Below are 454,775 nucleotides of genomic sequence, written 5' to 3'. Positions count from 1 at the left end.
ACCAATCCTCCGCATTGTTCCATAAGCACAGTGTCATGGGCCCCACCCCCAGAACATGTAGAGTGATACTTGGGTAAAGTGATCTGCAGCAGTGGCCAGGCGTGGTGGCTCACGCCTGTAATCTCAACATTCTGGGAGGCCAAAGCAGGCAGATTGCTTGAGCCCAGGAGTTCAAGACCAGCCTGGGCAACAGAGTGAGACCCCTATCTCTACAAAAAATAAAAATAAAAAAAATTGTTTTCATTATTCTGGCATGGTGGTGCACACCTGCAGTCCAGCTACTTGAGAGGCTGAGGCGGGAGGATTGCTTGAGCCCAGGAGGTTGAGGCTGCAGTGAGCATGGATAACCACTGCACTCCAGCCTGGGTGACAGAGTGACAGCCTGTCTCAAAACACAAACAAAAACAAAAAAAAGTAACCTGTGGTGTGTGGGGTACCGCTCGATTCCCACTGCTTGATGGCAATAATAATAGCAGCCCCGTGGACAGCCCCTCTGCTAAGGCAGTCTTACAGCTCCAAAGGACGGGAAAATGGAGTTATCCTTTTTCTGTTATAGGTGAAGAAGTTGAGGTTTAAGGAGGTGAAATTACAAGTCTGGGACTTCTTACTAATTTTTTTCCTAAGATAAAATTTTAATTTTTTTATTTTAATGAACATAATTGTATATGTTTATGGGGCAGAGTGTGATGTTTTGATCTGTGAATACATTCTGGAATGATAATATCAAGCTAATTAACATATCAATAACATCACAAGTGTATCATTTTTCTGTAGTGAGAACATTTGAAATCTACTTTTTGCTGGGTGCTGTGGCTTACACTTGTAATCCCAGCACTTTGGGAGGCTGAGGCGGGAAGATCACCTGAGGTCAGCAGTTTGAGACCAGCCTGGCCAACATGGTGAAAACCCATCTCTACTAAAAATATAAAAATTATCGGGGCATGACGGTGTGCACCTGTAGTCCCCAGCTACTCAGGAGGCTGAGGCAGGAGAATTGTTTGGACTTGGGAGGTGGAGGTTGCAGTGAGCTGAGATTGCACCACTGCACTCCAGCCTGGACAACAGAGCTACACTCCATCTCAAAAAAACAAAAAGAAGGCCAGGCACGGTGGCTTACGCCTGTAATCCCAGCACTTTGGGAGGCCGAGGCGGGTGGATCATGAGGTCAGGAGATCAAGACCATCCTGGCTAACACGGTGAAACCCCGTCTCTATTAAAAATACAAAAAAATTAGACGGGTGTTGTGGCGGGCGCCTGTAGTCCCAGCTACTCGGCAGGCTGAGGCAAGAGAATGGCGTGAACCCGAGAGGCGGAGCTTGCAGTGAGCCAAGATCGCACCACTACACTGCAGCCTGGGCGACAGAGCAAGACTCCGTCTCAAAAAACAAGCAAACAAAAAAAGAAAAATGTCGGATATGATCTGCATTTCTGAAAAAGGAACAGATCAGCAGGCTGATGAATAAGATCTAAGAGTCTATGAATAAGATCTACAGAAATAAGATGCCAAATGATTCCTAAGACCTCTTTGTGATATTTTAAAAATTCAGTAAAATATGTCTCTCTGAGTTGACCAAAAGGTACAACATTTCAGTTATATGGGAGGAGTGGGTTTTTGAGATGTATTGCACAGCAAGATTATTATTCATTAGGAATGATAGTTACTAATAATGTATATTTCAAAATTACTTCAAAAGTGTATTTTGGCCTGGACTGGTGGCTCACGCCTGAATCCCAGCTCTTTGAGAGGCTGAGGAGGGCAGATCACTTGAGGCCAGGAGTATGAGACCAGCCTGGCCAACATGACAAAGCCCTGTCTCTATAAAATATACAAAAGATAGGGCTGGGCACGGTGGTTCAAGCATGTAATCCCAGCACTTTGGGAGGCAGAGGTGGGCATACCATGAAGTCAGGAGTTCAAGACCAACCTGACCAACATGGTGAAACCTGATCTCTACTAAAAATACAAAAAAATTAGCTGGGCATAGTGGCACACACCTGTAATCCCAGCTACTCAGGAGGCTGAGGCAGGAGGATCGCTTGAACCAGGGAGGCAGAGGTTGCAGTGAGCCAAGATCTCGCCATTGCACTCCAGCCTGGGTGACAGAGCAACACTCCGTCTCAGAAGAAAAAAAAAAATAATACAAATTTGGCCAGTTGTGGTGGTGGATGTCTGTAGTCCCAGCTAGTTGGGAGGCTGAGGTGAGCGGATCACTTGAGCCTGGGAAGTTGAGGCTGCAGTGAGCTGTCATCGTGCCACTGCACTCCAACCTGGGCAAAAAAGCAAGACTCTGTCTCCAAAAAAAGTACATTTTATTTTATTTTTTATTTTGAATTTTGCATTGTTTTGAGATGGTGTCTTCCTCTGTCGCCCAGGCTGGAGTGCAATGGCATGATCTTGGTCACTGCAAACTCCGCCTGATGGGTTCAAGTGATTCCCCTGCCTCAGCCTCTCGAGTAGCTGGGATTACAGGTGCGCACCACCACACCTGGCCAGCTATCCAACATTTTTCTGATATCCTTGATTTTAGCTGTTGTGTTTTGCTGAATCAAAGCATCTGAATTTGGTAAACATTTGTAAATCAAAGAAAATTCCTGAGGTGTGTCTCAGTAATTTTTAGAGGTTATTTTGCCAATGTTGAGGATGCAGGCCAAAGAAAAAAGGAATGAAAATCACAGGAAACATTTGTGATGCATGCTTTTTTTCCAAAGAGGGTCTGGGGACTTCAATATTTAAAGGGAAAAAGAGGCCAGGTGCCATGGCTCACGCCCGTAATCCCAGCACATTGGGAGGTGGCAGCGGGCGGATCACCTGAGGTCAGGAGTTCGAGGCCAACCTGGCCAATAAGGTGAAACCCCGTCTTGGGCTCATACCTGTAATCCCAGCACTTTGGGAGGCCAAGGCGGGCGGATCACAAGGTCAGGAGATCGAGACCACCCTGGCTAACACGGTGAAACCCTGTCTCTACTAAAAAAAAAATACAAAAAATTAGCCGGGTGTGGTGGCAGGTGCCTATAGTCCCAGCTACTCGGGAGGCAGAGGCAGGAGAATGGCATGAACCTGGGAGGCGGAGCTTGCAGTGAGCCAAGATGGCTCAAAAAAAAAAAAAAAAAAAATTTTCCTTAGTGCCTTTGAAGCCCCAAATATGGCTGCTTTTCCATTTGATGAGAACTTTAATTTGTTCTCTGATTCCAATTAATATTTTTTTCTCATTATCTTTCTCTGCATGGTTTTGCATCCCTTTGATTTTTTACCACTGTTCTAGTGCAGATCTTTAGATCTCTTCCTAAAAGTCTTTAAGTCTTCACATGATCTCTCGTCTCATTTCTTTTTTTCTAAAACTATGCCTGTTTCCTTTTCCCTCCTCAACTCAGACTGTTTTCCTTTCTGTTTTTCTACTCTGAATAATCTTCTTGATAGTTTTGTGGGTGTGTGTGTGTGCCTGCCACCACGCCAGGCTATTTTTTTTTTTTTGTATTTTTAGTAGAGACGGGGTTTCACCGTGTTAGCCAGGATTGTCTTGATCTCCGGACCTCATGATCCGCCCGCCTTGGCCTTCCAATGTTTAATAAATTATTAAATATTAGTCCCTGAAACATTTTGACTTAGTCAATCTGTGCATTCCTGCAGATATAAGAAGCTTTTAGAAATTACAGAAAAAGGCCAGGTGTGGTGCCTCATGCCTGTAATCCCAGCACTTTGGGAGGCCGAGGTGGGTGGATCACGAGGTCAGGAGATCGAGACCATCTTGGCTAACACGGTGAAATACCATGTTACTAAATACCGTCTCTACTAAAAATACAAAAAATTAGAAGGGCGTTCTGGCGGGCGCCTGTAGTCCCAGCTACTCGAGAGGCTGAGGCAGGAAAATGGCTTGAACCTGGGAGGCAGAGCTTGCGGTGAGCCGAGATCGCGCCACTGCACTCCAGCCTGGGCACCCAGACAGAGCGAGACTCCGTCTCAAAAAAAAAAAAAAAAAAAAAAAAAGACCAGCCTGGCCAAGATGGTGAAAACCCGTCTCTACTAAAATTACAAAAATTAGCTGGACATGGTGGAACGTGCCTGTAATCCCAGCTACTCGGGAAGCTGAGGCAGGAGAATCACTTGAACCCAGGAAGCGGAGGTTGCTGTGAGTCGAAATGGCCACTACGCTCCAGCCTGGCGATGAGCAAGACTCCCTCTCAAAAAAAAAAAAGAAAAAAAGAAAAAAACTGGACACCTATTTTTCACCATATACAAAAATTTACGCAGGTTGGATTAAAGATTTAAATTTAAGACCTCAAACTACAATAATCCTGGAAGAAAAACTTCAGAAGTACCATTCTTGACATGGCCTATGGGAAATAATTCATGACTAAGTCTTTAAAAGAAATTGCAACAAAACTTGGCAAGTGAGACCTAGTTAAACTAAAGAGCTGCCACACAGCAAAGGAGACCATCAGCAGAGTAAGCAGACAACCTACAGGATGGGGGGAATTATTCACAAACTATGCGTACAACAAAGGTCTAATATCCAGAATCTATGAGGAACTTAATTCCACAAGCAAAAACAGCCCCATTTAAAAAGGGGCAAATAAACACTTCTCAAAAGAAGACATACATGCAGCCAACAAACGTGAAAAAATGCTTATCATCACTAATCATGAGAGAAATGCAAATCAAAACCACAATGAGATATTATCTCACACCAGTCAGAAAGACTATTTTTTTAAAAGTAAAAAAAAATAGCAGATACTGGCAAGGATAAGGAGAAAACGAAATGCTTATACACTGTTGGTGGGAATGTAAGTTAGTTCAGCCACTGTGGAAAGCAGTTTGGAGATTTCTCAAAGAACATAAAACAGAACTAACATTCAGCCCAGCAATCCCATTACTGAGTATGTATCCAAAAGAAAACAAATCATTCCACCAAAAAGACATACGCACTCGTATGTTTATTGCAACACTATTCACGATAGCAAAGACATGGGATCAACCTAGGTGCCCGTCAACAGTGGACTGGATAAAAATGTGGTACATATAGACCATGGAATACTATGCAGCTACAAAAGAATGAAATTATGTTCTTTGCGGGAAAATGGCTAGAGCTAGAAGCCACTAAGTGAACTAATGTAACAGAAAACAAACGCCTCATGTTCTTATAAGTAGGTGCTAAACGCTGAGTACCCATGGACACGAAGATGGTGACAATAGACACTAGGACTGCTAAGAGAGGGAGGGAGGAAGGAAAAGGTTGAAAAACTGCTGAGTACCATGTTCAGTACCTGGGTGTTGAGATCATTCATACCCCAAACCTCAGCACCACACAATATACCCAGGTAACTAACCTGCACGTGTACACCCTGAATCTAACATAAAAGTTGAAAAAGAAAAAAAAGAATGGAATCTCTGCTTGTTTTCAGAATAATCAGTTGTGCCCCTCTTCAATTTGAAATTCTCACTATTGGCTATATTTAGGGGTACCCTATTTCCCATCTCATAACTTATTTTAAGAAACACAGAATAATAATGTGTAGGCTTGGGATTCAGTTTTTGAAATAAAACACTTATCTTCAATGACCTTCCTGTACATGTAAAAGCACACCTGTCTGCATGGCAGCAGTTGGACCTCACAGTGTGGATTGTGCCTTCACCCGGGAATGTCTGTGATGCCCCATCACCGTGGTGATGGGATTAGGGATCTCCTGCCCTCAGTCTTAAGTGCCACTGTCTGTGCTGAGTTTTTCGAAGGTCAGAGCAGATTGAACCTTTGTGCTTTCATTTTTCCTGATTTTGATTTTTCTTATGGGGATCCACTTTTCCTGCATTCGAGGTATGTTCATACTGGCCTGTCAAATGCTGTCTTTTCAAATTACTAGTTAATACTTTCAAAATATGTTATTTAAAAAATTATCCTCTGTATTTTCCATATGCAGTTATAAATAAGTTTTGTGGTTATGTTTTATTCCTCATTTTATATATTTGATTCTTGTATCAAGCAGGGTGCTTTTGAACTTTTTCTTCATTTAAAAAATATGTATCATTTCCTTTTACATCCTGCACCCTTCAATGCTCCCGCCCCAAATTAAGTTATTCCCTTGAGGAGAATATGGCAAAGTCTATTTTAATGTAGTTTTTAACCTAATTAAGAACCTATGAAATCATTACTTTCAAAAAGTTTGGAGAAAAGCCACAGTAGTACAGATGGGTTTGAGGCTTTTCACACAATAAAATGTACCTATCTTTGTTTTTGACATGTTTTTCCTTCCTCTCTTCTTTTGTTGTGAAATGTGTATTTAGTTTAATAAATTTGTAGTAAGTCATGTCCATTCACATATCAATTTTAAATGTAATAAGAATGCGTATTGTCTGTGTGTGAAATAAAAAACATTTATTTTTATGCTTTGGGAGTTATCCAAAATCATAGAATTGTCAATTACAGTCAATCACCCAACCTACTCACCTTTCCAGAGTAGTCTTAGTCAAATTTTTTTTTTTTTTTGTTTCCCAATGAAATGCAGTATTTCAACACAGAAAGATAAATAGAATGAATTGGTAGAGACTGTTAACTAAGAACATACAGTTTTATTTATACTCAGAAACAAATAGATCATATACATATATATGAAGATAAAAATTAAAGGGATAATTGTGTAAGTTTGCATGTAGAAAGCTTTGAAAACCTGTTTACTTGTTAATGCTGTTTTGATGTATTGTGTGACTTAGTTCTCCCGACCCATCATCCAGAGCTCTCTCTAGGAGCTAAGTGCTCATCAGTTCTGTGAGTTGGAAACTAAGTTTAGAGGCACTTGTATTTGTTAGTAAATAAGGCAACATGATATTCTTTCACAGGTTTTAGTGCAGAAGACTGAATAGATAAGCTGCTCCACCCAGTACACTGGTGTTCATTTCATGGTCATCTCATATGTTGATCGTGGATATAAAACACTTATCTTCAATGACCTTCCTGTATATGTAAAAGCACGCCTGTCTACATGGCAGCAGTTGGACCTCACAATGTGGATTGTGCCTTCACCCTGAACTGTCTATGATGCCCTATCGTCATAGTGATGGGATTAGGGATCTCTTGCCCTTTGCTCTGCCCCTGTCTGTGCCAGCCAGGCCACTGGGTCGTTGTGGCAGATAGTGGTATCCTTTGTCAAGGGAGTTGCAACCAGGGTGATACATGAGACTAATGATTAGGTGGTATATTGTGTTCTTGTCTTGTCACCAGGTTGTGTAGCTCACAGACTTTTTTTTTTAACATTTCTATAGCTGTCATTTGAAGTTTGTAATGCCATCAAATATCAATAACGGTTCTTCCCATTATTTATCATGGAGGGCACTGAGTGTGCACTCAGGCAGACACAGCACTTTTGACAACTTTATCTGCTTCTTTCAAAACTGGGTCTGAATTATGATAAAGTGGTTGGGTTTAGGCCAAGCAGGTGTATTTCATAGAGCAATGGGTTGGGAGTTCAGAATCCTGGACTTGAATGAGTCTCTGAGCCTTATTAAGCTGTGAAATCTAAAGCAAGACATTTCACTGATAATTAAGCCTCATGAGCACTTATGCTGTATACTTTACCTACATCGAATCATTCAGCCATCACCACAGACATATGGCATGATTGATTTACTATCATCTTTTGCTGGGCAGAAAAAGACGGAGATGAATGTGCCCAAGCTTATGAGCCCCTAAGCAAAAGAGCCAAGATGGGAACCCAAGCATAGGGCCCCAATGCTGAGGCTCTGAACTACTGACCTGCCCTCAGCACTCAGCTGTGGGATCATGAGTCACTGTGCAAAGGACTTCCAACATCTGCATGTATGTCTGGAATGATCTGAGCCTGCAGAGTTCCTACACACTAGCCACATTATAGCATGGTGTCCATGGTCACATAGCTCAGGGCAGGTATTAGTACATGAATAACTTAGGTATGTCATAGTCTTTATGTGAAAGGCACATAAAAGTCCAAATGCTTTTGAACTGGTTGCGGATTTTGAGTTGGAGAACAGCACTTGGGACAACCGATCACATTCTTTCAGCGCTCGGCCACTCCTCAGCACATATCCCAAAGCTGATAAATAATGGGAAGACCCTTTATTGATATTTGATGGCATTATGAACTTCAAATGACCGCTAAAGAAATGTTAAAAAAAAGTCTGTGAGCTACACAACCTGGGGACAAGACAAGAACACAAAATACCACTTAATCATTAGTCTCATGTATCACCCTGGTTGCAACTCCCTTGACAGCTGGTTCGAAGAGCCTCAGTGCTCACCAGGGGCCATCTCCCCGCTCTGCCCTCTCTCCCTGTGGGTTGCCTGGGCTGAACATAGGTAGCTCCTCACATGATGACTGCAAACACAGGGCAAAGGAAGACTGAACGGAAAATGTACGGTTATAGTGGTTATTTTAAAATATAAGCATTTCAGTATTTTCTAATCTTTAATAATTGATTTTTTTGGGGGGGGGCTTTTTTTTTGGCAGAGTCTTGCTCTGTTGCCCAGGCTGGAGTGCACTGGCACAATCTCGGCTCACTGCAACCTCTGCTTCCTGGACTCAAGCAATTCTCCTCCCTCAGCCTCCCAAGTAGCTGGGACAACAGGCGCATGCCACCACGCCTGGCTAATTTTTTGTGTTTTTAGTAGAGACGGGATTTCACTGTGTTAGCCAGGATAGTCTTGATCTTCTGACCTCATGATCCGCCCACGTTGGCTTCCCAAAGTGCTGGGATTACAGGCGTGAGCCACTGCACCCTGCCGGTTTTTTTGTTTTGTTTTGTTTTTCTGATATGGAGTCTCACTCTGTTGCCCTGGCTGGAGTGCAGTGGCACGATCTCAGCTCACTATAGCCTCCGCCTCCAGGTTCGAGGGATTCTCCTGCTTCAGCCTCCTGAGTAGCTGGGATTACAGGCACATGCCACCATGCCTGGCTATTTTTTTTTTTTTTTTTAACTAGAGACAGGGTTCATTATGTTGGTCAGGCTGGTCTCAAACTCTTGACTTCAAATTATCCACCTACCTCAACCTCCCAAAGTGCTGGGATTACAGGTGTGAGCCACCACACCTGGCTGATTATTTTTATAACAAAGAAAATAAATAAATATAATTAATGCTGGTGCATGGAATTAAATCTAGTTTTTAAAAAATTCACACATAAAAAAGAGCAGAACCCCAGACCCTCGATGATAAATGCAGTAGCACTGTATGTGGGTCTGTGGAGGTTGAAAGGGACTTGGTAGATGTCAAGAAGAAGTGATAGTCCTGTGGGCTTTTAAAGCATCTGAAGAAGTGACAGGACGCTGTGGTTGAATCCTAGCATGTATTTTAGTATTTGTTCATTTGGAGTTTGTTTATTTCATGTTGCTTTCATTTGCCATTGCCTGGAAAGCCAAGGGCTCTACTCATTTCCTTCCTGCTCTTTCTTTGCCTTCCTTGGTCCATGAAGAGAATGGTCCAGAAGAAGCTCAATCCATGCTTGTTAACCAGGCACACCCCTAAGTTCTAGTCCCTGAGTCATTCATGAGTAGCACCACCAATGAACTGACAGCCATGCTGTGTCCTTCCACATCCCCTAGGTGACTTGAAGAAGCCTTCCAAAAAGCGTGTGAAAAGGGAGCCCTACTCTACTACCATGGTAAAGTAGCCTGTCTTTGCCTAAGATGTAAATGTTGTTTTCTTGGTTCCTTTATTTTTCAGTTGATATCAACTATGGGAAAATTATCCACTACACTATAGATGTTAGATAATGTTTCCTTGGCAATGGAGGAGGTGTATCTTACCAACTGACACCTGATTCCAGAGGACATACACAATTGGCAGTGTCAGATAGTACACTGCATGTTAAGGGATATTTTCTTCAGGAACAAGTTTTCCACTTTAGATAAGAATTCTGTAATTGCTACCCAAAAATTGTCTAGATAGAAACATCCTTCCAGAAAAGCTCCAGTGCTTTCCTAAGGAAACTCTACTCTAGAGTTGGGGCTTTTGACTTGAACATTCTTTCCCATCTTGGTTGCCCAGAGTTTCCAAGTGAACAAAAGACCTGTGCGAACCATCCATAGCATAGCCTGATTCTCAGAGTGTTTTCCTTCTCTAGTTACAGGTGACTTCATTGAGCCCAATCAATGGTACGTATTCTGGAATCACTCACTGGCTGTTAGAAAAAGATTCTGTAGGAAATCTGGAGCCTAACTGCTGGCTTTGGTCTGGAGAGCTTCCATGATCCAAGACACCTGGTGGGAATGAGGATGTGGGGTATAGTAAAAGAAACTGGTTTTCCAGGTGACAAACTCTTTTTACCTATGTATAGTTCCTGGAAACGTGTTCACATTAGGTGGTGTTCACATTAGGTCATGTGTGGGGGGTGTGTATTAAGGCAGGGGTGGGGTGGGGTGGTCTATATGCAAGTCTGCTTGATTTGCTTGTGAATGTGTGTCTATGTGTGTTGCCCCTAGGAAAAAAGTGTGTTTACCCAGCACAACTCTCAGGGCCATTTTTCTTAATTTAACAAATCAGACCACATACTTTACTTACATTAGTTCAAACCTCATCATGGCCATATGTTGTGAGCTTGTTTATTGAACCCCCACACCAGATGGAGAAACTAAGCCACAGAAATAAATGTGCCCCAGCTCACTTGCTATGAAGTGAGGAGCCAAGATGTTTACTCATACGGTCCCATTGTTGAAGGCCTGAACTACAACTTCTATTTATCAGCCAGTGAAGGGATCACTATTCACCATGCAAGGGAGTTCCAGCACCCTCTATGCCTGGAATTACCCACGCCTGCAGCGATCCCAAACGCCATCCCTCACATAAGAGAGGCTCAGTGATCTTATAATGTAGCTATGTAGGCATCTTCCTGCAGGTGTCACATAGTCCTTAGTGTGAAACCAACATAGAAAGCCCATGTTTCTGATCAAATCACAGGTTCTGAAACACTAAGGGAGGCACTAAGTAGGACAATGTGGTGCCTGCGTGTCATAGCTGGGTCTCCTCAAGACATGGCTTAAGTCCAGTAAGAATTGGGGAGATGCTTTAGAGTCTTGGCCACAGTTCACCACAAGCCCTCTGAGCTACGTACTTTAGGGATCATGATCATTGAGTACTCAAATTACCACTTGGTGGTTATCTGGGTGTCTGTTCATGGCAACTCTCTTGTGAAGCTGGCATGGAGAGCGTCAGTGCTGGAGCTGTGCCTCCCTTCTGAATGGATCCTCCCTGTGTTAGCAGGTGGGTGTAAGCATGGGGGTCAGCACGCTCAGTGGATTTACACACACAGCATTGAAGAGTAAGGCTGGGCTTCGTTATTTATACATTTTCAATAATTGATGATCTTCATAACGTAAAATCAATGATTTACTACACTAGAATACTGTCCCTAGTATTGAATCACATCTCTCAATAAAGGCTTGCTTAAAGTCACATGAGAGTTCCCATTCAACTGATGATACGTGCCGTAGCAGCAATTAAAGCAGTCATTTGAAAAGGCTTTTACTGTAAACTTATGCATGAGCCTGAAGTGGGGGATAAAAGAGGTGATTAGCTCCCCTGTGCAATGTTTCTATTATATGTGGGGTGGAGGACAATTACACAGGAAGGTGATGGAGAGAACAGAGCAAAGGATTGGACAGGTCCATTGAACCCATAAGACTATGGTGAGGTTAGTGAATGAGACTGGTCATTTTAGGTCAAATTTTACCTCGTGTGTTCTTTCCACGCTTTCTTCCAGTAGTTTCTTCTATTTCTTACTAACTAGGTCACTGTTGCTAAAATCCGTACTAAAAGAGGACAAAGCTTTGTAATAACATAAAAGCTAGTAAAACTGTGATAGCTCAAATTTTACAAAATACTGGGGGCTTTTGCCTGAGACCTGGATGACATAGTTGTGTAAGAATGGGGGGTTCCTCTGAAGACTATTGGACTTCTGAGAAGAAAGATCTAAGTTGTCTCTGTGTGATATGGAGTCAGCCTTCACTGCCCTCGAAGTCTGTCTGATAGAGGTGTTGAATGCTCAGTGAACTCCATGATCTTCCTGAAACCCAACTTTGATTCAGCGGGCTCTGCTTGGAAGCCTTTAAAGAGCGGGATCATAAGATTAAACTTGGAACACATGATCACTATTTTCTTCTGGTCTTCTGTCAGCAAGGTGTCAACAGTCCTCTCTATTGTAAATGCATTAACCAGCATCTTCTCTGATAGAAATTTTGAGAAGATACAGCCTGTACACCAACCAGCATTGGAGGCATCATGGCTTCTGGAGAAAGAAGATACAGCCACAAGAAGGTACTGTGGAAGTTCATTAATTAAGTTGATTCAATAATCGCAGTTGTGGGGAGTATTCAGTGTCCCATATGTAAGAGGAATCTATGAAGAGATTAAGCCATATTTTTTAATGTGTCAGAATTCTAATTTGCTTAGTCAGTAAGTATTGCTACAACCACAAAAGTAAATATCCACTTAAAAGTCAATTTTGGTTCATGTTTAAGGATGGACAATGTTTCAAGCCAATGTCTAGAACTTACCTGATGGTTAAACATTAGCATAGATCTCCCTGAAAGAGTGGTGCTATATTATTATTTTTAAATTAATATATTTCTTTAACTAGAGAGTTTTAAATTGACATAAAAACTGAGCATATGGCCAGGTGTGGTGGCTCATGCTTATAATCCCAACACTTTAGGAGCCCAAGGCGGGCAGATCACCTGAGGTCAGGAGTTGGAAACCAGCCTGGCCAACATGGTGAAACCCCATCTCTACTAAAAATACAAAAAAATAACAGAGTGTGGTGGCAGGCGCCTGTAATCCCAGCTACTCAGGAGGCTGAGGCAGGAGAATTGCTTGAACCCAGGAGGCGGATGTTGCAGTGAGCCGAGATGGCGCCATTGCACTCCACCCTGGGCAACAAAAGTGAAACTCCATCTCCAAAAAAAAAAAAAAAAAAAAAATTGAGCATATAATACACAAAGTTCCCATATCATTCTGTCCCCTCACCCTGACTTCCTAATTTCATCTATTATTAACATAACATCTTACATTAATGTGGTACATTTGCTAAAAGTAATGAGAAAATATTGACATTATTATCTGAAGTCTATCATTTGCATAATGTTCATTCTTTCTGTTACACATACATGTGAAGTTTGAAATATGTATAACATTATGTTCACCATTATGTTCTCATAAAGAATATGTTCACATTCCTAAAAATCTCCTCTTCTCGCTCATTAATCTCTGTCCTCTTTCTCCAGGAAGCTTGGCGACTATTAATATTTTCACTGTAGCTTCAGTTTTGCCTTTTCCAGAACGTCGTATAGTTGGAATCATATATTATGTAGCTTTTTCAGATAAATTTATTTCACTAAATTGATGTATATTTAAGCTTCCTTCATGTCTTTTTTATGCCTTAATGGCATAAAATGCACATTAAATCACCAAATAATATTGCATTGAGTGGATGTTTTTATTCACCTCTTGAAGAATTTGGTAGATTTCATGAGAGAAACCATCTGGGTCTGGTGCTTTCTTTTTCAGAATGCTCTTAATGTGAATTCAACCTATTTAACAGACCTAAGCTTATTCAAATGATCTAGGATTCTAGTTGACCTTGGGAAAATTGTCTTTCAAGGACTTAATACATTTCACTGAGGTTATCAAACTGCAGTCATAGAATTGTTCATGATATTCCTTGATTATCCTTTTAATGCTCAACAGTTCAGTAGAGACGGCTCTTCTTTTATTTCTGAAATTGGTCATTTGTGTTATCTTCTTTTTCTTGGTTAGCCTGCATAGAAGTTCATTCATTGTAATGAGCATGTCAAGGAACCAGCTTTAGGTTTTAATGATTTTCTGATGATTTCAGTGTTTTAATTTTATTGACTTCTGTGATGCTGTTTGTTACTTGTTCTACTTGCTTTACATTGCATTCCTTTATTTTCTACAGTTTCCTAATTGAAACATGATATTACTGATTTTAGATCTTGTGATTTTTAATATATTGAATCCAATGCTATAAATTTTCCTCTACAGACTGCTTTTGTTACATCTAGAAATCTTGTCAAGTCACATTTTCATTTAATGTAAAGGTATTTTTAACTTTCTATTAAGACTTCTTATTTAACCCATGAGTTATTTAAAAGTGCATTGCTAATGTGCAAATATTTGGAGATTTTCTGGCTCTCTTACAGTTGTTGATTTTTTGTTGTCAGGTATGTGTTGCAAAAGCAGTCATCCATCTCATCTTGCCACCACCCAAGATGGCCCAGGATGTGGGCTCTCCCTGAGTGAATCTTTGGCCATCTGCCAACCTGATGTGGTCAGCCTCCTTCTTTAGAAAGGGCCATTCTCAGTTCTGGCAGGGAGTTTTCCCAAAGTTGAGAAGGTGACATTCTTACTCCCCAGTGCAGCCTGCACCTCTGACCCGTGGTCAGCAGACAGGACAGACACGGGCAGGCTCTGTGTCCTAAAGCAGATGGAACTGTGCGACCATCCTGATTGGAAATTTGTGAGGATCACCGTGTTACTCAAGTAAGGTCTTTGGAAAGTGTCGTATTACTACTGTTTGTGAACTGCTTGTTGGTGGCCTGGCTGAGCCACACACTTTATGAAAACCAGGACCCCTCAGCTGGTGTGGGTGTCTATGCAGCCTGAGACCCTCATGTGAACAGCCTCGTGGCAGCTGTCTTTGCCCCTTGCCACCATCAGTGCCTCCTTGTTCCTGGGCACTGCTTTCTCTGATGGTGCTCCATTGTTTTCCTGCACCTCAGTGTCTACAGCTGGATGTCTCTTCCGCAATCTAGGCGAGGGGGCATCAATGGCAGTTCTGCTGTGGCACTGCCCTCCTTCTTAGCTTGTCTTGCTCTGTCTTAGGCTCCCTCAAAGATCCCACCCTTCAGGTTCTTCCACAAGTTTCTTATTGAAATCCGAGCACAAAACTATGACCAATATGACCAATCCTATACCCACTGAAGACATGAATGAAGAATTAAAACAATTCTCCATGGACTCTACCATATAGATCCCTAGAAGTAATTTCTTAAAAAAAAAAAAAAACAAGAAAGATGTAATAGTTTTCCATAAATTAGAATACCCTACATGTACAATTAAATGAAATGGCTAGTATAGTCTTGAAACCAAAACCAGATAAGGTAAATTAAATTCTGCGATATTTTAAAATACTGTGAATTCTGACTCATGTGCGTTAATCTCAAAATATGAAATGGTGGATTAACATTGAAAATGCGATAAATAAAATTAGCTAACTCAAAAGGTTAATGGAGAGAAAATGTGATTATTGCAATAGATTCAGGAAGTTCATGGATAACATTCGCTATATATTTACAGGACAACTATCTGATTAACTTTAAGTGACCTGTGACAACCATTTGAATTAATGCTGCTTTAACAGCATATCTCTTGGCTTGTTAAAAACCCAACCAGAATTGCCATAACATTAATTTATTTTTAACACCTATATTGGGTGTGAACCCACCCTAAAGTTTGCCCACTGAAAAGGTCTACAATTTGATGCTTTATTAAATTGATACTGTGTGCACCCATCGCCATGATCTAATTTAAAAATGTTTCCCTCACCCAAGTTCTTTCTTGCACACTGGCAGTTAATCCCCACTCCCATCTCCAGCCCTAAGCAATACTGCTATGATATTCCATCTCCATAAATTTCCTGCTTGTTTAATAGAAATGGACATATATATATATTTGGAATCTGACTTCCTTCATTTAGCATACTATGTTTGAAGTTAATTGACGCTTTAGCAGGTGCTGGTCATGTGTTTTCCTTCATAGTCTGCTGTGTTTATTCATACAGATAGTGTTTATTCATTTACCAGTTAATGGACATTTAATTATTTTTGTTTTTTTCTATGGTGAGTAGTGTAACTTTGAGCATCATACGCAGTCATGTAATGCATAATGACATTTTGGTCATTATTATTTTTTTTTTTTGAGGCCCAGGCTGGAGTGTAGTGGCACAATCTCGGCTCACTGGAACCTCCACCTCCCAGGTTTAAGCAGTTCTTGTGCCTCAACCTCCCGAGTAGCTGGGACAACCGGCACACGCCACCACACCTGGATACTTTTTGTATTTTCAGTAGAGACAGGGTTTTGCTGTGTTGGTCAGGCTGGTCTCAAACTCCTAGCCTCAGGTGATCCACCCACCTCTGCCTCCCTAAGTGCTGGGATTATAGGCATGAGCCACTGCGTCCGGCCTAATTTTTTTGAGAAACAAGAGAACTGTTTTCTAAATTAGCTTTGCCAATTTATATTCTTACCATGATGCATAGCACTAATTTCACTGTACAATGTATGGTAGGCCCCAACATGTAAGAAATGATGAAAGTAACACATAAAGATTAGTATAAAACAAATAAGATTATCATTGTTGCTATCATCTTTGTCAAGTTCTCAAAACAATCTAAGAGTATATTTTTATATAAATATGCTTGGCAACATAGCTGACAAAAGCATTATCAGTTACATTTATCAGTAACAAAGACATAAATCTGAAGGGGAAAAATACTTGTACTAACAGCACAATATCAGAATTAACATAAAAATTCTGCTGGTCACTTTGGACTATTTCATTGTCTGAGGCAGTGTTTTGTAGACAAAGGAGCATCTATGGAGCACCTGAAGTAGGGGATCAACAGAACTTGGGTTTCAAAAGTTATCTGGGTTTAGAGTGTGAAACTTTGTTGGAGGACACACACCTTGCGTGAGCGAGGTGCCTTGGTGTGTGTTGGAGGTACAGCATGATGGCCTAATCTTGAAGGCAAAGGAAGGCTGCTGGCAAGACTGGCATCTGGGCTTGGCTGTGTGTGTTTTCTATTGTGGGAAAATAAGTATAATAAAATATTTATCATTTGAACCTTTTAACCAAAGTGTGCACTCAGTGGCATTCAAAATATTCACAGTGTTGCATAACCAACACCACTATCTACACCCACAATTTTGATGATTTCTTACAAAACCTTGTCCACCGTAAGCAACATAGCACCTTCCCCCTATTTCCAGCCCATGGTGATTCCTATCCTATTTTCTCTTGTATGAATTTGACTATTCTAGGCACTTCATATAAGTACAATTAGACAATATATTCCTTTTGTGTCTGGCGTATTTCACTAAGCATAATGTTCTCAATGTCCACCCATGTTGTATCATCTATCAAAATTGTGCTCCTTTTTTACAGATGGATGATGTAGCATTGCATGCAGACCACCTTGCTTTTATTACATTCATTTGTTCACTGATGGTTGGATTATTTCCACCTTTTGGCTCCTGTGAAAAGTGATGCTACAAACATTAGTATACAAACATCTGTTTGATTTCTGTTCTCTATTCTTTAAGAGTAGAATTCCTGGGTCTAACGGGAGTTCTATATTGAACCTTCTAAGCCACTGCAGACTGGTTTCCACAGTGGCTGCAACTTTATCCATTTCTACCAGCAATGTATCGGGGTTACAATTTCTTTACATCCTTCTTCACACTTATTTTCCTTTAAATCATACTAGTATGTGTATATTGGTGTCTACTTGTGTTTTTCATTTGCATTTCCATAATGACTAATGATACTGAGCAGCTTTTCCTGTGCTACTATCTGTGGCTGTATCTTCTTTAGGGAAATATATGTTCGAGTCTTTTGCCCATTTTTAAAGAGTCATCTGATTTTTATTTAGTTAGTTTGTTGTAGATTTTTGGGGGGTTTAACATGTATTCTAAATTTTAGTTTCTTACATGATAAATGATTTGCAAATATTTCCCCCTTTGTGTAGAACTGTAGATTCACAAACTTCATTAATTTGTATGAAATCCTCAGCAGTTGACCCCAAAAGGATAAGACTGAAACAGTATTTTAGGAATAGTTGAAAGTATGATCACCACAAAACATAGGCGTAATCAAATCTCGCAAGCTACACATAAGGCACAATGATAAAGCAGCAAAGGGCCATCTGGTGATTAGTTCACCACACTTGTTGCAGCTGTTTGCGCTGCAGAGTTAAACCATACCAGCATTCAACCCATGTCTCCTCTCTTGAAGTAAACTGTCGTATGTTGGCTGGCCTGAACAAGCGTAGATATTCTCCATCCTCAATTAATTATGCATGCACGACAAAGAAAAGGAGGCCTGGATGAAAAAATATTGTGTGATTATAATTATGCTTTAATTAATTTTAAAGGATATAATTTCAGTATTTCTAATTCTCCCATTAGCAGTTATAACAAAGGATTAGTGAATAAATACAATAGACTGTTTTGCCTAGAATTGAATCCAATCTGTCTGTTAAACTTTGCTTTTGTTCAAGTGCAAAATGCTAAAACACATAATAACTGCAGTGACAGCCACTGTGGATCCACAGAGGTAAAAATGGTCTTGGGACATCAATCCTACAAGCTAATATTGTTTTATAGGGTTTAGAAAATCATTTAGCTGGGTTTCAAACCTTGCAGTGTGAGCGGTGGGACTGTCATCAAATTATAGCGTGTACTTCAGTGCCATTTGTAGACTGACTCATTGCCGTTGCCTTAAGTTGCCATCAGCAAAATGCCAGGGACTCCATTTCTTGCTCCTCGGCTCCTCGTTCTTGCCTGTCTTTCCACGAGGGAAGATTATCTAGCAGCAGCTCAAGCTGTGCTTTTAATGAAACACATCCACACACACTGTCCTGTTCTCCACATTAAGCAGAGCTCCCTGAATAACTCATGAACAAAAGCATCGATGACTAACCGTTGCTCTGTGTCCTCCTAGCCTCTGAGGAGCCTCCAGCTCACAAGGACAGAGGAGGTGGAGAGAGGCCAGTCAACGCGAGGGTAAGGTTGCCTTGCTTTCCCTGAAATAGAAATGTTCCTTTCTTGGCATCTTTCTTTTTCAACTGACTTTACATGTGAAAAAATGACAATGTCCATGACAGGTATTAAATGCAGTTTTCTGAGGGGGTGGAAGAAGTGACTCTTAGCAACTGATATGTAATCCAAAATGACATTTAGCTGTGATGGCTTCAGGTTGTAGATCGTGTCCTTGGGGTCCTTGTCCTTGGAAGCAATGTCTTCTCCTTGGATTCAGTATTTTGCACTTGCCAACCTATGTGGACCTGAGAGATCCACCATCCAGAAATTGATGTCTTTTACAGTGTGTATCCTACCCTTGTTTGGGGAGCCTTGAAGTTGACTACACTTTCTGATCAAGTTTTCAGTATTCATTGAGAGAAACAGAGCCTTGTGCAAACAATCCACAACACGACGTACCCCTCATAAAGTCTTGTTTCTGTATTGCAGGTGGTGCGGGTGGCCCCTCTGAGGCCTGGTTTTGGTAAGTATTCTGGAATTACTTGCCAAGAAAACAATCTGGATGCCAAGAAAAGTGTGGCATCTTTGCAGGTTTCAATGTGAAGAGCCACCCTGATCCTGGGATCGTGATAGAAATAAGCATAGGGGAAGTGTTTTTTTAAAAACCTGAATTCCCCAGGGAAAAGTTATGGCCAATTTTTGAGGAAGCAGCTGTGCTCCCTTTTGGGTGGTGCTGAGTTGGGTGCTTGAGGATTGGTGGTGTCTTGTGTGAGGCTGCATCGTGTGGTGTGAATGTGTGTGTTTCTGTACAGGTGAGGCTGTGTGTTTTCTCAGGAGAGATTTCCCATTTATACAGCCCAATCGCCAGTGTCCACTTCTAACAATGAAATCCACCCTCGCTCTACTCTTTCTGTACAGTGACTCCTCCACCCTCACCAGAGCCATTCCCGGGTCTGCCTTATTATCCCCACTGCTCAGGTGGAGAACCTGAAGGGCCAAGGGAGGGGCCCCAGCTCCGGAGTTCCTGAATGAAAAAGTGAAAACACGAACCCAGGAGTGTGGGCCAGTGCTGACGCTGACATGCACTTAGTCATGGGGTGTTCACCACCACACAGGGAGTCCAGCATTCATGTATAAGCCCTAAAGCACCGAGCCCAAAAGGCCCCAGACACTGCCCATCATCATAAAGTGGCCTCCGTGGTCACACAACCCAGGGCAGTTATAGGCTCATCTCCCCACGGACCGGCATAGTCATCAGTGCGTCAAAAGCACAAAGATCCCCAGGTGTTTGGGTCAGCTCACAGATCCTTTTTTTTTTTTTTAACTTTTATTTTAAGTTCAGGGGTACATGTGCAGGATGTGCAGGTTTGCTACATATGTAAATGTGTGTCATGAAGAGTTTGTTGTACAGATTTCGTCACCCATATATTAAGCCTAATATCAGCTATTTTCCCCAATCCTCCCCCTCCTCCAAACTTCCACCCTCCAGTAGGCCCCACGCTCACAAATTCTAAGAGGAGTGGGGGACCACAAAGGCCAGTGTGGCCCACTTCAGTTGTGAAGTTAATTTGCTCAGCAACTGGCCAAAGTCTATAAGGATGGGTGATGTATTTTAGTAGATTTAGTAATACTATCTTCCCAAGCCCTAAAATGCTCAAATCCTGCCAGCCAAAAATGGTGAGGAGGGACAGATAGGAACTCTGTGTGGCACTTGGTTATTAGCCTGGCTTCCATCCCTTAGTGGCAACTCTCTTGTATATGTGGGTTAAAGACCCTCAGCCTCAAGCCAAGCCTCCTCCATGAGGAGCCATCTCACTATTGACTGCCTAGTGCAGTGTATGGCCACCAGCCCAACTGAAACAAAATGTTGCTTTAAAACAAGTGTAAATCTCATACAACAAGCAAATGCAGAAGCAGTGTGGTCTTGCAAGTTGCAAAGAGCACAGTTACAGTTTCGCTGGACTTCAACCTGGGTAGAAGACATGAGGGAACTCTCACTGAATCACGGCAGAGTTCAAGGCCACTTGTAGACTATTGCATGTTATAGAAGGTGACCCTTAGCTAGTAAGCAAAGGCCTCTGTTTCTAATTTCTTCCCTGTTCATCTTCTTGGTCATCCTTCTTCTGCAAGGGAAAAGAGCCCGAGCAAAAGGCAGTTTCAATATTAATCTGATCAAGGTTTTGTGCAGTTTATTATCATCCAGGTAATCAGGTGCAACTCGGTCTGCCTACCAGCCCCCCACCCCTGCTCTGTGTTTTCATTTAATAAATATTTTGGTCTACTTACTATGTGCTAGATTTTCTGGAGACCGCAAAGTAAATGAGATAGAATCTTTATGTTGACAGCTAAGTTAGATTTAACATAACTGACAAAAATTAAAATTTCTGATTTCTTGCAAAAATATTTTGTATGTATGAATGCATACTGAATGTAAAGTGGTTAACAAAAAAAATCACACTTGCACTCATGGAAGGCTTTTCATGAATTTGTCAATTTCTATTTTTTTATATTTCCCCACTTCACTGGATAATGCATATCTGAACCTGGAAACTGATTCCCACTGCAGAAAGTGTTCTGAGTCATGTCCCTTAGCTTCACTAGTGCAGGTCCACCCGGGAGGATGGCCTAGCATCAGCTGGGCCCATGCTGTGATCAGCCACCTCCAGGCACCCACACCAAGCAAGCTCCCTGGGTGATTCACCACCAGGGCACTGACCTTTACTCTGTGTTCTCCTAGCTCTTTGTGGGTACGCTGTACAAGACATCTCTAAAGAAGACACTGTATATGACATCTGTAATGAGGATGCTGTAGACATCTCTGATGAGGACACTGTAGATATCTCTAATGAGGCTTCTGTACATGACATCTCTAATGAGGCTGCTGTATGTGACATCTCTAACGATGCCGTAAACATCTCTAATGAGGCTGCTGTACGTGACATCTCTAATGACGCTGTAGACATCTGTAATGAGGCTGCTGTACATGACATCTCTAATGAGGACACTATAGAAGACATTTCTTATGAGGACACTGTATACGACATCACTAATGAGGATGCTGTACGATACCTCTGTAAAAAAGATGCTACCAAGGTAAGACACTTTCCTTTGTCTTGAACAGAAATGTTGCTTTCCTGGCTTCTTTCCAATCAGATGTAGACATGAACATCTGCCAATGTGGACTATTTATGACATCTGCAATTCCCTTGGTGTGGTGCTACTGATTGGCAGCCTCTCATCAACCCATGCCGGGCACACTGGGGCGTGGTAGATGGCAGCATCCATGATCCACTGCAATGTAGAGGTGTTTCCCTCCACAGCAGTTTTCCCCTGTGGATTAAGAGTTATGAAACTGCCAATCTAAATACACTTTAAAGATAAATTCTGTGGGAAAAGGTGTTGTCTTTTCCACAGGTGTCCTCCGTGCTAGTTTTGGGGGACTTCGATCTCTGACTCAATCACTATACCCCTTCTAATTTTCTCAAGTTGTTGAGAGAATATCAGATCTGTGTGACGTGCATGGCAACATTTCACCCCCTAATGTTTTCTTTTCTATAATTGCAGGAGCCATTGACACTGGAGAATGGTACGTACCCTGAAATAACTCATTTCCTGAGGGAAAAACATTGCCTCTAGGGTACAGAAACCTGATTCTGGGCTCCTTTTGGGAAGGAGGATTTGGGGTCTGGTGAGAGCAAATGATTTTGCAAGTATAAAACCATGTCCAGAGAGGCTGTAGGGATATCTGTGAGCCCAGAGGAAACACCAGGGGATCCTGTGTGAAGCACCCGGGCTTCAGCTGGGGTGGGAGGAGTGGATGGGCCTCTCTCTAATGACTTATCCTGATGTTTGTGTTTCTAAAGATTTGATTGTGGAGAGCATGTCTGATGACGAGGATTTTGCAGGTAGGTAACTACTTTCCACGTAAGAGCCAATGGGAGAGAGTTCCCAGGGGCCTTCGGGGTATCCATGCTGCTTGGGAGGTTGAGGGAGGGGGCATGAAATCAAAACGAAACAGGAAATATGTGTCAAATTGGATTTGGTCTTTTCCAGGTTTATTGGCATAATAGTAAGAACTGTCTCTCTGGGCTATGAGAGTGCTGTGTTATTTGAAGGTGATCTTTCCCGGAACACCTGGCCTTTTCTTTTCTGCCTCTGCCAAACATCACAGCCTTTGGGTTGGATTAGTCAGCACCCCTTGGGATTGTGCAGAAGAGGTTTGGGGTTGCATTGAGTGTCACCTGTGGTGAACAGAATCTGAGGGACACAACTCTCTCACAGGCACTTACTTGATCCTGGAGACAAAGTTCTCCCGGTGTGTGCCCAGGGGTGCAGGAGAAATTGACAGTCGGCCTCTAAACTTTTAGGACTTTAAAAAGCACTCATGTTTCCATCCTTGCTGTTGACTCCTAGCTTAAAGGGAGCTCCCGGGGTGAGTGATGGAGGCGGGATCGGACCCTGGCAGTTTGACGGCAACACCTGTGTTCCTCTGCACTGGGCCGTGGATGACATTACACACCTTGGTGAGAATCAGGAATTGAGGCTAATCACATCTGAAATTGAGGTGGGCCTTGAGTCATATAAATAGTTTGGAAAAGATGCATTTTATTACCCTATTGAAAGAAACCATTTATGGCCAGGTGCGGAGACCTATAATCCCAGCACTTTGGGAGGCTGAGACAGGCAGATCACAAGGTCAGGAGATTGAGACCATCCTGGCTAACAGTTAAACCCCTTCTCCACTAAAAAAAAAAAAAAAAAAAAAAATTAGCCAGGCGTGGTGGCAGGTGCCTGTAGTCCCAGCTACTCAGGAGGGTGAGGCAGGAGAGTGGCATGAACCTGGGCGGCGGAACTTGCAGTGAGCCGAGATCATACCACTGCACTCCAGCCTGGGCAACAGAGCGAGACTCCATCTAAAAAAAAAAAAAAAAAAAAGAAAGAAACCATTTATTTCTCACTCCAGCAGGATAAATGGTTTTCAGTGTCCACTTAACTGCTCATTGACTCTTACTGTAGATGAGGAGGTGGCCAGCAGCCCCTGCCCTCCCCCAGTTGTAGGCCCAAGGTAACCAGCAATTGACTGGATATAATGGAAGAGTGGTGCATTCGGAGGTATCTGTATTAATGGGACCCACATGATATGGATGAGAGCTATTAGGGTGAGAAAAAGCCTGGGAGCACAATGAAATATTTAAATATTAAACAAAACATTGTTGAAATCTCCATTGTACTTTAGTAGTTGAAGTCATTCTTGTGGTCATCACTGCCTTTCCCAAGCATAACAAGCTACTTAATATCACATGGACCCGTGCCATGAGGAATGATGATCAGTTTGTAAAATGCCAATAAAACAATTGCCTGTATAAGCCACAATATTTCATCCATATATTTCAATTTCCATGTGTAAGTATAGTTCAAATGTCAGAAATTTATTATTATCTAATAGAATATTCATGGTATATCAATGAGCAATAATTATCATACTATTTCTATTAACAATTATTTGTATGATGAAAAAAGCAGACTCCCATTCTTGGATTTTTCTCAGTTTGCACACATTAGCACGACAGGACCATGTCCATATGATATGTGCCAGCAGGAGGCCAGGACCAGAGGCTTTTCTTGTTAGCTAAGATTTCTAAATGTATTACATATTCATGGTTAGAAATAACTCTAAATATCATAAAAGGTTAGCAAGGAAGTTTCCCTTCCACTCTGAACTTCCAAACACCAAGTCAACATTTTTGCTTGCATATCATTTCTACAATCTATGTGCAAATAGAAACATGCACCTGGAATGCATGCTGATGTGTGATTGTGTTTACACAAAGTCCTCTGCCCCTCTGCACATATCACTGGGCAATGCACCTTAGTTATCATTCCACATTTTCAAATGTAAATCCACTGTATTGTTTCAGAGCTATAAAGTACTGCACCCTATGACTATTCCCAAAATTACTTAAGCACTCATTATGGGTATCCATTTGTTCTGTTTCCAGTCTTGCTTTTACAACCAATGCTGTAGTGAATAGCACTATGTTGAGTAGAAGTGGTGAATGTGGGCATCTTTGTCTTGTTCCAGTCCTCAGGGGGAATGCTTTCCACTTTCCCCCATTCAGGATAATGTTGGCTGTGGGTTTGTCACAGATGGCTTTTATTACCTTAAGGTATGTCCCTTCTATGCCGATTTTGCTGAAGGATTTTAATCATAAAGAAATGCTGTATTTTCTCAAATGTTTTTTCTGAATCTATTCAGATTATCATATGAGTTTTTGTTTTTAATTTTATTTATGTGATGTATCACATTTATTGACTTGCATGTGTTAAACCATCCCTGCATCCCTGGTATGAAACCCACTTGATCATGGTGGATTATCTTTTTGATATGCTGTTGGATTCAGTTAGCTTGGTTGTAGCATTTCTTATTATTCCATCTGTGGAATGTATTGGTTTAAGTAATGAAAACATGTTCTATCTTCACTGCTTCACAACTTGTGTTTCTTTAACAGCCTTCCCAATAGGGCAGCATAAAAGCAGGAGCCTTGCTAGTCTCCCCTTAACCTGGAATCCCCCCTTCTCCACAGCTCGCTCACTGGACAGGATAGACTGGGCGCCCAGGCCTCAAGGTAAGGACACACTGTCACCTAGAGGTCCAGTGTCTGGGAAGGCCAACCTTGGAGGGGCGCTGCCAGCTTTACAGTGACAGAGGTGTTGGGAGGGACTGACCACCAATGCATAAGGCTGTGCTTTGTTGGTGACGTAAAGGATTATTTCTCAAATTTTTGGGGAGGGACAATCTCAAGGCCTCCCTTGGTCCTGGTGCTGGCTCTGCACAAAGGCAGTAAGACAGGGATGCTGGTAAGGCCTGACCTGTTGCGGTGCTGGGGAGGAAGGTGCTGGGCTGAAATTCAGGAGGCTGAGGATGCAGCAGTCCCATAGGAGGTACACGACCTTCAGGATACATTTTCTTCATTGATGATCAATGGAAATGAGAAATCACTGGCTATTTTTTCTATCCTTGGAATCTACTCTCTACTGCTCGTGCTGTTCCTGTCTTTTGGGGAAGATGGAGGATCAATCAGTGTGCACTGCACTGAGTGGAAGGAAGGAGAGCTGTGACAAAAATTAAGGGAGGATGAGAGACATGGGGGCCCTTCATCCAGGTGCTTGCAGAGTCTTCCTGAGGAGGAAAGCCCCGTGGCTCCCTGGGGAAGGAGCAGGGAGGGCTGCATGACTCCCACAATGAAGGGTGTGGTATGTCTGAGGACACCCAGGCTGGTCTGTTAAGAGTCAGTGGCAGAGTGAGAAGCAGCAAGGCCAGGAGGGTGGCTGGAGGCCAGGCTCTGGATCATTCTTCATGTGATGGAAACAGCCGGAGCCCAGTGGGCTGGGAGGTGCAGGTCGCGGTGGCTGATGACAGAACAATGTGGAGAAAAGTGTGATGTGTCAAATCCTTACTTTGTTCTGGGCATTGTGCTAAATGTGGCCCATCCCATTTAGGGGCCGAAAGTTGCAGAGGTTTAGGAAGCTCGCCCATGATACCGGAGCCCCCATCTCCTGCCCTAGGGCTGTCCCCCTTCTCACCCAGCCACCACCTGTTTCGGGGCAATACACAGAAGTGGTAACTTCTTACGGATAGGCAAGTAAATTCTGCTGTTTTTGTTATTCACAGAAAAAAACACTGGCTTATGTGGGTAGGGAAGGTGACATACCAGAAGCATTTCATCTGGTTATTTCTATTAACGTGAATCCTATAGTATTGAAATGCATAGGTTAGCATTTTTGGCCAATTTACTCAGCATTCTAGGTTAAAGGCTTTTATTTAATTAATTAATTTGTTTATTTTTGAGATGGAGTTTCACTCTTGTTGCCCAAGCTGGAGTGCAACAGTACTATCTCGGCTCACTGCAACCTCCACCTCCCAGGTTCAAGCGAGTCTCCTGCCCTCTGCCTCCTAAGTAGCTGTGATTATAGGCTCATGCCACCATACCTGGCTAATTTTTTGTATTTTTGGTAGAAATGAGGGTTCACCGTTTTGGTCAGGCTGGTCTCGAACTCCTGACCTCAGGTGATCCGCCCACCTTGGCCCACCAAAGTGCTGGGATTATGGGCATGAATCACCACGCCTGGCGTAAAGGCTTTTAAAACTCACTTGTATACGTTGACTTAGTTTTCTTTAACCTTGTAGAAAAATACAAAATGGCAATCTCTTTTATCACACAAATAATGTCTTTTTAATAGTGATTTTTTTCTAATTGATATATTATGTACTTTTCATTCACTAATTATTAATTGCTTACATTTGAAGTGTTTTATGAATTAATATTTACTTGCATAGATGAAGATGACTAGTCATAGGCATTTTTACTAACCAATACTCATTAAGCATAGCATGGACTCATGTGATGTCAAGGAGCTATTTTATTTGGTAAAAGGAAAAAGCCCAAGAATGAATGCAAGAACTGAAACAGTGGAGACACCTAGCATGACTTGTCTAAGATCTAAATCATTTTGTTGTCTTCCCAGTGTACTTATCCTGATCATTGTCATCAGCATTGATTTGGTCATTTTAGCACAGATTTCTCAAAATGGGTAACTCCATAACAGTTGGAAGCTTATGAATTCATATAATTTGTAAGAGCACAATTTGGGAGTACCTATTTTAAAATTCTAATAACCTGGTAATTTCATCCACGTCTAGAGTATTTTATGTAAAATATTTCCACAATTAGGAGAAATATGTGCATGGGGATTTTCTATGTAGCAGTGTTTTAATAGAATAGAAAATTGGGACAAACCAAATTTCCATCACAAAGGAAATAGTAATACACTGAATAGTAATACAGCAAATATTATGCAGGCTTTAAACATCAAAAAGGAGCTCAACTTCTGACTTCCGATGACGGTGTCGAAGTAGGTCACAGCTGGTTTACATTTGATTTTCATGTGGGAACTCTGGAAGTCTGCCTTAGTGATTTTACATGTAGCTAAATTTAGCGAATGAAAAGCTATTCGAAGTATGGCAAAATGGAACTTTAAAACAGTATCTTGTCAACAACCAAGAGGACCTGTTTCACATAAAGCCCACGCATTCATCTGCCTGTCCATCATTCTGTCTGTCCACACGGGCATCATTCGTTAGTGGAACTGAGTGCCCACTGTCGAGCTGACAAGCCCATAACCTCCCTGTTTCTAGTCACACATTAATTCTTCGACAAATCCCTTTTGATAGATTGTGATTAAGCTTAGCTGCTATTTCCAATTGCTTCCCCAAACGTACTTCTCACTGTTCTCCCATCACACCCTTCAGCCCATCCATGCAGGTTTCCTTTGCTTTTCTCACCTTACACCAAACTCCCTATTTTTACTCCCACTTTTACCTCCTCTCCAAGACAAAACAAACAAAACTAGCATTTTAAAACTTAGTTGTAATCTTTCTTCCTTCATGAAAATTTCTCCAACAGCCACTCCCATGGCCCTGTGTGTTCCGGATTTTTTTAAATATTGGCTATAAGGTTGAGCAAGTCAGGATATGCTTTTTTGGGGTGCACACTGTTTTGTTTGTATTGATTCTTCCTATTGGAGGCGTGGTCATTGCCTTCTCCTCTGGGGAGTTTATGCCAGTGCTCTTCAATAAGATTGGCAGGCAATTTTTCTTTTTGTACTTAATTTTTTGTATGGTATTGAGATAATATTCTCATCAGATTAATTGAAAGTAGCCCCCTTCATTAATTTTATGGAAATATTTTAATTGGATTAGAATGACAACTCCACTGTAATTTTGGATTTAGCCAATAATACTATTAGGGCTCTGTGTGTGAGAGAGAAAAAGAGAGAAAGGGAAAGAAAGAGACAAAGACCGATACTTCTTAACTACTGATTAAATTTACATAGAAGCTACTGAACTATTCAGGATTTTTATTTCTTCATGAGTTCATTTTAGAAAATTATACTTTCTAGGATTTTGTCTATTTTGTACACATTTTAAAATGTCTTGGCATGATATCCATATTCATATATGTTTACATACATAATGAATACATATGTAGATTTGAATACATATATTTATTCATAATATCCACTGATTGTTTTGTAATCTCTGCTACTTCTGTGGTTATGTCTTCCTATGAATTTCTGATATGAATTTTGATTATTTCCCTTTTTTCTTGATAAATCTCACTAATGACTTTTGTATTAGACTTTTCTGGAAAACAACTGTTGGCTTTGTTACTTCTCCCTAGTATTGTCCTTATTTTCTATTTCATCAATTTCTCTTCTCATCTGTTATCCTTCCATTACATTATCTGCATTTATTCTGATGCTACTTTTTTCTAACTTGAGTTGTATGCTTAATTAACTTTCAGCCTTTCTGAGTTTCCAGCGTAAACAACTAAGCTTATAGATTGCTCTCACATAATGCTCTTTGCTGCATCTCACAATTTTCAGTTTGCACACATTTTATTATTTATTCATAAGAATTATCTAATTGCATTATGATTTTTATTGACATTCAAGTTTAGAAGTATGCTCTACATTTTCTAATGTTGCAACCAATGGTCTTGTGCACCAGTCTTTTCAATTTTTGCCAGTCTCCTTCAGGATGGATTTTAAGATGTTGGATTGTAGGTCAAAGTGTTACTGCTTTGCAACTTTGCTAAATGTTGCCAAATTCCTCTCCACAAGTGCCTAATGGGGCTTTCTTAGCAACAATGTGTGTACAGCCACACTAACATAGTTACATGTGAAACTTCTAAAATTTTGTCTCTAAAGTGGTATTGAGGTGATTTTTAAAATTTTTTCAATGAGATTAAAAGCCATTTCTGTTTTTTCCTTTATATTGTTTGTTCACGTCTCTAACATGCTTACATGTGATTGTTGGTAGTCTTCTTCCCTATATTTAGAGACTTGTTACATTTTAAGTATATTAAAACCTTTGTGATATGCCTGGCCGTGTTTTTTTTTCCGGTTTACCATGTATCTTTTGCACTTTTTTAAATTGAACTTCATGTCACACTGAGGTTTTCTATTTTTATGTAATAAAACATTATAATTTCATTGTGTTCTCTGGGGTGGTTCTACCACTTTCAAGGCTGCTGTTGACTTTCTACAGTAATATGTGTGGCATTGATGTAGAGCAGCCAATGTCTCCCATGTTTTGTAATAATTGATCTTTCTTTGTTTCAGATAACCCTGAGAAATATATTGACTGACTGTCTCCACAGGGCTTATGATTTCTTCTCGGGTTTGAAACATGCCCCCAGATGAGCAAGACGGGGCTGCCACATTGACGGAGCAGCTGCGGGACACACCCAAGAAACCTCCTGGAGAACACAGGGGACATTCACGGCTGGAGGCTTCATCTATGGCCGGGGGCTTCATCCATGAGCTGGGGACTTCATCCATGGGCTGGGGACTTCATCCATGACTGGGGACCTCATCCACGTCTGGAGACTTCATCCGCGACTGGGGGCTTCATCCATGGGCTGGGGGATTCATCCACGGGCTGGGGGCTTCATCCATCACTGGGGGCTTCATCCACGGGCTGGGGGCTTCATCCATGACTGGGGGCTTCATCCACGGGCTGGGGGCTTCATCCATGGGCTGGGGGCTTCATCCATGACTGGGGGCTTCATCCACGGGCTGGGGGCTTCATCCATGACTGGGGACTTCATCCACGACTGGAGACTTCATCCATAGGCTGGGGGCTTCATCTACAGCTGGAGACTTCATCCACAGCAGGGGCTTCATCCTTGGTTGGTTTGCCTGATCTGTATCTGAGCCACAGATACAGATTATTAAACAGATAATAATTTTATTGACTTCCACTTTTATCTTTTTTTTACCGTTTTTGTTTCAAAAGTTGTTTGTTGATAATTTAATGAAATAACTAAACCAGAATTATCCCCTTTTAATTATTTCCTTGTGTCTATATAGAAAGAGTAGATTTAAGAAAACATTGAGATGCCCCTGTCTGTGTTTGTGAATGGGAGTGTTGGGTCTAAAGCCTTTCTCTGTTAGCTTTCCAGAAGATTGCCCCACCTTACACTTGCTTTCTGCGGGTTCCAGAGGCTTCCATTTGAAAGGAGCCTCTCTACCCACTCTGCCTCAGCCCACACCAGCTCTCCTGTAACCCACTGACTTTGTAAACGCTTTCTTCCACCTGCACCTCATTGAATTCAAGACTTTGGAAAATAGTCAAAAATTCTAAAAAGGTGGGAATGGGTGTGATCTGGAAATCCTGGCTGTAATATTTTTAATGGAATCTACTGGAAACTATTAGTTTATGTTTTAAATAAAACCATCCCTTAGCACTAGAATATCAAGCCATTCATTTTTTAGCAGAACTTTGAGATATAATTTAAATACCATAAATTTCACCCCCATACAGTGTACAATTCAATGGTTTCTAATATATTCACAGAGGTCTGCAAAAATTACAATTTAATTTTAGACATTAATATCATTTATTGACATCCTTATATGCATATAGATGTAGATATATGTAATTTTAATATCATCTTGAATATTATAGTATTTAACATTGTACTATGATAATATCTGTGTTTTTATATTGCTGTTTTATTTTGTTATTCTGAATGACAATGATCTCCAGGTACCTTTACACAGGTTTAAAATACACCTTTTTACAACTCGAGAAATTAAATTGTTTCTAGTAAATCACATAAGAAACACATATGCTATTGTTATAAAAATTCAAATACTGCTTAGGTCTATGGAATGTATTTCTATGGCCCTGGAGAGATGGGCACAGAGGGCAGTCTCTCCTCGATGCACCCTTATCTGTGAGGACAGTCCCCCCAGCCCCTGTGCCTCCATCCGGGTTCCATCAGCAAAGGGAAGCCCCAGAGCTGGGGCCCGGCCTTGAGGCAGAGCTGGAAGCTGCTACGCGGAGGGGCCTCAGCCCATGGTGGTGGGGGGGCACCCCAGCCACCCTTGGTCCCAGCTGCCACCTGTGCACTCCCTGAGCGGAAATGCCTGACTCACCCTAACGTTGTCCGGTCTGCAGATGGCGGCGGCTGCTGAGGGAGCTCCTTCCCCTCCTCCCGCCTACCCTGCTAGGGCTAGGCCACAGATACACAGGGCGAGTGGGAGTGTCTAGGGGAGAAGATTTTATTTCACAAGGTGAGGAGCCCGGGCTGGTGGCCGACGCCCACACACCAGGCTCCGGGACGCATGGGGTCTGCACGTGGGGAGGGTGCTGGCCGCCCCAGCAGGAAGCCCGACGTAGGTCCCAGCGTGTCTGTCAGTCATGCCGCTGCCCTGTGGAGCTGGAGAGGCAGGACGTGCACCCAGCCTGTGGCTGGCGGGGCAAGGGACCTGCAGGTCAGGCCAAGTAGAGTGGCTCTGGCTATGCCCCCGAGGCGCAGGCTACGCCACGGTCTGGAGGCTGAAGAGCTCGAGGGTGAGCGAGCTGAGGAAGGCAGGGATGCTGTCCTGGCGCCGCAGGTGCACCTCGATGAGCTCGCCCACGGTGTGCGAGAACTCTGTCTCCAGTAGCTGCATCTTGGAACCCGAGGGCCTGGTGGCCTGCGGGGCGGTCAAGAGACAAGACAGCGGTCAGCCCGACAGGCCTCTCCCTCTCCCCTCCCTCCCTACACAGCTCCTCCAGCCATGGGGGCTTCCCTCAGTCTGAGGACCTGGACAGGGGTAGATGCGTCCTCAACCCTGCCAGGCCTTATTCCAGGTCACCTAAAGGGACTGAATTAACCCAGGGCAAGGTCTCTGTTGTCTACACTGTCATCTACCCAGGCAGCTGGGGGTCCCAGGCACTGCAGGGTGTGCCCACCCGAGGGGCTGCCACCTTGCTCCTTCCTCCACCTGGGGGGCTCCAGCACCTGTGCCCCCACCTGTGACAGGCCCCAGTGCCACTCTTCACTGAGGCTGGAGGACCCCACACCCTGGGCAACTCCTGCAACGCCTTCCACACTGCCTGGGCCCCATGACCTAGTTTCCCCACTTGTGCAGGGGGGCGCTGGGGGCCCAGGGGGCGTCTGGCTCTGTGGATTCTGCAGCCCAGAGGGAGGCCTCCTGTAACTGGAGAACGGGCAAGGAGGAGCTTCCAGACAGCGCTGCAGGCCCCAGGGGACACAGGGCAGGAGGCACAGGGTTCAGGTCACACAGCAGGTCTGAGCAAGCTGCTGTGCCACAGTCCTGGGCTGTGTGGGGAGTGGACAGAGGCCCTTCTGAGCTGCCCCCGAGAGCCAGCCCCACCCCGGTCAGCACCCACACAGCCCCAGGTCAGGCAGGACACAAACCCAGCCCACCACAAAGCTCCCTCTCAAACCACGTCCCTGAAAAGTCCTGTACCCAGAATATGCCCAGAACTCCCACAACTCCACCATGAAGAGGAAAGGGCCGATTAAACAAGGGGCCTTTGAACATTTCTCCAGAGAAGAGCCACACACGGCCAGTGAGCTCATGCCAGGACGCCGGGCACCGGGGAAACGTGAACCTCAACTGAGCGAGACACGGACCCGCCTCGCGCCGACGGCCACTGAGAGCAAACACCATGAGCTGCTGGGTCGAGGGGAATCAGACCCTCCGCGTCGCTGGCGGGAGCGTGTGTGATGCGGCCACTGCAAACAGCCGGCGGCTCCTCAAAGAGCTGAACGCAGAGTCCATGGGCCCAGCACACGCCCGGGCGCGCAGCCAGGGGGTCTGAGCGCTGTCCACACACAGACCTCGGCACGGACGTCCACGGCAACACGATCCCATCACTAACAGATGGAACGCGGAACCAGCCCTCAACCGCCGGAGGGAGAGACAAAACCGGGTTTACCCGTCAACACCGCTTCGTACAGCCAAACTCTGAGACACGCTGCCCCGCGGGCAAACCCCGAAAACATGCCCAGCCAGTCACAGAGACCTGTCGACACAACTCCGTGCCCAGGGGATGTCGTGGAGGGGCACGCCAGGGCTCAGGGCCGGTGGAAAGGTGCCACGGTTAGACTGGTCGCGGCTGCGCACCGAATGTGCTGGGAAGAACGGAACGGTAGACTAATGGAACGCTAGACTTGGGGGTGAGCTGCATGTGTGTGCATCAGAGCTCAGGAAACCGTTTTGGAAAGGACTCCCTTCGCCCGGCAGCCCTCTGGGAACCCTCCCCAGGAGCCACAGGGCGGCCTGGCTCCATCCAGCTTGGTCCTGGCAGCTCCCCTGTCCACCGGAGCATGCCTGGGCTGGGCCCTGCCCTGATGGTGTCGCCCCTCCCCTCACCACCTTTGGAGCACGTGCTGCCCCCGAGGCCCTGCGGCCTGACCTGTTCCTCTGTTTCTCAGGAGCCGTCCCCGTGCCCTCCCCCTGCCCTCCCCCTGTTTCTGCTGCCTTAGTACATTTGGCCTTGTCATAGTTCAACACAAACCATTTTTAAACAAAAACAAGAGAAACCACTCTGACCTTTCACTGAGAAAATCCTTTCATTTCTGCCTTCTGCTCTTGATTCTGAATTTCTCCCCCTAAATGTCAGAGGGGCTGATTCTCCTGCAGCTGCTGGGCAGGGGTGGGGAGGCAGTGTGGGAAGAAGTCTCCTTAGCCGGCCCTTCGCCCTCCTCCCAACCCAGGGCTGGCAACCTGGCTGGGCCTGGGGCACTGTGGTGCAGACTCTGGCCAGGCTGGACCAAAGAATAGCTGTTCTCCAGGCACCCGCCTTCCCCGGCCCTCAGAGGCTGGCAGGCTTTGGGAGCCTGGCTGTTCATTTCTAAAACAATTTTTTTTTAGAGATGAGTCTCACTCTGTCACCCAGGCTGGAGTGCAGTGGCATGATGATGGGTCACTCAGCCTCGAGCTCCTGGGCTCAAGTGATCCACCTCAGCCTCCTGAGCAGTTGGAATGACAGGCATGTGCCAGCACACCTGGCTAATTTTTAAATTTTTTTGAGAGATAGATAGGCTTTAGCTATGTTGCCCAGGCTGGTCTCAAACTCCTGGCCTGACGTGATCCTCCTGCCTCAGCTGCTCATGACGTGAGGATTACAGGTGTGATCTCTGATCATTCTTTATTTGAAACAGGTGCACCCTGCCAGCATCAGCAAGACAGCTGCTCCCAATGGTAGGCCGGGCCGCCCACTCACGGCTCCTACAGCACTTCCTCTCTGCTGGCCTCAGGCGGCTCTGGAAGAATGACGCCCTAAGATACCGCACTGCCCTCCAGGTGGGGGTGGGGGTGGACGGAGACAGGCAGGAGTGACCAGTGCTACTCTCCCAGCTCAAACCCTACACGAAGGCAGACCCAGCGTTTGCAAAACACCAGCCCCCTGTGAACAAGTCGACCTGCCGTGCAGCCCACCTCTGACTCCGTTTCCCCCAGCATACCCGGCCGCATTGGGAGGCTCCACCTCGGTCCAACACTCCGGCATTAGCAGGACCTGCTGAATGAGTGGCACCGGGCCCATCCATCTCTGCCATCTCTGCTCAGCCCTCTGCCATGTTCAAATATCACACAGTCCCCAGGTACCTCGTAAATCACTGTAATTAGGGGCTGCTCACTTAAAATTAGAGCGCAATTTTTTAAAAAGCAAATTGTCAGTAAGACACGTTGGCTGTGGCTGGAAATATTTATGAGGCTGCCTGCGCGCAGGCTCTGGCTTCCTCTCCCTCTGTCTGGCCGGCCCGAGCTGCCACCTGTCTAGTCTGCACACATAGCGGCCATGTGGCTGGCGGGTGCCCTGGGGGAGACTGAGACACTCACTCTTAATGAAGACACTCGCGGCGTCCATTGTGGCCACTGCACTCCAGTCCAGACCCCGGCTGGCCTGGCCTGGCCTGGGGCTCACCTGCCCCTCTGGAAGCAGAGAGGGCCTGCCCTGGAGGGCCGGGGACCTCTGCAGCACGTCCGTGGAACACGTGGGCCAGGGAGTGTGTGCCCGGCCCCCATTCCAGCTCTGCCACGTGAGCAGTGCTCACACGGTGCCTAGGGCTGAGGGGTCTTACTAAGCGCTGGTCCCACCATCCCGAGCCGAGCCCCATGGTGTCCCAGCGGGCACGGACAAGAGGCACGGAGTGAGGGAGGGGTGGAGGCTGACAAAGTGCTTGGAGAGCAGAGACAGCGCCTCTCTCCACACACCACCAACTGCAGGATGTGGTGGGGCTCGGAGGCCAAGGGGGAAGTGTGAGGGATTCCTGTCAAGAACAAGACCCCCTGCTGCTGAGGGTCCAAGAGAAACTCCATGAACGGGGAAACTCAAGGGGAGGAAGCTAGAGATGGAATGAAGGAAGCCCTGAATCCTGGCTCAAACAAGCAAAGCTGAAATAATGCAGTAAAATGAGAAGACACGCAGGAAATGGAAACGATGCTACTTCGAGATACTGGGAAGTTATGTGAATGCTGTTCATCTGTGGGGTGGTGTGAAGAGGTGGAGGCCACACCAGTGGACATCAAAACCAGAAACCAGTCAGAGAAGGACAACAGGAAAACTGTAAGTGCCTGGAAATCAAACAGCACACTTCTAAGTAATCCACGAGTCAAATGGGATGCCTCGAAGGAAATAAAAAAGAGAACAGAATGGAAACAAGAATACAGCATAATGAAATTTGCCAGACGCACCCAAGGCAGTGCTTAGAGGGAAACAGACAGCACTCAATGCCAGTATCAGGAAAGGAGAAAGATCTCAAATTGCTTCTCTAAATTCCTACTTCAAGAAACGCAGGGAGAAACAAGCCCGAAGCAGGAGGAGGAAATAATAAAAGTAGGAATGAATAGGAAAACAAAAGACAGTTATTAAAACCAAAAACTGGTTCTTTAAAAAATAGCAATAAGGCCGGCCAGGAGCAGGGGCTCACACCTGTAATCTTTGCACTTTGGGAGGCCAAGGTGAGAGGATCACTTGAGCCCTGGAGTTTGAGACCAGCCTGGACAACACAGTGAGACCCCATCTCTATAATCAATCAGCCAGGTGTGGTGGCATATACCTGTAGCCCCAGGTATGTGGGATCACGTGGGCCTAGGAGTTTGAGGCTGTAGTGAGCTATGATCACACCACTGCACTCCAGCCTGGGCAACAGAGTGAAACCCTGTCTCAAAAATTTGTTAAAAAGACCAGCAACAATAAATTGATAAACCCCTCGCAAAACTGACAAAGATTAAAAAGGGGGAACGCCTGTAATCCCAGCACTTTGGGAGGCCAAGGCAGGGCATCACGAGGTCAGGAGATCGAGACCATCCTGGCTAACACAGTGAAACCCCATCTCTACTAAAAATACAAAAAATTAGCTGGGTGTGGTGGTGGGTGCCTGTAGTCCCAGCTCCTTGGGAGGCTGAGGCAGGAGAATGGCATGAACCCAGGAGGCAGAGCTTGCAGTGAGCCGAGATCATGCCACTGTACTCCAGCCTGAGCAACACAGCAAGACTTCATCTCAAAAAAAAGAAAGGGGGGAGAGTGAAATGACCAATATCAGAAATGAAATGGAAATATTATAATAGATCCAGAAGCTATTAAAATAACAATAAAAAATACTACAACAAAACTTGATGCTCATAACGAACTGGACGGATTCGTCGAAAACCACATACTACCAAAACGTGCCAAGATAAAATAGCCTCGGTAGTCCTATAACCATTAAATAAATCGAGTTTGTTGTAATTAAAATGCTACTCAAAATCTCCAGTCCCAGATGGTTTCACTAGAAAGTTTTACCGAACATTAAATATGAATTAATACCAATTTTACACAATCCTTTTTCAGTTAACAAAAGACAGGGAAACACCTTTCCACTATTAACCTTGTACTGAAACCAACAAGGATGGTGCGCACACACAGAAAAATAAGTATCAGTCTCTCATGAACTTAGATGCAAAAATACTCAACAAGTACTAACAAATGGAATCCAGCAATCTACGAAAAAGAGTATCACACCCTGACCAAGTGGGATTCAGTTTAGGTGTACAACGAAGGCTAGTTCAAATTTGAAAATCAATCAATGTTATTCACCCTATCAACAGGCTAAAGGAAAACAATGATATGATCCTATTGACACAGGCAAAGCATTTGACAAAATTTAATCTCCATTCCTGACAAGAACTCTTGCAAAGCAGGAATCAAGGGAAAGTCCTCCGACTTGGTAAAAAGCACCATGAAGAACCCTCAGCTCACGCTGCTTCACGGAGGAGTCTGGCCGCCTTCCCTCATTCGGTCAGCGGAGAGCTGGCTTTCCCCACTCATCCTCAACCCAGCATGGGAGCTCCTCACGCCAGGGCATGCAGGTAAGAAAAGGAAAGCAGCAGCATAGGGATTGGAAAAGAACAGAACTGTCCCTACTCGCAAATGACATGATGGCCCACGTGGAAAACCCTAAGCAATCTGCAGAAAACTCCTAGAATGACGTGACGGCCCACGTGGAAAACCCTAAGCAATCTGCAGAAAACTCCTAGAATGACGTGACAGCCCATGTAGAAAATCCTGAGCAATCTGCAGAAAACTCCTCGAACACTAAGTGAGTTCACGAAGGTTGCAGGAAATAAGATGAACATACAAAAATTAACCACATTTCTATAAAGCAATGGCAAACAAGTGAAAAACAAAATTAAAAGGCAATATAATTTACAGAACATCTTAAATACTTGGGTATAAATCTAACAAAAACTTGTATAGTGTCTGTTTGCAGAAAGTTAGGAAATACTGATGAAAGGAATCAAAAGAATGTTTGTATAAATAGATACAATGTTTATGAACTGGAAGACTTATAGTAAATCAATTTTTCCAAAATTGATCTTTGGTTTTAAGGTAATTGCTGTCTAAACCTCAGCATATATATATATATATATATATATATATATATTTTTTTTTTTTTTTTTTTTTTTTTTTTTTGGAAAGAGGGTCTTATTCTGTCACCCAGGCTGGAGTGCAGTGGTGTGGTCTTGGCTCACTGCAGCCTCAAGCAATCTTCCTGCCTCAACGTGCCAAGTAGCTGTAACTACAGGTGCGCACCACCACTCATGGCTGTGTTTTTTTCATAGAGATGGGGTCTCCCTGTGTTGCCCAGGCTGGTCTCCAACTCCTGGGCTCAAGCGATCCTTTTGCCTTGGCTTCCCCAAGTGTTGGGATTACCGGTGTGAGCCACCATGCCTGGCCAGCATCTTTTTTTTTTTTTTTTTTTTGGTAGAGAGACACAAGATTATTCTAAAATGTATATGGAAAGCCATTCCAAAAAAGAAGAGTAGGGGAATTGCCCTTCCTGATGTTGAGAACTGTACAGCTACAGCACAGCGTTATACAGCTCCTACATCAGACAGACATGGCTGGGGCAGCGCTGGAGGGGAGATGTGGAGACCAGCGGAACAGAACAGAGGAACTCGAAAGAGACCCACAGACGTGTCCAGGCCACTTTCTAACAGAGAATATTATGCCGTGACCAAGTGGGACTTAGTTTAGGTGTACGAGGCTAGCTTGGTATTTGAAAATCAATCAATGTAATCTGCTATATCAACAGGCTAAAGAATAAACAACATATGATCCTATTAATCGATACAGAAAAGTCACAAAAAAGTCACAAAGGTGCTTCAGTGGAGGAGGGGCAGTCTTGTCTTTGCTACAGCTGGAGCCGGAGCAGCTGGACACACTTAGTTAAAAAAAAATTTTTTTTTGACCGAAACCTCACATCTCATATAAAATTTAACTCAAACTGTATCATGAACTTACATGTAAAACACAGAATTATTTTAAAAAAGAAATCTTCAGGATCTGGATGAGGCAGAGCTCTGACACTCAACACCAAAGCACAATCCATAGAATAAAATTAAAATGGATAAATGGGCCTCGCCAAAATTTTAGGAAATTGCACAGTGGAAGAGCCTGTGAAGCAGACACAAGGACAAGCTACACAACAGGGCGCCAGCGTCTCCCTGCCCATCTCTCCTAGAACGCCACGGCCACAGAGGACCCCAGCACCTGGAGGGGCCAGTGCACAGAACCCGGAGGGGGGTGACTGCAGCGTCTTAACCCCAAGTGGGATTCCTGCCCGTGCCCTGGCCCCACAGGGCAAGGCCCACATCTGTCTTGCTTCTCTCTTTTCCCAGAACAGACTTCACCAGGCTGGAGAGTGGCCTGGGCACAGAGGCCGGGGCTGTGGCATCAGCAGCCATCGTGAGGGCAGAGCGCCCGGCGTTCTCAGACACACCCCTGCTCCCACTGGCCTTCCTGGGAGAAGCACCCCCTTGTTCCAGATGAGAAGCCGCAGCTGCTGGGCTGGGGGAGGCATGAATATTCCATGCTCAGATCTGCAAGCGCCATGCACCTAACTGGACACAGCTCCAGGCGCCTGCTTCCCTGAAGCCCAATCCTCCTGTCCTTGGTGTGCTGCAAGCGCCACTCCCGAGCAGGGCTGTGTGTGGGGAGAGGAGAGGAAAGGAGCCCTTGGGGGAAGTTATGCTGGGAGCCCATTTGTGGGGGGAGGGAGAGCGGGAAGCAAGGTGCATGAGGATGGGGTGTCCTGCAGCTGGGTCCTGACTGGGGGCTGCTCCCTCTCCTGGGCCTAGGCACTGCAGGAAAACGGCAGGTAGTTAGCCTGCCACCACCTCCCAGCCACCACCACACACCCTCGACGACCTTCCAGATAGACGGCTCGATCCTGACTTGAGCACTGCCGGCCCCAACACCTCCCCTCTTACACCACCTGCTTGTGTGGGCCTGGTGGCAGAGCTGCCGACGTCGGGGGCTTTCACACCCACCAGAACTAGCTTCTAACCTCGGCTTGGCCACCAGGAAGCTGCGTGACCCTGGGCACACCGACACACCTCTCTGAGCCTGGTCTGCATGCTGGGCATTGCCGAGAAGACTAACAAAGTCAGGTGCGTAAAATCACCGGGCTCAGGGGAGACACCGAGCACAGTGGGATGAGGAAACCCTGTGCCCACGTTACCCCGGGCCATGAGGACGGCAGCTGCCCCGTGCCCTGGTGCCATCGGATGGCCTCTACTGGGAAGTGAGCTGCTCCCGGCCTTGTCCCCACCTCGCTGCAGCAGGACTGGTTGTCTGCCAGGCCCCGGAGCCCCCAGGCTTCCCACAGAGGCTCCCCCACCAGGACCCGTGGGAGAGGAGATGGGCGTGCCTGGCTGGCATCTGCCGGGGCAGCCACAGGTCCCTGTGAACCTCGCTTGTAGAAGACACCTGCTCTCAAAGCCAGCGAAGGGGAGATTTTTTTTTGTCTTGAGGCTGTAAGGAAATCAGTGTTTTCAACTTCAAAAGACTCTCCGGGCTTCTCAAGTTGAGAATCTGACGCATTCCAGGCACTTTCATGCACACATGGGGCGAGCCGGGGAGAAGACTCAGCAGCGTCCGCCGAGAGTCAGCCTTGAACTTCAGGGGTGAGAAAACCCTTCAAGTTCACACTGCAGCACGACACACACTCTCACACCCACACTCACAGAGTGCAAAAGGACCCTTAGAAAATCTTCAAAATGTTAATGGCGGTTAACTCGGAGTGTTGGGATGGAAAGTGACTCATGGTTCTCTGCATTTTCCAGATTTTTTTATATGCTGCATATTTGTAATTAGGAAAAATGTATATCTAAATTATATCTGCAAGAGCGGAACAGCTTCGAGACAGGCCGCTGAGCACACGGGTTCCCCACTGCGGACACATGCAAGCCCCAATCCTTATCCACCTGGCCTGCAACCCTCAGGCGTCTTGCTCGTCTGCCCGTCTGCCTGGAGCGTCTCCAGACACTCTGTGGGAGGCCCCTCTGTGGGCTGCTGAGGCCGGTGCTGCCCACCCACCTGCCCCAGATGTCCTGGGCTTGGGGTGCCACGCTGGCGTCATGGCTGGCATCTTGGCTGGTGGCACCACAGACGCCAGGCGTGGGTCACAGCGTGAGCCCAGCCAGCTGGTTGGGGTGGGTGGCGCTGGTCAGGTGGCCACAGCAGAGTCCGCTGAGGCCACCTGTCATAGGGCTGCTGCTGAGGTGTGAGAGACACGGGCCCATGCCCCTCGGCACCCAGTGGCCAGGGCACCCAGGTTGGGCTTGTGCGAATCCCAGGTGGGGCACAGCTCTGTCTGTCCACGGGTCTTTGCGGTGCCCGTCTGAGCGCCTGTGAACAGTGCTGGGCAGTCTCACCATGCACACAACTCTGCACGAGCCTCCACGGCCAGGGCTGCCCTCCCTTCCCTAAAAAGTCTCAGGGGCTGAAGGCCTTGGACCATGGCATCAGGGTCCAGAGGTGATAAACCTGGGTAATGTGTGCCCTCATCCCAGCGGGTGCTGCTGGAGGTTAGAGGTTAGCAGAGTCCCAGCCCCGGGGTTAGAGGTCAGCACAGTCCCAGCCCCGGGGTTGGAGGTCAGCATAGTCCCAGCCCCAGGGTTGGCGGTCGGCACTGTCCCAGCCCCGGGCGGGGTTGGCGGCCGGCACAGTCCCAGCCCTGGGGTTAGCACAGTCCCAGCTTGGCTTCATGACCTCGGCAGCAGTGATCTGTATCCCAAAGTTCGGGCGTGATAACGTCAAGACCGTGCTGAGCCTGCTGGGTACAGCGTGAAAATGGCTGGTGCTACCGTGGTCTACACAACCTGTTAGACCGGGATACCGAGGACTCCTGGCAGCCTCACACCTCACAGCTGGGCTCTGCACAGGAGTCTCAGGTGCTGTGGGGCCAGCCTGCCTGCTGCACATCCAAGGCCCGAGGGTGATCCAGGAGCAGCAGCCACCGCCGAGCCCTGATAGTCACTGCCTGGCCTGTCCGCGCTCTGAGGAGGGAGAGAGCAAGCTTCTCGCCTCTGGTGTATTACCGCAGCCGAGGGACTCCTCCTCCAGGCTGGCCACAGGACTTGTTACAGCCTATGCCTGACTCCCCCGCTCATGGCCTCACTCCCTCATGGATGCCCATGGCCGGCCCAGCCCCACCCTGCACAGGCCCCCCAGCTCCAGGCCCAGCCCAGCTCAGCTCCTCGGAGCTCCTGGTCCAGAGGTCCAGGTTTGACCCCAGGACACCCTGCTGTGTGCACGACCCTCAGCTCCCACCCCTCTCTGCCGCACTGTCCCTCCAGCGTCCCTCGGGGGAGGCGACACAGCCGGGCCCAAAGGAGGCCTCGCAGATGCTGCCGCGTGAGCACCGTGCTGAGGGCCTGGTGGCAACTGGGTCAGGACAGCTTGGACAGAATGCCGAGAACAAATGTCCCGGCATGAAGTTCCAAAGAACGGAAGCTGGCAAAAAGTGTGTCCGGCATGGGGAAAATAGCTCAGCCAATTATTCCTGCCTAATTGTACCGAGGAAAGCATCTAAATACTGCCTGTGCTAATTATACCAGCGTTATTGGGGTTTATCTTCCCGGCGAGGGTGACCTTTCCTTCAAGAGTGACTGGCGGGGCGGGCAAGGCCAGGCACCCCAGCAGTCGCAGAAAAATCCCAAACCAACAATTATTATTATTATTATTCTATTTATACAGCTCCCCCTCGCACACGGGCGTTCTGCTTTACAGCCACACGCAGCTGCTCCTGCAGCCGCAGCCGGAGGGGAGCCGAGGGAGTGGGGGCGCCAGCTCGGGGTGGGGCGGCCTGAGCAGCCCCTGCTGTGAGTGGCATCCGCCACGGGCGGCTCCAAGGGCCGTGGAAGGGCATGGAGGCCACAGGGATGAGTTAGAGGAGGTGGCGGGGATGGAGAAGGAGGGAGAAGGGGCTGAGTGTGGGTTAAAAGACAGGGACTGGCCCCGAGGGCAGCAGGAGCGCAGAGCACATTGAAGGTTAAGGGAAGAAAGGGGACGCCGCGGGCAGGCAGGACAGGTGCTCAGCTCAGGCACGCAGGTGAGGAGGGAGGAGCTGCAGCACAGCCCTCGCCCAGTGGCTCCCTGAGCCCCGCCCAGGTGTGGGGTCCTCCCCTCCTGAGCCCGTCCCGGGTGTGGGGTCCTCCCCTCCTAAGCCCGGCCCGGGTGTGGGGTCCTCCCCTCCTGAGCCCCGCGTGGCTGTGGGGTCCTCCCCTCCTGAGCCCGGCCTGGCTGTGGGGTCCTCCCCTCCTGAGCCCCGCCTGGCTGTGGGGTCCTCCCCTCTTGGGCCCGGCCCGGGTGTGGGGTCCTCCCCTCCTGGGCCCCGCCTGGCTGTAGGATCCTCCCCTCCTGAGCCCGGCCCGGGTGTGGGGTCCTCCCCTCCCGGGCCCCGCCTGGCTGTGGAGTCCTCCCCTCCTGGGCCCCGCCTGGGTGTGGGGTCCTCCCCTCCTGGGCCCGGCCTGGGTGTGGGGTCCTCCCCTCCTGGGCCCCGCCTGGCTGTGGGGTCCTCCCCTCCTGGGCCCCGCCTGGCTGTGGGGTTCTCCCCTCCTGAGCCCCACCTGGCTGTGGGGTCCTCCCCTCCTGGGCCCCGCCTGGCTGTGGGGTCCTCCCCTCCTGGGCCCCGCCTGGCTGTGGGGTCCTCCCCTCCTGAGCCCGGCCCGGTTGTGGGGTTCTCCCCTTCTGAGCCCCACCTGGCTGTGGGGTCCTCCCCTCCTGAGCCCTGCCTGGCTGTGGGGTCCTCCCCTCCTGGGCCCAGGCTAGACAGCACCACCCTTTCCAGATGTAGCCGAATGAGAACAGGAGAGGACGTCAGCAGCCTCTGCGCCTTTTCACCTCCCACCCAGGCGAGGCCCATGCTGCTGGGGGTGACGTTTCGTGGAGCGCCACGCTTAGGGCAATGTGATGCTGGGGATGCGGGGTGAGGAGGGCCGGAGATGCAGGCCCGCCCTCCTGTGAGGCTGCCCCTCTTATCTGCTGTGGGCCCTGGGGCCCATCAGTTTGTCTCTCTGAGCTGAAGTTTCCTGAATGTAAAATGGAGACAAAATGCCTATTTTCCCACCTCAGAGGGCGGCCGGCAGCTTCCGGCCGAGACAGAGCCACAAGGACAGATGCACCTGCCATCTGAAACAGCCAGAATATGAGGCATCAAATGTGAAACAACAGTTTTCAGTCAGGAAGGGTGGTGGGCCTTGAGAGACGGGGCGAGCCTGGGGAGACGGTCACAGCCCAGGCAGGGCCTCGGGGGACCTGAGTTGAGGGACAGGGCTGGAGCTGGAGCCAGGGCGCAGAACAGAGTGCCAGAGAAGAGGGCTGAGTTCGCTGGAGTGCTTGGTGAGAGGCTGAGAAAACCTGGAGCATTAGAGAGAAAAACCCAGAAAACGGCGCCTGAAGCTCACACTGGGCTGGAGCAGTGCCTGTCTCCGGCAGCCTCGCGGGAAAGCCTGCGAACTAGGCGGCTCCAGGGCACAGCACTGAGATGGACACCCCTCAGCAAGGGGTGGTGTGAGCCCCAGACAGACGCTGCCCTGCTCCCACCTCACATTTCCTAAACCGAGACCCAGAGAACCAGGCTGTTTCCAAGTACCTGAACTGTGTCTCCGAACAGAGCTCACGAATATTTATAGGAACACACACACACACACGTGCATGCACAGGCACACGCACACATGCACACACAGCCTCGCAGCACTCAACAAAGAGAAAATCAGCTGAGTGAAACAAACCTAGGGCTGACCTGACGTCAGAAGCGGCAGATCACATTAAGTCACTGTAACTTTGCTCCATATGCCCAAAAAGTTGAGGACAGACATAAAAGGGACAAAAAAGAGCCAAATTGACCTTCTAAGGATGAAGACAACAAGTGCGGGGGACGGATCCATGCCAGATCAGACATTGCGGAAACAGGATCAGTGAAGCTGCAGATACAACCACGGAAACCGTCCGAGATGAAACAGATGAGAAAAAGAAAGAAAAGTGCATACAAACAAAAAGGAAAAAAACGGAAAGATAAATATAAAGGAGGCAGCACATCGGGCGTGGGCTGTGGGGTGACGTCACGTGGCCTGACACGTGGGGCAGGAGTCCCGGAGGCAGGCTGGTGGCACTTCTGAAATGGCTCCTGATGGTCCCCACCTCCAGGCATCACCCGCATCAGCGCCAGCCCTTCAGCGTGACTTACAGCTGATGCAAAGTGTGGCGCAAGTGCTGGCTTCCCCTCTGCAGTCACGTCACGGCAGCCGTGACTTCTGCGGCTCCCACCCTGGTTCTCAGAGCTCTGACACGCCAGCTGCCGTGCGTGAGCTGCCCACATGGCGAGGAGCTGCCATAGGAACCCAGCGCGGCAGCCCAACCACGGATGAGAAGCAGAATCCTTCTGACGGCCACATGGGTGTACCTGGACGTGGGACCTTCCCCAGCAGAGCCAAGAGGACCGTGGCTTGTGAGGTCTCTGAGCAGAGAGCCAGCTCAGCCACACTTGGATTCCTGACCCCAGAAGCCATGAGCCACTGAGTTCTGCAGCGATGTTATTCAAGGACTGGTCGCCAGTGGTGGGGACAGCAAAGAGTCTTGAAAAAGTAATGGCCCCAATTTTCTGAAATGTGTGGAAAAGTGTAAACTGAGAGATCTGAGAAGTTCAAAGAACCCTAACCACCCCCCCACCAAAAAAAAAAAAAAAAAAAAGGCAGGGGGAGGAAACAACATTAAAGTACACAAAGTACATCATAATCAAACTGGTCAAAACCAGTAGTACAGATGAAATCTTAAAAGCAGTCAGAGGAAGAAAAGACAATTTACTGACAGAGGAACAAAGATGAGGATGACAGCAGACTTCTCAGAGGAAATAATGGAATTAAGAAGACAGTGAGATCACCTCTGTAAAGTACAGAAAGACAAAGCCCAGAATTCTCCACCCAGTGGAAATATCTCCCCCCAAATAAAGACTTCTTCAGGTGTGCAAGAGCTTAAAATATCCCAAAAAGCAGCTGATTCACACTGCAAGAATATTAAAGGAAGCCCTTCAGACAGAAGGAAAATGAGGATGCAAACAGGGGCTTACACAACAGGCCAGGCCGGTGGCTCACGCCTGTAATCCCAGCACTGTGGGAGGCCGAGGTGGGAGGATCACCTGAGGTCAGGAGTTCAGGACCAGCCTGGCCAACATGGTGAAACCCTGTTTCTACTAAAAATACAAAAATTGGCCACGTGTTGTGGCACATCCCTGTAATCCCAGCTACTCGGGAGGCTGAGGCAGGAGAATCGCTTTAACCTGGGAGGCGGAGGTTGCAGTGAGCTGAGATCGCGCCACTGCACTCCAGCCTGGGTGACACAGTGAGACTCTGCCTCAAAAAAATAAATAAATAAATAAAAACAAACATGGGCCTACACAAGAAGAAGGAAGAACAGCCCTACTCCTTCCATGAATGAGGGGTGGGAGCTGCATATGCAGACATATACAACATTTACAATTATTATTTACATCTCTTTCAAAGATAGCTGACTAAACAGAAATAAAAACAAAGTATTGTGGGGTTTATCATGTGCATAAATAAAATATATTATAAGCAGACGACTAAGGCAGGAAGGAGAAGACTGGAAGTATGTGACTGTCAGGTTCTCACACTACACGTAAGGTGGTGTCGTATCATTCGAGGATGACTGTGTTAAGTTAAAGATCTACGTGCCCTAAATCCTAACACAACCTGTAAAAAATACAGTTAACAAATCAAAAAAGGAGGCACATGAACTTGTAAAAAATTCAATCCAAGAAAGGCAGAAAAAGAGGGAAGAAAAAAGAACAAAGGACAGACAGGACAAACAGAAAACAAATAACAAGATGATAGACTTATCTAATCAAAGTAGTAATCAATTTAAATGTAAATGGCCCAGTGAAAAGGCAGAGAATGTCAGATTTTATGCACATTTAAGACTCAGCTATATCCTGCTTTTAAGAAGCACATTTTAACTATGAAGACGCAGTAGATTAAAAGTAACGTGAAGCAGATACAGTGTGCTCACATTTCGCCGTGTTCACATGAGCACACCTTGCTTCATCCGTTGCCTGACTGTGCCTCACAGACACTGCATTTTTTACAAATTTAAGGTCTGTGTCTGGCAAGTCTATTGGCACTATTTTTCCAAAAGCGTGGATTCACTTCATGTCTGTGTCATATATATTTCCAACTTTTTCATTATTAGTATATCTTTTATGGTAGTCTGTCATCTGTGATCTTTGATGTCACCATTGTAATGGTCTCGGAGCTCCACAAACAGTGCCCATAAGATAGCAAACTTAACTGATAAATGTGTGTGTTCTGACTGCTCCACTGACCAGCCATCCCCCATCTCTCTCCTTCTCCTTAGGCCTCCCCATTCCCTGAGACACGACCATCACAACAATATTGAAACCAGGCCCATTAATAACCCTAGAATGGCTTCTAGGTGTTCAAGTGAAAGAAGACTCACATGTCTCTCACTTTAAATCAAAAGCTAGAGATAATTAAGTTTAGTGAGGAAGGCATGTTGAAAACTGAGGCCAAAAGCTAGGTCTCTTGCACCACACAGCTAGCCTGCAAAGGAGAAGTTCGTAAAGGAAATCACAAGGGCTATTCCAGCGAACACATGAATGTTAAGAAAGCAGAACAGGCTTACTGCTAATATGGAGATGGTAAATGAGCTCTTGGGGCCCTTAAGAATGATGCTAAGTCTTCTCTGTCTGTGCTCTATCAGTGGAACAACGAAGCCTGGATGACAGCACATCTGTTCAAACGTAGCACAGTGCACTGAATATTTTAAGCCCACTGTTGAGACCTCCTGCTCAGAAAACAAAATTCCTTTCAAAATATTATTGCTCACTGACAATGCAACTAGTTACTGGGCTCTGATGGAGATGAACGTTGTTTCTATGACTGCTAACACAGCATCCATCCTGTGGTCCCTAGATCAAGGGACAATTGACTTTCAAGTGTTATTATTTAAGAAATACATTTTGTAAGGCTATAGTTGTCACAGAGTGCTTCCTCTAATGAATCTGGGCAAAGACAACTGAAAACCTTCCGGAAAGGAGCTGTCATTCTAGATGCCATTAAGAACATCAGTGATTTATGAGAGGAGGTCAAAGTATCACCATTAACAGGAGTTTGCAGAAGTTGGTTCCAACCCTCCTGGATGACTTGGTTCAAGAAGAGGTCAGTGGAGGAAGATGGACAGATGTGGTGAAAATAGCAAGAGAATTAGAATTAGAAGCAGAGCCTGAAGATGTGACTAAATTGCTGCAATCTCATGATCAAGCTTGAATGGATGAGGAGCTGCTTCTTATGAATGAACAAAGAAAGTGGTTTCTTGAGATGGAATCTGCTCCTGGTGAAAATGCTGTGAACATTGTTGAAAAATGACAGCAAAGTACATCAACTTAGTTGATAAAGCAGTTTGAGGGGTTGAGAGGATTGGCTCCAAGATAGAAAGAAGTTCTACTGTAGGTAAAATGGTTTTAGAGAGCATTGCATGCTACAGAGAAATCTTTCATGAAAGGAAGAGTCAATCAATGTGGCCAGCTTCATTGCTGTTTTTTTTTTTTTTTTTTTTTTGGTGGGGGGATGGAGTCGTGCTCTGTTGCCCAGGCTGGAGTGCAGTGGCACGATCTCAGCTCACTGCAACCTCCACCTCCCAGGTTCAAGCGATTCTCGTGCCTCAGCCTCCCAAGTAGCTGGGATTACAGGTACGTGCCACCATGCCCGGCTAATTTTTGTGTTTGTAGTAGAGACAGGTTTTCACCATGTTGGCCAGGGTGGTCTCGAACTACTGGCCTCAAGTGATCCATTTGCCTCAGCCTCCCAAAGTGCTGGGATTACAGGCTTGAGCCACAGCACCCAGCCCATTGGTGTTTTTAAGAAACTGTCACAGCCACCCCAACCTTCAGCAACCACCACCCTGATCTGTCAGCAGCCATCACCATCAAAGCAAGAACCTCCACCAGCAAAGAGATTACAACTGGCTAAAGGTTTGGGTGATCGTTAGCATTTTTAAGCAATAAAGTATTTTTAAAATCAGGACATGTACATTGTTTTTTAAAGACATAATGCTATTGTACACTTGACAGACTATAGTATAGGATAAACATAACTTTTATATGCACTGGGAAACAAAATGCATGGGACTTGCTTTATTGTGATATTGGTTTAATCACAGTGATCTGGAACCAAATGCGCGATATACCCAAGGTTGCTTATTGACAGTGCAGCTCTGTATCAGACAAAGTAGATTTCAGAGCAAAGAATATTACTAGCAATAAAGGTCATTTCATAATGATAAAAGCGTCCATTTATATATGAAACAAAAACTGGAATGCAAGAAGGAATAGAGAAATCTGTAATTATAGTCAGAGATGTCAATATTCATCTATCAATAACTGATAGAACAGGAAGACAGAAAATTGGCAAGGATATAGAAGCTTTGCAAACATTATTAAAAATGTCAGCTACTTGACATCAATATAGCACATTCCAGTGGGATACAGGATACACACAGATTTTAAGTACACACACAACATTTACCAAGGCAGTAACATTCTGGATGGACCTTAAAACAAATTTCAAGAAATGTGACCAGATGCAGTGGCTCACGCCTGTAATCCCAGCACTTTGGGAGGCCGAGGCAGGTGGTTCACCTGAGCTCAGGAGTTCGAGACCAGCCTGGCCAACATGGTGAAACCCCATGGTGAAATCCCAGTTACTCGGGAGGCTGAGGTAGGAGGCAGGAGAATCACTTGAACCTGGAAGGCAGAGGTTGCAGTGAGCTGAGATCGTGCCATGCACTCCAGCCTGGGTGACAGAATGAGACTCTGTCTCCAAAAAAAAGTAGAAGGATTCAGACCGTTCCGAGAATGTTCTCTGACAATAATGAAATTAAATGAGAAATTAGTAACAGAACGGCATCTGGAGATTTTCAAAAAATGTGGAAACTAACACACTTCTAAATAACCCATATGTCAAAGAAGAAATCAAAAGGGAGGTTAGTAAGTGATTTGAACTGAATGAAGATAAAAACAAAATATCAGAATTTGTGGGATGCCACTAGAGCAGAAACTAGGGGGAAACTTATAGCACTGAATGTCCACATTAAAAAAAGAAGGTCTCAAATCAGAGACTTCAGCTTCGACCTTAAGGAACTAAAGAAGGGCAAATTAGACAAAGTAAGCAGAAGAAAGAAAATAAAGATCAAAGCAACAATGGTGAAAGAAAACAAAAAAGCAGTATAAATAATAAAACCCAAAGCTGTTTCTAGCCAGACTGACCTGGAATAAAAGAGAAGAGACAAGTTACTAACATCAGGAAGAAGAGGGATGATAGCACTACAGATCCTACAGATGTTAAAAGGGTAGTAAGAGAAATTATGAACAACTTTATGCCAATACCTTTGAAAACAGATAAAATGGACAAACTTCTGAAGATACAAACTACTAAAGCTCACCACAAAAGAAAAAGACAATGTGAATAACTCTATGTCTATCAAGACACTGATGTGTAGTTAAAACCTCAGGAAGAAAACTTCAAGGTTCAATGGGTTTACTGATGAATTGGATCAACTATTTAAAAAAGAAATAATATCAATTCTACATTAACTCTTTTCTTCCAGTTTGTTTTAATCAAGAATTCTACATGAACTCTTTAAGAAAACTGAAGAGGAGGAATGCTTTCCAACTCACTCTGTGAGACCAACATTACTATGATATACAAATCAGAAGACATTACAAGCCGCACCCCCCCAAAACTATGGAACAACCCTAAGGAATATTTATGCAAAAATTCAAAACAAAACGGTTAGCAATTCACATCCAATAACATATAAAAAGGATAATGTAGTATGACTAAGTGGGGTTTATCCTAAGAATACAAGGTTGGTTTAACCCTAGAAAATCAAAGTAATTCCACATATTAACAAAGTACAAAAGGAAAACCATATGATCAACTCAATAAATGCAGAAAAAGCATCTGATCATACCCAACAGGCATTCCTCAAAAAAAAAAAAAAATCTCAGCAAACTATGATTAGAAGAGAACTTCCTCAGCCTGAGAAAGGGTATCTATGAACGACGTACAGAGAATACCACACTTAATGGCTGAAGATTGGATGCTTCTCCCTCAGATCTGAAACAGGACAAGGATGTTCACTCTCACTGCTTGTATTCAGCATCATCCTGAAGGTTCTAGCTACTGAAATAACACAAGAACAAGGAACTTCACAAGCATCCAGTGTGGGTAAGTGGAACTGCAAGTGTACTTACAGATAATATCATTGTCTAAGGAGAAAATCCCATCAGATATACTAAGAAGCTACTGGAACTAACACATGAGTTTAGCGAAGTTGCAAAATAAAAAGATCAATATACAAATGAATTGTTTTTATATAGTAGCAACAGAAATTAAATGTAAAAACAAAACCCTTTTATAATAATATCAAAATCTAAAATACTTGGGATAAATCTGAAAAAGATGTGAAATACCTATGTTATCAGGAAGGGGTCTCAATCTAGACCCCAAAAGAGGGTTCTTGGATCTCACACAAGAAAGAATTTGAGGTGAGTCCATACAGTGAAGTGAAAGCAAGTTTATTAGGAAAGTAAAGAAACAGAAGAATGGCTACTCCATAGGCAGAGCAGTGACGTGGGCTGCTCGACTAACACTTATACTATATTTCTTGATTATATGCTAATGAAGGGGTGGATTATTCATGAGTTTTCCTGGAAAGGGGTAGGCAATTCCCAGAACTGAGGGTTCTTCCCCCTTTTAGACCATATAGGGGAACTTCCTAACATTGCCATGGCATTTGTAAGCTGTCATGGCACTGGTGGGAGTGTCGTGTCATATGCTAATGCATTATAATTACAGTATAATGAGCAGTGAGGATGACCAGAGGTCACTTTCTTTTTTCTTTCTTTAAGACGGAGTCTCACTCTGCTGCCCAGGCTGGAGTACAGTGGCGCAATCTCAGCTCACTACAACCTCTGCCTCCTGGGTTCAAGCAATTCTCCTGCCTCAGCCTCCTGAGTAGCTGGGATTACAGGCATGCACCACCATGCCCGGCTAATTTTTGTATTTTTAGTACAGATGGGGTTTTACCATGTTGGTCAGGCTGTTCTCGAACTCCTGATCTCATGATCTGCCTGCCTCAGCCTCCCAAAGTGCTGGGATTACAGGCATGAGCCACTGCGCCTGGCTGACCAGAGGTCATTTTCATGGCTGTCTTGGTTTTGGTGGGTTTGGGGCCAGCTTCTTTACTGCAACCTGTTTTATCAGCCAAGTCTTTGTGACTTGCATCTTGTGCGGACCTCCTATCTCATCTTGTGACTATGAACGCCTAACCTTCTGGGAAAGCAGTCCTGTAGGTCTCAGTCTTATTTCACCCAGTCCTTATTCAAAATGGAGTCACTCTGGTTCAAATGCCTCTGATACCCGCACATTGAAAATGAGAACACATTGCTGAGAGAAACTGTTCATAGATTAGAAGTTTCCATATCATTAAGATGTCAATTATCCCCAAAATGATCTATAGAGTCAGCATAATTCCAATTAAAATCCTAGCAGGCTGACAAAGATGCAAAAGGCTATTCAGTAAAAAAGAATGATCTTGATACTGGAGTAACTGGACGTTCATATGCAATAAAAAATGAAAAAGAGTCAATCCAGACCTTGCACCATATAAAAAAAAACTCAAAATGGATCATGAACACAAATGTAAAATTTAGAACTATAAAACTTCTAGAAGAAAAAAAATGGAGGCAGTCTTTGTGACCTTGGGTTAGGTAAAGATTTCTTAGATACGACAGCAAAAGCACACTCTATAAAATAAAAGACGGGTAAGTTAGACTTAATCAAAATTAAAAATGTCTGCTCTTCAAAAGACATTGTTAAGAGAATGAAAAAACATGTCATATATAAGGAGAGAACACCAGCAATGTACATATTTGATGAAGGATTTGCATCTGGAGTATACAAAGAACTCTCAAAACTCATTAAGGAAACATAGAACCCCATAAATAATTAGCAGAAGATGTGAACAGGCACTTCAGCGAAGACCAGCAAGTTGGCACAGGTACAGATGCTCAGTGTCATTCGTCATGAGGAAAATGCAAATTAAAACCACAATGAGACGCCATCAGTCACCTCTTAGAAGGACTGAAATTAAAAAGACTGATCATGTCAAGTACTGGTGACCGTGTGGAGAAACTACAAGTCTCCTATACTGCTGATAGGAATGGAAAATGGTGCAGGCACTTTGGAAAACAGCTTGGCAACTTCTTGTAAAGTTAAGCATGCACCGACCACACAATCAAGCAGTTCCACTCCGATTTAGCCAAGAGAAAAGAAATAAATGTCCGTGCAAAGCTTGCATGTGAATGTTCACTGTACACTTTATTTGCAACAGCCCCAAGCTGGAAGCCACCGGAATGCCCGTCAACATCTGGATGGATGAAGACACTGTGGTCTATCTGTATGACTGTAAAGGGATAAACTGTTGATACCACAGCAACATGGATAAATCTCAAACTAACTACGCTTAGTGGAAGAAGCCAGACGAGAAAGGCTAGATACTGCGTGATTCCACTTACAGAAACTCTAGAAAACATGGATGAACCCGTGGTGACAGGAAACACAGAAGGATCAGTGGCTGCTTGGGGTCGGGTTGCAGTGGGAGGGGCAAGGCAGGCTGCACAGGGCCTGGGATCTGGGGGCGAAGGGTCTGTTCACTGCCTTGACGGCCTCACGGGTGCGTGTATATAGACGATGACTCATCAATAACGCAGACTCAGCAAACAGGGAAGCCCTGGCAGGAGGAGGTGGTGGCATCGGGGCAGGTCCAGCTATCACAGGCCAGCCTGGTGAAACACGGCAGTGGGCTACTTCTCCAGACAAAACTGCTCCCTCTTGGGTGTCTAGAGGCGATTCCTGCGTAGCTCTGCCTGGACTGGGAAACATATTCCTAACCCCGTGCAGGGGCTGCAGTCCCTCTACCCGAAACCCACGCCAACACCCACTTCACATTTTGCATTTGAATCTCAGGAGGTTCACGGACCCTGTAACCCAGCGGCACCCGCAGCCCCTGGGATGGAAAAGCATCATAAAAGCAGACAGTGGCGCGTGTTGGGGAGGACGGGGAGAACCTGGGAGAAGAGGCAGCTCCTTACAAAGCTCAACGTTAAATTACCACGTGACCCCGGCACTTCCTCTTATGGGTGTACACCCGAGAGAAACAAAAATGCATTTCCACACACAAGCTTGTACACGAATGTTCACAGCGGCACTGTGTGTAATAGCCCTAAACGGAAGCAATTCAAATGTTCTATCAATGGATGAACGGATAAACAACATGGTCTATCCACACACTAGACTGTATGATTCATCAGTAACAAATGGAGCGTCAGCACGTGGTCCAATGTGAGCGAACCGTGAAAACCTTACGTTCAGTGAAAGACGCCAGACGCCAGAGACCACTCATCGCTGAGCCCATCTCCCTGCAACACTGCCGGTAGGGGAGTCTAGAGACAGAACACAGACAGTGGCTGCCGATGGCTGGGAGGGGATGGCTATGGGGCACGTTTCCTTCCAGGGTGATAAAGGCATTCATTCCAAGATAGACTGTGATGATGGCTGCACGCTCTGTAGATGACATCTCAATCAAGCTGCTTCATGAGAAAGGCCCAGCCACTGACCACGGGGTGAACGTCCTGCCGTCCACAGTCCCTGGCCGAGAAGAAAGTATGACTGACAGGTAAGACTACCTAAAGTCCCAGGCACACCCTGGGGCGGGGAGGAGGCTGGGGACAAGGACAGAGTGTGCAAAGACACGCCGGGCTCTGGGAGGTCAGCAGAGAGTCTGGACCCCAGATTTGAGGCAGCCAGGAACTGCCTGCCAGTCCCAGCTCATATGGCCTGAGCTTGGCCAACCGTGGCGGGTCCCACTCGCAGATGGCCAGCTGCCTCCGTGCCCTGGGGCAGGGATGTCCTGTTCCTGCTCTTTAGAGTGACAGGGAGGCCCTCCCTAACAGACTTCTCAGTCATTTAGGTTGGGGGCAAAAGGGGCTGGCCGCAGCTTCGTGTAGGTGGAGCAGGGCTTGGTGGGGGGGCAGGGCTAGGTGGGCTTGCCCGGGGTCGAGGTGGTGGTCACTGTCTAGTCCCCACCCAGGACAGACACTCGGGGTCCCAGGGAGGGCTCTGCCTCCTGCCTGGCAGGAAAGCGTCCTGCCCACCCGGTGCCATGGCCTGGGGAGTGCTTGGCTCTCAGGCCAGCTGCCCGCAGGAGAAGCTGGGACTGGGGCGGGGAACCAGCCTGTTCGCTTCCGAGTGGGGCTGACAAACCCCCAGCCTCTTCACAAAGCCTCCAAAAACGGAATGTCGTGGGGAACTGGACGCAGATCCACAGGGCCATAGAGAGCATTTCCGGCTTAGTCAAGGGAGTAACTTTTTAACAGTTTAAATGCGCGTGATGGGATGTGCAGGCTTGGGAGGCAGTGGACCAGATAAAACCATTGGCCAGAAGATACAGAAGGGCTCTAGGCCGCCCAGGCCCTTCAGTTAGAACATCCCCCACCCCTCCCCCCCGGCTCCCAGGGCAACGTCAGAGACCATCTGGATGGAGGATGGGGCTGGTCCTGGCTTCTCACAGTTTGGGAGGTGGGGCAGCTGGGCACCAGGTCAGCAAGCCACAGGTCCACCCACAGCCAAGGCCCAGGCTCCCCGCCTCCCCCCGTAACCACCTAGACACAGAGCACAGACCCTGCCTGGCCATCGGCCCTCCAATCCCTGCTGGAAGATGTGCCCAGGCGGAGCAGGACCCCCGCATTACTGCTGCGCGTCCAGCACCTGCAGCGGGGCCCAGCACGGTGGGCATTCCACATGGGCGAGGGCCAGACGAGTGAGCCACACCCCACCCTTTACTCAACCATCCCCCATGAGGACGACATCAGAGTCGTCCCCCAAGCCCAGGTCTGACACTCTCTTTCCCCAACTTTGGCCTGGAGCCCGAGGCCTACCCCTCTGCTCTCCCTGCACGCTGGGTGCCCTGGAGCCGGTGAGCATGAGCACGTGAGATCCTGAGGCCAGAAACATCTCCCCAACCCAGCCAGACAAACTCTAATTCACCTGTGAGCCCCAGCTCCAGGCCACCTCCTCCAGGCAGCCTTCCTTGACTGCAGTGCACCCTGGGGTATCTGGGAGACGCCTCTGCACAGTCTTTGAATCGGGCTGTACAAGTATCTGTCCTAGCGGCAGCAGAGCCGCGTCATAAACAGTAAAACAAGCCCGGCGCGGTGGCTCACACCTGTAATCCCAGCACTTTGGGAGGCCAAGGCAGATGGATCACCTGAGCTCAGGAGTTCGAGACCAGCCTGGCCAACATGGCAAAACCCCGTCTCTACTAAAAATACAAAAAAAGCCAGGCATGGTGTCGGGTGCCTGTAATCCCAGCTACTCGGGAGGCTGAGGCAGGAGAATCACTTGAGCCCGGGAGGCAGAGGTTGCAGTGAGCCAAGATCGCACCACTGCACTCCAGCCTGGGCAACAGAATGAGACTCCATCTGACAACAAAACAAAACAAAACAATAAAACAGCAACAGCAGCTCAGGGCTCCTGCAGTTCAAGGTTTTAGCGGCCTGGGCATGCGGTTTCTCTGCCTACTTGGACCTGAGCAGCCTCCCTCTGCCCAATGTCACTGCACACTCCCTGCATGCCCCAGCCCTGACTCGGGTGAGTGGACCATGCAGACGGCGAGAGGCCATGCAGGCCAAGCCAGGATAGAGCGAACCCTGGCGGGGCCAGGTGGTCCCCGTGTGTTTGCAGCCTGGATGTGATGCCCACATCTCTGGGCCAGGCACAGCTCTCCACTGTCGGCGGCTGGTGGGATTAGATGTGACCAAGGCCGCTCCCGGGCCGGCTCTACTCTGTGGGGGGCAGGTGCGGCTCTGGGGGTCCTGTTGGGCCTGAGCACGTCCCGATAACCTGGCTGCTGCCCACTGCCCAAGCGCCAGAGCACTCGGCCACCAATGAGAGCTGTGCTTCCCTGGTCCTGGGTTAAAAATATCCCCGTAAGTGACAAGACTTTGAGAATTTCGTCTCTCCAGTCACTCACATGGGGGGCGAGGACAGCTCTTGGCTCCGCGTCTCGCCCGGCTGCATCTGATGGCTCCCTGGGCTGAAGCTGCATCTCATGAAACAGACGAGAAGTCATTCACAGCCCGACAGCACAGGCACAGAAATTTGCTGTTTTATACCAAGTTGGGCGGCCTGTCATCTAGAAGCTTCTGTCCTGACCTCCTCAGCGAAGAGGAAGTCATGGAACCAGCTGCTGAGCCTCCTGACCTCGGCCTGGCCTCTCCTGGCAGCTGTGGGCCCCAGGATGAAAGCGGGCACCACGTCACTCACGAGACAGAAGCTGTCGTTCTCAGAGCCTCCCAGGTGAGTGGCCGGGCGCCTACCTGAAGCTGGACGAGCCCACAGTGGCTGAGGCCAGTGGGGACCCAAGGGGCCGGTCCGGCCTTCCCGGACCACCAAGGAAGGTGGGCGCTGCTTCCCTCGCAGTGCAGATGGTCTCGGCCGTCACTCTGCTGTCCCTCTCCTGGCTGTGAGCTCAGCTTCAGTGTCCCCACCTGTGAAATGGGGAGACCCCCAATCCTTCTGGGCGGGTGCCTTGCCTCTGCCCTCGCATGAGTCTCCCCTTTCTGAGCTGGGATTCCATCTCTCCTGGGAATCAGGTGCTGCCTGGCTGAGAACCCGGTAGCCAGGCACAATCACGCCGTCACCACCCCAGCCCTCAACCAGACCCTGCCTGCTCGCCGCGCTCGGCCGCCATCTTCCTGTGGACGCCACTTACCCTCCGGCGTCGCCATCGGCTGCAAATTGCCTTGTTTTTCATCTTTGGCAGGGCTCAAAATTTGATCATGAAAGGGAATTTTCTTTTTTCTTTCTTAATTAGTACTTGGTAATATCACCAAGCTGTGAGTTTATGGCTTTGTAGATCTTGTGTGTTTGACACTAATTACTCACAAAGGCTTTTAAAGCTGCATTTCAACTCTGCAACCACCATGCCAGTAATTAAGCTAGAGGAAGCGGCAACAGATTTCATTTTTCACAGACACCCTTCCCACCTGTGCTCCCGCTCCGTGTGGCCGCAGCCCCCGTGGCCCTGTGGAAACCCAGCAGCTCCTTGCGGCTCCGGCCCTGGAGGCCTGAGGTGGCCTTGCCTCCAGGAGCCCGGGCTCAGCCGTCACAGCCGGGCAGGTACAATCAGGACGAGCTCCCTGTGAGACTGGGGACCCAGGCCCAGTCCCAACCCAGGTGAAGGTCCCTTCCTTCTGCCCCAGAGACGACTAACGAGCAGCTCCCCTGGCTGCCCCAGAGCCCCCCACAGGGGCCGTGGCTTCTGACCCTTCAGACTCAGCTGTTCCCAGGGGCCCTGCTTCTGCCCCGCCCGCCCCCACGGCTGCACTCAAGCCTGCGCTGTGCACACCGAGGCCAGCTGAGTACCGGATAGGACCTGGGCTGAGGCTGCCCAGCTCACAGGGAAGCAGAAGCCGAGAGACCAAGAAGAAAACATCCCCCAACTGGCTGACAGTCGCCCTCCTCGACCCCAGATGCCACTAAGAACAACGCAAAGTTCTGGCGCGCAGGGAGGGAAGTCCGTGTTGACTTGGGGGCGGGTCTGCAGCAGGAAGGCTGGGCACACCCTCCACTGGCTGCTCACTAACTCCCCTGCTGGCAGAACCTTCCGCTGCACAAGCAGAGGAGAAAGGAAGGCGTGGAAGAGAGCAGGTGGCCCACGGGCTGGGAGGGGCAGGGAGAGGAAAGGCGGCAAGGTTCCCAGCAAAAGAGAAGACGCCACTCCGAGAACCCCGGGAGGTATAAGGGAACCCTGTTTAGTAACGCTGCATGTGCAACAGATAACACGTAGTTCACGTGCACAGATGTGTGCAAACATCTATGATGTAACCGAGCGGGGCTGTGCAGAGCAACTGTTACAGTCTGAACTGTGTCCCCCAAATTTAGATACTAACCTAATCCCCATGTGACTGTATTTGGAAATAGGACCTTTAAGGAGGGAAGTCAAGTCTGATGAAGGTCATAAGGGTGGGTCCTGATCCAGCAGGGGCACCAGAGCTCTCCAAGTGCACAGGAGAAAGGCCACACAGGAATACAAGGGGCGGCCGTCCACAAGCCGGGAGGAGAGTCCTCCCCAGGGGCCAACTCCGGTGACCCTTGATCTCAGATTTCAGCCTCCAGAACTGTGTGAGACACACATCTGCGGTCTCAGCCCCCGCTGTGGGGCTCTGTGACGGCAGCCCCAGCCAGACCAGCAGAGTGGTGGACACGGCCAGGTCTTATTTTGGTGAACTAGCCCCTTGGCTCCACAGATCTCTGTAACGTGCTTATGTGGGAGGATGGTAGGGGCACGGCAGCCCCACCTAGGAAGCAAGGTCTCCACAACCATGGGTCATGTTAAACCAGCTCCTTCTCTGGAGGCTAAGGGCCTCACGTGGTCAACTGCAGCCCAAGGTCCTGAGCCCCCTGTCTGGTCCAACACCAGGTGCTTTGTCTCTCTTCTCCTTCGCACAGGTGGTCACCCTGCTGGACGCTGCCCCTTTCCCCACTGTCCTCACCCACCGAGACCAGGTCCTACCACAATAAAAGGACTCTGGTTAGGGCTTTATGGAGTCACCAGCCTTTCAGAGACACATGCTACAATACTTGAATGATTGCAGCTAAATTGATTACGATACCTTGGATTTGCTTCAGAATAATCCAGGAAGGGGGAAGAGGGTGGGATGGGCTCACAGGGACTTCTCGATGCTGTTTTCCATATTTTTATATATATGCTTAAAACTTTCCATGGCAAAAAGTGAAAATAAACACAAACAGAAACCAAACCAAAAGCTAAAAGATGACAACTCATCCTAACCAGGCCAGGGTGACCTCCTCTCAAAACCCAGGCTCTGGAAGGACATCTCGCTCTTACCCCCAGAAGGTGACATCCTTGGCCCCAGAGCCCCTGCCAGGGCTGCCCGGTCTTTACCCCTCTGCCCAAGGCCACACGCACAGGATGTCAACAGTATTTGTAGAATTAGCGAGGCAGCATGGGAAGGTGCGGTTCCATCTCCAGGCCCCCCGCCCTGGTCCTCCTCCCACTGGGTCTTAACTCCCCGAGGGGCCACAACGCTTCAATGCGTGAGGTGCCGTGTGCCTCTCCACCCAGGAAAGTGTGCACAAGCACACTCCGTGCTGCCTATAATTCTGGGAACGACAGGGGTCTATGAAGCCCACCCAAGTTCCTGGAATACAGACCCCTGCCCTGAGCTCGCAGCGGAACCCCCATGCTGCTGCTCCTCCTCACATGTGGATCTGGGACGTCATGCTGGGCAACTGAGACCAGGTCTGCCTTCATGTTGTAAACAACTAGAAAAATGAACAAAATACACACAGTAACTGTTCACAGACACTGGGCTGTCTAAAGACAGAGAAACAAATGAAGTGAACCTCTGAACACCCCTTGCTCTACCCAGTGGTCTCTTCCAGGCTTGGCGCCGTGGGGTACAGCTCAAGCTCAGCATGATGGTCCTGCTGAGAGGAAGGGAGGATCTGTGGAGGGCGGAGCTGTGCACAGAAGGCTTCTGGCAACCTGGAGAAAGGTCTCGCTGAGCTGCTGAGTAATACACTCTACGCACACAGCATGCAACTCCACAAGGCTGAACCAAGCACATCGGGGAGCTGTCAGGGAACAACTCCAGAGGTCACGCAGGACCGGGGACAGGCACATGCCGACCAGCCAGAGCAAGTGTTCTTGCTGAGCACCCAGGTCATCTGCTAGGAACCTCAGAAGGGTCATGTCTTAGTAGCAGAGTTAAACTAGCCCTGGAATAAAAGCAAATCCATACAAGCCCCAAGAGAGTGTGAAAACAGTTCTTGAAAGGATCAAGCTGACCCCAAAATAACTTAACTGCTTGCCAGAAAAAGCCCAATACTCTTCAAAGAAAGAACAAGGAAATTTGCACCCTTTCATACACTTAACATAAAATTAACAATTACCATCATACAATCAAAAATTACTAAGCATGCAAAAAAAGGAAAATGTGTTCTATAGCTAGGAGAAAACTCAGCCAATAGAAATAAGTCCAGAAATGATGAAATCAGCAGACAAGGATTTTAAAACAGCAATTATAAATATGCTGCAGAATTTACAGGAAAACCTGAACACAGTGAAGGGGATGGCTGCTAGCTCCCAGGATGGCCCTGAGCGACCCTGCTTCCTGGCAGTCACACCCTGGTGCTGTCTCCTCCCACATCATACCAAGGTTGGCCTACATGATCAATTGAAAACGGCAGAGCCAGGCATGGTGGTGTGCACCTGTAGTCCCAGCTACTCAGGAGGCTGAGACGGGAGGATCACGAGCCCAGGAGTTCAAAGTTGCAGTGAGCTATAACAGTGCTGCTGCACTCCAGCCTGGGTGACAGAGCAAGACTCTGTCTCAAAAAAAAAAAAAAAAAAAAAAAAAAAAGGCAGATGTGATAGTAGATCAACTCCAAGATTATGTTATAAAATACACTGTAGCTTCCATCTTGGGCTGGCTCTGTCTGTCTCTTCCTAACTCATTCAACACTCACTCTGCGTTGAACGCTGCCATGTTGTGAGGACACTCAAGCAGACCTATGGAGAGGTCCATATGGAGAGAAAGTGAAGTCTCCTGCCAAGGGCCACCTAAATGAATTTGGGCACATCATCTGGCCCCTGTCAAGCCTTCAGCTTTGCAACCCAGGACAAAAGCCCCTAACTGCACCCTCTGACGAGAATCTGGGCCAAAACCATCCAGCTAAACTGCTCTGGGTTCCTGAATTTCAAAAACTTCACGAGACAACAAATGCCTGCTGTTTTAGGTGCTAACTTCTGGAGAAAGTTGTTACGTAGCAACAGACTACAAAAATGAAGGAGAAACCAAAGATATGAAAAAAATAACCAAATAGACCTTTTAGGCATGAAAAACAAATGAAATTTTAAAACTCCACTGAATGAAATCAAGGGCAGGTTAGATACTCCAGGATAAAAGGTCAGTGAACTTAAAGACAGGAACAGAAACTATCCAAATTAAAGCACAGAAAAAAGATTGAGAACCAAAAAACAAAAAGTACAAAGCTTCAGTAATTAGGATAATATTAGTGACTTAAAATATGTAAAACTGGAGTACTGGAAAAAGGGGAGGGGAACAGAAAAAATACTTAAAGAAACAATGGCCAAAATTTCCCAAATCTGACTAACTATAAATCCATAAATCCAAGGAGCTCAATGAACCATAAGCAGGATAAATACAAAGAAAATCAGCTGGGGGTGGGGTGTATATTATATACAAAGTACAAAGATAAGACTACTAGCAGACTTCTTGTCAGAACCCATGCAAGCCAGAAAACAACAAAACAAACGTTCTTAAGATGCTTAAAAAAAATGACTGTCGACACAGAATTCTATATCCAGTGAAAATATCCTTTAAAGATGAAGATGAAATAAAGACATTTTGAGACAAAGAAAAGCCGAGAAAATTTGTTAGTGGCAGGACAACAATATAAGAAATGTTAAGGAAGTGCTTCCTGCAAAAGAAAAAAAAAAGCCAGATGGAAATCTGGATCAACACAAAGGAAGGAACACTACTGCCAGAAGCAGTAAATACGTGAATACAGTTCATGTATTTAAATACGTGAATACACTTCAACAAGCATTTTTGAATCATTTTAATTTAGAAGATAATGTACTCTCTAAAGTGAAAACATAATTTCACAAAAAAAATTTTGTGCAAAAATTACATAAAAAGAAAAAATGGAAAAATACTTTTAAAATGCTCTATGTTAACTAGTGTAAGATTATTTGAAAATAGACTGACATAGAGCTGGGGTCATCAAACTCCAGCCCATGGGCCAATTCTGGCCCACCGCCCGCTTTTGTAATAAAGTTTTACTGGCACACATCTGAGCTCATTATGTAACAGTTCCTTCTGTGCTACAACAGCAGAGGTGTGACACAGACAGTATGGCTCCCAAAGCCTAAAATATTTGATACCTGTTTCTTTACAGGAAAGGTTTACTGACCCTTGCCCTAGAGCAATAACTAAACCAAAACAGAAGAAAACCAAAGAGGTATAATTAATAAGCCAATGTTGGAGAAAACATGGAATACCAAAAAACAGCCCAAAAGAGGCAAGAAAAATGAAAAAAAGAATATACGAGACAAAAAGAAAACAAATGACAAGATGGCAGATTTAAACTCAATGTCATAAAAATTATATTAAATATAAATGGCATAGATTATCAGTCTGAATAAAAAAGCAAGATTCAATTAGATGTTATCTTCAAAAAATCCATTTAAAATATACAGACACAGGTAGATTAAAAGATTAGAAATATAGATACGTATATATAAATATTAAAATTGTAAGAAAGCAGGAGTGGCTATATTAATATTACTCAAGTCAGACTTCAGAACAAGAATATTTAAGAGATGAAGACAGACATTGCATAATTATAATTACAATTGCAAGTGATCAAGAAGATATAACAATCTTAACTGCATATGTACCCCAAAATAGGGATTAAAAATATAGGAAGCAAAACCTGACAGATCTGAAAGGAGAGAGATAAAAAAATTGATAAAACTTAGAGTGATGAAGAAAAAAGCGGGGAAGATGGGGCTGTCTTCCCCATCAAACCCTGCACCACAAGCGGCCCCAGGATCCAGCTCCTTAACAACAAACCCTGCACCACAAATGGCCCCAGGAACCAGCTCCTTAACAACTAAAAATACAAATATTAGCTGGGCATGGTGGTGGGCTCCTGTAATCCCAGCTACTTGAGGCAGGAGAATCACTTGAACCCAGGAGACGGAGGTTGCAGTGAGTTGAGATTGTGCCACTGCACTCCAGCCTGGGCGACAGAGCGAGACAACATCTCAAAAAAAAAAAAAAAAGAAAAAAAAAGCTGAATTCATAGAAGTAGAAGGTAGAAGAATGATGGTTACCAGAGCTGGCAAGGTGGTAGAACAAGGGAATGGAGACTTCGTCTTCAAAAGGTACAAAGTTTCAGCCAAGCAGGAGAAAAAAGTTTTGAGGTCTATTGCACAGCAGGAGACTGTAGTCAATAATAACGAATATTTCAAAATAAGAGGAAATTTGGTGTATCACCATAAAAGAATGCCAAATAAGTGAGGTAACAGGTATGTTCATTAGCTTGACTTAATCACTCCATATTGTATTGTTAAGTTAAATTTGGTCTAAAACTGCCTCCACGATTCATATTAGCGCCAAACTGAAAAGTCCAGCCACAGAAGAGTAGATGAGCAAATTATGGTACATTTGTACAAGGGAATACTATTCCGCAGTAGAAAACAATGCAGCAACACCAACGAATCTCAAAAACATTAGCTACAAAAGAGTACATACTGCATGACTCCCTCTATATGAAATTCTGGAAAAGGCAAAACTAGCCTACAGTGACAGAGGGCAGATCAGGGGTTTCCTGGGGGTGGGTGGGGGAACTGCCAGCAAAGGGCTACAGGGATTTAAGTTTATGGAGATGTTTTGTATCACGATTGTAGAAGTGGTCATGCGGGTGCACACATTTCTGAAAATTCATCCAGTTGGACACTTAAAATGGGCATATTTTCTTGAATGTAAATTTTTCTCCATAAAGTTGATTTTATTTATTTATTTATTTATTTTTGAGATGGAGTCTCACTCTGTCACCCAGGCTGGAGTGCAGTGGTGCAATCTCAGCTCACTGCAACCTCTGCCTCCTGGGTTCAAGTGATTCTCCTGCCTCAGCCTCCCAAGTAGCTGGGACTATAGGTGCCCGCCACCACGCCTGGCTGTTCTTGTATTTTTGGTAGAGACAGGGTTTCACCATGTTGGTCAGGCTGGTCTCGAACTCCTGACCTCAGGTGATCCGCCCACCTTGGCCTTCCAAAGTGCTGAGATTATAGGCATGAGCCACTGCACCCGGCCCAGGTTTTCCTTCTTAAATTTCACTTCACTGATACCTTTAGGGGAAAAAAATCCACACATCTTTTTCTTTCTTTCTTTCTTTTTTTTGGAAGTGGAAGGACTTAAAGATACAATATCATTGTGCTTTTCTGATAACTAGATAGTGGATGATAGTTAACATTTATTGAGTGTTTATCTGCAGGAATCTGTGCTAGGTGCTGCATAGACATTACCTCATTTATTCCTCACAATAACACTCAAGGTAGAACTTATTATCCCCAGTTTTACAGATGACAAGGTTTTGTGAGGTCCTAGGTCAAGGGAGTGATAGTGACTGACAAAGCCTTAACTGAAAGCAGGGCTGGGCTCAATCCTGGGCTTTCTGATTCCAGAGTGTGTGCTCCTCCTAACCTGTGTGCTAACAGGCCTTAGGGATGACTAATGGGCAGGCCTGAGAGCCCCGATGCCTGCTGCTGCCACCACCCCAGGTCTGATGGGAGGTGGGGGTTGGACGGGCTTTATGTTCTATTGCAGTACAGTTTTCACACCCTGGTCTTTTCCTTTGCTAGAAGCATTTGTCTAGCCAGGTGGAGGGTCATTACTTTAGAAAAAATAATCAGAGCTGAGAAAACATCTGCATTTGCAGAGAATGAAGTATTTAATAAGACCAGATGGGCCGGGTGCAGTGGCTCATGCCTGTAATCCCAACACTTTGGGAGGTTGAGGTGGGCAGATTGCTTGAGCCCAGTAGTTTGAGAGCAGCCTGGGCAACATAGCTAAACCCCATCTCTACAAAAAGTACAAAAATTAGCTGGGTGTGGTGGTGTGCACCTGTGGTCCCAGCCACTCTGGAGGCTGAGGTGGGAGGATTGCCTGAGCTCAGGAGGCCAAGGTTGCAGTGAGCTGAGATCACACCACTGCACTTCAGCACTCCAGCCTGGGTGACAGAGCAAGACTCTGTCTCAAAAAAAAAAAAAAAAAGACTAGATGGGGAGATGAGGGACAGAGAGAATCAAAGAGAATCAAAGTGGTTTGTGGACAGAGGAAATGAGTGATACTCTGACCCAGAGGCCATCTTTAGTGTCCAGGCCATTTGCTTGAGCTGCTGGTGAAACTGTGAAACTGGAGGCATGGCACTTGGGCTAAAGTCTGTGCGGTGAATAAGGCCCTCAGTTTCTGCTTTAGGTGGCAGAGTTGAAGGTAAATAAGGCCCTCAGTTTCTGCTTTAGGTGGCAGAGTTGAAGGTAAATAAGGCCCTCAGTTTCTGCTTTAGGTGGCAGAGTTGAAGGTAAATAAGGCCCTCAGTTTCTGCTTTAGGTGGCAGAGTTGAAGGTGAATAAGGCCCTCAGTTTCTGCTTTAGGTGGCAGAGCTGAAAATCTGATTCCTTTTTGGTCTTTAGCTTCCAGTGTACTTCAATGCAGTACATTGTGGGCGTGGTGGGGATGTGGTTCAGAAATTTACCTAAACTCTGTGGACTTCCCCCTCTCTCCAGCCACGCACTCTGTCATCTTTGGTTCCACTCTTCAGAATTCAGCTCGGATCCCCTGGAGTTGGGGGGGTGATGGGTGGTGTCAGATACCCAAGTGGTTGGGTTGCTCCGGTGGAGAGAACAGCATCCTGCCCCCATGGGCCTCAGTTGTTTTCTTGCGGGTGGCCTTTAGCCATCTCTAGCTATAAAGACACCAAGAAACTGGGAGGAATGACCAGGAAACTGTCACCCCAAACCCTGCAGTTGATTACTTTTGTTTTGTTTTGTTTTGTTTTGTGACAGCATCTCACTCTGCCACCTAGGCTGGAGTGCAGTGGCGTGATCATGGTTCACTGCAACCTTGACCGCCTGAGTAGCTGAGACTACAGGCGTGCACCACCAAGCCTGGCTAATTTTTTACATTTTTTGTAGAGATGGAGTTTTGCCACATTGCCTAGGCTGGTCTTGAGCTCCTGGGCTCAAACAATTTGCCCGCCTCAGCCTCTCAAACTGCTGAGATTACAGGTGTGAGCCACCATGCCTGGCCCCATTGACTTTTTCTCATTGGCGAGTTCAACAGAGGAGAGATGGTTGCCACAGTTTTAAAAAAGAGGCCAGGTGTGGTGGCTCACGCCTGTAATCCCAGCACTTTGAGAGGCTGAGGCGGGCAGATCACCTGAGGTCAGGAGTTCCAGACTAGCCTGGCCAACATGGTGAAACCCTGTCTCTACAGAAAAATACAAAAATTAGCCGGGTGTGGGTGTTGCACATCTGTAGTCCCAGCTACTCAGGAGGATGAGGTAGGTGGATCATTTGAGCCTGGGAGGCCAAGGCTGCAGTGAGTGGAGATTGCACCACTGCATTCCAGCCTTGGTAACAGAGCAAGACCTTACTGTCTCAACAAAAAAAAAAAGTAAAAGAAAAGGCTGGGTGTAATGGCTCATGTCTGTAATCCCAGCACTTTGAGAGGCTAAGGTAGGAGTATTGCTTGAGGCCAGGTGAGACCAGCCTGGGCAACATAGTGAGACCCTGTCTCTACAAAAATTTTAAAAATTAGCCGGGCATGGTGGTATACACTCATAGTCCCAGCTGCTCAGAAGGCTGAGGCGGGGGGATCACTTGAGGCCAGGAGTTTGAGGCTGCAGTGAGCTATAATCATGCCGCTGCATTCCAGCCTGGGTGACAGAGTGAGATCCTGTCTCTTAAAAGAAAAAAGAAAGGGAAGACAGAAATCAGATTAAAGAAGAGAGAAGAAGTGAGACTGTTGGCTTATAACTTGATGAAAGGTGGAAGCGGAAGGGCAAGAGCTTCTGCTAAGTAGTGAGGACCTTGGCAAGGACAACAGTATCTTTTTCGTGTTCTGTTAGGCCGTGTCTCTCTAGCGCCCAGCTCAGAGTGCACGTGTGTTATGTGTGAGGGAATCTAGTGAGGAGTCTTCCTGCATTAGGCACATCTGCAGGTGTCTGTTGAATTGTATATCTGCTGAATAATTTAGTCTGGTTAACTCTGGCAGGAGATTCGCTCTGGTTAACTCTGGCAGGAGAGGGATGGACAGCACAGCCACGTGGTTAACTAGTAGCTTTTATTGACTTTTCCTATTTAAAGGCGAAATGAAACCTTAGTCCCAGCCTTCTCCTCTCTCCTGCCCATTCTTCTTTATTTATTTATTTATTTATTTTTGGAGACAGTGTCTTGCTCTGTGGCCTCCCGGCTAGAGTGGCATGATCTCGGCTCACTGCAACCTTGACCTCCCGGGCCCAGGCCATCTCCCCAACCTCAGCCACCTGAGTAGCTGAGACTACAGGCCCACACCACCACACCTGACTAATTTTTAAATTTTGTGTAGAGACAAACTCTCTCTGTGTTGCCCAGTCTGGTCTTGAACTGCTGGGCTCAAGTGATTCTCCAGCCTTAGCCTCCCAAAGTGCTGGGATTACAGGCAGCCCACTGCACCCAGCCCCCTGTCTTTTTTCTGTTGCCAATTGAAGTCTGGAGGTGGCATGGGTCCTGGGAAGCCAGTGCCAGTGTTGGAAGCTTGGGAAGAGAGGAGGAGCAGCTTGGTCAGGGGGAAGATGCAGAGTGCTCACTCCTGGCACCTGCAGCTCCCGGGGGTATGGCAGCTACCCTTTAGCGTGGACTGTCCCCAGCCTACAGAAAGTCAGCTTACAAAGGTTCTAGCCATATTCCTCCCTGCCTCCACTGCCAAAGCTCCTTGTGGCTGAGAATTGTCGGGCTGTGGTGGGACAGGGACAGGTGGGAGAGCAGCACCTGGCGCTGATGAGCACAGCAGTGATGGCAGCAGCAGAGACGCTTAGAGACCGTTGGCCATGCCACGCTCTGTCCTGAGTGCCCACGTGTCTTAACGCGCTGAGTCCTCACCACAGCGGACAGACTGGGTGCTGTTATGATCCCTGCTTTTCACACTAGGAAGTGGGGCACAGAGGGCTAAAACAAGTGGTGGCGTCAGGATTTAGATGAAGGCATTGGGTTTTGGACTTGTGGTGTCACAGACCAGTTGAGGGCAACTGACTTGGGCATATTCCACGGGGTTACCTCCGTCCTGGGGGGTCACCGCTTCCTGTCTTCAGACCCCTCCTCCATATTTCCCTCTCTTCACTCTTGAGTTCTCTCTCTGAAGTGCCAGGAGAGGTGCATTGAGGTTAATTGGCGTATTCATTGAAATATTCCTGGCCTGTTTCTCAGGGGGCAGAGTCAGGAGGTAGTTCTAAAGCACTGGGAGGAGGGTGTGGGCGCAGGGGGGCTTCCCGGGGGGCACTTAAGACACTGTGTGTTCAGGAACCTGGGGGCTGTGCCTTGGGAATCCAGAGAGTGCTGAGGGCAGCCCTGTTCCTGGGAAAGGTGAGGAAGTCCTTCCCTTCCTTCTGATTCCCAAGTTGTGGAACCCAAGCAGATCCATTATTGCGCCAGCTAAACTCCTTTATGGGTGATTCTTTTAAGAGAATGAGCTGGGCCAGGGGTGGAGGAAGGCAAGTGGAGGGAGAGCATTAGGACAAATACCTAATGCATGTGGGGCTTCAAACCTAGATGACAGGTTGACAGGTGCAGCAAACCACCATGGCACACGTATACCTATGTAACAAACCTGCACGTTCTGCACATGTATCCTGGAACTTAAAGTAAAATTTTAAAAAAAGAGAACGAGCCATCTGGGAATCCTAATCGCTGTGTGTAATTGGCACATGAACTTATGGAACAGAACCTTTTTCCCAGTTTGGCCATGACTAGTCAGTCATCCATTTCCCTGAGAAAAAGGAAAAAGGAAATATTTTAACTAGTGACATGGGCTTGGGTCAGTTTCTTTCCAAAACAGATAGGCTTTCTCAAAACCACCCTTGCCAGGGGTAGGAAAAACAAATAAACTTTCTGCTTTTGGTATTCTAAGTTCCTTTAGACAGTGGGGCCTGTGGAAAATTATATAAGCAAGTCATAACAGCGATCACTTCCCCTTACTGTGGCCAGACTGCGCACACATCATTTCTAGTCTTCAGGTAGGGTCCTTTCACCCCATTTTACAGCAGGGAAGTTGTTCCAGTGAGGTAAAGGGCCATAAACCCAATAATTTGCATAGCTAATGACTCCAAATCCCATGAGATTACATGTTCAGGGAGCAAAAGGAAGAGGAGTGGGGCAGAAAAAGACAGTATGAGGCAGGGAAGAAATTCACAGGTGGCAGCTTGAATGGGCCCTCCAGGTGTAGTGAGCACCGTGCTAGGCCCTAGCGTAGTAGGGTGGGGACACAAACAAGCCCCTGAGCCTCAACCACCCTCAGGGAGCAGGGGGGATTCCTACTTCAGGAATCCTTTACACACTGACTTTTTTCAGCACATTTATTGAGCACCTGTTGTATATCAGTGCCACGCGGTAAGACAGCCTGCGTCTGCAAGAGGTTGATATTTCTAAGAGGTTGGATGCATTGTCAGCCATGCAAGTGCAGTAACCTGGATTTAACTGGCCAGGAAGCCCTGGACATTGAGTGCTAAGCAAATTTATGCTAACTAGTAAAATATTCTTCTTGATTTGGTTTTGTTTATTTCTTGCACCTAAGACTGAGAATTTCTAGAACTTACCTACCCGCTGTGTCTGCTGTTTGTGGAATGTTTGTGTTTTGCAAACAGGATCATTTTGCAACTCCTTCCTGAGGACCAGCCCTGCACTTTGGCTGCAGGAAAGGCTGGGACCATTTCCCTTGCCTGCAGGCTGCCCTTGGGCCCGTCACCACTTTGGACCTGGTGCTCTCAATGTGCTTGTCCTTGCCCAGCTACTCATCGAGAGATACAGCTGCCCCCGGTGGACTGGGCAGCCCTTCCTAGAGGAGGGTTTTGCAGTCTGTGCCCTTTCCTAGGTGCTCTAGCAACGGTGGATGGGAGCAGTCCTGTGCATGGAGGCGCCTCATCCATGATTTGGGCATTAGATTGTCCATGCTGCTTCTGGGGCTCCTTTCTAACCGTAGGACCACGGTGCTGTGTCTACCACGGCCTCGGAGCTGGTTGGAGCCTTGTAATAATGTCATCAGCCAGCACGGTAGCAAGCCCCCCATTCCTCCATCTTCCTGAAGTATTTCTTTGTCATGTGCTGTATTTGGAAGCTGATGTATTGTGGGAAAAGGCCTAATAGGACTTCTTACTACTGGATATGATGAGTGAGATACCGTTTTGCTTGGGTTTTAACCTTTTATTTTCTAAGACCTTTGGATCCGTTTGATCAGGTCCATTCAAATAGAAATTACTTACATCTTCTAGAAATGAGTTAAACACCTGGCTTCTGCTCCCTGCTATATTAATGGAGCTGACTTGCTAACTTGAAGAACACTTTTTTTTTTTTTTTTTTTGAGACGGTGTCTCGCTCTGTCGCCCAGGCTGGAGTCCAGTGGCTAGATCTCGGCTCACTGCAACCTCCACCTGCCAGGTTCAAGCAATTCTTCTGCCTCAGCCTCCCAAGTACCTGGGACTACAGGCACGCACCACCATGCCCGGCTAATTTTTTGTATTTTCAGTAGAGACGGGGTTTCACTGTGTTGGCCAGGCTGGCCTCGAACTCCTGACCTTGTGATCTGCCCACCTCAACCTCCCAAAGTGCTGGGATTACAGGTGTGAGCCACTGCACCTGGCCCCGAAGGACACTTTTACATGCTGCTAGTGACAGGTTCCCTCTGTGCATGACCACCAGCCCAGGGGAAGGGTTCATGGCTTAAAGGTATCTCTTACCCTTCAAGCAAACTTGATGTATGGAAATGTGGATTTACCTTCAAGATAAACTAGTGTGTATCTGTACTTCTTGGCTTGAAATTAAATTCTTCACAGTAAAGGAATTTTGCAACAGAATTCCTTCTATAGGAATTTAAACAGTTACCTTGCTATAGACAACATTTTAGGCAGTCTGATATCCCACCATTGGTGGGAATGACTGCCTGTCACATTAACCTGCCTGCCCCTCTTTGTCCCCCTACAGCACTTATACTCATGCGGGCTCAGAGGCACAGGTGCTCCTGGCTCTGCCTACAGCCTCCTAGGCCTGTCATCTGGGCCTGTTGGTGCAGTACATGGATCTAGGTGCTGTCACGGACTGTCAGTTGTGGCGTGTCCTGGCAGGGCCTGGCTGGCCCGACCTCTGCTCATGCAGTATTCATCTGCACACCAGGAGCCGTCTGGGCCATCTCTGGTGTGCTGCCCCACTCAGTTCTGTGTGCAGTTGCTTTCCTTTCTTGCTTGTCTCCAGGCCATTTTTGTAAGTTTTTATGAGGTCCAAATGCTTAGGCATAGGCAGTAGGCAGGAAAATCCAGCAGGGCATGTAGATCATTCCTAGTAGTAAAAGAGGTCAAGGGGTTTGGCTAAAAACCTCACTTATATTGGGATATGGGAAAAGTGGGAGGGAACTGATTTCTCAGGAGTCCGCTTCATAATATGTGTCATGGCATGATTGCCTTCAATCCTCATGACAGTCTTAGAAAGTTACCCATATGAGGCCCACTTGAAAGATGAGGCGCAGTGAGGTTAGATGACTTGCCTGAGATCTCTCACCTGGTAAATGGCGGAGCTAAATCAGAGTAAGACACTCAAACTGCGTTGTGGTTAAGAGCTTGGACTCTGGAACCAGACTGTGCTGTACTATACCGGTTACTAGAGTGTGTGACCGGGAGTGTGTTCCTTATCCCCCCCGAGACTCAGTTTCCTCATCTGTGCAATGAAGGGCGTAACAGTCCTCCTAACCTTGTATGGTCGTAAGCATTTAGAATCTTCCCAGGCATGTGGTAAGCACCCAGTGAGCACCCCACACATCAGCTGGTACTGTCACTGACTAGTGCTCATGAAACTTGGAATGGAATTCTGAGGCTTGGGGCTTCCTGTCATCCAGAGACAGTCTTCAGGGGAGGATGCTGGGTCCAGACTGTCCAGTGAGTCAGCACAGGTTTCTTTGCAGTGTTTGGATGGGTGAGAATGAACAGTACCACCTCCAAGGGGGAGTTCTTTCCTATCTTGCTGGTCCCCTCCTCAACCCACTTGCTCCCGCTCTCTAACTGCCTTTGTCATCAGTATGAAAACATCTGCAAAAGCCTGCTCTCTAGCTCACTCCTGATCCCCTGGGGCTTTGCATTTTTTTTTATTAGCAATTCTTTAAACCTAAATAACCTGAAATAACTTATTTATTAAAGTTGTATCCTTTGGTCCCTTCCTCCACGTGTTGTGTTGTCCTGGGTTTTAGGGCAGGGGCGGCTTCATGGAAGTATACTACGACCGTGTCTCTGCTCATGACAAACCTGCCTCAGGAGAGCCAGGGTAATATACACAACAGTTACGGGGAAGAAAAGGGATGAAACACCCAGATGGCATAGACAGTGTGATTGGGGAAAACAAGTGTGCTGTTCTTAAAAATCTATTATATGCCAAGTGTCGGTTCAGAAGCTTTATATGCGTTGTCAGCCCTGCAAGTTAGGGGATACTGAGTCATTCCCTCTTTACGATGAGAACCCAGAGACAGAAGCATCTTGTGCAAGGGCACTCGGCACATGGGTGAGAGGAGCTGGGGGTTTGAACCTGCGACCCTATTGACTTCTGTGGGCCTAGGGAGGAAATGCAATTTGAACTGTGCCCAGGCCATGGTCGGATTGTCTTAAGTGAGATGTGGGGGTGCTGGGGTGAGCGCAGGCTCAGAGTTGAGCGTGAGCAGCATGTATTCAGGGGCAGCAAGGAGGCCAGCCTGGCCAGGCTGGGGTTGCGTTCAGTGTTGATGAGCTGTTGTACTGGGTTCTGTATGGGTGATGGGAGATAAGTAAGATGTGTTCCTTGCCCTCTGGGATCTTGCTGCAGCTGGCGAGACAGACGCACAAATAGATGATTTCAGTGCTGTGTGGTAAGAGCTGTGATGAGGGTAAGTATAGGGAGCTGTGGGAGCAGAGCAGAGGGAGCCGGGAGCATTCCCAGAGCCTTGCCCTGACTGCAAGGGCAAGGTAAGCAGCGGCAGGCTTAGCGGTGGAAGGCAGGAAGGGCTTCCTGACAGGCAGAGAACAGCATGAGCAAAGGCATGTCCTTGAGGGCTTTTCTTGTTTATTCTCCTGGTCGAATGGATGTCAGGGTACAGTGTGGGCTTTATGGGCATCAGGGAACCTGTCGGGGGTTTGAACACAGAGGGACGGTGGAAGTCGAGTTTTAGGTCAGTTAATCTTGTGGAGGTGGGAGAACTGAGTCAAGCAAGATCAGCTGGGGAGGAGTCAGCAAACTTTTTTCTGTAAAAGGCCAGAAGGTAAATGTTTTAGATTCTGCGGAGCTGTTTGGACTCCGTGGCTGCCCCCCTATGCCTGGCCAATTTTTCTTTTATTTTTAGTAGAGATGGGGTCTCTCTGTGTTGCCCAGGCTGGCCTCGAACTCCTAGTCTCAATGATTCTCCTGCCTCAGCCTCCCAAAGCATTGAAATTACAGATGTGAGCCACCACGCCCAGTTGAAAATGGTTCTTCCAGGATGGATTTTTTTGTATGCTTATTCTGGAAAATAAAATGGAATTAAATTGGTGTAATCTACTTTGGAAATAAATGGGAGGAAAGAGGTGTCCTACCATTTCTGATGTAGGACAAAAAGGCATTTTCTTTTGGCTACTTTGAAGACTGAAACTAGAAATAGGGAAGTGTCTGATGCATATTTCTTAATTCCTTATGAGTAGCCTGCATAGTTCAAGGGGAACTATGGGAAAGAAATCTGGGCATTCTGCGTGTGATGAGACAGGAGTAGAGGGATGCATTTTTCTCTGTGTGAAGTGGGTGACTCACTGCGTTTAGCTAAATTCTCTGTGACTTAAGTAAATGCTCAGTCTTTGCCTTAAGCCTACTTAGATGGGATTGGGACCCTGTACTGTTCGGTCATTACTTACCTTTTTTTTTTCTTTTTTCTTTTTCTTTTCTTTCTTTCTTTTTTTTTTTTTTTGAGACAGAGTCTCGCTCTGTTGCCCAGGTTTGAGTGCAGTGGCACCATCTTGTCTCACTGCAACCTCTGCCTCCCAGGTTCAAGCAATTCTCTTGCCTTAGCCTCCCCAGTAGCTGGGACTACAGGCGTGTGCCACCATGTCTGGCTAATTTTTGTATTTTTAGTAGAGACAGAATTTCACCATCTTGGCCAGGCTGGTCTTGAACTCCTGACCTCAGGTGATCTGCCTACCTTGGCCTCTCAAAGTGCTGGGATTACAGGCATGAGCCACCACGCCCAGCCCGGTCTTTACTCACCTCTTGAGAGTCATTCTTGAGGCTGGGCACGGTGCTCACGCCTGTAATCCCAGCACTTTGAGAGGCCGAGGTGGGTGGTTTTGCCATTTGTCAAGTAGGGTGGAATTGGCTGCCTGCCAGTTTAAAGGGTCCTACTGGGAATAAAATTTGAATATAGAATTGGGCAGGCATGCTTTGAAAATACAGAATACAAGTGCCCTTTACTTACTGCTGCTTCCCCGCCCCAGGCAGAGGCTACTGCTCACCACTAGTGTAGGAGGACCAGTGACAGAGGTGTCAGAAGCTTCCCTGGCAGGACCTGCTCATCCTCCTGGACCTTGTAGTTTTGTGGAATCCACAAGGCAAGGCAGACAGATCCAGCAAACATCAGCTTGAAAGTACCAGGGACAAGCAGAGGGAGTAGAGGTCATGGGCTCTGTTCTCTAAGTTCACTGTTCACTTTGGAAGTCAAGGTGAGTACTGAAAGAGCAGCACGGCCCACCAGGGAGGCAGGGAATTGGGCACGCAGCACGCTCGGGCATTCTGCTGCACAAAAGGCAGGGGCTGTCCCCTCCCTGGCCGGACCTTCCTCCCATGCTCCAGGCACACCCTGCCTCAGGACTGTGGGACAGACTCCCCCTCCCTGAAACACTCTTTCCTGCAATATTGCATGCAGACTCCCTCAACCCTTGCATTGCATGCCTTTGCTCAGATGTCAGCTCCTCTGGGAATCCTCATGCCTCCCAGTTTAAAATGTCAGTGTGTCTCCTTCCCTCCGTGCTCCGGATTCCCTTTACTCTGCTTTACTCTCCATTTTTCCGGGGCACTCACCCTCTAGCATGCTGTGTTGCTCACTCATGCTTACTGAGAGGTGGAGGGCCTGGGCTCTGGAGCCAGGCTGCCTGGGGTTGAGTTGTGGCTTCACCACTTGCTACTCGTGTGGCTTTGGGTGGATTGTTTAACCCCTTTGCCTTGGTTTCCTTATTTATATGAACAATACCTAACTCAGAATTTTCATGAGGATCAAATGAATTTGTATTTATAAAATGCGTAGCATAACACCTGCCATGGAGTCAGTGCTATGTTATGTAAGTGTTTAATAAATACAGCTTCTGTTGTCCGTCTTCTTCCACAAAAATGGAAGCTTCATGAAGTCAGAAACCCTGTTTGTTTTGTTCTCTGATGGATTCCTAAGCGTTTTGAGCAGGACCTGGGGCAAAGCAGGCCATCTTTGCTCACCAAGTGAGTGACTGGGTTGGAGGAGGGTGTGGTCTGGGACGGTGTCAGGGAGTAGTGAGGTGTGGGTCAGTGCTGTGGACGGGTCTTCTCTGGGTCAGCTGGCTGAAGAGGCCGAAGCTGCTGTGTGCCAGTGTGTTTGCATACAGTCCGGGGGAGTGGGAGGGATGGTGCTGGGCTGGGGCGGAGGGGCTGGCTGCATTTGGAGAGTGCTGGGCCGAGTCCTACTGCAAGAGGAGAGAGAGGGTCTGGCTGTCAAGAGCAGTAAGATGCCTACAGGGCCCCGTATTTCCAAGCGCTCTTCCGTCCACCTCCTATCCTGGCCTGACCCCGCTTCACTTGGGAGAGCAGAGGATACCTTGTGCGTTCAGTGGGGAGGGCACGTCCACAGAGGCCTTGGCGAGGCTGCCTGCGTTGGGGAGGAACCTGGGCCCAGGTGCTCCAGGCTGTGGCTGGAGCAGGTGGAGCACAGCCAGCCGGGCTACACAGACCAGTCCCTGCCCACGGGCCTTCCCCCTCCCACCTACGGGCCACCCGTCTGCCGCCTTGCATCTTGCACCCTCCTGCCATGGACAGTGAGCCAGCCTGGCAGTGCCCTGCTGTGCTAACCAGGACCAGGAGGCCCGGGCCATCCTCCCTGACCACCTCACGGGGTCAGAGGACTGCACAAGAAATGGGTGCAGAGGCCGGCGCGGTGGCTTCGCCTGTGGTCCCAGCTACGAGAACAAGAGATCCACCTCAGGTGGTGTTCTCGGCCCGGGGCGACGGAGGGCGTCCAGCACCCATAGCGGGTGTCAGCCTTGGAGTTCCCAGCGGCCACCGCCAGGCACGGTGCAACCCAGCAGGAGAAGGGGTACTTGGGACATTTTTACATGCAGTCCCTGCGACTTCCGTTCCTCACCAGGGACGGCTGCCAGGAAGGGGACCGACTCCCCTCGGGACTCCCGGTCTGTACCAGCAGGGCCCAAGCTCCAGAGGGGTGGGGACCTTTCCCAGGGGCGCGGAGGCCGGGGTGCCCCTCCAGGACCTCCTTGGGCTGCGCCAGCAGCTCCAGGGCTCCGAGCGGTGGTAGATCTGGAAAACAGACCACAAAAGGCGTTGCAGAAACATGGATGTGACACTTTTAATTCCATTTAATTCCTCCACTCCAAAGAATGCAGGTCTTTCTAAATCATAAAACAAAGCCCAGAAGCCATCAAAGAAATAGCCTGACCACATAAAGTTCAAACAATTTATCTTTGCCTACTGCATGACCGAGTCGAATGACAACAAACAGGTGTGGGGGCGCATTTGTGCAAATATATTTGTGATGAGAATATCGTTCTCAGGCAAGTGTGGTGGCTCCCACCTGTAACCCTAGTGCTTTAGGAGGAGGCAGAAGGATCGCTTGAGGCCAGGAGTTTTAGGCAACATACTGAGACTCCATCTCCACAAAAACACACACACAAAACAACAAAATGGATGTTGCATTACTTACTATAATAACAAAAAAGGAAGAAGAAACCATAGGCATTGAGAGGGGCCTAGTTCAATAAGTCCCAGTGCATCCAAACAATGAAATACCATGAATTTGTGGGTTTTTTAAAATAAGGTAAATGTTGATGACAAACTGTTCAATGAAATGCACTTCACCTCGCTCATACAAACATTAACTGAAAATGGGTCACTTGCATGTTAAACATAAAACTATAAAACTTTAGGGGAGAAATTCCAAGAGAAAAAATGGAGCCCTACAACTAGGTAGAGATTTGAGACTTGACACCAAAAGCATGACCCATACAAATATGGATACATCAGAATTCATCAACATTTAAAACCTAGGCTCCATGAAACACTTAGCTTAAGAGGATGAAATGAAAAAGTACAGACCAGGAGAAAAGACAGGCATTCCTGGGAGATATTGCGGGTTCAGTTCCAGACTCCCACAATCAAAGCAAATATGGAAGTAAACTCAGTTACACAATGTTTTTGTTTCCCAGTGCATATACATGTTATGTTTACACTACAGTGTAATCTATTAAGTGTGCAATAGCATTATGTCTAAAAACCATGCACATTCCTTAATTTAAAAATACTCTCTTGGGCGGGGTGTTGTGGCTCATGCCTGTAATGCCAGCACTTAGGGAGGCCAGGGCAGGTGGATGTCTTGAGCTCAGGAGTTCGAGACCCGCCTTGGCAATGTGGTCCACAAAAAGAAATAAAATTAGCTGGGTGTGGTGGTACATGTCCATAGACCCAGCTACTAGGGAAGATAAGATGGGAGGATCGCTTGAGCCTGAGACGTCGACGCTGCAGTGAACCATGTTTGTGCCGCTGCACTCCAGCTTGAGTGACAGCACAAGATCCTGTCTCAAAAAAAGAAAAAAAAAAAAAAAACAAGAATATTGGTTTGCTTAATGACTTGTGATACAGAAAAAACTTTGCTAAAAAATGCTAAGGATTATCTGAGCCTTTAGAGACCCCTACATAATCTTTTTGATCTTTTTGCTGGTGGAGTCATGCCGTGAAGCTGATTGGCTGCTGGCTGATGAGGATGGCGGTTGCTGAAGGGTTGTTGTGGGGGGGGTTGCTGTGGCAGTTTCTCAAAATAAGACAATAATGAAGTTTGCCACATCGATTGACTCTCACAAAAGATTGATCTGTAGCTTTGTAATGCTGTTTGATAGCATTTTACCTACAGGAGAACTCCTTTCAAAATTGAAGTCAGTACTCTCAGATCCTGGTGCGGCTTTATTAACTAAGTGTATGCACTATTCTAAATCCTCTGTTGTCATTTCAACAATGTTCACAGCATCTTCCCCAGGAGTAGATTCTATCTCAGGAAACCACTTTCTTTGCTCACCCCTAAGAAGCAACTCCTCATCTGTTCAAGTTTGATCATGAAATCACAGCAATTCAATTCCATCTCCAGGCTCCACTTCTAATTCTAATTCTCTTGCTATTTCCCCCACATCTGCAGTGACTTTCTCCACTAAGTCCCGAACCCCTCAAAGTCATCCATGAGGGTTGGAATCCACTTCTTCCAAATGCCTGTTAATGTGGCTAGTTTGACCTCATCCTATTTGATCACAGATGTTCTTAATGGCATCTAGAATGGTGAATCATTTTGAGAAGGTTTTCAATTTACTTTGCCCAGATCCATCAGAGGAATCACCATGTATTGCAGCTACAGCATTATGAAATGTATTTTTTAAATAACAAGGCTTGAAAGTCTTTGTTCCACAGGCTGCAGAATGGATGTTGTGTTAGCAGGTATGAAAACAACACTTGTCTCCTTGTACATCTCCAGCAGAGCTCTTGGGTGACCAGGTGCATTGTCAGTGAGCAGTAATCTTTTGAAAGGTATCCTTTTCTCTGAGCAGTGGGTCTCAGAGAGGGCTTACAGTAAACCATGCTGTAAACAGATATGCTGTCATCCAGGCTTTGTTGATTATTTATAGAGCACAGGCAGAGTGGATCTGGCACAATTCTTAAGGGCCCTAGAGTTTTGGGAATGATGGATAAGAATTGGCTTCCATTTAAAGTTACCAGCTGCATTCACCCCTAACAAGAGAATCAGCCTGTCCTTTGAAGCTTTGAAGCCAGGCATTGACTTTCCTTCTCTAGCTAGGAAAGTCCTAGATTGCATCTTCCTCCAATAAAAGGCTGTTTTGTCTACATTGAAAATCTGTTGTTCAGTGTCACCACCTTCATCAGTGAACTCAGCTAGATCTTTTGGGTAATTACTGCAGCTTCTACCTCAGCACTTGCTGCTTCATCTTGCATTTTTCTGTTAGGGAGATGGCTTCCTTCCTTCATCTCATGAGCCAACCTCCTCTGCTAGCTTCAAACAGTTCTGTAGCTTCCTCACCTCTCTCAGCCTTCATAGAATTGAAGATAGTTAATGCTTTGTTCTGGATTAGGCTTTGTCTTCAGGGAATGTTGTGGCTGGTTTGATCTTCTAACCAGACCACTAAAACAAAACTTTTTGCATATCAGAAATAAGCTGTTTCACTTTGTTACCATTTGTGTGTTCACTGGAGTAGGACTTTTCATTTCCTTCAAGAACTTTTCCTTTGCATTCATGACTTGGCTAGCTGTTTAGTGCAAAAGGCCTAGATTTTGGCCTATCTAAGCTTTCAACATACCTTGCTGGCTAAGCTTAATTATTTCTAGTTTTGGATTTGAAGTGAGGGATGCACAACTCTTCCTTTCACTTGAACACTTAGAGGCCACTGTAGGGTTATTGATTGGCCTGGTTTCAATATTGTGTGTCAGAGAATAGGGAGGCCCAAGGAGAGAGAGAGACCTGAGGGAACAGCTGGTTGGTGGAGCTTTCAGAGCACACACAATATTTATCAATTAGTTCACAGTCTTATATGAGTGCAGTTCATGGTGCCCCAGAACAATGACAATGACAATAGTGACGTCAAAGATCACAGATTATCACAATACATATCATAATAATGAAAAAGTTTGAAATGTTGTGAGAATTACCAAAATTTTGACACAGAGACCCAAAGTGAGCACATGCTGTTGGGATGATGGCTCCTGTAGGTTTCCTTGATGCAGGATTGCCACGACCTTCAATTTGTACAGCAAAGTACAATAAAGCAAAGCATAATAAGATGAAGTCTGCTTGCATTTGCAAATTTCAGGTCCAACCAAGTGCTAGTATCCAGAATGTGCCAAGAACTCTCAAAATGCAACAGCATTTTTTGAAAACCCAAATACAAAATAGACAAAAGACACTAATAGGCATTTCACCAAGAGTATATACAGATGTCAAGTAAGCACATGAAAAGATGTTCGCCATTTCCTGGCAAGGTATTGTTATGAACCGAATGTATATATCCCCCAGATTCATGCGTAGAAGCCCTAACCCCGTGTGGCTGAATTTGGAGTAAGAAATAAGGTTGAATGAGGTCATAAATTGGGATCCTGATAAGACAGGATTTGTGTCCTTGTTAGAGGAGACCCCAGGGAGTTGGCTCCCATTCTCTCCACCTACACACACCAAGGAAAGTCCACATGAGGACAGAGTGACAGGGGCCATCTATAAACCAGGAAGGGCCCTTGCCAGGAACTGATGCTGCCACACCTTGATCTGGGACTTCCAACCTGTAGAATGGTGAGAAAACGGTTTAAGGTGCTGAAGTCGCCCAGCCTGTGGTATTTTGTTACGGCAGCCGAAGCAGACTAATACACATGAAGATCATGGTGAGGCAGCATGACACATCCATCAACATGCCTTAAATACAGTGTAGAAACAGCACCACAAGCTGGTGAGGATGGGGAGAAACTGGGCAACTCACACATTGCTGGGTAAATGTAACGTGGTACAGCCACCCTGGAAAAGAGTGTGGCAATTCCCCCTCCCAATACAGCAAATACCACCACCAACAGCAAAACATGCCACTACGGAACAACCTGGCAACTCAGTCCCTGGGCATTTGCCCCAGAGAAATAAACATGTACGGTGTGGCAGAGAATTAATGCAGTTGGTCTGGGATGCTCAGAACCTGCTCATTCCAAGAGAATGTCTGGCCTTGCCTGGCTCCAGGGAGGAAGCCCAGAAACCACTGAAATACTCGCCTGATAAGAGTGTCTTTTCGTAGCTGGGGCTGTGGGCAGTTTATGCTGACGGCCTGATCTATGGTGGGGCCCTGGGCCAGGTGGTGTCCTTCAGGGAGTTGGGCTTCATGAAGTTCTTCGAGTCCTTTTAGGGAGTCGTCCAACTCAAGGATGTCTGGAGGACCTCACCCGACAACACTTATGTTCACACAAAATTCTGGACACGAGTGACCTTAGCAGGCTTGTTCCTCAAAGCCAAAACCTAAGAACAGCTCCTCAGAGGCCTTTCAAGGGCCAAGAGGTTAAGGGCTGGGAGTGGGTGTGGAAATAAAGAGGAGCGTTTGGAGATCCATATTAGAGGAGGAATGAACAGGACTGGGCCACAGGTTGTTTAGGACATAGGGACATACAGGATGAGGAAACTTTCCCAGAGTCCTAGACTAATACACAAATTAACATACACGGGCACAGGCCGGGGGCAGTGGCTCATGCCTGTAATCCCAGCACTTTGGGAGGCCAAGCTGGGAGGATTGCTTGAGCCCAGGAGGTTGAAGCTGCAGTGAGCTATGATCATGCCACTGTACTCCAGCCTGGGTGACAGAGGGAGACCCTGTCTCTAAAGGAATTTAAAAAAAAACACTGGTGCAATTTATTGACAGTCTGGGTCACAGCCAAATAGAAGAAGAAGAAGATTTGGGGGTTGGATTGTTTTTAATATGTAATGTCTGTGAAACAACCAAGCCAGAAAATCAACAGAGCAATTCTATATCTATGTAATTCTGAATGAAGATAAAACCTTGGGCTTATAAGCATGGAGATAATAATTAATGCCTTGGAAATGGATTGCATCACCCAGAGGTTATGTTTTTAAGTGTAGAGATAGAATAATAAGGCCATAACTGAACTGTGTTGCACTGGAGATTGTAAACTGAGGCAGAGGAGTCTCTGCTGGCAAAAGCTGCTGGGGAGGAGCATCCAGAGAGGGAGGAGCACGTTCTGATGTCAGGATCCAGAGAGGAGAGGGTCCTCAGAATCGCAGGTGAGCCCCTCACCCGGACTGCTGCCAGGATGTCCAGGAAGATGGGCAGTGGAAAGTGGCCATTAGGTTTTTCCCACAACAGTTCATCAGTGGCGAGAGAGAGAGGAGTTCTGGGACGATCTGGTGGGAGAGCAAAGAGTGTAGGAGAAATGAAGAGGGAACCTCCAGTGACCACGGTGAAAGGTGCTGTATGTTGACTTCACGGAAATTTAACTCTGAAGGGGCCCAGACACACTGGGCTCTTGAATAAGGTTGGCCAAGTGATGTTAAGGTTTTTTTTTTTTTTTGGCAGAATTTTGCTCTGTCACCCAGGCTGTAGTGCTGTAGCTTGATCATAGCTCATTGCAGCCTCAACCTCTCAGACTCAAGTGATCCTTCTACCTCAGCCATCACCGCTGTCTAGCTCTGGAATCCTTTTCATCTTGTGAAACAGAAACTTTGTGCCTACTGAACAGTATTCCCCATTCCCATCTCACCCCAGGCCCTGGCAACCACCATTCTACTTTCTGTCAATGATTGAGACTCCTCAGCGTATCTCATTTGAGTGGAATCATACTGTGGCTTTCACTCAGCATAATGTCCTTAAGGTTCGTCCATGTAGCAGCATGTGTTAGAATTTCCTGCCTTTCTAAGGCTGAATAACAGTCCATTGTATACATAGACCACATTTTGTGTATCCTTTCATCTGTGGATGAACACTTGGCTTGTTTCCATATTTTAGCTATTGTGAGTAATGCTGCTATGAAGATGGATGTACAGATATCTCTTTGAGAACCTGCTTTCAATTCTTTTGGGTATGTGAAAGGAAAATAAATCTAAGGACCCAAAAATCACTAAGCCAAAGGAAAAGTCAAGCTGGGAACTATGTCAGGCAAACCTGCCTCCCATTTTATTCCTAAATAAGATAGCTACAAAGATTAAAAACAGCGGCTGGGCGTGGTGGCTCACGCCTATAATCCCAGCACTTTGGGAGGCTGGGGTGGGCAGATCGCCTGAGGTCAGGAGTTCAAGACCAGCGTGGCTAACATGATGAAACCTCGTCTCTACTAAAAATACAAAATTAGCCGGGCATGATGGCATGCACCTGTCATTCCAGCTACTCGGGAGACTGAGGCAGGAGAATCACTTGAACCTGGGAGGCGGAGGTTGCAGTGAGCTGAGATCGCGCCATTGCACTCCAACCTGGGCAAAAAGAGTGAAACTCCATCTCAAACAAAACAAAACAGCTACATACCTCCCTCACAATTTGCCTACAAGGGAATTCCTCGTGGGCCTCAAGATCTTTACCCTAAAACAGTTCTGTTGAATTTCACCCTGGCAATATAAACTGATAGATGATCTTCAAATATGTAGGACAGAAAGTCATCCCTCTGCTCACCTGAGACAGATGCATATTGGATTGCTTCCTCTCTCTGCCTATTGTTTATGCAAAAATGCAAATTCACTGAGCCAGACCAAATTGTGTATTCAGTAAAAGGTTGATAAAAGACTCAGAAGAATACAACCGTTTGTCTCTTATCTACCTATGACCTGGAAGACCCTGCCTCTTCAAGTTGTTCCACCTTTCCAGACTGAACCAATGTACATCTTACACATATTGATTGATGTCTCATGTCTCCCTAAAATGTATAAAAGCGAGCTGAGCCCCAACCACCTTGGGCACATGTCATCAGGACCACCTGAAGCTGTGTCACAGGTGTGTCCTTAAACTTGGCAAAATGAACTTTCTATTAATAAACTGAGACCTGTCTCAGATATTTTGGGTTCACAGGTATATACCCAGAAGTGGAGTTGCTGAAGCATACAGCAATTCAATTTTTAATATTGTGAGGAACCATCATACTGTTTTCCACAGCTGCTGTACCATCATACAGCCCCACCAACAATGAAGAAGGGTTCTGACTTCTCCACATCCTCACCAACGCTTGTAATTTCTGTTGTTTTTTTTTAATGGTATTCATCCTAATGGGTGTGGGGTGGTGTCTCATTGCAGTTTTGCTTTGCATTTCCCTAATGATTCATGATGTTGAGCATCCTTTCAAGTGCTTGCTGGCCATTTGTATACCTTTAGAAAAATGTCTAGTTAAGTCCTTTGCTCTTTTTTTTTTTTTTTTTGGAGGGGGTGGACAGAGTCTCACTGTGTCACCCAGGCTGGAGGGCAGTGCTGTGATCTCGGCTCACTTCAGCCTCCGCCTCCTGGGTTCAAGTGATTCTCGTGCCTCAGCCTTCCGAGTAGCTGGGACTACAGTCATGCACCACCATGCCATGCTAATTTTTGTGTTTTTTGTAGAGACGGGGTTTTGCCATGGTGGCCAGGCTGGTCTTGAACTCCTGACCTCAAGTGACCCACCCTCCTCGGCCTCCCAAAGTACTGGGATTATAGATGTGAGCCACAGTGCCTGGCTGCTTTGCTCATTTTTTAAATTGGGTTGGTGGTTTTTTTGTTGTTGAGTTTTAGTAGTTCTCTATATATCCTGTTTATTAATCCTTTATCAGGTATATGATTTTAAAATATTTTCTTCCATTCTGTGTGTGGTCTTTTTACTCTGTTGATAGTGTATTTTGATGCACATAAAAATTTAATTTTCATGAAGTCTAATTTGTCTTTTTATTTTGCTATTAGTGCTTTTGGTGTCATATGCAAGAAATCATTGCCAAATCCAGTGTCATGAAGCTTTTCCTCTATGTTTTCCTCTAGGAGTTTTATTGTTTTAGTCTTACATTTATGTCTTTGTTCCATTTTGAGTTAATTTTTATATATGCTATTAGGTAAAGATCCAGCTTCATTCTTTTGTGTGTGGATGTTCAGTTTTCCCAGCACCAGTTGTCGAAAAGATTGTTCTTTCACCATTAAATGGTCTTGGCACCCTCATCAGAAATCATTTGACTATACATCTGGGCTCTCTATTCTATCAGTCTGTATGTCTATCTTTATGTCAGTACCACACTGTTTAGATTACTGTAGCTTTGTAGTAAGTTTTGAAATCAGAAAATGTGACTTATCCAGCTCTGTTCTTCTTTTTCAAGATTGCTTTAGCTATTCGGGGCCCTTTGATATTTCATATGAATTTAGGATAGGTTTTTCTATTTCTGCAAAAAAGTAATGGTATTTTGGTAGAGATTGCATTACATTTATAGATTGTTTTGGGTATTATTGATATCTTAACAATATAAAGTCTTCCAATCCATGAGCATGGAATATGTTTCCATTTATTTATGTCTAATTTTTCTCACTAATGTTTTGTACTTTTCATTGTACAAGTCTTTCACCTCCTTAGTTAATTCCTACTTTTTTTTTTTTTTTTTGAGATGGAGTTTCACTCTTGTTGCCCAGGCTGGACGGTCCCATGTTTGGAACAGAGTGGGGCCGGGGGCCATTCCAGAAGAGTACCCAGGAGAGAATGGGCTCTGAGCCGGCTGCCCAGCCCCCTCCTGCTGTATGCGGCTCTGTGGAGAGCGCATGGCCTGTTTGAGGGCTTCTCCCCTCCCCTCTCTGCTGCCTGGTCCGCTGGAGCTCTCCCTTCGCCACCATGGGGCTCAGTTAAAGAAAACACTGATCCGAGCAGATGAGGGGAGGAACAGCCCTGCTGGGGACAGAGGTGGGCGTGGGGGCATGTTGTCTCCCCTGATGTGCAGGCGGTGGCTGGGGGAGTGTCGGGCGGGGGGAGTGTGGATGAAAGCCCAGACTCCAGCCTGTGGGTCCCATCTCTAGACTTCCCGACTCCCAGGTTCCCCAAAAGGTCTGTAGTGTCCCGGGCACCCAGGCCCCGATCTCAGATGGAGGGGGCACAGTGTCTCCCACAAGCGGCTCAGCCCAGCCTCAGGGCTCCTCACGCACACCCAGGGCCTCTGGAGTGGGCAACTCCTGCATCCTCTGCTTCCCTCAGCTCAAAACCAGGGCAAGTTCGAAATGCGTGCTCGCCCTTCTTGACCCCTGCTCAGCCGAGCCCCAGGTTGGGGGTGGGTATTGGAGGTGAGGCAGCCTCTGGCCTCATTGGAGGGGGTTGGTGGGCTGAGCAAACTGGCAGAGGATGTGCCCTACAGGGTGGGTGTGAGGTGGGGAGCAACTGAGGCAGATGCCTGTGTGGCCCTGCTGACCTAGCCCAGGCAGGGTGTGACAGGTCTGTCCAGCCCTGAGGGCACAGCTGTCTCCAGTCTCCAGCTCATTCCTGATCCCCAGGGTCACGTGTCCAGAAAACCTGGGCACTCAGATCAGCTGGGCACAGATGGCCTGTCCTGCCTCTGCACCCCCATAACTCCCTGTCAGCGCTGGCCCACACCTAATCAGCCAGCCAGTACCGAGGAGTGGGCCCAGCTTCCAGCGGGGAGGGCGCTGGCCAAGGTGCTGACCAAGCTGGCAGACACAGGAAACCAGCCTGTCCCTCTGCGGGCCTCTGCCTTGCTCCCACTGCACAGACCTGTGGGGAAGTGGAGGCCCAGGCCCCAACCCAGAGCAACTGGGGACAGCTGGGCTTGGTGGCTGGAGAGGGTTCTGATACCAGAAGTCTCCAGGGCAGCCCTGGCTCCCCATTTCCTCCCATGCCCATCCCATGCCCCAGAATGGTCACTTCGGCTGCTCCAGGAGGGGTGGGAGGGGCATTAAACCTATGAGAGAGGGGGTGGGGTCACAATCTTCAGCTGTAGTGGGCCGCTCTGGGTCACTGATAATGGAAGTGACGCCTGCACAGTAAGCACAGAAGTGTCTCAAGGCCTCTCTGCAAGCACAGAGCAGCCCAAGACTGGAGCCTGGTCCACCCCAGTGCTGTCCTCAGACTGATGGCCAGTGCCACATGACTCATCTAGGGTCTGATACATCCCTGTGGCAAGAGCTCAGTTCCTAGTCTGAAGGCTGCTGTGTGCAGGGACCCTGGAGGAAGAATGCTTGTTTGGGGGTCAGGCCTCAGCCTCCCACTGGCTATGTGAGCTTCGCCTGAGGTTCTCCATCTGTGCAATGGATGACGACGTCTTGATGTGGCTCTGGGAGGACCCGTTGAGCCACCGCAAGGGCTGAGATGGTGGCACTTGGCAGCCAGTACCCCCTGGGGAGGTGGCAGTGTGTGCACAGCCCACCCCTTCAGGAGGCCAGGGGGCAGAGTGGCTGGGGGGTGTCTGGGCCCCACCTCACCTTCTGTGCGACTGGGAATGGCATGCACTCCACAATGCCCTGGTAAGCCTAGGCTGGGACAAGGGTGATAGGGATAAAGCAGGCCAAGGTGATGAGGGCTACAGAGTGGCAACCAGAGGTGTGTGGACAGTGCAGCCTCCACACCAGGCAGAGGGCCCGGCCCATCCAGTATGTCTCCGTCCCGCGAAACTGCCTGCCACTGGGCTGAGATGGGAGCACCAGGGCTCTGGTAGGTCCTCACTTCCTCTGGACAAAGCAGGCAGGCCACCAGCCTTGCACCCTGCTCATGTCCCTCAGGGCCACCTCCATGGCCAGGGGCAGGCAGAGAGCACAGGGCTGCCCAGTCACCAGGTCTCTCTGCTTCATGTCAGTGGACCTGGGCTCTAAGGAGGGCCATCAAGGCCTCAGGCTGGCCCACTCCATCCCTGAGTCAGGGTCCTACAGACTGACACCAGGTGGGCCTGCAAGACCCTCATCTGCATGGTCCTCTCATGCAGGGTGGGCCTGGGGAGGACCCAGCCCGGCTGAGCTGACTCCCAGCACTTCTCCAGGTGCAGGGGCAGCCTGGCAGTTGTCTCAAGACCCCGGGATACACTTAGGAGCACATCAGTGAGGCCCGGTGGGTGCCCCGAGCAGAAAGCAGAGAAGGGACACCTGCACCCCTGTGTGCAGGGGTGTCACTGGGTTCTTTGGCCCCATGCCCGTCCCCCCTCCCCCCTGCCCCATGAGAGCTGGCTTGGTAGAGTGGGGGATACTAAGGAGGTGGCCTCCGAGAGCGTCTTCTGGGTTTGGAGTCCCCATTCCGCAGGCGGGAAGAGGTGGGAGACCCCTGAAGGGTTACGGGTAACATCAGGCCTGGATCCCGTCCCTAGGGTGGTGCAGAGAGGGCCACAAAGGCCCAGGAGGGCCCCCAGAACTCTCTTAAGCCTAAGAAACAGTGCAGAGCCTGTTTCTTACTGAAAAATGGGGGCGACCGTGCTCCAGCAAGGGCTTCTGTGCAGGGGGCCGGCGGGGAGGGGTTCATGGGTTTCGTGAGGCCAGGAAGGGAGTGGGTAGGCAGAGGCCATGCCCAGGCCTCCGGACAAAGCCCTTGCCCGCTTGGGGAGCGGGCCAGCTTAGGCCGCCACACTCTCAGGCCTGGGGCCTGGCCCACTGCGGCCCGGGCCGCCATCCCCTCGGCCTCCTGCAGGGGCCGCCGCCTCTTTAGGAATACACCACCTTTGTCTGGGCCCGCGCGGCGCGGGTGCACTGCGCTGGCTGAGCGCCTCCTGCTGCCTGGCCTGCAGCGCGCCCCGGCCCGCTGCGCCGCCCAAGAACCCCCCTCCGCCCCCCTCGCGCCCGCGCTCCCGCCGGCCCGTGCTCCCCAGCCCCAGCCCGGGCCCGCGCCCGCGCCGGCGCCCAGGTGAGCGCCCCGCCCACCGCGAGGCCCAGCCCGGGTCCGCCCCCGGCCCGCCCTGGCCGGCCCAGGGGAACTGGGCGGATTCCTCGAGTGTCAAACCACCTGATTCCATAAGACATTCATCCTCCCGGAGGCCCGCGCCGCCCTCGCCCTGCACGCCTAGCGTTGTCCCGCGGCCAGGCCCGGCCGGAGCGGCGGCGCCTGGATGTGGACCTGGCTGCGGGGAGACGGGCGCCGGCCCCAAAGCGACTTTCGGTCCTCGACGCGCCCCGCCCCACCCCTGCGATGAAGAGGGCGTCTGCTGGAGGTGAGTGTCTGCGGTGCGGGCCTAAGCTGGCAGTCAGGCCCTTGGATGGGGAAACAGGCAAGTTAGGGGGGGCCTAAAAGAGGTGGATGGGGTAGGTGGAGCCGTAGACAGATTCTGGGGAGAGGACTAGCTTCCAGGTCGAATCCCTAGCGAAGCCTTGCCCATCATCCAAGCCCCACACACCACTGACCCCGCCCCCTCCCAGTCCAAGGGCAGCCTGGACCCGCTAGATAAGCCGCTGGACTTGGGGCCGGCGCTGCCCCCCCAAGATGGAGGCTGGCACGTTCAGCAGTGACCTGCAGACCCCACGCCCAGGCAGTGTTGGTGAGGTCGGGGCAGCCACACCTGGGGAGGGACATGGGTTGACCCCCATCTGACCTCAGTCTGACAGTGGTCTACATCCCCAGAGAGTGCCCTGTCGGTGCAGAGGACCAGCCTCCGCCACCCCCCGACGCCTGCCATGTACAAGTTTAGGCCGGCTCACGGGTCCTAAGGCACCTTCTGTGGATGAGGCGAGCAGGTAAAGAGGCGTGGCCTGCCCCCCACTCCTCCCCCGCCTTGCCCCCTGCCCCCTGCACGCCCAAGCCCTGTCCCCCCAGGCCTGCCTCCAGGAGCTCTCCCCACAGCTTTCACCCCGTGAAGGGCCCCCCCTGAGCCCTGCCTCTCCAGCAGAGGCCACATCCCCTGAGGCCACACCCCTCAGGGCTCTGCCTGGGTCACCAAGGGCCTTGTGTGACTGGTAGGACCCTGCCTGTGTGCACCCAGAGCTGGGACCCACGGAGAGGAGCAGGGTGTCCTGGAAGGGGCTGGCACGGGACGTCCAGGCTTGGCATCTGTCCCTTGGCCAGCGTTGTCCTAGGCCAGGTGGGCGGCTGGCTCCAGGAGCACTGGGTACCAGGATGCGTGGAATTCCACCATTAGTCACTCTGTAAGGCCTATGGGAAGACTTTGGAAGAATTTGAGACCTGCTGGAGAAAGCACATTTTTCTTCCCTGAGTTGCATGAGTGCTCTGTGGTCACTGGAATGGTGAGCAGCGCAGGGCGGTCTTTGCAGTGATCAGGAATGCTGAACAGCCCCAGGGCGCCGTCCCTCCTTCTGGGCCACCCGGAGAGGCAGGCCTGTGGCTGGGCCCGTGCACCCAGACCAGCCCCATCCCTGGGGACCTCTCCCCTCAGGATTGATGTCCTTCCTGGAGAGAGTCACATGGTGGAGCAGTGAGTCTAGGCTCCTTGTCAAGGGTCTGAGTCTGCAGGCATGCAGGGGCCATGCCTCTCAGGAGGCGGTAGCCCTGCTTGGAGATGAGGGCTCCGGGTATGTCATCTTCCTGGGACTCCTGGGTCCAGTGGGGGATTGGGTCTGGTTGGCCAAGTGCATTGAGCCTACATTGGCCCTGATCGCCTTCTGGCTTTGTGGTTCCTGAGGCTCTTGTCCCTAGCCCAAGCCCAAGCCCATGCCCACGTGCCCATCAAAGAGGCTAGACGAGGCCCCTCCTCCCTGTGGTTGCCCTGAGTGGTAGGCCCCTGGGACTGCGTAGCTCAAAAGGCTGAGCCCTGGGTGTCTGCAGTAGCCAGCTGTGGCCTCCCTCCCGCTGCAGAGCCCCTGCCCCTCAGCCATGGATGCTCAGGGACAGGGCCATGGGTCACTATGTGGCTCTTAACGGCTCCTTGAGGCCCAGTTCCTGAGGCCGCGGTGCCAGGTGTGGACCCCGTGGGTGCTGACTGGCAGCTGCAGGCAGGGTAGCAGGTGGGCAGTGGTGAGAATGCCTTCTCCCTACAGGTTCCAGGCCCCGATTCCCTTATCCTGGGGGACGACAGCATCCATAGCCTGGACTTTGTGTCGAGCCGAGCCTGGACTTCCCTGACTATGGGCCCGGGGGCCTGCACGCAGCCTACCTGCCATCCCCACCGCTCAGCGCCTCTGATGCCTTCTCATTGCTTTGTGCTCCCTGAGCCTCAAGGCCTCAAGCCGGCAGGGCGGGGACTACGTGGCCCTGCAGCCCCTGTGCTCCGAGGGTGGGCCTCCCATGCCCCACCGTAGCATCTTTGCCCCCCCATGCACTGCCCAACCACAATCGCAGCCTGTCCTACAATAATGTGCTCAACCCTGGCTCGCCTGGTGGCCACGCCTGCCTCGCCCATCCAGCAGTTGGCGTGGCCGGATACCACTCACCCTACCTGCACCCTGGGGCAACGGGCGACCCACCATGGCCCCTGCCCCACAGCTTCAGTCCCGTGCTGGGCCCCCGGCCCCAGGAGCCCTCGCCTGTGCTCTACGACATCCTGTCCAGGACCATCATGGCATCCATCCAGGAGCGCAAGGACAGGGAGGAGCGTGAGTGCCTGCTGCGCTCCCAGGCCGACTCACTCTTCGGCGACTCAGGCGTCTATGATGCTCCCAGCTCCTACAGCCTGCAGCAGGCCAGTGTGCTGTCTGAGGGCTTCCGAGGTCCTACGCTGTGCTACAGCTCTACAGATGACCTTGTGGCCAGGCCCGGCTTCGGCGGCGCCTGCAACCCTGTCCTGCAGACATCATTGTCCTCGCTTTCCAGCTCCGTGAGCCGTGCACTGCGGACGTCGTCCTCCTCCCTGCAGGCTGATCAGGTCAGCAGCAACGCCCCGGGGCCCCGGCCCAGTAGTGGCTCACACAGGTCGCCCGCACGCCAGGGCCTGCCCTCCCCGCCCGGCACTCCCCACTCACCATCCTACACAGGCCCCAAAGGTGTCACCTTCATCCAAATGGACCTCCTAGAGCCACCGCCCTCGCTGACCGTGCAGAGGTGGGTGCTGGGAGGTGCGGGTGGGCTTCCTGGCACAGGGCAGCTGTCCAGCCGTCTGCAGGGCCCCTCTTGGCTGGGCACTCATAGGTCATCCCAGGGGCCTGAGTTTTTCTCTGGGGACGGGACAGGGAGGATGCGCCTCACCCTGCATTGAAGGCTTTGGCTAGCCCGTGTGGCCCAGCTCTGAGGATGTCCTGGGCATGCTCTGGGGACAGGGTATGAGAATTTGTGTCCTGATCCCAATGACTTGTTCTTCCAGAGCTGGCACAGACCCAGCACGTAGGAGGCCATGGGGCTTTCTCTTTGGGGTCAGTATCATGTGGCAGCCTGGGCCTCCTTTAGGCTGTGGCTCTGGCATCCTGGGTCACAGTGGCCCTGTCTACCCGGTGCTCTCCCTGGGCCTGCTTTGCTGCATCTCTAGGAGGCTGGGGCTGAGGACATTACCTCGCAGCAGAATGTGCCTCCCTGGGTGGCCGGGCCCTGGCCCTCCCTGTGGGACATAGTTCTGGGAAGCAGGGGCTTCCCTGCTCGTAGTGGGGAAACTGAGGACTGGAGAAAGCAGGCTGGCTCCAGGCACCCAGCAGGTTGGTAACTGAGAGAGCGGGGTCAGCTGGCTTGTAGGCCCAGGCCCAGGTAGGAGAGCTGCACACCTGCTGGGGCCAGGACCCACGCCACGGACGCATGGTGTCCTCACGGCATCTGTCGTCTGTCACCCCGTCTGGGCCTGGAAACCTCAAGCACAGGCTCAGCTGTTTCCTGTCGTCAGATGCGGCCCCAGGGGGAGAGCCCAGCCCCGCCCAGCCCAGCCCAGGCCACTTGGCCACAAAGGGGCTGAGGGCACAGCAGTCCAGCCCTGAGGAGGCCTCCCCTACCCCACAGGGTAGGAGTCTGTTCAGCTTTTGTGGAGTTGGGGAGGAGGCTGCCACTGGGAGTGATGAGTGGGGAGCCCGAGACCTAGAAGTGGGCAGCATTGCAGCCAGGCAGGGATCGCAGCCCGGGGACAAAGGGCTCTCACCTTGAGAAGGTTTAAGCAGCAAGGATAGAGCTGCTGTTGGTCAGCGCTGGTGGGCAGGAGGGCAGCCCCTCGTTTTCCTGAGAGAGAGCAGGAATGAGGCCAGGCAGAGTGGCCGGGCTCCCAGTGCAGAGCAGGGCAGGGGCTCCATTCAGTGCCCACCTGACTGCCCCATGCTCTCTGTGGCCAGTGCTGCCTAGGGACCCAGGGACTTGGGAGGGTGGTGGCAGTTCTGACAACATCTGTCCTGTGATGGCACAGCCGCTCCCCAGGCAGGCTCTGCATCTCCCTCCTACTTTCTGGGTGAACCCTCCGAGCCTAGAGGGCAGGGACTGCCCAGGGCCCCACGACATGGCTACACCAGTCCACGTCTGTGTCGTCTCTGTCCTGTTGCCTCCTCCGTCCTCTGTCCCCGTGTTCGTGTGTTCACCGTGTGCATGCGTGTATGTGCTTGTTTTGATGCAGGGACCACCCTCAGCTGAAGACTCCCCCAGGTAAGCTTAATGGGCAGTCTCTGGGCCTGGCCCGGCTGGGACCTGCCACAGGCCCCCCAGGGCCCTCTGCCAGATCTATGTGGCACACGCTGGTTAAGAAGGTGTCTGGCGTGGGTGGGACCATGTACGAGATCCTGGTGTGAGGACTGACCACCACCCATCCGCCGTGGTGCCACGGGGACCAGGACCCCGCAGCACACCCCCGTTCCCCATCAACTTCTCTGCCCCAGGGACCCAAGGCCACCCCAGCCTGGTGTGGACCCATCGGCGGGAGAGAGTGCCACGCCTCCACAGCTTGCCGCAAGCGCTCTGCCTGCCTGTCCACTCATCTGCCCGTCCACTCATCTGCCCATGGGGAAGTTGGCTCACTGGGCCAAGGGCCACTGGGCTGGTCTGTGTCTGGGCCCATCCCATGGCTGGGGCAGTGAGGGGGCCCAGTCAGTCTCTTTGGGGCACGCTCTCTCAGCCAGGCTTGGCTCACTCCCATCACCCATGCACCCCAGGTCATTGCCAGGCCAGCCCCCAACGGTCCCCTTACGGATGGGTCCCAGAGATCGACAGAGGCACCCAGGGCCCCCGCCGTCCTTCCGACACAGCCTGTGGGTTCCCAGACCGAGTGTCCCCAGCCAGGCTACTCCTAACACGTTGCCTTTCATGGACCCCGCTGGAAGCTCGTAGCTTGGCAAGGCCAATGATGCTTCTGCTCTGATCTGCTCTGGGTAGTGGTGGATGGGTGGACAGATGGCCAGCCATGTGTCAGTGTTCCGGCCGCCGCCGTCCCTTTCACCAAAGCCTGAACCTTTTTTTATGCTCTTATGGGAGGCAACGGGGCAGGCGGGAGCAGGCACGGGGGTGATGCTGCCACGGGGCCTGTGACACCCAGAGCCTCCTCCCCAGCCCTCAGGCCCTCCCTGCCAAACTGGAGAACCCTGCCCCAAGGCATGCCACGTCCCCAGCCCCGGCCTGGCTGCGGTGCTCACGCCGTGGCAAAGCACACTGGGGAGGGGTCAGTGCTTCCCTTGGTGTCAGGGACCTGAGAGTAAGCACACAACAGCGTCCGCTTGCGTTGTTTCTGTTTTATGTTTTTATATCTACATCTATATATCTATAATTTTATTTTAAAAAAGTTATTTTGATTCTTTCCTCAGGCAAGGCCAGGGCTGTTGCTGCAGAACCCCCAGAGTTAGGGGAGGGCAGGGGCCAGGCCTCAGAAGAGGGGGTGGCTGCTGTCTGGTGTGCAGGGATCGGTGGGTTCCTTGGGGGCATTTCTGTGGACTTGGGCTGAGTCAGAGGCTTGGGAGGAGGGGGTGGCCGATGGTCTGTGGCTGGGAAGTGTGAGGGTCTCTCGCCTTGGGTCTGCATCAGTTCTGGCAGTGACAGGGTGTTTGGGGGAAAGACTTGGGTCTGCCACTACCCACAGGGGAATCCCAGGAACCCAAGAGCTTGGGGAGATGAAATAGGGGTGCATAGGGGCCACCTGCTGGCACAGGGCCCTGTAGGGGCTGCTGAACCTGCTGGAACTCTCCTGCCTGCCAAATGCCAGGGGCAGCGCTGAGGGAGTGTGAGGGGTGCACAGCTGTTCGGGGCTGAGACATCCTGGGCTGAGGCTATCTCAGTGCGGGAAGGGTGTGAGCTCTAGGGCCCTGAAGCTGGTGCCGTGTTGACCAACTTTCTGCTTCTCTCTCACGGATGCCACAGCCCACAGGGGGTGGATTGGCACCTGCACCTGTGGATGGGGGCAGTGTGGCCAGCCTTGGGTGCCTCCTGGGCTGCTCCTGTGCCACCTTGGCCACCCAGAGGACCACCCACCACTGCGGGCCCCCTGGAGCCTGGTCGCCAGGGCACCCCCATGCGGGGCCATGTGCTGCCTGCCCTTGGCTGCCTCCAGTCTTTTCCCCAGCCTTTCCGGGCCCTAGCAGGATGACAAGTAGGCGGGTCTGGGACAGCCCAGCTGGGGACCCAGGAGGTCAGACTGCCATGGACCCTGGGGCAGGGCTGGGGGTGGGCTGGGCTCTCTTCACCAGCCACAGCTTGACAGACTCCCAGCCTGCCAGCGCCTGAGACCCTGTGTCCACGTGACCTCAAGGAGTCCCCCACCTGCTGCAGGGGGTCCAGCACCCCACAGGGGGCAGCCCCAGAGCTGTGGGGACCAGCACAACCTTTGCCCGGCCTCCCTGCCCAACCAACCTCTTTAGACTAAGCCACTTCCTCCTCTGGGAGCCCAGGCCTCCGTGGAGTGGGCTGGGTGGGGGGGTCTCAGGTTGCCCCCAAAGGTTTCTGCACTCCTCCTTCCCTTCCCCTGACACATGAACAGATGACTTAACTTCCTGGAGCCGCTAGCCTGGTGAGCCATTGGCCCCTGCCTGCCACCAAGGTCCTGTGGTCATGGCCAGCTCTGCCTGGGCCCCGCTGGGGTTGCCTGCTCCCAAAGATGATGCCGCTGGGAGCTCAGAGGGCCCAAGGCCCAAGTCCTGTGTCCTCCAGCAGTGGTACAGCCTATGGCAGCGTGGCATCCCGGCCAGCCCTTCAGCACAGGGTCCCTGTCCCTGGTTTACCTTGGGCTGCGGCTCTATTTCTCCCATTTTGGGATGAGAAAGCCACAAAACCATTCTCTATTGTTCTTAAGGGTATCCCTGCTAATTAATTCCCCAGATAGAATTTTTGGTGTTGATCTCCACAGTTCTGTCTACCAGTGTGGCCCCCTGGACCGGACAGGGCCCTGGGTTGGGGAGGTGACAGGACCTGGGCAGGGAGGGTGGTGGCCAGGAAGGGAGGGGAGTTGCATGAGGGGCATGAGGTCAGTGGATCAGCAGGTTCAGTGCTGAAAACCTGACCTCTGAGGTCCCTGGGAGGGCCTGGCCCAGGGGGCAAGACCTGAGGACTCCCCAGTCCTTACTGCTGTTGCCTTTCAGTGGAGACCCTCCTAAGACGCCTTGGGTCAGAGCCCCGTGCAGAGGGGCTGCCTTCTGGAGGGCAGGTGGGATGTGGGGTGGGAAGCCGGCCCTGAGCTGGGGTCTCCACCCTGAGGGACCCTCGCTGCCGGATCGCCCCGGCGTCCCTTCCCCAATTTCCACAGAGACGTGCTCACCGGCTACATATGTCATGATTCTATGTCCAACCACAGGCCCAACCCTCAGGACAGACCCCGCCACCCCCCTTCTCTGCAGCTCCTGGCAGGGACGGTGCACAGTGGTGCCGTGTGCAGGGGGCCAGCGCAGCCACTGGGCATCTGGGGCAGCGCTGGTCGCCTGGCCACCTCCTTGCTGGGGCCGCTGGGCCTCCGGCCTAGAAGGACAGGAAGCCATCCACCTCAAGGCGCAGGAAGGGGTCCAGCAGGGCCCGGAGCTTCCAGATGGTGGCACGGCTCAGCAGGGGCGGCACCAGCCCCTCGAAGGGCCTGGGGTTCACCATGTACACGTAGGCGACCAGCAGGGTGCCCAGCAGCAGCCTCAGGATCAGCAGCCTACGGGCGGTGGCAGTCAGGGCCAGGGGCACGCAGGGGGCCTGGGGGCTGGGCTCTGCCACACAGTCACCTACCAGAGCTGGCCTGCCAGGCCCTTGGAGCTTTCCAACTTTGGTCTCCCTTTCTGATGGGGAGGGGAGCCCACTCCGAGGGTCCAGGCTGAGGGCGGGGATCCCTGGCTTTGGGAAACCCTCCTCAGACAGGGCTCCCCGCACCGCAGCCCTGGCCCCTTCCTCCTGGACAGGCTCCTGCAGCCACTTTTCAGATGCCCCCCACCCTGGACCTGCTCTGCTGGAGCTCATTTCTCCCCCTTGCCCAAGCAGGGTGCTGGGTGGGGGGCTGGTCTCCAGACCCAGAGTGGGGCGTGGGGGGCTCACTGCCATGCTCGCCATCTGCGGCTCCTTCTTGGCCTGAGTGTGGCACTGGGCCCGCTCCCTGCAGAGGCCTCACTGTCAAGACCCCACGCCCTCCACCCCCCAGCCTGGCACCCACCCCCGGCTCAGTGCTATGGAGGTAGGTGGGGAGGGTCAAGGATGTATCTGCCTTGTCCTGACCAGAACCCCTTCCGAGACCCTGCTCAGCTGGCCCAGCCCCTGCCCCTGTGTTACCTGAGAATCTCCAGCTGGATGTCCTCCATCTGGTCCAGCACGCCCCAGATGTCCTTCTTGAGGTTCTGGGGGCCAGAGGAGGTAAGCACATGAGGCCCCTGGCCCTGCCCTCCCCGGCCTCTTGCCCGCCGGGCCCCATCCTTCTGGGTGCTGCCTTGTGGGGACCTACCAGGAGCCCGGTGGCCTGGTTGTTCAGGGCCACGTGCATCTCAGCCACGTTGTCCCACGCCTGGGAGAAGGTGGGGTCACGCCTGAGGAGCAGGACCCACGGGGTGGCCCCCAGCACCCCTCCCCCTCAGCCAGGCGGGCACCTCTGTGATGACCATCTTCTTCCTCTCAAAGCACAGGCGGATCTGCTGCAGCTCGTTGAGGGTGGGGCCCAGGGTGGGCTTGGGCAGCATCAGCAGGGTGGCCGGTACCTCCCCGCCGGGCCCACTAGCCTACTGCACGAAGACCTCCCTCCCTAATGAACCCCTCAGGCCCACCTGGAGTGCTGTACGAAGCTTCCTCCCCCCACAGCCCCTCCCCCAGGCCCACCAGGGACGGCTGCACGAAAGCCTCTTGCCCCTGGGACAGCTCCCGCCGCAGCAGCTGCAGAGGTGCCCTGTTCCCCAAGGGCTGCGTGCCAGCCGGGTCGGGGGGCTGTGGGAGAGCCCCCAGATCAGCCCCAAGGCTGTGGGCTAGTGGGGCATTGGCTGCATGGGGTCCCTGGGCCCTGTACTTACCCAGGCCAGAGCAGTGCAGCTTGAGTGTTCGGGACACAGGGGCAGGAACTGCTGCCCCGGCCCCAGGAGGGCCCCCAGCTGCTCCCGAAGGTCCTGGTTCTGTCTTTTCTGGGGTGGGGAGCAGAGAGAGGGGACTGCTTGTCATGGCCGCTCCTGGGGCTGGGGCTGGGGCTGGGGCAGGGGCGCCAGGTGATGGGTGGGTGCTCACCAGGCTGTGGTTCTCCTGCTCCAGGAAGGACTGTTCTGCAGAGCCCAGAGGCCCACACTGAAGCTGGGACAGGGCTGCCTTGGGCAAGGCCAGGGCCCCTCCCTCTGATGACAGGGGTGGGCATGGGCAGGGTCTGACCCCGGAGCCAGTGAATCCCCCCTGCCTGGGAGCCCCCTGGTTCGACCCTGGGTGCAGGGGCCAGCCCCACCCGAGCCCTGACTCCAGGTCTCCTTGTCTCAGCCCTTCAGGGTTTCTCGCTCTCTGCTCCTCGCTGGACAGAAAAGATCCTGGCAGCCTCGCCCTCCACCCTGGATCCCCTCCCCACTACCCCCTGCCCCTGGGACTGGGTAAGGTCTCTGGGACTGCACTGAGTGAGCAGAGGAGATGGGGCCCAGGCAGGGTCACACTACAAATCCCTGGCAGTGCTAGTCCAGGCATCCTCCATGGCTGCTGGAGGCTGCGGCTGGGGGACACTGGGGTTGGGCGTGGCCGCAGGGGCCCAGGGTTTTCAGCCCCTCCATCCTTCCCTGCAACCCCTTCCTGACCCCAGGTCCAGGCTCTGGCCTGGCCCGACCTGCTGCCCTCTTATTGAGGGCTCTGGGTGACCCACTGGCTCCCAGTCACAAAGGCCTGGGTGCAGCCAGGGAGGTCACAGTGGGCCCCTTCCACCTGGTCCTGAAGCTGCCCCGCCTGATGACCTCACTGCCTCTGACCCACCAAGAGTTTTTTTTCTTTCTTTCTTTTTATGGGAAAGGGCCTTGCTCTGTCACCCAGGCTGGAGTGCAGTGGCACAATGATGTCTCATTGCGGCCTCCAATCCCTGTGCTCAGGCAATCCTCCCATCTGAGCCTCCCAAGTAGCTAGGACTACAGATTTATGCAACCATGCCCGGCTAATTTTTAAATTTTTTGCAGAGATGGGGGGGTCTCCCTGTGTTGCCCAGCTGGTCTCAAACTCCTGGCCTCAAGCGATCTCTTGCCTCAGCCTCTGAAAGTGTTGGGATTACAGACGTGAGCCACTGCACCCAGCCTGGTTATTTTTCTTAAGATGTAAAACCGATAATACACACACAGTGTGGATTCAAAAAATACCAAACAATAAAAATGGCGCCCAAGCCTTTCCCACTTCTATCTCCTGTCCCTGCAGCCAGGAGCCGCCTCTTTAAGCTCCTCCTGGAGGTGGGCTGCCGTCCTCTGCCCCTCGTCCCCACGGAAGAGGTCATTCTGTAGCCCAGCTTTTATTTTCGCCTAATGTATCTCTGAGGTTTTAAAACATTCTTTTCTAGCTATCTATTGAACATTTACTTTATGCCAGATCCAGTACATGCCATTGTTATCCTCTGTTTACAGGTGGGGAAGCTGAGGCAGGAAGCCCTTTAGTCACTTGCCGAAGGCCACGCTGTTACCCATGGGACCGGTTTTGGGCGGCCGAAGAGCACTCATGGGGCCGGATTCACGCCCCAGGCCCGTTCCCTCCTGCTCTCTGGTGCTCCTCACGCCATTGGCCCCACTGCCTCTCACTGCCCGTGAGTCCCTGTGCCCGTGTCCTCCTTCTTGAACCCCTCAGCCCTCAGTTAACCCTCAGAAAGCTGGCTCGGAGAAGTCCTTGTGTGGTATCTGGGAGGCAGAGTTTGCCGTGAGCCGAGATTGTGCCACTGCACGCACTCCAGCCTGGGCGACAGAGCGAGACCCCATCTCAAAAAAAAAAAAAAAAAGGCCTCACGGGACTAGAAGCGTCTTACCCTGACCTCACACCTGCTGGACATCAGGCTGGGGAGAGAATCGGGGAAGAGGGCATTTTCCAACAGGACTGGAAGGCCAGTCGTGGTCCTTGGTGGTGAGAGCTAGCCAGGCCGCCGGCCTTCTCCCTGGAAGCCTGCAGGGTCCCCTCTGATCCCTGCACCTCTGGGGGGTCACACCAACTGCGGGTGTTTCCTCACCACGCTGGGCGCTTGGTGAGCACGTTCTGCCTTGAGACCTGGCATTTCTTTGATAACATTTCTTCTCGTTTCCTGCTCATTCTGGAACTCCTGTCAGTCAGATGTTGGGCCTTTTGGATAGATTCTGTGAGTCCTTCTTTCTACCTTTGCTTGTAGATAAGATTTTCCTTGAATCCAAACACACACACTCTCTCTGCTTTTTAAAAAATTAGTTTTGGGGCTGGATGTAGTGGCTTACACCTGTAGTCCCAGGCACTTTGGGAGGCCGAGGCAGGCAGATCACTTGAGGTCAGGAGTTCCAGACCAGCCTGGCCAACATGGTGAAACCCCGTCTCTACTAAAAATACAAAAAGTAGCTGAATGTGGTGGTGTGCACCTGTAATCCCAGCTACTCAGGAGGCTGAGGCAGGAGACTGGCTTGAACCCGGGTGGCAGAGGTTGCAGTGAGCCGAAATCACACCACTGTACTCCAGCCTGGTGACAGAGCCAGACTGTTTTAAAATAAATAAAAATAAAAAATTGGTTTTGGATTTTAGCAGTCCTGTTTTTCATTTCCAAGACATCTCTATCATTCCCTGAGCTCCCCTCTTCTTGTTCCAGAGAATTCAGTTCTGCTCTTAGGCATAAAGTGGGTTTGGAGGAAGGCGAATCTTTTGCTTTCTGCATTTTCTCTCATGGTTCTTTTTTGTTTATTTAGTCTTGGAACTTCCCATGAGACTCAGTGCTCAAATGTCTGGCTTTTCTTTCTTTTTTTTCTTTTTTTTGAGATGGGGTCTTGCTCTGTCGCCCAGGCTGGAGTGCAGTGGCGCGATCTCGGCTCACTGCAAGCTCCGCCTCCCGGGTTCACGCCATTCTCCTGCCTCAGCCTCCTGAGCAGCCGGGACTACAGGCGCCCGCCACCGCGCCCGGCTAATTTTTTTGTATTTTTAGTAGAGATGGGGTTTCACCGCATTAGCCAGGATGGTCTCGATCTCCTGACCTCGTGATCTGCCTGCCTCTGCGTCTCAAAGTGCTGGGATTACAGGCGTGAGCCACTGTGCCCAGCCTTTTCTTTCTTTTTGATCCCTGTTTATAGGGGAGGCAGGCAGAGCTGCCCGGCACTCCTCTCTCCTTGTTAACTTGAGAAAGCCGGACACCCAGGTCTTGGAAGGGAGGCCTCCTGCCTCCAGGCAGCATCTTGGGCTGCAGGGCTGCAGTCTGGAGTGGGGACAGTCCCGGCTCCCACTCGTCTCGGGCTGCAGGGCTGCGGTCTGGAGTGGGGGCAGTACTGGCTCCCACTCGTCTCGGGCTGCAGGGCTGCGGTCTGGAGTGGGGGCAGTACCGGCTCCCACTCGTCTCGGGCTGCAGGGCTGCGGTCTGGAGTGGGGACAGTACCAGCTCCCGCTGCTGTCCTGCCATGCTTGTTTGCAGCACACGTCTCCTCATACCAGTGACGAGGCTACTGCTTGCCAGCTGCTTGCCTTCTTCCTGCCAGGGTGTCCTGCTATGTCAGCCTCTGCTCTCCACTTCAAGAAGTGTCTTGAAAGATCTTGTCTGCAGAAGACCTCTCTCCTGTTCTCAGTGCCACGTGGGGCCTCCCCAGCAGAGGCGGCTGGATACCTGGCCCTGGCTACTGGAGGCTGTCTGTTAGCTGCCAGAGGGCGGCGGCAGCCTTCAGGAACCTCCCCTGGCCTCTGCCCTGTTCATTCCTTGCTGGAATGTCATGGGTCTCCGGATTTGCTGAGCTCAGAGACCCCATGGGGCAACTTGGGATGGGGGCTAAGGAAGGCCTCTTGGAGGAACCCTGAGGTGAGGTGGCCCTGGGGTGGGGTGGAGGAGGCCTTGAGCAGCAGGGGAGGGGGCTGCCCCCTGCTCTCTGCATCCCTGAGTGAGTGGGGCGGGGCCTGCCCCCTGCTCTCTGTGTCCCTGAGTGAGTGGGGCGGGAGGATGAACCCTGCTCTCTGTCCCTGAGTGCATGGGGCGGGGCCTGCCCCCTGCTCTCTGCGTCCCTGAGTGAGAGGGGCGGGGGGCTGCACCCTGCTCTCTGCGTCCCTGAGTGAGTGGGGTGGGGGGCTGCACCCTGCTCTCTGTGTCCCTGAGTGAGTGGGGCGGGGGCTGGCCCCTGCTCTCTGCGTCCCTGAGTGAGTGGGGCGGGGGCTGGCCCCTGCTCTCTGCGTCCCTGAGTGAGTGGGGCGGGGGGCTGCACCCTGCTCTCTGTGTCCCTGAGTGAGTGGGGCGGGGGCTGCCTCCTGCTCTCTGTGTCCCTGAGTGGGGCGGGGCCTGCCCCCTGCTCTCTGTGTCCCTGAGTGAGTGGGGTGGGGGCTGCACCTGCTCTGTGTGTCCCCAGCCTGCTAGGTGCCCCACAGGGGCCAGGATGCTGAGGAGTGAGAGGTCCTCACAGAGACAGGTGGCTCCTGTAGCAAGGAAGACAACACTGGCTTCCTGGGCGAACAGCAGGGCGGGGTCCTTAGGTCCCACCGTAGGTGCCCAGGCCTAGATGAGCTTCCCCAGTGGCCCCGAGGGGGCGCCCAGGACCCCCTGAATGGCCCAGTGTCCTCCCGTCACCCTTGACCCTGGGCACCACCCTCCTTGGCCTGGAAACCCCAAGTTCCCTGATGCCCCCACTCCTCTCCCCGCCTGTGCCAGGGAAAGCTGCTGCTGTCTCACTCAGCCCTGAAGCCCCTCCTCCCCCAGCCCCTCTCACCCCTCCCTGTGATCCTTGCCAATCACCCTGAGCCCGAGAAGGTCGGGGGGACTCTTGGAGAGACGGGGCCCTGGATCCCCAGCCCTGGGGTTCCCCACTCACGGGGTCATATACGCTAACAAAGGCCAAGCGCCCTGCCAAGCGGTGTCCTGGATTGGGGTGGGCGTGGGGGTTCGCCTCAGGTCCAGGCTCCGGGATGTCGTGCAGGACAGGGCGCGGCTGCGGCGGGGGCACTGGCTGGAAGCCGGAACTCCCGGCCTCGAGGGCGAAAAGTGTGGCCAGAGCAGTGTGCTGGGGGGGCCGTGGCCCCGTTGCCAGGCCGGCGCCTCCCTGGACATCATTTGCAACGGAAGCCGCTTCCTGCCCATGTTGCCACAGTGTCCAGATGGCCTCGAGGAGCCTGGTTCAGAGGGTCTGCCCTGTGCCCTTGCCCCTCCTCTGCTGCCCAGGAATGGGTTGGGAGGGCAAAGAGGAGGAGAGGCTGGGGCGCCCAGCATGGAGACCCGAGTCCTTCCTGCTGGAGCCGGGCTGCAGCGCAGGGCAGGGGCCAGATGGGGCTGTTCTGCTGTCTGCACTGCCGCCTTGATGTTCCATGCCCTAAGCTCGTTTTATTTATTTTCTATTTTTATTTTTTAAAACAGGATCTCACTCTGTTGCCCAGGCTGGAGTGCAGTGGTTCGATCACAGCTCATTGAAGCCTCCAACTGGGCTTGAGGGATCCTCCCACCTCAGCCTCCTGTGTATTGGGGACCACAGGTATGCGCCACCATGCCCAGCTAATTCTTTATTATTTTATTTTTGTGGAGACTGGGTCTCGCTATGTTGCCCAGGCTGGTCTTAAACTCCTGGCTCAAGTGATCTGCCCACCTCAGCCTCTCAAAATGTTAGGATTACAGGTGTGAGCCACCTTGCCTGTGCTTGGCTGTTCCCAAGCTTATCTCAAAAGCCAGGGAACAGGCCCTGAGTGGATGGAACTCGGTGTCACTGGGCTAGCCACAGCCCTCAGAGGACCCTATCTCTGTGCCCCCTCCTAACCTGGGCTCTTGGCCCACACCCACCCAGGCTGCCTGTCAGGGTCTACTCCCTCTCCAGCCCTCAGAGCTGCCCTATGGGGAGGGTTGGGGGTCCCAGGAAACCTGGCCGAAATGGCCATGGGCCCTGGCATGGGCACTACCCTTCATGTCCTCCCAGGGCCTGGGCTGTGGCCTGAGGTGTGAGTGCTCCTTTGCCTCAGGAGGGGAAGAGGTGCGTGGTGGCCTTCGGTCAGGGCCCATGGGGCTCCAAGGGTGGTCTTGGGCCTCCCAGGTTCCCCTAGACTCACAGCCAGGAGGACGGGTCTGCGGGGGGCTGTGTGAGGGATGCGGTGGCCTGCAGAGTGCCCCACCCTGTCCAGGGCCAGGGTGGCGAGTGGACACATGCCCCGAGTGCCGGGCAGCCTCCCCTGCCTTCCCACCCTGTGGGGCACCCCCGAGGGGACAGAGAACAGATGAGGGCTGGGTCCTGGGAACAGGGTGTGGGGGAAGGGCAGAGTGCTGGGGATGCTGAGCCCATGACCTCCCTGTCCCTGGGGCCTTCCCATGTCAGAGGTGAGGCTCAGAGAGGTAAGGGCTCACCTTTTGTCTGCCCCGTCCCCAGCATGGCTAAGCCGCTCCCAGGGTGCGGGCCATAGCAGGCCATTTGTCTCCCTCCTGGGTGAGGCTCTGGACACGGCTTTTCACATTTTTTATTTAGGAATCAGAGAGAGATAAGAATGTCACCTCTCATGGACAATGTGGCCCCAGTAAATGACTGTCAGCCAGGGTGTCCAGGGCTCCAAGGCCCCAGGAGGTGGCCATGCTGGGGCTGCCAGGCCCCTGGCTCCAGGGTTGCCGGGGCTGAACTGAACGTGCCCACCCCTGCCCAGGCCCAGGCTCCTCCCTGTGAGGAGCCCACCGGCTTGGCCAGTCCACCTTCTTGGCACTTCCTGCCCACCTGTCCCTTCTAGTCGGAGCCTGGGGAGACAGTGGAGCCTGGGGAGACAGTGTGGCGAGTGCCTGATGGTCGGTGCCAAGGTCATCTCCCAGGTCCTTGCTGGGGCCAAGAGCCAGGACTCCTTACCCGTCCCCTTAGCTGCCCTGTGCCTGCCCAGCACCTGCTGGGACTAGGCTGCCTATTGGAGCAGGAAACACGGTGCTGGGCTGTGAGCTCCCAGGGCCTGTCTGTGTGTCCCAGTATCAGGCTCCTGGGTTGAGAGAGAGATGGGGGGTGGGTGGGGAGCAGGTGAGGAGCGGCAGGCCCCCTGGAATCCCTCCATGGCCACCCCTTGGTCTCCGGGACTTGTGTGCGGCAGGTACGGGCTGGAGCTGTGGTGCAGTTCCCAGTTTCACCACCAGATGGCACTACGCCCCTGCAGACGCAGTGCCCAGAGCAGGCCAAGTGGTTTGGGAGCTGCAGCTGGAGCATCCAGCAGGGGAAGCTCTGGGAGGTCAGGGGCAGTGCTGGGGGAGCCACCTCCCCACTTGGATCCGAAGTTCTCATGGAGGCCTAGGGCAGGGGCTGACCAGGTAGCCAGAAGTTCCCTTGCTGAGTCTAGGGTGTCTGTCCCACATTTCACATGGAGACGAATCATCCCAGACACCCCGGCACTGTCCCGGGGCAGTTTGCCACCCCTCCCAAGGGGCAGGGCTCCTGTCTTGGGGTCTTCCCAAGCATAGTAGCCTTCGGGCAGCCCCGGCCTGGCCCCAGGTTGTCCCACTTGTCAGTGGGCAGCTGGGGCTGGGGGAGGGGTCCCAGCTCCTGTCCAAGGTCATGACTGCCCCTGACCAGGGTGTGGCAGCCGCTGTGGCCTGGGTCAGTGAGGCCGTGGATGGAGGGTGGCCCGGGTGTAGGCGCTGCTCTCAGCTAAGAGAGACCTCATTTGGAGGAAGAACCAGGAACCAGAGGGATGGCCGGGTTCCCAGCGAGCAGGAGGCCAGCTTAGGGTCAGCAGGGGCACCCTGCAGGGACTCCAAGAGGCAAACCAAACCACATGAAGAGTCATCTGAGAGGGAATGACGGAGGCTGGGGAGGTGGAGCCCCCACCTCCAACTGCTGCCTCGGCCCCCACAGCAGGGGAGGGTGGGAGGCTGGTCCTGGCTCTGCCCTGGGAGATGCCACCTGGGCCTTGGTCTGGGGAGGAGGGCTGGCCGGGAGGCTGGATACGGCCACTGCTCTGGAGTGACCACACCATTTCCACCCTGCTTGCCTCATTCTTCTCATGGGGGCCTCAAGGGGACACACCAGAGGTTTACTGGGGACAGGGCAGGGGAGGGATCTCAGCGCTGGCCTTCTGGGGCCCTGCGTCCACTCTGCCCCTTTCTGACCTGGGCTGGGGCCTCTGCTCTCCTCCGGGCCTGGAGACAGAGCCCTTTTGGAGGCCCTCAGGCCCGACAAGCCTGTTCCTTGGAGCCAGGCTGTGGGCTGGGTGTATTCTGGTGGGATGGGGGATCTGGGGCATGGGGTGGGAGTGGGGCTGGGAGTAGGTTGAGGTTGGTGCCTCAGGCTCTGTGGAATGGGACTGGGATGGCTGCAGACCCTGGGCTTTGGGGTCTGAGCCCAGCCCTGTCCCCAGGCAGGCTGCCCCCTGCAGCCCTGGATTCCCATGTTGGTTGGAGTTGCGATGAGAGGTTCTGGGGCCTCCTTTGCTTCTGTCCAGGACACACAGCTGAGAAGTCACGGTCTGCTGCCTGACTGTGGGGGTTTCAAGCCCCACTGGAGCATCCAGGCAGGCCCTTGGGCGGCAGGGCCTCGTGGGGGCAGGAGGGGACCCTGGGAAGTCGGGAACCAGGCCAGGGAGGGAGAGAAGGCAGGAGCACAGTTGTGGGTGTAGGCACCCACCCCGTCCCGAACGATGTTCCTCCCGGCCCACCCCACTCCAGTCCTCTGGGCCGGCTGCCAGAGGGTGCTGCTTGAGGCCACTTGCTTCCTCAGAAGAAGGTCTCACCTTCAGAGCCAGCCTTTGAGCTCCTGGTGACCTCAGCCTGTTGCCCTTGACCCTGAGTTTGCCTAGATCAAGTGGGAGGCCACTCTTTGGGCCTCAGTTCTCCCGTTCCCAGGGAGCAGGTCCTCTGTCCCCTGACAGCACCCCTCCTCGCTGTGCAGCCACCACTGCCAGGTTTCTGACTAGGCAGTGTTCCCCAGGGGGTGGCTCTGGGCCCTCAGGCAAACAGCCACGCTGGGAGGGGCGGTGGTTTGCACGTGAATAGTGTCACTCGGGTCCTTTGCTTGAAGTTGGCTCTGCTGAGTGCAGCCTGCAGACATTTTCAGGAAACTCAGTCCACAGGCTGGAGGCTTCTGCTTCCCCACAACCCAAACGGCCTCCAGCCAGCCAGAGAGCCATGAGAATCCAGCCACTAGCAACTGCCAGCAGGAAACCCACTACCAGCTGCTCACAGATGGACAGCCCATCCCGGTAGCTGGCCCCACCTCCCCGCCCCTCTGCTGACCAACCCAGCAGCTCCTTGGGTGGGTGTGGCCACCCTGCTGCCCCCACCTGCTCCCGGACCCTGTGCCAGGCGGTGCCTTGCCTCAGCGGGGCCTCGCCTCCCCCAGAGCCGCTCTGCTGCCTGACCTTGTGATATCTTGGGTCCTCTGGGCACTGGCGCAATTGGGTGGGGTCAGCTTTGGCCAGCAAGTGGGGGGCAGGTGGGTAAATCCTCCCTCTCTGCCATCTCCACTTCCTTCCTCCTACCCGGCTTCCCTGCCTTTTCCCCACTCTGGCTCCAGGGTTGCACTTCTCAGAAAGCTGTCGCTGCCCGGCTGCGCACAGGCCTGATTTTCTTGGGAGTCTGGGCTAAGATTCTGACTGGCCCTCCCACTTACCACCCACACCACCACGCAGCTAGCCAGTAACAGGGCCAGGAGTGATCAGGAGGGGGCCCACCTGACCACCCGCCCGGCGCCTCCAGCTGGCCAACTCTGCCCGCTCAGGGCCATGAGCTGGAGGTGCCAGGAGCCTCCCGGGAGGCAGTGTGAGGCATTCTTCTTAGTAAGTCCCGCATCGATGATAAAGGGCAGTATCAGCCCCTCTCTGATGCGCAGTGAGCGGCTCACCATACAGGGGAGGCGTTTAATTTATCTCGGGAACTGGGCGCAAGTTATAAAAATGGTAATTTCTTGGAGATTCAATTACGTGTTTTCATTGTTACCCTCGGTAATCAAGGAAACAATTTTTTATAAAAGGCTGTTGGATGATACTGATCTCAGGAGAGGATCTGGGCCGGGTGGGGGCTTTGGGAATGAAGAGGAGGGCAGTGTCTGCTGGGGGCAGGCAGGGCAAGTGGAGCTGAGCCGTCCAGCCCACCAGCTGTTCCAGCCCTCCAATTCCTCCATTCCTCTCTGGCCTCAGTCTTCCCTTATGCCGATGGGGCCATCTCTGGTAGGGAGGGTCTGGCAGGAGCTGATGAAGTGAGGCATGGCTCCTGGGCCGTGAGGGTGGCTGTGAGGGTAGCTGCGTCCCTGCCCCTCCCTGCCTGGTGCCCGAGCAGTCTCGTCCATCTCCTGAGGCCTCTGCAGGGCATAGAGAGGGGTTCCTCATGGAGTGCGGACCTGATTTTTTTCCCCAAGTGATGTCTTGGCTCTAAATAACATCTCCAGGATTAATGGTGCCAGCCCCCAACAGCACCAGGTGATTGAAAAAATGGTTTTATGGCCCCGTGGGTGAAATTCAACTTGCATCTGAGGTGTATTTCCAAGATGGGATTTTCCTCCCTGGGAGAGGCGGCACATTCCACACTAATTATAATGGCAGCTCCTCGACATTCATCACCCATAGTGGGGGGGACACCTGTCTGGGGCACAGGGGCAGGGTGTCCCTGGGGTAACCTCCAGGTCTCCTAATCTCAGCAGACTCTGGGGGGCTGGTTCTAGGAGATGCGCCCTCACGCAGTGCAGGGCCAGGGGAGGGGGAGGCGGGAGCCCCCAGGAAATGAACAAACTCTAGCTGGGCTGCGCCAGGGAGGAGGCTGGAAGGAGGCCCCAGGCTGAGGGTAGGACCCGGCTAGTGCTTGCCCAGGGACCCACAGGCCCCTTGCTGAGCAGACTCCAGCGAGGGGCCTGGCCCATCTTGTTGCAAGAGGCTGGAGTCCTGGGCTGAGCTGGGCAGTTGACCTTGGATCTGACTGTCTCCCCTGAAATTCCTTTTACCCCAACTCAGGCTCCTGCAGTCCCGCACAGCGCCCAGCCAGGATGGGCAGGAGGAAGCCCTTCCTCCGACGGGCCCTCACCGCACCCTGCCTGAGGGGCCTTGAGCCCCAGGGCTCTTGTCTCAGCACTTGGCCGTGGAGATTCGGGAACTATGGGAGTTTGGGGGATCTCGGTGGCTGAGGGCTGTGCTCATGAAGGACTCCTTGAGTTTGGAAGATGAGGCTCACCTTCTGCACAGCCAATAGGTCATTGTCATGGGAACACTGACCACCAGCACCAACCTCCATCCCCCGCCGGGGGCACGTGCCTTTATCACCCATTTCCTAGGTGAGTACAGGGGCTCAAAAAGGGGCAGGGTTCCTGAGGTCACACAGCAGGTGAGCAACAGAGCCAGTGAGGGCCTGGGGGTGTCCTGCCAGGGGCTGAGGTGTGCCCACATGCAAGAATCCAGGGGTCCGTGGGCCAGGGCCCTGCCAAGAGTTGGGGGCTGAGGGAGGGAAGGGGGCATTGCCAACCCTGCAGCCCCTGCCGTGGGGGGTAGAAGAGAGATGCCCCTCTGGGGGCCCGAGGGCAGGGTGGGCCCATGCCGTTCCCTCCCACCTGCCACAGGTGAACCTGACAGGAGTGGGGATGGAGCCTGGCATCCCAAGGGAACCTCCTGGAGTAATCACTCCACATGCTTGCAGTAAATATTGGGCCCTTCTTCCCCTCCCAGTAAATGAACTTATTTACTTTTAACTAAGATTAAATGTTCTCTGTGAGTTCAAGATACTGACTGCCCTGTCAGGCTCAGTCCACGCTCTGCTCTTCCTGCCTCTGGGGGCCACCCCCAGGCAGGGAGGGACCAGGCAGCCCTGGGGAAGCAGAGAAGTTGTTTCTCCAGGAAACTCCAGGAGGAGAATCCATTTACATCATCACCACTGTCACCATGAGCACGGCCATAACCACCATCATGGCCAGCTCCACCAGCACCCCATCACCACCAGCACCGGCATCATCACCACCACCACCACCACCACCACCATCACTACCAGCACCATCACCTCCACCACAATCAACACCATCACTGTAACCACAACTTCCATCACCACCACCATTACCCTCACCATCCCCACCATCACCATCACCATCAGTACCACCACATAACCTCTATTTTGACCACCACCATCACCACCACCACCACCATCACCATGATCACCAGCATCACCACCACCACCATCACCATGACTACCATCATCACCACCACAGCCTCCATCACCTCCACCATCACCACCCCCATCACCGCTTCCACACCACCACCGCCAGTAACACCACCTCCATCACTACCTCCATCGCCACCACCATCACCATCACTATCACCATCACTACCTCCATCACCATCACCACACCTCCGTCACTATGGTCGCTGTGACTGAGCCCATCCTCACTACTGTCATCAGCACTGTCATAGTACCATGCTGACAAGCCCACAGTGGGTTTGAGGGCTGCCATTGCTTGGGACTAGTTCCTCAGGCACAGGAGGCTCCACGCTGGTCTGATTGCATTGGAGGGGTTGCCTGACAAAGGTCTTTATGGGGTGCGCATTGTAGAGTGGGGAGGGGGAGGTTAGGGCAGGTCTGGAGGACTTCATGCCATGGGCATTCTCCCTGGCCCCCTTCTGTCTCAGCAGCACCCCACGCTTCTTGACTGAGCTGGAGCAGAGGAAGCAGGCAAGGGTGGGAGGAGGGGCAGGGGCAGGAGGAGGGACAGGGGCAGCCACAACCATGTCCACCTAGGCTGGAGCACAGCCCCTGAGCCTCCCTAAAGTGAGGGGCCACCCAGAGGAGGCACCTAACCATTCTCTCCTCCAGACTCCACCCAGTGCTTGGATAGCCAGCGGGGTAGCTTGGGGTTGGGGCTGGGCACTCAGCCAAAGGGGCCTGAGAGCATGCCGTGTGCAGAGCCTGCTCCCATGAGGTGGTGAGAGCCTGCTGCACCGGTCTCCTGCCCCGAGCCTTGGCTTGCTCATCTATGAACGGGTGACATGGTGCCTGCTGCACAGCAGGCCACAAGAGCAGAGCGACAGGACACAGTGAGGGGCGGTAAGTTGCTGCCTGGTAAGAGAGCTGTGGGCTGGCCTCAAGGGGTAGCCTGTGTCCTCTCACTGAGAATAGTGGGAAGCGAGCTGCGAGCTTGGGCCCACAGTGGTGGTCTTAGGCTGCCGTGGTCACATAATGCCACCTCCCAGTGCCTGCGGCACCACCCCTGGGCTCCGCAGCCCCAGCCAGCCGTCCATGTGGCCCATCCTGTCCTCTCCAGGCCTGTCTGTGTGCACCCAGTGGAGGGTCTCCTGTCTCCTGTGGCTCCCTGAGGCTGCTGGTCACAGGGCTGATGAGGACACTGGAGACCGCTGCGGGGCTAGGCAGGGGCCCTGTGGGAGTGCAGCAGCCTGGAATCTGCAGCTGGGGCTGACCTAGCACAGCAGGCCACTGGTGCCACCTCTCACGTGGCAGGCGCTTTGCAGCCTCCCACTGCAATCCCAGCAGGCCTCGGTGCCAGGGCGGCCCCATCCTGGGGGCCATTGAGGACCTGCATAGGCCACAGGGCTCACGAGCATGGGCACACCAGGGCCCGGTGGGAGCAGCTGGAGGGAGGGTTCAGTCACCCAGGCCTGCCCAGAGCTCTGCCCAGGGCCCAGGATGAACTGATGGGGGCAGCCTGCAGGCGGTGCCAGCGAGAGTGGGCGGTCCCCACAACAGGGGGGCCCTAGCCAGCCTCACCCAGAGCAGGGAGGGCATGTGTGGAGATGCAGGAAACCTCTCCCATGTCCAGGAAATATTATTAACAAAAATTTTAAATCTTGGTGACATTCCCGATGGCCAGATAATTAATATAACAGCAGATAATAATTAATTATTAATAACTGCACTGAATAGTTTTCAAAGTAATTGTGATAAAGAGAATGTTAAATGAAAACTCATCAAAGTTGCTGATGCCCTGCACAGTGAGGGCACCTTGGTGCTGGGGGTGGCCACATCGACTGGGCCGAGACTGGCCCCCCCGGGCCCACTGTGTCCTGGTGCCACGTATTAGGGGTTGTTACCCATACTTGGAGTGTGAGGACCCCCCCACAACACACACGGGGTGAGGACCCTGCACGCACATGCAAAGGCAGGGGTGTTTCTTAGTACTGGGCCAGGTGGGCAGAGTCTGTGTCTCTTCCTGCCTCACTGGGATTGTGGATGGCCATGGGGTTGGCTCAAGAGTCTGCCCTGTGCCTGCAGGTGTTCTGGATATCTGGGCTAGTGGGTGGGGGTATTATCTGCCCCATGAGCCAGTCTCTGGTTCTTCTATTGCCCCAGACCCTCCAGGCCTTGGGTGAACCCCCTCCACCATCCAACTTGACCTGCCATGTTCCTGGGATCTAGCCCAGGACTACTTCATCCAGCAATTCTCACTAAAGTGTGAGTGGCTGCTCGGCACTACCGTAATCCTTGCCGCCTCATGTGTTTATTGGTGTGAAGCCTTCAGCTGCAGAGGGATGAAGAGGGTGGTCCCAGGCAGAGCAGGCCTGCTCCCTCCACCCTCAGGCTACTGACTCTGCAGCTCTGGACAGTGGCTGGGAGCTGCCAGGAGCCCAAGTAGGAGCAGGACCTGGGGATCTCCTCCCCACACATAAGCCGGTTTCTCTGATCCTGGTTCCTTGCCCTGTCTGGCCTGCCTTCCAACTGACACCACCATGTGGCTCCCTCACCTCATTGAGCAGGACTGTTGCGGTAAACTGAGGAACGGAGAGACCAGTATGAGAAACAGGAGGATTGTTTATTTTAGGTATGCGCCGGCTCAGTGGATTCATATCCAAGAAGCTGAGCATTAAACAAAGAGAGAGCGGGGGTTTTTATGAGCGGACTTACAATAAATAAAAGCAGTTACTCACGTGATAGGTCACATAATCTATAGCATAGCATAACTTGTGGCCTTGTAGCTGCATTGAAAGAAAAACAAGAACTGGCTAAATACAGACATTTATAAAACATAATCATGCATTTGGACCCATTCCACAGATGGAGAAGATGAAGCACAGGAATGGCATAAATGACTTCCTCCATGTTGTACATGCAGTAGGTGCTAGATTCTGGCACCAAAGCCAGTGCTTTGTCCTCTTCCCCTTTCCTCAGTGGCTTTCCTCTCTTTACCTGCCCCAAAGGCTGTAATCTCTAACATGACCCTAAGAAAGAGAATGGAACGGATTTCTTATTAAATATATAAATAGAGATAATGCCATCCGAATAACGTTTTATGTTCCCTGGTCCCAGTTTTTCTAATCAATAAAGTTTTTAACTCTTCCCTCCTTTTTTTTTTTTTTTTTTTTGATGCAGAGTCTCATCCTGTCACCCAGGCTGGAGTGCAGTGGTGCAACCTCAGCTCACTGCAACCTTCGCCACCCGGGCTCAAGTGATTCTTGTGCCTCAGCTTCCCAAGTAGCTGGGATAACAGATGCCTGCCACCATGCCCGGCAATTTTTTGTTTAGTAGAGACAGGGTTTCACCATATTGGCCCAGGGTGGTCTTGAATTCCTGAGGCTCAAGCAATCCACCCGCCTCAGACTCCCGAAGTGCTGGGATTACAGGCGTGAGCCACCGCTCCTGACCCTTCTTTCTCTTCCTTCTTCATCTTTCATCCTTTCTCCTCCTTCCCCTTCTCCCTTCCTCCTCCTCTTTCTTCTCCTCCTCCTCTTTTTCTCCACTTCTCCTCCCCTCACCCCCTCCATTCCCCTTTTCTCCCCTCTCCTCCCCTCCCTCTGAAGGTAGAGAGCTTTCCTCTGAAACACCTTGAGCTGTTTTTGCTTTTAGACATGGCTTACAACGGTTTCCATCTTCCTGTGGGTCACAGGTTCACTGATATTTAGTGAACAATTTCTGAGCACTTTGAAACTTGAAATATGCTAATGCTCACTGTTCTATGAGCTTTAGATATAGAATTTTGTTTAAACCTCATAAAACTTCGTGAGTGAGATAGTTTCCTTCTTCACATTTACAGATGGGAAAAATGAGCCTTAGGTTAAGTAAACTGCCCAAGGTCACACAGCTAGTCAGTGGCAGAGCTGGGAATCAAACCCAGGCACTCAGGTGCCAGAGCCTACATGCTTCACCCTGGGCCTTCAAAAGATGAAACATCACACCCTGCTTAGCAAGTGGGACATTTATATTTCATCTGAAGAACGTGTGCCCCAAACTGCATGGGGAGGGGAGGTGGTGCCTGGTGGGCTGATGGGACATTCCTGTCTCCTCCTCAGGTTTTGTTGTGGTTCCCAGGCGGTGCCTTCGAGACTGGCTCAGCCTCCATCTTCGATGGGTCCTCCCTGGCTGCCTATGAGGACATGCTGGTTGTGATCGTCCAGTACCGGCTGGGAATATTTGGCTTCTTCACGTGAGTCTCTTCAAATGATCGACATCCCAGATCCCCAAGGGGCAGCAGTGCAGTAGCCATAGACAGTGCCCAGCAACCTAAGAAGGAGTGAGCCTTCCAGGACATTGAACAAAACTGGCCCTAGTTCCTTAGGTAATTTTTGCTGCCGTAGCAGATAAATCCCCAAATTTTGGTGGCTTAACACAATAAAAATCTTTTTCTCACTTGAGTAAAGTTTAATTGAGCATCCCTGATCAGCAGATATTCTTCCCCATGGTCAGCCAGGGATCTGGCTCTTTACATCTTGAGCTCTGATGTGGATTCTCTAGGGCCCCGGATCTTCTGCATTTGGCAGGTGGGCGGAGAAAGCATGGAGGACCATGCAAGGGAGAGTCTCCTGGCCCAGCCTGCAGGTGGCACTCGTCACTTCTGTTCACTCACCATTGGCAGAACTCAGTCACATGGCCACATCCAGCTGCAAGCGAGCTGGGGCAATGTAGCCCCACTGCATGCCCTGGAAGACAGGACACTGTTTGTGTGAGCAGTTGGTAGCGTCTACCTGAGCCTCACCCCAAGGCTTCTCGAATGCTCACCTGAGAATCATCACTCCATCACAGTGGCTTCCCTCCTCCAATCATGCCTAACATGTATTGGGTTATCAATGAACCAGGCATGCATTATTTCAACTCATCCTCAAAATAATCCTTCAAGGAAGATTCTCTGTTGTTATCTTCATTTCACAGCTGGAAAATGGAGGCCCAGAGAGGCCAAGCAACTTCCCAGGGGTCACAAAACAGAGCTAGGTCTCTTGACCACTTCTATTATCCTGCCTAAAACATGGCAGGAGAAGTCCTGACCAGGGACCAATGTAAGCAAAGAGAAGTGAGAGGTGGGGCCAGGATTATGCTTGGGGGTCACTGTCACATACTATGGGAAAATCAGCAATGATTCAAAATATGAATCCTGCCCTACAGAGGCTCCTGACTATGGGGGACATAATGCAGGGACAAAAATTTCCACATTACCAAGAAGGACATGGTTAATTCTCCAAGAATGAGAGGCCATGGGGCTGCGGAAACAGAGGAATGAGTTGCAAGGGATTGGGGAGGCTTCGGAAGAGGGGTGGCATTGGAGTTGCACCTGAAGGATGTGGTTGGGTTTGAGGAGAAGGGGTTGAGAGAACGTGTGCTCGGCAAAGGGTGCTACCTGTGCAAAGGTTAGGAAGTTGGAAGGGAGGTAGCAACACATGAGGATGAAGCAATACTTTTGCAAACTGCACTGGGCCTGTAGGCCTGGAATGTGGCTCTGGGAGTGCTGTGCAGGCAGGACAGGCTGACGGGGTGCCCTGACCCGAGCAATTACACTTCTAGCTGCTCTATACATTAGGATTCTGCGTAAGATTCCTTTGATAGGAACGTTTTCAACAATTGTTTATCATATCTGGTTTGAGCATAGGTAGATGAAGCTACAGCAGGAGATGGATGCAGAAAGGCAAGGACAGGCCTGACAGGGAAAGACCTTGAATGCCAGGCCGTAAATGGAGTTTGGGCTTTATCCAATACAGATTGAGGGACCAGGAGTACCTTTCTCAGAGTAGTGTACCAGGAACCTCCAGAGCAGAACGGAGGCTGAGCCAGGGGTGCCCAGCTGCAGATACGGACCCCCAATGGGAGGCACCGTCTTGATGCGGGCCACGGGGTGGTTGAACCACAAAAGCAATAGCTAACATGTATATAACAGGTGTATATGACATGCTTATTGTCTGCCTGGCACCGTCAATCTTCACAACCATGTGGAGTGGGCACTATCCCCATTTTAGACATGAGAACCATTGAAGCACAGCAGGTTAAGTGACTTGCCCAAGGTCACCCAGATGATAAGTGGCCAGGCTGTGAATCCTGTGCTCGAGGCTGAGATAGTAACCACTAAGGTATAATGCTTCTCAGGATAAACAGATGGAGAAATGGGGACCAGGGTGGGAGCCACAGAAGAATGGAGGTAAAATTGGCAGGGCTTGACTCTTGACCAGATGCAGGGGACTGGGAGAGAGAAGGTGGAGGCAGAGCCAGCTCAGTGGTCATGGATAGAGGAGGGAACCCAGGGGAAGGAGCAGTCTGGGGAACTGGGGAATGGAGTGGAGTAGAATGTGCCCCAGGATGACTTGCACTGATGGTGTGCACTGCGTGCATGCTTTCGGTCTAGACATTTCTTTGGTTCTGTGGGATTTCCAGTTGTTTCATTTGTTCTCCCATTAATTCCATCCCAGGAAACATGCAATTGTGCAGGAGCAGCAGCATGGGGGCGTGGGATCCCAAATCTGCAGCTTTCTAGCTCTTGAGCCAGGGGGTTTAACCTCTCAGTGCCTGAATTAAAGAGTTTATGTATCCATTCATCATCCTGACAGCATGCTCACAGGTTTAGTGGAAGGGAGTTGGCATGAGCTGCTGCTGTGGAGAAAAGCAGCCTCTGCCCAAACACTTCCCAGCAGAGAGGGAGCACGGGGTGGTGGGATAAACATCCCAGTCTCTCTCTAGCCCACCCTCACAGCACACAGCTGAGGCCTGGGTGATGACATTCCTAGAGGTCAGCTTTTGGGGGACAGGGCAGAGAAGGGTGGAGAGGACCCAGAGAAGCAAAGGGAGAAAACCCAGCACCATCTACCTCATAGGTGTGAGGGTTGTAGGAGTATTAGCCTTAAAGCCCTTAGAACAGTGTCCGGTACCTGCTGCACCTGCTATTATTGTTATTATGATTATTATTAATTTAGTTTCATGGAAAATTCTGTGCTCAGAAAACCCTTGCTTTCTAGTACAGACCAACTCTCAGGAAAGGATTCATGGATTCCAGACCAGCCTGGGCAACACAGGATTCACGCACTGGGATTCATGGATTCTGAGGAGCCTATGAATACTTGAAATTGCACCTACAGTATTGTATGTGCGTTCTTCTCGGGTGCATAGCTTTCATCAAATTCTCAAATCCAAATCCCAGCAAAGTGTGAGAACTGAGCCCGGTTTCCCCAGCTCCTCCAGACCTCTGACTCTCAGTCCCCTCCCCACTGACATCTGCCCACAGCCTCTGCTGAGAACTTCCAGGGCTGTGGGAAACACGCCATGGCCAACTGAGAATTCTCACCCTGCCTCTTGTCCTCAGCACATGGGATCAGCACGCTCCCGGGAACTGGGCCTTCAAGGACCAGGTGGCTGCTCTATCCTGGGTCCAGAAGAACATCGAGTTCTTCGGTGGGGACCCCAGCTCTGTGACCATCTTTGGTGAGTCCGTGGGAGCCATAAGTGTTTCCAGCCTTGTAAGTTCTCTGCTTTGTGATTTGAATGAATCTCAGTGTGGGAGGTCCAAAAATGATGATGAGGAGTCACTAACATTTGATTGGTGCCTTCATGCACAACAGACACTTTAAGGCACATTGTCTTCTTCAAGCCTCACAAACACATCATGAGTTAGGAGCTCAGTCTGATTTCATGGACAAGATAGCCGTCACTGGGAAACTTTAAATAAATCACCCAAGATCACATAGTGAGTAATAATTTGAGGAAAACTCCTTTATATTTGTAGAGGAGAAACCCTAGTATTCAATTACCAGAGCGGTAATTACTTGTTTAATAGAAAACTCAGCTAAAGCATGAAATATCAAAAGATGCATATAAATATTAAATTTTAATTTTATTTTAACTTAATTTAAACCATAAAATGTACATTCCCTCACCAACAGTTTGATACAGGGCCTTATGTTTGCAGAGCTGGTCTGCTGACTGGAGTTCCAACATGGATTATCTTGCATAAACCACTGCAAATGTTGCTGTCCTCAAATTGCAGTTTCAGTTTCTTTACGGTGGGCACAAACTTAAAGATGCCTGAGCACATTTTGGAGTTTTATACTTTTCCTGCAAATATTCTACTTATTTCTTGCCCACACATAATTTGACAGCCATATATATATTATATATATATAAAATATCTAGTATATACACACACACATAGTGTATATACACTGCTATATATGGTATATATACTATATATAGTAGTGTATATACACTATACACTATATATACACTATATATACTATATATGTGTGTATATATACTAGATATTTATATATCTATATATACTAGATATTTATATATATTAGATATATATATAGCTGTCAAATTATGTGTGGACAAGAAATAAGTAGTATACAGTATATATATAGTATATATACATACACACGTATATAGTGTATATAGTGTATAGTGTATATACACTACTATATATAGTATATATAGTATATAGTATATATATACCATATATATTATATATATAATATCTAGTATATACACACACATAGTGTATATACACTACTATATATATAGTATATATACTATATATAGTAGTGTATATACACTATACACTATATACACTGTGTATATATACTAGATATTTATATATCTATATATACTAGATATTTATATATGTACTAGATATTTATATATATACTAGATAATATTTATATATATATAGCTGTCAAATTATGTGTGGACAAGAAATAAGTAGAATATATACATATATAGTGCATATAAGAATATATACATATATAGTGCATATATGCACTATATATACTGTGTATATACACACATGCACATATATTTATATACATATATATACATACACAGACATATAAGGCTTTTTTTGTTTGTTTTGAGACGGAGTTTCACTCTTGTTGCCCAGGCTGGAGTGCAGTGGTGCAATCTAGGCTCACCCCAACTTCTGCCTCCCAGGTTCAAGCTTTTCTCCTGCCTCAGCCTCCCGAGTAGCTGGGATTACAGGCATGTGCCACCATGCCCGACTAATTTTGTATTTTTAGTAGAGATGGGTTTTCTCCATGTTGGTCAGGCTGGTCTCGAACTGCCGACCTCAAGTGATCTGCCCGCCCTGGCCTCCCAAAGTGCTGGGATTACAGGCGTGAGCCACCGCGCCCAGCGACAGCAATATATTTTTTTGAGACAAGGTCTCACTCTGTTGCCCAGACTGGCATGCAGTGGGGTGATCATAGTTCATTGCAACCTGAACTCCTGGGCACAAGTAATCATCATGCCTCAGCCTCACAAGAAGCATGTGCCACCATGCCCAGCTAATTTTTATTTATTTATTCATTTTTTTAGAGATGGGGTCTAGCTATATTGCCCAGGATGGTCTTGAACTTCTGGGCTCAAGTGATCCTTTTGCTTTGGCTTCCAAAAGTGCTGGGATTATAGGCGTGAGCCACTATGCCTGGCCCGAGAGCAATATTTTTTAGCCATCCTTTATCAAGAATTTTTTTCCAGACATAATTTGATTTTCTTTTACACATACAGTTCATTTGTTCTCATGATATTTCATTGATTATGTAATTACAATAACAAGTGCAGTTGACAAAACAGGTTTGGAAGCAAACACACCTGATTCTTGGCAAGAAACTGATGAGAAGAGAAATGGACAGAGGTGCTAGAAAATGGTCCATTGGCTCAGTGTGGTCACCATTTCCTTGGCATCAGTTGGCAGGTTAATTGCAGAAATCAGTGACATGGTGTTAAGAGAGCTTCTGCTGACTAGCACTTAACAATATATGTGGTCTTTTTACATCTTCAAAATTACCTTCTAAAGTGGATTATATTAACCTAACTTTTCATATATTATAACAGCCATTATTTCATGAACGAAATTTGACCAGACCACCTGTGAAGACTTCTATGTTTGTCACTGCCCCTGCTCCTCCAATAATTTTGTGATACGGGCTCAATTTTTACTCCAGTTTTACAGGGGAGTGAACTGATACTTAGAAATATTAAGTAACTTGGCTGGGCGCAGCGGCTCACGCCTGTAATCCCAGCACTTTGGGAGGCCAAGGCGGGCGGATCACGAGATCAGGAGATTGAGACTATCCTGGCTAACACGGTGAAACCGTGTCTCTACTAAAAATACAAAAATTAGCTGGGCATGGTGGTGCGTGCCTGTAATCCTAGCTACTCCAGAGACTGAGGCAGGAGAATCACTTGAACCTGGGAGTTGGAGGTTGCAGTGAGCCGAGATCACGCCACTGCACTCCAGCCTGGCCACAGAGTGAGATTTCATCTCAAAAAAAAAAAAAGAAAAAAAAAAAGAAATATTAAGCAACTTGTCCGAGGTTACACAGCTAGGAAGTGAAGGAGCTAGAAATCACATGCCTGAACATTTGACATCAAAGTTCATGAAGAACCAGGGCTCAGAGAGGTTAAGTAACTTGCCCAAACCTTCACAGCTAGTCCTTTAACCCCCGCCAAAAAGGGTTTTTTTTCCCCTCTAAGTTTAGAGCTTTTATGGAGGCTTCCTGGGAAGGTTTCTTTGAAGAGGGATGAATGGTATTTGTGATCGGTGGGGAGTCCTCTGCGTAACCTTTCCTGGATCTTCTGTGTTCTCTCTCCAGATTCTGTCTCCCATGGCCGAAGGCTTATTCCACAAAGCCGTCATGGAGAGTGGGGTGGCCATCATCCTTTACCTGAAGGCCCATGATTATGAGAAGAGTGAGGACGTACGAATACTGTTAACACCTTGCTAGCTTCCTCTCCTCAGTTAGGGGAGAATGTGTTCAGGCACCTTCTCACCATGTGCCATCTATCCCACGATATTTGTCATCTGTCTCTTAATTATCTACTACAGAGTGAGGCCCTAGAGACCAGGATCTCTCTGTCCTTCAGGCCCCCAGCATAATAAGTGGTATATATCAGGCAGCTATAAATGTTCTGGATGAATGAGCTAATGAATGAGCTGTTTCATTCAATGCATATTAATTAAGCACTGGGCTGTGGAGCCATCTCTTGAGTATTAATGATTTTAGTGGTAAATTTTCTTAAACATTTTATAGAAAGTAACAGTATATAACCAAGAGCAGAAACATAGAGTTATGAAATTGTAAAAAAAAATACCCTCAATACGTGGAAACATTGATTTTGGTAACATTCTCCATAAAGCTGCTTTCAGTTTGGGCATATGTTTATTCATTTGACACATCACTGAATGCCCACTATTTTCCCTGCTCTGTTAGAACTTTGGGATTTATCAGTGGAGAAAGCATATCCAAACCTGAGGGCAATATAATCTTTTTATCACCTATCCATGGATAGGATTAAATCCTGGAATCCATGGATGGTTTGGGAAGTGGTCCCACAATTGTACCAGACTCCACATGCCTGCACATTTTCCCAGGGAGGGGGTTTGTAACTTTGATTGGATTCTCACAGTATCCACGACTCCCAGAAGGTTAAGAGCCACCACTTTCAGGGAGTGAGTTCTACAAATATGGAAGGTTCAGTGACAAGGAAAGCAGGTGTTCAGCAATGGGCCAGGCATGGAAGGTGGGGAACATCGAGCTTATAGGAGATTGGATGAGGAAGGCGTTTCTGGGGGCTGCAGTGCCCTGAAAGGACATTGTGGAGAGCAGGACTTGGGCTTTAAAGAATGAGAAGGATTGGTATACAGGCAGGAAAAAAGACAGGTAGGACATTCCAGGCTGTGAGTGGGCCTGGGGCTTGGGCAGGGCTGACAAGCTGAGAATCTGATCTGGAGCCCTGCCTCTACTGACACTGAAGGAGCTTGCAAAGCTGTTCCTCGCTCTTGGTGTTTCTGTCTTCATTTAGCACCTCAAGGTTGGGCTTCTAGACTCTGGAGGAGCCAAGTACCAATGCAGCCAAGTTCACAGGACTGATCTCTTTGTGACCAGGAATCTTGATTCCATTCCATATCCACAGACTGACAAACACCCATCCCCAGCTGTGGTGTTTTCTAAAGATGACAAGGCGAGCCAGGCAAGAGAGTGAGGGTGAGGCAGTGGCAACCTGTCTGCCACGTGCACCTTCCTTTATAGGGGCATGGGGCTAGGCAGGGGTAGCAGGATGGACTTATATATGGAGGACAAGCCTGTGGCTGATAGGAGGGCATTTTCCAGGTTTCATTTTCCTAGATGCTTTCAAAATCATGCTCTGACCTGGTCTTTCTCTGAAAATAGCTGCAGGTAGTTGCACAATTCTGTGGGTACAATGCATCAGACTCTGAGGCCCCACTGAGGTGCCTGAGGACAAAATCCTCCAAGGAGCTGCTGACCCTCAGCCAGGTGAGGACAGAGGGGGCAGTTTTGGGGACAGGGTTGCCCTTTGAATAGAGAGGTGAACAAATCCTACCCTTTTGTTATTTATTTGGATTTGGAACATGGAAAAGAGGAGGACTGGGGATACTTGGTAACAGCTGTAAAAAAAATAAGTAGGGGTATAGAACCCTTGTAGGTAATTTAAGAACATTGTTGGGGCAGGGGTGCAACTTAGCCTGGAGAAGATTCAGCAAAGTACAAGGCTTGTCTCTAAGTCCCTGAAGGCATCTCACTGGAGAGAGGGACCACACTTGTTATGCATGCTTCCAGAAGCTGAAGTCAAGATCACAAGCTAGAAGTTCTATTCAGAAGTCATTTTAGTTTTGTGTAACTGAAAACTTTTCAAGACCTCAGTTGTCTGGAAAAGGACTGGGCTCCTTTAGAAGGTGGTGAGATGCCCACCTCTCCAGGTATTCAAGCAAAATATAGCTGACCACTGACAGACTTTCAATCAGTGACAGTTAATTGAACCGGGTGATCTTTTATGTCCCTTCCAACCTTGAGAGCCTTTGATGACAGTCTTTGAATGAACAAGATCATTATCTTTCAGATTTCAACATTTGCTAGTTAGGTGCTGTGTACTGAATGTCCACTCTGAGCCATGCTAGCCTCAGTGAAATGGATAAGTCCTGGACCTGACGTTGTATTGAACTCTTCCATGTGCTCCTTTCTACCCAAATCCCAAAACAGAAACCTGAAGAAACCGTGATTAGAGCTGAGTGTTGCTTTCTGAGACCCCAGAAATATCCAGGCATTTCCCAGGCACTGTGTCTCAGGGAGACATCTGAGAAAGGTGTTCACACCAACCCCTACAGTCCTAGCTACTCCATCTACCACCATTTTTCCCTTTGTATTTGGCCAGTGGTTCTCAAACTTGAACATGCATCAGGATCACCTGGAGGACTGGTTATGTTGTATCCAGGTGAGTTAAGGGAACGCCACACTTTGAGAAGAATTAAGAGTCCTTTATTAAGCCGGCGGCCAGAGAGACAGCTAATGCTCAAAATTCTCTCTGCCACGAGGAAGGGGCTCAATTAACTTTTATACCTAGGTTTAGGAAGGGGAGGGGGACTCAAATGTAATAATTCTACAGAAGTAAAAACATGCAAGAATCAAAAGAAGCAAAATGGTTACAGAGTGATAAACAAAAGACAAATAGTTACAAGAAGAGCAACGGTATCAGGTGCAAGGTTCTAAATCTTTCATTATAATTAGATATAGAGTCTATGCAGGGCATGAACTCAAGGTTTTATGTTGTTATCTCTTGGAGAGAAATCCTGGGAACTTCATACATTGTTGGTGCTAGTACCTTATCAGTTAATTGGGCTCCTTTGAAATGCTGAGGATCTGTTTACACAGGCCAACTCCTTACGAAAGGGTGTTGGATGAGGAGCCCTCAGTGTCTTGTAAATTAAGGGATCAACTGGAGTTTGTCCAGCCTTCCTAGCTGGAGAGAGTCTTATTTACATGAGAAGCAAGGCTAGGTGATTAAAGAGACAAGCAGGATAAAATTCAAAGTAACGAGTTAAAGTAAAAACAAGGTTAGGCATTTCAGTTACAAGAAGGTTCCTGGGCTACACCCCGACCCTAGAGTTTCTTATTGAGGGCCTGAAGTGGACCTGAGAATGTGCATTTCTAACAAATTCCCAGATGATGCTGATGCTGCTGGTCTAGGAACCACACTTTGAGAATCTCTGTGCTAGGCTGTATTAGTCTCTTCTCACGCTGCTAATAAAGACATACCTGAGTCTAAGTAATTTATAAAGGAAAGAGGTTTAATAAACTCACAGTTCCACATGGCTGGGGAGGCCTCACATCATGGTGGAGGGTGAAGAAAGAGCAAAGGCACGTCTTATATGGCAGTGGGCAAAAAAAAAAGCTTGTGCAGGGGCGCTCCCCTTTATAAAAACCATCAGATCTCATGAGCTTTATTCACTATCATGCAAATAGCATGAATAAGACCTGCTCCCATGATTCAATTACCTCCCACCAGGTCCCTCCCACAATATGTGGGAATTATGGGAGCTATAATTTGAGATTTGGGTGGGGACATAGCCAAACCATATCCGAGGCCACTGTTTTTCTTAGGTAGATATTCCCGTTTAGCAGATAAGAAAATAAGGCACACACAAGTTTAGCCCCCTTGCCCAGGTACATGGCAGAGCTGCCAGGGACTGATATATTGAGCTGGGCCCATAGTGTTTGCTTTTACTTTTTAAGTGCATTTAAGCCAGTGCTAGACTGGGTTGGCTTTGCTTGGCCAGGATTTGGGACAGCAGATTTTGTGAACAGAAATAGCTGCTGGTTTTTTTTTCTTCCCTATTACAGAAAACAAAGGCTTTCACTCAAGTGGTTGATGGTGCTTTCTTTCCTAATGAGCCTCTAGATCTATTGTCTCAGAAAGCATTTAAAGCAATTCCTTCCATCATCGGAGTCAATAACCCCGAGTGTGGCTTCCCGCTGCCTATGGTAAGAATTGTGGCTGTCCATACTGCCACTCCCTCAAACTGTGATGCAGCTCTTGGCTTCAACAGCTGGGCATTTCCACAGGTGACATCCACTGTTGTAAGTGCTGGAGCCCACCAGCCAAGCACACAGTGATCACCTTTCCTCTCTCTGAAAGAGGATAAGCGAGGACCAGGCCAGGCCAGTCACAGCAAGTGTCTGCCTTGCTCCTCATGTGATGAGGTTTAGGGTGGAAGAAACAACTACATAAAAAGGAAAGAGGGGATGGGTCCATTTGGTCTTTGTTCAAAAAATACTATAAATTATTGTTTCCAAAAAATGCAGTTACTACTTCAGAGTTGACATTCAGATAGGTTTGAAAAACTTCAGTCCTTTAAACTTTTCATGTCCAGCCTTGGTTCTAGCATCTTGACATCCAAGAATGCTAAGGTTGTATAAGTTGCAAAATTGTTGAATCATTTTATTTATTCAACAAGTATGTGCTGAGTATTTATTACAGGCTTATAAAAACTGAGCAGTTGGCAGCGAGCGTGGTACCAGCTTTCTGAGCGCTTACACTCTAGTGGGGAGAGACAGAGGAGACACGAGGTTGAGAAGATGATTTCGGAGAGTGATAGATGCTATGAAGGGCACAAGTGGGGAGAGAAGTTATCTTTAGGGAGACAACAGGTGGTTAGGAAAGGCTCCTCTGGGGGAGAGATTGTTGAGCTGAGGCCTGGGTGCCGGGAAAAACCCATGATTTTTTGATTCCATGGTTTAGGAAGACTCTCTTCATTGGAAATAAACTTTTCATCTGTCCTCAGAAGAGTGGAGGCTTCAAATTCCTAATACTGTTGAAGCTCATTTATATAGACTGACCTCATTTTAAGCTGGGGGAAATGGGGTTAAGAAATAAAGAGGTTTGTCAAATTACAAAGCTAGTTGATGGCTGCTAGAACCAGAATCCCGAGTTCATTGGGTTGTGAAAGCATGTTGTACCATTATTAATTTGACCTCCAAGGCAATGTTTTCAAGTGGGACTAGGGATTTTTGTCCTCATGTTGCAGATGAGGCCAGTGAATCACAGTTGATGGCTTAGGTAAGGCCTTTCAGTGATTTCTGGGTGTGTATTAGAAAGAAGAAGGCAGTGCTAGTGATGACAACCACCACTGTAACTACTGTAACCAGTTCCCCAATGCCTTCTAGTGCCAAGCACAGGCAATCCAAGCAGGAACTTGAAAACAGGCATGATTATCCCTATTTTAAAGAAACTGAGGCTCAGAGCAGCTAAAGTGGCTTTCCAGCATCTCCTAGCTAGTAAGGAGACACTGGTGTGTAATTTTTATGCATTTAGGCTCTGTTTTTTATTTTATTTTATTTTATTTTTGAGTCAGAGTCTCACTCTGTTGCCCAGGCTGGAGTGTAGTAGCACAATCTTGGCTCACTGCAACCTCCATCTCCCGGGTTCAAGCGATTCTTCTGCCTCAGCCTCTAGAGTAGCTGGGATTACAGGTGCCTGCCACCACGACTAGCTAATTTTTTTTGTATTTTTAGCAGAGACAGGGTTTCACCATGTTGGCCAGGCTGGTTTTGAACTCCTGACCTCAAGTGATCCACCCACCTTGGCCCCCCAAAGTGCTGAGATTACAGACATGAGCCTGTGCCCAGACTAGGTTCTGCCTTTAAATGCCGAGTTCTCTGCTTACCTGCTGTGTGACATTAGGGAAGTTGCCTACCCTCTCTGAGTCTCCATTCCTTCATCTGTGAAATACGGCTATTCTTAGCACCTACCTCACAGCTATACATCAAACAGTCTGGCATATAGTCAGTCCTCAGTAAATGCTAGATATTGGAGTTATTCAACTGACAGAATTTGCAGAGCTCAAAAGCCTGTGTGGGTGCTGAAATTCCATGTGAATTTGCAGTTAAACCCATTGCTAGCTGTTAGAAACCACAGGAAATCCCCCAGAAACAAATCCCAGCTCCTTAATGTACAAGAAGGTTTTTAGTAGTTAGAATATGCTTGTAGGTAACATGAATGACTCTGAGGTTCCCCTGAGATTCCAGGAGACAGGTATGGCCCTAGTATTCATTTAAGTATTGGCCCTAGTGATTCATTACCCCAAGATTTTCAGCAGAAAACATACCAAGAAAATTTATTTGTCAGGTGGATAGTATTTCTGCTGCCTCACATTTTAAAGCTGTAATTTTGCCAGAAAATGGTAATTTCACAAATATTCACACAAAGCGCTTACTATATACCAAGTACCACTGTAAGAGCTTTACAAATATCAACTCTTTCAGTTCTCATCACCACCCTGGCAGGAGGTACCTGTTGCAAACTCCATCTTACAGATGAGGAGCCTGAGACAGGAAAAGTTGAGTCCCTTGCCAAGTTCTCAGCTGGTGGCCACCAGCCTCACTGCTACTGCCTGACCTCCCACTGTGGCTTCTCAGAGGCCCCACCCGCAAAGGTCGTTAGAAGGAGAACAGCAAATACCAGTTTTGAAATTTTCTGGCTTCTCTTTGAACTTGGTGTCAAAGCCAAGTTGGTGTCTCTTAGGCAGTCAGGGCTACCATAACAAAATACCACAGACTGGGAGGCTTAAATGACAGACATTCATGTTCTCATAGTTCTGGGGGCTGGACTTCTAAGATCAAGGTGCTAATATTGCTTTGTTTGTCTAAACGTTCCTTTCTCATAAGGACATTAGCCAGATTGGATTAGGGCCCACTCTAACGCCGCATTTTAACATAATCTCCCCTTTAAAAGTACTGTCTCCAAATAGTCGCACTCTGAAGTGAAGGGGGGTTAAGACTTCAATGTGTGAATTTTGAGGGGGCCACAACTTAGCTCATAATGGGAGCCTTCCCACAAGGTGGCCACTCGGGCCCCACAAGGCTGCAGGTGGAATGACAGGGAACAGCTGCCTTTTATCAAAAGTGAGAAGAAGAAATTAACTATCTGAGCAGCACACTGAGGCCACTTCCACACGTGGCTGCCTGGGCTGGAGGGCTCCTGCCCTTCCCAGCTTCCCCTGTGAAAGTCAGGTGCCCAGGCCCTCAGGGAGATGGGTTTAACCTTCTGATGACCAGATGGCTTATGGAGGGCACTGCTTCTCTCCACAGAAGGAGGCTCCTGAGATTCTCAGTGGCTCCAACAAGTCCCTTGCCCTCTGTCTGACACAAAACATCCTGGTGAATAGCTTGGGAGGCTGCAGTACTCTAGAGACACATGCACTTTCACAGATAGCCCTGGGTCACACTCAGCGGGAGCAGCCAGGGGCACAGACACTCCTCACTCACTCAGTCATTCAGTAGACCTTTACTAAGCATAGGTGTATTAGTCCACTCTTGCACTGCTATTAAGAAATACTGGAGACTGGGTAATTTATAAAGAAAAGAGGCTTAATTGGCTCATGGTGCTGCAGGCTATACAGGAAGCATGATGCTGGCATCTGTTCAGCTTCTGGGGAGGCCTCAGGAAACTTATAATCATGGTGGAAGGCGAAGGGGAAGAAGGCACGTCTTACGCGGCCAGAGCAGGAGGAAGAGAGAGAGGGAGGTGGTGCCACGCACTTTTAAACAACCAAATCTCATGGGAACTCTATGACGAGAACAGCACCAAAGGAATGGTGCTAACCATTCATGAGAAACCACTCCTATGATCCAATCACCTCCTACCAGGCCCCACCTCCAACATTAGGGATTACAATTCAACATGAGATTTGGTGGGGGACACAGGTCCAACCTATATCAATAGGCCCACAATCCCAATGCACAATCCCCAACCTGGAAGAGCTCCAAAAACTCAGAGGGTTTTTGTAACCCACCCAGCAGCCAAACCACACCTTGACTGATTTGTGGCTATCAGTCATTTTTGTTCTTACACATTCATTCATTCATTTTATTTATCCCAGTATTCAGATGTTTCTCTGTGGATGCATTAATGTGGGTGTTGGGGTGTTACCCCACCCCAAGCCTGTGTGATAACATGCAACATAGGTGCTGCATTGTCTACCTACAGTCTGAAAAACTCTGAATGCTAAAACACACATGGGACTGGGGACCTGTATTCACTACACACCAGCCAGGCATTGGGCCAGGTTCTGACAAGACCAGTTATTTACTCATTCATTCACTCATTTATTGTTCCATCACTAATTCATTCATTCACTGCACAAACTCAGCAGTATCTGGTCTTACTCTAGACAGTAGGATATAGAGATGGATTGCTTTCCTTCCTTTTCTCCTTTTCTCCTTTTTCCATCTTCCTCTTTTCCATAAACATTTATTCAGGGTGGACTCAGTGCTAATGTTCATTTTGCTCATTTGTCCATGGAACACATGTTTAGTGAGAGTCCACATGCCCCTGCATTGCCCTGGGCACTGGGGTGCAATGTGGGGTGGACAGAGATGACAAGACAGTTCAATACAGCACACATGAAGCAGGGGAGTGTCCAAGGCCCTGTGGTGCCCACAGAAGGGGACAGGTGCCTCTCTTGGGGAGAAGGGTTTGGAGGATTAATGGAGCTTGTCTGGTGATGGAAGGGGTGGGTGGAGAAACTGTGAAAAACCAAGAGTACCAACTGGGAGTAGAGGGGTGTGAAGAGATCAGCTGAGGGTTGGCTGCAGCAGGAGAGAATGCTTTCAGCTGTTGTAAGCTAGGTAATAATGAGCGTAGACTTCATCCTAAAGACTGAGAACAGAAGGAAGAAGGACATTATTTGATTTCTATTTTTAAAAAAAGTCCTCTGAAACTGGGCACAGTGGGTCACACCTGTAATCCCAACACTTTGGGAGGCCAAGGCAGGAGGATTGCTTGAACCCAGGAGTTCAAGACCAGCCTGGGCAACATAGGGAGACCTTGTCTCTACAAAAAATAAAAAAATTAGCCAGGCATGGTGGTGTGCATTTGTGGTGCCAGCTACTTGGGAGGCCAAGGCAGGAGGACTGTTGAGCCTGGGAGTTTGAGGCTGCAGGATCTTGCCACTGTACTCCAGCCTGGGCAACAGGGCAAGAGACTATCTCAAAAAAAAAAAAAAAAAAAAAAAAAAAGGAAAACAGAAACACTACAGGCAGAGATCCCTCAGGCCCCCCTTGGTGGAGGGATGTTTGATGAGTTGCAGCTGTCTGATGATGAACTGGGACTAAGGTTGAGAGATATTGATGATGTAAGTCATACAGTGGAATTCTCAGGTGGATTGGAGATGGCCTTATGGAGAAGGTGCTCGATGATCTGAGCCTTAGGGGAGGGGAACAAGTGAGCAGAAGGACATTTCAAGTAGAGTGGGAAGTAGATTGTGCAAGGAAGTGCAAGAGGAATGGAAGGGCATGTGTCTCTCCTGGGCGCAGTGGCATGCTAGGGGCTACTTTTCAAACAGTAAGTAGTTCTCTGATACAGAAGGCATAGCCTTGCTCCAGAACCCTAGGACTTTGCACTCTGACTGTCCTATGGGGGCTTACCTGAGACTCCACACAGCATGTGTACCCACCTTGGACACCTCCGGCACCATGGGGTCTGCTGGTTATATGGCCAAAGAGGCCAGGCCCTTACACCATAGACTGGACCTGCTGCAGAGGCCTCCCTTGCTCTGGCCTGATTAAAAACCATTAGCCTCCTGAGGACGCGATACACGAGTCTGAGCAGCATTCCCGAATGTTATGTACACTGCCTCGCCTCCAAATTCCAAAGAAACCCATCAAGGGCTGTGCTGCTGTCTTAGTGGTAGGGGTTTGAGCTGCAACACCTTTCCAGCATTTCCCAGAGCACCAGATCCCTGAATCTTCATAGAATTTACCATGCACTCTTTGCCATTTGTGCTTGGGGAAAGTTGAGAGGGAGAAGCCTGGGAGGCAGGCTGGTGCCAGGTCAGAGAAGCATCAGATGTCCTATTAAGGCACTCAGCAATGGGGCCTGGGTGAACCAACAGGACTGAAAACGTGCTCTGGGTCAAGCAGCATGCTTTTCTCTTCATATCTTCTATAATCCTCCACATCCCTAGAGATGAGGAAACTGAGGCTCCAAGAGACCAACTAGCTTAGGTAAGATAATAGCTAAGTGCAGGAAGCAGCGCTGGTACCGGAGCAGGACTGGTTTCATGGATGTTCTGCCTGTGTAGTCACAGAGGACCTTGTTGCTCAGAAGGGTCCTACATTTGGTTGAATGCTCTGCTGTCACCATCTTGAAATTCTTAATGATTTGTGAACGAGGAGCCTATGTCTTCACTTTGCACTGAGCTCCACAGATGATGCAGCCAGTAGTGGCTCATTCTGAGACACAAGAGAGAGGCCAGGAGCATGAGATTTGGATGCAAATACACTTTTGAAAGAATCATGGTTCTTCCAGGTGGGCCCAACGACTTCACCTCTCTAAGACTCAGTTTCTTAATCTGAGAAATGGGGCTAGTTTTGATACTTGCATCACAGGGTTGCTGTGTGGGTTAAATGAAGCAATGTGGGTAAAGCATTCAGAATCATACCTGCAGAGTTAACGTGTTGGCCATTGTGGTTGACCTGGATCTCCTATGACTATGATTTTTTTACAGCACATCCTGCCCAATTATTTGCACCTTGTGGCTGGTGAATACTTCCATGACAAGCACTCCCTGACTGAAATCCGAGACAGTCTTCTGGACTTGCTTGGAGATGTGTTCTTTGTGATCCCTAAGCTGATCACAGCTCAGTATCATAGAGGTGAGTCTCTGAGCACCCCGCTTCAGGACGACAGCCCAGCGAGGTTGATGGCCAAGGAGATCCATGTTGTCTACTGACTGGCTGCCTCCTCTGCCTCTGTTTCCTCATGGAGAGGGCATTCCCAGGTGTGTGTGGATGGAACTGTACCATGGTGAGCTGTGCCATTCACCTGCCTTTCAGAGTCTGGGAATGTTGATCAGTTGTTGTTTCCATTCCTGCCTGCTCTTCAGGACCAGGTAGAAAATTCCCATCTCCCTATAATTTTCTGGGGGCCGTCCCCCAGGATTTTTTCTTTCTGGAAATGTCTTCCCCAACATCTTAGCCATACGTAGTAATGGAACAAACATTTTAGCTGTAAGGAGTAATGGAACTCCTAAAGTAATAGACTTCAAATCAACTATTTTAAATGCAGCCGAATACTCCACCCTGTAATATCAGATTCTACATTCTTCTCAAGTGCACATGCAATATCCTCCAGAATAAACCATATGTTAGGCCACCAAACAAATCCCAATAAATATAAAAGGATGGAAATCATGCAGAGTATCTTCTTCAACCACAAGAGAATGAAATTAGAAATCAAGAACAAAAGGAAATCTGGAAAATTCACAAATATTTATAAATAAAATGGCATACTTTTTTAAATTTTAAAAATTGTGGTTAAATATGCTTAATAAAAAATTTACCATTTTAACCATTTTAAGTGTATAGTTCAATGGCATTAAATACATTCACATTGTTGTACAACCATCACCACTATACATCTTCAGAATGTTTTTATCATCCCAAACTGAAACTCAGTACCTATTAAAAATAACTCCTCACACCTCCTTCCCCCAGACCCCAATAACCACCATTCCACTTTCTGTCTCTGTGACTTTTTAGCTACTTTAGTGACTTTGGTTACCCAATGCAAATGGAATCATACAAATGTTTGTCCTTTTGGCTGGCTTATTTCACATAGCATAAGGTCTCAGGGTTCCTATATGCTATACTATACATCAGAATTTCCTTCTTTTTTAAGGCCGAATAATGTTCCATTGTATGTATATATTATGTTTTGTTTATCCATTTATTCATTAACGGACATTTGCATTGTTTCCACCTTTTGGCTATTGTGCAATGAACAATGGGCTATTGACTACAATTGGCTATTGGCTATAATGCTGCGATGAACATAGTTGTAGAAATATCTGTTCAAGTCCCTGTTTTCAGTTATTTGGGGTATATGCCAGAGGTAGAATTGCTAGATCATATGTAATTCTTTGTTTAATTTTTTGAAGAATTGTCATGTTGTTCTCCACTGTGTCTGCACCATTTTACATTCCTACCAGCGATGCACAAGGGTTGCAATTTCTCAATATCTTCACCAACATTTGTTATTTTCTGTTGCTGTTTTTTAAATAATGACTATTCTAATGGATTTGAAGTAGTATCACATTATGGTGTTTTTTCATTGTTTTGTTTTGTTTTGTTTTTGAGACAGAGTTTCACTCGTCACCCAAGCTAGAGTGCAATGGCGCAATCTTAGCTCACTGCAACCTCTGCCTTTGGGTTCAAGAGATTCTTCTGCCTCAGCTTCTTGAGTAGCTGGGACTACAGGCATGCACCACCACGCCCGGCTAATTTTTTGTATTTTTAGTAGAGACAGGGTTTCACCATGTTGGCCAGGCTGGTTTCAAACTCCTGACCTCATGATCCACCTGCCTCGGCCTCCCGAACTACTTTTCTAGCCATCCTGTAAAGGGGTCATTTACCCCTGAGTTGCTGGCTAACTCATTGGATAGAGCAGTCCGACCTTGCGATACCTTTGTTATACTTCCCTTAGGGGTGGTGGTGTTTGGGATGAAGGTGCAACATTGAGTTTTAATCATGACGCAAACCCCTCCCCTTTCTGCTAATATCATGTCTAAGGCTATTTTCCCAAGCCATCTGGTAGTAGCCCCTAATTGCTCAGCTATTCCTTTAACAGCATCTCTAGTGTAGTTAATAAGTCGCTGCTGGTTGTAATAGATGTAGTTTATCCAGTCTGCATTTTGGTTAATTGTCCACCCACCAAAATATTGACTCAAATCCTGCAGCTATTTGATTTCGGGCTTCAAACTGATCTGGTATTCCCCGTGGGACTCCAATTGCGCCTAATTAGACGTGAGAGTCGAAAGACTCATAAGGGACTTCTCTCGCTTTACGACGTCTTATTTTTCCTTCCTCTGGTTGATGAATTGCCAGGGTGAAAGGGATATCCAGCTGGACTAAAGCACAAGTGCCACTTCAGTTTTCCGGCAGAGTGTCCAGTAAAGGTCCACCACAATACCACCACACATCCGCAAGGCTAGTCTCACTCACTCAGCACAACACACACACGCACACACACGTGCCTGTTAACCATCCTGCCTGTTGCCCTAGCCAGCTGACCTTTGCAACCCGGGAAACGGCCCTGGCTCTTGGCCTATGAAGACTTTACGGTGCTGTGTTCGCAAAATATAAAAGGTAAGGATTAGTTCTTCTCTTGATCCACTGCTCGATCACATGCCCGCTTGTGACACTAGCCAATTCTGCAAACAGAGAATCTTTTGGCCACTCCTGGGTTTTGCCAGGGTCTGGCTGCAGCCTCTGAAGCCAATTTCTGGTTCGTGATGACTCTGCAGATTGTGATGGGTGAGGCTGGAGCATACCAAGCCTCACAATAGATCTCATTTTTGTTTAATACGTGTAACACCTCTGGCACCACTTCAGCTGTAAGCAGTATGTCTCTTGTTTAAGTGGCAGTTGGTTGGGGTTATTGCTTTTTTCTGGGGAACACCCTCTGGTTTCCCATGTGGAATTACATGATGTGCAGAGTAAAATCCTAGGAACTGGCCTTAACTTCTAAGCAGTTGGGTAGGACTTGGGAGAGTGGGCATATCTGGGGGCTTCAAATGAACTCCCCCAAACCTCTCCACCTCCATCAATTTACCCCAGCAGATATATGGAAAGCACATATTAGAGCAGGCATTGGGCCACAGCAAGCCCATGTCCTACTGGGCCCCTTACTCAGCTTTGTCTGTGAACCATGGGATTGATCAGGTGTAGATTTTGTGGTGGAGAACACTGAACTGGAAGACAGAAGTCTGAGAATCCACTGGGTGACATTTGGGGATTCCTTGTGGAAAGACGGGGTTGCTCTGGGGGAGGGGCTCTCTCAAGCACCCTTCACTGTGGCTCTGCACTCTATGAATCCAGGATTCTATGACATTCTCCACCGCAGCCTAGGCATATGCAGTGTTTCTGGAACCTCAGTTATTCTCATACTAATATCGTGGTTTTTTGCCTTATCAGCGTATCATCTGTACTTCTATGAGCAGTTTTCTTTAAATGAAGTAACTCTTTTTACTTCAACATGTTCACTCAAAAAGGAGACTTTATACCATTTCCATAAGTGCAAGACCTGTATAACCTGCAATAATTAGAGGTATGCATGGAAAATGTGTGAGTGCAGTTTTTTAAATTAAATTGATGGTAAAAATAAAAAGTACATAAAGAAATGACAGTAAAAACACTTCTAGTTTACAAAAGTATATAACTGAAAAAAAGTCACTTAATGGGAAAAGCGAACCATTGAAGGCAAGTTAGTTACATGAAAGCAGGGACACCCTTGATCGCCATCATGACCACCAGGTAGGTGACAAGGCATTGGCTCTGGCAAGGGTCATTGTCACCAAAGTCATTTCCTTGAGCTTCAGGGAACATCTTCCTGTTAACATTCAGTTCATTGGGCAGGAGTTGTATTATGTTTATACCTTCCCAGGCCCATGATGTTGTGTTATACTTAGGGGGTCAGACTCCCTGGAGTCAATCAGGTCCTAGGACTGACTGGTCAGAGCATCTAGAGGAAATTTTGGCCTGGTGGTGGGTCGTAGAGAAGAGACCTGTACTCCCGTGGGCATAACTAGTCAGCCTCATTGGCTCAAACAACTGGAAGTCGGGTCATGTACATTCATCAGGCAATCACCCTGAGACTGCTGAGCAAGACTTATTAGTGAGAGCAGGGTAGACTATGGTAGCAAATAGGCCCAGAATTTCAATGGCTTATTTTTCGCTTAGGTAAAGGACTAGAATGTTGTTCAGGTCAATAAGGTGGCTGTCCTCCATATGGTCATTCAGAGATTGAAATTAAGGTGTCAGCAAACTTTCCCTATAAAAGGGCCAGATAGTACGTACTTCGGGCTTTGCAGGCCATGGGCTGTCTGTGACAACTGCTGTGGTAGTGAAGGTAGCCCTTAAACAATACCTATGCAAACAGGCATGGCTGTTCTTCAATAAAACTTTATTTTTAAAAAGACAGTGGGCCAGATTTGGCCCTTAGGCTCTAGTTTACTCACTCCTAATCTAGACTACGGTGTCTTTGCCATCCTTAACTCATGGTTTCTAAAGTTGCCATAGGTGTCAATTCCCCATCACCTGGAACAGGCAGGAGCAGAAGTGTGACCATGGAGCATTTGTATGGGCCAGGCCTGGCTGTGGCACTCTTCACTCCCACTCAGAGTCCATTGGTGAGAACTTATTCACGTGGTCAATCTAATTGCAACCAAGGCTGGAAAATGTAATCTGGCCGTGTACCAAGGAAGGTGGGACAGATTTTAACAGATTGCCAGCAATCCTTGCCACAGGTAATATCCATTAAACCATGGACTCGATAGTAAGGTGTTTTTTTTTTCCTAATGCACAGCAAAATAAATACACATCCATTCTATAAGTGCTTTATAGTTTCTATGCCATCTAAAATGATCTCGCATAACTCCAGGAATAAGTGCACTACACTCTGATAAACACTAAGTTTTTGTGTTTCTTTGATTCAAATCACAAAAGCCTGATTATAAACCCAGATCCTATTTGTTAGCACTACTCTATTAACCCTTCCTTTAGCCTGTTAAGAATAAAATGGTAACAAAGATGATTCAGAAAGCAATGTAAAAATTTAGACTCAGAGAAGTTAAGATTGAATTATAATCTGGAAAGAGCCCTGTAAATTCAAACTATAGATTACATTGTAAGCATCCAGGTGAATAGAGTGGCCTCCATAGAGAGGCATGTGCTGTGTGTTTTCTTGCCCTGAGAACTGTCAGTGTTCATATATCTCAATGCCCAAAACTGTGATGTCTCTTGATGGTACCGGGTATTGAGACATGGGCAAAATTTGGAGAGGCAGAGAAGAAATTAACATTGGTACAAGGCAGATTCAGGGGCTTCTTGGGGAGGCCAGTTGGACTGGAAGGGTGAATGGAAGACAGAGAGCTTCAATGCCAAGCTAAGGAGAACAGACTTCATCCCTGGACAATGGGGAGGAGATGCTGAAAGTCTTTAATTCTGAGACTGACACGATGAAGGGCATTTCCAAAAGTAGAGCCTGGCAGAAGCAGCCAAGCCATCTGAAGGGACCAGTGGTTATTCTCAAAGGGAAACTCCTACACACTCTTCAGGAGGGTAGAAGGTAAACAACTCCTTTTTAAAGGTGCCTAAGTCCTATGCTTGCAAAAGCTTGGCTTTGGGGCTTACACAGGACTCAGCAAGCATAAATGACATTAAGCTTCTCCAAAAAGCTGGACTGTAGAAAGGTCTACCCAAATCCCAGGAGCTACTGATGCTGGCCCTATGTTCTCACTTTAGAAGGTCATGCAAGGGACTAAATCTCTAGAATCCTTTGTGGGCTGGGTCACAGCTGGGGTGGGGAAGTTGTAGCCCTTCTGAAACTTCCCACATAGCTGTCCTTCCATGGAGGCCAGGAGCACATCAGGGTGGGTACAGTCCACAGTCCTCTCCATCCCACCAGCCAGGCTCCAAGGGGTCTTCACATCCACAAAATACCATTTTCACAGATCAGTAGCATGCACACCAAGACACGCAAATTCAAACCAGATATCCAAATGGCACCTATTGAATTTGCAAGGATCTTTACCACTATTCTTTCAGTGGTAGTGCCTAGTGGCAAGAATATAGAAAACCAGGAACTTTCACCATTGATGTGAGAGATCAATTAGTTCAAGCTTTCTTGGGGGCAATTTGGCAAAATCTATCCTAACATTTCAAAGGGGCATCTCTTTTGCCCTAGCTATTTTTTACTAACCATGTTCTTTATTGTCTCCTTTCTGATACTTTAACATCCAGGGCTTTGCTGCTCCTGGAGGGTGCTCCTCCCAGGTTTAGCCAATTCCTAGAAATAAGCCACTTGTCTCTTAGTGTGCCTTTCATATACAAACTCACCAATCCAGAGCCCACATCCCCAACCACCTCCTTTATGGGGCTCTCCCACTCTGGACTAATAGCCTCACACCCTAATCACACCAGGGCTAGGTACCAGATGGAACAGCCCCGATGCCACAGAGCCCACTGAAATTGTTTGAACTAACCAATCCTGAACCTGCTCACCTTGCCTTACCTCTTCCTTCCTATGGAAACCACAGCAACACCTCTTGCAACATCCCCCATCCCCACCACCTTCTGACAGACTGCAGCATTCTCTGTGCAGCCTCTTGCTCCCATGGCATGGAGTGTCCCCTTGTCTTGGGATTTGCAAGTAACAAACTACTCTTTTCTTTTCTTTCTTCTTTCTTTTCTTTTCTTTTGTTTTAGATAGAGTTTCACTCTTCTTGCCCAGGCTGGAGTGCACTAGCACGATCTCAGCTCACTGCAACCTCCATCTCCCAGGTTCAAGCAATTCTCCTTTCTCAGCCTCCCAAGTAGCTGGGATTACAGGCACCCACCACCATGCCCAGCTATTTTTTTTGTATTTTTAGTAGAGACAGGGTTTCACCATGTTGGTCAGGCTGGTCTCAAACTCCTGACCTCAGGTAATCCATCCACCTCGGCCTCCCAAAGTGCTGGGATTACAGGCGTGAACCACCGTACCCGGCCCAAATTGCTTTTTCAATGGCTGACATCTGATCTGTTGGCCCTGCCATACCTAAATAATAATAAAACCTTTACTTTAAAGCACTATTCTCTAGGAATAATTCTGAATGAACCCAAAGATACATGTATCAGATGGTCACCTCAGTGAAGTTGACAATAGTATAAAATAGGAAATGATTTGAATGGCTAACAATAGTAGATGGTTAAATAATTTATTGAGTATTACACTATGGGAAGCAATGTAGCTGTCAAAAGGTAGAAAAAATTGTTTTTAAATGTTTGTGTAAATGAAAAATCGTTCACCACTTCCTGTGAAAGAAGAGGGATCCAAAATTTTTTATTTCCCCCCGCCAATTATCCTTAAAAAAAAAAAACCATGAAATAAAGTTTTTAAAGCTACAAACCCACATAGACAAACTGTGGAAGAAGAGATGACAGCATTTTGGACACTGGAAGGCCAGCTTTTTTGAGATGGAGTCTCGCTCTGTTACCAGGCTGCAGTGCAATGGCACAACCTCGGCTCACTGCAACCTCTGCCTCCTAGGTTCAAGCAATTCTCCTGCCTCAGCCTCCCAAGTAGCTGGGACTACAGGCACCCGCCACCATGCCCAGCTAATTTATTTTTAGTAGAGACAGGGTTTCACCATGTTAGCCAGGATGGTCTCGATCTCTTGACCTCGTGATCTGCCTGCCTCGGCCTCCCAAAGTGCTGGGATTACAGGCGTGAGCCACTGTGCCTGGCCGAGAACTAGTTTTAGAACCGAGAAAGTAAACGTTAACTAATGGAGAGAAAGACACCATCATGCACCTATGCAATCAGAATAGACAGAAAAGACTCCCTGGGTTTAGGGGTACTAGGTACCTGTGAAAGTTTGGGTATAGGTATCCCCCACTTATGCCCATGGGGAGTGCACCTCTCCCCTTTGAGCTCCACCCCAAGGCCAAAGTTTCCTTCAGGCTCTCTCCCTCTGCCAGTCCTAGAACTGGGCTAACTTCTGGAATGCATTGATTTTGGATCAGCAATTCCAAATCTGAGAAGCTATCTGTCAGAAATATGCTTAATTGCTCATAGTGATATAGGATCAGAGGCATTCATTATAACATTATTTATGGTGGGTAAACATTAGAAAAACCCAGGCTCTCTCTTGGTAGTGGTGCATGTTTTAAAATACAAACCAACAGAAGATAACACTTCCCAAGGGCACATTCTTACAGTGACTATGACCTAAAACTTGTAACATTCATCACTTCTAAAATATGTTGAGAATATTTAATATATAGTTCCATTGTGAACTCTTTAAATATTTTCATAATTATAAATAGAAAACATACGAAAATGAAATGTTACAATATAAACAAATATAACTGACATTTAATTCACTGCTCTGATTAGCTGTGCACTTATATATATTGGTAATTGAGTTTAAGACTATATGCATGCTTTTTTTCTTTGTCTCATTTTTATTTTTAAAATAAAATTGAATATATTTAAGTGGACAGCCTGTTTTGATTCATATATATGAAAATGTATATATGTGTTTGTGTGTGTACATATATATACACATAGTTAAATAATTACTACAAACTAATGAGCACATCTATCTTCTCATATAGTTAGATGACAGCACCTGAAATATAGTCTCTTCACAAATTTGCAGTATACAGTATTACTGACTATAATCACATAACTGCAACTTTGTACTCTTGGACTGACAGATCCCCTTTTCTCCCACCTCCCTGTCCCTGGTAAGCACAATTCTACCCTGCTTCCATGTATTAAACTTTTTAAGATTCCCGCCAGGCACAGTGGCTCACGCCTGTAATCCCAGCACTTTGGGAGGTCGAGGCGGGTGGATCACCTGAGGTCGGGAGTTCCAGACCAGCCTGACCAACATGGAGAAACCCAGTCTCTACTAAAAATACAAAAAATTAGCAGGGCGAGGTGGCACATGTCTGTAATCCCAGTTACTCGGGAGGCTGAGGCACGAGAGTCGCTTGAACCCGGGAGGTGCAGGTTGCAGTGAGCTGAGATTGTGCCATTGCACTCCAGCCTGGGCAACAAGAAAGAAACTCCATCTCAAAAAAATATTAATAATAATAGAGTACCTCCACACTCCACTATAATCAACACGCCACTATCGTCAATGGGCAGATCATCCAGACCACGAAAAAATCATTAGTTAAGCTGTACTCTATACCAAATGGACCGAACAGAAATGTACACAGCTTTGCACGACTCCACGACTGCACAATGCACATTCTACTCAGTAGCACATGGATTATTCTCAGGATAGGCTATGTGTTAGGCCGAAAAACAAGTAATGGCACATTTTTAAAAACTGAAATCATATCAAGTATCTTCTCTGAGCACAGTGGAATACTACTAGCAATCAGTAACAGCAGGAACTTTAAAAACTGTACAAATATATGAAAGTTAAAACATGCCCACAAACCACCAATAAATGAAAAAATTAAAAATTCATTGAAACGAATAAGGGAAATTAAAAATTAATTGAAAGAAATAAGAATAGAAACACAACATAACAAAACCTGTGGGATGCGGCAAAAGCAGTTAAGAGGCGAAGTGCATAGCTATAAATGCCTAATCAGAAAAGTAGAAAGATCTCAAATAGCCAATCTGACAGTACACTTTAAGTAATGAGAAAAGCAAGAAAAATCACATGCTAAAATTAGTAGAAAGAAATAAGTCATGAAGATTAGAGAAGAAATTTTAGAAATAGAAACTAAAAAAAAAATTACAAAAAGACAAAGGAACAAAGAGCTGGGGGCTTTTTGAAAAAAAAATTGACAAGCTATAATGAGACTAGGAAAAAGAGAAAGAAAACTGCAGTAAAATCATAGATGAAAAAGGAGACATTACAATTGATAACACAGAAACACAAAGGATCGTAAGAGATTACTAAAAACACCTATATACAAACAAATTGAAAAATCCAGGAGAAATGAATAAATGTCTGGAAGCATAGCAATTTCACAAGCTAGAATAATAAAAAAACCTGAACAGACTAATAATGAGTAATGCAATTAAGGCAGTAATAAAAATCTCCCATCAAAGAAAAACAGAAGAATTATGGTTTTACTGCTGAATTCTACCAGACATTTTTAAAAGAGGTAATACCAATTTTATTCAAAATATTCCCCGAAAAATGAAGAGGAAGGAGTACTTCCAAACTTGTTCTATGAGGTCAGCATTACCCTGCTAGAAAAAAAAAGTTCCCAGGACACAACACAGAAAGAAAACCACAGGCAAATAAATATCCCTGATGAACATAGATGTAAAAATCCTCAACAAAATATTTGGAGATTCATTGGAGGAATACGAGAATGATTCAATAAACACAAATAAATGTCATACATCACATTCAGCGAATCAAGAACAAAAACCATTTAATCATTTCAGTAGATGCTGAAAAAAAAATTCAACATTCTTTCATGATAAAAATTCAAAATGAGTACAAAAGAAACATAGCACAATAAAGGCCATATATGACAAACCCACAGCTAACATCGTAATCAATGGGGAAAAATTAAAAGCTCTTCCTCTAGGATCTTGTTAAAGTGTGGCTAATTTTACCACTTTTATTCATCGTGGTAATGGAAGTCCTAGCTAGAGCAATTAGACAGCAGAATGCAATAAAACCCATCCAAATTTGGGGGAAAAAAAGTCAAATTGCTTCTGTTTGCAAGTGACATGATCATATATACCTAGAGAGAGAACCCTAAAGATTCTACAAAAAAAACTACTAGAAATAATAAATTTAGTAAAGTTGCAAGATACAATATCAATATACAAAAATGAGTAGCACACACATGAACCAACAGTGAAACACATTAAAAAAAATCAAGAAAGCTGTTTAATTACAGTAGCTACCCACTCCCGCCCTCCAAAATAATGATACCTAGGGATAAACATAACCAAGAAAGATCCTACAATGAAAACTATAAAACATAGATCAAAGATATTAAAGCAGACACAAGTAAATGGAAAGATATCCCACGTCCATGCACTAGAAGAATATTGTTAAAATATCTCTATCACTCAATGTGATCTACAGAATCAGTGCAATCTATGTTAAACTACAAAGACATTTTTCATGGAAATAGAAAAAAAGATTCTAAAATTCACATGGAAATGCAAAACACCTCAAAGAGACAAAAGAATCTTGAATAAAAAGAAAAGCTGGAGGCATCACACTACCTGATTTCAAAATATTCTACAAAATATACTGTAAATCCATAGTAACTTCAGATCTATAGTATAATATCAAAACAGCATGGTACTGTCAAAAAAAGGGGCAGGAGAGAGAGACAGACAAATGACAGGCAGACATAAACAAATGAAAACAGAATAGAGAACTCAGAAATAAATTCACGCATTTACAGTCAACTCATTTTTAACCTAGGCACCAAGAACACACCCTCTGGAATAACAATCTCTTCAATAAACTGTGCTAGGAAATGCCCAACACCCACATGTAGAAGAATAAATCTAGACTGTTATCATATACAAAATTCAACTCAAAGATTTAAATGTAGATTTAAACCTGAAACTATGATACCATCTCACGCCATTCACAATTGCGATGATTAAAAAGTCAAGAAACAATAGATGCTGCCAAGGCTGTGGAGAAATAGGAATGTTTTTACACTGTTGGTGGAAATGTAGATTACTTCAACCATTGTGGAAGACAGTATGGTGATTCCTCAACGATCTAGAACCAGAAATAACCCAGCAATCCCATTAGTGGGTATATACTCAAAGGAATACAAATCCTTCTACTGTAAAGACACATGCATATGGTATGCTTATTTTATATACATATATATTTTTATTATACTTTAAGTTCTAGGGTACACGTGCACAACATGCAGGCTTGTTACATATGTATACACACACAGTATGTTTATTGCAGCACTGTTTACAATAGCAAAGACATGGAACCAACCCAAATGCCTGTCAATGATAGACTGGATGAAGAAAATGTGGTACATATACACCATGGAATACTATGCAGCCATAAAAAGGAATGAGATCATGTCCTCTGGAGGGACATGGATGAAGCTGGAAGCCATCATCCTCAGCAAACACAGGAACAGAAAACCAAACACTGCATGTTCTTACTCATAAGTGGAGTTGAACAATGAGAATACAAGGACACAGAGAAGGGAACAACACACACCAGGGCCTGTTGTGGGGTGGGGAACGAGGGGAGAGAACTTAGAGGATGGGTCAATAGGTGCAGCAAACCACCATGGCACATGTATACCTATGTAACAAACCTGCATGTTCTGCACATGTATCCTGTTTTTTTTTTTTTTTTTTTAATAAAGAACAAAAAACCAGGAAGGCCACAAAGGACCATGTATTATATGATTCCATTTATACAAATTATCTAGCAGAAACAAATCCATAGAGATAAAAAGAATATGAGTGATTGCCAGGGGTTGGGGTAGGGAGTATAGAGGCTGGCTACTAACGGATACAGGGTTTGTTTTTGGAGTGATGCAAAGTTCTAACATTAGATCACGGTGATAGTTGCACAATCCTGTGAATATATTGAAAACCACTAAATTTTACACTTTAAGTGCATTGTATGACATATAAATTACATATCAATAAAGCTAAAATTCAAAGACAAAAAACAAGCTAATGAACAACATCGAACAAACATTTCTGGAAAATATATCCCAACACTGTGAAAGACCTGATAAGAAGAAAGACTACGGTTTTGCAGAGGTCCAAGCGGAGAAAAGAAACACAGTCAAAGCTTTAAAGATGCTGAGATGCAGACTGCTCAAGGAGGCTGGCAGCTTGAGATCACTTAGACCGCCGGTTCTTAGCCATATCAGACCCAAATACCCCCTGCGCACCTTTTTTTTTTGAAACAGGGTCTTACTCTGTTACCCATGCTGAAGTCCAGTGGTGCAATCATGGCTCACTGTAGCCTTGACCTTCCAAGCTCATTGGATCCTCCCAATGAGCCTCCCGAGTAGCTGGGATTACAGGTGTGAACTATCATGCCTCATCCCCTTTCTTTAAAAACTATTGAAAATATACCTTTATTATCCTGAAATGAAATTCAGAAATAACTTATTTATTAGATATATCTTCCAAAAATATCTACTTAACACAGCAACTATAATATAAAAACCATTTTTAATAAATATAAATTTCAATATGTAAATTTTCAGGCAGAATGGTCAGAAATCCACATCTCTAAGTTGAATCACTGAATTTCACAGCTACAAACACTCTTCATTTGGGTATGTCATTTTGGCAACTCAGATACCACACTACCTATCATGAATGCTATCAATAATGTGATTGATTCTTCATTTACCTAAAAAGATGAATCACTCTTAGTGTGATGGTTAATTTATGTGTCTTCTGACTGCATCATGGGGTGCCCAGACTTTTGGTCAAATATCACTCTGGGTGTCTCTGTGAGGGTGTTTCTGGATGAAATTAACATTTTACTCAATGGACTGTCTAAAGCAGATTAACTTCCCTAATGTGGGAGGACCTCATCTCATCAACTGTAGACCTGAATAGAACAAAAAGGCTAAGTAAGAGGGAGCCCCTCCCACCTGACTGCTGAGCTGGGACATCTCTGCTTGCCGTCCGACTCAAACTGAAACAAACATTGGTTTTCCTTGGGTCTAAAGCCTGCTGGATTTCAGACAGAAACTTACATGGGTGGCACTCCAGGTTTTGAGGCCTTCAGAGCCAGACCAGAATGACACCATCAGCTCTCCTGGATCTCTAGCTGGCCAACTGCAGATCTTGGGACTTCTCAGCCTCCATAATTGCATGAGCCAATTCTTTTAATAAGGATCTTGTTATATATAGAATGCTTCCCCTTTATCCGAGGGGGATATGTTTCAAGAACCCCTACGGATGCCTAAAAATGCAGATATTGCCCAACTCCATATATACTGTGTTTTTGCCTATACATAAAGATGCTGCTCAACTTATGATGGAATAAAAATATCATTAAGTTGAAAATATCATGAGTCAAAAATGCATTTAATACACTTTACCTACTGAACGTCATAGCTTAGCCTAGCCTATCTTAAACATGCTCAGACCACTTACATTAACCTATAGGTGGACAAAAATCATCTAACATGAAGCCTATTTTATAATAAAGTATTGAACACCTCATGTAATTTATTGAATATTATACATTACATTAAAAATGTGACAGTTTCATGCCATCATAAAGTTGAAAAATCTTAGGTCGAACCACAGTAAGTTGGGGACCATGTATACATACCACCTATGATAAAGTTAAGTTGATAAATTAGGCACAGTAGGAGATTAACAACAATAACTAATAATAAAGTAAGCAATAATACAATATGCTAGCATCACTACTCCTGCACTGTGGGTCCATTATTAAGTGAAATAAGGGTTACAAGCACTGTGATACCAGACAGTTAATCTGATAACCAAGACTAAGGGACTAATGGGCAGGCAGCACACACAGCATGGCTACATCGGACAAAGTGAGGACTCATCTTCCAGGTGTGACAATGAGACCGCACAAGATTTCATCATGTCATTCAGAACAGTCCACAATTTAAAACTTACCAACTGTTTGTTTCAGGAATTTTTCCATTTAATATTTTCAGACCTTGGTTGACCATGAGGTACTCAAAGCATGGAAAGCAAAACCATAGATAAAGGGCAACTGGTGAATACTTGTATTTTCTCCAGAGAAACAGAACCAATAGGATGCACATGATACAATCATATATATTGGTTAAATATAGTTAAATATACTATATATATATAAACATATCTCACTCTTTCCTACTGGAGACATATATATATATATGCTATCGGTTCTGTTTCTTGAGAGAACCAAGACTAGTAATACACTTAGTAAAACCAAGAACAAAATGAGATAATTTCCCTTCAAAGTCTAGATTAATCCCATTTCCTGAAATTTCCATTTCTACTAAAATTACATTTAAAAAAACCCTTTATGTAAAATGGAATTCAGTTATAGGTTCGGCCTTAAACAGTTTTTTTCTATCTACATAAATTATTCATCAAGATATTCTAGGCCAGGCGCAGTGGCTCATGCTTGTAATCCCAGCACTTTGGGAGGCCGTGGATGGATCCCCTGAGGTCAGGAGTTCGAGAACAGCCTGGTCAACATGGTAAAACTCCGCCTCTACTAAAAATACAAAAATTAGCCGAGCGTGGTGGCACATCTCTTAATTCCAGCTACTTGGGAGGCTGAGGCAGGACAATCGCTTGAACCCGGGTTGCAGTGAGCTGGGATCACACCACTACACTCTGTCCTGGGTGACAGAGTAAGATTTGGTCTCAGAAAAAAAAAAAAAAAAAAAGGATATTCTAAAGCTGTGCAGATCATAGGAAAAGTTCTATTTTACAGAACTGTCACCACATTAAGCCTTGAATTCCATGGGCCCTACCTATTAAATAAATGCCTATAGCACCCACCAACCATTGAGACAATCACAAGTGCTTCCACAAATTCCTTAAATGACCCTCAGGCTCATAAAAAAACAAATTAGAATTCACCAGAAGATCCTGGGTCCCTACCTGGTCGAGACAGAGGAATCACTGGCTGACACTCCTCCCTAGAGCCCCTCTAGAGCCCCCCCAGGCAGAGATTACAGAGCGGAGGAGCGAAGGAGCACAGTTCACAGCACTTCCAGTGTCTTGGAGAAGGGGAGGTGGTGGAAATTACCACTCTCTCTTCTCCAACTTTGCTCAAGGGTGTCACATCAGCACACATCACTGAGACCTCTAGTCCAGGAAAGTCAAGGTTTGGGGGAACAAAAAGTAGCTCTCCTCATAAAAACATTGTGGATCCTGCCTCTGTGTTCTAAGAATAATCTGAAACAATAGTCCATGAAGTATGCCTCATGTATTTGTCAAACAGTGTTTCTTAAAAACATCAAAATAGATGCACTGCTCCCAAAATAACAGGGAAAGGCACTGAAGGCCTTCAGCCTCTCCCAGGCAGCAAGCACCATGTCCTGTGCGGTGCCTTGTACAGTTCACTGGATCCTCACATGATCCCAGGTGGGTATGTCTAGATGAAGGAACTAAGGATCAGAGATTGCAAGTAATTCTCTCCAGGTCAATTCATTCTTGAGGAACAACGGTCTGAATTCAAACCCCACTTCACTTCTGCCACTCCATATGGCCTCCAACATACACATAACACAAGTTAGGAATGCCAGATTTTGATCTCAATGAATATTTCACAACATATAAACAAACCATAACAACACTAAAACTACACAGCTCAACCTGCCCCTTCTAGATCTGTCTACTTGTCCAATGTTGTCATCAGTGCTGGTATACTTTTTGTTTTTGAGATGAAGTCTTGCTCTTCTCCCCCAGTCTGGAGTGCGACGGCACGATCTTGGCTCACTGCAGCCTCTGCCTCCCGGGTTCAAGTGATTCTCCTCCCTCAGCCTCCCGAGTAGGTGGGATTATGGGCACCTGCTACCACGCTTGGCTAATTTTTGTATTTTTAGTAGAGACAGGTTTCACCATGTTGGCCAGGCTAGTCTCGAACTCCTGACCTCAGGTGATCCGCCCTCGGCCTCCCAAAGTGCTGAGATTACAAGCGTGAGCCACCGCGCTGGGCCCTTGCTGGTATTCTTAATCAACATTTTTTATTTTGAAGGGACTAACTACCATGTTATTTAACATAAAACCTTTCTTAGAGCAGAATATTTATTGTCAGGTCTAGATCAATATGTATTAAATTAGAGCTGTAAAAGTAAAATTCTTAGTTGTAATCATACTAATTGGAAGAAGGGAATGAGGGATGGGCATGAGTTGAAAAACTATGCTCACTACCTGGGTGACGGGATCCGTACCCCAAACCTCAGCATCGTGCAACATACCCATGCAACAAACCTGTGCGTGTACCCCTTGAGTCTAAAATAAATTATTGACATGTATTAAAATTACTTTTTTAAACAATTACTGAAATTATTTTAAAAATCATACTAATTTATGTATATCTACTTTTAAATTTAAAATATTTGTCATAATTTAATATTAAAATATTATTTGGGTGAAGACACAAACCACTCTCATTAGAGAAATAAACCCTTCATTTACAAGGCTGCAATCTGGGTGGCCTGAACGCTCACTAGAATGTCCCAGTGCTCCTCAGGACAGGGTTCACAGCTCTGGGAGCCCTGCCCAAAGCTAATTACACATTCACAGCCACACAGGAAGCTCCAGAGTTTCCTTTACTTCTACAAGGAGATCATATAATTAAAACCTCCTGAGGAAAACAAAGGGCTATCTCTTACCTACCACGTAAGGTAGACATAATACTATTTAAAACTCGGCTCACAGACTCTTTACTAGAAATGAAAAATATCTTGGAAGCCATTTTACAGGAAACTCTACGTGCAACATCGACAAAAAAACATTCTTGTAGTTACAAGAGTCTACTGTGGGAGGATCCTGACTACTAAAAAGTTATGAGACAAGTCATTGTGGGCACAACATTTATTTATCAATAAACGTTTATTCCGTGTCCAGGCAAGCCAAGCACCAATTCTCTGGGAACCTAGTCAAGGAAATATATGGGCATATAAAGACTAGGACAGGCCGGCCACAGTGGCTCACGCCTCTAATCCCAGCACTCTGGGAGGCCGAGACAGGTGGATCACTTGAGGTCAGAAGTTTGAGACCAGCCTAGCCAACATGGTGAAACCCTGTCTCTACCAAAAATATAAAAAATTAGCTGGGTGTGGTGGTGGGCACCTGTAATCCCAGCTACTCAGGAGGCTGAGGCAGGAGAATCACTTGAACCCAGCAGGCAGAGGTTGCAGTGAGCCTATACCATGCCGCTGCACTCCAGCCTGGGCAACAGAGCGAGACTCCATCTCAAAAAAAAAAAAAAAAAAAAAAGACTAGGACAAAAATACCTACTTTCAAGGAGTTCACAGTCTACAGGAATAAACAGGACATGTAAATGAACAAAATATGTCCCCATCCTTTATGAACCTACTTTAAAAAACAAAAAACAGGGCAAGTATATGTACAGGATACAATGGGAGCAGAAAGATCCCCAGTTCTGCCTTACTTTGGGCAACAAAGTAGGAGGTACACCTCGAAGGTATGAGAGTAAACACAGGTTCAACTGAAGAACTCTAATGACTTGGCTAGAATACAGTATGGCTAGAATACAGAAATGTCAAAATGAGGACTTGTCGGCAAGGGCCAGAAGACCAGTCAAGCCCTGGACTTCATGTGACACAGGACGGTGAATAAAAGCCGTGCAGTCCTATAACGTGACTTGCAGTTCCCAAAGACTAACCTGCGCTGCTGTACTGAAGATACAGAATGGGAGGGTCAGGAATGAGGAAAACAGAATGGGCATCTAATTCCCTGTAATGTCTTTGCTCTCCCTTAATCTAAGCTTTATGTTCAAAATAAAAGTACCACTCTCACTCCACAACTCCCCCAGTATCTGAAGACCACCATGGAGCTTCCCTAAACTGGCCCTCCTTCCAAGTCAGCACCACACATTCCCCATCCACTCCTCCAGATTTCAGTACCCTGTACCCACTGGCATCAAAGTATGACAGGCACCTCGGAAGTGGGCACAGATACAAGACAGATCTGGTCTGGCAAGCACAGAGCTCAGCAAGACTATTATTTCCCTCGATCTAGAAACTGAGCTGCTCCTACCTTAATCTAAGAAAAAAAAAAAATCTGCTTTTCTAGGAGCTTCCAGAGGCTCATGATAAGTTCATGGTTATCTAATATTTTCAAGTCTTTTACCACACAAACTGCTGCTAAGCTACTGTTCTCTTTTTTCCCCCTTTTATTTTTGTTTTGGAGATGGAGTCTCGCTCTGTCGCCAGGCTGGAGTACAGTGGCACAACCTCGGCTCACTGCAACCTCCGCCTCCCGGGTTCAAGCAATTCTCCTGCCTCAGCCTCCCGAGTAGCTGGGACTACAGGCACGTGCCACCACGCCCCGTTAATTTTTGCACTTGTAGTAGAGACGGGTTTAACTATGTTGGCCAGGATAGTCTCGATCTCCTGGTCTTGTGATCCCACTGCCTCAGCCTCCCAAAATGCTGAGATTACAGGCATGAGCCACTGTGCCCAGCCTCCCCTAATGTTTTATTATGAAATTTTACAAACATGCAGAAATGTTGAAAAAGCTGTACAGTAAGCAACATCCCACTTCTTTCCTTTTCTTCTTAATTTTTTTTCTCTATCATAGCACACTACAGCCTGAGCTCCGCCTCAGCCTCCCAAGTTGCTGGCATTACAGGAGCACATCACCATGCCCAGCGTTTCCTCTTCATTGCTGTGTAATCTGTATTCTAAAAAATCTAAACCTTTATCTGTTAAAATTTTTATTTGGTAAATCAGCCCAAGGTTCCAGCCTTCAGGATATTTTAAATTCTGACTTTGACTTGAAACCCATTAGTCTTCCTTCTAACAAGTGCTGTCTTCAATCTAAGTCACTTGGCCACCCAGTATTCTCATCTACAATAAAAAGGAAGTTGGACTCTAAGGCATCTCTACGACACCTTCTGACTCTTGTAATGTCAGATAATTCACATAATTGATGACGTTACATAGGACAGAGCAATGGTAAGGCTATGTGACACACCAAAAGAATCTCCTTCCGGGTCTCCCATACAGTGAGTAGAGAACTGAACTTAAAGGTCAAGAGACCTGGGTTCAAGCTCCAGTTCTGCCATCCAAGTTGTGTGACTCTGGACAAATCACTTAATCACTTTATGTATCTACAAATCTGTTTCTTCTCCTATAAAAAAGAACTGATAAAATCTAGTTTATAGAGTTCTTGTAAAAAATAACGTGTAAACCAACAAGAACATAACTCCTGATATCTCACTTCCAGAAGTTACTTCATCACAGATCAAAGGTCAAAGGAAAAATGGTGTAACAGTCCAAGGTCAGGGATGGCAAATTATTTCAGTGACTCAGAAACCCCACCCTTAGAAAAAATCCTTTCTAAAAAGCTTATAATTGGCCAGGAGCGGTGGCTCACACCTGTAATCCCAGCACTTTGGGAGGCTGAGGAGGGCGGATCACAAGGTCAGGTGTTAGAGACCAGCCTGACCAATATAGTGAAAACCCGTTTCTACTAAAAATACAAAAATTAGCTGGGTGTGGTGGCAGACACCTGTAATTCCAGCTACTGAGGAAGCCGAGGCAGGAGAATCACTTGAATCGAGGAGGCAGAAGTTGCAGTGAGCCAAGATTACACCACTGAACTCCAGCCTGGGCGACAGAGCAAGACTATGTCCAAACAAAAAACAAAATTTTATATTTGAAAGTTTGACAGTGGTGCAAAGGAAGTCTTTCTAAACTAAATAAGTTAAAATAGATTGGAATTCAAATTCAGTTTAGTAAAAGAGAAGACTTTTTTTCAACAAGCATTTCACTGGTTAGGTTAAAAAGAAATTAATAAAAAATGCTAAGAAGTTATTTTTCCTTGGGAGGCTGAGGCAGGTGGATCACGAGGTCAGGAGATCGAGACCATCTTGGCTAACACGGTGAAATCCTGTCTCTACTAAAAATACAAAAAATTAGCCGGGCGTGGTGGCAGGTGCCTGTAGTCCCAGCTACTCGAGAGGCTGAGGCAGGAGAATGCCATGAACCCGGGAGGTGGAGCTTGCAGTGAGCCGAGATCGCGCCACTGCGCTGTAGCCTGGATGACAGAGCAAGACTCCGTCTCAAAAAAAAAAAAAAAAAAAAAGTTATTTCTCCTTGTGTCTAGTGAGTATAAAGCAGTGGTACTTAATGAGGAGTAGGGGATAATTTTGTACCCTAGGGGATATTTGGCACTGTCTGTAGACATTTTTGGTTGTCACAACTGGGTGGGAGGCAAGGTGCTACAGACAGTGAGTGTGTAAGAGGCCAGGAATCCTAGTAAACTCCCTACAACACACTGGACAGCCCCCCACGACAAAGAATTATACAGCCTAAAATATCAATACAGCCAAGGTTGGGAAACCTTGGTATAAGGGGACTGGTTAAACTTGGAAGGAAGGGTTTGTCTTTCTGTAAACCATTCCGTAAAAAAGGTCTCATGTGTACAGACAATCTGCTGAGAAAGCCACAGTTCTGGCAGCTGGCAAAGCTGAAAGAGAAGGGAAAATCTATGCACAGGGCCCTTGGATTTCCACCCATATTTCCCAAGAAAGGATACAGTTCCAGAAAAGGCTCTCTCTGATCTCCTGGAATGAAATCTGAGAATGAACCACAGGGCCTCATTGCTTACCTGTACCTCCTTTTTGTAGTCTCCAGCTGGCCTGGCACAGACTGACAACCCCAAATGGATGGTCGAAATCCACTGTTCTCCAGTCCCTCTCAAACCTCACCGGCAAGAAGGAAAGAAACTAAACCCCGAGGGCCCATTATATTCCAGCGGGGTCCTAGGGATTCCACACTCATTCAGTTCCTTTTCATCATAAGAAGTGGGTATTATAATATCAGATCCACTGTAAAAGGTGATCCCAAAGCAAATGGTAGAGCAGGAGTCTGAATAGGGACACCTCCAACAGCCACACCCACCCCACCACAGCTCCCAGGGGTTTCTTTCTAATCTCAAGGGTGGCCTATACCCTGGGACTATAGGGGGCCTTGGTGTGCTAAATCTTCAGAGACATTTTTAAACGGTCAAGACGCCTCTTGGCGACTGGAGGAAGTTCCTGACCTCGCGGCATTCCCTCCTTCCCATCCCCACTACCACACCAATCCTATGCCAGCCTGTCTGTGTCAGGGAAGAAGTCCAGCTGGACAACTCTGGCAGCCTCCTGTCGCCCTCCCCTGCCAGCAATCCTTCTGTGCCACAGCTGTGTGTCCACACTCTAAAGCACACATCCCACCAGGCCACTCTCCTGTAAAATAATGCCTCACTGTCCCAGGCCAAATACCCCAGGGCCGATACCTGCTTCTTCGAATCCAGGTTCCAACCCATCCCTCCATCTCATTTCCATTTTACGTGCACACATAGTCACACACTCTCACATACCCACACTTTGGCTCCTACTGTTCCTACCCCTGAAAACCCCTTACCATTTTCTTCCCTGAGAAATAATTGCTCGTGGGTCCCTTCAGGACTCAGTTCCACTGCCGTGTCCTTAGTGATACCTTCCCTTGTCTCTAGTTGGTTGGTCCCCCATCCCTCTTGCCTTCCTGGCCACAGCACTCACCTAAGTGTCTTTTATCCAGACAACATTTAGGGTATACTTAGACCAAAAGAGTCATCGCTATTTATCTGAAATTCACATTTACTTATTTGTAATTTTCATGTTTTTGGAGATGGTGTCTTGCTCTGTAGCCCAGGCTGGAGTGCAATAGCATGATCTCAGTTCACTGCAACCTCCACCTACAGGGTTCAAGTGATTCTTCTGCCTCAGCCTGTTACTTGAAAAACAGACGAAAATCAAAGGTATGATGTGAATAGCATGAATTACTGCTGAAAAATACTGGCAACTATGTGTCTCTCCCTTTCTCTTCTCATCAACTCCCTCTACTCTGCATGAGTCACCCCACTGGCCTGGAATGGAAGGGGTGACAACACTACAGATTCTACAGCTATGAGAGGATAATAAGGGACTATTAGGAACCACTTTATGCCAGTAAATTCAAGAACTTAGATAAAATAAATGAATTTCTTGAAGTACAAACTACTGAAGCTCATCGAAAAGTGGTAACTTGAATAGCTCTATATTTATTGAAGAAATTGGATTTGTAGTTAAAAACCTTTCTACAAAGAAAACTCCAGGCATAGATGGATTCACTCAGGAATTCCACTAAAGAAGAAATAAAACAAATTCTTTACAAACTCTTCCAGAAAACAGAGATTTCCCAACTCATTCTATGAAGCCAGCATTTACTTTGATGCCAAAATCTGACAAAGACACTATGATAAAACAAAACTACAGACCCATATCTCTTGTGAAAATAAATGTAAAAATTACAAACAAAATTTTAGCAAATTGAGTCTAACAATCTAGAAAAAAAGGATAATACATCATAACCAAGTAGGGTTTATCCCACAAATGCAAGGTTGGTTTAGCATTCAAAAATCAGCCGGGCACAGTGACTCATGCCTGTAATCCCAGCACTTTGGGAGGCTGAGATGGGTGCATCACTTGAGGTCAGGAGTTTGAGACCAGCCTGGCCAACATGGCGAAACCCCACCTCTACTAAAAATACAAAATTTAGCCGGGTGTGGTGGTGCACACTTGTAATCCTGGCTACTTGGGAGGCTGAGGCAGCAGAATTGCTTGAACCCAGGAGGCGAAGGTTGCAGTGAGCCAGGATTGCGCCACTGCACTCCAGCCTGGGTGACAGAGTGAGACTCCATCTTAAAAAAAAAAAAAATGCAAAAGTCAATGTAACTCACCAACATTGTAAACTAAAACAGAAAAGCCATATGATCATCTCAATACACACAGAAAAACACTAAACAAAACCCAACATTCATTCCTTATTTAAAAAATACAAAACTCCACATAGAGGAGAACCTACTAAACTTGATAAACAGCATATATGAAATATCTGTAGCTAATATCATACTTAATGACATAAGACTGAACATTTTCCCCATAGGATCAAAAATGAGACAAGGAAATCCACTTCTACCACGACTGAAACTGCCTTTGCAAAATTATGACTGAGACAGTGAGAGATCTAACTTAACTGACTCCATCTTGCTTCTAACCTCCAAGTTGTCCTTGCTCATTCCTGGGTGTAGACTGAACTACCTTTGGGAGAAACTTAGTTTATAGTTTATAGTTTAAAACAAAGACGGTAACAGCCCTTTCCCAAAGCAGACCTCCTTCTTGCCTGGGCACCAGACTGCCTTCGTAGGACTCACATTAGACACAAGATTAGAAATTATGGTTTAGGAGTCATGCAGCTGAAGGCTAAAGATTCTGACCCTCCCTAAACTGCTCTTGAGATCAGTGCTTGAGAAATTTTGCAGACCCTGCACTTGATGGATCAGCTGGCACCATCCAGATCAATAAACTGGCTCATCTGACCTTGTGGCCCCCACCCAGGAACGGACTCAGCTCAAGAAGAAAGCTTCAACTCCTTTTGATTTCACCCCTGACCAATCAGCACTCCTGGCCCACTGGCTTCCCCCCACCCACCAAGCTGTCCTTAAAAACTCTGCTCCTCAAATGCTCAGGGAGACTGATTTGAGCAATAATAAAACTCCGGTCTCCCACCCAGCAGGCTCTGCCTGAATTACTCTTTCTCTATTACAATTCCCGTCTTGGTGAATCGGCTCTGTCTAGGCAATGGGCAAGGTGAACTCATTGGGCAGTTACACTTCTATTCATTATGTACTTAGAAGTTCTAGCCAGTGCAGTAAAGGAAGCAAAAATAAATAAAAGGCATTCAGAGTGGGAAGAAAAAAGTACAACTGTCTTTATTCACAGACAACATTGACAGAATAGCCAATGGAATCCACAAAAAAGCTTTGAAAACAAATTACATTAAGGTCTCAGGATACAAGATTAATATACAAAAACCAAGTGTATTTTTATATATTAGCAATGAATAACTGGAAGCTGAAATTCACAGTATCAAAATATATGAAATAGGAGTAAATCTGACCACATCCCTTCAAAAAACTGGAAAGATTTGTACACAAAACTACAAAATATTGTTGAGAAAAATTAAAGAAAAACTAAATAAATTGAGAAATATAACATAGTCATGGTTTGGAAAATTCAATTTTATTAAGAAGTCAATTCTTCCCCTGAAATTATCTGCAGACTCAAAACAATCCCGACAGAAATTCCAGCCAGCTTTTTTGTAGAATGTGACAAGTTGATTCTAAAACAGAAATGCAAAGGACCTAGGACTGGTAATTGTTGAAGGTAGGTGATAAATACATCACTTGGTATTTCATTACATTTTTCTCTCTACTTTGTAAATGTTTGAAATTTTCCATAGTGAAAATGTTTGAATAAAAACTGAGATTTTCCAGGAACACATATAAATACAAAATATCCTTCCTTTAAATTTTTCATTACATTACAAAAATGGTTTCCTCTTTCACACTACCTTAAGTCTAACTCCCTGGCTTGGTTTCCCAGGCCCTATAACCAGTCCTCTCTGCTTCCTGTTCCTCTATGACAGGGGTCAACAAACCACAATCCAGGGCTAAATCTGACCCATCACTTGTTTTTTTTCGGCCCAAAAACTAAGAATGTTTTGAACTTTTAAATGGTTGGGGAAAAAAAATCAAAAGACTATTTTGGGCTGGACACTGGCTCATGCCTGCAATCCCAACACTTTCAGTGGCCGAAGAGGGTGGATAGCATGAGCCCAGAAGTTCAGGAGTTCAAGACCAGCCTGGCCAACATGGTGAAACACCGCCTCTACAAAAAATACAAAAATTAGTGGGGCGTGGTGGCGTGTGTCTGTAGTCCCAGCTACCTGGAAGGCTGAGGTGGGAGGATCACTTGAGCCTGGGAAGTCAGGGCTGCAATAAGCTATGATCAGGCTGCTGCCCTCCAGCCTGAGCAACAGAGTGACACTGTCTCAAAAAAAAAGAAAGAAAAAAAGAAAATGTTATTGAAACATAGTCACATTCATTCACATCTGTAGTGGCTGTGGTTACTTTTGCACTACAATGATGGAGTTGATTAGATGCAACAGAGACCTTAAGGTCTTCAATGACTAAAACATTTACTGTCTGGCCCTTTACAGACAGTCTGTCAATCCCTAATTTATTATATGCCTTCTTCTCCCTCAGCTAACTAATTGCCTCACCCCAGGAATGTTCATTACTACCTCTTCTTTGTTCAAGCCCCAGCTACTCCTCAAAACCCAAAATTCCCTTCTTCCCCTTTCCCAAATCCTAACCATATCAGCAGTTTGTGTGGAAGTAGGTAAGCAAAACACCATTCGTTATTGTGTAAAGCAAGGCATTGGAGATGCGGTCCCTACATGTACAAGGGGAGGCTGATTACCCCCCGATTCATTTCCAATTTCTCAAAGCAGGTTGGCAGGCTAGCACCTAGGAAGGAGAGAGCGAGCAGATGATGCAGACAGAGCACTGAGAAACTCCTCAGTAACTCATGAGAGTTCATGTGTCAGGCCCCTTGTCTGCTATGTCATCCTTTAGACATCAATTCAAGACAGCAAAATTCAAAAAAGAAATGAGGAAGAAAAAGGTGATGAGGGGCAGAAGGAAAAGAGAAGAGAACTTGTCACTTCACAATGTAGAGACAGTCACAAACTGTGGTGAATGAAAAACTATTCCATTCACCTGGGCATGGTGGCTCACACCTGTAATCCCAGCACTTTGGGAGGCTGAGGCAGGGAGATAACTTGAGGTCAGAAGTTCAAGACCAGCCTGACCAACATGGTGAAACCCCGTCTCTACTAAAAATACAAAAAATTAGCCAGGCGTGGTGGCACACGCCTGTAATCTCAGCTACTTGGAAGGCTGAGGCATGAAAATCACTTGAAACCAGGAGGCGGAGGTTGCACTGAGCCGAGATCGTGCCACAGCCTGGACGACAGGGTAAGATCCAAAAAAAAAAAAAATTAAAAAAAAAAAAAGAAAAGAAAACTGTAGAGACTCTAGCAAGAAAAGAGGTAGTCCTCCATTACTGGGAGGCCCAAGCAGAACAGCCTATGAAGGAGGGGGCATAGCAGAGCTTTACCTTGAACACCTCAACTCATCAGGTGTCCTGATTTCTTGAGTTAGCACACAAAATGAAGTGGCAAAATCTGCTGGCTTAACACTCAGAGATTACTATCTTCCTTGCGTGCCATTTGGAAACAAATAGTTTTGTTTGCTTGCTTGTTTTCAAACGGGGTCTCACTCTGTCACCCAGGTTGGAGTGCAGTGGTGCAATCACAACTCATTGCAGCCTCAATCTCCTAGACTCAAGGGATCCTCCCACCTCAGCCTCCTGAGTAGCTGGGATCACAGGCGAGTGCCACCATGCCTAATTTTTTTTTTTATTATTTTTAGTACAGATGAGGCCTCACTATGTTGCCCAGGATGGTCTTGAACTCCTGGGCTCAAGCAATCCTCCCTCCTTGGCCTCCCAAAGTGCTGGGATTACAGGTGTGAGCCACTACACCCAGCTTGGAAACAAAAAAATGAATCTCTGTAACTGAAGTCCCAAATAGGAAACCCTGAGCTTTTGAGGATACATAATTTTTTCATCTCCTCCAATTTAAAGTGGCAAATGAGGACGGGCATGGTGGCTCTCACCTGTAATCCCAGCACTTTGGGAGGCCAAGGTCAGGAGTTTGAAACCAGCCTGGTCAACATGGTGAAACCCCCATCTCTACCAAAAATATAAAAATTAGCTGGGTGTGGTGGTGCTTGCCTGTGATCCCAGCTACTCAGGAGGCTGAGGCAGGTGAATCACTTGAACCTAGGAGGCAGAGCTGCAGTGAGCCAAGATCGTGCCACTGAACTCCAGCCTGGGCAACAGAGTGAGACTCCATCTCAAAAAATAAATAAATAAAGTCGCAAATGAGAGAGGAAGCAGATTTTGGAAGTGCGTAGATGCCTCAAAGGTCAGCATTTGATCTTACTGCCTATGAGTTCCCAGTAAAAGCAGAACATGTGAAAGGACTCTGAGGCACAAAAATACAGTTGGATAGTCCTGGGCAGGCAATAGGAAAGTTGAGTAAATGTGTGTCTAAAATGTGCATTTCTAGGCTGGGCACAGTGGCTTACACATATAATCCTAGCACTTTAGGAGACCGAGGCAGGAGAATCACTCAAGCCCAGGAGTGTGAGATCAGCTTAGGCAACATAGTGAGACGCTGTCTCTACAAAAATAAAAATTAGCTGTGGTGATGAGTACCTGTAGTCCCAACTACTCAGGATGCTGAGGCAGGAAAATCACTTGAGCCCAGGAGGTGGAGGCTGCAGTGAGCTGTGATTGCACCATTGTTGCCCTCCAGCCTGGGCAACAGAGCAAGACCTGTTTCTAAAATAATAATAATAATAATAATAATAATAATAATTAATAATAATAATAAAATGTACATTTCTAACTTCATTTCAAAGTTAAGGCCAGGTGCAGTGGCTCATGCCTGTAATCCCAGCATTTGGGAGGCCGAGGGAAGAGGATCACTTGAGCCTGGGAATTCGAGACCAGCCTGTGCAAAATAGTGAGACTCTGTCTCTAAATAAAAATAAAATAAAAAGTAAACAAAGTCAAATTTTTTAAAAAAATCAGAACAAAAGCTGGGCACAGTGGCTCACGCCTATAATCCTAGCACTTTGGGAGGCTGAGGCAGGTGGATCATGAGGTCAGGTATGCAAGACCAGCCCGGCCAAGATGATGAAACCCCGTCTCTACTAAAAATACAAAAAATTAGCCAGACGTGGTGGCATGCGCCTATAATCCCAGCTGCTCCAGAGGCTGAGGTGGGTGGATCATGAGGTCAGGAGTGCAAGACCAGCCTGGCCAAGATGGTGAAACCCCGTCTCTACTAAAAATACAAAAAATTAGCCAGATGTGGTGGCATGCGCCTATAATCCCAGCTACTCCAGAGGCTGAGGCAGACAATTGCTTAAACCTGGATGGGCGGAGGTTGCAGTGAGCCCTGATCATGCCACTGCACTCCAGCCTGGGTGACAGAGTGAGACTCCGTCTCAAAAAACAAACAAAAAAAAAAACAAAACCCCCCCCCCAAAAAAACATCAGAAGAGAAACGTTGAACTGCATACTTCCAGGCCCAACAGAGTAGAGGTCAGCACAGGCGCAACCAGGTTGCATATCTACATACAATCTGCCCTGGCAGGAAGGACATCCTTTTCTTCCAGGCTTAACCACTCTAGGTGACCCAGATTATTTTAAATTATAGCGTCAACAATTTAAAGCAGCTTTTACTGTAAGGCACAATCTCAATAATTAATAGGGCAATATAATAAATACATAAAAGCTCAGGGAGAAAACAAGACTCTTGAATGGGCCTGGAAGTTTTGCCACGTCCCCCAAAGTACTCTCGGTTGCATCCTTCGGAACCTTTCAACACATACACATATACCTCCCTCATCCTTTTGTGAAGAGTGTCTATTAATTACTAGATTAAGAGGATTTGGATAAAATTTATAAACGTACAAACTTTGCTACCAAGGACTGACACATTTACTTTTCTAGCTCATCAGTTTATGTCCTAGAAAAACTCCAGAGCCACATTAACCAGCTGTTTCCTATTTTACATTTTACGATGGTGTTTCCACTTTCACCTGCAAAGTGACTAATAGTAATACCTATTACAGTAATTTAAGTAACACCATTTAGAGTAATTTCATCTTTAGTACTGTATTTATACTACTAAGAAAGCCGCCAACGATTCAAGCTGCACTCACTGGTGAAACCTTATGCTATATATGTAATTAATTTATTTCCTAAATTCTTACCTCCCTCCACCCCCTCCATTGGAAAATAAACTCTAAGAATGCTAAAGTTTTTGTGTGTTTTTCTTCAACGCTTAGAGCAGTGCCTGGCACCTAACAGTCAATATCTGCTAACTTTGATGAATGAATGGTATATTTATATTATGCAATATTACTATGCAGCCATGAAACACAATGAGTTAGAGTGGTACCAGCTAATTTAATGGAATTTCCAGAAGTATGAAATTAAGAAAACAAGAAGAAAAGTGTCAAAAATATCATCCCACTTTTTTTTTCTTCCCTGAAACGGAGTCTTGCTCTGACACCCAGGCTACAGTATAGTGCTGCCATCATGGCTCACTGCAACCTCAAACTTCTGGGCTCAGGGAATCCTTCTGCCTCAGCCTCCCATGTAGCTGGGACTACAGGTGTGTGCCACAACGCCCAGCTAATTTATTTTAAATTATTTTTTGTAGAGACAGGGTCTCCCTATGTTGCCCAGGCTGGTCTCAAACTACTAGGCTCAAGTGATCCTCCCACCTCAGCTTCCTGAAGTGTTGGGATTACAGGTGTGAGCCACTGTGCCCAGCCTAATCCCACTTTTTAAAAAGTATACCCCCAAATCCATACACTGGTGAGGAAGTGGAGAACGTGGAATCCTCATACACAGAATTTAAAATGGTACAGCTCTGGAGAACATTATAGCAGTTTCTCAAAATGTTTAACATAGCTACTACATGACCCAGCAATTCAACTCCCAGATATACACCTGAGAGAACTGAAAGGATATGTCCACACAAAAATTTGCAGAGGAACTTGTACACACTTGTTCACAGTAGCATTATTCATAATAGCCCAAAGTGGCAAAAACGCAAATGTTCATCAACTGATGGACAAATAAAGCATGAACAACTGATGGACAAATAAAGTATATCATTCAGCATATAAGAAATGAAGTGCTAATACATGCTACAACAGGGATAGACCTTGATAACATTTTGCTAAATGAAAAAAGCCAAACAAAAGGTCACATGTTGTATGATTCCATTTACATAAAAATACCTAGACTAGGCAAATCCATAGAGACACAAAGATCAGTGACTGCCCAGAGCCAGAGGGAGTGGTGAATGTGAAATGACTACTAATGAGTACAGACTTCTTTCTGAGGTATTGAACATGTTATGGAATCAGATGGTGGTGATCAATGCATAACTTTGTGAATATACCAAAAACCACATGAAAGGTACACTTTAAAAGCCTGAATTTTAAGGTATGTGAATTATATCTCCATAAACCTGTGATTTTGTTAATATACGCTTATTTGCAAATGAATACATGGATAATGAGGAATAATATGAAAGGTTAATGACAACCTTGGTGATAGGGTACAGGAGACTGGGAGAGGAAGATAAGTGTTGAGGTAGAAGAAGACAAAAAAATAAAAGACTAAAACAATAATCCAGGGCCAGAGGCCATGAGTTGGGAGATGGAGCAAGATGATGTGTACAAAGAAATGAGCATAAATCATAAAAATGAGGGAACTAGGGTTGAAAACTCCAGCAAGTAGTTTGTAATGGGGGAGACGAAGCAAACCTAAGTAACTGCAATGATTCAACGGAATTTGCAGAAAATGCAGAAGGGCGAGAAAAACAATGAAAAAATGGATCAGAAGATTTAAAATTGGCTCTACCCCACCAAAGTTTTAAAAAGCAAGCAAGAAGAAAATTCAGTTGCTCCTGGGCAAGAATTCTTGGTCCCAGTGGGATAGAACCAAACAATGATAAGGAGACACCAGTGTTTTGTAAGCAAGATAATATATTAAGGAGAGAAAAGGGGCATTTATCGGGAGAAGAGGTCTCACTGTGATTGTTCTGGAATAAAGTAGCCCCATCGGACTGCCTCAGGAACTCATGGTGGAAGAGGTGCCACTGGAAAATGGCTTAGTCGGGATCTTCCCCAAGAACACTAGAAGAGAGAGAGGAAGAATAGAATAGCTTTAAATTTTAGCAGATATTTCTTTTTCTTGTTTAATTAAAATAAATCTTATTGACCTAATATTTTTGAGACTGGGCTCTTGCAATGCTGCCCAAGCTGAACTCAAACTCCTAGGCTCAAGAGATTCTCCCACTTCAGCCTCCTGAAAAGCTGGCACTACAGGTGCACACCACTGGGCCCAGCATAATGGCTATTTCTTGACAAATCTTGACAATGCCACCAGTATGTTTTTCTTTAGAGACAGAGTCTCGCTTTGTAGCCCAGGCTGGAGAACAGTGGTGTGATCCTGGCTCACTGCAGCCTCAAACACCTGGACTCAGGAGATCCCCCTGCCTCAGCCTCTCGAGTAGCAGAGACTACAGTTGTGCACCACCACACCTGGTGAATTTTATTTTATTTTATTTTATTATACTTTAAGTTCTAGGGTACATACACCTGGCTAATTATAAAATGTTTATCTGTACAGACAGGGTCTCGTTATGTTGCCCAGGCTGGTCTCGAACTCTCAGCCTCAAGCAATCCTCTCCTCTTCACCTTCCAAAGCCCTGAAATATGCCCATATCCAGCCTGCCACCAGTTTCTTTGCATACTTCTTTCCTAGGATTGACCAATACCTTTACTTTCTTCTGTGTACAGCTCAGCATTAAAAAAAAAAAAAAAAAGTTTAGGCTGGGCACAATGGGTCATGCCTGTAATCCCAACACTTAGGGTGGCCAAGGTGGGAGGTTTGCTTGAACCCAGGAGGTCCACACCAGCCTAGGCAAGATGGCAAGACCACGTCTCTCAAAAACAATTTTTGTAAAATTAGCCAGGTGTGCTGGTGCGGGCCTGCAGTCTCAGCTAGTGAGAAGACTAAGGCAAGAGGAACCCTTGAACCCAGGAGTTCAAGGCTACGGTGAGCTGTGATCACCTCTCCAGCCTGGGTGATAGGGTGAGACCCAGTCTCTGAAAACAATTAAAAATAAAAAAAGTTGAATAATGAGTCTTCTTCTTAGAGGCAATGTATTTTTCCTCTTTAACTTTTTGTTTTCCTTAGGCTATATGCACAATAGACAAAGTTGAAATTTAATCTTAATCTCGTAAACCCTTACTGTCCAAACACATCAAACTCAAAAAAAAAAAAAAAAAGACAAAAACAAAAAAGGTGAAAGGTGTACAAGAGAAAAAAGGGAAGTAATCTGTGCCAAATGTACATTCCTTCCACAATTTGGGACAAAAATGATGCCTACCTGGTCTCTGGGTGCCAAAATAAGACATTAGAGACACTCCCCTCCTTCAAGAAATAAAATTGGAATCAGACACTAAGATACAATTAAACAGACTTTGAAAGTTGGTACGCACTACTGGGAGGTGTCTCACAGCTGGCAGGGTCAACTGCAACTAGAAGAAAAGCTCCTAAGGGCAGAAACTAAGTGGCTCACTTCCTCTGTAACACTGCCGTGCCCAGCACTGTACCAGCACCCCAGCAGAGTCAACAACTTTCCGTCAAGCCACACACTTACGGTCTCATCGTCCAGTGGAGGCCGCAGACGAGACATAGTGTGCCAAATCCCAAATGCACAGGGTGCCAGACAAGTCTGCGGGAGGCAGGAGGACTAGGGAAGCCTTCCAGGAAAGGTGATGCCTGAGCTGAGTTGTTTTTCTTTTGAGTTTGGAACATTAATTTAATCAGAGGAAAACAAGGGACATGGAAAGGGCAAGGAAATAAGAAAATGAGCTGAGTTTTGAAGGCAATGATCAGATGAAGTGAGAGAAGAATATTCCAGCAGAGGGAGACAAGGAGACTGCAGAGATTTCAAGGGGCCAAGAGCTGTTCGGTGCAGCTCAGTGAAGCACCTAAACAGAGGTGGGGGAAGGAGAACAGGGGTCAAAGCCCAGTATTGAAGTGTTCTGGATACCAAGCTAAGGAGACCTTATTACGAAGGTACTGGGGTTGCTGAAGGGTTTAAATGGGAGAGTGATTGTGAACAGATTAATAGTTTGGAAAGATACAGGCAGAAGTAAACCTCTGGATTTAACCAAAAAATAAAGGACAGAACCACAATGAAGATGTTGGAAAAGATCAGGAAAAACACTGTTAAAAGATATTCACTCTCGGGGCCGGGCGCTGTGGCTCACGCCTTAAATCCCGGCACTTTGGTAGGCCGAGGCGGGCTGATCACGAGGTCAGGAGATCGAGACCATCCTGGCTAACACGGTCAAACCCCGTCTCTACTAAAAATACAAAAAATTAGCAGGGTGTGGTGGCGGGCGCCTGTAGTCCCAACTACTCCAGAGGCTGAGGCAGGAGAATGGCGTGAACCCGGTAGGCGGAGCTTGCGGTGAGCCGAGATCAGGCCACTGGAATCCAGCCTGGGCGACAGAGGGAGACTCCATCTCAAAAACAAACAAACAAAAAGAAGATATTCACTCTCTTATTTACGGATTTTCTTTATGGAGTTACCAAATTATCCTTTGAAAATTGAGAATTCAGAAGTGGCTGAGAGCAGTCAGTCACTCTTCAGAATGTAAAAACTACTATTCTGAAGTAGATATTACATTATTAATTTCCTTTCAAGATGCTTTAAAAATGAGCCTTTTGATACACCGCAGGTTTTTAAAGAGTATGTCACAATAACTAAATCTTACTTGAAATTAACAGAAGAAGAGCACTATAAATTTTAAAGGCTTCACAGACACAGGGATCATCTGTTATGTTCACTTTGGAACAGATCATAATTGTCCCTCCTCCTCAACATACCCAAAATACGTTGTTTAAGGCTACTTTCTTAATGGTCATGTTATTTCACAGCAAAAGACTGGGGTCACAATGATATCTGAGCTGACAGAAAACCCCATGGGGGTTTTTACCTCGCAGCTAGTCTATTCAGTACTAACAATTCCAACCACCAGAAGGAATTTCCCTGCCTAGGCTTATTTTGTTGGCACAACACAAAAAAATCTCCTGGGGCCGAGTGAGGGGGTTTGTGCCTGTAATCCCAGCACTTTGGGGGTTGAGGCGGGCGGATCATCTGAGGTCGGGAGTTCCAGACCATCCTGACCAACATGGAGAAACACTGTCTCTACTAAAAATACAGAATTAGCCAGGAGTGGTGGCACATGCCTGTAATCCAGCTACCTGGGAGGCTGAGGCAGGAGAATCGCTTGAACCTGGGAGGCAGAGGTTGCGGTGAGCCGAGATCATGCCATTAGACTCCAGCCTGGGCAACAAGAGCGAAACTCTGTCTCAAAATAAAATATCTCCTGACATTTTATATCTAATAAGAAAAGATCTATTTAACAATGATCAGAATAGGAACATCTTTAATACCAGGCAAACTTAAAAGCTTTCTCAGTGGATTTCTCAGTAGACTGTGACAAATGACCTCAAAATAAACTCATATTTACTCTTAAGAAATAATTTGTATTTGAATCTTCTTAACAACAAAAGCCCCAGGAACTTTTTCCTGAACTCCCAAACAATAGCAGCAAAACGAGATTCTCGGCTCTCTTTATTTTTACAAATCACAATAAGATAACTAACCTTGTATTTGCTATTATTTACATTTACTGTATATCACCATTTACTATCACCATCATTTCATAAAAGATGCTTTATTTTAACACCAAGAAAGCAGGACTTTTTTTTTTTTTTTTTAGAAAGGATAGTCCTTTAATCGAACAAATTTAATTGTATAAAAGACTCCCAATATTGTCCTTTTTTTTTCTTATTTCTGTTCCCTTACTGAGCTGAGCAGTTTGCATAATACCACACACAAGTTAGTCATGTGATTTAAATATGTATATGATAGTAATTTTGATACTATCACTTAAGTCATTCGAAATATCAGATGCACTGTGTGTCAAGTCAGTTATAGAGAACCACTGCTTCAGAGAAATCACATCTGAGGAGGAAACACTGCAGATACACCCCCTAAAAGTTCACCTTTGAAACAGAAATTTTGATACAAACTTCACTTTAACTACAACTGTAATTGTAATTATTACAGTTATTCTCCACTCACTAGATACTGTACTTGACACTCACGTTATTTGGTTGGCTACCAACGTGCACCTGTGATAAAGCTTTCCTATGGCACAACATTCACTTTCTTACTGAAAATGTCAAGAAAACCCCTACACACCTGCAACCATTAGGAAGCATTCTCCAGCTATCAAAAAAGTCACTGAATCGGCTAAGCGACTCTGTGTGGTATACACTAAATCAAAGGGGAAAAGGTGTTTTTTTGGAGGAAAAAAATACTGGATCAGCCATTTATTCATAGAAACAATTTTACCCACAACAATACTTCTCCTTTCACTATATACCCTTCTATATTGGTTTGGTTATTGTATAACATACATGTATATTGTTATGGCTGGGGATTTTTTTTTCTTTTTTGAGACGGAGTCTCATTCTGTCGCCCAGGCTGGAGTGCAGTGGCAAGACCTCAGTTCACTGCACCCTCCGCCTCCTAAGTGATTCTCCTGCCTTGGCCTCCCGAGCCTCTGGGATCACAAGCGTGTGCCACCATGCCTGGCTAATTTTTATATTTTTTGTAGAGACCGGGTTTCACCATGTTGTTATTGAACTCCTGACCTCAGGTGATCTGCCCTTCTCGGCCTCCCAAACTACTGAGATTACAGGCGGGAGCCACTGAGCTCGACCTTGTTATGTCTGGTTTTTGTTTTGTTTTTTTGAGATGGAGTCTTGCTCTGTCACCCAGGATGGAGTACAGTGGCACGATCTTGGCTCACTGCAACCTCTGCCTCCCGGGTTCAAGCAATTCTCCTGCCTCACCCACCTCAGTAGCTGGGATTACAGGCACGCGCCAATATGCCCAGCTAATTTTTGTATTTTTAGTAGAGACAGGATTTTACCATGTCGGTCAGGCTGGTCTCAAACTCCTGACTTCAGGTGATCCACCCACCCTGGCCTCCCAAAGTGCCAGGATTACAGGCATGAGCCACCGCGCCCAGCCTAGTTTTTAATTACTAAGAAAAAATTACTATAGTCCTTTTGGTATCACCTACATTGCCAAAGCTGCAGTCCCCCTCCACTCCCGGAAGCCACCAGAAATGACTGCTGTTGTCTGCAAAGCCCACAACTCTGATTTCATCTCAAGATATGTCCTACTGGGTGACTGCAAATGTCATTCTTTAAAGGCTTGTATCTGTTACAAGCTTGGGAAATATTATCAATGGCTTAAGAGGCTCTTTTGACAAAAGAAAACACTGTTCCCTGTAACCCCAGCTAGTCAGGAGGCTGAGGCAGGAGAATCGCTTGAACCCAGGGGGCGGAGGTTGCAGTGAGACGAGATCATGGCCCTGCACTCCAGCCTGGGCGACAGAGTGAGACTCGTCTCAAAAAAAAAAAAAAAAAAAGGAAGAATGTGCCCAACCTTCATGTCATGAAGGCCATGCAGTCTTTCAAGTCCCGAGGCTACTACATGAAGGAACAGTTTGCCTGGAGTCATGTCTGCTGGTACCTTACCAATGAGGATATCCAGTATCTCCGTGATTACCTTCATCTGCCCCTGGAGATTGTGCCTGCCACCCTACGCCGCAGCCGTCCATGGACTGGCAGGCCTCAGTCTAAAGGTCTGGAGGGTGAGCGACCTGCAAGACTCAACGAGAGGGGAAGCCGACAGAGATACCTACAGAGGGAATGCTATGCCCCCTGGTGCCAACAAGAAAGCCGAGGCTGCGGCTGGGTCAGCAACCGAATTCCAGTTTAGAGGCAGATTTGGTCGTGGACGCCGTCAGCCACCTCAGTAAAATTGGAGAAGATTATTTTGCATTGAATAAACTTACAGCCAAAAAGACTTAAAAAAAAAGAAAAAAATTATATTATGTCGCAAATGAACCCGTTGCAATGATCATACAGGTTTTTTCCTTTGATAGTTTGTACTACTTTAATAGTTTTTTCTTTTATTACATCATCTTAGTTTCCTAGGAAAACCCCAACTTGGTCATGATACATGTTTAATCCATTGCTGGATTATTTGCTAATATTTTATTTAGCATTTTTGCATATATGTCCATAAGAAGTTAGTCTATACTTTTGCCTGCTTGTACTATTTATGTCTGGTTTGGTTTTAAGCTTATATTAAATTCACAATGAGTTGGGGAGAATTCCATTTGCTTCTTTTTCTGTAAGGTTATGTAGGCCGGGGTCGTGTGTGGTGGCTTATGTCTGTAATCCCAGCACTTTGGGAGGCCAAGGCGGGCGAATCACGAGGACAGGGGTCGAGACCACCCTGGCTAACACGGTGAAACCCCGTCTCTACTGAAAATACAAAAAATTAGCCAGGTGTGGTGGCGGGCGCCTGTAGTCTCAGCTACTCGGGAGGCTGAGGCAGCAGAATGGCCTGAACTCGGGAGGCGGAGCTTGCAGTGAGCCGAGATCGCGCCACTGCACTCCAGCCTGGACGACAGAGCGAGACTCCGTCTCAAAAAAAAAAAAAAAAATTATGTAGGCCGCGCACTGTGGGTCGTGCTTGTAATCCTAGCACATTGGGAGGCCGAGGCAGGTGGATTACCTGAGGTCAGGTGTCCGAGAACACCCTGGCTAACATGGTGAAACCCCGTCTCTACTAAAAATACAAAAGATTAGCCAGGCACACCTGTAATCCTAGCTACTGTGGAGGCTGAGGGAGGAGAACCGCTTGAACCTGGGAGGCGGAGTTTGCGGTGAGCAGAGATCATGCCACTGCACTCCAGTCTGGGCTACAGAGCGAGACTTCCTCTCAAAAATAAATAAATAAATAAATTATTTTAAAAAAATTCTGTAGAAGATAAAGACTTTCTGTTCTTCTTAATGTTTGCTGAACTTATCTATAAAATCATCTGGGCCAGGTGCTTTTCTTTGGTTTTGTTTTTTGTGAGATTTTTGACTGGATGGGATACAGATTTTAAAATAAACATTCAATTCCTTTAATGGTTCTAGATCTAGACAAGGTTTTCTGTTTCTTCCTACTTCGTTTTTATGAAGTTATATTTTTCTTTTGAGCCGGAGTTTCTCTGTTGTCCAGGCTAGACTGCAGTCACCCCATCTTGGCTCACTGCAACCTCCGCCTCCCAGGTTCAAGTGATTCTCCCGCCTCAGGCTCCCGAGTAGCTGGGACTACAGGCAAACGTCAAAACGCCCGGCTAATTTTTGTATTTTTAGTAGAGATGGAGTTTTGCCATATTGGTCAGGCTGGTCTCGAACTCCTGACCTCAGGTGATCGACCTGTCTTAGCCTCCCAAAGTGCTAGGATTACAGGTGTACATTTATTTATTTGAGATGGAATCTTGCTCTGTATTTATTAATTTATTTATTTGAGATGGAGTCTTGCTCCATCGCCCAGGCTAGAGTGCAGTGGTGTAATCTTGGCTCACTGCACCCTCTGCCTTCCAGGTTCAAGCGATTCTCCTGCCTCAGTGTCCCAAGTAGCTGGGATTACAGGTGCCTGCCACCACAGCTGGCTAATTTTTGTATTTTTAGTAGAGACAGTGTTTCACCATCTTGGCCAGGCTCGTCTCGGGCTCCTGACCTCATGAACCACCTGCCTCAGCCTCCCAAAGTGTTGGGATTACAGGCCTAAGGCACATGCTCGGCCGTATTTATTTATTTAATTATTTAGAGACAAAGTCTTGCTCTGTCACCCAGGCTGGAGTGCAGTGGCGCCATCTCAGCTCACTGCAGCCTCCGCCTCCGAGGTTTAAGCGATTCTCATGCCTCAGCCTCCTGAGTAACTGGGACTACAGGTACTCACCACCACGCAGGGATATTTTTTTCTGTTTTTTTGTAGAGACACGGTTTCACCATGTTGGCCAGGCTGGTCTCGAACTCCTGACCTTAGGTGATCTGACAGCCTCGTCCTCTCAAAGTACTGGGATTACAGGCATGAGCCACTGCGCCCGGCCTCTCACTACGTTTAAGTGATGCCATGGCTCATGCCTGTAATCCTAGCACTTTGGGAGGCCAAGGCAGGTGGATCACCTGAGGTCAGGAGTTCGACACGAGCCTGGCCAACATGAGGAAACCCCGTCTCTAGTAAAAATACAAAAATTAGTCAGGCGTGGTGGTACAAGCCTGTAGGCCCAGCTACTTGGAAGGCTGAGGCAGGAGAATCACTTTAACCGGGAGGCAGAGGTTGCAGTGAGCCAATATCATTCCACTGCACTCCAGCTTGGGTGACAGAGTGAGACACCGTCTCAAAAAAAAAAGAAAAAAAGAAAGAAAAAAATGTGATGCCGGGGCATCTCAGCCTCAATACCTGCATGAGCACAGTCATGTCCAGGCCAGGGCTGCTGGTCGAGGTCTGGCCCCATCTCTTCTAGAAGAAAGGGAGTAAGCTTGCAGGGAGGCTGGGGGACAAGATCCCAGGATCTCAGCCTCCGCTCATGGATCAGCTCTGAGACCCTGACTGAGCTGGGGGTGCTCTGTGTGCACTGGTTTCCCCAGCTGTCAAGTAAAGGGATTGGATGAGGAAGTCTTGTCAAGGTGGAATGATCTCAGATTTGGGGCAGCAGTGAATGATCCCGCTCCCTGGGCCCATGCCAGTGGCCTGGCCTCGGCTGAACACAGCCCCAACACTCTGGAATGGGGATGAGGGGGAAGTCAGCTCTTGCTCTTAGTAAGAGAGATGCAATAGGGCTCTGTGGCTGAGCTGGGTGCCTTGCCTCACACCTGTAATCCCAACCTTTGAGAGGCTGAGGCGGGAGGATTGCTTGAGGCTGGGAATTTTGAGAATAGCCTGGACAACATAGCCAGACCCCATGTCTACAAAATAATAAGAAAACACACAGCTATAGTCCAAGCTACTTGGCAGGCTGAGGCAGGAAGGTCCCTTGTGTCCGGGAATTGGAGGCTGCATTGAGCTATAATCGCACCACTGCACTCCAGCTTGGGTGACAAAGTGAGACCCTGTCTCTAAAAGAAAAAAATATCGGCCTGTGAGCATGGGTTTGATCTTCAAACAGGACCCGGAGGGTAGGGACAGACAGTGCTGTCACCCTTAGGTGCTGAACACTCAGAAACGGGCCAGCGGCAGTCCTTTCCTCACCTGCAGACACCAGATTGGGCAGAACAGCACGTGGCACTTGCAGCTCTTGCAGTGAGGGCAGAACCCAGTGTCAACCCTTCTGCCTGTGGGAGGGGCTGCTGAGGCCTGCGGAGAGGCCAGGGTGGAGGCTCGTCCCCTTGTCCAGCCCTTGGCGTGGTCTCCACCAGGTCCCCAGTCCACCAGTGCAGGGCTCCCCTGAGCCTGCTGCTGCCACGGGCCCTGTCTCTACCCAGGACGTCCCCCCACCCTCGCAGTGTCAGGGAAATGATCATGGTGGCGGTGACACTCCGCAGGCAGGGCTGCTGAGAGAAGCTGAGAAGGGTCACACTGCAGGCAGGCGCCCGTGTGACAAGCCCCTCTCACCCCGAGAGAGCTGACCAGGCAGCTCACGAGCAGAGCCACATCCCGGGAGTCCGAGAAAGGTCCTGGCTGGGCTCAGCCACCTCACTGGCCACGGGCAGCCTTTGTCGTGTGAGCCTTGCTCTCCTGGGGAGGCTCAGGCTGACAGCTGTGGGCATTGCCGAGGGTAACCTGTGGCCCAGTGTATATGGCCGGCTCTCCTCAAGCTGCATTCATTCAAGTAGGACCCAGGGTGCATGCCCATCTCCAGCCCAGGGCAGCTCCCCTGTAAGCTGGGTGAGCTACTGAAGCCAAGGCGGGAGGCAGCTGACAACACCCACGGCCCATGCGGAGGTGGTGGAAAGGCTGGACTCAGCAGCAACACCAAATCCCGGACCAGGCAGAAACCACCCAAGACTGAGGGGCTCGTGCCAGAGCGGTGGCCACAGGTAAGAACCCGGGCCCAGGGTGGCAGGAATCCTCCATGTCCCAGGGCTTAGCATAGCAAAGGAAGACCAGCCGGGTCACCCTGGTGGCCATCTGTCCCTGTCCCACCTGCAGAGTCAGAACAGCCTCTCCCCAGTGGGGATCATCTCTCTCTGCCAAAGCAACAGCGGTCCCTGCCCCAACCAGACTACCCCACTCAGTGGGGTTACGGATGCTGCTCCAGCATCCTAACACTGCCCAGCTGGTGCCTGCCTGTGCTCACCCACACCCCCCAGGCCGGCCTTCCCTGCAGCCTGGGCTTGGCCACCTTGGCCTGATTGAGCACTGAGGCCTCCTGGGCACCCAGCCCTATCACTGCACCTGCTGCTTCCAGCCCCACCCCACCGGCTCAGGGGTTCTTCCCAGCGGCGCTGATCATGAAGTCAACATGCACGCAAGTCGTCTCAGGAAACTTTTTAATGAAAGTGTCGGCCACGGTGGTGTGTAGGTGGCTGAGCTCAGATTGCAGCTGCTAAGACACCAGCCACTTACCAAGAGAAAGCCAGGCTGCTTCAAACCCAGGGCCCAAGGCAAAAAAGCATCACTTCCGGCCGGGGAGTCTGGAAGCCACGCCTTGTGGGAGGTCACACTGGCATCTAGGCCTTCGCCTGCATTGCAGAAGGAGAGCCAGGTCCCCCTCCTGGAGAACGCTGCGTTCCCCAGCCCCACACCGGCTTTGCCACCACACAGGCTGTTGAGGCAGGAGGTGGGTAAGACGTAGCTGTAGACCCAAAGCAACCACCAGCCCTGGGACCCTGCGGGAGAGGAGCACTTTTAGAACATGGAAAAGTGTGGTCATCCCATCATTAGACAGCACACATCCTACATAAATAAAAAGTCGTATGGGGAAGGAGGTTGGGGAGGGAATAAAAAATTGGCACAGACATTGATAGACTGGTTTCCAGTTTCAAGGTAACAGATGCACATCATGAGACCAGAGGAGGCAGAGACAAGGCTGGATTTGGCTTTTCTAAGCAACACGTGTTCCTGCGCAGGGCTGAATGGTCGCTGAGACAGAGATGGAAGCCAGGACAAGGGAGCCCACCGGGCCCAGATAGGTACAGAGAGCAGAGGCTCCTGTTCTGTCCTCGCCACCCACGACGGTGACACTGCTTGTAAATGGTGGCTGTGCTCTCCCAGCAAGAAAAAAGCACAACTAAATCCACACTGCACACAGACGCAGACAGAAAGCCTTCAAGTGGCTGTTTTCTGCTCCCTGCCTTGCCAGGTCCACAAGCAGAGAGGAGTGTCAGGCGCATGGCCCCACTGTCAGGCTCCCTAGTGAGCTGCGGGTTCAGCAGGAGCTGCCCACTGACACACAGGGGACACCCACTCCTCCCACCTTGGGAGCGGGTGCCAGACAGAGCCGCACTGGGTGCTGGTGTCATCCAGGGACCCCACACACTTCCTTAAATGTGATCCTGCTTCCCTCTGGGCAGCTGCATCCTCTCCTCCTGCAGGACCGTGTGGAAACTTGGCTCTCAGTTTGCTCTCCCTTCTCTCCTCTGCCTGCCCCAAGCCCCTCTTTCTAAAAAAGTGATGGAATATTCATGGGGTTATTTCTTGAAAATACTTGGCGGTCTCCATGCTTCTGTTTTCTTTGAGCCAGGTGGTCAGGAGGGTTTACAAAGAATGCCTGGGCTCCCCCGCAGGTGTCGGCAGATGGGGTAGCGAATGGTCCTGTGCCTCCACCTGCTCCGGGAGGGAGTCTCCCGTCTCTAGGCCTGGCCCCTTCCTAACCCTCCACGTATCCTGTTCTCCAGAGACTTCAGAACCCACTCCTGAGAACAGCGGAGCCAGGCGCTTAGAGGAAGACCAAATGCTGCCAGGACACGGATTGTCCAGGGATTACATTCCAGCATCTTATTAGGTATCTGGATCTGTTCGGAAAAAAATTAGAAACTATGTATAAAACTTACAAATATTCAAGTATCAAAAGGTTATTTAGGATGAAAGTTTTAAAACAAGTCATCAGCAAGCTGCTGCCACCAAGTGGAGACTTATACAAAAGTTGAGCGAGTCCACTGAGCTGAGAGGACAGAAATGAAGTCACCTGTGCTGGGGCAGGGGCAGGGACACTGGGGGCAGGGAGTGTGTGGGCAGAGAAGCCAGAGAAGTCCAGGCCTGTGGAAGCCAAACAGGAGAGCGTGGGCCGGAAGGGCGGTCAGGATCGGGGGACGAGGTCGCTCTCCCTGGAGAACGAACCCTAAAGTGCGTAGCCTGGGGTTCCCTCCCTGGGGGTCCTGTCCCCTGACATTTCACAGGCCTTCTGAGCTGCCTTCCAAGGAGGACTAACATGGCAACAAAAGACCCATTTCTGCACAAAAATCCTTCTGGAAAGAAAAAGAAAGCCAAGAATGGAGTCAAAACGCTACCCAGTGCTGACTAAGCCTCTCAAACCCTGTTAGAAGTGGAGTGTGGTTTCTAAGTCAGGGAAATGGAAGAGGCCCCACCCACACAGGGACAGGGCCACGGCCCCCACAGGATGAAGCAGCAGCGTTTATTCAAGATACAACAGTGAGGGAATCCAGTCACGTTCCCTTCTCCCCAGAGAGGGCGCATCTTGACAAGTGATCCAGTAGAAATCTTTTAGACTCTAAGTTAAGTTCATAAAAACCACTCCCTTCACCCTGTCTCCCAGGGCCAGGCCTGGACTCCGAGATGAACTGGCTTGGGGCGCCCTCAGGTGGCCACATAAAAAACCACAGTCTGAGGCCAGCCTGGGGCTCCCAGACCTGGGCGGGATCTTTCCAGGCCACCTGTCCTTCGGCTTTGGGTCGCTGTCTCTTGGCAGATGGCCCAACACTTGGGGGTGGCCCAAGGACACCTCAGGAAGGTTCCCGCTCTACGGATGGCCCGATTAGCCAGAGGTTTCCAGGCCATCTGTCCGCCTCCAGGAGATGGACTGGGACCTTTAGACTTCGGTGGAGAACAGGATGCTCTGTCTCTTGCTGTCCGGGGCAGGGATGGCCTCCAGCTGCAGGAAGTACAGCAGCACCTGGACCTGCCCGGGCAGAGTAGGGAAGAGAAGAGTGGCTCAGAGCGGGGCTCACAGCTGCTGGTGGGAGGTCTTTGGGGCCCAAGCCTCCAAGTCCATCTCAGGTGCTGGGGACCCCTGCTGGTGTCATGAACCCCTTACAGTGAGATGGGGGTGGGGTGGGGTCCTGACAAGGCATGACTTGTTGGGTGGGGGGTGGTTATTTATTTTAGAGATGCACAGGGCCTTGCTCTGTCCCCCAGGCTGGAGTACAGTGGCTCCATCATGGATCACTGCAGCCTCTAACTCCTGGGCTCAAGAAATCCTCCTGTGTCAGCCTCCCAGATACCTAGGATTACAGATGTGTGCCACAATGCCTGGCTAATTTTTCTTTTTATTTTTTCTAGAGATGGGGTTTGCCACATTGCCCAGACTGGTTTCAAACACCTGGGATTGGTTATCCTGCCTTGGCCTCCCAAAGTGCTGGGATTACAGGCATGAGCCACCACACCCGAACACTTGAGGTAGTTTTAAGCTTCCAGCAAAGTGCACTAGCAGGACCAGGAGGTGGCCTGGGCCCCCACTATCACTCCCATCCATGCAGACCTAGGCAAGTCCCTCTCTGTGAATGTTGGCCACACCACATACAATGCAAGTAAGAAGATGGGCAGGACTGGGGGTGGGGCAGGCAGAGGCCACCTCTGTCAGGTCAGGGTTGCATGGGCTGGAGCCTGTCTTCCCATACCTGGGACATGACCTCCAAGGACCAGCTGTCAGTCATGGTGATAGGCTGGCTGGGGTTGGCAGGGAGCTTGCTCTCCTTCTCGGAGGGCCGGAGCAGCGTGGGGCCAAAGACCGTGGCGAGGTTGTGCAGGGACATCTTATTGACTGCCTCCTTCTCTGCCACCCTGTAGAGGACCAAAGCAGCGGGTGCTGTTTCAACGCCACCCCCAGGAGAGAGGCAGAGGGGCTGGGCTGTGCTGGAGTTCTCAGGAAGGGAGTGACCTCGACCCTGGCTGTGCTGCAAGCTGACTCCAGCCCTGGTACTTCTGGGTCTCAGTGGCCCAGGACAAGGAGCCAGCTCTGGGCTGGTGGGGAGGTCTCCTACTTGATGTGACTCGGAGGGAAGAGGGGGGTCCAAGTGCACTGCTGGCCACGGCCAAAGCTCTGAGCTCTTTTTTAAGGCCACAGTGCAGAGAGAGGAGGGTGGCAAAGAAGAGAGGCTGGGGCAGGGGTGGCAGTGGCACTAGTCGCCAAAGGCAGTGAGTGACTGCAGACAAGGGTCAGGAGAAAAGGTCCTCGGTGTTGGGGGTCTAGTGGGAGCAGAGGGGCACTCTGCGGCCTGGGGACCTGGAGCCCTGGGCTGCCATGGGAGAGCTGGGCTACCTTTTCAGGTGGTCCAGAAGGAAAAGGAAGGTGAGCAGGTTGGCCTCCGGCAGGGACAGCAGCAGGTTGAGCATGCAGCTCTCCTTTGCAACCGGGTCTGAAAGAGCTGCAGAAGGCGGTGGGTTACTCCTTGGGGTCACAACGAGCCAGAGACCTCTCCCGAGGTGTTCACATGGAGCACCTGGGGCTTGTGTCCCTGCACAGCCCAGGCTCGTCATCATCCTCAGTCTCACAGCTCTGGCCCCCATTGAGGACCCTGTGAGGGGCACCTGTGTGGGGTGTGAACCACCTGAACGCCTTTTCTCTACCTCGCAGGGGTCAGCAGCACCCGGCAAACAGCAGCAGGAGGAGCCGCTAGAGCAGCTGCTCATGGGCAGAGCTGCCCTTGGACAACTCCTGCCACCACCCCCTCCCCAGAGGAGCCCAAGGCAGGGGAGGCTCAGCATGGAATGAAACAGGGGAGTGAGGAACACAAGGAGGTGGGAAGTGGGAGGGTCCCAGCCCCACCAAGTACGCAGAGACCCCCTCGTCGTCCTGGACACCACAGGGGCACCTGCAGGCTGGGAGACCAGGTCCTCTGTGCATGGGCCCGGGAGGCAGACCTGCCCTAAGGGTGATGCAGAGGCCACAGGTACTGCACACACCAGCACCCACTCTAGACATCAGCCTCCAGGTTGACTAAGGGTCAGGTCATGTTTGAAACCATGCTTGGCTGGACCAGGACCCATGGCAAGAGCACCCAGGCACCCTCCTTCAGCCCTGGTCTGCAGGAAGGAGGACAGCAGACTTTAGGACCCCACAGCACAGCAGTGCTGACTATTTCAGCCTCTTGGTCTCCTTGAGGAGTAGGGACAGGGAGCCCTCTAGGGATGGGCAAGGCCTTCCAGGACAGGCTCGGTTCTGGTCCCCTGCTTTTTGAGGTTGGGTTAAAATGCCGACCATGGCAGAGGGGGCACAGCTTGGGTTCCCACACCTCACTTTTCACAGCCTCCAAGGGCAGCAGTGCACGTGGAGGAGACGTCTCCCATGAGGCCAAGGCCTCCAGTGCTCACCGATGCCCTCTGCGAAGTTGGGGTAGAACTCGTCAGTGAAGAGGGGCTCGGGCAGCTCACGGAAGTACAGCTTCAGCGTGCCTGCGATGGCGTTCACGTCCATCTCGCTCATCATCACCGACACGTCCTTGTTATCTGGAAAGAGCACGGAAATGCAGCGGCCTCCTTGAGGATCCCGAGTGAGTCTCCCACCATCCCTGCCTTGGCTAAAGCACTGTCCCTGCCATGCTGACCACTGTGCGGGTCCCTCCTGGGCTTTGAGCAGCTCATCTGACTCCTCCCAAGAGCTGTGCATGGTTCTGTGTCTGCAGAGTTGATAGGGGTGCGTGGGCATTCCCATTCCTCTCCCCTGCTTGGCCTGATGTGATGGCCAGGAGGAGGCCAGCGTGGCAGGACACAGCGCCTGCGTGGGGATTGGGTGGCTCTGCCCTGTACATAGCAACCACCCCTGCACCAGTGTCGTCTGATAGCAGGAAGGCCGTGGGAGAATCTGATTGGTTTCAGTGTTTGAACCGGTGTCTTCCTTTGGACCCAATTGGCCATTGGTGCTTACATCCTCACCACAGGCCAGGTTCATTCTGGGCCCCCAGAGGGAGCTGAAACTACCACAGGGCCCTCCCAGGGATGCTGGGCATTCTAGGGGTCCTGGTCAGGGTTGGTGGTGTGTGCCCCAAAGAAGGGTCTGCAGGCACAAAATCCTGTTGAAGATGCTGGGAGGGACCCTCTGGGGTCTCAGTGCCCTCCCCTGGCATTTGTGACAGTTCCAGGTCCTTCATAGCCTGTGAGGGTTGGTGAGATGGAGGCAGAGATGCTGCAGCCCCAGCCTGGGCTGAATTTCATCAGTGCCCTCTGCCTGCCGCATCCTCACACATGGCAGGGGACAGACTGCACTGAGTCCTGGGCTTCCACCTCCTGTCCAACCCCAAGGCAGGAAGGCCAAGGCCCTGCAGAAACCCCTGGCCTACCCCAGCAAGTGGCATGCATGGCTAGGATGGTTTAAAAACTGGTTTCTACAGAGGCTTTTTCTACAACTCTTGTCTTCTCTTTTTTAAAAATAATAACACAGTAAATGAAGAAAAGACACAGAGAAGGATGTGACATGCCTGGGCCATGGAGCACTCTGAGATCTCATCGCGGACACCATTGCCCACACCTCCATCCCGTCCTGCGCAGGCCAACACTCACTGACGTCGAAGGCTGCCTTCAGTGCCTGGATGTCCGTGGCCACACCGGACACGCGGTAGATGCCCACCTCCTCCATGCCTCGGCGCTCGATCTCCTCCACGCACTGGCGCACGATGTAGGGCACCTTGGACCTCTCTCTCCTGCGGGAGGAGGGAATGTTCTCAGTGTCCTAACAGCCCTGCTTGGGCCATAACACAGGAGACCTGCTCCATATCTGCACACCCGGAGGTGGGGTGAGGACGGTGACGAAGGTACCCAGGTCTGGGGCTGCACACAGAGCCTTCTGCATGCCTGTCCTCCCTCTGCAAGCTCTGTCCTCATGGCATGTACTTTCTCAGGAACCTTTCAAGCGGCCAGAACCCCTGCGAATCACACATGACCTTTGCGGGAAGGTCAGGAGGCCTGTCTATGTCAAGTCAGCACGGGAAGGGCATCTGACAGATTCCAGGCCTGGGGTTAGCAGCCTGTACCCCCGGCTGGGAGGTCAGACCCGGTGTTGGTCCTGCCACCCACGTGCTGTGTGAGAGGAGAATCCCTGACCCCTGCCCTGGGCCTGGGCCTTAACACACATCCGACGAATGAATGAAGGGTTGCCTCAGCACCGGTGCTCCAAGTCCTGCGATGCTAAGTGCTTTTCTCCTCTGAGTCTTAGCAATGGACAATTCCAATACCTCCACACAGGACACTAGAGTAAGAATCCTTCACAGTTAGAACGCAGTGCTGTGCGGAGGCCTTAACTTGAGTTCTGTTTTGCACCTGGATTTACCAGCACATCAAAGCTGCTTCGCAAGCCCCCTCATTAGCAGGGCTTATCTGGGGGAGCTGCTGATGGAGTCCTCGCTGCTCATGCCCACAGCCCTCCCAGAGTGCTATGCGAGTGGCTGCCGTGCAGTTGGGGGTGGGGCGTGGTGTTTAGACACAGATAGGAGTCCAGGGTATGACTGATGGAGGCCCCGGCCCACGTGACCAGCAAGGTCAGAGGCCCAGCCAGATTCCATCCTGGGGAAGCAAATGAATTCTCAGAGGAAGTGGTCTATGTCTGCATGAACTGCTCTCAAACCAAACAGGCTTCTCTTGGCAACTGACTCGTGACAAAGGGGCAGGGGTTACGGCCATTCAACAGGAATCTGGGACCGTGATAAATTCCAAGCAAGGGCAGAAAACCCTGCACTTGGGCAGTTCCTGGAGCCAGCCTACTGCTTCCAAGCCAGGTGGCAAGGACATTCCTGAGCTGGTTTGCAGGAAACACAGGAGGTAGCTGAAGACGCCGTGTTCCCTGGGGCCTGACCTCACCGTGCAGTGGCCACGCACAGAGAGGAGAGACCCACACATGCTCTTTTCTGCAGAAACAGCTGAAGGGACAGGCACCCTCAGTGCGTGAGCCCAAGCCCCTCCCCACTCACTTGGTGACCACAGCAATCTTGACTCCGAAGACCCCTGTCTGTTTTCGGGACGGCATCCTCTTCAAGCTGAACTCCCTGCTGTTGAACTTGACCGAGAGCTTTACTTCGATCTACAGTAGGGAGAAGGGGCACAGTCCTCTAATCCTTCTGGTCCTCATAGCCCAAGGTCCCAAGGACCCCTGGGAGTCTCATCAAATATTTCCACCCCCAAGGCATGCAGAGGTCTCAGCATGAGGTGGAGCCGCCCCTCGGGGAAGCCCCTAGTCTACTTCAGCAAGAGCCAGGATTGTTGAAGATGATGTAAACGACTGGTTTCTGCAGAAGCACCTCCTAAAATCCCCGCTGCTTCTCTTGCTTGCTTGCTTTTTTTTAGATATAGGAGCTTGCAATGTTGCCCAGGCTGTAATCGAACTCTTGGGTTCCAGTGATTCTCCTGCCTCAGACTCCAGAGTAGCTGAGACTATAGGTGCACTGTGCCTGGCTTTCTCTTTCTTAGTAACAATTAAAAATTAAGTAGGAAAGACAGAATAATGTAAGAAAAAGCCAAGAATCTCAAATATTAACATTTTACCATTTATACCCGGGCCTTTTTGGGTGTGTCATTGCTTTTAAGGTCTAAACCTTTCTGGGGTACCTAAAGACAAATCAGGGGTCTCCATTTCTATGGGCAGCCCCCAGGTCCCTGAGTGGAGGCCCCACCTGTCCTGGTGGTGCCATGAGACCTTTGTTTGAGGAGGGATGCTCAGGGCCTGGCTGGCAACTGCATTCCAGCCAATGAATGACGATTCCCGTGCATGGTGATTCTGCTCTTGGGGGCCCTCCCTTCTCCAACCAGGCTCCCTCTCAGATGCTGCCTCAGGCTCAGCCACCTCTGACTGATTTGAAATGAACAGAGGCCACCCTATCCTTCTGGGGGAAGTGGGCACCAGGAGAGTCCCACGGACACGTACCCCATTCATGGCGATGACGGTGCGCTGCCAGTCTCTGTCCTGCAGGGCCTGCGGGTCCAGCTGAAAGGAAGGAGTCATGATTGGCAGAGGCCCTGGGGTCTGTTCAGAGGCCCCACGGGGCAGCAGCCCACACCCGCCACTTCCCCAACCCTTAGTCAGAGGCAGAGCCCGACTGCGGCCAGCACCTCCATCCAGAGGCCAACAGAGGTAGAGTAAGGAGGGGCCTGCCAGACACCCCTGGAACCCAGGGCCCCACTGCTCCCAGAGCCCTGCTGCCTGGGGTCCCCACCCCCTCCTCCCTCTGCCCCGCCCAGTTGGGAGCTGATGTGCAGGCTGGCAGGCTCTCTCCATCCGGCTTCCATCACCACGGGTGCTATGTGGAGCTCAGTGAAAGGTGAGCTGTCCAGCAGCAACTTCAGTAACAACTCCTGGGGGCCTGGCATCCACAGCTGCTGTCTGGGGAATTGTGGACACTGTTCTCCCCCTGCACCATGAACAGCTTGTGGCGGGAGGAGCCTGCAGGCCACACCAGTCCCATGGTTCAGAATCAGGCCCAGAAGGACCCAGAAACAAGCCCTAAATCAAGCAGCTGATGAGGGGGCCGGGAGGAAGCCCCTCTGTGACCCCTCTAACTTCTACCCCCACCCGGCACTATCCAGACAGCTAGCCTGCAGGAGCTTGTCCTTAATGTCACCCGAACACAGTCTGTCCTGGTATGTAACACCCTGTCATGACCAAGCCACATGTCCCCCATCCGTGAAGCCTCTGTCTCCCGTTTTATGGGGAGCACGTTCTATGTCAGCGGTTCCTGGGTATGCCAAGATCACTGGCTGGGCTGGGTGAATGAGCAGTACCATCTTGTTAAAAATACACCTCCCTGGCCAGGTGCGGTGGCTCACGCCTGTAATCCCAGCACTTTGAGAGGCTGAGGTGGGCGGATCACGAGGTCGGGAGGTTGAGACCATCCTGGCTAACATGGTGAAACCCTGTCCCTACTAAAAATACAACAAATTAGCTGGGCGTGGTGGTGGGCGTCTGTAGTCCCAGCTACTTGGGAGGCTGAGGCAGGAGAATGGTGTGAACTCAGGAGGTGGAGGTTGCAGTGAGCCAAGATGGCGCCACTGCACTCCAGCCTGGGCGACACAGCAAGACTTCGTCTCAAAAATAAAAGCAAAAACAAAAAAAACACCTCCCTGGGTTCCACCTGCAGAGAACTGACTCATAATCTGAGTGGGACCTGGGATTTACACAGCTAGAAACCCCAGGTAGTTCTGGAGTGAAGCCAGGTCACGGAGCCACCGTCTGACTCCATAGAAGGCCACTGCATCTGGCCTTGTGTTTCCATCCCTTGATTCAGGTGATGGTTCACTTCAGCCACAAGGCAAGCTGCCTAACAGCAGGGACCACACCTCATGATGTCTGCACACATTCACATGCGTGCACATATACATACACACACACGACGGTGCTGAGCACAGTGCCAGGCCTAGAGAGGGGCTGAGGACAGGCATCATTTCCACTGCAAGGGACCCTAGCGGCTACAGCCACCTGGGCCTTCTGCAGGTGAAGTGGCCAGAAAATAAGAAGCTCTGGAGCAGGTCAAGGAGCCCAGCCAGCTGCCCCCCTACTTCACAGGTGTGTGCACCTGGGCCTCCCTCCCTGCACCTGCTCAGCACGAAGGCTCACCACAGGCACACCTGGGGGTTGACCCCTTCTCACCTCCCCTTCTAGGTCCTACTGGTTAACGTTTCCCAAGGCTCTGAACTGTGCAGCCAGAGTGGCACAGAGAAGCAAAGGGCGGCGGGACGTCTCCCACCGGGGGCCATGCGGCCACAGGCTCTCATTCCGCACCTGGCCCTGAAGGTCGTCAGAGGCCACACTCCAGGCCTCAGGGACCCCACCCTGAGAAGCAGCATCTGTGAGCAGGGAGCGGTCAGTCAGAACCACACATAAAAAGGAAACTCTCAAGTGGCACTTTCCCCCGGAGTGAACCCTAAGCAGAGGCAGGAGAGGACAACATGAGGGATGCGGACAGAGTGCGCTTTCTCTGGAAAGGAGGAGTTTATACCACTGCTGGGAGCTTTAAAAAATGGAAACCCTGCCTGTGATATCAGCACTTTGAAAGGCCGAGGCAGGAGGATCACTTGAGCCCATGAGTTTAAGACCAGCCTGGGCAATATAGTGAGACCCTGTCTCTATAAAAAAAAAATTTTCAAAAGCATTAGCCAAGCATGGTGGCATGTGCCTGCAGTCCCAACTGCTCGGGAGGCTGAGGTGGGGGCAACACTTGAGGCTAGAAGGTGGAGACTGCTGTGAGCCATGATCATGCCATTGCACTCCAGCCTGCGCAACAAAGCGAGAGACCCTGGCTCTACTAACCAACCAAGTAACTGGAAACACAGAAACATGTTAAGCAGGAGACATTCTTACCTTTCCTTCAAAGAACAGCCATCACTGGGCCCCTCTCCCCTTGAAAACCCAGAACAGGCAGAAGCAGCTAACAAGCAACCCAGAGTCCAGGTAAGAAGAGACAGAAAGAGAAGCTGTCCAGACATCAGCGGCTGCCCCTCAAAGCCCCCCTGGAACCACGGCCCACAGGTGCTTTTCAGCAGAGGCCGCCCGGCTCCGGCCCGCCCGGCTGGGGTGGAAGTACCAAAGGAGGCCCTGCATCATGGCCAGGGTGGATGGTGACTCTTGCATGCTTGGCCTTGCTGCTCTGGGAAGCTGGTGGGGCTAAACGAGAGCTTCCAGCCTCCAAGGCCTTTTGACCAGGCTTTGAGGGAAACCCCACCCCGCAGTCTGGCTGGCCAAGGTCAAAGCTTCCCATCACCTCCGGGTTCCACTTTTTTGTGTGTGTGTGGGAAGAACACCCTCCCACCCCAGCCTATTGGTTACGGGAATTTCCAACGTGTCTCCATCTCCTCTAAAGCCCAGAAAAGCTGAGCTTCCTTCTCAAGTGGCTAGTTTCCTGTTGCCCAAGTTTGGAGACTGAGTAAAGTATGACTGGTCAGCCTGCCTTGTGCTGGAAGCAATCCAGACTGTCCAAAATCTGCACCACTCCCAGCAGGTAACCCCAATAATCAAATGCAGTGCCTCTGATGGACCCAGGGTGGAGGACACCCTGCTCAGGTCCTGCTCCCCCAGAGCTAGCTGGCTGAGCAATGTGCAGCCCTGGGTGGGGCTCCAGCCAGCGTCCACTCCCCAGCATTGGTGGTGTCCAGCGCCCACTCCAACCTGGTACTGATGCTGCCAGGAGGGCTCTTTATCGGGCCCCTCTCTGTGACTCCCAGTGACTGAAGACCAGGGTGTTGGCCTCCAGGCACTGGCTCTCACGGCGGTCCTGACTGGCAGCTCCAGTGGGAAAGGCTGTCCCAAGGCTGGCTCTGTTCCAAAGAACAGAGTGTGCGCCGCAGAGCGGAAGCCGTATAAAGAATAGCATGATAATGAGGCCTGTGCCTCAGCTCAGCCAATCCCAAACATTGCTCAAGGCTGGTACGCTCTCTCGTGCAGTTATTTAAAGCACCAGAGAAGTAAACAAGCAAAAGACTGGGGTTTGGAAAAACAGATGACCAAGGGGGAAACAGTTTTCCCTTAAGGGAAAAACCGAGGCACTCCGGATGCTGTCCAGGGTCCCCCTGGGTTGCAAGGTCTTGGTGAGGAACATGCCTGCTGCCTGGCCGGGGACTGGGCAGGCAGGGGTCTGTCTGCTCACATGCAGTGGTCTCAGGAGGATGGACCAGGTTGCTGCTCCTCTCCCCCTGGACTGGGTAAGGCAGGAGCCTTGAAAGAATGACTATGGTCAGCGGGCCTGGCAGATGGTGGCCTAGAGGTCTGCCTAGAAAACTATCGTGCACATCCATCCCAGGGAAGTGGTGGGGTGGGGGCTGAGGGAGGCCGAAGCCCAACTGGGGCAGGTGCTGTGTGCTGCCCTGAAGCATCACTGACCACTTTGCATGGTGGCTCTGCTGGGGGCCCAGCACTGCCCTGCTTGCTTTGTAGTCAGTGTGGCTGGATTGAGTCACCAATGGGCAGCCGGAGGACATCCTCTCACCCACCCTCAGCAGGGGCAGGGAGGGGGCTATGAGTAAACCTTCCAAAGGAGGAAATGCTTGTTCACTTAGCTCCTTGTAGACAACAGCTTCCTTCACGCCCATCGTCACCAGCCTGGATGGTCCAGCAGGGCAACCCCAGTTGTTCCTGTCTGGGCCCCATGTGTCTGCACTATAACCTACTCCCGGGGGTGGGTCTTTGCTGAGACCACCAGAGAACCTCTGTGTTCACCAGGAGAGAGATTACAGGCCTCCTGCTGTAGTCTATGACCACAATCTGCTCTCCTGAGATCCATCCTGCACCTTTTTTTTTTTTTTTTTAAGGCGGAGTCTCACTCTGTTGCCCAGGCTGGAGTGCAGTGGCGAGATCTCGGCTGACTGCAACCTCTGCCTCCTGGCTTCAAACCATTCTCTTGCCTCAGCCCCTGAGGAGCTGGGATTACAGGCACCTGCCACCATGCCCGGTTAATTTTTGTATTTTTAGTAGAGACGAGGTTTCACCATGTTGGTCAGGCTGGTCTTGAACTCCTGACCTAAAGCAATCCACCCAACTTGGCCTCCTAAAGTGCTGGGATTACAGGCGTAAGCCACCGCGCCTGGCCTCTATCCCACTTTTAACTCTTTGCTTCTCTTCTCTGATCCCAACCAGTCTCTAACATCACTTCAAAAGGAACACACCCTTCTCCCTTAGGATACACTATAACCAGCATCGGTGAGGATGTAGAGAAATGGGCTTTCATACATGGCCACTGGGGATGTAAGATGGTGCAGCTACTCCAGACAACGTAGGGCAGTTCCCCAAATAGTCACCTTGTTGCACAGCCCAGCAATCTTACTAGGTGTTTACTCAGTGAATGAAAACATACGTCCATATAGAGACTGGTACCAAGGACATGTTCGTGGCTGCATCAACCTTAACAGCCCAAACTAGAAATGATCCAAGTGTCTGTCAAATAGTAAATGCAGAAATAAAAACATGTTATATGTATGCAATGGAAAATTATTATCATAAAAAGGAACCAAACAATGCTACCACATGAATAAACCTCAAAAACATAATGGTAAGTGGAGGAAATCAGTCAAAAAAGCCCACTCTAGTATGATTCCACGTTTATGAAATGTGAAGAATGGGCAAATCTCTAAAGACAAAAAGCAGATCGGCTTGGGTCTGGGAGTGGCTATAACTGGGAACAGGGGCTGGGCACGGTGGTTCACACCTGTAATCTCAGCACTTTGGGAGGCCAAGGCAGGAGGATCACTTGAGCCTAGGAATTTGAGACCAGCTTGGGCAGCAAAACAAGACCTTGTCTCAAAAAAAAAAAAAAAAAAAAAAAATAGCCTGGCATGGTGGCGCATGCCTGTGGTCCCAGCTACTTGAGAGGCTAAGGTAGGAAGAGCACTTGAGCCTGGGACATCAAGGTTGTGCTGAGTGTGGTTGCACCACTGTACTCCAACCTGGGCAACAGAGCAAGACCCTGTCTTAAAAAAAAAAAAAAAAAAAAAGGCAACAAGGAAATTGGGGTGATAGAAATATTCTAAAACTGGATTGTTGGTAAAAGTTGTACAGCTCTGTAAATTTACTATAAAATCATTCGGTTATAAAAATGGATGCATTTCATGGTACAAAAGTTAAAAATAAAGGGTCCAAAAGTGGCTCTCAATAGAGCAAGGAGGACCTGTATCACTATCCATGTTGATGGCGGTGTGCTTCAAGAAGAATCCCGTGGAATCTGTGTAAGAATTTGCTCATGTGATCTTACATTTTCATGATGTTTACATCTTCATATCTTCCCCAAATATTGGTTCAAAACAAACATCACTCATTTTGTGTTCCTGCTGCAAGAGACCCCCTGGGGCCTGCCCCTCTCCAAGTCTGTTTAAGAGGCTACATACATAAGTTTCTCTCCTATTGGTGCCTCTGCCACATGGACCATGCATGTCTCATTCATCTCGGAATGCCCCCCAGGCACATCAGAGACCCCCCTGAATGGGTGAATGGCTGTGTGGACAAGACCTACGTGGCCCTCAGATAATCCTTGAAATACAAATGAGGATTCTTGGTGCCTTCATGACGGTATCCGCCTTACCTGACCATACCTCCTCCGACTCCCATCACGTCCCCTGTGACGTGATCTTTATTTTGGCTTATGTTTGTCTCTGCTGCTGGAAAGTAAACGTGGAGGACAGGGCTTTGTCCAGTTCATTCTCTGTGGTATCTCCAGTACCCAGACAGAGACATAAAACATACCTCTATAAGTTATGTAATAATACATTGTTTAATGGATCTAGAGTTTATATATATATAGTAAAATACATATTGGCACAAAGCAAGTACTGTTACATGCACTAGAAATTGCTGAGCCAGGCACTTGCCCTCTCACAGGTGAATTAAATTGGGGTGGGGGGGGCCATGCAGCCTTGACGGTTGAGTGACTTATGCTCTCACGGGTGGGGGGTCAGCGTTTGCTGCTGTTCTCATCCTTATCTGTCGTTTGTGAGGAGGCGATGGAGCAGGCACTATCTGGCTCCAGCCCCTGGTCCCTGTGTCAGTGGGAGTGATGGGTGGGAACCATGGCTAGACAGGAAGGAATCTGATTGCTGTGTGAAGGGCATTCATGACTCACGCCAAGTAGGTGGCGGCTGCCCTGGTCCCTGGAGGTCCAGGCTCCCAGCTGGGGGGCTTGTTTGTGGGATCCCAGGAGGAAGTAAGTCGGAGGAGTGGTGGTGACTATGCCATTGGCGCTCTGCGACACCAGCCTGGCCTCTTTCTCCCCCGTGGACACTGTTTTCTGCACAGGGATACCTGAGAGAGGATGTGCATGACTCCGGAGCCCAGCCTTTTTGAATCTGGGCTTTTCCCAGTGACACCAGGAGCCTTCTGTGCTGTACCGTGTGGGAGGCGCTTGGCTCTCTGCAGCCAGCTACAGGGGCCTACAGCCCCCACACTGCTTATGCACCTCGACTCAGAAGTTGCGTAGAGAGACCCTCCCGTGAGGTGAGGCAGTTGCAGCAGGTAGAGAAGCCGCAGCATCCCGGGAGTGTCCAGATCCAACCATGAGGGCAGAGGTCCCTGGCAGGCCCCAAGGGCAGGGGTCTGGGATGGAAAGGAGTCCTCAGCAAAGCTGCTCATGTGCCTGTCTGTGGGCAGCAGGAGTCGGGATCTTCTGGGCTGGGGGCTTGGCCCGGTCTGGTTTTTTGCTCCCCTTAATGGTGCTGATGAGCTGGGTTTAGGAACCACTTGCCCGAGTCTCAGATTTTGGCTCCTGCTCTTCAAATGCCTGTCCTGGATGACTTGCCAGGTCCCCACCTCCCTTCTTGCACGATAGAGGCTCCATGAGGGTGGGGGTGGCGGTGGGGGGGCTCTAGAAATTGGGATGGGTGACCTGCTTTGTTCAGAGCCACAAGCCAGAAAGGCAAGGGGATACACAGTACAGCAGGGACAAAGCTGTGGTGGTGCCCACAGTCCAGAAAAGAGCCACTGACAGCACAAATTGAAGTCCTTGTGTGTGGGCAGGTGCAAGAGGACCCAAGTCGGGTGTCCCTTCCAAGCCAGCCCCGAGCCTGAATGAGCCATTTGAGTGAGCGAGGCCATCCTGGTCCATCCTCAGACACCAGGAACCCGCTGTGCCACCCTAGTCATGGAAGGCTTCCTGTGTGCCATGCCTGGCGGGGGGGTCCCCAAGAACAAGAAGACCCCTCTCCCCAGCCTTCATGGTCTAGATCAGAGAAGCTGGAAAGGAAGGATGTGGCAAATGTGCCAAGAGCCAGGGCAGGCTTTGGCCCAGATTGACTGGTGGCTCAGATGGCACGGTTACTTGGGAAGTGAGGTCACGGGACAGAGAAGCCTTCACAGAGCAGGGGACATTGAATCTGTATCTTCAGGGAGGGATTTTTCAAGGTGAAGGCATCAACATCCATCCAAGATTCATGGGACGGGGTATGGGACACATTGCTGGAGGGCTAGTCTGCAGCCTAGCCGAGTGCAGCGCAACAGGGACGGGGGCCCTGAGACACAGTCCCAGTGCTCCTGCACATCCTGGGCCAGAGAGGGAGTCACCACAGTTGGCAGAGCTGGGGAAATTGGAGCCTTGCTGCCATTAGGAATTTCTTCAGGTTTTTTCTGTCTTTTTTGAGATAGTCTCGCTCTGTCCCCCAGGCTGGAGTGCAGTGGCACGACCCTGGCTCACTGAAATCCCTGCCTCCCTGGTTCAAGCAATTCTCCTACCTTGGCTTCCCGAGTAGCTGGGACTACAGGCATGCGCCATCGCGCCTGGCTAATTTTTTTGTGTTTTTAGTAGAGACGGGGTTTCACCATGTTGGTCAGGCCGGTCTTGAACTCCTGATGTCAAATGATCCGCCCTCCTCAGCCTCACAAAGTGCTAGGATGACAGGTGCATCTCTCTTCATCTGCAAATTTTCTAGGTTGCTAAATCATGTTAGCCCTGTCTATTCTCCTTAGAGGGCAACATTCTATCAAGTCATAGACTTTTGTCTTCTCCCATTTCTCCTGCTCTATTTATGTGTCTTGCTGGGCTCACAACTCATGTTCCAGTGGGGGCATCAGAGTTCATTTTTGTTGTTGCCAATGTTTTATGTGAGCCTCGGGGATGAGATTTGGACTGTGAGCCTCTGCTTCATTTGAAGCTGGTGCTCTGGCTGGCTGGCTGGAGTTTCCCAGACTTCTCTGCCAGCCTGGGTTATGTGGGCACCTGACCAGGTACAAGCCAGCAGGTCTGACTGGGGCCCTCCTGGTGGCACCCTGGCAGCTGCTCTCAAGTCCCCACCACGCAGTGAGGTCCACCCATTTTCGGGCGGTCTCCCTGTTGGACTGCCCACTCTGCAGCAGCTGTTCCCCCCGAGAGCCCATGGATGTGCCTGGCAACAGCTTGCGAATGCAAAGATAACACCAAGTTGGGTGGATCTTATGTCCATGTGCACAACAGCACTGACCATGCCAGCCTCAGACTGGAAAGAACCCAGGCGTCCACCTGCTGGTGAATGTCTGTTAATCCATACAATGGAATATTACTCAGCCTTCAAGAGGAAGGACATTCTGACACATTCTACAACATGGGTGAGCCTTGAGGACATGCTGCTAAGTGAAATAAACCAGACCCAAAAGACAAATGCTGTATGATTCCACTTACATGAGGTAGCTAGAGTAGGCAAATCCACAGAGGCAGAAAGTGGACTAGAGGTTAACAGGAGCTGGGGGCAGGAGGAATGGGGAGTTATTCTTTTTGCACCTGCCCCCCTGGGAGTTATTGTTTAATGGGTGTAGAGTTTCAGTTTGAGAGGATGAAAAAAAAGTTCTGGAGATGATGGTGGTGATGGCTGCACAACAATGTGAATGTGCCTGATGCCACTGAACTGCACACTTAAAAACACCTGGGACATTTTACATTGTGCTTATTTTACAATTTTTTTAAAAAGGAAGGAATTACTTCTCAGCCTTCTGGCTAAGATAAAAAGGCTGCCCATGGTGCAGGGATGCACGTGGGAGTCCAAACTCTGAACTCCCCGACCCCCTCACCATGAAGGCCCCGACCACCACTGGGCACATGCACAGCGTGGTGGAGAAGCCCCAGGCTTGGCTGGCTCCCGCCCCAGCCACCCCTGGGAACTTCAGCACCTTCATCTGTGAGAGGGCAGGTGCCTGGCTCAGCAATTTCCAGTGCATGTAACAGTACTTGCTTTGTGCCAATATATATTTTACTATATATATATATATATATATATAAACTCTAGATCCATTAAACAATGTATTAAATAACTTACAGATACAGATGTATGTTTTATGTCTCTGTCTGGATACTGGAGATACCACAGAGAATGAACTGGACAAAGCCCTGTCCTCCACGTTTACTTTCCAGCAGCAGAGACAAACATAAGCCAAAATAAAGATCACGTCACGGGGGACGTGATGGGAGTTGGGGGAGGTATGGTCAGGTAAGGCCACGAAGGCATCGAGAATCCTCATTTGTATTTCAAGGATTATCTCAGGGCCATGTAGGTCTCGTCCACACAGCCATTCACCCGTGCAGGGGGGTCTGTGATGTGCCTGGGGGGCATTCCGAGACGAATGAGACATGGTCCATGTGGCAGAGGCGCCCATAGGAGAGAAACTTACGTAGCCCCTAAACAGTCTTGGAGCTAGGCGTGGTGGCTCACGCCTGTAATCCCAGCACTTTGGGAGGCTGAGGAGGGCGGATCATGAGGTCAGGAGATCGAGACCACGGTGAAACCCCATCTCTACTAAAAATACAAGAAATTAGCTGGGTGTGGTGGCGGGCGCCTGTAGTCCCGGCTACTCGGGAGGCTGAGGCAGGAGAATGGCGTGAACCCAGGAGGCGGAGCTTGCAGTGAGCCGAGATCATGCCACTGCACTCCAGCCTGGGCGACAGAGCCAGACTCTGTCTCAAAAAACAAAAAACAGCCTTGGAGAGGGGCAGGCCCCAGGGGGTCTGTTGCAGCAGGAACACAAAATGAGTGATGTTTGTTTTGAACAAATATTTGGGGAAGATTTAAAGGTGAGGAGGCTGGGTGCAGTAGCTCACGCCTATAATCCCAGCACTTTGGGAGGCCAAGGCGGGTGGACCACTGGAGGTCAGGAGTTCGAGACCAGCCTGGCCAACATGGTGAAACCCCGTCTCTACTAAAAATACAAAAAAATTAGCCAGGCGTGGTGGCACATGCCTGTAATAACAGCTATTCAGGAGGCTGCGGCAGCAGAATCGCTTGAACCCGGGAGGCAGAGGTTGCAGTAAGCTGAGATGGCACCGCTGCACTCCAGCCTGGGCAAGACAGTGAGACTCCGAAGAAGAAGGAAAGGCAAAAGGAAAGGAAAAAGGAAAAAGGAAAGGAAGAAAGAAAGAAAAGGAAGGAAGGGAAGGAAGGGAAGGAAGGAAGGGAAGGAAAAGTGAGGAAACACATTTGGGCCAGTGGGACAGTAATTCACCCAGGTCACACTGAGTGTGGTGGGGGTGTGACAAAGACTCTCCTTGACGGAACTCATCTGGTCCCTCCAGCTTTTTATTCCAGCTAGATCCCATCCTTGGGCATGTTCTCAGGAGCCCAAATTTTGCAAGAATCCTGCTAAGTCCGTTTAGCCAGAACCCCCTGCCCTTGCTATCTGATCAGATTCCTCACCCCACGCCATCCCCCGGGGGAGATCGATCACTTTGGCCTGTCTTCAGCAAGAATCCTGTCGGGTCGGTTTCACCAGAATCCCTCTTCCCCCTGATGTTACTTCATCATTTTCCATCCATCAACCCCTACCCTGCTTCTTGGCTGCAAGTCCCCACTCATCCAAGTGACTTCAGCATTGAGCCCATTTCTAGGCCTTCCATTTCTAGTCTTTTCCCTATCACAATAGTTACTAAACAAAACCTGCTTTTACCACTTTAACTGCTGTCCAGCTCGGGTTTTTCTTCGACACTTACTGCTCTCCTCTTCCCCGGGATGGGGTGGGGTGCTCAGCCAGCACCCCTAGACTGACAGAAGAGCACAGGTCACGTGCATAAATACTTCAGTAGCATTGCAGAAAAGAGTTTCAAAAGATGGCCTGACATGATAACACAGGAAGAGGCCTATCAGCTCTTTTCTCTCTTTCACTGAGACCCCCAGTTACTTAGCAATAGTACTCAGAGGTCCTGGTTCAAATCCAGCCACTCCCAGGATTCCAGTGATTGAAGATTTGGATGAATTGAGTCAATGGTTGGCAGAATCTGAACCTCCCTTTACCTGGTTTGATGAGCTGAAAAAAGGAGCCAGGCACCCAGGCTGTGAGTATCCCTGGGCTGAGCAGTGACACTGTGCCAGATGCAGGCTGGACTGTGGGGGAGGAATGCCCTAGGCTGGGTGGGGGAGACAGAAAACATGGAGAGGGAGAGAGAAGTGGGAGCGATGGGAGCACGACTGGCTTTGCAGTCTGCTCCCTCTACCTCCCTGAATACCCAGGGCCCTGATTCTGAGCAGGTTAGAGAAGCATCTCCTGAGTGTCAAATGAGCTCTCTCAAAGATCTGCTGCAAGGACCGAATGGGAAAGCACATGTGGCCAGGCACAGTGGCTCAGGCCTGTAATCCCATCACTTTGGGAGGCTGAGGCAGGAGAATCGCTTGAACCCGGGAGGTTGCAGAGAGCCAAGATCACACCACTGCACTCCGGCCTGGGCAACAAGAGCAAAACTCTGTCTCGAAAAAAAAAAAAAAAACAAAAAACAAAAAACAACTTAGCCAGGCATGGTGGGGCACGACTGTAATCCCAACAACTTGGGAGGCTAGGGCACAAAGATTGCTTCAGCCAGGAGTTTGAGGTTGCAGTGAGCTATGATCCTGCCATTGCACGCCAGCCTGGGAGACACAGCCAGATACTGCCTCAAGAAAACAAAGAACAACAACAACAACCAAAGCAAGCACGTGTAAAAAAGAACCTGAGCCGTGACCATCACCCAAACTATGACCGTCATTTGACTGATGCTAAAATACTTCGGATCTCAAAGGAGACCAGCACTAAGTACTCCATCAAGAGTGGTGTGGCCCATCTGTGTGGTACAATCTCCCACCATGAGAATCCACACAAAGGCTGGCAGAGTGAACAAGACAGTGCAGTGGGACAGCGACAGGAGAGCTGAGAGCAATTTTTAGTTAATTTATTTTGTTTTAGACAGGGGTCTATGTTGCCCAGGCTGGTCTTGAATAGCTGGGCTCAAGCAATCCTCTCGCTTCAGCGTCCTGAGTAGCTGGAATACAGGCATGTGCCAGAGGAGTCTTTTTGCTTTTAAACCTGATCTCAAAGTATAGGGAGCCCCAGGAGGCTCTGAGCCACTGAGTTCCCTTATAAGCTTCCAAGGCAGAAAAACAGGCAGTAGCTGCACCTCCGAAGATGTGGCCAGCCAGGCCAGGGTGGCAGAAGGGGGTGAGGCCAGCACTTGGTAAAGATTTGCTGATCTGAATGAGAATGTGGGATCCATCAGCAAAGATGACAGGTGACTCAGGGAAGAGCCACCCTCTCCCTTCATTCTTCCTGGCACTTGGTATTTTTTTTTTTTTTTTTTTTTTTGAGACGGACTCTCGCTCTGTCACCCAGGCTAGAGATCAGCGGTGTGATCTTGACTCATTGCAAGCTCCGCCTCCCAGGTTCATGCCATTCTCCTGCCTCGGCCTCCCGAGTAGCTGGGACTACAGGCACCCGCCACCACGCCTGGCTAATTTTTTGTATTTTTAGTAGAGACGGGGTTTCACGGTGTTAGCCAGGATGGTCTCGATCTCCTGACCTCGTGATCCGCCCACCTCGGCCTCCCAAAGTGCTGGGATTACAGGCGTGAGCACCACGCCCAGCCTGGCACTTGGTATTTAACCACAAGAGGATTTTTACTTCCTGCTTAGGGAGGGAGACTGGGCTTCCTGAGGAGCCCTGTGCTTCTAGGGGCATGTGGAAAGCCAAACCCACTCCCTCTAGAGGCCTCTTGTGAAGATGGAAGGTCCTGGGAAGAGAGAGCTGTACCCACAACCCACTGATATAATGCACTATAAGGAAAGCACGATCAGGGCTTCCTCTCAGCTACCCCCGCGCAATTGTGAGGGTGGGAACAGGATAAACAGGGCCTGGGGCGCCAGCTATGATCCTCCAGGAAACCCTGGTGGCGTGCTCCCAGGGGCTAGACAAGCTTCTGAAGGACAGAGGGCCCAGGCAGTCTCCTTAAGAACCAGGGCCCCCTTGCTGGTCCTGTATGGACACATTCTCGGTCTCACCTGGGGGCTTCCAGATTAGCCTGGGAGGAGACCTGTCTGTGTGCACCCTGTTCAGAGATACAGCTCTATACCCTAGAAATTGGGTCTAGACCACAGATAGGGGATGCCAAGCAGGCAGCCTCTGGGACCCCTGTGCTTGCAGGCAGCCTCTGGGACCCCTGTGCTTTTCTAAGAAGACTGGCACAGGATGGGCCAATTTCAGCCTAGGACACCATCTAACTGTTCCACCTTGGGTTCTCCTAAGGCCGGGCAGGAACTGAGGCCCCAGCTGCAAAACCAAGTTGAATGGAAATTCCTTTGGGAATGAGCCGACGCAACAGACACGCAGACAGAGGGTGGTACGTCAAGACCCATCAAGATACATGCAGGCACCGGCTCAGGTCTCCCACGATGGATGTTTCAGAGCCACAGCTGCCCACCCCACCCCACCCTGGGTGCAAGGCCATGACCATCTCAGTGTCCCCAGGGGCTGCATGAAAAAGGACGCCATGCATCGGGCAGGGGAGGGTAGGGATGGCTGCCTCACCTGGACCTGGCCCTTCCCCATGAGTCTGTCCGTGCTCTCGCCGTCCTCCTTGGGGATCTTCGTCTTGTTGTAACACTTTTCATAGCACAGTATCCTCAGGGTCTGGGAGCCCTCCAGCTCTATCTCAAATTCCTGCAGCCCCAAGGGAGAAGGGAAGTCCAGTGTGAACAAACGGGTCAATGTTATGGCTGAAGGGTCCTCTGAACCGGGGCTCTCCCTGCTGCCCTTGCTGGCCCAGAGGGACCAATGCCTGAGACCCTCCTCCCTTAGTCCTGGGACACATGGAAGTATTCCTTGTAAGCACCCCTGGCATGAGACCGTGGCCCAGCCCGGATGCTTCCAGAAGCTCCGACTGCCTTTCAAACTTAATCCAAACTCCTTACACCAGCATCTCAAAGGGTGATCCCCACACCACCTGCCTCACAATCGCCAGGGTACTTGTTAAGATATTTCTATGGGCTGGGCACGGTGGCTCACACCTGTAATCCCAGTACTTTGGGAGGCCAAGGTGGGCAGATCACTTGAGACCAGGAGTACGAGACTAACTAGCCAACATGGCGAAACCCCATCCTACTAAAAATACGAAAAATAGTATGGCGTGGTGGTGCATGCCTGTGATCCCAGCTACTTGTAAGGCTGAGGCACGAGAATTGCTTGAATCCGGGAGGCGGAGGCTGCAGTAAGCCAAGATCATGCCACTGCATTCCAGGCTGGCCAACAGTGTGAGACTCTCCCTCAAAAAAAGATATTTCTATGGACTCTGAAAGATAATGATCTGTCGATGCAGGTTCACTTTTATGGCGGTGAGACTATTCTGTAAGATATTATTATGGTGGATACACGTCATTCCACGTTTGTCAGAACACATAACATGTGTAACACCAAGAATGAACCCTACCTAACATCAACTATGAACTCTGGGTGGTAATGATGGGTTAATGCAGGCTCATCAACTGTAACTCATGTCCCACCCTGGAGTGGGATGTCCATAATTGAGATGGGGGGCAGGAGGTACATGGGAACTCTGTTCTTTCTGCTCCATTTTGCTGCAAACCTAAAACCGCTCTTTAAAAAATGAATTATATCTAAAAGGAAACAAAAGAGTGATCCTTGGGGTTGATACAGGAGGGAGAGGGACTTGGAGGAAAAACTGCTCCCCGAGCTCTCCAGTTGTCTGCCGTGGGTGCGTGGTGTTAACTCTCTCCTCCATCACCCTGACGGTGCTGTTGGTGAATCTGCGCTTCACACCGAGGCGTGTGCGCGCATGGCTTCTTGGCGGGGAAATGGAGGAGGGTGCGGGAAGAAGCAAGCAGCAGGAATTTCTGAACCTGAATAGGGGAGGGGGTGGGTGTGTGTGTGCGCCAGGAACATGTGAGTGTCCCCAAGTCCAGATCTTCATGGACAGTGAGGGTGGTGGACGTGACCTGCTACAATCTAACCCTCATGTCTTCATGCCTCCCCGGAGCTTCCGTGGCTGCCTGGCACCTGAACCTTTTGCACACTGCCTGGCACCCTCTCTTGTTGTCTCTGCTGGGTCGTGGCACTCTTGGTCTCTGCAAAGGCTTCTTCGATGGATCCCCTGTGGCTCTTATACCCCCTCTCATCACAGCTGCCACTCAGCCCTTTCTGCAGGGATGTCCAGAGCTACAATGACCAGGTTATTTTACTGAGCTCCTTGTGCCCTTGTACTATTCAAGCAACATGTCTAAAATGATCAAAGAGTAGTGGATGCTGAGAAAGGAGACCTGGGTTCCAGCCCCACTGCTCCATCCACCAGCCTCGTGACCCGTGTAGACCAAGCAGCCTGGGGGCTCTTGGCTTCCTCCTTCGCAGGAGCAGGGGTGGGAGGCAGCTCTCTGCAGGCCCAGCTGGCCTCTACCTGCAGCATCAAGAATGAGACCTTCGAGGTCACAGCTGCTGCAGAAGCTGGGAAATGGCACCTCTCATGGATCTGGGACTTAGTCAATACGGGCCTCTCTGCAATCATTCCCCTACTCCCGAAGGTGCAGGGCCAAATGGCTAAGTGACTCACACAGCAGCTCTCCAAGGTGGAGGAAGGCACGGCGACACACAATACAAACCCAACACCCCGAGACAAGCAAGCAGGACCCTACAGTCCCTGTCCCAGCCCCACCAGCAGAGCCCCAGGCTTCCGGAAGCCAAGAGGGTCACGGGAGCTCATTCCAACTTCTGCGGAAAAACACTATGGAAACCTACCAAGTAAACATAAGCGCTAACAAAGGCAGACAAAAAGCCTTTTTAAGTCTCTTTCCAAACACTTCTCCAGCAAAATAGGTGGCTTCTTTGTGATGACAGGGATGGGTAAGGTTTTCAGGAACAAGGAGATAAAATCTCTTGGACACGTCACCTACTGGCCCCCCAGGAGATTCCTGGAATTCAGCAGCACTGCCTTCGGGGGAAGCCCTCAGGGAGCCCCTGAAGGTTTAGATTATCTCCAGTGGAAAATATCCTGTGCCCCACCTGGCAGGCTGGGCCCTTGTGGAATCAGTTCCTCACCTCGTTCCAGTTTGGCTCAGCTGTGTCCCTGTAGACGCGCGTCTTTGCTTTATTCACAAAATACCCAAAGGAATCCACCTCCAGGGTGCAGTACAGATCTGTGGGGAGAAGTGGACATGGAGAAGGTCACAGGTCTTTTCCACATCACCCACATGGTCTGTAAGAGCAGGTGTTATTTGCAGAATCAGAAAAAATAAAAATAAAAAAAAAAGGTTGTAACTTTCTTTTTAAAAATTAAACACCTAATTGTGGTCTGGCGTGAACACCAGCACCTCATGCGATGCCCCTGCCCGCTCTGTGGAATTTCCCTGGGTGCGGCTGGGAAACGGGACTTCCCACAACATTCGTTCACTCAGTCGATCCACAAACCCCAGCTAAAGCCCCTACGATGAGAAGGGCCCTGCACTGGTGGGGACAGAGAGGTGTACACGCCATTGTTACACAGTGATGCCACAGCAGAGGGCAGCCATCCTGGGGGATGTGGGAAGCCCCTACAATCAGAGCAGACCCCGCTGTACTATGGGGCAAAGAGTTAAGGCAAAGGGGACTCCAGGCCACTGTGGGGCACAGGAAGCAGCTCAGTGCTGGAGAAGTCGTGGGGTGCAGGGGGAAGGGAGGGAGGCGAGGCCTGGAGAAGAGTGGGCTGGGCTGTGGGCGGTAAGTTGCAGGGTGGGGTTTGCATTTTAGAAAAACTACCTGAGACTGGGGATGGAGAGGCCTGGTAGTGGGGACCCTTTCTGCAGGGATATCCAGAGCTACAAAGACCAGGGAGGAGGCCACAGCCAGGGCCTGGCCAGGCAGCCAGAGATGACTAAGAAGCCTCACTGATGGAGAATGGCATTTAACGGAGGGAGAGCAGACCACGGTTTCTGGCTTGGCCATGCGGGTGGATGGTGGTGCCCCTCAAAGGGACAGGACATAAGAGGAACAAGTTTGGGGTCCATGAATAATAGGTTTGGTTTGGGGATGCAAGGTTGAGTGCACGGGGCAAGGAAGAGATAGAAAGAAAGGTAACAGGGAGGCAAGGAGAGACAAGCCCGGGACCACGGGGCAGCGTAGGGTGTCACGCTGTATTGCTCACAGACAGGACCCGGGAGGAGATGCAGGGATGCAGGGAGGCCCACGAGGGAAACACCAGCGTTTATGAGGCAGCCAGAGACAGGGGCCCAGGAGAAAGATTATGTTATGAAGGTGCAATCTGCATGTCATGTAATTCATCCATTCCAAGTGTAGGGTTTAAAGAATTTTAGGAAATGTAAATGTGAGCGCAAACAGCACCACAGTCTTTTCACGACACTGCTCTCACCTAAAAAGTCCCCCTTGGGTTCATCTGCAGTTAGTCCTCTCTCCCAACCCCATTCCCCAACAATCCCTGGTAAGCTTTCTGTCTCCACATTTTGCTGTTTCTAGGAACTTTTTTTTTTTTTTTTTGAGGCGGAGTCTTGCTCTGTCGCCCAGGCTGGAATGCAGTGGCACAAGCTCGGCTCACTGCAACCTCCGCCTCCTGGGTTCAAGCGATTCTCTTCCCTCAGCCTCCCAAGCAGTTGTGATTACAGGTGCCCACTGCCTAGCCCGGCTAATCTTTGTATTTTTAGTAGACACAGGGTTTCACCATGTTGGTCAGGCTGGTCTCCAACTCCTGAGCTCAAGCGATCCACCTGCCTCAGCCTCCCAAAGTGCTGGGATTACAGGCATGAGCCACTGCGCCCGGCCTCGAGAAACTTACACAGTGCAACTCATGTGTTACCAGCCTTCACTGTTCTGACAGCTCCAGTAGCTGGGGGAGACCCCCACTTAGAGGGAAAGGAAAAAAAAAGTAGTATCCATCCAGCTCGACAGAGCAGCCAAATCTGCTCTGCTGTGGGGTGAAGGTGCACTGCTGACAGCCCTCCTGGCTTGGACCCCACACTCCCGGGCACCCCTGGGGATGTCTGTCAAAGTCCTTGCCAAACCCCTGCAATTACTCGATCCACCTGCAGGGGGCAGCTCACCAGCTCCCAGGATCTGAGACAGGCTAGGGGAGAGGGCAGAGGCCACTCCGGGAAAAACAATTCCACACCCAGAAGGCATCAACCAGCACAAACACTCCACAGCGGCCAGGGTCAAAGGTGTCCCGTGGTCATCTGAACAACCTCCCTGTTTCCCCACACCCTGCCCGATGAGTCCTTCCTGGGTGGAGACCCTGGCTCGGCCGCTGCAACCCTCCTCCCCAAACCAGTACTTACTTGAACTCTGCTTAAATCCAGTGGCTGAGTGGACGATGACATTCAGAAACCCATAGAGCCCCGGAGACTCATCATCTGCGCAAGAGATCAAAGAGGTCAGCTTCTGTTGTCCCGGGAAAGGGAGGCAGGTGACAAGCTAACTCTGCTTCAAAATCAACCATCCGGTGGACACTGTGTGGCTGCCATCTGCCTGGCACAAGGTAAGCCAGTGTCATGGGCCAAAAACATACTCATCATGATTTCTGTCTTGGGGATCTCAGGATCCAGCTGGTTTCACAATACAGGCAAACCAGTGACTCGAAGTGTAATAAGGTTCCAAGGACAGCAGAGGGGGTCGGGGTGATGTGGGATGTGGGTGGGGTGTGTGTGGACACATGTGCATAGCGTATGCTGTGTGTGTGACTGAGCATATGTGCAACAGTGAATGCAAAACAGCTTGACCAAAAGTGCCGGCTGGCAGGTAGCTGGAGGAGAGGAGGGCTGGGAGGACGGGAGTGGGGCCAGATCCAAGGCACAGAGCATCTGAGGAGCGTCTGCTGCAGCCTTGTGACTAGGAACAGAAGCCGTGCATCTCCTCAACCACCCAGCAGCAGCCACTCAGGGAGAAACTGCTCCTAACCCACCTTGTCCACTCCTGGGAGGAGACAAGAGGCCCTAACAAGCATAGCTCTTCCTTCTGAACCAAAGTCCACTAGTCCCATCAAAAGTGCTAACAGGAAGGGGGGATCAGCCTTCAGGCTAGCTGCCTGCCCTCCCTGCAGGTGCCCTGTACACGGAAACGGGGGGGCCCACCTTCCTTATTGATGGTCAGCGGAATGCTGTGGACAGTCTGGAGTTTCACACACGAGTTGGTCAGCATCTGCAGCTCCACGGATGTCAGGGAGAAGCTTCTGAAACCTGGGAGGTTGGAAAAGAGGTGCACCAATTGGTCAATCTGCTCCTTGGCCCTCTGGCCCCTCCCACTGGACCTCCACCACACACCCTGGGGAAGGGGCACGGCAAGAACTGGTGCCAGGGCTTGGGGGCTCAGGAGAGGGCACTTGGCTCTCAAGTGCAGTGCTGGTCTGGCGGCAGAGTGAGGTGTGGCCCTGGAGAGCCCAGGCCTGGAGGAGTCTTAGCATGAGACTTACAAACACACACATCCCACGCTACCTAAGCACAGCCACAAGGCAGGTCTGAGAATGAGTGGCTGGACTGGGAGCACCTCCCTGTGAGGTCTCCCCATACAGACAGCAGCATGGCTCTGCCCGTCCTCTGCTAACACAGGCCCCCGTTTCTCCACCAGGTGAGGAAAAGGGGCTTATTTCTGGGCATAATGCTGAACAGGGAACAGAGGCTGCCACTCTGGAAATGGCTGGGGCTCCTATGTTATGACAGGAAACCCTGGGACACAAGCACTGGCAGGGCTGCCCGGAGATCCTTGATCCCCCAGGCCACGGTGGCATTGGGGGCCGAGAGGTGGCTCTGCATAGGTGAGAATGATGAGCCTGAGGGCGCGGGAGGTCAGGCCAGGCCAGAGGCATGCAGAGCCCCAGCTCAGGGTGAATCCCAAACCTCCAAGGAGGGAACCGGGTCTGCCTTCCCCACCGACACTGCCAGGCAGGACCCGAAGGAAGGAGCGCCCTGACAGAGGGAAGTGCCCAGAGAAGGAAGGGGCTGCCCCAGACAGGAGGGAGCGCCCCTGAGCTGAGAGCGGGCAACCCCGGCCATATGAACAGGGCAGTGGGGCCAGCACAGTGTGAATGCCCAAGTGGGCCCAGCCAAAGGCCCCTTTAGCATCAGCACCTGCTGGGGCAGGGAAGGCCCAGGGGGCGGGGAGTAGATGAGGAGAAATGGGGGAGGCCAAGAAAATGGGGTGGTGGCAGGGTCCCAGAAAGGACTAGGGGGCAGGCCGGGGGTGCGGTGTATGGGCAGCAGACTAGGGGGAGATGGCAGGGGTGTGTGTAGGGGCAGGTGTGGAATCTGGAAAGGGCCTGGGGAAGGGGGATTCACAGGGGATCACAGGGCAGTGGGGAAATGAGTGCCCAGGTGATGGGGGCAGGATAGGCTGGCAGGGGAACAAGAGGGCTGGGGGCCTATCGGGATGGCTGTCGCCAACTTCTTTTCTAAATTAGCCCTCCATGCAACACTTCACTTGGATAAAACCCCTCGAAATAAAAAAGAAGGTTTAAAACCACAGGAGCTGCCAGCCTGGCCCTAATGGTTTGAAGCCCAGCCCCTCTCAGGACAGAGGATACTCACACTTCTTCTGCTGCTCCCGGATGTTCTCCCTCCACTCTGCACGCTCATAGTCAGAGGAGATCAGGAACGTGTAACTCTAGGGTGGGCAAGAAGAACACACCCAGTTATCTCCGCCCTGGCTACGCAAATGCCTGGTAGGCCCGGGGCACCTTAGAGCACACAACTCGTATCTCCAGCCGGCTGGAGCCCAGTGGCCAGGTGTGCTCACGGCCTGGCATGTCGCTTCCGGCACTCCCTACCCTTCCTGCCAGCTGGGTGCCACAGCACCTCTGGCACACCATCTCTCACCCGAACTACATGGGTCAGGGTGTGATGCTGGCAGAGGGGCACAGCTTAGGGACATGGAGGTAACCAGGTGGGATCTGCAGAGGTGAACGTTGATCCAGACCTGACCTCCTGCATTCAATTCACAAGCCCCACACTAGCCCAGAGGTGAGGCTTCTGCAGAGCCCACCAGCTGCCTCTCCTGGTCAGGCTAGAAAACAAGCCATTCTGGACATTGACAGACATGTATTGACAGGAGGGAGAGGCCCAGGTTACAGATGGCAGCAGGAGCCAGACTCAGGACAGAAGGTGTGTCTCTGGCCCTCAAGGCCCCAGGACAGCATCCCTGTACCAAGGGCCAGATCTGCACAAACCTGCTAGGCTCCCCTGCCCTATACCCTCCCTGGAGACCCTGTCCACTCCCAGCTGTGGGAGCTGAGCCAGCTGCCACTCAACCTGGGGGCTACAGCCCAAAGCCCCAGACAAAGGAATGTGCGTGCTTGCATGCACCATGCCGGACATGCCTCTCTCAGAGTGGGGCGCATCCAAGTGAAAACGCACTGCCATTAGGCAACCAGGAGCCCATCCCAGGCCAGGAGAGCAGGAGGGGCCGGAACAGCAGGCGCTCACCTTGCCGTTGCGGCTGTGCACCCTGAAGGCCATGCTGGGAGACATAAGCAGCAGCAGTGACTCCTGCTCCGACAGCTTCTTCTTCAGCCTCTCCGTAGCCTTGCTGCCCTTGTTCGCCCTCTGTGGGGAGATGCCACAGCCTCACCTTCCCATTCCAGCGCTCCACACAACCCACTCCCATTCCATCCATCCCCACCACCAGCTGCATTCAGCCTGCAGAGGGCAAGAATCCCATCTCTCCACTCAGCACAGACCAGGGCCCCAGACCGCAGTTGCTGGTGGCCTCTGGAGGACAGAAACAGCTTTTTTACAGGGTCAAGGCATGGCATAAGCTGCAGGACATGCTCAGTAAACCTTTTTTGGAGGAATTAAGTCTTTCCTCTCACAAGGGCGGAGAGAAGAAACTTTTACCAACATCCCTGCCTTTCATTTTCCCAAATTCAGACAATGTCTAGGAGGCTGCTGTGACCTACAGGGTCCCTCACCCTCTTCCTAATCCAACTAGGTTTCAGCATCGGGCCCCTGGGCATGTTTGTGGAGATGCCAGCAGAAGACCAGACGACCGTCAACAGAACCTGGATGGGAAGGCCCTTCCTATGCTGAGCCATGGGTTTCACTCTAGAAGCCACTATCCCTGGGGAGGAGAAAACTGTGCTGCCTGTCACCAGGTAGGGCCCCACCCCATCCCATCCCCCAAAGAGCTGAACATGGAGAATGCAACAGTAACAGTCAATAGGGCTCAGCTGCCCTGAGCACTGGCTCCCACTCTGTGTGGGGACACCCTACCCTGGAGGTCACAGTCCCACAAGGATGACAATAGAATGTTCACCCCAGTCTTGAAGCTCCCTGTGTTCCTAAGTGTGCTGGGTTTGGGTACAGCAGGCTGGGCAGCTGGGCAAGGGCTGAGGACCTCCTGTCCTGCTGCGTCCACCCTACCTGGGCATACCTGGACCCAGGCCTAACCTTGATGCCACCCGCCTCCTCTGGCCTGGCTAACCTTTGATTGAGGGGCTTGTCCTCACCATTTTTACAGTCTTCAAACATCTCTGGAAAAAACCAAGGGCAGGTAGTCCTGAACACCTAGAGGGGTGGCACTGCCACCTGGGCCTGGGCCCCATCAGGGTAGCTTGTATGGGGGACAGCCAGCACCTCCCCCAACCCTGCATCCTGGACTACTCCAAGCCCTCCACTGTCTGGCTGTGACTTTCTCTCTGGTGACTCAGTACTTCACCCATGTAATGGAACCACACGGCAAAGGACGCAGCCTGGGTATCAGGAGACCACACACTTGAACAGCTCAAGCCTGTGGCCAGAGGTGAGAACCCGGAAGCCTCTCTCCCGCCCGGCTGACTGAGCTCCCGCATTCCTGCTGCTTCCTTAAAAGGACCATCCAGGCATTTGCCTGTGAACTTAAAGTGATCACACCCTGTTCCCTTATAAATACTGCTAGCTGTCATGCGCTAACTCTTCATTTCTGCCTTGCATGACCCAGGGACAGAAGACTGCCCTCCCTACTCATGGCACCTCCTTGTCCAAAACCTGTAGGTAAAATCTCTGAACTTGTTTCCTATTGTGGTGCTGTGTTTCCGAAAAACTAGGAGGTGTTTGCCTAGGTTAAGTTTTCCCCGGGGATGCCAGTGAAAACACAAAATCAGGCTCCCAGTGCCACAGCAATGGTCAGGTGGGCATAAACTGGACACAGTTTAAACAAGTTTCTCTCGTGAGGGACCCCTGGTCACAGGTCAGACAACTAAGCATGAGGCAGTCCACCAGGTCTAAGAAGTATCCCGTGAAAGGCGCACTGTAGAGACCACGACCAGTTCCCTTCATTTTTCTGGAGGGTTGGGTTGGCAGCCGCTCTGGTATGGTGCTCCCCATTTAGCTGGGGGTTCTCAGAACAACTGGACACCTAGTTGTGCCCAGATGCCCAGCCCTCCAAGAGCTGAGAGCTTACAGGGGTCCCAGAGACCAGACCTGGGGCCCAGAGGCCTGACGGAGAAAGCACCCACTGGCCGTGTGCGGGGGCTGCTGCCACTCTGACCACACCAAACCCGGCCCTTGCTCCCCTGGTGTGCACCTTCTCTCTCTGGATGTCATTCTTGATCTGGGAGATCTTGATCTTCAAAGCGTCCAGCTCCTCATCGGGCACCAGGGGGATGTTGGGCACTGCCTCCAGTTCATCCACCATCTGGAAGCTGAGATCCGTGAGCGGAATGTACCATTTGCAGTCATACTGCTGCGTTTTGCTGGGGATGGGGAGAGAAGAACGTTCACATGCACCGACTGCCTTCTATGGCTGATGTCACTGCTGTCAAGAGCCCAAGAGCCAGTGTTCTCGGCCATACATGGTTTACCTGACCTAAAACCCAGCACGTGTTCCATGGGACAGACTGGGATGAGGCCACTGGCAGGTGCCAGGATTCCTGGGAACAGACACTCTGAACATGTGACCGCAGGCCCCAGGCATCTCAGGAGTCTAGATCCACCTTGTCCTGAGCTGGCTCTAAGGTTGAAGGCTCATGTGGGAGCACATCAAGGCTGCACAATGACAGGACAGGACTGAAATCCACCCCCAGGGCCGTAAAGTTTGAGGGACTACAGATCTAGCTGGCGTCATCCCCTCGCCTGACAGATGGGGGAACTAAGGCTCTCCTCTGAGTTGACTGATTAAACCCACTCAGCAGGGCAACGGCAGGATGCAGGAAAGAGCCCCGTGCTGGTCCTTCCCAGTGTGGCCCTCTTTGCTCCATTCCAACCTGGTGCAACCTGGGTGAACCCAGGGAGGAGGGAGGAGGGGAGTGTGTGCACGCCTATGCCGAGGATAACTCGGAAAGCCACCACCAGGCTCGGGGAGACAAGGAGCAGCCACCACCCAGCACTGCCTGCAGCCCCTGATCTCACGCTTCCCGGATGGGTCCTGAGGTGACCTTTCTGCAATAGTGCCGGAAGCCACGGTCGGGTTTACCCCTCACTACAGGAGTCAAAGCTGGTCACCCTGATGCCCCATGACGTCTCCAGATTGCTAGTGACAATCTTTAACCTGGAGCCTGGCATTGTGCCCAAGTAGAAACGGAATGTAACGAGCTACATCACCACTGACCTCCGCCATGACAAGACCCTCCATGACCTGGAGAGTCAGGGTGGGGTCACTGCTGGGACAGGGGCCACATCGTCACTCACCCTCCGCTCTGCTTCTTGAGCTTGGTGCAGAGAAGCAGGTCGGTGAACAGGAAGACGTGGCGCAGCTTGCGGGCCCCCTCCACCAGCTCCACCATGAAGCTGTCCTTCAGCAGCTGCCGGTGCTGCAGGCACAGGGAAGGCTGGGGTCAGGGCCAGCCTGGGGTGATGGGTGGGGGGTGTTCGGCCCTCCCAGCCCAGCAGGAGCAGGTTGACCCAGAGACATTCTCTCCCTGGGAAGATTTCACTCCCTCCACATCTGACCCTCACACCCACTTTCCAGAACGTTTTGTTCATCTCACTGTCCTGCTAACACATCAGGGCTTATGTGTAACTTCTTTGTTCAACAAATTTCCCAATCCCTCCTGTGTGTTCAGCCTTTGGAAGAGGGTGGGAGGATGGGGGAGAGGGGGAGGTAATGGGTGTGGGTCTGAAGGGGCACACAGCCAAGCAAACAGTCTGCTGTGAAGATGGGTGATGGGGGGACCCTCTTTAAACAGGGAAGCCAGTGCCTCTCTGGGGTGGCAGCTGGAGATCCAGAATTGGCAAGAAGCCAGCCATGCCAGGAGCAGGTATTTCTGTAGAGGGACCATCTCAGGCACAGGCCCCTGTGGTGGGGAGAGATTGGTGCCCGAGGTACAGATGTGGCAGTATGGTCTATGGGTGGAGACAGGCCCAGTGCACTCTGAAAAGTGGCAGCCCTCGAGGTCACAGCAAGGGTTGGGCCTGGTTCTGAAGGCAGCAGGAACTGAGGGTCCCACATGTGGAACTCCTAGTCCTCCCAACTAGACAGGATGGATAGGGTCCCCGGTGTGCACGGGCTGCACCTCTGACACCTGCCTGGACACCTGCGGCCTGAGAAGGGTGCCTTTCTGCATCTTGGTCTGCATCTGAAAGGCAAGGGTCGGTCCTTCTTGCTCAAGGGGCTGCTGAATGGGCATGTCTAGGTAAGTCACCCCTGCCTGGTACCTCACAGGGTTGGGCGCTGTGCCGAGGGTACAGGGACAGGAGGAGAGGCTGTCGCAGCAAGCCTTCCCCACGCTGGGACCAGCGCACTGCACGAGCACATCGCCTGAATTATTTGACCCAATCCCCACAACAGGCTGTAGGCAGGTCCTTAATGAGAAAACAGAGCTTCAGGGAGGTCCACCCTCTGTCCCAGGCAGCGCAGAAAGAGAGGGGTAACATTCACAGGCCTCTACCCTCAGGAGTCCACAACCTCGTGGCAGAGAGGCCAAGTGTTTAGTGGGCACCCAGCCCACCTGGTCTCAGGGAAGGCTCACAGGGAGGACGACGCCCGCCCTGCACTGAGAGTCAGAAGGGTTGGCAGGGGAGGCACATACAACAGAGAGTGTGAAAACCCAGTGTCTCCCCGCAGGCGGTGCACCTGTCCTCATCTCGAGAAGTGATGAGGCCTTGTGCTCTCAGGGAGCCAGGCTGGTCCTGGGGCCAGACCAGGCACCTTGCCCTGCTGTCACCTGCAGCCTGAGGTTCTTCTCGGGGAGCCTCGGTCTCTCTGAACTTTTCCCCCATTCTGGGGCCGGAGGCAACAGAGCTCCCCATTTGCAAGAACAGCCTGGGCCAGTCCTCCGACACTCTCAGAGGTGGAGGCTTCATGTCACCATCATAAGCAGCTTGGCTCACGACAGGCAGCCGGCTCTTGCGAAGGGGAACCAATGAATTACGCAGGGGCTGCTGGTGCCCATAAGTGGAAGGGTAGGAAGGCTGCCGGCGTGCCAAGGCCATGACTCATCGGCACTCACCCACACCCCGCCTGCCGAGGGCAGACGGCTGCCTGGTGACGGCACCCACGGGAAGCAAGAAACAGCATGTGCACCTGGAGAAACATCATGTAGAGCTGGAGCGCTGAAGCCGGGTAACCCAAACTGCTGGGTCTGCAGTGGGGACCAGATCTGGGTAGGGTCCCAGGACACTGAGGTCCTTCGGGAAGGACTGCAGTAGGTCCTCTTGGCAGGGACACAGCAAAGGGCCTCCCGGCCAAGGAGGAGGGGTCTCAGGCGCCTTCCTTCTGGGGCAGTGGCGGGGCTGGATGGCAGCCTTCTCCATACAAAGGCAGTGAGCTTCTCGCCATCACCAGCAGAGGGCACCCCATGCTCAGCTCAGAAACTGCAGACCCAGCCCACTCTGCCTGCGGTCAAGAAACGCAGCTCCCTCTCCAGCAGAGGCTGCCCACAACCCACCTAAGGGGCACCCTCGGCCTTCAGCAAGGCTACTGAGTGTCACACTGGGGACCTGTAGCACCCACATGCCGGCTTGCCACGTTGAGAGGACACACAGGCCTGACTGTGGGGAGGAAGTGGCCCCTCTGGGGTGCGGGCTGCAGGCCCGGGAGGCTCGAACAGTGGACTCGGCGGTTTCTGGGCTACTCTTTTGATGCTGCCACAGACTCCCCAACCCCCCACCCACCTGTGCAACTCTCATCTGAGAGAAGCCCGAAAGCCACAGGCAGCCCAGCATGTCACAGCATCTCAGGCCCCGCTCTGCAGTCCCCGTCACTCGGCCCCTGCCTGCCCTCCCAGCCCACACAGCACCAGCACATGGCTGGGAGGCCCACATGGCGTGGCCTATGTCACTCCCTGCCCAGGAGATGTCCCTCTCGGAAGCGCTCAGCAGCCTGGTCCCCGGCCTGGAGTACAGGACAGTTGGCCTTGAGATCAGCACAGGCTTCCTGCATAGCCCACCCGAGTCGTCCTCCAGGGCACACGGCAAGGGTGGGCCGGGGTCACAATCCTGACTGCATCCCAAAGCCGGCATAAGGCCACGTGGCTGGAAACCACTGTCCCCAAGGCTCAGCATCTCAACTAGGGCAAACAGTCCCAGCTGGAGCTGTGGGACAGAGAGGGCCAGGGCCTCAGTGGCCCCGGGACAGGGACGGTACCACACTTTGGCTCCCCGGGGCCATGGGAGTCTGTGTATGAAAAGGGCACAGGGGAAGATCCTATGTGCTCTGCGTCTGTGTGTCCCTGTGTGTCTCCATGTTTCCAGGTGTGTTCATTCTTGTGTGAGTGTGAGTGCCTGAGCGTGCCCTCGTGCGTGGAACCCCACACAGGCCTGTGGCCTGGGTAGGTGTGTGCCCGTGTGTCTCACTGTGTGCATCTCCATGTTTCTGTGTGTGTGTTCCCATGCAAGGGCATGTCCTGTGCGTGTCAGGCCTGTGTGTGTCCTGGTGCAAGTAACCCCGTGTGGGCATGGGTCCCTGTGTGTGCTTCAGAGCGGGGCAGGGCAGTGGGACAGCAGGCCCCAGTTGGCAGGACAACACTCCCTTTGGGGAGCCCCCCCACATCCCAGGTGGGAAACACCAGTTGGAAGAAACGCCACCTGTCTTCTTGAATAACTAAAATCATCATCCCCACAGGAGCCCGCAGAAAGCAAGGGTGGCCAGGACAGCCTGCATCTTCACTGTCCCGAGCCCACCCTTCTCCTTCTCTGTGACGATGATGCTGGCTATGCTCCTCCATTTCTTGGAGCCTCTGTTTCCTTAAACATGATGGGGTGAGAAAGACCAGTCTGGTGGTATGTTCTGAGGATTAAATGAAACTGCGACCTGCAGGGCCTCACACGGGGCTGTCACCCTTCGCCATGTCCTCTGCAGGTGGGAATGTGACAGTCACAGCTTCCCATGAATCACACCACTCACTCCTCACCAGGACTCTACAAGGCAGGCACCATAACCCTGATTTCTACACACAAGGAAACTGAGGCCCTGTGAGGTCACATTATGTGCCCTGTCTTCTGAGGAGGGGGTCGCATCAGGCTGGTGGGAGTGAGGAGGGGCACCTCCTTGCTAAGGGGACTTCCCCCAGGCCAGCTGCCTCCTCCAGCTGTTGCCAGTGCAACATCACCCCCAACCCCAGGCACAGCCTATCCAGGGCCTTCCCAGGAAGGCCAGTCTGGAAGAAGCATACTGTTAGGGCTGAAAGTTTCTGTCCCCCTCAGAATTTATGCTGAGGCCCTAACTCCAATGGGCTGGTATCTGGAGGTGGGGCCTTTGCGAGGTGAGTAGGTGTAGATGAGGTCATGCGGTGGAATCCATGTGATGGGATGAGTGTCCTCATAAGAAGGAAAAAAAGAGAGGTCCTTTTCTCTCTCCATGTCCACTCCCAGGAAGGCCATGTGAGGGTACAGTGGGAGGGTGGCCGTGCTTCTCACTGCCCTCATCAGAACCTGACCCTGCTGGCACCCTGCCGGATCTCCAGCCTCCACCACTGTGAGAGGTAAAGGCCTGTGTGTGAGCCTCTCAGCAGATGATACTTTGTTACAGCAGCCTGAACCGACTACGACATGCTCCAGGAATCAGAGACCATGGCTCCATGGAGATGCTGGAAAACTTCCCCAGGTACACGAACTACAGTCTGATCATCAACAAATCAGCAGGGCCTTGACTGGTGAGACAAGGAAAAGTTGCCAAAGAAGCCCACATAGCAGCTGAGGAAGTGGAGAAGGAAGACGGCCCAAGTGAAGACCAAGGTGGAGCTTCCAGCTGCTGGCTGGTGGGGGGGCCCTGGAGGCAGCCAGTGGCCTCAGCCCCCGCTACCCTGCCCCCAGAGCAAAGCGCACACCCCTGGAGACCTGGCTGAGTGCCACTGAACTGGCTGCCACTGCCTGTCAGTGGCCCTGTCTATGCAGGGATGTGGCAGACTCCAGAGGTTTGGCAGTGGGACCAGGAGCAAGGAGGGTCACCAGGCAGGCCAATATACACTGCAGCCGAGAATGAGGTCAAGGGTCCTGCTCGCCCTTCCCTCCCTCTCACCTGCTCTTGACTTGCCCTCCCTGCAGACTCTCTGGTCCCCAAGAAAGCCTCCCATGGCCAATCTGGCCGAGAAAGTTTCCTATGCCCTGAGAGACACTATGCCAGGAGGAGGGTAGGGCAGGGCCTGGGAAGAACAATGCTGGCTGACAGCCACAGTCAGGGTGGCTGGTAGCAGCTAATGTTTGCTGAGCTCTTTCTGGGTGCCAAGAAGGTGTGAAAAGAGCATGACGTAAAACATCTCATCTCACTCCACAGAACCCTCCCATGCAGCAGGCTCCAGCTCCACCACTTCCTGGAGAAGAAACAGCTAAGAGGTAAGCAACGTGCCCACGCTCCTGGAAGGAATTAGAACTTGGCCCAGACAAGCCGAGAACCCAAGCTTTGTTTGCCAATGTTTATGAAGGGCCCAGAAAGGCCCAGCCCTCGACATGGGCACTAGCCTTGCACTTACAGCTTCTGTTTGGTGTCCAGTGGAGCTGAGAACCCCACCCATCCTGTCTTCACCCCTGGGGTGGGCACCTCCCTCTCCGTAGCACCCCTTGCAAACTTTGCCAACAGGGTCTGGCTTCTCCAACTGTTTTCCAACTCTTTTTTTTTGAGACGGAATTTCACTCTGTTGCCCAGGCTGGAGTGCAGAGTGCAATGGCGTGATCTCAGCTCATGGCCACCTCCGCCTCCCAGGTTCAAGCAATTCTCCTGCCTCCGCCTCCGGAGTAGCTGGGATTATAGGCACCTGCCACCATGCCTGGCTAATTTTTGCATTTTTAGTGGAGACGGGGTTTCACCATGTTGGCCAGGCTGGTCTCAAAGTCCTAACCTCAAGTGATCCACCCGCCTCGGCCTCCCAAAGTGCTGGGATTACAGGTGTGAGCCACCATGCCCAGCCTGTTCTCCAACTCTTTAATCATCAACTGAAAGACCTTGGTTCTCCTCTGCCCGAGCCTCACCATCTCTCAGCCTCAAGCCTGCACTGGTGGTACTTCCCTCCTCCAGGGCCTTCCTGCAGCTCCTGTTTGGACTGCTGTCTGTGTTCTTCCTAAAAGAGGGGCCTCTGCAATCCCAGGCAGAGAACGGGTATTGGAGGTCAATGCCTGGCTGGCTCTTGGGAAACAGAACATCCAAACTGGATCGTCCGCTATGCTTCCGAGCCCAGGCGGAGGGGGTGCTGAGCAGCACGTGGTGCCAAGGCTCCGAGTAGACAGAGAGGCAACCACGTGGGAAGTCACCCAGCAGTGGGGATTGGTTATCTAACTGTGAAGTTAATTCACCTAAACAAATGAGCGCCACCCACCAGCCCTCAGAACCCAGGCCTGGAAAGAAACTGTGCCTGCGGGATCCTTTGATCCTGTCATTTTGGGAAGGCTAAGGAGGGCATTCTCTTGGGCAGCACCTGTGGCTCACGGCCCCCAGGTGTGCTTGGGCCAGGATGCCAGGAAGCTGGAGCACCTGCCGGCCACCGTTCAGCATCAGGGAGCTACCTGGAATGCAGCCCAAAGTCACTGTTCCCCAAAGAGCACAGCCCTGGAGCCATGGGATGTGGCTGAAAAGGGCAATGAGATTATAGGAGCCACAGTGGGGGTCTGGGGCTGGGGTGGCTGACCCTGCAGAGGGCTCATACCTGGGCCTCTCCTCGATGCCAGACTTGCCCAGGCTCAGCAGGTAGCAATGGGCCACCTCCCAGGAGGCCCAGTAGTGACTGCAGGAGAACCTCGAAACACCCAGGCCAACAGAAGCAGCTTTCCTCTTGACATCAAATGCCAGGGAAGACAGAAACAGCCCCAACCCCTTGACACACTCCCAGCAGCAGCAGCAGCAGCAGGGGATGGGGTAGTGTGCGGAGCTAAAAGGGACATCTCTTCCTCTTTCCTACCTCCAGGTAGTGCAGGAACAAGAGGAGGGGTGGAAACGTCCTATCGGCTCACAGAGGAGGAAGGGAACCAAAGAGTAACACACCCGAGGGGCACACAGGCGGCCAGGGGCCCATGGCCTCACTCGCATCCTGGCTTAGCTACTTAGTGGCTGTGTGACTGGGCAAGACACTCAACCTCTCTGAGTCGCAGTTTCCTCATCTGTAAAAGGGAGATCACCTCTGACCCCACAGAACTGTCATGAGAATGCAGAGGCACAGTCCCTTTCTCCCTTTGGGAACTTGACACTCCATGTCATGTACCAAACTAAGAGATGGGCAGAACTGAGAAAAGTTCAGGCCCTGCCCCTGGCTGCAAATTCTAAGAGGAAGTAGCCTGGAGCTTCTGCCCCCCTTTCCTGGCTAGTGTCGTCAGGGGAGCTCGCCCGTCACCTCCGACACAGATGGCAGCATGCGGGCAGGCCACCACCCCTCACTTTCATAAAGTCCCTCGCAGGCTGTGAAACCTTTTCAGTCTCAACACCCAGTGGAGGGGCCACGGACCCTGCATCATTGCCCTCAGAGAGCACGGACACCCAGGGAAGCAAAAGGGTGTCCCCAAATCAGTACACTGGTAGCAGTGAGGGAGAGCGGACCCTGACGGGGCTTCGCCCATCTGGCATCTTTCTTTCTGCATCAAGGACTGCAAACCCGTTGGGCAGTGCCAGGGGATACCGAGGTGGATGTCCAGGCTTGGAGTGCCCAACTGATCAGCAGCATCTGCCCCAGGAATGGCAGGGGCAGGGGCAAAGCACAGGCATCTATCATCCTGCCTTAGCCACCATCAAGCCACCTCCCTTAACGTGCCTCGGATAGAAAGCTCTGAGTGAAGGGGTGCTGGTCAGACTCACGGTGACTTTTCTAGAGTCATTAGTCCTCCACCTTGCTTTGCAGCTAAGGCACCCAGGTGACCCCTCCTCAATGAGCAAGTGCCCCTCCACCAGGGCGAGGTCCTGGGGAGGATGCAGATCCAGGCCCCTGCCTTTGTGAAGCAACCAGCCCTTTTTTTTTTTTTTTCTTTTTTTTGAGACAGAATCTCGCTCTGTTGCCCAGACTGGAGTGCAGTGGCACAATCTCGGCTCACTGCAACCTCCGCCTCCCAGGTTCACGAGATTCTCCTGCCTCAGCCTCCTGAGTAGCTGGGACTACAGGTGCCCACCACCACGCCCAGCTAATTTTTTGTATTTTTAGTAGAGATGGGGTTTTATCGTGTTAGCCAGGATGGTCTCAAACTTCTGACCTGGTGATCCGCCTGCCTCGGCCTCCCAAAGTACTAGGATTACAGGTGTGAGCCACCGCGCCCAGCCGCACCCAGCCCTTCTTAAATTACACTTCCTCCTTGGTGGCCCCGAGACATGACCATGGGTAAGCGTGGAAGTTGGCCCCCATGGGGACGGATGCAGGAACGAGGGCCTAGGTGTCAACTTCTAGACAACATCGCGTTTTCCTTAATTCCCCAAAGCAGTGGATTCCAATGATCCGAGCACTGAGAAGGCCCTTCCTTGTCTCTAGGAATGCTAAATGGCAGCTGCAGTTGCAGGGAGCAGACTAGGCACAGGAGAAGCCATGGGAAAAAGGACGCCCACACTCACTTCCCAGGAGGTCAGAGCGCTCATAAAAGAATAGTCGGTAGAAGAGAAAGAGCAGGCATCTCAGGAGGGTAGGGCGAACCTGGCAGGAACCCACCCAGCACGTGGAGGCTTAGGAGAAGCAAATCCAACATCCACTTAGATCTGTGTGGACTGCCCACAGGTTTGTCACAGGTTTGCTCTCCTTCTGGGGCCCTGAGCCAGGGAAGAGAACCAAGGGCAGGGCCCGGTTGTTGCTCCAAGAAGCAAGATCTGATCCCCCACCACTCCCAGGTCCCAGCCATGGGATGAGCAGCTGGGGAACACTTGCACTGCTCAACGCCTCCACTGGAAGGTGCCGGGGACCCACTTCCGCCTTCAATGCGCTCAGAGACTGCCAAGGAGCCAACACGGATGGCGAGGACTGCCACTAAATCATGCCCATTTGACAGCCCAGGTGCCCGATGAGGTGGGGCCATGTTCCCACCCTGCTGCAAAGACAAGGAATGGGCCCAGTTGGGAGAAGCTCTAGGCCACCCAGTGGGTCGGTCCTCACGATGCTGGCATGGGACTCTGAGTCTGCCCAGCTCCAGGGCTTGGACAAGCCGGAGAGCGGAATGGAAGGGACAGCTCCCTCCTCCTCCATGCCCTTCCTGGGCCAGGCCCACCAGGAGAAACCTGACCAAGTCCCTCACTAAAGGTCAACTCGGATTAGACTCTGGACACTCAGGGTACCATTCCCAAAGTGGTGTGTGGCAGATGGGGCTGACAGCTGCCTGCCTGGTGGCCCAGGGCAGGAGGAGGAAAGCAAGCCCCATGTGTTGGGCAGGTCCACCCTGGGGGCCCTGAGGACAGGGCCCGTGTCCTTGGTACAGTGCCGACCACCTGGCCCATGAACCAGAAGAAAGAGAAGGAGGTGGTTCTCTTTTTTTTTTTTTTTTTTTTTTTTGAGATGGAGTTTCACTCTGTCACCCAGGCTGGAGTGCAGTGGTGAGATCTCGGCTCACTGCAAACTCCGCCTCCTGGGTTCAAGCGATTCACCTGCCTCAGCCTCCCGAGTAGCTGGGATTACAGGCACCCACCACCGTGCCCAGTTAATTTTTGTATTTTTAGTAGAGACGGGGTTTCACCATGTTGGCCAGGCTGGTCTCGAATTCTTGACCTCCTGATCCACCCGCCTAGGCCTCCCAAAGTGCTAGGATTACAGGCGTGAGCCACCGCACCCAGCCATGAGGTGGTTCTGAGGCAACTACAGTCAGGTTCACGCCCAGCCTGTGTCCTGCCTGGGCCAGACAGCTTCTGTCCCTGCATGAGACCCCTGAGGCCGGGGGTCAGCTCCCCTCGCCTCAGTGCTGCTTCTGACAAAAGCTGTTCCCCCTGGACACTGGCTCCCCAGCTTACACGCCTTGGCTGTTCTCAGTAGCTGCTACCTGCCTGGGAATGCATCTGCCTCATTATGTGCCAGGCCACACCTAGGAAGGCTCAGAGCGGCACAGGCACAGGCCATGCCTGCTCATCGATGATGTGCACACAGAGTACATCAGTGACGGGGGGGAAGGGGAAGGAGAGTCTTCCCGGAGGAAGACGTGAAGTGCTTCAACCAGTCTCACGTCACAGACACAAACCACGAACCCCACTTTCTAATCCTTAAACCCGATGTTAACTGTTTTTTAATGAAAGCACTCAGGGGGAAGTAGGAGGATTCCAGGCAGACAAAATGCCATCCTCCTACTCACCTCCTTTGCACAAGTCTCCTTGGCTGGGGAGCCTGAGCTGGCAAGACTGTGGGGGATAAAAAAAAAGGGGTCCCTGGACACAACCCACAATGACAGAAAAGGAAAGAGGTGGCTGAGTGAGGCATGGTGATGGCTGCCACCTGGAGGGCATGGTGCTTGCAGGGTCACCCCTGAGACTGCACCCAGACACCTTCCACACAGGACTGAGTGTGCGGCCAATCTCACCAATCCCAGAAGGCAAGGTCTGCTGAGGACCAGGAAGGGCTCCAGACCTCAGATCGAGGGGCCCTGCATGCCCCCAGCTCAGCAGGATGGGTGGACCCAAGCCATCCCCTGCCACACTCACCTCTCCCTTCTTCACCGTCATGGACTGCCGTCGGGGTGTGATCTCCTCATTGATGCTGGACAGGAAGTTCTGTGAGATGCGGAGGGCGTCCTGCAGCAAGGGGTGGTCAGGGTGGCTGGCAGGAGTGTGCTTCAGCAAGTCCTGCCCCAGGAAGAAAGACTTGAGTTAGACACAGAGGAGCACTGGCACCTGCCACTGTGTGCAAAGTGCAGACACAAAGTGTGGACGGAGCCCAGAGCGCCGGCTCCCTCAGTGTCACCACAGTCTCTCTCACTTGGGCCCCAGCTTTGTGGACAGAGCTTGTGTGAGCACCATCCTGGAAGCAGGTCCTACATGTGTTCCAGCAAACTCACGCTGCATGCACATGGCCAAGAAGGACTCCTCTGTAAGGATCTAGGGCAGGGTTTCTCAACCTCAGCACTGTGGACATTTTGCGTGGAGTAACTCTTTGTGGAGGGACAAGAGAGAGCTGTCCTTTCCCTACAGAATGTCCAACACCACCCCAGGCCTCTACCCATTAGATGCCAGTAGCACCCCCTTGGCTGCAGCTATGACAACTAAAAAAAGGTCTCAGAACATTGTTGCTGTGTGTGCCCGAGGGGGCAGTTTTGGTCCCGGTCCAGAGGGGCGCTGTGACTTACATGGAGGACCAGCGTGCTCCTCGTCACACGGTCCACAGGCTTGTAGAGCAGAGCTGTGGAGAGAGAGGGGAGGTGAGAGAGGTTGCACATGGAGAAGCACACCAGCTGCCTGACCACCCTCGGTGCAAGGGTGAGTGGGGAGGGGGCTGCCCCAGCCTCCACAGGCCCCATCTCCCCTCTGCGCAGTGACAAGGGCAAGGCTAGAGCACCCAACAGGAACACTTTAAGTCCAGGACATTCACTGCATGCAGAGTCCAGAGCGGCTGTCAGACCCGAGCCTGCATGGCTGGCTCGGTGGCAACAGCTGAAAAGGCTCAGCACTGCTGCTCCTCTAGCCTGAGGTCAGGGAACCCACCCTGGCAAGGACGGGCTGGGGTGGGCCCCAATTCTGGAGGGAGACCTGCTCCCCAGCCCAGAGGGTAAGCTGAGCAGACCTCTTAGCTGCTCTTACCATCGATCCCAGGACATTTCAGACACCTGACTCTGAGACAAGCAGAAACCTACTCAGATGCCAATACAACTCTTGGTTTGACAGGTTCTCTGGCGACCTGCCCGAGGACACCCGGACTCCAGAGGCACATGAGCCCCACTGCAGTGGGAGCAACTCCCTGGCATGGTGGGAGCCCTGGCCAGCCTCAGCCACCCGTGCTTCTCCATGATGACAGTGAGTGTGGCCCGTCCCAGGCACAGACGCTCAGGTGTGTTCTGAGACATGCCAAGTATGTTCTTCACAAGACTCCCACAACCAGCATAAGGCACTCATCGCTATTTTCATTTTGCAGATAGGGAAACTGAGGCTTGGAGGACAAAGCTCCGGGGGCTGCTGTTCTTTGCAAGTGTAACTATTCACAACACCCTAACAACTGAAAATAAGAAGTGACTGACAATTCCTGACAGCACTTTCCCAGCAACTCTGGACTCAATTCCTGCCCAGCCACTTAAAGCCTGTGCTCTGCACAGATTACTTTATGACCAAACTTGTCATTGGCAAAAACAGAAAATAAAATCCTTGTTACTGCCAGGTGCGGTAGCTCACACCTGTAATCCCAGCACTTTGGGAGGCCAAGGCACTTTAGGTCAGGAGTTCAGACAAGCCTGACCAATACGGAGGGAAACCCCATCTCTATTAAAAATACAAAAATTAGCTGGCTGTGGTGGTGTGTGCCTGTAATCCCAGCTACTCGGGAGGCTGAGGCAGGAGGATCACTTGAACCCGGGAAGTGGAGGTTGCAGTGAGCCAAAACTCCGCCTCAAAAAAAAAAAATCCTCCTTATGAGGCCACTGGGGTCAACAGGATAACATTTAAGTCAATTTAAGCAGCACCTTGTTGCTAATGTTGGTGGCAAACTGGTCCTGATGGTATCCTTCCCTGCCCTCCCTGAGCTGTTCTTTCCTCGTGCCCACTCTATCTGAAGAGAGAACAGGGAAGGCACCAAGGGATGACCCAAGTGGGCACTGTGTCTGCTTTTCCACAACGCCCCCTCTGCCAGCAGCAGCCTCCCTGACGAGGGCACACAGAGACCTCAGCATGCAGAACTCACTTTCCAGAGAGTTCTTGGTCGTTGGATCCTTGGCATCTTTGTTGCTTCTGGCTCTCAGGTTCTGCAGAGAGAAAAGCGCATGTTCACACAGATGACAGAAGCAGCTTTGATGATGCAGACAGTTCCCCCTTTGGCAACAATTTCAGCTTTCCCTCACTACAACAAACCCCAGGTGCATTCTGAGCTGATAATGAAGTCACAGGGTGTGCAGGGACCCACGAGCAAGCCGAGCACGCAGGATGCCCTGGATGCTGCGGTCCACCTGGGACAGGGCTTCTCAGCCAGGTCACTGTTGACATTTTGGGCTACAGATTCTCTGAGCAGCTGTCCTGGGCACCTTAGGGTGCTGAGCAGCTGCCCTGGCCTCTACCTATAGGTACAGGAGCACGTCTGCCTTCCTGCTGTTTTGACAACCAAAATGTCTCCAGGCATTGCCAAGTGTCCCTTGTGAACAAAATCACGCCTGGCTGAGATCCTCTGACACAGAGGATCCTGTAAATGGAGGCCAACAGGAGCATGCTCCTAAACACACGTCACTGTTTTCTTGGGGCAATTAGACAGCATGCAGGGGGCTGCCAGTTCCGAAGAGCACCCATCTTTGGAGACGGCCAGGGCAGGCCCACCACTGCAGACTGACACTGGATTATACCTCCACCTGCCCTCTCCGGATCTGCAAGTGTACTTACTAAAAAATGAGGTGCTAAGATTCCCAGGGCAAAAGCAGGGCTTGTAAGTGAATAGCCTAGGCTGTTTTGATACAATTGTGTTGAAAGCATCACTGGAGAAGTGCAGAATAAAAGATCCCTGTGTGCCTAAAATCCTCTGGGAAGGAGCTGAGATTAATTCCTGGTACTAAGCTTCTGAACAAAAGCATAAACAGAGACAGAAGAGGTTCTGAGGTTGCTCTGCCAACCTCTTGTGCTGCAGGAAACATCTCAAGACCAGACGAAAGTGTTTTCCAGCTCACTGGGGCCAAACGCTGCCATGCACTTTGGTACCTTTCCTGAGAGTTTAACAGCCCTCGCAGTGACTGTTCTTCTGTATATCTGACTCAGCAGTTCCCAAAGGGTGTAAGGGGGTGGGAGAGCCAAACAAAAGACTGCAAAAACCAGGTGCTGGGCTCACAAGAGCCTGGGAGGCGGCCCACGTGTCCGTGGACAGTGTGATGCTTGGGAGTTATCTAGGAGCTCCAGGAAAACCTGCCTCAAGAAAACTTGTGAGTTTGGTTTAACCCTGCATTTCCCAAACTGGCCTGACTCCCAAAGCCCTTTTCATGTAATTCCTATTCCTACCGTCTGGAGAGCTGGTGTTCCATGGAACCAGATCTAACTGGATGCTGCCCATCTCTCAGGACTGTCCCAGGAGAAGACGGACACTACTCCACTCCTTCCTGTACTTGAGGGTGATCTTCGAACTCCCACGCCTGAGCACTGACCCCCCAACACCTCTGCAGGGCTTGCTGCTTTCTCTTCCTTGCGTTTGACTCTGCTTTCTTTGGGTGGCTCCAATTCCTCTGGGTCTTTTTTGAAACACAGAGAACCAAAGTGCATGTCGCCCTGATGGTGCAGGTGCCACAAACTTTCACGGTGGGTCGGTTTGCAGCTGGTCCTGAGCCCCATCCCACTCCCTGCATCTCAACCATGGCTCAGAATCCACTGGTGCATGGTTGGTGGCACCACGTGATCCCCAGGTGGCGTCCCATGGTGTTTCCTCCCTCCTCTGCAGAAACCTGTCTGGGTGGACTTGAACTTGCCCGCTTAACTGTAACCTGTTCTTAAAAGATCAGGTCCCTGATTTGTCAAGGTCACTTGAAATTCGATGCCACCATTCCAGCTGTGGGGGAGGAGGGTTGCTCATTTAATGAAAAAGGAAAAGAGAACAGATTGAATGGTCCAGAGGGAGGCTGGCAGTGGGGAGGGAGCTGGAGCCCCGGATACATGCAGAGCCTGTTACCAGCAGCACCTGGCGGAGCAGGGTGCCCCACAGACTCTGGAAGAACAGAGCGGCAGGTACTGTCACCACTGGAGACATCAGAGCGAAGCCCGTGATGCTCCATCCGGTGATAAACAATAAGACGGCACAAAGCCTCAGCAACAAAGCCCAGGGGTGACAGCTGAGGGTGTCCCAGCAAGGGTGACCGCATTCACTCCCTATTTCTAGTGCCCATGCCTCTTTCTAACCCTGCGGTTCTCACACGGAGGGCTTTCTGCTCAGAACCCTTGCTGGGTGGGGGAAAGCCAAGTCAGAAGGCAAAGCTACAGCGAGATGGGGGGCTCATGAAGAGGCAAGGGCCTCCAAAGAGGAAAATGTCGCAGAGTGACCACCAGGCAGACACAGGCTGGAGAAGGGCAGAAAGAACCCCAGTCTGGAGTGCAGACCCAGGGGTGTGGCTGGGTTCTGGTTCTGGCTGGGCCACCAGCCTTCTGAATGGCCCATTCATGGTCTCTGTTTCTGAATGACTCTTTCGAGGCCCTGGGCGCTAACACCACATGGTTTGAGGTTTCAGCTTCCTGGGGCTAAATGCAGGCAGGGAGTCAGCAGCCTCTCAGACCTGGGGCCTGGGTTAGTGCAGCTCCAACCTGTCGCTTTGCTCCCCACATGGGTCCACAGAGCACAGGTGCCATGAGCCCTCGCCCCACGGCGCTAGCCCCTCAATGCTTCCTCAATGCTCTCAAGGTCTCTGGCAGGCTAGAAAAGGAAGAGTGGGCCACCTCCGGCCTCGCCTCCAGTGCCAGGTACAAAGTCAGCCTCAGGACTCTTGTGGAGAGAGCTGCTCACAGGCAGAACTACAGACACCCCTCACTGCAGACAGACAGTGCAAAGAGTGTCCCCGGAACTCGGCAACCCCCAGAATCAGGCCCTCGCCCCCGGGGAGGCAGGACGCCCTGTGGGCTGCTCCTTCGGTCTGCGCACAACAGCATCCCCAGCACAGGGCTGACGCAACGAACCCAACAGAATCTGGAAACAGCTGGGGTTCACGACCAGATCTTGATCTGGTGCACTCTGTTCTCCTCGGGAGGTGGAGGGTACAGGTGGGAGTCAGCGGTGCACCTGTCTGAACGGCATCAAGGCATTACCTCGGAGATTTCTGCAAACTGAGCATTGGCCTGACAGCACTTCTCAGCCATTTCCATGGCAACTCCGTAGTTGTCCACGAAGGCCCGGTACACACCCAGCTGGCTGGCCTGAGGGGGAGGAAGGAAGAGAGAGTGGGACAGGTGCTGCTGCTCCCCCATCTTTCTGAAGAGCAGGCTCCCGTGCACAGCTCTGCAGAAACTCCAGGGACAGCAGACGGCACACAGGCTGCAGAGGCCTCGGCGCTTCCGTGCTGCTCCCTCCCACCTGCTCCCCTCCCCACGCACCCAGCACACTTCCCGCTCCCAAAATGACATGCTGAGAAGTGACTCACGGCGCCAGGCAGGTAACAGTTCCCTTCCAGAGCTACTTATTCCTCCCACCCCATTCGCTGAAATGGTGCCATGAGCGGCAGCTGAAGTTTGAGGTTGTCAGTGAATCTGGACAAGTGTCTGTGCTCAGCACTTTCCCATTCTGGCTGCAAGAGTGTACCCTGGACACAGAGGTCACCCCCTTTCCCACCCATGGTGTTCCACGCATGTCCAGTCCCTTCAGACACATAAGAAATGCCAAGTCCGGCCGTCTTTGCAGAAGAGAGCCTCCCACTGCACAGACACAAGCCCATCCTGGGCCTGGTGAGGGTGCTCAGGTGTCATGCTACACACCTGGTGGGGGGAGACCGACCGGCTGTAAGGCGAGAGGTGTTGTTTGTTCTTTATTAAACCAATGGCAATAATAGATCTCCTCACTGCACCTCCAGCTCAGACACACACTCGATTCAGCAACAACTTGTGTGAGTGCAGCAGACACTGCCATCTCTGGGCCCCACAACACCTTTATGGGCAGCGAGGGAAAAATCAGCAAACCTAGGCCTGGGGAGTATAAGGGCAGACCCAGGAGATGCACTGGTCAGGGCTGGAGACTCCCACTGTAGCTGACTGCAAGCTGGAAGCCCAAGGCATTCACGGCTCCTGGTGTTTGTTTTGTGTCAAACCTAAATTTTATTTCCATGTGCATTTGCATTTATATTGAATTTTATGTTTCTACAGATGACAATCCCAGATGCTGGATAAACCAGGCACCCTTGGCACTGTCTGATCTTCTGGCCCTGCTCCCTACAAGGGCTGCAAGAAGGGTCTTAGAGTGTACGAGGAAAGGGTAGCAGCTGGAAGACACCTGCCAGGCCCCTGCCATGCTGACCACCTGGAGGAGTCCTTGCATCCTCCAATTCTAGGTTCTTCCTCATCCGTGCAGTGATGAGGCCCAGAGCTCTTCCTTCTTTCCCTCCTCCCTCCTTTGCAAGTCACTGAGTGCCTCCCAGCCTTGGTACAAAGCAGCCAAGGGCCTGCTTTAGGCCTTGTCACCGCAGTGGTAAACAATTCAGACACGGCGCTGCCCTCTGAAGCTGGTGTTCTAACAGGACAGTGCCTGATAAACACATGCATGAACACACACAAGCAAAGTAATGGCAGATGGTTATAAGCAGGACAGGGACTGAGAGCAAGGAGACTGCTTTTGAGAATGTGGTCAGGACCAGGACAGCCTCTCAGAAGAGGTGACAGCTCAGCAGGGTCTCAGGGGTCTTGGGAAGAGGACTCCTTTCAAGACTTCTCCTCCCTCCTGCTCCAGGAGCTCACATCTTCCAGGTGGCTTGTGCAAAGTTCTAAGCAATTCCTTTCCACATTTTTCACTAATCAAAAATGTGCCTCCGGATCTGATGCACTGAGAAGCACACAGCCTCGCTGCTGTGGTGCTGTTACGCAGAACGTGAGGCTATTCCTGAGGAAACTGGCAAACCCGAGTGGGCCTGTGCCCTTCAAAAAATGTCAAGGTTGTCTGGGCACGGCGGCCTGTAATCCTAGCACTTTGGGAGGCCGAGGCAGGCAGATCACCTGAGGTCAGGAGTTCAAGACCAACCTGGCCAACATGGCAATACCCAGTTTCTACTGAAAATACAAAAATTAGACGGGCGTGACGGCGCATGCCTATAATCCCAGCCACTCGGGAGGCTGAGACAGGAGAATCGCTTGAACCTGGGAGGCAGAGGTTGCAAGGAGCTAAGATCACGCCACTGCACTCCAGCCTGGGTGACAGAGCGAGACTCCATCTCCAAAAGGGAAAAAAAAAAAGGCAGGGTGCGGTGGCTCATGCCTATAATCCCAGTACTTTGGGAGGCTGAGGCGGGCGGGTCACCTGAGGTCAGGAGTTTGAGACCAGCCTGGCCAACATGGTGAAACCTTGTCTCTACTAAAAACACAAAAAAATTTAGCTGGGCATGGTGGCACGTGCCTGTAGTCCCAGCTACTCAGGGAAGCTGAGGCAGGAGAATCGCCTGAACCCAGGAGGCAGAGGTTGCAGTGAGACAAGACTGCACCACTGTACTCCAGATTGGGCGACAGAGTGAGACTCTATCTCAAGGAAAAAGAAAAAAAAAAAGTCAAGGTCATGGAAGACAAGCAAAGTCTAAGGAACTGGTACAGATGGAAGGAGACTAGAGAGATGGGACAACCAAGTACATAACATGATCTTAAACCGGGTCCTGAATCAGAGAATGAAAACAGCTGTGAAGAATGTAATTGTTAACTTGGGGGAAGTTTATATGAACTACATATTAAATAATAGTATCTCATGAATGTGAAATTTCCTGAATTTGACAAATTCTACTGTGAGTTATAGGAATGTCCTTGTTCTTAGCAAATGAAGTATTCAGGGGGAAAACTTCTTGTGCTTGTGTGTGTATGTGTCTATGTGCGTTTGCGTGTGCACAGAAAGAGATAAAGCAAATGTGGCAAAAAGTTCCCATCAGTGTATCTGGATGAAGGCTATACTAGAGCTCTTTGCCCCATTCTTACAGTTCTCCTGTAAGTTTGAAATAATTAGAAAAATAAAAATTCTGAGTTGATAAAACTTCAGCCAGAACCACAACCCAGAGCAGGGAAGTCAGCCCGTGCAGCCCCACAGGAGGAGGTGGCAGAAGCCGCATCTGAGTCTGGCTTTCTGAACCACTGGACGTGGATCACGAGTTCCTGGGCTTGGAAGAGGCACCGGAGCTGGGAAGGGCACTGCAAGCTCCTTTGGTCCTAAGACTTGTCCAACCCGGAAACCTGACAGAGCGATGCTGGGCCAACCCTACTGAGCTGGTCATGGGGACAAGGGCAGGCACCGGGCCTATCTGTCCTTGGGGAGTCCCCAGCACCCAGCCCAGGTTGAACACACGTGAGTACTCAGCTCGTCGTTATGGGGAACAACTTCCCACTGCAACGCCAGCCTCTCCTCCGAGTCTTCCGGCTGCATCATCTGACGCATGAAGGTAGCTCAAGGCCTCCAGGGCAGCCAGCGGAAACCTTCCAAAGTTAAATTCCAGTGTTCCTCAGATATTAAAGTTTTAAAAAAGTCTCTGAGTGATTTCGGAATATTATCTGGCAAAGAGCTCTGGATGTGTGTTTTTTTCCCCCCAACAACACGATTCTCCATTTCTCAGGAGGGCGGCAGGCCAAGTCACGTCCACTAGGTTTTTTTTCTTTTTTTTTCTGTGAACAATCAAGCTTTATTTTTACAAAAATGAAAATTGTAAAATCTCTCAACAGCCAGCCTGAGGTAGGGCTGGCTAGAACTCACTCAGAACTGCTGGGTTCCCTTTGCCCTCTCTTGGTTTCAAAACAAAACCAGGCCACAGTGCCCCAGGAATGAACCTCTGGCCCCGAGAGGTTGGTCAAGCGTGAGGTCTGGCTGGTGCTAGCGGGCTATTGGCAGCCTCACCTTTCTTTCCAGGAAGTGGCAGAAAGAAACCACCTGGGAAGGCGGGAGAACCTCACCTCACTCTGTAGGCTATCACGGCTCTAATAAGGGGTGTAGGATGGGCCTCTCCAGGCCAGATCCTTGCTCTGGCCAAACAGAGTCGCAGGGCCGAGGTTCAGCTGCACTCCTCTAAAGCAGCAGGTCCTGCCTCTCCAACAGGTTCCTGGGAGGGACTGCATCTCTGGTAAGCCACAAAGCTCCAGGAGTCAGAAGCCTCTACTGCAAGGTGCCTGAGCACTGGGGTCACAGGCCCAGGAGCACAGTGGGGCAGTGGGGAGGAACTATCACTGCACCCTTCATGCAAGAGAGGTCCCTGACTCACTGGTCTCCTTGGCCCACAGGCAGGGGTGGCCCTGACGGTCACGGGTTTTGAATATCCAGGACGTGGAGGTTGTAAGACAGCGCAGCATAGAGATGCTTGGTGGTGAGATGCAGGCAGTACACAGGGCTGCCGAGGCGGGTCGACGTCAGCGGGAAGGTGTGCGGGCAGGCCCTTTGGTGCCGGTCCCACAGCCGTACAACGCTATAGAAGGAGGAACCTGTGGCAAGCAAGTGGTTGCCATCTGTCTGCAGGCAGTACAGGGTGCTGTTGTGGGGCTCCTCCCACTCCATGACACATTTCCGGACACTGGTGCGGCAGTCCCAGTAGCGAACATAGGTGTCATAGCCACAGGAGAGCAGTGCGAAAGGGGACTCATATATGACATCCAGCACCCCAGCCCTTGGGGGAAAGTCTCTGTCCAAGTGTGTCATCAGCTGCCCACTGTTGAGGTCCCAGATTTTCAGGGGTGAGAAGTGCCCACAACAAGCCGTCCCTGTCACAAAAGAGCTGAGTAATGGCCTGATAGCAACAGACCAGATTTGGTCTTCAGTCTGGATGGTGTATAAACACTACCCCAGCTGGCCTGAGGCCAAAGGCCACACCTTGGCCGTCCTGTCCCTGGAGCCACTCACAATGATATGATGCCCCCTTTGCAATCCACACAGTTCACCTCCTGTTCATGAGCCCAGTACTTGGCAGCGAAGGTGCTGTGAATCTTACCAAGGCCAATCTTCCCATCTCCTCCTGCACTGACAATATGCGAGGTGGCCAGCACAAAGTGGCAAACGTCCTCATCATGCCCAGCAGACTCCCAGAGGCTGACGGTTCAAGCTGGCACCATCTGGACGGAACTGGTAGGCCAGGATGAAATTAGCCTGGGATATGTACAAAGCATCATCCTCTAGCTGCATCCAGGGCATCTGACTGCATCTCCACTTCAGCAGAATCCCCTCTCGGCAGCACCCCACTATCCAGTTCTGAGACACCTTCACTGGGACACTGGTCATCAGGTTGGTGCCGAGCCGCGTGAAGCCGGAGTTGAGCGAGGCCCAGGCTATCTGGCGCCGGAGCAGGTCGCAGTTGGTGAAGTGCCACAGCCAGCGGTACACCTGGGCCAGGCGGCCGAGGGCCCGCATGTCGAGGTAGGAGCACATGTGCAGCAGCAGCACTTCCGGCAGGCGCCAGAGCGCTGGCCCCGCAGCCGGGCAGGCGGCTGACTCCCGAGCCGCCTCCTCCTCCTCCTCCCTGGCTGCCGCCGCCATGGCCGCCCCTGTCCCCGGGATGTAGGCCCAAACCTGACCTCCTTGTCCTTGTACTCTTCCCGGCCTGGCGCCCTCCCGCCGCCTAGCCCTGACCCTCCATTCCTCCTTCCCATACTTTCTTCCTTGTGCCTCTTTCCCGGCCCCTACGCTCCCCTCATCTCCTTTGATGATGCCTCTCGCCCCTTCCTCCACGCTTCCGCCTCCCTCTGCTTCCTCTCTTGGGCGTGTCCTCGCTCCCGCCTCAGCCCCCGGCCCGCTGCCTCCTTCGCCGTCTGCGGCCCGGGCTTCCCTTCCGCCCTGCTTCCTCTTCCGCCTTGCCCCTCTCGCTCGCTTTTCCCTTCCTCTTCCCCTTCCTTCGCTTCCCCCTCGTCACCCTCCCTTCCTGCAGCTTCTTCGCCTCTCCGCCCCCGCCCTCACCCGGGCCCGCCCTCACCCGGGCCCGCCATTCCCGGCGGCCCCACACCCAGCGGCCCTGGCTGCCCAAGAGCAGCTGCGGGGCAGCCCGACGCGGAGCCCAGCCCGAGCCACCACCCTCCACTAGGTTTAAAACTGCTGACACACACACGGAGAAACGGGGGTGGGGGGGCTTCAAAGATGGAGGGGGCAGCATGTATCAAAATACAGCCTCCTGCTCTCTGGCCATGGGGGAAAGAGCCCCAGGGAGCAAGAACTGGAACAAATTAAGTGCCTTCTGTGTTCCTCAAGCCTTAGCTCTGGCCTGGAGTCTGGGGGTCTGCAGCACAGGGTGGCAGAGGGAGGGGTCCCCCTACAGGAAAGCCACACCTCAGAGCAGAAAACTCAGCCCCCAGCACCAGCCAAGGGGAGGCCCGAGGCCAGAGCTGTGTGTCTCGGTAGTCCAGAAGTGCTGGGGGAAGGGCTTTTAAGGAATCACATGCTCTTCACACTTAGAGGGGGGCCTGGCCTCTGGCCACACCTGCCCCTAGAGGACTTGTTTCCCAGCGGAGGAAGCCTGCTTTAGGGAAAGTGTGTGCACACAGGGTGTGATGGTGCACACAGGGTGTGATGGCGCACACAGGGTGTGATGGCGTGCACCTGTAGTCCCAGCCACACACAGGGTGTGGTGGCGTGCACCTATAGCCCCAGCTACGCGGAAGGCTGAGGCCGGAGGATGGCTTCAGTCAGGAGTTCTGGGCTGTAGTGCACTACACACTAAGTTTGGCATCAATATGGTGACCTCCCAGGAGTCGGGAACCATCAGTTTGCCTAAGAAGGAGTGAAACAGCCAAGGTTGGAAAGGAAGGAGGTCAAAACTCCCGTGCTGATGAGCAGTGGAATTGCGCCTGTGAATAGCCACTGCACTCCAGCCTGGACAACGTAGTAAGTCCCCATCTCTTTTTAAAAATAACTATCTAAATAAATATAAATTAGAAAAAAAAAAAAAAAGGCTGGGCATGGCGGCTCACGCCTGTAATCTCAGTACTTTGGGAGGCTGAGGCAGGTGGATCACTTGAGGTTAGGAGTTTGAGACCAGCCTGGCCAACATAGCAAAACCCTGTCTCTACTAAAAATGCAAAAAATTAGCTGGACGTGGTGGTACACGCCTGTAGTCCCAGCACCGGCCCTGGGTTACTCACCAGCTTCTGGAAGAGGTCGCCCACCCGCTGCTGGTGGCTCCACTGCTGCACGCGGGGGAAGAGCCCATCATAGAACTCCTTGTGGATCTCGTAGAGCTCAGGCACTTTGAAGAAGATGGTCTCGATCTGCTGACTCGTCAGCACCGGCTGAGAGGTGGTGGCAGCGGCTTTCAAAGGCTTCATGGGCTGGAAGAGGGCACAAGTGAGGTAGCACAGGTGAGAGGGGCTGCCATCCGTCAGGTGCATTGTATGGCAGTAGACAGTCATGGTTACCTGACATATGCACTTTTATTTTTAAATCACATAACAAATACAATTTTAAAACCAGCTTGGTTTGGCAACTCAGTCTTCCACTGGTATCCACTCCAGGGATGGCGAGCTGCACCCAGGCTCTGACAGCTGACCTGGGACTTAAGGGCAAAGAGGCTCCCCAACCCTGTCACCCTGCCCCATCCCGCCCTGCTCAGCTCCCTAAATCCTCCTCACCAGCAGCAGTGCCTCCAGGTGGCTCAGGTAAGTCTCCTCGCTAGCCAGGATTCCCGACAGGACCCATTTTCTCATCTCCAAGCCCTTTTCCAAGTCCAGCTCACTCTGCAGGAGAAATAGACAGAAGTCAGCCTGGAAGGGTGGTAGGGGGATTCTTCCATCAGGGCCCTCTGAGAGAGGAGGGCCAGCTTGTTGACCTCTGGACAAACCCCTGCCCCCACAAAGGCTCCACATGGAATTAAAGGGAGGCAGGGGACCCTCCGCACATACTAAGCCACACACTCACAGTCACTGAGAATCCCGGGGAGGGGGGTCATCTGGCAACACCAGGGCCACCCTTACTCTTGCCAGACCACGAAACAGAGTTTGGTGCGGAGCAGGCTGGGCCAGGCCTCCCTCCACGCTTCTGCATGCAACCCAAGGGCAGCTGCCTGACACAGTCAGGGAAGGAGAAGGAGGCTCTGACCTGAGGGGGCGTCAGAGCCCACAGCATGGCCACCTGGCTTCTGCTGCAGCCAAACTCCACTCCCCACTGCTCACCTGGGGCCCGCCTCACCTGGATTCTCTGACTGCTGCCGCCACATGACCCTTCGATTGACGGGGCCCAGGCAGCACCGCCTTCTCCAGATGCCCTCCCTCCCAGCCACAGGGACTGCTACCATCTGCCCCAGAAGAACCCTGTCCCTGGGGCTCAAGGCCTGTGTCCCCTGACCCTGCTTTTTAGACCCTGACATCACTGGACTGGCAGGGACCCTCTTACATGTGGGCTATGACAAAGTCCCCCCTTCTCATTAGCGTCCCTGCTGAAAGTTCAGGGAAGCTCTACTGTTTTTGTCTCCAAATGATGAAGCTGACACATTGTTGGATGTTGATGTAGGGGACAGAGCCCATGCCCCTGGGAGGCCACCTTCTAGTCCTAGTTATGATAACATCTCCCCTCCCCACTCAAATTCACGTGGAAGCCCTAACCCCCAGTACCTTAGAACGTTACCGTATCTGAAGGCAGGGCCTTTAAGGTAAACTGAAGCCAAAAGGTTCCATATGTCACATTCTTTTTTGTTTTTTTTGAGACGATGTCTCACTCTGTCGCTCAGGCTGGAGCGCTGTGGCACAGTCACAGCTTACTGCAGCCTTGAGAGCCCAGGCTCAAGTCATCCTCCCATCTGAGCCTCCCAAGTAGCTGGGACCTCATGCACCCACCACCTCGCTCTGCTAACTTAAACATTTTTGGGGGGTCCAGGCTCAATGTCTCACGCCTGTAATCCCAGCAGTTTGGGAGGCCGAGGCGGGCAGATCACCTGAGGCCAGGAGTTCGAGATCACCAGCCTTGGCCAACATGGTGAAACCCCGTCTCTACTAAAAATACAAAAATTAGCCGGGTGTGGTGGCGGGCACCTATAATCCCCACTACTTGGGAGGCAGAGGCAGGAGAATTGCCTGAACACAGGAGGGGGAGGTTGCAGTGAGCCGAGACCATGCTGTGGCACTCCAGCCTGGGCAACAAGAGCGAAACTCCATCTCAAAAAAAAAAAAAAAATTTTTTTTTTGGTAATAGAAACAAGGTCTTGTCATGTTGCCCAGGCTGGTCTCAAACTCCTGAGCTCAAGCGGTCCTTCTACCTCAAACTCCCAGAGTGGTGGGATTACAGGCATGAGCCATGTTACCCCACCAGGACTGGGGTGCTTGTAAAAGAAGAGGTCAGGACACAGACTCAAATGGAGGGAACATTATGTGAAGACACATAGAGAAGACAAGCCCAGGAGAGGGGCCCGAGAAGAAACCAACCCTGCCCACCCCTTGATCTTGGATTTCAGGCCTCCAGGACTAGGAGAAAATAAACTCCTGTTCTTTAAGCCCCCCAGTCTGTGATGCTTTGTTACAACAGTCCCAGCAAAGGCATGACACCAAAGATGATGATGCCAAAGGCCACAGAAATCGCCACCTGACTTCCTGGCCACTCCCGCCTACTCCCTGGCCACTGGCAATGTTGGAGGCTGGCCATGCCCATGGCAGCACCTCAGTGCTCCACCGGGCTGAGGCCGTGCTCCCTTTGTTCCGCCTGTGCCCAATGGCCCTGCCTGCAGTCAGAGGAAAGTGTGTGGGTGCGGGGGGTGGGGGTGGTGCCAGGTCCGGTGTCTGTGACAGCCCCGTCCACTTCTCCACTGGTTGCTGGGCTCACAGGCGTGGAACTGGGGCGGTGGTCCCTGATCACTCACTTTCCCACTTTCGGGGAAAATCACTGGCTGCGGGCAGGCTTCTCGTTGGCCCCGCTGACATCTAGGCCCGGAGGAGTCTCTGTCAGGGGCTGGGTGGCATCCTGTGCCTTGCAGGATTCTGTGCAGCATCCTTGCCTCTACCTATCGTATGTGAGTAACACCCTCTCCCCCGAGGTGTGGCAGCCACAATGTCTCCAGGCGCTGCCACACATGCCCTGGGAGCAGAATCACCTCCAGTGAGAACTGATGGGTTTGAGGAAGGATCTGACTGAGGTCAGCTCAGGCCTCATGGTATCTGTAGAATTTGGAATCAGGGTCCCAGCACAGCCCCTGCCTACTCCCAACCCTGCTGTCCTATTTCCCTGGCCCTCTAGGAGGGAGGCATGTCATGGTATAGACAGCAGGTTCAACACGAAGTGCCCAGGGCCTGGCCTGCCCCATGGTCTCAGGCAAATGCCCTCCGGCCCTGAGCCTCCACTGCCCGGGGAGGGAGCCCCACCCTGTGCCCCATTTGAGTCCCTGGGGCTTGGACCACACATCCTCACTTGCCCACTGGGACCATCTAAAAAGCCTTCCTGGGCCACCTTTTTGCCCTGGGAATCTCCTAAGTGTGTGCACACTTGTGTGAATGTATGCATGAGGTGTCAGCATGCCCGGGTGCCTGTGTATATGTGTGTATATATATGCATTTATACACACGTACATGTGTGTGGGGGGGACAGCCATCAAGATCTGGGCTGAGAGCAGCTCCAAGGAAAAGGACACGCAGGTTCCATGCACACCTGTCCCCCCAGGGCAGGGTAGGCAGTGACTCCACGGGTGGGAGCCTCCAGGCCACGGCTGTGCCTGAGCTAGGAACTTCCCTGTCTAGCACAGTGCCCAGAACACCCAGGTGCTCAATTAAGATTCATTTAATAAATCAATGAGTGGATCTTAAACACCTGGTTGTATCCTAGTGTTGGCTGCGTTTTTATGAATCTCTGAGGGCTCCTTCAGGGTCTCCGTACTCTCACTTGGAGACAGTTGGGTCCAAGGAACCCAGGGCTGTCAGTTGAGCCTGCCTTGGTGCCCTGAAATGCTACCCAAGTTCAGCAAGTCTGCTGCCCATGGTGCACATACACGTAGGGTGGGGCGACCTATGACACCCCCTCTCTGCCCATCATGAATGGTGGAGTCTTTGGGGAAAGCACCCCAGCTGCCCCTGCAGGTGCCTCCTACTGTGTGCAGATGCCGCTCCCTGCTCCACAAGAGGAGAAGAGGTGAAGGGAATGGTGGGTCCCTTGGGCAGCGCCACCCATCCACCCAGCCTGCCAGCCGTGCTCATGTTCTAAGGACAATCTTGCTACTATGAGTACCAGGCGGCCTGTAGGGCCCAGGGAGGCTGCTAGGGCAGCAGGGCCCATGACAGCCCCACCCAGTGTGAGATGCTTGTGCCGGCGTGGGTGGGAGCACTGTGTCTCGTTCTGTCCACATGGTTTGGAAAGCCAGGAGGAAAAACAGCACAGGCAGGAAGGCAGAATCTGGCTCTCCCTCCGTGTTCTGAAGGGCGGGGCCGCTCAGGGAACATCTGGCTCAGGGCATGGACGGGGTGGGGTGGAGACAAGACTCAGGATGAGGCACTTCTCCTTAGACTAAGAATCTTCTAGAGTCCTGAATAGTGCTGATGGCATCAGACAGGGATGGCTCAGAAATCAGCCAAGTCCATGCAGAGAAAACGAGAGAGCAAAGGGCAGGGCCTGGCCTGGGGCTATTTATAACTCAGGGCTGTGCTTGTGCCAGTTATGGGAAAGGACGTGAATGCAGGGAGGGCCATGGAGGCAGGCAAGGAGGCTGGGGCGGGTAGGAAGCCGGAGGTAAAGGGAAATTGGAAAAAGAAGTCAGTGACATGGAAGGAAGGCCCTCCTACCATGACCCTACCTAGGTGGGTACAAACACAAAACTTGAGGCTAAATAAAAGCCAATAAAGAACCCACAAAACAAACTGGGCTTGTGACAACCAAGCAGGAAAAGCCAACAGAGAACAGGTGAATAAAACTGTTGTCAGCTGGCTACCAGGCCCACGGGTGAACTGAGGGCGGGAGCTGGAACTGAGCTTCAGGACAGGGCAGAGTGCAAAGAGGCCCCTTCTAGTCCCTCCTCCTAGTCCCCCTAATCTGGGGGAGCCCAGTGGTGATCAGGGTGCAAAACCCTTACTGCGAGGGGCAGGCTGCTCTGGGCTGGGAGTGTGTAGCTAGCACAGCTGCTGGAGAAAGGACCCTCTTGCTCTGGGCAAGGGCAGGTTTTCATTACCAACAGACTGGACATTGTCCTGCGGCCCAGCCGGCGAACACCCCAAGAACCTGGCCCTCAAGGCATACCAGAGGGCAAGGGGCTGGCCTCTGTACAGGGTCCTGGGGCTGCAGGTTGTCGCAACAGGCCAGCCTGTGTGAATCCTTCCCACAGCACCCCGGGCAAGGGGGTGCCTGGCCTCTGTCCAGCCTCTGTCTGCACTACGAGTGGGTATTCACAGAGAAGACCCATGCCACAGGAGTCCACTGACACCCCAAAGACTCAAGATCAGCATCTGGGACCAAATGAGGGGTGGGTGGCGTGCAGGAGGAGAGGGATGAGCAGCCTGATGCCCATTTCCCACTGGATGGTCAGGATCAGGGTGCCTCTGGCCTCAAGATCACCATGCTCCCTGGGGGAAGTCAGGTGTCCTAGGAAGCGACAGCCATGTCTTCAAACCAAAGATCAGAAATGAAAGATGACATTTGCATGGCTTGTTGCATGGCTGGCAGGGAAACCAGGAAGTCAAGGCTATGCTTGTCTCCAGAGCAGTGAAGGGTACCCGTCCTGGGGCCCCAACCACTGGGAAGAGCACCAGAAGGTTTCTGGAAAGGAGCTACACACAGTTCTCCTCCAATCAAATCCCCTCCTCTTCAGACCAGCTCTGGGCCAAGGGGCGTGCTTGGGATTGGAAACTCTGGACCTGACAGGCAGAGACGTGCAACCTCCTGCAGGATGTGCACCACGAGAAACATCTACAGCTCCTGTGAGGGCAGAAGCAGGGAGCAGGGGTCGGGGGACCAGGATCTGGAGTGGCTTCACAGAGGAGAAGCCCTGGACTGAAAGGTGAAGGCTGTACTCCAAGTCAGAGCCAGGTGTGGGTGGGAGGCCCCCACCCCCGGACAGGGACTGGGGCACTGAGTGGGCAGATCAGCTTCCTTTCGGGGCCAGGAACTGCATCAAGGACTGGCTGGGTGCAGATAGCCCTCAAGAATGATGGAAAGAAATTGCCTTTCTCAAGTTCAGCACTTAGCCTACCTGAACTTGGTCCTTCTTTGTACCAAACCACGCTCACAATGCAGCAAGAAAGGGGTGCACCAAGAAAGACAAGACAGTTGAGGGAGGGAAAGTGTGCCCATTGAAGAATCAGGAAGGCTTCAAACCCTGGAGCTGTGTGGCCCAAGCAAGTTACTTCACCTCTCTGAACCTCGGCCTCCTAGTCTGTAAAAAGCTGACACTCGACGTGGGATAGGAAGCTACCTAAGGCAGCAGCCTGTGTGTGCTGCACGGAGCAGGTACATGTTACCCACTGGCTTCCTCTCCCATCCTCTCGGTTCAGAATGAGAAGCCTGCCCAGCACCAAGGCCTTCAGAAATCACAAAAGTATATACGTAAGCAGCAGTCCCAGGCGTGCAGCTAACATGTCAGCCCCAGAAAAAAGCAGCTCAGTGAGAAGATACACTTCTGGAGCTTCCTTACAGAAATGGGGAAAAGTCCATCTCTCTCTTGCTCTTTTTATTTATTTTTTTATTATTATTTTTAAAGATAGGGTCTTGCTCTGTTGCCCAGGCTGGAGTGCAGTGGTGAGAATCACAGCTCACTGCAGTCTCGAGCTCCTGGACTCAAGCAATTCTCCCACCTCAGCCTCCTGAGTCGCTGGGATTATAGGTGTGAGCCACCATGCCAGGCTATGGTGGAAACCATCTAGAAATAAGCTAAGCAGAGTGCGGAAGTAATCTGTCATCAGGGACCAAAAAGACAAAAAGGAGCAACTGCCCTGGGGCAGTGATTTTCTCAGCCCAAGAAGTAAGGAACCCAAGAGGTCAAGTGGGGGGACATGCACCAATGGCAAGGGGTGAGCATCTGGGCCCCAGAGCATTGCTGAAGCAGCCCCCTGAGCTGTGGGACCAGCAAGAGGAATCAGAACTTCATGCAGGGCCGGGCGGTCCAGCACCATCCAGCCTGCAACCAGCCCGGGCTACGTTCTCATGTGAGGGGGGGCGTGGGTCCACTGCTTTCTTGGAGGGCATGGCAGAGCATCTACTGAATGTGCCGCTACTCACTAGCCATGAGACCTTGGGGAAGCCACCACTGGACTTCAGTTTCACCTTTGTAAAGTGGAAGTGACAGAAAGGCCAAGAATTATTAATGAGGGTCAAGTGAAAATTCACAGGAAAGGCTCTGGTCACATGGATGGAGCCATCCTCAGCACACGCTTTGGTAAAAGGGAGCAAGAAGGCTATGAAGCAAAGGGACCCAAGCCCAGACACCACCTGGCTCAGGAGTGTTGCCGGCGCCACCACGCAGGTCTTGGTGGTGGCCTCTGGTGCTGACATTCTCAGCCTCAAGACCACATGCTGCCTGCCTCCTCCACGCTCAGTTCAAAGCATCCCCCGATCTCCCTGATCAACACATCTGGCAGGCTGTCTGTGTACCACATGTAGAGATGAGGAAGGAGTTTTTGGTGACCCACTCGCTTCCAAACCATTGGCTGCTCCACCACCTACCTGCTACATACCCCTGAGCATGGGGCTGCGCTTCAGGGAGCCTCACCTGGCCCTCCTGCCACACGTACACCATGGGGACTCACCGCTTTAGTGGACTCCAGGGCTCCCGAGACCAGCGCATCCCGGCTGCCCCTGCCCTTGCTGCTGAGGTGGGGCGATGAGGAGGGCGAGTCATCAATGTAGGGCAGCCCATCTTGGTGCCGGCGCTGCTCCTCTGCCCGGTCTGCAGCGCAGCCGTATCCAGGTGGTGTTCCGAACGAGCCATCTGTGTGTGCAAAGAAGCATCCTGTGTTAGAGACAGAGAAGGGAGCATCCATACTCAACCCATCCCAGCAAGCACCCAGCTGACACCATCTCTGTCCCCAACAGGCATCTCACAACGACCTCGGGTATGCTGACGTCCCCTTCACAACTGACTGGTCAAAGACCACAAGGTGAGGGGGGATGAACATGAGCTCACTCCCTAGACAATACAAGGGGCTTTCTGAGATACGTCTGCCCCTGGCAGGGGGTTGTGACTTAAGAAATGTATATTTGATCTTTGCATATCCCACCCTCTACTTTCCTGGCATGCAGGTCCTAAAACCCTTGGAATCTCCAAAGTAATACATGTCTTTATGTGTGCTAGTAAATGACAGGTGGCTGGGGCTCCTGGATAGCCTCAGGAAGGGGGCTGGTTGCCGGGAGAACCAACCACACGATTAGAGAGTTGGCACCCCCAACTCTCTGGGGAAGACCCACAGTTGAAGGTTGAGTTGATCACCAATGGCCAGTGACGTAATCAATCATGCCTACACAATGAGGGCTGTCCAAAAGGCCAGGGTTAGGAGAGCTTCCAGGTTGCTGAAAATGTGGCAGTGCCCCGAGAGGGCATGGAAGCTCTGCACCCCTTCCCACAGACCTTCCTCTGTGCACCTCCTCCATATGGCTGTTCCTGAGTTGTATCTTTGTATTAAAAACCAGTCAGCTAGTAAGTTATTTTCCTGAGTTCTCTGAGCCGTTCCAGCAAGTGATCAAACTCAAGGAGGGGGCTGTAGGAACCTCCAATTTACGGCCAATAGATAACCTGGACTTGCTACTGACACCTGACGTTAGGGGCAGTCTTCTGGAGCTGAGCCCTTAACAGTGGGATCTGATGCTAACTCCAGGTAGACAATGTCAAAACTGAGTTGAAATTGTAGGACACCCAGCTGGTGTCTGCAGAGAACTGCTTGGTGTGGGAAAAACCCCTACATTTGGTCACATAAGTGTTCTGCGTTGAGCTTGTGTACAGAGAAAACAGTTGGTTCTCCCCCATACAGGGGGGTTGGGTTGCTATAGAAAGGGGGACCCTGGCTGGGCACAGTGGCTCATGCCTGTAATCCCAGCACTTTGGGAGGCCGAGGTGGGTGGATCACTTGAGGTCAGGAGTTCGAGACCAGCCTGGCCAATATGGTGAACCCCATCTCTACTAAAACTATAAAAAATTAGGTGGGCATGGTGGCAGGTGCCTGTAATCCCAGCTACTCAGGAGGCTGAGGCAGGAGAATCGCTTGAACCTGGGAGGTGGAGGTTGCAGTGAGCCAAGATTGCACCACTGCACTCCAGCCTAGGTGACAGAGCAAGACTCTGTCTCAAAAAAAAAAAAAAAAGAAAAGAAAAGAAAAAGAAAGGGAAACCCAAAATGTTACCGTTACCGTCTTGATGTCAGGAACGGTCCTTGCACCTTGCACACCTGCCCATGGGGTCTGATGGGGTGAGGAGCACAGGCCAGCATGCTGGCTGGGGTGCAAGTTCTGTCCACCATGAGCAGCGAGTCCTACCATGCTATTCCGATGCCAGCCCAGGGAACTGGGGCTACAGGTTCCCCCATCCCCCAGTCTGGCCCAGCTTCTGGCTGAGTCATAGACCACCTTCCAGCAGGTCTGTCGAAATCCCAGACCACCCTTACCCCAATGTGAGTACCCGCAGGAGGACAGAGTGGCTTATCCTACAAGAGGCCCCCTGCCTGTTGGGACTATCTGGTTATACAGAGTAATTCATTCCTCCCAGAGGCACCTGGAGATAATCACTCCCTTCCTCCCAGGCTGAATGACAAAGCTCAACACGTGTTTCCAAGGCCTTAGCCATCTGGAGCTCCTCCATGGCCTGTTCTCAGCCTGAGTTTTCTAAGCCAGTGGACTCATCATGACCACTGTCAACCCACAAGGATCTTCTGGCCCAATCCATGGCTCATGTGAGGATCCCTTCTCCACTCCTTCCAAAGGGGGACTTTGAGGCCCATGGGACTTCTGAGAGCTCACCCTGATGGGGTGACGTCACTCTCACCATGAGTCACCTGTAAGCAGCCCTGCCCAAAGGTTACCAGCAGAGGTGACCTTGGTGTTCATTCAGGAGTTTACAACTGCCACCACACACACCCAGGCTGGGTGGGCACAGGGCTGCCCTCAGGCACTCAGAGCAACTGACCCAGCAATCCTGAAGTGGAGACTGTTGTCAGTCCTTTCCACGTGGAAGGCCGGGGAGAGCCGTGTGTCTGGAGTGATCTGCCACTAGCTGTGGGTGCAGGTGGCCGAAGTTCCGGCTTCCTTGCACACCTCTGCCTCTCCCTCTCCCAGGTTCTCCACTTCTCGTCCCACAGGACTCAGCACCCTCTAACAGGTGTCCTCAGCCCTGGCTGCACGTCGGCAACACCTGGGAGGCTTTGAAAACGATTTCACCGGGATCCACACAGACCTGCTGAATCCGAAGCTATAGGGGCTTCCTGGGGGAATCTAGCTGGCAGCCAGGGCTTAGACCTGCTGAGCGACCCCAACCCGGTGTCTAGCATTGCCGGCTGCTGACCTGCAGCACTGTCCCAGGTGATTGCACACAACTACTGGCTGCAAAGTCCGGGCCGGGTTCTGTCTCTGTGCGTGTTGAAAGGAGAATTCCAGGAAGAGGCTGGGTCTGGGTTGAGCATAGCAGCCAAAGTAGGAAGACCCCAAGAGCAAGGGGCACCCACCAAGTCCCTCAACAAGCTGTATGGAGGAATCTGGTCTCCTTAATCCATGGGACATCGAGGGGGCTCCAGGTACCAAGATCGCTATGTTGGTTATTAACGCTCAGTTCCTTTGGCCTTTGGGTGGGGGAAGTGAGCTGTGGTGTAATCCCTCAGAAGCGAGGCTCTGGCCCTCCCCATTGCTACCTCTCTGTGAGTTAGTCCAGGTCACTGAGGCCGCCCATGCCTCACCTTTCTTGACTTCATTTATTAATTTTAACAGAGACGTTGACTCGCTAAGGTGCCTAGGCTAGTCTCCAACTCCTGGGCTCAAGCAATCCTCCTGCCTCAGCTTCCTTTTTTAAAATCATGCATGTGAACTAGACAATGGATAAAGACCCTCTAGCTCTAAAATGCTACTGTCACTATTAGATGAAGGCCGTGCCATCCCCTTGGCCTCCTTTAACAACTTCCTCACCCTAGTCTCCCACCCCATGACCCTCCAGACTTGGCTTTTACATTAGCTTGGAATTGTCAGCGTCTACTAAATGTTCTAGCAGAGGTGTCCAAGTGCCCAAGGGAGAGAATACACTCATGGGTTCTTAGTTTTGTTTTTGGTCGGGCCAGCAAAGCCCCTTCCTCATCCCTCTTTTCCACTTATCACTAGAGAAAGAGACTAAAACCACAGCTTCAGGCTGCGAAACGTCTAAAACAAAACAAACAACAACAAAATAAGGTGGGTTAGACCAGCTTTTAACCAACGGTTTTGCTGTTTATCTGAAGACGATCTTAAGACATCAACACATTCTTCATCACTGGGTGGAGCACCTTTTATCTGAGTGCTTTCCGAGCCCATGACTACACTGACTCCCGTGTAAGGTCAAGTCAACACCGAGTAGGGAGTCAGCCCAGCAAGAACTTCGGGGTCAGATTCGGGGTCCCAGGGCTTGCTTCAGAGTAACTGTAAGACTCCACATGTGCGAAGCCACATGCTGGCTTAGCAACGTCCACGCTAAAACCTGGTGCAAGAATCAAGTGCCCGGTGAGGGTTTGCCTGCCTGTGTCCAGTGAGACTTTGAAGTGGACACATCACCCCGCCAGGTGAGACAGAGAGACTAGGTCTCACGGCCAGACTCTGCTGGGGAATTAGGACACTCCAAGTGGCTGAAACCCCAGCCGTTTCCCCCTCTGCAGAGATCTCAAATCAATGTCTGGGTGACTGATGCTTTTAAGTCTGGATTCCAGATGGCCTGCTCATCCCTGCCACGTTCCATATGAGGGCTTCAGCCCCTGCCTCAGCTCACCCAGATCACTCCAATCCATACTTGTTGCCCCTCATTCTGCTGACTCTTCCAGTCTGCTCCAAGGCAAATGATGGTGTGGGGAGGACTGCCCCTCAATTTCCTCATCCCCCCATTCTAACCAGCACACAGGAACCTGCTTTTTCAAAACGCAGTTTTTCACACCTGAGCTCCCCTAAGTACACAAAGCACCACCCCCCACCCGTGATTTTATTTTCAGCGACATGATCTTTCTGTCACCCAGGCTGAAGTGCAGTGGAGTGATCACAGCTCACTGCAGCTGTGAACTCCTGGGCTCAAGGGATCCTTCTAAGTAGCTGGGACTACAGGTGCATGCCACTATGCCCAGCTAATTTTTTTTTTTTTTTTTTTGAGACAGAGTCTTGCTCTGTCGTCCAGGCTGGAGTGCAGTGGCGCGATTTCGGCTCACTGTAAGCTCCACCTTCCGGGTTCACGCCATTCTCCTGCCTCAGCCTCCGGAGTAGCTGGGACTACAGGCGTGCGCCACCACGCCTGGCTAATTTTTTTTTGTATTTTTAGTAGAGACGGAGTTTCACCATGTTAGCCAGGATGGTCTCCATCTCCTGACCTTGTGATCCACCCACCTTGGCCTCCCAAAGTGCTGGGATTACAGGCGTGAGCCACCGTGCCTGGCCTGCCCAGCTAATTTTTAAAAACATTTTTTGAGAAAAAGTCTTGCTATGTTGTCCAGGCTGATCTTAAACTCTGGCCTCAAGCAACCCTCCTGCCTCGGCCTCCCAAAGTGCTGGGATTATAGGCTTGAGCCACCATGCCCAGCCAAGGCCCTTTCCTCTTGAGGATAAAGTACATTATTTGGCATTTTGAAAGCCACCATCTCCCAAGAGCCAGAACCAATTGGGAGGCCTGGCTCCTGCCCCCGTACCAGGAATACCCAGTGGAAAAACCTCTCTGGGCCGCCTCACCCTTGGCAGGACTGAGGTTGATGGTCTCATCAGCCACATCCTTCCTGCAAAGCTTTATCCAAGGCAGAACCCAAACACTAGAAGGTAGAAGGTGGGGGCATGGAATCTGGCTGCTGCTCACCTGAACCAGGAACCAGACTAGGAGTGGGGCTGGGGAGAGGAAGTCCAGTGCAGACAGCCCAGGGTTGGTGTGGAAGAGGGAGGGCCTAGTGAAATCTGAAACCCTCTTCTCTCCAGGCAGTTTGCTTAGCAACCCAACCCCAGAACTCTGCAAATCTATTCTTTCATAAAAGGAAAAAGGGCAGCCAAAAAATAAAAATAATATAGCGAAAAGAATAATGCCTGGTTAGGTCCCAGTCAGCCCAGGCCCAGGTAGGTGCTGCGGTCACATCCCCTAGACTACACTGGTTCAAAAAAAAAAATCTTTCAAAAAATTAAACAGAATTACCACATGATCCAGCAATTCTACTCCTAGTTATGTACCCAAAATAACTGATTTTTTTTTTTTTTTGAGATGGAGTCTCACTCTGTTGCCCGGACACTGCTGGAGTATAATGGCGCGATCTTGGCTCACTGCAACCTCCACCTCCTGGGTTCAAGTGATTCTCCTGCCTTGGCCTCCCAAGTAGCTGTGATTACAAGCGTGCGCCACCACACCCAGCTAATTTTCGTATTTTAAGTATAGATGGGGTTTCACCATGTTGCCCAGGCTGGTCTGGAACTCCTGACCTCAAGTAATCCACCAGCCTCAGTCTCCCAAAGTGCTGGGATTACAAGCGTGAGCCACTGCGCCCAGCCTCTAAAAGAACTGAAAGCAGGAACTTGAAGACATATTTGCACACCCATATTCATCACAACATGGGAAGGAAGAGGTGGAAAGAACCCAATGTCCACTGACAGAAGAAGGGAGAAGCACAATGTAATGTATACACGCAATGGAACATCATTCAGCCTTAAAAAGGAAGGACATTTTGACACATGCAATCTCATGGATGAACCTTGATGTTCTGCTTAGTGGAATAAGCCAGACACAAAAGGACAAATATTGTTATGATTCCACTCATATGAGGTACCTACAGTAGTCAGATTCATAGAGACAGAAGGTGGAACGGTGGGCTCCCAGGAAATGCATGCAGAACTGAGCTCAGACCATCGGCCATGTGATGCCTGGGTACAGCCAGGCAGGAGAGGCTCTCCCAGGCCAGATATGCCTAGAGAGACCCCAGATCCTCCATCCGTGGTGTGGCTGCCAGAGGTGTGGGGTTCCAGGAACCCAGCCCCTGACCCAACCTCTGCCAATGTGCCCCAGGGTGAGATGGGAGCAAGCCCTCAGGGGATCAGAGGTCATGCTCTGGGCCCTCCCTACCCAGAACAATGAGAGCGGCTGTAAAGGGCCCTCCGATCAACATGTACTGGAGTCAAGAGAAGAAAGGGGCACTGGGAGGAATTTGGGTGGAGGAGGCAGGAACTCCAGGGAGCACAGAGATCATCAGCAGAGTGGTCTCCATCCTTGTTTACACTGGCAGCCAAAGACTAGGCAGTATTTATTTACAAAGGTAAAAGGAGATCAAACATCCGGTGGCTCGGCCAGCTGTGGTGGAGGTTTTCACAGAGGCGGACATCAAACCCCCACCCTGTCATGGCTGCAGCTGTCCTCCTTCCCGGCTCCTGCCCTCCTCTTGGCCTCCCATCTTCTCCCAGGTCCTAGGCAGGCCATGGCAGCATGGTGCCAGCGACTTCTACAAACAGCAGCACACGTCTTTTGGAGGGATTGTCAGGCAGGCACTGTCCTCCAGAGAGGCTTGGAAAACCATGGCTGGGACAGAGGTTCGGGTCTCATGAAGGGTGCAGAGTCCACAGTCGGAGCTGGCTCTGCACCCCACGCTCATCCATAGCCTGGCACCTTCTTACCACCATGCACCCACCAAGAGCAGACTCTACCCTCGAGAAGGGCTGTGGATCTTGGGGGCTCCGAAGCTGGCTATCGTAGCAGAACCTCAGGTAAGGTCAGGGAATACCCGTAGTGCTTCAGGGAGGTAAGTTCCTCTGACAGCAAAAAAGACCCAAATCTTTGAAGTAGTGGGCAAAAAAAACCCACCACCCTTTACGGGGTACTTCCTCCAGGTCACATATGGTGCTGAAAACCCACGTATCATCTCTTGGAATACGCACCTGAGTGGGCATGAACTTTTAGATTGCTATTTTTCAGACAGGAAAAACTGAGTCTCAGGCAGAGCTTGACTGTGCCCAGCTGCACCTGTGTGACCTGCCTGCTGGGTCAACTTTCATTCCAAAGAGAAGGCATTTCTAAGATGTGGCATTGATAACCTTACGACTTAGCAACTCCCCTCCTAGGTGTATAATCAAAACAATTGAAAACTAGTGTTCAAACAAAAACTTGTACCAGAATGTTCACAGAAGCATTATTCACAAGAGGTAGAAACAATCCAAATGTCCATCAGATTCAATGGAATAGCATTGCTCACCATAGTCTCGAACTCCTGGGCTCACGTGATCTCCTGCCTGAGCCCCCTAAGTAACTGGCATTACAGGTGTGTGCCATTATGTCCAGCTAAAATAATTTTTTTTTTCTTTTTGTAGAGACAGGGGTCTCGCTATGTTGCCTAGGCTGGTCTTGAACTCCTGGCTTCAAGTGGTCCTCTCGCCTAGGCCTCCCAAAGTGCTGGGATTGCAGGTGTGAGCCACTACACCCGGCCTCTGCCTTCAAAGGGAAGGAAATTCTGTCACATGCTACAACACGGATGAACCTTGAAAACATGATGCTACGGGAAATATGCCAGTCACAAAGTGCCACATGTTGTATGACTCCATTGATATTAAATCCCCACAATACGTAAACCCATAAAGACAGAAAGGAGGTCGGTGACTGCTTAATGGGCAGGGGTTTCCTTCTGGGGTGACGAAAATGTTTCGGAACTAAACGGAGATGGTGGTTGCACAACACTGTGAAGGCACTAAAAGCCACGGAATTGTTCACTTTAAAATGATTCATTTTATGTTATGTGAATTTTACCTCAATTTTTTTTTTTTTTTAAGGCTGACCTGTTTTCCTCTCCTAAGCAGGGAACCCGGAACATAATTCCACTGTTTCCCGAGGGCTGAGAGTATCCTTCCGGATGGACATCAGTACCGCCTGGCCATAACCTCAGGCCACCCACATGCAGTGAGTGCTTTCGGAGATGTGTGGTTGGTTCTGGTGGTTTCTCTACTTTCTCCTCCTCTGCCAGGCTGGCAGCTGCCCCTTCTTGCATCCACGCCAAGTGCCTCAAAATTCTTTATAAATGAGACGTGCCCCATCCAGTTAGCCACCGCACCCTGGCTAAAGGCCTGCCACCAGGGTCCTTGGTTCTGTGGTGGAAGGGTACACAGAGAGCACCCCAGGATCCTGTGGCCTCCCAGCCCTCATGCCGTACCCCAACAATGACATCACCAGGCCAGCACCCAAGAATGGAAAGCCGCAGCTGCCCGGGTAGAGAGAGGTCAGGGTCATGAATCAGCGTATGCCACAGAGAAAGCCACCAGGCTAGCCAAGGCCCCCCATAGGCTGGAAAATGTCAGTCGGGAAGGGCCTGAGCCTGTCCTGCTCCCTGATGCCTTGACTCCCCAGGCAACCCTAGACACCGCAGATGAGAAACAGGTATTTACAACTCTGAGCTTTCTTGGAGGAGAAAGTCCAACCCACACGACCAGCCCTGACAGCTCTGCCTGCTTGAAGGTTGAGCTGGTTGGAGACTGAATCACCAGAAGGTCAACTTTGCTGGCGATTTTCTGGGGGCACTAGTCAGCCGTTTTCCTCCACAAGCCGAGTGTGCCTCAGTGTGGGCAGAGGAGAACCCCCTCTCTTCTCCATCAGGATCCAGAACACTGTTAAAGGACCATCCCCTGTCTCCAAGGACCCACCTGTGCCTAAGGCTCCCAGTCATTCCCGGAGGCAATAATAATTTGATGCTCTAGGCTTCAGGTTGGGGGCCGGCTGGTGCGGGGGCAGGGCAGAGGCTGAAACCCCAGCTGGGAAGAGGCAGCAGCCCTCCGCCCCAGGATGATACAGTTATTATTCCTCAGCAGCACCTGGGCTTTTTAGGACTCTGGGGCTCAGAAAGACTTCCTGGAGACCCTGAAGGTTTAGCCCCAGACAAATGTACTTACTGAGTATCTAATACGTGCAGGACACTGTGCTGGGTATGGAATGGTGAGCACCGCACACCCAGCCCCTGCCCATGGGAGCCAGCGGAATCCATGGAGTCACGTGACGTGGGCATCACAGCAACCATGACAAGGCCACGGGAGAGAGGCAGGTGGCACCGGAGCACATGCAGGAGGGAGGAAGACAGACCCAGGAAGGACAGCAGGGCCTCTCCCTGAGGAAATGACCACGGAGCCAGGACCTAACGGAGGAGAGGGAGGCAGACACTGGCTCCCCTGAGGACACCAAGGTGAGAAGCCCACTGTAGTGGGCCCCCAAAGGAACACGTTCATATCCTAACCCTAGAATCTGCGAATGCGACCTTACCTGGAAAGAGTCTTTTTGCAGATGTAATGAAGTTAAAGGCTTTGAGATGAGATCACCCTAGATTGTCCAATTACTACTACTATGATGTGTTTCTATTCCCCCAGAACTCTCCTGACAACACACGTGTGGGTTTTCTCCTTTCACCAGGCAATCCTCCCAGTCTCTGGACACCAGCCGGGTGTCCTATAATTTAATTCCATTCTGCCAGTAAGTATGTGGAATAAGTGTCAGACTTCACAGGTTAAGGGCTCAGTACCACAAGACTGTTCCCACTTAAGGCACTGGGGGAAGTCTGGGCCACCTGTACTTCTGACCTACTGACTCTAAAGCTGGGAGTGGAGATGGGGTGTTCCCACAACCCCCTCCTCAGGTTCAATAATTTGCTAGAGCCGGGCACGGTGGCTCATGCCTGTAATCCCAGCAACTTTGGGAGGCTGAGGCAGGCGGATCACAAGGTCAGGAGTTCAAGACCAGTCTGGCCAATATGATGAAATCGCGTCTCTACTAAAAACACAAAAATTAGCTGGGCGTGGTGGCAGGCGCCTATAGTCCCAGCTACTCGGGAGGCTAAGGCAAGAGAATCATTTGAACCCGGGAGGTTGCAGTGAGCCGAGATCTCGCCACTGCACTCCAGCCTGGGCAACAGAGCGAGGCTCCATCTTAAAAAAAAAAAAAAAAAATTGCTAGAACAGCTCACAGAATTCGGGAAAACCTTTTACTCACATTTACCAGTTTATTGTAAAGGATACCACTCACGAAAGCCAAACGGAAGAGGGCTGGGTAACAGGGTGTGTATTGTGGGGGAGCTTCCATGGCCTCTTGGGGCACTGCCCTCCCAGCACCTTCATGTGTTCACCAACGTGAAAGCTCTCTGAACCTCACTGTGTAGTGTTTTCATGGAGGTTCCACTAGGTAGGCAAGACTAAATCATTGGCCACTGATGATCAGTTCAGCCGAGATCAGGCTGGCATGGCTGTAGACACGGGTGATCAATTCAATCTCCACCCCTCTCCCCATCCCCAGAGTTCAGGGGTGGAGCTAAAGTTCCAACCCTCTAATCACGTGGCTGGTTCCTCTGGCAACCAGCCCCGTCCCACAGCTATCTAGGGGCCCCTCAAGCATCACCTCATTAGCATAACCTCAGGTCCCACAGAAAAGGGCTTGTATGAATAACAAAAGATGCTCCTATCACCCCATCGTTCAGGAAATTACAATGATTTTAGGAGCTTGTGCCAGAAACCAGAAGGAAGACCACATACAGGTTTCTTATATCACAATATCACACTGATGGACCCTAAATCCAATGACAAATATCTTTAAAGAGACAGAAGACACAGGCATACAGGAGGCCATTTGAAGGCGGAGGCAGGGACTGGAGAGATGTTGTCACCAGGTCGAGGAATGCCGTGGGCCATCAGATGCTGGGAACAGAAAGGAAGGATCCTCCCCTAGAGCCTCCAGAGACAGCCTGGCCCTGCGGACACCTTGATGTGGGACTTCAGTCTTCAGAACTGGGAGAGAATAAATGTTTGTTGTTGTAAGCCACTAAGCTTGTGGCATTCTGTTAAGGAAGCCACAGGACACTAAGACATGGCCTGAACTCGGTGCCATGGAGTCTGAGGACAGAGATAACCCAGCCCCCAGGAGAGGGCTGGAAGGGCTTTGGAGGGGCAGAGTCTGTGAGAGAGAAGAATGCGACCAACAGAGCCTTCAACCAGCAGGGGCAGGGAGCTGCAAAGACGCCCCATGGAGGGATTCAGGCTGACTCAGCTGCCGGCTTTCCTGGGGCTTACAAATGCAGAAAGGCTGGGAAAGAGTGAAGGACGTGCCATCCCAAAATACACCGGATGGCTACACTGACTTCGAGCTGCAGCTTCAGAAAGGGCTAGCTGACCTGTTTCTTGCTATACTCAGCAAGCCATAAAGATTCCTCTGGGAGGGGTGTCTTCCTTGAACCAGGGGAGAAAATAGCCCTTATCACCTGAGATGGAATCGGGGGCTGCAGTGGGCCTGAATAAATATGCTTTAACAAAGTAACCCTTATCTTCCACCAGGTTTACACCCCTCATATATCTCCCAGTGACTGCTCAAGAATTTACTGCCCCTAGCCAGATCCCCCTTGTCCTGCCACTTCTCAAACTTATTGTTCTTTATCGAAAAAGGATAAAGCATCTTGCTTCGGCCACTTGTCTGGACTTGACTCTGGTGAAGTTTCCCATGCACCTGTAAAACTAATGACATTTGTGTGCTTTTCTCTTGTTAATGTACCTGGTGTCAGTTTGGTTTCTAGATCCAGCCAGAGGCCACTAAGAGCTAAGGGGGGCTGGAAGTGGTCTCTGGGAAAGGGGGTACAGCTGGGAAAGGGGATACAGGCTGGCAGTGAGAGGAGAGAGAGGAAGAGGGTGATTTTGTGGGGAGCCTCAGGCTTCAGGCCAAGGACTTGGGCTCCATTTAGGAGATGTCTGGGTCTGGAACAAGAGGGGAGCCTAGAGGCTGCAGGGAGACAGGTGACGTTCTGGCAGCACATCTGAGTGTGGCACTGGAGGTGGGGCAGGGCTGGGGGCTTCTGCGATGGTCACTCCAGGTAGGCCTGGTGTTGGTAGAAAAACGCAGGCAGGGGCACTGACGCACAGTGAGCCTGGGTCTGGCTAAGAGGACAAAGGCAAAAGGAGGAAGAGCAGAGGGGATGCTGAGCTTCTAGTCCCTGAGGTATAGACCTGGCAGCAGGGAACTGACCAGAAAAGTCCCTGGGAAGAGGGTGGGAAGGGGCAAGACAGGGAAGATGGGTAGTGCCCTTCAAAGGAGGATGGCGTGGGAACAGTGCCCTGGTGTGGGAGCAGCATGGGGAGTGAGGTCTGAAAGTGACTGGAGGGAGTCCCTCCACACCAGCAAAGGTGCTCAGCCAGGATGCGGGCCATGGCCGCTGCACACCTGTGGGTCCTCCCTTCCCACTCACTGCCCCTCCAAAGAGGAAATACAGAGGGTTGGTCGGGGGGGAATGGCAGGAAGAGGGACTTCCCCCTGCTGGCGGTCACCACCCTGAGCCCGGGGCCAGGGCCCAGCCACGGGCAGACACCCAGCAAGCCTGGGAGGGCAGGCAAACCACCTTCTTCCCCCATCTCGGTCTTGGGCTGCCCCGCTTCTGAAGGATGCCTGGGGCAGGTTAGGAGAGGAGGTGCACATTCACCACATTCCCAGCAGCGCCATCCACAATGGCCAAGAGGTGGCAGCAACCCTAGCATCCATCAATGCATGAGTGGAAAACCAGAACGTGCCACATACATGTAAAGGAGTATTATTCAGCCTCAAAAAGGAAGGAAACTCTGACACACGCTGACTGAGATAGGCCTTGAGGACATTATGCTAAGTGAAATCAGCCAGGCACAAACAAACAAATACCGTAAGATTCCACGTATATGAGGTTCCTAGAGTAGTCAAATTCATAGAGACAGAAAGTAGAAAGGGGGTTGTGAGGTGCTGGACAGGAGGGGAGGAGGGAGTTAGCGTTTAGTGGAGTTTCAGTGTGGAGAATATGAAAAAGTTCTGGAGATGGACAGTAGTGACAGGTGTATGATAATGTGGATGTACTGAATACCACTGAACCGCACACTTAAAAATGGCTAAAACAGTACATGTTATGTATATTTTCTTTTTTTCTTTTTCTTTTTTTTTTCTTTTTGAGACAGTCTCGCTCTGTCACCCAGGCTGGAGTGCAAGTGGCACTATCTCGGCTCACTGCAAGCTCCGCCTCCTGGGTTCACGCCATTCTCCTGCCTCAGCCTCCCGATTAGCTGGAACTACAGGCGCCCGCCACCACGCCCGGCTGATTTTTTGTATTTTTAGTAGAGACGGGGTTTCACCGTGTTAGTCAGGATGGTCTCGATCTCCTGACCTCGTGATCCACCCGCCTCAGCCTCCCAAAGTGCTGGGATTACAGGCGTGAGCCACCGCGCCCGGCCTATGTATATTTTCACACATAGACAGACACACACACACACACACACACACACACACACACACACACACGATCAGCCAGGCTCTGAAATTTAAAACAAAAGAATAGAAGTACAGTTTTAGGGGCTAAATTGTGTTCCCTCCTAAATTCATATGCTGAAGTCCTAACCTCTAAACTTATTTGAAAATAGGGTCTTTACCAAGTTAAAATGAGGTCATTAGGTTAGGTCCTAATCCAATGTGACTGTGTCCTTTAAAAAAGAGGTGGCCTGGCGTGGTGGCTCATGCCTGTAATCCCAGCACTTTGGGAGGCAGGATCACTTCAGGCCAGGAGTTCGAGACTAGCCTGGACAACATAACAAGAACGTGTCTCTACAAAAAAATATAAAAATTAGCCAGGTATGGTGGTCAAGTGTAGTTTTCAGCTACTTGGGAGGCTGAGGTGGGAGGATCACTTGAGCCCAGGAGGCTGAGGCTACAGTGAGCTATGACTGCGCCACTGCACTGCAGCCTGGGACTGGAGCCAGAGGGAGACGCTGTCTCTTAAAAAAAAGTGGGGGTGGGTGGGTGGAATTTGGATACAGACTGGCATATAGGGAGAATGTCATGTGAACTTGAAAACTGCCACCTATAAGGATCCAACCCAGCCAACATCTCAATCTCATATTTCCAGTCGTCAGAACTGTGAGATGATAAATTTCTATGATTTGGGCTGCACAGTTTGTGGTTCTTTGTTACGCAGCCATAACATACTATTACATGAATGAAGTCATTGTGGAGCTCAGACACCAGCACTGAGGAGCTGCCCACATGCCAGGAGTGCCCACAACACCCATATCACTGCCACATTCCAGACTCAGAGTGGCAGACAGAGGGGAAGAGCAGACACCAAGGCCCACAAGGTCAGAGTAGGAGGCAGCCCAGGGCCTTGCCCCCTTCAGCCACACAATGTATCCGTGCTCTCTTGGGCTCTCCTCTTCCAGTGCCGGGCACCTGCTCAGAAGCTAAATTATTACAGATTGACCCCAGACTCTCCTGCTAGAGAACAGACCAGAGCCACCTGAGTATCCTATGCTTGTACAAATCAGAATAGAAACCCAGTCACGTTCTGAATGTCCTGCACAACACTGCCAGCCAACCAGCCCCTCCTGAAGCTGCGCTCCTTCCTGAGCACAGCCCCTGCACTTTCAGACTCTCCTTCCCACACAGGGCCTGAGGGGCTTTGCTTTCCTCCCCTCATCCAAGCTGACAGGTGGGCTTCCATGCAGATAAGGAAACTGAGGTACTAAAGCGACAAGCTGGGCAGGACCAGAAGAGCCCAACGCTGGAGACAGACTGAGAAGGTGCCTATGAACCCTGCTGGGCCCACACATGATTCCATAGCCTGGGTTCTTTCTGTTGAGAAAAAGAAGGAAATGGCCCAGAGGAGAGTTTGAGGCCTGACCCGACCCGACAGAGGACAGTTTGAGACTCGAACCAACCCCGCCACCTGCCCCCCACCCCCCTTGCAAGCTGCAAGCCACATACACACACAAAAACCACTCGTGTTCCCACCGGCCCTGGAGGGGTATAGCTCTGGGTCAGTCCTGGGGGTAGTCTGTAATTCCCACCCCCGGCCTAATCCTGGGTCACCCTGATCTATAGTGCTCCTGGAAGGCTTATGGGGTTGTGGATGCACAGGTGTTCAGGACGCCAGCCTGAGTCAGGGCCAGGGGTACAACATGCAGAAATGGCAACAGGTACGGGCCAGAAGTGCTGCCTCGAATCCCCAGGCCTCTGCAAGGGAGCCATCAGTACCCCATTTTACAGATGAAGGTTGAAGGTTTGGACGTGGAACCAACATACCCTGAGCTCCACAGCTAAGAAGGAGGATCCCCAACTTCAGGTATCCTGGGGGGCTGAACTAGGGGTGAGCTGGGGCAGGGGAGTGACGTTTTGTATTCTCCACCAGAATTTAAGATGTTCCAGGTGTGGGCAGATGTCAAAAGCCTGAGGAACAGACCGGGAGGTGGCACGGTCTCCAAGTCTAAACTCAAATGGATTTTCCCCCGGAAAATCTGTGCACATGGATTATGTGGCCAGGAACTCTTCCATTCTTAAACAAGTATTTGGAAAAGGAAATATAATTCCCTCTGTTCCCAGCTTCCCCCACCCTACCTCCAAGGCTTTCTTCGATCATCCCCCTTAAAAAACAAGACAATAAACCAACCAGGATGACCGGGATGACCAGAGGGCCCAGGGGCCTGCAGATGAAACTCCTCGTTTCATCTCTCAATGTTCCCACCAATGAAATGGGGATAATGACACTCTCCACCCACGCTCCCTGCGAGGTGTCAAGCAGGCCCCATCAGAGGGAGGAAACGGCACTGAGAAGCACAAGCATCACTTGTCATAATTACCGGAAGCCTCACCTGTTCACGCACTCCCACCTGCAACATTTAGCAGCGCACTCTTTCGCTCCTTTCCAGAAAAACCTTATGACCTCCTCTTGCCTGGCTTCTGGGGGATGCAGTGTGAGGCTGAGGGCTCCACTTCAGGAAATCTGGCAGAGCCATGTATCTGCTCAGGCCACTGCAGGTCAGCGGGTGACCCTAGCATGGCAATCTGGTCCGTCTCATCCACTACAAAGGCCAGCCAGGGCTCTGGAAGCCGGCCTTCACGCCGCCCGTCTCAGCAGCCCAAAGCTGACCCACTGCAAAGGCCACCACCCTGACTTCCACATTTCTCTTCTCCAGCAAAAATCAGGCCAGAGCAGAGCTTTCCTTACTCCCCTGGGGCTGCAAACTCTGCAGGCCACAGAAAACAGCTGAGGAACGAGCCAGAAAACCAGCCGGCAAGGATCTCTCTGTCCAGATGCAAGAGGAGAGAGAGGACCCAGCTCTTGACCTGAAACTCGAAACTGTCATGTGGGAATTACCACCCACGGTGATAATCCCAGCTGTCATTGTGGGTGTGACAACCTGGTCCAGATCCCACCTGTTACTCCCAATCGGCCAGGCTCGGGAACCAGGCCCAGCTCCTATCCTGCTTCCCCAGGGGGCCGTGGGAGGAGGTGAGATTCACACGCCCAGCCTGCCTCCATGAGCACAGCTGCTAGACACCCGCTCCGGGAGCCAACTCAGCCACCTGCCAGCCCAGCCAAATGAGCAGATCCTGATGAGGACTGTGGTATGCTGCATTCTGAAAGCACCTCCTGGGAAAAGTGAGTTCTGCAGAGATTCAACTCACAAACAGGGGCGGCGTGGCTATATCACCATGCCACTGCAGACACGCCAGGAAAAGGCCTTCCTTCAAGAACTCCACGATCCTGGGAGAACCGTGGCAACCGGAAAGGCTCTCAGAGGTATCTGACGCCGGTTCTGAGCCTGGCACTTCTTCTGGAAAATCCTCAGGTGGAAGAATAACAGCTTGGCTCAATCAGGTCACCCTGCCCAACACTCTTGCCTCCACAGCTACCCCCTGCCAGAGCCAGCACAGGGCTGGCAACTGACTCGGGTACTATTCAAGACACAGAATTTGTTCACGCTTCCCAGACAGGCCAGTAGAGAACAAGGCTGATTCCTGCTCCTTGCTTAACAGACAGACCCCAGCTGACTGCCTAAAGTTACTGTCCCAGCCTCTTTACCTCCAGGGCAGGCACCTGCCAAGGAGAGCAACAGACACCCAGTCACATCCCACACCCAGGCCAACGTCAGGAACACAGCAGACATCTAACAGGTGTTGGTCCCCTCTCGGTCCTCATGAGGGGAACCCAGACCCACTGGGCTCTGCCCACATGACTCCTCCCTGTATTAAGTGCTTTGTATCTTGGCTAGTAGGTGTGCGTTGCCCTGTTCTCGCCTGAATCCCACCTGAGCCATGCTCTCCTCTTGGCTGGAAGATGGGGACTGTACCAGGAAAGCCTGGGATGTTCAGAAAGTTGGAGTGGTCTATTAGGACAAGTGGATTCACACCACTCTCCTCACCTGTTGAGCCCCTTCCAAAGAGGTCTCATAAGTCAGCAACACAGCAGCAGTGCAGACAAACATCCCCTGGCGCCCTGTGCTGCTCAGTCATAGAGTGCGGCAGGGTGGAGATGAGGCTGCAGGTGGGGAGGAGGTAGCCATGAGATGCTCAGAGTCACCTGAGACCAGATGCCAGGGGTTTGAGGAACCTGTCTTAAGCAAGTAGCTCTTCTCCATGAAACAGAAGGTACGTGGAGGCCACCTGGCTGGCTGGTGTGCAGGAGGTGGCACCCAGAGGACCTCAGAGCTGGGTTAACAAGCCAGGCCTCCAGCCATGAGTCACACCAGCCCCAAGAGAGTCAGCTCCCATATGCAAGGTCCAGCAGCTTTGGAGATGTGGGGGTGGCACTCTGAGATGCCCCTTACAGCACACAGAATAAATGTTCACATCTCTGCAAAATTCCTATGTTGAAATCTAACCCCCAATGTGATGGTATTTAGAGGTGGGGCCTTTGGGGGTGATTAGGTCAGGAGGACGGAACCCTCATGAAGGGGATTAGTGCCCTTTTGAAACCCCAGAGACAGCCCCCATCCTTTCCACACCAGGTGAGAACACAGCAAGAAGATGGCTAAGAACCAGGAAGTGGGCCCTTGGCAGACTCCAAATGTTCCAGCTCCTTGATACTGACTTCCTGCCTCCAGCACTGTGAGGAGTAAGTGTTTGTTGTTTAAGGTACCCAGTTTATGGCATTTTTGTTATAGCAGCCTGAAGTGACTAAGACACCCCTCCTTGAAAAAATCTGACATGCACACCCTCATATTCTGAGATTCCATGACTCACCTGGGACATAAACATGTCCCTTCCTCTCTGCAGTCCCCACATTATGCCGTGGAACACATGGGCCTGGACATCTATGTCCTCGCCACCCAGTGGGAATATACATCTTTCTCTTAATCAGGGAGGCACTTAAACGCTGCTTACTCCTAACATTGTGCCCCAGAGGGCAGGGCAACAGCACAGCTGCTTTCAGGGAATTCGGAACTTGGAGAAGGCCGGGCATGGTGGCTCACACTAGTAATCTCAGCACTTTGGGATGCCAAGGCAGGCGGATCACTTGAGGTCAGGAGTTCGAGACCAGTCTGGCCAGCATGGTGAAACCCCGTCTCTACTAAAAATACAAAAATTAGCTGGGTGCATGCCTGTAATCCCAGCTACTTGGGAGGCTGAGGCAGGAGAATCACTTGAACCTAGGAGCCAAGATCGTACCACTGCACTCCAGCCTGGGTGACAGAGCGAGAGACTCCATCTCAAAAAAACAAAACAAAACAAAAAACCCCACAGAACCTGGAGAAGACCCAGGAGGTGAAATGGGAACTGGGTCATAGTCTCGAGCTGACCCTGGTTTTCACCCTCACTGTGGCTGAGAAATCAAGAGTGTGAGGGACAATGTGTGGCCACAGAGTCGGGGGAGGAGCCTGACTCCTCTAAGCATGGTAGGGCTCTGTCCATACAACACATGCCCCTCTACTCCCCAACTTTCCTGTAGGCTCCGGGTGGCCCTTGGTGTCTGGGCCCCGAAGACTGTCCAGCACACGGGTTCGGCCCTGGTCCCACGGCTCCAGCTCACACACACCCCCGCATCAGGGCCCACGACTGGGGAGTCTGGAGCTCATGGCTTCGCACAGTCCCCTCATGCTCGCTGCGACCTGATCAGCCTGGGTCCCCTGGGTGCTCCATTCTGGGCCTCGGCTCACACCTTCCCCATCCAGATGGCCTCCCTGAGTCTTGGCCCTCCCAGTTCTTCACAGCCCACCATTCTGATAGCCCCATCCCTGCTGTGACTTAACCTGACCACCCTCCTGGGCTGCGGGATGCTCTCCCAGGTGCTTTCTCCCACTCACCGTGTGTAGGGTCCTCCTCGACACTCCACCTACGCTACAGCCCATGTCCAGGCACCAGTCCCCTCAAAACTTCTCATAAGCTCCTTAGGACGGGCTGGAGTCTGGTCCCTCCTCAGGCCACTGATCACCCAGAACCCAGGGACCATGGGTTCTGTAGAACACACTTATTCAACGCATGGGGCCACCCCAGGGCCCAGATCTAAATAAACAGATGAAGTAAATAACTTCACATTCACATAACCACTGGTTCCTCGGACTTGGGAGTGACAGAGGTCAGGGTGGCCAAACTGGGTGCAGACAAGGATCAAACACACAGGGTCGCAGAAAAACACAACTCAAGGCAAGCTCCCCTCCTTTACTAGCTGATAGGACACATAATAGAATTTCTGTTTGCTGTCTCCGGAGAGTCCAGCTGCACATGGTCTCTGTAAAAATGCCAGAAGAAAATGCTCATGCACACGCCATTAATGACACCCCCAGAGGACTCGGCCTGGGGCTCATCACATCTGCAGGGTATACAGGCTGAGCTCATTTCTGAGTCACAAAACCCAGAAGTGATGTTTTTGGTCAGCGACCACCCAGAGAGCCTCCCACACCCTGGCACTCTGCCCACTGACATGCCCTTGTCCCTGGCTGAATATCTGATTCTCCATGGGCCCCTGGCTGGCACGCCTCCCTGGGCAGGTGAAGTCACCATGTTCTTCTTTTTTTTTTTCTTTTTTTTCTTTTTTTTTTTTTTGAGACAGGGTCTCGCTCTGTCACCCAGGCTGGCGTGCAGTGGTGTGATCTCAGCTCACAACAACCCCCGACTCCTGGGTTCAAGCGATTCTTGTGCCTCAGCCTCCTGAATAGCTGGGACTACAAGAGTGTAAGCCCCCACACCTGGCTAATTTTTATATTTTTAGCAAAGACGGGGTTTCACCATGTTAGCCAGGCTGGTCTCGAACTCTTGACCTCAAATGATTCATTTGCCTCAGCCTCTCAAAGTGCTGGGATTACAGGCACGAGCCTCCATGCCTGGCCTCTTCTGAAGAATGTGAAGACCCCAGGGCCAGGCGTGCACCACGTGCATATACAGAGCCAGGCATTTTACACATACACCACAGAAGGGAGCCTCATGTTTTAGGAAGTCGGTGTGGGGAAGCAGTGGTGTCTCTTCTGTTTCCAAACGAGAACAGCCTGTCACCACCGGGCAGAGAAGCAACGCAGGCTGCTTCCACCAGGAGAAAGGCCGGCAGGAGTGGCGTGGAGATGCTGCCAGAGCCTGGAGCCTGCAGAGGCTGCTCAGGAAGCTCGCTCCAAGAACCGAGCATCCAGGCAGGAGATGGAACTACAGGCACTGGGGCCCACAGGGGACTCTGATGTGGATGCTCTGTATAGGCTCTGCCTGGAGATGCCAAGGGGTCCCAGGACACAACAGAAGGCATAGAAGAGCCTCAGAGGGCAGATTTTCTACAGGATCCCAATTGTCTGGAAAGATGCTTCTATCCAAAGCTCTGGACCCAAGTCCAGGCTGAAGCTATTAGAGCACCTTTTCTTCCCTCAATGCGATCCCCCACCTCGCAGAAAAATGTCTCAGCCTATGTGTGTGCACACACAGATGTGGCATTTGCATTTACCCAACAAAGCCTAACCCAGCTTCTCTCTCATCTTTGCCAAATGGATCCAGAACAGGGGCTCCATGGTCTGGCCTGACCACATCAGGCCTTCTGACTGCTACAGATGGTTTGTAAATAAGGCCTTCCTACATGAATGCGACACGGCAGCATTCATTCCATCTCTCTGATCCTGCCATCTCACCTGAAGGAGGAGGCAGATGGGGCCGCCCATGCTCACGGGTGCAGCAGGTAGGCTCGCTGATAAGCCACAGAAGCCAGTGAGCATCCCAGCTGGGCCAGAACCTGGATCTGCAATAGGCTCTGTTGGACCCCAGGGTCCTGCCTTTCCAGGTGGGGAACCCCACCAAGATGCTGGTCAGGTAAAGGGTGGTGCTCTGGGTCCTGTCTCCAACCCACTCTGGTGCACCCCCCACTCCCAAAGAGCCAGGCACCCTCTCTGACAGGCCTGAGGTCCCCCTACCCTTGTGCCAGTAGTGCTGCTGGCTCCCAAGCAGCAGAATTCATGAGCTGGGCAGTGCAGACCTTGGTTCAAACCCAGCCCTACCACTGCCCAGGTGGGTGACCTTAGCACGTTACTTAATGTCTCTGGGACCCAGGCTTCTTGTCAATAAAAAGTGGATTCGGCTGGTCAGCCAGGACACCCCGAGTCCCTGTGAGGTGCTAGGCACCGTGCTTTACAGCACCCAGAACAGTGCCTGCCTAGAGCACTTGGGGTCCTGGGTCCTATCATCCCTACTGGGCCAGGAGCTCTAAAACCAGCAGGCCCTGTCCTTGGCCAAACACTGGGTCTCCAGGCTTCCAACAACCATGGAAGCAAGAAAGCAACAGAAAATTAGAGGATCACACTAAGGTATTAGTTACTACATGGAGAGCAAGCCCCTGGGCTGGGAGGCTGGAGAGACAAGACAGGGCAGGGCCTGAGGGATGAGCTGCCTTGGGACAGGCTGAGGGTACCCAAAGTTAACAGGCAGGCAAGACAGGGCCAGGGGAACCAAGGAGTGGAGCAGGGCCAAGAAAGAGAACAGGAAGACCCCAAAGCCTGAGACGTGCCACCCCCCAACACCTGCAGCTCCAAACAAAATTCTCCCACTAAAAACGGGGCATAAAGGTTGGGCGTAGGCACGGGTGGGGACATAACTCACAGGCCCATTTGCTCCATGAGCCTGGCCAGATGGTGCCCAAGTATCCAGGGAAGGATGAACTTCACATTCCTGTAGGATTCCATGCCTCCTCCACACAAGCTGGGTCAGGGAGGGGCAGCCTAAGTGGCAGGCAGAGCACAGCCAGCTCAGGCATGGCCCAAGTCCATGGGCCTTTTAACACCATGGCTCCAGCCAGCACAGGCTGTTGGTATTTTATTTATTTTATTTTATTTTATTTTATTTTATTTTATTTTATTTTATGAGACGGGGTCTTGCTCTGTTGGCTAGGCTGGAGTGCAGTGGCATGAACATGGCTCACCATTGCCTCAAACTCCTGGGGCTCAAGCAATCTTCCTGACTCAGCCTCCTGAATAGCTGGGACTACAGGCGTGCACTACCACATCCAGCTAATTTTATTTTTTTATAGAGACGGAGTCTCACTAGGTTGCCCAGGCTGGTCTCAAACTCCTGGCCTCAAGTGATCTTCCCGCCTTGGCCTCTCAAAACACTGGGATTACGAGCAAGCCACCATGCCCTGGTCTAATTTTAGAAAGGCACCCAGGTGTCCCTATGCAGCAGCAGAGGAAGGGAATTGTCTCAAAAACAAAATCCCTTCTTTCCCATTAGGAAAAAAGGGCAGCTTCCATTTCCCGAGCATCTACCACATGCCAAACTGTTTACTGCTAATCCCAACACAGCACTATAAGGTTTCTACAATAACTCTCATTTGATGGAGGGGGAAATAAGACACAGAAAGAAACCATAACTGGCCTGGTGCATGGTGAGGGTGAGTCGGGCCCCGTTAGATGGTTCGGGATACTGTGCCCTCTACTCCACCTGTGGCCCCGGGGCCACATTCCCTGAAGGAACGCTATGTGTCCAAAACAACTGCGTGGGATGGGTTCTCTAGGAAATGACAGCTGGATGTGCGGCTGGGGAGCAGGCTGGTGGCAAGTGAGGCCTGGCATGCAGGACAGGCAATGTTTGGGATCTTCTGGACATTTCCAAAGATCTTTATGCACCAGTGGCCTGAAGGCTTTCTCTCCCTGGAAATGCAGGCAGGCCCTTCAGTGAACATGCAGATGGCCATGCCTACCCTGCAAAGACCATTAAGACAGAGACAATGGAATTTGATAGAAGGGTCTGAAGCAAAGCAGACAATGAGCAAACCCTGGGACACTGCTGAATAAACCAGCAGGAGGCAGAGAGAGGTGCTTTGCCTGGAAAAAACAAACACCAGGAAGGCCCAGCAGGCAGGCCTGCATCCGCAGTGTGTGTATCAGCTTAGCCCTGTTGGGGCGGGGGTCTTGGGAGGGGCCGCAGGAAAGTTACTGGGTGGGCTGAGGTGATCAGTATGGGCCACCACCCTCAGAATGCTGTCTAAGGGCAGTAGTGGTCTATCCCAGGGAACATCACCACACACAGAGAGAAGGACGTCTAAATGTAGAAGTTGGAACTTCCAATTCCAGGCAAGATGGAAAAAGCACACTACAGCCTTTCCCACTATCCACAGGTACAAATTCTGCATGAAACCTCTATCATGGGACTCAAAAAGGTAGATAAGGGCAGGAGGACTGAGCAGAGATTGCAGGACTTTAAGGACACCTTGGCAGTGATTTTTCTGGTTTTCCAGTTTTTGGAATTTTGCCTCCCAGCATGGGCACTAGAGTAGCTTGAAACTACCAACAGGCACAGACAAGAGGAAAAAAAAAAAAGAACCAAACAGAAAAGCTTGCTCTCTCTAACCAAAAGCCCAGGAAGGAGAAATCCTGTAGATTGAACTCTTTTGGCTTTATCCACCTTTCCCCAGCACAAACAACGTGTCCATTCCTCTCCCCACAGATGCAAGCAGCGGCCTCCCTGGGGTGGAGACCCGTGGACTCTTTCCACTCTACACTAACCAAGCGCCACCAAATAGGTGAAGCCCCTGCCCCCTTCACCAGCACAGCAACAGTGGACCCTCAGGGGGGAACTGCCTTCTAATCAGAACACCTGAAAGGGGGGACATGGGGAAGTAGAGAGTATAGGGAAGATCATGGAGAAGAGGGAGCTGGAGAAGGGATCCTTTAAATCTTCATAAGAAGCCCTGGGCTCACCCCTAAACTGCACATGTGTGAAAACACTTAGAATCAGCACAGCACAGATCACTGCCCAGTTTCAAACTGATCCCTCAGTGGTCAACAGCAGGGTGGATACCGGAACCACAGAGCTGAGAAAGTGAGCCAGGATATGCCATCTGAATCTAACTGGGTTGACTGCCTGTTTAAAAAAAAAAAAATCAGTCAACATTTTCAGAACATTTAAACAGGGTCCGGAGTCTCATAATATTACACTCAAGATGTCCAGGATATAACCCAAAATTACTTGACAGAGAACTAAGCAACATAAACTGTGAAAGGAAAAGGCAATCAACTAACATCAACCCCAAGATGACCCAAATGTTTGAATTATCAGACTAAGACTTTAAAGCAGCTATTATAACCATGCTCTAAGAAGAAAGGACAAAGACTCTTGAAACAAATAAAAAGACAGGCCTTCTCAGCCAAAAAAAATAGAAGCTATAAAAAAGAACCAAATAGGAATTTTAGAACCAAAAAATAAACAATTACCTGGAGGGGTTCAACAGCAGAATGGAGATGACAATGGAGTCAGTGAACTTAAAGATAGATCAATAGAAATTATCCAATCTAAATAAGAGAGAGAAAACAAAAATGGAGAAAAATGGAATAAAACCTCAAGCATCTATGGAACAACATCAAAAGATGTTGATGTCTAATTTCATGTCCCAGGTGTCCCAGAAAGAGAGGAGAGATGGAAGCAGAAAACAGTATCGGAAAATACAATAGCTGAACACTTCCCAAATTAGGGGAAGAACATAAATTTACAGACCCGAGAAATGCAGTGAACCCCAAACAGGATAAAGAAAGAAAACTACAGCCAGACATATCATAATAAAAGCACAGAAAACCAAAGTTAAAGAAAAAAGTCTTGAAAGCAGTCAGAGAAAAACAACATATTACATACAGGAGAATAAGGATTCACGTAACTGTAGATTTCCCATCAGAAACTATAGAGGCCAGAAGAGGATGAAACATCTTAAAGTCCTAAAAGAAAGGAACTGTCAACCCAGAATGTTATATCCAATGAAAATATCCTTCAGGAATGAAGGCAAAATAAAGACCTTCTCAGATGAAGGAAAACTAAGACTTAGCCCTATAAGGCCTCTTTTAAGCTTCTGGCCAGAACTATAAGGTAGTATGTTTTGTTGTTTGAAGTCACTAAGTTTGTGGCAATTTATTGCAGCTGCAATAGGAAACTAATACATTTATTTTTGACTAAAAATCAGTAACAGAATGACACCTGGAAAAACCTCCAAATACTTAGAAATGAAACATTACTATTAAACACTACTAAATGATCCACAGATGAAAAAGGAAGTCTCGAGGAAAATTAGAAACTGGTTTGGAATGACTGAAAATAAAAATGCAATATATAAAAATTTGTAGGATGCAGCTAAAGCAGTGCTTGGAGGCAAATTTACAGCATCAAATGCTTATATCAGAAAAGAGGAAAGGTCTCTAAAATTTTTTTTAAAAGATGAACAAAGTAAACCCAACAAAAAGAAGTAACAGACTTCTAGCAGACTAACAAACAAAAAAAGAAAGGCACAAATGACCAAAATCAGAAATGAAAGAGGGGATATCACTACTGATCCCACACACATTAAGAAGATGCTAGGGAAATACTGCGAACAACTCTGTGCACATAAGTTTGGCAACTTAGATGAAATAGGCCAATCCCTTGAAACCCACTGGTGACCACTCACCCTGACCCCCATACCCCTAACCATTCATGGTGCTAACTAAGGCCTGCAGGAAAAAGAGCCCTGGGGCCAACAGTAACCTGAGGCAGACAGAACCACGACCCAACAGGCACAAGGACCTCACAACATGACCCAGGCTTCTAGAAGATTTCTTAGGTTCAAGAACCACCCTGGAAACTGAATCTCCAATAACTCATGGCCTTAGAAGTTCTAAAAGGGTGCAGCACTGGCAGTACTATTGTGATCTAAACCAGCAAAGGGTCTGATGTGACAGGAGAGAGAATGCTGAAATCAGAAAGGTCACAAGATCTCCTAGAGGCCATCAAGGCCAATGCCCTGTGTCACCATGCAGCTGAAAGCTGAAAATAGACTTACAAATGTTTCTCCTTTCCAAAGCTCCTCCCAGATGGGGATCTCTCACGCTTCCCTGACAGCTCATCCCAGTGTTTAACCATGCTTACAGTCAAGATGTTCTTCCTTATGTCCTACAGGATGGCTGCAATTCCAGCTAATTCCCCCATTACCTGTGCAGAGGGCTGGACCACAGGGGATGGCTTCCTCCCTGATCGTGGGCTGTGCAATTCACACAAAAGATATATCTTTGGAGCCTCCACTGGTAACTGGGGAATACTGGGAGCTACTTAGCAGGGTTGTTTCTAGACGGAACACAATAACAAAGTGTCTATTGCTATGCCTGGCACACAGTAGGTACGGAAGGTGGTAGTCACCATTAACAAGTGGCACTTGTCAGCCTGCTTCTCCCTGCTGTAAAAATCCACCTCCTCAAATATTTTATGACAGACCCTATTTTCTACCCTATCAATCATTCGGCTTGTCAGGCAGCTCCATATTTGCATGGTTTTTGGCTTTGAAGGAATTTTTTTTAAAGCTTAAGGTGAACTGTGTTCCCAGCAAGCAGCTTGCCTATTTAAAAGGATCCTGCTCCAGACACCTCCAGGTCACCAATGGCAAATGCTCGATCCTGGCCTGGTCTCTGAACCAAGCAAGTCTAACTTCAATCTCCCCCAAACCCAAACCTATAGGACTTCTGGCCCCTTTCAGGTGCAACTGAGGGGACCTGTTCATTCATATTGAACCTAGTTGAAAAGATACTCTGCTATTCCATGTCTCTCCATTTCTCTGTTTTATCCTAAAGCAGGGGTCAAACTTTTCCTGGAAAGAGCCAGCTAATGAATATCTTCAGCTTTGCAAGCCACATGGCATCTGTCTCAACTACTCAACCTTGTCATCATAGCATGAAAGCAGCCAAATGTTATACATAAGCCAATGAGCAAGCTGTGTTCCAATAAAATTTTATTTACAAAAACAGGCAGCAGACAGGACTAAGCTGCAATTTGCCAACCCCTGGCCTAAATGTGAGGGAGAGGCCTCAACCACCATCCTTTCCTCATACATTTCCTGCAGTCAACACAGACTTAGAAATTCACCATGAAGCTTAGGAACCTCTCTCTTCCTCTCTGCCTAGGCATTTAAAGGCTGCCAAGAACCAATCAGCACAGGTAAAACACCATAAGACAAAAGAAGATCCTTTGCTCTCTTACTATGTGGCAGCTGATACACCACTTCTGACACACACACACACACACACACACACACTCTCTCTCTCTCTCTCTCTCTCATACACTTAATGCCAATAAATATAAAATAATTACTTCAGGCCCCATGGGAAGGATATTTCTGACGGGAAAGCTCACAACAGCCAAGGCAGAAAATGTCAGCCAGGATCTTGATTCATACATAATGGAGATTCTGCTGGAAAACAGCATAGGACATTTGAAGGAAATGAATCATTTACGGAGTGCAAGAAGGTTTGCACCATTTCTCAGGCAACACCCCACCCTATCCTGCCCCACCCTGCCAGGGGACCCAGGCTCCGGCAGGTCCCAAAGAAAGGGCGCCGGATGTGGGCACAGGAGGGTGCCAAGCCCAGGAGTTTGTTTGTGTAGCTTTTCACTCGCCTACTTTTAAAAGGATCCAAAGCAGCCTTAAGAAATCAAACAGTGTAAAAATAAGGCCACTGGGAAGAAAACAAAAATGAAGGCTCAAAGCGTGTTTCAGGCCCTGGGATGCACTGACTGTGCGAAATGAATAGTGAACTGGCCCCCAGGCTCCCTGACAGCAAAGGCCAGAAAAGGGAGGAGTCTTGGATGACTGCCTTCCAATGACAGAAGAGCTGGGATGCAGGAGAAGCACAGGGACCTGGAATTCTTTACCGTGGACTCCTCAGCTCTGTGATTCTACCCCATCACCCTATCTGCTGAAGTGCATTGCGAATAAACCTCGGTGTCAGTGGGATATAAACTAGAGGTAAAGGGTGAGAAACAAGCCCTGGGCCATCCCAGCCACCTCCAGACCTACAGGGATTTCCCCCATACCCGTGTCCTGATTAGCCACCAATGCAGACTGAAGGAGACTGAGCTTGGGCCACATCCTCCAGGTCCCCGTGCAAGAGCCTGGAGGATGGCCCCGCAGTCCAGTCTCCAGCCAGCGGTCTCGCCTTTGGCAAAGCGCATGCCCTCCACCTGGGCTGGCCAGCCTGCCGCAGGGTCTAAGAAGCATGGTGGGGTCCATCCAGTGAAAATGAGCCCAGATGGGGACAGAGAGGAAATCTCAAAATAATCACCATGCACGCTACTCTGGGTTCAGATGATGTCTCTGGTCCATGCGCCTTAGGGTCAGGTGTCCTCTGTATTTAAATGGAAGAATCAAGGCACAGGAAAAAAAAAAAAAAAGCACCACAGACCAGTCAAGTCAATTCCGGTTCTCCTGTCTCAAATACTGGACTGTTCCTTTCATTGAACAGAAAATACTGAGTCTCAGAGGGGAGCTCATCTTATCCTGCTCCAGGCAGGCTTGGCTGCCTCCTGCTTGGACACCCCTCCCTGCAGCATCCCAGCCAGCTGCTCCAAATGCCGGGTCTCGGTGGCTGTCTCCGAGCCAGTGGCCAAGACGACCAGAGACATCTATAAGAACACTTGCTCCAGCCCCAAGAAGCGGGGGGCCTGCAGGGGGCCACTCTGTCCAGGTTTTGTTTTTTTGGGGGGGATGGAGTCTTGCTCTGTCGCCCAGGATGGAGTGCAGTGGCGTGATCTCGGCTTACTGCAACCTCTACCTTCTGGGTTCAAGCGATTATCCTGACTCAGCCTCCCAAGTAGCTGGGATCACAGGCGTGTGCCACCATGCCTGGCTGATTTTTGTATTCTTAGTAGAGACAGGGTTTCACTGTGTGGGCCAGGCTGGTCTGGAACTCCTGACCTCAAGTGATCCGCCCACCTTGGCCTCCCAAAGTGTTGGGATTACAGGCGTGAGCTACAGCCCCCGGCCTCTCAGCAGGTTTTGGAGGGTGTCTTTCCTCCTTTGAGGAGGCCAGCGTCTCTGGGCAGACTTGGCGTATTAAAACGAGAGTGGGTAAGCAGGGAGTGGGCTCTTCCTTCAAGTCATCTGCCAACCCACCACCCTGCTGAGAGAATGTGGCTCACCTCACTTTGAGATGGCTCAGAGCAAGGCGGCAGTTTGACTCTCCTGGAGGCACAAGTGAGAGCTGAGCTTTAGAAGAAATGCCTCCCCTCAAGGCACTGCCCAGGACTGCCAGTTAGAAAGCAGCCATCACCACCACCTGGACCTCGGTCCTCCCCCTACAGTCCATAAAGAACTCTAAGAATCATTAACCAAGTAAAGGTATAAATGCCAGTGCAAAAAACCAATTCAGGCAGCCACTTGGGACAGGAGAGCCCTGGGGATCAGAGAGGTGGCCCAGGACAACAGCAGTGACCACTGTGTGGCGGCCACAGTCGAGAGATCTGCGCCCGAGCCTGTCTTCCTGTTGTGGAGTCAGTCCCTGTCTCTGCCATTTCAGCACCAGCTTCCTTTAGACCATGTGGAAAAGAGAGATAAACTGTCCCTCCAAACCAGCGGGTGAGATAAGGGCACTCCTGTCTGTCCCTGTGTGTCCTACACGGGGTCCTGGGCATCAGGGCCTGTGCCTTTGGGAAAGGCAGGAAGAGGCGGCTCCCCATGGGGAGGCAGGGCTTTGGCCAGGAATCATTTAGCGGGGAAAGGAAGGAAAAGGTCAGCAAAGTGTTCCCATTACAGGGGGGACAGCAATCAAAGCCCCCCACTGTCAATGGCAGGAGGAGAGGCGGTGTGAAAACCACATGGCAATCAGGGTCTAGAAACAAAACCTGAAATCTCGCTGTGCACTGGGAGGGTGGGAGACTCACCTGGACCCTTGCCAACTGGAGTGGAGAAGGTCACAGATCCCACAGAGCCAGGCCCTCCAGGCCTCTGCTGCCTGCCTGAGCCCTCCTCCCTGAGTACCCCCTGCACCGGCAGCCTAGGGCTCAGCCAGCCAGAATAGGGGGGCTGATACCAGGAGAAGAGGGAAGAAGGGAGCGACTGTGCACACAGGGCTTTGGATATGCTCTCATTTCATCTTGAGAGGCACCATAGGAGGGAGTCAGCATCCGCATCTACAAGATGCTAAGAAATGTACACAAAGCCCAAAGCCCAGCCTCAAGGCCCCTGCTCCTGTCCCCCAATGGGCCACACACAGGCACATGCACTCACACAGCCATACATGGACACTTGGAGATATGCATGTACACACACAAGTGTGCACATACAAATACTCACACATGCTCACACTCACACCCCAATTCCCTTAGTGGAGTTCTTGTCACACTGCTAGGTGGTCACCCTCCACCCACTCCAAGGTGTCACCCCTTGTGCTATGGACTTAATACTGTACCCCCCACCAAAGCTCTTATGTTAAAGTCTAACCCCCAATGTGATAATACTAAGAGGTGGGGCTGCTGGGAGGTGATGAGGTCGTAAGGGTGGAACCCTCATGAATGAAATTAATGCCTTTACAATAAGAAGCCCAAGAGAGCTTCTTTGGCCCTTCTGCCACATGAAAAACAGCAGGAAGATGCCATCTATGAAGCAGGGAGCCCTTATCTAACATGTAATCTGTAGGTGCCTTGATCTCAAACTTCCCCAAATCCAGAACTGTGCGCACTAAATCTCTCTTGTTTATAAACAGCCCAGCCTGGCATTTTGTTATGGCAGCCTGAACAGACTAAGACACCTTGTTAGTCTTTATCAGAAGCAGGAGAGATGCTGCCCAGAGACCAGGACAGGAATTCTGCCCAGGTAACCACCTCAAGGTTCCAACAGCATGGGCATGAGGGAGGAAGGCTTGGGCTCTTGAACTCAGCTTCACAGGCCCAGACAACATAGCCCACGTCTGGTCTGTTCACCAGCATGCTGTTGGTCACAGCCCTGAAGCCCATGGGCCCCTGCCACGCTCCCCTCTCCCAGGTCATGTCTCCTTCTACCCTTCGCCCTTTGCCACATCCCACCCTCTCTTAGCCTTCTCTACAAAATCTACACTCCTCTGCCTCCTTCCTCGGGAACCACTTCCCCTGCTCTGAACTTTCTCAGCACTTAGCACTTGTGCAATTTATCTGACAATCGTATCAACCTTTTCCCACCAACATACTGTGAACTATCACTTTACTTCTCATTTTAATCTTCATATGCTGTGTTCCACCTTCCCACTTAGCCTGGAAACTCGGCCGGAATCAGACAGTTTTCTATGCCTTACTGTGCCTAATAAGGGGCCCAAGACGCGCCAGGCAGGTGTGTCACCTGTTCACTCTGCAAGCATTAACTGAGCACCTACTACGTGCTGGCATTGTTTTAGGCACTGTGGATGTAGAAGTGAACAAAGCACATAGTGACTGCAGGAAACTTGCTCCACAGGGAGACCAAGAGGAGTGACAGGTGAGAAGACGGGGAGGGCTATCACTTCTCTCTCTTTTTTTTGTTTTTTGAGACAGAGTCTCACTCTGTTGCCCAAGCTGGAGTGCAGTGGCATGATCTCAGCTCACTGCAACCTCCGCCTCCTGGGTTCAAGTGATTCTCCTGCCTCAGCCTCCCAAGTAGCTGGAATTACAGGCGCCTGCCACCACGCCCAGCTAATTTTTTGTCTTTTCAGTAAAAACAGGGTTTCAACATGTTAGCCAGGCTGGTCTCGAACTCCTGACCTCAGATTCTGCCTGCCTCGGCCCCGCAAAGTGCTGGGATTACAGGTGTGAGCCACTGAGTCCATCTGGCTGTCACTTCTCATAACAAAGACAACCCCACCCTCCCGAAAGCTGTCCCACAAAGAAAAGTGGGAAGAGACAGAAACTCTAGTGAGCCTGGCGGGAAAACAAAAATGACTCTTGCCATTGATTGAGGATCTGTCTTGAGTCCTGAGAAATAAGGACCCTGCCCCCTACCAGACCTAATCAGAGCCAGCAGCTTTCTCTAAGAAGCACTGAGCAGTGTGAGCATCCTCGTGTGGCCTCTTCATTCAGCATGGAGGTGCAGGAATGGGGCTCCCCAGAAGCCCCCAGCCCTTTGCTCCAAACCTATCATCCTGGAACCCTCCTGTGAAGACATCTCCCACCTGCTCTGGTCCTAAGGGAGGTGCATGGGAAGACAGGAAGACCATCATTTACACCCCTGATGAAGGGGAACAGGGTGAAGGAGGGAGGGGAGAGAAGCAGCAGACTGGATGGGGCAGAAAACCTTTCAGAGGTGCTGAGACATGGTCCCCCATGGCTCCTCTGCAAAGCAAAGGTGACTCCACTCTCCCTAGGGAGTCTCAACCTCAAACATGTGCCTCGGAAGCCTGAAGTCTCGGCCTGATGCATGAGCAGGTCATCTTCCATCTGCATCGCCATCCTCCAATTTGTAAAAGAGGGAGCAAATAGTGGATATGAATTACTCATGCACTAGGAAGAATGAAGTATTGCATCTGAAGCAATTCTAGTTTGTTGTCAAGGAAGCTGAACCAGGAGGTAATCAGAAGGTACTGTGAGCCCATTAGAGTGAGAAATTCAACCCAAAGAGGCCATCACCTCTCCAAATCCTGCCCTACCATCAAAGAGGCGGGTTCTAACAGACAGGCTTCAAAGATACCAAGAGGCAACGACGTGAGAGCAACTCCTGTGTGTGTCCCCGGGGACAATCTGATGAAGAAAGCAAATCTAGCCCCTTATCCAAAAGGGGAACCATGGCATGAAATAAATCTCCCTGGAAGCCCACAGTGCAAACTGGCTGCTCTCTCTGATGCATCAACAATTCCAGGAAGCAGTGAGGGTGGAGGTTACTACCCCCATCTTACAGATGGGAATGCGGGTCCAGAGAGGATCGTTGCCCAGCTCCGAAATCAACACCCACAGCTGATTTTCATCATATCCCAGAAGCATGCTGCAAGGAGTGTGAATGAAACACCAAGTATACAGTAAGAGGAAGTGAGCTGAGCTTGCAAGTGGGTGGAGAAGAAACGCACTCCCCAGGCAGCCTCAGGGCCTCAGAAGCCCTGCTTCCACCTCCCCTAGCAGACCAAGCCTGGGTGGGGCTGGGCTCAGGGATTCCCATGTTTTCAGCACTTCATACCTGAACCCAACCTGGAAGCAAATGCTGCTCCAAGACAGTTATAGCCACTGAACCAAATGACCCAGGCAGAGAGGCAGCAGGAGGTGGCAGACACAGAGGCCATTCCCTGACACCTGGCTCTGGCTTCTCCAAGATAAGTCATTCACCCCTCCTCCCCTAGAACCAAACATGCAGCTGTCACTACAGCAGGGTCAAAATCCCATGGACGGTAGGTGAAACTTCAGTGTAACCTTCCTCCTTTCAGAAGTACATTCGACAGAGGGAGGTAGATCCTGTTGGTCCCCATGCAAGGGGTGAAGTGGTTCAAGCACTATGGGAGTGGGGGCACAGCAGGACCCCCGCATGCTCTGCTAGACATGGAGCTCTAGAGGGAACCGTGCCCACACAGCCTCAAAGGGCAGGTGGCAGAACAGCCCCTCCCCTCTGTGCAGCCACACATGACACCAGCCAGCCCCAAGGGGCCGTGTCCTTCGAGTCAGAAGCAATGGTAACAGGATGACTCAATGCTCCAGGAACTGCAGACTTGGAGGCGAGAAGGCGGTGCACACACAAGTACCAAAGGGAGCCCAGGAAGGAGGCATGAAGGAGCGGCTGAGAGCGGCCGGAGGAGGGAAACAGGTTACATGCAGGTCGGGGACAGAGAACTACATGGGGTGGGATAATAGTGGTGACTGCAGAAAGTAGCCTCAAAGCTGGACACAGAGGACAGAGCTGGGCAAGTGGAGACATTGTGGGGGACATTCTAGGCAAGGAGAGGGGGTGCAGGAAGCACACAGAGGGGTGGCGGGGGACTCTCAGAGCTAGCAGAGAGGAGGGAGCTGTGCTCCCGCACCGCCAGTGCCCACGAGCGTGGAGGGTCCTGCACACCTGCCTGCCTGAGATGCGTGACCTTGACCTTCAGCCCATGGGCAACTCAGAGGTTTGTGAGAAGGGAACAGCGGTCAGGTCCCTGTGAGGATGAATCTGGCCATGCAATAGTGGACCTGGGCAAGAACCAGGGACAGAGGCCAAGGGTGGGACAGGGTCACAGCCAAAGGGACAAGGTCAGACTGCCCCGCTGGGTTCCACATAGGGATGACTCTGGAGCCATGGTGGGGAGAGGCTTGGGATCCGGGGGGAGGCTTTGTGCTAAAACAACATCGTCTAACATAAGGAACAGAGCTTGAAAATGCCAGCCGCCCATTCAAGTGTCTTTGGTGGGCACGCTCAGCTTTCACCGACTCACTGGAATTTTCAGCCTTGAGAAGCACCTACCCAGTTGGAAGACACACCCCACCAGGGCCATCTGTCGGCTTAAGGGCTTTGCTGCTTCACTTTCTCCCCTCCCCCTGGATTATTTTTAAAAGATTAGGTTTCCTGTTTTCACTGCCTGGTTGGCCTGGCCCTCCGTCCATCCATCCATCCATTGTCACAGCCATTAGGGCAGCGGCATGGCAGGAATGGGCTGGAAGCGCAGGCCTTCTCAGCTCCATAACGAGGGATCAGCCACCTCCTCACCCGGCACCAGCTGGCCGCTCTGTAAACACCGCTTCCTCCCTGAGCAGGGCCGGGCTGCGACCTCACCCTCGGCAAGGGGCCTCTTAATGAAACAAGTCAACAGGCAATTTTTCCTAACTGCTGACAGCCACTCACCCTCAGAATGTGCTCATTCCAGGACAGAAAAAAACAGCCCTTTACAGGAGTCCCCTCTGCCTTGCCTCCCCTCCACCAGCATCGGAGGGCAGGCGAACCAGGCTGTCCTGGGTGAAGCCCCATGGGTCCTCACTATGAGGACACAGGTCCATGCCTGTCCAGTCACTTGTGGCTTGAGTGGTGATCAGAGATCAGCACACTGTTCAGCTTGTCCCCACACGAGTCCCACAGCTGAAGAACAGCCACCAGCCTCACCTCCGCACCCTGCCACTGAGCAGGCCAGACCCCTCCTCACCATCAGACCAGAGACTGGCAGGGACTGAGGTGGTGGCTTCCCAGCTCTCCGGTCCCACAGTGGCCCCGTGCCAAGGCTGAGCAGGGACAACTAGTGGGTGGGAGAGCTTCCACCAGCTTTACCTGCCTTACATAATGGGGGTTCCCCTGGATATTGTCTGATTAAGAGCTCTATGGCTAGCAAGTAAAAAGTTTAAACCCGGTGGGTTAGGGAAGGGAACACAGTTTCTGGTCACCCTGGGCGTGAGGCACTGTCCCGGGTCACCTCCTGCAATCCTCACATGCCCCAGATGCTTACCCAGCTCCGGGGGCTCAGACCTGCCTGCCCAGATCTGCCTGGAAGCCAGGGCACTGGCAGGGCCTGAGGGTCAGGTCAGAGCACAAACCCCACACCAAAGGGACAGCACTGGCATCGTGATGACAAGGGGGTCCAGAATGAAGAGAACAGTGAGGGGAGGGATGCCAATGCGACAGGGGAAGGATTCCTCTGGTCAGAGTAGGGTTACTGCAGGCCCGAAGTTTCCCAGGAGCCAGGCCCATTTGCCCAGAGCAGGTTCACAACCCTTCCCTGCAGGGCCTGACTCTCCTCCCCAAGGCAATGTAGGAGCCTGGGCCACGGCTCTCCCACCAGCAGGATCTGGACGTCAAGGCCTTTCCTGTCCGAGCAGGCGGCCACAGCTGCAGATCACCGCCTACCCGGGATCCCCGCCTTCATGGGAGTGCCCTCCCTCCAGGTCTCACGAGCATCCCACACGTAGGCAAAGTGCGGTTTCCCATGTATTTATTTATTCCACTATTTATTTTCAAACATTTACAAACTTACAGAGAACTTGTAAGAGTCCAAATAACCATCTGTTTAGGAAAACAATGACCTTCAAAAGGAGCCTGAAGGATTGACAATTCCATGTTCCCCACCCACTTCCCTAACTTCAGTCAACCAGACAATACTGTCCTTGGACACCAGGGTTCCCACCGATGCCCCCTAATCCTACATAAGTATGGTCAGCTCTTGCAGGCTGAGCCCCACGCCTACCTTACAGAGGAGGCCAACCAATGCCCCCATGGCCTGGGTCAATTCATGTTGAACCCAAGGCCTATCCACTCCATCAAGGTCAGCAAGGCGAAGAGAGAGCACCAGAGCTTGAAGGTACCCCATGGTGTGGTCACTATCTCTGGATGTCTTCTTCCCGAAGGCCAGGCTGCAGAGGTTCTGCACTGGCCGAGCCTGCAAGTTTATGGGACCTAACAGTGGATCTGACACCCCAGCAATCTTGAACTAGGAGTCCAGTGGATAACATGCTAAGGATTTTTTACTTTGAACCTACTATATAACATGGCAACAGCAAAAATCTAAAAAAGTCATCCACAACCTCACCTCCTCTACCAATGGTCTAGGATCATTTTCCCACAATCACTTCCAGTCCTTGTCCTGTGACTGTGTAACTAAAATCCTGTGGTGGGAGCAATCACCAGAGCCCCTGAGAATCATGCCTTGTGTCCACGCCGTGTGTCCACATGACACTGCTGCTCCTCCCATCAAGAGGTAGAGTCCAGCTTTCTACCCCCGCTTAGATCTGGGCAAGACTTGCGACACACTGTACCAACAGAATCCGGTGGAAGTTCAGCTGAGAAGTTCCATAGCCCAGGCCTCAGGAAGCCCTGCAGCATCCACCTTTGCTCTTGGAACCTAGCCTCCATGAGAAGCAACTCAGGCTTCACTGCAGAACAATGACGGACCACAAGGAGAGAGAGGTCTCAGCCTTCCGGTGTCCCTACCAAGTCCTTAGCTACAACGGTTAGGCCACCTCGGATGCCAGCGGCAGTCAAACCACAAACTGAATACAGTCACATGACCAAGCCTGTGTGACAGCAGAACCACCTCATACCAAGCCAGATGGCACTGCGATTAAATCGCATTGTTTTAAGCCTCTAAACTTTGGGATGGTTTGTTACCGAACAAGAGATGACTGATACAAATCATCACACTTTGGGCATCTCACTTTTTCCACTTATGACAATGTTCCACGTTGCTAATTCATTTTCATCCTTACCATCGGATGATGACAGAATCGTCTACCAAGCTAATGGAACCCCTTTTGTATTACAGGATGCTCAGTTTGTTTCCAGCTTTCCACTGTTATGAATACAATGAATAATTTCACATAATACTACCATAAAAGAAAAGGGGGAAGCAATTTTCCTTAGGAAAATGCCCTAGGGTGGAATTACTGCGTCTGAGGTTATAAACATGGTGATGCCTCTTGAACAATGTAAGCGCAGAATTCAAAGTGAAAGACATCCTTGTAGCATGATTTTAAAAGGAGGCAGTGAGTACACTTGGTTTTGCAGAAACACAGACATTCATGTTCTGAAGCCAGGCCCCACAAAAATCGGTGGTGTTGCCAACGCTTATCAGAGCCACTCAGACTGGACCAAAGCGGAAAGAACTCGGAGCACCTATCCATAAAACGTGCCCACAGCTTCCTCCGAAACACTCAAGGGAAACAGAAGGTTACATATAAGACATTTCTCAGTTAGACTTGGTAATTACCAGCTCAGCCAGATTTCCTAAACATGGCAAAATTAAAGGGAACGTGGTAATTCTAGAAAATGACCCATGTTTACAGGAAAGGGGAAATTCCTGGAGTCTCAGTCACCATCTAACTCCTGGATTAACTGGTCCCCTATCCCTTGTACACATGCCCATCCCCTGAAGGCAGGCTCTAACTTCAGTTCCTGAGCTGCTGAGTGGGGGTGCAGAACCACTGTCCCAACCCACGAAGAAGGCCCCACTAGACCTTCCACTTAGTTCCACTTAGGAGGCAGTGTCATAACTAAGCGGGGTCCCTGTCCTACCGCCACTCTGCCTTCATCACTGACTGTTCCAAGGACAACAAGCCACCAGGTTTGTGCCTGTCCCCATCAGCAGATGGAATTACACTGTAACACTTCCCATCTTCCCTGAACCATATCTGAGGCTCACCACTTCCCAGAAATGGCTGGCTCAAGCTCCCTTGGCAGAGAAGGTGGCAGAAAACAGGTATGGGGCTTGCAGCCAGAAACCCTCCTTTCTAAGAATTCCCGCCCTCTTTATCAAGTAACCTGCTACATTCCAGAAAGCTGTGATCATGGTAGTTACTCAAGAGAACCGGGAAGGTTCTCCCCTCTCCCATTAATGAGCAGATGGCTGAGTGGTACCTGGGGCACATGTGCAAGACAGACCTGTTTGCAAGGGGTCAAGAGTAAAAGCATGTATACCCGTGTTCACAGCAGCATGCTTTACAAAAGGCAGAAACAAGCCAGGTGTCCATCCACCAATGGATGCATAAGCAAAATGCGGTGCAGACATATAATGGAATATTATTCAGCCTTAAAAAGGAAGAAAATTCTAATACATGCCAAGGCAAGGATGAAACTTGAGGACATTATGTTAAGTGAAATAAACCAGATGCAAATGGACAAACGCTGTAGGACTCCACTCATATGAGGTCTCTAGAGTAGTCAAATTCATAGACATAGAGTAGGATGGTGGTGGCCAGGGGCTGAGGGAGGAGGGAGTAGAGAGTTGTTTACTGGCTATAAATGGGTACAGACCTTCAGTCTGGGGAAGATGAAAAAGTTCTGGAGATGGATAGTGGTGATGGTTGCCCAACACCATCAATGTAGTTAATGTCATGCATCGATCGTATGCTTAAAAATGGCTGAAGTGGTAAATTTTACATTATGTATAGTTCATCATAATTTAAAAAGAAAAAGTAAAAACAAAGCCCAGCCTACTTTGACCCCTTCCAAATGCAGGTTTGGACAATGCACGCTCACAAACGCCGACTCTGTTTCTCTGCTCTGAGAAGGAAATGGTGCCAGGTTCCCTGCCTAGCCAACTCCACCTAAAAGAAGACATGGACAACACAGGGAGCCGATCCCCACAGAGCATCCTCACAGCTTCCCCGTCCCTACCCTGGGAGGGCACACGAAGCACGAAATAATCCGCCTGAGCAGAGAGACAGTCCGAAGGAAATGCAGGTCCTCCTGGCCATGGCACAGGCCACAGAGGTGGAAGGCTGGGGCTGCCAAGAGCAGCACCTCCCAAGCCAGGTCCTCAGAGCCCAGGTTGGGTGGGGAGGCTGAGCTGGGCAGCCTTCAGGACCTGTGGCTCCTCTTTCATCTTTTTCATATACTGGGGGGTCATCTGAAATACCATTGGCAAAGAAGGGATCTATCCCTAAAATAAAACCATTTGAAAACAATTATTGCTGAGAAATGAACACTCCGGGCCTTTCCAACTCTGATGGAAAAAGACAGCTTCCCATCTCCCACTTTAACCCTCACAAAAAAAAAAAAACAAACCAAACATCCAGCCAGCTGATAAAGCAGCCAACATCCTCTCCCGCTATCTGTCATAACAGCAACTACGATAACAACAATAAAATGAGAATAACAAATGTTATTAAGCACTCAGGGCATGCCAGCAGCCACGCTAGGTGCTTTTTTTTGCACACCTCATCTCTAATCTTCACAGCAAGTTCCTGAGTCAACGACTAGTGGGATTTCTATTTCACAGATGAGGAAACTTACTGTATTTTACCCATTATCAGGCATGCATTTTCCCCAAATTTCAACATAATTCAAAGTGGAATCTCGCATCTCTGCCTCTCGCAATGATAACTGGGAGTACTGTCTTCCTCCTCCTTCTTCTTCTTTTTTTTTTTTTTTAAGAGACAGGGGTCTTGCTCTGTTGCCCAGGCTGAAGTACAGTGGTGCAATCATAGCTCACTATAGCCTTGAACTCCTGGGTCATTCAGGCGATTCTCCTGCCTCAGCCTCCTGAGTAGCTAGGACTACAGGCATGCACCACCACGCCCCAGCAATTAATATTTTTACGTTTTTTTGGAGAGACGAGCTCTCACTTTCTTGCCCAGGCTGGTCTCAAACTTCTGGCTTCAAGCAATCTTCCCACCTTGGCCTCCCAAAGAGCTGGGATTACAGGCGTGAGCCACCACGCTCAGCCTGCTGCCTCCTTCTTAGTGGCACATCCACTCACGGTGTGCCTTACCCTAGAGGGGATCTCAAAGTGAATGACATGCTCAGTGCACAGGCTGGGACCTGGCTCAGCGTCCCTCCGGAATTTGAGCCCATAGCTGCTGTGCCTGACCATCCATTAAGGGAACGACTCTCCACACCTCTCAGCCCAGCCCGACTCCTGCACGGAGGCTCACTCAGGGCCCCCAGGACTCAGGAGCACAAGTCAGCAACGCTGCCATCCCACAGCCTGGCCAGTGCCTACCCTGGCAGGCAGAGCCTTGGATGTACCCAACCAAGGACAGCCAAGCTCAGGGCCATGATTGTCTGTGGAGAGATGGCTGCAGGGGTCAGCCACATCCTCTCCGGGAAGGCTTTCCTGAGAGCCAGACAAGCAAGGAGACAGTCAGGTGAATGAGCCCAAGCGTCAGAACAAAACTAGACAAGGGAGGTTCTTGTGGTACGTCCCCAGGAGCAGCACTCCGTGAGGAAGCCCGAAAGCCTCCCAAATTAGAGAGAATGCCCATCTGATTGCCAGTCCTTGTCCTTTTTGAGGCCGGCAGCCTCCCAGGAATCAAGTTAAAGCTGCCGTCCCTCACATTGCCAAGTTTTCTGCAGACAAGACACTGATTTATGACCAAGTAATTCATATTCTGGTCTGGGCAATATTCAGAACAGGGTGTGCAGCTTGCAGCTGCCACATCTCTTGCCCAGAGAGCAGGTGCATCTATGTTCCTCTTCAGTGAGAAAACAAACCAACGGACAGAGTCATAAATGCCCTCTCCATCAGAATTGGAGTGAGCAGCCCATGGAAGCTGTGTGTGTTGAGAGACACAGCAACGCTCTGGGGTAGGCACAATCCATAAGCCAAGTCCACATGCTCATTCCAAAAGGCCCCTGTGTCCCCAGAGCAAGCACTGCACTTCTGCTGGAGATGCTGGCGGCCCTGCAACAGAGGAGGCTGCCCCAGGCCCCACAGAGCCCAGTGGGGGCTTACTTCAGGCCTTACTCCACTGCTGGGATTTTCTGCACCTATGCAGCAACAACTCCATCAAGCTTCCCAGAAGCCAGTGTACTCCCTGTTAAGGCCCTGGGGTCCTGAGCAATGGGTGTCTCTATAGACTCCAAATACCACAGCAGTTCCCAGGGGCACCTGTCAGCAGTTTCAGATCCAAGGACTATGGACAGTGAAGGGATCCCACTTTGACCACAGCCCATCCTTCAGGGTCCCCTCCTGTACAAACCCAGTGTGTCTGCCAATCCCAATCGCAGCCAATCCTACCACAGCTCAGATTCCGGGCTGTAGGGGTCCATGTGGCTCGATGGCTTCTCTCCTCTCTCCAGCCCGCTTCCCAGGGTCTGGCCACTCCAGCAGCAAAGATAACAAAGAAGAAACCAGCAACGGAAAGAGGAGAAGCTCATGGGAAAGCAGCAGTCCCCTTGCAGAGGTCAGAGAGTGCAGTTTCCCATCCACCTGCCACTTCAGACCCTTATGGGAGGCTGAGGGTAGGGCTGGCAGGACCCTGGTTATGGGGTAGGGGAGTCCTGCAGACAGTGGGAAGTGGGAACAGGGAGGGGGTTTTGTTCTGGGGCACTCTGAGAGGAGCAGCCCCAAATCTAGAGGGAAGGGTCCAGGCTCAAGAAGGAACTGAGGACAAACTGAGTGAGAACAGCTCCACCAGCCCCTACCCCTGGAGGGTGAGATGTGGCCTGGAAGATAGGACTTCTATTGAGAAGCTCTAAGATAATCCCAGCACTCTGGGAGGCCAAGGCGGGTGGATCACCTGAGGTTAGGAGTTTACAACCAGCCTGGACAACATGATGAAACCCTGTCTCTATTAAAAATACAAAAAACAAAACAAAACAAAACAAAAAAAACTAGCCAGGCGTGGTGGTGGGCGCCTGTAATCCCAGCTGCTCGGGAGGCTGAGGCAGGAGAATCCTTGAACCCGGCAGGCGGAGGCTGCAGTGAGCCAAGATTGTACCACTGCACTCCAGCCTGGGCAACAGAGTGAGACTGTCTCAAAAAAAAGGGCCGGGCGCAGTGGTCACGTCTGTAATCCCAGCACTTTAGGAGGCCAAGGCAGGCGGATCACGAGGTCAGGAAATCGAGACCATCCTGGCTAACACAGTGAAACCCTGTCTTTACTAAAAATACAAAAAAATTAGCTGGGTGTAGTGGCGGGCGCCTGTAGTCCCAGCTACTTGGGAGGCTGAGGCAGGAGAATGGTGTGAACCCGGGAGGCGGAGCTTGCAGTGAGCCGAGATCGCGCCACTGCACTCCAGCCTGGGCGACAGAGCAAGACTCCGTCTCAACAAAAAACAAACAAATAAAAAAAGAAGCTCTAAGAACTCTGTCACCAAAAGCTATGTACCATGTGATCCCATTTATGAAAAGCCCAGAAAAGACAAATCCACAGAGGCAGAAAGCAGACTGGTGGTTGCCAGGACTAACAGAAGAAGGGGATGGGGAGAGAGTGCTAATAGGTATAGGGTTTCTTTTGGGGGTGATGAAAATGATCTGCAATCAGACAGTGATGATGACTGCACAACTCTGAGATAATACTAACCACCACTGAATGGTCCATTTTAAACGGGTGAACTCTATGGTATGTATGTTACATCTGAATAAAGATGTTAGTGGGATAGAAAGGGGAAGAACAGTACTGACCCATCTGTGGGATGAAATAATCCTCGGTAATAAAAAGGAATGCCCTATTGGTACACACAACTTGCATGAATTTCAAATGCATTATCAAAGTGAAAAAAGCCAGAGCCAAAAGGTTACACACTGTACAATTCTATTTATATGACATTCGGAAAAGTGCTAAACTGTAAGGGGAGAAAGCACATCAGTGGTGTCGTGGGCTGCAAGTAGGAGAAATGCCTACAAGGAACAAGGGGTAATGCAAGTTTCTGGGGTGATAGGCCTGCTGTGTATCTTGATGAAGGTAATGGCTACAGAACGCTGTCACACCTCACAGAACAGTATACCAAGAGTGACTTTCATTGTCTGTAAATTACACCTGAATGCACATACGTGCACATATACAACCATCAAATGACATCATGACATCTTTCAAGCCTTTAATTTTTTTTTTTTTTTTCTTTTTGAGACAGGGTCTTACTCTGTCACCCAGGCTGGAGTACAGTGGCACAATTGTGGCTCACCGCAACCTCGACCTCCCGGGCTCAAGCTATCTTCCCACCTCAGTTTCTCAAGCGGCCAGGACTATAGGTCCATGCCACCATGCCCAGCTAATTTTCAAATTTTTTTGTAGAGATGGGGTCTCACTTTGTTGCCCAGGCTGCTCTCAAATTCCTGGGCTCAAGCAATCCTCCTGCCTCAGCCTCCCGGTAATACAGGTGTGAGCTGCTGTGCCCAGCCTAAGTCTTTAAGATGTTTGAAAAAGAACAGATAATTCACAAGATATGTATTTTTGTTTTACCTTCAACCCATAATTTCTTTTTTCTAGGGTAAAAATTACTATAATTGGAAATTTGTTGAAACAGTAAAGGAAGTTAGTTGAAAAACAAATAGCTGTTAAGTGGGTGAGGGGCAAATAATGTAAAAATCTGATATGTGAAAAATACCATTGAGTAGGGGCGCAGTGGTGCATGTCTGTAATCACAGTTACTCAGGGGGCTAAGGCAGGAGGATGGCCTGAGGCCAGGAGGTTGAGACCAGCCTGGGCAACACAGCAAGACCCCATCTCTAAAAAAATTAAAAAATAGGCTGGGCGCGGATCACAAGGTCAGGAGATCAAGACCATCCTGGCTAACACGGTGAAACCCCGTTTCTACTGAAAATACAAAAAATTAGCCAGGTGTGGTGGCGGGTGCCTGTAGTCCCAGCTACTTGGGAGGCTGAGGCAGAATGGTGTGAACCCGGGAGGCAGGGGAGGTTGCAGTGAGCCGAGATCGCGCCACTGCACTCCAGCCTGGGCAACAGAGCGAGACTCCATCTCAAAAAAATAAAATAAAAATGAATAAATAAATTAGCAAACAAGCCACGAAATTTGTACACCCATGTTCCTGCCAACATTATTCACAACAGCCAAAAGGTGGAGGCAACCCAAGTGTCTACTGGCAGAGAGATGGATAAACAAAATGTGTGTCTACCAATGGAATATTATTCAGCTTTAAAAAGAAAAGAGATTCTTTTTTTTTGAGACAGAGTCTCACTCTGTAGCCCAAGCTGGAGTGCAGTGGCGTGATCTCGGCTCACTGCAACCTTCACCTCTGGGGCTCAAGCGATTCTCCTGCCTCAGCCTCCCAAGTAGCTGAGACTAGAGGCGTGTGCCACCACACCCGGTTCATTTTTTTGTATTTTTAGTAGAGATGGGGTCTCATGATGTTGTCCTGGGTGGTCTTGAACTCCTGAGCTCAGGTGATCCACACTTCGGCCTACCAAAGTGCTGGGATTACAGGCGTGAGCCACCGCGCCCGGCTAAAAGAAAGGAGATTCTAATGCATGCTACAACACCGATGAACCTTGAGGACATGACGTTACGTGAAATAAGCCAGGAACAAAAGACGAAGGCTATATGAATCCACTCATATGAAGTACCTCGATTAGCCAAATCCATACAGAAAGTAGAACAGTGGTTGCCGCGGGGAGGGGAAATGGAAAGCCTATATTTAATGAGTCCAGAAGCTTTTTTTGGTTTGTTTTTAGACGGAGTCTCGCTCTGTTGCCCAGGCTGGAGTGCAGTGGACCGATCTCAGTTCGCTGCAACCTCCGCCTCCCGGGTTCAAGCGATTCTCCTGCCTCAGCCTCCTGAGGAGCTGGGATTACAGGCGCCCGCTACCATGCCTGGCTAATTATTTTGTATTTTTAGTAGAGACGGGGTTTCACCACGTTGGCCAGACTGGTCTTGAACTCCTGACTTCAGGTGGTCTGCCCGCCTCGAACTCCCAAAGTGCTGGGATTATAGGCATGAGCCACAGTGCCTGGCTGAGTCCAGAGTTTTTGTTGTACAAGACAAAAACATTCAGTGACAGATGGTGATGGCTGAACAACATGAACATACTCAACACCACTGAACTGTGTTATTTTTAAATGGTTAAGATGGTAAATGTTACATGTATTTTACCTTGATTAAAAAAAAAACATAAAATCAAATGAAAAATCCCAATGACTATCTCCCACAGTCCACCATGCATGCTCTGGGCCTGGTAAGTGGGGGTCACAAACTTCAACCCGCACCAGACAGAGCTTCAGTGTCACACAGACACGGCACAGGTGAAAGGGACAAGGCCCTCGAGGGGGAAGGGCTGCTCTCCTGCACTGCCAGCCGGGTGGGTTCCAGCCCAAGGTTCTCACAAATGCCAGAGGGCCCAATTGAGGTTTCTGAACAGCTGCCCACACAAGCCTCACGGGGTACCAACTGAAGCATGAAGCTCTGCAAACACGAAGCTCCAGCGTGTCTGTTTTGCACAGACACAAAACATCATTCTGTCTAGACAGGTGCTCGGCAACAGGAGACCAGGAGCCAATGAGCCAAAGCAAAGGTGGGTACAGATGGGCACACCTGCCTCAGCCAGGGCAGCCGGGGTCTGCTGTCCAGCTGTGTGTATGGGGTGCATAGGCCATCAGGTGTCACAGGCACACACGGGGTGTAGGGCACTGAGCAGGGCCTATGGCAGTCGCACACTCCATGCTCACTCCATCCTCCATGCAGAAGTCTTCTCTGGCCTCTGGGGGTCAACACCAGACCACCCCACATCATCACTAGCTGGTCTCTCACCCCAACACCATATGCCAGCTATCCCAAGTGTCTGAGAAACCTGTGGCAGGCCAGGCTGTTAGGCTCTTTCATTCCTTTGTGACAGTCCCTGCTTAGAAGGCCTCTCCTCCTCCCCTACAATGGCCTAACATACTCCTTTTGTTTGTTTTGTTTTTCAGAGACAGGGTCTGTCTCTGTCGCCCAGGCTAGAGTGCAGTGGTGCAATCACAGCTCAATGTAGCCTCAAACTCCTGGGCTCAAGCGATCCTCCCAACTCAGCCTCCAGAGTAGCTGGAACTACAGGTGTGCACCAAAACACCTGGCTAATTTTTAATTTTTTGTAAAGACAGCGTCTTGCTATGTTGCTTAGGCTGGTTTTGAACTCCTGGGCTCAAGCGACCCTCCCAACTCAGCCTCCCAAAGTACTGGGATTACAATATACTCCTTTTGAGTCCATTCAAGATCCAACTAATGGGCCATCCTCTCCTTAATGTCTTCCTTCTGCTAACCCAGCAGAGTCAGTCACTTCTCAGTGCCTGGTTGGTACTCACTTCCATCCCAGCACCCCTTTATCAGCTGTTTTTAATATATGTCTATGGGTTCCTTGAGGTCAAGGACAAAGTCAAGGCCTAAGCATTGTGCTTGGACCCCAGTAGGTGTCACATCAACTTCAAATGAACAGATGAATGGTTGGAGGATGAATGGATGGATGAATAGGTGATGACTGAATGGATGCATGTTTGGATGGATGAGTGAATAATGGATAGTTCAATGTTGAATGGATGGATGGTTGGCTGGATGTTAGACAGATGATGGATGGATGGATGGAGGGAGGGAGGGAGGGAGGGAGGGAGGGAGGAATGAATGGATGACAGAGGGATGAATAGATTTAGTTGGATGGATGATGAATAAAGAATAGTTAAATGGATGGTTGTATGACTGGTTGGATGGATGGGTGGATAGATAAATAGATAAATGTTTGGATCTTGGATTGATGATGAATAGATGGATAGATGGATGGCTTGGATGAATGATGGAATGGCTCAAGCACAGCTACCCCTTTCTCAGGAACATCTGCTGCTAGGAAATAAGAGGAGCAAGTTTGCTCATCTTGGGGCTTGAAAAGGTTTCTGAGTTTTAACACCCTGTTCTCTCAATGTGGAAGGGTTTTTTGGTAACTTTAATCAATGAATGACTATTTTCTTAACTTTTTTTTTTTTTTTTGAGACGGAGTCTCGCTATGTTGCCCAGGCTGGAGTGCAGTGGCACAATCTCGGCTCACTGCAAGCTCCGCCTCCTGGGTTCATGCCATTCTCCTGCCTCAGCCTCCCGAGTAGCTGGGATTACAGGTGCCCGCCACCACGCCCGGCTACTTTTTTTTTGTATTTTTAGTAGAGACATGGTTTCACCGTGTAAGCCAGGATGGTCCCGATCTCCTGACCTCGTGATCCGCCCACCTTGGCCTCCCAAAGTGCTGGGATTACAGGCGTGAGCCACCGCCCCCAGCCTATTTTCTTAGCTTTTTATCCTGGAAAATTTCAAACAAATACAAAAGTAAGAGCACAGCATCATGAATGCCCATTACCCCATCATTTGGCTTCAACGATTATTAGCTCATGGCCAGCCTTGTTTCAGGGAATATTCATTCAGCCCTGGGAAGCAGCAGGAAACAGGGAAGAGAAAGGGAAGTTAGAAACCAAGTGACCATCTCTCATCCAGCTTTTCCTCCTCCGGCAACTTCTCTGAGGAAAGAATCCTCATGGGGTTTGGAAGACTACCCTACCTGCCTCACAGGTTCTATAGGAGAGAAGCTCCTGTGAGCTCCTGAGCACAGATGTGAGACGCCCACACCTGGCTCTGTCATCGATTGCATCACCACCAGGCATTTGGAGGCAGCTCGCTGTGAAACACAGGTTGGCAAACTGCAGCCCACAGGCCAAATCCAGCCCACTGCCACCTGTTTTCATGTGACCTAGGCCTTAAGAATGCTCTTTATAGTTTCACATGCTCACATTCCAAATGGTTATGTAAGTATCCACAAAGTAGCATCGATTTTGCCTCTCAGCCACAAACATAAAATTAGTTACTATCTGGTCATTTAAGGAAAGTTCAGCCAATCCCAATACTGTAGAGTAAAGTAAAAAAAAAAAAAAAAAAATTATTGGTTCAAATCTTGGCTCTGCTGCCTGAGCTTCTGATCCTGCCTAGGCTTTGGCTGTCTGAGTATCCCCTTGGCGAGCAGCAACCACCAGCTCCTTGCAGAAATAGAGCAAGGCTCGGATCCTGGACGCTGAATGGGATCCCCTTACAAAGCACAAAGCCAAACCCAAGTGCAAAGTTCCAGTAAAGGGAGGGATCCTGTCTCTCCTGCAAGCCTTCCAGAGAGGGAACACCGGCAGATCCGTGAGAGGAGGAGAAGGAGGGTCTTCAGGAGTCAAAGTGCACCTTGAGACAGGCCCACCAAATGCAATATTCTGAAGGAAAGCGTGGCTTCCACTGAGGCATCTGTACCCCCACAGGAGTGACAACGTTCAGTGCCGGTATCCTTCCTGTCCTTATGCCCTCCAGACTGACCAGCCCATCTCCAGCACCGGCCAGCTCAGTACCAAGACAGCCCCTACTCCAACTGGCACTAAGAATGCTCAGGAAAGACTAACAGGCTTTCCCTGCAGGAAGGATACCTTGCCTTCTGATCCCAGGTGGGGCCTGCAAAAGGCTGGGAGGCTGTTGGGGAATTGGTCATCTGTAACAAAGGTAAATTATGGCCTCAAAGTACCTAATGTGCTCCTCCCACTATAGCACAGAAATAGGGGTGGCCACACACGCATGCCTGCTCATCTCAGTGCTGGCCTCAGCACATGCATTCCTGACCAAGCGGGGCTGTGCTCTGGCTGGCAAGACACCAGCTGGCACTACCAGGCCTCCTGCTGCCAACCACCTGCTTGCACATCATCACCTCCGCCCTGGCAGACACCCCCATGCTGCCGTCTCCCCCATCCACGCGGACGGCAGGGCCTCCCGCTGCCCACGCTCTGCACTTTGGCACGTTGCCCCAGATGAAACCTGCACGGCCTCTGAAATCTGTTCCAGTCCTGGTGGTGACCTGTAGACTGGCCAGTGGGCAGTAAGGGAGGACAACAAATCAGCCAGCAAAGCAGTGTCCTGGTTCCCATTAAGGGTGCACACAGAGGCCAATCCACCCCAATCCACATTACTGCAGGAAGCCAGACACAACCAGGATCCTACAGGAAGGCTGCTTTGGGACATCCACCAAGAGGGATTTCCAAATAATTTGCTGGGAACTCAGAGCAACATGACTTAATTTTATTTAGAATCACAAAACTAACGGATCTTAAAATAATTTTCTGGGAACTCAGAGCAACATGACTTAATTTTATTTAGAATCACAAAACTAACGGATCTTAAAAATGCTGCCATTCAGCTTCATCATTTACGGACAGGAATTCAGAGGCCCAAGGAGTCTACGTGATTCACTGGAGTCAGAGTGGCGGCCAAGGGCACAGCTAAGATGGGCAACGCAGAGCAAGAGGAGGAGCAAGCGTGGGTCCCAGCTCCATAATCCATGAGCTGGGATGGCTAAAACTGAACTGCTGGCTCCTAGTTGTGAGCGCTGGAAAATAAGACGGAACACCCTCCACGGTGCAGGACGACTAGTCAGTGCTGAAGAAGGGGCCATTCCTCTCCTTTCCTCCCCAAGCCCATGACACCATGCTGCCCTCCCTCCAAACGTGGTCTCACCATTATCTGCCCTCCTTCCAGCCAAGACCATCTGAACCCACTGCCTGCACAGGGAGGTGTTTGTCCTCCCGTCCCAGCCCAGCTTCTGCCAGCCAAGTGCAGCCATGCAAGTCCCTTTCCCTTTGTAGAAATCCTTTTCTGCCATGGCCTTCTGCTTCCTTGGAGCTTCAATGAAAGCCAAGCAGGAACTCCATGAGCCAGAATTAACTGGACAATGCTATCTGGCAGACCTAACTCACGATGCACAGAAGAGAAGCCAAAATGCTTTTCAGATTCAGTTACAAGTAGCCCACAACAGCAATAAACTAGCAAACTTCACAACAGACAAGGGGACAGTAAGTTCTTTCCCTACCAAGAACCACAGCGCTGACAAAGAACTGAGTGTCACACAGCCAGTGGCCTCAGGAAACTTCCTGAATGAGAGAGTGGACCAGTGTGACCCCAGCTCAGGGCTCCTCCCTATCAAAGCTGGACTGTTTCGAGGGTCATCAAGGAATCGGGAATTACCGTGGAGCCCAGTCTAGCACAGACTCCTCTGACCCAAAGCAAACCTTAATCTCAGATTCTGCTTCTCTGGAATGAAAATCCCACATCACAATTTTGGATTTTTGGAGGGTAAGGCCCCACACAGCTCAGACGTTTTAGCACCTGATGGAACTGCTTCAGTACAATCCTGTGAACAGAAGGAGGCAAGAAAAAAGTCAAAAAAGAGCAGGCAGTTAACCATAAAGCCAAGGGTAAACTGGGGCAGGATTTCTGGAAGGTGACCTGGCAGCAGCCATCAAGGGTCTTAAGACCATCCACCTCTCTGACCTGGTAAATCCAGTGACAGAGGCCCACCCCATCATGGGCAGAAACTCATATAAAAAGGTATTCACTTGGCCAAGTATGGTGGCTCACACCTGTAATCCCAGCACTTCAGGAGAAGCCAAGGCGGGCAGATCATTTGAGCCCAGGAGTTTAAGACCAGCCTGGGCAACACAGCAAGACCCTGTCTCTACAAAAAGAAAAAAAACGACAGATGAGTGTAGTGATGTGCATCTGTAGTCCCAGCTACTCAGGAGGCTGAGGTGGGAGGATCACAGGAGGTCAAGGCTGCAGTGAGCTCTTACTGCACCAGTGCAGATGCAGAGTGAGATGGCAGAGCGAGATCCTGTTTCAAAAACAAACAAAAAAAAAACCCCACAAAAAAATTCACTGAATGTAATTAATGCCACTGAACTGTACATTTAAAAATGGTTAAAATGACCCAAGTGCCCATCAATGAATGATAGATTAAATATATATATATATACACACACACACACACACACACACACAAACAATTGAATTATTACTCAAGCTTAAAAAGGAAGGGGTTCTGAAACACAGTAAAACACAGATGAACTTTGAGGACATGATGTGAAATAAGTCACAAAAAGACAAATACTGCATGATTCCACTTAAATAAAGTTTCTAGAGTCGTCAGATTCCTAGAGATAGAAAGTAGAATGGTGGTTACAGGGACTGGGCGTGGGGGAAGAAGCACTGTTCTTTAATGGGTGGAAATGAGTACAGATTTTCAGTTTTGCAAGGTGGAAAGAGTTCTGGAGATGGATGATAGTGATGGGTGCATGACAGGAATATACTTAACACCATTTAGCTGTGCGGCTAAAAATGGTAAATTTTATGTTATTTTACCATAATTTTAATTTTTAGTGGTTAAAATGTCAAATTTGTATATATATTTCACCATAATTTTTAAAAAGTAATAATGTAATATACCAAAACCCATTAAATTGGCTGCTTTAAAGGGTTGAATTGTATGGTACATGAATTACCTCAGTGAAGCTATTTAAAAAAAGAGAGAGAAGTTCACTGAAACATTATACTAACCAGCTGCATAAAGAACCACTCGAAATGTCCAACAAAAATTCATTAAAATTAGATAAATTAAACCATAACTCCACTACAAAGTAATAATATGGCCCTTAAAAATAATATTTACACAAGATTTACTAATACATGGAAACGTTCACATTAACTAAGGCCGGACACCCAACTACACAGCAACATCTTAACTATATAAAAAAGATTTACACATAATTATCTCAAAAGTTGGCAAGAAAATTAAACCTTCCTCATACTGCACAGGAACCTTCCCCATGACTCTTCATCTGCTCCCCTCTTGAGATGCCAGCCTTTCAAAACCTGCAGCCAATGTCCACGGACTCCCAGAAACCGAAGGGTCTGAACCCTGAGGGCTAGAGTCAAGTCACCCAGGGAGCTTTTCAAAAAACCCAGACTTGGCCGGGCGCGGTGGCTCACACCTGTAATCCCAGCACTTTGGGAGGCCGAGGAGGGCGGATCACAAGGTCAGGAGATCGAGACCATCCTGGCTAACATGGTGAAACCACCTCTACTAAAAATACAAAAAATTAGCCGGGCATGGTGGTGGGTGCCTGTAGTCCCAGCTACTCAGGAGGCGGAGGCAGGAGAATGGCATGAACCCAGGAGGCGGAGCTTGCAGTGAGCCAAGATCGCCCCACTGCACTCCAGCCTGGGGAACAGAGCAAGACTCCGTCTCAAAAACGAAAAAACAAAAAAACCAGATTCACTGAGAAGAGAAAAGCAAACAGCTGTGTGTGAACTGCCTATGAACAGGGTGGGCTCTAGAAGGGGCCTCCAGCCAATGCCAGCAAGGAAATGGGGACTCAGTCCTACAACTGCCAGGAGGTAAGCACTGCCAGCAACCCAGGTGAGCTTAGAAGAGAACCCCAAGCCCCAGCAGGGAATGCAGCCCCGGCCAACACCTCAACTGCAGCCTGAGGAGACCCCAAGCAGAGGAGCCAGCTCTGCTGTGCCCAGAAACTGTGACATCAAAAAACAAACTCATTAATCAGACCAGCTGCGCACGTGTGTGACTTTTTAACTACATGGGCAGCCAGAGTAGGGACCTGCTGCCCTTGGCCTCTGCCAGACTAAATGTTCCATTTCCTGTAACCACTCTGTTCTTTGGGCTTAGCAGCACCAAGCACTAGGAGACTACGGCTTCTCAGGCCTAGACCCGTCCACCAGCACCAGGCAAAACTTGGGCTCCTAATGTACCAGCCTGCTGACTGGCAGAAGTCCTGGTGAAGTGAAAACATCCCCAACCTTTTTTCCAAATGAACAGCCCAGCCCAGCCTTTGAAAAGCCCCCTTGGCCAGGCATGGTGGCTCATGCCTGGAGTCCCAGCACTTTGGGAGGCCAAGGCGGGTGGATCGCTTGAGCCCAGGAGTTTGAGACTGGCACGGGCAACATGAAGACACCTCATCTCTACAAAAAAATACAAAAATTAGCTGGGCATGGTGGCATGTGCCTGCCGTCCCAGCTACTCAGAAGGCTGAGGTGGGAGAATCGCCTGAGCCTGGAGAGGTCAAGGCTGCGGTGAGCCATGATCGCACCACTGCACTCCAGCCTGGGCGACAGAGTGAGACCTTGTTTCAAAAAAAATTTTTTTTTAATTAAAAAAAAGTTAAAGTCCTCTTGTAGCCTGGGCAACATAGTGAAACCTTGTCTCTACAAAAAATTTAAAAATTACCTGGGGGGATGGTGGTGCATGCCTGTAGTCCCAGCTACTTGAGATGCTGAGATGAGGGGACTGTTTGAGCCCAGGAGGTTGAGGCTGCAGTGAGTTGTGAGTGTGCCACTGCACCAGCCTGGGCAGCGGAGTAAGACCCTGTCTCTAAATAAATAAATAAAAAGCCCGCTTTGAGCTTCAAACCAAAACAGCTCTGAAAAAAGTGCAGTCAGGGACAGACCACCAGACCTAAGCCACCGGCTCTGGTCCACCCTGGATGTCTGAGCCCACACGGTGACATCTACATATCTGAGGATGTTCCCTAGGAGGAAGTCCTGCTCCAGCCTTTGATGTCCAAGGTCTCGTCAGTATCATGCCCTGTCATATGCCTTGTCTTGCTTTTTTTTTTTTTTTGAGACGCAGTCTTGCTCTGTCACCCAGGCTGGAGTGCAGTGGTGGATCTTGGCTCACTGCAAGCTCTGCCTCCCGAGTTCATGCCATTCTCATGCCTCAGCCTCCTGAGTGGCTGGGACTACAGGCGCCCGCCACCACGCCCGGCTAATTTTTTTTTTGTATTTTTAGTAGAGACGGGGTTTCACTGTGTTAGCCAGGATGGTCTCTTGACCTCATGATCTGCCCGCCTTGGCCTCCCAAAGTGCTGGGATTACAGGCGTGAGCCATCGCGCCTGGCCCCGCCTTGTCTTAAAATTCAATAAAGTGACCCTCCTCCCTTGGGAATGACTCCAATTAATTCACAGACTTGAAAGCAGGGAGAAAGGAGAGACAAAGAAGAAAACATCCATTTTCCCCTCTCCTTTCAGATCTATCCCCTGCACTCATGGGGACAAAGGAGACAGGGCACCCCAGTCCTACCAATACCTTCCCCTGCATCCCAACAGCTGACTGCAATAGTTTCCACCCATGGTATTAGGCGGCAGACCCCTAGCTGGCTTTCTGGGGGCGCAGCTGCCCAGCCCAAAGCAGCAGACGCTTCCACAAGAAGCCTCAAGCTTCCTGAGGAGTGAAAACAAAGCACCTCTCCCAGCCCGCCAGCCCATCCCCATCAACCTTCCCAGACTTCCTTGCCAGAGTTTCTGGAACCTGAGACTGTGGCCTTAGCAGGATAAATAAGCAACCGCGGGGCTCACAAGGGCCGGGGAAGCCAGGAGATGACACAGGCATGGCGGGACCCAGTCTCCGATGCTTCCTCAGACATTCCTTTCTAGAGCCTTCCTGGCTCTTGCACAGAGAAGAGAAGAGTCTTCTGGAGCCACTCACACCATCTGGCCACTAAAGAAATGCCATGAGAGAGGAAACCAGACTTATGTTAATAATCACAACCTGCATTTGTTAGGGCCAAATTCTTTTTTTTTTTTTTGAGACGGAGTTTCGTTCTTGTCGCCTTGGCTGGCGTGCAATGGTGTGATCTTGGCTTACTGCAACCTCTGCCTCCCAGGTTCAAGTGATTCTTTAGCCTCAGCCTCCTGAGTAGCTGGGATCACAGGTGTGCACCCCCACGTCCAGCTAATTTTTGTGTATTTGTAATAGAGACCGGGTTTCGCCATGTTGGCCAGCCTGGTCTTGAACTCCTGACCTCAGGTGATACACCAGCCTCGGCCTCCCAAAGTGCTGGGATTACAGGTGTGACCTACTGTGCCCAGTCCTGTTAGGGCCAAATTCTAACAGTACCTCACCAGCTGCTCCAGGGAACAAGGGCGGGCCCATGCAACTGCTCCACGACAAGATGCCTCCCTTGGGTATCACGATTCGGCCCGGTGCATAGCAGTCCTAGATCCCAGATCCTCACCCTGCTCCACAGCCCCACAAGGCCAGGCTCTGCCCCAGGCACCACCAGCATGGTGCCCAGCATCACGTTCCTCTTCACTTATCCATGGCCACCAGCCACAGGGAACAGCCGCCACAGCCACCCTTTCACTCCCCTTACCTGCGGTGGCCTCCCACCAGGAAAATGCCTTCAAAGCATAGCTACAACATGTCAGGCCCATGGACTGGACCCCTGCAAAGCCATATCACCCTGATAGCTGTTCAGCAGTAACCCAGCCACCTCTCTTTGGGGGTCACCAACCTTCCCATAGACCCAAACACATCACTCACCTTTCTGGAGCCCCTACTTGGAATAATCTCCCCCTGGGACTCCAGCCCACCAGTCCCCTCCTCGGCACACGGACAAAGATGTGGCCCTGCCCCGGAACAGAGCAGGCCGACGGTGGACACTCGGGGAGCACTCGGACCCTAATCCTGAATCCCCACCCACCTCCTCCCTGCTGCCAGAATGCTGGACACTGTGGTCCAATTTAGTGCTCTGGTCTCTCCTATACTCACTTGGAGCCTGGCTTCTGTCCTTTATCCCATAACCTCCTAACAGTCACTTCCTTTTAGCCTTTCCGCAACATAAACTCCCCCACTTCTTTCTCTCACGTGACCTCCCCCAGGACGCAAGGCCCAAGGGCCTGCTCCGGCCCTCCACTCCACACACCCTCCGCAACCCACGCTTCTGTCCTTCCTCTTCATTCCTGGCCTGGTCCTCTCTCCGAAAGGCCCTGAAACCTGCCAGCACAGCGCTCACCATCCCCAGGCTCATACAGCCTCCCTTTCTGTCACCCCCTCCCCAGAATCAGCTCATATTCCTTGTCCTCTCCATCCCTCCCCATTCCTCCCCACCGCCCCTCAAGACAACAGCTCCAGGTACCTGACTCCCACTGGACCATCACACACACTTTTGCCAAACTCACCTTCCCAAGGCAAAGCTCCAAAGGCATCCCCTCTCCAGCTTAACAACCTTCAGTGGCTCCCTATCATCCTCAAAGAAAGCACAACACCCTCAGCCTGGCTTCGGAGACCCACATAGGATGACCCCAACTCTCCTATCCCTCACCTTCCCTGTTGTCCACATTTTATACCAACTCTCCAACCAGAGCCTGCTACTTTCTGAGCATACAGTTGGCCCTCCACAGCCTCAAGTTCCACATCTGCAGATTCAAGCAACCTCAGAATGAAACTATTTGGAAAGAAATAACCAACAATAAGAATAATATAAATGTAATAACAATACACTGTAACAACTATTTACAAAGCATTTATATTTTATTAGATAAAGCCATACCTTGCTTAAAAGGGGATATGTTGAGAAATGCATCATTAGGCAATGTCATCTTCATGCAAACATCATAGAGTGTACCTACACAAACCTACACGACAGAGCCTACTACACACCTAGGCTACGTGGCACAGCCTATTGCTCCTAGGCTACAAACCTGTGCAGCATGTTACCGTACTGAATACCGTAAGCAATTGTGACACAGTGGTATCTGTTTCTAAACATACCAAATGTAGAAAAGGTACAGTAAAAACACAGTATTATAATCTTATGGGACCACCATCAATAACCAAAATGTCGTTATGTGGTGCATGACTGTATTATAAGTAATCTCAAGATGATTTAAAGTGTACAGGAAGATGTGTATAGGTTATATGCAAAAGCTAGCTATGGCATTTTACATAAGGACTTGAGCATCCAAGGATTCTGGGATCCCCAAGGGCAGGGGTCCCCAACCCCCGGGCCATGAACTGGTATCAGTCCGTGGCCTGTTAGGAACTGGGCCGCAGAGCTGGAGGTGAGCGGTAGGCGGAGAGTGACGCTTCATCTGTATTTACAGCTGCTCCTCATTGCTCCATTACTGCCTAAGCTCTACCTCCTGTCAGGCCGGCAGCAGTATTAGATTCTCATAGGAGCAGAAGCCCTATTGTGGCTTATGTATGCGAGGGATCTAGGCTGTGCAGGCTCCTCATGAGAATCTAATACCTGATGATCTGAGCTGTTAACAGTCCCATCCTGAAACCATCCCCTAACCCCCAGTCTGTGGAAAAATTTCTTCCATGAAACTGGTCACTGGTGTCAAAAAGGAGGCTGGGGACTGCTGCCCAAGGGAATCCTGGAACCAATTTCCTGCGGATATCGAGAGACGACTATACTGAATGCTTCAAGCCTCCGAGTTCTTGCCCACATTCCCTGCCTGGAATACCCTCCCCTCCACAACCTCGTCCCCTAAGAAACAGGACAGATGTAAGGTTTCCCTTCCCGCACAGCCCCTGGCACTGATCCATCCACAGAGTCTCGCCACCTGCCTTATGTTACCGTTACTTTAGGTGCCTGCTTGTCCCGGCTCCCACCCTGGCCTGCTGGCTCCTGGCACTTATTTAAGGACTGTGTCCGAGCCACCTTCTTATCTGCCTACACATCCAGAGGGACGCTGGCACTGAAAAAACCCCTCCTGAAGATCAGTGTTTTCCCATCAACTCTGCCACTTATAAAACACTAGAGGCTTAACACTACTAAACTGCACACTGAGAAGTGGTTGAGATGGTACATTTTAGAGTATGTGTATTTTACTACAATTTAAAAAAACACACATTAAAAATGAAGGAGAGAGAAGGGATCATGGTGACTGCAGAAAGTGGCTGACTGGCACTGTCCTGTCTTTCCATTTTTGTGGAGATTTGAAGATGGCAATGTTTTTTTATTTCTCTTTAAAATTTGTACCTGTTATTAAAAAAGCAGTGGTATTTATTTATTTATTTAATTTGTTTTTAATTTTGAGAGTTTCACTCTTGTTGCCCAGGCCAGAGTGCAATGGCACGATCTCGGTTCACTGCAACCTCCGCCTCCCGGGTTCAAGCCATTCTCCTACCTCAGCCTCCCGAGTAGCTGGGATTACAGGCGCCTGCCACAATGCCCAATTAATTTTTTGTATTTTTAGTAGAGATGGAGTGTCACCATGTTGGCCAGGCTGGTCTTGAACTCCTGACCTTAGGTGATCCACCCACCTCGGCCTCCCAAAGTGCTGGGATTACAGGCGCGAGCCACCGCGCCCGGCCGGTTTTTATTTTTTGAGACAGTCTCGCTCTGTCACCCAGGCTGGAGTGCAGTGGCAAGATCTTGGCTCACTGCAACCCCTGCCTCTCGGGTTCAAACAATTCTCCTGCCACAGCCTCCTTGAGTAGCTGGGATTACAGGCGTGCACCAACATGCCCAGCTGATATTTTTTTTTTTTTTTTTTTTGAGACGGAGTTTCGCTCTTGTAGCCCAGGCTCAAGTGCAATGGCGCGATCTTGGATGATTGCAACCTCTGCCTCCTGAGTTCAAGCGATTTTCCCGCCTCAGCCTCCCAAGTAGCTGGGATTACAGGCATGTGCCACCATGCCCAGCTAATTTTGTATTTTTAGTAGAGACGGGGTTTCTCCATGTTGGTCAGGCTGGTCTCAAACTCCCGACCTCAGGTGATCCGCCTGCCTCGGCCTCCCAAAGTGCTAGGATTACAGGCGTGAACCACTGCTCTCAGCCTGCTCAGCTCATTTTTGTATTTTTGGTAGAGACGACATTTCACCATGTTGGCCAGGCTGGTCTTGAACTCCTGACCTCAGATGTTCTGCCTGCCTCGGCCTCCCAAAGTGTTGGGATTACAGGCATGAGCCACCACTCCCGGCCAAAAAAAAGCAATGGTTTTTATGTGTATTTATTTATTTCCTTTTTAGAGATAGGGTCTTGCTTGCTCTGTCGCCCAGGCTGGATGGAGTGCAGTGGTGCAATCATAGTTTGCTCCAGCCCTGAATTCCTGGGCTCAAGCCATCCTATCGCCTCAGCCCCCAGAAGAGCTGAGATTACGGGCACATGCCACCATGCCCAGCTCACTTTTAAATTTTTTGTAGAGATGGGGTCTTGCTATGTTGCCCAGGCTGATCTCAAATTCCTGGGAATAAGAGATCCACCCGGCCGGGCACAGTGGCTCATGCCTGTAATCCCAGCACTTTGGGAGGCCGAGGTGGGTGGATCACGAGGTCAGGAGATCGAGACCATCCTGGCTAACACGGTGAAACCCCGTCTCTACTAAAAATACAAAAAAAATTAGCTGGGCGTTGTGGCAGGCGCCTGCAGTTCCAGCTACTCGGGAGGCTGAGGCAGGAGAATGGCGTGAACCTGGGAGGCGGAGTTTGCAGTGAGCCGAGATTGCTCCACTGCACTCCAGCCTGGGCGACAGAGCGAGACCCCATCTCAAAGAAAAAAGAAAGAAAAAAAAAAAGAAAAAAAAAATGGAGACCCACCCACCTCAGCCTCCCAAGATGCTGGAATTACAAGCATGAGCCACCACGCCCAGCCTGGCAACAGTTTTCACATCAAGACCATCTGAAAAGTAGGTTTCAGGTAACAATCCATGTCTCCAAAAACAAATGTGGACAATTTTTATCCATGTTCCTAAGGGAGAAAGTGGAAAGCTTTTGGAAGTCAAAATTCATAAATGAGTTCCATTTATCACTCTAAGATGTGGGCAAAAATAAACAGTGCTTCTGCACACCCCCACAGAGGGAACAGGCTACGCTGAGCTTCCACTTAACTAGGGTGATTCACAAAATCAGAGCAGGGCTTCCAACCAGTCAGACGGCGGCTCTGAGCCCAGCACAACCACCTCCGTGCCTCAGGGACAGAGAACTGGATGTGGGCATTGCCAGCCCACCCTTGGCACCCCTGGGCTCACGCCAATGCATCACTTCACAATACTGGGAAGGACTGTGGGACAAAGATGATCCTATCTACCCAGATAAGGTAGGAGTCAAATGACCCCTGCGGGTGACCTGAGCCCTCCACCTAAAACCTCCCAACACTCAGCTAAGAGGGTTCCTGTCACTCCTCCACAGGGACCCCTGTGAGAGAAGACATTCTGCAAAATGCAGCAGGCTACACAAAGTACCATCTGCCCAGCTCCCTCAAGCACAGGGCAACTCAGCCTCTCCCCAAAAGGGGAATTTGCAGATGGATCCAAACATGCAGTCCATTGCATAACCTTCAAAATGTAAGAACTCCACTCAGCCCAGGAGGATTATAGGAGGAGAATGAGGGCCCTGACACACCCCAGGGTCCCCCCGGAGCTCATACTGGTTATACAATGGCTGAGCCAAGTGAGTGAAATGTCCATACTAAATTATGCATTTCTTCTTAAGATTTTTTGCTAAGTGATGTTCAATCAACTGACATCAGATACATGAACAGGAGACTCTATGAGACCAGACAGGAGGCCAGATGGTCTGCACCCGCTACTCCCACGAAGCCCCCAAGGGGAAGGGTCACCCTCTCCAGCTGACAGAAGTCAAGGGAGAATTAAGTCCCTGTGCAAGACCACACAGTGGCAAGTGCCAGGTCTCTGGGCAAGTCCAGATCTTTTCCCTTCAAAGTCTGCACTGTCAACATATGTTGCCTGTAGGTTGCTTCGAATGCTCATCAATACCTCGTCATGTGCAGAAAATCTCTCCCTACTCTACGGGCATACAAACTGACCCCAGCAGCACTTTAAACACGGAAGCATGTCAGGCCTTTAAAGTGAAGTGAATCTTCAAAAACTCTTCTTGAGCCAACAGTGGCACTTGAGTAGAGGATCTCCCCGGGCTGCTCAATTCCTTGCTCTGCCTGGCTCTCTCTCTCTGTGGCTGCTGCACAAGGCTCCCCTCTCTTCTTCTGGGGTCCCCTTGGCTGTGTCCTGGCTTTGCCTGGAGATGGTTCCTTCCCAGTGCTCCCTGGTCACTCACCTGGCTCTCTGGGCCCTGCACCTGGCCCTGTGCACACACAGCCGGCTACCTCTGTGTATCTCCGCTACATCTTCCCAGCCAGACCTCGTCCCTCTGCCCCTCCCAGAACCTGCACAACAGACCACTGTCAGCAGCAGGTCAGCATTCACAGCCCTTGACTGTTGGTGGGAAAAGCAGATGGATGGGCAGCGCCCTTCCAACAGTTCTGTCTTCTTGGGCCCCTTGCCACACAACTTGCTGGAGAAGCCTTACCAAAGTGTCCCAGAAGGAGCTATCAAGAGTCAGGAAATCCCTATCTTGGAGATTTGCAAAATGAGAGGGGAAACATGTTCCTAGACAGCTGACACCTTCAAGACCCAGACTAAAGGCTGGGGTCAGTTGATTTCTATCATGGCACTTAGGTTAATGAGGCTGTCTTCCCACCAGACCAAAGCCGACCTGCTGGAAGGCCTGCCTGACTGTACTGAGCACCATCTGTGCCCAACACAGCAGGTGCCCAAAACCGGTTTGCTGAGCAAATGATCCAGGTCTCCTCCACCTCCGCAAAGTCATTCTGTGTCTGCTCTCATGTGATTAACACAACCACTCAGTCTGAGGAGAGAGGCAGCGCCAGCCCCTCCACCAACCACTTGACCTTGGGCAGGTTACTCCAGGCCAGAGTGTCTCATACCCCCTCAGACTCAATCAGTGGAGGGAGTATAATTATAATCCTGCTCCAGCCACTTTACAAGAAACTTTCGAGGGCCCATGAAGCAGCCTCCATGAAAGTCATATTTACTACTTCAGTGGGGTGTCCGGTCTTCACACCCCAGCCCCAGGAAGGTGGGTCTATGAATGTGCTGATTGCTCTGCCCATGGGCACCAGCCACCATCCACATCTATAGTCATTTTGCAAAGTCGTGGCAGTGAGAGCTAGAACCCAAGACAGCTAATTAGCAGGCCCCAGTCTGAGGATTCGGGAAGTTCTCTAAGGGTGAGCCAGGGAGTACCAATCACCAGCAAAGAAGGAAACAGAACCAGCGGGATAATCTCCAAAGCCAACGTTTCATCGCCGGGCCACCTGTATCACTAGGCCCCCAAAAACCCACCACCACTTATTAGACATGATTAAGCGGGGTTGGGCCAGAACAGGGGAAGGTCTGAGCAAATAAAAATCTCAGAGATGGTGTGTATCATTCCATCTTCAATCTGCAAACACCCACGGGGCCCGAGACACAGACCTCCATGGGCTCAGGTGCATCGTCACATCAAACACTGTTAAAGGGCCAGAGTGTGGCCCATCCTGCAGGACACTACAGCAGGGCATACTCTGTGCTTAAGGATCCCATCACCCTAAAAAGGAAGCCAGATAGACAAAGGATTAACAGGAAACAGCTGCAAATATACCGTTAAAGAAAGATACGCAGGGGAAAATGCTTTGACATTAGAAAGGTTTTGTTTGTTTGTTGTTGTTTTAAAGACAAGGCCCTTGGAGATCAGCCTTTCCATAAATCAATGAATAAGGAAGAAAGGATTTCCATGAAGATAGTGCCAGGCACAAAGTAGATGCTCAATAAATACCTTTGAGCGATTGGATAGGGAGAGGTGGTTGCCTTCGTTTTTAATAAGGGAGACATAAACCAAGATAAACAGAAAAGAGATGGAAAAAGTTGTGTTAATAATACATTCAGGCTGTGTGCAGTAACTCACATCTATAATTATTCCCAGCACTTCGGGAGGCCGAGGCGGGAAGGATCGTTTGAGGCCAGGAGTTTGAGACCAGCCTGGGCAACAAAGCAAGACCCTGTCTCAACAAAAATTAAAAATTAGCCAGGCATGGTGGCACGCGCCTGTAGTACCAGGTATTCAGGAGGCTGAGGAGAGAGGATCGCTTGAGCCCGAGAGTTTGTGGCTACAGTGAGCTATGATCATGCCACTATACTCCAGCCTGGGCAACAGAGCGAGACCCTTTATCTATTAAAAAAAAAGGTAATAAATTTTAAATTTAAAGAAAAAAATTAAAGAAGCTAACGAAAGAACCTTAGCAATGACCTGTTCCCACCCCTACTTTTTGGATGTGGAGAGAGATGGCAGCACACGAAGTTTTAGCACGCAGCCCTCCTGATGCCTGGCTCAGTGTCCTCTAGGCCCCTCTAGGCTGCCTAAAACCACATGACGCTTGGCTCACACTCCTCCTAACACGTCTGAGGGAGCCGGCACAAACACCATCTCCCTCTGCCTGGCAGCCCTTTCCTCTGCTGCCCAGTAACGGACTCACCAAGTGTTACGAACTAAACCATGCCTCACTCCCCATATGTTGACGTTCTAACTCCCAGTACCTCAGAATGTGACTGTATTTGGAAATAAGGCCTTTCAAGAACTGATTAAGTTAAAGCAGGGGTCTTTACTGCCCACCTTAATCCAGTCTTACTGGTGTCCTTTTAAGAAGGGAAATTTGGGCCGGGTGCAGTGGCTCATGCCTATAATCCCAGCACTTTTGGAGGCCGAGGAGGGCGGATCACCTAAGGTCAGAAGTTCGAGACCAGGCTGGCTAACATGGTGAAACCCCGTCTCTACTAAAAATACAAAAATTACCCAGGTGTGTTGGCAGGCACCTGTAATCCCAGCTACTCGGAAGGCTGAGGCGGGAGAATTGCCTGAACCTGGGAGGTGGAGGTTGCAGTGAGCTGAGACTGTGCCATTGCACTCCAGTCTGGGTGACAAGAGTGAAACTCCGTCTCAAAAACAAAAAAAGAAGGGAAATTTGGACACAGAGAGATGCCAGGGGAGTTCATGCACAGAGAAAAAGACCATGTGCAGAGGCAGCAAGACCATGGCACCTGCAAGCCAATGAGAGCCCTCCAGGGAACCAACCCTGCTGGCACCTTGATCTTGGACTTTTGGCATCCAGAAGTGTGAGAAAATATATTTCTGTTATTTAAGCCACCCAGTCTTGGTATCTTGTTATGGGACAGCCTTGGCAAACTAATACTCTGGGCCACTTCAAAGCTAAGGGCGTGAAGGCCCAGGGAAGATCGCCATTGCTAACGGGTGTTTTCCGGAAGAGAACACCCTTGTGACGGATCAGAGCTGGGAGTTAACTCAGTCTTAAGACTGAGAGGGCTAGGCTAGGAGCGGTGGCTCATGCCTATAATCCCAGCACTTTGGGAGGCCGAGGCGGGTGGATCACGGGGTCAAACGATTGAGACCAGCCTGGCCAACATGGTGAAACCCCATCTCTACTAAAAATACAAAAAATTAGCCGGGTGTGATGGCAGGCGCCTGTAATCCCAGCTACTTGGGTGGCTGAGGCAGGAGAATTACTTGAACCTGGGAGGGAGAGGTTGCAGTGAGCCGAGATCGTGCCATTGCACTCCAGCCTGGGCAAAATAAGAGCGAAACTCCGTCTCAAGAAAAGAAAGAAAGAAAAAAAAGAAAAGACTGAGAGTGTCGCCCTGGGGAACTTCAAAGCCCTGCTTGAGTGAAATCAGCCAGACACAGGACAAATATTATAAGACTCCACTTACACGAGGCATCTAGGAGAGGCAAAATCATGGAGACAGAGTAGAACGGTGGCTTCCGGGAGCTGGGGATGAGGGGGAATGGGGAGTTAAAGTCTGATGGATATGAAGTTTCAGTTTGGGAAGATGAAAAAGTTCTAGAAATTGACAAGTGGTGATGGTTGCAAAACAAGGTGATGTACTTAATGCCACTGAACTGTACACTTAAAAATGGAGAAAATGGTGCATCTTATAATATAAATTTTAGCCGGGCGCAGTGGCTCAGGCCTGTAATCCCAACATTTTGGGAGGCTGAGGGGGGCAGATCACCTGAGGTCAGGAGTTCAAGACCAGCCTGGCCAACATGGTGAAACCCTGTCTCTACTAAAAATACAAAAATTAGCTAGGCTAATTAGCTGTAATCCCAGCTACTCGGGAGGCTGTGGCAGAAGAATCGCTTGAACCTGGGTGGCGGGGGTTGTAGTGAGCCTAGATCGTGCCACTGCACTCCAGCCTAGGTGACAGAGTGAGACCCCGTCTTGAAAAAATAAAAAATATAACATGAATTTTACAATAATAAAAATAACAAACTTCTAACATGTTACATGGATATTGTATTTTAATTAAAATAACTACACTTTTCAAAAGGGGAAAAAAAAAACCTACTTGAGCCACAACAGTTGTATTCCAGTCAGGGTCAAGATATTCCCTGGGGTTCATAGTTAATTTAATCCACCACCACCCCGAGTCTTGACCCAAAAAGCAGCAGCCTCAGCCAAAACTCAGACCTACTCTTTGGTAACCTGAGAAAGCTTCCAAGATGCCCATTCATTCACTCTAAACAGGGGACCCTCTCAAACCACAGGGGTGAGCTGCAGCCTGGGCCTCATGCACTGCTGTGTCCTCTCCCAAGTGTGCTCAAGCACATAGCTCACCTGGGCTCTTTGTCCTGGTGAGGTTAGCAGTCACAAACACAAGCCCTCCCAGCCACAGGACTTCCAACCAAGGAAGGAAGGAGGCTATAAAGCTAGAAGCAACAAACTAAGCAAAAGGGAGTCATGGATAAGGCATGCTCCCCTGAACCCAGTCAAATCAACAGCACTCCCAGCTCCTTCTTCAGTGAAATGTTTCAGAATGCTCCATTCTGTTCCCAAAACAAGTCAGCCTTCCTGAACCAGAGAACGCTTGTAAAATTTGATCTAGACTCTGCTTCTGTGCTGCTGATGCCTTTAGCGGCCTCAGACTCCACCCAGATCTGCCCACTCTGTCTCCATCCATGGAAAGGAGCCTGTACTCAACTGAGAGGTGGCCACGAGGCTCTGGCCTTAAGAGATGACGATGGAGCCAACTCCAGGCCCAGGTGACCTTTCTCTGCCCCACAGTTACTCACTCAAACTGGTTGCCAGTCCAGCCCATCACCCAAGGGAAAAACAATGCAGTGGTCACTCTGGCGCCAACTCATCACCGGAATTCAAAGGGCAAATTAAGCTGCTTAATAAAAATGTGAAAACACAGGGCAGCCACTCACATGAAGTCCATGAAGAAACACAAGATCTGTCCCGTCTCACAACTGACACCTGGAAGAAAGTTGACAGGCACATTGGGCTGGGTGTTTGAATCAAGAATTCCTCAGACCTCCCAGCATAAACAAATAATAAATGTGTTTGAGGTGATGAATATGCTAATCACTTCAATCTGATCATTATGCATTGCAGATATGTATCAAAATATCACACCCTCTAAATAGGTACAATTATTATGTCTCAATGGGGGAAAAAAAGAAAAAGGAGGAGGCTGGGTGTGGTGGCTCACGCCTGTAATTCCAGCACTTTGGGAGGCTGAGGTGGGTAGATTGCTTAAGCCCAGGAGTTCGAGGCCAGCCTGGGCAACATAGGGAGATCCAATCTCTATTAAAAAAAAAAAAAAGAGAGAGAGAGAGAAAGAGAAGGAGAAACGTCTGCTGTCCCAACTGATATCGAGCCAGCTGCAACACAAATAAGACAGCCCCTCCTCCCCAATGTCAATCAGCCTGCAATCACAGAATGTGTGGGTGAGGCTAACTAGACCGTCCTATTTCAGCCCAGTGGGCCCACAACAGGAAAACTGCCTAGCCAACCAGAGAACTGTGAAAAAAAAAAAAAAAAAAAGTATTTTAAGCCACTTAAAAAAAAAAGATCCTCAGAAAGTAAACTACAGGGATGAAATGAGAAAAAGACCGAGTAATTGATAAGTCACTTTCCAATGATCAGTAAAAGTCCCCAGTCCTGACCCCATGGGCTATGAAAAGGAGGAAGGGCTCTTCCAGTATGTGCTATGTGTAAAGCTCAGAACCAGGCTCCCTGGGACACCCAGAAATGAACCAGTTATTCCTGCCTTCAAAAAGCACAGTTGGCCCAGAGCAGTGGCTCATGCCTATAATCCCAGCACTCTGGGAGGCCAAGACGGGTGGATCACTTGAGGTCAGGAGTTCCAGACCAGCCTGGCCAACATGGCGAAACCCCGTCTCTACTGAAAATACAAAAATTAGCTGGGTGTGGTGGTGCACACCTGTAATCCCAGCTACTCGGGAGGCTGAAGCAGGAGAATCCTGAACTCCTGAAGCAGGAGACTCTTGAAGCTTGAACTGGGGAGGCAGAGGCTGCAGTAAGCAGAGATCACGCCACTGCACTCCAGCCTAGAGTGAAACTCCATTAAAAAAAAAATCCACACAATTTCTGCCATCACATGGATGAACATTGGTAACATTACACTCAGTGAAATAAGCCAATCACAAAAAGACGAATGCCACAGGACTGGACTTACATGAGGTATCTATAATAGCTGAATTCAGAGACACAGATGGAGAATGGCAGTGCCAGGGGCTGGGGGCAGGGAATGGGGAGTTATTATTCACTGGGTACAGAGCTTCAGTCGGGAAGATGAAAAAGTTCAAGATGGACAGTAGTGATGGTCGTACAACAATGTGAATGTAGTCAACACCACAGAACTGTATGGATAAAAATGGTTAAAATGTTCCCCTGCTTCACTTGACTGGCCTTACCCAAAGAAACAATTTAAAAGGGTTAAGACAGTAACTTTTGTTATGTGCATTTTACCAAACTTTTTAAAAGTTACAAAAATGGTAAATTTTAAGTTAAGCATATTTTACCATTTAAAGAAAAGCACACAGCCTAGAATCACAAGGCAGACGTGGGTGGCCCCAGGCCTTTGCTGCCATTTTTCCTTAGGGCAAACGGCTACTCTCTGCCCTCCAACTTCTGGTGACTGATCAAGTCCTCTTCAGTCCTGCCATTTCCGGAAGCTTCTCTGATCTCACTTCCCTTGAGCACATACATGTGTGCCTCTCCCTCTCTTCCGGTAACTTGTAAGTTCCCAGATCGCAAGAACCACACTATCCGCCTTGCGCGGGTGGCTCACGCCTGTAATCCCAGCACTTTCGGAGGCTGAGGCGGGCGGAACCCGAGGTCAGAAGATCGAGGCCATACTGGCTAACACAGTGAAACCCCGTCTCTACTAAAAATACAAAAAAATTAGCTGGGTGTGGTGGTGGGCGCCTGTGGTCCCAGCTACCCAGGAGGCTGAGGCAGGAGAATGGTGTGAAGCCGAGAGGCGGAGCTTGCAGTGAGCCGAGATCGCTGGGCTGCACTCCAGCCTGGGCGACAGAGCGAGGCTCCGCCTCAAAAAAACAACAACAACAAAAAAAACAGAGAGAACCACACTCTCCTTCTGTGAGTTCCGCATAGTTTTTTGTTTGTTTTTTGAGACTGTGTCTCGCTCTGTCGCCCAGGCTGGAGTGCAGCCCAGCGATCTCGGCTCACTGCAAGCTCCGCCTCCCCTAGTTCACGCCATTCTCCTGCCTCAGCCTCCCGAGTAGCTGGGACTACAGGCGCCGGCCACCACACCCGGCTAATTTTTTGTATTTTTAGTAGAGACGGGGTTTCACCGTGTTAGCCAGGATGGTCTCCATCTCCTGCCCTTGTGATCCACCCGCCTTGGACTCCCTAAGTGCTGGGATTACAGGCTTGAGCCACCGCGCCCGGCCGGGTTCTGCATAGTTTTACAGCAGGGCTCACAGCCGTCTATCATTACCCCCACAGGCGGGCCCAGGGTGCAAAGACTGGAAGGACGCCCTGAACCTCCCCAGTTGTGCTTTGCAGGTAGCAGTGTGGGGTAGTGGGAAGAACACCGCAGGGCCACCACGTGCCAAACGGAACAGCTCTGCATTCACACAGAGACCCAGAATCCCAGCCTTGCCGCTTCCCAGTTGTGTCTTTACCTGTAAATGGGCAGCCCCACCCCAGGGCGACAGATGAGCCCATGAGGGGCCCTATGGGAAGCACTTTGTCACCGTGCCCAGGGATGGCTTCAGCCCCCTCCCTTGAGGGGCCCTCAACTTGGAAATGGGACGGTCCATTCATCCAAACAGACTGATTCCGAGGTTATTAGATCTGGGTCACCACATCTGCCACTGCGGAGCATTAGGGTGACTTCCTCCCCCCACCCACCCCCATGAGTGATTTTCCTCATTGTTCCTTTTCAGACCAGCAGGCTCCACAGCCCTCTAAAGAACATCAGTAAACAGGCAGAGACAGATGGCTGAGCCAGTGAGGATTCCTCTTTCCATGCCTGCCATACATGGACCCACGTCAGGGGAAACTGCTAGGCAGAGTGTCAAGGTGCCCAGGGCTAAAAGAAGCAGGAGTTTTAAAACATAACAGGATCCAAACTCATAGACTGTACAACACCAAGAGTGAACCCAAATGTAAACTCTGGACTTTGGGTAATAATGAGGCACCAATGCAGGTAGGTTCATGGACTGTAACAAACATGCCCCTCTGGTGGGAGATGTTAACTGGGGAGGCTGTGGGGGTGTAGGGGTAGGGAGTATGTGGGAAATTGCTATATTTCCCGATCAATTTTGCTGTGAACCTAATAGCTCTAAAAAAATTAAGTCTTAAAAAAGAAAAACTGTCTGAGGGAAAATAATCCCTTTTAAAAATGTTTAAGTGACCTTAGTTACTAAAAACGTCTAAGAGGCCTGGTGAGGTGTCTCATCCCTGTAACCCCAGCTACTCAGGAGGCTGAAGCTAGAGGAATGCTTGAGCCCAGGAGTTTGATACCAGCCTGGGCAACACAGCAAGACCCTGTATTTACAAAAAAAAAAAATTAAAAATTAGCCCAGTATAGTGGTTTGAGCCTGCAGTCCCAGCTGCTGAAAAGGCTGTGGTGGATCACCTGAGCCCAAGAGTTTTGAGGTTGCAGTGAGCTATGATCATACTACTGCATTCCAACCTGGATGGCAGAGCCAGACGCTGTCTCTTAAAAACAAAAAACAAACAAAACATTTAAGGGGGAAAAAATAAAACCTAATGGGAAAGAGACTGTGGGACCTTGAGGACATTCGGAGAAGAATCCAGCAAGTCCTAAAAGTGGGTCCAAGTGGTAAAATTACCTCCTCAGCCATTTCCTGAGGACCTGCCCTGTCTGACTCAAGGCACTGGGCTTTCCATCCCTCTATAATAATTCCTATATTCATTTACTGACTTGCATTCGGCGTCTAGTGATGTGGCCAACATGGCCAAGTCTACAGGAGCTGTAGGAAAGGCTGGGCCCAAGGTTCTGGAAACCCAGAATTCTCCACCAGCAAAGACTATCAATTTCAATTTGCACATCTCCCTAAAAACCTCTCATTTTCTTCTTTATTAATAACTCTCCTGCACCATGGCACTGAGGGCCAGTTCAAGCTGGCTCGCCTGACCAACAGCTGGCCAGACAAGGCTGGTGCCCAGTAACCACAAGGCAATCCTCCAGACCCCGAACGAGCTGATGTGCCTGCAAAGCAGGCTTCTGAATAGTACAGCCTTCCACCCCGCCCCCACATAGGGACTTAGGGAATGCAGCCCGGCCAGACGGCAGGTCGGAGCCGTGCACCACAGGAAACCCCAGCTGCAAATGGAAGATCAGTAACTGGAAGTACCTAACACAAACAGGACAGAGTGCCCACCACAAAAAGGCAGCAGCTCTAAGAGCCAAAAATAGCCTCACTCGTTTGAAGAGGATTTTGACAAACCAAGCACATTCAACTCCTCCATCAGCAGAAAAAGAAAAATCAATGAAGCAGAAAACCAGATGAGCTTAACAGGGACCAGGACTCCAAAAGATTCCCGACAGCCTCACACACACACCCCAGCCCACCCTTTCCTTACCCCAATGGCAAACTGTGTCTGGATCTCAAAACATAGTCCCATGACCCAAAATGCCTGATGGTATTTGCATCTAGCACAGAAGTTAGGCGTACAATCCCATAGTTTTAATCTTAGTGCTAGAATCTGACCACAGATTGGGAGCCCCAAATAAGCACCTGTGGGTGCTTATCCTTGGCAAGATGAGGCAGCAGGAGCACACTGGAGGGTCAGCAAATGGGGCTGGGTTACCACCATGGAGGAGCCTGGTGGTGAATAATCATGGGTGAAGCCTCCCATCAAAGCCAGGCAGATCAGAACGGGTGTGGCTCTGCTTCACCCCCAGATAAAATCTCCATGCAGTTGATTTTCGGTGGCCCACTGAGTCACAACTGCCTGTCGCCTCACTTCCTTCTAATTCCTATTCTCACCTGCTGTGACTTGTGTTCAGGACTGCTGGTTAGCAAGCAAACCTGACACTTCTATGGCCTAGGAGCAGCTAGCATATCTCAGGTTTCACAAACGTGTCATATAACCCCTCCAGAACAGGATCAGTGGGGTGGCGGGGAATGCCCAAGACATAAATCAGTCCCTGCTAACAGCATCCGATGTGGGCGCTAGAGATGACTCCGGCTTTTATGCCATCCTCACTGCCCGGCATGGAGAGAGCACATAGCAAGGAGGTTACTGCCTGAAGCATCTTCCTTCAACTCACAAGCTGTACTTCACAAACACATTGCTCTAGAACCAAAGGAACAAACCACCTCCCATCCCTCACAAGACCATCCTCAACCCAATTCCATTCCAAACACTAACAGTATGCATTCAGGAAGGAGGAGGGGATGGAGTTTGTTCGGGTGCAGGATCCGCGTGAACCACAAGTGCACCTGATACACTCAAAACTATCCACTCCTCCCTCCCAACTTCTGTTTTGTATCCCCTACTCGTCTATGGTTTTCCTCCCCCGTGCAGGTGTGCCCACGCACGTGGCGTGAGGAACTCACCTGCGTCTCCATGGAAGGCGCCCTCGCCATCGTTGGGCCAGATCTGCCCGGTCTTGCGGACGCCCACGATGGTGGCCTCGGACACGACAACCGGGCAGTGCCGGTGCCGCTTATGGCACTGCGGCGTGGGGGGACTGCTGCTGTCGAAGGACTGTTGCGAGTTCTGCGAGGGAGAGCGGCTTTTGTCCCGGAACATGCGGTAGGTGGTGGGGCTTGGGGACACGCGGCTGGACTGGCCAGAGGAGAAGTCCTCCTCGCTGGAGGTGAGGTTCTCATTGGAGCTGCAGTCCGGGGTATAGCCGCCTCCGCAATCCTCAAAACTCCGGGGGGAGTAGGACCTGCGGGGCCAGGTAAGGCGCTTCTCCTGCTCAGAGGTGCTCTGGCTGCGCAGGAGCGGGCCCTTGCCCTCCCCTTCCATCATGCCCCCGACGTAGATGCTCTGGTAGGGCTGGTACTCCAGGGGCGGCCAAGGGGGCCTGCTACCGCCATTGGCGTCGATCAGGTTGTCCTTCAGGAAGCGGGGGTTCAACTCGGCGTCCTCGTAGTCGCCGTCGACGCCGCAGCTGCTCTCCGAGGAGCGTCCCCGGTAAGGGGGCCTGGATGCATCCCCCACGCTCGAGCCCGCGCCGTGCTGGGACTTTTTGCGCTCCATCTGCATGGCCTGGCTGCCCAGGGAGCTGATGCGGTCCGACACCTCTTTGTCGTTGACCTTCACCAGGCCGCGCTCGTGGTGAAACTCGACGTTCACGTAGAAGGGCTTCTCGGCGTCCGCCCCGGGCTGGCCATGGCCCTTGCGGATCCGCTCGAAGTTGGACCTGAGCGCCGCCACGCTGGCGGGGGGTCCCCGGTCGTCCCGTTCCCCCGACGCGGCTGCCCCGGGCCTGCGGGCGGTCCCGGGCCTGGCCTTACCCGGAGAACCCTCGCCGTCGGGCCGGGCCTCGGGCTCCTCGGCGGGCGGCGGGTCGGCTCCGTCGGCGGGCGCTGGCTGCGGGCGCGACGCGGACGCTCGGGGCTCGGAGGCGCCGTCGGGGGCCTGCGCCGCGCGCCGGAAGCCCCATCGCTGCCGGTCATAGCTCTTCTTTTCCTTGGCCAGCAACGTCTGCAGGTAGATCATGCGGAAGCGCTCCTGGTTCACCTCCTGCTCCAGGCGCCGAATGGAGGCCTTGCAGCGCTCCAGCTCCTGCTCGATGTCGCCCACTGAGCGCAGCTCCATGCGCGGGGGCTCTGAGTCCGGGAACTGCGCCTTCCACGCCTCCGCGAAGCCCACCGGGTCCACCATGGCGCGGCCGGCCTTACCTGCGCCGCCGGGCTGCGCGCGGGGCCCGTCTCAGCGGCGGCGCGGCGCCTCGCCAGCCCGGCCCCGGGCGCCGGGCGGCCCCCATGGCCCGCGCGGCGGCGGCGGCGGCGAACAATGCCCGCCCACTCCCTGGTGGCAGGTGAGGCGGAGCGGGGCGCTCGGCGCGCGGGGCGGGGCGCGCCGGGGGGAAGGGCGCGGGCTGCGCGCGCCGCTATTGTGTGCGGGGCTCCTCCGCACGGCGAGGCGCGGGCGCTGCTCTCCGCTCCGCCAGGCCGCCGCCAGACTCTGGCCACGGCCCGCGCGCTCCTCGCCTCTCGCTTCCGCACCGCCCCACAGCCCCGCCGCCGCCGTGCCGCCGCCGCCGCCGCCGCCTCCTCGGACGCTAAGCTCAGCCAGCCGGCTCTCGCCGCACTCCCGCCCGGCCCGCACTCTGCGCCGCAGGAAGGGGAGGGCCGGGGGGAGGTGGCCGCGGCGCGGATGACGGAGCCAGGCGGGCCTCTTAAAGGGGCCGCGCCGTGGGCACAGGGCGGGGGGGCCCCCTGGAGGCGGCTCCCCCATCGAGCCGCCACCCTCCCCCCGTCCCTGTGCCTTTTGGGAAACTGAGGCCCTAACAACAGCGAATTGGACTGTGCAACTCGCAGCCCAGGGGTCCCCCGTAAAAAAGACACCGGACTCCCTGGTCCATAAAGACCTTTCCAATACAGAGGTCTGGGCCAGTTCTGCAGTCCTGGAACAGGAACACTTGGCTCCCCTCCGGCCAGGAGGACTTCTCCGGCCAGTCCAGCCGCGTGTCCCCAAGCCCCACCACCTACCTCATGTTCCGGGACAAGAGCTGCTCTCTCTGGCAGAACTCGCAGCAGTCCTCCGACAGAAGCAACCTCCCCCCTCTGCCCCTACCACGCCGCAGTGCCATAAGCGTCACCGGCACTGCCCAGTCGTCGTGTCAGAGGCCACCATCGTGGGCATCTGCAAGACCAGGCAGATCTGGCCCAACGATGCGGAGGGCACCTTCCATGGAGACGCAGGTAAGTTCCTCACACCTCACAGCCTGGCCTCTCACCAGCCTCAGGGCTGGGCACACTAGGGACCACCCAGCAGGGCCCAACTCACAGAGAGGCCAGGACCAGGCAGGTCACCCCGCAAGGCAGGGAGGGCCAGGCTGAGTAACCAATGCCAGCACCCTTGTTTCAGCGGGCCTCTCACGTTGTGGATCTGCTGTGGGTGGCTGCCACACGGGTTTGTCACAGCAGGACCACATGATGGATGATAAATAGGGATTTCTCCCTCAGGTCACTCAATACCCACACCTGCCTTCCTGTGTGCTGAGCCATGTGTTTGTCCCCTGGCCTCTCTTGAGCTCCAGAGGTCAATGTAGTTTTTCCAGGACGACCTGACTCAGAACTTCCCTGATTAGCCTCCCTCTAAGGGGGCGGCCAACCTGCACTGAGGTTCACAGGGCTGGGTGGAAGACAGCCCAGAGCAGGGAGTGAAACAAAACCTTTGATGGTTCTCTGGGGACACAGAGATCTGAGACACAGTGGAGAGCACTCTGCAGGGACTCTGATGGGCACAAACTGAAAATACCCAAACCAGCCCGCTGGGTTGGGGGAAAAGGAAACAGGATTTGGCAAATGAATTACTGGGCTTGAGTCCTGACCACCTCTCCCTCTCTGCCTCAGTTTCCTTGAAGTGAGAAGCACATCTGCCTCCAAGTGCTGTTGTCCCTGTGTGGATGTTAGGGATTATCATGCCCTCCTCCCAATGCCAGCGTCATCTGGAGCAGATACTTTGAAGTCCAATCTAAAGGACTGAGCCCAGGCTAGTAGCCAGGCCAGCCCTGCTTGGGTTCAGGGCTTCCTGCCGACTCCTGGCTGTGTGACCTCAGCAGTGTCTCTCTCAGCCTCTCTGAGCCTCAGTTTTGTCATCTGTTCTTCATGTGCCCAATCCTGCTTCCTTTTCCCCTGACCCGGCAGGCTGGTTTGGGTATTTTAATTTTGTGCTCATCAGACTCCCTGCTCTTTGCCCTGTCTCAGATTTCCAGGCTTCCCTAGAGAACCATCAAAGATTTTGTTTCACTCCCTGCTCTGAGCTGTCCTGTCTTCCACCCAGTCCTGTGGGCCACGGTACAAAATGTTGAGAGCATCCTGCATAAAATGCCCAGATGGGGCAAACATAAAACACAACCTGATAAATGGTGTGTAGGGGTCGATTTCGTGATTGCCTGTTAATATTAGTGCCCCTGGAGAACATTCCTGCCCTGGAAAACCCATGGGCCCCAGTTTCTAGGCTGGGTGGGCGGTGCGCAGCTCACTGCTGCCCTCTGCAGGCCTTGCTAACCTCCTGCCATCCTGGTCCCTTGGACCCAGCGGACCTTCTCATCCCCTTCCCATCAGGCTGCAAATAGCCCATTTTGCATGTGAGGAAACTGAGATGCAAATGATGCCCTGGCCACTAAAGGGGCTGGAATCCCAGTAGTGCCATACTGAGCAGTGCTCTCATCCTCAGTGGCCTATTTTTTTTTTTTTTTGAGACGGAGTCTCACACTGTTGCCCAGGCTGGAGTGCAGTGGAGTGATCTCTGCTCACCGCAACCTCTGCCTCCTGGGTTCAAGTGATTCTGCTGCCTCAGCCTCCCAAGTAGCTGGAATTACAGGCGCCTGCCATCACGCCCAGCTAGTTTTTTGTATTTTTAGTAGAGACGGGGTTTCACTGTGTTGGCCAGGCTGGTCTTGAACTCCTGACCTCGTGATCTGCCCGCCTTGGCCTCCTGTAGTGCTGGAATTACAGGTGTGAGCCACTGCACCCAGCCCTCAATGGCCTCTTCTTTAAAATGGGTATGATAAAGGCAGGCACAGTGGCCCATGCCTGTAATCCTGGTGTTTTGGGAGGCCGAGGCAGGAGTATCGCTTGAGCCCAGGAGTTCAAGACCAGCCTGGGCAACATAGTGAGACTCCATCTCTACAAAAAAATTTAAAAATTAGCCTGGCATGGTGCCTCGTGCCTGTAGTTCTACCTGCTCAGGAGGCTGGGGTGGGAGGATTGCACTGAGCCTGGGAATTTGAGGCTTCAGTGAGCTAGGATCACGCCACTGCACTCCAGCCTGGGTAACAGAGCAAGACCCTGTCTCTAAGTAAACTCTGAAGCTGTTTAGTTTGAGTTTGCATGCTCTGTTCTCTTGGCATAGCAAATGGCTTTTTGTTAGGCACAAGGACACGTCCAGATAGTGGCTTTCTCCCTTGTGGGACAGCCTCTTCTGGCCCCAAGGACACTGTTCTCTCCTCAGGACTTCCCTGAAAGCACCCCTATCCTGAGCCTCTGGGCCTTTCCTGTAGAGTTTTCTTATCATCCATCCCTCCCTAGGGAGGAATGCAGCAGGGCATGGGCATGGGCATGGGGTTTAGACACACATAACACTCTGTAATCCCCCACTCAGTGTCTGTTCCAACTAGATCTAAACTCTGCAAGGTCACAGACCTGTTTGTCTTGTTCCCCTATGTCTCTCATATAGTGAGCTCAGAGTAAGTGCTCAACCAGGTCTGGTGGAATGAGGAACCAGATGTGTGCATGGCCTGGAGGGCAGATAGGTCACCGAGAGCGATGCCTGTGTATGGGGGAGGAAGTGATAAGGCATTCACAGCCCGGCTATAGCAAAGGTGTGTGTGTCCTGTGGGAGAAGGCACAGTTCGGGGAAAGGCTTGCCAGGGGAGGTGATGCCTGAGCTGGTCCTAAGGACAAGGACCAGGTAGGCAAAGGACAAGGAGGCTTCAAAGTTCTGTTTGAGGAGCAGCCAGGTTGGGAGATGAGGCTGGTGTAGGCAGTAGGAAGTGGGATCAGAGGTGAGGCAGGGCCTTGTAGGCCTGCACAAAGTTTGGGTTTTATTCTAAATGCAAGGAAAAGCTGCTCAAAGGTTCTAGACCTGCACTGTCCGATAGAACTTGCCAGTACCATGGGCATGTTCTGTAATCTGTGCTGCACAATGTGGCAGCCACGAGCTGCCCCGTGTGATTACTGAGCATCTGAAACGTGGCTGGGGCAGCTGAAGAACTGAATGTTTGGTTTCGTGTTAGTGAGTTTCAATGGCCACCGTGGCTGCTGTACTCAACCGCACAGGAAGCGGGGTGACTTGCTGGGGTCTGTTGCATGGAAGGTTGGGCGTGGGAGGTGGGAGTAGGGGGAGTGGTTGGGGATTGTGGCAATTGTTTATGAGGAAGGCATTGGTGACCCAGAATAGGGCAGAAGCAAGGTACCCCAGAGAAGGGGTTAGAATTCAGGAGCATTCTGGAAGTAAAACTCATGGGACTTGTAGATGGAGTGGGTGTGGGGAATGAGGGATGTTGGGGTGATCAGACCCAACACCAGGCCGTGGGGGCGACAAAGTCTGGCGGAGTCAAAGGAGTGAGAAAAGGCAAGAGAGAAAGTGGGACCAGGGGGCCAACGCTAGTATAGAGGCTGCAAAGGCCTCTAGCCCTAGGAGCCTATGCTATTTATTGGTGATCAAACAAAGAAACAGGTGGTGAGGATGTGGGGATTGAAAGGAAGCGGTGTATCAAGCAAATGAGCTACAGCTGTGACAGTTTAGCATTTTCTTTGAAACATATGGCTACTTGAGATAATGAGAGTGCTAGAAGGAAGGAGCCAGCAAGTCTAGCAGACATGCAAGCCCTGCCTCAGCTTCTCTCCCCACACCCAGCTTTTCCCCAACAGAGGGAGGCCAGCTCATGGGGATGACTTTGGGATGGTGACTGCAACAGGCAAGCAGAGGTGCCTGCACAGGGCTTCAGGTCCGCATAGCCCATCCATGAGCAGGCATCAGGCAGAGGGTGACCCTGTTGCACCAAGGAGCAATGAAGACCTCAGAGAGAAAGTGGAGTGTTGCCAGTGAATCGATGTTGTTTGTTGCCACGGGGCTGGAGACTCTCCCCCTGCCTGCGTGAGGCTGGGTGGAGAAGGGACAGTTACTGGACTAGGGGGGAAGTAGAGGCAGAGGGACTGAGAAGGGACTGGCCAGGGAGATGATGGGGACCCTGGAGTCTGAGCGGAGAAGACTCAGTGAAGAAGGCAGAGCCTCATGCTGATAGCTGCTGTTCCCTCAGTGGGAAGGATGCTAGCTGAGTCTGGCATCATGAGGCCGGCAGGGCAGAGGTGGGCCCTGGAACTTGGCTGCAGAAGCTGGAGGCTGGATGGGCCCTGAGCGCTACCCCAGGAGCCTTCTGAGGGGTTCAGCAGGAGGAGGGGGCTTCACCAAGGGCTCCACAGCTGTCTATGAGCAGTGGGTGACATTTATTTTCTAAATCATCATGCTTTTCTAAATTCTTCATAATAAAACGCCTATCTATGGCTCACGCCTGTAATCCCAGCACTTTGGGAGGCTAGGCGGGCGGGTCACTTGAGGTCAGGAGTTTAAGATCAGACTGGCCAATATGGTGAAACCCTGTCTCTACCAAAAATATAAAAATTAGCTGGGCATGGTGACTCCAGAGGCGGAGGCTGGAGAATTGCTTGGATCCAGTAGGCGGAGGTTGCAGTGAGGGGAGATTACGCCACTGCACTCCAGCCTGGGTGATGGAGTGAGACTCTGTCTCAAGAAAAAACAAACAAACAAGCCAACCCACCTATCTTTTGTAATTTAAAAAAAAATAGATTTTTTGCCAAGTGCCGTGGCTGACGCCTGTAATCCCAGCACTTTGGGAGGCCGAGGCGGGCAGATCATGAGGTCAGGATATCGAGACCATTCTGGCTAACACGGTGAAACCCCGACTCTACTAAAAATACAAAAACAAATTAGCCGGGTGTGGTGGTGGGCGTCTGTAGTCCCAGCTACTCGGAGGCTGAGGCAGGAGAATGGCGTGAACCCAGGAGGCGGAGCTTGTAGTGAGCCAAGATTGCGTCACTGCACTCCAGCCTGGGTGACAGAGCGAGACTCTGTCTGAAAAAAAAAAAAAATTTTTTTTTTACAATCTTTTTTTCTTTTTTTTTGAGACGGAGTTTTGCTCTTGTTGCCCAGGCTGCAGTGCAATGGCGTGATCTCAGCTCACCACAACCTCCGCTTCCCGGTTCAAGCAATTCTCCTGCCTCAGCCTCCCGAGTAGCTGGGATTACAGGCATGCACCACCATTCCTGGCTAATTTTGTATTTTTAGTAGAAACGGGGTTTCTCCATGTTGGTCAGGCTGGTTGCGAACTCCCAACCTCAGGGGATCCACCTGCCTCAGCCTCCCAAAGTACTGGGATTACAGGCGTGAGCCACCACACTCAGCTTTTTTTTTTTTTACAACTTTATTGAAGTATAATTGAAGTGTCATAAACTGCGCATAAGGAGTGCGATTTGATGAGTGTTGACATCTGTGTATACTTTGAAGCCATCGCCACAATTAGATAACAAGTATTTCCAGCATCCCCAATCCATATTATGTTTTTAAATCTCGAAACTAAAATATAACAGAGAAGTGGGGTTTTTGGTGATGTTCCCCCTCAATTTCCCTTGTTCTCTGAGTGTGGTTACATGATTCTATTATTTATTTATTTACTTATATATTTTTTGAGATGGGGGTCTCGCTCTGTGACCCATGCTGGAGTGCATTATTGCAATCCTAGCTCACTGCAGCCTTAGACGCCTGGGCTTAAGTGATCCTCCTAACTCAGCTCCCCGAAGTGCTGGGATTACAGGCGTGAGCCACAGTGCCCAGCCTAGAAGTAATTTTAAAATCAAAACACACACACACACCGTCACACACCCTCAGCAGCAGCCCAAGTGGTTCCTAGGCCCCAAGCAAAAGTTCCAGCAAACCCCTCCCGGAGGCCACCCTTTCCCTTTACTGGAAGAACAGGCTGGGACCCAACCGCCCCCTCTGCTGGAGACAATGCAGAACTTCTCATGCCTCAAAGCCCTGGGGATGGAAAGCATGCAGGTGTCAGTCAACAGATGAAAGAATAGAGGCTGGGCACAGTGGCTCACACCTGTAATCCCAGCACTTTGGGAGGCCGAGGAGGGTGGATCATTTGAGGTCAGGAGTTCAAGACCAGCCTGACCAACATGGCGAAACCCTGTCTCTACTAAAAATATGAAAAAGTTAGCCTGGTGTGGTGGCGCATGCCTGTAGTCCCAGCTACTCAGGAGGCTGAGGCAAGAGAATCGCTGGAACCCAGGAGATGGACGTTTGCAGTGAGCCAAGATCGTGCTGCTGCACTCCAGCCTAGGTGACAGAGCGAGACTCCGTCTCAAAATAAATAAATAGTAAATAATAACGGAGAAGAAGTTTGAGACCAGCCTGGGCACCATAGTGAGACCCCATCTCTAAAAAAAAAAAACAAAAAACAAAAAACCAAAAATAAAAAAATTACCTGAGCATTGTGGCATGTGTCTGTAGTCCCAGCTACTCTGGAGGCTGAGGTGGAAGGATTGCTTGAGCCAGGGAGGTTGAAGTTTTAGTGAGCTATGATCATACCCCTGCACTCCAGCCTGGGCGACAGAGTGAGACCCTGTCTCAAATTAAATAAATAAATGAAAAGAAGGCCAGGCACAGTGGCTGATGCCTGTAATCTCAGAACTTTGGGAGGCCGAGGCGGGCGGCTCACGAGGTCAGGAGATCGAGATCATCCTGGCTAACATGTTGAAACCCCATCTCTGCTAAAAATACAAAAAATTAGCTGGGCATGGTGGCAGGCACCTGTAGTCCCAGCTATTTGGGAGGCTGAGGCAGGAGAATGGCGTGAACCTGGAAGGCGGAGCTTGCAGTGAGCGGAGATCGCGCCACTGCACTCCAGCCTGGGTGACAGAGCGAGACTCCGTCTCAAAGAAAAAAAAGAAAAAAAGAAAGAAAGAAACTGTGGTACATCCAGACAATGGAATATTAATCAGCACTAAAAAGAAAGGAGCTGACAAGCCATGGAAAAACATGGAGGAAACTTAAATGCCTATTACCATATGAAAAGACACTATTCTGAAAAGGCTACATACTGTATGATTCCAAATATATGACATTCTTTTTTTTTTTTTAGATGCAGTCTCGTTCTGTACCCCAGGCTGGAGTGCAGTGGGGCGATCTCGGCTCACTGCAAGTTCCGCCTCCTGGGTTCATGCCATTCTCCTGCCTCAGCCTCCCGAGTAGCTGGGACTACAGGCGCCTGCCACCACACCCGGCTAATTTTTTGTATTTTTAGTAGAGATGGGGTTTCACCGTGTTAGCCAGGATGGTCTCGATCTCCTGACCTCACAATCCACCCTGCCTCGGCCTCCCAAAGTGCTGGGATTAAAGGTGTGAGCCACCGTGCCCAGTCTTTTTTTTTTTTTTTGAGACGGATTCTTGCTCCGCCTCCTGGGTTCATACCATTTCCTGCCTCAGCCTCCCAAGTAGCTGGGACTACAGGCACCCACTACCGCGCCTGGCTAATTTTTTGTATTTTTTTAGTAGAGATGGGGTTTCACCATGGTCTTGATCTCCTGACCTCGTGATCTGCCCGCCTCGGCCTCCCAAAGTGCTGGGATTACAGGCTGAGCCACTGCACCTGGCCTTTTTTTTTTTTTTTTTTGAGACAGAATCTCGCTCTGTCACCCAGGCTGGAGTACAATGGTGTGATCTTGGCTCACAGCAACCTCCACCTCCCGGATTCAAGCAGTTCTCCCACCTCAGCCTCCCAAGTAGCTGGGACTATACGCGCACCATCACTATAGGCAGAGATTGTAGTGAGCCATGATAGTGCCACTGCACTCCAGAGGGGCAACAGAACCAGACGCTGTCTGAAAAAGAAAAAAATGAAATGAAATATTGTACTGATAAATGCTACAACATGGATGAGCCTTGAAAACATTATGCTAAGTGAAAGAAGCAGTCACAAAAAGCCACATATTGTATGATTCCATTTGTATGTCTTATTCTTACAGAATCAGTTTATGATGGCAATTGTTTTAACAGATGGATATAAAATGCATTAAGGAAGGGTGCTTTTTAACAATTTTTGTTTCTTCTTCCTGGTAACCAGGTGCTTGAGGACTGGCCTGTTAGATAGGAAGCTGACTACAGATATGTGCCACCGATCCTGGCTTCCACTTTTTCACTGTTGTCAATAACATTGCTTGTTTTTTTTTTTTTGTTTTTTTTTTTTGAGACAGAGTTTTGCTCTTGTTGCCCAGGCTGGAGTGCAATGGCAAGATCTCAGCTCACCGCAATCTCTACCTCCCAGTTTCAAGCGATTCTCTTGCCTCAGCCTCCCGAGTAGCTGAGATTACAGGCACGTGCCACCACGCCTGGCTAATTTTGTATTTTTAGTAGAGACGGGGTTTCACCATGTTGATCAGGCTGGTCTCAAACTCCTGACCTCAGGTGATCCACCCCCACTGCCTCTCAAGGTGCTGGGATTACAGGTGTGAGCCACCGCGCTCAGCATGAATAATATTACTTGAATGTGTATGTACATGTATACAATGGACTGAATGTTTGTGTCCCCCAAAATTTGTATGTTGAAATTCTAGCTGGGCATTGTGGTACACACTTGTAGTTCCAGCTACTCCAGAGGCTGAGGTGGGAGGGTTGCTTGAATCTAGGAGTTCTGGGCTTTAGTGCACTATGCCTGTCAGGTGTCTGCACTAAGTTCAGCATCAGTATGATGACTTCCTGGGTCATCAACATGATGACCATCAGGTTTCCTAAGGAGGAGTGAACCTGCCCAGGTAGAAAGTGTAGGCCAGGCTCAGTGGCTCACGCCTGTAATCCCAGCACTTTGGGAGGCCACAGTGGGTGGATCATGAGGTCAGGAGATTGAGACCATCCTGGCCAACATGGTGAAACCTTGTCTCTACTAAAAATACAAAAATTGGCTGGGCGTGGTGGTGCACGCCTGTAGTCCCAGCTACTCAGGAGGCTGAGGCAGGAGGATCGCTTGAACCCGGGAGGCAGAGGCCGCAGTGAGCCAAGATTGCACTACTGCACTCCAGCCTGGGGACAGAGTGAGACTCCACCTTGAAAAAAAAAGAAGAAAAAAGAAAGTGCAACAGGCTAAAACTTCTGTGCCAATCAGTAGTGGGATTGTGCCTGTGAATAGCCACAGCACGCCAGCCTGGGGAACATAGTCAGACCCCATCTCTAAGTGGGAAATATGTAGGTATATATATATATATATATATGAAATTCTAACCCTCAATGTGCCTCGGAGGTAGTTAAGTCCTGGGTGGAGTCCTCGTGAATGGGATTAGTGGCCTTATTTATTTATTTATTTTGAGGTGGAGTCTCGCTCTGTCACCAGGCTGGAGTGCAGTGGCATGATCTCAGCTCACTGCAACCTCCGCCTCCTGGGTTCAAGCAATTCTTCTGCCTCAGCTTCCCGAGTAGCTGGGACTACAGGTGCTCACCACCACGCCCGGCTAATTTGTTTTTTTTTCACCATGTTGCCCAAGCTTCTCTCAAACTCCTGAGCTCAGGCAGTCTGTCCGCCTCGGCCTGCCAAAGTGCTAGGATTACAGGTGTGAGCCACTGTGCCTGGCTGGGATTAGTGGCCTTTTAAAGGAACCCTGAAGAGCGCTCTCAAATTCTTTTTGCTATGTGAGGATACAGTGAGAATTCTACAGTTTGTGACCTAGAAAAGGGCCCTTGCCAGAATCCAACCGTGTTGGCACCCTGATCTGGAACTTCCAGCCTCCGGGACTGTGAGAAATAAATTTCTGTTGTTCTAAAAACCACCTAGACTATGGCAGGCTCCCACTAAGGCAATGTACTTGTTTGAGTCTGCTTTCAGTTCTTTGGAGGATATACCTAGGAACGGTATATTTCTGGGCCATGTCATGTGACAATTCTATGTTTTACTTTTTGGGGAACTGCACAGGTGGCTTTTTCTTTTTTTGCTTTTTTTTTTTTTTTTAAAGGGTCTTGTTCAGTTGCTTAGGAGGGAGTGCAGTGGCACAATCTCAGCTCTCTGCAGTCTCAAGCTTCTGGGCCCAAGCGATCCTTCCACCTCAGCCTCACAAGTAGCTGGGACTACAGGCACACACCACCATGCCCAGCTAATTTTTATAGTTTTTGTAGAGACAGTTTTGCCATGTTGCCCTGTTCTCGAATTCCTGAGCTCAAGCGATCCGCCCACCTCCACCTCCCAAAGTGCCAGAATTACAGGTGTGCACCACCGCACCCAGCCAAGGTACCTTTTTCTAATTCACCCAAAGGCCCCTTGTGGGTGGGTGCAATGGCTCTGCTCATGAGGGTCACACAGTCTTCAGGGGTCCTATCCAACCAGCCCTCACCAGGGGGCCAGCCTGGAACTGAGGTCCTTCAGCGTGATTTCTTTCCACCTCCCCAGCCATTACCCCAACAAGAGGCAGGGAAACGGGCTCAGAGAGTGACCTCCCCAAGTCACATAGCAATAACTGGGGGCCCAGACTTGAGCCCAACCTCCTGAGTCACAATCAGTACCATCAGGCAAGACATTGTAGATGGCTGGGCTTTCTGCCCTCAGATCTGCCTGAGCCCGAATTAAAAGCCTGCGTGAGCTTTTGTTCTTTCTTGCTCCTTTTCCGCGCTGTCTCCACCCCTGTCCCCACCCACTTGGGAGGCTGGAGGCCAGAGGAGGGCTCCCTTCAAGTGGGATGTGGCCATGTGACCACCATCCATCATCTGTCATCCATCATCTGTCATCTATCAACCATAGGGAGCTGGGGGCAAGATCAGAAAACTGGGCCATCAATACAGCTGTCCTTTATTCCTGCCCCCAGCCAGAGTGCGGAGCAAAGATCTGAGGGCCATCTTTGTCCAGTGAGAAACGAGCCCCTGTGGAGCTGCTGGTCCCAGGTTCCGAGTGACTGGGGCTGTGAACCTTCCCTTCCAGACCTGGGCCCCTCCTCAGGAACTCCACTGCCTTCTGCAGAATCAATTATTGATGAGGTCCCTGCAGTCAGGAGAATCCCAGCGGAGTCTCCTGGCCACCATTGGCAGCCTTCACAGGAGGCGAAATTGCTGGGACAAGATGAGCTCGTTCCCGAAGACAGGGCCAGTGAGTTGTGCCAGGCTGTGGCTTCCAGTGAGCAGAGGCCTAGTGTACCCTCAGGCTAGGGGTGCCAACCACCTGTCAGGGAAGAGGGAGCCCAGACCTGGTTTGCCTCCCAGACCACCCACCATGTATCCCAGAAGACAAGGGGTGAGCCTGCTGACAGTGCCCAGGGACAGGAGTCCCATGCCTGCTCCCTCACCTTCCTGGGGCCCAGGCTTAGACACTGGCTGGTGGCCCTGAATACTGAGGGGGTGCCTGGACAAAGGGGAGGAGGCCAGGAAGGGTCTGTGCTGCCTGGAAGGAGCATGTGACAGTCATACGTCCTGGCTGCTCATCAGTTTCCTTCAGGGGAAGGCTGACATATGGGAGATGACATTGGTAGGCCACAGCAGATGGCAGAGGAGCCTGGGAACTGCTGGGAGGGCATCGCATCTCACACAGTGCCTGAAGCGGCAGGTGTCTGTGTGTGTGTGTGGCGGGGAGCGGTGCCCAGGGTCCACCCAGTCTCCAGGAGCCGCTTCTCCCTCAGGAGAGGAGGGGTCCCTCTCTGTGCTGTGAGTTTCTTCCTCTGAAACCCCCCACATGTCTTCTCTCATCCCTGTCCTGGGCTCCCTTGGTTGCTGTGTCTCTCTGCAGTCCCCTCCAAGCCTGGGATTCCTTGGCTACCTGTCAGCATCCCCGGGGGCCCAGGACTTCAAGAGCTGGAGGGAGCTGCCTCCCAGTCTAGCCCTGCCTGTGTGGACCCAGGGCTTATGCCCCATGCCAAGCCTGGCTCACCTGTGAAAATGGGGTCGGGCTGGCATCTGCCGTGTGGGCTGCGGGAGGAGTGAATGGGAGAATGCAAAGGGCTGGGCCAGAAAGGGGGCTCCAGGAAAGCTGAATGCATGAACAAGTAAGAATTAGTGCAGCCTGGGCAACACAGACCCTATCTCTGTGAAATTAAAAAAAAAATTAAAAATTAGCTGGGCATGCTGGCTCATTCCTGTAGTCCCAACAACTTGGGAGGCTGGGGTGGGGGGATTGCTTGATGATGGAAAGTTGCACTGAGCTATGATCACGCCATTGCACTCCAGCCTGGGTAACAATGCGAGACCCCATCTCAAAAAAAATGAGAATTAGTCAATGAAGCCAGGTGCAGTAGTGCACCTGTAGTCCCAGCTGTTCAGAAGGCTGAGACAGGAGGATTGCTTGAGACCGGGAGTTTGAGGCCAGCCCAGGCAACACAGCGAGACCCTGGCTGTGTTGCCTTAAAAAAAAAAATAAATTAATTAAAAAAAGAGTTAATGAATGAGTGAACGTGTCAATTTAACCGATCCTCTGTCCATTTCAGTATTCAGTTACCTAGATTGTAGGTGACCTGAGTTCTCCTGGGTTAAGATGCCCTGCATCCCTCCAGAGAGTGAGGTTTGTCTGACAGTGGTCCATCCCATCCCCCAGGCTGAAATGTGAGTCGAATGGATCCTGCTGGCCTCCTCTCCACTCCAGAGGCCTGCAGCAGGGCTGGGAGGAGGGGGAGGCAGGCAGGCACCCAGGGGACAGGGTTGAAAGATGCTGAGAGCAACTGCCTTGCTCCGGTCCCTGTGGAGCCTCTGTCAACCATGGCTGCTGGGCTGGGAAGGACAGAATCATAGACTCACATTGTGAGGGTGCAGGGAGCGGCAGTGAAGGGGAAGGCTCAGCTGGGGGACCCTGAGGAGGGCTGAGCTTGGTTGGGGCCATGCGAATAAACTCCTTTTGGGGTTCGACCCTGGGTGGCAGTGTGCTGGGGCAACTGACTGAGAGACATTGAGCCCCAGGGGTGAGGGCACCTGCAGCAGATTCCCACTGGGATTAGACTCCAAGTGGGGTTGGCAGCAGAGGCAGGGGAGGGACCAGGAGTTCAGAGGAGGAGGAGGTGCTCAGGTGTGTCCCATCTCTTCAGCTGTCTGCACCTCAGTCTCCCCACCTGTCAGGCGGGGACAGGGCGGGGGTGGTAGTGAGCCCACAGCATTGCTGTGGTTAAACGAGCTTCCAGAGCACCTCACTGCATACGGGGCTGGCACAAAGAGCGTGCTCCATAAATGTGGCCTCTTGCTACTCCCCCAGGAGGCACCCCACTCCTGGATGACTTCTGCTTTGGGGAACAGTGGGTCAGAATTTCCACTGCAAGTGGGTTCCAGTGGGTGGTGGGTGGTGGTGCCTGCTGGGGTCAGGGGTGACCTGGGCTCTGGCCTCGCCCTCTTGGGATCCAAGGTGTAGAGCACCAGTTAACAACATCGTGTGAGGCTGCACTGTGAGACTAGCCGTGCACTCATTCCAAGGCTTACTTAGTAGGCTGGTGCTGGGGATGCAGCAGTGAACAAGGCAGACCACCAAGGCCACCAGGACGGTAAGGGAATTGTAAAGAGACCAGGATAGGGATCAAGGGCAACCTGACCCAGCTGGAGAGGCTAAAGCAGGCTTTCTTGAGGAAGCACCTCTATGCTGAGTTCATTGGCAAAGGTCAGGGTAAGGAGCTGTTGCTTAGGGAGAAAGCCCTTGCTTTGCCTCAGGACAAAAAAGGAGCAGACATTGGGACACAGCCCTTCATCTTACTCTCTCCCTTAGTTCCCTATATTGCACCCCACCCCCCCATATTGGCCCCCAATGCATCAGACCTCCAGTTCTTCACACCCTTATGAAATCCCCTCCCACACTGACTCTGGACTTTGGACATTTGGCCAAAATGCCCCATTTTGGCCAAATATAGCAAGTGTGATGTAAACAGAGGCTTGATAAGCACTTACACATTGGGGCTTGTCTCTGGAAACACTCCTTTTTTTTTTTTTTTTTTTTTTTTTTTTTTAAAAGACAGAGTCTCACTCCGTCACCCAGGCTGGAATGCAGTGGCAAGATCTCGGCTCACTGCAACTTCCACCTCCCAGGTTCAAGTGATTCTCCTGCCTCAGCCTCCCAAGTAGCTGGGACTACAGGTGCGTGCCACCATGCCTGGCTAATTTTTTGTATTTTTAGTAGAGACAGGGTTTCACCATGTTAGCCAGGATGGTCTCTATCTCCTGACCTCGTGATCCGCCCGCCTTGGCCTCCCAAAGTGCTGGGATTACAGGCATGAGCCACTGTGCCCAGCCTGGAAACAGTCCTTTTTAGAAACCAGCCACCACACTGTGAGGAAGCCCAAGCTGCCATGTGGCAAGGCCCTGCCAAGCATTCAGGTAGAGCCACACCACCTGCCACTCATATGAGGGAGGCCATTTTGGACTCTGGGAGAGTCATCCTAGTGGCCCAGCTACCAAGCAGGGAGCGGAAGAATAGCTGGTCAAATCATAGAATCATGAGAAATAATACATGCTTGTTGCTTTAAGCAATGAAGTTTTGGAGTGATTTGTTACATAGTACTAAATAGCACAAACATTTTTCTGCCCGAAGTCCAATTCTTTCCTGTGCCCAGAGCCTCTCTAGCTGGCATGAAGTGTCCTTCCCGAGACCTGTTCAGTTCTGCCCTGAAACTTTCTGTGGCTGGCTCCTACCAAGCTCTTCCCAAGATCAGAACATATCCTCCAGCCCCAAACCGCCTTCACTGGCTGATGCCCTGTGAGGGTCTCTGGGTCAGACAGGACTGGGGTTTGCAAGTGAGGGATGAGGCACAACTGTCCCTGGCCACCAAGGAGAGCCAAGCACAGGATTGTTCCCCAGGCAGGTGTAAGTTTCGTGTGGTGGCATCTGGGTCAGAGTGCAATCTGTCTGCTGGGAACATGGTCTTGTTTGAGCAACCTTCTTGCTTCCCTGCCTTCTTTACACATCTATTGAGCACCTACTGTGGGCCCTTCCTCCCAGAGGTGCTAGGGGAGACAGTAGAGGTGATGAGGTCACTGTCCTGGCTCTTGGGGTTCCACAGATGGGTGGGGGAGAAAGCCCAGATGTGACCAATCACACTCAAGGTATCAAGTGCTGCGAGAGCTGTGGGGGTGTCCACAGAGGCCTCTCTGGGAGTAGGGGTGTCCCAGCCGTTGGGCACAGAAGAGGGGTCTGGCATCTGCAGACTGCATTGTGACCAGGGATGAAACTGGAGCACAGGGGCCTGTGGGGGTGGGGTGGGCTGGGTGGTGAGGAGCCTCGAAAGCCAGAGCGAGAGCACCCTGGGACCTAGCCCTGGGGAGCCAGGAAGTGACAGGAGAGGACCTGCTTCAGGTACGTGTCTCCAGCAGAAGAGACAGGTGAACGGAAGGACACACAGATGGACAGAGAGCAGGAAAGGGTCCAGGGAAACAGGGAAGAGGAAAAAGGCGTTTCGGCAGCACTTGGACGCGGTCACTGTGGTCATTGCCGCACCTTGGCTGCAGGGGGCTGCTTGCCTGGGCCCACAAGACCAGACCAACAGAAAGTGCCTCTGCCCAGGAAACTTACTGCCCGATGCTGGGAAAGAAGGAAATGTCTTCATTAAATCATCAAAGTGAGGGTGCGCAAACCACCCTGAAGCAATTCTGACCGAGAAGATGCTGCATCAACTTGGGGTGGGGGGACAACTGAGCCCCTTGCGTTTCCGTGGCGACCTTACTCTTCTGTCCTCCCAGGCCAAATATCAAAGTTCGAGAGGCCACAACTATGTCAGTCAGGGTGTGTGGGAATCAGCTGGCACATTGCAGGAGGTAATATGAGGACGATTTAATCAAGGACCATTTACAGAGGTGGGGGTGTACGTGAGGCAGTACAGCTCTAGCTCAGAAGCTGGTAACAGCTGGACACCACACCCACCCCCGCAAACATATCCTGGAGGCCCGAAGGGGCAAGGGAAGGGAGCTGTGGAGAACGACAGTCCACCATGGGCAGGTTCTCCCGTCCTGTGAAGCTTATGCCCAGCAAACCTGGTCTTCCTAATGGACCCCAATGCTGTCTGCCCGACCACAGGCTGCATTTAGTGGACCAGGCTGGGGGCCGCAGTCGGGAGAAGGGCCTTCCTGAGTACGCAAAGCTATAACTACAAGAATGGCCACTGCAGCACCATTGGCAAGAGCTAAAAGCTGGACACAAGCCGGATGGCCCGCGGATGGGGAGGGTCAAATGAACTACAATCCATCCACATGAAAACTGGGCGCTGCTACAGGAAGGAGGCTCCTTGTGTGCCATCAGGGAGAGGCCTTGGCGCCAGCTCCCTAGGAAGGCAGGCTGCCAGGCAGTATGTCCAGAAGGAGCTCACTCTGGTGAAAACAACAAACAAGCCATCAACACTAGCTGTGCAGGCAAAGGCACAGAGTCCAGAAGGAATAGTCCTGACTGTTAGCAGAGCTAACAGTCTTTCCTGCTCTCTGTCCATCTGTGTGTCCTTCCATTCATCCATCTCTTCTGCTGGAGACACTTCAGGGGCGCAGCTAATGTGGCGGGGGGGGGGCTTTCACCTTGTATTTTATATGCTTTGTACTGTCTTTGTTCACACTAAACATACAACCCCTTTAAAAGTCATTTATGGAGGCCGGACGCGGTGGCTCAGGCCTGTAATCCCAGCACTTTGGGAGGCCGAGGCGGGCAGATCACGAGGTCAGATCATCGAGACCATCCTGGCTAACACGGTGAAACCTCTCTCTACTAAAAATATAAAAAATTAGCCCGGCATGGTCACACGTGCCTGTAGTCCCAGCTACTCGGGAGGCTGAGGCAGGAGAATGGCATGAACCCGGAAGGGGAAGCTTGCAGTGAGCCAAGATCGTGCCATTGCACGCCAGCCTGGGTGACAGAGACTCCATCCCGCCGCCCAAAAGAAAACATAAAAATGAATAAAATCATTTATGGCCGGGCATGGTGGCTCACCCTTGTAATCCCAGCACTTCGGGAGGCCGAGGTGGGCAGGTCACCTGAGATCAGGAGTCCGAGAGCAGCCTGACCAACATGGAGAAACCCCATCTCTACTAAAAATACAAAATTAGCCAGGCATGGTGGTGCATGCCTGTAATCCCAGCTACTTGGGAGGCTGAGGCAGGAGAATCGCTTCAACCTGGGAGGCAGAGGTTGCACTGAGCCGAGATTACGCCATTGCACTCCAGCCTGGGCAACAAGGGTGAAACTCCATCTCAAAAAAAAAAAAAAGTCATTTATATAAAAAACTACAAAAAATATGTTGAAGGGGGAATGAATAGAAAAAGATGCCAGTGTTCTTCCCTAACTGGTATTTGGCAATCGCTGAGCTGAACATTTACAGGGCAGCTGCAGTGTGCCAGGCCCTAGGAGAGCAGTACTGATCAGAAGGCTGCCTGCAAGGTGCTCGCCATCTACGGGAAGCAACAGCACGAGACGGGTGGGATGAGTGGGCATAGCCAGGTGACAGGGGCCTGGGGCTGTGGGGCTGGTTCATAGCAGTGAGAAAACCCTGTGGATGAGCATACTGGGCAGAGAGGCTGGGGAATGTGTGGGGTATTTCTGTCTGCTCTGCATGTGCAGGAGGCGGTGTTGGAGACAGGAACATGCTAGACTTGGCAGGGCCTCTGAAGTCCTCTAAAGGTGCATGGACACCATTACAAAGGTCCTAAGAGATGTATAGGCCAATGAGAGAGGGATGGAGAGGCAGCAGTGGGCACAGGCCCAGCATGAGTGCCAGAGGAGGGCAGTGCCATGTTCAAGGGCTGCAGAGTGAGTTACCCTAGGACAGCTGTGCAGTCTGCCTCCCGCAGCACACAGGTAAATGCACTGTCCAGGTGGGCCAGAAAGGCCTGAGTGGTTGTTCTGCACATCCTGGCCCACGGACCAGGAGGGCAGGACCTAGGGATCTCAGAGGTGCCAGAGATAGCCCTTCAGCCAGAACAGGTCTAAGAGACATTTTGTCCATTGTCCTCCAGAGGTGCTGGTCTGCCCAGGAACCTTGAGCATCCGTGGCAGAAGGACAGTGAGGCCTGAAGCTCTGAGACCCAGAACCATAAGTCCTGCTGACAACAGAAAACTCCCAGGGGGAATGGCAGGTGGCCTCTCCTTCAGGTGCTGACTTTGACAAGTCCAGGTTGCCTGGAACACTGTGACGGATCCTGGGGACACATCCAAGATCGCTGGGAAAGAGTGCAGGGTTGACTGCTGATGTGGGCCATGGCCGAGTAGTATAGACCGACGCAGGAGTTTGCAGTTCTGAGGCCTCTTGAGGCCAAAGGTGACTGTCTGATGACCCTGCAAATGGACTGGCCTTTTATGGGATCACCACAGTGCCTGCACTGGCCCGGTGGTGTGGGGCTCCCAGGCAGCCAGTGGGGGCCTTTTCTAGTGCCCAACCTGCAACGGACAAGTGACTGTGCCCTGGAGCTGAGCCCGGTGGGTGGGTGGAGGGACTGGAACATGGGCCTACAGCTTGAGGGCGACACGCTGCAGAGCTTGGGCTCCAGTCTCCACACCACAGTCACGGAAATTCCTGTCCGTGTGTGTGCAGGGAGCGGAGGCCTTCCACGCAGGCCCCAGTTAGCAGCAGCCCAGGCTGGAGGGCCTCTTGCTCTCCTGGGTCTCGGGCGGACTCCCTTCCATTTCTGTAAGGAGGGGAGAAGTAATTTAGCATCAACCAGGAATCCTGTAGCTGACACTGGGCAGGGGATGCCGGCCCTGACAGTCAGAGCTGTGAGCTGAAGCTTCTGGGCCTGCTGTTCAAGGCCTGAATGGCCTGACACAAGCCAAGAGAGGGCCTTCCAGGCACTGGAACAGAGAGGGCAAAGGTGCAGACTGGGAGAGCCGGGGCCAGGACACATCTGCAGAGCCTGGGACGCCCAGCCTGGGCTATGAGGACCTCATGGATGCCCATGAGGTCCATGTGTCAGGAGAACAGGGAGGGCTAGGGAGGGTGTCTGACCTGGCAGGTGGAATCAGAGGGGCTACAGGCCTGAGGCTGCAGTGACACCCTGAGAGGAGGGTCAAAGGACAGGAGAGGGCCACAAGTTCAGGAAATGGCAAGGCCTCAGGTGACGAGGATGGCGCATGTGGATTTTAGGCCTCCAGCCTACTCCCCAGCCCAACCCAGTCACACCTATACTCACGGATTAGGTCTCCATTGCCGACCTGGAGCCGGGCACTGCTCTGCCTCTCCAGGTCCTGCAGCACCGACTGCTCGAATGCCAGGGCGGCTACGCGGCTGAAGAATGCCTTCACGTTCTCGCCTGTGGGCCCACAAGACAGCCGGGACCTCATCAGTGTTTCTCCTTGCCCCTTAATGCATCTGGGTGTGAAAGCCAGGCTAGCCTACCCTCAGGTTGGCACGTAGCCCTTTCTAGAGCACCCTGACAGTAACAATGACCCCAGGAGGGCACAGCCCCACCCACTCACACAGGCAGCACAGTGCCAGGGGCAGGGTCCACTGGCCTGGCCTCCCACCTGGCTCCAGCCTCCCAACTCCCACCCCACTGCCTGCTTGGGCCACTCCCTCAAACTTCTGAGCCTTTGCTTCCCAGCATCTACTCTTCCAATCAGATGCTACTATGGCCCAAGTGTTGGAAGATGTGGAACTCAGGACAGATATGTGCCTGCCCTCCTGTCACTTTCCATACCTGTCCGGTGGGGCTGTGAGGATTGATTTGCTGTCAGCCCCCACATGGAGCCTTTATGCATCCTCCTCCAGGTAGAGGTGGCTGCCCATCAGAGAGCGGGCTGGTTTCCAGCCCTTAACACGCACACTGCCCTTGTGCAGCCAGCAACCTGCACAACCGCATAGGGCAGTCCTGCTTGGTCCATAGTGAGCTGTCGGTGAACTCACTGTTACTCTGATAAGGGAGGAAGGGTTCTCACAGAGCAGTTCTCACTGTTGGAAAGGAGCAGTGGAAGGCACTGCCAGTTGTTTGCGCTGGGCTGAAAGTGGTGCTTCTACTTGTGACGCCAACCCTCAGTGCTCACCCAGTCTCCGACTAGATATCTGCTGTCCCCTCTTACACAGGGTAAAGACTACTGGGCCCAATTCCTGAGTCCCCAGAGCCTTGGGGGCCTATTATGTGCCAGGCCCTGCGTATGACTTCATTTCATCCCCCAACAACCTGTGTTTGCCATCTGCTCTTTGTGTCTTTGGATTTTCTGTTTTCCTCAGTAAATACACCTGGCTTTTGTAATTTAAAACGTTTTTTCACAAAAAAGGGAGATGGATGGCATCACCTGCTTCCCAGATGAGATGGAGGCTCAAAGATGCTGGGCATCTTGCCTTGGGCTGGGGACCCAGTATGGCCAGGGGTAGACCCGGTGGGGAGTGAGTTCAGTGAGAGCTGGGGTCTTTGAGCCACAGTGATACTGGGAAGGGATGGGAGCCCCTGTCACTGGGCCCTTCTCTATGCCAGGTGATGTCACATGCCTGGCATTTCAGGGCCAGAGGCAGGATAGTGCAGTGGTTACAGGTGAGGGTGTGTTTGGATCCTGGCCCTGCCACCCTGTGGCCCTGGAAGTTACTTCACAGGACTAAAATGGAACGTGCCTCATGAGTAGTTATGGGGTAGTTATGAGTAGTTATGGGGTTCTCCGGTTATGGAGAACAGGCCAGCACGGCATGACACAGGGTTGGGGTCACTATTCCCCCATCCGTGAGGCAGGCCTCCCAGCTTCCTTCTAGAGATGACGCAGCTCCTCTTAGGCAATGAAAGTGCTGCCAGGCACCAGCACAGCAGGGCTGTGATGCCAGTGTGCACCAGGGCCACAGAGGGAACAGACGACTGGCTACAGAGGGAAACACTGCATGGCAGGCCCCACAGGACTGGCCCAAGAGCAGGGCTCTGCCCCACCATGGTGACAGCCCTGGCCCACTCACCAGTCTTGGCCGACACTGACCAGTACTCGGCCTGCATCTCCCTGGCCAGGTGCACAGCGTCTGCTTCGGCCTGCTCACATGCGGCCCCTGACTGGGAGAAATGGCCCTTGTTGACCCAGCGTCCCGGCTCTCCTGCAGGGAGGCCCAGGGGGATAGGCAGCTGCCTGCTTCCCACTGTGCTGCCTCCCTCCCTCCCCATGGCTCCTCCAATGAGGGCTGTAAGGGGAGGCATTTTCCCAAGGGCCACCCAGACCACCAGTGCCACTCTGCTCACCAGAAGGTCCTTCTTGGTTCCCACGAGGAAGATGAAGCAGGAGCCTGCCTCGTTCTCCCTCAGAGCATCCTCCAACCACTGCCTGGAGTGTAAGGAGAGAGGCTGAGAGATTCACCCATCCTCCCACCCCAAACAGGGGGCAGAGGGCACACTTGGGACCTCCCCAGGGCTGAAGTGCTGGGCTGGGAGGGACAAGGAGGGCTTCCTGGCCCACACTGGCTGAGCAGGATGCTGCACCTCCAGCCGGAAGGGCGTTGGCTGGACCCAAAGGGGTGGGAATACCAGAGCACTGGCTGGAGGTGGTGAAGACCCCTCCTGGCCCCACCTCTGGCCTCTCCCGGTGAGACCTTGCATGAGCCCTGCATGTTTATCAACTAGAACCATCACCCCCGCCTCCCTCACGGGGTTTGGAAGTTGCTGGGTGTGAATGCCCCAGACCAAGGTAAGGTGAGAGGGCTTTGCTCTAGTAGCTGGCCGATTCCCAGCAGAAGTAGGATAGCCTCTTGAATGGGTCACATTGCCAATTCTCTCTTCTCAAGACTGCAAGTGCCAAATTCATGTCACTTCAAAGACTGGCTATACAGTTTTCAGGGCCCACAGTGAACTGAACACGTGGGGCACCTCATTCAAAAAGTATCCGGACTTGCAACATGGCAAAGGCAGTGTATTAAAGCAGGTTGGGGCCCCTCTGAGCACGTGCCTGGGGGTGGCTGTGCTGGGCTCACACTCATGTGCTGGCTCCTCCAGAATAGGGACAAATCTCAAGCGATAAAGGCAGTTGGACAGTAAGTAGTCCGTGGGCAGCTGGTTCTGACAAGGGGCCCTGGTCACTCACACCCACCACGGGGTCAGGGTCCACTGGCCAGGGTCTGGGAGCCCTTCCAGGCAGCTTCCTGAGCCCAGGGAGACTGCAGGGGCCAGAGAGCCCAGACTTACCTGGTATGCTCCAGGGTCTGCACGTCAGTGAGGTCAAAGGCCGTGATGATCACTAGACACCCGGAAAAAGCCAACAGCCAATCAGTGCCAGGCGAGGCGAGCAAGGGGGCTCCCCAGGAGGTGCCCAGCTCCCAAGGAACTGCCAGGGCAGCCCCCCAACCAGGCACTCAGCACCGGAACCTCCTACAATGAAGGCTGAGGAGGAAACACCCCATGGCTGTCCCCCACCGGGACCCTCCAGCCTGCACCCGGCAGCCCAGCCTCAGTGTGGGATCCAGGGAGGCAGGACAAGGTAGGCGTGGAGCGAGCGCATGGGCTTTAGCGTCAGACACCCTCTGCCACTTACGGCTAAGGGAGCTCAGGTGAGGGCCTTAACTGCTGAGAGCCTCAGTTTTCCCACCTGTAAAATGGCGAGGACGAGACCTGTAGCTCTCAGGGTTGCTGTGAGGATTAAACAAGAGCAGCTGTTTTAAAAAGCTGTTAGTCGCCAGGCGCTGTGGCTCATGCCTGTAATTCCAGCACTTTGGGAGGCTGAGGCGGGTGGATCACTAAGTCAGGAGATCAAGACCATCCTGGCTAACACAGTGAAACCCCGTCTCTACTAAAAATACACACACACAAAAAAATTAGCTGGGTGTGGTAGCCGGCACCTGCAGTCCCAGCTACTCGGGAGGCTGAGGGAGGAGAATGTTGTGAATGCGGGAGGCGGAGCTTGCAGTGAGCCGAGATTGCGCCACTGCACTCCAGTTTGGGCTACAAAGCGAGACTCAGGCTCAAAAAAAAAAAAAACCTGTTAGTCCAGGGCCAACTTTCATTTCAACCAACAGCAGCTACAGCAGTGATGGTTAGCAACAACCTGCTTTAGCGAAACAACTTCCGGGGAGCCAGGTGGGCAGAAAACCGGGAGATGCAGCCTGGGCCCTCAGCTCCTCTCATCACTGGCCGCACCCCGGTCCTGTTGGGGTCCTGAGGGGAGCCCTATGTGGAGAACATTCCAGGCAAATGCTCTCTACTGCCCCCAGGGGTGTGACCAGGGCCGGACAGGGGCTTCCTCTGCACCTTGGCTGAAGGCTACAGGGAGACCCACGCCCCTCCCAAGGCAGATGGGAAGAGAAAGGAAGGGGGAAACTGAGGAAAGGGATGACGGCAGCCAGGCTGCCATGTGGAGAGGTGGGCCAGGCGCCTCGCACCTCTTATTCCCAGGGGAGAAGCATCCTTTCAAGGAGAGGCCCGAAGAGGCGAAGGGTGCAGGAGGCCATGCGACCAGGGCAGAGCTGGAGCTCCAACCCACGGCTGAGGGCTGCCTGGTTTGTTTCCTATTTTTGCTTCTTTTAAGTCTAAAAGAAAATGTTGTAACTTTTTCACCACTACCGAGTAGACATATCGGTGCCTTATAATTTGAGTCTGGTTTTGGATACTTTTGAGGTTCTCTCACATCTCCCACTGAAATCCATTTCTGTCTTCTTCCTGGGAAGGTGGGGTAGGCATCCGGAGCTTATGCTGCCGCCCCCTGCTGACGGTGAGCCCTGCCCAGCACCACCTGGCTGCCCTTGGCCATGGAAGTGGTGAGCATCCGGCCCTGCTGGCCCCCACCTGGGGCCTCCCAGTCCTCCCGTGGTCCCCCTTTCACTCCTACTCCCTGGCCCAGCCCCCTCTGCTAAGACAGGACAAGCCTCCTCCGACCTCCCCCTGGAGTCCAGTGCTGCCCTTCTCTGAGCCTCTGGAAAAGCACTTTCATCTCTGAGCATCTTTATGAGCTGAAACTGGGGCTGAGACTTAAAGCCAGCACCCACTACCACAGGGTCCTTAAAGGGTGTGATCGCCAAAGTCAGCCAGTGCCTGGGGATGAAGGCAGCTTCCCTGTTCCCAAGCAGTGGCCTGGTGTTTTCTCAGTGGGTCTTGGAGGACAAAAAACTGGTGCCTGTGCAGAGAACTCGGGATTCCCACTGTGGAGCCCGGCAGGGACCCCGCTGCTGCATGCAGTTGAGCCCCGACGTGGCATGTTGCTCACCCTGGGCACCCCGGTAGTAGGCAGATGCGATGCACTTGAACTTCTCCTGCCCAGCTGTGTCCCAGCTGTGAGGTGGGTGAGAAAGAAAGGGAAATGGTGTCAGGCTACACAATCACAGTGTCTTGAGCCAACAGGCTACGGGACCATGGGTGGGAGACCCTAAGGGCCTGTGCCAGCTGCATGGGCTTCAGGAAGTGCCTGTTGTGAGCCAGATGTCCCTACCCCCAGCTCCTTATGATCTCTTCCTAGGGTGCCCCCAGTGGACTTCTCTCATTCCTAGTGGATGGGGGTGTGTGGCATTAGTTGTTCTGCTGCCTGGATGGATGGAGTTGCAGCTCACTCCCTTCTGACTGAGACATTAAAATGGAACATACGGCCCAAGACATGACTCGCTCTGAAGATGTAGCAGTCCACTTGTAGAGAAGGCTCTGTGAATGGCACTGGGGCTCCAGGCGGGGCCTCCAGCAGTGGCTCTGCCACTTGGTTGGGTGATGGGTGTGACTGGGTCATTGCTTCACCTTCCACACTGCAGGTCCCAAAGTAGGAGTTGGAGATACCTAACACTGGAGCAATAGGTGGGTCTCAGCAGTTAGCTCCAGCTCTCTGGAGCACAGTAGTGAGAAGAAATTAGAAGCAAAGCCCTGGCTCCATGGAAAAGAGTACAACAATCGATTAATGATGTCTGCCATGGGCACAGTCTAGAAGAGGGGAAAGAGCACCTACTGAGATCTACCTGCCCTGGCTTAGAACAAGGCAGGTAGTCACTATGCAGGGCTGAGTCGGAAAATTGTTCCCCAATCCATCGCTTTTTGAGGTCAACTGATCAAAATTGAACTTTTCTCAGTAAACTGCAAAGTAGACAAGTCACAAACAAGACATCTATGGTCTGATTTTTTTCTTTTTTTTTGAGGTGGAGTTTCGCTCTTATTGCCCAGGCTAGAGTGTAATGGCATGATCTTGGCTCACTGTAACCTCTGCCTCCCAGGTTCAAGCAATTCTCCTGCCTCAGCCTCCCAAGTAGCTTGGATTACAGGCATGCACCACTGTGCCTGGCTAATTTTGTATTTTTAGTAGAGATGGGGTTTCTCCATGTTGGTCAGGCTGGTCTCGAACTCCTGACCTCAGGTGATCCACCCGCCCTGGCCTCCCAAAGTGCTGGGATTACAGGTGTGAGCCACCATGCCCGGTCATGGTCTGAATTTTTTTCAAGTGATCCAGTATGACACAGAAGTTTGGGCTTCATTCTTTCATTAATTCATTCATATTTTCTTTCATTTCTGAAGACTCTGGGGGAGGAGCTGGTGGTGGTGGCCTAGAGATGAGCCCGTAGGGAGGCTGGCAAAGGCCTCAATGTAAGACAATGAGAGGCTGAGCCAGGACAGTGTCCCTGTTTTGTCCAGGGCCCTCTAATGAGATATGGCCTGTGGTCACACGGGTGAGCCCAGCCCCCAGCCAGTCTTTCCCGGCTCCACCTCAGCTACCCCCACTGGCCCTTTGCTCTTCTCAGCTCTCTGGATCCCTCAGTCCTGCAGCCCTGCGTTCTCTCCCAGCCTCCTTTGCTCTTGACTGGCCTGTACTCTCCCTTGGGCAAGATTTGTTATCCTCCATCTCCAGGGCTTTGCTGGGGCTGTGGAAGTCCTGAGAGAAGGGGGCACTATCTCGACAGAGTTAGGAACTGACATCCACAGGATCTGAAGGCTCAGTCCAGGCAGGGCATGGAGGATTGAGGAACGAACTCAGGCACCAGGAAGGAGCTTGGTGAATGCCAGCAGGCAAGTGGAGAGGAGGGGGGCGGGGCTAGCCATGTAGGGGAGCACGGAAGGGTCTCACAGGAGAGTAGAGGTGAGGGCCCGAGCCCAGGCAGGCCTGCAGCATTCTCCAGGTGCCGGGGCAGAGGGAAGCTACCCAGCTGGGGTGGGAGAGGGTAAGGGGTGGGAGAGTGGCCCTGGGCCACTCAGATGGAAGGCAGAGGGAAGGGGTAAGGCCAGTGGAGGCCATCGTGAGTCAGACTCCCAGGGCCTAGCAAGGAAGACAAACAGAAGTGGGCCGGGTACGGTGGCTCACACCTGTAATCCCAGCACTTTGGGAGGCTGAAGCGGGTGGAGCACTTGAGGTCAGGAGTTCGAGATCAGCATGGCCAACATAGTAAAACCCCATCTCTACTAAAAATACAAAAATAAATTAGCTGGGTGTGGGGGCACACAGCTGTTGTCCTACTTGGGAGGCTGAGGCAGGTGATTCGCTTGAAGTGGAGGTTGCAGTGAGCTGAGATTGCGCCACTGCACTCCAGCCTGGGTGACAGAGCAAGACTCTGTCTCAAAAAAAAAAAAAAAAAAAAAAGACAGAAGTGGAAGGAAAGTGAGGCTGGGGAGAGGGAGTGAAGGCTGCAGTGTGAGGAGGAAGACGAGTGCCTCAGACCTGAGGAAGGATGTGGGTGCTGTGTACTCCATCTCAGCCCTCCTTGCCCAAGCCTGGCATGCAGGGACTGGATTTGACCCCATTTTACAGGTGGGAACAGAGGCTCAGAGCTCAGCAGCAACCTGCGGGAGGCCACCCTGCTGGCCTGGTGAGTGGGATCACAGGAGGCCTAGGTCAGGGAGGGACTGGAGCCAGGGCCTCAAGAGGAGTGGGGTGGGCATTGGGGAGGTCATGGGCAGGTGGGCAGGTCAGGCTGTGAGCACCTTCCCCAGAGCCAATGACCAAAATGAGACAACTTTGGGACTGACAGAGCATGTGGGGGCTCTGGGAGCCAGGAAGCTAAGTGTCACACAACACCCCCAGGCTCTGCTTGTCTAGACTAGTCCTCCTTGACATGGACACAGTGAAGGAGCTCCCCAAATCCTTTCTCAGGTGCCTGTAGGAAGCTGCCCACGAGCCATGGGGGAACCAGCAACTTACATCTGGAGGCTATAGGGAATCCCAGCAATCTCAAAGCGCTCAATTTCAAAGTCCACCCCAATGGTGGCCTTGTAGTCTCGATCAAAAACATTCTTGCAAAACCTGTGGGGGATGAGGAAGTCGTCACAGGGGTGTACTCACAGAAATGTGCCCGGAAGCTTCACTTGTAACACTGCAAGTCTTTAGGCAAATAAGGTCCACTTCCCATCAGGAAGCGATGGTCCACGCAGGCCATGGGTGGGCAGGGCAGCCAGCAAGGACAATGTGGGGAAAGGGAGGCTGCAGGAGCTCGGAAGGCAAGCTGTGAGTTAGAAACTGAGCGAAACTGAGCAGCCATTTGCAGGGAGGGCAGTGGAGGGGAGAGCCCGTGGCCCCAGGGGGACAGTCTGACAAGCGCCAGGCTCCTGGGACGCCACAATTTCTGCCCAGCCCTGCCATCTCCCCGATTTCTTGCACCCCCTCTTATCCGGCTCCCAGCAGGCTGAGGCACAGCAGTTCCTGGAAGCCACATGATTTCTGCTATGTTGATATTATCTGGGCCACCCAGGCAAAGGTATGACAACCTGGTGCTGGGGGAGGTGGCCAAAGGGGCAGAGGAAGCCTTGTACCTGTGGATGAGGCTGGTCTTCCCCACGTAGAGATCGCCAACCACCACCACCTTGGAGAGTTTGAGCCTGTGAGAAATATGGCCGTGTTGCCGTCGGGCATGCCTTCCAGGGTGTCTTCAGACACTCACAGCCCCTTCCTTCCCTGAGCTCTCTGCTGGTGAGACACCCCTCACTCCTGGACACAGGATGGGCCACCCTGCTGAGACACTGTGTTCCCCCTTCACAGTCCCCAGAGGGGAGACGGGAGAGGCTGGAGACTCTGCTGCCCCTAGAGCTGCACCCCTCACCATATTTGGCCAAAGTCCCCATCCTGAGAATTAGGAATGGGCATAACAAGAGGCCGAGTCACAGGTGGAGGGGCAGAGGCAGGAGGCCAGGGTGTGGCTGTGGTAACCAACCAACAGCCGTGGGCACGTCTGTGCTGTCCGGGAGCTGTGCTGAGGGTGCAGACACAGGGTCCACGTGCAGGGAGACCCCGGCAAAAGGGACGGGCAGCCCCTCACCCTCCTATGCACCCCCGGGGCTGTGCGCCGATGTGGGCTCCGGCCTCTTGCAAGCAGGCACTCCCTGACCATGACACCACCGTGCCCTGCTCACTTAGAGATCTGTAAGGGTCCGACAGGCCAAGGGGCACACCCCGAACAGGGCTGAGGCTCTATGCATCCGGGCTGTGGCTTGAGGCAAATCGGCTCTGAGGTTCTTGGGCTCTCTGTGGGTCACTGTTCCCCAAGAGCAGCCGCCACCCTCACCCTCTGTGTGTCCTACACTCTGTGCAGAGGCGTTTCTCGGACTGTTTATTATTTTTTTAGAGACAGGGTCTCGCTGTGTTGCCCAGGCTAGTAGTCTCAAACTCCTTGGCTCGAGTGATCCTCCCACCTCAGCCTCCTGAGTAACTGGGACTACAGGTGCCATTGTCCCAGCTTCCTGGGACTGTTGACAACACTTTAAGAGTTTTTGCAGCTCATCCCCAAGGAGCCAAATGGTCACAGCAACCAACCTGGGTAAATATCTGACAGGCACTTCCTCTGCCTGCAGACAGCAAGAGGGCACCACTGTGTCACCTGGTGACCTGGGCTGCAGGTCACCTTGCCAGGTCCGTGAGAGCAGGGATTGTGTCTACCCTGCTCCCAGAGGGCCCTTTCGTTCTGACTCCATTTCTCCTATGAATGAGTAAAGGTGTTGACAAGGTCTTACAGCAGGTACCCTCTGATCCTCAGTTTCCCCACCTCCAGTGCTGCCATAAGGGATCAGGGAGATCATCTGTGTGAAGCACCTGATATGGCACCAGCATTCCCCAACAGATGCCATTACTCTCATCCCACCACCATGGCCACTTCGGCTATTCTGATCTCAGCTCTGCCTCACCCACTCTGTGCAGTTTGGGAACCTCTAGCTGCGCTCTCTGGCAGCCTCATCGCACCTCTGTGACCCCTGTGAGCTCAGCCAACTCCCTGAGCAGACTATGAGCTCCTTAGGAAGAGGGGCAAAAGCAGGCCCTTGTACCTATTTGTTAAAAGAAGGAATGACTATTTCACAATCCCTCTGCCAGTGGTGGCAGGAGCTGCCGCGGCAGGAAGAGGACAGACACAGCCCTCGCCCTCTTGGGCTAGGTCTAGTGAGGAATCCAGCCTGCAATTCTGTGAGATAAGTTCTTGGGGGCACAAGAGCACCCAGGAGGGGTACCCTCCCCAGTCCAGGGGCAAGGGTAGTGGGGGGTCAGAGAAGGCTCCCAGAGGACTTGACACGCTGAGACCTGAAGGGGAAGGGGAAGGGGAAGCGAGGGGATTAGGAAAGACATTCCAGACAGAGGAAATGAACTTGTACCAAGACCTGAGGCTGAAAAATCACCTGCGTGACTTAGAAGAGGGAAAGTTGTTCCATATGGCAGGTGTGTTAACTGAAGCCAGATGAAAACCCCAGTCATCTGGCTGGGCACGGTGGCTCACACCTGTAATCCCAGCACTTTGGGAGGCCGAGGCAGGCTGATCACGAGGTCAGGAGATCGAGACCATCCTGGCTAACATGGTGAAACCCCGTCTCTACTAAAAATACAAAAAATTAGCCGGGCGTGGTGGCGGGCGCCTGTAGTCCCCGCTACTCGGGAGGCTGAGGCAGGAGAATGGCATGAACCCGGGAGGCAGAGCTTGCAGTGAGCTGAGATCGCACCACTGCACTCCAGCCTGGGCGACAGAGCGAGACTCTGTCTCAAAAAAAAAAAAAAAGAAAAAAAAAAGAAAACCCCAGTCATCTTCAGGCCTGTACAGGGCTGCACCAGCCTCGTGTGTGTGTTTCATTTGTTCATTCTTTCACGTGCTTCATGCACTCATTCCTTCTTGCCACCTGCTCCCCCATCCCACACCCTGCAGGCTCACCCGACAGTCCCCGTGTTCCTGCGTTGGCAGGCAGCGCTGACCTGCCCGTGGAAGTGCTCCCTGAGCTGCAAACAGGCTTCCGGCGTGTACCACTGCAAAGAGACAGACAGACGGACACATCATCCTGCAAAGCTGTGGCTCCGCCCTCGTAGCCAAGCAGTGAGGGGAGATGATCTTCCCAGCCTTCCTTCCTAGGCCTCACAGCTGGCAGCCTCATTAGCTTTCCCTGACCCATTTGTCATGTGTATCTTCTATTTCCTCAGCCTTGAGGCTCTGGGGCCTTGTGAGTCCAGAGGGGCGAGCCCAGGCAGGGACTTGGAGATCTGTGTCTCACCTGGGGCCGCAGTTCCCTTGCTGCATGCATGTGACAGGCCTGTCTGCTCTGGGTCTCAACCCTCTCAGGGCGAGACGAGTGGAGCTCTTTTGGTGCCAAGATCCTCCAAGATCCAATTAGCCAGGTGCAGTAGTACATGCCTGTGGTCCTAGATACTGAGGAGGCTGAGGTGGAAGGATTGCTTCAGCTCAAGAGACAGAGGCTGCAGTGAGCTATGATCATGCCACTGCACTCCAACTTGGGTGACAGAGTGAGACCCTGTCTCTAATCCATACCTTCTATGAATCTCTGATGACATTTTGTTTTAAAAACATGCATACATGTGCCTGGAAAATGTCCTAGGAGGCGCTTTCTGCTGTCCACGTTTCTTGGAAGGCAGACCTGAGCAGTGGTTTAAGAGCATGGGCCTCAGGGTCAGAAAAAACTGCACGTACCCCACCCACCCTCACCTGGTCTGTAATTAGAAAAAAATGAGATTAAACAAACTAAAGATGACCATTATTTTTTGCCATTGGATTGGCCCAGGCTAAATACAGAATGTGGCAAGGATGTGGGGAGAAGGACACCATTGAGGCTGTTGGTGTGATCTGTGTATGGCAAGGGTCCCGCCCCCCGCCCCCCACCCCTGCACAGCCACAGCCACCTGCTCTGTCCCTCTGAACACTGCTTGGATCCACAGCTCCCCTCCCTCAGCCGCAGTGTCTCAACCATGGATTCGGGCTCTGCCTGGCCCATCTGCCCTCTCAGTTCCAGCTGTGATTGAGGCAGCAGGGATGGTGAAAGGAGACTGGCAAAGGGCAAGTTACAGAAACTTATCGAGCTCCAGTTTCCTTAAATATTAAACAGGGATGCTCATAATAGCACCTTTTCATGTGGTCGTTGGAGGAGTAACTGAATAATGCAGGTGAGCAGCTTAGCCTGATAGTCTACTTTCCTGCAGAAGAGCAGCAGCTACCATGAACAAGCTGGCTGCTTCTTTCTGTCAGCTTCCATGACAGCTTTAAGCTAGGGACTGGCTCAGACACAATGGTCATTACAGGATGGCTGGAAGACTGTGATAATGAAGGCTGCAGGGTAAGAAGTGTGAGCTGATTTCAGAGACAGGGAAACTGAGGCACATGGCATAAAGGGAAGGACTTGCCTGGCAAGCAGTCTGAAGACCCTGCTCAACCTGACTGAATTTCTCAGGGCCCTGGGGTGCAGGATGAACTTGACCAGCAGTGGCCTTGATCCCTGACTATTATGGGCAGGAGGGGAGAATGCCACCTGTGAAACCAGGATGGATTCCCTAAGCTGCTTCCCTGGGGTAGGGTGCTCTGGAGCCAGACACGGCCAGGTCAAATCCCAGAGGTACCAGGAGCAGCTGTGTGATGTCAGGCAACCCTCCTTAACTCTGATCCTCGCCGTCTGCTCTGCCAATGAGGTTCTTCATCTCATGATACCTGGACTGTTTTGTGCCAATCACACTTTCCTTCCTTTTGACTCAAGAAAGACCAGTCTCTGTCATCCCTAGTTACCACTGTCAAGCTCTGCAGAGAGAATAATTGCCTGAGCCTCTGTTGAGATGGAAAACCCATGGGGAACTGTCCACAGGTCTGAGACACAAAGCCTTTCTCTGTAGGTGTGTGAAGAAGGAACTTAGGGAGGAAGGTAAAGAAGGGGGAAGGAGGAAGAGCCACATACTCCAAATACCCAGGACCTGTCTAGAGTCACCTCCTCCTCACCAGCCTGGCCACAGAATCCAAGATGCAAAAAAGGCCATTCCATGGAGAGGATCTATCCCTCTGCACCTGTCCGAAGCCACAGAGGCAACCACTGAGAGTAGGGGCTTATATATCCTGCCAGAAATATTTTCTGCATATATAAACAAATAGACATTTCTCCCTCTCCTTGTTTTCACACACCGGAGTGTGCTGCACACACTCTACTGCACTCTGTTCCATGCCCTGCATTTTTACTTAACGGTTTACTTTGGCTCTCGTTGCATGTCAGCTCCTGAAGAGGTTGCCTCATTCTTCCTCATGTCTGTGCCAGGAAGCATTACTTGTTTAACCAGTCCCCTCTCCGAGGATGTTTACGTTGTATCTTATCTTCTATTCTTACAAACTGCTCCAACCCCTATCCTTATGCACATTGTAAACCCATGCCAGAATATCTGCCAAGTAAATTCCTAGAAATAGAATAGCAAGGCCAGTTGTGGTGGTCCACACCTATAATCCCAGTGCTTTGAGAGGCCCGGGTGGGAGGATTGCTTGAGGCCAGGGGTTCAAGACCAGCCTGGGCAACATAGCAAGACTTCATCTCTATTAAAAAAAATTAAAAATTAGCCAGGCATGGTAGCACATGCCTGTGGTCCTAGCTACTCCGGGAGGCTGAGGCAGAAGGATTGCTTCAGCCCAGGAGTTAGAGGAGTGAATTATGATGGCACCATTGCACTCCAGCCTGGGTGACAGAGCAAGATCCTGTCTCTAAAAAAAAAAGAAAAAAGAAACAGAATGGCTGGATCTTAGAGGGCAGGGTCATCTTCTATATTGGTAAATATTGTCCACTGCCCCCTATGGAGGTTGTACTCAATTTGTATTCCCTGCTGCAATTAATATTGGATTTTAATACAGACACAAGAGAGCTGTGAGTTTTCAAGCTCATAGAGGCGGAATGGCAAGAGGAGAGAGCCCTGGATTTGGGGTCATGGAACTGGAATGCTGTTTTGATAACAACAACGATGATGAGAACAACAGCAACTATGACTGCAGGGGAGCTCCTGCATACCATGAGCCAGGCACCCAATATGAGAGGAATTACCTTCATGTAACAGTGGCTCTGAGAGGTTGAGTAATTTGCCCACAGCCACACAGCTTAATGACAGAATCAGAATGAAGGATTCACATCAAGGACTGTCTGGCTGCAAAATCCCAGCCCTTATAACCTCCAGGCCACACTGCTGCCCAGTGTCACCATTAACTTGCGGTCCCACCTTGGGCAGTCAGTGACCAGTCTCCCAGCTCCTCAAGGTAAATCTGACAATGGACAGACCTCCTTGATTCACCTGCTTTACTTCTAGGCATGAGTGTAGAGTGGGGAGAGCTGATGTGGCTGCAGGGCCAGGAGAGCACTGCAGACGTAATGACTCTCTACCTTAGGGAAGCTGGCGATGACACGGTCGCGGCTCACAGGGGGCCCCAAAGGTGTCAGGGAGGACCTCATTCTTCCACAGTCCTGTGGACCCAACCAGGAGAAAGACAGTTAAGGAGCTGTGCAAATACCTGGGGATTCACCCATGAGTTTCCACCTAACTTTTCATCAGATCCAGGCTGGGTGCAGTGGCTCATGCCTGTAATCCCAGCACTTTGGGAGGCCAAGGTGGGAGGATCACTTGGGCCCAGGAGGTTGAGACCAGCCTGGGCAACAAAGTGAAACCTCAGTCTCTACAAAAAAAAACCAAAAAAATTAGCAGGGCATGGTGGCCTGTGCCTGCAGTCCCAGCTACTTGGGAGGAAGGTGGGAGGAATGCTTGAGCCTGGGAGGTCAAGGGTGCAGTGAACCGTGAAGGTGCCACTGCACTCCAGCCTGGGTGATAGAGTAAGACCTTGTCTCAAGAATTATAAATAAAACCAGATCCAGGCTTCCCTCTCTGTCAGGAATATGGGGCAGAGGCCATTTCTCTCAATCTGCATACAGCAGGCAGCATGGTATGGGGGAACCAGGCCTGCCCCACCCTGCCTGGGAGTCAGAAGACCTGGGTCTCCCCTTGACAGGTGTCTACCAAGGAGGAGCTCCCCTCTGAGCTTACCTTACTGGGCTGTGAGGCATGGCACAGCTCAGGCAGTGGAAGTAGAGTGGGGAGGGGTCTCCTGCTCCCAGTCTGCAAAGGACGAAGGCTCTAGGTGGGCCTGGGGGCCTTAACTTTCAGCCAACTAGGCCTTTTCCCTGAAAACCCTCACTTCACCAGGCCTCTGACTCCTCGAGCCTCCTCAACAGCCCCTCTGTCTCCTTTTTCTGTCCGGACTCCTCTCCAGGCTGGGCTGGGGTGGTCCTGGCGGAGTCCGGTTGTCTTCCCGCATCTGACCTGGCTCTCCTCCACAACCAGCGCGGGCCTGGCCCAGAGTTTGCGCTCCGGAAATGAGGACGCCCCGGGGCCGCAGGCCGCTTTCAAGTTATAGGGGCGGGAAGTGGGCGCGGACGCTGTGCCCTCGCGGCCCTGGCCTCGGGATGTGCCAGCACGGGGTTGGGTGACCGGGAGGGTCGGACAGAGTGGGCGAGCTGACTCACCAGCGATGGCTGTGAAAGCTGGGGCTCCGCGCGGCCTGGTCCGCCTGAGCCAGCGGCGGCGATCACCATGGCAACGAGAGCCACGCGGGACCTGCGGGCTACACGAATCGTCGACGTCGTGGGCGGGGTCTGCGTTGGACTGGCAGCGGCGCGTCCAAGCATCCAGCTTGCACCGGCGATCACCATAGCAACGAGAACCTGCCTGGAGTCTGGGCGGGGCTGGCAGCAGAGAGACTCCTGGACACCCTGGAGAGCCGGAGATCACCATGACAACAAGGGCGGTGCTGGATGGGTGGGCGGTGGGCGGGGCTATGGAGGCCCGGGGGCGGAGCCTGAGCCCTGGGTGGGGCTGACCGTGGAGAGATTCGCGCAGGTTCTGGTGATCAGCTCGGCTGGGAGAGGTTGGGCGGTTATGGCATAAGAGCTCCTGATGTGGTATTGATGTTTAATTGGAGTCAAGCACCCTGCAGCTGCAGAAGATAGACCTGCCTACCATCTACTGACCTTAGTCTGCATAGTTCTGAATCCAGTGCTGTCTGAATATCATATGCCTGGCTTCTAGAGCTCACGGTACAAAATTAATTTCCTTAATAAAAAGCTGACCTGAGTCAGTGATTTCCTCTGAACTAGTTTCGGTTTGGAAAGTTAGCTGTTTTGGGCTAGATGGCCTCTTGTGGCCCTTATAAAACCGTGGAACCAGCTTCGAAGTCCGGGGTTCAGTTTGAGAACCTACTTAATTCAGCTCCTTAACTTTTCTGCATCACAATATGGAAGCCTTGGTACACAGATCTAACTCAGTCATCTTCAATTCAAAGCTAAGTGTGCTGGAGGCTGGTGTTTGATGTCTTTTTTTTTTTTTTTTAAAGAGATGGAGTCTTGCTATGTTGTCCAGGCTGGACTCGAACTCCTAGGCTCAAGGAATCCTCCCGCCTCAGCCTCCCCAGTCCTTGGGACTACAGGCAAGGGCCACCACACCTGGCTCTGTTTAATGTCTTTTAGTGAGTTTCACTGCTAAGGTTGAGGCTTAGGGGGTGAACTTAGGTGAGTTGTTCCACCTTCCGCACCTCAGTTTACTCAACTATAAAATAAACGCAACTATCTATTTCAATGGATCACCTGAGATGGTGAAAGTGCTTTTATACTGTAAAGCTTGATTCAAGTCCATTAACTATTCATTTGTCCTACATGTACTGAAAGCTTCCTGGTATATGCCTAGCACTGGGGAGACAAGGAAAGAGAACGGACATGGTGTCCACCCTCAGGGAAATTGGAGTCCACTGCGGGAAGCAGAGAAGTAAATAGAGAATTAGGGGAAGGGAGTGTGCCAATGGGATTTAGGAGAAGGGAAGATTAAGCTGTGGGGTCACTTACTAATTTGGATTTGGGGATTTGGCAGGAGCTAGAGATCACCCTGAACTCCTCCTTTAGCTGTTTTTTTTTTTTTTTTTTTTTTTTTTTTGAGATGGAGTCTCACTCTGTCGCCCAGGCTGGAGTGCAGTAGTGTGATCTCGGCTCACTGCAATCTCCGCCTCCCGGCTCAAGCGATTCTCCTGCCTCAGCCTCCCGAGTAGCTGGGACCACAGGTGCGCACCAACCATGCTTGGCTAATTTTTAAATTTTTTTAGTAGAGATGGGGTTTTGCCATGTGTGCCAGGCTGGTTTTGAACTCCTGGCCTCATGTGATCCGCCGGCCTTGGCTTCCCAAAGTGTTGGGATTACAGGCGTAAGCCAGCACACCTGGCCCCAATCCTCCTTTAGCTCTTAAGTGGGCTCTTTGCCTAGATCTAGAAACCAAACTGACACTGGGCAGATTAGCAAGAGAAAAGCATACAAGTGTTATTAGTTTTACATGCGCATGGGGATCTTTACCAGAGTGAAGTCTAGAGAAGTGGCCAAAGCAAGATGCTTTTATACTTTTTAGACAAAGGATGACAAATTTGAGAAGAAATGGCAGGACAAAGGGGATCTGGCTAGGGCAGTAAATTCTAGGGGATTCACTAGGAGATAATATGAGGGGCATAAACTTAGTGGAAGACAGGGTTAAGTATATTTATTCAGGTCCATTGCAGTCCCCAATTCTTAGTCTCAGGTGACAAGGGCTATTTTCTTGCCCTGGTACAGTGAGGGTACCGCTCCTAGAGGAATCTTTATGGCTTGCTGAATGCAGAAAGAAGCATATCTGTTTGCCTTTTCTTGTATCTTTTTTTAAAATTATATCTATTTATTTATTTATTTATTTATTTATTTATTTATTTATTTTAGAGTTGAGGTCTCACTCTGTCACCCAGGCTGGGGTGTAGTAGTGTGATCATATCTCACTGTAACCTCAAACTCTTGGGCTCAAGCAACCCTCCCCCTTCAGCCTCCCAAAGTGCTAGGATTACAGGTATGAGCCACTGCACCTGGCCCAGTTAGCCCTTTCTGAGGCCACTATTTTTCCAATGTTGTCCACTCAAAATGGTCAATATACCAATCCAGCATATTTTGGGATGGCCCATACTTCACTCCTTCAGGGAGAAGGAAGGTTTCATGGAAGAAGTGTTCACCAAGTTGCATCCTGAAGGATAAAGAGGTAATAATTAGTGTTACAGAGCGCTCAGGCTTCATGAGCGAGGTGGCATTTGAGGGGTTAAGAGAGAGTCTGGCATGGCTGGAGGAGGCCATCACCCAGGGACTGGAGCACTAGGCTAGGAGTTTGGACTCAGCCCTGAGACTAGTGGGGAGCCATGGAGGGTTTTATGCAGGTGGTGGCTGGGTCTGGCTTGCTTTTGAGAACAGCTACGCTGGCCAGCAGTGTGTTGGGTCCACTGCAGAGGCTAACCTTTGTCATTACCAGGCGGTCAGCCTGAAGAGCAAGGGGCATGGGCAGGGCTAGGCAGTCTTGAGATCAGGCCTATGTAATTTGGGGGAAACTGGCTGAGCGCAGTGGCTCACGCCTGTAATCCTAGCATTTTGGGAGGCCGAGGCGGGTGGATCATCTGAGGTCAGGAGTTCGAGACCAGCCTGGCCAACATGGCGAAACCCTGTCTCTACTAAAAATACAAAAATTAGCTGGGTGTGATGGCGGCCGCCTATAATCCCAGCTACTTGGGAGGCTTAGGCAGGAGAATCACTTGCACCCGGGTTGGGTGCGGTGGCGCGGAGTGGAGCGGAGGTTGCAGTGAGTCAAGATCGCGCCACTGCACTCCAGCCTGCGTGAAAGAGCGAAACTCCGTCAAAAAAAAAAATTGGGAGAAACGACTGAACTTCTCTGAGGTTCTTGTCTCTAAACTAGATGTTACCACCTTATGAATTTACTCTGAGGATCAGAGGCATGCAAAGTACCCAGTACAGAGAAGGGCGTAAATAAGTCACTTCCTTTCCCTTCTGTACTTTGAACAAAGCTGAGCTGCCTTTGGTCTCCACAGCAACCCTGTAAATGATTGTTCCCGCTTTGCAGCCGGCCGCAGCCTTGGGCTGTTTGCGCCTGCGCAGTGGGTGCTGATTATGTCGACCGCGGCGCCGCGGACGCTGCTGGAGTCGCCTGGCAACGATGTCGCCTGGCAACTGAATAGGTTGGCCAGTGGCGCGGGCTACTGGAAGCAGAAAGGGCTGCGGAGGCAGGTGAGGCGGCGGTGGTGGGCTAGGGGCCCGGGGACAGGGGGGCCCAGTGACCCACCCAGTCCCATTCACACGGGGCCGTGTCCCCACACTCAAAATCACGGTCTTTTGTCTCCGGCCGGACTCTCCCAGCCCACGCCGCTTAGAAGAAGGCAGGCCCCTGTCTCCAGCACCCACCGTTCCTGTGAGGGGAGCTCAACTCAAACATGGCCACGTCCCTCCCAGTCCGGCCCCCACTTCTACCGTTGTCATCTGGTGTCCCGCGTGAGCATCTGGCTTACCTTTTACTGGAGTAGATTCCTACAGGCCTGTGGCCTGTCCATTCTACTAACCATGATAATAACCGTAATAATAACCACAGCCAACATAGCTGAAGCCCTGGTATGCCAGGCTTACGTGTATTCGTTAATATGACAACTCTGGGAGGCAGGGAAGGAGGTACTGTTATCATCTCCCCTTTGAAGCTGCAGAAAGACACAGATAGAGGAAGTAACTTGCCAAGGTCACCCAGGCCTGAATCTGGAGCCAGTTCTTAACTACTAACCTACACTGCCCATAGTTGCTGAAAGTGTGTGTGTGTGTCGGCAATAAAAGTTAATCACTTTTTTTTTTTTTTTTTTTTTTGAGACGGAGTCTTGCTTTGTCGCCAGGCTGGAGTGCAGTGGCGCGATCTTGGCTTACTGGAACCTCCGCCTCCCTGATTCAAGCGATTCTCCTGCCTCAGCCTCCCGAGTAGCTGGGACTACAGGCATGCGCCATCACGCCCAGCTAATTTTTGTATTTTTAGTAGAGACGGGGTTTCACCATGTTGGCCAGGATGGTCTCGATCTCTTGACCTTGTGATCCGCCTGCCTCGGGCCTCCCAAAGTGCTGGGATTACAGGCGTGAGCCACTGCGCGTGGCCATAAATCACCTTTTAACATTAATTCCTTTTCATGGATGTGTCAGAAGCATCTGAATATGGGTTCCTGGCAGTGAATGAGCTAGACCCAGATTTGAACACTGGCTTCTAGTCTTACCAGTTTCATGGCCTCCAGTAAGCTCCTTGGCCAGAACCTCAGTTTCCTCATTTGTAAAATGTGGATAATACCAGCCCCCTCCTTATGGGGTAGTTGAATTGGATACTACTTATTGCTGGCACAAGGTAAGCACTAAACAGAGTGACCAACTTGGAGTTTGCTTGTTTGGTTTGTTTTGTCCTTTAATGCCTTTGACTGAAGATCCAGATGAAAGTATCAGTGGTTTCTTCTGTGAAGCACTATTGTGTGGGAGGGCTCTGGAGTTTGCAGTTTGGGCTGCTACTTACTTACCTTCACTGGGACTTTGAGCAAATCTCTTCATTGCTCTCAGCCTCAGTTTGCTCATCTGTAAAATGAAAGTAAAAATACCCATTTGCCTGCCCTCACAGTTTGGAGGATCAGATGAGAAGTAGCTTTTAAATCATAATAGAAATAATGACAGCTTTTTGGTCTCTTTTAGTGAGTGGTTTCTGCAGAGCTTCATTTGGAAAGGCCTCTGTAGTTGGGGAAAGATGGCCCATTCCCAGAACTCCTTGGAGCTTCCCATTAACATCAATGCCACCCAGATTACCACTGCCTATGGCCATCGGGCCCTGCCCAAGCTGAAGGAGGAGCTGCAGTCAGAGGACCTCCAGACGAGGCAGAAAGCCCTCATGGCCTTGTGTGACCTCATGCATGACCCCGAGTGTATCTACAAGGCCATGAACATAGGTGAGCGTGACACAGCACAGGTGACCATGACTGGGGTCCTAGCATGGCTTCAGGCACTGGGTAGAACTTCAGTAATAAGGGTTGCTATTGTTTGAGCCTGACTCCAGGCCAGTTCCACTATAGGTGCGGTGCCCGGGTTCTTTTTAAAAAATGTTTATTTATTGAGGGAGGGTCTTGCCATCTCCCAGACTAGAGTGCAGTGGCAGAATCATAGCTCACTGTAACCTTGAAATCTTGGGGTCAAGAGATCCTCCTGCTTCAGCTTCCTGAGTAACTAGGACTACAAGTACCACCATGGCTGACTAATTTCTTATTATTATTTTTTTATAAACAAGATCTTGCTGTGTTGCCCAGGCTGTTCTTGAACTCTTGGCCTCAATTGATTCTCCCAGGTCAGCCTCCAAAGTTTTGGGATTATATGTGTGAGCCATCACACCCAGCCTGGATTATCTTAATCCTTAGAAAGGCCACCTACAGGGGAGAGTCCATTCTCAACCCACAGATAAGAAAAGCATGGTTCAGAGAAGGATTGTAAGTCTAGGGTTGCCCAATAAATAAATAAAGCTAGATTTGTATTTATTTATTTATTTATTTATTTTTTGAGATGGCATCTCGCTCTCTTGCCCAGGCTGAAGTGCAATGGCACGATCTTGGCTCACTGAAACCTCCGCCTCTTGGGTTCAAGTGATTCTCCTGCCTCAGCCTCCTGAGTAGCTGGGACTACAGGCACCTGCCATCATGCCTGGCTAATATTTTGTATTTTTGTAGAGATGGGGTTTCACCATGTTGGCCAGGCTGGTCTTGAACTCCTGATCTCAGGTGATCCGCTTGCCTTGGCCTCCCAAAGTGCTGGGATTACAGGCGTAAGCCACCATACCTGGCCAAAGCTGGATTTTTATTTGCTAAATCTGGCATCCGTAGGTGTAACCCACTCAAAGTCATATGACTAGTTTGACACAGGGTTATAATTTGACCCCATATCTCTCCTGAGGTCAAAGAAATGGCAAAGGCCATTTTCTTAACCTCATGACAGACTTTGTGAGAAGTCACTGGTAGGAAGTGTGCAGGGAGAATCACAAGGAGGGTTGGATGAGACATGAGCCTCTTCAGTGACTCTGAAATGCTGCATAACCAACATGATTCCCCAGTGCCCCAAAGCAGCAGAAACTCTGGTACATTCCTGCCCCAACTGGCCCACTTATTGACTTCTGGGTTGGTTGGTTTCTGAGACTGGCAAAAATTCAAGGGTTGGTTTGTTTGTTTTTTTTTTTTTTTCTAGGCTGTATGGAGAACCTGAAAGCTTTGCTGAAGGATAGCAACAGTATGGTGCGCATAAAGACCACCGAGGTGCTCCACATCACGGCAAGCCATAGCGTGGGCAGGTGGGATGCTGTTCTGGAAACCAGTGTGACGCTTGCGAGCCGCACTTCTCCCCTGGGTGGATGCACTTGAGCTGCTTAGAGTGCTCTGGAGTGTTGTCTGCCGCATCAGTTTTTGCAGGGGCTTCTATTTAGCCAGAGCAGGACTCTTTGTGGGGTGGTTTTGGTTGCCTCTGTGTGGATCTTATGGGGCCCTCTGTTCCAGACTGATTTTTATTTATTTTATGTTAGTTCCAAGCTCTGAGCGCTCTCTCTCTCTCTCTTTCTTTTCTTTCTTTTTTGAGACAGTCTCTCACTCTGTCACCCAGGCTGGAGTACGGTGACACGATCTCAGCTCACTGCAGCCCCTGCCTCTTTGGGTTCAAGCAATTCTTGTGCCTCAGCCTCCTGAGTAGCTGGGACTACAGGCATGTGTCATCACGCTCAGCTAATTTTTGTATTTTTAGTAGAGACTGGTTTCACCACGTTGGCCAGCCTGGTTTCAAATTCCTGGCCTCAAGTGATCTGCCTGCCTCGGCCTCCTAAAATGCTGGGATTACAGGCATGAGCCACTGCACCTAGCTGAGCTTCCCACTTTCAAGGTGGGAAGAAAGTTCAGATCTTACTTCTGCAACAATTTTGCCACTTCTTAGCTTTTTACAGAGAGCCCAGTTCCCCAACCCAGATCCCCACAGGGGCTGTGGCTTTGGCTCCTGTCCCTGTGAGGGTGTTAAAATAACATCCTCAAAGTGAGTATCTGGTCTGGTGGCCTCACTTCCTGTTCATGATGGCTGAGTTCTTGGTTTCTGGCACCTGGAAGTGTCCTTTTCCTGTGTAAGCACAGCTTCACTTTTTACACTTAAAAAAAATTTTATAGAGTATTTTAGTTAGGTGTTGGGGCAACAGGGTGAGGGTGGTTGGAGGTGCTTTCCCACATCAGCTGGGTTCACCCTCTTGACTGGCGATCAGTAGTTTTACTTTGTATTAGAAACAAAACCCCAGTGTTACAGCTCTTTTAGAATTTTTCTAGCAGGTTTTCCAGTTTTCACTGGAACCTCTCCCCACCAGCCCCCGTCCCCACCCCCCAAAAAAACAGAACCCCACATCACAAACACCCCCAAGCCCTGGCCCAGGTCTTTCGGATAAAGGGGGCCACTGCCCAGTGTGCACAGGCCCAGAAGGAAGAAAAGACAAGAAAGGCAAGGTGCTGACTGCCTTGGGGGTTGTTTGGTGTAAACAGGCAGCCATTCAGAGAGGCTTCAAATCGGTTCAGGATTTGAAGGGAAAAAAAACAGCAGGAAAGGTGACTTGACTCCTGTGTGCCCCTAACCTTTACTTAGAGCCCATCAAGCTCTAAGTAGCTGCCCTGAACTGCCCAGGTTGAAACTCTTCTGCCTCTTCTACCCACAGAAGTAGTGACAGGAAGGGGGAATGAGGATAGCAGCCCTGGGCTTGGCATCTTGTCACCTTGAGGAGTTAATTTGCATGACACCCCACGGACAAGAGAGCTTCCTGGCAGCCTGTTCCCTGCCCTCTTGCTTGCCTCTGGTGAGGAGGCACACAGGCCAACATGGTGAAACCAGTCTCTACTAAAAATACAAAAATTAGCTGAGCATGATGACACATGCCTGTAGTCCCAGCTACTCAGGAGGCTGAGGCACAAGAATTGCTTGAACCCAGAGAGGCAGAGGCTGCAGGGCATCTCATAAAACCCAAAGTCACTCAGCCCTGCTAGTCCCCAAGCTCTCGCTGCCTTGGTGGCTGATCCTGTGTGCAGCCCCGGCCCTGTGTGAACCGTGCATGTGTGTGTGGAGGTGGTGCCATGGCTAGCACCCTAATTCACATGCTTTGTACCAAGAAGGGCAGGCTGGCACTGCAGACAGACCAGTGAAGTAGGGACACAAGCCCCAGCCTTTTGGGGGGCCCACTCTTTCCTGCTCTGTGATCTGGGCAACAATCCTAATCCCAGCCTCACTCTGCAGATCTTAGATGACCCAGGCAAGGTGCTTTAAAAGGTTAGGGGCACACAGGAGTCAAGTCACCTTTCTTGCTGGTTTTTCCTCCCTACTTTTCTGGACCTGATGTGGACATTAGGTAGTAATCCCCAGTTAGGGGGGACAGATGCTGAGAGGACAGGTCCCTGAAGCCTGAGCAATTATCAGGTTAGTGCAAAAGTAATTGCAGTTTTGCAATTAAAAGTAGTGGTAAAAACCGCAATTACTTTTGCATCAACCTACTTATAATGAATGGTAGTAAGGATTTGTTTAGCAGCACCTAGAGTGCCTAAGCCAGGGGTCCTGGCTGTGCCCACATTAGCAAGGCAGGAAGACATGGTGAAGTGACCATCCCTGACCAGGGACCTGATAATGGCCTGGCCCGTGCACTCCTTCAGCGTTCTCAGAAATGTGGCCAACTTCTAAATTTCCCTTGAGGTCAGTGGTGATCTTATAACCAATGTCAATAGCTTTCAGAGCCCATCAAGCTCTAAGTAGCTGCCCTGAACTGCCCAGGTTGAAACTCTTCTGCCTCTTCTACCCACAGAAGTAGTGACAGGAAGGGGGAATGAGGATAGCAGCCCTGGGCTTGGCATCTTGTCACCTTGAGGAGTTAATTTGCATGACATCCCACGGACAAGAGAGCTTCCTGGCAGCCTGTTCCCTGCCCTCTTGCTTGCCTCTGGTGAGGAGGCACACAGGCAAACACAACTGACTATCAAAGCATGAGAGACATGGAGTGGGTGACTAGACACGGACCAAGGAAGCCCCCGTGGTCAGGGAAGACCCCTGCAACTTGTGTGTCCAACGGTGACTTTCTTTTTCCAGACGATTCAAAACACACCATAAGTGAAAATAAATAAATAAATAAAATAAATAAAATTTATTTTTATTTATAATAAATGCCGCAGTGGCACAGCTGGTTGGGCACTTCCTGTGGGCACTTGGCTGAGGGGTTTGCACATGCATTCTCATTCATTCCTGAACCCAGCCCTCAGAGACGTGACCTCAGAAGGCCTCTTTCAGATGCATTCAGGCCCAGCAGTCAGTTGGTTAATCAAAAGAAATGATTACAAAGCAAGGAACTGAAGAAATGGTTTCCTTTAAATGGTTCATTTTAACCCAAAACACAAATGATAAGGCATTCATCAATCCCCATGTGGGACCCAGGCTTTTTGTCGGATATGAGACCACTGGTTGGTGTTTCCTATCATATTTTTTTTGCTTAAACCATACTCATAACATCGTCTGATTTGCAGCTTTGGTTTTTTTAAAGTAGAGCAAGAACTCAAAGACATTAATGAAATAACCTGTATGCAAAACCCTTCTAGAATCTTTTTATTTATTAATTTATATTTATTTATTTATTTACTTATTTGAGACAGAGTCTCGCTCTGTCACCCAGGCTGGAGCGCAGTTGTGCGTTCTTGGCTCACTGCAAGCTCCACCTCCCGGGTTCACACCATTCTCCTGCCTCAGCCTCCAAAGTAGCTGGGACTACAGGCGCCCGCCACCACACCCAGCTAATTTTTTTTTTTTTTTTTTTTTTTTTGTATTTTTAGTACAGGCGGGGTTTCACTGTGTTAGCCAGGATGGTCTCGATCTCCTGACCTAGTGATCCGCCCACCTTGGCCTTCCAAAGTGCTGGGATTACAGGCGTGAGCCACCGCGCCTGGCCTAGAATCTTTTTATTTTTTAAGAGACAAGGTCTAGCTCTGTCATCCATGCTGGAGTTTAGTGGCATGATCCTAGCTCACTGTAGCCTTAAACTCCTAGGCTCAAACGATCCTCCCACCTTAGCCTACTGAGTAGGTGGGAACACAGGCACACACCACCATGCCTGGCTAACTTTTAACATTTTAGTAGGGACTGGGTCTCACCATGTTGCCCAGGCTGGTCTTGAACTCCTGGCCCAAGTGATTCTACCACCTTAGTCTCCCAAAGCACTGGGATTAGGTGTGAGCTATCTAGAATCTTTTACAATCATCTCTTTTTTTTGTCTTTTTTGAGACAGTCTCATTCTGTCACCCAGGCTGGAGGGCAGTGGTGCAGTTGCAGGTCACTGCAACCTCTGCTTCCTGGGCTCAAGTGATCTTGTGCCTCAGCCTTCTGAGTAGCTGGGATTACAGGCATGTGCCACCAAGCTTGGTTGATTTTTTGTATTTTTAGTAGAGACGGGGTTTTGCCATGTTGGCCAGGCTGGTCTCGAACTCCTGACCTCAAGTCATCTATCCGCCTAGGTCTCCTAAGGTGCTGGGATTACAAGTGTGAGCCACTGCGCCCAGCCAATCATCTCCTTTTTTTTTTTTTTTTTTTTTTTTGGTTGGGAGTTGGGGCTCAATTTTGAGTCCTTCCAAAGCATTCAACTTTTTCTCATAAACAAATTTGAAAAAGAAAATCCTCTTCTCATCTAATTGGCTTGCCTAATATTTACTGAACTTATATAATGATAACAACAAGCATAACTGGTGTACATAGATGTGGAGGCAAGGGAGACCAGAAGAACAAGGGGCCAAGGTGGGCTGGGCCTGCTGAGCTCGCTCCCCTGGAGGTTCAGGTGAGATGGATCACGCACCTGTAGCCTTTGTCTGCTCCCACAAAGCCAGAGGAATGTGGTCTACCCCAGATAGCATGGATCAGACTCCAGCAGGGACCCTGACTCTTCTAATTTGAGCCTCTCAGGGCATGGTCTCACTTATGTCACTGTCCACCCTCCCTTCCCTAGATACGCCTTTCTAGAGCACGACATCGTCCTTGCCCTGTCCTTCCTGCTGAATGACCCCAGCCCAGTCTGCCGGGGGAACCTGTACAAGGCATACATGCAGCTGGTCCAGGTGCCTAGAGGTAGGCTTGCGTCCTGCACACAGATCTGTCGGGCACTCAAGTTGTCCGTCGGTCTCCTCTCCAGGTCACATATGTACCAGGGTGTAGATCGTCCACTTTTTATTAAATTACAACATACATATTAGAAAAGCACATATCCGCTGGGTGTGGTGGCTCACACCTGTAATCCCAGCACTTTGGGAGGCCGAGGCAGGCAGATCACGAAGTCAGGAGTTCGACACCAGCCTGGCCAATATGGTGAAACCCTGTCTCTACTAAAAATACAAAAATTAGCTGGGCATGGTGGTGGGCACCTGTAATCCCAGCTACTTGGGAGGCTGAGGCAGAAGAATCGCTTGAACCTGGGAGGCGGAGGTTGCAGTGAGCCAAGATTGCACCACTGCACTCTAGCCCGGGCGACAGTGCGAGACTCTGTCTTAAGACAAAAAAAAAGAAAGAAAAAAGAAAAGCGCATATCCTAAACGAACATTTGGTCAAGTTGTTTTCAGTGAACATGTGGTGTAACTGCCACCCCAATCAAGACATGTAGAGAGTATTTACCACCTCTCCAGAAACTTCCCACATGCCCATACTGGGTATTACCCTTACCAATGATAAATGGTATCTTCAATTTATAAGACCATAGATGATGCCCCTTTTAAAACTTTACATAAATGGAAACATCCAGCTTGTAATATCTTGCTTGTAGCTACTTTTGCTTAACGTTTTATTTCTGAGATTTACGTGTGGGATGTATTACTGATTTTTGCTTGTTTATGCTGGAGTATGGTATTTACACTATGTGAGTATACAACAGTTTACTTACCCATTCCGTTGCTGACGGACATCTGAATTGTTTCTAGCTTATGGCTACCAAGAATAGAGTGGCTATGAACACCCTTATAAATGTCTTTTGATGGACATGTATATGCATTTATTTTGAAACATACCTAAGAAGAGAATGGCTGGCCTGGGTAAGATTATGTTCAGCTTTTAGAAGGTACTACCCAATGGTTTTCTAAAATACTTGCATCTGCACATGCCATGTCCCAGCTACCCAAGAGGCTAAAGCAGGTGTATTGCTTGAGCCTAGGAGTTCTAGGCTGTAGTGCCCTACGCCAGTCGGGTGTCCGCACTGTTTGGCATCAATATGGCGACCTCCCGAGATGGGGGGACCACCAGATTGCCTAAGGAGGGGTGAACCAGCCCAGATCAGAAACAAAGCAGGTCAAAACTCCTGTGCCGATCAGTAATGGGACTGTACCTATGAATAACCACTGCACTCCAGCCTGAGCAACATAGCAAGATCCTGTCTCTAAAAAAAATGAATAAAATACTTGTACCAATTTATACTTCCACTAGCAGTATATGAGAGTTCCAGGTGATTTATATCCTCATTAATCATAGATTTTTTTCTGTCTTTTTATTTTAGCTATTTTGGTGGGTGTGTAGTAGTATCTCATTTTGGTTTTAATTTATATTTCCCTGATGATTAAAAGGGGATGTCCTGTAAATGTTTTCTTTTGTGAAATACCATAGCACACATTTAAGGGATAAAGAAGGCCCGTCCCAGAGGCAATGTTGCATACAGTTCCTGTCCCACTGGCCCTGCTGACTAGATGGGGAGTCCAGGGTAACAGCTACCCGATACCACGGCTCGAGAGTTAAGATTTATGGCAGATTGATACCTGCCTGGTCGCATGATGCAATGAGTATTTTTAGACGAGGGAATTATTTCAAGGGCCATGATAGGAGGCCTTGAAGCGGATACCTTAGCTCAAGGTGGACAAACAGATATTGTAGCCCAGGAGTCAGATGAACCTGGGTTCCCTCTGCCCTTCCCCTCACTCCCCGTGTGCCCTGGACAGGTTATTTCCCATGTCTAAAGTACCTGCCTCAGAGGCCAGAAATGAGGTTGAAGTGGAAACACTGGCCTGGTGTATAGCTCAGCGTCCTGCCCAAGGATGGAGTGCAAACATTCAAGGCCAGGCGTGAGCATTCCCTGGGTTAAGGCTCAGAGAGAAATGACTACGGGATCAGGTGCAGATAGGCAGGCCCAACAGAGCAGAGCCTGTGAGGGTCTAGGATTGTTGCTTGGCTCCTGAAGCACATCTTCTTCCAGCTGATCTGGCCTGGGAGTTGAGCACACTAGGCCTGTGGTTTTTTAAAAACACCACCGTGCCCCTGGTCCTCTCCCAGGCCACCAGGAGCAGTCTCTGGGGGTGGGGCCCTGCACACATATTTCTGAAAATGCACCTTGAATGACAGTCATGCATGCCCCAGGGTTGAGAGCCCCTGGGGTATTAGGGTGATCCATGGGGGACCAGTGCTGGGTTGAGCTAAATTAATGCCCTGTGCTCACCATGCAGGAACCTGAGGAATAAGCGAGGGTCTAGTCCCCTCATTCTTGGAGTGTGGAGACAGGGGACTTGCTGCTCTCAACCAGTCCTCTTACAATGATTGTGACCTATTTAAAGCATTCAGAGAAGTACAGAGATGGTGATAAGGAACATTGGATACCACCAGCCAGCTTTGCCAAATCTTTACATTCTATATCCATATTTTATACTTGCTTGAAATTTTTATTTGAAGAAATCATAGGTACAGTCCAAGCACCCTGTGAACCTCCCCCCACCCAGAGCACTCTTCCTCCTGCCTTTCCTTGAGCTACTAATAATCTGGTGACTATGTCCCCAAAATGCATATCTTTATATTTTACCACAGATATAATTACATATGGACGATATATAATCTTGTTTTGCATGTTTTAAAACTATGTAAGTGGATCTTGCTGTATGTATCCCTCTGTTACTTCCAAAACCTTAAAAAACCTAAATAACATTAGAGATTTATAGAAATTTTGAGATGAATCCATGTTGCGCCACTGGCTGTATTTCATTCATTTCCATCACTGCACACTGTTCCGGTGTTTGAATGTATCATGATACACTCACCCATCCCAGGCTGGCAGGCTTGTTGGTTGTTTGTACTCCTGTACTGCAAAAGGACTGTGCCATGGCTGTTCCTGCCCAGGGCTTCCTGGTACCCTGGAAGGAGAGTCCCCTAGAGCATCTGCCAGGGAGGGCATCGCTGGGCCAGGGAGAATGTGTTTGCCTTCAGCTTTGCTGGATATTGCAACTGCTTCCAGCCCAGCCTCTGGCCTCCAGAGAGCCCGGGGCATATCCCAGCCTGATGGATGTGCTATGGTGTTTCACTGTGATATGGCTTTACTGTCCCTGTCCTGGTGAGAGGAAACATCTTCCCTCTGCCTGACACCTCATCAGATTCCTCTCCTGCCCAGTGCCTCTGGAGAGAGTGTGTTCATTCTGTTGCCGAGTTGTTTTTCCATTTCTTATTGATTTGAAGGAGTGTGTAATTTATCCTGGATTCCAGCCCTTTGTCGGTTACCTACATTGCAAATATCATTTCAAACCAGGCTGTTTTCTTGGCTTCTCACTGTGCCTTTGTTGATTCACTGGTGCAGCAGTCTTTCTTTCCTTCTTTCCTTCTTTCTCTTTCTTTCTTTCTTTCTTTCTTTCTTTCTTTCTTTTTCTTTCCTTCTTTCTTTCTCTTTTCTTTTTCTTTTTTTTTTGAGACAGAGTCTCACTCTGTCGCCCAGGCTGGAGTGCACTGGTGCAGTCTCAGCTCACTGCAACCTCCACCTCCCGGGTTCATGCCATTCTCCTGCCTCAGCCTCCCGAGTAGCTGGGACTACAGGCACCCGCCACCATGCCCGGCTGATTTTTTGTATTTTTAGTAGAAACGGGGTTTCACCGTGTTAGCCAGGATGGTCTCGATCTCCTGACCTCATGATCCGCCTGCCTCGGCCTCCCAAAGTGCTGGGATTACAGGCGTGAGCCACCATGCCCGGCCTTCTTTTTCTTTTTCTTTCTTTCTTTCTTTCTTTCTTTCTTTCTTTCTTTCTTTCTTTCTTTCTTTCTTTCTTTCTTTCTTTCTTTCTTCCTTTCTTTCTTTCTTTCTTTCTTTTTCTTTCTCTTTCTTTCTCTCCCTTCCCTTTCTTTCTTTCCTTCTTTTCCTTCCTTTCTTTCTCTTTCTCTCTTTGTCTCTTTCTCTTTCTTCCTCTCTCTTTCTTTCTCCTTCTTTCCTTCCTTCCTTCCTTCTTTTCTGAGATGCAGTCTCACTCTGTCACCCAGGCTGTACTGTAGTGGCATGGTCTCAGCTCACTGCAAACTCCACCTCCCAGGTTCAAGTGATTCTCCTGACTCAGCCTCCCGAGTAGCTGGGACTACAGGCGTGTGCCACCATGCCCAGCTAATTTTTGTATTTGTAGTAGAGACGGGGTTTCACTATGTTGACCAGGCTGGTCTTGAACTCCTGACCTCACGATCCTCCTGCCTCGGCCTCCCAAAGTGCTGGGATTACAGGCGTGAGCCACCATGCCCAGCCTTAGCAGTTTTTCATTTGAATAATGAAGTCAATTTCATGATTTTTTTTCCCTCTGGCCTTTTTTTTTTTTGAGTGCCGTGTAAGATAATCTTTCTTTACCCTGACTCATGAAGATATTCTGCCATATTTTCTTCTAAAATGTACGAGTTTGCTTTTCCCCATCTCCTCCCCTTGTCTTTTTCTGCCATCCACCAACACTGGGCGCACCATTAGGAGTAGGGGGCTGTGGTACTGACAAGCTCACGAACAGAAGCCTCAGTGAGGGTCAGGGTGGGGAGCCTCGGCCCTTCATCGCGGGGTTTACTGAGTGCTGCTCATGATCTGTGAAGGGCCCAGAAGGGAGGCCTGGGACACCGGGTATGCAGGGGACAGTTGGACAATGAGCAGAGGGAGGAAGGGAAGGAGGCAATGTGGCAGACGCCCAGGAGATCTGTTCTGGGGGTACACTGAGTGTCGTGGCCTCTGGATTAGCGAGTGTGACTGTGCCCCAGGTGGTGTCCTTCATGGGCCTCTGGGTGGGGGGCCTGGGGGGTGGCGAGGGCATCTATTTCAGTGGCTCTGTTCTTACCAGCGTGTGACCTTGGGCAGTACCATCACCTGTGGGAACGTGGGTGTCACCTGTGTGGCTTAGCTGGGACAGTCTCTGAGCAGGGCTTAGCTGGCTCCCAGTGAATGCTGGTGGCCATTGGTATGGTTTCCTATCAGTGGCCACACTGGAAGGCCGTTTTCACCATGGCACCCTCTGCACCTGGCAGGGCGCCTGGCATGTGGCTAGCGCTCAACAAATATTGGCTGTTTAGTAGGTTTTATGTCATACTTTAAAGGATCAATTGCTGGTTGTCTTCTTGCTACAGTTCACTTACCTGCTTGCTCATTCCTTCATTCATTTGACAGTATGTGTTGGGCCCCTGTTTTGTTCTGGCCACCGTGCCTCAGTTTCTTCCCCTGTGTCATGGGTGTCTGGGAGAGTGGTTTCAGAATCCTTGCTCTGGCCAAGTCTGACTTGCATGATTTCCCAGAGTAACCAGGAGGGGGCACCCCAGGACTGAGGATTGTCCCAAGTGGGCCCTGGCCCTGCAGGGGCCCTGGGCCCAAGCTGCTGCGCTCACCCACACGCATTCCTCTAAGTTCCTTCCAGGCTGGCTACTCATGCGCCGTGGTGGTGCCGTGTCAGGAGAGGAGAAAATAGGATTGTAGAGACAGATGTCACACACAGGCTGCCAGCCCAGGCTCCCTGCCAGCTGGGCCCTGAGTGATGCACAGGGTCTGCTTCTGCTCCCCAGCCCGATGAGAGGGGGAGGCCTGGCAGGCCAGGAACCAAGAGGCCAGAGTGTCCCTATCGGTGACCATCATTCCTGCTAAGTCCAGGAATGGAGTAGAACCCCATGAGAAAACAGGTTTCATTTTTGTGGGAGAGAGAGTTCTGTGGCTGAAATTGACAATTCTTCTCTAACCAGATTTTGGGGTGCAGTTGAACAGCTCAGGGTCCCCCGGAAGTATCCCTCTACCATCCCACTGGTCCTGACTGGGCACACCTGTGAGTCTGTTCTGGCCCTGCCTCCAGTCTCCCTCTCCTTGTGCCAGGCTCTGAGACCCCAGCCCAGCTTTAGCAGCAGCATGATGGGGCCTGTTCTGACCCTGACTCCACACGTGTGCAGCCCGGGGGTGGAGATGGATGACCCTCCCAGCCCGGAGGAGAGCACCAGCCCGAGAGGAGGAGGGAGGCAGCAAGGATGCGCCTGGGCCCTGCCTCTGGAAATTGGCTCCGTGACCTTGGAAAGGAGAACTGGGCTTGGGAAGGGGAGGGTGCCGCGGGTGAAATGTCTGGATGCAGTTTGATCCAAGTCATTTGGGGGTTCAGGGGACATCCCTGGAGTCATAGCATCTAAGCTAGGGAGAAATCTGGGGGTCTACAGCTATACCACCCAGAATGCACCCAATGTCATCTGAACCCCAGGTACGTGGGCTGCTGGAGAAGCAAAGTAGGTGCTCCCACTGCAGTGAGCCGTATGTCTCATTCCAGGCTAGTGGCCTTGGGTGGGCCACCACTGCACCCTGTCCCTCTTCAGCAGCCACCCGTGGACACCCAGCTTCCTTCGATGGACCCAGAGCAGCCTCCTCCTCCTCCTCCCCTTGATGCCACAGGGTGAGGGGTGGAGGCCAGCTGCCCTAGAGGAGCAGGCCCTTTTCTGTCTTGCCTGCCCTCAGGGCAGGGTGCACCAGAACCCCAGGCACATCCTCAGCCTGACAGTCTTTGGTGGGTAGTTGTACCCCATTCCTGGACTTAGCAGGAATGATGGTCACTGATAGGGACACTCTGGCCTCTTGGTTCCCGGCCTGTCAGGCATCCCCATCTCGTCAGGCTCATCTGGGTGAGGTGAGCTCATCCAGGGTGAGGTCCAGCCTCAGTGTTGCCTCAAGTCCTCATGGTGCAGTGCAGCCCTTCCTGGCACTGTCCCCTGAGCCAGATGGACCATTTGTTCTGGAGGGCTGACGTTGGAAGTAGGGTGCCAGGGCCTGTTGCCACTGTGGGGATCTGGGGAATGTGGACAGAGTAAAGCCCCTCAGGTCCTGGCCTGGTGGGGTCACATTGTGTGATGCTGATAAGTCATCGCCTCTCCTGGTCTCTGCTTCCACTTCTGTAGAATGGAATCAAGCATCTTGGCCTCCCATGAGTGTGCCCCCCAGTGAGCAGTCACTGAGGAGAGCTGGGATTATCGTGACCACTGTTGTTGACCCATTGCACCACCAGGGTGACCACGTGGGCTATAGGTGAGGATGGCAATATCCCACAGGGAGCCACATGATGGTGGGTCCTGGGAAAGGAGGCTGGGGCTGCGTGAAGTAGGACAAGGCGGGATTAGTCACCTGCAGTGGGCAGGGCTGGCCCAGCCATCCCCAGGTCCTCCCCTTCAGGCACCCTGCCACCTACTCTAGCCTCCTCTCACCAGCAACCTTGGTGAGTCCTGGTGCTTACCTCCCGTTGGCTAAGACTCCTGGACCATCCCAGCTCAGCATGCGCCTTCTCCATGGGGCATTGTTTGGAGGAATGAGGTGGGTCAGAGGCGCTGGCCTTGAGCTGCTCAATGGAGTTTCCAACACCCCTTCCCACTCGACCCTGGAGCCCTGACAGATGGAATGCAGGGAAGGAGGAGACTTCCAAGAAGCTGCCCAGGTGACTTTGAGCTGTGAGGATGGGGAAGGACATGCTAGGCAAAGGGATCATTGGGGGCAAGAGCGGAACAAGGCAGGCTCAGGAGGAGAACCAGTGCAGGTGAACTGCAGGGGAGGACGGGGCCAGAGAGGTCGACAGCGCCTGAGGTTTCTCTGCAGCCTATGGGGGAACTGGAGACTCCTGGCTAGGTTCTGGGAACCGGGAGAAACCTCCCTCCAGGGAAGGCCTCCTCTGATCTTTGCACACATTAGGAAGGGAGGCTCAATCCCTTTCTCCCTTTAGCCATGTATTTTTAGATTAAAGATGCTCACGGCGAAATTACTGCTCTTTTCACAGTTGGCATTAAAAGCACAAAATAAGTCTCAACGATTTTAAGTCACACGTTATTTCTTCAGAAACAAAAGCCCCTCTGGGTTCTGGCTGTTTGGTGACGTAGGAAGGTGTGAAGGGAGTCCCTGCGTGGGCTTAGGAGTAGGGATGGGGCGGTGACAGCACCAGGGCTGCGTGCGTATCTGCGCGTGTGTGCATGTGCTTGTGTGCATGCATGCGTGTGTGTGCCTGCCGACCCCCCACTTTGCTTGAGGTCCTGCTTTGAGGAGGAGGCTGCAGGGTGGTTCTGTGCTGCTCCCTGTAGGCTTCCATCCTGTGCAGGTGCCAAGCCAGGCAAGGACTCCAGCAGGAGGAAAGATCAGCGTCTCTGCTCCTCCAGTGGGAGCAACAGCTCCCTGGCCTGGTGAATCCTGGCTTGACTGCTCCCTGACCTCAGGCACCTTTCCTCATCTGTAAAATGGGCACCTCTGGCAACCTGCTGAGGTGGGGTGTTACATAAAATCATTAGTAAGGAGCCCGGCTCCGTGCCTGGTTCGCAGCAGGCCCTCGGTGAATGCACTCCGTTGACTTCTGATCGGCACTTTTCCACTATATCCAGATACCTCTAACCACACAAGCCAGTCAGCGAGCACTGCATGCTCAGGGACCCCTCCTCTCCAAAACCCTACAAGGTTTGCCCTACACTACTGGGGGCACAGGAACCCTCCAGGCCCTCAGGGCACCTCTTCCACTCTGCAGGATGACTCTGACATTGGCTGAGGTGTCCACATGGTGGGAGGGGTCCAGGGTATGGCACAGCCTGGGTCAGTGTTGGGTGGGGTCTTGGGGGCAGCGGGAGGGGCAGGAGTCATCATCACCCCCAGACCTCCACACCAGGACTGCATGGACCTGGCAGGTTTCCCCTCTTTGCAGTTTCTTTCCTCTCGTGATGTTTATTTGTGATGTTCATTGCAAAATGACTCTACCTAAATGTGTGGAGGTATAGGGGTGGGGTTTGGAATATGGGACCTCAGAATGGAGGTGTCCCCGGCTGCCCTTCCAGATGGCACCAAGTCCAGCCACAGGTCAGCTACACACATAGCACACTGGGACAATGCTGGGCTCCATTCAGGGTATTTTATTTTCTTAAAGTAGACAACCTTTGACTTTCATCCAATCCCCAGCTTCTCTTTCCCCCGTACATCTCTTCACGTCCTTGGCTGTGATTCCGCACACTGACCTCGGACACACAGCTACTGCACGGAGAGAGGGAGGGAGATCTGGCAAGGGCTCCGGCAGTGCCTCTCCTCTCCATGGCGCAGTTCGTATTTACACACGGCCCTTGGCGAACGTCCTTTCAACGCAGTTGCCCATAGGCCCTGGGACAGGAAGGCCCAGATCAGGGTCCCAGCAGGGCCTCCCTCAGGCCACAACGCTGGCTGTGCCTTCACAGGAGTCAGAGCATTTCCAGCCAGTCTCAGGCGCGGGGCATGCTGGGACCAGGGGCACCACCCCTTGCTCCCCTTCCTTCACTCAGCAAAGCCACAAATAATTTACTCTTTAAATACCAAGACACTTAGCTATTGTTCATTTGCTCCCAGGTGAAAGAACCTTCTTTAAATATGTCGTGTTTATTTTCTTAAATAAAAACAAAGCAGAAAACCCCACCATTAACAAGAGGACACTGCAGAGGCTTATGTACAACACGTGTCCCGCGAGGCTGGCGCAGGACTGCCACTCACTCCAAAATTTCTTTGGAGCAGAGAGACAGATCGTCCAGATAACAACTTTTACACTCAGCAAGCCAGACACAAAAAAGACCACCTGAAAAAAAATATGTTTTGAAAATCTGCATTTAAAAAAGAATACTCAACTGCATTTGAAATTTTCTGGATTTTTTTCTGCGAAACACCACGAGATTTGGCCAAAAAAAAAAAAAAACCAAAAAACAAAACAAAAAAAAAATGTCAGAGAAGGAAAACCAGGTTTTGATTTATAAAACATCAGACTAGTAGAAGAAAAGCTGGAATCCCAGCTGGCCTAGTTTGAAATAAATCGTGCCACTCGTTTTGTTGTATTGGTTTTTGCTGCATATTTTGAAGCTGTTTTTTAAAAAGAGCTGTGAGTGGCTGGAGGTCTGGTTAGTGCTGTCACCCGGCTCCTAAGGTCCCAGGTCCAGAATGAAAGTGGTGCTGAGCAGCTGTGTGCAGGCCAGCAGGGAAGGTGCACAGACCCTGCACTGGTCCTCCCTCTTGGTCAGCGGCAAGGTCCCTAGGCCAGAGCTCGGGCAGCGAGCTGGCCCTCCTCCAGGCGACAGGGGTGCAGTTGGCCTACCTTGCCTCAGCCCTGCTGCCTATCCCTAACAATCCAATGCAGACCCCCAAGTGGAGTGGGGCCAACTCAGGAAGGCAAAGTGAAGGGGCAGGTTGGGCTTGTAGTGACCTTGTGACAGCTTCTCAAGTCTTCAAGAGACCTCGACATTTTAGAGGATTTTGCCATCTCCAGATGTGTGTGTGTGCATGTGTGTGTGTCTATCTACCTAGCAATCTATCCGTAAATATTTATGTTTGCAGAAATGTGGGGCCAAGGAGGCAGAGGCCAAGGGGTGGGGGACATTCTTTAGGCCCCCTGTTTTCTGCCCCTGGATTGGGCCTCTCTAGCACGCGTTGGGGCATGACACCCCGTGGGTTTCACCATAGGCAGGCGGGCCCCGGGCCCAGCTCCTCAGCAAAGGCCAATGTACTTGAGATTGTTCTGTATGATGACGTCTGTCACCGCGTCGAAGACAAACTGGATGTTACTGGTGTCGGTGGCGCAGGTGAAGTGGGAGTAGATCTCCTTGGTCTCCTTGTTGCGGTTCAGGTCTTCAAACTGCCGCTGGATGTAGACAGCGGCCTCCTCGTACGTGTTCTGGCCCTTGTACTCGGGAAAGCAGATGGTGAGCGGGATGCGGCGGATCTTCTCTGCCAGCAGGTCCTTCTTGTTCAGGAAGAGGATGAGTGAGGTGTTGATGAACCAGTTGTTGTTGCAGATGGAGTCAAAGAGGCGCAAGCTCTCTGCCATCCGACTCTGGGGAAAGGAAAGTACTGGCGTTAATCAGGCCCGCAGCAGGCAGAGACAGACCCTAGACCTGCAGCCCTGCCAGAGGAAGCCTTTGCTAGGGTCTCAGCCCAAGACTGGTCCCTGCAATGGCACCTCCTTCTGCTGGGGAAGCCCAGGTTAAATGTCTTCACCCACCTCCCACGGAAATAGCCGGCAGCACCCTCCTTGCCAGTGGCAAGTGCTTGGAAGATGTTCTCTTGCCCCTTTTGGGTCTCTCCTCTGGGTGCCAGTGATCTCAACATATAGCTTTGGGGCTACAGATGTGCCAAGCACAGCCTCCTAAACCGCTGGGCACCTCCAGCTCCGAGGACCCCCCATCTTCCCACTGCCCATCCACAGGCTGCCCCACACCTGTACAAGGAAGGCCATCTTCTGCAGGAGCCCCCGTCACATCATAGCTCCCTCAATGCAGGCGCTGGCAGCCTTGTGCCCTATCTGGGTTCTGGCCCAGTCCTTCAAAACTCTGATCCTTCCATGTGGTACCATCGGACACTAGGAAGTCTGTGAGGGAGCAGCCTTCACTTCTGTAACCAAAGTCTCCAGTTCTTGAGAGCTGGGAAGGAAACACCAGCCAGAGGCCAGGCTCCTCCCCTGCCCTCCAGCTGTGGGCACTCCCACCAGCTGCTGTGGGGCATCTGGCACCGCCTCTCTGCCGAGGCAGGACCCTGGCATCCTGGACAGAGCTCTCAGTACATGCAGAGGACAGGAGTGTGGTGGGCCAGGAAGAGGCAGTGACCACAACGGAGTGTGGCGCCTGTCCGCTCCTCAATTCTCTTCTGAGAATCTTCGATGTGTTATAGCCAGGGGTCTGGGCTTTTAAGAAGCATGATGCTCTTGTCTGACTCCCCAGTTCACCACTTCCCTGCAAAATGAATAAATTCTAACTTCTAAAAGGAGTAACTACCTGGAATTTGCTGCTGGCAAAAGCTACCCCTGCTTCTAAGATAAACTCAATGAGCAAAATATCAAAAATCTGGAACCAATCTGGCTTAGATCTGATGCTTTGGATTTAAGAACTTTTCTGGCCAGGCGCCGTGGCTCACACCTGTAATCCCAGCACTTTAGGAGGCTGAGGCAGGTGGATCACAAGGTCAGGAGTTCAAGACCAGCCTGGCCAACACAGTGAAACTTCATCTCTACTAAAAATAAAACAACAACAACAAAATTAGCTGGGCATGGTGGCAGACACCTGTAATCCCAGCTCCTTGGGAGGCTGGGGCAGGAGAATCACTTGAACCCGGGAGGTGGAGGTTGCAGTGAGCCGAGATCATGCCACTGCACTCCAGTCTGGGCGACGCAGCGAGACTCTGTCTCAAAAAAAAAAAAAAAAAAAGGAACTTTTCTGACTAGACTACATCACCAGTGACCGTGGTAATGCAAGTGGTAACTGCAGCTGGTAGTGATGACTCAGGCACGAAGCAACAGCATCACCAATGACTGCAGTGACAATGACGCTGGTAACCACAGCTGGACACGAGCTGCCAGTCTGTTCTCACATCTGCCCACTCCTGTTTTACAGATGAAGAAACTGAGGCACAGAGAGGCAGGATATGTGCTCCAAGCCCCACAACCAGGTGCTCTGGCTTGCTGCTCCTACAGGGTGGGCCCAAAGGAGGCTGCCTGAGGGCAGGGGTGCCCAGGAGGATGCTGCATAGAAACCCTGCTCTCCAGAGCCCCTGAGTTCTCTGAGGAACAGCTCTGGCAGCATCTGTGCAGAGAAAGGAAGGATACCCAGAGGTACCCGTCATTACCCTGGAACCCTGCACTCCACCTGGAAGACTGTTTTTCCAAACCAATCTTGCTCTTTCTTTAGAATGAGCTTCGGAATAACAGGAGTCCTGAGGAGTGAGCAGCCTCAGGTCTGGGGATGGGGGTGCTGGCCTTTCTGCAGAGACAAGCAACACACAAGATCTCATCCCCAGCAGAGCAGAGAGGAGCCAGCGCCTCCGCAGTGAACCTGGCTGCACATTCCCAAATGTGAGATAAGTGGTGGTCTAGGAATGTCACATTCTGCTGAGGGAGTAATTAGCTCTAATGGATTCCTGGAAGCCACATCATAGAGGACTGTGGTAACAGAGCTGTCATTTCTCATAGAAATGATGCTGTAATTGGGGGCTATGCTTCTGACCCCAAATTTTGCATCAGTTAAATAACAGATATGACCATTAGCACGTATTATTAATTTACTGAGCAAACACTTGCTGAGCGCGCCCTGAGTCCACATCAGCTCTCATGCCAGGTGATGGAGCTTGAGGTGGGAGTCCTGGGGCTGCAGGAATAGAGCCAGGCAGGGATGGCAGGGTCCTTTTGGGGTAGGGGGCTTCCTCCGGGGTTGGGAAGGGCGTGATCTGGCCACCAGCAGGGTATGGACCTGGGGGTTCAAGGGTGAGGGGACAAGCACAGAGTGGGTGCTAGGCCTGGGTCTGCCTCTCTGAGCCCTGATGGGTCACTTGGGGATGACAGTTGAGATGGTTTTAATACCCAGCTTAGCCCATCACCTCCTGGGCAGGCAGTGGAATTTAGGTAAGAGGAGGAGCAGGAGGGCCACCTCACTGATGCGGAAACAGTTCACGTGTACTGGTCATCTGAAGCCTCAGATCTAAACCAGACTGGTCCTCTGCAGGGCACCTGTGTGTAGGGAGAGCTCAGCTGGCAGCAGTGGGAGGGGCCGATAGACCACGTGGACCCCCTCTCTCCAAGGCCAAGGCAGCCACTCTTCTTGTCCAACGCCATGAAACACTCCTGACTGTGGCCCCCGTGAGTCCTGGGGTGAGTCAAGCTGTCCCAATGCACTAGGAGCCCCTTCCATGGTGTCTAAACTGCTTCCCTGCTGATGCCTCTCAGTGGACCTTGGGGACCCTGGACACCTCTTTGAGCCTCCTGTTCCTGACTTAGAGGTCATGGAAACTCAGGTACTTATCTCACAAGGCAGCTGGAGGTGGGCACGGTGCCTCACAGTACACTCTTATCAGGATTCCGCCACTGCGGCAGCCTCATCAGGACAGACAAACATCTCCCGAGTGTGGGCCCTTCCCTCAGCTCAGGCCCCTGCTTGTGCCCAGGACTCCCCTTGCTTTGCAGGCATTTCAGGCTCAGGCTTCCTGGTTTCCTCTATTCCTTGAGACAAACCATGGGAACCACACTGACTAATATTTAGTGGGCACCGAGGAGATGATGGGCCTCAAATAATAACAAAATCTCTGTGTAGACGCCTGGTTTCCTGGTCTTGTTTCTTGGCTGGGCCCTGTCTGGCAGGAGTCAGGAAAGCCTGCAGGAGGCACCAACCACATACCTCACTTCCGGGCTCAGACAGGAAGCTTCAGAGCGTGGGAAGCACCTGAGCTTGCCGCCTCACTCCATCCCAGCGTCCCTGACGCAGGCTGAGCCTTCACTGCACATGGGCTCCACCCTAGTAGGAGGTGAAGCTTAGGAGATGGTGGGTGCCCATCCTGTAATCTTTATAGAACAGGAAGGCTATAAAGAAGGTCAGAGGGCCCAGCATGGGACAGTGTGGTGCTGGCAGTGTGGTGCTGATGGACCAGCAAGTGAGGCAGGAGCTGCATCGTGGGTTTGTTCCTAGACCAGAGGCCTGCAGCTCTCAGAGATGGGGGACAAGACAGAGCGGGAGGCTGAAGAACCACAGACGGTTACAAAGTCAGGACCCTGACCAGCTGAAGTTGATGAGAGGAGGCCAAACCTAGAGAAGAGCCTCATATTTGGGTCTGAAAGATCAACTGCAGAGGAGGCAGTGGGGAAAGGTGTTGCCAGGCCAGAAGCCCAGTCTTGTCCTCTGACCTAGTGCCCAGCCTGGGCCCTGGTGCTTGCCTGGTGACCTCGGGAGCCTGTGTCACAGCGGTGCCTGCACTCTTGCAGCCTGGAGTGCAGACAGGTGGGCAAAGCGGCATCCTGACACTCAAATCACCACCACTGAAAACAGAGCCGTCTATTTGAAGCTGTAGCTCTGGAAACTGTGACTCAAGCATGCATATGGGAAGCAAGAAGCCCCAGCATGCCTTCTGCTGGCCTCCAGGGCCTGGCCTCATAGCCCTCTGACCTGTCCATGCTCTGCTCACCCTGCAAAACATGACTGGCTGTGCCTCCTGCACCCATCTGGCCTTTGTGGGCTCCCCTGGGTCCTCCTGCCCTTGGTGGATGTGGCTCTGTTCTCCTTCCTGGCCTGGCCTGGCCTGCATGGGGTTTTGCCCTCCCTGGCCTGGCAGGGTTAAACATTGTCCTGCTGCAGCCCACCTGTGGGCCACTGGGGTAGAGCTGGATGCAGCTTTGGAGTCATGTGGCCCTGCCCCATGGTAGTGCATCACCCCCTTGTCCTGCAGTGACTTCCTCCATCAGCCTGACAGACCCTGGATTCAGAGGAGCTGCCTCTGCCAACCATGACCCCATGGCAAGGGGGAGGGCTCCTCACTTCACATATGGGGCCCAAGGCCTCAAGAGGGGCTGACTCCCCAGGGTGCAGTTGAGAGCCTGGTATTTTCCAACTGCCACAGTGTCCTGTTCTGGCAAGAAGCCCTCCTTGCCTTCACCTCTATGGCTGCCAAGGCAGCCGCGGGGGGTGGGGCGGGGCGGGGAAGAGGGAGGCAGAAACACACCACCATTCACTGCTGTGATGCCAGCCCAGGGCTCCAGTGCCCATCCTGCTCTCTCCAGGGCCTGCTTACCAGCAAGATGGCGCCTTCTAGGAGGCTGGGGTTTGTCTGCACATTTATTTATATAAATAACACGGAGCAGACAGTTCCTGTGAGAAGCTTGTGCAATGGTGGGAATCTCACTGCTTGGCGTCGGGGAATGGTGAGGTGATTTGTAACCAGGCCTTCAGCCACCAGGCAGCTGGATGCAGTCCCTGGGGTGGTGTGGAAGTCATTTCCTGGCCATTTGTGAGAAGAGAGCTCCTGCTCAGACAGGTCCAAATAGACTTGCCATTGTGGAAGGGACTCTGCCCCAGGCCGTGGCTTTCTCACTACAGCAGGGGAGCTGACAGCCCATCCCTAAGGGGCTTCCAGCTTGCTGGCCTGCGGGTCTGGGGTATTTCCCCTGAACGTGGCTGCCAGACTGCTGGCCAGACCAGGTCCGGCACCTGGAAGGACATTCCCAGGTCAGCGGCCGGGGCAAGGTAGGGAGTGGAGAGGAGCCTGCGCCTGGTTAGTTGTGGGGGTGGTGAGGCCTCTCACTCCTGATTCTCCACCAAGGTTCTCCTGGTGACACAAAGGGGCAGATGTCCCTGGCCATGAACACAGGGTCTGGGGTTTACTCACTGCCGGTGCATGCTGCACCTTGGACAAGTCATTTCCTTTCTCTGGGCCTCAGTTTCCTCATCTGTACAATGCTGGGACTGTTGTGAGAAGGCACAAAGGTGCTGACACGGGAAGAACCCCAAGCTGCTGGGCCTTGCCCTGTGGCTACCACTGGCACCCCAGTGGGCCCTCTCCACGCCACACCCACTGTGATTCGCCTTGGCACTGGGACGTCCTCTCACCTGCGAGGTCTCATCGGAAGACCTGCTTCCCTCTGTCCCAGCATGAGGCAGCTGAGGGAAGGCTACCCAAATGCAGGGCCAGCTCAGCCGGACGGAGTGGGAGAGGTCTCGATGCTGCAGATGGGGATTCAGCCAGCAACACTTCTTTGCTGGCCACAGGGCCCAGGTCAGCCTGGCTCTTTGGGAGGCTCCTGTGGCCCCTTAGCCTGGAGATGCAATGGCCGATGTGATGAATGGTGGATGTGTTTCCATCCCGCCTGCAGCCACCTGGACCTTACTTAAAACATACCGTGTCGGCACCTCTGGCTCAGCCCCTCTCATTCCCCATCAGGCCAGTCTCCTTACAGCCGGTCCCTCTGTTTGTGGGGCACAGAACAGCCCCAAGTACCAGGCTCTTCCAGTTACCAACGTTCCTGGTAACAGGTCTGGCCCTCAGTGCTGGGTCATGGGAGGGCTGCCTTTGGTTTCCTGCATCCCAGCTGGATGGGACCTGACATGGACACTGGAGTCTAGCTCCTGTACTTTGGAGCTGAGGCGCACAGATCCCCCAGCAGGTGCGCGCATATTCCAGCATCAGCCTCCTGCTGGTCTGAGAGCTCATGGGCCTGCGGTGGGAGAGGGAACAGAGGCATCCTCCAGGCTTCCTCATCTCAGCCAGGGGCCTGTCCCCCTCCCAGGTGCGGCATATTTGCATTTTAAGAGGCCTCTGGACTGGGGGCCTGTTTTTGGAGTTAGCATCCCTTTGTCACAGCCTAAACACCTCCCCACACCCCACTCCTTCCCCATCAGGCACTCACGGCTTTCCAGCTAATGACATCCAAGGCAGCTGTGTGGGACAAGCGCCTGGGCTGGGGGTGGGGAGGTGAGAGGCTCATCCAGGGCCTCACACGTTCTGACCTCCAGTCCATTACACCCTGCCTTGACAGACATCCACAGTGCTGAGTATCACAGCCCATCCTGCACTGTAGTTGCAGCTCCCTGAGGAGCCCAGAGTGGGGCATCCTTCCTGTCCCTGCCTCACAGGCCACCACAGGTGTCCTGCTAAGACCATGGTCCTGCATGAGGTAGCTCAGTGACTACCCAGGGACCAGGGACTGGGCCGGGTGGGAGGGACACTGGCCTGCTCTGAAGCGCTCTCCCTCCTGCACTGCAAATGTCCTCAGGTGCCCTGTCACAGGCGCGTAGCCACGTCATCCCCTCACTGCACTTCTGGGCCCCTCAGGCGGACAGGCCAGCCCTTCATGACCCAGGTGTCTTTTTCCCTCTGCACCCGCAGCTCCACCTCCAAGTTACTCCTCGTTCCCACAACTCACTGTGCCTCGAGTAGGCCAGTGGCCCCCAGAAGGCCCCTCAGCCCCTCACCTGGCAGCCTGTTGCCCTGTGCCCCTCAGTGAGGAGACGGAGGTCATGGCAGCTTCACGAAGCAAGGCTTACCCAGGCAAACGCACACACAGACGTGGTCCTGGGCACGTGGTGAGCACATGACAGAGGCTGGCACCTGTTTGACTGTTTTGTTGTTTGCTGTGGGACCCCAGCGGCCTCAGGGCCCATCTGGCACATGCGCGGCACCTTCCTGGTGTGCTTGGCCTGGCCCAGGCCCTCAGCCAACCGCACTGCCTTGTCATCTTCACACAGGGCCCAGGGGGTAGGGGGATCAGGGTGGTGATTATGACCACCACCCTCCCCTTGCACAGATGAAGGAATGAGTAACTCTGCTAGGAAAACTTGAACAGAATTTCCTGAAGTGAGCAATCATGTACTGTGCTTCAAATAAACTGAGGTTTAGAAAATAAACTGAAAAAGACCCAGTCAAAATGGCTCAAACATGAGCCCCGGCCCCCAACTTCAGGTGGGGCCCCTCCATTTGCAGGGGTGGCCAGCAGTGCTCAGGGCCTCATGCCTGCTTCACGCATCTTCTGCCTTAGGGGTCACCGAGGCATCACTGAGGTGTGGGAGGCCACCCTGCAGGGTCACCCCACCTTCCTGTTCTAGGAAGGGGTATGTTCTGGGCCTCCTCCTCGCTCCCCTCTGGGCAACCCGAGACCCCCTCCAGGAGGCCAGACGCACTCCCAGATTCCCATGTCAGCTCCCAGCAGGTAGGCAGTCCTCAGGGACACTGGTCTTGTCCAACCCCTTCCCAAACCCTGACCCTTGCACACACCCCAGAGATGGTGGGACCGTCACCTCCCTACTCTGGATCCATGCAGCCCCAAATCACACTGGTTTGGGGGCAACCACATGCAAACACCTACTCAGGCTGAACGTACACCATCAGCTCAGAGCCTTGTCACATACCTCAGCCAGGTGAGGGGCCCCCGGACTGTGTTGTATTGGGGAATAGGTGGGTGATGCCAGTGTGATATGGCCACATGGCTGGGGAAGGCTCTGTACTGACCCATCTGGTCTCCCTGTCCACTCACTCTCCACTAGGTCCCTTACTCCACAGGACCCCATGCAGTTTGCTGTGGCCACAGCACAGAGCAAGGCCAGCTGGCCCAACTAGGGGCCTCAAACCTCACATAAAATGCACGTGACATTAAGGTTTCAGCTCTTCCTGGAACCAGCATCATCCCTGGGACACAGATGACCTGGAACCCCCAGCCCTGCCAGCTTCTGAGATGCCTTCATGGCAGTCCCCACTGCCCTCTCCCTTTCCTCACCTCCCTGGGCAGAGGCTCTCCAGGTGCTCTTGTGTGAGGGATGGAGGCAAGCAGACAGCCTTGCTCTCAACAAGGTGGGTGAGGACAGGCAGGAGGGAATGCTGGAGCCGGTGTGGCAGCTGCGGAGTGGCCAATGCAGGCCCAACCTCCTGCTCTGCCAGCTGTTCTGAACCTGTCCCCCCTCCAAAAAAATAACCACACACACACAGAATATGTAAGCATACTTCCCTCGTGAGGGGGCTGAGGGCTGATGTGGGATACACATGGACAGCTTAGTCCCCACACCCAGGCACAAGTGACTGTGAGCAGCTGGCACTGCTGCAGATAGTGCTGGCCAGCTACAACTCTGACAGGTGACACACCACAGGAATGCAGGGGGCGAGGGGTAATACAAGAGCAGGACGTTTTGACTGGACCTCTGGGGGCTGAGGGGAAGGGAAGGCATTGCAGGAGGGGCTGGCAGAGGCACAGAGGCATGGGGATGCAGCCGCATTGCTGGGAAGGGTGGGGCCGGGGCCGGTCTGTCCCACCCTGGGCCTCAGTTTCCTCATCTGTAGAGCAAGTCCTCAGTTCTGTTACAGACTGAGAAGCTCAAGTCAGCCCACTGTAGAAAAGCTGGGAGTGTTCATCCGAACCGTGAATTCAGCTTTTTCACGCCGAGAGCAGAGCTGTGGGGCGGGGTTGTAGACATGAATGCGCTCCATTCACCATGGACAGGCCAGCCCTGCGGCCACCCAGCCTGCAGCTGAGCCACCAGGCCTGACCAGGGCCACCGAGTACCAGGCTCTGAGGGCAGCACCCTGACTGAGGGGCCGAGGCAGAGGTTTCATACAGAGATGAGCTTCATGCTGTCACCTTTCACAAAGTACCGGCCAAGCCTCTCACCCCTCTGGGCCTCCCTTTGTGGTGGAAGCTTGGGGACACCTTGGTGGGGCTGCCTGTCTGCTGGGCAGGGTGTGGCTGGAGGGACATGGGGCACTGCTGACACAGTGACCAACATGCCTCCATCGGTAGCGGGTGCCTGCCCTTGGCTGGCACTGACTGCCCATCTCCATTTCCCAGAGCTCTGTGTGACAGGCCTGGTGGGCAGGAGCCTCTGCAACCTGCCTGGGCCATCCTGAGTGCTGCCGAGGGGGTCTGGGACACAGGCATTCCCAGACTTCTCTAGTGGGGAGAGGGCGAGTGGGCCCCACCATCTGATGATGCGCCGAGGTCCTGGCAGGTGTACCGAGTGGAGGGGCCTGTGGTGTTGGCCCCCTGTGCTAGATGCCTCTGCAGCTGTGGAACAGGGAAGGCACCAGAGGAAATCCACTCCAAGGATGGTATCAGTCGCAAAGGAAATAGCTTATTCGCTTGCAACCCCGTGCTTCCCCAGCCAGTCCTGGAATCCTCATCAGGAATTCCTGAGTTCACTTCCCTTTTGGGGAAGCTTGTAGGTGCAAGCTCTTGGCCTACATCTACCCTCAGGCCAAAGGGGTATGGGCAGGAGGCTATCCGAGACAGCTCAAGGTGGTGGCAGCAGCTGGGAGCCAGTGTGTGAGGGGTTGATGGGACTATGAAACAGGGAGGCGGTGCTGGCCAGAGTGCTGGGGTGGGAGCCGGGGTAAGATCTGTGGGAGAGAAGGATGCTGGGACCAGCAGGGCCTTGCCTGGGCACAGGGCCAGGTGGCGCTGGGGCCCCAGCTGTTGTAAAGATGCAGTTTAGCCAACGTCAGAACACTCAGCTGTCTTCCCAGGGGAGTTGCAGCCACAGCAGGCACCAAGTCCAGCCAGCTGTCTAACATGTGTCTTCCTGGCCAGGGTCAGCCGCAGGGGCAGGGTGCTAGCCTGGAGGTGAGCCCTGTGAGGTTCCAGGCAGAGGGGGCTGCTATGCTCAGAGCAGGTCCCCTTCTTCTGGTAAAATGGGCCACGTCAGACCTGAAAGCTGGATGTTCCTATCAGAACGCTCCCTGCTCCTGGTCTCTTGGCTGGTATTCCATGGCACAGCACAGCATGGGGTAGCTCTGCCCAGCTGGAGCTGTGGGGTCCCCAGACCAGGCCCCTGCCTTCCTGATGGGTCCACACTGGCCACCTTGCTCCCTGCAGCCAGGTCCCTATCCCCACTGAGGGTCTTCTGTGCTTCAGGATCTGACCTTGGTGTCCGTCTCTGGCTTCTCCTGGCCAGGCTCCCCATTGCAGCCAGTCTACAGGTCGCAGCTGCATCGTGCTTACCTTGAGCACTTGCCATTCCCACCCCGCTGGTGTTTGTCCGATGCTCCATTTCTCAGGAAGTGGCCCTGTCCTTGCTGGAGAAGGGGGTCTCCCTGCCACAGTCCCACCCTGACTCCACCAGGAGCTCAGCCCAGCCTCCTGCTAAGTGTCCATCTCGCCCTCCTGCCGTGGCCACAGACCTGCTGTGTCCAGGGCTGTCATACCCCTGGTTGTGGTCATCTGGCCTCCTGGCTGCACCCTGGCATGCTCCCCGCACCTCTTCAACCATGTACCTGGTGGAAGGCATTGCCACTGACCAGGTCCCTGGACCTCCCACGGTCTTGGGAGGCAAAGAGCAAACGGCCTGGTGAGCACTGGGCCCTAGAGCCTGGTGTGCTTGGGGCGGGGCCGAAGGATGCCTCTTCTGCTTCCTCCAGAGACCCCCAGGCAGGGCCTGGGGCTGTGGCAGCTGGGGAAGCAGAAGGGCCCCTCAGAAACCAGAAATGCAGCTGGGAACCTCTTTCTTGGTGCTGGGAGAGAAGTGAGGCCCGGAGGTCAGGCAGCCCTCCTTTGGGCTGCGGGGTGAAGACAGGAGGCTGAGGGTGCCTGTGTTCTGGCCCTCCTGGTCCCTGCATGAATGCCAGGGGCAGTGCCTGTCCTTTCCTGGTTACCCCCAAGGCTCCAGTCTTGCTGTGGATGAGACTAAGGCTGCAAGGGACAGAGGACTGGTCTAAGGATGGGAACCTGGGCACCAGGCTCCCTGGCTTCTCAGAACATGCTCCTAGTGACACACTCTGTGATCAGACACCTCTGGTTTGGAAATAAGGAGCACCTTGGTTTCAGACAGCCCACTGCCCACTGCCACCGGGATCTGAGGACTGTCAGGGACCAGGGCTGTCACAAACAGGGTTAAGTCCAAAGGGGCTTGCCCTGTGGAGCCTGGCCGCTTGCCCACGACCCTGCTGGCTCCCTGAGGAAGGGGCCTGGGAGGTACTGGCTGTCTTGTGTTCTGAAACCTAATTCTCCCACCAAACTGCAGTGAGACCCTGGGCATGTCACTTCTGCTCTGGGCCGCAGCTCCTGCCTCAGTAAAATAAGCTGTTTGTCCAAGATGGTCACTGGGTTCTACTAAAGTGACCTTGGGGGACCCTGGAGTGCTTTGGTGTCTCTGGTGCAGCTGGCAATGGCCTGAGCCTCACCTCTCTGGCATCACCACTGACCTCAGAGAAGACTGCCTTGGCATCTCCGTTTCCAGAGGCCCCAACACATCACATGCAGATGGGGCCCTGTCCCAAGCACTTGAGACTTTTCTGGGCCTCTTTGCCACTAGGCGGAACCGAGTCCAGTGCGCTTGCCTCTCTCCCCTGGCCTGGGCTTGGAGATTTGTGGCCGCACCCCCTGCTCGGTACAGAGCCAGCCACGTCACAGGAGAGCCTCTCTGGCTCTGCTACTCTCCACCTTCTCTGTCCTCAGGAGCTTAGGATGCATGACAGGTAATGGGACTGGGAGACAAAGGGGCAGACAGACAAAAACCAGGCAGACAGTGAGGCCACTCCCCGGCAGAGGCTCAGTGTGAGAGCAGGTGGAGGAGGCATGAGTCATTCCTGCTCACGCTCACAGGGAAGGCGCGCAGGCCCCCCAGCAAATGATGATCGCCTGCTGGAATCCCAGTGCTATCCTACCCCCTCATTCGAAGTGGCTCTGAGGCAGCACCCCTGTGCTTGGTTCACCCAGCACCTAGATGGAATCGTCGCTGACCCCAAGTGGACAAGAGGACAGACAACATGGTGCAGCTGCCCAAAGAAAGATGGTGGGCAGGGAGGCCTGAGTTGCCCCGTGTGCTCGCCAGCCTCAGAGTGTGGTGGGCCCTTGGGTCCTTCCCAACACTGAGCTCTCAGGAGTCAATGACAACAGCTGCCTCCCAGGCCAGCTGCTTCCTCCCTCTGCTGAGCTTGGCATGAACTCTCTGCAGACGCACTGCTGTTTCTATGACAACCAGGGTGGACACCCTCACCCTCAGAGTCTCACACCACAGCAGACCAGTGGCAGGTGAAGCTGCTGACCCTTGAGCTGGGGCAGGTGCCCACAGGGGCACACAGCCTGGTTGGCCAAACACTGTCTACTGCCCATCTGCTCAGGTGGTGGGAGAGGGTCTCTGGTAGCGAGGGTACCCTGCTCTCCCTCTGTCTCTTTAAGGACCTGCCTTGCTGTGCCCTGAGAGACAGGGCAGTGGGCAGGGGAGAGGGGAGGACCTCTGGTGACCTGTTCCTGGCTGGAGCACCATGGGTGGGGTGGGCCTCCTGGTGGGAGGGCCCCAGAACGTGGCTCGCTCTTGTCACCCTGTGGCCTCGTCAGTCTGGACTTCCTCTTGTGTGGGGGCTGCCGTGATGCCCTCCAGTTCTGTTCACCTCCGAGAAGTGACTGTGAGAGGCTCCTGGGCTCACGAGGCTCAAAACATTTCCATTCTAGATGTGGAAAGTGGTGCTCAGAGGGGTTACCTGGCTTGCCTAGGCCCCTTTGCCTGGCCCACTACCCTTGCCCCAAGGAAAGCACCAGACAGCCCGAACCACCCCTCAGGCCTGGTCATCCTCCCACTGCTACTAGCCTCAGGAAATGGGGAGGTGTCTGGGGACAGAGCTGGATGACCAGGGTCACTTACAGTCCAATCTGGTTAGTGCTTCCCTCTTCCTCCCGCAAACCTCAATGCTACCTTGACAGATTGGAGAATTGGATTGAGGGTTAATGACTCAGTGAGCTCCTGTCTGTCCCTGGAGCCAGTCTGCGGGGACAGCACAGGGCACATGGTGCTGACGGCCAGCCTCAGGAACTGAGAGGTGGGGGGCTGGTACCTGCTCAACTGCTGGGTCCTGCCTCCCAGCAGAAGGCCTGCCTATGCTCTGAGCCTTCTCTTGCAGGGCAACCACCACTCCCACAGCTTCCAGGGCTGGGGCAGCTGTTTCCATTCCTCTAGCCTGGCCTTTAACACTGAACCCTGCTGCCCCCGTGGTTCTGTGAGCATCTGAGATGCTGAGGGAGACAGGCTCGGCCCTGCCTGCACGGAGGGCTCTGTTCCAGCTTGAACACCTCAGCTCCTGGCACCCATTCTCTGCCACTCCATGGCTCTCAACTCCACACTGGTTCATCCTCCTGGCCCAGCCACAGGCCTCCCAAGTGTAGGCCCTGGGTACCCATGCTCTGGGGTCCCCTTGGTCTTGAGACCCTCACTTGGCTCAGCACCCACCCCTCTCCTGTCTGACTCCCTTTCTCCCAGGCTCACTTCAGATTCAGGACTCCCAAAAAGACCTGAGAGGAGCAGCAGCTGATCCCTTAACAAGGCAGGGTGCAATCCTAAAGGGTGGGGGCAGAGCTCGGGGCCATGGGAGGGCAGGCCCACCCTGGCCTCTGGATGCCAGCAGGGCTGGCTCCGTGGCTTTGGTGGGGCTGCCCTCGGCTCTGCTGCCAGGCTCACTTGGGCTGCCTTGGTTCTCCTTGAACTCTACCTTACCCCAGAGGCTCGGGTCCTGGTAGCTGTGAGACAGCAGTTATTCTGGGTGACAGTGAAGTGCGTCACAAGAGAAACGTGGTCAATAGGTCTTCCAAGGAGGCTGGAGCTATCTCCCACCCAGGCACTGTCCAGGCCTCATGAAGACACTGCTCTTCCCACGATGACACATCGGATATGGAGCTGAGCTTCAGGCCCAGCCTCCCCTGGAAGCCTCCATGTCTTCCTAGCACCTTTCCTCTGGACCCCCACTGGTCACCCTCAGACAATTCCTAAGCTCCTGTAGCATGCACAGCATGTCTCCTGCCTCGAAGGACAGAGAAGAGCATGGCAAAACCCTGACTTCAGAGTACTGAGTCCCCAAATAGGGACACCACCTCTCCAGCAGGCAGAGGATGCTAACACTTGGGGTGGCCAGCACCAGGCTGTGCCAGCCAGAGAGCAGGTGGAGCTGACTCCTGCCTGGGAAGAAAGGTCCTAGGCCATGACACAGCTTATGAGGCAGGAAGCTGGGGCCCTGGGACATTGCATGCAGGGTCCAGTTTTGGGCTATGGCTCTGAGTTCTGCCCCATGAGGGCACCTCCTGGACAATCTCCTTCCCATTCTACCATGGTCATGTCTCCTCAGGATCCATCTACCTGCTTCTGCTCTGGGGTTGCCCCCTGTGCAAACCCTCCAGTGCCTTCCATGGCAGGCTGTGTAATCCAGGCCTCTCCCGGCTGTCTCCTGACTCCTGCTTCCGTCTCTGTCACCTCGAGGCCTTTGCTGTGCTACCCTGCATGGGCTGCTCTTTTGGGTTTGTGTAGCTGGTCAGCTATCAGACTCCTTCACTTGAAGTAAGCCCTAGTCACAACCCCAACCCTTTTAATTTGCTGCACAGCTTTTAGCACCATTGGCCCCTGTTCTCATTGCCCATGGCCTGCCTATGAGCAGTGCTGTCTGCTTGGGGACCGCTCTCCCCTGCTCTGCCCAGCACGGGGTGGATGGCAGGCAAGGCCAGATGGCACATGCTGCAGGCGTTTGGTGTGGCAGCTGTGTACAGGGGCAGGGGTTGGGATTGCCTGGCTGCTCCCCACCTGTGTGCCCCTGGCCCCACCCTTCTGCACAGATGCACCTGCTCCTGGCCCACAGATGGGCTGGATCAGGGCGGGGGGCACAGGCCTCACACCCAGACCCGCCACTTCTGTGGATGCCTAGGGTGTGGCTGGGGTGGGTGATGGGCACCTATAGGAGGCTTTGAAGGGACTCGGGCTGGGCCTTCCTCCCCCGCAGCAGGCCTTGCCCTGGGCTGGCCCTCCAGTGACAGCTGGTCTGTGTCCTTCCTCACTGTGGCTTCGTCGGTCAATGGGTCAATCTGGCAGAACAGACTGAAGAGGCATTTGATAAGCAGGTGCTCTTCCGGCTTTAAAACGATCAGGAACTATCTGATCCCGTATTCTGGTGAATGAAAATGTGGGTTTGATTTTCACACCCTGCGGCCAACCCCCTGGGGTTCTGTGTGCAGAGGCCCAGGACCCGACTCCACTGCTGCGCTCCCTTGGTGGGTTCCGGTGCTTCTTGCTGGAACACTGTGCTTGGGACCCCTGCTCCCGCCCCAGCTTCTGCTCCCTACACCCCAGCTGCTGCCACCTGCAGACAGAGGCCCCCAGTTCACAGGACTTGCCTGGCTGAAGTGGAGACTCTCGAGTGGCACAGGAGGATTGACAACCTGGGGTGGCCACAACTCCTGTCCTCAGACACTCTCAGGCCCTGGGTTTTCATGAGGCCCTCGACTTTTCCCTGGGGATAAGAAAGGCCACCGCTCCTGCCCACCCGCACAGGGCTGCTCAGCTGCCCATGTAGGCAGCTCAGGAGGGCACAGGCAGCTTGGGAGGGGCCCATTTTACAGAGTACTCAGGCCTGTAGGTCCCAGGCCAGCGACAGATGGGGCTCCTCTGGGATGGGGGCCAGGGCAGGGGTGTGTTCCAGCCGAGTCCAGAAGTCAGAGCCTCTGCTTGCCGGTGGCCCCCTCCCCCCTGCAACTATGCCTGGTGACAACTGTAGTGCTCATAGTAACAGCACCAGCTAAGCCTGGCACCTCAAACAGCAAGGGCTGTTTAAACAAGATAACAGGCTGCCGCTAAAGCCCTAGCTCAGGCCCTAATGGCCTGAAAAGCCCTTGCTCTGAACCTGCCAGAAACAGCTGAGCGTGCTGCTCCCTGCCTTCCGCAGCAGTTCGGCTTTGCCACCTTGCCTGGGCAGTCCTGTCTGCCCTCCCTGGTTTCCCTGTGTGTGCAGTGTGGAGGGGGTGGGGTGACCCGTAGTAATGGCAAGGGTGGCTGCTTCCCAGCCCTGCCCATTCCCCTGGGCAGCAGCGGGATGTCCAGGTCAGAAGGCCCCCACTTTGCCACAGGGACAACTTTTCCTGAAACCCGAGTTTCCTCATCTGTGTGGTGGGGAGCCCCTTCGGGCTGGGAGGCTTAGAGGTTGTGCATGCAGTGCACCAGCATGCCCTGCGCCAGGCTCTGCCAACCGCTCACGTCTCTGGGCCTTCCATTTCCACTATTCTGTTGTCAGCCAGCACACACATGTTATCCTACAGCCTGAGCCTTCAGAGTACTTCCAGAACTGCCCTACCTCCTCACTAGCCAGGGGAGGGGCAGGAGCTCAGGAACTGTGCTGCTGGGCCAGTCTTCACCTGGGCAGTCCAGATGGACACAAGTCCACATGACTACCCTGGGCCACAGCCAGGCCAGGGCCCCACCCACAGTGCCAGGGCCCAGTGTGAGATGGAGACGGTGCTGTACACAGAGCACTTTCTCATGCCTCAGCTGGGCTTCACCCACTGGGCAGAGCTCTCCCAGAAGTCTGTGTGCAGCCTCCAGGATGTTGGCACCCCTGTCCAGCCCTGCAGGTGGGTGGCTGCTGTTCTCCAGCACAGGCCCAAGGCGCCACCCCCCTTACCCTCATGTCACTCTGTTTTGCTTTTTTGCTCTCACCAGATCTCAACCATCACTGACTTGCAGGGTCTTAGGTCCAAATGGGAGCCTCTGTATTCCCAAGGGTGTTGGTCAAAGTTGCTGAGGAGGCAGAGCCCCAGGGTAAGTGTGATATGTGGCGGGAGTCACGTGACTGGAGGTGGTGCCTTAACAATGCTCAAAGACTCCCAGTCCTGGGACAGAAAATTCCAAGATGGTGGGAGCATTTGCTCCGAAAGGGCCTGGAGCTCCTGTGTCCTGCTCCCTGGCTTCACACCCAGACCCAGAAAGGGAGGCCGTGGGCACCCTCAGCACCTGGGTCCCACCTGCTCTCACCTTGACCCCATAAGCTCTCCTGCCCAACTGGGAGGACTGGCCTCTTCCAAAGCCCCAGTCCACTTCTGTTTCAGCTGAGAACTGTCTCCTATTTGTTTTTGTGTTAAATCTTGCTGCTTTTAAGTAACCTGCACCCCTGCTCCCCACCAGCCAGTGTCAGTCGCTGAAGGGAAATTAACAAACAGCATGATACAGGTGTGTTGTAGATTGGAAGCTGTCAACACAGACACAGGCCTGGCCAGGAGCTTGCACGCCATCACCATGCGAAGAAAGCACAGTGTGAGAAACCCCTCCTAGTTTCAGCTCCAGAGGATCCCCAGGAACCCAAGGCCGACACCCTTGCCTGGTTTGCCTTTGCTTTGTTCAGCAAGGTGGGTGCACTCTGCACTCCTAGCCGCTGGCACTGCAGCCTCGGACCCACACCTGTAGGCTCAAGGGCTTGTGAACCCCTCTGCAGCAGGCTCAGGCTCTTTCCTGGGAGGGACATGAGAAACTGGGGGTAGTGGGGAGAGATCCCAGTGGGGAACCTCTGCCTATGGCCAAAAAGATGGTTTTCAAAAATATTCATCCTTTAAAAAAACATATTTGGGTTGTTACTGCTTGAGCTGGGTGGCCCTGTGGGGCAGGACCTTGCCCATAGTCACTCCTCCAGCTGAGCCAAGTTGCCTTCGAGGCTCTGGGCCCCCTTGGTCAGGATGCTGCTGTGCTTCTCCCCTGGTCACCACAGGCCAGGAAAAGGTGTGTGGGGCTGTGGCCGTGGCCGGCCTGGGCTGGGAACCTTAGGATACAAGGCCCAGGGCCCCCAGTCGACTCTGGTTTCATTATTAATGAAATTAGAGAAAGTACCTGAGCTGAGGACATGTCCACCACGAGGTGTGATGAAGCAGGGATTAGGGTGAGCTGCAGCCAGGCTCCTGGGCTGGCCTAAGCTTGTCCACTATCCAGACGGGAGCCACATGCAGAGAGAAGAAACACCTTTCACTCTGCCCTGGCCAACACTGGGTGTCCCCCCTGAGATGCCCAGGGCCATGCACCCTAGCTGACTGTCATTCCAATCCCTCCAGAAACTAGACTGAGCCAGTGGGGCCTCAGGTGAAGAGGGCTATGCATCCGGTCAGCACAGAGCCTTGCTGCTGCATCCTGTCCTCACTGCTTGTCTTGTTCATGGCCAGTCACAGGACTCCCCTGAGTGGCAGATCCCCCCATCTACACTGGTTACTAGGGATCCCCAAGTCAGCAAGGCCCCCAGCACTCTTAGCCTCCACCTTGGAGTCTGTTCTAGATAGTGGAAAATTGTTTTTCAGTTACTGGATTATACAAATCCCTTAAAACAATAGTAATCTGTGTCTTAAAACCCAGAGCTGTTCTCATGTGTGTGTACTGAGCAGAGCTAATGCGCTCAGGAAATTAATTACCCACTGGCCTGGGCAAGCCTAGCCGATGCAGGTTGAGGGGATGTGGGGTGGGAAGCAGCTCTGCCCTGAAGCTCTTGGAACAGTTCAGACAGGGTATCATTGTGAGCATCCAGCCTGATCACGAGGCAGAGCAGGAGGTGTATAAACTGGGAGGGACACAGTCCTGGGGCTGAACCCTGGCTCCGTCATCACAGGGCGCTCAGGCAGCGACACCCACCCTGGGCCACACTGGGGACTGGACACTGTGCCTGCGACCTTGCCCTGCCTGCTTAGACCTTACACCGCCTGGTCCTCCGTCATCCCGCTGCAGGGCACTGTGCATAGCTCTGTGCTCTCCATGGCCCCCGACAGCCCCCTCAGTCCTGCCTTTGTTGACTGTCCCCACTGCTCCCCCACAGCCTTGACTGGATTCTGCAAGGTCCAGATCAGATCACCACCCCCACGTTCATCCCAATCTGTGCAGGCCTGCTCCCAACGTCTAGGCCCCCGTCTCTCCTGCAAATGTTGGTCTTTGGGACAGAGGAGGCACCTGTTCCTGGCTTCTCTGCACCTAGAAAACTGTTTCCTAGGGCAGGCTCAGGGCCAGTCACAGAGAGCATGCGGCCAGCATTTGTAGGCACTGGGGAAGCCAGCCTGAGGCCAGCCCTGGCTACACAGGTCCTCCAGGGCCTGCTTGATGCCATCCCCAGCTGACCTGAGGGAGGAAGGGATAGGACTGCCTCTGTCCCTAGACTGAGTTTGTCAGGCCCAGGGCCCACACATACTGGGTGAACAAGGACTGCTTCCTGCAAGGATGCCACAGGGCTTGTTCTCAGATGGAGAACATCAGATGGCCCCCAGCTTGTGGTCTCGTGTTAGCCAATGCAAGGTTGCTCTCTGTGGAGTAGGATTCTCTTAAATCTGCCGAGGAAGAGCGGGAGGGAGGCAGGCAAGTGAAGAGCCGCTCTGGCAAATTCCCTTTCTCCAGCGGGGTAAACACGAACAGATGCAACCCACGCGGCCACAGGGTCAGAGCTGGGAGTCACTGGGGAAGCACAGTGGGAGACTGACAGGCAAGGACACTGTCGGGTTCTTCAGTAAGATGGCAGTAGCGGATCAATCCTGCCATACACCAGTGACTGAGCCTGGCTGGCAGACTCTCCCCGCCATGCTTGGGAGTCACTGGCTGTGGTGCACTGGTAAAGGTCTAACAACTGGCATGGAGGCGGGGGCTGGGGAGGAGTAGAACTGTTTTGTAGTATTTGCCAGTTCCTGGGGTGTGATTACTCCTACCTGGCTGCTTTGAAGCCACAAATATAATGTCAAACAGCTCACAAACATCCTGAAAATTGAAAAATTAGCTCTTGTGAGCCAGTATGAGCCAGCTCTAGCCCCTCACTGCCCTGGCATGCAGAGAGGGAGGCTCTGCCACCACTAGCCCTGGGTCTCAGCACTCTCCTCTGCAGGAAGCAGCCCTGCCTGGCATGGTGCCGAAGAGAACTCTCTTGTTCTCTCCTCCCTCCTCCCTCAAGGCTTACCAGCACTAGGGCAAGAGACTGACTCCTGCCTTCCCATAAAGGAGGCCCCAGCAGAGCCCACGCTGGCTGACCTCCTGTTGTGGCAGGAACACTTGTCTGAGAGATCTGAGGAACACCATGGGCATCCCCATGGAGGTTCTGCCAAGGCACCTGACAACGTCATCATGGTGGAAGAGACAGAGTGATGGGGTTGGCCTCCTGGCTGCTGCACTGCTGTGTTCAGTGACAGCTTGTGCCCTGGGAATGGCCTCTAGTGACACAGCAGGAGGTGACCATCATGGAGGGGTGGCTGATGCACTGAACGACAGAGCCACCAGGTTCATGATGATGAGGAGTTGGGGGCCAAAGGAAAAGGCCCTGCAGGCAGAGCAGGTGTGGGGGCAGCCCAAGCAGCAGGGCTTGAGCCCAGGGCCCTGCCGCCTCTTGCCTTGTGGCTGACCTCTGACCAAGGACCTACCCAGGGCAAGGAGCCACTGCACAAGGCGGGCTAAGAAATGGCCCCACCCTTGGAAGCTCCCAGTGTGACAGGAAAGGAGCAGCTGCTTTTGACAGGGGCCTTGTGGCTGCATCCTCCCTGGGAGCAGAGGAAGGAAGGAGCTAACCCAAGGACTGAAGTGCTAGCAAGGGCCTCAAATAGGTGCCAGGACATGCTGCCTTCTCCACCCCTCCCTGCTCATCCCCCTCCCATCTTGGGCTTGAGCCAGCATCCCATGGGGTCACGCATAAAGCCTGGGACCCTAGGCGAGCAGATACCCATCATTCACTGAGCACTGGCCACAGGCTCAGAGCGGCTGAAGGCCCACTGAGGTGGCCGCAGCCCCAGTTAAGGCTGAGTCCTGGGCAATGAGGCAAGGGAACTTGGATGCGGGGAGCCGGTGCTGAAGGGATGGCAGGGGCTGTTCACAAGTGTTGGTGGGGCCTCTAGGCCACGGGTGGCCCAGCTATAGGTGTGTGCCCAGCCCTCTTGAGGCTGGCCCCATCGCTCCAGTGCTCGGGTAGGATAACAGGCCATAGAGAGGAAGCCAGGCCAAGCTTAGAGAGGGATGCGGGCTGGGGATATCATGTGGCCAGCTGAGCCCTGCTCCCAATTCCATGCCTGCCATGCGAGGTGCCATCAGGGTGCTGCTGTGGGCTTGGTCCTCTGTGTCTCCCACCCCTGTGGAGCCTCTCAAGCTGCACTGCCATGGGGGCTGTCCAGTCCTTGGGAGCCCAGTGTGCCAGCCTGGCCCTGCCTCTGGATCTGGTCAGGAGGCTCTGCTGTTCCAGGGTCATGATAACTTGAGGATGCTGCAGACAAACTGCATGTGGCCCTGGCACATTGCAAGATCAGAAGGAACTGCTTGGGAGACCTGTGTGTGTCGGGAAAAGGGCGGCAGGCCTTCTGGCTTGGAGCTATGCCCTTGACCAGGTCAGGAACAGGAGGCAGAGTGAGGCCATGTTCTGCTAGGGCTCCCTGTGGTCCTGCCACTGACTAGGCCAGGAGACAAGGGGACGAGGGGAGTGTCAACCTTCACAGCCACTCACCTCTCCCAAGCCCAGGTGTCACTGTCCTCCACTCTCCTGAGGGAAGGCTGGCTACACAGCAGCTCCAAGGGTGGAACCCAGTCTATACCCCCAAGGCCCTTGCTGGAGAACCCCAGCACCCACAGGATGTGGGACCAGTATGGTGAAGAGGGGGGCCACTGGAATTCCCAGGGGCCAGTGCCAGGACCCTCCCTGAGAGCCAGAGTCTCAGCCCTGCGGTATGTGAAGGAACCTCTCTGAGGCTCAGTTTCCTCATCTGCAAAGCCGGCTGGTTAGGAACACTAAAGGATATATAAGGTCCCTTCTCAATCTAAGCCCTGGTATGCTGGGGAGAGGGTATCATCTGTGTCTGGCTATTGCCCATTTGTAATTCCCTCCTTGGGCAAATATAACCAGCTCTGTCATCAATAGGTATAAGCCTGTCTTACTGGAAACACCTTGTTTCACCCACAACACGCCATTTTATGGCACAAATGTTTAAACTCCATTTTAAAAGCACTAAAACAAGCACCCTTTTTGGGCTAAATGATAAACCACAGCGCTAGGGTGGCAGGAACACGCTGTGTTCACAGGACGGCCTTGGGCAGCCCCTCCTCAGGGTACTGCATACACTCCTGTTATGGACGAGCACCCATAGGGTCTCCTTGGGAAGGGCTGAGTGTCCCAGCTGCTCTGCACCCAGAAGCCAGGGCTCTGGAGCTCCAGCTCTTCCCAAGCCTACCGCCTCCCGCCCGCTCCACAAAGTCTGCAGAGCACCCACTGTGTGCCAGGCCCTCTGCTCAGAGCACAGGCTGTGCCGGGTGGGTGTGGACCTGCCCTCGTGGTGTGCTGAGGCTGCTGACCTGCCCTGGAGTGGGGAGGGGTTCCTCAGGAAGCCAATGGCCCCAGGACAAGGGACCACTATCCAGGGCCAGGCATAGACCACCTGCCTGGAGGCTGGCTGCTCAAGCACTTGCCACCTGCAGAACTTGCCCCACAAAAGGCATGTTCTTATGTCCCCCGTCCCCTGGATACCCTCACTGATAACATGTTGACCAGCTGTCTCTCAGATAAGTGGCAGAGACACCAGGCCTCCCACGGTGAACCCTGCTGTGACCCAGCCTGCCTGTGGGGCCCAAGTGACTACTGTGGGTCCTAGATGAAAGCACAATGGGGACACTGCTGGGAACTGCTGCCTGCCAGCTCTAGAAAGACAGGGCAGGTATCCCTGGTAGCAGAGGCTTTGTGGAAATGAAGCTGTAGCTGGGCTGGTGTGACTGCCTCCTCCTTGTCCCCCAGTTCCCTGTGCTGCTGGGAGAGTTGTGCTCACCCTCATACTTGGCCCCAGCCTGAGCCTTGAGCCTGCACAGCAGGTCCATCACAGGTGCAAAACAGACCCGCCACAGGGCTGGGAATGCTGACAGCTCCGTCGGGAAATGGGCAGTGAGCTCCCTGTGGGTTTCCACATGAGAACATTTGATGCTTTACAACTAGACCTTTTAATCTTGCCTTCTGAAGGATCCCACACCATTTGGTGGCCAGCAGAGTCCATTAGCTGATCCGCAAGGGCAGAGGTTGGGCAACAAGTGCCCACCTACCCCCTCAGGTGCCTCCAGTGGGGCCGAGTGAAGACCCAGGCTCTGCTGGTCACAGCCACCTGTGTCTGTCCCTCAGTGTGGGCTGGTAGGTGCCAGCTTCTCCACTTTGCCTTTCCCTCCTAGGGCAGCAGAGTGACTGTCTTTGCTGACTGACCCTTGTGTGAATGTACTAAAGACGAGGGGCAGAGCCTCTGCCATGGCTCTGGCTAAGTGGGAGGCCCGTGGTGGGTCCTGTGACACATGGCCTCTCAGGAGCTGTCCTTGTGGACTTGAGGGCTGGGGGCCCGCCAGCGCCAGCTGTGTGCCTGAGCCTCAGTGCCTCGATCTGTGACAAAAATAACAGGCGCTGCTGCCCCACAGGATCATTCAGGGGACAGGTGCGCCAGAAAAACCCCCTTGTGTTGCTGGGCTGTGTTCAGGCCTCCTGTGCTGCCTGAGGAAGCCCCAGCTGGGTGTTGGGCTTGGGGGCACTGGGGTGCCTGACACACCTGCAGGACTTGGCCCTAGTCAGGGCAAGGGACTGCCAATTCCTTCGGACGAGGGTGGGAACCGTGGCCATGGAGGGGCGTGGCTCCCCATGTGGCTCGCTGCCATGCTCCACAGACACCCGGAAATCTGCCTTCCCTGCTCTGAGGTGCTGCCCTGCACTCACTGCAGCCCTCACACCCGGGAGCCCAGAGACACTGACGTTCTCCTTGGCAACGTGCTGACGCAGAAGCCAGCGGGTGGGCCGGGGGGCTGTGGCTCCTTCGCCAGGCGTGGGGGTGGGGAGGCACTGCCAGCATCAGGGAAGATGAGGCCTTGGAAGCTGAGCACGGAAGGAGGGCTATGGAGGAGCCGTGTCCAGAGCCCTGGCACTGGGCCCCAAGGTTCATTCGGCTTTTGTGAAAACGAGCATGGCCTGTTCTTGGCTGCCTTGCCTTTGACAGGGCCCAGGGAGGACAGTTCAGCACGTTCCAAAAGGAGAGAGCAGAGTGGCAGCCCTGTGCCAGCCCGTGCCAGCACTGGCTCTGGCCCTGGCCCGGCTGGAGACGGGCTGTCCTCACTGCCGGCACCACTCTGGGGGCCAGCTCACCTCCGGGGCCAGCCCAGCCTGCGGGAGGAATCGCGGGAGGGGATTGTCTTTCCTCTGCAGCCTGTTTGTTTTCCATCTCCAGATATTACTGGTAGAGCATGAAAGGTCAGAATCATTTGGAATCCAGTGAATTTCCAGCCTCGCTTGGGTTTCTCATCAAGAATTTCCTTTTCTGGTGAACAACCACTTCCCCAGGCCTGCAGAAACCAGGGTGATGGTGGTGGGTGTGCCAGCCTGGCTGCCAGCCCCTCCCTTTAGAAAGTGCCTTGAATGCCTGGAACCTCACAGGGATCCCTGAGACCAGGCCAGTGGCTGCTGTCCCTGCCCATGGCTGCCCACCATGGCTCTCCCCAGGGACAGGCCTGGGAGAGGGAAAGCTAGAGATGTGAGGCCCCACAGGGGCCACCCAGCCCATCTAGGGCCTGCCCCGAGGAGCTCACTCACACATCACTAGATGGAGGAGTAAGCAGGTGCCGGGCTAGGTCAGAAAAGGCCTCCCAGGAGGCGCCACTTGGGATGAGACCTGGAGGATAAGGGCAGGGGTACGAGAGGCAGGGATCAGGATCATTACAAGCTTAAGGCTGGACAGAGCAGTACTGCTGGAGCAAAACAAGCTGACCACGGCTAGAGCAGAAGGAGAGGAGAGAGAGGCAGCAAGGTGGCAGGCACAGGCCAGTAAGAGCCAAGAGGGCTGCAGGCAGGCAAAGGCCTAGCCTTGGGCCCATCTGTGAAGACACCTGGGTCATCTCCTCACTGACAAGTTCAGAAAGCAAACATGACAGCCAAAGCCCTCCATGAAAAACTGGACTGACTCAGGACCCAGGTATCCTGCCTCCTGTGTCCAGCACACCTGTGGGCACGGCCTGTCAAAGGATGCAACTGGGAGCCAGGCCTGGTGCCCGGGGAATTTGCCACGCCTGCCACTGTGGTGATGGGTGAGGCCAGTGGCGCAAGCCCGTGTGACTGGCAGACCCACCATGGCACTGTCCCAAGGGTCTGGCCTGAGCACCTCACTTTGCCTTGCAGCTTCTCAGCCCCAAGCGCTCTGCCCACGGCCATGCCTCATCAAGGGAGCCTGACCTCACTCATCTGCTGAGATGTCCCCTCTGCCCAGAACCACACATGGGGCTGAACTTGTGGCAACCACAGGGTAAGGGGCCAGAACCCTGGAGAGCACACAGATACACACTGGGAACAGGGTGGACGCAGCCGCCTGCGTACACACCTGCCTGCCCGTCCGTCATTCGTTTCCCCCAGGCACACCATCAACACCTAGGCACAGTTCCAGGGAGACCCCTGATGCGAGGAGGGGAGGGAGGCAAGCCCGCCTCCCCAGCTGCCTGAGGAAAGCCAAAGATCCTCTCTCTCAGAACACTCAGGCTCCTAGCACCATGGCCACTGCCTAGAGCTGTCCAGGTTCCCTGGCTGGGGCACAGGTCCAAAGCTAGAACCATTGTTGCTCTCCGCTGAACCTAAAGAATAAAGCTTGCCTTAGGACTGGGTGAAGCAAGGAGTGACCTCGGAGGCCAGTGCTCCCAAGTGGAGAGGCTGAGCCCTTGTCTCCCAGCATCACCCTCCCCTAGCCCCAGGGTACCCACAACTTCGTGACTCCTTGTTTGCCCCCACTCCCCCATCCCCAGGGTCAAAGGCCTCTCTCTTAAGGGCAGACTTGAAATCTGTGCTCAGGGAATCCTGCTGGGCAAGACAGCCCCTCCCTTGCCTGCCACGGCCTCCACCGCTGCCACTCCTGGCTGTGGCCCCCTTCGTGTGCTAGACCTTCTGTCCTGGCTGGGCCTCAGCACACTGCCCTGCTGCTTCACCCGGCTCCCCACCCTCTCCAGCAACTCCACTCTCAAGCCCCCACCGCTTCACACTGGGTCCAGGTCTCCCTCGGGCTGCGCCCATGCCACTGTGAAAGAATCCCAACACCTGCTTTTACGTCGTCCCCTTTCCACCAGGACCTGGGATTATCCCTTCTAAACAGCTCTTAACCCCATCTCTGCCAGATTTGCAGACTCAAGATGGGGTTGCAGGGGTGGCTGCTGTTCCTGGACCTATATGCTGGTAGGAGACTGGTGCTGGCAGGAGCTTCATGGATTTGCCAAACTATCACATGGATTGATCATGGATGCCCGGCGGAGCCTCACACTCTCTTGCCCTGTGGCCTCCACACCCTGAGTACTTCAGGCATGGGACATGACACCTGCACTCCACACCCTGTTCCCTCTGCCCCCACCTTGCTGGAGCTGCCTCAGTTATCGTGCAGCAGGGCCAGGCCTGCGCCTGGTTCCCTTTCTGGCTGCAGACTGTCCTGGACCTCACGAGTCCTCTTGCTTCCAGGAACCCACGACAGCAGGAACAAGCAGAGGAAAACCCCCGGCCCCACTTACTGTCTGGTTATCCTCGTAGAGTTTCAGGTCGTAGCCGCTGAGCTCCACACAGAAGATGATGGCTGTGACGCCCTCGAAGCAGTGGATCCACTTTTTGCGCTCTGACCTCTGCCCCCCCACGTCCACCATCTTGAAGGTGAGCTCCTTGAAGGTGAACTTGTTCTCCACAATGCCCGTGGTCATGTCCCGGGAGCGCAGGATGTCCTCGACAGTGGGGATATAGTCAGCTGCGGCGATGCGCTCCAGGTCGTTCAGGTAGTAGGCCGCGTTGTCCTCCAGGTGGTACTCGCTGGAGCGGCTGAAGCAGGCCTGTGCCCCTGGGTCGGCCCAGAGCCGTCGCATGACACCCAGCAGCTCGGGTGTGATCTCGCCCTTGCTCTCAGCGGGGCCCGTCAGCGCAAAGAGCTGCACAGCGTCGTAGGCGCGGTCGGGGTTGTGGAAGTCGATCCTGAGGGCGGCCAGGGCCCGGATGATGCGGGTCAGCGAGTCGATGGCATTGTAGATGATGAGGGGCTTGTACTCCTTGCAGGCCTCCAGGTTGAAGCCGCCGCTGTGGATGATCTTCATCTGTTTGACGATGGTGCTCTTGCCTGAGTTGCTGGTGCCCAGCAGGAGCAGCTTGATTTCGCGGCGTTGCCGCTGGCTCTCTGAGCGCAGGTGGCGGTCAATTCTCCGGGACCGCCGGGCTGCTTCTTTTTCCTCTGAGCTTTGCCGACATCCCATGGTCTGGCAGCAGCGGGCCCAGACAAGGAGCACGGGATGGGGCACCTCTCCCTCTTGCCACAGGGGACACTGAGACCAGGCAGACAAGAGCCCAGCTGCCCTGGAGGCACTCAGTGCCAGCAGGGGGGTGAGGCCGAGCCACACTGCAGCCCCTGCCCCAGCGCCTCTTCTCCAGCCGGCATGGCGCTCTGTGCAGCGGGCGGTGGCCGCCCCTCCCCACTAGTGACACTCCACCTCCCTAGTTGGCAAAGTGGCCTGATTTGCCGTAGTCATTCCCTGTCCTCGGCGACGGTGGGAAGCCGTCCGCTTGTGTTTGCCTCGGCTGCTGCCGTCTGGTTGCTGGTTGCTGTGGCGATGTTGCTGAGTGGCTGGAGGGTTGGAGGGCCGGTCGCTGGTGTGCTCCCTGCAGCCCCCCGCCTCCGGCTCCCACTGTGCATCCAGCCCTTCACCTGCCAAACACAGAGAAAAGCGTGAGCCTCCTCCCCGCAGCCCCACCTCAGGCTGGACAGTGAAAGGGAGCTCTTCTGAAAGCAAAGCAGCAGAGACTGGCCTTGGAAAATGAGCCGGCAACAATCCATCCAACCCCCTCTCCTCCATGGGGCGCTGTAGGGCCCACACCATGGTGTAACACATATGTCTGCTGTTGCCTGGACAGTCCACCTGAAGCCAGGTGCATGAGGGAGAGGAGGGTGTGTGCGAGGCCTCTGCCCACCCAGCCCCCATGCTGGACTCACTTCTACCGCATCCAGTTAGGATTCAATAAGGTCACCCTGTTGTGATGCCCCCTGGGGCCCTTCTCCCAGACAGCACTGATAGAGCTCAGCCTTGCCCTGTTTTACACGGGTGGCCAGGCCTCGGCCCAGCCCTGGGATAACTGAGCGCCTCCCTGACTCTCATTACCCCCGCAGGAGCTGGGTCACTTCTGATCACAGGGAGGAAAAGCACCAGGAGGGAGACCTGGCCCCTGCTTTCCCTTGAGGGCACTCTGATGGGCCAGCCCAGGAGCCAGCAGATAGGCAGGGACCAGAGCAAGGTGGAGGCTTCAGGCTGTGGGAGCACCGTGAGGTGCCTAAGCACAGTGGGCAGGGGCTGCCTCACTCCTGCAGAAGGAGGTAGAGGGGGGCTTGGGCTGAGACCAAGGAGCTGGGGGCTGCACGTGGTGCTGCGGGGAAATCCACCTGGGAGACCAGATGTCACAGTGGCTCCCAAGGGTAGTAGTAATCACCGAGGCCAGGGCAAGGCAGGGTGGCCTAGAGGCCTCAGGCAGAATCTTTCACCAACCCCGCGAGTCAGGGCCTCCCCATCCACCTTTCCTGCCAGCAGGGAGGGGCACACCCTAGGATGCCCCTGTGACTTTGCCGGGTGCTTAGGCCAGGCCTCCCCACACGAGGGGCAGCTCAAAGCTCAGGCTTCTTCCCCGGCTGTGAGCCCAGGGTGGCACCAGGCCCCACCCAACTCACACGCACCCCTCTTGCTCCTTCCCTGACCTATGTCCCTGTCCGGAGACCCACGCAGCCTCCCCATCCTGCCACAGGCAGCATTCGCCCCTTTAATACCACCCATCAACTCTGTGACAGGCCCTGGGGTGGGAAGGCCCGAGGCAGAGAGACCCCAACAGCCAAGGCCCCACCCTCAACTCCTGGGTGTGACCAGCATCTGAAACTCAACCTGCTAAACCCTCAGCAAATGGCACTTCATCCTCCCAGCAGCCATCCGTGCCCCTCACTGTCCCTTGCCCCTCACAGACCTTGACCACTAGTCCTGGCGATCCTGCTTTGAAGCAGGCCCCTGGTGGGCTGTCCTCTCCCTGGGCAGAGGTTCTGGTCTCTCCTGGCAGTGGTGGTGGCCTCTCACACCTGCTCCCTAGCCCTGCCAGCCTCTGACAGCCAGAGGCTCTAATGCCGCCTCTTTCCCTTGGTCAGACCCTGATATTACCCCCACCACTCTCAGGGTGGTCTCATCCTTCATGCCTTGCTTGCCTCTCCCAGGTTGTGTGGCCTCTGGCGACTTACTCCCATCTCAGAGCCTGTCCCTCACTGGCCACAGGTATCTGTGAAGAGTAAAGCGTCCAGCACAAGCCTGGTCCTCAGAGAGTGACAGCCAGTAGCAGTCACTGCCCTGCTGTGCTTGTCGCTGTGAGCGTCACCTTGCCCTCTGTCCTCCTCCTCCATAGCAGCCCTCAGCTAATGTGTGACCTACATGACCTTGTGTGCTGCCGTCGCCCCTACCCCCAGCCAGAGTGCGGGTGAGGAGGGCCCGTCCTGGCCTCGTTCCCCACTGGGAACAGAGCAGTGCCCAGTGCACAGTGGGTGTTCAGTAAGCACTGGTTGGTGGAAGGAGGGAGGGAGGGAAGGAATCAATGGAGAGGCTGAGGAACTTTCCCGCTTCACCAGGCAGCCACCGATGAGAAGTGCACCAGGGAACGCCCTAGAAACATCTCTGCCAAGAGGGCAGTGATTAAACAGTCACTCAGCCCAATCCCAGTGAGGCTGAAAATTACATCTGAGAATGGAAGCCTTGAGATGACCCTCCCACTCCAGCACACAGTGGGCAGAACATCTGCTTAAAGATGACATGTACATGATATGTGTAATATGCACACGAACCATGAGCGCATGGAGGATGGAGACCCTGTGGCTGCTCCCTTGTCCCTGCTGACGACCTGACAGCCCCTTAGGTGTGGAAAGGTGTCCAAAGCCCTCAGCCCACTGCCTGGGGACCCAGGGTTCTCCCTACCAGCACCATCATTCCAGCAGGAAGCCAACATGCTCCTTTCAGAAGGCAGTGTCCAACCCAGTGGGAGGTGTCCTCTGTTGTCATGACTGTTCTTCTCAATTCCACGTTTGAAAATCTGAGGTACAGCCAGGCGCCCCTTCTGTCCCCAGTGGTGGGCAGAGAAGCTGCTCTGTCCAAGGATGTGTGATTTGTGCTTTGGGATGTATGTGCTCCCTGGCTCCAAGGCTGGGGAATCAGGAGAGCAGGTTGGGGACACTGGGCTGGCAGCCTGGGCCCTGAACTGCTGTTGTCTGGAAGCCTGGAGCTAAGGGCTGCTCATGCAGTCTTCGATCAGTGTGCGCCGGCAACGACAGGGCAATGTGCAAGGAAAGGGGAAACTGAGGCCAGGTAGCAATCACATGCATCAGGGCCAAGTCTGTCACCTGCATGGGGCAGTGACGAACAGTCACAACCAAGGGGAGGTCCCCTGCTTGAGGACCCTCGTCTTTCAGATCACCTGAACCAAACAAGCAGAAGGCCCCACCCAGAATTCTCCCTGCGGCTCTGTGGGGCTGTGTTGTGTTTGGGGGTATGAGCGCCCTGTGCAGGGGCACCACGCATGGGACAGGGCTGTGCACGGATGTAAGGAAGCCTTGCGTTGGGAGCCTGGCTGTGGTTCAAATGGGACCTTATGACAGTCCCACCTATTCTGAGGCTTGACTTCTTGGCTCTTACACAAGGCTCTAGCCAGCCCTCTCTCTGAGTCTAACCCGGGCTTTACTGGACATGCTAGGACTCCCCAAGTCCCAGGATGGAACCTGATGATGGTTGGCCAAGAGACAAAGGCCAAGAGTTGATGACCACATTGTTCCCTGGCCCAGAAACCACTGATGGATCACTAGAGCTCAACACCCAGGACCCCCCACCACAGTGCCTCTGGGCATGGCTAGAAATACCAGAGGAATGGGCCAGGAAAAGAGTGTGCCAGGCAGAGGAGGAACATGCTGTAAGGCCCTGCGGTGTGTGGGGATGTGTGTTAGGGATGAAAGGGACAAACCATCCCTAACACAAAGGGGAACTGAAGGAAGGTCAGAGTGGCTGGACTGAGGGAGAGGAGGAGAGAGGTACCAGGCAAGAGGAAGGGGCAGGGCTCACCAGAAGTCCAACTGAGCCCTTGGTCTTCACTGAAGAGAAACAGGACGCCACTGAAAGGTTTTAAGCCATGTGTGTACCTGCATGTTTGTGGCAGTATGTGGTGCCTGTGTGCAGGTCCATTGCGGTGCGTGTGTGTGTATGCAGGTCCACTGTGGTGTGTGTGCATGTATGCATAGGTGCCAGTGTGTATGCAGGTCCATTGCGGTGCATATGCGTGTATGCATAGGTGCCTGTGTGTGTGCAAATCCACTGCGGTGCGTGTGCATGTATGCATAGCTCCCTGTGTGTGTGTAGGTCTATTGCGGTGTGTGTGCATGTATGCATAGGTCCCTGTGTGTGTGCAGGTCCATTGCGGTGTGTGTGTGTATGCATAGGACCCTGTGTGTGTGCAAATCCATTGTGGTGCGTGTGCATGTATGCATAGGTGCCTGTGTGTATGCAGGTCCATTGTGGTATGTGTGCGTGTATGCATAGGTGCCTATGTGTATGCAGGTCCATTGCGGTATGTGTGCGTGTATGCATAGGTCCCTGTTTGTGTCTGTGAGAGTGCAGGTGCATGGATGTGTCTGTGTCTGGTTGCTTGTATGCCAGTGTGTGCATGTGTCTGTTCATGTGCACGCGCAGATCCATGTACATGTCTGTGAGCAGGTCCATGTACACATCTTTGGGTGTGCATGCACAGGTCCATGCCTCTGTCTGCATGTGGTTGTGCGTGTGTGCAGCTGCATGTGTACTGGTGCATGTGGGCATCTGCATGTGGTTGCATGTGGCATCCTGGGAGCAGAGATGCCCTGGAGAGGAGGAACCAGCTGTGGTGTGGAGCTAGGCTGAGGCGACTGGGGCAGAAGGGAGATGGGTCAGGGGCTCTCCAGCATCCCACACTTACTTGCTAAACCATGGCTTTGATTCTGGCACTTGGGCTGGGGCTGCTGAATGAGGCAGATGAAGATCTATTCCCTATTTTTGCTCAGGTGGGAGGGCAGGAGTCAGACTACAGGCAGTAAATAAGCAGCAAGTGGCAGAAGGTGCCCAGTGCTACAGTGGAAATGGAGCTCCAGGTGGGCAGGGTTGGGGGTGGCACATGCGGGCTGCAAGTCAGCAAAGGTGGGTGGGGCTGGCCTCCTGGTAAGAGATGAGTATGAACAGGTGGTGAAGGAGGGAGGCAAGCAGGCATCAGGGATGAGGGAACCACCGGCACAAAGGCCCTGAAGTGGGAGCATGCCTGACCAGTCTGAGGGGCAGGAAGGAGGCCATGTGGCTGGTGCCAAGAGGGTAGGAGGTCACTTAAGGGCGAGTCAGGAGCCAGCCAGGGTTTGGGTGAGAAGTGCCATGACCTGCCCTGTGTGACCAGCATCCCTCTGGCTGCTGCGCTGAAGCCAGACCAGAGGAGGCTCCTGGATGCAAACATCCAGGTGATAAAAGGGGAGCAACACAGGTGAGGGCTGGGGGAAGTGGATGCAGTGAGGCTCTGCAAGATGTGTGAGCTGTACGGTGCACAGTGCCTGGTGATGGAGTGGCGGCTGGGTGGGAACAGGGAGACGATCAGGGAACTCCAGGGACCAGCCAGTAGGCTGAAGCAGGGGCTGCTCTTGGAGAGGGGACATATTAGGAGAAAGTGGCAGGTACTGGGAAAGGGGGACTGTCAGCTGTCCCTGTGGTACAGGACCCTGCTGTGCTTATGGCCAGGGCTCAGTACAGATGAGTGGACTGTATCAGTGAACACCAGCTAGTATCCAGTCCCTGGCCCCCGCCCCCAGCAGATGTGTAGTGTTTGCAGCGTGAAGGGTGTGGCAAATTCACCAGGAGGTCGCTTAGGACTTAGTGCGACATAGGGCCAGGCACCAGGTTCGACATGCTGGCAGCCAGAGGCCAAGAAGCCCTAGTGGGCTGTGCTCAGGCCAGAGTCTGCACCTGCCTGCCTCCTCCCCAGCAGCCTCAGGAAACTAGCATCTCTTGGCTGTAGGCTCTTAAGGAGCTCCATCCTGGTCCTTGACTCACCTACCCAAAGATTCCTAAGGCACGATCTCCAAGCCCTGAGCCCACTCAGGAACCCTCTGCTGAGGGCCGCTTGCTTCCTGTGGTTTCGGGACAGATCCTTCAGCCCACACATGGACATCCCCCTCAAGACCCTCCCTTCTCACCCACCGTCCAGCAGGCCCGGCCTGCCCTCATCACCCTCCTTCCAGACGTGGCCCTCTCAAGTCTGTTCCTGTAACAGATGTTGAGTGATAGCCCTGAGTCAGGATGGGTACATGGTCATGGAGGGAAAGTGCTGCCACCTCTCTTGGGACCTTTGCATCCTGGATGCCCTCCACTCTAGGAACCACTTCCCTCCCCAGGCACAATCCCTGGAGGCTCAGCCTGCTGCTAGGCATAGAGCTGGGGCAACATAATACCCATGGTCACACCCACCATAGCCTGAGCTCGCCAGGACCACACCAGGCCATGGGAGCCAGCCTGCCCTGCCCGTAACCTCCAGGCTGTCCCCAAAGCTTTGCTCAAGGCCTCCTCCACAACAGCCAGCACAGCACAGAGTCAGTGCCCCCGGCTGAGGCAGAAGAAGACAGCCCACAGCCAAGGTCACCGAAGGTCTCACTGCCCAAGCCGGCTAAGCCAGGGGCGGGAAGACTTATCAGCTTATAGACCAGCTCCCTCATCACTGTGCCTGACTTCCTCAGAGACGGCAGTCCAGCCCCTCACTCTCCAGGTCCCTAGCTACCTGCCTCCCTCCCTCCTCACCTCCCAGGAAAGCCTGCCCCATGCTGAGCTTGGGCGACGGAAAGAGTGAGCCAAGACGAAGTGATGGTTCAACACACAGACCCTGCCCCCAGGGAGATAGTTTAGGCTTGTTGAGGAGACGGAACTGTACCCAGACTGTGACTGGGGGAGAGGCACAGGCAGTCATGCCTGAGGCCCAATAGAAGCCACTCAGATGGCCACCTTTGCTGGTAACAGAAGCTAGGACCCCAAGAGGTGGCAGGCAGCCCAGGCCACAGGGCCAGCAAGGGAGAGCAAGGCCACACCCCTAATGCCCGATGGGCTCCCAGCCCTCCCCAGATACCTACCACACACCCTGAACCTGCAGGACTCTCTAGCCTCAATGTGGGGACCAGTGGTGTCCACTGTCCCAGGCTTGGGGTGGCAACAGGAGTCATGGAACCCATTTCAGACCAACAAGTCCTTTCCACCCTACCGGAGCTGACCCCAGGGCTGCCTGCGCCTACCTGCCACTCACCCTGTCCTGGAGTCCCCTGTGGAGGCTGAGCTGCCTGGCATGCCCCAAGCGGGGCTATGACTCAGCACTGCCCCACCCCCATCCTGACCCCAGTTTGCTGAGACGCCTTTTATCCAGGCAGCCGCGGCTCCTGTACCTGCCAGCTCCACCTTGGCACCCAGCAGCTGGTCTGGGGAGGGAGGAGGCCCGCGCAGTGACAGATCTCCAGGCTCACTGATGCCTGTGACCACAGGCCCTTCCTCACACAAGGATGTGGGGCAGAGTGGGTAAGGCTCCAACCCCAAGCCAGCCCACAGCTCAGAGCATGCAGGGACCAGCAGGAGGAAACGCACTGGGGTACCCTGAACCCACATTTTGGGCGTGTAGATGGTTCATATAACTCAGATCACTTGACTTGCTGCGTGAGTATGGGAACCTGCAGGCCAAGCTTGAAACCGCCTTTACAAAATTATGACTGAGACAGTGAAAGAGATTTAACTGACTCCATCTTGCTTCTAACTTCCAAGTTGTCCTTGTTCATTCCTGGGTGTAGGCTGAACTAACTTGGAGAGAAACTTAGTTTATAGTTTAAACAAAGACGGTAACAGCCCTCTCCCAAAGCAGACCTCCTTCTTGCCTGGGCACTAGACTGCCTTTGTAGGACTCACATTAGCCACAAGATTAGAAATTATGGTTTAGGAGTCATGCAGCTGAAGGCTAAAGATTCTGACCCTCCCTAAACTGCTCTTGAGATCAGTGCTTGAGAAATATTGCAGACCCTGCACTTGATGGATCAACTGGCCCCACCCAGATCAATAAACTGGCTCATCTGATCTTGTGGCCCCCACCCAGGAACTGACTGAGCAGGAACAGACTGAACAAGAAGACAGTTTCAATTCCCTATGATTTCATCTCTGACCAATCAGCACTCCTGGCTCACTGGCTACCCCCCATCCACCAAGTTATCCTTAAAAACTTTGCTTCCTGAATGCTCCAGGAGACTGATTTGAGTAATAATAACACTCCGGTCTCCTGCACAGCCAGCTCTTCATGAATTACTCTTTCTCTATTGCAATTCTCGTCTTGAAGAATCGGCTCTGTCTAGGCAGCGGGCAAGGTGAACCCCTTGGGCGGTTATAAGCTCAATTGAGGCATTTTTATCTTATTTTAACTGTCACCCAGCTGCAGTGCACCATCACAGTTCACTGCAGCCTCAACCCCCCGGGCTCAAGCGATCCTCCCACCTGAGCCTCGAGTAGCTGGGACTGCAGGCACGCGCCACCACGCCCAGCTAATCTTTTTAATTTTGGAGAAATGGGGGTCTCACTATGTTGCTCAGACTGGTCTCGAACTCCTGGGCTCAAGCAATCCTCCTGCCTCAGCCTCCCAAAGTGCTGGGGTTATAGGTGTGAGCCACCATGCTCATTCTATCATCTCTTAAAGAGTGGGTGCTGCCCCCAACTCTGGAGCCGCCGTCCCTACATCAGCTCCCACCATGATACTATTTTAGAAACCGAAGGTCTGGAAAAGCCTGTGCCTGTGGCCATTGCAGATTACCAGGTTTCCTCCTCGCCGAATGAGGAAGCACTTTCCACTGCCCTTTTACGCCCGACTTATCGGAGCCGCATGTGCTTCCAGCTGACAAGCTGCACACTCCCTGTCCTGCCCCAGCCATGTGTCCCATCATGGGTTTCCCAGGGCCTGGCCTGGACCTGTAGGGGCCTCCTCGGTGGCAGCTCTCTGTTGCTGAGGAGCCAGGTGTCCTTTGTGTTGCCCAGTTCTTCTGTCCCACTGCCTTCAATCCTGTCATGCTGGCCCCACCCAGTGGGAAGTGGGCTCCACAGATGCTGCAGCCCCATGACTGCATTTCCCCTCTCTCCAGTGGTCTGGTCATGGTCCAGTGTCCTCACAGGCTCTTCATGGAGCCATTTCCACACATCTTCATGGGAGGTCAGGGGCAACTGTGGGCTGGGCCCCGGGGAGGGTCTTTCTCAGGGAAGCTGGGCATGGTGGGGTCAGGGAGGGGACTCTGGGTCCCAGCTGTGGCTCTGCTGTGCTTTCCTCAACTATAGTGTGCCTGCTCGGGTGGCTGAGGCCACTGGGAGGAGAGGAAGGTGCCCAGGGAACCTAGGTCCAGAGGCCCGTGGCTGGAGACACGCAGGGGACAGCTGCACCTCCGTGCCACCCCGTCTGCTGCCACTGCTGGGCCGAGTGCTTTGCTCACACACGTCATCTCATGCTAAAAGCAGGCCTGGGAGGTGGCCTCGGCTTTACGGCTGTAGAAATCAAAGCGCAAAGATGGAGGTGATTTCCCGGGGTGGCCTGGCTGGGAGTCTGCAGGCCTCTGCTCCCACCAAGCCCTCCAACTGGGCCCCACGGGACTGCAGCCTGCCTAACCTGGCCACACCTGGGTATCACTTGCTGTTTTTACTCAGCATTTTTCTTTAAATTGACTGCCTTTTTTACTTAAAAAATGTACTTCATAATGACTTCATAGTCCTACTTTCAGTGGAAAGCCAGGGTCACCCGCCGTAGACAGAAGTAATCTAAATACAAAACAGTGTAGAGGAACCGCTTCTGCCACTAGCCAGGGGCGGGACCCTGCCGAGGGGCCAGGCAAGGCCACTGGCTGTTGCTTAAACAGCGGGGATTAGCGCCTGCTGGAGGGTGTGAGAGCCACGTTGGCACCAAACTGGGATTTTCTCCTTGAAGGAGAAGGATTGAGAGAGAAACAAAAAGGATTACCTTCCTCTGGGGAAGGGTTAGTGCCACTCATAGCTGTGGCCTTAGGCCACCTCCTAGGGTTCGATGGTGTTGCAGCCCCCTGCTCTGTCCCCACTGCCCGTGCCTCCTGGGGACACAAGTGGGGTACATGGGGAACCAGGGCCAGAGGCCCTCTCTGCTGGGACAAGCTGGGACAACCAGGGCGGAGGCACTGGTACTGGTGTTGAAGGGATGGAGGCTGTTGGGCTGTGGTATAAACACTGCACCCCTTGTCCTCAGGCTGGAGCCCATCTCTTATCTCAGCAAAGTGGGTCACCCTCTCCCTGGCTCAGTTCCATTTGTCTGCTCAGCAGAGCATCCTCCACTGCTTCTCCCGTTGCTCCTAAATCACCCAGCACGTGCGCCCAGGCCTGAGGCCTTCCACCCTCAGATCTGTATGGGCAACTGATCAGTCACTCAACCTGCTATGATCAATACTTTGCTCTCCCAGAATCCAGCCCCACTGTGTGTGGCCCTGCTTGGGGACAGGGGGACATGGTGGGGAACAAGCTGAGTCTGTGTGTCAAGGAGCTTGTATTCTCGCTGGGGAGATGGTGAGCACATAAGGCAGCCAGGCCATTTCAAATAAAGCTCAGCACCATGGAGAAGAGGACACAGAGAAAAATGTAGAATGGCAGCAGTGAGGAATCGCTGAGGACATCAAGGGGTGGGGTGATTCCCAGAGCTGACCCCGCAGATGCAGCAGACGGGCTTAGCCTGGGGAGAAGCTGCCTGGAAACCATGTCCACCTATCTGAGGTGGGGGTTCCAGCCTGAGAGCTGCCTCCAGAAAACTCAGGGGCTCCAGATGAGGCTCCCCACCTAGTGGCAGGTGGCCCCAAGGGACCCAGGACAGGATGGGGGTTGGTATGGCCTCCTGGAGCAGCACTTCTGCATCATAACCTCCAGTGTGCAATGGCACCTGGACGTGCGATGTCACCTGGACATGCGATGGTAGGGTGACCACAAAACCGCAGACAGTGCGTCCTCTGGCAAGTGAGCCAGGGTTGGTGTCCACGCCCACACTCATCTGGGAGAGCAGGGACCTGACTTCCCTGCCTTCCCAGCACGACACTGTCTGTGGCATCCCCACTGAATGGCTCTCTGTCCAGCTCCCCACTGGGCCTTGGGGTAGTGAAGGGCGGGGCTGCAGCTCTCAAGGCTGCATTGCATCATGGGCCACGAAGCGCAGGTGCTCAGGACCAGGTGGGGATGAAGGCAAAAATGAGCAAGGATATGTTCACATCCAGTGCTCAAGGCTTCCCCATGCTGCTTCATCCTGGCCAGTGTGGCTGTCTGCAAGAAGGCCTGATGGTTTAAGGCTTTTGATACAACACCTACAGATGCTCCTTGACTTAGGATGGGGTTATGTCCTGATAAACCCATCCTAAGTTGAAAATGTGTTGACTTCCCCCAACCTGCTGAACCTCACAGCTTAGCCTAGCCTACCTTAAATGTGCTCAGAACACTTACATTAGCCTGCAGGTAGACAAAAGAATCTAACCCGTATCTTGTGGAATTTACTGAATACCGTACTGACAGGGAGAATCAGAATGAATGGTTGTATGAGTACTCAAAGTAAGGCTTCTACTCAATGTTTATTGCTTTTGCACCATAACCTGAAAAACTGCAAGTCAAACCATCCTAAGTTGGGGACTGCTTGTATTTTTGGACTAAAAAGCCACATCTTCCGGGGAAGATAAAAACCCCACTTGCCTTAATGCCAGTGACACTGGACATGGGTAGGGACAAGCTACCCTCCCAGGAACTGCCCTCTGGGGAAAGATCGCCTGCATAGCTCACCCCTCCCTCCTTGTTAACTCCACAAGAAGCAAGGTTCCTGCCTCTCTGGCTGCATCTCCCACCCACCACACTCACAGTGCCCTGTTCCACCCCACCTGGCTGAAAACACAGCCCTGTGAAGCCCAGGGAGAACCTCCTTCTCTGATGAGGACCCCTGACTACTGCAGCATCAGGATCCCTGGAACCCCAGTGGACTCAGTCTGGGCCTGCCACCTGGCCCGCGCGACCTTGAACAGGTGTGGTGTGCCGCTGGTTCGGCAGTGGGACTGGACTTCCCCTGGGGAAGAAATGGAAGGGATGCCCCACAAACTGGTCCTTTTTCAGCCTCAGGGCTGCCGGCTCCTCCTGCAGGCACCTTCCCTGACCACATCTGGCCCATATCCCCTCCTCCCACCTTCGCCTCCAATGGCTTGTGTGTGGTTTCCCCAGGGTACCCACCGCAGGTTGGTCTGGGCTCCTGCTCTACCCTCCCTCCCCCAAGCACCAGCTCTGCTTCCCTCGAAGCAGGTGCTCTGTGAAAGATTCGCAGAACAGATGGATGGATAGATGGAGGAACACCAAAAAATATTTGTACAGAGCTCGGAAGCTTCCCCAGCACTCCCTTTTGAGAGCATTACCTAAAATGACCTTTCCCAGCAGCCTGCAAAGGGGTCACCCTGCAGTCCACAGGCCTCAGGACCTGAGGTCGCTGCTGACCCATGGCCTCCTCCTGGAGCCCGTGATATCCCTGGGACTCTGTGGGCCAGCTCTACTGGATTCCCCTGGGACCCCTCTGCCTGGGTCTACCCTCCCCTACTACCCCCAATACCCCAGGCCTCCCACAGCCCTCTTGCTTCTGCTTTCCACAAATATTTCTCAAATGTGCATCACACCTGCCCCTCTCCGAGCTGCAGGCTAGCCCCTAAGGACCCCTCCTTTGGTATGGTTTCCAGTTCCTTCTGTCTGTGTGGAGAGTCCTCTTCCTGAAACTTCTCCTGCCCACCCTCCTCCTTCACTCTCCCAACTTCCCTGGAGCCTCCTGCCTGGTCTCCCAGTCTCCCACGTGCCCTTTCCCATCCCAGCCAGCTCACGCCCCACCTTAATATGATCTTGACCACTTCACACCTTATTGAATTAAAATGGGAGTTTCTGGGGGCAAGGTTTGGGGGGAAGACACTGTGGACTCTGCACACCCCAGGCTGAGAGCCCAGCTAGCCTCAGCTCTGTGAAACCAGCATCTCCTGGTCCTCAGGCCCATCCCCCATGTCCTCTTATGCTAGAAAACCTCACACTTCCCTGCAGGTTGTCCCTGGACTCTTCCGCTTGGGTGGGCTGGGGCTCCAAGGGCCTTGTGAATCCTAGTCCTGGGGAAAGAGGGGCTTCCAGGCTGGCCTGCCGTGGGAGTTCTGCAGTGTCATCAAGCAGCCTCCTCCTCATACTTGGCCCCTGTGGCCTTGGCTCTGTTGTAGACTCCTGGTTTACAACCTTTCCAAGTATTATGGAATGATCCTTCACATGCAAAACAAAAATAAACAAAAAAACACAACGAGGCCGGGCGCGGTGGCTCATGCCTGTAATCCCAGCACTTTGGGAGGCTGAGGCAGGTGGATCACGAAGTCAGTTCAAGACCAGCCTGGCCAACATGGTGAAACCCTGTCTCTACTAAAGATACAAAAAAAAAAAAAAAAAATAGCCAGGTGTGGTGGTGTGCGCCTGTAATCCCAGCTACTTTCGAGGCTGAGACAGGAGCTTGAACCTGGGAGGCGGAGGTTGCAGTGAGCCGAGATCGCGCCATTACACTCCAGCCTGGTCAACAGGGCGAGACTCAAAACAAATAAACAAACAAACAAAAACAAAAAAACACAACGAAAAAGACCAACCTGCAGATTCCGACATTATTACACATATATTTCTGGGGTGTTTTTTTTTTTTGTTTTTTTTTTGAGGCGGAGTCTTGCTCTGTCGCCCAGGCTGGAGTGCAGCGGCACGATCTCGGCTCACTGCAAGCTCCGCGTCCTGGGTTCATGCCATTCTCCTGCCTCAGCCTCCCAAGTAGCTAGGACTACAGGTGCCCGCCACCACACCCAGCTAATTTTTTGTATTTTTAGTAGAGATGAGGTTTCACTGTGTTAGCCAGGATGGTCTCGATCTCCTGACCTCGTGATCCGCCCGCCTCGGCCCCCCAAAGTGCTGGGATTACAGGCGTGAGCCACTGCGCCTGGCCTTTTTTTTTTTTTTTTTTTTTTGAGATGGAATCTCACTCTGTTGCCCAGGCTGGAATGCAGTGGCACGATCTCGGCTCACTGCAACTTCCATCTGCTGGGTTCAAGTGATTCTCCTGCCTCAGCCTCCCAAGTAGCTGGGATTACAGGTGTCCACCACCATGGCTGGCTAATTTTTGTATTTTTAGTAGAGACAGGGTTTTGCCATGTTGGCCACATTGGTCTCAAACTCCTGACCTCAAATGATCCACCTGCGTCTCCTTCCCAAAGTGCTGGGATTACAGGCATGAACCTGATTGGCCTATAACATATTGGCCTATAACCTGATTGGCCTATAACATATATTTCTAATAACTGTTGATGGCTAAAAGTTGCAATCAAACCTGAGACTGCTGGCTGGCTGATCTACTGAAAAGTGAATTAAAGCAGGAAGACCTAAGAAATGACACACGTGTACTTTATTTTCACTTAACTCAGATAAACATACATTCATATATCTGTCAATTTTCAGAGACACAAACTCTTCCTAAATCAGAGTTTCCGGTTCTGGGGTTATGCCACTTCTTGCTTAAACCACAGCACACCTTGCGTGACATCTCGTTTACTTTTTCCAACACAAGTGAGGTGGCAAAGGACCCGGAATCTGAACTTTAGGCTGTTATACTCCTTGTCCCCAAACTCGTGGTTGGCTTGCCCACACCAAACCTAACCACGGCTTTTACTGAGGCTTTTCCAAAGCAACCACTTTCATTTCCACAGAAGCCCTCTATACAGTCACAGCCCACCAGTTTACACAGTATTCCAGGCTGTGATTACAATGAGTACAACTGGCACAAATAGGTTTGGGACAATCACAACGGACTCAAAGGGATACATGTGGAAGGGCAAGGGGGTTCTAGAGAGTGCCCGCTGCCCTGGAGGGCCAACCCTGTACTGACACAAGCCAGCATGCTTTACAGTGAGAAGGGAGAGCACCCATTAATCCAGTGAGTGCTGATGACAGAGGTAAAAAGGGTTTTTGCGCGCCAAGATTTCCTCAAGGCTTGTAAATGACTCTGCATTTCATTTATCACAATAGCTTTTGCAGTGTTTGAAAAATGAGAGCATACGCACATGAAAGACATCACTGATTCATGGCTTGAGGACATGTGACTCCGTGTTTGTGGGCTCTTTGCAGCCACTCCACAGTAACCAGGGCCCAGGCCACTGGGTTGGCTTCTCTACACTCTCCCCACAACCTGCCTGATGGGCCTTGCACCTGCAGATCCGCAACGGGTCTCACCTTAGAAACAGGTCCTCCTTTCTTTGCCTCCTCAAAGCTCTCTGCCTATCCTGAAGCCATAGTCCGAGCAGATGGGAGGAAGGACTACGGTTAGTGAACACAGTGTCCCCATCCTACAGACAACCCCAGGCTATGCCCCGGCTGGGCCTCCCAGTGTCCTTCTGCTAAAGGAAGGGGAGATGAGATGACCGGGGAGATGAGATGAACAGGGAGGCCCTTCCCTGTAACCCTGTGCTGTCCTGGCTCTGGACACCCTCAGCCACCTGTCCTGTCTTTTGGCCCACAGCCACCACGGCTGACCAGACAAAGGGTGATAGTGTCGCCTGAGGAACACTGACTCAGGAGGAAATCAAGCCAGATATTTCTCTGGGCCAGGAGTAAATAAATAAATCAATATGCAAAGGTTCCACCTATGGAGGAGAGGGTGGCCATGACAGCAGAGAAGAAGTGGGGCCTTCATTAAGAGCCAAATCAAAGAGGTTGCTGCCTTGGAGAGAGCCGTAGCCCCAGGCTCCTGGCTCCCCAGTTTCCCCAGGGAAGGAAACTGCTGACTCCATCAAACCCTCACTTGAGTGGGGAATCTGATTTCACCTTCTGGGTCTTTGAGGCCCTGCAACCTCCTGCCCTCTGCCTCCATGTGTGGCATCCCACAATCCCATCCCCTACCTTGGGGACCTAGGGGCATGAGTGGTGTCCACTACATGCCCAGCACGCCTTCCCTGCGTCCCTTTCCTTGAGAACTGAGGCTGGCACCACAGGTTGTGGCTGGACCCAGCCAGCCTCAGGGGAACCCTTAATTGCCCTGACTGTCCAGAATTCTACCACTCACTCCCGCTAGCCAGCCCCAGCCTCTCATCTGTTTTGCAGCAGTATGACTTCTCTGGTCTTGCTGTCTCCAGCCCCCTGTGCCCTGTGCTCCACCAGCAGCCAGGGGCATCCTTGTAAAAATGAGGCAGAGTATGTCTCACTTGTGCTTGAAACCTTCTCATGTTTGCTCCCGACGCTTGCTTGACATGGGCAGACCCCGAGTCAAAGTCCAGCCAGGGCACCAGGGCTGTGCAATGCCTGGCCTCTCTGACTCCCACGCCCATGCTCCCCCTCCCCCACTCCTGCCATGCTGCCTCTAGCTGCCTCTCTAGCACCATCCCTCACTCTTAACTCAGGGCCTGTGCACTGGCTGTTCCTTCCTCCTGGAAAACTCTTTGTCCAGAAAGCCAAGTGGACTTCGCTTCCGCGCCCTCTCCCCATCCAATGGCTCAGATGTCCCTTCCTTAGGAGGCCTCCCTGCCCATCCTATTTACGATGGAAAATGACCCCCATATTCGCACACAGCCACACCACGTGTGCTGCCTTGCCCCAAGCATGGTCCCTTTCTAGCACACTGTATAATTTACTTAGAGTGTTTATCGCCCACCTCTTTCCCACTGTGCCATAGGGCAGGGACTGTTGGTCTGTTTGTTCATTGATGTATCCCATGTGCCCACATGGACCTAGCACCAAGCAGGTGCCAATAAATCAATCCCAGGCCCTCGTAGTGACTGAGTGAGGAATCGGTCAACGTGGCTCACGGAGGGGATAGTTGGGGACTTCTGGGAGGTCTTCTGGAAAGGCCCGTGGCCTTCCCTGGGTGGACACGGGTAGACGCACAGCCCCCGCCCACCTGGACTTGGCCGATCCTGATGCTGCCCCACGACTAAGCCCTCAGGCCCGGGAGCCAGGATGTCCCCTCATCTTGTAAGCCCTTTGGGGCTGGGCTTCTGTTGCTACCCCTGCAAGTGTGCTCCCACCCCACATACATTGCATGGCCCCTCAGCCCCCTTAGAAGCCCTGGCCCTCACCCTTGGCCTTCTTCCTGTGCCAGTGATGGGGATAATCCCCCAAACCCTGGCCCACCCAGAGCCTGGGGCTGCAGCCCATTCCCTGTGGTCCCTGGGGACCGCAGTGGCCACACCCTCCACACCTCCTCTATCCATTCCACACCATCCTGGGAGGAGGGAGAGCCCCAGAACAGCCAGCGTGGCAAGACAAACACACTGGAGACTGAGGCCAAGCACTCCAGGAGCCACGACAGAGATGGGGGTGTCAGTGTGGCCAGGAGACTCCTTGGAGGAGGTGGGCAGTGTTGGGGGGACAAGGGCAGCCCCACCAGTGCCTCTGTGTCCCAGCCACGGGGTGGGGCAAGGCTGGGCATGGCTGTGCTTGCGTGCGTGGTGTTATCATAGAGGAAATCAATGCCTGGCACTGGCCCAGTGTTTAAGGGAAATGAATAGATTTTGGCCGAGGACAAAGAGAGTTTGATTAATCCGAAATTGGATAATGGAGGCAACACTCTAATTATTTTTCTTCCCAGCATTTCATCGAGAAATATGTTTGCACAGCATATCAGAGGTAACTGAGCGGGTGAGGGGGTGACCATGCTGGAGGAAAGCCCAGCTCGGAGACAGGCCACCCGCACCCGCCCTCACCAGCAGGGGTCCTGGTAGCCACTCTACAGGGCCACAGGAAGCAAGAGGGCTGGGTGGGGCTGGCCTGAGGCCACATGCAGCTGGGGCAGCTAAGGCCAGAGGGACATGCCATGCAGAGCTGGGCAGGAGGAGGCATGAGGGCCAAGCCCTCATGGTGGAGTTGCTCCTCCCCTGGCCTGGCCACAGTTAGGGGTAGGGCCACTAGTGTGGGGGTGCAAGAGGAGTAGGGGTGAGGTACCACCAGTTCACAGGGGGTCAGGGCCTGCTGGGGTCAGGGTGAAGGCTGTAGGTGCCAAGTTCTCCCACCCATAGTCAGAAGGGTCTTCAGAAGGCCCCTCTTGGCAGCTTGGAAGGTTTTCCCAGCTTTGCCTCTGGGGAAGCCTGATTAGCTGCTCCATAGCCAAGGTCAGACAGGACCACCGGGCCCCACAAACACAGAGCCTGGTACTTTACATGCCTCAGCCCTCCTTAGTCACCTTGCCCCCTCCTCCCTTGCTGACCCCACTCCTGCAACACCTGGAGCTGAAACCACACGGTTTAGCACCTTGTTTCCGTGGCCATCCAGCCTCCCAATTCCAAGAAGGCTTCTAGGGGCTCCTTGCTGGAACAGAGATCAACATCAGGTGTACATCCAAGAGGAGGCTCCCGGCCTTGTAGAGTGGTTGAGTCTCTACCACTCATTCACTTATTCATTCTTCAGTGTACAGAAAGAGGCTGCCATGAACGAAGCATGGGGTTGGACCCTGAGGTCACTACAGGGAGTGAGGCATCAAATGAGAGAAGAGACAGTCAGCAAGCAATGACCTGAGCTGCTCATGGGACTCAGGAAGACGGAGGCCAGTCCTTCCCAATAAGGGGTTAGCATCAGTGTCACTAAGGAAGGGGCATGTAAGGAGAGATAGGGTGGGTTAAAGCTGCTAGATAGGAGGGGGTACAGTGGTGAGGTTCACCAGTCACTGGCAAGCTCATCTAAATCCTGCCTCCCGTGCCCGCTGCAGACATCACTAATCGACCATGACTCTTTCCCTCTGGGCTGCAGCACAGCCTTAGAATCCTCTTCAGCACAGCATGCTTTGGACGGTCACTCCAGAGTTGAGATAAGGAAGGAAACTATCTGTACACTTGACCCAGCCCAGAGCTTCCAACTCAAAGGCAAGGAAGGCCCAGAGAGTGGAAAGCATTCGCAGGGTCACCATCACAGGCAGAGCTGGACTTCTACCCAGGCCTGGTGCCTTCCCCTGCCCTGAGCTCCTCTACTGGCCTGAGAGGCCACTCCTTGATCTTGGGGCACAGGGGCCACCTGGAAAGGCCACTCTACCATCATCATGTTCCTTTACTACCTTCAGGGTCTTGGCTCATCCCCTTAGGACAGTTTTCCATAGACATGCCTCTGAAGGTCATCACTCTGTGAATCCCCGTGTCTGACAAAGGCCCCACTGAGTCACATTGCATCACTGAGTGGCCCGGCGTCAGCCCGAGGCATCTGTCCACCTGCCTCTGGCTTGAGAGTAACCCACAGTTGGGCCTGACGGGGCCCAGCTGGTAGCATCCACCTGAGGGTGGTTTGTGTTTGGTGGCCAAACCTGAGGCCCAGAGACACATCTCTGGGGACCCAAAGGTACAACCTCTTAGGAGCAGAGGGTTGAGCTGGAGCAGGGGTTCTGCAGCGCACGAGCACACAGCTCAGCCCTAGGGCAAAAGGGGCTGGACAGGGCCACTGAGGCATGACTGTCTGCGAATATTCAGTCCCTCCACAGCGACTCCCTGGGTGGCGATTCTCAATGGTGACTCCGCAACGTCCCTGCCCTCATGGAGCTTACACAAACACATACGATGAATGAATCAAATAGGGAGCAGGTCACGCTGTGGCGAGTGCTAAGGGGAAAAAAATAGCAGCAGGAAAGGGCATAGGAAACATGGTCAGGAACATGGCGCTGTTCTACATAGAGGCCCCACCAGCCCTGTCTGGAGCAGGGCCACAGCCTAAGAGCCAGCCCTCACTGCCATGCCAGCCTCCAGCACAGCCTCCTCCTCAGCCACCCTTCCTATGACCAACCAGGGTGAGAGGGACCATGCTGCCCAGATGCGGGGCTGCCCAGACCTACTAAGGCACTGGGCACATGAGGTCCACTCTCCACACCTCAGAGGACCTTGGCCTCCATGACTCACAGGGGCAGACCTCACAAAGGAGCAGACCTCACAGGGGCAGACCTCACAAAGGACCTTGGCCTCCGTGACTCACAGGGGCAGACCTCACAAAGGGACCTCTGTCCTGGCAGCTCTCCATCCCAGGGGCCAAGGGTCTCCTGAAAGGTTTGCTCTAACCACAACCACGGTCCCCCATGGCCATGAGAGGCCTGGCTGAGCCCTCGGGGACGGGGTGTGTTTCTGGTTGGAGGCTGCTAGAAGGAACACCCCCGGGCTTGACACTATGTGTAAGGCCCCTCCCTGCACTGTGGCTTTTAACAGTCTCGCTTCTTAGCACTTTTTGATGGATTCTCCAGGGACGTCTCTAAAAGAGAGTTATACCTTAATTTAGAAGCAAATAACTCAAAACTCTGTGATGTGGCAGCTTCCTTTGGAAAAGAGATGAACGCAAAGAAGCCATTGCTGTGTGAAGCTGTGGCCATGTAGGTCCAGGGCCTGCTGATGGGACCATCTAAACCTCAACCTCAAGATGTGCCTCCTGCTGCCTCTTGCCCAAGGGTCCACAGACCAAGGGGCAAGAAGCAAGACATTTAGTGAAGAATTGCAGCAGGCAATTGCCTGCTGCAGTTTTCACTTTGGGTTCCCTGGGCCATGGTGCCAAGGTGAAGCTCACAGGCTGGGTGTGACTGACTCCAGCGGCCCTGAAAGTCCAACGCAACCCACCCGCCCACTCAGGGAAGGGAGGAGAAATGCTGTGGGGACTGGGCAGCAGGCAGGTTGCGGGCCCACCCTCCAGGCCTTCCTTCTCCACAGGGGCCACTACATCCCCAATATTATCCTTGAGGTCCCTGTGACCAGCCAGCTTCCTGGGCACTCACTTGGGCATCCATACAGTTTTAATGCTCTGCTGTTGCTGTTCTGGAATGCATAATTTTAGTTTTACTTTTGTAGAGACAGGCTCTTACATGTTGCTCAGGCTGGTCTCAAACTCCTGACTTCAAGTGATCCTCCTACCTCAGTCTCCCATAGTATAGGATTACAGGTGTGCGCCATCATGTCAGGCCCTTAATAATTTTCAAATGGGGGCCCCCAAAATCATGTGGCCAGCTGTGCCTGCATTGCTCAGTCCCTGGGCATGCCCTGCCTGCTTGACACAGGGGACCTGCTCTCTGGGACCCGCTCTTCTCCAGCCTCCCGAGGCGCCACTGTGACTGTGCTTCCACCTCACTTGCCCGTCAATCCTCAATCTCTCTTTCTCGATGCTTCTCAACTCATCCTCCCCACAGTGGAGGCCCAGGAGCCCAGCTCAGCCTCTTCTGATCCTACCTACCCTTGATCCCTAAGTGACCTCACGTGGTCCCCGGCCTGCCACACACCTCAGTGCCAGGGGCTCCAGGTTGCCACCTCCAGCCTTGCTCTCCCTCTGGCCACATGTGCCCATCAATGGCTCTCCAGGTCTCAGACCCACCTCCTAATTCCCCACCTCTCCAGAATGGGTTTTTCTGTATCTTGCTTCTCAGCCAATACCAGCTCCATCTTTCTACTGGTTCAGACCAAAACTGCAGCTGTCCTTTAAAAGCTGCAGCTTTAAAAAAACAAATCTCCCACCTGCATTTCTCAGGGCCTCCAGAGCTCCCACCCCTGGGTCAGCAGCCTCTCTGCCTGGGATGTTGCAGTAGCCCCTCATGGCCCCCAGCCTTACCCCACCCTAGCCTATTTTCCCACCTCAGCAGAGAGATCTTTTCAAAGTGTAGATTAGCTCCTCCTGGGAGGGCAGCTCCAGTCTCTTCTCTGCTCCAACCCTGCCAAGGTCTTCCTGCCTCATTGGGGCCCACTGAGTCCTGCAGGACCTGGCCCTGACACCCCACCCACACTCCTGCACCAGGTTCCAGCCACTCTGGTGGGGCCTCCAGGGGCCAGGGAGTGTCTGCTCAGCGCCTTTGCACCTGCTGTCTCTCCCCTGCTCAGCCACACCACTCACCCAGCACTTCTGCATGGCACTGTGTCAGTCCCCCACCCCCATCTCGTGTCCCCCACCTTCTGCTTTAGTGTTCTCCACAGTGCAGCACTTAGTAACATGTGTTACTGTCAACCCCTGCCCGTCTGGTGTGAGCACTGTGAGTGGATGCTACGTCCCTGCTGTACCCCTGCACCTGGCACAGTGCCTGGCATGCAGCAGGCGCTGGTAAATGTTAGCTGAACAAATGAATGGATGAATCGCGTGAGGTTCTGCTCCTCCGGCTCAGTCCAGAGGGCTGATGTCTCCTCCTATGTGCTCTAGGATCTGTCAAGCGGTCCCTGTTGGTTCAATCCTGTGAAGCGCCTCCCCTGGCGGTGTTCGCACGAAAGGGCCAAAATGTGTGGCAGGGGCTGGTGTGGGGACAGGGCAGGGCACTCTTGGCTTTGGGTATGGATGAGGATAATGAGGTTCAGAGAAAAAGGGGCTGGACCTAGGATGGTGGGACCAGGACCTGACTCCAGGTCTTCTGCCACCTAGACTGGAATGCTCACCTCACCACCCCGGAGCCACAACAGTCTGGGTGCTCCCACGTCCCTCTTCATTCTGCCCAGGCCGCAGCATAGCCTCTGCTCTGGGATTCTGCCTGGGGCTGACCCTTGGCATCTGCACTGACGCCTCTGTTCATTTCGCTTTGTGCTCCTTCCAGCCAAGCACAGTGCTCACAGGTGCTCAGAGGCTTGGCTACCCCAGGTTTCCTTGCTGGAGGGTTCGGGAGAGCAGCATGCTGACCTGCCTCCTCCAGTGTGCCCGTGCACCTGCCATGGTCAGCAGCAGTGAGAGTGCCTTTGCCACCACACACCGTCTTAAGTATTCTGAGGCTAGCGTGGGACAGACAGCACAGGGCTGCCTTCCTTGCCTCCAGGGGAGGAAGCCGCACACATGTGTTCACACACAAGATGACTAAATTCAGCATTCCTGAATTGCTATATTCAGCATTCCTGTCCCACTGGCCTCTCTGCGGGGGCCCTGGGCAGCCCTTGTGAAGTCAATCCAGTTACCTGCAAATTCCTGGAATTGTTCTAGAAGCTCCTGAGGGCCAGACTGAGACCCCACCCATACTCCTGCACCAGGTTCTGGCCACTCTGGTGGGGCCTCCAGGTCTCTGAGGTTCCTCCTGAGATTCTAGAAAACAAAAGGACTGAGAGGCTGGGGACAGAGGGAAGAATCCATTCCCTGTGTCCCAAACCCACAGTCACATGCCAGGTCCCTGCAACAGTCCAGGCGACAGGCACAGAGCACAGCAGCTCACCCTGCTCAGCACAGACTGCACACCCCACGAGGGCAGGCCCTGTTCTCGCTGCATCAACCTGGGCCTTGGCCAAAGCCAAGTGTGTGTTGGGTGGGGAGGGTAGGCACACTACAAAGATGAGTAACAAACAGCCCCTTCAGAGGGAGAGCAAAAACATCCCCAGAAATGAGGGAGCTGACTTAGGGGGGAAAGTGACACCAATTTCCGAGGGGGAGAAATTATGTCTTATTCACCTCCTGTCTCAGAAAATCAACGTCAGTTAGAGGAACACACAGGAAGACTTTTAAACCAGATGCCAGCATCTCCTCATTCCTAGAGAATGAGGCTTGCTCAAGGCGCATATTTTATCCAAGCACCGCCAGGCCATCCACACCCCCACTGCACCCCGTAGATGGATGCTCCCAGGCTGCCACGATTACTGCTCTCAAACATCCACATCCCAGAGGCACAGAGTCACTAGCTAAGCATCATCCCCGAAACAGGCAACTCAATCCTAACAAGGGGGTTGCCTGGGTGGTTACCCAGTGCCCTGGCTGTGCCCGAGGGAGAAGTGCCTGGAAGCACAGTCTCAGACTGCAAGGAGCCTTCCCCAGTCTTTAAAGCTAGCTCTTCTCCAGGCCCACCCCAGCTCATGGGGTCATGGAACTGCTTCGCTTTTACAGATGAGGAAGCCGTGGTCTCCACCATAGCCACAGTTAACCAGCAGTGGGGTCATTCCACTTCCCAGCTCCCTCAGCCCCGTGCAGCCCCCACCGGCCTTTCCCGCCATACCTCCTCCTACTCCCCAGGCATGCTAAGTGCTCCCATCAGACCTAACTGCCCAAGTGCCTCGGTCTATTCTCTCCTCTCTGCCCACAATGCCCAGCTTAGCTGTGCCCATGTCCTTCAAGCTCCAGTTCAAATGTCATGTTGCCCACGAGCTCACCTGACCCCCCAGCCCAGGACACCACTCTGAGGTCCCTCCCGAGGCCCCTGCACCTGCACTCAAGCGGGGTTGGTCGAGTAGAGACGTTTTCCCCTATGCGGTGGTCAATCAGTCCTGGGAGGGCAGGCCCAGTCCACTCCCACCCGGTGCACCCCAGCGTCAAGCTCTGGGGGAGTGACCACTCAATAAATATTTGCTTAATTGAATTTGGCCAAGGAGCCTTCTCCAGAGAGCTCAATCCCCAGGGCAGGGAAATCACTTGGGCAGAAAGGAGCCGGTCAGGGGCTCAGCTGTCTCCCCAAGCAAGACAGACCTCTCTACCAGGCGGGTCCCTCCACCCCAACACGGACTACGCGGAACGCTGGTCTCGCTTGGCATCATCCTCTTGTCTCAGTTAACAGGAGCCCCCATTCTCGGCCTAGGCCGAATCCTGCCATCATCACCCAGGAAGGCTCAGCACCGCCCTAAAGGCAGAGCCCCCTCGGATCGCCCGCAGGATACGGAGCGCCAGCCCTGAGGCCCTCACTCCCCTCCCCCAAACACCCCCACCGCCTTTTAAGGGAAAAAATATTGAGCCGGGAACGTATTACAATCGCAGCAGGTCGATACTCATCTCTTCCTCTAAATGCCTGTGAGGAACCTGCTCGCTGCAAGAGCAGTGACCGAGAACTGCTAGCTGTCCGTCTGCGGGCCCAGGTCCTCGGGCCCAGGCCTCTGGGGCCCTCTCCTCGGTTTCAGGCAAGGCCCTGCATCGGCTCCGGCCGCCCCTCCCTGATCCTCCCCCTAGGGAGACCCGCCTCAGCGCCGCTCCCGCAGCTCGCCTGGCCCGCCCGGGCTCCGCATCAGCCGCTGCTTGGGGGCGCCCGGCGGCCCCGCGCGGCATCCCCGGCGCCCTCTGTCCACCCTCCCGGGTCCTCAACCGCCCCCTCCCGCGGGGTCATCGGCTTGGCGGCGCATCCCTCCCCCAGCACCTGCCCGACCAGAGGCCGCCCCCTGCCCACCTCGCAGGCGTCCCCGCCCTTGGTGTCCCCCACCCCTGAGGGGCATCCCTGACGCTGCGTCCTGGCGGATCCGGGGCACAAAGGCCTGGGAAGAGTCCCAAGTGGGGGCAAGGTGGATGCCCCGGCCGTGCCCCCGACCCCTGAGGCTCAGCGGCGCGCGGCCGGCCGCGGGTCGGCTCACTCACCTCCGGGCCGCAGCACAGAGCATCTGCCGAGCTGCTCCGGGCAGGGCGGGGCGGGGCGGGGCGGCGAGCACGGGGCCGCGGCGCCCTCGTTCCGTACGACGCGGGCAGCGGCGCCCACGCGGGGACGTGACCGGACCGCGGGCGGCGCACACGCTCCGGCCGGCCTGGTTCCCTCCGCCCGCCCTCCCGCGCCGCCCGCCGCCCGCCGCCCGCCGCCAGTCCGCGGGTCCGCCCGCCCCGCGCCGCGCCGCCGCCGGCAGGGGGCGGAGCCGCGAGCGCAGCCCGTTGCCAGGCCAACCGCGGGCGGGGGGGTGCCGCGCGCCCGCCGGGCACCACGCGCCGGGCACCTCCGCCCCGCCACGAGCGCCGGCCCTCTGTCCATTGGGCACAGGCAGCTGACGGACGGGCCAGTAGCCCAATGGGGACGGACAGGGGCGGGGTCGCAGCTCCGCGCGCGCCGCAGTCCCGCAAGAGCTCCCCGCGCCGGCGTTCCACCGACTCCGCTGCGCTGAGGCCTGGTAGCCGAGCCCCAGGGGCCACCTCTGGCAGCCCGGGAAACCAAGCCTGAGCCCAGCCATGGTCCTGGCCCTCTTTACTGCAGCCAGTCCCGGCTCGCCTTCTCTCCACTCGGGTTCAAACCCAGTTCGGCCTCTTGTGAGCTCTACGTCCTTGGGCAACCGACTGACCTCTCTCAGCCTTTCTGTTTGCAAAGTGGGGCTAGTGGCACCTGCTTTCCTGGATTGTCTCACCAATCCTTCAGAACGTGTGAAAGGCCTATGCAAACCCTAACGATTTACACCGGTGAGGTTTGTGCAGCGATGGGAGGGAGCATTAGTCATCTCTGCCGCCGCCCCCCGCCGCCACCGCCCAGTGTCTAGGGGCTCTTTGGCGTCCCTGGCAATCCTGGCACACGGAAGGGTGGCCTTGGGAGGGAAGGAAGGGAGAAGGACCGAGGAGCTGGCCCCCAGCCCAGACAAGCGTGAGAGAGCCAGTTCAGTTAAGGCCACTGATTGGCGCTTTTGGGAAGCTGGTGGAAAGCATCAGACCCTCAGCAAAACGCAGCTGAACCCAGGCTGCAAAATTCTGTTTTCAATTTCAAAGCCTATCTGTGGACCTCAGGGCCAGGAGTCCCTCAGTTCCATGCTTAAAAGACTCTCAAGCCAGAGGGCCAAGACATGAATGCTCCTGTCTCTCTTCTCCATCTTTGTAAATCTGAAGCTTTGTGTATCCTAGAGCATCCCTGACAAAGTGCAAATGCCTTCCCAGCTAACGCGTTCCTTATCACCTCACACCTTTGTAAGGTGTGGATCATGCCATTCTTTGAGCAGCAGCCCTGGACCTGACCATGGCAGAGGTCCATGGAGCGGTCTCTCCATCATAGCTCTGTGGTGGAGGGGCAGGGGCATGTGCCTGGCTTTGCCAGCTGGACACTGTGGCATCTCAGCATCATCCCATAACCTCCCTAGGAATGTTTCCTCTTCTGTGAGATGGAGACCATTGCGTTACGTACCTGCAGGGTCATGGGCCACCTGTGAGGGTGCTGCCTCAACTGTCAGGAACAGGACGTATATTTGTTATGGGCATCATGGAGGCGAACTTAGTGCTCACTGGAGGTGTCCAGTGAGGACCAAGGGAATTCAGCCAATGGCTGAGGGGCTAGCTACCCTTTGTGCTTGCCTTCCACACCACCAGGCTGTGTCAGGCTGGACCTCTTGCCAGGAGGACCACACAGAGACCGGCAGCTGTGCTACCTGGCTGAGCCTCTGTTTCCTCTTCTGTCAAAAGGGAATGTAACAGACTGTGGTCAGAGGGTGGCTCTGAGGGTTAATGTTTATAGGAAATGCATATTAGCATGTCTTGGGATAGCCAGAGGCTGTTTCCACTGCAGAGTCTGGGGGTCAGAGTTGAATTGTTTGCAGAGGTAAGCCCACATGCAACAGTGAGATGGCCCTTTCCAGTGGTCCAGAGCAGAGGCTAGCCTGCGGAGGGGTCCACTGGGGCTGGCTGACACCTCCCTGACTTGACCTCAAAGTAAGAGAGGGACATCTCACCTGGCATCAAACCAATATTGTATTCATGCAGCAGTCACTTACAGATAGCCTCCTCCACCAGGGTATAGTTGTAGGCACAGTTCTAGGATTCAGACCGGCCCTTTTCTGGCAGACCCTCTGCCTGTAGGGCAGGGGCAGAAAGCAAACAACGATTGGGCCTTACAGTCATGTGAGGCTATCTGAGGAGACCCACTGGGGCTCTGGGGGCATGTGGAGTGGGGGAGCATTGGGCATTGGGCCAGCTTCCCAAAGGAAGAGATGCTTGGAATGAGGCCATAGCAGGCGTGGAGGTGGCCAGTGACATAGGGTGGGAGGGAAGTGAGTTCCAAGGCGGGGACGGTGCAGGACATGAAGGAGCACGAGGCCAGGAAGAACCCAGAGAAGACCAGTGTGGCTGGGGCCAGGGTCGTTGCCCATGCACAGATGCCAGCTTGGGGCAGTAGGATCAGGGACGTTGGCCTAAGAACTGCTCGAGAGTTTTAACATTAGTCTTTTAAATTTGAGAAGGAGGAGGAGAAGTTTTTAATTGCCTGTTTACAGTAGGCGTGGTCCCACAGACAATGTGAGTTGTCCTACTGGACATAATAAAATAACAAAAACATCAGTTAGTCAGTCCAGAGGAAGTGGGAGTGAGCACAGAAGTCAGTCTGTGAGGCTGAGTTCAGTGTACGGTCTGCTGTGGCTGTGAGATGGCAGGGAGACCAAGAGCATGTTAGGAGACAGTGGCGGGGCATTATCAGGACCCAGGGAGATGAGAGAAGGGGAGAGGGTGGGGACCACTGGAGGAAGAGATGGTGCTTACCAAAAAGATGGAGGAGCAGTTGGGGAGGTGGTCAGGAACCAGAGAATGGAGGGTACCAGAGGCACGGGAAGAGAGCATGTGGTAAAGGAAGAAGCTGTTAACCATGCTCCCAGCTACCTGGAAGCCGAGAAAGCTGAGGACAGAGAAGCACCCCTTGGAGCAAAGGCAGGCCCAGTGGGCCAGGAGTTCAGGGCACAGGGCCATGCAAGGCTAAAGCTGGACAGGTGGGTCACCTGCGGCAAGGTGGGCCCCAGATGCCATGTGTGGATGTGCAGTCCCCTAACAGGAAAGGGTGTGGCTGCGACCAGAACCTGGGTGCTGGTGCTCTGTCCTGAGCCCTCATTGGCTGGGAGACAACAGCTGGGGCTTTGCTGTAGCCAGAGGAAGGGGGCCATGGTGGTGACTGAGCCCACTCAGCACCTCCCCAACCCAGCAGGCACAGCTGGCTGAGGAGTGGCCCCTCAACATGGTGTCAGCACCCGCCCTGCCCCACCACAAAGAAAATGACCCAGACTCCACCACTGGGGCTCCACACCATGGACATCCGTGACCCCTCAATCCCATTGGATCTCTTTGGCTCATCAACCACTGAACCCATCCTAGCCCCTACATATCAGCCAGGCCAGATCGGGGACTCCCCACAAACACATACATTTGAGCCCTGCTGTTCTGGGCTCTCCTCCACATCCATGAGAACCAGCTTCCCCGGGGCCTCCCTTTGTGCACCTCCAGAGCCCCTAGGACCCTGGAATTCCTGGTCTACACACATGTCAACCTGTTCTGTAGTGACCTGTCCCCAGCTGACTATTCCACTAGTTTTCCCACTTCCCGGGGGTGGGGTGGGCATATGTTGCTTGTCTCTAAACCATGGATGGCCCAGAGCCTGGCCTGCTCTGGTGCCACCCCATCTGGCTGATTCTCTGTGCCCCACCTGTCCTACCTCTTCTGCAACCACCCCCCACCCCCAGCGGACGCTCAGGCTGCCGCCCAGTTGGGTGGATTTCCCCGATTGTTTCCCTGGGGTCTGTGTGCCCCACCCCCACTTGAGCAAGCCATCGCAGATCTGGGTTAGTTATAAATAGCCAGGCCCGAGACTCTTCTTTTAGCTGAAAAGAAGCAAAGTGAACGAGCAGAAAGGCACACCCGGCACGCGTTTTATTTTTAATCTTCTCCCTCTGTCTCAAAATGAACCCCGGTCCCTGTGCTAAGCATTTCTAGGAGCAGAAGTACAAGACAAATGCCTGAGAAACAAAACCCAAGGGGCTGAGGGTCCCGCCTGGCTTTGCCACCATCTGCTGTGTGACCTTAGGTATTCAAGTTGCCTCTCTGGGCCTCAGTTTCCTCACCAAGGAGAGGTGGGTAATGGAGGTGATCACCTTGAATGTTGACTTTTCTGACCTCAACTCCTTCTATATTCCTCCCCTAACTTGTGCCCATCCTGACTCAGCAATGACACCTGTCCCAGGGATTTCCTGGGAAGCTCAGATAGGTGAGACGAGGCTACAATCTAGCCCTGATTTGAAAATTAACAACTTCCTTACCCCCAGGTCTTTGCTCAAGTGTCCCCATCCCAGAACTTTGTCCTTCCATCTGCCAGCAAAATTAACAGAAGGTCAAATTGTCGCCTCCCTGCTGTGAGCTGGAAGAGGGCCGTCCAGGTCACCACTGAGTTGAATCTATAGCCAGGAGTGGGTAGGGAGACCGTGGGCAGAACCTGAGGGGAAGCAGAGCGGGAGCAGGAGGCCAGGTGTGTGGTATGGGCAAAGCAGGGAGCTGCGAGAGAGAGAGGATCAGGCCTCGGGAGGGGTGGTAGGGTTGGGGGGTTTCTGCACTGATGGGATCTGCAGGGCTTGGGCTGTGCAGCGTTTGTCTTGTATCCTACTCCTCAGCCTCCAGCAGGCCCTTGCTTGTAGCTGGGACTCAGTGTTGGTGGAATTCAGGAGACTCTTGCCACCCTAGGCCCAGATGTTCTGGGCACACAGGGACAGACCCTTACATGGATGAAGAAATCCACAGCACGTGGAACACGTTTTCATCCACAACCCCCTGCCAGGTAGGCCCGTTTCAGTGATAAGGAAACTAGACTCAGAGAGGTTAAGTAACTTGTCCAAGGTCACACAGATTGGAAAGGATATGTTTTAAATGAGACCTAGGCTTTTTTTTTTTTTTTTTTTTTTTTTTTTGCAATCTGTGCATATTAAATAAAAAAGGCCAACACAGTAGAAGCAACAGGAACCCACTTTTCCTGGGTGGTCAGAGCCCTGAGAACAAACAGGGCAGATCTAGCTGCTCCATCTGATACCACAGTGAGAAGCTGGCCAGGGGCACTGGAAGCCACCTGACACCAGAGGACCTGGGGGATGGGGCATGGAGAGCTGCTGGACATTATGAGACATGGTGGGGGGCGGTAAGAGCCACTCAGCACCCTGCTCCGCCTTTCTACCCCATCACCCTGGGCACCTGCTGTTTGATGTCCTCAGGGAGTGGGGGAAGAAGGTTGGGGTGATGTCTTCAAAGAGGAAATCCCTGGTACTAATTGGCACTTGGAGACCTTTAGGCTAATCAACCTGTTTATTTCTCTCTCTAGAGTAAATTAGAGGGTTTAGCTGGGGAGGGCGGAAGAAAGAGGTGTCTTCTGGTGGCCACCTCCCTGGGGGCTGTAGATGGCTTTGCAGTAGGCAGTGGGCTGCAGGGCAGTGGCGAGGGCAGCTGCGTGCCGTAGGGAAGGGCACTGTGCACATTCCCTGTGCTTCTCATCTCAGTGACTCAGGAGGGCTGTTCTGCCCACCGTCCTGGGCTCAGGATGCCACTCGTGCTGGGTTCTCTAGGCAATCACATGCTGACATTCCTCAGGAGGGAAGGGAGCTGGGAGGAGCCAGGTGGGGCCTGTTTATGGGGGAGCCTTGCCTCATTGTGCTTCTCCCAGTACCTGCACCCCAGCTGTGCCATGTGGAGCCCCCTTCCCACAGAGCCCCAGGTCCCTTGAAGACGAGAGCCTATGGCTTCCCGTCACCTTTAGTTGGGGCACAGCTCTTTTTGGTGAGTGTGACACTGGCCTACACTCTAGGTCTTCTGTCTCAGAGTCAAAACCAAGCTCTTCTCCAGGGCTGGTCAGACCAGTGTGGGGTCTCCAGCAGCTTTGAAATATTTTGGTGGATGGGAAGCGGGGGCTTGGCTGGCTCCCCAACTCTGGGGCAGGGGGAGGGAAGAGTGGAGGTCTCCTGGTGTGCCTGGGCCCTGCAGGAGTGAGCTGTCAGCTCTCCGAGGGGTGGCTTATTGCCTCTCCAGCTGCTGTGCGCTTGCTATGGTAGATGCCCCCTGAGACACAGGCGACAAAAGACTGGTCCTTCCTGGGTTCTCTGAGCCTCCGCCCTTAGCCCCTGACATGGCTGTCACTGCAGCTGCCTGCTGGTCGCTCAGGCCCCTGGCCAGGCGGGACGTGTGTGTGGGGGTGGCACTTGCAAGTCCTTTTGTCAAACCCACCCACTGGTTCTGCAAGACCCTCCTTGAGCCCTGCAGGCCAACTGGCATGGGTGGGTGGGTGTGTGGCCAGCCCGCCCTCAGTGCCCTTTCCTGCCTTGTAGGGGCCCAAGAGATCATCAGCAAAGGTCTGATTTCCTCACTGGTATGGAAGCTGCAGGTGGAGGTGGAGGAGGAGGAGTTCCAGGAGTTCATCCTGGACACACTGGTCCTCTGCCTGCAGGAGGATGCCACCGAGGCCCTGGGCAGCAATGTGGTGCTTGTCCTGAAGCAGAAGCTCCTCAGCGCCAACCAGAACATCCGCAGCAAGGCCGCCCGTGCGCTCCTTAATGTCAGGTGAGGCCTGGCCTAGGCTGGGTTTCTACCAAGGCTGGGAGAAGGCACCTGAGCTGGACTGGTCCAGAGCTCAAGGGCGGCCACCCTGGGCCTGCTTCCCCTTGCCTGCTTGTGCCCAGGGGTAGGAGGGAGCTGGGACAGAGGATGACCTTCTCCCCTAGGGTGACCACCATCCCGTTGGCCTGGGAGTGTACTGTATCCCAGGAAACCCCTCAGCCTGGACAAAGCCAGATGATTGTGCACCCCCTCCCCATGAGGAAGGCCAGCACAGGAGATGCACTGGTGATGATCATGACACCCAGCGGTCACTGAGTGCCTCCTGTGTGCCAGGCGTTGTCTACAAACCTCACATTTAGGCGACCCTCCAGGGAGGTGATGTCTGCCTTCACAGGTGAGAAAAGGAGGCAGTGTCTTGTGTCTCACACCAGGTCACACAGGATCACAGTCTACATCCTGGCCTGGAAACTGAGGGAGCCCAAAGCCTCAAAGCTGCAGGGGGCAGGGTGCGGTGTGTGTTCTCACACTGGGCCCCTTTTCACGAGGACAGGCTGGTCACCGAACCCCAGAGTCTCTGCCTTAGCTGTGGCTATGTCTCTTTAGTGGAGACCCTCTTGCCTTCCCTAAGTCCTGGCTTCTCTTCTGAGAGTCTCACTAGAGGCTCAGGCCAGTATTTCTGCAAGTGGGGCCCCGGACCCAAGCCACCGGGAGGTTTGTGAAAATGCAGATTCCTGGGCCCTGTCCCAGCCCCATCATTCTTAGGTCTGCTCAGAGGTCCCCTTTCTGTGGGACCATGAGAGTGGCTTTCCAGGAGAGAGCTCTCTCTCTCTGAAACTGTAACCTCCCTGCTGTCCCCTGTCCTCCCATGTCCACTGTGACCACCATCCCTGCCGTTACTTTGTGTGTCATCCCCGAGGGGAGCTCCTGAGGACAGGGCTTTCCTCTGTTTGCTGCCCTAAACCCAGGGTTTGCAGCGGGGGAGCTTTGGCTCCCAGTTGAGAATTATCTGGCCCTAAAGAACACTGAGCTGGAGAAACCCTGCTCTTGTCCCCACTCTTGTGAACAAATCGGGGAATCCCTGCATCGCTCTTGTCTCAGTGTCTTGCTGTGTGAACGAATCAGGGAATCCCTGCATGTGGGGCCCAGGACTCTGCAACTTTGATCATGGGCTTCGGGGTTGAGGCCCACTGCCCTGAAAGGCTCCCAGTGTCACAGCTAGTGGCTGGCCAACCTCATTTCCCAATCTGTGTTCCCAGGGAACACCTGTGTCTTTGAGGTCATTAAGAGCTCTACAAAAATGAGGGTTCTTTGGTGGCTACATTTGGGAAAGGTTGATTAAACTAAGTGACACAGGGGTCTTTGCACTGTGGCATTCCTGTGGGGCTTGTGAACAGTGTTTCCTGGCCCAGGGAGCCCTTTCTTTTTAGGGGACAGAATTGACCCTCTCTCAGGAAACTTTTGGGGAGTTCATCATCCTCATTTCCACAACTTCATTCAGTGCCAGAGTAAGTGGCCTAAAAGTTACCTGGTCTGAGTCCTTAGCTGCAGTTGCCCAGTGCCCGGCAGCTGCTGCTGTTGGGGGCAGCTTGGCCCATCACTGTCAGCTCTGGCTCTTAGGCAAAGTCAAAACAGGTCTCCCTGTGGTTGACACCCCTGGGTCCTGCTGTTCCCCATTTTGGGGCCACGGAGAACATGCCCTATTTCTTTTCTGTGTGCTGGCTCAGAGTGAGGCCCTGTCACCCCGTGGTCTTCACTGGCAGTGGGCCGCGTTCACACCAATGCTCCTCTGCAGCCCAGCATCCCTGCCATGACCAGTCCTGGATCATGGGGACCAGTCCTGGGACTACCTGGGGTAGCCCCCACACAATTATTTCTTTTGTGTCTCCCTGGGGCACTCCTGGGCCTTGCGCCTCTTCTCCCTTCCAAGCAGAGCCCCTCTCTGTTCCCTCTCTGCCCCAGCATATCTCGAGAGGGCAAGAAACAGGTGTGTCATTTTGACGTCATCCCCATCCTGGTCCATCTGCTGAAAGACCCAGTGGAGCATGTGAAGTCTAACGCTGCCGGTGCCCTGATGTTCGCCACAGTGATCACTGAAGGTGAGGCGGTGGGGGGTGCCGCAGGGAGGGAGACCCTAGCAGGCTAGCAGCCGTGATGAGCTTTCTGTACTCAGGGGCTGGGTATCGTCCCCCAAACTCCACACTTTGCAAAAAAAAAAAAAACCTCCCCTTGGCCTATCACTGATGTCCTTTCAAGGTTGGGTCCAAGGCCCAGCCCTCCCTCTTCTCCCCAGCACAGTGGCCCCTCACCAGTCACTCACATTAGGACCTCTGTGCCTTCGCACCAGTCTGTTCCCTGGGCCTGGAATTCCCGCCTCCCACCCAGGCCCCTTGTGAGCTGTGACTCAAGGGTTGATTAGTTTGCCATCCATGATTCTGTTACCCTGAGGTCTAAGCAAACCCTGGAGCCCTTGACTCTATGGTGTTTATTCATCCTAATTATTTTTCTTAAACTGGAGGAGGGGGCAAATTCAGAATTATCTCCCCCGAGCCCCCTACCTTGGGACTCCCAGCCAGTCAGGCTTCCCCTCTAAGTCACCCAACCCTGGGCTCATGGAAGAACCCTGGGCTGTTTCCACACCTGGCAGACTGGGGCGTGGCACTCCCAGGACCCCTGAAAGCATTTGACTTTCCCTCTGGCCCCTACACACCCACCAGCCTGGGGCCCTGTGCTTCCTTTGAGTTCCATGGAGGACCATCTGGGCTTGGATTTGCAATCAGCCTCCCAAAGACAGGTCCTCCCAGGCCCTGCACACCTGACCCTAATGCTGCTTGAGGTATGCAGATGGGAGAGGTTGGGGCTTTCTTGGAGTCCACAGCCCCTCCTTTTACTGGTGTAGTCAGGATGCTGACTGCACGGTGGCAGGGGCTCCCCCTGCGTGTTTATCTTGGGGCAGCCTCAGCCCAGTGTCCTTCTCGGTCCAGGCTTTCTGTAGGAGTGCTTGGAGGGCCACGGGGCTCGAGACACAAGAGGCTGAGACCCAGGGAGATGAGGCCACTTATTCCCAAGCTGGCACTCCAGCTGAGGGTCCTGAAGCCCCTGCCACGTGCCAGGCCCTGGGAGGCAGTGATGAGGGATGTGGAGGAGAAGCCCAGCATGGGTGGGGCAAACACAGGGGACAAGTCGCCTCTGGGAAGGGCTTGGGATCAATCCCAAGGACAATGGGAGTTGGCAGGGCCCAGGCTGAGAGGTTCCACCAGCAAAGGGGAGAGTCCACTGGGCACTGCAGGAGCATAGGGCCGGCAAGGACAGCAGAAAGGGGCAGCGAATGGTTGAGGAGGGCATCTCTCAGGAACCATGTGTGTTTTGTGCAGAGTAGGTGCTCAAGAAATATTGGCAACATATATGAACTATTGGGTTTACTTTTTTTTTTTTTTTGAGATGGAGTCTCGCTCTGTCGCCCAGGCTGGAGTGCAGTGGCACCATCTTGGCTCACTGCAAGCTCCGCCTCCCAGGTTCACGCATTCTCCTGCCTCAGCCTCCTGAGTAGCTGGGACTACAGGCGCCCGCCACCATGCCCGGCTAATTTTTTGTATTTTTAATAGAGACGGGGTTTCACTGTGTTAGCCAGGATGGTCACAATCTCCTGACCTCGTGATCCACCAGCCTCGGCCTCCCAAAGTGCTGGGATTACAGGCGTGAGCCACCGCGCCCAGCTGGGCTTACTTTTTTTAAAGAGCCAGTGTCTCAGTGTGTCACCCAGGCTAGAGTACGATGTCACGATCACTGCAGCCTCAAACTCCCAGGCTCTAGTGATCCTCCCCGCTCAGTCTCCTGAGTAGCTGGGACTGTAGGCACCTGTCACTACATCTGGATAATTTTTAAATTTTTGTAGAGATGGAATCTCATTATGTTGCCCAGGCTGGTCTTGAACTCCTGGGCAGGATACGAGGGTGGATGGAGAGGAGCCAGTTGAGGCCGGAAAGGCAGGAGATGAAGAGGCCAGGCCCAGGCCGGACTCAGCGAAGGTGCAAGAGCCCTGAGGGTGAGGGCATGTTGGTGGGGCATAAACCAGGCATAAACCCCTTGAGACTGCACAAGGAGGAGGGTCAGGAGAGGGCTAGGGTGAGAGGGGGTGAGAAGAGGGCCCCTTGGGCTGTTTGGAACGCCTTGTGTTGGTGGCCTGCAGGGAAGTATGCGGCCCTGGAGGCACAAGCCATCGGCCTGCTCCTGGAGCTGCTGCACTCCCCCATGACCATAGCGCGCCTGAATGCCACCAAGGCCCTTACCATGCTGGCAGAGGCCCCCGAGGGCCGCAAGGCCCTGCAGACGCACGTGCCCACTTTCCGTGCCATGGAGGTGGAGACTTACGAAAAGCCTCAAGTGGCCGAAGCCTTACAGCGGGCAGCCCGGATCGCCATCAGTGTCATCGAGTTCAAACCCTGAGCCCTTCATTCACCTCTGTGAGTGAATAAATGTGCTAAGTCTCTTTATCTCGGGTCCGAATGGCACTTTCTGTTCCTGGAGCACAGTCACATCTTTTCTTGCTCTCCTGCCAGAGGGGAAATGCGAGGCCCAGAAGCACCGGGTCTGGGTGGCACAGGCTGAACCCAGTGCGGGGAATGGGTGGGAGGTGGCCTTGGAGTTGTGCTCTCTCTCCTGGGGCCAAGAGTTCCCCTCAGAAGGTAGAGAGTAGGGCTGAGCCCTCCAGAGACAAGGCTGGGGGCAGGGACTTGGGCTGGGGAAGGAAGGAACCCAGATGCGCCAGGCACCACCCAGGTTTCAGAAGATCCAGTGATTGACCCCTGGGGTGTGGCTGGGTGTGGCTCTGCTCAGCCAGGTCTGTCCCTTCCCCACCCTGGGTGATGGGAAGGAAGGTGATAGGTGAAACCCCATGCAGGTTCTTCGTGGAGAAGGTGACTCAGTCATAGAGGCTCCCCCAGGGATGAGTGCTCAGGACAGGGGTAGATTCTGGTTTCCTCGTTAACGTCTTACCCCAAACAGCCGCATTCTTCTCCAAAGCAAGGAAGTCACTCAAGCACGCCCCCAGGTTGGCCTGAAGCCCATCCCACCCTCCATTCTCTCCCTTTGGGTGTATGTGGCCCCCAGGGCAGCCCTCTTCTGCCTGTGCCTTCATCTGGGCTCCTTCCCTGCAGTGAAGGTGACAAGCAGGCTGGGAGCTTAGGCAAGGAGAGAGAGGTGGGCTGAGAGGTGGAGGAGGGGAGAAGCCCAGCTTCAGGGGGCTATGGGGCATGGGGCTGAGGTTGGGGAGTGACTGGGAGAGCTCCTTAATCTCCTCCTACTCATCTCTGCATGGTCTAGTGAGGCAATGGATCTCCTCGTTTCGGGGGAGAAGCAGCCTGTCCTGGCCTCTGTTGGAGGAGATGCTAGAGCAGAACTCAGCTTCCGGGCTGGGCCCTTTCATCTGGGTCTGAGCTGGAGCCTTACTCTTTCTCCAGGAGCTTTCTGAGGCTCTCTCTCTCTCGAAGGTTTCCCTCATTCACATCACCCCTTGGCAGTCATATTTCCTGTGAGGTGCCCACTCCTCCCAGAATAAACCTTTCAGCAAAGCCAGAATCTCAAAGGGAGCCCCTTCTTGCAGTCCTTTCAGTGAGCCCCAGGGGCCCTCACTTTCCCAGAAGAAACACAGGGAAGTTATTGTCCTTGGAATCACAGGATGAATCCAAGTAGGGCCTCTTGTTGTGGAAGGGACAGGCAGCTGGGCCCAGCTGGGGTTTCAGGTTCATCCCCATTCTCAAAAAAGCTGCCCCTAAGAGGGCCGGGTGCAGTGGCTCATTCCTGTAATTCCAGCACTTTGGGAGGCTGAGGTGGGCAGATCACTCAAGGCCAGGAGTTCAAGACCAGCCTGGCCAACATGACAAAACCCCCTCTCTACTAAAAATACAAAAATTAGCTGGACATGATGGTGCACGCCTGTATTCCCAGCTACTTGGGAGACTGAAGCACGATAATCACTTAAGCCTAGGAGGTGGAGGTTGCAGTGAGCTGAGATCATGCCACTGCACTCCAGCCTGGGTGACAGAGTGAGACTCTGTCTCAAAATAAAACTTTAAAAAAGGCCCCCTAAGAGGAAACCTTTTCTCCTTCAGGAAACATTTCCTCATGTCCATTTCCTCATGTTCCAGTCCTGCCTTAACACAGCAGGCTGGCTCTACCCCTTCCACAGGCTCTGGCCAAGATCATCAAACTCCCTGCTGCAAGACCCTGTGCTCTTGGTCTCCTCTGTAGAACCCTCTTTCTTTACATGGCTAGTGGTGCTGATGCTTCTCATGCCTCTGTTCTAGGCTCTCTCTTCTCCCACTTTCCCTGTGCAATCTCATCCGCCTGGCTTTGGGCTTTCTCTACCAGGTTCCCTTCTGAGCTGGGCCTGATCTCTCTCCCCTGTCTCCCCCAGATCTGGGACTCCAGCCCCAGCCTCTCTCCTGAGTTCTGGATTCTTATGTTCAACTTAACATCTACCCTTAAATGTCTCCAGGCAAGAATTAATACCAATCTTTCACAAACTGTTCCAAAAAATAGAAGAGGAAGAAATATCTCCCAACTCATTCTATGAGTGTAATACTACCCTGATACCAAAACCAAAGATATCAGCTGGGCACGATGGCTCATGCCTGTCATTCCAATGTCTCTACAAAAAACACAAAATTAGCCTGGTGTGGTGGTGCGTGCCTGTAGTCCCAGTTACTTGGGAGGCTGAAGCAGGAGAATCACCTGAGCATGGGAGGTCAAGGCTGCAGTGACCTGAGATCACACCACTGCACACCAGCCAAACAAACAAAAACCACTCAAAGATATCAAAAGAAAACTGCAGACCAATATTTGTTATGATTATAGAAACAAAGACACAACCAAATATTAGCAAACCAAATTCAGCAGCATATAAAAAGCATTATACAGCATGACCAGCTGGGATTTACCCCAGGAATGCAAGGTTGGTTTAGCATATGAAAATCAATTAATGTAATATAAGATATAGGTAGAATAAAGGACAAAAGTCACATAATCATCTTAATAGATGCAGAAAAAGCATTCCACAAAGTTCAACACCCATTCATGATGAAAAACAAACTCTCAGAAAACTAGGAAAAGAGGGTAGTTTCCTCAACATAATAAAGAACATCTGCAAAAACTCAGCTGACATTATATTTAATAGCAAAACCTGATTGCTTTCCCCTGATATCAGAAACAAGACCTCTCTATACAGCATTGTACTGGAGGTTCTAGTTAGGCAGTTAGGCAAGAAAAAGAAAGAGCATACAGATTGCAAATAAATAAAGGTAAATTCTGTATTCACAGATTACATGATTTTGTATAAGAAAACTCCCAAGGAAGTACACTTAAAAATGATTAGAACTAATGAATAAGTTCAACATGGTTGCAGGATACAAAATCAATATACAAAAATTAATTGTATTCCCAAATACTAGCAATGAACCATCCAAAAACAAAATTGAGAAAACAGTTTCATTTACAATAACATCAAAAAGAATAAAATACTCAGAAATAAATTTAGCAAAAGGAGTGTGAGATTTGTACACTGAAAACAAAATAGTGTTGAAAGATGTTGAAGACTTAAATATATGGAAAGACATCCCATGTTCATGGATTAGAAGACTTAATATTATCAACATGGCAATAAACATCTTCATGCAGCTCAAATTCTACATATCAGAAATGAGTTCATCTTTTCCCCATACCTGCACTTACTCTTCATTCACCTTCATTGAATGAAGCAGGTGCCCCCTTCATTCACCTGCTCCAGCCAGAGAGTCATCCCTGGCCCCTCCCTCCAAAGGTCTCCACCTCTTTACCTCTCTGCCACCAACTTGCCTGCTTTGCTCTAGCAGTGTCCTGGTGGGTGTTCCTGTCTCACTTTTATCTTCCCAGCAGCAGGAAGCAAATCTGATCCTATCACTTCCTTGCCTACACTTCCAGGGACGTAGGCCCCCAAAGCATACAAGGCCTGCTGGTCAGGCTTCCGACTCCCTCCCTCCCACTGTTCTCCATGCACATGCCGTATCTCAGCATCCTCAAACATACCTTGTACTCTTGCTGCATGTCTTCTCACACATGTCCCTTCTGTTATCCATCCAACTGATTCCCTCTTTCCCTGACTCTGAGGCTAGATGGAGGTTTCTGCTGGATTCTCTTGCAGTGCACACACTGCATCCTGTGAAACGTGGCTAATTCTTGTCCCTCCACAAGGGTGGTTCTGTGGCTTGAATATGATAATGCACTTACCCTGGGCTTGCCTGAAGACAGCAGGACACATGAAATGCTGGCTATTGCTGTGATTGCTTATTTTCCACCATACACCATATACTCCAGAGAGAAGTTCCCCTGTGCTTTGTTCACGGTTATTTTCTTCGAGCTCGACATGGTGGCTGGCACATATTAGACACTCAAAAGTGTCAGCTGAAGGATTAGAGAAAGGATGAGGGCTGGTCATGTGAATATACCTTCAGAGCGTGATTCTCATGATGAAATAACTTCAAGGCACCTGGAACTTTTCCTAAAGACACAAATCATTTATTTTGGACTGGGAAGAAGAAAAGTGAAGGAGAGGTTTAGGGAACCCCTATGGAAACACGGCTGAGGAGTGTCCTCTATCTGATAGCTCAAGTGGATCTAACCTAGGGGGCCAACTCCCAAGAATGTCACGATGCCAGGCAGGCTGTGAGTGTGACTGGGGAGAGCTGGCCTGGAGGGAGTTTCTTCTTAATCTGCCCTCAAGGGATGCAGCACAGCAGAAGCTAAACAGAGTTGAGTGGTGGGGAGGCCTGTTCTATTAAAGCAGAGCCTGCCTCAGTCCCACTGAGGTTCAGGCAGGGGCCAAAGCTTCCATCCCTGGCACCTGTTTCCCCATGGCCTGTGTGGTCATCAGTGCTGGAGAGCACCTACAGGTGAGATTCCCTTGCAGGGGTGGGGTGGGGCTTCCACAACTCGGCATCTTGGCCAGCAGGGACATACCTTGGAAAATAAGGAGAGAACCAAGCAATGGAAGTTGGGTACATGAAAGAATTGGTGACAGTGAAGTAAACACAAGCAAAAATTCCAAATATATATAGAGATGAAAAGCCAAAATTAAATTTAAAGTGAAAGTGTTTATGCAGTGCAGCCATTTGGAGAAAATGACTCATTTTGTAAAGGAACAGATGTTCTCATTTGCATACTTTCTGTAATGGCGAATGGACTTTGCTCTGTCCTGCCACACGGCATGTGTGTGCTGCTGCTGGTAGCCCTTGATGCATGACACCAAGGGAACATTTTTATTAATGTAATCCTTGGTCCCAGGCCCATGGGTCTCCCAGTAGGAAACGCTTTGTCCCTGTTCATGATGATCCTGGAGAAGCAGCAGCTCTGCCTCCTCCTGGACGGCCCCAGCCCAGCTGCTTCAGGCAAAGTAGATGACGCCAAGGACCTTGAGCATGATCAGGATGATCCCACTGATGCCCACAACTCTCCTCCAGTAGGGATTGTCTGACATGTTGCCCCACTCTGTACCTTCCGTCTTCTCAGCAACCTCTACTTTCTCAGTTGCCTCTCCCAGGGCCAGCGCCTTTGCACTTTGCAACGTGTCACCATGCTCTACCTCCTCTGTTGCCTTTGCTGGGGCCACTTTGGGGCCCTCCTGACTCCAGTCCACAGAACATGTCCCAGATCATCCAGGTGCAGCTCTTGGTCTCCTTGCCTACATCTAGAACAGAGGGAATAGGCAAAGGTCAGGAGGCAGGCAGGCCATGGCACAGGAGGGAAGCCTGTGTAGGGACTCACAACATCTCAGCCTCCACGAGTCCAGTGTGAAGACCCATGGGCTTACTCTTAATAAGAAAGAACTGACCTTAGCATGCCCAGATCCCTGTAACTGGCCGGCGGAGGTGGTGTTACAAGAACTTGACCCTCCCTGGGGTGCTGCAGTAATTGCTCACCCTTCTCTGTCCCTATGGGTCTAGGGCAGATGGTCCCTGATCCTCTGAACATTTCACCTCTACGCTCCAAACACCGCTCTTTGGAGGACAGAGGAAGCCCTTTGAGTCATGGAAATAGGCACCATTCTCTTTGGCAATCTCTTGGGGAGTGTCTTCTCGAGGCAACTCCCAGTTTCACTGCACTTGGCCCACAGTAAGGCTGTCCTGGGGCCCTTGAAGGCACATTTTTGGTGCTGTCCAGGAGGAGAGCCTAGAAATCACAGGGAGGTTGCCATTCACTTCTCTAGGCCAAACTAGGGGAAACACCTAACTGAGGGGCTTGAACATCACCCAGATGTCCATGCAGCGCTGGCCTGTCCCCTGAGGCCTGCTTACCTGGCTTAGTACCATGGTCAGCTCCTGGGAATCATTCCCTCCTGGAAGATGAGACGACCCTGTGTTCATTCAGATCAGGCTCCCAGCAGTGTGCATTGTGACGTCTTCTGGGTGTCATCCTGCTGGGCAGCCTCCATGCCAGTGTCTCCTGTGTTCCCACCCCTGCAGCAGAGGCTGAGGAGGAAGCAGAAATGAAGGAACTCATCAGACAGGGACAGAGGAGCCTCTGTTACAAGGGGAGGGGCAGGAACACAGATAGCCTATGCTGGGACTGAGAAGTCCTGAGGACCACATCCTTGCCTCTATTCTCAAATGCCCATTAATTATACCATTATCAGCCTCTGGGACCGAAGAGGTGTGGGAGCCAGTCTGGAAAAAGCAGCTGGTCATTCAACCCCACAGCCCAAAGGCACAAATGCCATCCCACACAGCAGTTAAATGAAGTTTAACCTAAAGTTGCCTCCTTACATATTTTAACGTTGTCTTAAAAGTTTCTCTACATAATGAACTATAACCTAAATGGAGGTGTAAACAGACTGTAACCTACTCTTGTGCCAACCACTGAGTTTTGTCCAGTTAAAGGGGGCCAATTGTTCAAACCATGTTCAAATAAGGCAAATGCTAGGCTGTACCCAACCTGGCCATTTCTTTACCTCACTTTTGTTTTCTGTATGCCACTTTCTTTTTTCTGTCCATAAATCTTCTTCCACCATGTGGTTGTACTGGAGTCTCCCTGAGCCTATTCTGGCTCAGGAGGCTGCCTGATTCATGAATTGTTCTTTGCTCAATTAAACTCTGTTAAATTTAATTTGTTTTTAATTTATTTTTAATTTTTTTATTTCCATAGGTTATTGGGGAACAGGTGGTGTTTGGTTATATGAGTAAGTTCTTTAGCGATGATTTGTGAGATTTTAGTGCACCCATCACCTGAGCAGTATACACTGCACTCAATTTGTAGTCTTTTTTCCCTCATCCCCTTCCCACCCTTTCCCGCAGAATCCCCAAAGTCCATTGTGTCATTCTTATGCCTTTGCATCCTCATAGTTTAGCTCCACTTATGAGTGAGAACATACAATTTTGGTTTTCCATTCCTGAGTTACTTCACTTAGAATAGCAGTCTCCATTCTCATCCATGTTGCTGCGAATGCCATTAATTCATTCCTTTTTTATGGCTGAGTAGTATTGCATTGTATGTATAAACCACAGTTTCTTTATCCACTCATTGATGGGCATTTGGGTTGGTTCCACATTTTTGCAGTTGCGAATTGTGCTGCTATAAACATGCATGTGCAAATATCTTTTTTGTATAATGGCTGATTTTTCTCTGGGTACATACCCAGTAGTGGGATTGCTGGATCAAATGGTAGTTCTACTTTTAGTTCTTTAAGGAATCTCCACACTGTTTTCCATAGTGGCTGTACTAGTTTACATTCCCACCAGCAGTGTAGAAGTGTTCCCTGTTCACTGCATCCACACCAACATATATTATTTTTTGATTTTTTTTATTACAGCCATTCTTGCAGGAGTAAGGTGGTATCACATTGTGGTTTTGATTTTCATTTCCCTGATCATAGTGATGTTGAGCATTTTTTCATGTGTTTGTTGGCCATTTGTGTATCTTCTTTTGAGAATTTTCTATTCATGTCCTTAGCCCACTTTTTGATGGGATTGTGTTTTCTTGTTAATTTGTTTGAGTTTGCTGTAGATTCTGGATACTTGTTCTTTGTCAGATGTATAGATTGTGAAGATTTTCTCCCACTCTGTGAGTTGTCTCTTTACTCTGCTGACTGTTGCTTTTGCTGTGCAAAAGCTCTTTAGTTTAATTAAGTCCCAGCTATTTATCTTTGTTTTTATTGAATTTGCTTTTGGGTTCTTGGTCATGAAATCCTTGCCTAAGCCAAGGTGTAGAAGGGGTTTTCTGATTTTATCTTCTAGAATTTTTACAGTTTCAGGTCTTAGATTTAAGTCCTTGATCCATCTTGAGTTGATTTTTGTGTAAGGTGAGAGATGAGAATCCAGTTTCATCTTCCTACATGTGGCTTGCCAATTATCCCAGCACCATTAGTTGAATAGGGTGTCCTTTTCCCACTTTATGTATTTGTTTGCTTTGTCAAAGATAAGTATTTGGGTTTATTTCTGGGTTTTCTATTCTGTTCCATTGTTCTGTGTGCCTATTTTTATACCAGTGCCATGCTGTTTTGGTGACTGTGACCTTATAGTATAGTTTGAAATCAGGTAATGTGATGCCTCCAGACTTGTCCTTTTTGCTTAGTCTTGCTTTGGCTATGTGGGCTCTTTTTTTGTTTCATATGAGTCTTAGGATTGTTTTTTCTAGTTCTGTGAAGAATGATGCTAGTATTTTGATGGGAATTTCATTGAATTTGTAGATTGCTTTTGGCAGTACGGTCATTTTCACAATATTGATTCTACCCATCCATGAGCATGGAATGTGTTTCCATTTGTGTCATCTATGATTTCTTTCAGCACTGTTTTGTAGTTTTCCTTGTAGAGGTCTTTTACATTCTTGGTTAGGTATATTCCTAAGTATTTCATTTGTTTGCAGCTATTGTAAAATGGGTTGAGTTCTTGATCTGATTTTCAGCTTGGTTGCTGTTGGTATATAGGAGAGCTACTGATTTGTGTGCATTAATTTTGTATCCAGAAACTTTGTTGAATTCTTTTTTCAGTTCTAGGAGCTTTTTGGAGGAGTCTTTAGGGTTTTCTAGGTATACAGTCATATCATCAGCAAACAGTGACAGTTTGACTTCCTCTTTACTGATGTGGATGCCCTTTATTTCTTTCTCTCATCTGATTGCTGTGGCTAGGACTCCCAGTACTATGTTAAAGGGAAGTGGTGAGAGTGGCATCCTTGTCTTGTTCCAGTTCTCAGAGGGAATGTTTTAAACTTTTCCCCATTCAGTATTATGCTGGCTGTGGGTTTGTCAGAGATGGCTTTTATTACATTGAGGCATGTCCCTTGCATGCCGATTTTGCTGAGAGTTTTAATCATAAAGGGATACTAGATTTTGTTGAATGCTTTTTCTGCATCTATTGAGATAATCATGTGATTTTTGTTTTTAACTCTGTTTATGTGGTGTATCACATTTATTCACTTGCGTATGTTAAATCATCCCTGCATCCCTGGTATGGAGCCCACTTGATCATGGTGAATTATCCTTTTGAAATGTCATTGGATTCAGTTAGCTAGTATTTTGTTAAGGATTTTTGCATCTATGTACATCAGGGATGTTGGTCTGTAGTTTTCTTTTTTGGTTACATTCTTTCTTGGTTTTGGTATTAGGGTGATACTGGATTCATAGAATGATTTAGGGAGGATTCTCTCTTTATCTTGTGGAATAGTGTCAATAGGATGGTACCAACTCTTCTTTGAATGTCTGATAGAATTCAGCTGTGAATCCATCTGGCCCTGGACTTTTTTTGGTTGGTAATTTTTAAATTACCATTTCAATCTCGCTGTTGTTATTGGTCTGCTCATGCTATCTAATTCTTCCTGATTTAAGCTAGGAGGGTTGTATCATTCCAGGAATTTATCCATCTCCTCTAGGTTTTCTAGTTTATGCATGTAAAGGTGTTCATAGTAGCCTTGAATGATCTTTTGTATTTCTGTGGTGTCAGTTGTAATTTCTCCCATTTCGTTTCTAATTGAGCTTATTTGGATTTTCTCTCTTCTTTTCTTGGTTAATCTTGCTAATGGTCTATCAATTTTATTTATCTTTTCAAAGAACCAGCTTTTTTATTTATCTTTTGAATATTTTTGTTTCAATTTTATTTAGTTCTGCTCTGATCTTGGTTATTTCCTTTCTTCTGCTGGGTTTGGGTTTGGTTTTTTCTTGTTTCTGTAGTTCCTGTGGTGTGACCTTAGATTGTCTGTGCTCTTTCAGATTTTTCAATATAGACATTTAGGGCTATGAATTTTCCTCTTAGCAGTGCCTTTGCTGTATCCCGGAGGTTTTGATAGGTTGTTCACTGTTGTCATTCAGTTCAAAGAATTTTTAAATTTCCACCTTGATTTCATTGTTGACCCAATGATCATTCAAGGGCAGGTTATTTAATTTCCATGTATTTGCATGGTTTTGAAGGTTCCGTTGGGAGTTGATTTCCAGTTTTATTCCACTGTGGTCCGAGAGAGTGCTTGATATAATTTCAGTTTTCTTAAAGTTATTGAGGCTTGTTTGGTGGCCTATCATATGGTCTATCTTGAAGAAAATTTCATGTGCTGATGAATAGAATGTATATTCTGTGGTTGTTGGGTAGAATGTTCTGTAAATATCTGTTAAGTCCATTTGTTCCAGGGTATAGTTTAAATCTATTGTTTCTTTATTGGCTTTCTGTCTTGATGACCTGTCTAGTGCTGTTAGTGGAATATTGAAGCCCCCCACTATTATTATGTTGCTGTCTGTCTCATTTCTTAGGTCTGGTAGTAATTGTTTTATAAATTTGGGACCTCCAGTATTAGGTGCACATGTATTTAGGATTGTAATATTTTCCTGTTGAATAAGGCCTTTTATCATTATATAATGTGTCTCTTTGTGTTTTTAAACTGCTGTTGCTTTAAAGTTTGTTTTGTCTGATATGAGAATAGCTGCTCCTGCTTGCTTTTGGTGTCCATTTGCATGGAATGTCTTTTTCCACCCCTTTATCTTAAGTTTATGTGAATCCTTATGTGTTAGGTGAGTCTCTTGAAAGCCACAGATAGTTTGTTGGTGAATTCTTACCCATTCTGTGATTCTGTATCTTTTAAATGGAACATTTAGGCCATTTAAATTCAACATTAGTTTTGAGATGTGAGGTACTATTCCATTCATTGTGCTATTTGTTGCCTGCATACCTTGGTTTTTTTGCTTTTTATTTGTATTTTTGTTTTATAGGTCCTATGAGATTTATGCTTTAAAGAGGTTTTATTTTGATGTGTTTCCAGGATTTGTTTCAAGATATAGAGCTCCTTTTAGCAGTTCTTGTAGGGCTGGCTTGGTAGTGGCAAATTCTCTCAGCATTTGTTTGTCTGAAAAAGACGGTCTTTCCTTCATTTATGAAGCTTAGTTTCGCTGACACCTTTTTCAGGCAGATTGGGGATTTCTTGGTTTGGATCCACTGCTGATGAGCTAGTGTGATTTTTTGGGGGGTGTTAAAGAACTTGTTTTGTCATATTACCAGAGTTGCTTTTCTGGTTCCTTCTCATTTGGGTAGGCTCTGTCAGAGGGAAGGTCTAGTGGTCAAGGCTGTTGTTCAGATTCTTTTATCCCACAAAGTGTTACCTTGACGTAGTACTCTCCCCCTTTTCCTAGGGATGTGATTTCCTGAGAGCCATACTGTAGTGATTCTTGTCTCCCTTCAGGATCTAGCCACCCAGCAGGTCTACCAGGTTCCTGTCTAGTACTGGAGGTTGTCTGCACAGAGTTCTGTGATGTGAACCATCTGTGGGTCTCTTTTTGTGGATACCAGCACCTGCTCTGGTGGAGGTGCCAGTGGGGCGATATGGACTCTGTGAGGGTCCTTAGTTTTGGTTGTTTAATGCACTATTTTTGTGCTGATTGGCCTCCTGCTGGGAGGTGACACTTTCAAGACAGCATCAGCTGTGGTAGTATGGGGAGGATCAGGTGGTGGGTGGGGCCGTGGGGCCTTCGAACTCCAAAGCGTATATGCCCTTTGTCTTCAGCTACCAGGGTGGGTAGGGAAGGACCATCAGGCGAGGGCAGGGCTAGGCATGTCTGAGCTCAGACTCTCTTTGGGCAGATCTTGCTACGGCTGCTGTGGGGGATGGGAGTGAGGTTCCCAGGTCAATGGAGTTATGCTCCTAGGAGAATTGTAGCTGCCTTTGCTGTATCATGCAGGTTGTCAGAGAAGTGGGGGAAAGCTGGAAGTCACAGGCCTCACCCAGCTCCCATGAAACCCAGAAGGCTGGTCTCACTCTCACCGTGCCCCACCCCACAACAGCACTGAGTCTGTTTCCACGCAGTCTGCGAGCAGGGCCAAGAACTTTCCCCAGGCTACCAGCCCCCAGCTGCGAAAGCAAGTAGGGCTTTTAGGCTTCCCTGTCTGTGGAGTCTGCACACTGGATTGGCGCCCTCCCCTGAGTTCTGGCCAGGAGACTTCCTGTTTGGTTGGAATTGTTGCAAAGTTCAGCTGGAGGTTTCCTTCTCTCTGTGGCCTTTTCCCAGTTCCTCTGGCAGCCCTCTCCAGGTAACCCTGTGAGACAACTCAGAAATGGCTTCGCTGGGAACCCAGAGAGCCCACAGAGCTTTTCCCACTGCTTCCCCTACCCCCGTATTTCCCTCGGCTCTCTAAATTGACTCAGCTCCAGGTATTGTCAGAATCTTCTCCTGTGATCTAGACTTCAGGTTCCCCAGTGAGGGTGTGTATTCAGGGCCAGATAATCTCCCTTTCTCACTCCCACAGTTTGGGCACTCACGGTAATTGGGGTGTCTCCCAGGTCCTGCAGGAGCAATCCACTTCCTTAAGAGGGTCTGTGGGTTCTCTTGGCTTTCCTGAATTATTCTTGCAATAGTTCTAGAGACTCCACATGCTGCTCTGGTCCGTTTGAGTGAAAGCTGCTATCTAGTTCTTCCTCCTGTCTGCCTTGATCCTCAGGAAAAAAAACCCATAAACTCTGTTAAATTTAATTTGGCTAAGGTTTTTCTTTTAACAGATGGTGTCAGAAGTGGGATCTGAGCTAGAACTTCTAGTAACCCCCAAAGTGCCAAGTGAGCAAGCAAGTTACCCACTGTGCCTGTTGTTTCCATTGCTCTCTCACAGCAACTGGGGATCTTGGTAAGTTCTCCCTCAGATTGTGAGGCTCCACAGATTTGCTCAGAGATTTGAGTTCTCTGAGTTTGTTTGAGCAAATTTTTGATCAACACTGGGTTTGGAAGTTCTGACAGAAACTGAACTGAGTCTACAATTGGATTGTATCTGATAATTAACTGGCTTGGATACAGTTAGGGGCCTCTTTTGTCTGACTGGGTCAGAAAGAAACCAGTAGCAGATGGCAATATTGCAGGGGGTGTAAACTTTGGCTTTTGGAAGTCCACAGGGATTTTTGTGTTTTCTACTTCCTTTGTTTCTTTTTTCCTGTACACTTAGGTATGGAAAAAAATCACTGACATAGTTGCTTGAGGGGACCTGAGAGCCAAAGTCAATATTTGAGGTAAAAATGGGATCCTTTATTTCTAAAGAGCTGAGTACCTTCTGGCTAATCTGTGTATCAGTATTAGGCCCTAGAGGGTGCTAGTAGTAGCAAAGGCTTACAGAAATGGCATTTTTTTTTTTTTTTTTTTTTTTTTGCTAGACAGAGTCTTGCTTTGTCGCCCAGGCTGGAGTGCAGTAGTGCAATCTTGGCTCACTGCAAGCTCCGCCTCCCAGGTTCACGTCATTCTTCTGCCTCAGCCTCCCGAGTAGCTGGGACTACAGAAATGGCAAAATCTTACTAAAGATAATTTAAAGTTACAGTGAAATGTTCCAAATGAACAACCCTGCACTTGAAGAAGTGCATTTGAAAATGAGGTCTCCCAATATAGTCTCATCTAGGGATGTCTATTGATATGCAGAAGCTTCTAAAAAGATTGCAATATTTTTATTTAAAGACTTTTAAAAAGGCAAATAAAAAGCTTAAGTTACTAATAGATACGAAAAATTAAATCTGCTAACCTTTTGGCTTAGTTGCTATGCTGCCCCAAAGGTGAAATGAAAGATATCCTAGATAAAGTATTTATAAAAGGTAGACCCTCAGTTAAAATAGCCTTGCTTCTTTTTCAGATCTATTCATGCTAAGTCCAGGCATACAGAATGCTCTCTTTGCCCTATTCCTTAAGAGGCTCCACCCTGAATTTAGTAATTTTAGCTAAGAAACAGTAGATAAGTTAAAAAGAACACCAACTGAACTAAAATACACCTTTCTGGAATTGAAGTGGCAATCTTAAAAGCCTTTTGTAAAAGAAATTTACATCTATAAAGGAAACCTCCATTTGTAAGGGAGTCTGCCTATGTACAATAGAAACTCTTGCCGTTGTTTTAAATTTACATAATAAGTCATGCCTTTGCTTAAGGTGCTTTTCTGGCCACTTTATCTTGATCAACTTTCACTTATGTACCATTTTTTCCCTCGATTTGAGCAAATGATGATACAATATTTATGCCTAAAATCTTAGCTCTGTGCTTATGAAATATAATTTTTTTTTGTTTCATGTAAGAGCTGTCCCTTTAGAAATGCAAATTTGTTGCCTAGTTAACAATTGCTTAGGGCAGTGAAACAGATAACTGGAAGATTTATAGTCTGTATGGGGGAAAGAAAAACTATTTGAAATCTGTCAAATAAAAATCCTTTATGGAAGCTATAAGATCTGCCTTTGTGTGTTTGTATGTCTATATGTGTTATGTGTATGTGATAATATTTGATAAATAAAGCTGGTTTATTTTTGGCGAAACAGGAATGAGTTCACAATTATCAGTTAAATATAATTAGATACCTGCTTGACTTGACTGTGAACTTATGTTTTTTTTTGGTTTAGAGCCTCTGGATTTAGGGATGTGAATAAGTGTCCATGATGAGGTCTGGAGACATGTTCTCAGTTCCCAGACCAGCAGCTACAAGTCAGAATCAAGCCAAATGTGACCCTTCTTCCCTGCTTTCCCTACTTGCCTACTGGCTATTTTGGAAAGGGGTTGGATCCTCTAGGCACAGTCTTTACAGCTGTCTTCTGTCCTGGCCTCTACACCTGGTATGTAAATTCAGGACTCAGACAGGCCCTGACCTTCATAGTCCTCCTTGGTACTACATGGTTACTTGAGACCCCAGATGACCTGGGGGAGATGTTATGAGAGCCACAGAAGTTCGTGCCATTTGCAGTGGGGAGGAGCCTGGCCCCTCCTCTTCCTGGGTGGTACCTGGGATTCAGTTTGTGAGGTGGGAAGCACACTAGCAGAACTCTGGCTTTGTGGAGAATCCCTGTTTATCTTTTTTCCTTTTCACTCAATAAACCCTGCCATCCTCATCCTTCAAATTGTCTATGAGCCTAATTTTTTTGTGGCCGTGTGACAAGGACCCCCATCTTTAGCTGAACTAAGAGTTCTACAACAATTAGGGATGGTACTTGGGTTATAGTTTCAAAATTCTTTTTAGTAATTAAAAATCTTAAAGTCATGTTATGCCAAAGTAACAGATAATCACAAAATGTCTGAGTCATTTATTACTTAAAATACTGAAATATTAATTATTATTATTATTTTTTGAGAGAGTCTCACTCTGTCACCCAGGCTGGAGTGCAATGGTGTGGTCTTGGCTCACTGCAACCTCTGCCTACTGGGTTCAAGCAATTCTCCCTCCTCAGCCTCCTGAGTAGCTGGGATTACAGGCACTCACCACCATGCCTGGCTAATTTTTGTATTTTTAGTAGAGACAGGATTTCACTATGTTGGCCAGGCTGGTCTTAAACTCCTGACCTTGTAATCTGCCTGCCTCGGCCTCCCAAAGTGTTGGGATTACAGGCGTGAGCCACCTTGCCCGACCTGAAATATTAATTATTAAACAAGAGTTTAAGCCTATATACCTTGACATTTTTATTAACATGGTATAGAAAAGCCAAACATATTTAGATCTGTTAATAAACAGTAATTTGAAGAAACATCTTTCTAAAAAATTGTAATTTTTTCTACAAATACTAATATAAAACAGTTCAAAATTACTTTTTGGTTGGAGTGGTTTTCACTAGAAATTAGGGTTATTAAGAGTTAAAATTATAGTTAATATATGTAATTAAAAATACTAGATATGAGAGAAACAATTCTGTATAAAGACTATCTAAACAAAAGTAAGTTATGCCTTGATTAGGAAGTTTTAAAGGCATAAAAATGTGTTTGTTAAAAATTTTTAGTTTGAAGTTACTAAAGATTTCAAATTGAGGAGTAAAAAATAGATAAAACCAGATAAACATAGAAAGTTGGGGAGAAAACGTAAAGCAAAAGGCTTATGAAAATCTTGTGTAGTTAAAAATGACAGATTTGATAAATTTTTATAAGATTTTATAAAAATTAGCTTTAGTGTTGATAATACACTAATACAAAAGTAAAATTTGGTTTTCTCTTTTGAACAAAAATATTGTGTAGTATCAATAAGGCATAGTAAAATATTTATGTTCATCTTTTAAGTAAACAGCAAAAAGGAAAAAAAGAGAGAAGAGAAGAGACAGATTCTATCTCATGGGGTCTTTCTCAGGTCTCTTGACTGTTTGGAAAACTGAGTATCCTCTATCAAAGAGTGTAGGTTTTGGGTTTAAAAAAATCTTTTAATTATCACTTTGGCTAAATAAATGACTATTATTTTATGGTAGCCTGTGATCTTATTTGGTTACATGTTTTAAACCTTTGACATATTTTACAGGCTTCCCAAAATCAAATTTCACCTTCAAAATTAAGTATTTTTTATCTTTAACTTTTGGATGATAAAAAAGGCTCCTGAAGCATCCAAAAGAAAGATAAATAGAATTATTTGACATGTTAAACTACATGGGAGGCATTGTCAAATAAGAAATAATGTTTAACCTTCTTCAAGTTATATTTTAGTGACTATGTTATTAATATATATTCCAAAATTATATGGCGTTTATAGAATTCTAATGTTTGGGTATATGCTATCAGTCATAATTATGGTTATTACGTTAAATTATTATAAGCCACAGAAATAACCAAATTTCCTTGTAAATTGTCTCTTTAACTATGACCATTTAAAGTTATTTCCACAGTTAATTGCTTAATTCTGATGCAGTTTCTGAAAACTTCACAAGCACACAAAGTCTTAGAATATGGTGTCTTTAAGGAGTTTCATGAAGGGATGAAAAGGACCCTGACAAACACTCTCGAATACAGGTTTCTGATAACTTTCAGATCAAATCATTTGGACTGGGTAAGAATTCCTGAACTCTAATAAAGAGACTGACTGGTTTATAAAACTGCTACCCAAGCAGGAAAAAAATTGAATACCAAGAAGGTACTTTGCCAGATTTTTATGCTAAATCAATTAATTGTTTAGATACGCAGTTCAAATGAATTCCATGGTCCAGGTCAAATTACCTATGATAACCTATCAGTTATCAGTGCTATGCACCTACACTGGAGAAACAGCTGGTATGTAAGAGGACGTAAGTTCAGTGTTAAGTGTGGACTCATGGAGAACCTGGATGCCCACCTCATCCTTCCTGAGTCCTTAAAGCTTTTGTTATTAAAAGCTTTGCATTCCATGACTAATCGTGAAAGAGATAAAATGATTCAAATTAAATATATATATGTGTATGTGATGACTGTTCTAAATTGCTAAAATAGTTTATGACCAATATTTAGTTTGTCAAACCCACATTCCTGGAAAGATAATAAAAACTTCAGGTACATTTTTGCTACATGGAGAGTCATTTAAATTTTTATAGAGGGATTTCATTCCATTGTCATTTCCAGTGCATGTTTTCTGGTCGTATAAAAACTTTTCGTGCATGCAAGAGGGCTGATATAACAGTAGGTCATTATGCCAAAGTGTATTTTCAGGTAAAGAAAGCTTTTCATGGTCCACTGACAGGACAATCAACATCTTCACAATCTAGAACCTGAAGATTGAATTTTCTGAGAAAATTGGAGAAAGACTGCACTTGCCATCCACACTACAGCAAAACTTCCAGATCTTGAATCTTGGGTTTTTAATCTCACAACTCATAAGGGCCCCTCCAGACTCTTGGAACTGTACATCCATTGGAAACCTTAGGTAAAGCTAACCAGGGAAGTTTCTCCCCAGAAGTAGACAGCATCCTTGATGAGGACAGCTTTTTTCCAAGATCATGAATCAAGACTTCTCTGCTAACATGAGACTCTTATCTTTCAATTTTTTCCTTGCTTATGCCTCTGCAAACAATAGGAGTGAAAAGGGGGTCTTTTGTGTGCACGCATGGGGTATACTTTTAAATGAAGAATTTTACAGCTAGCCTTATACATGGACAAACTTATGTCTTGATAGATGGAAGATAAAAGGCCAATGTAGGTAAGAAATTTTAGTGGCACATGTGTTGCTTCATAAGCAGTCAGAAGCAGAATATTCATTCACTCCTCTTAACCTATTGATGCATCACATGCTAAAGAGAACATTTCCACGATCCTTCATTCTTCTAGATGGGCATCATTTCTTAGGTCTCTTTTTCCATGGTTTGGAGTAAATGAGGCAATGATTAGAAATGTATCCCTGATGATAGGCTCTACAGCAGATTCTATTGTAAAGGCCATGGTTACACAGCAGGCTTGAAATTATCTTTTGAAGGCCAGGTGCAGTGGCTCATGCCTGTAATCCCAACACTTTGGGAGGCCAAGGCAGGCAGATCACCTGAGGTCAGGTTGAGACCAGCCTGGCCAACGTGGTGAAACCCTGCCTCAACTAAAAGTACAAAAAATTAGCTGGGCATGGTGGCGGGCGCCTATAATCCCAGCTACTCAGGAGGCTGAGGCAGGAGAATCGCTTGAAACCAGGAGGTGGAGGTTGCAGTGAGCTGAGATCACACCACTGCACTCCAGCCTGGGTGACAGAGCAAGACTCCATCTCAGTCAATCAGTCAATCAATCAATCAATCAGTAAATACATTCTCTTGTGAAAGTTATGCTAAATAACAGAATTTCTCTAGATTATTTACTGGCTAAACAGAGAAGTATCTCTGCAGTTGGTGGCACTTCTTGTTTCCTGTGGAGAAATAAATCAGGTATTATAGAGATTTGGTTGTAAGAAATGAATGAACGGGCTGCTTGGTTAAAGCGAGTAGACTCTTCATCTAGCTCATTCTTTGATCTATTTGGTTTTAGGTGGTTTGGTTTATGGGGACCCTGGCTAAGGAGCATACTCCAAACTCTGTGTATTATCCTGTTGATAGTCATAATAGTAGCCCCACTGGTGCACTGTATTCTCTCAAAAGTTTTAAATATTTGCTTGCAGCCATCTCTAGAATTTCAGATGGTGTCTCTTCAACTGGAATGACAAGAGCTCAAATAAATGTATGACCATGAGGGCACTGTAACCTATGAATGATGGGTTGAGACTGGAAACCCAAAATGATGGTAACTGAGAGTGGTGCTAAGGCTGTAAGTTTTGGTCAGACTCTCACCTATGTGAGAATGTGACCAAAAGGGAGGAATTCTTAAACGAGATTATGAAAGACCATTGTTTTAGACTGAGCTCCTGTACTAACCCCAACAGATCAGATCAAACCAAAATGGAGTCACTTATGGTAAACTTGATATAATCGAACTAAGACTTTAAAGATACAAATATATCAGAACAGACCAGGTTTTGTTTTTCTCCTGTAAACTGGACATTCCAGCATGAGGAGGTACTCTCTACTCTAACCCTTACAAAAAAATAATCTGATGTCCTTGTTCTCGCCTTACAAAATCCACTCTTCTGCTATTTCCGTAGGTTTTGAGACCAAATAAGTATGTTTACAATGGCGATAGTGACATCAATGACTACAGTTTTGGTCAATCTATCAAAATTGAGAGCATGACCGAAAGAGGGGAATCATTACATCAAATTTAGTCTAAAGCTTCCTCCTAACATATTTTTAAGTTTGCCCTCATAGTTTCCCTGTACATAGTGAACTATAACTTAAATGGAGGTATAAACAGACTGTAACCTACTCTGGTGCGGATCAGTGAGTTTTGGCCAATCAAAGAGGGCCAACTGTTCAAACCATGTTCAAATAAGGCAAATGCTGGGCTGTAACCAATCCGGCTATTTCTGTGCCTCACTTTTGTTTTCTGTGTCACTTTCCTTTCTCTGTCCATAAATCTTCTTCCATCAAGTGGCTGCACTGGAGTTTCTCTAAACCTACTCTGGCTCAGAAGGCTGCCTGATTCACAAATCATTCTTTGCTCAATTAAAGTCTGTTAAATTTAATTTGGCTGAGGGTTTGTTTTTTTTTTTAACAGAGTCTTGCTCTGTTGTCCAGGCTGGAGTGTGGTGGCACGATCTCAGCTCACTGCAACCTCTGCCTCCTGGGTTCAAGTGATTCTCCTGCCTCAGCCTCCCAAATAGCTGGGACTGCAGGCGCATGCCACCACGCCCGGCTAATATTTTGTGTTTTTAGTAGAGACGGGGTTTCACTGTGTTAGCCAGGATGGTCTCCATCTTCTGACCTCGTGATCCACCCACCTCAGCCTCCCAAAGTGCTGGGATTACAGGCATGAGCCACCGCGCCTGACATTGTTTTTCTTTTTAAACATAGCCAAGGCTGGATGATGGCAGCAGGACAGCCAGTGTGGCTTGGAGCCCACACTGTGGAGGGAGCCTGCTGTGTTGAGACCCCAGCTCTACACTGATTGTTTATCTATTGGGCCTGGGGCAAATTGATTAACTGCTCAGTGCCTCAGTTTCCCTAGCTCTAAAATCGGGGTAGTAATCATGCCTGTCACATATAGGTATACTTCTGACAGTTCCTGGTGCATCCTACTGAGAACAAGTGCCTTGTACATTGTGGGTACCCAGGAAGCCAGTTTACCCCCTCTCAGAGGAGAGCCATCAGCAGGCACTGAGGGAGCCTGGAGCCCTGCATCCTGCAGGTGCCTTGAGTCCTATGCCCAGGAGAAGCTGCTCCCTCACCCCACAGCAGTCTACAGAGCACCCACCCTGGCCAGGTGTACACTTCCCTGTGCAGGTGTCAGGAGGGAGCCATTGACTCTCTGGGCTCTGACTTTCTCTGGCAGGACTATAGGGAACCTAGAACCCAGCCTTCTCCCAGCCAGGCCCTCCCCTCCCTCCCGCAAACTCACAGTCTCCTCATCACTCTCTGCCTCAGATTCAGGACTAATCTCATTATGTCCTTTATCCCTGTTTGCGTCAGGGACTGCAAGAAGCTCAGGTCACCCTCCCCCTATGGCCCTGAACACTCCTTTTCTGACCCCATCTGCTGAAACCTTTCTTTCAAGCCTTCTGGAGGCCCCAGGGTCTCAGCCTGTTCCTGGAACATCCTCTCCCTTCTCGCTCGGACTGAAACCTAGCTCTCCCCAAGACCTGCTTCCCCACTCTGGGCGTCCTCCTATGTGGGACTGCTTTCCTCCCTCACTGTCCCTCATACCCTCACTGGAGTCGAACAGGTCCTTACAGACCATCTCCTTCTCCCGTTCTGAGGAGCCCTCTGGTTCCAAATCCCTGCACAGGCTCTGTAACCCAATTCCTCCACCCTCCCCGACACCACACCACCAGATTGCTCCTGTGGGGCACAACGTGGTCTCCATGTGTAGGAACCCAACTACCAGTCATCAGGCCTCATCTTTCTTCAGCCATCAGCATTTCCCTCAATGGATCCTCACCACCTCCCCCTCCCTAAAACATTTCCAGGAAACAAAGTACTTCTGCTTTTCTGCCCCTGCACTGTCTCTTCCACTTCCCATGGGGTGGCCCTCGTACCCCTTGTGTTTCCCTTATATGCACCTCTGGGAGCCTACCAGTGCATTTTCTGTCCTCTCCCATGCCCGTCCCACCAGCCCAGATGGTTCCACCTGGCTGTCTCATAGGTGCCTCCACTTGCCCTGAACACCCCCATGAGGTGTCTCAGGACAAGTGAATGCCTGGGCCCCTGCCTGGAGGGACATTTCTGAGGGTGCAGAGTGTGGGGCCAAGGGGTGCTGAGTACTGCA

At 51.1% G+C, this 454,775-nt stretch overlaps 4 protein-coding genes, 4 long non-coding RNA genes, 1 other non-coding gene and 9 pseudogenes across 45 annotated transcripts, besides 94 other annotated features; 11 read left to right on the top strand and 7 right to left on the bottom strand.

Annotated features, from left to right (window-relative positions):
• Positions 1-5,708: 5,708 nt before the first annotated feature.
• FAM230I (family with sequence similarity 230 member I) lies at positions 5,709-30,603 on the top strand. Of its 4 annotated transcripts, none has more exons than NR_110539.2 (12): positions 5,709-5,810; positions 9,563-9,621; positions 10,084-10,114; positions 12,189-12,272; positions 18,751-18,812; positions 19,278-19,311; positions 21,526-21,881; positions 22,353-22,374; positions 22,652-22,693; positions 23,202-23,352; positions 25,373-25,414; positions 30,011-30,603. It is a non-coding gene; the product is annotated as a family with sequence similarity 230 member I (long non-coding RNA). The 4 variants fall into 4 exon arrangements; NR_165490.1 differs by lacking the exon at positions 25,373-25,414 and adding an exon at positions 22,842-22,903; NR_165489.1 differs by lacking the exon at positions 25,373-25,414 and having other exon boundaries at positions 23,202-23,311.
• Positions 31,774-32,308: an enhancer, noted in NCBI's record as "H3K27ac-H3K4me1 hESC enhancer chr22:23802568-23803102 (GRCh37/hg19 assembly coordinates)". NCBI's record gives its function as "activates a minimal SCP1, AML or CMV promoter by ChIP-STARR-seq in naive H9 embryonic stem cells {active_cell/tissue: H9 hESC(naive)}" and the evidence as "EXISTENCE:reporter gene assay evidence [ECO:0000049][PMID:30033119]".
• Positions 31,975-32,130: a silencer, noted in NCBI's record as "fragment chr22:23802746-23802901 (GRCh37/hg19 assembly coordinates)". NCBI's record gives its function as "represses an EF-1alpha promoter that drives an FKBP-Casp9 reporter gene in an ReSE screen in HepG2 liver carcinoma cells {active_cell/tissue: HepG2}" and the evidence as "EXISTENCE:reporter gene assay evidence [ECO:0000049][PMID:32094911]".
• Positions 40,357-41,003: an enhancer, noted in NCBI's record as "H3K4me1 hESC enhancer chr22:23793873-23794519 (GRCh37/hg19 assembly coordinates)". NCBI's record gives its function as "activates a minimal SCP1, AML or CMV promoter by ChIP-STARR-seq in naive H9 embryonic stem cells {active_cell/tissue: H9 hESC(naive)}" and the evidence as "EXISTENCE:reporter gene assay evidence [ECO:0000049][PMID:30033119]".
• Positions 41,550-42,051: an enhancer, noted in NCBI's record as "H3K4me1 hESC enhancer chr22:23792825-23793326 (GRCh37/hg19 assembly coordinates)". NCBI's record gives its function as "activates a minimal SCP1, AML or CMV promoter by ChIP-STARR-seq in naive H9 embryonic stem cells {active_cell/tissue: H9 hESC(naive)}" and the evidence as "EXISTENCE:reporter gene assay evidence [ECO:0000049][PMID:30033119]".
• Positions 56,346-57,037: an enhancer, noted in NCBI's record as "H3K4me1 hESC enhancer chr22:23777839-23778530 (GRCh37/hg19 assembly coordinates)". NCBI's record gives its function as "activates a minimal SCP1, AML or CMV promoter by ChIP-STARR-seq in primed H9 embryonic stem cells {active_cell/tissue: H9 hESC(primed)}" and the evidence as "EXISTENCE:reporter gene assay evidence [ECO:0000049][PMID:30033119]".
• Positions 57,618-59,125, bottom strand: LINC01659 (long intergenic non-protein coding RNA 1659). Its single transcript, NR_110538.1, has 3 exons — positions 58,628-59,125; positions 57,959-58,129; positions 57,618-57,865 (listed from the first exon to the last, which is right to left on the bottom strand). It is a non-coding gene; the product is annotated as a long intergenic non-protein coding RNA 1659 (long non-coding RNA).
• Positions 60,604-61,449: an enhancer, noted in NCBI's record as "NANOG-H3K4me1 hESC enhancer chr22:23773427-23774272 (GRCh37/hg19 assembly coordinates)". NCBI's record gives its function as "activates a minimal SCP1, AML or CMV promoter by ChIP-STARR-seq in naive H9 embryonic stem cells {active_cell/tissue: H9 hESC(naive)}" and the evidence as "EXISTENCE:reporter gene assay evidence [ECO:0000049][PMID:30033119]".
• Positions 75,715-76,349: an enhancer, noted in NCBI's record as "H3K4me1 hESC enhancer chr22:23758527-23759161 (GRCh37/hg19 assembly coordinates)". NCBI's record gives its function as "activates a minimal SCP1, AML or CMV promoter by ChIP-STARR-seq in naive and primed H9 embryonic stem cells {active_cell/tissue: H9 hESC(naive and primed)}" and the evidence as "EXISTENCE:reporter gene assay evidence [ECO:0000049][PMID:30033119]".
• Positions 90,077-102,084, top strand: ZDHHC8BP (ZDHHC8B, pseudogene; annotated as a pseudogene). The gene is given in 6 exon segments (NR_003950.1): positions 90,077-90,328; positions 90,736-90,848; positions 92,106-92,929; positions 98,632-98,763; positions 99,856-99,962; positions 100,965-102,084. The product of NR_003950.1 is annotated as a ZDHHC8B, pseudogene (transcript).
• Positions 92,372-93,145: an enhancer, noted in NCBI's record as "H3K4me1 hESC enhancer chr22:23741731-23742504 (GRCh37/hg19 assembly coordinates)". NCBI's record gives its function as "activates a minimal SCP1, AML or CMV promoter by ChIP-STARR-seq in naive H9 embryonic stem cells {active_cell/tissue: H9 hESC(naive)}" and the evidence as "EXISTENCE:reporter gene assay evidence [ECO:0000049][PMID:30033119]".
• Positions 93,235-93,789: an enhancer, noted in NCBI's record as "H3K4me1 hESC enhancer chr22:23741087-23741641 (GRCh37/hg19 assembly coordinates)". NCBI's record gives its function as "activates a minimal SCP1, AML or CMV promoter by ChIP-STARR-seq in naive H9 embryonic stem cells {active_cell/tissue: H9 hESC(naive)}" and the evidence as "EXISTENCE:reporter gene assay evidence [ECO:0000049][PMID:30033119]".
• Positions 95,705-100,136, bottom strand: CCDC188BP (coiled-coil domain containing 188B, pseudogene; annotated as a pseudogene).
• Positions 99,288-99,788: an enhancer, noted in NCBI's record as "H3K4me1 hESC enhancer chr22:23735088-23735588 (GRCh37/hg19 assembly coordinates)". NCBI's record gives its function as "activates a minimal SCP1, AML or CMV promoter by ChIP-STARR-seq in naive H9 embryonic stem cells {active_cell/tissue: H9 hESC(naive)}" and the evidence as "EXISTENCE:reporter gene assay evidence [ECO:0000049][PMID:30033119]".
• Positions 103,234-104,091: an enhancer, noted in NCBI's record as "H3K4me1 hESC enhancer chr22:23730785-23731642 (GRCh37/hg19 assembly coordinates)". NCBI's record gives its function as "activates a minimal SCP1, AML or CMV promoter by ChIP-STARR-seq in naive H9 embryonic stem cells {active_cell/tissue: H9 hESC(naive)}" and the evidence as "EXISTENCE:reporter gene assay evidence [ECO:0000049][PMID:30033119]".
• Positions 105,656-106,638: an enhancer, noted in NCBI's record as "H3K4me1 hESC enhancer chr22:23728238-23729220 (GRCh37/hg19 assembly coordinates)". NCBI's record gives its function as "activates a minimal SCP1, AML or CMV promoter by ChIP-STARR-seq in naive H9 embryonic stem cells {active_cell/tissue: H9 hESC(naive)}" and the evidence as "EXISTENCE:reporter gene assay evidence [ECO:0000049][PMID:30033119]".
• On the top strand, positions 110,563-133,083 carry CES5AP1 (carboxylesterase 5A pseudogene 1; annotated as a pseudogene). Its single transcript, NR_037839.1, has 7 exons — positions 110,563-110,726; positions 115,675-115,808; positions 118,941-119,059; positions 122,227-122,331; positions 126,271-126,411; positions 129,517-129,585; positions 132,936-133,083. The product of NR_037839.1 is annotated as a carboxylesterase 5A pseudogene 1 (transcript).
• Positions 124,866-125,600: an enhancer, noted in NCBI's record as "OCT4-NANOG hESC enhancer chr22:23709276-23710010 (GRCh37/hg19 assembly coordinates)". NCBI's record gives its function as "activates a minimal SCP1, AML or CMV promoter by ChIP-STARR-seq in primed H9 embryonic stem cells {active_cell/tissue: H9 hESC(primed)}" and the evidence as "EXISTENCE:reporter gene assay evidence [ECO:0000049][PMID:30033119]".
• Positions 133,084-164,195: 31,112 nt separating the features above from the next.
• On the bottom strand, positions 164,196-166,073 carry LINC02556 (long intergenic non-protein coding RNA 2556). The gene is made up of 2 exons (NR_149133.1): positions 165,898-166,073; positions 164,196-164,365 (listed from the first exon to the last, which is right to left on the bottom strand). It is a non-coding gene; the product is annotated as a long intergenic non-protein coding RNA 2556 (long non-coding RNA).
• Positions 169,761-170,204, top strand: RPS10P30 (ribosomal protein S10 pseudogene 30; annotated as a pseudogene).
• On the top strand, positions 174,215-180,734 carry POM121L11P (POM121 transmembrane nucleoporin like 11, pseudogene; annotated as a pseudogene).
• Positions 174,652-312,180, bottom strand: BCR (BCR activator of RhoGEF and GTPase). Of its 2 annotated transcripts, NM_004327.4 has the most exons (23): positions 310,450-312,180; positions 238,709-238,890; positions 231,635-231,739; positions 231,149-231,334; positions 224,174-224,281; positions 221,097-221,157; positions 219,556-219,608; positions 218,915-219,055; positions 208,591-208,712; positions 207,488-207,656; positions 205,411-205,530; positions 204,517-204,592; positions 203,068-203,172; positions 202,276-202,350; positions 200,051-200,148; positions 197,534-197,665; positions 183,206-183,265; positions 182,256-182,365; positions 180,853-180,992; positions 179,668-179,802; positions 178,616-178,721; positions 177,975-178,137; positions 174,652-177,256 (listed from the first exon to the last, which is right to left on the bottom strand). In NM_004327.4, exons 1-23 carry the CDS (start codon positions 311,726-311,728, stop codon positions 177,167-177,169), a joined length of 3,816 nt encoding a protein of 1,271 aa, NP_004318.3. In that variant the 5' UTR covers positions 311,729-312,180; the 3' UTR covers positions 174,652-177,166. The 2 variants fall into 2 exon arrangements, with proteins under 2 accessions (NP_004318.3, NP_067585.2); NM_021574.3 differs by lacking the exon at positions 197,534-197,665.
• Positions 176,773-177,067: an enhancer, noted in NCBI's record as "tiled region #15419; HepG2 Activating non-DNase unmatched - State 12:CtcfO". NCBI's record gives its function as "activates a minimal TATA promoter and a strong SV40 promoter by Sharpr-MPRA in HepG2 cells {active_cell/tissue: HepG2}" and the evidence as "EXISTENCE:reporter gene assay evidence [ECO:0000049][PMID:27701403]".
• Positions 176,903-177,022: a silencer, noted in NCBI's record as "silent region_13539". NCBI's record gives its function as "represses an Ori minimal core promoter by ATAC-STARR-seq in GM12878 lymphoblastoid cells {active_cell/tissue: GM12878}" and the evidence as "EXISTENCE:reporter gene assay evidence [ECO:0000049][PMID:35858748]".
• Positions 178,204-178,705: an enhancer, noted in NCBI's record as "H3K4me1 hESC enhancer chr22:23656171-23656672 (GRCh37/hg19 assembly coordinates)". NCBI's record gives its function as "activates a minimal SCP1, AML or CMV promoter by ChIP-STARR-seq in naive H9 embryonic stem cells {active_cell/tissue: H9 hESC(naive)}" and the evidence as "EXISTENCE:reporter gene assay evidence [ECO:0000049][PMID:30033119]".
• Positions 179,809-180,201: a mitotic recombination region, noted in NCBI's record as "BCR-ABL micro-breakpoint cluster region recombines with the ABL micro-breakpoint recombination sub-region within the ABL breakpoint recombination region, producing the e19a2 transcript". NCBI's record gives the evidence for it as "EXISTENCE:nucleotide sequencing assay evidence [ECO:0000219][PMID:15843824]".
• Positions 182,276-182,294: a mitotic recombination region, noted in NCBI's record as "BCR-ABL p225 breakpoint cluster region, recombines with the ABL p225 breakpoint recombination sub-region within the ABL breakpoint recombination region, producing the e18a2 transcript". NCBI's record gives the evidence for it as "EXISTENCE:nucleotide sequencing assay evidence [ECO:0000219][PMID:26252834, PMID:17268511]".
• Position 200,063: a mitotic recombination region, noted in NCBI's record as "BCR e15a2 breakpoint recombination sub-region recombines with the ABL e15a2 breakpoint recombination sub-region within the ABL breakpoint recombination region, producing the e15a2 transcript". NCBI's record gives the evidence for it as "EXISTENCE:nucleotide sequencing assay evidence [ECO:0000219][PMID:11392325]".
• Positions 200,063-203,040: a biological region, named in NCBI's record as "BCR-ABL major-breakpoint cluster region". NCBI's record gives its function as "recombination_partner: LOC107980440".
• Positions 200,154-203,040: a mitotic recombination region, noted in NCBI's record as "BCR-ABL major-breakpoint cluster CML sub-region recombines with the ABL major-breakpoint recombination CML sub-region within the ABL breakpoint recombination region, producing e13a2 and e14a2 transcripts". NCBI's record gives the evidence for it as "EXISTENCE:nucleotide sequencing assay evidence [ECO:0000219][PMID:20703256]".
• Positions 200,277-200,456: an enhancer, noted in NCBI's record as "active region_18755". NCBI's record gives its function as "activates an Ori minimal core promoter by ATAC-STARR-seq in GM12878 lymphoblastoid cells {active_cell/tissue: GM12878}" and the evidence as "EXISTENCE:reporter gene assay evidence [ECO:0000049][PMID:35858748]".
• Positions 200,415-202,936: a mitotic recombination region, noted in NCBI's record as "BCR-ABL major-breakpoint cluster ALL sub-region recombines with the ABL major-breakpoint recombination ALL sub-region within the ABL breakpoint recombination region, producing e13a2 and e14a2 transcripts". NCBI's record gives the evidence for it as "EXISTENCE:nucleotide sequencing assay evidence [ECO:0000219][PMID:20703256]".
• Positions 200,830-202,631: a meiotic recombination region, noted in NCBI's record as "meiotic double-strand break mapped by DNA meiotic recombinase 1 chromatin immunoprecipitation followed by single-stranded DNA enrichment and sequencing in the germ cells of some male individuals with the PRDM9 A/A, PRDM9 A/B and PRDM9 A/C genotypes". NCBI's record gives the evidence for it as "EXISTENCE:chromatin immunoprecipitation-seq evidence [ECO:0000229][PMID:25395542]".
• Positions 202,161-207,494, top strand: LOC107985554 (uncharacterized). Its single transcript, XR_001755448.2, has 3 exons — positions 202,161-202,475; positions 205,916-206,078; positions 206,634-207,494. It is a non-coding gene; the product is annotated as an uncharacterized LOC107985554 (long non-coding RNA).
• Positions 202,211-202,577: a meiotic recombination region, noted in NCBI's record as "this region was identified as a recombination hotspot within the HapMap YRI population". NCBI's record gives the evidence for it as "EXISTENCE:nucleotide sequencing assay evidence [ECO:0000219][PMID:20981099]".
• Positions 208,713-218,962: a mitotic recombination region, noted in NCBI's record as "BCR-ABL p200 breakpoint cluster region, recombines with the ABL breakpoint recombination region, producing the e8a2 transcript". NCBI's record gives the evidence for it as "EXISTENCE:nucleotide sequencing assay evidence [ECO:0000219][PMID:10233416, PMID:10516770]".
• Positions 210,595-210,644: a silencer, noted in NCBI's record as "silent region_13538". NCBI's record gives its function as "represses an Ori minimal core promoter by ATAC-STARR-seq in GM12878 lymphoblastoid cells {active_cell/tissue: GM12878}" and the evidence as "EXISTENCE:reporter gene assay evidence [ECO:0000049][PMID:35858748]".
• Positions 211,035-211,144: an enhancer, noted in NCBI's record as "active region_18754". NCBI's record gives its function as "activates an Ori minimal core promoter by ATAC-STARR-seq in GM12878 lymphoblastoid cells {active_cell/tissue: GM12878}" and the evidence as "EXISTENCE:reporter gene assay evidence [ECO:0000049][PMID:35858748]".
• Positions 212,626-212,933: a silencer, noted in NCBI's record as "fragment chr22:23621943-23622250 (GRCh37/hg19 assembly coordinates)". NCBI's record gives its function as "represses an EF-1alpha promoter that drives an FKBP-Casp9 reporter gene in an ReSE screen in HepG2 liver carcinoma cells {active_cell/tissue: HepG2}" and the evidence as "EXISTENCE:reporter gene assay evidence [ECO:0000049][PMID:32094911]".
• Positions 219,609-221,096: a mitotic recombination region, noted in NCBI's record as "BCR-ABL p195 breakpoint cluster region, recombines with the ABL breakpoint recombination region, producing the e6a2 transcript". NCBI's record gives the evidence for it as "EXISTENCE:nucleotide sequencing assay evidence [ECO:0000219][PMID:26149409, PMID:21804629]".
• Positions 222,903-223,573: an enhancer, noted in NCBI's record as "H3K27ac-H3K4me1 hESC enhancer chr22:23611303-23611973 (GRCh37/hg19 assembly coordinates)". NCBI's record gives its function as "activates a minimal SCP1, AML or CMV promoter by ChIP-STARR-seq in primed H9 embryonic stem cells {active_cell/tissue: H9 hESC(primed)}" and the evidence as "EXISTENCE:reporter gene assay evidence [ECO:0000049][PMID:30033119]".
• Positions 223,479-223,528: a silencer, noted in NCBI's record as "silent region_13537". NCBI's record gives its function as "represses an Ori minimal core promoter by ATAC-STARR-seq in GM12878 lymphoblastoid cells {active_cell/tissue: GM12878}" and the evidence as "EXISTENCE:reporter gene assay evidence [ECO:0000049][PMID:35858748]".
• FBXW4P1 (F-box and WD repeat domain containing 4 pseudogene 1) lies at positions 227,684-229,922 on the bottom strand (annotated as a pseudogene). The gene has a single exon (NR_033408.1). The product of NR_033408.1 is annotated as an F-box and WD repeat domain containing 4 pseudogene 1 (transcript).
• Positions 228,271-228,520: an enhancer, noted in NCBI's record as "active region_18753". NCBI's record gives its function as "activates an Ori minimal core promoter by ATAC-STARR-seq in GM12878 lymphoblastoid cells {active_cell/tissue: GM12878}" and the evidence as "EXISTENCE:reporter gene assay evidence [ECO:0000049][PMID:35858748]".
• Positions 230,628-230,907, top strand: RN7SL263P (RNA, 7SL, cytoplasmic 263, pseudogene; annotated as a pseudogene).
• Positions 234,792-235,448: an enhancer, noted in NCBI's record as "H3K4me1 hESC enhancer chr22:23599428-23600084 (GRCh37/hg19 assembly coordinates)". NCBI's record gives its function as "activates a minimal SCP1, AML or CMV promoter by ChIP-STARR-seq in primed H9 embryonic stem cells {active_cell/tissue: H9 hESC(primed)}" and the evidence as "EXISTENCE:reporter gene assay evidence [ECO:0000049][PMID:30033119]".
• Positions 239,499-274,991: a mitotic recombination region, noted in NCBI's record as "BCR-ABL minor-breakpoint cluster region recombines with the ABL minor-breakpoint recombination sub-region within the ABL breakpoint recombination region, producing the e1a2 transcript". NCBI's record gives the evidence for it as "EXISTENCE:nucleotide sequencing assay evidence [ECO:0000219][PMID:20703256]".
• Positions 243,062-243,587: an enhancer, noted in NCBI's record as "H3K27ac-H3K4me1 hESC enhancer chr22:23591289-23591814 (GRCh37/hg19 assembly coordinates)". NCBI's record gives its function as "activates a minimal SCP1, AML or CMV promoter by ChIP-STARR-seq in naive H9 embryonic stem cells {active_cell/tissue: H9 hESC(naive)}" and the evidence as "EXISTENCE:reporter gene assay evidence [ECO:0000049][PMID:30033119]".
• Positions 248,892-249,643: an enhancer, noted in NCBI's record as "OCT4-NANOG-H3K27ac-H3K4me1 hESC enhancer chr22:23585233-23585984 (GRCh37/hg19 assembly coordinates)". NCBI's record gives its function as "activates a minimal SCP1, AML or CMV promoter by ChIP-STARR-seq in primed H9 embryonic stem cells {active_cell/tissue: H9 hESC(primed)}" and the evidence as "EXISTENCE:reporter gene assay evidence [ECO:0000049][PMID:30033119]".
• Positions 249,097-249,326: an enhancer, noted in NCBI's record as "active region_18752". NCBI's record gives its function as "activates an Ori minimal core promoter by ATAC-STARR-seq in GM12878 lymphoblastoid cells {active_cell/tissue: GM12878}" and the evidence as "EXISTENCE:reporter gene assay evidence [ECO:0000049][PMID:35858748]".
• Positions 249,573-251,076: a meiotic recombination region, noted in NCBI's record as "meiotic double-strand break mapped by DNA meiotic recombinase 1 chromatin immunoprecipitation followed by single-stranded DNA enrichment and sequencing in the germ cells of some male individuals with the PRDM9 A/A and PRDM9 A/B genotypes". NCBI's record gives the evidence for it as "EXISTENCE:chromatin immunoprecipitation-seq evidence [ECO:0000229][PMID:25395542]".
• Positions 249,644-250,394: an enhancer, noted in NCBI's record as "OCT4-NANOG-H3K27ac-H3K4me1 hESC enhancer chr22:23584482-23585232 (GRCh37/hg19 assembly coordinates)". NCBI's record gives its function as "activates a minimal SCP1, AML or CMV promoter by ChIP-STARR-seq in primed H9 embryonic stem cells {active_cell/tissue: H9 hESC(primed)}" and the evidence as "EXISTENCE:reporter gene assay evidence [ECO:0000049][PMID:30033119]".
• Positions 249,849-254,425: a meiotic recombination region, noted in NCBI's record as "this region was identified as a recombination hotspot within the HapMap CEU and YRI populations". NCBI's record gives the evidence for it as "EXISTENCE:nucleotide sequencing assay evidence [ECO:0000219][PMID:20981099]".
• Positions 251,607-251,656: an enhancer, noted in NCBI's record as "active region_18751". NCBI's record gives its function as "activates an Ori minimal core promoter by ATAC-STARR-seq in GM12878 lymphoblastoid cells {active_cell/tissue: GM12878}" and the evidence as "EXISTENCE:reporter gene assay evidence [ECO:0000049][PMID:35858748]".
• Positions 262,594-263,328: an enhancer, noted in NCBI's record as "H3K27ac hESC enhancer chr22:23571548-23572282 (GRCh37/hg19 assembly coordinates)". NCBI's record gives its function as "activates a minimal SCP1, AML or CMV promoter by ChIP-STARR-seq in naive H9 embryonic stem cells {active_cell/tissue: H9 hESC(naive)}" and the evidence as "EXISTENCE:reporter gene assay evidence [ECO:0000049][PMID:30033119]".
• Positions 270,651-270,852: a silencer, noted in NCBI's record as "fragment chr22:23564024-23564225 (GRCh37/hg19 assembly coordinates)". NCBI's record gives its function as "represses an EF-1alpha promoter that drives an FKBP-Casp9 reporter gene in an ReSE screen in K562 erythroleukemia cells {active_cell/tissue: K562}" and the evidence as "EXISTENCE:reporter gene assay evidence [ECO:0000049][PMID:32094911]".
• Positions 271,933-272,227: an enhancer, noted in NCBI's record as "tiled region #5876; K562 Activating DNase matched - State 25:Art". NCBI's record gives its function as "activates a minimal TATA promoter and a strong SV40 promoter by Sharpr-MPRA in K562 cells {active_cell/tissue: K562}" and the evidence as "EXISTENCE:reporter gene assay evidence [ECO:0000049][PMID:27701403]".
• Positions 272,315-272,394: an enhancer, noted in NCBI's record as "active region_18750". NCBI's record gives its function as "activates an Ori minimal core promoter by ATAC-STARR-seq in GM12878 lymphoblastoid cells {active_cell/tissue: GM12878}" and the evidence as "EXISTENCE:reporter gene assay evidence [ECO:0000049][PMID:35858748]".
• Positions 274,332-275,121: an enhancer, noted in NCBI's record as "H3K27ac-H3K4me1 hESC enhancer chr22:23559755-23560544 (GRCh37/hg19 assembly coordinates)". NCBI's record gives its function as "activates a minimal SCP1, AML or CMV promoter by ChIP-STARR-seq in naive H9 embryonic stem cells {active_cell/tissue: H9 hESC(naive)}" and the evidence as "EXISTENCE:reporter gene assay evidence [ECO:0000049][PMID:30033119]".
• Positions 291,172-291,348: a silencer, noted in NCBI's record as "fragment chr22:23543528-23543704 (GRCh37/hg19 assembly coordinates)". NCBI's record gives its function as "represses an EF-1alpha promoter that drives an FKBP-Casp9 reporter gene in an ReSE screen in both phorbol 12-myristate 13-acetate-treated (for megakaryocytic differentiation) and untreated K562 erythroleukemia cells {active_cell/tissue: K562 | K562(+PMA)}" and the evidence as "EXISTENCE:reporter gene assay evidence [ECO:0000049][PMID:32094911]".
• Positions 292,776-293,717: an enhancer, noted in NCBI's record as "H3K4me1 hESC enhancer chr22:23541159-23542100 (GRCh37/hg19 assembly coordinates)". NCBI's record gives its function as "activates a minimal SCP1, AML or CMV promoter by ChIP-STARR-seq in naive H9 embryonic stem cells {active_cell/tissue: H9 hESC(naive)}" and the evidence as "EXISTENCE:reporter gene assay evidence [ECO:0000049][PMID:30033119]".
• Positions 297,645-298,145: an enhancer, noted in NCBI's record as "H3K4me1 hESC enhancer chr22:23536731-23537231 (GRCh37/hg19 assembly coordinates)". NCBI's record gives its function as "activates a minimal SCP1, AML or CMV promoter by ChIP-STARR-seq in naive H9 embryonic stem cells {active_cell/tissue: H9 hESC(naive)}" and the evidence as "EXISTENCE:reporter gene assay evidence [ECO:0000049][PMID:30033119]".
• Positions 299,350-299,849: an enhancer, noted in NCBI's record as "H3K4me1 hESC enhancer chr22:23535027-23535526 (GRCh37/hg19 assembly coordinates)". NCBI's record gives its function as "activates a minimal SCP1, AML or CMV promoter by ChIP-STARR-seq in primed H9 embryonic stem cells {active_cell/tissue: H9 hESC(primed)}" and the evidence as "EXISTENCE:reporter gene assay evidence [ECO:0000049][PMID:30033119]".
• Positions 299,850-300,351: an enhancer, noted in NCBI's record as "H3K4me1 hESC enhancer chr22:23534525-23535026 (GRCh37/hg19 assembly coordinates)". NCBI's record gives its function as "activates a minimal SCP1, AML or CMV promoter by ChIP-STARR-seq in primed H9 embryonic stem cells {active_cell/tissue: H9 hESC(primed)}" and the evidence as "EXISTENCE:reporter gene assay evidence [ECO:0000049][PMID:30033119]".
• Positions 307,398-307,904: an enhancer, noted in NCBI's record as "H3K4me1 hESC enhancer chr22:23526972-23527478 (GRCh37/hg19 assembly coordinates)". NCBI's record gives its function as "activates a minimal SCP1, AML or CMV promoter by ChIP-STARR-seq in naive H9 embryonic stem cells {active_cell/tissue: H9 hESC(naive)}" and the evidence as "EXISTENCE:reporter gene assay evidence [ECO:0000049][PMID:30033119]".
• Positions 311,650-311,729: a silencer, noted in NCBI's record as "silent region_13536". NCBI's record gives its function as "represses an Ori minimal core promoter by ATAC-STARR-seq in GM12878 lymphoblastoid cells {active_cell/tissue: GM12878}" and the evidence as "EXISTENCE:reporter gene assay evidence [ECO:0000049][PMID:35858748]".
• Positions 311,750-312,019: a silencer, noted in NCBI's record as "silent region_13535". NCBI's record gives its function as "represses an Ori minimal core promoter by ATAC-STARR-seq in GM12878 lymphoblastoid cells {active_cell/tissue: GM12878}" and the evidence as "EXISTENCE:reporter gene assay evidence [ECO:0000049][PMID:35858748]".
• RSPH14 (radial spoke head 14 homolog) lies at positions 311,960-433,274 on the top strand. Of its 9 annotated transcripts, none has more exons than XM_017028774.2 (8): positions 311,960-312,771; positions 352,217-352,467; positions 353,747-353,849; positions 358,545-358,663; positions 428,556-428,787; positions 430,744-430,880; positions 432,677-432,809; positions 432,971-433,274. In XM_017028774.2, the coding sequence occupies exons 2-8, from the start codon at positions 352,269-352,271 to the stop codon at positions 433,254-433,256; spliced, it is 1,209 nt and encodes a 402-aa protein (XP_016884263.1). In that variant the 5' UTR covers positions 311,960-312,771; positions 352,217-352,268; the 3' UTR covers positions 433,257-433,274. The 9 variants fall into 9 exon arrangements, with proteins under 9 accessions (XP_016884263.1, XP_011528452.1, XP_011528451.1 ...); XM_011530150.2 differs by lacking the exon at positions 311,960-312,771 and adding an exon at positions 350,699-350,740; XM_011530149.3 differs by lacking the exon at positions 311,960-312,771 and adding an exon at positions 350,699-350,740 and having other exon boundaries at positions 432,677-432,826.
• Positions 312,090-312,329: a silencer, noted in NCBI's record as "silent region_13534". NCBI's record gives its function as "represses an Ori minimal core promoter by ATAC-STARR-seq in GM12878 lymphoblastoid cells {active_cell/tissue: GM12878}" and the evidence as "EXISTENCE:reporter gene assay evidence [ECO:0000049][PMID:35858748]".
• Positions 312,450-313,260: an enhancer, noted in NCBI's record as "H3K27ac-H3K4me1 hESC enhancer chr22:23521616-23522426 (GRCh37/hg19 assembly coordinates)". NCBI's record gives its function as "activates a minimal SCP1, AML or CMV promoter by ChIP-STARR-seq in naive H9 embryonic stem cells {active_cell/tissue: H9 hESC(naive)}" and the evidence as "EXISTENCE:reporter gene assay evidence [ECO:0000049][PMID:30033119]".
• On the top strand, positions 312,517-312,766 carry BCRP8 (BCR pseudogene 8; annotated as a pseudogene).
• Positions 313,979-314,215: an enhancer blocking element, noted in NCBI's record as "candidate insulator 22-1; strong CTCF association in K562 cells". NCBI's record gives its function as "blocks activity of the beta-globin HS2 enhancer when located between the enhancer and the Agamma-globin gene promoter in a lentiviral reporter assay in K562 erythroleukemia cells {active_cell/tissue: K562}" and the evidence as "EXISTENCE:reporter gene assay evidence [ECO:0000049][PMID:24098520]".
• Positions 315,734-315,833: a silencer, noted in NCBI's record as "silent region_13533". NCBI's record gives its function as "represses an Ori minimal core promoter by ATAC-STARR-seq in GM12878 lymphoblastoid cells {active_cell/tissue: GM12878}" and the evidence as "EXISTENCE:reporter gene assay evidence [ECO:0000049][PMID:35858748]".
• Positions 316,221-316,320: an enhancer, noted in NCBI's record as "active region_18749". NCBI's record gives its function as "activates an Ori minimal core promoter by ATAC-STARR-seq in GM12878 lymphoblastoid cells {active_cell/tissue: GM12878}" and the evidence as "EXISTENCE:reporter gene assay evidence [ECO:0000049][PMID:35858748]".
• Positions 318,413-318,707: an enhancer, noted in NCBI's record as "tiled region #7478; K562 Activating DNase unmatched - State 25:Art". NCBI's record gives its function as "activates a minimal TATA promoter and a strong SV40 promoter by Sharpr-MPRA in K562 cells {active_cell/tissue: K562}" and the evidence as "EXISTENCE:reporter gene assay evidence [ECO:0000049][PMID:27701403]".
• Positions 318,693-318,742: an enhancer, noted in NCBI's record as "active region_18748". NCBI's record gives its function as "activates an Ori minimal core promoter by ATAC-STARR-seq in GM12878 lymphoblastoid cells {active_cell/tissue: GM12878}" and the evidence as "EXISTENCE:reporter gene assay evidence [ECO:0000049][PMID:35858748]".
• Positions 323,409-347,365, bottom strand: RAB36 (RAB36, member RAS oncogene family). 20 transcript variants are annotated; one of them, XM_011530545.3, is made up of 12 exons: positions 347,138-347,365; positions 346,659-346,730; positions 346,004-346,084; positions 342,535-342,626; positions 340,163-340,228; positions 339,555-339,656; positions 336,657-336,721; positions 334,646-334,697; positions 333,710-333,791; positions 333,436-333,526; positions 331,691-331,810; positions 323,409-323,792 (listed from the first exon to the last, which is right to left on the bottom strand). In XM_011530545.3, the coding sequence occupies exons 1-12, from the start codon at positions 347,321-347,323 to the stop codon at positions 323,776-323,778; spliced, it is 1,026 nt and encodes a 341-aa protein (XP_011528847.1). In that variant the 5' UTR covers positions 347,324-347,365; the 3' UTR covers positions 323,409-323,775. The 20 variants fall into 20 exon arrangements, 19 of the variants coding, with proteins under 19 accessions (XP_011528847.1, XP_011528848.1, XP_006724444.1 ...); XM_011530546.3 differs by having other exon boundaries at positions 333,456-333,526; XM_006724381.5 differs by lacking the exon at positions 323,409-323,792 and adding an exon at positions 327,026-331,189 and having other exon boundaries at positions 333,456-333,526.
• Positions 325,534-326,035: an enhancer, noted in NCBI's record as "H3K4me1 hESC enhancer chr22:23508841-23509342 (GRCh37/hg19 assembly coordinates)". NCBI's record gives its function as "activates a minimal SCP1, AML or CMV promoter by ChIP-STARR-seq in naive H9 embryonic stem cells {active_cell/tissue: H9 hESC(naive)}" and the evidence as "EXISTENCE:reporter gene assay evidence [ECO:0000049][PMID:30033119]".
• Positions 336,092-336,697: an enhancer, noted in NCBI's record as "H3K4me1 hESC enhancer chr22:23498179-23498784 (GRCh37/hg19 assembly coordinates)". NCBI's record gives its function as "activates a minimal SCP1, AML or CMV promoter by ChIP-STARR-seq in naive H9 embryonic stem cells {active_cell/tissue: H9 hESC(naive)}" and the evidence as "EXISTENCE:reporter gene assay evidence [ECO:0000049][PMID:30033119]".
• Positions 342,215-342,715: an enhancer, noted in NCBI's record as "NANOG-H3K4me1 hESC enhancer chr22:23492161-23492661 (GRCh37/hg19 assembly coordinates)". NCBI's record gives its function as "activates a minimal SCP1, AML or CMV promoter by ChIP-STARR-seq in naive H9 embryonic stem cells {active_cell/tissue: H9 hESC(naive)}" and the evidence as "EXISTENCE:reporter gene assay evidence [ECO:0000049][PMID:30033119]".
• Positions 342,716-343,216: an enhancer, noted in NCBI's record as "NANOG-H3K4me1 hESC enhancer chr22:23491660-23492160 (GRCh37/hg19 assembly coordinates)". NCBI's record gives its function as "activates a minimal SCP1, AML or CMV promoter by ChIP-STARR-seq in naive H9 embryonic stem cells {active_cell/tissue: H9 hESC(naive)}" and the evidence as "EXISTENCE:reporter gene assay evidence [ECO:0000049][PMID:30033119]".
• Positions 347,390-347,459: a silencer, noted in NCBI's record as "silent region_13532". NCBI's record gives its function as "represses an Ori minimal core promoter by ATAC-STARR-seq in GM12878 lymphoblastoid cells {active_cell/tissue: GM12878}" and the evidence as "EXISTENCE:reporter gene assay evidence [ECO:0000049][PMID:35858748]".
• Positions 350,513-351,405: an enhancer, noted in NCBI's record as "H3K4me1 hESC enhancer chr22:23483471-23484363 (GRCh37/hg19 assembly coordinates)". NCBI's record gives its function as "activates a minimal SCP1, AML or CMV promoter by ChIP-STARR-seq in primed H9 embryonic stem cells {active_cell/tissue: H9 hESC(primed)}" and the evidence as "EXISTENCE:reporter gene assay evidence [ECO:0000049][PMID:30033119]".
• Positions 353,760-353,849: an enhancer, noted in NCBI's record as "active region_18747". NCBI's record gives its function as "activates an Ori minimal core promoter by ATAC-STARR-seq in GM12878 lymphoblastoid cells {active_cell/tissue: GM12878}" and the evidence as "EXISTENCE:reporter gene assay evidence [ECO:0000049][PMID:35858748]".
• Positions 354,400-354,539: an enhancer, noted in NCBI's record as "active region_18746". NCBI's record gives its function as "activates an Ori minimal core promoter by ATAC-STARR-seq in GM12878 lymphoblastoid cells {active_cell/tissue: GM12878}" and the evidence as "EXISTENCE:reporter gene assay evidence [ECO:0000049][PMID:35858748]".
• LOC124905170 (U7 small nuclear RNA) lies at positions 354,825-354,884 on the top strand. Its single transcript, XR_007068169.1, has one exon. It is a non-coding gene; the product is annotated as a U7 small nuclear RNA (small nuclear RNA).
• Positions 359,541-360,085, top strand: RN7SL6P (RNA, 7SL, cytoplasmic 6, pseudogene; annotated as a pseudogene).
• Positions 363,970-364,249: an enhancer, noted in NCBI's record as "active region_18745". NCBI's record gives its function as "activates an Ori minimal core promoter by ATAC-STARR-seq in GM12878 lymphoblastoid cells {active_cell/tissue: GM12878}" and the evidence as "EXISTENCE:reporter gene assay evidence [ECO:0000049][PMID:35858748]".
• Positions 363,970-364,693: a biological region, named in NCBI's record as "H3K4me1 hESC enhancer GRCh37_chr22:23470183-23470770".
• Positions 364,106-364,693: an enhancer, noted in NCBI's record as "H3K4me1 hESC enhancer chr22:23470183-23470770 (GRCh37/hg19 assembly coordinates)". NCBI's record gives its function as "activates a minimal SCP1, AML or CMV promoter by ChIP-STARR-seq in naive H9 embryonic stem cells {active_cell/tissue: H9 hESC(naive)}" and the evidence as "EXISTENCE:reporter gene assay evidence [ECO:0000049][PMID:30033119]".
• Positions 364,694-365,283: an enhancer, noted in NCBI's record as "H3K4me1 hESC enhancer chr22:23469593-23470182 (GRCh37/hg19 assembly coordinates)". NCBI's record gives its function as "activates a minimal SCP1, AML or CMV promoter by ChIP-STARR-seq in naive H9 embryonic stem cells {active_cell/tissue: H9 hESC(naive)}" and the evidence as "EXISTENCE:reporter gene assay evidence [ECO:0000049][PMID:30033119]".
• Positions 365,648-366,525: an enhancer, noted in NCBI's record as "H3K4me1 hESC enhancer chr22:23468351-23469228 (GRCh37/hg19 assembly coordinates)". NCBI's record gives its function as "activates a minimal SCP1, AML or CMV promoter by ChIP-STARR-seq in naive H9 embryonic stem cells {active_cell/tissue: H9 hESC(naive)}" and the evidence as "EXISTENCE:reporter gene assay evidence [ECO:0000049][PMID:30033119]".
• Positions 367,657-422,170, bottom strand: GNAZ (G protein subunit alpha z). Of its 3 annotated transcripts, none has more exons than NM_002073.4 (3): positions 422,119-422,170; positions 396,271-397,442; positions 367,657-369,602 (listed from the first exon to the last, which is right to left on the bottom strand). In NM_002073.4, exons 2-3 carry the CDS (start codon positions 396,991-396,993, stop codon positions 369,258-369,260), a joined length of 1,068 nt encoding a protein of 355 aa, NP_002064.1. In that variant the 5' UTR covers positions 396,994-397,442; positions 422,119-422,170; the 3' UTR covers positions 367,657-369,257. The 3 variants fall into 3 exon arrangements, with proteins under 3 accessions (NP_002064.1, XP_047297302.1, XP_016884275.1); XM_047441346.1 differs by lacking the exon at positions 367,657-369,602 and adding an exon at positions 369,987-370,497; XM_017028786.3 differs by lacking the exon at positions 367,657-369,602 and adding an exon at positions 378,000-394,077.
• Positions 370,176-370,677: an enhancer, noted in NCBI's record as "H3K4me1 hESC enhancer chr22:23464199-23464700 (GRCh37/hg19 assembly coordinates)". NCBI's record gives its function as "activates a minimal SCP1, AML or CMV promoter by ChIP-STARR-seq in naive H9 embryonic stem cells {active_cell/tissue: H9 hESC(naive)}" and the evidence as "EXISTENCE:reporter gene assay evidence [ECO:0000049][PMID:30033119]".
• Positions 375,246-376,163: an enhancer, noted in NCBI's record as "H3K4me1 hESC enhancer chr22:23458713-23459630 (GRCh37/hg19 assembly coordinates)". NCBI's record gives its function as "activates a minimal SCP1, AML or CMV promoter by ChIP-STARR-seq in naive H9 embryonic stem cells {active_cell/tissue: H9 hESC(naive)}" and the evidence as "EXISTENCE:reporter gene assay evidence [ECO:0000049][PMID:30033119]".
• Positions 379,002-379,905: an enhancer, noted in NCBI's record as "H3K4me1 hESC enhancer chr22:23454971-23455874 (GRCh37/hg19 assembly coordinates)". NCBI's record gives its function as "activates a minimal SCP1, AML or CMV promoter by ChIP-STARR-seq in naive H9 embryonic stem cells {active_cell/tissue: H9 hESC(naive)}" and the evidence as "EXISTENCE:reporter gene assay evidence [ECO:0000049][PMID:30033119]".
• Positions 384,825-385,689: an enhancer, noted in NCBI's record as "H3K4me1 hESC enhancer chr22:23449187-23450051 (GRCh37/hg19 assembly coordinates)". NCBI's record gives its function as "activates a minimal SCP1, AML or CMV promoter by ChIP-STARR-seq in naive H9 embryonic stem cells {active_cell/tissue: H9 hESC(naive)}" and the evidence as "EXISTENCE:reporter gene assay evidence [ECO:0000049][PMID:30033119]".
• Positions 389,496-390,394: an enhancer, noted in NCBI's record as "H3K4me1 hESC enhancer chr22:23444482-23445380 (GRCh37/hg19 assembly coordinates)". NCBI's record gives its function as "activates a minimal SCP1, AML or CMV promoter by ChIP-STARR-seq in naive H9 embryonic stem cells {active_cell/tissue: H9 hESC(naive)}" and the evidence as "EXISTENCE:reporter gene assay evidence [ECO:0000049][PMID:30033119]".
• Positions 390,395-391,294: an enhancer, noted in NCBI's record as "H3K4me1 hESC enhancer chr22:23443582-23444481 (GRCh37/hg19 assembly coordinates)". NCBI's record gives its function as "activates a minimal SCP1, AML or CMV promoter by ChIP-STARR-seq in naive H9 embryonic stem cells {active_cell/tissue: H9 hESC(naive)}" and the evidence as "EXISTENCE:reporter gene assay evidence [ECO:0000049][PMID:30033119]".
• Positions 406,192-407,187: an enhancer, noted in NCBI's record as "H3K27ac-H3K4me1 hESC enhancer chr22:23427689-23428684 (GRCh37/hg19 assembly coordinates)". NCBI's record gives its function as "activates a minimal SCP1, AML or CMV promoter by ChIP-STARR-seq in primed H9 embryonic stem cells {active_cell/tissue: H9 hESC(primed)}" and the evidence as "EXISTENCE:reporter gene assay evidence [ECO:0000049][PMID:30033119]".
• Positions 413,467-414,402: an enhancer, noted in NCBI's record as "H3K27ac-H3K4me1 hESC enhancer chr22:23420473-23421408 (GRCh37/hg19 assembly coordinates)". NCBI's record gives its function as "activates a minimal SCP1, AML or CMV promoter by ChIP-STARR-seq in naive H9 embryonic stem cells {active_cell/tissue: H9 hESC(naive)}" and the evidence as "EXISTENCE:reporter gene assay evidence [ECO:0000049][PMID:30033119]".
• Positions 414,403-415,339: an enhancer, noted in NCBI's record as "H3K27ac-H3K4me1 hESC enhancer chr22:23419536-23420472 (GRCh37/hg19 assembly coordinates)". NCBI's record gives its function as "activates a minimal SCP1, AML or CMV promoter by ChIP-STARR-seq in naive and primed H9 embryonic stem cells {active_cell/tissue: H9 hESC(naive and primed)}" and the evidence as "EXISTENCE:reporter gene assay evidence [ECO:0000049][PMID:30033119]".
• Positions 419,707-420,588: an enhancer, noted in NCBI's record as "H3K4me1 hESC enhancer chr22:23414287-23415168 (GRCh37/hg19 assembly coordinates)". NCBI's record gives its function as "activates a minimal SCP1, AML or CMV promoter by ChIP-STARR-seq in primed H9 embryonic stem cells {active_cell/tissue: H9 hESC(primed)}" and the evidence as "EXISTENCE:reporter gene assay evidence [ECO:0000049][PMID:30033119]".
• Positions 420,589-421,469: an enhancer, noted in NCBI's record as "H3K27ac-H3K4me1 hESC enhancer chr22:23413406-23414286 (GRCh37/hg19 assembly coordinates)". NCBI's record gives its function as "activates a minimal SCP1, AML or CMV promoter by ChIP-STARR-seq in naive and primed H9 embryonic stem cells {active_cell/tissue: H9 hESC(naive and primed)}" and the evidence as "EXISTENCE:reporter gene assay evidence [ECO:0000049][PMID:30033119]".
• Positions 422,076-422,215: a silencer, noted in NCBI's record as "silent region_13531". NCBI's record gives its function as "represses an Ori minimal core promoter by ATAC-STARR-seq in GM12878 lymphoblastoid cells {active_cell/tissue: GM12878}" and the evidence as "EXISTENCE:reporter gene assay evidence [ECO:0000049][PMID:35858748]".
• Positions 422,356-422,495: a silencer, noted in NCBI's record as "silent region_13530". NCBI's record gives its function as "represses an Ori minimal core promoter by ATAC-STARR-seq in GM12878 lymphoblastoid cells {active_cell/tissue: GM12878}" and the evidence as "EXISTENCE:reporter gene assay evidence [ECO:0000049][PMID:35858748]".
• Positions 426,323-426,530: a silencer, noted in NCBI's record as "fragment chr22:23408338-23408545 (GRCh37/hg19 assembly coordinates)". NCBI's record gives its function as "represses an EF-1alpha promoter that drives an FKBP-Casp9 reporter gene in an ReSE screen in K562 erythroleukemia cells {active_cell/tissue: K562}" and the evidence as "EXISTENCE:reporter gene assay evidence [ECO:0000049][PMID:32094911]".
• Positions 433,401-433,902: an enhancer, noted in NCBI's record as "H3K4me1 hESC enhancer chr22:23400965-23401466 (GRCh37/hg19 assembly coordinates)". NCBI's record gives its function as "activates a minimal SCP1, AML or CMV promoter by ChIP-STARR-seq in naive H9 embryonic stem cells {active_cell/tissue: H9 hESC(naive)}" and the evidence as "EXISTENCE:reporter gene assay evidence [ECO:0000049][PMID:30033119]".
• Positions 438,050-438,099: an enhancer, noted in NCBI's record as "active region_18744". NCBI's record gives its function as "activates an Ori minimal core promoter by ATAC-STARR-seq in GM12878 lymphoblastoid cells {active_cell/tissue: GM12878}" and the evidence as "EXISTENCE:reporter gene assay evidence [ECO:0000049][PMID:35858748]".
• Positions 438,110-438,249: an enhancer, noted in NCBI's record as "active region_18743". NCBI's record gives its function as "activates an Ori minimal core promoter by ATAC-STARR-seq in GM12878 lymphoblastoid cells {active_cell/tissue: GM12878}" and the evidence as "EXISTENCE:reporter gene assay evidence [ECO:0000049][PMID:35858748]".
• Positions 444,390-444,890: an enhancer, noted in NCBI's record as "H3K4me1 hESC enhancer chr22:23389977-23390477 (GRCh37/hg19 assembly coordinates)". NCBI's record gives its function as "activates a minimal SCP1, AML or CMV promoter by ChIP-STARR-seq in naive H9 embryonic stem cells {active_cell/tissue: H9 hESC(naive)}" and the evidence as "EXISTENCE:reporter gene assay evidence [ECO:0000049][PMID:30033119]".
• Positions 444,891-445,391: an enhancer, noted in NCBI's record as "H3K4me1 hESC enhancer chr22:23389476-23389976 (GRCh37/hg19 assembly coordinates)". NCBI's record gives its function as "activates a minimal SCP1, AML or CMV promoter by ChIP-STARR-seq in naive H9 embryonic stem cells {active_cell/tissue: H9 hESC(naive)}" and the evidence as "EXISTENCE:reporter gene assay evidence [ECO:0000049][PMID:30033119]".

This window comes from Homo sapiens, chromosome 22 (assembly GCF_000001405.40).
Source record: "Homo sapiens chromosome 22, GRCh38.p14 Primary Assembly".
Taxonomy (NCBI): Eukaryota; Metazoa; Chordata; class Mammalia; order Primates; family Hominidae; genus Homo; species Homo sapiens.
Note: the sequence above shows the minus strand (reverse complement) of the source record. Positions and strands in the feature narration are given on the sequence as shown.

What these genes read in the sequence shown, in the direction of transcription:
- BCR (NM_004327.4), bottom strand. Translation starts at nt 311,728, where the DNA reads ATGGTGGACCCGGTGGGCTTCGCGGAGGCGTGGAAGGCGCAGTTCCCG. An exon ending in CCGTCATCGCCATGAATGGG is followed by an intron (nt 182,366 to 183,205) that starts GTACGTGTCCGT and finishes TCCCTACTGTAG; the next exon opens with ATCGAAGTAAAGCTCTCGGT. An exon ending in CCTTGGAGGTCATGTCCCAG is followed by an intron (nt 177,257 to 177,974) that starts GTATGGGAAGAC and finishes CTGCCCGGGCAG; the next exon opens with GTCCAGGTGCTGCTGTACTT.
- RAB36 (XM_006724381.5), bottom strand. Translation starts at nt 347,323, where the DNA reads ATGGTGATCGCCGGTGCAAGCTGGATGCTTGGACGCGCCGCTGCCAGT. An exon ending in AGGAACACGGGGACTGTCGG is followed by an intron (nt 340,229 to 342,534) that starts GTGAGCCTGCAG and finishes TATTTCTCACAG; the next exon opens with GCTCAAACTCTCCAAGGTGG. An exon ending in CGGCAATGGAGACCTAATCC is followed by an intron (nt 331,190 to 331,690) that starts GTGAGTATAGGT and finishes CCCTCCTTACAG; the next exon opens with AAATGGAAGGGAGTCCGCCC.
- RSPH14 (XM_017028774.2), top strand. Translation starts at nt 352,269, where the DNA reads ATGGCCCATTCCCAGAACTCCTTGGAGCTTCCCATTAACATCAATGCC. An exon ending in CTACAAGGCCATGAACATAG is followed by an intron (nt 352,468 to 353,746) that starts GTGAGCGTGACA and finishes TTTTTTTTCTAG; the next exon opens with GCTGTATGGAGAACCTGAAA. An exon ending in GCTGGTCCAGGTGCCTAGAG is followed by an intron (nt 358,664 to 428,555) that starts GTAGGCTTGCGT and finishes CCTGCCTTGTAG; the next exon opens with GGGCCCAAGAGATCATCAGC.
- GNAZ (XM_047441346.1), bottom strand. Translation starts at nt 396,993, where the DNA reads ATGGGATGTCGGCAAAGCTCAGAGGAAAAAGAAGCAGCCCGGCGGTCC. An exon ending in TCTACGAGGATAACCAGACA is followed by an intron (nt 370,498 to 396,270) that starts GTAAGTGGGGCC and finishes TTCATTTTGCAG; the next exon opens with GGAAGTGGTGAACTGGGGAG.